At 42.2% G+C, this 438,033-nt stretch overlaps 35 protein-coding genes, 1 long non-coding RNA gene and 1 pseudogene across 68 annotated transcripts; 18 read left to right on the top strand and 19 right to left on the bottom strand.

Moving 5' to 3' along the window:
• Nucleotides 1–19,839: 19,839 nt before the first annotated feature.
• LOC108651362 (uncharacterized) lies at nt 19,840–21,085 on the bottom strand. Its single transcript, XM_018100978.3, has one exon. The coding sequence runs from the start codon at nt 21,009–21,011 to the stop codon at nt 20,313–20,315; it is 699 nt and encodes a 232-aa protein (XP_017956467.1). The 5' UTR covers nt 21,012–21,085; the 3' UTR covers nt 19,840–20,312.
• Nucleotides 21,086–32,454: 11,369 nt separating this feature from the next.
• On the top strand, nt 32,455–37,625 carry PGRP-LA (Peptidoglycan recognition protein LA). 2 transcript variants are annotated; one of them, XM_018100971.3, is made up of 5 exons: nt 32,455–32,813; nt 34,512–34,757; nt 34,808–35,043; nt 35,203–35,409; nt 36,219–37,625. In XM_018100971.3, exons 1-5 carry the CDS (start codon nt 32,531–32,533, stop codon nt 36,360–36,362), a joined length of 1,116 nt encoding a protein of 371 aa, XP_017956460.1. In that variant the 5' UTR covers nt 32,455–32,530; the 3' UTR covers nt 36,363–37,625. The 2 variants fall into 2 exon arrangements, with proteins under 2 accessions (XP_017956460.1, XP_017956461.1); XM_018100972.3 differs by lacking the exon at nt 32,455–32,813 and adding an exon at nt 34,243–34,418.
• Nucleotides 37,626–38,127: 502 nt separating this feature from the next.
• On the top strand, nt 38,128–46,986 carry LOC108651352 (Peptidoglycan recognition protein LC). 5 transcript variants are annotated; one of them, XM_018100962.3, is made up of 5 exons: nt 38,128–38,472; nt 41,463–42,529; nt 43,937–44,104; nt 45,539–45,678; nt 45,746–46,244. In XM_018100962.3, the coding sequence occupies exons 2-5, from the start codon at nt 41,686–41,688 to the stop codon at nt 46,124–46,126; spliced, it is 1,533 nt and encodes a 510-aa protein (XP_017956451.2). In that variant the 5' UTR covers nt 38,128–38,472; nt 41,463–41,685; the 3' UTR covers nt 46,127–46,244. The 5 variants fall into 5 exon arrangements, with proteins under 5 accessions (XP_017956451.2, XP_017956449.2, XP_017956450.2 ...); XM_018100960.3 differs by having other exon boundaries at nt 43,937–44,161; XM_018100961.3 differs by lacking the exons at nt 45,539–45,678; nt 45,746–46,244 and adding an exon at nt 46,297–46,986.
• On the top strand, nt 44,470–45,212 carry LOC149091403 (peptidoglycan-recognition protein LF pseudogene; annotated as a pseudogene). The gene is made up of 3 exons (XR_016196666.1): nt 44,470–44,476; nt 44,532–44,658; nt 44,750–45,212. The product of XR_016196666.1 is annotated as a peptidoglycan-recognition protein LF pseudogene (transcript).
• A 564-nt stretch (nt 46,987–47,550) lies between the features above and the next one.
• On the top strand, nt 47,551–49,074 carry PGRP-LF (Peptidoglycan recognition protein LF). The gene is made up of 4 exons (XM_018100970.3): nt 47,551–47,785; nt 47,840–47,988; nt 48,047–48,431; nt 48,491–49,074. Exons 1-4 carry the CDS (start codon nt 47,644–47,646, stop codon nt 48,940–48,942), a joined length of 1,128 nt encoding a protein of 375 aa, XP_017956459.1. The 5' UTR covers nt 47,551–47,643; the 3' UTR covers nt 48,943–49,074.
• Nucleotides 49,055–57,244, bottom strand: UGP (UDP-glucose pyrophosphorylase). 2 transcript variants are annotated; one of them, XM_018100969.3, is made up of 8 exons: nt 57,008–57,244; nt 51,644–51,830; nt 51,495–51,586; nt 50,520–50,866; nt 50,231–50,456; nt 50,035–50,173; nt 49,548–49,957; nt 49,055–49,488 (listed from the first exon to the last, which is right to left on the bottom strand). In XM_018100969.3, the coding sequence occupies exons 1-8, from the start codon at nt 57,032–57,034 to the stop codon at nt 49,381–49,383; spliced, it is 1,536 nt and encodes a 511-aa protein (XP_017956458.1). In that variant the 5' UTR covers nt 57,035–57,244; the 3' UTR covers nt 49,055–49,380. The 2 variants fall into 2 exon arrangements, with proteins under 2 accessions (XP_017956458.1, XP_017956456.1); XM_018100967.3 differs by lacking the exon at nt 57,008–57,244 and adding an exon at nt 55,472–55,764.
• Nucleotides 52,302–53,551, top strand: LOC108651359 (uncharacterized). The gene is made up of 2 exons (XM_018100974.3): nt 52,302–52,899; nt 52,962–53,551. The coding sequence occupies exons 1-2, from the start codon at nt 52,441–52,443 to the stop codon at nt 53,442–53,444; spliced, it is 942 nt and encodes a 313-aa protein (XP_017956463.1). The 5' UTR covers nt 52,302–52,440; the 3' UTR covers nt 53,445–53,551.
• Nucleotides 57,245–57,478: 234 nt separating the features above from the next.
• On the top strand, nt 57,479–58,319 carry Svip (small VCP interacting protein). The gene is made up of 3 exons (XM_018100980.3): nt 57,479–57,737; nt 57,790–57,960; nt 58,108–58,319. The coding sequence occupies exons 1-3, from the start codon at nt 57,675–57,677 to the stop codon at nt 58,120–58,122; spliced, it is 249 nt and encodes an 82-aa protein (XP_017956469.1). The 5' UTR covers nt 57,479–57,674; the 3' UTR covers nt 58,123–58,319.
• Nucleotides 58,320–58,419: 100 nt separating this feature from the next.
• LOC108651358 (uncharacterized) lies at nt 58,420–59,679 on the top strand. Its single transcript, XM_018100973.3, has 3 exons — nt 58,420–58,850; nt 58,921–59,120; nt 59,180–59,679. The coding sequence occupies exons 1-3, from the start codon at nt 58,458–58,460 to the stop codon at nt 59,616–59,618; spliced, it is 1,032 nt and encodes a 343-aa protein (XP_017956462.1). The 5' UTR covers nt 58,420–58,457; the 3' UTR covers nt 59,619–59,679.
• Nucleotides 59,680–59,815: 136 nt separating this feature from the next.
• On the top strand, nt 59,816–63,130 carry AhcyL1 (Adenosylhomocysteinase like 1). The gene is made up of 3 exons (XM_018100965.3): nt 59,816–60,780; nt 61,714–62,163; nt 62,232–63,130. The coding sequence occupies exons 1-3, from the start codon at nt 60,256–60,258 to the stop codon at nt 62,823–62,825; spliced, it is 1,569 nt and encodes a 522-aa protein (XP_017956454.1). The 5' UTR covers nt 59,816–60,255; the 3' UTR covers nt 62,826–63,130.
• Nucleotides 63,131–64,177: 1,047 nt separating this feature from the next.
• Non2 (upstream activation factor subunit spp27 homolog Non2) lies at nt 64,178–65,962 on the bottom strand. The gene is made up of 2 exons (XM_018100977.2): nt 65,717–65,962; nt 64,178–65,631 (listed from the first exon to the last, which is right to left on the bottom strand). The coding sequence occupies exon 2, from the start codon at nt 65,541–65,543 to the stop codon at nt 64,806–64,808; it is 738 nt and encodes a 245-aa protein (XP_017956466.1). The 5' UTR covers nt 65,544–65,631; nt 65,717–65,962; the 3' UTR covers nt 64,178–64,805.
• Nucleotides 65,963–72,106: 6,144 nt separating this feature from the next.
• Nucleotides 72,107–113,127, top strand: Mrtf (Myocardin-related transcription factor). 2 transcript variants are annotated; one of them, XM_089258989.1, is made up of 6 exons: nt 72,108–72,975; nt 102,446–102,639; nt 102,673–103,291; nt 103,360–103,500; nt 107,629–107,694; nt 108,240–113,127. In XM_089258989.1, the coding sequence occupies exons 1-6, from the start codon at nt 72,912–72,914 to the stop codon at nt 112,688–112,690; spliced, it is 5,535 nt and encodes a 1,844-aa protein (XP_089115115.1). In that variant the 5' UTR covers nt 72,108–72,911; the 3' UTR covers nt 112,691–113,127. The 2 variants fall into 2 exon arrangements, with proteins under 2 accessions (XP_017956441.2, XP_089115115.1); XM_018100952.3 differs by having other exon boundaries at nt 72,107–72,975; nt 102,446–103,291.
• Nucleotides 100,022–100,775, bottom strand: LOC108651363 (dynein light chain Tctex-type protein 2B). Its single transcript, XM_018100979.3, has one exon. The coding sequence runs from the start codon at nt 100,664–100,666 to the stop codon at nt 100,127–100,129; it is 540 nt and encodes a 179-aa protein (XP_017956468.1). The 5' UTR covers nt 100,667–100,775; the 3' UTR covers nt 100,022–100,126.
• A 2,869-nt stretch (nt 113,128–115,996) lies between the features above and the next one.
• Nucleotides 115,997–119,470, bottom strand: LOC108652573 (nardilysin). Its single transcript, XM_018102784.3, has one exon. It carries the CDS (start codon nt 119,329–119,331, stop codon nt 116,083–116,085), a length of 3,249 nt encoding a protein of 1,082 aa, XP_017958273.1. The 5' UTR covers nt 119,332–119,470; the 3' UTR covers nt 115,997–116,082.
• A 4,367-nt stretch (nt 119,471–123,837) lies between these two features.
• Fife (regulating synaptic membrane exocytosis protein fife) lies at nt 123,838–179,251 on the top strand. 3 transcript variants are annotated; one of them, XM_030383921.2, is made up of 17 exons: nt 124,381–124,401; nt 136,235–136,367; nt 146,437–147,005; nt 150,575–150,710; nt 152,678–153,015; nt 155,500–155,748; nt 155,810–156,057; nt 156,116–156,376; nt 156,458–156,699; nt 162,184–162,308; nt 162,629–162,848; nt 163,053–163,117; nt 169,848–170,029; nt 170,165–170,892; nt 175,541–176,388; nt 176,598–176,759; nt 177,295–179,251. In XM_030383921.2, exons 3-17 carry the CDS (start codon nt 146,970–146,972, stop codon nt 177,484–177,486), a joined length of 4,032 nt encoding a protein of 1,343 aa, XP_030239781.1. In that variant the 5' UTR covers nt 124,381–124,401; nt 136,235–136,367; nt 146,437–146,969; the 3' UTR covers nt 177,487–179,251. The 3 variants fall into 3 exon arrangements, with proteins under 3 accessions (XP_017957480.1, XP_030239781.1, XP_089115116.1); XM_089258990.1 differs by having other exon boundaries at nt 155,807–156,057; XM_018101991.3 differs by lacking the exon at nt 136,235–136,367 and having other exon boundaries at nt 123,838–124,401; nt 155,807–156,057.
• On the bottom strand, nt 172,855–175,182 carry LOC108652006 (synaptic vesicle glycoprotein 2B). Of its 2 annotated transcripts, none has more exons than XM_018102007.3 (9): nt 175,051–175,182; nt 174,656–174,980; nt 174,474–174,604; nt 174,130–174,400; nt 173,950–174,051; nt 173,722–173,848; nt 173,389–173,663; nt 173,190–173,317; nt 172,855–173,120 (listed from the first exon to the last, which is right to left on the bottom strand). In XM_018102007.3, the coding sequence occupies exons 1-9, from the start codon at nt 175,088–175,090 to the stop codon at nt 173,056–173,058; spliced, it is 1,464 nt and encodes a 487-aa protein (XP_017957496.1). In that variant the 5' UTR covers nt 175,091–175,182; the 3' UTR covers nt 172,855–173,055. The 2 variants fall into 2 exon arrangements, with proteins under 2 accessions (XP_017957496.1, XP_017957495.1); XM_018102006.3 differs by having other exon boundaries at nt 174,130–174,427; nt 174,483–174,604.
• Nucleotides 179,252–179,482: 231 nt separating the features above from the next.
• Nucleotides 179,483–181,971, bottom strand: LOC108652007 (synaptic vesicle glycoprotein 2A). 2 transcript variants are annotated; one of them, XM_018102009.2, is made up of 7 exons: nt 181,853–181,971; nt 181,479–181,803; nt 181,294–181,415; nt 180,827–181,223; nt 180,369–180,761; nt 180,173–180,300; nt 179,483–180,106 (listed from the first exon to the last, which is right to left on the bottom strand). In XM_018102009.2, exons 1-7 carry the CDS (start codon nt 181,890–181,892, stop codon nt 180,069–180,071), a joined length of 1,443 nt encoding a protein of 480 aa, XP_017957498.1. In that variant the 5' UTR covers nt 181,893–181,971; the 3' UTR covers nt 179,483–180,068. The 2 variants fall into 2 exon arrangements, with proteins under 2 accessions (XP_017957498.1, XP_089115117.1); XM_089258991.1 differs by having other exon boundaries at nt 181,479–181,822; nt 181,869–181,921.
• Nucleotides 181,972–182,118: 147 nt separating this feature from the next.
• Nucleotides 182,119–217,551, bottom strand: Cip4 (formin-binding protein 1-like Cip4). Of its 12 annotated transcripts, none has more exons than XM_089258890.1 (12): nt 217,499–217,551; nt 216,269–216,385; nt 191,010–191,125; nt 189,042–189,092; nt 187,809–187,953; nt 187,267–187,736; nt 187,002–187,197; nt 186,003–186,038; nt 185,049–185,398; nt 184,895–184,972; nt 184,221–184,387; nt 182,119–184,146 (listed from the first exon to the last, which is right to left on the bottom strand). In XM_089258890.1, exons 1-12 carry the CDS (start codon nt 217,544–217,546, stop codon nt 183,983–183,985), a joined length of 1,938 nt encoding a protein of 645 aa, XP_089115016.1. In that variant the 5' UTR covers nt 217,547–217,551; the 3' UTR covers nt 182,119–183,982. The 12 variants fall into 12 exon arrangements, with proteins under 12 accessions (XP_089115016.1, XP_089115018.1, XP_089115012.1 ...); XM_089258892.1 differs by having other exon boundaries at nt 184,221–184,384; XM_089258886.1 differs by having other exon boundaries at nt 184,221–184,384; nt 184,835–184,972; nt 217,499–217,549.
• A 137-nt stretch (nt 217,552–217,688) lies between these two features.
• Ack (activated Cdc42 kinase) lies at nt 217,689–224,179 on the bottom strand. Of its 3 annotated transcripts, none has more exons than XM_089259473.1 (4): nt 223,778–224,179; nt 223,181–223,348; nt 220,328–221,468; nt 217,689–220,264 (listed from the first exon to the last, which is right to left on the bottom strand). In XM_089259473.1, the coding sequence occupies exons 3-4, from the start codon at nt 221,455–221,457 to the stop codon at nt 218,122–218,124; spliced, it is 3,273 nt and encodes a 1,090-aa protein (XP_089115599.1). In that variant the 5' UTR covers nt 221,458–221,468; nt 223,181–223,348; nt 223,778–224,179; the 3' UTR covers nt 217,689–218,121. The 3 variants fall into 3 exon arrangements, with proteins under 3 accessions (XP_089115599.1, XP_017957523.1, XP_030239786.2); XM_018102034.3 differs by having other exon boundaries at nt 223,181–223,344; XM_030383926.2 differs by lacking the exons at nt 223,181–223,348; nt 223,778–224,179 and having other exon boundaries at nt 220,328–221,686.
• Nucleotides 224,180–224,274: 95 nt separating this feature from the next.
• On the top strand, nt 224,275–228,305 carry Noc1 (Nucleolar complex protein 1). The gene is made up of 5 exons (XM_018102030.3): nt 224,275–225,173; nt 225,235–225,349; nt 225,414–226,973; nt 227,034–227,885; nt 227,946–228,305. The coding sequence occupies exons 1-5, from the start codon at nt 224,394–224,396 to the stop codon at nt 228,185–228,187; spliced, it is 3,549 nt and encodes a 1,182-aa protein (XP_017957519.1). The 5' UTR covers nt 224,275–224,393; the 3' UTR covers nt 228,188–228,305.
• A 962-nt stretch (nt 228,306–229,267) lies between these two features.
• JIL-1 (JIL-1 kinase) lies at nt 229,268–239,895 on the bottom strand. 3 transcript variants are annotated; one of them, XM_089259472.1, is made up of 8 exons: nt 239,079–239,895; nt 237,616–238,653; nt 234,916–234,984; nt 234,704–234,837; nt 233,109–233,193; nt 232,242–233,053; nt 231,734–232,188; nt 229,268–231,669 (listed from the first exon to the last, which is right to left on the bottom strand). In XM_089259472.1, exons 2-8 carry the CDS (start codon nt 238,547–238,549, stop codon nt 230,379–230,381), a joined length of 3,780 nt encoding a protein of 1,259 aa, XP_089115598.1. In that variant the 5' UTR covers nt 238,550–238,653; nt 239,079–239,895; the 3' UTR covers nt 229,268–230,378. The 3 variants fall into 3 exon arrangements, with proteins under 3 accessions (XP_089115598.1, XP_017957518.1, XP_017957517.1); XM_018102029.3 differs by having other exon boundaries at nt 237,616–238,596; XM_018102028.3 differs by lacking the exon at nt 239,079–239,895 and having other exon boundaries at nt 237,616–238,894.
• On the bottom strand, nt 233,619–234,694 carry LOC149091402 (uncharacterized). Its single transcript, XR_016196690.1, has 2 exons — nt 234,178–234,694; nt 233,619–234,145 (listed from the first exon to the last, which is right to left on the bottom strand). It is a non-coding gene; the product is annotated as an uncharacterized LOC149091402 (long non-coding RNA).
• Nucleotides 239,896–240,256: 361 nt separating the features above from the next.
• Iyd (Iodotyrosine deiodinase) lies at nt 240,257–241,456 on the bottom strand. The gene is made up of 2 exons (XM_089259476.1): nt 241,061–241,456; nt 240,257–240,998 (listed from the first exon to the last, which is right to left on the bottom strand). The coding sequence occupies exons 1-2, from the start codon at nt 241,203–241,205 to the stop codon at nt 240,298–240,300; spliced, it is 846 nt and encodes a 281-aa protein (XP_089115602.1). The 5' UTR covers nt 241,206–241,456; the 3' UTR covers nt 240,257–240,297.
• LOC149091401 (uncharacterized) lies at nt 241,323–243,080 on the bottom strand. Its single transcript, XM_089259474.1, has one exon. It carries the CDS (start codon nt 242,838–242,840, stop codon nt 241,323–241,325), a length of 1,518 nt encoding a protein of 505 aa, XP_089115600.1. The 5' UTR covers nt 242,841–243,080.
• Nucleotides 243,081–243,811: 731 nt separating this feature from the next.
• On the bottom strand, nt 243,812–244,581 carry Irbp18 (Inverted repeat binding protein 18 kDa). The gene is made up of 2 exons (XM_018102714.3): nt 244,338–244,581; nt 243,812–244,226 (listed from the first exon to the last, which is right to left on the bottom strand). The coding sequence occupies exons 1-2, from the start codon at nt 244,458–244,460 to the stop codon at nt 243,972–243,974; spliced, it is 378 nt and encodes a 125-aa protein (XP_017958203.1). The 5' UTR covers nt 244,461–244,581; the 3' UTR covers nt 243,812–243,971.
• On the top strand, nt 243,859–244,962 carry LOC108652511 (uncharacterized). Its single transcript, XM_018102716.3, has 2 exons — nt 243,859–243,907; nt 244,430–244,962. Exons 1-2 carry the CDS (start codon nt 243,859–243,861, stop codon nt 244,477–244,479), a joined length of 99 nt encoding a protein of 32 aa, XP_017958205.1. The 3' UTR covers nt 244,480–244,962.
• A 23-nt stretch (nt 244,963–244,985) lies between these two features.
• On the top strand, nt 244,986–247,341 carry APP-BP1 (Nedd8-activating enzyme E1 regulatory subunit APP-BP1). The gene is made up of 6 exons (XM_018102305.3): nt 244,986–245,143; nt 245,206–245,370; nt 245,424–246,069; nt 246,130–246,466; nt 246,729–246,977; nt 247,041–247,341. Exons 1-6 carry the CDS (start codon nt 245,073–245,075, stop codon nt 247,151–247,153), a joined length of 1,581 nt encoding a protein of 526 aa, XP_017957794.1. The 5' UTR covers nt 244,986–245,072; the 3' UTR covers nt 247,154–247,341.
• A 148-nt stretch (nt 247,342–247,489) lies between these two features.
• dpr20 (defective proboscis extension response 20) lies at nt 247,490–254,323 on the bottom strand. Its single transcript, XM_018102304.3, has 7 exons — nt 253,590–254,323; nt 250,429–251,149; nt 249,454–249,568; nt 248,569–248,794; nt 248,328–248,505; nt 248,130–248,266; nt 247,490–248,068 (listed from the first exon to the last, which is right to left on the bottom strand). Exons 1-7 carry the CDS (start codon nt 254,059–254,061, stop codon nt 247,938–247,940), a joined length of 1,980 nt encoding a protein of 659 aa, XP_017957793.2. The 5' UTR covers nt 254,062–254,323; the 3' UTR covers nt 247,490–247,937.
• A 5,461-nt stretch (nt 254,324–259,784) lies between these two features.
• On the top strand, nt 259,785–266,018 carry LOC108652196 (uncharacterized). 3 transcript variants are annotated; one of them, XM_089259147.1, is made up of 7 exons: nt 259,798–259,893; nt 260,161–260,302; nt 261,805–262,379; nt 262,440–262,620; nt 262,849–263,505; nt 263,674–263,877; nt 263,964–266,018. In XM_089259147.1, exons 3-7 carry the CDS (start codon nt 261,884–261,886, stop codon nt 264,670–264,672), a joined length of 2,247 nt encoding a protein of 748 aa, XP_089115273.1. In that variant the 5' UTR covers nt 259,798–259,893; nt 260,161–260,302; nt 261,805–261,883; the 3' UTR covers nt 264,673–266,018. The 3 variants fall into 3 exon arrangements, with proteins under 3 accessions (XP_017957789.1, XP_089115273.1, XP_089115274.1); XM_089259148.1 differs by having other exon boundaries at nt 259,875–259,893; nt 260,170–260,302; XM_018102300.3 differs by having other exon boundaries at nt 259,785–260,302; nt 263,137–263,505.
• Nucleotides 266,019–266,121: 103 nt separating this feature from the next.
• Nucleotides 266,122–267,126, top strand: QIL1 (MICOS complex subunit MIC13 homolog QIL1). The gene is made up of 2 exons (XM_018102303.3): nt 266,122–266,404; nt 266,486–267,126. Exons 1-2 carry the CDS (start codon nt 266,394–266,396, stop codon nt 266,853–266,855), a joined length of 381 nt encoding a protein of 126 aa, XP_017957792.1. The 5' UTR covers nt 266,122–266,393; the 3' UTR covers nt 266,856–267,126.
• Nucleotides 267,127–272,728: 5,602 nt separating this feature from the next.
• Nucleotides 272,729–277,818, top strand: SecCl (Secretory chloride channel). The gene is made up of 7 exons (XM_018102302.3): nt 272,729–273,495; nt 275,572–275,699; nt 275,767–276,174; nt 276,245–276,403; nt 276,465–276,620; nt 276,683–277,062; nt 277,123–277,818. Exons 1-7 carry the CDS (start codon nt 273,428–273,430, stop codon nt 277,363–277,365), a joined length of 1,542 nt encoding a protein of 513 aa, XP_017957791.1. The 5' UTR covers nt 272,729–273,427; the 3' UTR covers nt 277,366–277,818.
• A 28,005-nt stretch (nt 277,819–305,823) lies between these two features.
• On the top strand, nt 305,824–309,371 carry Ir64a (Ionotropic receptor 64a). Its single transcript, XM_018099295.2, has 8 exons — nt 305,824–306,711; nt 306,781–307,037; nt 307,313–307,469; nt 307,538–308,503; nt 308,561–308,801; nt 308,857–309,019; nt 309,080–309,182; nt 309,239–309,371. The coding sequence occupies exons 1-8, from the start codon at nt 306,166–306,168 to the stop codon at nt 309,344–309,346; spliced, it is 2,541 nt and encodes an 846-aa protein (XP_017954784.1). The 5' UTR covers nt 305,824–306,165; the 3' UTR covers nt 309,347–309,371.
• Nucleotides 309,372–353,382: 44,011 nt separating this feature from the next.
• DIP-delta (Dpr-interacting protein delta) lies at nt 353,383–365,684 on the bottom strand. Its single transcript, XM_030389423.2, has 11 exons — nt 365,099–365,684; nt 363,184–363,290; nt 361,973–362,177; nt 361,733–361,894; nt 361,013–361,141; nt 359,427–359,517; nt 359,147–359,230; nt 358,701–358,810; nt 357,438–357,500; nt 356,064–356,345; nt 353,383–355,954 (listed from the first exon to the last, which is right to left on the bottom strand). The coding sequence occupies exons 1-11, from the start codon at nt 365,211–365,213 to the stop codon at nt 355,890–355,892; spliced, it is 1,413 nt and encodes a 470-aa protein (XP_030245283.1). The 5' UTR covers nt 365,214–365,684; the 3' UTR covers nt 353,383–355,889.
• A 29,891-nt stretch (nt 365,685–395,575) lies between these two features.
• LOC108650177 (uncharacterized) lies at nt 395,576–399,602 on the top strand. 2 transcript variants are annotated; one of them, XM_089259708.1, is made up of 3 exons: nt 395,576–395,870; nt 395,943–396,601; nt 396,689–399,602. In XM_089259708.1, exons 1-3 carry the CDS (start codon nt 395,864–395,866, stop codon nt 399,494–399,496), a joined length of 3,474 nt encoding a protein of 1,157 aa, XP_089115834.1. In that variant the 5' UTR covers nt 395,576–395,863; the 3' UTR covers nt 399,497–399,602. The 2 variants fall into 2 exon arrangements, with proteins under 2 accessions (XP_089115834.1, XP_089115833.1); XM_089259707.1 differs by having other exon boundaries at nt 395,943–396,649; nt 396,722–399,602.
• A 3,725-nt stretch (nt 399,603–403,327) lies between these two features.
• On the bottom strand, nt 403,328–404,213 carry LOC149091400 (uncharacterized). The gene has a single exon (XM_089260412.1). It carries the CDS (start codon nt 404,175–404,177, stop codon nt 403,482–403,484), a length of 696 nt encoding a protein of 231 aa, XP_089116538.1. The 5' UTR covers nt 404,178–404,213; the 3' UTR covers nt 403,328–403,481.
• Nucleotides 404,214–423,519: 19,306 nt separating this feature from the next.
• Nucleotides 423,520–429,857, bottom strand: LOC108650176 (fatty acyl-CoA reductase wat). Of its 2 annotated transcripts, XM_030384312.2 has the most exons (11): nt 429,781–429,857; nt 429,326–429,696; nt 429,057–429,185; nt 427,862–427,981; nt 426,939–427,037; nt 426,588–426,744; nt 425,407–425,596; nt 425,059–425,202; nt 424,514–424,633; nt 423,846–424,109; nt 423,520–423,743 (listed from the first exon to the last, which is right to left on the bottom strand). In XM_030384312.2, the coding sequence occupies exons 1-11, from the start codon at nt 429,803–429,805 to the stop codon at nt 423,632–423,634; spliced, it is 1,731 nt and encodes a 576-aa protein (XP_030240172.1). In that variant the 5' UTR covers nt 429,806–429,857; the 3' UTR covers nt 423,520–423,631. The 2 variants fall into 2 exon arrangements, with proteins under 2 accessions (XP_030240172.1, XP_017954782.2); XM_018099293.3 differs by lacking the exon at nt 429,781–429,857 and having other exon boundaries at nt 429,326–429,724.
• A 1,674-nt stretch (nt 429,858–431,531) lies between these two features.
• On the bottom strand, nt 431,532–437,790 carry Lkr (Leucokinin receptor). 2 transcript variants are annotated; one of them, XM_018102757.3, is made up of 7 exons: nt 437,566–437,790; nt 436,879–437,081; nt 435,677–435,825; nt 434,815–434,936; nt 434,517–434,743; nt 434,246–434,437; nt 431,532–432,978 (listed from the first exon to the last, which is right to left on the bottom strand). In XM_018102757.3, exons 1-7 carry the CDS (start codon nt 437,639–437,641, stop codon nt 432,286–432,288), a joined length of 1,662 nt encoding a protein of 553 aa, XP_017958246.1. In that variant the 5' UTR covers nt 437,642–437,790; the 3' UTR covers nt 431,532–432,285. The 2 variants fall into 2 exon arrangements, with proteins under 2 accessions (XP_017958246.1, XP_089115867.1); XM_089259741.1 differs by having other exon boundaries at nt 436,868–437,081; nt 437,566–437,784.
• Nucleotides 437,791–438,033: the final 243 nt, after the last annotated feature.

The raw sequence follows: 438,033 nt of genomic DNA, 5'->3' as shown, positions 1-438,033 counted from the left end.
TTCAATGTAAACTTTGCGTTTAGCGCGACAGCCGACAGTCGACAGCGAACTGAGCTAGGTAGGGAGTGGGTGTGGGTGTGGGCGTGGCACTAACACTAAATTATGCATGCGCGCCAAGTTAACACAAACACGTCAGCAAAGCTCACGCAGCTCAGCGTAGGTAAAACTAGGAATTTATTCGATGTATATTCCCAGCAATTTTATTCTGTTTTTCTCTGTGCCAGCTGAGCCCAGTTTCAATTTTGTAATTGATACAAATTAATACAAATAACTAAAAATAATAGCCAGCCATCACTATGTGTGTGTATTTGCGGTTGAGTACATTTAATTAGATACTGGCTATCAATTGAATTGGGAATTCCAATTGAATTTCATTTCACATTAATGCGCAGTAAATTATTTTTACAACTGCCTTGCAGTTACATAGCACATACATATACATATAAATATAATTGTGGCAAATCAGCGCTTGCAAGAATCTGCCAGATTTTATTTTGATATATATATAAATATATTTAAATCGTAAAATTCAATTATTTTATTTTACATTTTTTCTCCATTGCTGCTGCTGTCAAACAGCATTTTGAGAGTGAATTTAATAATAATAATTATATGTGCGCCAAATAATTAGACTAAATTATGAATTAGTCAATAATGCCAAACACTTGCCGCACTTTAGCTAAATGGCGAGTTTTTAGTAAGTGGACATAATCCCCGAATGCCAAATAATTGACATTGTTTTCAAATGCGGTCATAATGACAAAGCTGTCAGACAGCGAAACAATCGAGTCAAAAACAAATGGCAACAAATTTCAATTAAAATGCAAACTGAATGCCGTTATGTCATGCGGCTAGCGTATCCATCATCCCGCTTCGTGCGAAAAAGTTTCTAGCTGCACTAATCGTGCTTTCAACAGTTTTGAGTTACTTAGCAGGAGCAAAGAACATCCTTCGAACTAATCCCCGAATTCGCTGACAGTCTTTGCGAATAGACGACAAATCGCCAGCCAACCCAGACCATTTTGTAAAGTAGGAAACTGATGGGCGGCAGGGGAAACGAAAACGAAAAAAAAAATACTTATCTCATTCGCACTGGCTCGTTCTACAATACTTATGCATCACGCTCTGGCACTTTGGTAACCCAAGACAAACTCAAAGTTTCACCTTTAACCCTTAACAAGTAGCAACCTCAGCTTACGACGAGTCTCAATTTTTGGGCCATTCTAGCTAGCTGAGGAAAACTAACAGCAGCAGAGGCAGAGGCAGCTTTGGCTTTACTTAAAGTAACTCGCAACGCTTTGCATAAATTTTTACATTTTTCTTGGGGTTTAGTCTGGCTCTACTTTTTTTTGTGCGCTGGTTCTTTGGGGCAGCAAAGTTCGACAGAGTCACGCGCTGAGTTGTGAGCTGCCGTTGTTGGCGCTGAAGAATGGTATGGAGGCTGAGGAAGGCGCTGCCTGAGGCAACGGGTGCTTCAAGCCGTGTTGATTTGCTGAAAAGCCGCAGGATTTGTGGGACTGTAAGCAGGCTGACTTTTTGCCTTGGCGCATTTAATGCTTAAAAATCGATTTTTCAATAAATTGCGAAACAGAAGCAGAGGCAAAAGTTCAAAGCCGTTGTTGCCCCGGACAACTCCCCACTCAAAACAGTTTTAAGTGAACTGCCAAAATACAAAAAACTTTTGCCGTAAATTTTCATATTTATTTATTTTGTCAATCCAGCATGCTTTGCATTTTGCGTAATATGGCGTATGTGGTTGAAACTTTCGCAGCATCCCGAAAAAAAAAAGAAAAAACAACAAAAAATCCACAACGACGACGACGACTCCTCAGCCAAAGCCAAAGCCCGGACTGGGAGCTAGGCGGGCGCCGGCGGCAGCTAGTGCGAGTGAGAGCATGAGGAATGCGTTTGAGAAATGAATGTGTGTCGCAGATCTCTGTCGTGCGATATGTGCATAGATATAGCTTCATATGTAGCATGTGTGTTCCATGAGAATTCCATGTATTCCATGCTTTGTTGCCACAGATAAGCGTGGCTGCCTGGTAATGGCCAAAAATCACAGCGGATTCTCTTATATTTTTTTCATTTCATTTTCCATTTCTTTTTTTTTTTTTTTTCTTTTCTGTGTAACTTGTGCAAAATGACACACAGATCAAGTGGCGCAACGGGAGGGCACGCGATTCGCTGCTGGGCGTGGCTGGCGGAGGCGTTAGCTCGGAGCGTGTCAGCGTGTGGGCCACGCATTTGCAATAAAAAATATGATGTTACCCATATGCATGCTCAACACTCTAACAAATTCTAGAGTTTGGGTCGCACGAAATCTCATAATATTTGCAAATGACGAACGTGCAAGTTTTTGATAAGTCGCGCAGTACAATTTTAGCTAGAACTTTTGTCATACAGTCGCTATCAAAAGGCAGCAAACGGCATCAAAACAAATAAAGCCAAAAACGAACAAAGGCAAGCGAATAAACCAAACTATAATTTCATTATTCGAAAAGCGCTCGAAATTTATGAGCTGCAGCTTAAAAATGCTGAACAGGTACAAAAAGTCATAGAAAAATATGCATATATATGGAGAGAGAGGGAGAGAGAGAGAGAGAGAGATGTAGAACGAAAATGCTATTGCAAGAGATTTATTCGTAACGCCTGGATTTGTTTGCCCAACTCTGCAGTCACAACAATGCACACACATATATTACACACACACACACACACACACACACGCATATATTTATTTCTATATATATAGAAATATATGAACTTTTTTAATCGTTTCTGTGCTATGAAATATGACAAAACATGCAACTAAAAGTAATTAAGCATCGGGATATTCTGCTGGGAATGCTTTTCGAGCACATGGGGCGTATGCGCCATAATTGTTTTGAATGCTTTTCTTTCGCATGTCGGCTATGGTAATAATTAATTTGTATTGATTTTAATGCTGTGCTCTTACTTCTGCATTTGCTAAATTTCATTAATTAGTGGCCCATGATTTTGACAGTTTCAATTAGTTTGTCCATCTCATTTTTTTTTTTCACTTTGCATTTGCCAACTTGTCAAATTGCCATATTAATTAAACCAGAAATAACCAAATAAAAATAAAAAGCCCGCTGCCAACAAAAAAAAATTTAATATTTATGCAATATTTTACCAAAGGGGCACAAATTGAATGCCTCCAAGCGCAGCAGCTGGCAATGTGTAACAATTTGTGAATACTTTTCGTTTGTATGCGTGCGTGAGTGTGTGTGCGTGTGTGTGTGTGTGCGTGAGTGTGAGCCTATCTGTGTATTTGCCAATTGCAACCACATAAATGTAATCCACAGTCAGCGAACCCGACCCCAGACCCAACGGCTGGCTATCCCAACCCTGCCCAAATCCCACTCACCCACTGTAACCGCAAACATTTGCCCACATGTAGGCAGCACTTTGAAGAGCAATTTTTAATACTTTCTTTCTATTTTTTTTTATGTTTGTGCATTGCTTTTTCGGTGGGCGGTGGAAGGAAGTGCTCTACATTTCGGGCACCCCCAATGCAGAATGAAATTCATGCATCGTTGCATACAATTCGCCATAAATGTTACCGAAAACTTCCTACGAACTGCCATTACCTGGCTTATGTGCTAGCTGTATATCTATATATAACAACATATATCACATACGTATATATATATATGCATATAGATGCATATATGTGTGTATGGTGTGTGTTTTTCAAGGCAATGGCTTCATAAATTACAAGCAGCAGCAGCAGCAGCAGCATCTCTGTATAAGCATTTCAATGGATGCAAATGATAAATGTCACAGCTCCCCATTGTGCGTATGTCAATAGAGTTCGTTTGAACTTTTCCCTTTTGCCCATATAGGGAAGGTATTTCAATTTTCCAATTTTCCAATGATTTTCTGATATTCGCATAGTCAAATTTTCCCTGCCCTGCCCTGCCCTGCTTAGCCTTGCCCTGACTCTATTACCATGTATTTTTAGCAATTTCTTTATTTCTATTTTATCTAGCCAATAAATTACAAATAAGTTTAGACAACGCAGCGGGCGGGAGGGGGTGACGGCAAGTGCAACATTTTATGTAATCTGCAGACTTTTGCATACATAAGCCGCTTTTGCTTGGCCTACATCAACTAGAACAAACAATGTACATACGTGCATGCATGTATATGGAATACATACATACATACATATATGCATGTTATAAAAGTCTTTGTGAAAAATCAACAAATCAAAGCCAAAATTTCGCCCGGGGCCATGCAGCAAAGTTGATTGCCAAGAAATAGACGAACAATTGCCATTTGGTAAATGACTTAAGAGGTCGCACATTAAGCTGCACTTTAATGATGGATTTATGAACATTATTTTGAGCATGCCACTCGGATTCTCTTTAATTTTAAACACACAGATGGAGAGGGGAGTGCGACTTGATGAAGGGGTGCTAAGTAAATAGCAAATTAAATGTAAACATCTAATGTTTCATTAGCAGCATAAAATGTGTGTTTAATTATTACGAGTCAGACGGCGTCGCTTTGGGGTCGTGTTTAATGTTTTCTACCCAGAAACTTACCTAAATAAAAAGTTTAGTTTTCACACACACACACACACACTCGCACACTCAGGCACATACGCAATTAACTTTTACTATGTGTGCAGTTTTCTATGGCCAACTTTTGTTGTGCATTTCGCCTGAACTTTTTCGGAAATAAAATGGTATAAAAAATAAGCAAGAATCGTTTGGCCTCGCCTAGCTAAAGTTTCTATACCCTAACCGGAATTTTAAATTAAATATGTCATAGAATTTGTTAATGTAGATTTATATATTATATATATGCATGAATATTGTGAAAGAAAAATTATCTTCACAAAGATGTGTTCACCTCTATGGAGTTCACTAATATTCTCAGCACTACGCTCTTCTCTCATTATGCCAAGCAACTTGAGCTTTAGATTATTATACTTCATGAATGATTAACACTGTAAAGAGCAGCCGTTGCAGTTGGAGTTCTGAGAGCGGGGTGTTGCCCTCTCTACGATCCCACTGCATACGATTGCTTTTCAGGTCTTTTTCTCATGCTGCTCTGGCTGCCTTTTATACACAAAGTAATGCAGCTCAATCATGAGATTACTTTGAGCTGCTCTGAGCATCGATGATAGGATCTGAGTACGCTTATGCACTCATGGCATTGTATGGCATGCAGAAAGTCTCTTAAATACTCAGACAAGCCCTCATCCTCTCCTAATCGAATATTTTGTAGAAAATAATCTCGTTTGTGGCTCAAAATCGATCAGAGATCGAATGGATGTGCTTACAACAAGGCAGAGTACACAATTGTACAGAGAGGGCATCGCATGGAGGCAAAGCCAAAGGAATAGCAAAGTGAAATACTTTTACATATTTTTAACAATTTGCAGGTTCGGAAGGGGAGCCCACCCCTCGTCGCTCTGCTGGTATTGAGTGAGAACTTTATCTGCGCAAATGTGCAACGCTTTGTTTGCTAGCTAACCGCATTGAAAAGTAGCTGCTAATGGTGAATGCGGATTGAAAAGTTGCCACTGGCCTGCCACTGCTACCAAGTGAGAATGGGAGCTGGGATCGACTGGAACTACGCCCAAGTTGTAGTAAACTTTGTAAATTGCCAAAGGCAACTTTTACAAAATAAGCCCTATTATGCAGCTGACCAGTTAGGGCCAACGGGGGCAGCAGGGGCAGCGGGGCGGTGAAAAATAAAATGAATTAGTTGCCAGTTAGAGTCGGACATGTGAGCAACTGTCGGATGGGATTTGAATGCCGCAACGAAAAGTTATCAGCAAAATACCAGACTAAATTGATAAATGAAGATAAATTTTGATTAGTTTGTTTTTGCTGTGGATCCACACAATGCTTTTTTAGTGATTGATAGGCCACGGCCTGGCCGGGTCAGGCCACGGTCAGGCGTAATATTAAATTGCCGAGCTGCAATTGGCGTGCGAGCGATTACTTTTGTGCGTTTTAACAGCTTTTGGCCGGCTGCGAGCGTTTAAATGCGTTTTATGTTCAGCGCTTTTAATATGAATGACTCCATAAATATGCATGAAGTTTTAACACTATGCAGAAACAGCTGCAGCCAACTGGCCGGGCCACGCCTACTCCGTCCACCCCGTCTACCTCCACACGCGTTTGCTGTTCGCATCCTCGTTCCGCTAAACGGAAAACTGCCCCTTTAAATAACCGAAACAGAATCCAATTCGTGAAACTGAAAAACTGAGCCAACTCCAACAACTTTGCCAACAACAGCAACAACAACAACAACAGTGGCAATTCCAATGACCATTTCTCGCAATATTTATGCGTGTGCCGCTCTGCTTCTTGTTATTGCAGTTGCTTTTGCTTTTGGGTACTGCCTGTGTGCCCATTTCATTACAACATTGTTCATACGCCGCGTTGCACATAATTGAAATGGCAAACAGTGAAACGCAGCGATTTTAACCAAATATGCAGACGCACAGAGCGCGAACGTGAAAGCGAATGCGAGTGCGAATGCGAATGCGAGCACGAGCCCGAAATTTTGTTTCGTTTTCGTATCATTTTAGTGTTTGCTGTGCGTTGCATTGTTTTGCTTTGTTTCACATTGTTTTGTTTTGTTGACGACAACGAAACCAATTGAATTTTCATAAATGCAACAGCCAGCGCCAGGCTATCAACAATAACAATAACAAGAACAATAACAACAACAACAACAACAACAACAGCAACAACAGCAACAACAGCAACAACAGCAACAACAACACGAGTCGAACAAAGCGCTTCATTTAAACAAAACGCTGCAATATGAAACGAATTAAAAGCCAACGTTTGCCTGTGCAACTGCTGTAAATGGAAAACCGTAAGAGACAGAAGCATACGGAGATAGAGAGAGGAGAGAGAGAGAGAGAGAGAGCGAGAGAGATAGATAGTGCGAGCGCATACGCAAAGATTTAATGCCAACACAAAAGATTTGCACATGGCAAACAATTCTCTTTATGGCCCCAATTGCAAGGGCTATCATCAAGCCAAGCTTATCAGCTGACTGCAACAGTTTGTGAGGGCTAAATATTTAAGCGAGGAGCTTCGAAAGCGCATTAAAGCTTTAAGCGCGATTTATTGACCACAACGAGCGACCGAAAATAAAGCAGTCAGCCGTTCAAGTAATTGAATGTACAGCTTTAGCGGAGCTGCAGCTGATGCCACTGAGAGCTCTAGAGCTCAGCGCTGCAATTAAATCAACAACTCGAGAATGGACAGCTCATTAGTAGTATCAGGATTTCAGGTATTTTCAGCAATTCCAACTTATAATTTGTATTGCTGAGAGTGGATTTTAGCTATAGTCCTTAACTCTGATTTGATTTAGCCCCTTTATTTGCAGCGTATTCCTTGCGTCGATTAAGCTCACATCGTCAGCATGTTGGACGTCATTTTTAAATAATTGCGCATACGCCGCGTTGGCTTTTGTGTGTCTGCGCCTCAATGCATTCCAGTGCAAGTTTCATTGCTGCAATTTTACATTGAAATTATGCAAGGCGACGAAGTCGTAGAAACCAAAAAACAAAAAAAAGAAAAGGAAAGAAAGTACTGAACTGCTGAAATAAAATAAAATAAGCGGCGAGGAGATGAAGAGTAATAGCTCCCCCGTTGGACGTCCTTTGCTTTTGTTGAGCAAACAGACAAAACCTCAATAAAAATGTTGCTACAATATTTGCAGCTGGCGCTGAGAAACGCTTGTACAATGCAAAAGTACATCTAAAGATATATGTATATGCTGACATCCATATATATGTATATGTATATGTACTTATTCATGCACTCACTTCTATATGCATCCATATATATGTATATGCATGTGGCTGGTCGTATTTTATTATATTTCTCTGCGCTTTATGCAATTTTTTCAGTGCATTTCTTTGCGATATTATTTTTATTTCTCCCTTTTTTTTTTTGTTCGCTCTCTTTCTTTCTTTCGCCAGCTTCTTTTCGTAGCTGGCAGCCAAAAACCTGAGCCATCGTTTTCACATTAACAGCCAAAGCGAAACGTATGCACTTGCCAAGACGGCTGCTCCTGCTGCGTCCTGCTGTGCGGCGTGTCCTTGCACACACACACACACAGACAGAGAGAGAGAGAGACGTAGAGAGTGAGTGAATGTGTATGTGTGCGATGCCGCGTGGCGATGAGAGAGCTCGCGAAATTTCCCAGCAGGCAAATATATTTTTCAATAGCGTCGCCAGCGACGTGATTAATGCAAATAAAATAAAATAAAATGCCAGCTAGCGTCCAGGACTCTTGCATCCTGGCAGCTGCATAAATTTTAACTGCACACAGCCCCCACAAAATGTTACACTTGAGACGAGGCTGCACTTTGTTGAGCACAGAAAGCGAGAGGGAACGGGAAAAAGAGGGAGAGAGAGAGAGGGAGAGGATTGGGGACCTAGCGCAATCGGCCGTATGCGTGATAAGCACAAACTCGGCCCCGTTTACTATTAAAATGCCGCACGTAGCTCATAAAGTTAATCAGAGTGCAGGCTCCTGGCCTTAATCCGTTCTGCTTCTCCTCTATTTAACTGAGCTTGCGCCGCGACCGCAACTACACAAAGGGCACGCCCACAGAGCGTTCATAGTTGCGGTCGAGCTGGATGCGGTCACCCGATGTCTGCGTCTACGTCTACGTCGCTGCTTATCTACCGATGCGTGGAAATCTATGCGCGGTATGCACAAATTTATCACTGGCATTCACGAGGCAACCTTCACCCAAATGCCTGCTGCCTGGTGCCTGCTGCCTGGTGCCTGCTGCCTGGTGCTTGAAGCCGTCTGTCGGGCTGGCCAATATGCTGGCCAGCATGTGATGGCCAGGATGTGAACGTGGTTTCCTTTACATGCATACATATATATATAGAGGGTGTGTGAGTTTGATTGTGAGTGTGCGTGTGTGTGTGTGTGTGTGTTGGCGTATTCGCTTTTTGATGTTTGGGGTTTGGCGCTAAAAAATGCTTTGCCCAGCGGCAATGCCAGCAGCAGCAGCCAGCAAAAAACTATTGGAAATTTTCTATTTTTTTTTTTAAAGCATTTTTTATTTTGAACTGTTCAGTGGCATGTACGGCATGCAAAGCCAAGCCAAGCCAAGCCAAGGACGGACAGGGACATGGCCGGAGCCTGGCTTAGGAGCGCGCTCACACATGCAGCACGGACTGCGGCTGTTTGGTTTTTTAGGGGTCGCATTGATTGCTGCACAAAGTGAAATATTGAGTGAAATTTGTACCAGTTCAGGCGGAGCCAAAAGGCCAAAAAGCAAAGTGGAAATAGAACCCATGATGCTAGTACATGAAAAGCTAATTAGCTGGTTAAAAGCCAAATGTTGCCTAATTGCTTTTTGGCTAACAAGTTCAATTCAATTTCTGAGGCTTCCGAATCCTCTGTATGGCACATAGCGCGTATGTACTCTCTGCCACAATGCGAGGATGCGATGCAATCCTTGAACAGCCATAAGCCGCATTATTTTTCATTTTAAGCACTCTTGAGCTCGGCACAAAGTTGCAGTTCCCCCGATGAAGTTGGCTGCTGCCTCCTCCAAAAACAATTGACACTTGCGAACAATCTGCAGCAGCATCAACATTACCAAAGTCATTGGCATTCTTATAAGCGTATACCCTTGCCACGCCCTCGCAGCCTTTGCCTAGCCCTGGTTTGCCTTGCCGTTCAAGCGCTGTCATGGTCCGCGTTTGACGCTGTCTTTGGGCAAACAGTTGAGCAAAAACTGAGCAACAAAAGTGACACAGAAGTGAAGGTGACCGACTAGAGATACTCATTACTGAAATACCTGGGAAAGATTTAAAAGTTAAGCTAGTCAACATAATATTAATGGGAACAAAATTTGCCCTTAACTTATAAAGAAATCGTCCTTACATATACCTATACAATAGTATAGACTGTATACTATAGTCAAACTACCCCACTAAAACAACATTCACGTTAAAAGGGTATGAAAATTGCACTCGAAATCTGCGGAAAAGTCGTGATTGCAGCCAAAACGCTTAGCAAGATAACACACACACACACACATACACAAAAAAACGAGGCAAACAATAAAAGGCCAAAGAGACAAAAAGGAAAAGAAACTAGAAAGAAGAATATCAAATACTGAAAGGAAGCGCACGAACTAAAAGCGAGCCATAAGAAAATAAACCAAAATGACAATGCAAAGAAAAACACACGCGCTCCGAGTGAAGTCAACTTGACAGGCTCGACGAGTCCTTTTGGCAGGCGGCGAGGCTGAGGCCGGCATTGTGGCCTGCCTGGCTGCATAGGCTGCGCAAATAATAGTGTCATGTGTAGGAGCTGCCTGGAGAGTCATGGATCACTGACGCTTTCCAGCCGGCTGGATGACACAAGATTTAGCTGCAGATTTACGTGGCAGCCAGGCACCAGGCGGCAGGAGGCATGCGGCATGCGGCATGCGGCAGGAGGCAGCTTAATATTGCAGCCCATGCCACACGGAGAGAGCGCACCCGAGCTTGCTGCTCTATGCCCTGTTTTTGCCATTCAATGCGCGTTCCACTTGAGGTCTGAGGGTCGCCTTTTGTATATATTTATTGTGTAAATTACAAGAGAGCGCAGCATAGCGCACAAATAACTGTAATGGCTTTGTTTTGGTCATGGCTCAGGTGCCAAGGCACAAAGCAAAGGACATGGCACGGCGTTGACATTGTTATGCCCCCTCCTAGCCTACGCCAGTCCATCCTGCCACGCCCCCTCCCACTGGACAACTCCCCCACTTTGCTGGAGCCTGGACCTTGCTACAAATAAAAAACAAAAAGCAGTTAGATAAAAAAATCTTTATAATAGCGTGAGCAACAAAATGAAAAAAAAAAGAAAAAACGAGAACAGCAAATATATAGAGGCAGCGTCAAGGCTGCGTGTGACAACAACAAATAGCAACAGCGACAACAACAGCAACAACAACAACAACAAGCATAACATTTGGCATGAAAAAAACTGAATAGCTGCCTAGACCTAAGCAGAGCGAAGGATTTCCTAGCCCAGATCTCGCAGTGCGGTCGCCAAGGCGCATCATAAAAATGTTAATGAAGTTGACAGGCAGCGAGCCAAGACCCACACACACACACACACACACACACAGTTGGCCTTTTGTGCCACGGGGCAGCAACAGCACAAGCAGCAGCAGCTAAACAAAAAAGGCAAACCAATAGCAAGAAATATTTGCTGAAAATAAAATAAAAATTAAGTGTGACCTAGAAAACGGCCAAAAACATTTGTAAATTTGTCATCGCATGAACCCAGCAAAAAACTGAATAAAACAAAAACAAACCAAAAATAAGCAGAAAATGATAAGGAAGTAAGCTGAGAAATGGGAGGCTGCTCAGCTGCCAAATACACTGTTTGCTAATATATCAAATCGAACTAATATGCTCTCAAATATTAAAGAAGAAGAGTGAAAATATTTATATTTATATTTAATTTATATAAAATTAATTTGGAAATTTGTATCATTTTAAAGTCGACATTTATTTGCTCGCCTTGGCTACATTTCAAATGAAATAAATTTCCAACTTTATGTTTATTTTATTTCCATTTTATTTTATTGACTTTCTTCGGCTTGTCGCATTTCGTGGCTGAAAATGGCCTAGAAATATATGTTTCATATTTGATATTAGTTTTAAATTTATGCTTTCATTAGCTTAATGTGTGCCAGATAACTATCATACATGCTGGGCTTACATATCTGGGGCGCGACCCCAGAAAAAACTGTGCCACAAAAAATGAAAAGAAGAAAACAAATCGCGTAATTGCTAAGAAAAGTTTTTTTTTTCGTCGGCTGCCTCGCTTGTGAAAATGTATTTGCGAATTAGGCAAAAATGTGGCACAGGTTACAAATGCTCACATATGTGTAAATAAATGTGTCTGTGTGCGTGTGTGTGTGTGCGTGTGTGTCTGCTGTGATTGCTGCTGCTGTCGTTGTACCGAAAAATATGATAAATGACATTTTGCACTTGTTTTCCATGATGATAATTTATACTCCGTTTGCAACGCATCGCACGAATTAGTCGCCTGGCCGCGCCCACCCAGCAGTGCTCGGCCCAGTCGCCCGCTGGCCCGCTGGCCCTCTCGCCCTCTGGCCCTCTGGCTGGCCCCAGCAATTTGGCCAGAAAGGCTGTAAAATTGCCAACGGCTGCCATTTTCATTTTCATTTATTTTTATTTCTTTTTCAACTTTTTTTTGCACAATTTTCTTATTTTTCTTTTTTTTTTTTTTGCTTGCATATATTTGCGTGCCAAAAAAAAAAAAACAGGAGAACAGAGAGAAAATTCGCAACGTTGATGGATGATGAGTAATGATTGAAGCCATCTTGCCAGCCCTGGCAGCCAGCTTGCCCTTTACACCAGGCAGCTGAGACCCTACACTCTCTCTCTCTCTCACTCTCTCTACTCCCCACCTCACTCACACTGCTGCTCTATCTCTCAGTACTTGAAGCGGTGCCGCATCGAGTTGATTGTCATTTATGTCTGTTGGCGGTTTTTACGTTTTGCTTATGTCAATTTCGCTCCAGGGAAATTACATACATTTCGTTTGTATCAGAAAATTAGTAGGTAGCTGCCAGCGTAAAGCATAAAAAATGGAAAAATTTCTTAACACAACAGCGCCAGCAACAACAGCAACAACTGCAAAAGCAACAACAATATAATTTTCAGCTTAGCTGCAAATGACCTGAAGGCTGTGCCAAAACAGCAACAGCAACAACTACAACAACAAGAGCAACATTTCCATGTGAATTTCATTGAAATTGTTTCAATCTTGGCCCAGGAGATTGTCACAGAAAATTGGCATAATTGGTTGGAAAAGTTGCGCAGCTGTTAACGCTCTCATATTTGTTTATCAGTTTCAGAAATGAAACGCGCTTCATTAAGGCAAAGTAAATACCACGGCCAAGTGGTTTACAGATAAAAGCGGATACGAGCAAGCGGCATCGACAGCAGCAGCAGCAGCAGCGGCAGCAGCAGCAACGGCATCAGCCTAATTAAATATTGTTTTATGTATATGGAAATTATTTAATGTGTGTTTACACATGCGTTTAAGGCTGTAAATAATCAAAACCTTAATTCAAATTGACAGCTGAATACAATTTATAATGCGAGCTCAGTCGAGTCGGTCGGGCTCAGTGTTGAACATCAATAAATTTAATTATCCGCAATCGGTCAGCGTTAAATTTATCAACTTAACAATTGCTTAATGACTTCTTTTTTTGCAAGTAAGAGAGTTTAAGTGATTGACAGTGTTGGTAAATGCTATAAGCTAAACATAATTTGTAGATTATTAATAGATGCTCTCTAATTCTCTATTTCTTTATGATTAGTTTAGTTGATTAGTTTAGATTAATTAATCTCAGATTCTTTGGGGGCAAAGTGCTTAAAGCTATCAGCCAGTGTTAATAAACGCTTTTAACTAAGATCAATCGTATACTTAGCTTGATTCATTGAGTCATTGAGAGTAATACAAATAGATGTTTTCTCTGTAAGCATTCCCTCACTTTACTTAATACGCACACTTCCAGTGTTGTTCAACGCTTTAAGCCACACACAATTTGAAGGTTATCTGAACATGTTTCACACTCGTAATACCCACACTCTCGACTATTATTATTTGTATTTTTGCTCATTGCATTTCGAGTGCATTTCGAAAAGGCATTGCCAGTGTTGGGTATTTGTTTAAAAGTCACTTCAGGTTGCTCTATAAGTGGCTTTCTTATTTATACCCATTTTGTTGAATTGCAATAAAAAAACGAAATACGAGAAACGAACAAAAAATAGAAGAAAACCCCGAAATGGCCAAAATGGAAAAGTGGAAAACCCAATGAGCAGCGAGCAAACACAAATCCAACTGGCGCTGGCGCTGACGTTGGCGTTGGCGTTGGCGGCTTTTCCACGTTGCCACCTTGTTTGCAAGTTTAAAAGCTGCCCTTTTGCGAACAGCTTAAGCAACACACTCACCTGTGTGAGTGCACTAGTGTGTGTATGCGTGTGTGTGTGTGTGAGCATGTGTGGATGTGTGAGCCTTTCCGGTTGTGCGCTTTTGCCGGCGACGACGTCGCCATCAACAAGGGAATTCGTTGCCAAGTTAAAATGCAAAAAATAAATGCCACGCATGGACCAAACGCACACATCACAACACCCACACACATACGCACACACGCACACATGGACAGGTTTACACATAAAGCACACTTCTGCACCAGTTGCAGCTGCCTCGCCCACTCTGCGCCCCTTTCATGCTGCTCGCTTTTGAGCTCAAGTTTATATTACGCTTGGCCTGTTAACCGCAACTGCAATGGCTCTTATATGCATGTGTGTGTGTGTGTGTGTGTGTGTGAGCCAGGCTACCTGCTAAGCACTGCTGATTGAATTCTTTTGTGTTGTGATTTTGTAGCACTTTGGTGCCTGCCCCTGCCCCTGCCCCAGCCCCTGCTTCGTCCCTTGGCCAACATTTAAAGTAGCAAATTTTTACACGCTACACTCCAGTGATGCGTGTGTGTGTGTGTGTGTGTGGTTGTGTGCCACGTGATGCTGCAGGTGTGAAATGTGCACATAAAATTTGCACCTGTGTTTGCTGTTTGCTGTTGTTGTTGTTGCTGTATTTCGTGTTGCATTTCTTCTGGCTTTCCTTCGCTCTTTTTTGTTCGCTTTCACTTTCGCCAAAGTTGGCAGCAAAAACTAAAACAGCAAACAGAAGAAAAAAAGGCGGAATGCAAAGCAGCAGCAGCAGCAGCAGCTGCAAAAATGTCGTGCGGCGCATAAAATTCACTTGAGCGCGAACGCGGCGAGGCAAGTGTTTACCCAAGACATAAAACATTTTCGCAGTGAGTGAAATTAAATGCCGGCATGACACTGAAATGCAGCACAGCACCCATGCCGCCACGCCCCATTCACAGTGGGCGACAGGTGTGCAGGCGTAGGCCGGGGCTAGATGCCCGCCAGGCAAGACAAAAGCCATTAAAATGCGCCAACGTCGCGCTTTGGCTGCCGGAAGTGTGGCCCATATACGCGTTATCTAAGTATCTGGCTCTAAAATATGATTTTGCAGCCAGAAACTGGTGGAACCGGTGAAATGGCTTGAATTTTAATGCAATTAGAAACCGTTAGCAGGTCCATTCAGGCCGCCTCCCAGCTGAATTGTAATCGGATTCATTAATATTTATCTTAAAACTGATTCCATTTATGCAAATTGTAAACTTGTCTCTGACTCCGATTCCGTTTCTAATAATCTGCTTCATTTAACACTTTCGCCAGCAAATCACCAATCTTAAGAGCATTTGAATAATCTAACTCATTTATATGTATAAGGATTGTAGATTCTTCTCCTTATCTTCAACTCTTTTGGCTGAGTTTGGGTATAGAACGGCATTTCTTTCCTTTATGAGAATCGGTTTTTGAGAGTGTTGCACAGCAAAGGAAAACAGAAGAACAGAAGCTAAAAAAAAAAACAAAGGAGTAGCTAAAGATAAAGCTGAAGCTAAAGAACAAGCAGCTGTTATCTGCACCGATTTACAGTGCGTAATTAAAAATGCAGGCCAAGCACGCCGAGCATTGCATACTTTGGGGCGTCGTTTAACTTTGCACTTAAGCAGCAGCAGCAGCAGCCGAAGAAGAAGAAGAAGAAGAGAGGCAGACCAAGAAGAAGCTCAAGCTGAGAACGTAAATATCATTTGCATTTTTAAGTGTGTTTGGAATTGGGCTGCTGTTAGCTGTTCGCAGTTCGCAGTTCTCAGTTCGCAGTGTTCGCTGTTGGCGCTGCATCGTCTTTAAGGCTGCTGGGGAGAATGCCAAGTCGGGGCCATAAACTGGCCCCTGGGCTGTATAGACCGCAGCAAATCAACGCTAGCGCCGCAGTGGACGCCTCTTAAGGCCATAAAATCAGCTAAAAGCAGCCACAAAACAGCAGCAGCAGCAACAGCAGCAGCCAAAGAAACCGCAGCCCGTGCGAGCAGCCAACATCTTCAAGTGGGAACGGAATTTATTTCAATAAAATGTGCATTAGCAGACCAGCAAGCGGCTACAAATAACTTAAGGCTTTTAGTGCGCTCCAAAGTGTGCAACGGCCAAATGCAAAACAAAACGAAGCAGAGCGAGAGACTGAAACGAAACGGAATCGAAACTCAGCAGCCGAACAACAACAGCAGCAACAGCAACAAATGTACAGTTGCCTCGCTTAGTAGAGTCACATATTAATATGAAAAGTCGTCGTCAACTTGCAGATTTGCTAATACCCCAAAGTATGAAACATTTTACCCATGAGTAACTCTATTTGAAATCCATTACTGCCAACGAGTCCGCAACAATAAAACTGAAAAGTTTCAAATTTATGTCAAAAAAAAAAAAAAAGGAAACAGAAGCAACAACAAAAATGGGAGAATATAAAGCTGTAGCAGCAGCAGCAGCAGCAGTAGTAGAAGAAGAAGCAGCAGCAGAAGAACAAGAGTGCGCCAGCAACAACAAAACGGTGAAACACTGAAAAGAAGCCAACATTGAGCAAGTCAAAAGTAGGTTAGGGCATGAGCCAGAGAGTAGACGAGGCGAGAGCGGAGAGGAGAGGAGTCAAGAGAGGGAGCGGAGTGGGGAGCAAAGTTGAACAATAGCAAAATGCGTGGCGGGCAATGGCAGAACGAACAGACACACAGGGGACAGCCGCATGTGGGGGACTACATAAAAAAAACACATGATATACGTGTGTGTGTGCATGTGTGAGTGTGTGTGTGCGTGTGTGTGAGCGCCAACAGGCAACAGGAAAAAACATTCTAAACGTTTTTGATGGAAAACTTTGGGGAGCTTTTTGGCTCGCCAAACTCCTTGAAGCTACAGGCCACTCAAATTATGGAAAAATTTTGTGGCAGCCAACAACAAAAAACACAAAGAAGAAAAGACGCAAAAGAAATGAAAATAAAATAAAAAAGAGACGAAATGAAGGCAGGAAGAGGAAAATATGCTGGCTGGCTGCCACTTGAAGTCAATAATTTGTGCCGCGTTTTTACAGCAATTCAATTAAAGCAACACACACACACACACACACACATGTGCAGCGAATGAGGAAGAGCAGACAAAAGATGCAATTGAGTTGGTGAAGGGTTGGCCAATAGTCCATTGCATGGCCGGAAGTGGTTGCAGCAACTTTTGCCGAGTGCCATTTGGCACACAAAAGATGGATGACGCCGACGGAGACAGACAACGAACAGTGAAAGGCGGAGAGAGGGAGAGATGCTGAGAGTGAGCGGGCAGGCACTCAAGTCTTTCGCTGCTGCGGCGTAGCTGGCAATGCCGCCATTCGGAAACTGATAATCAATGGATTGCTTTAAAGCTGCACCTTGTGCCAGCAGCCAAATGCAAGTAGCTCGACCGAAACGCGAGCTTAATGGCTCAATAGCACTTAAATATGCGTATAATCGGACAAAGGACTTCAGCGCGAAATACATTAGCTTAGAGCTTAACTTGCTTATGGCTTAGCTTTGCACAGAGCCTAGCTTCAGCTAGCAGCGAGAGAGAGAGAGAGAGCGAGAGAGGGAGAGTGAGAGAGAGAGAGAGAGAGAGAGAGAGAGAGAGAGAGAGAGAAAGAGAAGAGAGAGAGAGAGAGGAGAGAGAGAGAGAGAGAGAGTAAGAGAGAGAGAGTAAGAGGGATAAAGCTAAAGTATATAAAATTCATTTATCATCAAATAATAAATAATTAAAAAACTAAATTTGAAAAAGATAATAAAATAAAATAAATCAATAAAAATAATAATCAAACTAAATATTAAAAATAAATAAATAAAATAAAAATAAAAAAAATAAAATAAAATAATCAATAAAAAGTTTAATAAATAAAATATAAAATTAATTAATAGTTTTACAAACAAAAATAATAATAAGTAAATAAATATAAATAATAAAATAAAATACAAATAATCAATAAAGAGTTTAATAAAGAAAATATAAAATTAATTAATAGTTTTACAAACAAATAATAATAAGTAAATAAATCAAAAATAAATAAATGAATAAAAAATTATACATAAAAAATTGTAGTAGCAAAAAAAAAAAAAAATAAAATAAATAAATAAATTATATTTAAAAACTATTTTTCGAAATAAAAGAAAGACATGAATTATAGTTTAATTTGTATGCGATCATGCCTGAAGGCCTTTGTTGCTCTGGCTTAACGAAAATTGTTATTTGGAATTAATTCTTGGTAACAATAAATAAATAAATAATTGTATGGGATCATATTTAGCGAGTTGCAGTAGATCAACTCTGCGGTCTTAATTTAAATTCATGTCTTCCCTTTAGCCCCTTAGCCTGCCTGTATATTCTACAGTACCATAAATAACAGTTCGTTGTCATTAAATCGAAAAAAATAAGATAGAATGCTGATCAAAAAAATCTATTTAACCATTTTCAGGATTTAAGTCCCTACACATCACATTCATCAGCATTCATCAACGACCACAAGACCCACAAAATATCCCAACTTCATGGAGGAGTGCAGAGAAGTGCGAGAGATTCGTTTTGGGGCTTTTATTCAAAGGAGGCTAATGTGATGAAAGCTGCGACTTGTATAAAGAGCATAAAAATATCAACTTAAAGTTGGGCTCCCCACTTCACAGGCAGAGCTCCACTTGCTTTATGGGCCACTGGCGAAAGGCTCTTTGCATTGGCCTTACAATTTCAATGGCCTTTAACTAGTTAGGTACGTACACTAGCCCCGAGGTAGCCTTGGGAACTGTGGAGTTCTTTGCAATGGCTTTTGGCTTGATTATTATGCGCATTATGTGTTTCTGAGGAGAAACCATTTTAAATGCCTTTTGTTGCCGTATTTGGCTCAGTTGACATGAATCTTGCTCACTTTACAACACGCTCAAAGCGCAACCAAACCACCGCTGCTCCCACCCACTTGTGCCACGCCCCTAAATGGCGTTCTCGTTGACATTTTATTTAACATGCATATTTTTATTTCATTTTGCCAGAGCGACTGTCAGCACTGTGCAAGAGATTTGAGACAGTCCGACGGGTAAACAGAGAGGGAGGAATGGAGTGGAGGAACGGAGAGGAACAGATGGAACAGAAGCGACATTCAGCCAGCGATTTTTGCATTTGGCGGTCTTAAAAAGCTTATACAAATTACAAGGAAGGCGGGAAGAGCGGGCGGGGGCGGGCAAAGCGGGCAAAACGGGCAGGCTGACGGCCTGACGAGCTGCTTGGCATTTTGTTTTTCGTTTTCGTTTTTTGTTTTTTTTTTTTACATTTTTTAAGGGGGCGTGTCAGCTTGGGAAAAGCAAGAAAACTTGGAAATTAGATTTTTTAATATTTTATGCAGTCATCACAGCAGTTTGTGGCCTTAAAACGCAGACATACACAATATAAAATTCATGCAAAAATTCATATATACATACGCACATACATACATATATACATTTGGCATAAATATGTATTATATACGTATGTATGTCTGTCTCTCTGTGTGTGTGTGTGGTGTACAAATATTTCTTTGAGCATTTTCATTTGCATATTGGAGCATGTTTAAATGCTTTGCGCTTTTCTAATTTCATGTCAAGTTGACAATTTGGGCAGTCAAATGCATGAAATGGATATGTGACAGCAAACGCTGAAGGCAAGGCGAGGGAGGGCACTACGACCAGACACATATACCATAAATATAAATGTCGTATGAGTGCGCCAGCCTAACTCATTGCCATCTATGCTGAAACTTGAGGCATAAATTCAAATAAAAACTGCAGACATTGTTTATAAGAGCGAACTTTAAATTTAAAAGTAAGAGAGTGAGTGAGAGAGTGAGAGAGAGACAGCTAGATTGCTGTGGCTCTAGTAGTGCGTGTGCATAAGTTTTGCTATATATTGAGTCGTCTTAAATCATACCTAGACAAGTCGTATCGTGCTCTCAGTCGTGTTGTCGATGATTCGTGTTAAGTTCGTGTCAAGTCGTGTAAGAGCCACTGAGTGCACATTGAGTAAAGTTCGATTCGTTTATAAGCAGCTGTTGTAGTGCCCATAGGAGTGCAGATTGAGCAGAGTCGTGGGTCGTGAGCCGTGACGTGAGTCGTGCACTCAGTCGCCGATGCTCGTGAGAAGCTGCCAAGCTCTCATCTTGAGTTGCTTGTAGTCGTGTCAAGTCGTGTTAGGCTGTCGAGAGTCGTGTCTAGTCGTGCATGGGTGAGTTCACTTCACTGGTATAAAAAGCCCAGCTGGCTCGTGTTAGATCAGCTTGAGTCGTGAATCGTGTTGAGTGTGCTGCAGGCCGTGTCCTCAGATGTCAGTCATACTAACTACGCTGAGTGCAGTTTCCGAGGTTTCAGAGTGCGAGCGCACATCGGGCAGCACAATTATCTGCTGATTGCCGGCCAGCTTGCAAAACCACTTGGACTTGACGCGCAGCCAGTAGTCAAAGTCCTTGCCCAGCAGGAAGACGTCGGCCGATATTCTGGCCCAGGTGTCGCGCTCGTCGCTGTTCAGCTTCTCCCAGGCGTCGTCGAGCGTCGGTGGCTCGGTGACCACCTCCATCCGGAACTGATCCGTCTTCGGTATCTTCACGATGATGTCCAGCACCAGCACGCTCTCGATCAGATGGATGCCCGCAGCCACCATCGAGACGATGCTCTGCATTCGGCAATTCCTGAAGTACATGTGCGAATTCTCGCCCACGTCGGTCATGAACAGCAGGTGAAAGTCGACCTCGGCGTACCTCATGGACACCAGAGCGCACAGGACGTGCATGCAGAAGGCCAGGACGCCGATGAAGAGCATCGGGCGCAGCAGCGTGCGCATTCCCATCACCAGCCGCACGCAGGTGATCGCTTCGAACACCACGAAGCCCACGAAGGTGCCGCAGAAGAACATGTTGTGGCTCATCGGCTCCTCATTGAGCGTGCCCACGCGGTGTACGTAGATGCAGGCGCAGCCCGCAATCATCTCCAGGAGCTTGAAGAAGAGCCACACCTGATTCATGCTCACGACTCACAGCAAATGACTGGAAAATCTGGGCTTTGTGTGATGAGAGCAACCGGAAAGCAATTCAATTTGAGGGCGACACACACAGGGAGGGCATGTGATTAGCAGGACATTGAGGGCTTCATAGGCGTGCTCAACTGTGCCATTTAATGCCTGCAAAACTCAACGTCAACTCGGGTAATTTTCTTTAATGGCTTTTCATTTTGTCGATAGTGACACTTTCAGTTGTTATCACTGGGCCGTAAAAAAAGGCCCAAAGACAATTACGGGCCTAGAGCGAATGAGAGAGAGAGAGAGAGAGACAGAGGGAGAGCGAGAGAGAGGGCGCAAAGTGGGCGGAACTGAGAAAGAGAGGAGACGGTGGGCTGGCTAGCATTGAGTGCTAAACAGGAAATGATTTTCTCTGCTCGACTCTAAGAAGTTGGCCAAATGGGCGCGCCCCTTGGTAATGAAATCATGAATTAGATTTGAGCTCGAAAATTGTTATTGTTTTCGGTCACATCTCTCACTCGCACCCCACACACATTCTCTCTCTCTCTCACTCGTACTCACTCTCTGTGTGGCTTAATGACTTTTGTGGCTGGCTTGTATAGTACTTGGCCAGCATCTCTATGTATCTGTGTGTGTGTGTGTGTGTTTGTGTGTGCTGTCTGGCTGTCCAGCTGTCTGGCATATTCCCCAAATGTCTATAAATCCCTTTTAAATGTTTTTAAGCTTTTGTTGGACATTTTCAGCAAAATAGCAGTAGCTGACTGCAGCAGGAGCAGCAGGAGCAGCAGCAGCTGTAATGTGCGCCTGGACACACACACATACACACCCAAACACAACAACAAAACCAAAAGGGAACAATATTAACGTGTCAACGAGAATTTATGTTTACCGCAACTGGACAACTTTCAAAAGCAGCTCCATAGATCCAACATGCTCGCCTGCTCCTGCTGCTGCTGCGGAAGTGGCAGCAAATGCTTTACTGTCTCGCCAGTTAACATTTTTTGCCCCATTGTTGCTGCTGGCCAAGCGTGGCAGGAAAGAAAGCTGCCTGCCCCGCCCCCTTGGCCGCCCGCCTGCCCCTTCTGCATTGGCACACATATGCAAATGATCCATAAATATCAACACTTTGCAGAGACTGAGCGAGGAGCGAGAGAGAGAGAGAGGGTGAGTGAGTGCGAGTGAGATAGCCTGTGGGATGCCTTTGAGAAAACTGCCAGCTAAAAGTGGCCAGCGATTTACACAGCATTTCTCGCACTATCTATCTCGCTCTATCTGACCCATGTGTGCACGCCCCTGCGCATATGTGTGTGTGTGTGTGTGTGTGCTTATGGTAATTGTGCTGAAAACTTGAAGCATTTTGCGAACTGAGACTGAGGCAAAGGCCTCAACAGTGGACGCCATAAATAAATTACATTTGTTGCTCATTAAACGTTGAGTGGCCAAATGGCCGCAATTTAAATTGGAGCGCGGGAGACGAGCGGAACGCGCGGGTGAGCAGCTGAGCGAGACGTTTGGGCTGTTTACCCGCTAAAAGGGTTGCAAGTTTGTTAGCCCGCAGCAAAGTGTGTGTGTGGGTGCCGAGGTGTGGCTGTGAGTGTGTGTGTGTGTGTGTTTGAACTGGCATTGATTTAAGGCTGAAATTCACTTAAGTCCTGTCATTCGCTCACATGTAATTAAGCTCGAGCATGAGTAATGCGACTGCATCATTGCTTAATAATTAAACTTCATTTGCTGGCGCTGCTGCTGGCGCTGCTGCTGCTGCTGCTGCTGGCGCTGCTGCTGCTGCTCCAAGCGAACAACAAAAGTATATATATAGATGTGTGCCTGCCAATATATCATCACAAATTATCCATAAAGTGCGCAGATAATGATAATATGTAGCATTGACAAAGCCAATTCAAGTTGCTGAGAGTGAGTGGAAGGAGCTTTCTTTGTGTATGTGATATAGATGGAACCCTAAACTGTTGAGGCAATCGAAAGAGGTTCGTCTGTTCATCATTGCCTTCTGCACTTTTTATTTTCTGAAGTCAGCTTATCATCTACAGCAACACGATCAGTGCTGTCATTATGAATGATCTCTTGGTATGCTCTAATAATAATAACTATGATATATAATAATTAGATTATAGATAGATAATGATTATGTTAAAATGAGAATGGTGAGTATATTCATAATGCATTATCAGAGCCATGGTTACATACATATATTCGCATGAATCGGAAATAAAATCAAGGAATATAATTTTAAGAAATATTTCAAACAACTACAACTAAACTTTGGCTTCTTCAAAAGTTTCGTATTGTGTTGAGCTGCGGACTTAGATGTCAATAACTCCGTTTATTCTTACAAATTTGACTCCTTTAGGGCTGAGTTTGAATCGAGGCAACTTTTTGGACTGAGCGGACAAAGTTGAAGTCTCTTCCTCTTTCTTTGTATGTTCTGGGCACAAACAAGTTTTTAATGCTTGCTGGCAAAGTTGAACTAATTACGAGTGAAGAAACTGCAAACTACGCATCGCTGGGCTGCCGAAATCAACACCTGGAAACGCACACACACACACAGATATATGATGGCAGGAGATTTGGACAGACATACGCCCAAAAAGGGAAGAGATTGGCCAAAGAGAGTCTCGGCCGAAATGCGGCTCATCAGGTGCTGGCATAAGCCGCTGATATAATGCCTTATTATCATTTAATTGAGCAGCCAGGACCTTCAAACAGTAAACTGCTAAACAGTTTACACAATTTCGTGCACAGCCCTCAACAAAAAGAGACAACAACCGAGCGAGCGAGCGAGCGAGAGAGAGAGAGAGCGAGGCGTAGAGTATTTCACGGCTTTATGACAGGCGGGCAATGATTATAAACCGGCATAAATTTAAATTGAGTGTCACTAACTTGGCCCAGAGCTGCGGCCCTGCGGGCGCAACTGTCTATGGCTGTGTGTGGGGCTGGGCCACGCCCACTGCGTAAACAAGCCGCACAATGACCAGAAAATAACCGAAGCGGCAACAAGAGTTGCGACAAGATGTGGCAGCAGCAGCAGGAGCCGGAGCAGGAGCAGCGCCACCAAAAAACGGAAGCCCAAAGCAAACACAATAACAGTAAGTGAAGCATTTTTCGGCAGGCGGGTGGTGCCGTGGGCGGGTGTGTGGTGCGATAAAGAGAGACATGGCATGGCACAGAGGCAGCGCCAGCGCCAGCGCCAGCAGCAGCGCCAGCTGGATGAGGCAGGAGCCGTAGCTGGCCTGGGCAGGTCAAGCAGCGTATAAAATTCATAAAATATCCGCACTTAAAACGCTGCTGGCCAAAAAACTTAAAACTAAACCGACAAATGCCGACCCAGATATATATATATATATATTTTATTTAATTTTTTTGTTTTTCTTTTATTTTTGTTTTTATTTATTTTAGTTTTTTTTCTTTTTGTCTTTTGTATTTTTAGGGCAGAGCCCGAGCAATTTGTGCGCTTCTTGGCAGCTCTGCTTGTGCTTTTGTCAGCTGCACATGTGGTCAGTGGGCGTGACCACACCCACCCACCCACACACACACACATACCCAGTTCATTATATTTCATGTACATTTGATGTTGATCTGCTCAAAAATGTGACTAAAATGCAGCAATTATCCAAGTGTTAATATTTATGAGCTAGTTGTTGTTGTTGCTGTTGCATGTTATTTAAATATTGTTGACATATTGCACTTGACAATAAAAATATCAATAACAAATTACAAAGCGACGCGCCACAGCAATCAAAACAGCAGCAAAATCAAACAATTGGCAAATAATTTGGCTCGTCCGATGGTCGAGTGACTACAGCACACACACACACACACCCACTTGAGTGTCCATTGGGCACTGGGTATCAACAACCTGGCAAATAGCAGCAGCATTGGCCTGCCCCACTTGATGCAGGGCTTCTGGGGTAAGCTATCAAAATGCTGTCATTGTTTCAAATGCAAATCATTGAAAACAGGCCACTAAACACGGCAGGCAACAGCAGTGTGAAAGGGGAGTGGGCTGGGGTGTGCGAGGGGGATGGGCGTGGCAGTGGCGTACACTGTGCTGCTTGTTTGATTTATGCCCATGTGCGTGTGCATTTAAGTGCAAATTGCTGCATTGTTGCAATTGCTGTTGTTGTTGTTGTTGTTGTAGTAGTGGAGTGTAGCTTGTGCCTCGTATATTTGTATATTGCATTTTGTAAACATTTAATATTCCAATTATGCGGCACAATTCAATTGACAATTTGCTCAATGCTAATGTCGCCACAAAGCGCCTGAACAACAGCAACCGGAATTGTGAATGTGTGCATGTGTATTTCAGTATATGTGTGTGTGTGTGTGTGCTTCCGCTTGTTTGCCTGGCGATATAATAATTTGTAGCATACCTTTGGGTGCTGTTCGAAAATCACTTGACTGCGGGCTGCACTAGCAACGATGAGCACCGCATGTATGCAGCTGCTGTTGCAACGGACATTCATCATATAATGGCATTTATGCGCGAAATTCACTTAGCCCACGTCCAGTTGCCGTTAAACATGCAAATTGAATTCGCTTAATTAAAATGATTCCATGCAATCCACAAAAATCCACACAATAGACTGCGCTGTGGACGGCATGTTAAGGCCAGAGCCCATCAGTTGCCCCACTTGAGCAAAACTGTTAAAAATAACAGCATAGCACTTGGCTTGCGCTAGCATTCTGTTGGGCAAACAGCGTAACAGTTACCCCCGCGCTGATTGCTCCTGTTAAATTCATTTCAGTTGGCAGCTGTTAAGCCACTTTATAGTAACTCGGCATATGTTGTTTAAATTTTATGGCAAACTAACAGCTGTTGTGTGTACAGAACTGTGTTATGTTATCTAACAGGCAGGGGTAATGCGTGTGGAACGTAAGTGTTATCAAAACTGTTCCCAGCTGGGGTGAGCTGCTGAACAGCGCAATGTTAATGCTGAGGCGCTGTTAATGGACATTTTAAAGCAAATAATTCACTTTAATTTGTGAATAAAAAGCAATTGTAAATAAAAAGAAATAAAAACACCTCTAGAGTCTAAAATAAAGTATAAAATAAGGAAATAAACTAAATACAAATGTGCTCTTACAGGCAATTATTATATTCCATACTCAATTGAGTTGAAACAAAGTCTCAATGGAAAACTGAAAACTTAATCAAAAAAGAAAATAAAAGTTGATCTCATATTGATACTATGTTTCAAGAAATGTAACCAATGATTATAAATGTGAAATGCAGCCATAGCTGTTGCTGCTGCTGCCGTTACTGCTGCTGCTCCTGCTACTCCTGCTGCTCCTGCTGTTGCACTTGTCAGTCGTCAATTACTGTGCACATTTGTTGACAAAGTCATTAGAAAAACTTGTTTAGCTAAGGCTAAACCAAAGTCACGCGCTTGCCACGCCCACTCAGCTCGTAGCCATAATTGCAAAAAGTATTCCAGAAGCAGCAGCAGCAGCAGCAGCAGCAGCAGCAGCAGCAGCTGAAGGATGCCCAGGATACCTTTTCGAACTGAGACAGAGGCAGCCAAGGCAGCCGACGCAGTCAAGAAGACAGACTGCATTTCGAAAATATTTGCTTAAATGCCGCAAACCAAAACTCACATAGTTCAAGAATGAAATACGAAATATGCGCCGCACACACGCGCACACCCACACACACACACACACACAAACACGCACACACAGCTGCACTTTCATGTTCACGTACAATGGAAGCCAAGCGAAGCCAAGCCCAACTACCCTCAGCCCCCTTACCCCCTCCCCCTTCCAACTTCGACCCGCTTCGGCTAACCGCACCACAAAACGCGCTGCCAATGCGCCCGCGGGCCTTGGCAACTTGGGATTGATATAGACCTTTGCTGGAGCAGTGGCAGAGGGTGGGGCGGTGGTGGGTTGCGTTGAGGCCATTGCGGACGCTGCCAACTAGCACGCGATATATTGATGTGCACAAAATATGCCAAATATCAGCGAAAGGGTTGGGGAGTGGCACAGAGAGTAGCAGTGGGTGGTGAGGTGGTGGGATGGTGTAGTGGCAAGTGGAAAGCAATTGTAACAAGGATGCCCGCCCATGCACTTAACATGTGTATGAATTGTGCTCACTCTCCGCTGTATATATGTATGTGTATATGTGTGTGTGTCTGTGTGTTCGAGTTGCCAAATCAAGCGCAAGCCCAAAAGTAGCAACAAATAAAATTTTATGCGCGCTGCAAAAAACTTTTTCTTTTGCATAATGCCAGCAACAACAACAACAACAACAGCCAGCAACAGCAGCAGCAACAACCGACAACCGACAACCAGCAACAACAACAATCGAGCAACAACCAACAGCAATGGCAATTTCCATGCACAATGCAAAAGTTTCGATTTTATTGTTAGAGTGCGAGCAGCTAAACGAGAGCCTAGCCGAGGGGGTGGGGGCGGGGGTGGAAAGCGGATGGTGGCAAAGGCAGGCGCGTAGCTTAGTCAGAGAGGAGTTGTTTTGGGGGCCTTGGCTACGCTGTCTGTTTGCTGTTTGTTTTACATTTGACAGCAGCAGCAGCAGCAGGAGCAGCAGAAGCAGCAGAAGCAGCAGCAGGAGTGGCAGCAGGAGCAGCAGCCGTTGCAGCCCATTGCCTTGTGTACTTTGCGCTAATGCAATGCGATGCTGATGCCGATGCGATCCGATGCCAGCGATAGCAGCGACATCGGCATCAGAGTCAACGTCAACGTCAGCGTCAACGTCAACTGCTGCGTCAGCGTAAGCGCCTCCAAAAGAGTCAAAAATTGTTGCAAGTGCCATTTATTGTATTTACAGAGCGCGCGCCCTCTGCATCAGTGTGACAGAGCACACAGAGCAGACGGAGCAGGAGGAGCAGGAGGAGCAGGAGGGGCAGGAGGAGCACGAGGAGCAGGTGGTTGCATTACGCATACGCCGCGTGTGCACGCGCTGGCAGAGCCAATGCAATGAAAGCCATAAGATGACATTGCACAGCTGAGAGCATTTGATGGAATGTGTGTAGATGCTGCAAATTAATAAGTAAATATTAGAGAGCTATGATACCCATTGAATATATCAAATACGAGTGGATTTCCTTGGTTATTATTTTGTTCTGCGAGCATATAGATAACTATATAAGATTAAATGTCGTTCATGTATGAATATATACATATATAAGAAATAGGTATTTACATAAAAAATATGTACTACGAAATATTTACGATCGAAATGTCAGACGCTGAGATAAAGTAGTTGACAAAGAACAGAGAGTTAAATATATGGAAAAAAATAATACATATAAGAAAATTGAAATATTCAGCAAGCAAACAACATAAACAAAAGATGACATTTTTATGGGATGCAAAAACCCTTAAACTAATTAAAAGAAAAATAAATAAAATATTTATAATTTATTTTTAACTCTAATATTAAAAAAATAAATAATATATAAATAATAATAAGTAATAAATATTTAAAAATTCAATATATATTTTAATTAATATTATATTGTAAAATCTATAATAAATGTATAATAAATTATAATATAATAAGTTATAATAATTTATATATAAATTGAGTTTATACCATAAATCATATGTAGTTTATTTTTAATGTTAATAGAATACTACAGAAAAACAGACAAAAACATTTCTAAATAATCAAAATCAATTAAAAAATTATTGCTAATTCCCCTTCAAATATAAACACAAATCAAAAAGAATTGCAAATAAATTTTCTAAGAATTTGTCTAGCTCTCTCTCACTCTCTCACTCTCCCCCTCTCTCTCTCTCTCTCTCTCTCCCTCTCTATCTGTTCAGCCACATACAAATTGAATAGATTTGACTCCATGGCCGTAATGCGATATGCTCCGATAATCAATAATCATGCTGCGAGTCTTTGGCAAATTGGGTTTGCCGCCGTAATCGCATTAGATAAGACAATTGTGGGCGGCCCTCGGCTGGGGCGTGGCAGGGTGAATTAGATTCGTTGAGCAGCTGCTGCTGCTATCTGCTATCTCTACCGATTCATATTAAACTTAACTTAACTCATTTGTTTGCCAGCCACGCCACGCCCACCAGCACCGCCAGCACGCCCACTTTTGAAATGCCCAATGCTTTCAGGGCAGACAAATCGCTAGCAATTTAAAGCGTGCTGCCAAGCAACTAACTTGCCACTTATGCAGAACAGCAGCTGGCAATTGGGGCTGGGGGATGGGCGGATGAGTGGAGGGGTGGAGGGGCCGGGGCGGTGCTCATGCTGCAACATTCGGGAAGAAGCCTGGGGAATGTGTGCTAATGTAGTTTATGCCCACAATTTAGCATTTGGAACGCTCACAGCTGCAGTGAGTCGCATAGGTTCGCCTAATTTGCATATTGTCGGATGCAATTGCATTACGACCCATTCGCAGCAGGCAGAGATGCAGGACGAGCTGAACGTTAAGCAGTTTGCTGGCTGTGGTGTGGGCGGAGAGGGCGGCGAGGGAGGAGGGGCTGGGGCAACCTAATCAATTCGCTGTTGTTGTGCGTTAATGAAATGAACCGTTCCACGAAGCCAAAGAGCAGCTGGACACACACACACACATGCACACCGAAGCACGCATTTCCATAAAAACAAAACGGAACGAAAGTCTAGACTTTTGCTATATAGAGCGAAGAGCGAAGAGCGAACAGCTCACTAATTACTCTGCATATGAAAATGTAATTATGTATGTTGAAAATAAGTAAACATGTGGCAAGCAGCCACAAAGAGCTGCAGAGTCGAGGTTAGACCACTGCCAGCAACAGCAGCAGCAGCAGCAGCAGCAGCGGTGGCAGCAGCAGCGGTGGCAGCAACAAGCTGACTGCTGAGGCGCACACACACATGGCTTCACTGTAGCTGGCCGAGGTGGCAATTATTTAAGAACCTAAAACGCAGCCAACACTGTGCAACATAATTAAATACATGCTCAACATGCCTTGTCTTGCCGAAATTAAAACTACACCAAGCCAGCCGAGGCACCTGCAGCAGGAGCAGCAGCAGCAGGAGCAGCAGCAGCTAAACGAGTTAATGCTTAAATTAAATGCACAAATTTGTAAGAAAATAGTGCAACATGGCATCAGAGCAAGCTGCACATAAAAGCATAAAGATGTGGAAATAAAATTTAAGAAATATAAACATAAATTGCAGGAACTACAGAACTTTGACTGTAGTAAAGCTCAGCAATAATTGAATTACATAATTATTTTTTATTTAAAATGCCAAAGAGCTAAAGCCAAGTCTATAAAAAATCTTAAATTGTTTTTTATATGTATATTTAATATTTTATTTTATTTTATTTTTTATTTTTAATTTTATTTTATTTCATTTTATTTAATTTAATTTTAATTTTTATTTATTTTATTTATTTATCTTTTATTTTATTTTATTTTCTTTTATTTTACTTTATTTTATTTTATTTTATTTTTTTATTTTACTTCATTTTATTTTACTTTACTTTTCTTTCATAGAAATCCCCATTGAGTAGAATTTGCAGCTGGCGCAATTGGCCAAGGTCTGCGCGGCTTTGGCAACACTTTTAGCTCCGCGGACCCAAGCGCAGCTGTTGGCTTGCGCCGGCCACAGCGAAGTAGGCAAGTGCCACGCCTGGCCCACGTCAAAGCCACTTAGGGTAGCCAGCAAATGCGTGGGCAAAGTATTAGCAGAGCTCGTGACAGCTTAAATTTCCACAGCGACATTTTTCTGTAATTGTTGTTGTTGCATATTTCTCAATTTTTTTGCTCACTCTCTCGCGTTGTTTTATTTACTTTTCTTGTATTTTTTTGTCTCTCTCTCTTTGCTAGAGGAAACACAAGGAACTGCCAAATGGCTGGCGCAAAGCGGAAGAAAAACTAAAACAAATGTCAGCCGTAGTTGACGCGTAGCCACCGACCAACCAAGCAGCGCGCCACTTGGCGCACCACCACCCCCTCAACAGCATCAGGGCAGCCAGGCAGCCGGGCAGCCGGGCAGGCAGCGAAATGCAAATGTCATTTGCAGTTGACACTTGACTCAGCACTTCGCACTGTCCTGGGGCACTTTGGGGTTTTCACCTGCGACGACTGCTGCTGCTCCAACGGCAGCTACTGCATGCAGTTGTTGGCACAATGGTACACACTCACACCCTGCGCCCGCACCACATAAAGAGGTTAAATAAAAAAGGAGCAGAGCTGCAAAAATATATATGTATGTATGTATGTAAAAGAAAAAAAAAGCAGCTACTAAAGTCAGCTGAACAGGAACAAAGTCGTGGCCCCACTGGGGCAGCTGGCGCGTCCACGTTGTCGTTGTCGCTGTCGTCTTTATGCAGCATTCTCGTGGTCGTCATTAGGAGGGCATGCGTCAAAGTATGCGCTTTGTTTTTGCCAGCACTGCTGCGTGTTAATAGCCCCCCAACCACCGAGGCAGACGCCGCCGTCGACATTTTGCATGACTTGACACAGGGGGCGGCGCCACTGGGGCGTGGCAAGTCAAGTGTTGCGTCTGGCGTGCGAGGCGAAAGTGAGTGAGAGTGTGCGTGTGTGTGTGGGTGCACGGCTTGTGTGCACTGGCATTAAATGTGAAACAGAGCAGAGCTCCTTAAAGTTGATAAGGAACTAGCTAATGAAATTAATACTAAATATTTGAAGCAAACGTCATTTTCATTAATTCAAGTTAATTAAGAGTTAATTTTATTAGACACAGGGCAACTTTATTTTTCCAGGAATCCAGCTCGAATTAGCTGTGTGTGTGATGGGGCGTATGATTAATAAATGCGTGTGGCTCATCAAACGCCGCGTTGGCCATTTCGTGAACTAAGCAAAGCTCGTACAGCTTTTTGCTTATGCACGACACATTTATGCAATAGATGGCGCTCATGTGCCGAATTATGAATTGTAATAATGAAAAGCGATTATAATTTGAATACTACTGTTATTTAATCAGATTTATTTGGATATAAAATTAAAAAATAAATTCAAGTTGATAGCTTGATAAATATAAAAATAAAAAAAATAATAATAATTATATATACTTTTCATTACTTTTTTAATTAAAAACCAATTATTTAAATTGTATTTTTGATATATATTTATATTTTTTCTCTTATTTAGACATGGTTAAAAATTAAAACTACATTTACAGCCGCAATTAAATTATATTACAGCTTCAATCAGATGAATTCACACAAAGTTTTCAATCGGCTGTAATAGAAAAATTTATGGTAAAATAAGCCTAAGCTCATTAGTAATAATATATGTGCATATTTTCTAACTTACAACTGTTTTAGCCAGCAAAACAATTGAAACAGCCTGGGCTTTCATACATGTACATATGTATGTATTTAAGTGGATAACTGATTTCGATACCAATACATTTGCTAGCAAATCCAAACGAGAGCGCTCAGAATTTAACTACAGATATATATGTATATAATATAGAAATATTGCAACAGTAGAAACATCATCGGTTGAGTTCAACTTCGGTCAGTCGCTGTTTGGCTTGGCACTCGAACGGCACGCAGCGCACAGCTACGGCGCACAGAGCTATGCACGCACAGCAGGACACACGGGAGCAGTCCTCGGAGGAGACGGCGCTCTGGACAGCGCTGCAGGGGCGGCCAGGCAGCCACGGCAATGGCCGTCACTCGTTTAGCGCCTCGGCAACATCCACGATGACCATGCCACAGAACATCTTCACAAATCCAGCCATACAGCCCTCCAGTGTGATCAATCTGTCCAACTCCACAGATGTGGTCATTGGACCGATGACCCAGTACCAAGGACCGGTCAGCATATATTATATGGATGCCAGCATGCAGACAGCTGCAGGTGAGTCACGAGTCGCGACAATCAACTAGATAAATGCTCTAATCACTGGCTGGAAAATTTTTAATTCGCATTGAGCTCATTTCAATATATGTAAATATTGTGGAAATTCCAAAAAGCTCTGGCTCCGCTTTGTTATTGCCGGGAATGTATGTATGTATGTATGTATACTGAGACATAAACAACTCGACACAAATAAATATGGGAGGATCTGTAGAAAGCTTGGTGCATGAGCGTAGCTTAGCTCACTCGAATGTAAGTGTGCTTCCATAAAACATTATTTACTCTTAGCTAATACACTTGTACATATTCCATATATAAGGAATTCTTCTTCTTCTTATCATATTCAATTGAGATTTTGTTTGTACTTTGAATTTGGAATGGAATACCTTGAGCAGCTCCTCGCCAGCTGTGTTCAATCTAGATTTTTGCAAGGTTTCTTATCAAGCTAAGCAAATGTAATAAGCTCCATTTATCTAGAGTCGAAAGCAAATGCGTGAAAATTGAGAGGCAGTCAAGTAGCTGGGCATAGACAGGCTTACCGTTTGTCCGATTCCAGGTAAACCAGCTGCACAAACACGAGCAGAACACCTTCACTAATACCACGGCAAATCTACTAATACAAGCAAACGGCAAACGGCAAACAGCGGGAGCGCATTCATTTCGTATGCGCGGCGCAGTGCATTGCGCATACGTCATGTTGTCTGGCGACGCGCGCCGCAATTAAAACAAAAACAGATACTGCAAAAGGTACGAAGAAACAAAAGAGAACGAGCAATGAGAGACGTGAAACAAAAGTGCAAAATAAGCAAAGGAAATATACATATGAAAGAGTGTAAGCGATATGGCAAATCCGGACAGCAACAACAACAGCAAGAAGAGTAACAAAGCCCGGCAAAGTATGACGCAGCGACGTCGACGTCGACGACGACGTCCACGTCGTCATAGCACCTGCCCCAGCCACTCCCCTGCGCTACCAAATGAAACATGTCAACTAAGCCGTGCGCTGGGCAGCGCAGGGCAAGAAGTGCCCAGCACACAAACAATGCCGTTCGAGCTGCCAGCGAAGCGTCGCGACTTCGTCGCCAATCGACGCGGCGCACCACTGCGCAGCGCTTTGTCAGTCGTTTCAGTGACGGGTTCAGGTGCGGCAGTTGCGCGCGCCTCGCCATCGGCCAGCGCTCGTTAAACGGTCAGAGGCGGCCACGCTACGTGCCACGCTCTTCAGTACGCGCGGCACATCTCATCCAGATTTCCACAAATTGCCTCAGCTCGTTGTCCAATCATTGATTAGCCAGCTCCCAGCTGGCATGATTCAACCGTTAGTCACAACGCACACAAATTGAACTGAATTCATCTAGCGAGCAAGTTTCTAAAAGTAAAAGTCTACGATGTGTGTGTGAGTGTTTGTTGATAAGTAGCGCGCGAGTGTGTGTGAGTGTGAGTGTGAGTGTGTGTGTATACATACATATATTTACTGGCCGTTGTTATACAAGCACTAAACGTTATAATTAGCGGCCGTCGTCATGAAGCTGCTGCTGAAAGTACATTCCGAGGCGCGTAATCGTCGCACGCCCGAGCGCAACTACACAGCGCCCCCAGCGCCAAGTAGGTGTACTAGCCACAGCTAGAGTGGCACACTTAGCGATTCAGCTCAAGCATTCGTATCATTCTCACCATTGCGATGAACATCGTTTGCAGGAATCAGCAGCAACAGTCGCAACAGCAGCAACAACAGCTCGACCAGCAGCGAGGGGCCTGCACCGAAGCGTAGGCGTGGCAGCTCGAAGGCTCGCCGCTTCACACGCAACTCCATACTGCTGAGCCTGCTCGTCGTCCTGGTGGTGGCCATGGCCCTTGTCATCGTGTTCTTGGAGCTGAGCCGCACGCGCAACGAGTCGGGCCAGAAGTCGATCTACTTTGGCAACACGTTCGAGGACGGCACGTGTAAGTGGGCAAGCAATGCGGCCGCCATAGCCTATTCACAAGTTGTACAGTTCCGAATTTAGGAAACGGTCATCTGGTCATCGAGCGTGTGCAGTGGGGCGCCTCCGATCGCAGCAAGCCGCTGAAGATACCGCTTGAGCACCCCATTCCCTACGTGCTGATCACGCACGTGGGCGTCCAGTCCATACCCTGCGTCAATCTCTACAAGTGCTCCATCAAAATGCGCACCATACAGGACTCGGCGATAGCGGAGAAGAGCCTGCCGGATATCCAGTCCAACTTTTACGTAAGCAGACCCACAATTGCACACAAATTCCCAGCACGTTCATCCGGCTAACACACTTAGTTTCTCTATCCCTCTCTCTCTCTCTCTCTCTCTCACTCTTTTTTTGGACATTTCGCTTTCCGCTCGCTGCTTACGCAAATTGTATTGACTCGAGCCCAGGTCTCCGATGAGGGCAACATATATGTGGGTCGCGGCTGGGACTGGGCCAACACGTATGCGAATCACACACTCGCCATCACATTTATGGGCGACTATGGCCGCTATGTGCCCACACCCAAGCAGCTGGAGGGCGTGCAGTTCCTGCTGGCCCATGCCGTGGCCAATCGCAAAGTGGATTTAGACTACAAGCTGGTCGCACAAAATCAGGTGAGTTTGTCTACCTCGCTGGCTAGCGGTTCCAGCTCGCCCAAGCTCAATAAAATTAAAGTGCAGCTAAGCGTTTCGTGCCCTGCCTGAGAATTCTATAAACAAAAATTCAAGTGAGCAATTCAGTTCAGATAGGCCTGCTGCTATTTGCCAACTGGAATGCAAGCTTGAGTTAGTTCGAAGTGCTTCAGTATAATTCCTAATGCGCTCAGTCCATAAATGTTTCGCATTATTTCCATTGGAGTGCAATTTATAGACAGAGGCTTAAGGCTATGAATCATGAATCTCTCATATTCATAACAAATTTGGTGACGACATTAATTATATATTTAATATTATATATGGTTCAATATTTAATTTTCATATATTTAATTTAATTATTATTTATTAATTACTTATTTACTAATTTATATAATTTTCCCTTTAAATAAAAATATTATATATTATTTCTATTATTTTCCTTTCAATACTTTCTACCTCTTAACACTCCGTTGTCTTCTTAATTATTAAATATCCATGTAAATAAAGATCCGAGTTCTCAAAAGTTTCCACCGCAAAATAAATGCCAACAATTCTTCTGTAACTTCATGAATAATTCATGTGAATATATAATTCAATCTTATGGTTATTTATACAGATATTTAAGAGCCATTAAATTGTTGTTAAATCAATTTCTACAGTCCGGTCCACAAAGACTCTTAGACTCATTTCTCTTCCATAATCAATGGGTAGCTGCAAATTAATTTTCGAATGTCTTAAGCGTATTATTGATCAGCAAATTCTCTTTCTCTTTTCGCTCTCCCACACAGACCAAAGTGACGAAGAGTCCGGGCGTGAATGTCTACCGTGAGATTAGCAAATGGCCGCACTTCTACGGCTGCGGCATGGAGCAGGCGCCCAAGTGCGGCAGCGAGCTGGGCATGACAAGTGCCGCCTGGAATGGTGGCCAATAACTCTGTAGACTTTAAGTGAACAGTTAGCTTTAAGAAACACGCGCACACACACAGACATTCGCATACACATTGTTGCATACAAGTAAACCAAATGATACTTTAAACAAAAACACAGTTTCAGTTTGAGCCTTATGCAAAAACTTCGATAATATTTTTACTCGGAACCGGTTCGAAGGTGTGTGCCTGCCATACATGTGTTTTATTTATAGAGCACGTATCGCTTGCAGCTTAAGCTCAGCTCGGAAGACGCTCTCTTTGCTGTTGCTCTCTCTCTCTCTCTCTCTCTGTTTCTCTGCGCTCAAAAGCTGTTTTGTTTATATTGCGCGACACTCAAAAGCTGGAAATGCCCAAGCCTATCAGCAAATATAGAGACGGGTTGACTGTAAGTTTATATATAAATATATACGATATGTATATATGTATGTGGCTAGTACAACATCATTATCGATACAATTCACACACACACACACACACACATGCGTATGCCGGCAATAATACTTATATTGATGCTGTTTCAGTTGTTGTCGTCGCTGGCTCTTTATGTGTCTGGGAGTTAATTAAAAACTGTATATCATTTGGAAACTATGCAATTTCCACTGATAGCTAAAAAGTCCATTTCATTATTTCAAAGAAAAAATAATATTAGAGCGCTGCCAGCCCTATATAGTGGCTCGGTTTTGTGCTGCTTGTTTACTTGATTTATGTGATCTACTTACCTGATTAGCTAATGACCTATGTTAACAGATGCTCAAGCACTTAATAACTTATCAGTGTGCTGACCAGTGGCACTTCAAAGACAACGAAATAAATAAAGATTAAATTGCAATTTTAATGGGAATCCAATGTAAGTTGGCTTTCGGGTGGGTACAGCTGAATCGAAAGCCTTGAGATGTTTCCTGATTCTGGAATTCGTTGTGGAGCTTCAAAGATCATCATTAAGAGTTACTGGCTTTTGCACAGGTTTTTACTAGCCAGCTCGAGAGATATATATCTAAAATATACATATGTACATATATACTCAGATTTTGCTTACCGCAAACAAACAACACAGAAAATTTCTGAGAATTTTGTAGCCCACACTCTGCATAGCATCTGTCGTTGTGTACTTGTATTTGTGTTTTTTTGTTGTTTATAAGTTGTACAAACAAAAAAAAAAACAAAATAGCGCCAAAGGAAAGAAAAAAACAATAGAAAAAACTGTCTAAATATAATCAAAACAGTGAAGCGTTAAACGAGCTGGAGAAAAGGCAAAAACACGAAAAATCATTTATATTTGACTTCACTCAATACTTCGCTGAAAGCCCGAACTGAAAACTGAAATAACTAGGCTGATAGAACGAGTTCTAGGCGTAGTGACACACAGGATGTCTAGATCTGTGATAAACAGAAATTAGCGGAGAACAAAATGTTACTAGGGGTTTTCCTTTTGACTCAGAAGAACTCGTTTGGGTTTATGTGGAACAGAGACTGAATGGAAAATAACGCGCTTATTATGAATATTAACTAGATAGATTTGGGAAACTGGAATCAGCTTCTTAAGTGCAGTAACGAGAAAAACAAGAATAAGCAGAGCTCAAAGCCAACTCCGACATTATTTAGGAAAACCCATTATCAATCGGCTGCAGAGCATAGAGAAAATACGCATTTATAGAGTCGGCTATGGGCGTTTTGTAAAAATTTCCGATGTCGAGTCGTACTCTCTCTCTCTCTCACTGCTCTCCGCTCTCCACTCACTGCGCTCTGCCTCTTCTACTTCGCCTCTATCTACCTGCTGTCTCTCTCAGTTTCTCTCGACGGACGCTCGCTGCAAGGGCCTTCGGCTCAGCGACTCGCAACGCGTTTTGATTGACGCTCAGTTGATCGGAGCCTCTCGAACGTGTCGCTGCGCGTTGACTTCAATTTACCGCCATATACGAAATACAAAAAAAAAATAATACCATTAGCATTATATTTATACGTATACTATATATAGCCTTTGTGTATAACAAATAAAAGCTAATTAATACGTTAGTTTTTCGATTGCTTTTCGAATTATTCAACTGATTACGAAAATCGCGCACTAAATTCGTATTCTTATTGTAAATCAGCCCACGGATGCCTTGAATTTACGGTAATAAAACGCGCACAATGGAATCAGTAATGCAAGCACAATACACTTATTTACACGGAAGCAATGAAACCGATGTTAGAAAGTGACAAAAATATTAAATAAATAAATAAAATACAATAAAATACAATAATCTTATATATGTATATAAATATTGATGAGTGAAGCAAAAAAAAACTAAAACTTAAGCTTGAATATACAAAGAATATTCATATATGAAAAGTGTTGAATATATATAATATATATTATTTATAAAAGTGTATATATGTATATTTACATTGTTGATGCAATATGCATATAAATAATAAAGATAAAGCCCCATCGCAATAAATAAACCAAATCTTATTTTAAAACAAGTAACAGTGCTCTAGGCGAGACTACTCGACTAAGAGATGCCCTAAAGCCTGCTGAGAGCTTACAGTCCAATATAGTATATATAAAATCTTAAAAAACTATATAAAATTATCGACTTTAAAAATCTCATTTCAATACGCTGGAGTATAATAATCTCACCAGCTGAAATTTATATATTTATTGGCACAGAATTTGGATAAGGCTAATGGAATTTGCGCGTTATAAAATTGTAATTGCTCCCTTGGGGGAGTACGTGTGCTGATTGGCAAAACTATGTATATCATTAATACTTTAAGAAACTAAATGAAACATAAATATTTAAAATTAAAAAAAAAAAAGAACTCATGCACATTTTGGATATATTTGTAACTGGCTTCCAGCAACTTGACTCTTGGACCAGATCAACCAAATAAATTGTTTACTGGGCTCTGCCATGCCTCCAAAACCATTTTAACTTAATTTCTCATTTTCATTATCATTCATCAGAAAAATGGGAAAGTGTTTGCTGTGAATTTCCTGATCACCTATGCCATGAAAGCCCGTATTGAATGTTACTTTTAATATAGAGCAAAAGTTATTTATATCAAATAGAAAATCTCTACATGAAAGACCAACATTGGCCATAACTAATATACTCTAGAGAACAATATATAAATGAGCGGAGAAATAAAAAAAAAAACGCAATTCATTTGCGCCCAGCGATTCCCATTCCATGATAATTGTTAACACACATGAAACAGACAAGCGAGACTTGGTAATTGCAGTGTGGTTGTTGCTGCTGTTGTTGTGCTTTATTTTATATATTTGACGATCAACACACACACAAATACACGCGCAGCCAGCAATGGCCGCAGCCGCTTAAAAGCCGCTTTGTTTGTATTGGTGAGCAGCTCAGAGACAACGAGGCGATGTCTCGGTGCGCGCGAGCAAACATGTGTGTGTGTGTGAGCTGTTCTTGATGTAGCTGTAGTTGTTGTATTGCGCCATTGTTATCTGAAAAGTGTGCTCTGTGCTCTGTGCCAACTTTAACGGGAGCGAGTACCTTATCCCACACACACACACACACACACACTCGATTGGCCGACAGATGTGTCTAAGCCCCCCAGGCTTGATTTTAGGAAATGCCTTGGCATGAAAGAGTTTGTTTGTTAGCTCCACTTCAACCTGGATGATAGTGACAATTATCAAATGTTCCCCGTCAATCAATAAATTATGACGCCACGATGTCGTGACGTTCGACCTTGATTTCGTGCTGTATGTTTGAAAACATTGTGTATCAATACAGTATATGCATATGTATGCATATAGAGAATATATTTGAGCTTTGCTCATGTCATAAAACTGTTTGCAAAGCTTTTCAAGCGGCCAGCCAAGTTCTCGGAATGCATTTAGCAGACTCGCCAATACGAATTATTATAATTAGCATAACTCATGCGCCGTAGCTGAGCGCGCACTTTGACTGAATGGAATAGCCGAGACAGTCTATGGACGGCTCACATGCTCTTCCAAAAACTGGGCTGGTTGCCAAAAAGCTTTCACTACAGCAAGTTGGCTTGTTGCAACTTTTAAAGCCAGCTTATGGCTTAGTTCATATTTTCAAGTAATCAAAATATATTTGCATACCAAATATGTCTCATTTAGGGGCTCAGTTTAAGTGCCTTGGAATATTTTCTAAAAAAAAATAATGTGTTATTGATCCATTTAAAACTGGTTTGCAGCTCTGATATCGTTGATTATGCATCAAGTCTGAAAATTCCTCTTAAAAAATTAGTTAATGCTTAATGAATTATTGAGCTGTTAAGAAATTGCAATATGGAATTCTTAAAGCGCGTCTCTAATGATGATAAACATTGGAATTATATTAGCTAAGAGACCTGCAGAATCATCAATTTAAGAGAGTCACAGATGCGGGGCTAATTAAAGGAGAAACGCCTAAAGAACTTTGCAAAAACCGGGCTTCATTTGAATTGTAAATCGACGCTAGGCAAAGCCAGACGGTTTATGATTTATACAAAAATAAATACCGCCCTGTAACAGGCATTTACATATGCATTATCTTATATATATACATCTATATATATATTCCCTCTCCATTGGCCTCAATTGCTTATCAACAAAACAACAGCGAGCCAAGAATAAACTTATAAAGTTAAAGCTGTTAACATGTAGGAAGTGCATTCAATCATTTTTTTTTTATGAAAAGATTTTCTAATAACAAATTAAATATTTCAGGAAAGTTAATATTTCCCAAGTTGTTCAGCAATAATTAAAAAACAAACAAAATACATTAAACCTTGCAAAACTTGGAGCAGACAGCAAAAATTTAATGATAAATATGCGAAGCGTTGAGTCGCTGAATTTTATCATTTGTTTGCACCCATTACGAATGCGAATTAAGGGTATATTGGTTTTGTGACTGTGTGCATATAGTGAGTGGAAGGAGGCGTGGCAGAGATCTTGCAAAGGGAGACGAGCTGAGCTAAATTTCGTATATTTATTTTCGATATTAATAATTTGATTATGTAGAGAATAACCTTAAAATTCTTCAGGTGCAAGGTATCTTCTAGTCGAGCACTGCCAAAATAAAGCTCTCTTAGTTGTTATCAACATTTTGAGTGAAAACGTAAATTTATTTTCAGATGCTCATGATGTGATGATGTTCGCCTAGAGCCCAGGCCAGGCCAACCGAAAAGCACAAAACATTCTCCACTCATTATTCAGTCAAAATGTTTCAACTGCGCTGCAACAGTTGCTGAGTGCAAAAGCACATATTGAGGAAGAATAACAACAAAAACAAGAAGAAGAACCAGAACAAAGCACAATCACACATTGTAGATATCAGTGCTAGAGGTGCTGCGAAACATGTATTACGACAATGGAACGGAGCTAACCACGAGCACCAATTCAAATTTACACATCATAAATCGCAGCAGCGGCAAGAATTGCAGCACATCCTCAACAGATTCGGGCGTCGGTTTGGTTGACAATGCAGCAACATTCAAGGCGGGGCCAACGACCAAAGATAGCAGCCCGCAGAGCGGCAGCAGAGACTCCGAGGCAACAACAGAGCCAGCACAAACGGAGGCGGAAGCCACGGCGCCAAATCGTATCAGCATCGAGGTCGAGGCGACGGTGAACATCGGCAACAATGCAGCGACGGCTGGCTATCGGCCGAAGAAATCATCACCTGCACTCTCGGTGCGCAGCACCACAATCTCCATTGTGTCCATCGATGAGAATGCCATCGACTCCAGCTGCATTGACAGCGACTCCGAGGCGGAGCCCGACGAGAGCTGCACGGTGCAGAAGCTGGGCCAGCAGATCACCTACCCGCCACAAAGCGCCGAGCTGACGCAGCTCAACAAGGGCATGACGGTGATCAGTCGACAGGTGCTGCCCACGGGCGGAGCTGAGGCGGCTGGCGCCCAGCCCACGCCACCCGATGTGGTGGCCAAGCAGCTGCTCAATGGCAACCTCAGCCTGGCCACGGCCACAGCGCCAGCAGCGACCCAGCAAATTGGCAGTATTGCACTAAGCAACACCACAGACGTCACATTCGGCGACAAGCACTACTACGAGGGTCCAGTGACGATACAGCAGATACTGATCGATAATCGGGAGAAGTGGAAAACCCTGGATGGTGAGACGGGCGGCCAGGAGAATCCTGGATTCAATGCGCAGGGCACGTCCAACGGCAATGCTGCAGGTGAGACAGGAGTTGAGCTTAAAGTTGAGAGAGAGAGAGAGGGAGAGAATAAAGAGATGCAGGGAAATAAATATATGTACATAACTTGTATATCCGACGGACTGACTGTCTGTCCGTTTAACTCTCCGTCCGTCGTGCGTTTGTATTTACGCTTCGCATTCACCTTGGATCGCTTATTTGTTTTATGGGGCGGCCTGTGGCTAACGCTCAACGCGTGCAAATAGTATTTTATTTTATTTATTATTATTATTATTATTATTATTTTTTTCCATTTTTCTTTTTGTTTACTGAGCGCCACAGCGCAGACATTTTGAAGGGAGAGAGAGAGAGAGAATCAGCGTAAACAGAATGTGGAGAGCGAAAAGTGTTAAATGTTTGCGAGTGGCAAATTATCATGATTTAAAACAGAAAAGCAATTTTATAGTAGCACTAAAAAGTTCCCAGAATTGATAAGAATGAGAATATGCAAATTAATATCTAGCTATAAATAATTTGGAAAATAACTCTTGCTAGACAAAATTGAATATGAAATGATTTTGTTTATGCAAATCGAATGGCAATTGCAGAAATGATGCAGATTGCGCATACGCAACGTGTGCGGCAGTAAATTGCGCATCTGACCTGTGGCCATAAATTAGACGGAATTAGCCAAACAACGCCCACAGAGATGGCCAAGAGCAAACAATAACAGTGGCAGCTGGCTACAGTTGCAATTGTTTACTCGAACAATTCTCAGTCTAGCCATAATTCAAGTCAACAAATAAAATTCTAGTGAACTAATTGACGCGGTTTAGCTGTTTAGTTAAACTCACTTAACTAGTCGGTGCTTCCCCTTAACTAGAGTATAAAGCTGGGATCAAAGTCACGTGCCCCCCGGCAGCAGGGGGACTTTTTATACGATTTTGCTGTACACTGGAAATTAATTACTTTCTCCAACATGCTAAACAAGCGCCGATAGTATATATGCAATGTATAGACTAAAAAAAAGAACCGTTCTATAAGGAATGGCGATTCAGTTATACTCTGATTTTAGCAGTTGCTGTCCAGAAATGTCGAGGAACGCACTGAATTATTGTGTAAAGTGTCGCGGGCTCATCCATCGTGATCGTCTCGCGTGCGGGGCGGCGTGTGGGCGTGCTTCTCATGCCAAGTGCAGTGGCTTGAGCGAGCAGCAGTTGCAAATTATTCACAGCTCGCCAAATATAAACTGGCACTGCGACTCCTGCCAGCGGCAGCTATTCAATGTCAAGCTCGAGCTGTGCCTGAAGCAGCATGAGAAACGTTTAGAGATTTTAGAGCAGGGGCTAGCGATTCGTAAATGTAAATGCGATACGCATCTATGTAGTTAGTTAGGTGTTACCTCACATCTGATTGAAATATTCTAATGATCCTTTATCTCTTCCACAGGCGGCAAGGTGAACAAGTCCTGCAAGGAGCCCGTTCTGTGTCCATTTCTGCCAAGCAGTATCGCCACGAAGGCTGTTTTCATAACGGCTGCATTTGCCCTCTTTACCATCGGCCTGCTCGTCGTCTTGGCCACGACCACAAACATATTTAGCAAATCGTTAAGTAAAAGTAAGCTTGGTGACGGCGAAGACTCAAGACTAAATATTCCAATCAATTCAAAAATAGGTACAGTTTTGTTCTCGCTTTTCTGTGTGTGCGTTAAATTTTGTTAAATTGGTGCTAGCAATTGGCAAGCCTAAACCCTCTCACATTTCCACACTTCTATCTCCCACTCTATTCTACTTTTAATTGTGCCTAACCAATGCAAATATTCTAAACTATCGTTAATTATTTCAAATTACTTAACATCGCGGCAAACATATATGACTTTATATATATGACTTTAAATTATCGCTGAGTGTGGGCAACTGTATCGAGCAGTGTTGCAAAGTGCTTTGAAGTGAAACTGTGACCTTAGTTCAATTGACTGGAATATGAATAGTTTTTAGTGCCTGCTTGATAACTAAATCTAATAGCAAATGACTTCGTGTCGCAGATCCTTGGAGAGTGCTAAGTGTTGCCGAGTGGGGTGGACGGCAGCCCAGAAAAGAGTTAACGAAACTAGTTCCGCCATACATCGTGTCATCATATCGCATACGGCCGCCGAGGGCTGCGAGACGCGGGTAAGCTTAATAGCTCATCAAACTCAGAGAGTGAGAGAGAGAGAGCGAGAGAATCGGTATCAGTTTTCAATCATCTTCCGTTCGCTTTAAGGACGTGTGCGAGTCTCGAGTGCAAATCGTGCAGAACTTTCACATGGATGGCTGGAATTGGGATCACATTGGCTACAACTTTCTCGTTGGGGGCGACGGTCTGGTCTACGAGGGTCGCGGCTGGGAGCAACAGGGCGCCCACACGAAGGGCTATAATACAGACAGCATTGGCATCTCCTTCATTGGCACGTTCGTCAAGATCAGGCCAACAGATGCCCAGCTGTACGCGTGCCAGAAACTGCTCGAAGAGGGCGTGCGGCTCAAGAAGCTGGCGCCCGACTACGACCTATACGGCCATCGGCAGCTGAGCGCCACAGAGAGTCCCGGAGATGTATTGTACCGAATCATACAGAGCTGGCCGCATTGGACTAATAAGAGGCCCACTTAGTAGTATATAAGTAGATATCTGTATGCTCCAGATGTAATATATTTAAGTAATTAAAGCAACATATAATCTCGCTGAATTCCCAATGAATTTTCTTGCTTCACCTCCACCTTCGCCCTACTGAAAATCATTTAAAATAAGCCCATAACGCGTTCTACATAACTGTGCCGTTAAAAAAGTGCTGTGAAGTGTTGAAAAGAGAAATTGGCAATCGTGGTGTTGAGTTGACTGGAATATGAGCTTATAAGATATATACCCAAATATATATATATATATATTAATATCTATCTATGATGCACGTATGTATGTATATATTTATGTATCTATCTTTTGCACGCTTCTCTGTATATATGTGTGTGTGAATTGTAAAATCCTGATGACTAACCAAGGCTTCTCTGTGCGCAGCTGTCGACGGAAACAATCTCGTCTTGGTCAGTATTGACGAGTGGGATGGCAAAATGACGCGTTCGCCCCTGGAGCGATTAGAGCAGCCCGTGAATCGCGTAATTATAGCACACACCGTAACGGAGAACTGCGTCACACTGGTAAGTCCAACTCTCGACGCGGATTCAGCTGAAGAGTTCTGTATCGCTAAACTGAAATTTATGCCAGGACGCTTGCTCGTATCGCGTTCGCGCCATGCAAGCGTATCACATGGATTCCTTGGACTGGCCGCAGATCGGCTACAATTTCATGATCGGCGGCGATGGGCGCGTCTATGTGGGTCGCGGCTGGGACTTTGTTGGAGCGCACACCTTCAACTACAACAGGAGTAGTATTGGCATCGCCTTCATTGGCGGCTTCGACAAGACGGAGCCAACTCCTCTGCAGCTGCGCGCCTGCCAGCTGCTGCTGGAGGAGGGCGTGCGCCTCAAGAAGCTATCTGCAAGCTATCAGCTCTACGGCCACAGGCAGCTGCTGGCCACGCAAAGCCCGGGAGATAAGCTGTACAGCATTATAAAGACCTGGCCGCACTTTGCAAAAACCACCTAAGGAATATAAATGTATTTGTAAATGTCTCATTGTATTTACATATAATAAATGAAATGATATGAAACAGTAGGAATGGAGTTTTATTTGCCACGCTTCTAGCCCAATTAGAATACTAAGATATTCCATACCCTAATCATCTAACCAACTCGAATCTTATCTATATTTCACAGATAGTGAGAACATTGGCGGCGGCTTGGTGCTGCGCTTTGTGCCACGCGCTGTTTGGCTGGCCCAGCCGGCGCAGAGGCATCTGCCACAGCTGAATCTGCCCGTGCCCATGGTGATAGTCCTGCCGACCAACTCGGAGAACTGCAGCTCCCAGGCCCAGTGCGTGTTTCGTGTGCGCTTCCTGCAGACCTTCGATATCGAATCGCAGCAGCGGGACGATATAGCCTACAATTTCCTGATTGGCGGCGATGGCAACGTCTACATGGGCCGTGGCTGGGATACGGTGGGTGCTCACATGAATGGCTACAATACGGTCAGCTTGAGCTTCGCCTACATTGGCTCCTTCCGCAAGCAGCAGCCGTCGGCCAAGCAGCTGAGCGTGACGCGCCTTCTGCTTGACTATGGCGTCGAGCACGGCAAAATCAGCTCGAATTATCAGCTGGTGGGTGCCAGCACCTTGGCGCCCACAGTCACCGAGTACAAAGCGGAGCTGCTCTACCAGAGCTTTGCCAATTTCACACACTGGACAACGGCACACTGAACAATCCAAAAACTACAAATTATAATTGCGCTCTCATGACTGGTCATATTATTCCCCCTCCCCAATGTAATTGTGTGGCATATTTGCCATAGCTATGCACTAGTCGTAAGCTTTCTATTTTAAAATGAAATAATGAAATTATTAATGATGATTTATTTATGTAGTTTTATTTTCATTCAGTTTATTAGTATTGGGTTTTTCTCGCACTCAAAATCGTCAGCTTTGTTGGAGCCGGCGCTATCTCAGCTATGTCTATATCAGCGCTGCTCGGCTGCAGAGATCGCTGGGGGAGCTGAGCAACAGAATAGACTATATAAGTGTGTTAGGCTCCACCTCCCAGAGCAGAGCTTGAGCAGAAATATATAACACAAAGTTGAGGGAGCGAGAGAGAAATACATATGAAATACATACACAATACACAATATTATAAAAAAATACCCTGGAAATGGCAACTACAATAGCAATACCATTTCAGCTTCCATGCACAGCCTCTTACTCCCCAATTCGATGCCAATCTACCCCACTTAGCTTCAGTATACAGGGTATTCCATTGAGCTTGCATAGCAAAACTCACACTTAAGCTTACGAAAAGCTCAGCGCCACGCTGCTGCTGCTGCGCAGTTCATTTCGGGGATTTTTCTGTGAGCAACAACAAAATATACAGAGAGAAAGAAATACAAAATGAGCCAAACAATATTTCTGATTTTATGTTCAGCAACGCGCGCACGAGTGAGTTCAGTTGACGACGAGCGAGCGGCTTGGCCAGACGGACGAGCTGTGATCCCTTACAGATTTGATTTTATTAGACATGAAAAACCCAACATTACCAACGAGCATCGAAAGTCAAACGCCGTCTACAAATGTAAGGCCACTGCGTGGTTTGCTGTTGAAGTGTGGCCTGCTGTTGGCAGTGGTTGCCTCAACCGGCGCTTACTTCGTGTGGCTAATGAGTAAGGAATCCCCTAACGCCATGTGAATATTTAATTGATTCAAATGCTCATCAGACCAAAGCAGCGAGCTGCTCAGCACCGGCCTGCGCATTCTCGATCGCAGTGAGTGGCTTGGGGAACCACCGAGCGGATTCAAGCGGCTGCCCACGCCCGTTTCAAATGTCATCATACATCATACGGCCACGGAGGGCTGCGACACAGAGGTGGGCTTAGATATAATTAAAATGAAATATAATTAACATACATATATAAAATCAACAGGAAGCGTGCATTTATCAGATGCGTATGATACAGACGTTCCATATGGCCTCGCTGGACTATACGGATATTGCCTATAATTTTCTGGTGGGCGGCGATGGCCAGGTGTACGTGGGTCGCGGCTGGCATGCACAGGGCCAGCACATCTCGGGCTATGGCTCTGTCTCACTCAGCATTGCCTTCATAGGGACCTTCACGAATGTGGCCCCGGAGGATAAGCAGGTGCGTGCAGCCAAGCGGCTGATGGACGAGGGCGTGCGCCTGCACAAGCTGCATCCGGACTATCACATCTATGCCCACCGGCAGCTGAGACCCACCGAAAGTCCTGGCCAGAAGTTGTTTGAGCTGATGCGGCACTGGCCACGCTGGACTGAAGATGTGACCTCATGTAAGCTCCATTCACTTCTGTCAATTATCCCGGAGCCTAAAGCCAACTTTCTGTTTCAGTGCGCAGATTGAACGACGAGCCGTTGAGGCTTGTGGCACGCGCTGCTTGGCTGGCCCAGCCCGCTCTGAAGGAGCTGCCTCCCCTGGAGCTGCCAGTCAAAGCTGTGCGCTTTGAGTTCACCCTGTCCGAGCCATGCACCACACAGGCATCGTGCACCTTTCACATGCGCTTTTTGCAAATCCTGCACATCGAGACCGAGAACAAACAGGACATTAACTACAATTTCGTGGTGGGTGGCGATGGCAACGTCTACGTGGCCAGGGGCTGGGACGCTAGCTGCGAGTCTGCGACCGACGCAGATAAGCCACAATTGGATGCGCTCATTGTGGGCTTTCTGGGCAGGTCGAAGCCCAATGCCAGTCAAATGAAAGTCGCACAGGATCTGCTTGCACAGGGCATCAAATTGGGCAAGCTGGCGAAGGACTATGAGCTGATAGACGAACTGAAGTAGAGCTGCAGCCAGACGCGGCTTAGCCAGTGCCCCAGCAAGGGGCGCCATTCCGTGAACTTCACCAAATACTATTCTACATTAATTGATAGTCCCAGTTAAATTATATAATAAATTTACTTTTTTTTTTTATTTTAATATAAATATGCCTTTATTTAGTATTAACAATTGCTCAATTTGTATTAATAATTTTGGACAGCACACTGGCTAATGGTTAAAACCCTTGTTGATCTCCCAACTTAACTATGTACACTCGATATATGTATGTACTTATTATATCTGCGGCGACTCCGCTAGATGACACTTTGTGCTTACAACAATTGGCTAAATGAAACGCGTAATTTGGAACTTTGAACATGGCTACTACATAAACTTAGTTAATGATGCTACAGAAATAACGACAGATTCTGGCATATCACATGGGTGCGGTTGATCGGACGATTAATGATCCAAGATGCGCATGTTGCCAGACACGATTTTGTTCTCCAAGATGGCACCGGCGGGTATATCGATACGATCGCCATGATTGGCAATGATGATCACAGTGCCCTGCAAGGGAAAACATGATTTAAATACACAGATTTGGATGTAAATCCAGTGCAACTTACGCGCAAGGACACACCACGGCCGAAGGTCACATCCCCGCTGACTGTCAAGTGGTCCAGCTCAATGATGTCGGGTATGTTGGCAAAGCGACCCAAGAACTCTTTGACTTTCGAAAAGTGATTTTCGCCCAGCTTGACCAGGGGCGTGGTGGGGAACATGCGCTGCGGCGACATCACCAGGCTGCCATTCTTAAGCGTATATAAATTCGACATGACGAGCAGCAGATCCGACGACTTCTTCACGGGCAAGAACCGAGAGCGTGGCACATTGATGCCAATGGCGCCATCGAAGCACTTCATGGCCGCACCCACCGCCGTCTCCAGCTGAATGACGCGCAGTCCGTTCTCGAGTGTCTTGTTGTTTACAATGATCTCCATGTTGAGCGTGCGCTCGCGCAGCACTCGATCAATGGCTGTGGCAACAAAGCAGCATTTTAGGCATCGCATTTGATTGGCAGCCCCAAAAGTAGGCTAGGCCAACAGCACTTACCAGCCAGATTGGCCCAAATGTTGTTGGTATTGAAGAACTTGAAAGTCTTGACGGACTTGAAGTCATCGACGTGCTCCTTGGGCACCTGAGCGATTTCCAGCAGACGCAGCTTGTTCTCCATTTGAATGAGCGTGCCACCCTAAAAAAGGCAGAGTATATGAGTATGCGAAGAGGACGTCCTCTGCTTCTTAGTTACCTTGACATCAGCACGCGTTTTGTCGGTCACCTCCATGACGAATTCGAAGGGCGTGCTGGCGCGCTCCTCGCCCACCAGCTTGTTGAGTATGTTCAGGTCGACGGTGGCGCCCAGATTGTCAATATTGGAGAGGAAGCAGTACTCACGACCCTCGTCAATGAATTTCTTCAGCAGACCCGAGTTACGGAAGGTATCGTAGAAGTCGCCGTGACCAGGTGGATACCAGCTGAGCGATTAGATTAGATTCGATTAGATATTTGCAGATTTGTAATGCCAATTGGTGACTTACGCCTCCATGTCCTTCTCCACATCAAAGTCCTTGGCGACGGGCAGGAAATGCTCGCGGCTGATGCGCGGAAAGCAGCTCTGATTGAAGGTGTGTATCTGCACACGGAATCCCTTATATTTGCGCACAATCTTCTCCGTGTCCTCGTCCGTATTGAAGGAGTTCATTAGCACGAGCGGCACATTGGCATCGTATGTCTTATTGAGATGCTCAATTTGCTGTACCGTCAGATCCAGGAACGTCAAATCGGAGCGCACGGGAATAACACTCTTGGGTCCGTGGCAGCCCATGGAGGTGCCCAGACCACCATTCAGCTTAATGACCACCAGTTTGTCCAACATGTTCCGTATCTACATGGCAATTGGAAACGATTAATAATGGCTCTTCGATATCTGTTTTATTTTTTAGGGTTTAGCACAAAAGGATTTGGTTAAGCAAAATTTGGAATTAAGCGCAAGTGCTAAAAGAACCAAAGCATTAGCTATAGTTAAACGAATAACAAAAAAAGCGTTCCAAAAGCCCGTTAAGATTAAGAATTGAGCAGAGAGTGAGAGCGAGATCCAGATCGGGAGCAAGAGCGAGAGTAGGAGGAGAAAGCTGAACACGAAAGCGCCAGAGAGAAGTGTAGAGTTAAGAAAACGCTTTTACCTCATTCTATATATGATATGTATATATGGGCAGACATTAGCCGGCCATTAGGGTGGCCATTGCAACAAGAGCAACGCCAACAATGAGTGCAATTCAGTGTTCAAATCAAAGTACACGAAATATGAAAAGATTAAGAAAATATAATTTTTAATGACATACATATATTCAAATATATTTATATATGTACATAGGTATGCGCACAAGAGAGTTGTCGTTAGTTGGTTTGGGGCGCATGTGTGTGTCTGTGTTTTTGTTTGTTTTGGGTGTAGGAAAGATACCAGGGCCAGCAAACTATTAAAGGTCATCCATAGATTTAAGATCAATACATACCTGCTCGTTCTTGGGCGCCTTGAGATCAGTATAGTTCATGACCGCATTTTCGGGCAGCTTCTGAATTTTGTTCCAGTCCAGCGCAGGTCCCTCTGGAAGGATAACGCCAGCTTATTGACATGGAATCTTATGGAATGCGTAAAACTTACCCTCCTGCAGGAAACGTCCGAATAGATCGGCAAAGCGACCCATCTCCGCTTGCAGTGCTGGACGACGAGCCGGCTCCGTCGTCTGGAGCAGACGATCCACTTCATTCTCGAGCAGACGCAGTGCATCGCGCTTGGTTACCTCGTGGAACTCCTTCGAATCGGATGGAGCGCGCTGGTGGCCGCGTATCTAGAAAATAGAAACAACAAGCATTAAAATACACTGCAAGAAATGATGGCAACGTAACGATTAAGCTGCGTGCCGAAGCGCAACCAGCTGAACGCACTCGAGTGACAAAAATTGCAACAACAACAACAACAGAAACTGTAATAATGAAATAAAGTGAGTGTGGGAGATAAACGACTAGCAGATATCCTATAACTAATATAAAAAAGCAATAGAGATAGGCAGAGAGAGATAAAAATAAAAGAAATAAAACAAAAAAGCGAGAGCCATGGAGAGAACGAGAGGCAGAAAATCACAGGAGACCTGAAAAGTAGAGGGAGAGCGGGAGAAAATTACAAGAGAATAATATATATAGACAACTGCTAGAGAGAGCTGAGAAGAAAATAGAGGGTAATGGAACGGTTGAGTGGAGAAATAGATGCTGCATCAAAGAACGAATGGAACGAAATATTCATAAATACCCAGCGCTTACAACGATCTTCCAGGGTATTGGGTACAATAAGACAAATTGTTGTTGCTCGCGTAATGCGTGCCTGGGGCAATTACAGGCTTCGCCTGGCAGCCAGACGCCCGCATCTTTAGCGCTAGTGGTGACAGTTTTCCTTAGACAGCAATGGCAAGCAGTTGGCTTTCATTTCTGCTTCTGCTGCTGCTCAGTGTGAGCGAGCAGACTGCAAAAGCAAACGTGGTAGACGATGGCTTGAGGCTGGCAGGACAAATGTTTGGCATTAATACGGCCGCAGATGTGGCTAATCTGGTGGCCAAGGCATTCTCCCGGGTGTCTACGCGCAAGAAGCCAGATTTGATGAGCGTGCTGCAGCAGGGCATCGAATCGCAGCGTCAGCAGCAGTTGGAGCAGGAGGAGGAGCAGCAGCAAGAGGAGGACAATGCGGAACAGGAAACTGAGCAGGAGAATGCACAAGAGTCGCCGCCTGTGGATAGCGACAATCGCCGCCGACCCATGCAGCTGAACACCGTGCAAATGCTAACAAATATGATGCGCATGATTGGCTTCGATCCACGCAAGCTGGGCGCACTGGCTCTCAATGCAATTGTGATGATTGCCCAAGCGGTGCGCGCTCGCGAAACAGTAGAAGCGAAACACCCGTAACTAACTCTAGTTCTCTCCCACAGATCGGCAGCACGATCATGCAGGCAACACGGGGCGGCAACGGCGGTAATCCAGACACTGGACCCGAGGCGCTCTTCGAGCCCAACGAACACCAGCCACGCTCTCTGTCGCCCGGCAGCCCCATCGATTGGTTTTTGAAACGTCCGGGCGCCCATACCCAGCGCATGCTGCGTCGCATCATGGACCGCCGGCTGCCCGAGCACATTGTCGACATGATTGAGTCCAAGGAGTCGGCGAATGGCAACGAGGCTGCCTGCCTGAAGCTGCTCATGTGCAAGAGCTCGCCCATTATTTGGGGCATGCAGAACTCGCTGGAGAAGCGCTTGGCTGGCGAGCAGGAGGAGTACGACGAGCAGAGCTACATGAATGCAAATGCATTCTTCAAGTATATGCCCAGCCTGGATGAGTTCAGGCAGCACAGCGAGAGCTGTGAGTCGCGCTTTGCCAAATATTGTCCACGCAATGGCACATTGAAGACGGCCTAACAAATACACATATATTATATTCCAGGCTGATGGAATAGAAATTTCACAATGTTTTTGTTTTTTACTTAGTTTTAGTTTTCGTTTAGTTGCCGTCAATAAATCAATAATTTGTTTGATAATTAAATGCAACCTTTGTGACTGAGCGATAAGCGGCGCCTCTAGGGTAGATCTAATGTTCCATGAAACGACCTCTAAAATATGAGATTATATGATCTGTCTGTGGCTTACATGTAAATACCTGACTTTGTCAACCTTCCGACTTTGCTTTGGATTATACGCTATCATCACCGTGATAAGCATTACCCAATAACTCAGCGTGAGTTCATTAAAATTATCTACAAATGGGTTAAGTACTAATTACCCACATCCTACTCTGGATTGAAAAGCCCCAAACGACATTGTCATCATGACGAAATCACTAATTTTGGCCAGTTATAAGAATAGAAATTCTTAATATGTAGATATTTTCAACTTTCAAACGTTGAAACTTTGCATTGACTTTGTGAAATTCTTTACAGCTCAAGGAAAGCAAAAAAGCACAAATGAACAAATTGAAGAAAAGTGTATTCTACTACTTGGTTAGTTTCAAGTACTGCACGAATTTTAACACCACAAATTTCACCAAACAGAGAATATTAGACTCTATTCTAATTTTGCAATCAGACCAAAATACGAAATCATTACAAAAAGCAAAAACCGTGAAAGAGTTACGATTATCAAAGCGTGCTTATCAATCATTTGTATAGCTATATAATAATGATTCGTTAAATATACTGTGACGGACAAACAAATAACAAAGAATAACAAAAGCTTTAAGTTTGTTGTGCAATTATTTGCAAAAACTGTGAATTGACATTCGGCAAGGTTGTCGATGCCCACTCGACTGATGAGATGCTGTCTGTCTGAGCGATGCTGCTATTAGCTTAACAAACGGCAGATTCAATCATGTTTATATAGCTAATATTTGCCCTGGCCAATAGCGCCATCTAGTGGACAAAAGCGTAAGCGTGTGCGTGTGCGAATCAATTAAAATCGACGACTTTTGCAAAATATACACAGATGTATGTATATGTATATGTGTGTGTCTATGTAATTGCTATAATCATTTTTCCAATTGATGGCAGACAAATAAAATTCAAAATAATATATAAAAAACAAAAACCATCAAGCAAAAGCGATCAGACACGCCTTCAGGAATGAGACGCTTGCGGTTGCTTTATTTATAAACGACGCCAAGCCCAGAGTGATAAGACAAGTGTCAGAGGGCAGGTGTTTGAACTTCAGGGAGGTCAACTGTTCAGATAAGTTATATGACAACGTACTACGACTCTTCTTTACCTCTCTCTCTCTCTCTCTCTCTCTTTCTCTCTCTCTTGTTGTCTTTATTATTAAAGCTTTATATACATACATAATACATATTTTTAGAATGCAATTTGTGTGATTGGCATATTTATTAGCTCGAAGGAGTTGCCTAATATACCTTATACTGTCGAGCATATTAGTTCGTAAAAGTGAAGACTTTTAATTGGTTTTTAATGCTGTCTTAAGTGCGTTTTTAATTAAGACTATTAAAAATAGCTGAACTGGTGACAGAGCTCATTTTTAGCATCTATTCAGAGCCACTATGAGCTCAACTCTTTCGAACTCGAAAATGTTTATCACAATAGGGGAAGAGAAAAAAACTCCGTACAAGTTAATTAAAGTAATTTTTAGTTGCACCTGCGGAGCACATTGTTGTTCAGATAAGATTGCCACTGAGTAACATTGTCGATTTCTATTGAAACATACAATGTGGCCGGGGGCGACTACATATGTATGTATTGATGTATCTACATATATCATGAAATATGTATATGTATAATTATGTTTTCCATGTGCGCAAGATAACGATATGGAATTCACTAAATTTGCAGTGCCTTCGCTTAGAAAAAACTTTGGATTTACATATTTATGTATGTATATATATTGTCGTAGTACTCGAATGCACTTGGCCCATATATCGCATAGCGAAACCTTTGCCAACTTACACCGGCTCGCTGCAGCAACACATCAATGGGTCGTATGCCTGACGTCATTGCCTAAAGCGAAAATGAATACGAGCTAACTGCTGTTGCTGCTGTTTAGTTAGCAAAAGAGACACTTGTGTTTTTCTTTTTGTTTATCTTGTGATGAATTCGTTTTATTCTTTAGTATATTTGCTTCGCTGCTGTCTTGAAAATGCTACACAAAAGCGCGCTGGAATCTGCGTAAACAATTCCGACGAATCCCGACTCTCGAACTTGGCGCGACGACTGTGCAATTGAAAATACGGCTAGAATTCAATATGAATTTGAATTTCAATACAATTTTTTGACACGAGTACGTCGGAGTCACAGCAGCAGCAACCAGCACCAGCAGCAGCGGCAGCAGCACCAACAGCTGCGCCGCTGACGTCGACGGCGGCGCCTACAGAGCGACAACTGAAGCAGCAACAAGTGATAGCGCGCTCGTCCGAGCGTCAGTGTAAGCCTGTGTGTGTGCCTCTATGTGTACTTGTGACAGCAGTAAAAAGAAACAATATAAAATTAAAAGAAAAACAACAGCAGCAGCAGCAGCAACACAATGTGTAAGAAGCGCGTATAAAGTAAAGAGCTAGACAACTAACAAATGAACAGCAAGCCGGCCCATTATATCTAAACTTTAAATTTCCCCCATCAATACGACTTGTGAATGCCCTATCTGCACTCCATTCGGCCTAGTCATTGTAGCGTATATTGAAATTTATATGCATCGAATTTCATAAAGCGTTCATTGAACTGATTTTCAGAATCAATTGAGAACTTGTTTTCTACTTCACAAATGTTCCGGTTAACTCGACAAAGCCGCAAGCTTCGTGAAACAATTGAAATGCTCTGTGTTTAAAGAATTTCCACTGATTACAAAGGGTCAGCCTAGAGGAAGTGACAAGAATGCGGGAGACCCGCAGTAGCCGCAGTTGTTTATCAGTGAAGTCACACCAATATCTACGCATTAGCCACGCCTCCACATTCAATTAGGTCAAGAATTATCGGCAGTGTGTTGCTAAATCGAGCTGCGTTTTCTGATAAGATTATATTAATAGCGACAGCGAACACATTCTGATTTGATATTAGAATATTGTCGATTTGATAATTATATACATATACATACATATATTAAAGGCGCGTGTTTTGAGTGGTATACAAAGTTTCGGACAAAGACCCCCAAAAAGACTCGCACACACAGGCACACGCACGTAGACATTCACCCACGGGCATGACATGTAGAAACATTTGTGTGTACTTGGCGACTAGGTCACTTGAAGGTTAACCTTAGCCAAAGCAGCGCACTGGGAAAACCCAACCAGAAGTGCAACAACCGCAGTCAAAGCTTTGGCTAAATTTAGAGACCGTAAAAACCGGCAATTGTTGTTGCATTTTTTACTGGAGAATTTCCGCTGCATTTCAGTGGAAGCTAACTGCATTCAAACAAATGAGCAGTGTGAGAGAGAACAATGAAGAGCGAACAGTAGCTAAGAGCGTTTGAATGTAACTAACGCAACTTACCTTGGCTTCATGTGGAATATCCAACATTTTGTTTCAGTTAATAACAATATTCACACGAATGAGTATCAAATCTAAACGTTCACCTAATTAAAGACTTTTCAAAGAGCGCAAGACAATTATCTACCGCACATCAAATCCACGCAAAGAGTTTGAATAAACTGACAATAAAAACACAACAAGAGCAGCAAGAATGATATACAAGTGTTGCCGCCGTTTGATTCTCTTATTGGAGCATAATTACTAGAGATGAGCCACTCCTAAGTAGTCGTTTCATGGTCACTGTGAGTGTAGACAAATCTTTTGGCAATGTATTATTAAAATTGTAAAATTAATAGAAACAAATTCTTAATTTATTACCATCAAGTTAAAATGCAATGGAAATTCTTATATTTCAAAAATATCTAAATAATTATTTGTATGGCGTGTCAACAGTAGAGTGAGGTTTACAATTAATCACACATTCACCGCCAATAGACACATCCCTATGTAGTCAATCAGCTGATTGTGTGCTAGTGGTGGCATTTTGTTTGATGCAACAGCTGACAAGTAAGTCAGAACAAAACAAAACTGGAGAGAAGCAATGCAAAGTAATTAGTGCAAAAGTATTCAAAGAGAAGCCTTACTAACTTAAGCTCCGCTGCGCACTTTGAGAAAATTTAACAATAAAATGGGTGCGTGCTTTAGCTGCTGCGGTAATAGCGCCGAGGAAACAAACCTAATGCCCTCACCGGTAAGTTATTATTATTGTTGACCAACTAAGCATTAATCTTCTGCCTATCAAGGAGGAGCGTCGCAATCAGCAATTGGAGGCAGCAGAGCGACGACGCCAGGAAAATGAATCTCGTGGAGTTAAGAATCTGGACAAGGTACGTCGCCAGCAGCAACGGGCCTTAGATATGGAGCGCAGAGAAGAAGAGGCCGCGCGCCAGGGTGATAATGGTCCCACTTTACGGGTAAGTTAGTAAAATTAGACTTGGGATTGTATGTATCGAACACTGCATACGATAGCTTATCGAGTTGCATAGATAATGGGGTGTAAATGGATAAGTTGAAACATTTAAATTTTTAATGAAGATTGATTTTTATATCCATTTTTACAGTGGCAAGCAAGTTAAAGTGTGGCTTCAAAGAGATGCAACCGCAGCTGTCTTATTGGATGTTTGGCATCCCCCTGTTGACTGTGTATTAAGGCATTTGTATTCATTTGTTTTCAAATCAGTGTAAATATGTATTTTGTACTTTGTGATTAACTCAATTCGAGCACATCAACCAAATTTTCAACCAAAAATAAAATGATTATAAATCGCACAAATGAACGACCAGTGTTGGACAACACGGCTTAGCGCCGCAACAGCAGCTGTTTTGTTTTGCGTTGCGTCAACTGCGCAGTCGGATTTGTTCTCTTGCACCTGTTGCCAGTTTTTGCTTTGTTTTATTTAATTTAATTAAAATGATGTGGAATATAAACTACATTTTCGTTTTATGCTTGCTGAGTGCCATACAATTCGTTTGCCGTGCTAAGACAATAAAGAAAGCCGGAGCCACTCTCAGGCAGCCCTTCGATGATGACAATTGGCAGGGCGGTTGGTTTCCCCATGCGCCAGGTGAAACGCATAAAGAAAAACTGCAACGTACGCAATCTTGGACAGGCAGCTGGTTTCCCTATGCTTCCGGTGAGCCGCATATCTTGAAAACGGAGCCATCGGCTTTTACTACCGAAAAGCCAACTCCAAAGTTTAAAGACAGCTGGCAGGGTAAATGGTTCCCCCAAGCCCCAGGAGAACCACATATCCTAAAAGCAGAAGTTGAAGAGAAGCAGAATCTCGTTTGCGATGATGGTGTAGTAAGTTGTTGACGGGTTTCCCCATCACTCAGACTACTTATCTATCAAATGTTATCGTTAATTAATCTAGAATAACTTGCATGTCGATTACGACCCGGATGATATACGTCAGAATTATAATTACCTCTGTTTTGCTGCCAATCGAAGCCTCTATAATCCCAACTTGAACACAGAGGCTTTGCTGACGCACCACTTTTTGCCCAGTGCCTTCCTACCGCCCGCCAAGTGCCTGAATGAGTCCATTGGGTACACTCACGAGCCAGCCACATGGTGAGCACTGATCCAAAGATTGACTTTCATGGAATTTAATACCAGATTCTCCTTTACAGCGGTTCTTTTCGTCCACTCCCTGCTGTTTATGGCACCTACAAATATTTGCCACCTCAGCGATATATCCGCAATCTTGCCGAGGGTGCCATTGTCCTGCTTTATCATCCCTGTGCCTTCCAGGGTCAAGTGGCCCAGTTGGAGAACATTGTACGCGGCTGTCTCTATCGGCACCTCGTTACTCCCTCGCAGCTGCTGACACCGGAACGACCATTGGCTCTGCTAGCGTGGAGGCATAGCTTGAGTATGTCCGTGGTGGACAAGGAGCTGGTGGGCCAGTTCATTCGAAAGTATGCCAAGCAAGGACCATTGGCTATTCCAATTATTTCACGCGTTGTGGAAAAGCGCGAAAGCTATAAGGCGGCGTTGCTGACAGAAGCGCGGCTTGTGACTGATCTCGATGATAGTGAAGTGTGTGGATACTTGGAGCAACATATCTAACATTTGTTAACTGTTTAGAACTTTGGAATATATTGTGCAATTAATATTGTTTAATATCTAATGCCCACGCATTATATTCGTTCAAATTGAGTAATCGATGAAAAACATATTGCAGACTGTCGCTTATCGACATGAAGTATCGGAGTAGCGATAGTTTATGTGGTGGTCGGCAGATAATCGAACGGCAATTTGTTTTTTTTCCACTCTGCCATAAATACCTTTTGTTTTGCGGCACTCACGCATTCAGTTCGTTTCTCTTCTACAGCTAAAAGCAACTAATAAACGATACGCGTAGCCCTATCAGTCCGCCGTTTGTATTTCATTGTTTTTTTTATTGCACACCAGCTGGAAGCGCAAAGAAGAAGCACGGCCCAGCCATAAACAGCGGAGAGGTGAAACAAAGGAGACGGCGACGGCGACGGCGCAGCGCACACAAAAACACAATTAATATATTTTTTGTATAAATTGTCGCCGTTGGATGTGCAAAGGGAACGCGAAAGCAACGAAGCTGCCAGTAGTAAAGTGATCGCACATCGTGTGATAATTACCCAGATACGTGATATTCCTGCTCCTGCCAACCAATCAAAAGAAAATCAAGCATCCTGCAACGTGTGCTTTACATAACGAGCGGCAAACAATGAATAATTTAGCGGACACTGTTGTGGTCGATCCGGGCTTTGGTGGCGGCGACAAGCAAGCGCAAGCAGGCTCCACCCAGCCCCAAGATTCCAGCGTCCTGGTGCCTCCGCCGGCCACCAAACAGTCGTCGGCCTTGAAAAAGACCAGCCGGTATCGTAGTCGGTCTTTGAGTGCCTCCTCGACGGATTCCTTTAGTTCGGCCTCCTACACGGGCAGCAGTGAAGATGGCGACGATGTGCCGCCGCGCGAGAAGGTGCAAAAGAACTCCAAGGGCAGCTCCGATTTCTGTGTGCGCAATATTGGAGCTCAACATGCGTTCGGTCGCCGTGAGATCGAGATTGCCGAACAGGAGATGCCGGGCATCATGGCGCTGCGCAAACGCGCCGCTGAGGACAAGCCACTGAAGGATGCCAAAATCGTTGGCTGCACCCACATCAATGCCCAAACAGCGGTGCTCATTGAGACGCTCTCCGAGCTTGGAGCCAGTGTACGCTGGGCAGCGTGCAACATTTACTCCACCCAAGTGAGTAGAGACTGATAAAGAGTATTCTATAATCAGATAATGCTTAAGTACCGCAGATGTTTGCATGGGAATTACATACGAAATCATTTTCAAAGGGAGTGAGAGAGAAAGAAGTCTTGCCTGCTATGTAGAAATGATCTGTAGCTCAGCAATTACGAAGGGATATTGTGCTCAAGTACAGTAGACCTTTGCAAGCTGAGATCTGCTGTTGGGGGATCTTGTGTCAACTGTTTTGTGCTGTCTGCGCCATTTGCTTCACGCAAGTCACTTGAGCCAATTTGTTGTCACGCACACACACATACACACATATATATATATACAGGCAGACAATACAAACAAATCATCAATCAAATGACGCGGGCAAAGTTAAAAAAGAAAAAAAAAAGGGGTCGACGGGCAGCTCAAGTGGCTTGGTTTGGCAATCAAAGAAGCGAAACGTTGATAATTGATATACGAATGTGTTTGTCTGCCTGCGCCCGAAATTGGGGCTTGAGCTGAAGCCCCATACCCTTGCCAGCGGGAAACTGGTTTCTGGCAATCAACTCCGGCTGAATAGCATCTACGACAACGTGCTCCTCTTTCTCAACGTCCCCGGCTGTGACTGTGCCTGTGTGACTCTGCCATGTCGAATGCAATTAGCATTGACGGCTCCCAAAGCTGTTTGCACATATTTTTATGTGCCGTCTAATTAATCTCTATGCCCGCACTAGCACGGATCGGGGCAGCGTGGGCGGCGCCCTTATCGTCGTGCTTGTTGACACACTGTATCACACACACCCACACCAATGTATAAAACACTCTCATATACACACCTGTTAAGCGCTGTAGAGCTGGGAGCTTATCAGCCAAGTGCTGTACTAAGTTGCAGTCACCTGTACTCGCCATCGCTCATTTACCTGTCTAACAATCCTCTCTCCTTTGCCGCTTTTGCAGAATGAAGTGGCCGCCGCTTTGGCGGAATCGGGCATACCGATCTTTGCATGGCGCGGCGAGACCGAGGAGGATTTCTGGTGGTGCATCGATCGTTGTGTGAATGCCGAGAACTGGCAGCCCAACATGATATTGGACGATGGTGGCGATGCCACGCATCTGATGCTGAAGAAGTATCCCACCATGTTCAAGCTGGTCAAGGGCATTGTCGAGGAGAGTGTGACGGGCGTGCACCGCCTCTACCAGCTCTCCAAGGCAGGCAAACTGACCGTGCCAGCGATGAATGTCAACGATTCGGTGACAAAGACCAAATTCGACAATTTGTACAGCTGCAAGGAGTCCATCTTGGACAGCCTGAAGCGATCTACGGACGTGATGTTCGGCGGTAAGCAGGTTGTCGTGTGCGGCTACGGCGATGTGGGCAAGGGCTGTGCCCAGGCGCTCAAGGGGCAGGTAAGTAGGATACCAGTTGCTTAATATATATAACAATCTAAATCTCACATGTGATTCATTTCTTTTAGGGCTGCATTGTGTACATCACTGAGATCGATCCGATTTGTGCGCTGCAAGCGAGCATGGACGGTTTCCGTGTGGTCAAGCTGAACGAGGTGATACGCAATGTGGATATTGTGGTCACGGCGACGGGCAACAAGAATGTGGTGGTGCGCGAGCACATGGATAAGATGAAGAGTGGCTGCATTGTGTGCAATATGGGCCATTCCAATACGGAGATCGATGTGAATGGGCTGCGTACACCGGATCTAACCTGGGAGAAGGTGCGCTCCCAAGTCGATCACATCATTTGGCCAGAGGGCAAGTATATAATACTGCTGGCCGAGGGTCGACTGGTCAATTTGAGCTGCTCGAGCATACCGTCGTTTGCGGTCTCAATTACATCTGCCACGCAGGCGCTGGCGCTGATTGAGCTCTTCAATGCACCGCCCGGTCGCTACAAGTCCGATGTTTATCTGCTGCCCAAGAAGATGGACGAGTATGTGGCCAGTCTGCATCTGCCCACGTTCGATGCTCACTTGACGGAGCTGAGCGATGAGCAGGCCAAGTATATGGGCCTCAATAAGGCCGGTCCTTTCAAGCCCAACTATTATCGCTATTAAGGGACAATAACAACAACAACAACAACAACAATAACAACACAACAACAGTTAGAAAAACAACGCCAACGAAAGTATTTTCTTTGCAAGATTTAAAGCTATTTACGCGAGAATTTCACAATTTATCACAAATTGTTGACAAAAAGGAAGAAAAAACAACAACAAAGTTACTATAAAATTGTATTTGCTTCGTAAGCGAAACACGAGACACCAAAACAAAAAAACACTAAACACACAAAATAACGGACGCTTTTTAGTTGCTAGCATTTACTTAAAAAAAAAAAAACTATATAACCATTGTATTGTTTTTTTTTTAGCTGTTACTTAACACACAGCCGCAAAAGTATTTATGATTTTCTCATTTCCCCACCCACACTTATACACGCACACACACGCGACTAACGGTTTCGGTAGCTAACCAAACTCACGCTTTTTTGCTAACACCCTCCTAATCCTTCACGCCCCCTTCGCTCTCTTATCCCCCGTACTTAACTAGTGGCACTTGAATTTATAAGAAACTAAAAACTTTAATGCATAGTATATATTATTATATATTTGAAACGTTTTGTTGCCGTTGCATGGAATTTACTTACACCCCCACAAACATATAAATATATATATTTGTATATATATATGTTGCTATTTGTACTTGTTTTTTATCGTATCTACATTTGCATTTGTTTATACTAATAACTTTGCCTTTTGTTTCTCTATTTGCTGTATTCACCATATTTGAGCGTCGTTAATTGAAATGCAGTGCAAAAAATTCCATTTATTCAATTATTGTGGTGCCTATTGAGGTACACGCCGGAATATATATCAGATAAAGAATTCTATATATGTATATGTATATATATACACAGACACGCATATACATACATATTATTAGAGAACTTTATGTATAAAAACTAAAAACTAAATACTAAAAAACCAAAACAATTAAAAAGTGAAAATTTAAAATGTTTGTAAAAAAAAACAACAACTGAACTCTAAGTAAAAATTGTGAAAAACTTATAAACAATAAAAAAGTTTTATTGATCAATGCTTAAAAGTTTCAATTATTATTCAATTCATAAATCAGATTTTATTCGATTTTGTTTTTTACCATCATTTGTAAATAACAAATAAAAATTGATTGGAAAGTTTATAAAATTGTTTTCATTTTTCGGTTTATTGGGAATTAATATACAAAATTTAAAAATGTAATTTTGTCATCCGTTTAATTAATTTTTGTTGGCCATAAATTCAATTGGAGAAATTTTAGGTAATCGAAAAAATAAATTTAAATGCTTAAAAAGTATAAAACTCCTACCCCTCCCGCTCTATTATTTATTAAAACAAATAAATGCAATTGGTTGTTGTTTTTGTTATTTTATCAGATGCATCACTCGTCTATTTTATTTGATATTATGCCTTAAAAATTTGTATGTTTCTTTAATATTTTCGTTTTTGTTTACCATAATTTGTAAATTACATTACAAAAAATTATATAATCTTTATGAATTTTTTTTGTTTTCGTTTTTTCTTTTTATAAGTTTTTTTTTCTTTTTTTCAATATTTTTATGTACGTTTACTTAAAATGCCGTAGACTACAAGAAAGTATTTGTAGATTCGTCTTAATTAGGTTTTTAATCCTAACACATTGGTGGGGGTGGGGGAGCCCCAGAAATAAGTCATCGACGACGTCGTCTACACCGCGTGCAAATAATTCTTAATAAACACAAGGGGGAGCAGGGGGAAGGTGATCGAAGGGAATCGAAACGAATGTCGCAGAGCCGAAATTTGCAGTCAAAAAGGAATCAAAAACGACTAAACTAAATGATGTCTATGTGTGTGCTTGCAGGTGAATGTACGTGCGAGAGAGTGTGTGTGTGTGTGTGTGTGTGTGTGGAAGGGTTAGTGTTAGTTGTTGGCGCATGTGGACCAATTGCATCTGGATGGGACTGATTGGATCTGAGTGGCAGCGGCAGCAGCAGCGACAGCTTAGTCAAGGAAATGCGGCTTCAGGTGCTTCAACATGCCGAAGGTGCGGAAGCGTTTTACTTTCATGACCTTCATTAGCTCATCGTCGCATATGGCAAACTGCTTGTTCTTCGGATCGTACAGGTCGCGCTCCTTGATGATGGCCCACACCTTCTTGACCACCTCGTGGCGCGGCAAAGAGTCGGCGCCCATCAAGGCCGACAGCTCCGGTGACAGATTGTAGGCGCGTGTGAACCCGGTGCTCTTGCGGCCTGTGCCGGAGCCAGCGCTTTTGGCAGCCTTCTTTTTGGGTGCTGGCTTCTTCACTACCTCATAGTCGGAATCGGAGCCGGCATCGCTTTCGGTGCCCGAGTCATCAGCATTGAGACTCTTGCGCTTCTTCTTGGTGGATACCTTGTGCTTGGTGGGCTGTGGCCGTTTCTTGGGTGCCGGCTTCTTCTTTTTCTCCTCCTCGCTGCTGCTGGCCACCTCATCCTCTTCGCTGGGCTCGCTATCGTCTGCCGGCTCGGCGTCCGGATCCTTGCCATCGTCATCGTCATCATCATCGTCCTCCTCCTGCTGTTCGTTGATCACCTCCATAACAATCTTGTCGAATTCCTTCTTGCGGCTCAGCAGCGAGCAATTCAATTTGCTTTCTACCTGCTCGCGTACCCGCTTTGCGGAAATGGTCGAAAGGTCGGCATCCTTCAGTACGGACTGAATCTCCGTCCTTAGCTGAGTGCTGGAGATGTCCGACATTTTGTTCTCGTTGTTGTCTTCGTTTTTTTCTTTTTCGTTTTGTTGTACGACCGACGCAGACTCAGAAGCCAGACACGTTTCGTCAGCACTGAAATACGCGAAAAGTACACGTGAGTTCACATATTTGTCTTAGTAATTTTTTGCTAATATTTGTATATTTCACTATTCCTTACCCTCTTATACGTTTTTTTCAATTTTTCCGCTGCCTGTGCGTTTTTTCGTTCGAAGTGTTAAGCGGCTCGCGTTTTTTCTTTATACCCTCTCCGGCGTCTTAATAGGGTTGCAACTTGCAAGCCTGGATGTACAACGTTCAAGCGGTATGACAGCGTCTTCAGTATTGCATCGCACGTCTATCGCGAGAGTCACAGATGCAACTCTGAATGTACGGGGCTGCCAACTGTTTGAAAATGTGCTATTTCGTGGTTCGTGCGAACAGCTGCAGGCGGCGCTAGTGTGCAATGCAAGTGTTTTTGTGAATTCCGCGACGTCTGTGCATAAAATTCTAAAATAAGCCAACATTAATGCATTAAATAACCTAAATTGTGTGCTCCCAGTTGTAAAGAGTGCTTAAAGTTAGCAATGCGCAGTTCACAACCCGTGTCAGACATATAGTGCCAACTGGCCACAGCCGCAGCCAACAATAACAATCGCCCAAGAGACGCCTTCACAGCGAACGGGAACGGGATCCAACAACAATCGTAGCAGCAGCAGCAGCAACAGAAACAGAGGCAGCGCCAGCGGCAGCGACGGCGATAGCGGCAGAAGCAGCGCTGAGGTAATTTTGCTATTTTTTATGTGTTTTTTGTTTATTTTTATTGTTGCCCCGTTTACATCTGTGCCTGTATGTGTGTAGTGCGTGCGAGTGTGAATAGTTTGTTCTATTTCTAAATTTGCTTCTGGGTGCAACCTGGAATCGTAGTATAATTTCTATACTCATTTGCTGGTGGCTAGCTTTTGGCAAACAACAAATTGCGTATGTAAAATAAATGTAAAAGCTTGCAATGCTTTGCATTAGCTGTTCCTTCTTCTTCTTTGTCTAGAGCAGTTTGGCAACGCTTTTGCTTTGTCGCTTTTGTGCGATATTCGCGTCTTTATTTTGCCGGCTGCGCTGCGACGCCCTTTTCCAATATGAAAGTCGCATGTGCAGCTGGTCTCATTGGCTGGTCTGGTCTGTGCAAGTGCGTGTGTGTGTATGTATGAGTGTCTTTCGTGTATTAAACACATCGCTTGCAATTGGAATTGCGAACAAGTGTATAAACTATTTCCAATAAAAAGCTTATAAGTCATTACATATAAAAGCAATACACGGGACAATTTCTAATTGAAATTTTAGATAAACGAAAAGAATTTTTATGGGTAAATTATACATTTTATTATTGCATATAAATCTATTATTAATTTAAAGCTAAAAATTACCCACCTATGAATGTAAATATATAATTTTATTTTCAATGAAAGCTGATTGAGGAAAAATCAGTATATTCAAGCGAGAATATGCATTGCTAAGCTAATTTGTTATTTACAAGTTACAGTCTGCTTGTGGGTGTTGGTGAGGTGTGTTTATATATGTTTGTGTGTGTGTCAGTTGCTTGCCTCTACCCCTGATTCCTAACCCTATGCAACCCAGTCGCAGTTGTTATAGGCGACAATTTTCGGTGTCGTCTTCGGGCCATTACGATTTTATGGCTTTAATATTTTTCCCTAGGCGATGGCACAAAACAAAAACCGCTATAAACCGCAGGTAGAACCAACAACAACAACAACACTGCGAATTCTGCATACGCTTTCCTTTGAACTGTATTGTGTCTATTTTCCTTTCAACCTGTTGCGACTGAAATTCCAATAAGACGAGATATTATAGCCTTACCTTGTATATATATACATTTATATGCACATCTGAAAGCAAATAGAGCATGCAAATGTTGTCATTTATGATGATTTGGTTTACATATAGAATATACATACATATATAATATATGAGTTGACTTTAGTATTTATTCCAGCGAGATTGCCTAGGCAGCAGAGATGAGCAAAATAGCGCTAAATCGTGACTATTCACTGTGAATTGATTATTCGTTTAAGCTTTGCTATCTAAGCTATAGCTTATTTATCGAAGCTGTAAGCTCAGCTCTAAACGAATTTATCGATAATGCCGGTCAAGCTTGGATATCGGGCGGAGTTATCGAAGCATCGTTTCAATTAAAAAGTAACAATTTTTGTTAAATTTCGTTCAGTATATAAATGTCTTTCGATTTCTTTACAATAAATAATTCGCACGAAATGAATTAACAGCTTTGGCTCACATCGCCAGTTTTATTGGTCACAATTAATGAGCTGTTGTCGTGTTTCTGTTAATGTTGGCTAGTTTGTGTGTGGCGTGTTCTCGCGTTGTTTGAGCGCACAGTCGATGATGAAAGTTGGCGCACCACCCTCGCTGGCACCTGTTGCAGCTGTTACACCCACTCACAGGCGTGCACATACTTACGGCCAGTAGTGTGTTATGCCTTCATATTTCTTTTTCGATACTCTTCTAGTTTTTTTTTTTTGTCTGTTTGTGTGCACCAATTAGTTGTTCTTGGCATAGTTTTATTCTGTTTCTTTGCTTGCGCCTAACATTGCTCATTTAAGTAATCACATAAATTATCGCCGATTATGAAATCACAGAAGCAGTTGAAATTTTCCATCACATTTGAGAACTGTCACCCAGTTTAATTGTACATCGCTCTTGAATTTTACTTTTACATTTTTTATTTGCTATTCGCGTTATCCTATCAAAAGGCTAGACATTTTCTAAGTTCTGTTAGAGCCATTAAGAGAATCCGCTAAACCAGCTGATAATAATAATGATTGTATATTCAGCCTAGAAATTATTTGCAGTTGCAGGTGAATTAAATTAGTTTAGAGTAGCTAAATAAACAATAGCTGCATTTACGCAAAATGTTTGCATTATGACTATAAAAAACTATGTTCTTATGACACATTATTTCTACAGATGTTTTACTGAGCATAAAGGCAATATGATATAGAGACTTCTTTCATTAAAGACTTAGTCTGTGCATATGATATAATTGATAGTATATTAGAATTGATTTACTGATTTCTCTTCCCCTATGCTGCCCACTATTAGATTAAAACCAGAAGAATCTAATATACTACACAAACATAAAAGTTCCCTCAGAAAGATGTAGAGTAGAGTAGTCTACTCAATAGGAATTCGATTAATCTTGCCCAAGAATTAAGTTTCATTATAAAGACGTTTCCTTTAACGAGTTCTATGTTCTCAGAAGTGCGGCCGCATATCCTCAGATACAATAAATTAACTGAAACGAAAGTAAATATAAATATATTGAAATACTTTTGGTTAACTGCAAGTTTATTTTCAAATTTTTGGCAAATCTCTCCGGCTGCTGCTCTTGCTTCAGCTCGAAGCGAAAAATTTAGAAAAATTCTCTGCTTTGCACTGGCATTTACTGTTTGTTTATGGCTTTTCTAAGCTAAATGCTCGTTTCGTCATTATAAACGACGTCAAAAAGACGAGAAAACTTTCGCATGGTGAAAAATGTTTTTCAATTTTCTTTCGCCCACGCCAAAAAAAATGAATAAAAATGAGAAAAAAGAAAGGAAAACGCTGACGCGCTCGATTTTGGCTTCTCTGTCCGATCATTTCTTCTATTTTATATTTCTCTTCTTTTTTTTATATTTTTTATGCTACTAGCTTTATAATTTATATGCGAAAGAAAATTGGAAGGCAAATAAATAAATAGTCTCCCTTGCCTGCAATCGACTAAGATATTGGGCAAAACGAATTGCCGAAGCTGCGTGCACAGTGGGCCGCAAACTGCGCCAGCCCACTCATAATTCATAAGCCAAAAACAATAAAAGAAGAAGAAGCAGCAGCAGCGGCAATCATAAAACTATTTGCAAATATTTTGCTGACCCTGAGCGAGGTGCTTGACAGCAGCAGCAAAAGCAAGTAAGAGTGTTTGCAGTTAGGTAATGCTCGACTAGCAAATACCCTAAACTATGGCAACAACATATTTTAATGGATAATAATTTTAGTTTTGAATGGAAAAACTTCTCAAACAGTACAACTGTCGATACTTCTATATGAACCATTTTTAACTAAGCTATTAACTATTTGTTATATATGTGAAGTGTCATCTATTTCTTAACTATCAGCTATGTATGATAATGATCTATCACTCACCAAATATGAAATAGGAAAGTTATTGATGATCTCAAAGAAACCTAATCAAAATGTAGTGTATGATCAATTGAAATATAATCTCAACTTCGTATACTTAACGAGACGAGGACAGACAGAGTAAGAGACAGATAGAGAGAGAGAGAGAGAGAGAGAGAGAGAGAGAGAGAGAGAAAGAGAGAGAGAGATATGCTACTTCTCTCCAGCATGTTACATAATTGATATTCAAGCCAATATACCCTGCACTTACCACTTGCAATATGTTCTATTAAAGCAACAACAATAATTATTATGGTTGCAAAATTGTCATAGCGCATATATTTTTATGTTTTCAAACATGTGCACAATAAATTTGAACCAACACACACATACACACTCGAACACACACACGCACACGCACAGTGAAAAATTGTGCAATAAATTCCCTTAGCTTTTCGTTCTGTTTGCTTTGCTATTTCGTCCCTGACATTGGGGCAATGGAGCCGAATGTGTGGAAATTGCAATTTTCCTATGAATAATGTGCACATTGTTTATATGACAAGAGTCCCGTTCGCCGAATAGTTGGCTACACTATTTGCGCTCTTGGCTAAATGTGCATTATGAGTCAATTGGCTTAAAGTCTATGCACACGCCCACTTCTATTAGCGGCCGACGGGCTGTGGGCTGTGGGCTGTGGACCCGGGGGACAGACATGAGCCCCAGTTGTTGACGTTCGTCTTTTGAATTGTGCCCAATTTGGCAATAAATTTGAAAAAAATTATTTCAAATATGATTTTGTGCTCTCTTTTCTTTTTTCCCTCTTGTGCACAAAAATGTTGTCGCTAAATGGCAACAACAACAACAGGGGGCAACAATAGCAACAACAATACTAAAAGCCAAAGCTGAGTCAATTTTCTTATTTTTAGTTGCTATTTTTGAGAGTGCGGGGCGGGAAATTCGGTTGATTGCGGTTTATTTTTGCCAACACTGCGCTCGACATCTATTTTACACACATATGTATGTGTATATACGGTTATATATTTATATATATTCCACATATTTTATTGAATACTATTGCCATAGAATGATTCGTCTAGAAATCATATTTTATGCTAAATTTAAATTAATTTTTTTGGCTAGCAGCTAAATTTAAATATGCCATTTACTTCGCCAAGCGGGGTAGAACAGGTGTATGTGCGGGATTACAATTAGTCATGCAGGTGTTTTTCAATATCGAATCATCTAAAGCGAATTTTCAATATTTTCGTTTTGGTTTTTATGCTAAGTTCGTGGCGAAAGTTGTTGAAACGTTAAATGTTTTTATTTTTATTTATTTATCTCTATTGTTTTTTTTTTTTTTATTGTTATTTTCAAGGTCGTTTGTTGTTGCTTAGCAAGGATTTTTTCGCAGCATCTCTTGTAGTTGTTGTCTAGTTAAGATTCGTTGGCCCGTCGCCAAATAATTAATACATACTATTATAAATCTTCAAACTGTTTCGCATTTCGTTAAGTAACAGAGCTCTGTTAAGTTTCGCCGCGTTCATTTCATTAAATTATAATGCTTATTTATATTAATACTCATGAACGAACATTAAAGTCGTTGCCAGTTTTTTCTGGCTCTAAATTATATCAAAATATGTTGATATGAGGTGACAATAGCCACAGTGCTGTGCAGTGCTTTCTAGATATGCTGCCAGTGCTGGCTAGCTGAAGCTAGGGCACTTTCCAATTGGAAACTCGAGGCATTGCCTTGAGTGAACTTGCGTCAATGCAGGTGAGCAAGCAAAGTAATCGCAAGGTTTCAAATGTCAACTGCCTCCTGTACCGCCCAAAACCCAATTTAGCCTAAGTAAATTCGCTAATTGCTCACACCTTGACCCAGAAACCTACTTAGCAGACCAAACACATGCAAAGTCCAGCATGCTGCGCCGCGAACTCAATGTGTAGGGTGCTCAAGCGATAGAGCAGAGCGTGGAAAATAGAAAAACTTTTGAAAACTTTTCGAAAATGAGTTGTGCTATGGGTGCGCGTGCTCGCTCGCTCTCCGATCTCTGTGCCGTATGCTATTTTCGAAATGAGTTTTCGAAATTCGGAGAGCGAACGCCGAAGGCAGCAGCCGCTGTTGTAGCTGCGCCTTTGCCTGTTCGAAATGTGAAAGTTCATTGTTTCATTGAGGAAAATGGTGAAAAACTTTTTGGCCGCGCCGACGCCAAATTATCTAACAGTTGCCGTCGATGCGCGACTGAGAATTTTCGTAAATTTCGAAGATCGAGAGAGAGAGAGAGACCGAGCGGAACTCTGCAGCATCACAGTCGTAAAATTTCTAAATTCGAATTCTCTGGCGATCCGTTGCACGCCTTGGTCTGGCCTGGCCGCCTGGCCGCCTGCTCAGTGGTCTCTGCGGAGGTTTCACGTTTGAACGTCTCGTACAATTTTCACGGAAAAGCGCAATGTGAAAGCCAAAGACTAGAAATAGCCACGGCGTGACGTCCCCAAACAGACAAGACCAGACACTGACAGTAGCAAACCGAAGCGAACCCAGTTCAGATCAGATCAGATCATATCGGATCGGATCGGTTCAGCCAAGATCTAGATAATCGCCAGAATAATCGCACTGATCCTGTTCACTAACTGTCGCGCCCAAACAAATGGCCAGCGCACTGTGAGAACGTAAAACGTAAAACTGTGCAGAAACTATGCTGTTAACATTCCAAAACCAAAATAAACGAAAGTGTTGAAAAGATTTTGCAAAACGACGGAGCAACAAAATCGAGAATTCAAAATTGAGAAATTGCAACTGGCGTTTGCTGTGATCCGGCAGGTGGTTTCTAGATTACGCCTTACCGCGCCGCCTCCCCCCCCAATTCAACGAAAAGAAACTCCGAGCAAAGCCGTTGCAGGCGCGTGTCGCGTGTGCATCTCCCTCTCTCTCGCGCTCGCATCGCTCTCTGGCTGTGTGTGTGTGTGTGTTAGTGTGCCCTGTAAGTGCGTCTGTGCGAGTGCTGTGTGTTTATTATATATCAAATGTTGTGCCAGCTGACATTGTGTTGTTGGTGAGAGGTCGTCGAGTCCAACACAAACACACACATACATAGATACCGCGACGTGGACCGCTGCAAGCGCCTCAAAGTTGGCCAAAGTTGGAAATTGGAGCGCTGCGTGGACCGGCAACGGGACCGGGGACCATGCCGATCATTGCCGATGCCACCAACGATGAGCCACCAGCAAAATGTTGCAAATATTGTGAGGGTATGCCTAGAATTTATATATGCCTAGTCTTAGTATAAGATCTACCACTTATATATGTATATACACATGCCCCCTATGCAGTTTGCCACAGGTCGCTGAGTTCACTAACCCAAGCCCAAATGCTCTTCGCTTCGGTAATTAACTGGAAGTCGAATGCGAACACTAGACGAAGGCTTTTCGATTTGATTGCACGTTCGCTTCAATTGATAGATTTATGCGTAATTCGCTCGCTCTCTTTGCCACACACTCTCTCTCCCTCTCTGTCGCTCACTCGCTGTATAGCTAACTCATGCTAGTCCTAGTTCTCTCTCTCTCTGCCTTGCCCTCACTTAGTCGGCACTTGATTGTCTTGACTGGCATTAGCTTTGTGGCCCCAAGTTTTGACTCTTAGTTTTGTTTGTTTTAATTTTCAAATTTTCAGTTCTTGTTGGATAAGGAACGGCCGCAATTGTTGCAGAGTGTTTGTGTGTGTGTGTATCGGAGGGCGGGGGCACTTTGTTTTCCTGCGCTGTTGCCACTAAAAAGCCGCTGACGTGTCTACTTAAAATTTTCAAATACATGACAGCCACGCAGCGCCATGCTAACCGGCCTTTGGGCCTACAAATTAGCCGTAAAATGAAAAGGAAAAAGTTTTTCAATTTTTTTTATACAAAAATATATATATATATTTTCTTCGTTTTCAACATAAAAAAAAATGTTTTCCCATAGCCGGAAATGTCAAAACAATATGAGCAAAATTAATTACATTACCTTTAAGTCTAGAAATATAGTTAAAAAAAAAAACAAACCCAGAACAATTGACGCTGTGACTCAAGCATTTATGATTTAACTAAAATATAGCTAGATTAGCTTAATTTGCTCTTTAGCTCTTAGCTTTAGCTTCTTTCTATTGCTTGCATTAATTAGAAAAGTGTTGCCACAAATGAGGCAGGTTGTTGCCGTTGCTGCCTTTGCTACTCCCACTGCCTCTACCTCTGCCTCTGTCTCGCTAGGGCTTCTGGTTGCTTCTGTGAGTCGCTCAATGTTGATGCTTTGGCTGCTTGGCCGCCCACCTAATAACAGCTGCCGCCAGGTTACGCCCACCCACTGTGCTCGCCCTCTGCCAGCTAACGAGCTGTCAGAAATGATTGCAACAATGTAAATTTTGTCGGCCAATGCATTTCATTTGCAATTTTCATATAGAATATTTGTATAAAAGTGCAGCATAAATAGCAACTAAAAATATTTAATTATTAAAAATTATACATACATATATTATTTAAGCTAAAGGACGAGCTATGCGCAGAGCAAGGTATGTGCCAAGGGCTAATCTTTATAATCTTTGAGTGCTGTTCGCTTAAGCAAACAATAGAAGAAGATATTAGAGTAGTTAACGTATTATATATAGCTAGCATGTGAATGAATGATTTTAAAGCCAACTTTGATATGGCGTAGAGAATATGCTAGACTCTAATATCTCGAACAATATGGTTTTGCTGTACATGTATTAGACTAAGTCCCATTCTTCACCTAGAGAACACCTTCTGTGATGATTCTTTGTGTATATGTAGGCATGTCTCCTTCATAAGAGATGCCACTCTTCTAAAGATTCTTATAAATAAAGGATGTCTATCAGACATTCACTATATTATCTCGCTCATATATAAATATAAAATCTCTCTCTACCTCTAGCCCTAGAGAAGTATTTATCTATCAAACCTAATCTATAGTAAGAATTGATGGGCAATAAGATCAATATCTATAGCGTCCATAATCATTAAATGCCCTCTCTCTTCCCTCTTCTGGCCTTTGTTTTACTACTTTATGTATCTCATATCCAGCAAATTACTTTTACCTTTATCTAATTTTCTCACACACTAGTTTATTCGCTCCCATTCAAGAACTTTGGCAATTTGTTCATTCACAGTGCCCAAAATGTGAAATTAAGCGCATTTAAAAATAAATAAATTATTGTAATACCCAGAATTAATCAATTGAAAAAGGCGAGCAAAAAAATAACAAGACGCACAACAACAACAACAACAACAACAGCAACATGCTTTGAGGATCAACAGACATTAGGCCATATAAATGGCTTGTTTACAACAATGAGCAGTGTTTACAAATAATCGGATAACCCGCAAGAAAAACTCATTTAGTGTCGACCAGGCCAATATATAGATAGATGGATAGAAATGCTATCAAGCCTTGACACTCTTTCATATTTGCTGTTGTTGTTGTGATTTCTATGGAATTTGTTATAGTTTATATGGTTTAGCTATAACAATTTGATTAGCTTGGCGTTGCTGCTGCTGCTGCTGCTGCTCTGTGTGGGCGTGGCATTTAACTGCAGTTTTGTGTCTCTTTTACATATGTATGCGTGTCTGTGTGTGTGTATTTATATGTATGTTAAGCGGAAAATTTTCATTTCGTTGCCTTCTTTTTTTATGGCTTATTTTCTTCATCATTTTTGTTGTTTTTGTTTTTATTTACATGCAAAGCGCGCGCAGTCTGCACTCAAAATTAGCTGCCGTGCGACAATCGACAGCAACAACAACATCAACAACAACAACAATAAAATCAAATTTAATGAAAGCCAAATGAGAAATATAAGCAAAAAAGGGCCGCAGTCGTTGCGCGTTGTTTTTGTGGCATTTGCTGCTTTTTTTTATGGCCATTTTCAATGTAATTTTTACAGTTGAGTGGGACATAAGGTGTTGGTTGTTGTTTTTTATTCGAGTGTGTCTGTGTGTGTGTTTGTAAGGGTGTACGTGTGTGCGTGTGTGTTTGTTTGTGCTCTTAAACACTTTAGGTAAGTGTCGCTGGTGCTGCTATTTTTAGGATTGCCCCCAAACGCTCGCAACGCTCCCTGTCCAGCCGCACGTCGCTTGGCAGCTCGACAATTTTGATATGAGTGAAATGGGATAAAATGTTTTGTTGTTGTTTACGTTGCTGTTGTCTTTGTCGTTGTCGTCTTTGTTGTCACTGTTGTTCTTTTGCTTTACAGAATATACTGGAATTTGGTACATTAAGCAGTTAAGCAGTTTCGTTAATTCATATTATATCCTGGGAGGCATACAGAGTTTTGATACTCACTCTGAGACTTGAAGGTTTTCTTTATTTTCTGCATGCAGAATTTAATCAAATTTAATGCATTAAATGGTTGATAATTTATGATTTTTATCATGCAATTGCCTTGGCTTTAATTTTTACTTCATTTTAATTATACAAAATTACAATCTCAATTCTAATTTGGAAACTGTTCTGGGTATATAAATGTATTGAATCATGGTTAAACCACAGACCTTAACATAAATACAATTATTGATTTATGGTTAGTTTTCTTTCTCTATTTTGCATTAACATTTCTTTTTAATGTAAATTAAATAGTTTTATTCATTTTAAAATTAATTTCACTTACAGAAAATATATAAAAAAATATATAACATTCTATGTAAATTAAAGACAATTTTCTTTATCGATTTGGTATTTTTGGTATTTTTTTAATTAATATTTTGTTAAGTAAATTCATTTTGATTATCAATTATAATAAAGCTAACATCTGTTTACCTCTGCAGAATTTCCTATGCTTATTAAGATTCAGTTACTTAGCTTATGACCAAAAATATTCATATTCCGCTCAATAATTATAATAATTTATGTCCTTAGTCAAGCATTTAAATTCTGATTAGTTTCCTTTTTGTGTTTCAATTGCCAAAGTCAAATTCTTCAGCTCTTAAATTGGTGGGCAAGCCTAAACTTGAAAGCGATGCAAATCAATCGATGATCAGTCAACAAAACATATTTGAAATTGCTGCTGGACGCGCTTCAAAGTGGCAAATAAATTTGCACTTGCATCATCAACAGCAGCAGCAGCAGCAGCGGCAGTAGCAGTAGTAGCAGCAACAACAACAACAATATGATATCCATGGCAGCCAGGCCGTCGTGTTCAATTGTTTTTTGCCTAGCTGCGCGCCAAAGTGTGAAAAACATGCCGCAAAATTGCCGAAAAAGCCACACGCTCACACACACACACACGCACATATATGTGGTGGCTGCCGTTGCTGCTGCTGCTGCTGTTTCTGTTTTGTATTTTGCCCATTTTTGTAGTCAAATTTCGTTGCTGCCGCTGTCTGAATCAGCCGTCGCGCTGACGTCTTTTGCCGTGCGGCACAACGTGGCGTATGAATAATTTTGTTGTTTTCGGTTTTGCGCAATGTTTACACACACACATACACACACTCACACATACTCAGCCATGTGTGTATTGGCATCGCACGGCGCGCCAAAGTCAAAATTCATGTAAAACAATGTATACACTATGGGCATGGCCTTTTGGGACGGTCGGAGTAGTAGCTGCCCTGAGACGGGGCTTGCTTTACGCTTGTTACGAGCGTTTTGCCATTGTCGGAGCTTGTGCATTACTTTTGCATATTGCAGACATATGTTCGACAGCGAGCAACAGGCTGCGCTTTTTTCGTTTAATTTTTCTTTACTTTTTCCAGATACTGCCACAATTATTATTATTATTGTGTGAGTGTGTGTGTGTGTGGGGGAGTGTGTGTTGGTGTGGGTGGTTGTAGCGTTCACATGAATACGGCCGCACGGAATTCGCCGGAAAAATGAAATGAAAGCTCACGCATTTGTGCAAATAAACAAATGGTATTAAAAAAAATTTCAACAATGCTGTGAAATAGTGGAAGTTTAGCTGCTGCATTCCAGTTTTATTGGGATTAAACAGAGACTCGGACAGATAGAGAGAGAGAGGCAGAGAGGGAGAGAGAGAGAGAGAGAGAGAGAGAGAGAGAGAGAGAGAGAGGCAGAGAGGGAGAGCGAGCGAGTCAATTTCTTAAAGAGTTCTTTGGGTAATCTCCAGGTGTGTTATTATTTGTTGCCCTCTCGCAACAATTGTTTTTATTTCTTTTGTTTTTATGTATTTTTAAATTCTTTTCATTTCGCTTTCTGTATCGTTGCTGATGCTTATTGAAAAATATTTTTCTTGGCAATTACTGTTGAACTTCTCAGCCACGTTGCCGTGCAACATGTGTGTGCCCGCCCCCGCCTCCGCCCTCGCCCCCGCCCCTTTGCCACTCACCCTTAGCATTCAGACAGCAATCATATTCACTCTAAGGTCGTTCTCCATGCCGTTGTACATTGCTTTATATATTTAATAAGCTTTTACTGTTTTCTGTTCTCTTCCATTGCATTTGGCTGTAGCGACGTTTTATTGAAATGGAATGCCATGAATTTCTCTCTTGCTGCTCTGCTGTAGCCTTTGCCTCTTTTTCCTTTCGCATATTATTGTGTAAAATGCAACAATTTGTATTCATGGCATCGCATGGGCTTCGCTCTCTGAGACATGGATGATGTAGCATGAATGCTGTTGTTGTTTTTTTTTTTTGTTTTTTGCCCAGCCAAGCGGCCCACTGCCGCTCCTGGGTGGCATGACCTTGATTTTGAACTCATTTAATGAAGATTGCAGCATTCAAATTGAGGCCAATGTCTGTATTTTCGGGAGTTCTGCAGGTGTGCCAAATGGCTATTGAACTTGGGCCTGGGTGGCTACGCAATATAATTTAATTGCTGGTGGTTTAAGGGGCTTGCAGAAAAGCCAGACCTGATGAATGGCTATTGTTTTTGCTGTTGCTGTAGCTCTTAAAGGGCAAGAGTAATTGAAATGTAATGATTGAGTTGGAGTTAGCTTTGAAAGGCTTTATAAATACTCTTTCTCACATTAGCTTCTAGCCCTTCTGCTAATTTTGCTCACTTTAGCAGAACTTGTATTTTATCAGCTTCGTTTATTACGCATAGCTCATGCTTCGTCACATTGGTCGCTCTTTGCATAAAGATCTCACTCATGCCGCAGTCATTCAGGCAACCCACATCAGATTCACACCCACATCTGCTGTACAGTGAAGACTCCGGCGCACGCCTCATTAGAGCACCTTTCAGTTTGCTATGTAATTTTCGCAACATTTTTAATGGCGTGCGGGGACATTTTGGCACTCGAGTGACCGTGTGTCAGTCCACCTAGGCAGAGCCTCCTGCCTCTCGCCTCTCGCCTCTTGCCAAGCTCTCGCATTGCGTCGCACGCAAAACTATTTAGAGAAGTGTCGAGAAATGTCTGCATTGGCGTCGCCGTTGCACAGTTTGCCACAATTTCTTTTTTTTTTTGCGCTTCTCTCTTTTTTTTTGTCGGCTTTGTTGTCGTTGTCGTCGTGCGTTTCGCCACAGCTGTAGCTGCAGTCACACGCCACACACTTGCCACGCCCCACATTGCGCTGCGACGTTATGCGGGCGGTCGTTGATAAATTACAAAACATTGCGCCGGCTATTTTAAATGTGGCATAAAATTTGCATTTTATATTCGTTTTATATTTTGATATTTCTGTGATATTTAGATATTTTGAACGGCAGCAGCATTCGCTGGCTAGCAACGCTGTCATCGAATCGAGGCTGAGTCGAAAAGTCTTTTCGACTAAAAAACAGCCTAATCTACCCAAACGTGGGCGTACCGCTGCAGAACTGTGTCACATTGCTCATTAGCTCGATTGCATGAAGCATTTCTTCATTCTAAGCAGCAACAAAACCAACAACAAGTACGAAATACAAACAAACAAACAAACAACAACAACAAAAAGCAGTCGGAAAACAATTGCCAAAAAGCTTAAGAAAATTTGTCATTTCGCATTGCGTTTGTTTGCTTAGCTAGCGTCCTTTTTTTTGCTTTTGGTTTTGTCTGTTTTCTGATTTATTTCACTTTGACAAATGCACAAAAATTTGACCATGGCACGTCAAGAAGTGGTCATTGTATTTTTAATGCCATTTCGATATAGATAAATTGCCAACAGGCGCATCGCCGCAGCCCCCAAATAGCAAACAGCAGCAACAACAACAAAGCCCAACTTGACTAAAAATTAATGATGCCAGAGCAGAGCTCGTGATATGACTGTCCAATTAGGAGACAATGGCAAATCTCACGTAATGCCAAAATATGATTTTGGCTTATGATTGCGATCGATACAAGATTTATGTGGATTTCATGTGCTGCCAGTAATTAGAATTCGCATTGGAAGAGCTTAAGTAAATGCCGCAATTTATGTGAGAAATATATCATAGTTAAATCAATTTGGCTTTAGGTGTATTGTTAGCCTGGCTTACAGGGCTTCTCTCATAAATGAGACAAACTTACTTGAATTACAATTAAGTTAAAGTGCATTTCAAATGCTTTTGAGACATTATTTTCCTAGAAAACTTTATAATTTTGTCGAGCAGAGTATTGTGCAGTCAGTGCTACAGGCAGGCTGGCAATTAAAAGCAGCCTGATAACATTATTTCCAGTGAAGGCAGCACAACAGCTGTCTACAGTTTCTAACTACAGTTTCTGGTCGCTGCCTTGGCTGCTCCGGCTGCTCTGGCTGTGTATACTTATTAATAACTAGAAAATTGTCAGGCACTTGATGTGGGTCAAACGTGGCAACTAGGCAGCCGGCGCTGCACTCGTGTGTCTAAAAATAAAGCAGTTTCAGTTGAAGTTGAAACAGGTGCATGTCCCACAGCACAGCGGCCGGAGAGGAGAACACGGCACGAGCTGCACGAGCTGTGGCAATAAAGTTGGCAGTTTTTCTGTTGTTTGTTGTTGATTTGCGTACATGTTTTGGCTGGCATTAACTTTCAAGTGGAATCTGTGGTAGCAATTTCCGAACTGGACTGAAGAACACTTGCCGCACTTGAAGTCTGAACTCGCCAACTTTTCCCATTGCAGTTGGTGATAGCTGCTTGCACTTTTTAGCATATGTCAGGTCACAAAATTGCATTTCTTTCCACACACACACAGACACGTGAGCTGGCTAAAGGGCGCTCGAGTCAAAGTCAACTTTTCAATTTCTCCCACACAGAAATCCCACTTTATATACGCACACTGGCTGCCTGGCTGCCTGGCTGGGTGGATGGCTCTCTGGCCCTTAGCTGGCCATACACATGCCAGTTACCCAGTTACGTGGCTCGACAATGCAATCAACATAAATACAAATCCCCAAACTATTTTAATGTTTGCTCAAACCAACGAGCAAACAAACAGCGCTGTTGTTGTCTTAATGGAAAAGCTGTAAAAATATGTGTGGGTGTGCAACAAAAAAAGAAAAAATGAAAAGAGCGCAAAACCAACTTTGAAACCAGCATAAAAAGTCATTTTTGGCTGCTGGCCAAAGGGCTAAACGGGCGTATGCGCAATTCTGTCATTCGTGTGCTATGTGGCGCCATCTACAGCTCGAGCCCTTAAGCCCTCACATTTTGCGGCGAGCTGCCTGTGGGACCTGTTAACGGGGCTTGCTCACGCTTAAAGCCGCTCGACGAGGGCGCCTATCAAATCCAAGCCGTGCAGTCAGTTTTTAGTTTTAGGCCCTGAAAACAAGCATTAGATAATAAAAACTATTTATTGACAAAATCGTAACAAATTGCCAGATATATTACTTGTTAAATGAGTCAGGTTATCTATGAATAGGGAGCAATTATAAAACGTGCTTATATTTTGTAAGCCTTAAGTATTCCAGTAGCTCGCCGCTTTTATTACTTGTGCCTGGGAATTTATTTGTAGTGTTAACAAGTCACTGTACTTGAATGATTCAAATGGCGGCTACGTGCCTAAATGCTTGTTGCATTATTATTATTGCTAATTTTGAATTTCAGTGTAATCGGGTTTTACAATTAATATATTATTCGATTATTAAGAGTATTTTGTATAGGTTTTTCTTTATTTATTTTTTGGGTAGAGCATTCTGTTTGGTTTATTGTGCAACTCAAGGAACTTTGGGCAGCTTCTTCTGGTTGCCTGATTGAGCCATTGTTGTGACAACTGTCTCCACAAGCTGGCCAAAAAGCAAAGTTTAGCCAAAGGTAAACACACAAACAAACCTCGTTCGCCCTCAGCCACCCACTCATCAAGCCAAGAACTTGGACAAACACACGCGCTAAGTTGATCACCAAAGTGGAACGCACCCCCAAAAATCTTGGACAGCCTATGCGCCATTGTTGTTGTTGTTGTTGTTGCTATCATTTGTTGATTTTGTCCGGGGCTGCAAGTATTTGGGCAAATCTCTTAGAAAATAAATATGCTCTGGCAGATTCGTTGTTGGGCAGGCGAGCAGGCGGGCAGGCGGCTAATTGAAAATCGTTTCCTGACAATCTACTTTATGCGAAAGCGTTGAACTTTGTGCTCGTTATTAACAGCCAGTCGCTCGGACACTTCGAAATGCCAAATGCCGCCCTCCGCTGGCCATATGCAGACACTTTGGTTCATTGACATTTTGGCAATTTGCTGCCATTAGCAGGCGTCGGCGGCGGCTTGCCGTTTGTGTCCTCATTTCAAAGCAAACAAATAAATATGGAAATTATGGCACGCAGCATAATGAAAATGTAACTCAGCAGCAATAGCTGACCGGCCGTCCTCCCCTCTGCCTCCTCCTGCTCCCCACAGCTTCTGCTAAGGCGAGGCGCCACAGCAAATTTTGTTCATCATTTTTGTTTTGTATATAGAATTTTTAGCGACTTTGCATACATTTTGGTTACATTTGGGCCAAGCAACAGCTACAACAACAACAACAACAACAACAATACGGGGCTACAGCAGCCCAATTAAAACAATTTGTGGAAATTGGGATTCATATAATGCCCATTTGCGATCAATTTCGATTTTTGCCACCTTGTGGCTAATTGATGGCCCCGGGCCCCAGGCCCCATTTGAGCCATGCTCACTTGGCCCTGTTATGTGGAAATCTTGTTGATTTTGCATAAATTGTTTGCTTCATTCGGTATTGCTCACAATTTGTTTAGATCATTTCAACGGGCGCAGCGCTACTTATTTTGTTTCGCTGTCTGTTTTGGTGTTTGACTTTTTTATTGGTTTTCAGTTGCGCATTTCCCATTTCCCATTTGTCTGATTTTCTCATTGTTTACGAACTCGCTCTTATTGTTAAATTAAACATTTCGTGATACATTTAGTCATGCACCAAATGCTCAACTACTTTAATCGCTTACAATTGATTTGAACACTTTCCAAGAGAATCCAATTCATAAATTTCTTGGTGGATTTATTTTTAAACCAATTACCGTCACGTCTTGGCCGCTATAGTTTTTATATCAACTTTATTTTATTATTCAAATTTGTTATGAATGTATGAGTGTGTGTGTGTGTGCGATACCATTTTAATGTGTGTATTTGCTTGTCAGGCGTTCAGAATTTATGTTATGTTTTTCACATAGATTCTTTTGGTTTGTCTGCTTCGCTTTTCATTATTATTTCAGTTTCGTTTTGTTGTTGCTGTTGTCGCCGCTGCCGGTATTCCTATTAAAAAAAAAAAAAAAGAAAGAAAAGTCTTTTTTGGTTTAGGCAACGAATGTCGCCCAGTAGCAATTCCCATACCCATTACCACAGCTCGGCGCTGCTCCCAGCCAATCCCAGGCAGTCCCAGTCGCAGCCGCAGGCCAGCATGGCGCAACAGATTTCTGTTGCCTCCATCACGCATTTGACTTTCAAATGAAGGACAAATATTGAATGGCCGAGCCAAGCAACAAACAAACAACAGCAACAGCAGCAACACCAACAGAGAGCAAAGCTGTCGACGTGGCAATTGCTAGCAGGCAGCGCTAGCATTATGTTGAGGGCGGACTATAAAAGTTTTGCAGTCGATTTTGGTTTTAGCTATGGAGATGTGTGCCATATAGTGTGTGTATGAGTATGCGTATGTTGGTGTCTGTCTCTCCGTCCATTCGTGTCCGTTTGTCTCACGTTTTATTTCGCCTTTTGCTTTCGTTGAAGGCTTTGAATATAAATTATGTGCGTAATTTGATTTTAAACTGTCGCTTATTGCCAGCTTTTTATATTCAATTCCCTACGGGCAGATGATTAAGAAATTAGTCATAGAATAAGCTAAAAACAGTCATAAACATTATTATGCAGCTTGCTTGTGCAATAAAACATAAAGTTTTGAGTATTTATCTGTGTAAGAACTTCTCAGCTCGAATTTACATAACTTTGCCAATAATAATATAATAAAACATTTTAATCTATTGTATGTATTTCTGAGCAGTTCAATGTACTGACTCGGCATTAATTATAATCAACACATATTTCTCGAAAATTAGCTGGGAGTGATTGAATTCCTGCCTCATGCTGTTTGCTTCCTGCTGCAGTTATACAAATTAATGCTTATTATACAAAGCTAGAGCTATTTGGAACAGGTTTTCAAGTGACTTTTAATTGTGGAAAAGTTTTTTGTATTTGCAAACTTTTAATTTCGTTCATCTGTTTTTTATGGGTTTTGGTGTTTGAAGCTTTTATGGATCCAAACAAATAGCAATGTTTAAGTTGCTTCATTTAGTTTTTATTTATGCTGCACACACATACGCACAGACAGAGAGACTCAGACAAAGATCAAGAACTGCTGTTGGCCCGGCCGCATCGGGCAGCATTATAAATAGATGGAGAGGCAACGTCGCCACTTAAGCCAGCTCGGGGCAGCAGCAAATTTTATCGACACGAGCCAACTGTCAGTCCCAAAAAGGCTGGCAGAAAGAGAAAGAGTGCGAGTGAGACAGAGAGATAGTCAGAGGCAGAGGCAGGACGGCAGTCAAACATCTTGCATAGAATGAGCATGCAAATCCGCTGGCTCTAAGCATTGTGTCAGCCATGTTGAGCCCAGCGGCAATGTTTTTTAGCCCAAATAAGCGCAAAAATACGCATGCCACGCACTTGTATCTTATAGATACGCAAAGGCAGCAACAACAACAGCAACGACAGCAATGGCAGCCGCATCAGCAGCTAGCAATGCAAATAACTTGGCACACAGTCGCAATATCGGACGAACCGACTGAGGGACGGCCATAGGACGCTGTGGCCATGCATGAGCAAAGATTCTAATGCAATTTCACTTGTGTCTTGGCTGAAAGATAAGTTGAGTTGGTGCAGGAAGAGGGAGCGGGAGTTGCGGGACTGTCGGACTAGCCGAGTGTGTGTGTTCTAGTCGACTTGGAGCTCCTATCCGTGCAGTTTTTGGTCTTGTTTATTTAGGACTCGACTGTATTCGGCTTCTGTTTTTGGACTGTATAAAAAATGCACAGCATTTTGTGGCTTTCCCTATGCCCTGTACGCTGCACAGCCAAGCTAAGGGGTATGCCCAGAGCAGATAGTGAATTTCCCTAACAAGAGCAAAGCAAATTGTTTTGGTTATAATATCTATTGGTCGAGCATACCCGACTGCACAGCATTCCTGCCTGTTATTATGTATTTTTGTGACTTTCTTTCTTGCTTTCTTAGTTTTACGGACTGCTCAGCTCGTCTGTGAGTTTCATTTGGTTGCCGTAATTAATTTGCTAGCCACAAAATGTGGCAAGCCAAACCAAACAAAACAAAGCGAAATCCTTCCCTTTTTGGCTGCATTGTTCAACTCGTTGTGGCTGCTGGTTTTGTTTATTTGCACGCTGGTCAGCCGCTTCGATCTCCTTCTTGACGTTGCTGCTCTGATCTAGACGTGATGCACATCAAACGACAAGGCGCATTTTTTGCGTACTTGAAAGCACTTTCGAAAATAGCGCCGTATTTAGGTTTTAGGTCGTTCTACCAAACGCATTCAATGCGCATCACTTTGACGTTTGCCAAGCTCTAGAAAGTCGCTGCAAAATGCTGCAGACAAGCGGACGGACGGACAGGCAGACAGACAAACAGACAGACAATCAGTCAGTCAGTCAGTTAGTCTCATGTTGTTGTTGTTGTTGTTGCACATTTGCACAGTAGCCACAAATAGCAGCAAGACGCGGTGTCATCAGAACTATTTCATATCTGTCTCAGAACTGCGCGCTGCTTTGCGGTGACAATCGACATTGCGCCATCAGGCGCCATAAACGAAACCCAAAACGCGAACACGTTTATGTTGGAGCAACGACCACTAAAAGACCCGCCCGCCCAGTCAGGCCGCACTATTTGTATTAGTCTGAGTGACGAACAAATGCAAACAAAGCACACGCAAGCTCGTAAAAACAAAATGGCGTTACAGCAAACTAAACGGTAAAAGGGCGCTAGTGCTGACACCTGACAGCTTGGCTGACTGACTGAATGACATATGGCCAAAAGGATAATCAACTGTTAGTAGTACAGACTTGGAATCTGCAGTTAAATGTAATTGCTTGCAGTTTTTATATACACAGTTTCATCAAAAAAATCTAAGCCAAACTATTATTTTCATTTACTTTTGCATAGGCTTTTAGCTTTTAAAATCAATATGGCTTTAGTGGCATTAAAAAGAAAAACTTGCTTTGTGACTTATAGTAGTCCAAATGCTTAAGCCAGCATTAAACTTTAATTGAGTTGAAGTCTTTTATCAGCTACCCGCAAGCTCTTGATAGGCTTAAGGCTACTTGAAGTATCTTTAAGCTTTAAAGCACTTGGCTAGTTGTCAGCTTGAAATCCGCTAGAGCAGTCAGCACTGTTTACAGCATAGAAATCATTGTGTTTGATATTTCTGCACAACGTCAGCGCAATCGAACACACCTGAGAAATCAATCAATCGATTTGTTCAACTGTAACAGACAACAGGCAGAGGCAGAGGCAGAGGCACGGGCAGGGGCAGGGCCAGGGCAGAGGCGGCTGCAAGGGAAGATAGCAGAAAGCGTTGGCAATGAGTTTTACAAGCAGAGCCGCAACATGTTGTCAACAAATTTGAACGCTCAATAAAAACGCTGACTAGCTGACTGCGACAAATAGCCGCTGGCAGTTTATACACATTTTATTTGGTTCGGCTTAAAAGCTAACGCTGCTTTCTGGTGGGGTAGTTCGAGGGGGCAGAGCTGGTGATTGCGCGGCGACTGCAGCACATGTAAATAACTTCAAAAAGCACAAAGAAGAAACAAAACAATGAAAATGAAAATATAAATAAAGCCGCCAAGCCTGCGGCTAAAAGTATTTCAATGTGAATGTGTGTGTGTGTGAGTGTGTGTGTGCTCAACTCGTGAATACATTGAAAAATTTAGCTTTGACTTTGTGTTCAGATTTAAGCAGAGTTGAAAGGTAGTCAAGAATGTAAAATAGGGTGCGAATGGCGCAGCTTCTCTAGTAGAGTTGAGAGCAGAGGGAAAGCGGCAAACTGAAGAAAACTGAACTGAAAATGCCAGCAATGGCCGAGCATAGCTGGAAAATCTTGTCAAATGCCTTTGACAGTTGCCCTCAAACGCACGCACAAATGCAGCCGTGTTCTTTCTCTCCCATTTGATTTACGTCCGGCTAAAATGAAGCGTGGAAAATTTTCACGCACACAGACAGCTACAGAGCGCATACCACGTAAATATTTGGAGCACAGGGTCGGGTCGAACGCTGGGAAGAAGGGGGTCCGCGTCGCTCAGCAGCAGCTGACAACTGTTGCCCATTTCCGTTTGGCCTTGTGCAATGGTCTGTGGCAGCACGTCAAAGTTGAAAAGGCATCTGTTGAGGTGCCCGCTCGAGTGTGGGCCGCTCCAGTTTTAGTTCCAGTTTCAAGCTTCTTCTTCTTCGTCTTCTTGATGCTGCCATTCATATTCGAAATCAGCTTAAATACTTACTTACAATGCGTGAACAAGTTCTGGCAACAACTTTTGCCTGCTGCCTGCCTGCCAACGAGAGAAGTCAACAAGCCGAAGCTGTCCCACTGCTCTCTCGTCGTCTATTTTTGGACAAGATTTGTTGCGTTCCATTTACACAGCACACCCACTGCCCCATGGCCCGCCCTCTTTCCAAGAAGAAAACTTTTTTACCTTTGACGCCGCCTTAAGGTAGCGCTACATAATTAGAGATACACATAGAAAAAGTTGTGCATATATACAGATATGTATATTCTGGGAGATTTTTACAGCAGCCTTGCGTGGGCGCCCGTGCGCTCCAATTTGTTGTCAGCAATATCTTTGGCATTTTAATACTTGGGCTAGCAAAGTTTCCAAAAAGGGCTTACCATTAAAAATGCAGCAGACGCTTTTCGTTTTTATTTTATTTTATTTGTTTTTTGCACAAAATTCAGTGGAAAATTGATTGCAAAATTGTTGCTATTTATAATTGATGTCGAAAATATTCCACATGAATTGAATGCTAATAAATTTCAAATAAAATAGACAGTCTCTTCAAAGATGTACTCAGTGATTAATGGACATGCAGCTAACAAAGACAAAGGCTGAGCAAGAAGCAGAAAAATGAAAATTAAACAAAATACGAATTGAACAAATGTCGCACACACATCCATCATAATCTATGGATCTAGTGAGTCAGTTTAGCCTGGCAGCGACAATTCTGACAACTTTTATGGCGCAGTGCGCGCATTTTGTGCAGATTTACAGGTTTTTAATTAATTTCATTCAATTCGAATGTATCAAATGCCGCCGCGGAGCCGCAAACTGACAGACTGTCGCCGTATTTTCCATTTCCATTTGCCGCTTTCCTCCAGTCGACACGACGTGGGCCGCTTGACGTTGGCTATATATCCCATATGAATTGATTTGCTTCTCTTCTCGTATATAGACATGTATTTTATATATAAAATTATGCTCTTAATTTGCCTCATGTGTTAAATGGCGCTGCACTTTGGCTGCCGCCCGACGCAGAACTGTCAAAGTTTCTAGCGTCATTTGCCATTTTTTCTGATATATATATTTTTTTGGTCTTCTTTCGATTTTGTTGTATTTTGTTTATTTATTGCATTTTTGTGCTGCAGACATACGTATATTGTTGTTGTTGTTGTTGTTGTCTGTGCATGTTTCGCATTTTGAGCGTCGCGTCGCATCTTAATTGAGTATTTTATGTGCTGTTTATAATTTATGTAGCTATAATGGCTGCTAAAACGAACTTTTCTATCAGCCTAATGGAAAATGAACCGATTAAATATCAGCTAACAGCAGTATGCAAAAGTGTGGCCAAGCATGAAGTTAATAATAATTATATATTTTTATTATAATTTAAAGTAAATATTAAAATACATTCTTTACCATATTAAAGAACTTTTTAGGCTAAGCATTTGGTTCACTGACCTCCATGAATTACTAAATCTATTATTAAAACCTATTTATTATGTCTTGTGTATATAAATGAAGAAAAATAAACACAAAACATTTGTACATTGTGCAAAGAATTATTATTATTTTTTTTTGTATTAATAATTTGTTGTTTTATAGCTTGTGAGACACACTTGAAATGTCACATTTATTATTGTTCTTATTGTATTTTTTATAGCGCTTTATAGTTTTCTGTGAATCTATTGTCAAAACATTAATTATAATACAGCTAAATACATATTAGTAGGCAGACGGCAGCTGTTTTTTTTTTTTTTCCTAAAAGTGCTTAAGATTTATTAATCATTATCAGCACAAATGTTTTGCTGTGTATTAAGTATTTAGTTTTGCATTTTCTATCTAGTTCTTCTGCTCACTTATGTGCACAGTGGGACGACATTTGCCGGCCGGTATTTGGCAAAAAATGTAGCGAGAAATTAGTTTATGAGGCCAGGCAAACTTTCCTGTGGGCGTCAAGAGACGAATCTCATTGAAACACTCACATTCAAGGCTAATCTATATATGTATGTATATATGTATGGAAAACATAAAGTAAAGAGCAAAGAATTCTCTAGATGTACATATAAAAAAGAAATGTTTATTATATGAATTGGTTCTTTCTTCTGTTGCCCACCTGTAGGCCACAAATAACAATAGGAATTCGGTGCGTCTAAGCCAAAGTCTGACAATAAGTAAATTATAAAGCATAATATATAGGATGCATGCTTAAGACTTAAGACTGTATACTATGTATATACTTATATGTGTATATTTTATGACCCTCATTTTTTCGAAAAAAAAAAAAAACAACGAAGAAATCCACAGTCAACTTGGCAAGAAAAATAGCATAAAAATTGCCTGAAAATATTTCTAAATATTTGTATATAGCGCAAGTTAAATAATCAGACAGATTATGCATACGTTATAAAAATAACAAAAGCCAAAGCAGCGAAAAACGTTTTTCAAACCGACTCAAGCGAATAAAGAAAAGCGACAGCTACAACAACAACAACAACAAGTAGAGTGTCGACAAAATGGTCAAAAATAAAAGCTGCAAAAAGCGTTGGGAAATATTTTAACGCCATCAATGCACTCTCAACCTCTCCCTGTCTCACTCTCTCTCCCTCTCTCACACTTGCATTCGCTTCGCCTTTGTGCCTATGTAAATGATAAACACCTGTAGCCTGAGTATACAATACGTAAGAATCGCAGCTTGCCGCCGTTTTCCAATCGTATTCATCGCTTCACGGCATACGCAAATGCAAATACAAACACAAATACATATACCTGCGACACCCACATGCAACAAATTTTTGTGCGGCAACATTGTTGCATTTTCGAAGCAAATGTAGCGTCAGCTGGCGCTTTTCGCTTGTTGGCCGGCGCGCTCAACTGTTACGCTGGCGCGCACAGCGTAATGGCTAAAACGACGCCATTTTGTTTTGTACTTTGAATTATGGTAATAATCAGCATTTATATTGCAATGGCTTTGCTCTTCTTGTTACCAACTATTATTGTTTTATTTAAATTACGTATACTTAATATTCTCATAATCCCGACTCTAAAACTAAAATCCCTTCTAATTTATTGCATTAAGCATGAAATTGTTATGGAAAACATGCGCTTTACCTGAGCCCCCATCGCCCACCCCTGCGTCTGCACTGTGGCCGAAATTGGCAAATGTTTGGCTGCATTCGCGGGGCCACTTAATTACTTTGGCATTTGTCACAGTTTTGGCCGCATAGTTTTGCGCTAGGAACCCCTGTCGCTAGTGCGATGAAATAGGTAGTCGAATATAAGAAAAATATATTCTCTATATATAGAGAAAGAGAGAGAGAGATTTGATATATATTCTGTATTTTGGTTCAAGATGACACACAATTCGATGGCAGGCGCATCAGCAGGCATTTTGCTCCACTTGAGACTAATTGTTTGTCGTGCCACGCCCACAGCGGGAATCCTGCATGACAAATTGCCAGAGACTGTCAAATGCTGTGCTAATGAAAGCGAAATACCGCATAAATAGAGACTAAATTCGTGTTCAAATTCCAATTCTAAATCGAATCCAAATACTGTGCGTCTGCTGTTTGTTTCTGATTGGGCAGGACATTAGCTTTATAGCGCTGCTTGGCAACCGTCGTTAAGATATCAACGCGTAGATAAATCATTCAAATGCTATTTCATTATTATTATTATTCATATTTTCGCTTTTCTTTACTTGTTTCTCTTTCTTGCTGTTCGCTCGCCGATGATTTTTGCCGTGAGTTGTGGGCGTTACATACGCCCCGTTGGACGGTTTGGCTCATGTTGTGTGCAATTAATAAATTTAATTAAGATATAACGTGCACTGCCCGCAATCGTCGCGCTTTCAAGTGTGAAAATTATGAAAATCTTTACGTTTTTGCACTAAACGAAATTTAGCATGCAAATTTCAGGCAGCGGAATTAGCGCACAGAAATGATGTACGCCCAACACTGAATACAGAGCCCATAAATCAGTGGGGGCTTTAGTTGGCGTTCGGTTAGTTTTTAATTAAATCTGGCGTGGAATGCAGATGCGCTGCATTTAAGTCTGACTGGCCCAGAACTGGCCAGCCCCGCCCAGTGGAGTGTGTGCTGGGGCCAAATCAATTGGCGCCCGCTTCAAGGTCGACGCCGCCTAACGAATCCTGAAACTCAACGAAATTGCTTGTTAAACCAATATAAATAATTTAAAATCGAATCTAACGTAATTCCATTTGTAGAAAATTCACGTCGGCCGTGAGCCGCATAAATTCAATCCAAATGACCCACACAGCACATAAGCAATGCTATCAGTGTGGGGGCCGCCAGTGCTGCCAGAGAGCAGCAGCAGTCTGGTGGTTGGGTGGTTTTGCATTGCCTCTGCTGTTGGCTGCCAAGAAACGGGCAACCACAACTGCAGTTTTGTTGTACTTCGTTTGTTGTGTTTGCTTTGCTCATAAACTTTATGTGTGTACGTGTGTGTGTGTGTGGGTGTGTCTGTGTCTGTGTGTGCGTGTGGTGGTGACGTGTGGTTGTGGCATAGACTGCGGCTGCTTTTGGCTTGCACGCAATTGAGGGGCGTGCGAGCAGAGCGGGCGGGTCAGCAAAATTACGCTTGACAAATGCTTGTTGCATAGCACAAGGCACAAGAAGAAAAAAAAACAGGAAAAATAGAAAACACATTCCAAAGCCAGCTGTGCACACACACACACACACACACTCAAACAACAACGGCAATTGCTTACCTGGCTGCTATCAAAGGACTTGTTTTCAATTGAACTGCAGGATCATTTAGAAGCTCCACAGCAAATAATATTAACAATGCCATTGTGCAAATAGTTGTTGCTGTCGAGGCCCTTGAGGATGTGTGTCCACAAGGAATAGCAAATATGGAAGACATACGAGCATATGACATAAACAGAGTCCAGCTGAGAGAGTGTGCCAAAACTATACGAAAAATAGTTTGATAATAAATATTTTAAAGATTTGTGTGAATTTAAGAAGAGTATTTTAAGGGAATAGTAAGTGTAGAATAATGCAATAAATAATAGTCCAATATGCTATATAAATAATTTAGATCGCTAGCTAGTCCATATCGTTAAAGTCTTCCCTCTCCCTTTTCTCTTTTCTCTCGCATTTTCATCTCCTATAATTTCACATAGCTGAGCTGTAAATTATAGCTTAAATTATTTTAATCCCAAATAATATATACTTTTACAACGTTTCTTCTTCATGCTTATCTTTTACACTATACAACAAGCACAAGTGTAATATATTTTTTTTATGGTTCTAATTTTCAATTTGCAATTTTGAGTCATCGCAAAATTATTGCGAAACTATGCGCGGCGAAAAAGTTTTCGTTGGCTATTATTGTGATTGTTATTGCTATTGTTGTTGTTGTTGCTGTAGCTGGTGCTGTTGCCATTTGGCATGCGCTCTGAGTGCCCAATAATATTTGCAATTATTTATTTCAATTTGCGAGCGTCGTGCACAGCGCCGGCATCGCAGTCGACGGCTCAGTTATTGCCAAACCATCAAAATATGCGCCATGAATAATATGCACTATCCTAACCGCACCTCCTGCTGTAAGCGTGTGTGTGTGTGTGTCTGCTGTGTGTTGCCCATGAATCGATGCTTAAAACGTGCGAAAAACTTTTATGTTCTCAAGATTTTTGCAACTTTGAACTTTTGAGAGCTGCAATATGCACTCGCCTGCTGCGAATGAGGATAGGAGAGTATGAAGATGATGCAGCATACGACATGACGACATCACACACACACGCAGCACAACATTTGGCTGGCAATTAGTTGAATTTCGTTTGGTCTTTGTAATGTTTATGAATGAAATTTGCGTTTCAATTGGTGTCCAATAAATTGCAATCACACTCGGGCGCACCTTAATTAATTTGTAGATCACAAAATTATGATTAGCGACAAGCGTGCAGCTGCTTTCGCTGCCTCTGCCTCAGCCGCAGTCGCAGCCAGCTGGCAGCCTTGAGAGTCCGTTGACCAACATGGCGCAGCGCAACACGGCGTATACGCAATGTGGGCGCCTAATTAGCGTATATAGCATATACACATATGATGTTCAGTTATTATTTATGCTGCACGCCATATATACATATATGTTCAGTTATGACTGATTTCTAGCCATACATTTCGCCATCTCACTCCCCCCCCCCCCCCCTCCTCTCTCTTTGCAGGTGAGTTGCACGTTCATGTTCTTCCCGTGTTATTGATGCTTTTTGTGTATGGCTAGCATTGAAGCCTACAAATGTGGCCAGAGAGTGTAAGTGTATGTGTCTGTAGAGATGTAAACACATGTGCGTGGCGAACAGCAGCATGAAGGCAGGCGAGAGCTCAACAAGCTGAAGCACAGATACCCTAACTTCTGTGGCTCTAGCTGAGCAGTATATGAATTGAAAAGTGATATGGAAATACTTTGAGATAAATTTAAAACATATACATTATTTATTTAATTTCTGTAAATTTGTTTAGCCTATATTAAGTAGCTAGAATACCCTGTGCTTAGGGTATGCTAGGCCATAATTTCAATAGCACAGCAAACTTGACCGTTGTTGTCAAAATGTGCAAAGGAATATGTTGCCTGTTGCTGTTGTTCTTGTTGTTGTTGTTGTTGTTGCAAACGAAATGTTGGCCAGGCCAAAAAATAGATTTGTTGTTGTTGGCGTCTGGAAAGGCGCGTCAAACGTCGACGTCATTAGGCACACAAATTATTTGCTGCTAATGCTCGGCTCTTGGCTATTTGTAGTAGTAGTAGTTGTTGTTGTTGCTATTGTTGCTATTGTTGCTGTTGCTGTTGTTGCTGTTCTGTTTGTTTGTTTTACAAACGCGCGCTATACAATCAAAACGCTGGCGCTCACACGCAGCGTGAGGATGCAGAGAGAGAGAGAGAGAGAGAAAGAGTGGGGTGATAGTTAGGTGTAAGAGGTAGAAAGAGGGAGAGGGGAGCGGGAGTGTGGGAGTGACGCAGCGATCAACATACACCTCGACTGCTGTTTGCTAAATGAATTATTCAGTTGTTTGCGTGTGAGTGAGTGCGTGTATATGTGTGTGTGTGCGTGGCAGTCTTTTCTTTTTCAATGTTTCATGCATAATTAAGCATTTTTGCAATTAGATGTATGTGTGCATGTGTGTGTGTGTGTGTTTGTGTGTGCGTGCGGGCAACTCTTAACCCCTGCCTCCCAACAGCAACACAAGCAACTTAATTTGATTTATTTGTTGGCTCTTCAAAATTAAATAATTGCAGGTGAACTTTTAAACAAAGTTTAGTTAATTGAAGCTAAAAATTGTTTACTAACAAATATTAAGCAAAATATATAAAGCATTTACGCTGAAGCTGTTGCCAATTCACTTTAATATTTAGTTTATGAATCAATCCTTATAGCTCGGCGAATTATGCATTAAGATGACGTTGTTCAAACATTGTCTAATTGGATTTTAAGCAGCTTTTTCAAACAAAACTCGCGCGAGTAACTTTGTGCATTAAGTAAATATTTATACGCACTCGGAGAGTTTATGGCCAGCTCTTATAATCTGCATATTTCTTTAATCAGGTGATGCCAGCCGCCCGCCCACAACATTTCTTGATTATTGTTGTTGTTGCTGTTGTTGGTTTGCTTTAGAAACTTTGAATGCTGCGCTCTGTTGCCGACGCGTGTGTGTGTGTGTGTGTGTGTGTGTGTGTGATAAAAACACATAAACAAAATATTTAGCCCTGAATTGTTTGCCAAAAAATGTTCATGCTTCTTCTAGTCAGAGCAGTGCTATTGTTGTTGTTGTTGTTGCTGTTGCTGTTATTGTTGCTTATTATGCTTTTTTATTGTTTAGCCGGCTAGAGCAACAACAATGCCAAATTAAATGTACAAAACCTAAACACAAGACGCTGCCTGCCCGGCTGGCTAGTCGCACAATGTCTGCTCTCTAGCATTTCCACTATTTTCTTCTTTTTTCGTTTTTCCTTTTTGCTTTTCTTTTCGCACAATAACTAAATGTGTAGAGCGGCAACAACAACAGCAACAACTATGGTACTCATGTAGAAAAACTTGCGAAATATTTTCCACTTGGCACGCAACATGGCCGTTGCCATAGCAGAGGCAAGAAGAGGATCACCGAGCCAACAAGTTGAATTTTACACTTTTGATTTTTTTTTGCTCTAGTCTTTATTGCTGTTGTTGTTGTTGCTATACCCCCCCAATTTATTTTTAATTTGTGCTTCTCGCCTGATCTGATAAAAACTAAATGCAGAACATATTCCGGCCAAGTGTTTATTGTTCTCTACTTGGATCCGCCCACTTGAGACACTTACACTTTGGAGCGAAGAGCTCGTTAGAGCTGCTGGTAAAGGGCGTTCAGTTGTTGTTTGTTGGCCTGCCTGGTCACGCCCACACAGCATCCGGTCGATGCCAGCCCACAAAATGAATGTAGCATACTGTGCGTGCCTGTGTGTGTCTGTGTCTGTGTGTGTGTTTGTGTTTTTGATTTGGTGCAGTTGCCAAAAGCAACCAACGTGTGCACTTGATTAAAAATAGTTTTGCCAAAATGCTCGTGCGGGTGGCTAGCAACAACAACGGAGACGACGGGATGACATCGTCATATAGTGTGTTTGTTCTGCTCTATCATTGAAAATTCTATTTCAATTATTGGGCATGTATGAGTGTGCGTGTGTGTGTGTGTGTTACATAGCACTTAAATGTCAAATTTTGTCTATGTTTCACATTTTCTTGACTCTTTATTTTTGTTGCAAATTAAATTTTTATTGAGCGTATCGTTTGGGCATAATTAATTTTAATTGAGGACACATACACACAAACACACACACACACACACATGTCCTATTTATATGCTGCTCGTGGGCCGGAACAGCAGTCGCCAGGCCATGAAACGGGCAGACAATTAACACAATGTCGCAATCCATGAGCCCTCTAGCCACTGATCCGTAGCAACAGGCATCAGCAGGCGCCTTAGCACATTCCATGCATAGCAAATCAAATCAAATTTTGATTTGTTATTGGCAAAGCCAAAACTAATTGATAAATTTTTGATTTGTTTATGTATTTGCAAATGTTGTTTACAGACTGTCAAACAAATTTTCACAACATAAAGGTATAAACTATATATCCAAGATATACACACATATAGTATATATGCATACATATGTATGTCTCGTAACGAGGAAGTCGAACAAAACATTTTCGCCTGAGCAAAGTTCAGTGCAGAGGCTTGCCAAAAATAAATAACAAAGTAAAAACTGACAGAATATTTATTTACTAGTTGCTAGCGTAGTGAATGATAAATATGAGCTTAATTGATGGCATATTAAATTGTTTCAATATTTTGGTTCGATTTGCAAAGACTTTTGGTGCATTAAAGCAGCAGTTTGTCTTGCATAAATAAACTTGAAGCGAACTTCGCTCGGGCCGACACTGCTAATGCCACTGAAAACTTATCAGACAAACGCTACGCAGACACACATACGCACACTCACACATACACCCACGTATGGTATACACAAAGAGCACACACAATACGCATTGTGCCCGAAGTGCTACAATAAGGCATCACATCCTGGACAGGCACTGGACTGGCAGTTGGCGTCATTACAGGCCTCCGCTTTGTATGCAAAACATGCTGCCAGACAGAGTAAGAGAGAGAGACAGAGAGGGAGAGTGAGCCAGTGAGTGTGTGAGTCCAAATGACTTTTGTTGTACTGCAATTGTTTGGTCAGGTAGCACGAAGCGAAGCGACTGGCCAGCCGCAGGCGTTGACTGTTGCCCACAACTCATTTGCATGCAGTAAACGCAGCTGAAACAGCTTTAATTCAATTTCGGCTGCAACAGTGTGCAGTAGTGTGTGTGTGTGTGCGTGTGCGTGTGTACTTGTGCAGTGCTCGCTTATTAACCGGCTATTGTGTTGTGGCATTTGTCAATTCTACAATTCTCAGATTTCCTTCAATACTCGGCGTACTGTTTGCTCAGCCGTGTGCCATCAATCAGTGCGAATATGTCAACAGCATAAAATGTTGTTTAAATTAAAAGAGAGCCACACAGAGCTAGAGATAGTGAGAGTGAGAATCGGAAAGAGAAGCGCTCATAATGCCAGTTAAGTCGACTATCGATAGTCGACGCCCACCTCAAACATCTCCAGCACCTCGAGCACCTTCAGTCAGTCACTCAGTCAGTTGGTCAGCCGTACACGTCATACCGTCAGCAGCTCGGGTTCCACAAACGTGTTGCTGTTTGACGCTCGATTCGACACTCGATTCGATTTAACTTAGTTTGCCGGTGCGCGCTCTCCACGTTGGACAACAAAAAATATTCGCGCTCCGCGTTCCGTCTCGACTTGCCAATCAAAACTGATAAAGCGCAGCGCCATGATTCACTTCGCAAAAGTCTTAACTTAATCGCTTACTTAAGAACCGAAATACAAAATAGCAAAAAAATAAGAGTGTATTGATAAGATAAGCTGAGTACAAAGAGAGTGCGAAATAGCTCGAAGAGTAAACAAAAACAAGTAAATAATAATAATACATAAATAACGAAATTTTGTGCATATGAATTATAGATATTCAAGTAAGAGCTGAAGTAAGTTTAGCTAGATATAGCAAGCAGATATATATATGTATAATTTATTTTTATTTAGCAGCTGTGACTCACAGTTCTCTGATAAGCTCTGCTCAAAATTAAAAAAACATTTTTCAATGCTGATTTTTTTTTCGAGTTTAGTTTGTTTATTTATTTATTTATTTTTTGTTTTTCCATTGCGCGTGTCCATAACTAACACGTTTTGTCAAATTGTTCGATTTAGCTGCTGCTCTTAATATTTTATAGAATATATATTTGATATTTTTCTGCTGCCCCGCTCGCCCGCGCTCCCCCCCTTTTGGCGTATATCGCTGACACTTGTCATGTTGCGATAACATGCGAAATCTCTGAACGCACCAATAAGGCAATAACAACTCGCTGCATATTAAAACTATAAAAATTGAACAACAAAAAAATAGATTGTTATTAAATATCTATATAAATTTTATAGTATTAGAGACAACTCGTTGTCGTTGTAGTTAAACAAGTTTTCAGCGCTATGACCAAAAATTAAACAAATATTGTAGAGGGAGAGAGAGAGAGAGAGAGGGAGAAGCAGTTGTTGTTGCTGTTGAACTGTGCGCTTCTTGGCTCTGTACTTTTTTTACTGTCTAATATTTATATATGTATATTTTAGTTGTTGTTTGGTTTTTTTTTCTTAAATGAGTTCTGTCTATGACGTCTGCATATTGTTTACAAATATACGTTTGAATATTGTAGTACATATTGTGGCTACATATACAAACACAGCGACACATGGCGTTTAGCTGCTGCTGCTGTTGTTGTTGTCTTTGATATATTTGAATTTTGTTCTGTCGAATTCTATTCACGAGCTGTGGCGCTTGCATAATCCTCGCTTGTCGAACCTGTCAGCAATGTTGCCGCTGCCGCTGCCACTGCCGCTGCTGCTGCTGCATCTGCTATTGGCATTCAAATGAATATGTAAACGTCGCGTAAATTGTTTTACAATAAAAAATACACATATAAGCAGCTAACAAACACAGGCAAAGAGATAAAAATCAAATCAACAATTCGCCACGTCACGTTGCTATAAAGGTCAGCGTTTAGCACGTTTTGCATTTTTTTAATCAATTTCTGTTTCTGTTTGGCTTCTTATTTGTTGTTGGTGTCTTGAAATTTAATGTGCCATAAAGTTGGCCTAGCTGTTAAAGCTGCCACAGCTTGATTTATGCTCGCCACTAGCAGCGCTGGCGGTGGGGCAGTGGCAACGTGCAGATAAACTGCAAATAAAACTTAATGTTTATGCAACCGACAAATTGCCAGGTTAAATGCGAGTCTCGTACGACAAGCATCGATTATGTCGAATTGTAACATTAACAGCATCCTGTTTCCTGTTGCCGAGAGGAAGTGCCAGCCGCAGACACAGAAAGAGACAGGGCACACACACACAAACACACAAACACACACACGTTGAAACAACTAGACTGAAGTGTTGCTCCCAGCATAGCATACTTTGCGGGCGCGCCTTGGCTTCTTGTATAGCTGCTGGCATACACCAGAGCATACATAATTGATGTTTACAGCGCAGCAGCAACAACAGCATAGGCAAGCACTCACTCACACACACACACACACACACACAGAGCGAGAGCAACAGAATGAGCGATGCTAACAGCTGCCACAATTTCCGCCGCAACTTCCGTTGCGTTTTGAATGATTAGTTTTGTGCATGGACAGTCGAAAGCCGTTGGCTGGCTAGCTGGCCAAAAGGACTGTTGCTTGTGGCCATAAAATTTACGACTTGACTGCCAACGGGCTAGCACTTTGGCCTGGCTTATGTGCGATAATAGTGTACCCAAATAAAACGTCAGCAAAGGTACGCAATTTATGAGCCATGTCGAACGTGGTTCAGTCTGCTCTAAATCAACACTAATAGACAACTTGAAGCTGCAAGCCTTAATCTATAATTGAATGTGCGTGTGTGTGTGGGTGTGTGTGTATTTTACATATAAACTATGCAAGCTCCCTTCGATTTCAGCAATCCATCTAGTCAAAGTATATGTAGAACACAGTGCAGACAGCAAAATAGTTGGGCGTTTCAATGGTATAGTTGACATAGCCATCCTTTTCGGCATCCCAGAGGAAGTTGGCCATCGAGTAGAGGCCCTGCATTAGATATTCGCCTACGGTGATCAGCACTATATAGCGATATCGATCGAAATTGAGTAGCTTGATGCGCGCCTTAATGTCCTCGGCGACCTGGGCGGCCATGTGCAGAGAGTACTTGGGATGGAATGTGTAGTCATCGGCATAGTTCTTATTCATTTCGGACTTAACAACAATCTCGAGGCGTTCCTGTTTCATGGGATTCTTCGGCTCCAGGCGGTAGGTGGGCGCATAGCGCGGGGCGGGCTTTGCTGCCGCTGTTAATGCCGCACCCATCGATGGGCGGCCCTTTTCTTCATCTTTAGGTTTCTTTTCTTTGGCCTTTGGTTTCTCCTTGACCGCCTGTTCGGGTCCGGCTGCCTCCTTGCTGGTTGCTTCGGGTACGTTCTCCTTGCTGCCGCGCTCCGGGGATTCGGCCATGATCGAGCTGAATAAATCCCAGCGATTTATTTATTTTTGAGGTGTGAAATACAGTTATGTATCGATTTCCAGATTTATTCAAATTGACGTGACAGTTAAGAGCACAGGAACTGAAATGAGCTCGAACTGACGACATGAATGTTATATAAATGTGAATTTGAGTTTGAGTTTGAATTGTATTGACATAAACGTTGCGCATACGCCTCATTGGCATTGCATATTGATGGACAAGGTGTTGTCAGCTGCACTCGTGTCTCGTTCGCGTCTGTTGAATGCGACTTGGAGCGATTTGAGACCAAAACAAACCACTTGCATTTTGGCTAGTGTCTGGCTGGCTGCACAAAAATAGAATTGGCAATGGCTTTGTGTTGGCTGCGTGTGGACAACATGTCGCGCCAATGAGCGAGCGAGCATCAAAGCTATGTTGCGGCAGTAGCAGCGGCAGCGGCAGCGGCAGCGGCAGCACCACTCACATCTGGGCTGAGGCAGGACCACGCAGCGGGGCTGGGGCAGCTGATGGCGACGTTGATGCCTGCCAAGCGGAAACAGGCGTCGCGTGGTGCAGCGCTTGCGGCAAGTGTCTATCGTAGATTCTTGTATTCTATTGTTCTATTGTTGTTCGTATGCGTGCTCGTGTGCGTGTTCGGCCGTCTTTGTTTTGCTCTGTTGCAACAACGGCTTGCCGTGGCGCCCCACATTAATTAACAATAAATGTGGCAAGTGAATTATGTAGAGAGATTTGGAATTAACTGCGCAACCAACAAACTCGAGCTGCTGCTGCCGGCTGTCTAAATATAGCTCCATTCACTAGCAGAATAGCTGAGTAAATAGAAACCTTTCGCTATTAATAGAACTAACTGAAACGAGCAATTGCCAAAAATAACAGAGGCAAAGAAGAGGAGCTCAGCCAAAATGGTACATTTGACAAGTGCATGTCAGTCCAATGCACAGCTCGTTGGCAAAGGGTGGATGAAAACGGTATTTGTTCATCTGTTTGCGACGTTTCTATTTGCGGACAGAGCTAAAAATGTTGACAAACTGTTGCATAACTTGGGGCGCGTCTGGGAATGTCGCGCTCGCCTGATGCAATAACGGTCAGTGCCAAAAACTTCAGCGCACTTACAGCTATTACAATTACTTCACACACACACACACACACGCACACCTAGTCAGTTTATTAAATATGTTACATTGAAGAACAAGTATTGACAAGTGCGTAAATAAACACAAGGCAAAGAAGCATTAACAGAAACTAAACAAAAAAAAAAATTGCAAAGAAAAGCAGAGAGAAAAAAATACAAAATTGACAAGAAAATGAAAAAAAGAAAAGAAGAAAAGAACAACCAAGTACGCGCGTTGCTAAGTTTTCACTGCGCGGGGGCGGTGCTGGGTGTAGGGGTGGCTGGGCGTATTCACCACTAAGTAGGTTACTTGGCAGTGCTTAGCACAAATAACTAGCACACGGGCAGCTGCGTCATTGGCTTTGCCGCCAAAGGGTGAACATTAAAATAAATAAGTGCGCAACAGTGCGGCTAAATAAATAAATAAATATATTTTAAATATATAACCATATATATATATATAATTGTCTTTATGAGAGACAAGTTCTGTACAATAGTTGCGTGGGTTAGGCGATAGCTCAATAGATAATAGCACTAAAATAGCTACAATTTATAATAAAAATAATATTTCCAAGCTCTGAATTAAATATTACGTATACGTCGCATATTTCATGTAAGCAAATCAATTAACATTTATATATCGTTTGTTTTTTTACAGAGTCTACGCACAGCGTGGACGGCGGCCCTGCATCGTGGCGTTTAACGCTCGATCAGGATCTAATTGATACGCTCAAAGGCAACTTTCCCAGTTGGTTTCAAAGCCCATCAGGCGCCACAGCAGCAGCAGCAGCAGCGACAGCCGCAGGAACAGCAAACAAGCCACAAACACCACAGAATCAACAGCAGCAGCAGCAGCAGCAGCAGCAGCAGCAGCAGCAGCAGCAGAAGCTGGTGGCCAACAGCAACATACCCATAAGCATCGATACCAAATCAGCCAACGGCAGCAACAATACACTCCAACAACAGCAGCAGTCGCAGCAGCAGCAATCGACCATACTAAGCAGCTGTTCGTCATCCGCCTCGCCCGCCTCATCCATAAGCTCAAACTGTTCCAAGAAATCCAACAGCAGCTGCAGCAGCAGCAGCATCAGTAGCGTGAGCAGCTGCAGCAGCAACAGTTCCAACTGCAGCTCCAAGTCGGTTAGCGCAGCGACGGCTCAACGTTTGCTCAACAAGTCGACATCGACGTCGCCCAATAAGAGCCTGACACGCACACTAAAGGCCACACAAAAGACGCACAATAGTAGCCCCAAGGTTGGCCAGCTGGTCAAGTCCGCCTCGCTGCATAGTCTGAGCAGCGGCAGCGGCAGCAGCGCCAGTGGCAGTGGCAGCAGCGGCTCATCGCTGCTGGCCACCATCTCGTCATCACCGCTGGCCACCGTCGAGCTCATCTCGAGCGGCACCTGCAACGGCCTGCTGGCCACACGGCTCAGCGGCAAGGCCTTGGAGCATACCTTTCAGGATATAATATTCCTGCACGACGCCTACGACGATATGTCGGAAGGTATATAAAGATGATTTATGATCTGATTAATTAATATTGGCTAACAATTGTTTATTCACTCGCCACAGGTGAACAGCGTCTGGAGGCGACGTTTCTGGGCAGCAGCGATGATGGCAACAATTCCGATTGCTATGATCCACGACAATCACCGCCAAAGGCCATTGTCGACTCTAGTCCGTTACAGCCGGCCATGGATAAGAATAAAGAATGTGAGTACAGCACTAGAGACATTAGCTAACCTAGAAGCAATGCCTAAAGATCTCTAACTTAGTCGCTCTTTAGACTTGGCCCTTAGTTAGCTTGTTTCACTCTCGTTTCGTGTTTACATATTTGGTGCAAACGCCCACGTTTTTTAACCAACTTGCGGCTGTTTGACATTTGTCAGCTTGTTTTGTTTTATTATATTTCGCTTTGGCTTTTCTTAGTCATACATTGGCGTCGATGTTGTCGTTGTTGTTGTTGTTGTTGACGCTGACCAACAGAGGCTGCCTCATCATTAACAGCAGCAGCAGCAGCAGCATCATCATCTCTTGCTCATTATCGACTTGGAGGCAAAAGTCTTAATGAAGCTGTCAGTGCGCCGCAGGCACTTAAGGCGTGCACATGCTGTGCCACGCCCATCAGCCAATGCGCCCACTGCAACTGAACAGAGAAACTCATTCATGGCCCGAACCAGGCATACAGAAAATTGTCAACAGTTTTTCAATTTTTTTCTTCTTCAGATTTTTTCCTTTTATTTGGCCTACATATTTGCTTGGCATTTTGAGTGAAGAGAAATAATCTTATTCGTTTTGAATGGCCTGAATATGTGCATATATATGTGTAAATCTATATTTGAGTGTATATCTCTCTCCCTCTCTCTCTCTGTCTGTGTGTGTCTCGCATAGCCGCTAATAGTTTTGACAGCTCTTGTCGCCTGCGCTTGGCTGGCATTTTGACATTTTTGTCGGTGTTTAGTGGCTGCCAAAATGGCCAAAATAGCCCCAACCCCTAGCGAAAAGTTCACAACACCCTGACCCTGACAAAAGGCGCCAATTATTTGCAAGCATTTCGCAATGCACTCTCCCCCTCTCTCTCTCTCTCTCTCTCTCTCTCTCTCTCTATCCCTATCCCTCTGTGCTAGCTTTTTATTTAGCTTTTTGGCAATATTAATAGTCATATAAACTGCCAAAACCAATGGCCAGCCCAAATTTCCGGCAGGCAAGTACACACACACAAACACACATACCCAAAAACCGTTATCTAACAAATAAACATGAACTGCATATTAGCGTTGAGCAAAAAAAAAAAAAAGGCCAAACAGCAATGGCTGCTGCTGCTGTTGCCCCACTGTAAACATTTTGCAATTTGCAACTAAAATTTATTATAAACAGATGGCGGCCAGGCGCAGGCGGCGAAGGCGCTGCAAAAATGTTTTGACAAATAAACACGCTGCACGCGACTTTAAAGCGCTTGGCCCAGGGGGGGCGTGAGAGTGGAAGCGGAGGCGAGGCTGTGAAGCAGATGAGGGCGCGAGGTAGCCATGTTAAGCGAGTGGCTGTGGCTGTGGCTGTAAATTCTGTAAATGCTGCAGGCAAACGCCAAGGCGGAAATAACAGTCGCCGCAGCGGCAGCGGCAACAGCGCGTAAAATGCCAGCGCACAGTGGTTCAAGGCGCTGCAGCGAATATTTGTGCATATGAGCTGTTTATGAAATTTGGCAAGCGAAACATGATTTCCGTAACTAAATAGTATTTGCAGATTTAAATAAATTCTAGTAATAGTATATTCGCATAGTCGGGTCTGCGGTTACGATGGGAAGGCGCCCTCGTCAAGCTTAATAGCTCTTAAATAATATGTACTTATTGTTTATATTTAGACAACGTATTTCGCATAGTCGGCCCACTGTGCTGGCGGTGCTGTTAATGTTTTGGTTTACTTGGCCGACGCCTGCTCATTGATTTGGCCCACGCTGATGGCGTCTTGGCTAAGGCGCTGCCGCTGATCACGTAATCGATTTTATAATACCAAATACATGTATTTATCGTATCGTATCGTACATACATATATATTGTATATACGTGCCTTTATATATATTTATGTATGTGCGGTCAGCCAGCTGTTGCCGCACTCATCTCGCTCTCGGGGAACTTTTTTGCTTTGTTTACCTGACCTTCGTCCGTGGAACTGGGCCTCCGTGCAGAAGGGCAACCCACCCACCCCCACAACAACAACAACAGCATCAATAATAAGAAGAAGAAGAAGAAGCAGAAACAGCAATGGCAACAGCAACAACAATATTAAGAACGATTTGGCTACGTCTACACTTTTATTGCTAACGCATAAAAACTTTTATGTGTTTAATTTGGAATTTTGTTATTGTTTTTATCAATCGCGTGTGTAGGTGTAAAATCGACACGTAAACAGAGCAGCAGCAGAGCAGCGCTCATTTAGAAATTGAGATGATGCTAAAGAAAAAGAAGAAGAAGAAGTGGGAGATGAAACGGCCATAAGAAAAGGCAGATGAAAAACCCAAGAATAAATTGCTAGCGTAATTAATTTGGCAGACGGCGCAATCGTTGGCTTCGTCACCAAAATTGAATTTAGCCGTGTAACACGGCTCAAATATTTGCCATAATGAAAACAACAACACAACAAAGCGATGCGAGCGAGATAGCAAGTGACGGCTCTCTCGCCATCTTTCTTTTTGTTTCGTACACTTCAATCATAAAAAATCGGGCGACCGTTTGGCCAACAGCTGCCAGCGCCCTCCCGCGAGACAATTACGCGCCTTGGCAGCTCCTCGGTTTCGCAGCTCGCCAATATATGTTTGTTCTTGTTCTTGTTCTTTTCCTTTTAATTTTTATGATGATTTTCCAAGAGCCTAAATTACTATAATAACGTCATCGTCAGCATCTCACTTTGATGTCGCTGGCGTCGTCACTTGTGCGACTTTGTTGTGGCGTCAAGTGTTGCCCCGGCTGGCTGCCGCCTGCCCTCGCCCTCGGCGTCATCTTTTCATGCTTGCAAATAAATACGTGCATATGTCTAACCGCGTTAACCCGATGCCCGAAAAGTATGTAGCAAATGAAATAAAGTCTGCAGTGCATTTGGCATTCCATGCGGTTGCCCTTGACTGCAAAGCTGTGACCGCAGCCACCAAACCCCAGGCCAGCAGGCCACACACCGTCCAGTGGCCCGCTGCAGCCATAAGATTTCTGTTTTCATTTCATTTGTGGTTTTTGGCTTTGTGCTGGCTCCAGTCCACAGACTTAATGTGAACGAATTCGTTTTAATTACAAGACTTTTGTGCAGTTTTCCCGCTAATGTCAACAGCGGCGCAATGAATGTCAACAATTCGTATACTGCGTATGTATTTGAAAATCATTTTCAATTCTGTTTACTCAACATATATTGAAGCATTCGGCAGGCGCAGTCCAGTGGTTGGCTCTGTAAGCTAGGGTATCTGCCGTTTAGCATGAACTCAATCAAAGCAATTCCAATGGATTTGTCCTTGTGTCGTCTGTTCGCTTTTGGCTGCCCCCCCCCCCCCCCCCCCCCCCCCCTCCCATTCCCGTTGTGTGGCCATTGTGTGGCTGTGCTGTTATCGCAGCACAGATTTTGGCGACTGACTTTGTGTCAACTTAATTGACATCAATCTGTCATTTAGTAGCAGTTGCCACATAATCATATTATTACGCATACGCCCCATGGCGCCCGGGCTGAGCATGTGGGCTGCTGGCAGCGTCGCGCTCGACGCCCGGCTTAAATATTTAATTTTTGAGGGCGCCAACTTTACACTCTCCTTGGTGTTAAGCAGAACAACAACAACAACGCGACAACAACAAAGAAAAAAGTTTACTACAGCAGCAACGACAAAGGCAAACCGCACATAAAGATATTAAAACTTTTGCTTCTCGTTTTTCTGGTCTTTTTTCTTCGTTAGCTTTGCAGTAATAATTTGTTGTTGCTGTTGCTGTTTTTCTTTTTATGCCTCGTTGTTTTCCACTTGCAGCTGCTTTTTTCTCTCTTTTCGGTTTCCGTGTGCTGCTGGGCTCGACATTTATTGCTTTGGGTTGTCAAGAAATACGAAAACCCGCTGAAAACTTTAGCGTTCGCATTTTGGCCAGCTGTTTAGAGCATTTTTTATGGGCTATGTTTTTGTTTTGATCTGTGCAAACGAAATGCCGCCCCACCCTCCCTTTGACTAGTCAAACTCTCTAATTTATGGGCATTGAAATTTTGCGGTGTTTGATTTGTGGCCGCAACTTGTTGAACTGTCATTGCGTTCGCTGTGTGCCAATGTATGATTGTATTATTTTATTTAATTCTGTATTATTTATTTCTCTCCTCTTGCAGCGCTCAAAGTGAAGCTGATGGTGCGACGGCCGCACTCGCAACTTGTCGAACAGGGCATTATACCATGTAAGTGAGCCACGCTGCGTATAAGAATAAGAAATCTGACTTTGGCCTAGCCAAATCGATGAATAGTATTGAAGAGACGCCGCAGAGAGCACACATTTGAGCCACTTATGTGCTTCAGCGCCGCAGCCGGCCAGATGTAAGAGCCCGGCAAAAGGATATGCAAATGCGTGCGCATATTCAATGGGCTCCTTATCAAATTTATGCGCGACGCCACAAAAACTTGAGCGAATGCAAACGGAAGAAAGTCGAAAAGAATCAACAAAATACGCGAATTTACAAACCAATTCAATGGGCCCAGCGAAAGTGAATTTGAATTTGAATTTAAATGACAAATTTTCGACATAGCCAACAAAATAAATAAGTAAAATAAAAGAGAAAAATAAATGAAATAATAATAATCTTAAGCTGCCTTCCAGGCGTCGCTTCAATAAACAATTTCAACTTTATTCTAGAAAGTTTTGCTGAGACTAGAGCAAAGTTGTTGATTTTGTAGTATTTTAACTGAAATTTCTCTTGCTCTCTCTCTCTCTCCCTCTCACTCGCAGCGCTCAAAACCTCGCCCGCCATCCACGAACAATGCAAGCAACTGGAGCGCGCCAAGACCAGCGATTTGCTGAAGGCCAAAATCCAACAGCGGCCGAATCGCGAAGATCTCGAGAGACTGCATATACTGGAGGAGGACGAGTGCCACATCGACCCGAGTCTGGCGGAGAAGCAGCGCATGCTGAAGAAGGCGCGCCTGGCGGATCAGCTCAACTCGCAGATACAGCACCGGCCGGGTCCCCTGGAGCTCATCAAGAAGAACATACTGCATACGGAGAAGCCCATCGAGAAGATTGTCAAGGAGGGCTTGGTGCCGTTCAAGGCAACCAGTGAGGGCCTGCTGACGCGTCCACAGCATCCGCACAGCTATGTCACCTTCGAGGAGGACTCGCAGAGCTCGGAGAGCGACACGCGGCAGACGCCGCCGCGGCTCGACGAGCTTATGCCGGCGGCCACGGCGGCGAGCAGCAGCGGTGCAGTGGTGCCCGCCGAGCCGCTCACATCGGCGCCCAAGGATATGCTACAGGCTGCAGCCGCCTCAGCGGGCATTGTGACTGTGGCGCTGACCACGCCCACTTCGACGACCAGCAACGGCGGCCAGTTGGTGCTCAGCGTAATGCCCTCCATCCAGCTGCTGAATACGACAGATTGTCACATGGGTGGTGCTGGTAGTGGTGGTGCAAGCCATATGGTTGGTGCACCGCCGCCACCACCACCGCCCATGCCTGTTGGCGGTGCCATCAAGGTGAAGCAGGAGACGGCCAATCTGTTCGAGGAGCTGTGCCAGAGCGTGGTCGGGCCAACAGCCAGTCCGGCCAGCAGTCACATGCTGCCCATGCTCGCTTCACCCTGCTCCTTGGGCTCCAGCACGTCCACACTGAGTCCGCTGTCTTCCATTGCATCGCCGCCGCCGCCGCCGACGCGACTGCATCTGCAGCCGGTGTCCAACAAGTCGGATGCGCCTGGCAAGGACAAGAATCGCAAGAAGTCCAAGTCGAAGCCGGTGTCCAAGGCGCGCACCATCAAATTCCACGAGTATAAGGGACCACCCAGCGCCGCGGGCCAAGCCCAGGATCAAGCGCAGTCGGATCAGACGACCTCCTATCAGCTGCTCCTGGAGCAGCAGAACTATTTGCTCAAGTTTCTGGAGAGCCTCAACAAGAACCAATCCATACTGCCCGCAGCCAGCGCCACCACAGCCACCGCCAACAGCTCCATCAGCACCACAGCCAACAGCATCACAGTGACCACCAAGACAGTGCCTGCGCTGGCCACATCCATCACAACAGCTGCCGCGCCGGCGCCCCTCACGTTGCCCAACACCATTTCCATCACCAGCACCACGGGCAATGCGCCGCTGAAATTCGGGGATGCCTCAATGCTAACGGCACCGTCATCAGCTGCCCCAACGCCCGCACCACCAACTCTGTCGCTGATAGCCACACAGCAGCCAACGACAGCAGTTGCAGCAGCAGCAGCAGCAACGGTTGCCCCGGCCACTATGCAGCAGCAACAGCAACATCCGCCGCCGTTGCCTTCGCCAGCGCTCTCGGTGAGCTCCTCCATACCGCCCAGTCCGGCCAATAGCTATGCAGAGTCCAGCAGTTCCATCACAGACCTGACGCGCCTGGAGAAAATGAAGGTATCCGACCTGAAGCAGCATCTGAAGCGACGCAATTTGCCCGTCTCGGGGCCCAAGCCGCAGCTGATTGAGCGCTTAAAGCCCTACCTGCCCCTGGAGCCCATCGAGTGTGGCACGCCAGCCAGCGCGCCAGCAGCTGCCACAGAGGTCATCACCATTAGTGATGCGATGGATACCAGCAATTGTGGTGTTGGCGACGTGCAGGCGCCGCCAGTGGCAATGCTGGTGGCCGAGTCGCCCGCCAGCACCATGGAGCACGAGCACATGGATGTCGTGCAGCAGCTGGACAGCAATCACGCGATGACGCTGCAAACGATTCTGCCGCCCCAGCCCCAAACGGCCACCATCATTCAGAACGACGAGCTGCTACGTCGGCAGCAGCGCAAAATCGACGAGTTGCAGCGGCAGCTGCAGCGCTCCCAGCAGGAGCTGCAGCAAATACGGCGCATGCACCAGCATCAAACGGTCACCGCGCAGGTTGTGAACGCGCTGCCCTCGCAGCAGATTACGCTGATAGCCACTACGGGCAATGGGCCGCAGCAGACGCTGACGGTGTTGCCACAGCTGGAGAAGACGATACCGGCCAAGGTGACCGTGAAGCCGGCAGCAACGGTAACGCCAACTGGCAAGCTGAACGGCGTGCACGGCAGCAACAGCAGCGGTCAAGGCAAGAAGTCCGCCAACATCAGCGGCATTCAGGCCAACAGCAATGGGCAGCAGCAGCCGGCACCCATCAGTCAGAAAATGGTGGTCAAGCAGCAGCTGGAGGCGAAGATACAAAAGCAAAAGGCGGCCGCTGCTGCAGCAGCACTACAGCAACAACAACAGCAGCAGCAACAACAACAGCAGCAGCAGCAACAGCAGCAGCAGCAACAGATGCGTTTGCTTACGCAAAAGACACAAACTGTACTCATTCCATCCAACAACAATAACAACACCACAAATAGCGCATCCAAGCTGCCAGGCACGCCCACAAAACAGTCGAACGCCGTTGCTGCTGCGCCTGCTGCCGGCAACACATCAACAATAATGCTCGCGAAGCCAGTTACGACAGCAACAGCTGCTGCAGCGCATCCCAACAACTTGGGTCTCGTTTGGAACGAAGGCAATCAGACCATATTCCTGCTGGGGCTCAACGATCAGCAGATGACGGCGCACACGCTGGGCAACATAAGTCTAACAGCGACAACAACAACAACAGCAGCACCGCAGCAACAACCAGCAGCAGCAGCAGCATCATCTGCCACAAAGAAGCTGCTCAATGGCCATCAGCGCACAAATTCATTGCCCAGCATTGTGTTTCCCATTGATTCGAAGCAAATCATTTCGCCGCAGCAGCTGCAACAACTACAACTGCAACAGCACCAGCAGCAGCAGCAGCAACATTTTCAGCCTGGCCAACAGCAGCTCATACAGCTGGACATAAAGCCAACCACAGCGCCGCCACCGCAGTACGAGGAGGCTACAAAGCAGCTGGCGGCCAGCAAAGCAGCCGCGGCCATGGGCAACAGCATGCCGCTAATGAAGATCAAAGAGGAGCCAGTTGCATCTCCTGCGCCAGCAGCAGCAACAACAATTGCAACAGCAGCAGCAACTCCTGCAATGGGCAAATGCCAAATGCAGCGCAAGCCATCGGGCATTAAGTCTGAGCAGGTCAGCGATGTGCTGGACATACTAATCAAGCAAGGTGAGCTGCCAGAGAGCGCCGCGCTGGAGCCCATAACGCCGCTGACGCCATTGCCCGAGCTGGCCATGTTCAACGGCGTGACGCAGAGGACTGCGGCTGGCGGCGCCAGCATTGTGCCGCTGGTGCCCAAATTGGAGGCGCCACCCACGCCACAATCGCTGCCCAGCCTGGACATGGCCATGGACACCAACGACAATCACATCAGCTATGCGTCCAGCAATCAGCAGGCGAACAACGCTCATGGTTACATTGAGAACATTGATATGGCCTCGCCGCTGCAGCCCGATGGCTCGGCCATCGATGCAGAGAGCGTGGCCAAGACCCTGGACATATTCCTGGAGCAGCATCATGCCACACCGCCGCCCAGCACGCCGCCCAAGTGCAGCAGCAACAGCGGCAGTGGCTGCGCCAGCGAGAAGCCCAATAGTCCGGACGCCAAGCTCAATCACTTTGATGAGTACGAGTTGCTGGAGCTGATGTCGCAGCAGCTGGAAATGGACATTGGGGACGACTCGAACAACTATTGTGCCGGCAAGAGCGGCGACGGCATTGGCGTTGGCGTTGGCGTTGACGTTGGCGGCAACAATATGCGACGCGATCTCAATCCCAGTCTGCAGCCCAGCATCAACGAGCTGCTCGATGCCAGCAGTCCGGACAGCGTGCTCTTGAATAACAATCACGGCGGCGATGTGGACTTCGACGCGGACAGCTTTGTGGCACAGCTCAGTCAGCATGTGGCCGCCAGTGCCGGCAGCAACAGCAACAGCCACAGCAACAGCCACAGTCACAGCCACACCAACAGCAACAGCAACAACAATAGCAACACTTCGGTGGCCGTGGAGTGCGGCGGCCCCACAAATGGCCACTACAACAGCACCCCGATGGACGTGTGCGACGACTTCGAGAACACACTGAACTCCATAATGCAGGCGGTGACCCAGCCCCAGGCAGTTGGACACGTCGACTACGCTGCGGCAGCAACGGGCATGGCCAACGGCATGGGCAATGCCATGGACAGCGGTGGTGGTACAGTGGATGCATTCAATGCCACCGGCGACATTTTTGACTTGTTCAATATTGACGACTACAAAATGAGCTGGGCGGCGGGTGATTTTACCGTATAATAAAAGGCACACACACACACACATACACCCACACATACAAAACACATTGAAATGGGCCAATAATTTGGACAATCCGGTTGCTTTGCCCATCAAAACGATCCTTATGCAATACACGGTATGAATACTCGTGTGGCTCACTGTTCTCAACACAATTCCTGTAAATTCGTTTCGAAAAATACGCAAAAGTGAAAAACAACTCTGAAAAGAAATCCTATTTATTTTCTAAATGCATTTAAAACATTTGAAATTGCAAAACTTTACTATTTCCAATATATAAAAGAACATGAAAATGAAAACAAAAACGAAAAAGAAAAAAAAAAACACATACACAACTAAAGCCAAAATTGCCGGGAGAGTTAGTCCAAAAAACACTCCACTATATTTCTGAACCCTTTCCTATAAGCAGCAGCAACAAACAAAAAAAAAAAAACACTAAACTTTATAATAAAGCAGCCAAAATGTGTTGGAAAACGCATGAAACAAACTAAAAATATTTATACATAGAAAAACATAAGAAAAAATGTTGTAAAGCTCGATAAAAAAAAAATGTACATGTTTCTAATTAAGGTCATTCCAATTTGAAAATATCGCGAGTGAAATCTAACTAAAAGTCTACCAGAGAGAAAGAGAGTACGAGAGAGCGAGCGAGAGAAGTGAGAGCATGAATGAGATGATTTACGGATGATTATGATAATAATGATGATTGATGATTGATGATTGACATTGTTGTTCAGCAATGAGATTTGATTCAGATGAGCAAGTGAAACGCAAGAAAAAAACAAAAAAACAAAAAATATGCGACAAATGTTTTGTCATTGCTAAAGAAAAAGAAAAGAAAAAACGGAAAACAATTAAAACACATTCAAGAATTTTGTTTTAAGTTCTATTTAAAATGAAATTAAACTAAAATATAATAATAAAAGAATCATAGAAACTAATTTAATTACATCAAATTAAAAAATTATTGTAAACAATTTGAAAAGTATTTCCTACAAGGAAAGAAAAAGCCTTTAAAGTAGTCGAAAAAGAAAAATGAAACTAAATTTAATTAAATCAATTAAAGTAATTCATTTAATGCCAATTATTTAAACGCAATGAGCTAATTATTTTGCAAGGAAAGAGCAAATTCCGTTACTTAAAATAAATTTTAATAACAATTTCTTTAGAGCGGCACGTACTTTAAACCAGATTCTAACTTGTTAACTGAAACTTAAATAAATGGAAAATCGAAATTTGTAATGTTTTACGAATAAGCAATTTTAGTTAAATACATTTTGTTTAAGTGTAAGTGCAAATTGAGAGCATGCTTAGCATTCGGACATATTTATAGTGTTTTACACACTCGCAAATAGAAATAAAGAACGCAAATGCAAATCAAATTGAAATTTGAATAAAACTGAACAATTGACATATTTCAACAATTGACAGAGTAAAACTAAACTGCAAATGCAAAATATAAAATATCAAAAAACAAAATACAACAATAATAATATTAAACCTAATATATACGCCTATACATATAAATATATATATATATTTTTATATAAGTAAATTACTTGATATACTTTATTTAAATGTAGCCCTAAGTCCAGCGGCGATAAGCAAAATCAACATCAGCATCAGCAACAATTCAATTAACACTCGTTTACATTTGCAATAATCCATTTAGATATTCATGAAATTGCAACTGATTGACAGTGCGTCGATAATGCAATTTCATGCTTAACATAAAAACACATTATCATCAATGCGCTTGAAAAAATGTTTCCATTATTATCAATTCATTAATTAATTTAATTTAAAACCACAAAATACAAAAAAAAAAGAAAGAAAAAAAAGAGTTTGCTAAAAGTTTACTTATTGTTAGGCGCCTGACAGGCGCACAGAATTTAATTATTATCAATAACTAAATTTATTGTTTTTTTAATGCTTAATTCAATTGCATAATATATATAAATTTATATACATATACATATATATATCTACTTTAATGTTGGCTTAAACATTTTATGTGTTGCGTTTAAAATTTAATTTAAATACAATACAAAAACAAATCAATAAAATGCAGTGCATCAATTCTATGACTTCATAAAAGCTGTGTCTGTTCTTTTTTTTTTCAACGGCATGAAAAGAAACACAGAACTTATATTATTAAATATAACAAGTGATATACATCTACTATATATACATATATACATACATACATATAACTGTGCAAGAAATTATTGCGTAAATAAAAACTTTATTCATTTTTCCAAAGTGCATTTCGTGAACTCAATGCGTTGTAAGCTTCCAGCTTTCAGCTAACAGCTTCCAGGTGCTGTCGAATAAGTTAAGAGCAGTCAGAACCAAGTTCTAAAGTTGCGCACCATTAAAGTCAACAAACAGTGCGTGTAGAGCATTAAAATCTGAATCAATGGCAGAATAATGCGCTCTCATAATGACTTGATGGCAAAGCCAGCCGCAAGCAGCGGCAATAATAATAATAATGGCTACAAAACAAGGCTTATCATTAGCCCAGACCGGAGCGGCCATTGCCTGATTGGTGGGCGGCACATTTTCGGCTGGGCGTAACTGGCAAACTGGCTAACTGGCATTCACAGATGTTGTATTTAGTTTATTTTCGGATGCGAAGCGAAATAAGCTAACAATATGACGCAAAATTGCAGCAGCACAGCAACAACAATGGCGAACAATTTGGACGGCTGCCAAGCAGCTCAAAGCCAACATAGAGTAAGACAGATGTATAAATACATACATATATACATATATATGTACTTATATAGTACACACTTGAGTGCGGAGAGTGCCAGAGCACAATGTGCTTTTATAATGAGCCGCAGTGCTTAGCAACCCGAGGAGCAGTCGAATCCTTTTAAGCCAACGGCAATCAACTCGTGCAATCGGAATTGAAGCATTTCTATTGCCGTGTCTGAAATTCAACTCGAAACTAATTAGTTGGCAACTTTAAAGCAAACTGAGAGTATGAGCATTTTAATTAATCTACCAAAAATTCTTCCTCTTTTAGCAATGCTGGCAAAGCCAAAAACAAAAGTTTGCTTTATATAATTTATATTTTATTATGAACGCATTGACACGCCCCATAATTATTAACGCCAAACGAGCATTGCTGTTGTTGCTGTAGCTGCTGCTGCTTGCCACAATATGTGCCAGCAACAGTTGCCACAGCAATGTGTCATGCCTCATGCACACACAGCCAGAGCTGGCAGAGCAAATAAATTTATGCACCCGGCTTAAATTGGCAAGGGCAACTACAAATTTGAACTCCCATTTAAATTGTTTCTGTTTTCATTTGACGGATTGTTTTATTGGCTATCTTGAACAGAACTAAAATTTACATGGGGACGTTACATTTATAAATTTTCGTTACACTACAATTTGTCAAACTTTGGATTACTACTTATGAATGGATATACGTGTAAGTCTTTTTTGAAAGCACTTATGTCTGTGATGTGGGCAGGATTATCGCAGTCGCCAATGAACTCCAGGCGAATACGATCGCCGATCTGTTCGAAGAGCAGCTGCTCCTCGGATATGTTTCTCTGTACCTCATCGAGCAGCATAGCCAGCGAGCCGGGCCTGCGGCCCAGGCCGGTATTAGACACTTGTCTGGCTGCCACAGCATCGGCTATGGACTGAGTCGTCGAGACCCTGGACACGGAGGATGCGCCAATCACTTGTACAGAGAGCTTACGCAAGTTGTGCTTATCATAGTTCACTAGAAAGTCGAGCACTTCCTTCTTTGTGAGGCCGTTTAAGGTTTGTATTTGCATGTCGGTGCGATTAAAGAAATAGTCCATGCTGACTATTTCGCTCCAGTTGCGCACGACCTCTTCGTCCAGGCTATAATCAGCCAGCTTTTTGCCATTGATCAACGTTGTGCGAACGTCTTCGAACTCCTCTTCTGTCAGCTGTTCGATTAGGCGAGGCATGCCTGCACGGAACGCCTCCAGGCGCTCCTCCACATGCTCAGCCTTGTGCTTGTTCTCTTGGGTGTTGATGTTCAGTATATAGGCCAGAATACCGTAGCCGATGCGCTGGTACATGCCCAGGCTGTAGCCGAGCTGTTCCTTTGTGCGCAGTTGATTGAAGAAGGGCTCCTCGACAACCAGATCAACCAGATCCATCAGACACTCCATTCGCAGGCTGCAGGGTCCAATTTGATAATAGTTGCTAACGATCGTATTGGGATCGTCCTCGTTTAGAGTTTTCACGCGTAAAAAGTGCTCGCCTAGCGGCAGCTGCACCAGCCGATTGTGCTGCTCTCCCAGATTCTCGATCTTTTCGCTGCGGAAGTTGTTCTGGACCTTCCTCATGATGTCGCGCGCCTGCTGTTCGGTGAAGTTGCCTTGAATCAGGCCCTGCACGTACATTTTCTTGTGAAAGGTATCCTTGAAGTTCTGCACGTGATCCACGGTGATGTTTTCCAGCGCGTGGTACTTTTGCATCAGGTTGAAGCGCATGTGCTCCAAGACTGTGAGACGCAGATCTAGGTTCAGCGAACGCCCCGTGATCAGGGCATTGAAAATCTGTCGCTTCTTCAGCTCCTTGAAGGACACCACTTGAGCGGGATCTACGGTCATGTTTTGCATGACATTCATTATGATCTCCAGCAGCAACGGCAGCTTCTGGTTGTAGCCACTGACCCGCAGCACCAGGCCCTTATCTGCCGTGTCCAGGCCATAGGTCAGGCCAGCGACCAGCGCCGGATACAATTGCTCGGCGATGCAGAACTCCACCAGGTAGGTGTACAGCACGCCCGACATGTAGTCCTGCGGGCTCCTGCGCATCAGGGGTGTTATGAGGTACAGGTTTACATAACCGTCGGGAAGCAAAAACGTATCATCTTGTCGAAACCAGAGCTCACACAGATCGTCCTTGATGAGCGCCTTGGGTCGTCGGGGCACGTGCGGTTTGCCTGCCTGTATCCATTGGATCGTAAAATCAGTTGTTATGAACCTATTCTGTTCGGGTATTCTCAGTTCCGGATGCGGGGGAGGATTTGTCCACATCTCCTGCCATTTGGCGGGCATCTCGATGGTTGTGTAATGGGTTCCGAACCAGGGCTCCATCTGATCGTACGACAGATGCTCGTACGGTATATGCGACGAGATCATAATGTTGAACCGGAACTCGCTTAGATGCTGCTTTACCACCCCTATTGCGTGCTCATCGTATTCGAAATACAGCTGCGTGCCGGTGAGCACATCTTTGGCTGGCAGAAATCTCAGCGCCTCCACTATACTCTGCACATTGTCCATGGAAGGTATTTCAATTTGAAACCGAAAATTTGTGTCCGCGATTTGCTTCATTTCGGAATAGCTGGGTGCTAACGTGTTGCAGTCGTTAAGCAGGCGTATCCAGGCAAAGGTGGCAGCCATCACATCATCCAGGTGCTCGAATCCCTCGTCCGTTAAATAGATGGACACTGTGAACAGGGAGTAAATCGAGTTCGTGTCGAAGCTTCCCCCACCGACGCCCGCTATTACGCTCATGCACCAGAGCCGACGTCGCAGATAGGCACACAGACTGCCGACACCTTCGTAGCCCAGCAGCTGGGAGAGGAATGCGTCCGGCTTGCATCTGTAGTACTGGCGCATGGGAGGCAGCACCCAGGTGATGTCCACCTTGCAAACATCCTCCACAGGCTGCACCAGCAGCACCTCCTTAAAAAACTTCTCCCGGAAGGCATTCCTATAATTGAATTTGGAGAGATCTAGTGGCGGCTCCTCGCTCTGTGGTATGCCCGCACAGTGCCGCACAAGGAGTGCCTCTAGCTCCTCCAGTGACATCTGTGCCTGCAGGCACACGGTCATGCGATTGGACCCATAATGCTTGCGCCGAAATTCATGAAGTGTCCGATGCAAGTGGTCATCGTCGACGTTCTCCTGCAGCGACTTGAGATTGCCCCAGCTGAAGGTGCTATGCGGATAGCCCTCGGTGGCCATGGCCGCCAGAATCTGATCGCGACGCACCTCGTCAATCATGTGGGTCTGCTCGAACTCCGACTGGAGCGCGGATCGCTCACGTGCCATGGAATCGATGGACATGAGGGGCTCCTTCATCAGATGCATAAACATGTCCAGAGTCTTGTCCAGATGCTGATCCTCCACCTCAAAGTAATAGCACGTATCCTCATTCTCTGTGTGGGCATTGGTGAAGCCCCCACTCTTCGTCACAAACGAATCAAAGGCATTTTCGATCGGATACTTCTGCGATCCCATGAATATCATGTGCTCCAAGAAATGCGCCAGTCCCTGGTATTGGCGTGGCTCGTAGAACGAGCCGGCGCTCATCAGCACCGCACAGGCAGCCAGTTTGCCCTGGTACTGCTCCAGCGATGAGTCGGAGCTGCCAGATCTCGAGGCCCTCGAGTGGGCCACGGACGCCTGCGAAGCAGAAGCGGACATATCGCCGGGACCGGGATCCGAAATGAGCATGGCGCGCACGCCATTCGATAGATTGACGGCACGATAGAGCTTGCGATCACCCTCGGACTTGTCAGGAATATCCATTAGAGAAACGTTCAGAGTTGCCACCTTGCGAGTTTTCCACTTTTGCCACTGTCTTAGTAAACGTCTAATGTCAAATCGATTCTTCAATGACATTCTTAGGCACATAGCACCCCGGTTAGGTATATGAATTTACCTTTGGCAGCCCACAAAGATGCAAACTGCCACATAGCCTAATAAATTATGAGCCACTTGACAGCAATTTCTATTCGAATTACTTTGACTTAATTATGATGTCAAATAAAGCATTAGAAGCTAGCTTCTGAGCATCTCAGCTTTCCAGCCTCCCACCTGCCCCGATTCCCCTCGAACCGGCATCCACGACCACGATCTGGCTCAATAGCCACAGGCCCAAGACGCGGCCCAGGCCAGCCGCTTTTTGGCGTGAAAATTCAATTAACTTTGCTGTAAACACACAAAAAGTAAAGCAACAAAAAAACAAAACAAAAAGAGAAACAGAAGCTGCCACAAACAGAACGCGATTTTGGCTGTGCTGCCCAGCCGTTGCCAAACTATTTGCACTGAATAATTTGCGAGCGGCTGGAGTTGTCGCCAGTCTTAGGCGAGGACTCGGTCTAAGGCTTAAGCTAAGGACACTAGTTCTGCCACCCGAATTGTACTAATTAAGCTCTGTCTGCCTGGCGGCAGCTAAAATGCCAAATTTAAATTGTAATGAAGCGCTGTTTGTTGCTGCTTTGTCTATTACAAACAACACCTAGGCGAACGGGTGGGGTGTGAGGGTGGGTATTACGCCATTTAGTTAACAAAGCATTTGAACATATTTCTGACTGGAGCTTGCATCTAAAGGATTTAATTAGCACTTAACTAAATTAGCAATTTCTCAAGCTGAATCAAGCTTAAACAAATTTATTCCATTAATCAAATGTATTTCCATTTCGTTTTATCTGCTAAAGCATTGACTAACTGCAGCATATTTAGCAGTGCATCTAGTATAAAATATGTGTTTGCTCCCCGCCGTATACTTTTCTCTTCATTTTTCCTTTTTGGGAATAATAGCCGCCCTTAGCTTCATTAGCACATCTTCTGTTTTGGCATATATTTAATGTAATTGTTGGTCTGCCATCAGGAAAGGGCTACGAGGCAGTGGGCAAGCCCTGAACAGCTGCTCTTTTGGTTGGGTCTGCATTAATTGAATGTCATGGCAAATGCGAAATCAGCTTAAGCCTTCAGCTGGCCCAGGCACATGGCAGCCTTTTTGACCGTTTTATGCGCTGCACTCGACGACGGCTTCAATTGCATTTGCCTTGGCTGACAGTTTAATAGAATTTTAATCCAATTTGATGACAGGCAATTAGCAATGAATACCGAATGCCATTGCAATCGAAATTTAGATCAATTTCTCTGAGGAAAAAACATATATATCGAGAGGGAAGGAGTGAAAGAGAGGGAGAGAGAGAGAGAGAGATGTATTTGCTGGGTAAATAAGCGTGCCAACTGAAGCCTTGGAAATGGAGAAGGTTGCGTATAGAAAAAGTAGAGACACTGGCAAAGGGATGAAGTGCAATTGAAATAAACGCTGCCCTATCATAAATAGGGCGAGTGGCTCACTCACTCAGCTTCCCACTAAGTCAATAAGCAGTTGAGCAGATATTTATGGCATCCATTAGATTTAAGCGCCTCTGGAGTTTTCTCAATACGGAATGGCGAACCACAATTTGTCAGCATATAACGATTTATTGCAATCATATTCTCCATTAACTTAAATAAATAAAAAAAAGTAAATATTTTAGATAATATATATAATATAATATAGCATGGTGCTCAGCTCTCTATTTGCAGCCAAATCAATTGCAGGCAATTGACTCTCCGCGGATCGATTGTCAATTCTCAATTTATTGCTGCATACTTTGGGGCGTGACTATTGAAAGTGTCGCAATGCGCTGAAATGACCGATTTGCTCGTTGCCTTTATGGCTTTCCACACTGACCAGATATTCACACAAACAAGCACACACACTTGTATATGCATGTGTATACACACACATAGGTAAATATTTGTGTACTTTGTTGCGCTCGGTTTGATTTTGTTTGTTGTAAGCTGCGAGTAGTAAAAACTTTTGCCACAGGACTCTCACGCGTGCCTCTGTATGTGGGCAAGAGAAAGACAGGGGCAACAACAGAGCGAGAGAGGCAGAGGTAGAGAGCGAGAAAACGGGTGGCGTGTGTGTTGAATACTAAAAATATTTCGTGGTTAAACAAAAACATTTGCATGAAAATGTTTTACTTTTACTTTGAGTTTCTGGTTTGTTCGCCGTGAGGGGATCGTGATGGCGTGGCAGCAGCTGGCTTACTGTTTGCATGTTGGCTATGGTTTTTGCTGGAACTGCTTGCATTGCTAATTGAAGCAGAAGTTTGCTTAAAACAACGCTCAGCTCAAGTGGACTAATATTTCATTAGGCCTGGCCCTGAAAAGTAGGCAACAGTTTTTTGTTAACAACAAACTTGAGGCTGTCATTGGGGCAGGGAGCTATCGCTCGCCATAAGCAGTGAGCGGAACAAACTTAATCTGAAAAAATCAATCTGCAATAAAAATGAAATTAAGAAAGGCCTCGCCAAAATGGCAGACAGGCCCAGACATGGCCAAAGTAGCGAGCAAAGGAGATACATAAATGCGCCTTATGTGCGAGAATGGCGGAAATGGCGAATGTGGAGAAACGGTGTCTCGGAATATGGTTGAATGGACGCAGCGACCCTCAGGTATGCGCCTGGATTACGCGGCATTTCGTGCGAGTGGCGGGCATAAAGGCGCGAGCACTGCCGTGGCTGAGGCATCCAAAGGATATTCATAAATAAATATCTACAGGCATACAAATTGATAAGCTGACAGCCAGCGCTACAAGGCTTTGGGTCTTCACTGGGTCGCCAAGTACGGGCGAAGGTGCGGGTCCGGCTCCGGCTCAGGCGTCTCGCTGTCTGTCACGACCCAAAGGCAATCCCAACAACAGCAACAACAACAACAATGGCTCAGCATCTTAATCGACACACGCTGCGTACCTTTTGCCATGTCCTTCAAACGGGAGCAGAGACAAACACACCCTCGCTGGCTACCTGTAAACACTGCGAACGCTATGTGAATTCGCTTTTGCAGCTTTCTAATGGCCGCTCGTCCTTCAACAGGCGCTGCTCCTTTCACACGCAACATTTCTTTTCTTTCGTCTTCCTTTTTTTATACGTTGGCACATTTTTCTGCTGCCTCCTCACTTTTTCTTCGTTTTTGCTTTTTCTTTCTTTTTGTTTTTGTTGCTGCTTTCGTCCTTTCTTTGCGCCCATTCAATTTTATTGTGCGCTCTCAAATTGTTTTGGTATTGAGGCTTTAAGCACGCGACTGTTTGTAGGCCCAACTGCCAGCCTACGAGCCTCCCTGGCACCCCGTCCACCCGCTGCGGCCCAGTCGACCGAGCCAACCAGCCAACCAACCAACCAGTCAGCCAGTCAACTGGCTTTCCCCTCAATTTGGTCGCTGCTGTTGTTGCCATTGTGTTTGCCTTGTGTGCGATGTTTCTTGTGCTTGTCGATGTTTTTGCAGGCTTCCAGCATATCCTGTTGCTTGCAAAAACGCAACCAGTTGAACATTTCCAGTCGCGCTCTCCGGGCTTCGGCTCTGCTCGGCCCTCGTCTCAGTCTCTCTCTCGCTCTCGTTCGCTCTCACTCTCACCGTCTCTTTTGCTCTTTCGCTCACGAACCGTCTGTTGCTGTTGGTAGCGCTTGGCACATGTTTAACGCGCAATTATTTTGGTCCTGTTGCGCTTTTTTCTGAGCTTGTGTGCGTGTGTGTGTGTGTGTGTGTTTTGGTCCCACTGTGTGCCTTAGTTTGTGTACGGAATGAACACAAAGCCAAGTGGAAGTTGTCAAACGCATTGCCCAGCCATTGAAATTGGCTAGTTAGAGAAATTAAAATGTAATTACAGCTTTTCAAAACTTTGATTAGATTGGAATGAAATACTTGAACCGTTTTATCGACTAACTTATTTAAGCAAGAAATTAATTATTTTCTATTCTCTATTTTTAGTATTTTATTGAATCAAATTACAGTATATAGAAAATATTAATATATATGGATTCAAATTGCATATTAAATATTAATTACATTTCAAATTAAGATTAAATATTAATTTGTATTGTACTTTGGTTACGCTGTTAGCCAAAGGCGCTGTTCACCTTGGCGTATACGCAACATATACAATATCCTAGCATGCAACAATTATGAAAAGAAAAAACTCTCCACATGGCGTGCTGTTCTGTGTAGACAAAGCGGAACGTGCAGAGCACGCGCACCTAACGCAAATGCGTGGGCAGCAGGAGGCGGGGCCCCAATGCATAGACATGGACGCGCTGCTGCATCCTGGGAAATCGCTTAGCTGTTGCTTTCGCGTTGCGACGCTGTTTGCAAGGTGGAAATTGATATTACTTTTTAATGCTGCGCCAGCTGGTTTCACGCCGAGACTGAGACGAGACGAGACGAGACGAGGCGAGCCGAACGGCACACACAAACACGGGACGACTTTCCAATGGCACGAAGGTGCGTGGGAGAGCGCACGCCACTAAGAGAGGCCGAAGCGAAGCCGTCAGCAAAGCACTTGACTGGCTGTGGCCGCAGCAGCTGAGCGTCGTCACAGTTCGAGTTGAGCCGTTTCGTGGACAGGACACAAAACGCGGAAGCTGCCTCAGCACTCTGAAGCAGTCTGTCAAGCCAAGCAGCGTTTGAAGGCGCCGCGTTCTGCAATGCTTTCTAATACTCTAGCGTCAAGGTGTGTGGCGTGCCTGTGTGTGTGAGAGACGGTGAGCTAGCGTCGAAGTGTGCGTGCGACTGCGAACGCTCTATACATGCGTTGGTGTGTACGTGTATGCGTGTGCGTGTACGTGTGCGTGTGTGTGCGTGTGGGCTTTTGACCAAACAAAAACCCAGCTACTAATAAAAACGCACACCAAATACGAACAGCAACTTTCAAGTGCCAAGCCAGAAGTGTTGGAAATTATACTCCATTCTAAAATTGCCATCAAAGAGCCGCGCGTACAAACCCTCAAGTGCAAAGAGTATAGCATCGAGTGTATATGTGGTATATGTACACAAATTGATACAAGAGATAGCACACATGGCCGTAACAAAGCCAAGTTGGTAGACTCACCATTAGCCAGATCGCAACAGGACTCAGAGCAGGTAAGACTCAGCTAGCCACAATAGCATTGACCATTTCTCTATGCTTTGCTCTCTGTTTGTGCTCCATTTTTGTCCGTGTTATGATTTATTTTGGTCTTGTCAGCAATTGTTGAGAACCTAATAAAGAGCGCCTGTGAGCCAGTGCTGCCAACAAATAGTTTAATTTCCGGCGTGGTCGTCATCGGGCGCACGTCCGGTTTCAGTTTTTATTTCCGCCAGTGTCGCATGCGCTCGCCCTGGCTCACACATAAATCTATTTAATGTTCTAACTACGCGCATTCAATTCCTTTTCAACTGACATAACTCATTTCGACGGCTCGACGGTTCGACGGTTCGACAGTTTGACTGTTTAGCGATCGACATGAAGTATTTCGCATTGGTTATCGATTTTCTGACCAAATTCGCAAGGCGAATGTATTAGACAGGCTTAGTGTGGCTGCTGCTGCTGCTGCTGCCTCTGCTGTTGTTCCCCATTGGGCACCTACGCGCAGGGATTAGCAGAACAAAAGCCCCGAGCTGCTGGCCCAAACGCCTTCAAGGGCCGAATAAAACCAGCTAATGAAGCAAGAAATTGAAAACATTACCGAGGCGATTAATTATTGATACTTTGATGTTTGGCACCGCCTCGTCTGGCGTTCTATGCTTTGTTAGATAATTAATTTATAATTAAGTTAGTAATTTGGCAGGCAACAGGCGCCAGTTCAACAGTCCTCACAGTCCTCACAGTCCTTACTCCTTAGTCCTTAGTCCTTAGTCCTGAGTCCTCAGTCGACAGGCGCCAGCGGCTTAACTCGACTCGTCGATGGCACTTCAAAAATGTTGCCTTTGCCCCAAATTAATGGGCTTTAAGTTGTGTCCAACAGCTGTGCGGTCTTCGATTAAGACTTTCTGTACGTGACTTGCCTCGCACTTCGATGACAATCAGCGACGGGGTCTATGAGGCCCGGCAGTGAGTGGACAACATCAACGGGCAACGTCCCACGTTTGTGGGTCCCCCAGAGTAACATTTAGTGTGGGCGTGAGAGGTGGGCGGTAGTGGCACTGAAACTGTCATTACTCTTGGCCAGCTAATCCCCCAGCGATTTGGTGCGCGTCTGCACCTGTCCGGGCCGAAAAGTCTAGGGCCAAAGTGTTTTTATGGATGCCATTTTAATTTAGATGCTTATCAATCTGTAATAAGCGTTTTGTGCTCACCCACATTCAGGTCAGAGATATTACAAAATATAATTATTAATGGTTAAGAGCCAATTTAATTTGAGTGCCCGCTGCTACGCCACAGCTAAAAGCTATATTACAGGGGGGAGACATATTTCGAAAGCGATTCATTTGCGGCTGTTGCGCTTTGACATGGCGCGGCATAAACAACTCCATGTATATATATTTGTATAAAATATATATTTATTAAATTTACTTAGCCTTTTAGGGGACGATTTGCATAAATTTCTGGCTCATTTTGTTGGCAATTTATATGCGGCAGCGAGTGACACGTGCGATTTAATTGAATGCAAATAAAATACGCCATAATACATAATATGACAAGCCGTAAGCCTGACAGCACCAGTTATACATGATGACAGCTCGCTCCATGCACAGTGAAAGAGAGAGAGAGATAGATAGAGAGAGGGAGAGCAAGCAGTGCCTGCCATAAGATATGTCACTAGTCTGACAGGCTGCCCATCTTCCAGCATTTAATGGCATTTTAAACTACTGTCCCTCACTCTCTCACTCTCACTCTCACTCTCGCACTCTCACTCACTCAGTCTCTCTTTGTGCCTTATCTGTCTATTTATATGCAGAAGTTTATTCGGCACATATATACATATATATTTTTATACATGTGTAGTATATACATTCATTAATGTCTGCCGAGTCAAAGTGTTTAAAATGTTGTACACGCTTGGGGCACATCCCTGAGCTCCTGTTGGATTAGGCCACAGCAAAACGTGCGTGTGGCGTGTATATATGTATGTGTATGCGTGTATGTGTGTGTGTGTGTGTGTGCGTGTGCCTGCTCTGCTGCTTTGTCGTATTTTAGCTTTATATATTAAGCAACAGCAAAAATTAATTAATTTCCACCCAAGCATCAAGCCAATTGTGTTGTCCCACAGCGCTTCTTCAGCTTAAAGCAACACATGTGTATATACATATACATTCATTCTATTCATTTATGTATATACATCCAAATCTCTCACTTTAGGGAACGCCTTGTGCAATTGCAAATTGACACTTCATTTGCACAAATTTTTAATAAACCAAACGAGACGCTTGGCTCTGTTTTATTGCACACTTCTGGCTGCCATGGCTAAAAAAAATTCCGTTGGCCATGGGCAGCGCTTTTTCGACTTTGGCCGCAGACACAAACATTTATTTTAAATTTTTAAATAACTCACATATTTGTCGCTCACATATTTATTTTGTGAATATATAAATTTTCGCTTTTGTGCTGCATTTCACTTGATTTTTTTCCATCGTTTCGCCTCGTTTTTGCGAGAACTTACACAAATTGTTTGGCTGTCGAACACAGTCACTCACACACACACACACACACACGCACAAACACAGGCGGGCGTGCTCAGGGAACACACGCAGTAAGTGAGTGGAATTTAATTAATTTAATTTCGTTTGGCATGCCCACTCGTGGTGGGCGTGGTCAGGCCCAACAAAAAATTCTGCCTTTTGCAGTTTATTATTCATGCGAATGGGTAGCTCTGCGCAGGCTTATGCAAAAATCAAACGGCTTCAAATGAAAAGTACGCACACACACACACACACCCAAGCGCACCCCAACATACACTCCCTACACTCCCTACACACACACACACATAAGTCAGTCATGCAATCAGTTTTCCACTTGTCGTTCGCAGTTGCTCTCACTTTCTACTATTTACCAGCAGCGCCTCTGCAATTTTCAATTAAAATGTTCGCTTGAAAGAAAAAAAATAAAAATGTGGGTAGCTGCATTTGCATATGTATGCAGCTGCAATCGAGGCCCTTTGGCAACAAATTGTTGGCTTAAATTATTAAGACGTGTCCCTTTTTAGCGCTACAGATTTTCTTGTGCCTAGCATAATAACATAATTTCCATATAAATGCAAAAGAAAATCCGCCCGGACGCAAACAAAATGTAACAAATTTTACAATTTTCATTTCGTGTTTGGGCGCCTCAGCTGGATTTGCTTGGCCGACGGCTGTTGGCATTGCCATTACCGTTACGCGGACTAAACCTAATATCCGGCAAATACAAGCACACACACACTAACAGAAAGGCAGGCGGCCAAAGGTGGGCTGTTTACATTTTTGTTAAACGCGTCCCTGACCCATGTCCACCTCAACGCACCCAGCCCAATTCCAGCTGTGTCTATAATCTCGCCAAAGCAGCTGATAATGGTTTATGTTAGCTAATGCAGAATACCTCCTCTCTCTCACTCGCACCCTCTCTTTCCTTCTCTCTCTTTCTCTTTGGGTAAACACAAGCTTGTCGCATTGTTTAACTGCCCGCAGTGGCTCTGCAGCAAAATTGTAATTTTTTGACCTTTTCCATAGTTTGAAGTGGATTTCGGGATTGGATTTGCGACTGCAGGTCTAATGAAATGTTCGAGATGAGGCGGACTGAGACTTTGGTCTTATGATATGATTAATGTAATTGGCGCCCGGGGGCACAATTTGGCATTTGTGATCCGGTGTACGCTCGCACTCTGCGCTGCCAATGATTAATGCATGCATGATGAGCTGAGCAGAACTTAAGCAGCATAAAACAAAAATATAAATAATAAATTGTGCAAAATTTTTTACTAAATGTAAAGTTAAGCATGCACAACAATAATATAATAAAGACGGAGATGGATGGCAGCGCAGCCAAGTTTTGACAGCGCCACGCCAAGGCACAGCTCCTCCAGCCACTGTGCAGTTGTTACACCCCCGCATAGGCGGAGTAGGGAGTGGCCAAGGCCAGCGCGGCCCCGGGCGACTTGTTTGCTTAAAGTTTTACGCAAATTTCTACAAATTTTTTCAGCAGTGCTGGTGCTGCTGGTGTTTTCTTTTCTATCTGCTTCTTCTGCCTGCTTTCCTTCCTCCATTTACTTGCTCGTTTTTTGTGTTGGCTCGACCACGGCGCTGAGGTTCACTGATATCGCTCGGTTACATAGCACCGCAAGCTGAAACTGCGAACTGAGCTTAGCCGAGCAACAGTTTGGCGAAAAGTTGAGACGAGCATTTATCAAACGGGCAATGCACAAACTTTTTACACTGAGAGAAACCAAAAACTAAAAATGCCAAGCGAGCGCCCCATATCAGGAAGAGCTTCTCGGGCCCCTGCCTAGAGCGAAGCATAAGCAAAATGCAATTTAAAGTGTTTACCTTAACTGTGAGCTCAAACCTAACGCTTGAAGCCAACTCAGCTGGTCATTAACTAAATCGATAATGGACGCACAGATATTACAAAATATCCTTGCCAGTGACCATTTCGAGCCACTTCGCTCCGAGTTTTTGTGGCTCTACCCAAACACGTGGCTTCGAGGGAGAAAAAGATGAAGAGAAATTTGTATTGTTATTTGTCGCTGTTGTTGTTGTTGTGGTTGCTGCTCATATGCTGAACGCAATTTACGAGCGGTTTTGTCAGTTTGCCAACTGGCGGCGCGCCCAAAAAGCCAAAGGATTGACAGTTATTAAAAATGAAACGAGGCAATTACGAGAACATTTTGTTGTTGTTGTTGTTCTTGTTGCTGTTCGCTGTTCGCGGTTAGCTGGGTGTGTTTTTCGCTGGCATGTTTAACGGCGCTTTGTTGCGCGCAGACACAGTTGACTGTTTACTTAACTCTGTGTAAGTGTGCGTGTGTGTGTGTTTGACTGCGTGCATATGCTGATTGCCAAGGCCTTGCCTTATCGCTGGCTTTAAAAAGAAAAACGAAAAAATCGGCATAACCCGAAGAAGCGAGCATTATGCTTTTCCAGACTAAGCGCTGCTTCGCTGCCAGTCAGCCAGCCAGCCTGACTGCCTTCCTGCCACGCCCCCCTTCCGTCGCTGTAAATCATATATTTTTCATATATTCGTAAGCTCGCTCGCTCATTTTTCATGGGCTGGCAAAACTGTTCGAGCGCTTTAAGCATCGTTTTTTCGTTCGCTTCGCTTTTTGTGCTTATGAAATTGAATTTTATATTTTATGCGAGTGCAAAATAAATGTTATACGCAGTCATTTTTATTCGCTAACCGGACGAAATCAAAGTCCCCAATGTGTGCTTGCTAAATGAAATATTAAGCGCATTCCAACGCCTCATATATCATTTTAGAGGGTCGACTATTCCACCTACTGTTGGTCACAGTATGCCAATTATGCCATATGGAGGCGCCAACCAAAGGGGCGTGGCAACTGGCTGTTGCTCTTTTGGGGCGGTGCGGACTGGAAGCCCGCGTTCAACTTCCGCACGGCCAGATAACGCCAAGAAGAAAAACTTTGCATAATAATGAGCAGTTTATTTAGCTACATAAGCGTGTGTGTGAGTGTGTGTGCGTGTGTGTCTGTGTTTGGCTTCCACTTTCAAGACTGTGGCATGTGTGTGTGTGTGTGTGTGTGTGGCGACTGGCTGCTGCTTCCTTGGGCCCACAACAGCCACAACAAACGACGGCAACGGCCAAAAGTTTGCACAAATTTCGTGTTGTTCTTTCATTTGGCGCAAAATTGTTGCGTTGTTTTTCTAGCTGCCGCACTTTGATCAGATAAGCACGCCCACAATCGTGCGCTTTGCCAGCTGAATTGGCGAAACAGCAACAGAGAAGAGAAATGGAAACATGCGAAAAGCAACAACCAAGTTATAAATAGAAGGGCTTAAAAATGTTATTTCTTTCTTAACAATGCATGCAAAGAAAATAATAAAGTTGCGCCCAGATAAGCCACAAATATTTGAATTATTTCCAAAGGGTCTCGAAAGTAATAGAAGAAACGAGCAAATTCAAGAAGGAGCTGCAAATCGAACTCGTTTTATGTCTGAAATCACAATTCTCGTATTGGGCGAGCATAAATTTAAGGCCAAGAGGAAATTTCAGTTTGTTTATCAACATCTGATGCATTTCGTTTGCTTTCACTATTTTTTAAATGCTGTGTTTGCTTTGCACTTTGCTTGCAACGAACGGAAGGGGCAAATGGCCCATTTGCATAGTGCTTGGCATGTGGTGCAGCCACCATAGCCACACACACACATACAGAGGCACACACAGTCATGTGTGGCAACAAGACAGTGTGTGAATCATGCTCGGCAAACGCACATCAAATTTGCATAATTTTACGCAAAGTAACATTTTGCACAAGCAAATGGCCTCCTGCCAGGCGAACGCAACAGGCCGTCCAAATGCGGTCTGCTCGCAGTGGGGCGGATGTGCGGGCTGTCAGTGGTGCGCATTAGTTAGTAGATTTTATGAGCTGTTTTATTGCGCTCAACAATGAAATCTGTTTGCCAGCCAACGCCAACGGCAATTCCAATGCGGCCAGTCGAAAGATGCGAACTACATTTGACAGTTAGCGGAAAGTTTTAAATGCTAATTAAAGATGGAACGCAACTGGCAACGTATACGCGATGAGGGTAATTTTTCAAATTGGTTAAGAATTCGAGACGTGGCAGCAAGTGCGTGTGGCAGCAAAATCAACATGTGAAACATGAGCGAGCTCCTCTCGAGCCGGAACGGCGCAAACAGTAGCACTAGGCAAATAAGCAGGAGGAATACCGGGAGGTTGCTGAGTGGGTGTGTGAGTGTGTGTGGGTGTGTGTGTATAAGCGTGGCACTGACTGACTGCTGCTGTCTGCTGTCAACTTATTAAGTCAATGTATATACACACTAGCAGCCAAGGGAGCTTCGTGCATTATAAGCATGCCTAAAAATAATTTCCCATGCCCGAAGCGTAAGAAGATGGCCCAAAAACAAACGACGGCCCCGCGCCGAATAGGGCCCGGCAATGCGCAGTAAATGTTTTCGAAAAGATTTCACAACCAAAGCGCCCAAGTGTTAATTTATCCATTTAGATAGAGTCAGCTTGATCTTATGAACTCTGAATATCTCTGAGATTCTTGTTAATTTCGCTGTCTAGGTGCATTCGCACTGCCACTGGCAGAGTCTAATGATCTCGTGGGCTATTCAAGCTGTGGTTGTCTAGCAGCCGAGTTGCGTTTGTCACGCTTCGCTCCGAGATTGCAACATTTTGCGTAATTGCTGCCACACGCACTACAGCCACAACTATATCTCTCCCTCTCTCTTGTTCCCTCTCTATGTACATATATATGCGTGTAAGTAGCACCTCAGATAACTGGGCATATATAGTTAGTTGGCTCGGTTGCCTTGACATTGAGTGTGCGGCGAAATGTTAATGATGTGGCCTTAACTGCACTTGTTGAGCATAACTTTGTGGCGCCACATGACGTGCCGCAAGCGTCAGCCTCGGCGAGGGGCGAGGCGCAGGCTACCCACCCATTGGCAGCGCTGGCAATGTAAGCTCCAGCAAATCTCTATTGATTATTGCGTTTATGTGTTTGGACTTGGTGGCATAAAGGCCAAGTGAGTGCCAGCAGGCTGCACTGGCGCACAGAGCGCACAGAGTTCTGTGCCACATACGTGTCGCAGCTGTCTTTGATGGCAGGTAAATCAATATTTTCCAATATAAACGCATGAACAGCCATATATATTTATATATGTATGTATGTATGCATATACATACATACATATATATTTTTGTTGTTTTCGCTTTCAGCTTTTGTATTTCCACTTGCGCTGCTCAGCAAGCAAATCCTTTGGCAAACAAAGCAGCCAGGACTTTGCTGTCAGCATGCGTGCCAAATGCGCTTGAATCGAATGCTGGGGCACAAAACGAAAAAACGTAAATGGTTCGTCCTTTGTTTCGCTTACACTCTCAACATGTGTCGTATTTACATTTATTTGGTTTATTTGGGCATCTAGAAAGCATTACGCTTTGTTGTATAACTAATGTCCTGCCAGGATCTGGCAGCAATGAGCAATGCATGTTACGTGTAGCTAAAGCGACCGAACTTAAAGTAAGATGAATGTGTGTGTGTGTGTGCTGTAAGCATTTTAAATTGCCTTGGCCAGGGTCAACAAAAGGATTGCCCGGAAACCGGAAGAGGAACTGGAACTGGCCAAGGAAGCGCCCCATTGCATACCGGCATAGCTCATGGCAGGCCACTTAATCCGCTCATTAGGCAACAGCTGCAGCCTAGAGCTGATATTTATATAAATAATATTCGAGATGTTGAATGCGGCATTCGGAGCAGCGCCATCAATTATGGGTTTTACAGCCATTGTCAGGGCCAGCTGCGAGGGGCGGAAGCAGCGCAGTCGTTCAGTTGCCTTCAGCTGCCTGGTCCTGCGTTAAGTGTCACTTGGCGTTGCATTGCTGGAGTGCATTTTATGGCAGCGGCTTGTTAAGCTGCTGCCATTTATTATATACAATATAGGCAGCTGTCATTTGGCATGCCTCGCTGCACCTAGCTTCAGGTTGCAAGCTCTTGTCTAGCCCTCATAAGTATGCTACACTTGCTCAGTGGCGCCTTTGTGCTACGCTCGATGGCTGTCGTTGTCGCTGCTGCTGCTGCTGCTGCTGCTGCCACTGCCGCTGACTGGCGCTTTATTTATTTACACACACACACACACACGCATATACTAGGCTGCTGCGCCTTAAGTAAACATTATTAAAATTGCCAGCGTCGTTGCCAGGCAATCCTAAAATAACCAAAGAATACACACAGCCATGAGGCGATAGATTTTGCGAGAGAGAGGGAGACAGAGAGATAGCAGTGGCATGAGTGTGGGAGGCGCTCTTCTGACCCTAGCCCACTCGCTCAGCCAGTGCCTTTGTAGTGGCAATGGAAATTGTCATTTTCATATATGAGAAAAGTCTCGTTTTTCCAAGCTCTTGAAAGGCCACATTGAAAAATACGAGGCGTCATGGCAGCCAAGGTTATTATTATTATTGCTAAGCCAAAGTGGACTCCACTCACACAAGACTAAACAGACCCACACACACACATACACGCACACACACACATACTCACTACTTGTTGCTTGAGCTTGGGCCTTTATGGCGTCATATCCTTCTTGTGGCGCTGATTATCCTTTTTTCACTGGGTTTATTAGAAAGCTGTCAACAACTCTCAGCGTGCCTCGTCGCACACTTGACATTTATTTATGCAAAAATGTGAAATCATTTGTGAAACTTGCCTTCAACGCACAGCAGCAGCAGCAGCGGCAGCAGCACCCGCCTTCGCACCCGCCGGCCAAAGGGACCAGCCCAAAAGACAAAAAAAAAGGATTCACGCCTGGCCGCCTGCGAGATGCGTACCACAAAAAACTACGCACTACTCAGAGTGCGCAAAAAAAGGGTTCGTGAATCAAGTTTTTGCAGGCAATCAAATCGTAGGGGCGTAAAAAATGGACTGGCCTTTGTGCAACACTTCGTGCCACACTCTGCGGCATATCGCCAGCTGCAGCTGTAGCTGCAACCGTCCAAGCGTCCTATGTGCGGTACTCATCATTAGATTAAAAACTTTTGTGTCGGAGAGCGTGAAGAATTTTCAAGCTTTTCATAACTTTGTCACAAAGAAATTTCCAACTTTTTTATTGGGCACACATCAATTTGGCAACAGGAAGCATAAAATTGCGCACATTAAAATATTCTCTGTCATATTCATGAGAGAGAAGGCAGAAAACTGGCTCACTCGTGCTTAGCGAGTCATGGCCTCGCTGCTCACAAACCTATTTCGTGGAGATTCCTTTGTTATTTCTATATTTATGATGAATTTCGGAGCGCACGTGTCTCCGGAGCTGCTTCCGCTGCCAGGAAACAGAGGCGTTCCGAGAGCTGGCTGCTCATTAGACTGGTTGCAAAACAAATATACGTATTGTTCGGGTGATTCAAAAGGTTGTGCTTTGCTTATTACTCTATTAATGAAAAGTAATCGCCTAGTCCCTGCAGTGCTCTAATATAGTCGTAGTCAAGTGCTTAAGGCCTCAGATATCGCAACGGAGGCTCAGCCCGCCTGGCTGTGACGCATATCGGGCGCAAATATCTTTCATACACTTCGCTGAGCTTAGACAAACAACTAAGTGACAACAACAGCAACAGCAACAACAACAACAATAGCATATCTATAGATACATGAATAGCTATAGCCATATAGCCATATAGCTTTATTGTTGATTGAACAAAAACATGCTCGTGTTGACGGCAAAGTGGATACGTGGCTCGCAACCGAGCCAACTTTAGCTCGTGGGCACGTACAGGAAGTCTCTGTGGGCTGTCCTGTCTGGCCAGGCCGCCTGTCTGGCAGTACTTCATAATTTTGGTGCCCAGATATGCATACATTAAGACAGACATGTTGGCCAAAGTTCTCACTCATGTGCTTCAACGAATTTGATGCTGTCGAAAATGGACTCGGACTGCGATTTGGTCTTCGACTTGAACTTGGACATGGACTTGGAGTTGGGCTTGGACTTGAGTCATCAGCATGATGAAACTTCAGAGTTTCGCACAAAAACTTGCCATTGGCTTTGTGTAATTTATGCCCTTGTTTTTGTGTGTGCAATTTGGCAAGGACGTAACGCTCAAGTTGCTGCTGCTGTTGTTTATAATATTATTGTTGTTGACGCTGCTGCTACGGCTGCTATTGACATTGACAACTTCCGCTAACGTCAAGTTGGCTTACGCTGCGGCTGGGGACGCTCTGCGCAGCTGTTAGGCATTTTCTAATTTACTAATTTAAATCAACTTTTGCAGCGCAGCCCAAAAACTTTTGCCGCACAACTTGGCAAACGGCAGTTGGCACAATTATGAGCATGTCCTGGACTCAAAATTATGCCAACACTATCATTAGTTGCTGTTGCTGTTGCTGAATACAAACTCGGCGTCCTCGCTTGGTAATTGAAGTGCATACTCGAAGCCCGTTGTCCGTTGTCCGTGGTGGGGTGAGGAGAGGCGCTTCATTGTCATCGCTTATGCCCAATGGGGCTCGACCGCAGCCCCAATAGCCCCAGAGCCGCCCTCTGAGCAGCCCAGTTGTCCAACTTTGATAATTATGAGAGTAACGACAACAGCCGCAAATGCCAAGGCAGCGCTAAAACTTTTCCCAGTCAGCCAAGAAATTCACGAAGGAAATATATATTTTCCTTGTTGAATATGACTTAGTGCGAACTTTTCGGGAGGGGAGTTAGTAGACACTTAGACTGATATGCTGTTAAGTCGGCCCGAGCCGAAAGCATATTCAAATTTCTTTTCACAATTCCTGAGTGCCTAGATACAATTAAAGACGTGTCAAGCGCATTGAATATTTATAAAGCAAATGATATTTTGGCCTGCGCAATGCGAACATATTTATTAAGCTGTGCAGTTAATTTTTTTTTTTTTTTCATTTATATGAATGAATGTCAAAAATGTTTATCAAACGCTCAACTTTCGAGCGAAAGTATTTCTGCAAATATTTCAATTTGCACAAAACTATTTCATTCAATAAACATTTAATGCATTCGGCTCAATTAAAGTAAAATTCCAGTTTGATGAATTCTTACATCTCACTCTCTCTCTCTCTCTCTCTCTCTCTCTCTCTCTCTCTCTCTCCTTCTCTCTCTTGGTTTGCGGTTTACGATGAAATGTTGTGAAGTGCTTCAGAATTTTTCAGTACAGTTGTAGATGTTCGGGCAGTGAATAATTCGGTTTTAAGTGATTTATGCTCTATCTCACCTTTATTATTTGATTTATGTGGCACACTTTGAGCTCGACAGCTGTCGAATGCCGTGCTCAGCCCATGCTCAATCAGCTCTATTCACATCTTTCTTCCGCAGCGCCTCGACCTGTGGCCCCAAATACAAATATAATTCCCGTAAACGAATCAGGCCAACAAATAAACGAAACAAATCGAGCAGCTTGATAATGGCCGCAGCTCCCACAAAAAGGAAATGAAATCAAATCGCACAGGTAATTTGTGACGGCGCAGTCTTTTTATACACCCATATAGAATATGACGTAAATCCCAGCCTCCACAAGTGATTATATACTAAACCTACTTATGTAATACCTGTCTATATATGTGTGCGTGTGTGTGTGTTTTTTTGCTGTGTATGCTTGCATTATAAATGTTGGGATTAGTTTGGGTTGAGCTTGCGAAGCCTTGAAGAATATGCCCAGCGTGCCACGGTGCTGTTAGTAAGCCACAAGAGCCCAGCTCCAAAGACAGTGGGTAAGTTGCTTGGCGAGGCAAATGCGGTTGAGTAATGGCATCATCTATGCGGTTGCTGCCAAAGCAAACCGCAACAATTATTGCTTCTCCAATGCCAGTGCCAGTGCCGGTGCCTGTGGATCCATTCAAATGGCCGGATTCAATAACCGAATGACTACGACTCCGCTCTGCTTGTGGGTAGATGTTATCGAAGGTATTTCTCTCTGTCTATAGATGTTTACGTCTGTGTGTGTGTGTGTGAGCTTGATTAATAACCATGTTAAATGCATTAACAAGAAAAATGATTTGCCAAAGTCACTTCTAGGCGTCACATGCGGCATATGCGCAACATGTGTGGGGCTGCGTAGCTGCCCATATTGCGTATACGCCCCGTTCTGGGGCAACAACATCAAAAGCAATCCATTTTGTGCACGCTCTCTTCGCAGCTCTCTGCGCCATGTGTCTGTTAATAAAATTATGTATTATGATGATTGATGTTGATTTTAATGGCGTCGCAACATCAACACAATTAGCATAGCCCCGGCAAATATGAAATATCCTTCCGTTCGTTGCCTCACATCAAAACGAATGAATAAATGCAAAAGCAATGGCAACTCTGGCCGTAATTACATTACCTACACATTCAGTGCAATGCGTAATTAATATTAAACTATTCGCTATTTATCTAATCCGGCAATCGGCTAGCTGAAACGCATGCACAGCGCACCGGAATCAAATTAAATCACATAATTGCCGAGTTCTGTTTACATGTTTAATGCGAACTGCTATGGATTACACATTTTTTAATGATTTAATCAGACATAAGCCAACAGCTGGCAATGAGAATAAAACGTGTCTGTGTGTGTGTGTGTGTTAAATGTTAAGGGCAACGACTAGAGGGTTAATGCGTGCGCAAATAGCACAAGTCAAAATCTGTGACCAACACAATAAAACCTATGAGTATTTAGTTGACTGACTGACTGACTGACTCAGTTACTGACTGACTGACTGAGTGACTGACTGTTGACTTATGTGTCTGTCAAACTGTCAGCTGGCAGCTGCAGCTGCATTTGGCATTTGACCTTCAAACACACACACACAGTCGTCGCTTACCCATTGCAAATAAATAGTGCAAACAATGCAAGCCCTTGTTAAATATTGCATGAGTAACAATAAAAAAGATGTGACAAAGCCTTCATAATAAGTGCTGGACTAGGCCATGCCCTGGAAGCATGCTTTCATCATATATTCATGCCTGTTGCATATCCAAGGGCTAGTCGGTATGAGCCCATCCGTGCTGGTTACAGGGTATGCACTGAAAGAAATGTAACACAAATAAAATGCAATTTATACGCTCGAACATTTGCTGTGGCAAAAAAAAAAAAACTTGCACCAAGAGACAACGAGCAGAGTGAGAGAGAACGAGTGGGAGAGAGAGAGAGAGAGAGAGAGGCACAGTCAGACGGCATGCCAGACATTACATATGTGGCGTTGCAAAGTGTACGATAAGTAAGCAGAGTAAAACAGTTTAAACAACAACAATGAAATTGTAATAACAATAATGACAACAACGACAGAGGCCAAAGGCGGAAGACAGTCAAGGATGCGACTTTGGCCGTCACCAGGGAGACAAAAAGTCACACCATGAGAATTGAAGGCAAGTGAAAGTATGTGCCAGCATGTGTATGCTAGTGTGTGTGTGCATTTGAAAATAGACAGATGTCTAGATAGAGGGATACCACAGACATGTGAGTTGCTTTGCAACTTGGTATCGTTCACACCAGTTGAGCAAGACACGCGATGCTTCTTGACGAGTTCAGCTATACGAAATTATATAACCTAAACTATCTATTATGTAGTAAAGACATTGAGTGCCATTTGAATAACGTAAATAATGATATAGTTATAATCATGTGTATAAAACTGACATCAATATTGTCGGGCAATCCCTTCATCAAGTCCATGCTCAGGCAGCCCAACTGCAGCGTCCTTAATTTGCATATAGAGCAGCCCAGCTGCATATTAATGCGAAATTTATTTAGTTGTCTCTCATCTTTTTAATTGACTTTGGGTTTGGCCGTAAGCGAGCGAGCTGGCTGTGCAGAAGGTCGTCCTTTGACATTGGATTCGCATTAGTTGCGCTGCAAAAGTTCAGGCGGCCATTGAGCTAGCCAAATGCCAGGCTGGCTGACAACTTTGTTAGCTTGTTACGTTGGAAGACAGTTTGACATTGAGACTGACATTGACATTGACACTGACATTGCCACTCACCGCCCGCCGGCTGCCGTTTCGCATATGAGAAACCACAATAAATATACAAATACGTGAATTTTTCATGCGCAATTCTACGAACTCGTAATTCCACCGTCCCCATTCACAATTTACCCATGTTATTTTATTTTAAGCATTTATGCCAGCAAATTAATGCATTTTATTGCTGATAAGTGCCCAAGTCTTGCTTTATACACGATTTCTTCTTCTTTGTTCTATGTTTTTCCGCCATTCTTTGTTAAAGCATTATCATTATTTTTATTGCCGACGCGGCAAAGTTTGCATCTCCTTGCGGCTAATTAATTGCGGTCACTTTGTTCTCGCTGCTGAAATTCCAGCGTTTGAGCCAGCACTTGGCCGCCATTAAACCCTTTTTCGCTGTACTTAGGGATTTGCGCGCTTTTGTCGTGGCTCTTTAGCAGTTTGATTTAATTTACTAGGTCAGACGTGATTTGTTTATGCGGCTTCAGTTACATTTAATTAAATCAAATAAATCAAAATTTATGCACTTGGCCGCGCCTCTCGAACAGCGAGCGAACGTCTGGCCAGCCGGCAGCGCCTGCCTCAGTGCGTGGAATTTCACGCACTTCCAATTGGAGCTCACAGCGTAACATCACAAATGTCTGACTGCCACGCATACATTGCTGCCTTGCCACACGTCAGGGAACGGCCGGGGGTCGGGGCTGGGCTGGATGGGCTGGCCTTGAGGACAACAGCTGAGTTCCGTTGGTTTTGGTTTCATTGCGTGCCGTCATGCAGGCAAATGGCCAACCGCATTGCACATTCTGGCCCCAGCCTAAATGAGCTACACGCCTTTTTATATTGCCCATATTCAGTTGATTTCGTTTAATGGTGTCGCGACGCGTGACTTCAAATGTTTTATGTGGCACGCTGCGTATGCGTAATTGGTCTTGGTGCTTTTCGGTGTACCTAGCCGTAAACGCTGCGTATACGTAATGTGCGCTAACCGAACTGACGCGTAATGCTGCAGCTGCGCAGGACGTGTTAACCGCTCGCATTTACAGCTAGCTGCTGCACATCAAATTATAAGTACACAATAAAGCACTAAGGACCCGACGTAATCTGCTTGATCTAATAAGCACTGAGAGCCCAACTGTAGGTGATTCCCTTGAGCATTCGACAGCCAATGCCATTTCGGAGTAAATAATTCAAGTCGCAATATGGCAGCTGCCACACAGCAGAGCTCCAGCAAATTTAGTGTAAAATTGGAAATATATAGACCGCAAGGAACAATAGGAAATCATTAGCAGAACGACAGACAATTCCGGCCAAAAATGTGGGCCAATAAATTGCGAGCAATGGCAACAGCAACAGCAGCAGCAACACTAGCAACAGCTGAGATTGGCATGACAAGAGCAGAACAAAGGCACGCAGCATGCCACACAATTACATTCTGAGAGTGAAATCACTTTGATTTGATTTCAATTAAGATGAAAGCAACAACAAGTGACAACTGTTGGGCCCGACCGCAGCAAACAGTTGAGCTTGTGGCCCAGACTCCTCATGATTCTCAGTGGAGCACGTTGAGCGAATGGTTTTCGAGCAGCACGAGCCGTGCTGATTAAATGGCAAATTGCGGATATCGGCACATGAGCCACGCCTACGCAGTTACAGGCACTCGCATCAGCGGCATTTGAATAATTGAGTTTCAGTTTGAGCTTGAGTTGGAGTTTAGGCAAATGTCAAAGTAACAGCCCAGTCCGCCGAGAAGAGTCGTCTCAAACGTTTGCTTGCTACAGTCTTGGCTAAAAATGCCGTTGTCAACACAACAGCCACGCCCCGGGCCGCATCATACCCTTTTGAGGGGCGTAGTTCCATTTCATTTGGATGGCAGCTACGTGCCTCGCATGGCCAATGCCAGCAGCCAGCTGCTGCGACTCAAACATCAATCTGGAGGCCCAGCCACTCGGCTGCTATCATGCTGCTATCGCATTGTTGTTTACTTTGTGCAATTAAATGTTTAATTTCAGTTGCTTAAAGTCGTGCGTTGATTTCAGCACAGTTGATAGCCCTCTGCCCGCTGTCCGCTGTACGCTGCCTTCTGCCTGCCGAGTGCTCTGCCAGTTGCTGCCTGCATTACGCAGCCGACATGTAAGCCACCCGCTGTCAATTAGACGAACGGCGCTGACAATGAATCGAGCTCACGCTTCACTAGCTAAAAGCAAATGCCAAATGCCAAATGCCTCAGCCCACCTTGCTCCACTTTCCACTCATTAAAAATCCTGTTAGACATTAATGGCTATGTCGCATGTGTGTTTTGGTTTGGAGCGAATGCTTGGTAAAAGCTTCAACAATGCTTCTGGCCTGCGCATATGTGCGGTTGTGCTTAATGCTGTGAACTGCAAATAGATGGTTATTATCTATTCCTCTTCACCTGTTGGGCAATTTGCTTTAAGCATTGCTTGCGCAACTGATTATAGGACTGGTATTCATTAACGCTGATTACAATTACACTAGTTGCGATGGCTCTTCAATCTTATATAAGCTACACATGTTCAAATCAAGCTAGCTTAAAACCTCACATAATCCTGCTTCTAGAGTGACGGCTAATCAAATGCAGTTCGATTTTCCTTCCATCAGATTATAGCTATTCAAACAAATTCGCATATCTACTATTAAAAGATTCACAAAAATTGTAAATCTTAATTTAGCCCCTGTTAAGAGTCGCCTGCGGGTCGATGTAACCCTTCGGCTCGGGTTGTGAATCAAGTATTTTCCTTTTCGCATTTTCTATACCTTTTTTCGTTAAGCTCTAATGACATTAGCATAAAGGGCAATCTAAAAAGAATAGCATTTCTATTATACTGATTTCTATTGTGGCCTATTTGAATGCCCTCTGAGCCATGAAGAGGCTATTGAAAGATGTGAGATGGCTCGTCTTGAAACGCACTGCTTTCAATGAGTCAGTCGATACCCAAATCAATCTGACAAGTTGTCTAATTAATCGAATTAGAGAGTGTTTTTATAACCAAGGTCAGCATTGCTCAATGCGTTGTATCATTCTAATAATGTGAAATCCAATACCTAATTTCATGTTTGTTTAGTCACAGTCATAAAACGCCCTAATTGATTATTGTGGAAATTGGTATTGGCTTTTCAATCAAGATTTTATTTATCAGCTAATTTGAGTTGATCAGCTTACAATTGTCAGATTATTTGATTTACTGCTGCGCAGCAGCAGCTCTTGGCTCCCAGCTAAGCGTGGCCACTGCTCATAAAACTCGACCCGGATGTGGTGCAAATGTAACATTTATCTTATCCCGTTGCTGGCCAAAGTCCCAACCTCAACAGCAACCACACAACAGTGCAGCAGCGCAGCCAAACAGGGGGCAACTAGTTGCAGTTGCAAGTCCCCCCCCTCTGCCACCTCATGCTTCATGTTCCAACTCAATTTTGTACGCAGTCCGGACTAGTTGCTTGCCATTGTTGACAGCGCTTCATTCATGGCATTCATGAAGCTGTGTGAAGCCCCTCCCTCGCCCTGACTCGCCTGCGCCCTGCCGCCATCCACTTTATTTATGAAGTGCACTGCGATTTCTCAACTGCAATTTGAGGAGCTACTGTTGCCGTTCGTCTCCAGTTGAGTTGAGTTCAGCTGCTGGCTGCTGGCTGCTGTGCTTCTCTGGTCCATTTGAGTTTCGCTTCATGCTTCATTTGGGCCGACACAGTTTCATCTGGACTGGACTTGCTGGCCATTTATTATGGCATGCTGCTTAACAGTTAATTTGTGTCCCATGCACGTTCCGGAATTCTGAATTACAATACACTTTCCACACTCCACTGACGTGTGGCACGCACAACAGCAACAACAACAGCAGCAGCAACAGCGACGGCGACAAAACGAAAAAAAAAAACCTGTTAGCTTGTATTTATTTATCGAACGTTTCAATTTCGATTTGGCTCGCCTGTGCGTGACAATTCGGGACCTGTGTCCTTCGTCGCTTGGCGTGTGTGATAAATCTTGTTTGATTTCGCCTAATGCACGCATTATTGCCACATACATTTTGACCTTTCACATTATTGGCTATCCTGATCAGTTACCGATTAGCATGCAAAGGACGAAACCCGACGGCGCTGAGGATGACGATGGCGCTGACTGTGTGTGGCTCGAGGCCTTCGGCCCGAACTGCCTCTGGCTCGGTTTGGCCAATTTCGCGCTAATTAACTATGTGCCAACCATACCATCTGGAACTTTGCCAGACATCCTCTATGTGTGTGTGTGTGCTCATGTGATTTCATGCTTGTTGCCTACAGCAAACAGCCAACAGTGAAAGCAGCACCACCAGCAACAGCAACAGCAGCAGCAGCAGCAGCCAAAGTTACAATTTATGAGCACATCCTGGCGCGCTTAGCTTGTGTAAGCAGCACTGCGCTGCCAGACGAGGCGCCGCCTTCTTAAACATCCTCTTGGGTATGGGCGTGGCGAACCAACACTTGCAGCTTGTAACAGTTTGCTTTGCATACACACAATCTGGGGGCGCAGCTCCCTCCGAATATCGTCCGAGCCTCGCATATTGCAGCGTGCCCTGATTTGTATTTATCTTGGTCGTCCTCTTTGGCGCGGCAAGCAGCTCCATCCTGTTGCTGGCATGTTGACAGCTTCGAGCTCCAACTAATTTTCCTGACTCGCAGTTTTTTCTCTCTCTCTTTTTTTGCCCCTGCGAATGCCATTTATAAAGTTGAGCGAATTCAACTCATTTAGCAAGTCAAAAATTTCATTTAGCGTAAACATTTTCCATGTCATGCTCAAACCATTTGCTACGAATCTCCGAGTTTCGTCTCTGACTTTGGCTCTGGCACTGGCACTGGCTCTGGCTCTGCCCTCCAGTTGGCTGCAAACTTTCCGAACTGCGCTTCGATGGCTTTTTATGAACTTTTGTAATGTGCACACAAACGGCAAAAGCAACCCAAACGATAGAAATAACCCAACAATGAACAATGCATTCAAATGAAATTTCCTTTGCCAATTTCTTTTTACGCAAAGTTGCTAAAACTTTCGGACCATGCCAAATAGCTGAGCAGTGTCTTTAATTTTTGTAGCCAGCCACTCGATGTGGGAATTGCAAATGTTGCAAGCGCTCGCACAGATCGTATATCGACTGCAAATCGAGCGATTCAATGGCTATGTGGGTCATTTGATTTAATAATGCTGCAGCCAAGCCAAACGAGAGAATGAAATCAGCAAACGAATGTAGTTGGCCAGCAGATACTTTGTAGCTGGGTAGAAAATACCAAAAGCAAATGGTAGAGATTGTAATCAATTCAGCAGAAATAGATCGAAGCTGGAGCGAGTCAATGCATTTCAAAGCATAGATTCATTTTCTTCAATTCTGCAGTTCATGTCCAGTCGATTTAATCTCTACAGGGTATAGCAAGGGGGAGAAAACTATCTGCTATCTGCTGCTAAGTGCGGCAACTATTTCTTAGTTAAGAGCCGGCAAGAGAAGAAAGAGCAAACAGCTTTGCTCTGAATGCTCCGTAAGCTGTACAAAGCGCCAGGGTTGTGAATGGCTCTGTGCAGCTTACGAGCACACGAAGGATTTGCTCCAGCTGACGACAATGACTGACATAAGCAAAACAATTGACAGAACTTTAAGTTCCCAGCTTGAGTACACAAATGCGTAGGAGGACTCTCAAAGTGCCAGGTGAAAAGTGAGTAAAGCAAGAGAGGTCTAGCCGATGCTGAGTACTGTGCGACGTATACTGCATATCCAGGCATGATTTTTTTAAGATACTGGCAGAAATTCCTTAAGCTGTAAGCCTGCAAAAAAAATATACAATTTCAATTTCTTTTTGCTCACTTTTCATACCCTGAACCCATTAAAAATGGGAATATGAACGCGTCGTTTTTAAAACCTACAAGAGCTAGACTTCAAATTTGTTTAAATGTCCGTGTATATAGCAACATTATCGCCTGATGAATATATTCAACATTGGAGCCTGATAAAATATATTCGACTATAAGACTTATATTATTCAGTCTGATGTTCTGTCGAGTTACGTAGCATTCAGCTTTTGTCATGCTGTTACCTTAACTCAAGTTTCAAGTTTTGTTTTTGTAACATTTGTAACATTCACTGAAAGAGTTGAGCACAGTTTCGTAATCATTTATAAGGATATGCCTTTTATATTACGAGCAAATCATAATCATTTCCACAAGTTTCATAGATGTACCATCGAGTGTCATACCATTCAGCTTTTGTCATGCAGTCTCCGTTCTTCTATAAATTCACTAGAGGACCTAAACTAAAAGCATTTATATTTCTGTAAATGAAATTGTTATGTTTTGTATTTTGTGAGCAATGAGAATCAATATTTACACAAGCTTCATATTTTCAGTCGTTCACATTGATCGTTGAATTTCCGTCGAGTCTCGTAGCATTCAGCTTTTGTCAGGCAGCTGCCGTAACTTAAGTTTCAAGTTTTACTTTTGCAGCATTCACTGAACGAGCACAGTTTCATAATCATTTATAAGGCTATGCCTTTGATACTGCGATCAAATCATAATCAACATTTTCACAAGTTTCATAGATGTACCATCGAGTGTCATACCATTCAGCTTTTGTCATGCAGTCTCCGGAAATTCTGCTTCTTCTATGAATTCACTAGAGGACCTAAACTGAAAGCATTTATATTTCTGTAAATGAAATTAATATTCAGCTTTTGTCAGGCAGCTGCCGTAACTCAAGTTTCAAGTTTTGTTTTTGCAGCATTCACTGAACAGATTCATAGTCATTCAAAGGCTACGCCTGCTGTTTAGCGATCAAATATGATCAACATTTCCACAAGCTTCATAGATGTATCTTCCATCGAGTGTTATATCATTCAGCTTCTGTCATGCAGCTCAGAGCGCTATTCAATCGTTGGCGTAGACTTAAAATGGTTTATGTAACTTAGGTCCGGGTTTCTCTGAGTCTGACTCTGATCAGACTCTGACAGAGGTCGATAAATATTTAACGCAATCGATAAATAGTTAGTGATATATCAGTTATAGATATATGTATCAGTTTCTCATGGGGTTTTGTAGTCGAGCAGTCTCGACTAGAGCTTTCTTACTTTTTCGTTTTCGCTTTTGTTCCCAAGTTTATTTTTACACGCAACTTCAAGTGAACTGCCTAACCTAGTTGTGAGCTATAGCCGCCGTCATTATAATGGTCAGTTTATCGCGTCGCTGCCACGCCCACAGTCCACAGCCCACAATTCACAACTCACAAAGCCCTGAAGCACTTTGCATGCAGCGCGACACATTATTTTCCGCCTTATAAACTTTTGCCTATCGACTTTTCAGCGCCCCGTCAAGTGTGTGAGAGTGTGTGTGTCTGGGCGTGTGAGCGTGTGCGTGTGTGTGTATGAAAGAGCAGCCCAAACGCTGTTGATACTTATCGCTGGCAAAATTATGGCGGTCCAAAAAGTTAAGTACGGTGTAAGCCCGGCGGGGATTTGGCTATGATGTGCACTTATAACAACTCTGGCAATTTTCCAGCCTAGACTCAGTGACTAATTATAGCCCCTTACCACTTCTTGTACTCATTGCAGGCGCTGTAAATTACACCCGGTGTTAATTAAAGGCGAGCGAGCGCCAAGTCGGCCCCGAAAACCTCTTCTAGCCATCTGGCTGCAAGCGCTTCGCAGCCTACAAATCAATCACGCGAAGCTGATGTGCAACATGTAGTTCGTGCGACCGTGTTGCATACGCTATAAGGACGATTTCGTTATACAATGTCAATGGCTATTTACATGCCGCATGACAAATGGCCATTTGTTTTCAATCAAATTGAAGCGAGCACACAATGGACAACAGCAGCAGCAGCAACACCACCAACAGCAACAGCATCGGCATCAACAATGCAATCCAAACAAAAATGACTTAAAGCCGCTTAAGAGTGCAAAACAAACGAAAAAGGCAGCATAAACCGAAACGCACACAGACACAGACACAGACACGGACACAGGCGAAGCGAAACAAAACAAAAGCCGCAACAGCATAAATTGGAGCAGCCACGCGAGCGACCAACGCGACGTATGCGTGATTAATTGCAATTTAAGTAGCAACGCGAAGCTCCGACAAAATGTTGCCCACAAATGTGATGACGTTCATGAAGAAAGTAAGTGCAAGCGTAAATTAAAGAGAACTTTCACTTCCACTTGCAGTTGCTTTCGTTTTGGTTAATCCCATTTAACGATGATGCCAATTATAAAGAGATCCTCTGACAAAAAAACAATATTTTGAGAACAAACAGCCGCGCTCGAGCACTCGACCGTAAATCCTTCATTCACCTTCATAAGCCATCATTAAGACAGCTCTCCATTGCGCAATTGGTCGCGTTATCCGCATTGTTATTGTCATTGACAGTTGCTAACGTAATTTATGCCTTAATTTCTTTTTCATACTCGCAAGCCGTATTGATTTTTTAATTATATTCTCTTCTTTCCTTTTTATTCGCACTGAAAGTTTAATGAGCGTTTTCCGTTTGAAATGCAGCAAAAACAAATGAATTGCGAATGAAATTGAAATGACCCGCCCAGCTGCATACATTTAAAGGCACATCGGCGATATCAGCGCCAATGATTTTAAGCCTTTTTTCAAACAGCGATCGAGGATGGCAAACAGTGCTAAATCGTGACGCAGAAAGGGAAACGGGTCGAATCAAAATAAAAGCAATATACAAACAAAACTTTTTAATTAAAAAGTCCGGTAAATGCTTTGAGCGCTTGACTGCATATTTCAGTCCAGTTTGCCCGCGTGCTACCTAGAGGACGAGCTGAAAAATATCAAAAATACATGAATAAAATAAAAAGGGGCTGCAATCAAAGCGATTCAATTCTGGGCAAACACCTGCCGTCGGGTGTGGCGTTTCCCATTTCTAAGGAATAAAATTAGACATAAGCTTGGCTAACAATAATACTACGCAAACTCACATACGGAAAGGTTATGCCGAAGCGAGGATGAAAGCAGGAGAGAGGAAAGAGAGAAAGGGAAAAAAGCCAAGAAACTGAACCAAAATAAAAGTGTAAATTCCATTCAAAATAATTTAGCCCCAAATTCCTGGGAAAACTTTTAAGAAAAGCAGCAAAGGACCAAAGAGCAAAAACAAAAAAATTGAAGTAAAAGTAAACTGAAACAAGCGAATGTCAAGCGAAGTTGCCTGGTTGCGCTTGGAAAAATGTTTCTTTAGGTGGCCGGCCACCTAAAACTTTGATTAGACCAAATGAAGCACAAAATCAAAGCCCAAAAACCACCCGACTCAAGAAAATATGATGTGCTGGTGACAGTTAAGCAATCTCACTGTCAGCACATCCTGTCAAAACAAGCAGCGAGCCAGAGTGAAAGGATTGCCCCAACTTCAGCTGTTTATTTGCCCATTTAAATGCCCAACGAAATTCGCACACAATTTTTGTGCAAGACCAGGGAAAATGCTTTAAAAAAGCAGCAAACTCACTTCAAAGGCAATCAGCGGGGCGTAATTGTGGTGTAGAGAGAGAGGGACGGAGAGAGTGAGAAAATGAGGAGCTGGGAAGAGATTAAAAGAGAGAAAAAGAAGCTTAAATACAAGCAAGCAAGCGTCTGTTGTAAATTATGTGCTGTAATTTTCTTAATAGTTTTCCTGAACTTTACACACGCACACATATACACACCCAACGCACACACACACTCACACAGCATGCCAGACCATAATGTAACTAGCTGCCTGCATCTTGCGGCTGACAGTTGTTTGTGGTCTTTCGCTGCAACGAGCACACACACACACACACCCAGACATACACATAGCCATAAGCACATTAGTGCACAGCTCTGATGTTTACAATTTGGCTCTGTTATTTATTTTACCTTCATGCTGGCATGCCCCAAAAGCACGCCATGCATTAGCATATCCATCGATGGGAACATGCTTATTTATGTGAGCGTAATGCCAATCAGCCCGACAGCCTTCGCTGTTGTAAATCAGGCTCAATTTGTTAGCGTATGGCAGAGTCGTTGTGAATGGCTGCCATGGTTATGCTTTTTATTGATTTTCATGTTCAGTCAGCTGCAATTCGTGCGCTTTCAATCACAACGGGGAAAAGCTGCTGATGCTGCGCCAGCCCCGTCTCTCGCGCTGCTCTTATTACATATTGACTTGCATTTTATGTAGCGTACTTTACGGCCATAAAGGACGCACATATGGCTTTGTGTGGCTTACGACGGTCCTTGGCCGCAACAGCAGCTGCAGCATCAGCAGCTCTTAAATGTCCGTGTGACAGCCCATAATTTTTGGCACTAAATAAGAAACTAGCTCGAGACACGGCTCCCTTTCAAATACAAAAAAAAAAGAGCGAGCTCATAATAAATGACGAAATTAACACGGCAATAATTACACGTGCTAAGCACCAGCTCAAGGCGCCGCCACAGACGCTGCCAGAGTAGTTCGCCCGCACATAAATTAAGAGGCGTGTCAGACCAAAGGCGTAGCGCCAGGCCAAAGATACTTATATAGTTTGCAGCTAGCTGGTAGACGGCAGAGAACATATACATAAATCCGCAGCAGCATGAATATTACCTTGAGGCCGGCTTCGAAATGACATCATCAAATATGTAGCACAAGCTGAGCACAAAGCGACCATAATCTGACACTAGGCAGCGCTTAGTTTGAGCATGAGGACAGCGGCGAGTGCCGGCGAATGCCCCGCCGAAAGGTAGGCAACCAAAAACGTTGCAGCCAAAAGCACTTAGCGTAATTTGCGTCTAGTCTCAGTGAGCGAGACAGAGAAGGAGATAGTGTGAGAGTGAGTGTGAGTATGTGTGTTGGGATGGTTTGTATATAGCCCAACATAGACGGCTGTTTGTTCCGGTTTCGTCGCCGCCATCGCTTTGGCAAATAGAAAATTTCCACTTCATAAAATGCTGACAACGCAGAGCACTTATGTCACTGCGGAGTGGAGTGGAGTGGAGTGGAGGGGCAGCTCAGTTGGTCGCTTTACCAGCCAGCATACCAGTCAGCCATTGTTGTTGTTGTTCGCACTATATGTGTGTGTGTGTGTGTGTGTATGTGTGTGTGCATTAAAAAGAATGACGGCAATTTTTGAAAGCCGCTCGCCTGGGCGCACTTTTCGTAGTTTAAACAAAAATTGCTTGCCGCATTTTACGATTTCTTGGCAATTTGTTGCGCCTGAGCCGCAGCCGGTCCAGCAGCAGGTACAGCCACAATGAACGGAGAACAAAAAGAGAAACAAAGCCCTAAAAAAAAAAAAACGAAAAAAATATATCCCAAAATCAAATAAAACGCAACGCGTTCTTTTCACCTGCGTGCGTTTTCGGTGCTTCGCACAATGACGATGCTCGAAATGAGCATGAGCTGGCAAGACGTTATAAAAATATGCGTAGAGGCAGAGGAGCAGGAGGCGGCAGGCGGCAGGCGGCAGCATGAAAAGTGAAAAGAAGATTCAAATAAAATTAACAAATACATTGGCAGAGCCGAGCAACAGCTGGCGTGCCGTTAAGAAAACGACCATAAAACCGTTCCGGAATTCAGTTTCAATTCAATTTCAACAAGCAGAAATCGCATTTGAAACTCTAAAGACTCAATGCCCGCCTATAAATGTTTTGTAGCTGCCACAAATGAAACTTTCAGCTCGATATGCCATTAATATTTATAACTCTCATCCACATTCGATTCTTCTCTTTTCTCTCGCACAGATGGTGGCCACCGACGAGCAGGCGAACCAGGGGCATCCGCATGCAACAGATTCGGGCGGCGGCGCCTCGAACACGGGCGCCTTGAACAAAATGAAGGCAACGCTCTCCTCGTCGCTGCTAACCGTGACAGATAAAGGTGAGTTCGGCCAAGTTTCGGATCGGGGTCTGGGGGTTGGGGTAGTTGGCATTGGCATTCGGGTCCATAAGTGCATGCGAATTTATGGCATGAATTTTTATTCAAGTGCTCATAAAGCTGCTCGCTGAACTTTGCACAAAACTTTGCCCTTGCAGGGCCAAGCGCCAGCTGGCGGATGCCTGCAAAAATATAACGTATACGCAGCGTGAGCGCAGACAAAAGACCAAAGCTAAGTAAGCGCTCAGAGTGCACGCAACTTTTAACAATCAGCCGAAACAGGAGATGCGTTAAGCTAGCACAACCTCAAAACAACAACCACGCCCCCTAACAGCCTCCGCTGAGGTTTTCCCATTAGCTCACGGCGCTTAATCTGGCAGCAAACGAATCTTTATGCGCTCGCTGGGCAAATTGAATTATGCAAGGGTCGCCGTCAGCGTCGCAGCAGTCAAGTGCATTAAGCAGTCATTGGCATTGGCATTGTCATTATCATAGTCATTGTTATGACAGACATAAACAACAAGAGTTGTACTGTATTTTTTACTAGTGTCCACAGCACAAATCCAATGTCAATAAACGTCTAGCAGCAGCAGCGACCGCACACACCATGGCAGCATGTTGACTTTCGTGTCAATATACCCTTGCAGCGGCGGATGCTCAGTCGATGTCATGAAATATGAGACGCTCTGAAGAGGCTCTGAGACCCATTCGATAATCGTATATAAACTCGTACAGCATATATGTATCTGTATTTTCTCTCTCGCAATCACACGCCAATTGAGTGCGGCTAAGATGCGATTATCACATTTTCTGTTTGTTCTGCGGCAGAGTATTTGTGTTTCGTCAATACGAGCGGGGGAGAAATGAAAACGAAAATGAAAATAAAATGAAACAGTTTATTCTTGCTTTTATTGCATTTTAGTTGACTGTGCGATGGCTTCTGGCTTTTATTGCGGCCACAGCAGATTTATTAGATCGAAATGAAATGTTATTTTATGATGTTTATTTAACCAACTCTGCTCCACTGGACAGCGGCTCCCCGAGTCTGCCCACGAGACAAATCCACAGTCACAGTGTCAAGTACTTCGGCTCCTCCTGCTGCTGTTTGTGTGCATAATTTGTGTAAATATTTTTGACCCCGAATCGCCACATAATTGAGCGTACTTAATGTGCACTTGTTAGCAACATTTTATTAGCGAACTGACCAGCACTCCAGCTGCACTCAACAAACTATTTCAAATAGCTACACATGCTAGCAGCACTTCACCCTGCCGTTACACAATTTAATAATTTAAAGTGTACTTGAAAATGTTCACTTTGCCCTGCGGCTGCCCAACATTGTTTCACTCGTTCCATCTGAATGTCAGGCTTACGTGCCGCAGGCGAAAAAGAAAAAGAACTGCACGTGCAACTGTGCGTATACGCAATGTGCAAAAGAAAGCCATCTTTGTGCAAGAGCAACCTTTTCCATGCCAGCCTTTGCGACCCTTTAAAATCATTCATTCATTAAAAAATAAGTCTGCAAATTTATATTTAATATTAATAGAATAAATATATAATGTTTATGGCTAAGCTCACATTTCTTCTAATATTAATCATTCCTTCAGTGGGCTCGCTTTGAGCTGCTTTCGCTTTTGACGTTCGACGTAGTGTGGCCTAGCTAATTGACGATTCGGCGACACGCCCACTTGTCGCTGCCTTGTCGGCAATTTCCGTTTTGACTATCGCTAATCGCAGTCATTTATTTTATTTATCGCCGTCGTCGTCGTCATTGTCGGCGGCGGCTGTCACGTTAGCAATTTGCAAATGAATTAATTATGAAATCAGGTCACATTTTGCCAGCAACAAGTCAATTACTAGGGCGCTGACCACGCCCAGGGGAGGGCGAGGGCGAGACTTGACTGCATTTGTGGTTCATTTTATTGAGCTCTCATTTTTTTGTTGGTGTTTCTTTCCTTTTTTCGTTGCAGTTAATAAAATGTCGCCACGCCCGTCGCTGGTGCCAACGGATACGGACACCAGCGGCAGCTACGGCTCACTCAGCTATCAGCAGCAGCAGCATCAGCAGCAGCAGCAACAGCAGCAGCAGCAGGAGGTCAGCAGCAATCTGAACAACAACAATAACAGCACGGGGGGCGGCGGTGGTGGTGCCGCGGCCAAACAGGAGCCCGGACGCCGAGCGGGCGCGTGTCGGGTGTGCCTCAAGTCCTTCAAGCCGGACGACTACCACAAGACGTGCTTCGAGTGCCAGCAGCGCGTGTGCGAGGATTGTGCCAGCTACAGCAAGCTGGATGAGCACGAGGATGCGGTAAGTGTTGATTGTTATTGTTGTTGCTATTGTAGTTGTAGTTGTTGTTGTTGTTGTTCTTGCCAGCCATGGAGGTGGAGCTGTGGACAACTGCAGCGCAAACATGAACAACACGTTTCCATGCCACTAGGCAATGTCCATTTGTGGGCGTGGCGAAAATAAACACATTATCCCGCGGCGCTTAATTAATAAGAAAAACAATAGCTCTTTGAGTTTCTGTGTGTGTGTGTGTCTGTGTGAGTGGCTCGCTGGAATTCCCGTTCGCCATAGCAAAAACTAAAGCGCTGCTGGCTGTGACAATGATTGCGAGGGCGTGCCAACAAAGGCGTGGCATTGGCATACATTAACCGCTGCCTGCACACAAATTAGATTACATTTAGGGTCGCTCCACCAACACCACCAGCACCGCCAACAGTCCGAGCAACAGCAACAATAGCCCATCGTTGCCTTCGCTCCGCCTCGTGGCATTTACAAGATAAAAGCCAGATTAACGAGATTAGCCGACAGCTGCCGGCACTGGCCGCACTTGCAACTGGCCTGTTGCTTGCCCAGCCATGCGGCCACGCCCACAACTAACCAGCCCTCCGCCTGCCATGCTCGAACCGTTCAATCCGAGCCAGTTCACGTACATACATACATATATCAATGCCACACATCATGTCCATTGACGGGCCAACAATAACAAGTTGACGAGACATCTACAGAGAGTCGCATATCTGTTGAATCAGCAACGGCAATGGCAACGGGACTGCAGCTTTTATCTTGAGTTTCTGATAATTTGGCGGCTTTCAACATGCCGTCGACATATGTATATGTATATGTATATAGCTCTGAAGTGTCCGGCTACGCCCTGCGCATAAAATTTAACGTTTGTCCGTCAACTGGCCACTTTGGTTAATTGAAATTGATGTTTGTGGGCGGTTACTAACACACATACACACACACACACACACGAGCAGTTACTCAGCAACGTTTACAAACTTACACACACACACACACGTATGTAGTTATGACCACAGGAGCGTAATTATGGCCCACGTCTGCACAATGAACGCATGCGACATTCCAGCCAGCTGTTGGCTTGACCACACTGCGGTCCCAGCCGCTGTCATCAGGGCTGGCCATTTCTGACAGCGGGCAGTGGGGTTGGAGCACTGGATGATGATATGCTCACTGAATTCAGATAGCATTGCATACCCATAGGGGCGCCGCATGATATTAATACTGCTGCTCGCATCGCATCGAATGAAATGTGGCCATTGTAATATTTCACATAATTATAGATATATTATCATCATTATCATCACAGTTCTGTGTGCTGTTTATCTGGGTAGTCAGAGGAGGCATTCCACTCAAATAATTGCCCATATATGCAAATGCAAATTGCGACAAGCATGTCGCTTAATCTAAAAATCTTGTTTACCATTTTCCACTGTAAATATCCCAGCAAGCACTACTTGCTGCTACTCGGCAGCCTTGATGCTCTAATCTCGTATTGAGTAAAGCCAATATTCAAGCTTTGTTGTTCCGTTCTCTGTGGCTCTTGAGCACATGCAGCCACTGCAATCGATTTCCTGTTTATGCATATAAAATTAGTGCTTAACAAACTGCAATTGAAGTGCTTTGCTTCTGTGTAAGTGTGTAAGTGTGCTTGTGCAAGCCTTAGAACAACAGTCGCAGTTGATTTCTCACTGGGATCACGAACAGTTGCCGCAGCAGCTGTAATTATAACGCACCCAGCTGGGGGAAACAAAAGCAATAAAAGCGAAAGCGCAGCTTTTGCATTGGATGTGATTCTGTGGCTGGAGCTGGGTGCAGCCGGGGGACAATACAGCACCATCCATGATTATAGACGCACTTGATGCACACACACACACAGAGAGAGAATACGCTCTGCTGCAACTTAATTAAAATGGCGCCAACTTCCGGTGCTGCATTCACACATACGACCTTTCCGCCGGGTAAAATGAATCAACGACCAGGTGGAAATGTAGCGGCCATTGTTCGGGCTTAGCGAGCGCAGTGTGTGGCGGACGAGGTGGGCGTGGTGGGCACTGATGTGCGCCCGCTCGTAATTGAGGACATGCCAACTGCTTCTCACTACCCCCCTCTCCCACTGCCCGCCCGCCTACGAGCACGTACACAGAAATAGATGGTTTCTTTTTTCGCTAGGTAGAAACCGTTGCAACTTTTGTTCAGAAAGTAATTAATATTTATTTTCAACCAGGCTCTGAAACAACAGCAATAACAGCAGCAGCAACAGCAGCAACAGCAGCAGCAGCCACAGCAGCCATCGTAGAGCAACATTATGTGGTTTTTCTTCAACTTTAGCAAACTAATAAATATTATCCCGCTGTTTCGAGCAGCGGCAAATAGAATTCAGCGCTTAACCATGAAATTTAATTAGGTGCACGCGTGTCGCCCGCTTCCTTCCTTCCATCCTTTCATCCATCCTTGCATTGATTTTCTCTCACGTAATTGCAGAACATGTGGCGCTGCAGCGTCTGCCGGCGCAAGATGGCCTCGCGCGTCTGTATACCGCAGGACTCGACGGACTCCACACTGGACGTGCCCGTGCTGGAGGCACTGCAGCGCCGGCACTCGGACGCCAAGCTGGGCAGCAGCACACAGACGCTGGCGCCCAGCAATGGAGCTGCCCTGGCACCGCCGCGCAGTCCAGAGCTGCGACGCCATTCAGACGTCTCACCTGCATCGCTGAAGGAGCTGGAGCGCGTAAGTTAATCCCAGCACAGTTAAGCCCTTTGTCTCACAATAATTCATGTACTTCCAGCAGCTGAAAGGCGGTCGCAGCATGGCGCCCAGTCGCTCGAACAGCCCGCCGCGCGGCGGCGAACTGGAGCCCGCATTCGGTGCGCCGCTCTCGCGGATGCAGTCGCGGCGCGGCTCTCGGGTCTCGCGGCAGCACAGCTATGACGACGACATGAAGGCAGGCGGTGTGGGCGGCAGCATGGGCGGGGGTGGGCCCGCATTGGGCATGGGCGCCGACGCCGCTGGCCTGGGCCTGCCAGCCATGCCGCGCAGGTAGAGTCAAGGTATTCCAAAAAGAAAAGTTCCACGACTAACTCCCGATTGCCCACAGGAAATCGGCCTACGATGTGTTTGCGCCAGGTGTGATGCAGGGCGCGGCGGCAGGTGCCACGCAACTGCAGCGCTCGCCGTGTGACGGCGGCGGTGGCATAATGCCGCCCGTGCAGCTGCCCGGCTCGCGGCGCCCCTCGTTCCGAATGCCGCACGCCTCCGAGGACCTGCAGAACGATGACTCGCCCAGCTCGCCGGACAAGGGCAGCCCCGTGCTGACGGTGGACGAAGATCGACGCATGCGACGACGCGGCTCACAGCTGTAAGTTGACATCAGCCCCACGGCTCAGCTGGTACTAAAAGCATGATTCCGTTGTTCCGCTGCTCCCTTGTTCCGTTGCAGACCGGATATAGCGGCCCTGCAGAATCGCGGCGCATTGCCGGCGGGCTTGCAGGCGGCAATACCGCCACCGATGGCCTCTTTTACGGGACCCAATTTGGAGGATTTGGAGGCGCCACGGAGGCAAACGTCCATGGATGGCGAGGCCATACGCATTGTCATACACGATGTTGATTCCGGTCCAATATGCGCATCCAAGCGTCGCATTGTCCTGCGCCGAGACCCCACGGACAAAGCACATCGCAGTAAGTAAAGCTTTGTGAACAGTCCATGGCACACAACGTACAATCAGCTCAATGTGTGACCGTCTATGTGTGTGTGGGTGTGTGTGTGTGTGGGTGTAGGCGTGGACAGAGCTTCTGTGTGTGCTTAACAAATTTTCGATTTGACAAGAGAGCGCTGGGTCCAAGCCACACCGGAAATGGCCAAGTAAATAAGACTCATTACAACGTTTGGTTATGCTAATTCGACAATGCAGCCAACCGACCAACGGACCAGCCAACCATCTGACCGGGGACCAACCAAAGGGTCTCGACCGTACCGCCAACATTTCCTGTCCGCTCTCGGCTCTCTCTTAATCCCCAAACAAAGCGCTCGGGCGATGCGAGCTGGCCTGAAGAATAATGAGTGTGTGAGTCTGGAGTCTGCTGTGGACCCTAATGAAACCCAAAGCGGAAGCCAACGGGTAGCAGATTAAGCAAACCGAGAGCATACTTTATCGACATGCAGGACTACAGACACTGCTGCTGCCATAATCGACCCGGCCATAAGATGGCTCTGGCTCAGCCAGAGCTGCAGAGCATCCGATAGTATACATATTTATAGACACCCGCTCACCGACCCACTAGCGTATAGTATAACGAGAGTCAGCCCACATTGCCAATGGCATCATTTGTGCCGCATGTAAGCCTCTGCCTCTGCCTCTTGCTCCACTGTATTTTAATTATATGCACATTTTTTTGCTGCATTCCTCGGAGCGGACGGCAGCGACAAACGATGCGCATGAAATGACCGTGCAAATGAATTTTTAATTATCAGCTGAGTAAAAAATCAATAGCAAAAAACGTGCTCGCGCATTAGAACTCAAAGATATTGCATTCAACGGTGAACGGCTATAAAATAAAAACTATTAAAAGCTTAATGAGCAGTGGACAACTTTGACACTGCAGCGAGTTTTATCTAAAACGTTTGCCTGATTAGCAGTTGCGCAAGTTGGCTCAACTTAAACTCTGCCAAAGTAAACTTGGGCTCTTGGCTGACGCCTTTAAAATGAGCTAATGGCTGGCAAAAAATGTGATGACAGCATGAAAAGTTGCAGCAATTCCATTAAAAATATAAAAACTTGCCGAGAAGCAGGCAGAAATATTAATAATACAAAAAATACACGCAACAGAAGCCGAGAAGTTTGAGTAGAAAGTTTATGCGAAGGCAAATTGAAAATCGATTTGTCAGTTAGTCGCACATAATTGAAACTCAACTCAACAGCATATATATAAAATTGTAAAAATAAATATATATATAGTGTATATCAATACAGAAGCTAGCTTGGCGCATTTATTTAACTAGCCAAGTGATTGCCTTTCACCTTCAGGCACGCTGGTTGCCTGCGAGTGGAGCACGCTGAATTAGTCAAATGAAAAGTAAACCTAATTGGCTTAAAGTGTTTGACAGTCAGGCTTATGCTCACGAGCGCACATAATTTCAATCAAATAACTAGCCGCTGCCTGTCAGCCAGCTGTCAGGCTACGAGCACCTGGCTTATTTTTATATATAGAGAGAGAGATAGAATGTCTATAAGGTAAAATTTCAATTTACATATCGTAAAAAAATGTCAATATTCAACAAAAACGCATCAGCGCAGCCTGCAATGATAAAAATGTGTGGGTGCGTGTGTAGCTGCGTGTGTGTAGGTGTGTGCATGCTCATATCAAGAGTTAGGCATGCTCTCCTGGCTGCTCGGCTGGTTGGCTGCCTGGCTGCCTGGCTGCTTACCCGGCATATTTGATATGCAACGAAGCAAGTGGAATTTTAATGTGCTAAACCATTTTCTTGCCAGGCGCTGTCGCGCCACTGCTGGCATTTGTTGTGGCTGTCATGCTTACATACACACACACACACATACTTGTGTACAGGCTATATATATATATTTATATACCATATCCTTTAGATACTTGGCTTAACCGCAAGCACACGCACAGCACACTCGATGCCTTTGGCTGTTTCAGATGCCTGTGGCAGGTGCTGCCGCCTTGTGCTGCAATTTGCCTTGAGAGAGATATACATATACATGTATATATATATATATTGACTGTGCTGCGATAGACGAGTGTCATATCCGCTTTAAAGTAGCTCTGCACATTTGAGTGCGCTGTTGCGCAATTAGCTGCTAATGGATGGGCGACTAATTAATCTGAAGAGCACATCGCATCACATCACATCAAGTGCTACAAACGCAATCGATGGCGAATGTAATGTAATGTAATTGTAAATGGCCAAATGCGATTTCAATTATGCAGCTCGTTAAAGTATTTTACTGCCACGCACACACACACAGAGATACACAAGCATACACATACATGAGCAATATGTGACGCCAGTGGGCGTTAGAATGGCGTCTTAACACGGCTAATGAAATTTTATGCAGCCTCATGAGCTACGTATTTATTACAGCGAATCACGTAAAACCTAAACACCCACACACACACACACACACACACACACAGACAGAAAATGTAGTGAGTCGGCTTGAAGCTTTGCGTGCGATTGCCTCGTTTCGGTCTGTGTGTTTTTTGGGGGGCAACAGGTAGCCAGAGTGGGGACTCGTCTCGGCCTGGCTTGCAGTTGAGGCTGTCATTCATAGTTTTAGTGCTCTTAAGCACTGGGCTTTTCCAGCCATGGCTTACTTAAGAGCGACCCCCGTGGCCGCCATCGTTCAGCTCGTTCAGCTGTTGACATAAACGAGCAATTGGCTGTCGTGTAGCTGTTTCAGGTGTTTCAACGGTTCCAGGTGCTCCAAAGCGGCACTTGGCTGCACACGTGCGCCGCACTTGTTTATTAGTTTTGTCTTCAAGTTATTAACCGGGCCAACGTTTGTCTAGCAGCACCATCTCAGCGCTTGTGCTAGTTTAATTAAGAATCAATTTTTATGGCTGCTGATAGGAGCCACTAAAACGCTTAGTCATGCCCGGGCCACAGCTGCACCTATGGGTGTGTGCGTGCGATTGTGTGTGTGTGTGTGTGAGTGTACATCGATTAAGTCCTTTGCCCAGGCAACTAAAAGTTTGCACAGCTAATGACATTAAATGCAGGACTCAGGACGGCCAGGCAAGCAATTGCCAGAACACACGCTTCAAAGTTTCCAGCAACAAATTTCAAACAGGTTGAGTTGAAAGCAGCAGCAACAAGGACGACTGCCACCGCACATAGATCACTTTTTAAGCGTATACGAAATTAGTTTGTGACCTCGACGGGTAAGAGGCACAAGGAGACGGCGGCGGAGTTGCGGGGGCTGTGCGGGCGACCCAACAATAAAAAGTTGCTGAATGCCGGGCATAAACAAGCCCATAGCTACCAGCAGCAATGCTCAGTGTTTGGCTTATTAAAATCCTAATGCTACCCACATAAAAATACGAAAACAAAAAGGAAAATAAAAATAAAAGATCAACAAATTGTATCATAAAACGTAGATGAATGACACATATACACGAAGCACAAGCAGGAGCAGGAGCAGGAGCAGGAGCAGGAGCAGGAGCAGCAGCAGCAGCGAGACAAACAACGAGACAAAGGATATCAAAATAGCCGAAGCAAGCAGCGCGTCAGCGAGTAAAGCTCCTGCAACCCATCCTCAGCCCAGTTCAGCTCAGCTCAGCTCCTTGGCCATTCCGGGGTCGCCTCATGATTTTAATGCCACGCCGTTTATGGCCACGACTGATGCCAGGCTGTGCAAAATAGATCGAGAATTCACTCAGCACGCACATTTCGTGCATGTTAAGTGCGGCCCAGGGATAGCTTACAGCTGTCACAATGGCCGAGTATGCACGACTAATAGATACCCTTCTAGCAATTATGCCTCACGCTCGCCCATAAATCAGTTGAAATGACTTCGAAATGGCAGCAACAAATCGCGTCTCTTAAAACTGCTCGGTCATGGAGTACATTTATATCAGCCCGGTCAGCTCATGAATAATCTGCGCAATTTGACATCCTTTTCGGTGTTCGCTTTTGTGCTGTCAGTGGGACAGAGCAGCGCTGACAGCAAAGGATTTGAGCTTTATTTATTTCGCTTTTATGACCGTGTTTAGTGACCTAACGAAGAGATGAGAACGAAGAGTAAGGAATGTGGAATGTGGAATGCGAAAAGAATGAAAGTGAGGCAAAGAAAACTTTTGATTAAAACACTCAAAGAGAAAATGTCGCGTTATCCTAATTGGGTATCAATGTGCTCCAAATCAACAGCAGCAGCAGCAGCAGCAGCAGCAACGAGAGAGGCAGCAGCAGCATTCGGAGCAGCAACGAGGCGTATGCGCAACATTTTATTGCATACTTCTAAGGGTGCGCGACGGCACTTTGTTGGCATTTCCTGTACGAAAACTTTTCTTCCAAAAGCGAGCCACCTGCTCTGAATAATTCTGCTGGAAATCCACAGACAGACACACACACACACACACACAAGTGCAAGGCAAAAATGTCACTAAAAACCTTGGACGAACAAAAATTCATTGTCAATGTCTCCGCTGCCCCACAAACCGCCTTCCGCCTCGTTCAGATTTCTTTGGCTCTCAGCAAGTCGCTAGTTAACTTTCTTGGCAATTGTCTGCAGCAAGCGTTCAACTGTCTGGCCACGGGCTGTGCGCTGCTTGGTTAGAGGGCAGCGCTGCGGGGCTTGGGTGGCGGAAATCCGCTTTCGTAAGTTTTCGTGCACAAATTGTTGAAATTAGTTTTCTGCGCCCAATGATAAGTACTTGAAACTGAGCTGCACACTTGCTGCGTGCCCGGCCAGCAGCAAACTGGAATTGCAATTAAATTAATTAAATCGTTTGGATTCGTGCTGTGAAATCTGAAGAGTGCAGCTGCTGACTAGAAAATGATTATTTTCAAGCTAAATTCGTACAGGTGGCGATGCCAGTGCTAGCTGCTGTACCCGACGAGCTGTTTCGCCTGTGTAGGGCACACAAAGCAAAACTAAAAACAATTTTGGTTTGCAACTTGTCAGACAAACATAAAACGCAGTCGAACTCAGCTAGCTATGCATCAGGCTCTGGATCGAGCATAGTATTGGGACTAAGCATCTCTTTCAAATATAAGTCGACTAAGCACAAAACTTCTGCAGAGGCGGGCAGACACACAGACGCACAGACTCACAGACAGTCAGACAGACAGACAGACAGACAGACAGTCAGCTAGAAAAGTAAATAGTCGAACTGTTTGCCGATTCGAGTGCTTTTGTCTATGGCATATACGCAATGTGCTCATGGGTGTCAGACAAACACGCAAACAGACGAGGCGTATACGCAATGTACTCATGGGTGTTGGACAAGCAGTGCAAACTGCAAACGAAATCAACACAAATTGCTTACCACATGCCCCAAATTTGTTGCTACGTGCTATGTCTGAGCGGAGTCTTAGATTTAATATTGATTTTCGTCTTTATTTTTGCTGCCTTTGTTCTTGCCACCCATAATCAGTCAGCATATTTTCTTATTAAATTTTGTTGCTGTCTCTCTTCGCAGCTCGAGGCTTTGGGATGCGCGTGGTCGGTGGCAAGACCGGAGCTGATGGGCGGCTCTTTGCCTACATTGTCTGGACGGTGCCGGGCGGGCCCGCCGAGAAGAATGGCCTACAGCAGGGCGACAAGGTGAGTTGGCTCCCGAAAATCGCATTCCAACAGAACTTCACATAATTAATGAATCACGAGGACAAGGCAGAAGATGATGTCAAATTTTTTGAGCAAATGCCCAGAACATTTGGGAAAATTTGAGTAGATAGACAGCTGTCACGATGTTAAGCGACCGATAAGCAAATTTGACAAGAGGCCTTCGACCGAAAGGGCAACAGTGTGATAGAAATTCATAAATTTCCCAACTGCCAACTGTCAGCAGTTGCACTTGGGGCAAGCTCATGCTGACAAACGATAGCTGAAAGGATGATTTATGTTTCTCTTTTGGCATGCAACAGATACTCGAGTGGAATGGAATGTCGCTAATTGATCGCAGCTTTGAGGAGGTCTGCTCCATCATGGATCGCACCGGGGACATTGTGGAGCTGCTGGTGGAGCATGCAACAGATTTTCGCATGTGCGACTTGTTCGACGAGAATCTGCCACCCGGCAATAGTGGCGGCCAGAGCGGACCGCGGCGCTCCGGCGATGGCCCCATTGGACTGGGACTTATAGCGGGTAAGTGACAGGCCAATGCAGTTCTTGTAGCTAGTCCCAACACTGTTGTAATCAGATTTGTATATATTATATTATATAATTATTATTGATGTACCCTGAAAGCAAAACATAATTACATAATTTTCATTTGTTGTTCTCGTTTCTTGTTACTTCTTTTCCAACAAACTGAAAAACTAAAATCGATTGTTCAATGAATAAAAACAGACCCCGAAACCAACACAGACAAATCACCAGCATCGCCAACTAGACGGAAATTACCAAAAACTCCGGTATAAAAACAATTTCGTAATATTTATTTCAATTTGCGATTTACGATTTGAGATAAACAACAAAACACGAAAAAGAAACAACAACAAAAAATGAATATTTATATACTTAAATTATAATACACAATGGGCTATAATGCAATAATTAGCTATAAAAAAAAACCAAACCAAAAAAAAAAAAAAAAACAAAAAAATGCAGCTTAAGCATACGCAGTTTTCCACACGAATTTTTCAGCTTTTCCTTCAAGTGCTCACAATTAATTCTATAAAATTATTTGGCATATTTCAGTGCAGCTTCAGTGCTAAAAAATAAATAAATAAAACTTTCACCTTTATTTCAGTCCACTTTACCATAATGGCTCTCTTATAATTTTCGATATTATCTTTATTGTGTTTTATAAATACAAGATTTGTATTTGTAGTAGCTGGATATTGAGTAACAATCTATATATATATATATATTATATTATATGTTCTAATTTGATTTCTATGTGTTTTACGTTTCGATATACGTTGAATAACATTTATTTGAACTCTTAATATTACTACTACCACTAACTAACCATAAACAAATGGCCATGGCTAAATGTATTCTTTGCTATTTTGTCATATAATCACAACAATTATATCATATTTATTTTTCGGTGTTGGTAGAAATTATTGTTAGTGAACTAAACAAAACAAAAATATGATCAGAAAAAACCAGAGATACAAAAACAAAACAAACCCAAATACAACTACGTATGTATGTCAAGAACTTAACTAGAAATAGCAGTGACTACGCTTAAGGTTACTATAAACTAACTAAATGAATTAGCTTAGCTATGAATGCTCAAAACTAATACTAATACAACAAGTTTCGATATGCGCTAGCTATATAGCACCTAATATCCGTTACTCGACAATTGTGTGTGTTTTTGTGTTAGTTGAAATTTCTCTTGGGCAATCGAATTGCCCGATTAAAACACAGTAAGAACAAAGCACCAACAATAGATTTATAAGCTGAACATAAAAGTTTTACATAATTGTTAGTCGTGTCATCGTACTTGTCTGCTGACCCCCGTGTAGGAGACGGTAACGAATTTTTAATAACAAAAAATTGAAATTGAAAACATTTTCCTATATACGCAGCTTGTGTAGTAGCATTAAACTAGGCTCTGCAAATCGATACAATAAATACAAGAATATATATATTCACTACTGAGGATTATGAAACAGCTGAGCTGAGTTTGGGCCAGGCTAAATGAGTGGCTGCAGCCGTGCGGTAACTTATTATAGAACTATTTATATAGACAAATAAAAACAAATACAAATGCCAAAACAAAACAAACAAAAACTTTATAAATGTTACTAGTGAAAATTGTAGCAGAGTTTAACTATATAGTATTTATATATATACATAAATATATATGAGTGTGTTTTAAATGTTATTAACTTTATATAAGTAGCAAAAAGAAAATGTGCGAAAAGAAACAAAAAACAAAAACAATTAATAAGTAGCTTGTTGTTGAAATGTTTAAATGTTTTTTAACCAAAAGCGAAAACAAAATTAACCCAACCTCCTTATGTGGTGCATTATATGAATATATATATATACGAGAGATGTACACCTTATTTGGACCCAATCATAACTTGTATGTATATTAGTATATATATACATAACTATGTATATATATATATGCATATAGTACATACGCCTATATCGACACCTATACGCATTTGTATTTGTGTATGTCATTGTTAGTGCTGTGTTTGTAAATGTTTAACATGAATAATATTTTGGAGAAAGCACGATTATACATATATATATATTAATATATATAACTATATATATATTCTCATTCGATCGTGAAGCCCACCTACTTATACTTATATGATGAACACACAATAACAAAGTGCTAAATGATACATAAATCATTTCATGATGGAAACTTACTTAAATACCGTTAACTAAAGCTGCTGCTTAGCTATGTAACTCCTGTCAGATGGGTGATAAAATTGATCTTTGATTTGATTGTAAACTACACTGTGTATAGCCTACACACTCACACTCACACCCACACTCTCACACTTATACTTGAATAAGCTAAATATATATATATATATATAACTGTACCTATGTATTTATAGTCCTTATACAACTCGTTGAACTACACGCAAGCATATGTACATATGTACTTATATACAATATGTAACATTATTATGTACTACTTCCCCCCAGCTATTGACTTAAGTACAATCCAACAAAATGAAACTCTATGGAATTATTATATGAGAATTATGAAAACTGATGACTGTAATTGTATTTGTGGCGCAAGTTGTTGCATTGACATTTTTTTATGTATGTATATGTTAAATATTTAAAAAGCAAAAAGGGTGAAACATAGACGACGTCCGGACGGAGTCACACAACAACAGCCGCTGGCAGGAAATCGAATCACATTTTAAGAAAGTCAGTCGCTTATCTTTACACCCACGAAAAACTATATTATACATACATATATATATACATGAATATATATATATATATACCCATGTATACATAACTTTACAATTCTATACGATATCTATATACACCCAGTTATTTTGAACATTTAACACGTACCAATGTGCTAAATATTTGAAAACTAAAAGAAACGTGAAAAATAAAGTCTCTCTATATTAACTGCAAGTCCAAAAAACCGAAAACTATTTGCCGGGAAAGTCGATTTATTACTTTTGTATGCAGCAGTTTGTCAGCTTCCTGTCAGCCGCAAGTCAGCAGCGATGCACCCCACCATTACGATGTCCACCAAATGGTAAATGAACAAAGCAACTCTATCAATACCTAATATGTAAATGAAGCATCCCATACAACAATATATATATACCAACATACCCATTATATACATATATATATATATATACATATATATATATATATATGTATATATAAATATACCCTGTACAGATCTAGCACGTTCAATAAACCGCTAGAAAAATCCTTTTGAAATATTAATATATCCAGTGTAATATAGCTAGGTTCTATAAGTTGTACTTACATATTGTAATGCCCACCCAAAAAAAAGCAAACAAACAAAATAACAATAATAATAATGAAACGTGCGCTTTTCTTTATGATTTTGCTTTTGAAGTTTCGTTTCGTTTCGTCTGTTTTAGTTCATATATAAAAATTTTCTTTGTTATTGTTACGTATACGCCCTGTATTTTTCTCTGCGCTGTGTCCTTGTAAACAATTTCCATTTCTCTGTCAATTTATGAGCTTTTGTTTGCGTTTCGCTTAGCAAATGTTTACCTATCCCTGCCCGACGTTTCCTTTTCTTTCGGTTTATGCATAATTCTTGACTCTTTAATGACCCCTCATCTCTCACTCTGTCTTTGTCTTTCCGTCTCTCTTGCTCTTCAACTTGTACTCGTACATAGTGTTGCATAACGTCCAAACAAAGCGAAACCTTGTAATATACTATCCACACACCTTGCAGTAAATACAACTAAACTAATGCATTTTACTATGATTTATTGATTTATATGATTTGATTTCTTTGGTTGTATGTAAGGAATCGTAATTTATATAAAAATATATCTATGTATTTAAATACAAGGAACATTTATTGTAATATACTCACTAGTTGGAAGAGGACAGCCTGAGATCTGTATTAGTGTTAGCTGCTTATACCACAGAGGGTCGCTTGGCAGAAGATTCACAAAGAACAACAAACCACACACAAAACAATTTGAACTTGATCAACCTTGATTTTCTTTAGTGATTTTGTAAAATTTGTTTAATTTCCTTTACCTTCTTTCCGAGTATTTCTTTTACTTAATTGCATTTTGCTTATTTTGCATAAGATGTACCGCAAAGCCTACCAACAATTTGTTTGACTAGCATCTAGTGGATCTTTAATCTTAAACCGACTAGCATTTCTTTAAACAACTTGCAACTAATACAAATGCATTTAACTATAAAACTATATAAATGAATACGTATATATATTTGCATATATATATTTATTTGATAAACGAAATCCTACTACCAAATTGTATATGAGCTAAACATTTTCATTTCCACCTGTACAACAATTGTAACCCCAGCTGGCACGAGTTATGGCAATCGATATAAACTAATCGTAACTAAATCGAAACTGCAGCAAAATGCAGCAACTAAAAGCTAAAAACTAAAATTAAATCACCTGAGTTTTGCCACAAACAAAATACTTGCAGTACTTATATCCAAAAAAAATTACCGATGACAAAAATAACATTTAAAGAGAACAAAGAAAAACAGAGAAATCAAATACAAAACACATGTTTTATAACAACAGAAGCAGAAGCAGAAACAGAGCAGAAGCCGAAGCCGAAGCCGAAGCAGGAGATAAAATTAGTGTCATCAATTTGATTGATTGATTGATGAGCTGATGCTGTTTCTCGCCTGACTTTATGATTGATTGATTCATTTATTGAATGTAACGATTTCATTGACATATGCATATAGGGGACCCTTAAACAAACATAATGAATCGAGTGTTAATATTACATGTACCGGCTTAGATATATACATAAACAAGGACATATACATGTACTTATAAATATATATGCATATGTGTATGTATGTGAGTGTAAACGTCAAGGGGAGCGACTCTCTCTATCTCTCTCTCCTTCTAAGCGTATGTTGTGTGTAGCTAATTAAATATTGATGTGACTTTTATTTATATACATGTATATTTCAGTGCACGCTGCTAACTCACATAAAATCGCATTTGTTTCCCTAAATTCACATATTTAATCGTGTGTCTGTTGAATGTGTTACGTTTTGCTTGTCTGCACTGCATATATTATTCATACGCAGCGTACACCCAGAAATTACTATCAATTTTAGTTACTTTGCGACACGCACAAGCAGCAGTTGGACCCACCTTGAGCAGGAGAGAGAGTGGAAGGAGCAAGGTTGACGAAAGCAACCACAGGCCTTCGCCTAGCTGCGGTTTAGGCGCTACAACTTTGAGACACTGTCTATGTCTCTTTTCCTCTCTCTCTCTCTCTCTCTCTCTCTCTCTCTCTCTGTCTGTCTGTTTGCCTCTGCATGTGTCTCTGTGCCAGTCTCTACGTCCGGGGCAGGTGTCAAGTTGGCGTGCGAGTTTTTCATTACGCCCAACGACCAGGCAACAGTTGACTTTTGCCACACCGTGCTTGGTGCCGTAGCTGGCCGGGGGGCTGTCCGGAGACCTTGTTTTAGGCCCTGGCGCTGTCAGCAACAGGTGCTGTCGCCTTTAATTGACAGCTGGCAGGCATAAAATGTTTGAAATGTCGAAAATTAGAAAACTTTTAACAACAATTCAGGCAGCAGCGTCGTCATTATTATCGGTCTTGCCTTTGAAAGGCAACCAGCCCCACCTCCACTGTCCCTTTCAATCCACTGTCAGTCGTCTGCCTCAAAGTTTTTCAAGTGTTTAGGCACTTATCGCTGCCAACCAGCCTGCCATTTTGATCAACTTCAATAATCCGGGCCCTGTGCATGTGTGTGGGTGTGCTGCTTACCTGTAGATAAGTGCGCGCTGCCGCCTTATAAACGCCCCTTCTGAATTCGATTTCGTTCGCGCCAACAGATGAGAAATGTGTCTCGTAATGTAATAAACTTTTTGGCGCTGCCATAAAGAGTTGCCACACACACACGCACGCATACCGAGCAACAGTTATGCATATACGTGAGTGTGTGTGTGTGGTCTATTTCCGTTTTGACACACGTTATTGCAATATGGCGGCTTCCGTTGCAATTGCAGAGCTCTGTACGCCAGGCAGTTCGACATTCGTTTCAGCTGCCATCGTTGTTGCTGCTGTTGTTGTTGCTTTTGCTGCGACTGTGCGCATGTACACGCTATGAATATTTTATGAGGCTGCGCTATTTTCAACACAAGCAAAAGTATAATAAACACAACACTATACCAACAACAACAGCAACAACAACAGCAATGGCAACAATAACTCTTATGCGCAACTGCGCAGCAATGACTTCCGTTTCAGAGAGCTTAACAGGATAGGGCAAAAAAATACAACACTAGACAGTGCCCGCAGCAGATTGCATTTGCGGTACTTCGTGTGGTCAATGTAAATACAAATAGATCTGCGTGTATGTGTGCTCATGTGTGTGCCATAATGTGCGCTTATTTAAGCATCATTTACATGTAACTATGCATGCGCATATGCATCCGTGTATATGTATATATGTATGTGCACTGCCTGTGGCTCTGCAATGCATTTTCGTTTGCCATGTTTATTCGCATGCCTTGCATTTTGTTATACACTATCTCTTTCTGTTTCTCTTCATCTTGCTCTGTTTTTATTATATATATATATTAACATATATAACTCTCTGTGTCTCGCCTTATTTTCACTGGTTTAATTAGACTTATTTGTGTTTATATTGCTTTCATTTGTTGTTCAGTTACGTACACACGAACCACCAACACCAACACCACCACAACAACAACCACAACCAACAACAAAGAACAGTCACAGCCACACAATCAAGCAACTGTAAATATGCGATTCGAACTATAAACTAAAGATAAAAGATTCAATGCGTTACATATGTAGGCATTAGGCTAATTTAATCAGCTAACTAACTAACTAGCTATTAAGCTAAAACGAAACTTGTACAGCGCAGCCACAACACATGCTTCGAGTTGTTAGCCCTGTCGTGAACGGCTTTCAGTACTAATCCTTCTCTCAACCGCAGGAGCAAATTGCCCGGGAGAAAATGGTCAGCGGCCGGGTGCAAATACAGGTTTGGTATCATGCGGAGCGCAGCGAGCTGGTCGTGTCCCTAATGGCTGCCGATGATCTGGCGCTGCGCGATGAGGCATATGGGCATGGCAATCTGCCGGAGGCGTACGCCAAAGTTCGGATTCTGCCCAAGTGGTGAGTGTGGAGTTGGACAGCTGGACAGCTGGACAGCTCAACAGCTAGACTTAAACGATATATTGCAAACTTCTGATATCTATTATTCGTTCACTTTAACCCAAACTCTATTTCTATTTTCTCTCGCTGCTGCAGCGGCGATGGCAGCGTGCAGCAAACGGAGGTCAGCCGACCCACTCAGAATCCCATTTGGAATGCAACACTAACCTTCGCACATGTGAAGGCCGACAGCTTGATGGATCGCTACATAGATATACAGCTGTGGGATCTGGTGCCGCACACAGAGTCCATATTTCTGGGCGAGTGCAACATTGAGTTGCAGCAGGCGTTTCTCGATGACCAGGCCATCTGGTGCCGTCTGGAGGATCCCAAGGGGCTGCGCGGCATCAGCATCAGCAAGTCGCCCAGCGTGTCGCCACGCGGCTCCATTGCTGGCGCACATTGCGGCGATGTGTCACGTCTGATCCGTCGGGACTACAATACACAGCGCTCGATGTCGGATGATGTGGATTCGATTGGGGATGGTGCGTCTTTGCTTCATCCAGATCATGCTTGGATAGCGGGCTCGCGACGCGGCTCATCGCAATCGGAGACGATGGAGGTGGAGGTGTATCAGCTGGGTAAGGACTTCTCGCGCTCATTGCCGGGCTCGCGTCGTTCCAGCTTTCAGGATGCCGAAAAGAATCGGCTGGAAGAGGATGCCATGGCCACGCCGCCCACATCCTATCTTGTGGGCCGGCGTCGCTCCTCAGTGGCACGACGCGATCCGGATGAGATCATGAAGTCCTTAAAGGCTGTACGCGGCGAGCTGGGACGCACCATGAGCCTGAACACCGAACAGCCCAAGCGCATGGGCTCAAGACGTGAGTATCGGCTCCCTGGTAGCCTAGTGTAACTCTTTACTTTTCAGCTGAGTATGGAAAGCAGCTATTGTGATTTCATATTTCAGAAGAAAACAAAGAACAAGTGTGCCCCTAGCCCAACTAAACAAACTAAGCTAACTCTCTAGAGCTGTTATGATACCCCGCTGTCTCCCTAACACCCTCTGTGCCTTCTCCTCCTTTCACACTCTATGAAACTGCCTTGCTGTGTGTCTGGTCTTACTTTCTGGCTCACTCTCACGCAACTATACATATGTACTACTACTACAACTATATCTTTACATATATATATAACTCTCTCTCTCTCTCTATTTTGCATTTGCCTCTATTCACAAGTGTCTATCTAATTTCTTTGCTCTCCCATATCTTTCTCACTATTAGCCACAATATCGGTGTCGCATTATCAAAGCTTTGACACACCCTACACTAGCTGGACAAACACGAAAAGATAAACCATATCACACAATATTTAACTAACTAAGCAAATAAATAATAAATCCCACTAACTTCCAATGACTATATAAATAATGCAAGCAAGTTTTTAAAGAATTTATCTCACTAAAACTCCGTTGTCAAGCTTAAACTCAAACGCTCCCAACTAACTACACTAATATGCTCCTACTTAAGATCACACTTTTTGCACGGCAAATAATTCAGTTAACGAACTTGGCCAGAAAACCACAGCAACAGCAAGAAACCAAATAATAATCTCAAACATAATTTGTGCAACAATCTTTATGTAAATTATACAAGACACATTGCAAAAACCACACAGCAAATTGAGCTTGCCAGCATAATTGTTTATGTTATTGCCAAACAAAGTATATATGTATGTATATACTCGATAGATATATATGTATATATTTATAAACCAATACAAACAACAACAGCAATGCAAAGCAAAAGTATTTAAACACACTAAAACCACCAACTCACCCACTGGTAAGAATGCAAAATGAACTTTCGTTCAGAGTTTCAGTTTTGAGTTGCAATTTTTTGTTGTTTTTGTTTGTGTTTTTGTTTTTTCTACATATTTTGCTTGCCTGACTAGTGCCTGAGTCTGGTTTATTTGGGAAAGGACTTTCAGGAATTTCTCCGTTGAATACTCTAGCTGCATGCCACTTAATTAACACACACTTACGACGCACACACACCATTAACCAGTGCACGCTGCCTGAGCTTAAGAGCCACCTTAAACTCTTCCCCGCACATATTATAAGGCCACACACACACACACACCCACACACAGCTGTGTTATGCCTGTGTTGCGCGCGCATAAAAAACGAAGCGGATAAGTCAAGTCCCAGGACTCGTGAAAACTTTTGATGCCATCATTTGGTTGAGCTTAATTCAGCTTATTGCTGTTATTTGCGCCAAGCAACAAAGCAGCCTCAAACAAATTTTATTTAAAATGCAAAGCCACACACACACACAGACACACAGACACTCGCTCACATACACTCACGTCCATGCGGCGAGTTGCCACGTCCCATTACCTGAGCACCAGAGACAACTCCTTGATGCCTGCCATAAACCCTTCGGCAGTCCCCGAAAAAATAGCTCAGCCTTGAAATTAAGTTTAAATAAAATAAGAAAAAGCAAAAAACCAACGACACGCAAAATATGAAAAGCCATATAAGGCCGAACTGAACAAAAATAAGAAATGAGAAGTAAAGTGAAAGAAAAAGGGGAGACAACGCAGCGGGCGGCGGGCCGACTGCCCCAAGAACCACAAACGGGCCGTTAAATATGGAAATCTACAATGGCTGCCGCAAATTAAGACCCATGGAAAATATTTGTGGGCTGATGTCACGCAACAGCAGAAAGCAGAGCTGCAAAAAATTGAATGGAAAAGAAGTGTTTTTATTTAAAAAGTATATTAAAAAGTTTCGCTCCTTTCGATCCACGATCAATTTTTGGTTTCCTTTTGCGACTTGACTGGAATTTGTCTCTCAACACCTGCCAAAAAGTTTTGCCTTACATATAATTTTATTTGTAATGAATGTCATAAAAAACTCCAAACTTTTTCCATAATCCCTTTTGTCACATTCACTGCTGATTGAATAATTGATTGACTGACTGATGAATGATGAATGTATGTATGAAATCTGTATATATATTTCGATTACTTTCAAAACAGTTGCATCATAGCACTGTGCGAGAGCCAGTCTTTCCGTCAAAGGGCAGAAAGCTAACGAGCAGAATCACAGCTAAATCGTAATTAAGGGACAGTCATATATTAGACGTATGCAGCACTTGCACTTCCTTCCTTCACTTACCTGTCATACACAATACGAACATATTGAATGTAACAAAGCAGTTCCAGCTCAACGTATATCCCACATACATGCTGGCAACCAGGACTCCCACGCGGCCAAACATCGTGGACAGGGATACAGCCTTGCTTCTGCGTGTGGGGGAATGGACTTTGTGAGTTCTTAAGATCTAGATCTAGATCTTAAGAAGATCTTGACTAACCTTAAGTGTGTTGGTATTGCATCAATGAGCACCGACAGAGACAATCTTATGCTACACAAAGCGGGCACCGTTAGGAGCACAAGGCCTATGATGACCAACTCGTGTAGCTTGACAAAATTGAGCATGAGGCCACCCGCAACGCTGAACGACGCGAACAACAACAGAATGACCTGCCGATGAGTCCAAATGAACAGCAATGTAATCAGTACTGAGAAGAGTATAGCGCAAGTGCCAAGGTAAAGAGATGCCTCCAAGGTTCTCATGCTCAAATGACACTGTAAATTAGGCATTAGTAAAGCTGAACAATCACGTGATCACAAATCGAAACCAAACTGCTGACTCGGTAAAGGTGATGTTCGCACGGTGCGCCTCGTCTATCATATCGCAGAGTATCAAATCCTTGTGAAGGTCATTTCCCATTTTGACAGCGCGCGGTATCCAAACCGTTAGACCAAAGCCCCTGTGCAATGTAAAGAGTACACATAAGAGATCACATATCAAATGGTTAACGCATAGCAGGTGTGTGATGTGATCGGATAGGATATGCAACCAGTTACCCACGTGCCAAACAGCAGAAAGAGAGTAAACGTAATGAGCATCATTGGCTTCAAAATGGGTGGCGTGAATATGGGTTTTGTTTCCTCCCAGATCCGTGCACATCCCCTGAGAATAATATGCAATTCAAGGAGATTAGCATTGAGAGGAACAAGAGAAAAGCAATTGTAGTGCAGAGGCACTCACGTCTTCGTGGTTTCCAACGCAACTGTTTCTGGGGGCTTTAGCGAGTCGATACCCAGACTCTTCAGCGTCACATCCTTGCCCTTGCTGGAGCGACAGCATTTCTCCAGAACGGCATACGCTTTGTCCGGCTTCCCGACCGACAGATAGTACTTGGGACTCTCTGGCGTACAGGACAATATGATGCAGGAGACAATGCCGGGCACCAATTGGAGCCACATGAGGATACGCCAGCTGGTAATCGCATAGTTCTTGTGCACCTTCACACGTATATCTAGCGGTAGCATCAACACGGCCCAAGCTGAGTGTAGAAATCGACAGAGCGGACATCTATTGATGAAACTTACCTTGCTTACCTGCCATATACATTAAGCTGACACCGATGGCATAGTATAGAAAGTTGATCACCTTCGGGCGCAGACTGAACTTGGTGAACTCACTCAAGTACGTTAGCACTGCCATGCCAGGACCTGGTACACTGTGGCGACAAAACAATTGAATTGATAAAAACAGCAATCGCCAGACTTACAAGATACCCATTACGAAGCGCATCACCAAAAATGACCAAAATTCTGGCATCAGAGACGATATAAACGATGCCGTCATGCACGACATGGAGGCGATGAGCATCAGCTTTCGACGTCCAATTTTATCCGCCTGGTAGCCCATAAAGTGACTGCTGCAGGCCTGGGCCGCAAACGTGGCGACCATTAGCCAGGACATGCGATGCTCATCCACATAATAATCGCAGCTAGCGGCAACAATCACCAGCGAAATGCCAAACTGTTCGTTGCTTATGAACATCTGTTGTGTAAAACAGCCGAAAAATACAAGGTACTGCAAGCGTCCAAAGCCTGTTGTGCATGGATGGATGGCAAATTCGTTGGCATTGGCAGCCGGACTGAAATACTTCAATGGGCTTACCAATAATGTTTAATGCATCGTCAATAGAGTATTCGACCATTTTGGAATTGATCACATTAATAAAACATACCTACTTTAAGAACGAAACGAAATTTTTTGACAGTTTGGGCCTAGAGCCGAAACGGATGTGTGACAAAAACAGTTGTCACGTTATCTAAATATAATCAATGAGAGGCTTGGAGATGCACACAAATGCTTCTCATACAACACAGAAATTCACGTACACTCTGGATGCATAAATGTCTCCGTAAATAATATCAAGCATACGCACTGTTTAACCGTTACCTGTTTATTTGCATGTTTGTTTTGTCTTAGCATAAAGCTTTTCTCCTCTTTTAGACCTTAGAGTTTAGAGCTTAGCCGTAGACCATATACCCATCTTCATATTTCGTCCAGTAAGCCTTGAGTACCTTGAGTTGAAGTTTCATTCAGTTGAGCGAGCTTCAGTGCATGTCACGGCCGAATCGCATTAATTTGATCACCTTCGCAGGTGCCAGCCGTGTCGGCCTGCCCAGTGGTCCCAATAGCCGCAAGAGCTCCATACTGGATCTGTCGCAGCAGCAGCAGCAGCAGCTCCAACAGCTACAGCTGCAACAGTTGCAGTTGCAGCAGCAACATCTGCCAGTTGGCATTGGCACCACCGAGACCAGTCCACCGTCCGATGATGAAGATAAACGCTTCAGACCCCGCTGGAAGGGCTCGGGCACACATCTGCCGCCGCAGAGCGCCAAGCAGGCATTGTCCAGGCTAAAGCAGGCCGCCTCCGCCTCGAATGTGGCGCAAGATAAGCAGGGCCAGTTGCTCGGCAGCGGCCTGGGCGATGCCAGTCAGCAGCAGACGCTACGCAAGGGCAGCATGGTCAATTTGCGTGGTCAGGACACGCTCAGCGCTGCACAGCTGCAGCAGCAGCAGCGTAAGGGCAGCATGTTTCAATTGGGCGACGCGCACGCCGCACAATCCCAATCGCAGTCGCTGCAGCGCAAGGGCAGCGTCTATGTGCCATCGTCCAGTGAAACGCCCCCCATGGGCACGCCCACGCGCAAGGGCAGCGTCTATCAGCGCACCAGCACAGAGAGCGGCGACAGTCCCCAACGCAAGGGCAGCGTCTATCAGCGCCCCAGCACAGACAGCGGCGACAGTCCGCAGAGGAAGCAGAGCGTGGTGAAAACCCTGAGCGGCAGCTATGTCAACGTCTCGGCCATCACGGGCAGCGAGTCGAGCTACGGACTCAAGCTCGGCCCCTCCCAGATACATCCCAAGGGCTATCGGCTGACCACGGCGCGCTACGGCGAGCTTAAAATGGGCTTTGTCAAAATCAAAGGCAATGTCGAGGTGGAGGTAAGTGCCGCTAAGGAATACAATTACCAATATAAAGTATATATAAATATAAGAAATGATAAGCGAGGGACCTAAAATACATATAATTACTTTACAGTATTATTCATCGTTTGTTGGGCAAGCAATTTTTCAGACTACCCTCGCATATGAGCCTATCTATATTTATGTACATCAGTTCATCAATGACTTCTTCTTCCCCTTTTCAACAGCTAATTTGCGCACGGAATATTGTGAACGCCGACTGCGAGACGCCGCCGGATACCTATGTCAAGTGCTACATCAAGGATGGCGAGCGTTTGCGGCACAAGAAGAAAACGCGCGTAGTGCGGCACTCCGCAGAGCCATTCTACAAGCAGACTATCAAATACCAGGTGAGCAAACGGGCCCACGATGATGCCTCAAATGGCCTTAAGCGCGTCAATGACCGGCAACGTAATGTCGGCTTGCGGTAGCTGCTGTTCCCCGTTGAATTTTAATGCGATTAATGGCGGCCAATTTGCAGCAGATTCCGCAGTGAGCTGTTCGGGCAGTGGATGCGTGTGTGTGCATGGGCGATTACAATGAACAGGTGGTTGTATAGGCTGAAAGCATCGGCTGCAATGCAGTGCGAAATACTCTATTTATACTTAAAAAAAAAAAGATAGCAAATAATACTAATAATATACGGAACAATGATAGAGTTTGATTGGGAAAATCTATAAATATTATAGGTACTCTATGCCAGTCAATAAATATAATCAATATACCCTATTTGTTGCAGTGTAAAACAAGTATAGGAAATCATGCAAATAGCACTGCTGCATTTATATTTTTTATTTATATGTGTATTTTCCAGTAATTACGCTGAGTGGCATTAATGCAATTTATATGCAAATAAATTTTATTTTCACACACACACACATATAGAGCGCTGATGTCTTTGGCCGGAATATAGTCATCATGGTTTGGCAGCGCTGCGTGGGCTTCGAGCACAATCAGGGCCTGGGCGGCACGGAGGTGAATCTGGACAAAGTGAACATAGGACAGCATATCACTGGCTGGTATCCGCTATTCCCGATGCACAGCTATGGCGGCTCCGATTCGGATAATTCTCCTTGACCGAACACGCGAATGCGAGCGACAACAGAAACAATAAAAACGAAATGCATAACACCAATATTTAATGATATGCTACTGCTTAAAGTTAAAGCTCAATTTGTTAGTATTTAAGCTGGCCAATCAAACATTTGTTGTTTAATCAAACTTTTAATCCAAAGCAAGCACCAAAAGTCCCCAGATATATACATACATATATATATAGATATTTATTGTATGCCCCCTTCCCAAATAGTTATAGTAGTTAAATGAGCTTGACAGCGTTTTTGGATGTTTTCGAGTTGTGTATATGGGGTGAGAGCTTTGTAAGTACAGTTAGGTACAGTAAGGCAGCACTATGGCAAACCGTTCGCAGCACAATAATTGAGAATCGAGAGTACCAGAACAGAAAATAGAATACAAAAAGAAAATATATACATAAATACATATATATATTTTTTGCTTGTTGTTGTTGTGTTTGTGAATGTTGTGTGCATAGGGAGAGAGAGAGGAGAATCCAATAAACTAATTGCAAATGAAAAACAATAAAATCGTTAAGGCAAGTCAACGAATTGGCAAGTAAATCGAAGGCGTATTGCACTAACTATAGTACACATTATATATTAACGAATATATATATATTTATATAACATAATATATCAACTAGATGTTTGCTAAACGTTGCGCTAATTAACCACTTTGTGAGTCGCAGAGGCGAAACAGTTGAAATTCCTTGAGCCATAGTCTACTACGTATGTAAACCCGCAAAGGTTTCAACAAATCAAAAGCTATAACTTTCTCAGTGTACAGAAGAAGCAGAAACAAAATACAAAAAAAAAGCAAATGATATCAATTGATGAAAACAAACAACTAAATTAATATGACAATCTACTTGTGCATGTGTATGCGTGTGCGTGTGTGTGAGTGTGTGCGAGTGCGACTAAAGCGTGATTAAGACGAATTTACTGTAGTCATTTTTTCGGTAGTCTGTGTGGTAGGCGCAACGCGACAGCTGAAGAGCTTTTTGCTTTGATCGAATCCCCCAACTTCCTCCTATTTCTAAACTTCCATAACTGAAATTCGACTTTCGACAGGACAATCTCTTGTAATGAATAACTTGGCTAAAAAGCAAAAAAACCAAAACTAAAGTTGCAAAAATATAATAAATATACAAATTTAATTTCCTTTTTTTGTGAACTTGTAAGCAACATCACAATGTTCAACTTGGAGTTTCAAACTTGGCAAATATACAAAAAAAAAAAAAGAGAGAAAAAAAGTATAGAAAATTAAAGTGTTAAAATACATATATGTATTTACTTTCTAGCATATACTGGTGTCATATTATAAATACTAAAACTAGAGTACACTTAAACTAAAACTTTTTACTATCTACTAATTAACTGTGAAGCCTCAGATGAATACCCTTTTACGGTAATTACAACTGCGACATATTTTTACCGTTAGTTAGCAAAAGGACTTCAAACAATTTCAAGTGGTATGAAACAAACAGAATAAAATATATAGCGCTACTCCTAAGTATTTCTTAGATATTGTTATTTTCGGAAAACCCTCTTGAAGCTTAGATTAAGAAATTTCCATTTGTCAATGTGCAACGGCTTAAGAGCAGAGATGAAAGGCCATATACATCTGTATAGGCAAGTAATTTGTCCAGGGTAGTCAGGGTAAAACCTTAATGGGGAAAAGAGAAGAAAAACATTTCAGTTGAATAACTCTTCACACTTTTGGCTGTTGATCGAAGAATCTTTTCCATAAATATTAACTAGAAAAACCAAATGATTGTTGCTAAATGGCGTGAGAGCAACAAAACGAAATGATATGAAACGAAAACTAAAAATTGGTTGTGCTTTGAGAAATCTCTATTGTAATCATTGTTAGAACTCTATTTTCTATAATGGCTGTAAAAGCTTTAAGATATTTTCAGCTAAACTTAGGTATCTTAATACTAACTATTGCTGTAACTGAAACTTAAGTCTATTTGATCAACTTTGTACGGTCTGTACCTTAAATACTATTACTACTTTTACTCGTTGCAAATTGTAATTGTACTCGGAAAAAAAAAACAAAAAAACTAGAAAACCAAGAGAAATAAAGAAAACACTGTAAAAATAACACCATATCAACGTGAAGCGTTGAGGACAAGGATTAGCAAAGATTAAGGATAGCGCTTTAAAAGTGCAGAGTGTGTGTAGCATGGCTTACGAATATTAAAAGGAAAACTTTGTTAAAATTAGTAAATACTGGCATTAAACTATTTAATAAAATATAAATATATATACATACCTACCTATAGACCGATGTGAACAATATGAACGTACATACATATATACATATATACAAATATTATTATTACTAACTGTAGCATAACCAAAAACCAAAATGAAGAACAACACCCACAACAATATGTATATCAAATTGAGTTTCAATAAACAAACAATACTTATTTGAGCAATGATGTATTCTTATTCTGATTTACTATTGAGAAGCGTACATTTACAGTATAACATTTAAAGTAATATACATATGAGCTAATGCAAGTGAACCCTTCTTCGCGAAAGTTGAACGATAGATGGCGCCAGTGTTCCAGCCTACGATTTGCGCAGCGCACATGTTAATATCGACACCACTGTAGGGCAAAAGGGAAATTCTCTTCGTATGCAAAAATCCAGTACTCGAACCGCTGATAACTTACCCAATGTAACCAACACAAACAAATTAAATGTTAGCAAGCAATAGGGAACCATGCAAAAGCCCATTAGAACATTCGCCAAAATGACCGAGACGCGCGCAAATAAAAAGCTCATGCTGATAGCCATGCCCCTGTGAATATATAGTTTATGTAAATGAATATAAATTACATACAGTTGAGGCACTGTAATTTCAATCACCTGATGTGCGTCGGCATTAGATCAAGTATAACGGATGAAATCAACGGAATGCAGCTGGTGCAGAGCGTAGTGAACAGCGCCGTGGCCACCAAAATGGGCACCGTATCCACCAGAAAATTGAGGCATAGACCGCATATAGTTGCGAGAACCGTATACAAGAATAGAATTTGAAAATGTCGCATAAATATCAAACATATGCTGACCGCAATGCTACACCCAAGAAAAGTGCCACCCAAAACAGCAGAGTCGATGAAGTTGGATGTCTTTGATGGACAAACCCGTTCGGCCTTCATAATATTCGATGATTTTTCCTGCAACATATCACAGACGGTCATCTGCTTGGTGCCCATCAACTGACGCAGCTCCATGAACCACAACGAAATTGCACTGCCCCTAATGAAGAAGAGAGTGGACAAACTACATTTGGCACAGACGTACTTATGAAGACACAAACTCACACGAATAAGTAGCCACAGAGAATGAAGGTGCAGATCATGAAATTGCCCACAAGAGGCAGCCGGAACAGTGGCGCCGTGCCCCTCCAGATTTTGACGCAACAATTGGTATGATCTTCGTCAAATGGGGGAGAGTCGGGATCATAAACGCCTGTGATGCCGACGCTGGTCAAGTCCTGCTTTCGCTTTAATTTGTAGAGGCGATTGACGATCTCATAGGCCCGTTCATCCTGCCCGATGTATATTAAAAATTTGGCCGATTCCGGTAGAGTCGCCAAGAGGATAATGGATACAATTCCAGGAGTCATATTAATAAACACAATAAGACGCCAAACTTGCCAATCCAACTTGTACATGGTAAACAATACACGATTCATTGGCGTCAACATATAAGCTACAACTGAGGAGAGTCTCTGGCTTAGTGAAGACCAGGAAGCCAAGAGAGAGGAAGCAGAAGAGACGCTACTTACGTGGCACATAAATGGCACTGACTGCGAAGGCGTAGCACATAAAGTTGATGGCCGAAGCGCGAAATTTGACTTTGGTATACTCCGACATATACGTAATGTTATTGATGCTGGCACCGGAGATGCTGTGGAGCAGAGGGTAGCCATTGCTAGAGTATTAGCCAGATGAAAAGTAGGGGCGTACCCACAACAAACCGGTCATGAATCTCAACAGCGTGAATAAATAATAGGTAGGCATAAATATTGAAATCATCGACGATGATACTGCCATGCATAAGGAATACATCATCACCTTGCGCCGTCCAATCTGATCCGTCTTGTAGCCCGAATAATGCGATCCCAAAATTAAGCCGGCAAAGCCTGCACTGGACAGCACTGAAAGTTCCATAGTGGTCAATGAAAACTCACAGGCTACGTCTACAGTGACCACATTGATGCCTATGACTTCGTTAACAATGAATATGCTGGCAAAGGTGCAGGCTAAGAACATCAGCACTTGCATCCGACCAAATCCTATGGGCGAAATCGGTGACTAATCAAGTTGATATATAAATATATTTACCAATTAGATCCAAGACCTCGTCTATATCCGCAACAGCCATGTTTCAAATTATATATATAAAAAAAAAAAATTTACATACAACAAATACTAATAAAAATCTTGACAACAAAATCGAAAATCTATAAAAAATTGAAGCAGCTGTACTACAGATGGCGCCAACATTTTCTCAAAGCATATCAGCTAGCTTTTGTTTGACTTTAGCGAAGACAAGCACCACATATTAACGAAGGGAAAATTTGTAAATCACATTCGATATGTTTTAATATTATTTATTTTATAATTACATATGTTCTGATGTTCACTCATAGATTGAACGACGACGCACACATCACATCAATTATGCTCAGCTTTTCATGTATAAATTATATAAAGTTAAGAGTTTTGGAATTAGACTTTCTGCTTAGTTTAGGCTTTGCTTTAGTTTAGTTAACTGAACAAGGTCACCCACTCTTAATTGTTCATCAGTATAAATGCTAAATCTGCGAGAAATGTAAAGCATTGTTCAAATGCGGCAAAGAAACAGTAGTTATGCAAGGATAGCTGGTTTGGGCATATTTACAACCTGGTTGGGTGTTTCATTCATAAAACCAGTTCGGATTCGGACTACAAGCAGACGATGGGCAAAATAGCATAAATTCAAGTACAGTAGAGACTAACTAACTAAGAATCGAATTCCCTTTGCCAGGCCTACAAAGCGTTCGCTATGCAGCAGACTTTCAACTTTTGATTACGGTTATTAATATATGCATGTTTTTGTTTTTCCATTATATATATGTATATATAGTATATATATTATTATTTATGTAAAGTATAAATAAATGTATTGCAAAGTGGCGTTCAACATAACAAAAGGTAGCGCCAGGCGGCTTTGCATTTGACTTAAGTCTTAAAAGTTGTCAACTTAAAGAACTAAGGGACCCTAAAACAAAATTTATTCTGAATTTTAATTAATTCTTTTGTTTAGCTCATCATCTCATTAAACATATACATTTATGTGTGTTTATGTATGTAGGTGTGTGTGTGTATGTGAAAATGTACAAGGCAAAAGCAATACAAAAGTTATTTAGGTATAAAATTATAATTAAGTTTTCTCCTTCTTGTTTTTTTTTTTAGTTTTTTTCTTTTTTCTTTTGTTTTATGCATAAAGTATAAAGTAAAATGTACAATTGTTGCTATTCCATATTTAACAAGCTAACGCGTTCTTTGCTCTCCAATTCGCATATGCCTCATGCACAATGCAAAATTGTCATAACTTTAGCTATAATTAACACTTTAAGTCGATCTTCATTGAATATTACTGAATGTGGTCCAGGGAAGCATTCGCTCTTCTCTAGATTAATGCGTTTCTTTCTCTCTCTATATAAAAGTATGTATATATTTAATATATATATTTATCAATGATTTAAGGTGCATTTATTTTATCTAATAGCCACAATAACTGTTGCTTTTCTTGGTCATCTTGAAAAGTAGCAGGTGCCATCAAATATGAAATGTGATTATAAAAAATAAATCTAGTAAGCATATTGCGAGGTGCGCTTAGGCATTAGTGTGCCTTCAATATGTTTACCAGCTTATTTTTCATGACGAATATGAAATATGTAGTTTTCTTCTTATTTTTCTATCTTTATATATGTTGTGTATAAATAGTTAATACATGATTGTTATACTTGTTCTGTTGTGAAAAAGGGACAAATTTTAATTTTCTTTCGCTTACAGTTAGGTGAGGTCTGCTCGTGGGTGCATATATGTATGTATGTATGTATATATACCCATGTATATATATGTATATACATATATGTAAATATGCTAATTGATCGCATTTATGATATCTCTACTTCATAATCAATGCCAAAGTAAATCAAAGTAAATATACAAATGAGCGTTCAGAAACTGATTCTTTAGCTTATCTTAAGTCGAATGTACATGGTTGTGCGCATGATGCGGGTGTGTATGAATTTGTGTGTGTGCGAGAGTGTGAAGAATATTCGTGATAGTTGTGGTATTCAGTTTTTATGGCTGTCTAGACTAACGCAAAGTTATGACAAAAGTACACAAATGTATGGAACATATGCAAATGCTGTTAAGTAGTTAAAATTTGCTTAACTGCCCGCTCCTGCCGCCTAATCTAATCTAAGCAAAGAGTGTGCACTCGATGTAACTCGTGGGCACAAAGCCCTCGTCCCAGCCATTTGTGTTGTTCGCCCGCCGCACGCGCGTCCATCCATCACCCTGATCATTCTCAATCACTTGTAGCTCCTCGCCCTCGCTCATGGGTATACTGCCTTCGCTGGTAGCTATCGGAGAAAGAGAGAAAGAGATATTAATTACTTAGAATGTATGTGTATATGAGTGATATTTAAATACATACCTTCGAAGGGATATAGCGCACGACATGTGCCCAGTGGTTGCAGCATTTCTACTTCCGCTTCGTAGCTCGTCTCTTCGCCAATCGGATTCTCATTGGCGCTGCCCTGTCCGGAGCCGGGCAGTGATGTGTGCGAGGTGCCTAGTCCGCTCTCGGGACTTGCCGAACTGCTGGATTTCACCATGGAAAGGCAAAATGAAACGAAATATTTGAAGAAGTTGCAATTTCGACATTATTACGTGTTATATGTATGGTGTAAGCAATTAAAAATGATTAAGAACTAAAAGTAATTTAGTTAATTGAATACAAATAAGATCAAAATTTGTTTCTTTGGCGTATTGTGGACTTTTCTTTAGTGGGCAGTTGTTCTTATTATTCAAATGATAAATCATGATATAAATAACTGAACAAATGGAACCGAAACCAACAAAACAAATCAATGCCACCAATGGAAATCATACAGCATGAGTAAGAAAACGAGCCAAATCATAAGTATGATACGATTTACAATAATGTATGGAGATGTGTGTGTGTGTGTGTGTGTGTGTGTGTGTTTGTATTAATGTGTAGCTGTATGTGCGTATATATAAACATTGAACGTAGACTTATGAGTGTACCCGTTATTGTTATTATTATGCCCATTTTGTATTTGCGCCACATTATCCTCAGAATCTGACCTGCTTAAGCTGCCAGCATCATCGGGCTGATCATCGGCATCGTGATGATCGTCAGCGCTAGCGCTGCCATTGGAATGTCTGTGAGAACAAAACGGAATACATTTCAATTGAGCAAGACTATGGGAATATAATATACAAATTGTCGGCCACTCACCTGGATGTTCGGTGTCCGTTTTGCAATTGATTACGATTCGATTGCGGACTATTGTTGGCCACCTGCAGCTGATTAGCCTTGTCCAAAAAGCCTTGATACTTTTTCAAACTCATTTTCAGTTTATCCAATTCGTGCTCGGATTCGTTCAGTTGACCCTCAACGGTCATCGGGTTGCCCAGCGAGGAGTTGGCCTCATAAACTATTTTCATCTTCATCAGACCATCGCGGGTGTTCGTCTCCTGATCGACCTTGTGCTGCAGCTCGGCAATTTTCGCCTGCAGCTTTTTGCGCTGCTGATTCGGTGGCAGATCGCTAAAGTCCTCCTTTTGGCCGTCAGCAGTTAGTGAATTCTAGATGTGAATATATGAAGCAATTAGTTATTGTACTCAGCTGCGTCTCTATTCTATATATGTATATATTTATAGGGTATGTTGAAGTGCAATGAACTATACAAGACAGAAATGATGGAACAACAATTTTATACAAAATACATTCACAACGTATAGCAGACGCCAGATGGGAGAAAAACAAAAACAAAACAAATGAAAACCTGAACAGAAATTTAAATAAAAACCAATAAATGAAATGAACATAAAATAATTAGTAAAAATATTATTTTGCATTCCTTTCTTTTTGCAATTTCTTTTAGATACCAACAAATTATAATTGAATTTAAATTATTTGTTCTGCAATGTGTGAGTGTTGTGCTTTGGCATGTTGCGTTAACTAACCAACTAACTAGTTAACAAATGAGTTAATTTAACTTGAGTAGTACATTTCATTGATTAGGTTTTAGTTCAAATGCTGTTCTTAAGGTTAGGTGTACAACGTGATTGTGATATTCAATGAAGAGCTTGATTAAGTTGCTTGTGGCGATTATGTTTAGCAGTTGTGATTAGTAGTTAATGTGGTGTTAAGAGCAGTTAGTTAGTAGAGCTGGAATATACATCATACCTTCATCGTGATACAAGCTTCAATTATCTGCCGTTGCTATTGGCAGCGAATTGATTTATAATAATTGTTATTTCATTTATACACACATTTCGATTACATTGAAAACGTATCACAGTTTGTTTTTTTTTTCCGCATGTGTGGGTGTAGTGTATGTGTGTTTGTGTAAGTAAAAGCATGTTTTTGTTCGTGTTAGAAATTTGTATGACCGCAACAAATATGCGTAAAAGAAATTAAAGAGTTAATTATAATTAATATTTGTGAAAATTTTGAGTGGTTTGTGGCGAATTGTCGAAAATGGAAAAGTGAGTGGGAAAAGCGTAGGCAGCCAATGTTGTTGCATAATATAAAACATTTGTTTAGTAATGTGACAAACAACAGAGACGTTAAAAAATAAATATATAAATTCGTATGCATTTGTTAATTGTAGAGTAGAGATAAGTAGTATTGGGTAGATAGATGAAAGACTGCGAGAATCTTGTTTAGGTTTAGTTGACATGGAAGACATGAGTTTGGAGGACACGAAACGAAACGGCGCTGAGCTGCCTGGGTGCGAGCTGCTGGCAGCTGGACACTTGGTACTTACAGCAACGTGGAACCAACGTCCATTAGTTTCGTAACGTAAATTAAAGAAATGGCATAACGATTTTTCGATTTGTTTCGTTAAATGAAATAAGAACAGAAAAATAGAGACGGCATGAGTAAAACTATAAGTAGAAGACAAAAAGCCTACGACTTAATAATTAACTTAAAACTAATCAAGAAGCATCTGAAACACAAGAGGCGGTTGTGCTGACTGCTGCTGGAATCTCTCGCAACAAACAGAAGATTAAAGAGATAAAGTAATAGATAGACAGAGAGTGAGAGAGACAATTTGTGCCAGGCAATGATAGAGATGGGATAGAGACACATGTACATAACAGATAGCACTCTTTGAAAGAAAAAAGGCAACTAAGTGGTGAACCATAACCAGAAGCAGGCATCGCCAACGACTGCTCTCACCTTGTTGCTGCCAAAGATGCTGTTCAAGATGCCGCCGCGGGCCTTCTTCAGCTTGGCGGCGGTCAGCGTGCCGCCCTTAATGGTCAAGTGGTTGTAGGGGACACTGCTGTAGTTGGATTGAGGGGCGACGCTGGGGTCCATCTTTGACAGATCCTCAAATGGTATGTCCGTTGGTGGTGTGAAGCCCGATTGGTATCTAAAATGTTGACAGTGATTAGCTGTGACAGCGAACAAAAAAGTATAAATTTCCAGTTTCTAATCAAACCTTTCGATGACTTTTAACGAGTCTTCTTTCTCGTTTATGGATTCGCCCGCCTTCACAATGCCTTCCATGCAACGTGCGATAATCGGCGCCACAGAGGACTCCACGTCCGCGGCGCCAATAATGAACTCCCGTATGCCACGCGTACGCTTCTCGTCCAGCTCCTGCAGCCGATTGAAGACGGCGGGCAATAGTATACCATAGTGCTGCTGCTGAAGATTGTTTGTTTTCTGCAGCTGGTTGGCGTATTCGTTCTTTGCATCGTCCGACTGTTGTATTTTGGATGTCATAATGTTCTTGTAACGCTCCACCTCGGCGCGACTCAGATTGAGATCCATGTCAGCCTTCTTGTAGTTCTCCACAGCCTTCTCGGAGTCCCGATACGCCTTGTCATAGTTGCGCTTGGCGCGCTCCAATGCCGAGAGCTGTGCGTTGAGGGTCTGTTGCAGCATGGTGCCATCTGTAAGGCATTTCTACAAAGCGAGGAGAGGAAGAGTAATAAGCCACTAGCATACAGGCAGATATTTGCACAGTATATAGTTTACCTTGCGGTCCTCTCGCAGTGTTTTCGATAGCACCGTCACGCCGTGGATTATCTGCGTCTGCAGGGTCTCCGACACAACCTCGCGCTGCCCCGCCAAATCGCCCACCTCCTTGAGCAGATTGCGGAAAGCTTGCCTCGATGTAAATCTGTAAATAGTAATGCAACCAGGCAATCAGTTAACCGGGTTTACAGTCAACCCACGCCTTTTCTCGCCTTTTCTTGCGGCTACAAACTACCTCCAATGTCTGTCCCTACAAAAAAAAACAACTTGCTAGCCCGCCAGCTTTGCCGATTTATGGGCCTCTTATTGGACACGCGCTTTGTGACGCGCTGTGAACACCCACGCGACGCTGTCGTCGCCACTGCCTATCTGTCTGTCCGTCTGTCTCACTGTCAATCCGCATATGGAGCAGTTCCAGGCCGGGCAGCCACCATGAATAAATTTATGGATTTTTACAACTCTATATGGCGAAACGTCGATCGAGCTTGAACGCTGCCTGGCATTTCATTACCAACTCTTCAACTTGGACGCAATGGCTTCATTGTCATATTACAAATTCTAGCTAAACTAGAGAAGGAGAGAGAGAGAGGGACAGACAGAGAGAAAAAATCGCGTCGCGCTATTTGCGGGCCATGATGTCAGGCGGTCGCAAAACTGGGGAATGATTCGAGCATTGTGCGTATGTAATTAAAACTGAGTGGCAGGCCTTACAATATTCTCCGACCACACATGGAATATGGAGCCTAAAGTAGCCACAATCATGCATCCCCACGATGTGGCTGTGCCCCGCAAATGAAATGCCACAGGCACGCACAGACAGAGGCAACCAAATGGATTCGCTTATAGACAATCAGTGCTGGCGTTGGCCAAAATCCACTTAACACGTTGCTCTAACAAATATGCCAAACGGCAGCAAATCGAACAAATTATGGATAGTTTCCAAAAGATTTAACAAAATCTTTGCGCAATCGTGTTAAAGAAACCCAGCAACAATTTAGGCATACCCTGTATGAAGAGTATGGCAGAGGTAATGCACGATTTCAAGAGCAACATGTAACTGATTTGTATAGAAAAATAAATTATTTGTAAAGAAGTTTGATACAATTCATTTCTTTGCTTTTCCAGGGTATCTCTATGCTGAGCAAGTGCACTTGACAGCTCTCTTACTTTTCTTACTATATATGATTGTTATTACGCTTATAACTATATTTTTTGTTTGGTTTTTGTGCTTACTCATTGTCTTCCTCCTCCTTCTTTTTGGGCTGATAATTTTTTACTAAGCGCCTGTAAAAAAGAAAGAAAATCAAAAGAGCATGGCATTAGTGAAACTTTGTTTATGCATAGAAAGAAACAACTATGTATGTATAACTATTATTTACTATTACAATAATAACAAGAGCAATACGAGCAACAAAATCAGCAACAACAACAGCAAACAATTTACATTTGCATTAACACGAGACTTTTCATTTTGGCATTGCGAGACACGCAAAGCAATCTTCAAATTTCAGTCTGCCAGAGACTAGAGATTTCAGATTTCAGATTTCAGATTTCACTAACTACTACTGTATATACATCTATATACTTATGTATATATATATTTAGTCTATTATACAGAGAGTTTTCCATTTCATGTGGCCGCATTTGTGGTCTAGTTCGAGCGCATGGGAAGCAACGGCGCCGTCGACGTCGTCGTCGCCGTCGAAGCCGCCAACGCTGGCTTGCAATGATAATGTCATTATAAAGGGCTCAAGCCGTACGGTAGCTAGCTGCAGGCATATCAGCGGCCACAGTTCACTTGGTTCAGCCGAGTTCAGTCAGTCATCAAGCCAGCTCTCGACTCATTTTGCGGCATTCAAATGGTGGGAACAGACGCCACCGCATTGAGAAATACAGAAGAAGAAGATGATGACGAAGAAGAAGAAGCCAACGATAGCCACGATAACTGACAACAATCCCACCTTGGCCAGCGGAGCGCCACAGAGGGGTGGCGCGGCTCTGCACTCCTCCAAGCAATTTATACAATTATGACGCCCAGTCATTCGGTTGGCTGGCTGGTCTCGTCGTTGCCCAAGCTCAATCCCATTAAACAGGCAGCATTATCAGCTACACCCAGCGCGAGGCGTCGCGTGTCATTTGCTTGTGGGGCAGGTCGCGGTCGTCTCTTGTTTATTCAGTTGTCAGTCTATTGCGCAATAAATTGCGCTAAACGCGAGCCCAACTGGACATGTGGACATTGTCAGGGGTGTAAGCCACGCACACCCTAACGTCCAGATTCCTACACACGCGTTGAGGTGCGCCACAAAATTCCCTCAAGTGAGTCCATATGTTGTCGCTTGCACAGGGCATTGATTGAAGTGCATGGACACATATATACTTTATGAGTAAAATGCCTTTATGGGCTCTCTCGCTCGCTTTGTCGCTACAAAAGCATATAATTAGCTTTTTATTTTATACGGCCAGCTGATGGCCAGGAATGGCCACAATGCACTTCGAGCACAATCTCTAGAACTGGCTGACCTTGTGCTTATTCCGATTTTTCAATTCATATACAAAAACAAAAAATAAAAATAAAAAAATGCTTTACATTTACGAGAATTGCACTGTCGTTCAGTTTAATGTGTCTTGCTTCTTGTAAGGAATTGTTTGTTGTTTTTATTGTTGTTTATTTGCTTGTTTTTTGTTTTCGTCTTGACAGGCCGCAAGCTCGCGAAACGGGCGAGGCCTTTGCCATCCATTTGTATATAACAAAAAATATCATTTAATTGAACGTTCAAATATGGACATTAAGTGGCGCCACATGATTTACACATTTTTCGGGGGCTTTGAAAGCATTTGTAATTATTTCAATTAGTTTCCGAACGTAAAAGCCAAAATGAGCCTTTAGGTAAAATAATATTCTGTTTATAACACTTGAGAGTATAATAATATAAGGTAGTAAAATAATTGCTTAGCTAAATAAAGCTATTTCCATCATAAATAATAGACTTTAAACTTAATTTTCCATAAATACCTCTATAATTATATATATATATAAATATATAAATATATAAATATAAAAATAAAAAAATATAAAATAAATAAATTATAAAATGCCTGGAGGCCTTTGTCGCTCTGGCTTAACAAATCGTTATTTAGAATTAATTTTTGATAACAATAAATAAATAAAATAGAATATTTATATTTATTCATTGCACTCACCTTAATTTGCCGGCATATTCCGTTTCTATGGCCACTCGATCCCGTAAAAAATTGGCATATTTATCGAGCACTTCAATGCCTTTGTTTGTGTGTATTGAAAGATTATCGTACTGATCCTGCAAATGAAAATAAGATGACACATGAAGTGGATTAATTGTATTGCGTCTCACATTTGTGGAAATTAATAGAAATTGTATGTGTACTTATTTGTATTGACATTGAGCCAGCAACAAAGAGAAACTGTATTGCCTATCGCCAGCGGATCAACAAAATCTGCTTTGCAAAGAAAATTAATTGAGTTTTGTGTTTTAATAGAGCACAGAGCAAAGCAACTGCGTCACAGCCAACGCGGCGTATACGCAACACAGACACATTAATGAAATTAAATTGAATTATATATGTAAGATACAATATAGCGGGCTTTTTTCTTCTTCCAATTGGCATGTGGATAAAGATCTGCTGTATTGCTATTCAATTAGCTGGCATAATTCGCCAAATGCTGTATAACAAGTCGAATCGAGCACTTATGAAAATCACATAGAAAGGCGTTGCTTTCAGTAACGTCTGCTTTTCCCCATTATGCACGTTCGTGCAGCGCTTGTATAACCATTTTTAGATAGCATTAAAGGCACTGATGCCATATAGAGACTGGATCCAATTAGCAGCTAAGCTATTTAGATTTGATATTATGCTAAGCGCTGGCAAACAAAATAAGTCACTTACAGCAGTAGCTCTGGCTGGCATATATGGACATTGTCAAGCTGTGCAACTTCCTCAAAGCACCTAGTGACATAATGTGCGAGTTATGCTATGGCAATTTGCAATGCCATTCAATACAATTTGTCAATAGAGAGGCAAAACAACAAACGCTGCTGCTCCACTTTTTATACTTTTTCGCACGCAAGAGAAATAAAGAGAGAGAGCGAGAGAGAGAGAGAGAGTAAGAGATAAAATAAACAAAATACGTAACATCAAGAGACGTTGCCAATCACGCCCACATAACAACAAACTCGTTGTCTCTCGCCAAACAAATCGAATTTAAAGCAGTCTAAAACTTTGGCCTCAAACATGCGAATTTGCATAAGCTGCAAAACATGTGAAGACAAAACAAAAACCAATTACATAATGAAGCACAGTTAGAGATTGCTGTTATGATCATGATCAGCATCAAACCTCAATGAGCAATTATTTAGGCCACAATCGCTACGTTTTTGAGGTCTTCTTCGTTTCGGTGTTCATTCCGTATGCCGCGCATTCAATGAAAGTGTGACAAAATAGATGGTAAAGAGACGTTGGAGTCGGTTTAGCAGATTGCACCGTAGAGATAGCTAAAGATTACAGAGTATGCATATTCAACAGGCAACTCTTTGTGTATTTGCATGTTCAAAGTAAACGTGTAAGTTTACGGGGTATCAGTCAGTCGAACGCTATTTAAATGGTATTTCGTTGCCTTTTTGTATTCAGTCGCAGTCACACTTTTCAGCTTTTATAATTAGCCACAGGGTATCAGACAGTCTAGCATTATCTAACAGTTTCTTTGCTGTGCGTTTCATTATTTAATGTGTAGCGAATTTAAATTTGTTGCGTTTGCATTGATCAGTGAAATTTGGCAATGCCTGCGACATTTTCACTTAATTATCGAAGGCAGCGTGCGTGAATTCCATTCCAAAAACAAATAAGCACTAAAATGAAGAGAAAAAGCTATTTAAGTTGCATTTGTAGAATTTCGGGTGACACAACTTTCACTCGGTCAAAAATGTGGGTGTGCGCCCCTTGGGAGAAAACCTATTTTTGTTTGTGGTGGTTAAACCGAAACTAATCAGGTAAATGGTCAGGAAAGTGCCACAAATCTTAATTGATTGCCTATGTTGCAACGTTTGGGTAGCTGCCACAGTGTGGCATGCATAATGCATGCGTGGCTCTGCGCTTGCTGGGTGGGTGGCGGCCTGTCACGTCGAGCAGCAGGCCTTGAGCACTTAAGTGCCAACTGCTGCTGCAGTTGGCATTACGATAATACCCGCGGGTCTAAACGCGGCCTGAACTGAACAAAACACAAATTGCTTTTTAAAATTCATTTAGTTTACTTTTTATGTTTTTGTTGGTTTTTTTTTATTAACTGTTGCAGCTGCTATTGCAGCACTTGCGCAATATCCTTGGCCAGCGGGAAATTGATTTGCTCTGTGCCAGTTCAGCGATTAAATGGTTTGCGTCTGGGCAGGAAAGTTGCGATTAACGCCATTGATTTATATAAAGAGCTAATAACAGGTGAGCGGCACAATCAGTAATTAAATTGCTAATTTATGAATGTTTATGCACGACCAGAGAACAGTGATAATCACTGATGATGTCTGCTGTCTTCAAAGCAAATAAGCTGCTGCTGCTGCTGCTGCTGCTGCTGCTGCTGCTAATTATAGGTAATGTTGCATGCAACAGTGTCTCTGAATTAGTTCTGCTGCAGTCAGAAAGTTGACTTGAAGCCACATTAACATTATAAATGTTTAACAATTTTATGCTATTATTATATTTCAAATATTTATGATTTACAAACAAAGTTAACCGCAATGCAATTTTGAATTTCAAAAGCAATTTTGTTACCCCCATTCATTTAAACTACTTTTTGTAGTTGCCAAACCTCAAGACTAATCAACATTTATGATTTCCGTTGACTGGGTTGGACTTATGAACTGATCTGTAGATTAAAATGCTGCTCAGTTATGCTGTGAATCGAGCTCCAGCTCGAGCTCATCTCTATGCACGCAGCGAGTCCAATGAATGTTGACATTGACAGACGACTCTGGAGGTTATTCGCCAATCGGAACGCGGCGCATTGGATCGCATAGTTAACCTTGACCAGGCAGCAAATGTTTCGCGCGCCGGCTATAAAAGGCGGACAGACGGCAGACAGGCTTATAAGGAGCAGCAGCAACATGGGGGCGCAAGGGTCTTCGAATTGGCATGCCAGCTGATCCAAACTGGGGAGAGAGAAGCCTCCACGGCATAGCATGTGGCAGCACGCAATGCCAAATGAGGAGCTGGCACCACTGCCACCAGATGGCAGCGAAAATGAGCAACAAAGTTGCGTGGTTGTGGCCGCTACACAAGTTGCTTGGGTTAACAACCTTTGGTGGGATACTGAAGATAAGCAACGAGATAAACATTTAAATAATATTTATATACATTTAAATACTATAAGCGAGACACAAGATTAATGCCGCACTGACCGAAAATGCTGGCCAATAAATCATGGCGAAAGTTGAAGCGCCAACATAAAAGCGGGAATCAGCGGGAATCAGAAAAAGCTAAATGTCATCAGGCACACTTCAACATCAACATCAAGCTGCAAATCCATCGAGTTATTAGTCCCAAAAAACGCTAACCAGTCGACGCTTTCACTGATATAACAGCTCATGTGCTGCCCCTCCCTCGCCCACTCTCGCCCCTGCTCTATGAAGACAAACAAGCAAATGCTTCAATAAGAATCTAAAGACAATATAATAAGTTTACACTTTCCACGGCACAATAACAAATGGGAAACACTTTGACAATAAAAACCAATAAAGAAATTAACAAATTGCTCAGAGACAAAGGCAACAAATAGCAACAAAGCACGTAAGCAACAAACGAAAAGTGTTAAATTCATTTGGAAGATTGTCATCGATTGTGCTGGAAATGTACGCAATCAATGTGAAATGGAATCAACAACAATAAAAAAAAAAAAAAAAAAAAAAAAAAAAAAAAAAAAAACAATCATCATCATCATCACATAAGGGCGTTTCCAATGCCCAGACCTGAGGGAACTGACGGAAGGTCTTCGAGGCCTGACACATAGACAGTCACTGGGTCAAGATTGAAATTCGAGCGATTGATTAACGCACTCACAATCGCACTCTCACTCACTCACATTCATACTCACACACTCACACTCACAATCGACTCTGCATTGTTGAAGTTCATTAAATTAATCGTGTCTCTGCTTCGATTCGTGTTCTTCGTTATTTATTTGTTCGTGACAATTGATCAGAACTCCGAGTGTAGTGGAAATGGGCACAAGAGCTGAGGAAATACTTGGCTAAGCCATGTTAATGACTGTTTCAACAGCGAAAAGATCTTATCACTCAAGTTCTTGCTGAGTGAAATCAAACCAAACACAATAAATAAAAAATATGTAATTTTTATTCTGACTAATTATAAGTTCTTTATAAATGCAATTAGTCGTAATCGTATTTTTGCCGATATACCCCTTGGACGCAGTCGTAAAGAGTAAAGAAACCAAACCTTAGTCAGTTTGAACAGCCAATAACAATAGCGTCGATTATTATTTGGTTTTGCTCTGGGGTTTTTTATTCAATGCTCGAGCTGTGTCATAAATTCAATTCTATTGTCAGCTATTGCAGTGCCTGGTTTATCTAATCGAAGCAAAGACACTCACAGCCACAGTCAGGTGTATTAGATGCCAAATCAAATATTGTGCAAGAGTTAGAGAGAGAGAGAGAGAGAGCAAGCACAAGCAGTAAACGAGGCAGCGTCGTGATGGCCACCAAATGAGCTGCGCTGTCGATGTTTATCTTTATGCAACTGCAACTGCAACTGCAATGGCAATTGCAATTGCTACGGCAACTAGCTGAAGGGTGTCAATTGAAGCAGAAAGCGATGGCATATTATTAGGTCCGTCTCGCTTGCACTGATCGCAATGCTCTGAGAGTGCGGTACAATATGGTTCCTGTTTTGCATTACAATTGTCGAGGCGTTCACTCGACCAGAAACATTGGCTTCCTTTTGGCTTTGTTGTTGTTGCTATTTGTTTTTGTTTGTTTGCGTTTTTTTAGACCCAGTTTTGACGACCGACTAACCAAGCTAGAGCTCGGCCCGGTCCGGCCCCGCCAGCAGGCTAACCAACAAAACTGGGTAACAGGTGCAGCGACAGCAATTTTTGTTACCAATTGCGGCTGGAAGCCATACGCAGGCTAAGTAATGCTTGGGGTGGGGATTTGGCGGTGCACTCGGGTGTTAACTTGGACATGCCAACTGCTTAAATCGCTGTGCCAATGGCATGCAGCATTAATTACACTAAACAACAGAATTGAGCTAAAAAAAAAAACCCTTAAGCTTTAGCTTTAGCTCAATGAAACTCACTCAACTCTTGCAACTGCTATCCTTATCTGTATGCCTCGATTAAATAGACACTGTTTTATAATCATTATAAAAAGTGCTTGCCTGACGCATTGCATGATATATGACTGATTACAATAAAACGAGCAGCAAAAAATGAAAAATAAAATAAAATGGGACTTGCGACTGGCTCTGAATGGAAGTTCCGCAGCACGCGTTTTATCTGCAACGGACGTGGCACGCAAAATAAAGCACAAGAATTCTGACAGCAGCAAGAGAAGCAACAGCAGCAACTGCAACTATAGCAACAACAGCAACAACAGCAACTGTTGCAGCTGATAAGCAACACAGCTATCGACAATAGAGTTGAGCGCGTCAGCGTGTGTTGCTGCAACTGTTGTTGTTGTTGTTGTTGTTGTTGTCGTTGTTATTATTATTGTTGCTGCTGCACCCAGTTGACATTTAGATGACGCTGCTCGCTGCTCGCTGCTCGCTGGTCGTTGGTCGCCCGTCGCTGCACGCGGGGCCTTGGGCCTGGCAAATTGACATTGGCTGCATGTTTGAAGCGCGTATTCATGCTGCCGATACACACACAAGCAAACACGCACTCATGCACACCCGCCCGCTCCCTAGCACCCCCTGGTGTGGGTCTGCCTGTATACACATTTTTTTTTTTACAATTTAACAAACGGCGGCGCCTTTGTTTTGACTATAAACTGTCAAAGTCATCATGATGTTTGCTCGCAGTGCATTATTTCTCTGTTTTTGTTGCTGCCATTCGAAGAGAGCGTAAATGTATTTCTGAAAGGCGGTTCAATGTACCATGCAACAGCAACAGCAATGCAGCACTGTAACTGCAACTGCAACAATTTAAGTAAATACTGGAAGAGGGGAAAAAAAAGCAACAACGACTGTCAACAATTTGGCCAGCTGTCTCATGTGATTTTCCACAAATTTGCGCTAATTTCGTTTGATTTGAGGCAAAACCTCAACTGGGCAAAGAAAGAGAAAACAGCAAAAGCAAAAGCACAAACAACTCCTGACCCGTTTTGCTTGTCGCTTATTGTTGTTGTTGTTTTTTCTCAACTATTTAAAGCAGCTTTTGCTCGTTTTCAGTTAATTTGTTGCAACGATTTTCCGCATCAACAGCAACAACAACAACACCAAAGCCAGCGAAGCCCTTGTGGGCAACCATTGTGTGAACATTTGCCTGCCACTTGTTAGTCCACTGTGCCGACTCGGCCCAGCCCTTCACTCCACCACCCACTCCACCTCCTGCTGCACTTTACATTTCAAATGCTATTTATATGTACATGCGTTGCTCGCTCTCTGTCTCTTTCTCTCTCACCTGCCTGGCACTCGTCAATCTGTCTTCTTCTGGCTGACTTGCTTTCGGCGCTGTTTTTGCCAGGCAAGTTTTATGCAGCGTACCAAAAATTAGCACATTAACCCGTTGCCCGTTTGCTTAGTGTGTCACGCTGCTTGTTGTTGTCTATTTTGCTATTGATTAAATAACTTTTGCACACGGAAAATCAATACGAATATAAATATTAGGTTAAGCAACAGCAGCAACAACTACAACTACATCAACATCAAAGGGGCACAGCGCTTTTATCCAATTATACATTGTACAGTATAAAACCAGAAAAAAGCACACACAAAAAAAAATAGCATAAATAAAAGGTACAGTTGCGGTTTATCTCAGCAACATGTGTAATATGCTTGCAACAACAAATTGCCATCTTACAAGCTTTGATAATTACATATATGCACACATATACTCGTACTTATACATATATACTATATACATCAGCTGTATGAATAAATGAATAAATCAAGCGACGCCTTTTCACAGTTAACTCTTGAGAGCAGCGCGCCAGAGGCCAGAGGCAACAGCTAAAGCTGCTGGCAAACAAAAACAAATCTTGAGAATCAACCGAGAGCAGAACAAGTCAAGTTAATCTTCAAGCGCTAGACAACAGCAGCAGCAGCAGCAGCAGCAGCAACAGCAACAACAACAATATGTGGCATCTACATGATCTTGGCCAGCAGAAGCTCACGCTCGTAATGATGACGACGTCAGCTGATAATGCGCGTTAGCCAGACCAAACAGGAAGCATAAAGCATCAGCCAAAAAATCTAAAACACAAAGCCAGAGACACAGACACACAGTACATGTGTGTTTGTGTGAGTGAAACCGTTAACAGCCAGCAGCAAACAAGTAGTATAATCATAAAATACTTGAACAACGCCGTTTATTTGAACTTTTAACTTTAGCCAAAAGCTAAAGCCAAGCAGCCAGCCAGTTGGTCAAAATCTGGTAGCCAATGGCTAAATGTGCAGCTTGCAGAGATGCTCACGTGAGTGGCCCAAACGAAAATCAAAAAGACACGACACAAACAAGTCACGCAATCCAGGCTAGAGACAATATCTGAGAGTTGGCTAAGATTAAGACTCAGAAATAGAATTTCCATTGCATAATAACAATAACAACAGTAATTATTATTCAATACCTTTTCGTATGAAATGTTTTCAATGTGTTTTTCTGTTTAATCGATAGCTCGATTTGCAGCTTTTAGCGCGAAATTCGATTTGTTTCACTTCTTGTGCATATTTTTCACCTTAGCCCATTTCTCGTCAGTTTCTCAATGTACGACTGTACTTTCTTAGCTGGCATTCCAGTTAAGTCGCGGCCAACTCTAACACACATTGGCTGCCGTTGGTTATGCAAAAATCAAAGCACATTTAAACGGCGACATTTAATTGCAAACTGGTCTTAGCCACGTTAATGCAGACAGCCAACCAGCCAGCTAGCCACCTGCGGTGCAATTCTTGTAGCTGTTGTTGCTGCAGTTGTTGTTCCATTTGCACTCACCAAAAAGTCCGTATGCCAATCCTTGTGGCTGAAATGTGTAACAGCAGTCAAATAGCCAAACAGGCAGCTCATGTTGAAAGCCAGATGCAAACTAATTGGCCAAGTGCTACACAGTGCAGCCAGCTTAAGTGGCCCAAAACTGAGTTTTGGTGTCGCTGATAAGCCAAGAATTTCAATAAATATTCAGAATCATACGAGTCGTGAGTTGGCTAAAAGCAGCACAGCAAGCAATCAGCCAAGAAGAAGTGCAAAACTGTTTTTATTTTTTTATTTCGCAATTTATTTTATTATTATATTTATTAAATTTGTATGTAGCTCTCTTTTATGGCTGATTGCGCGCTGGTCAGCTGACCTCGAAACGTGCCCACAACTCGAGCAGAAAAAAAAAATCGTATAACTGGCGCACGCTGTGTTGGCCCGGCCAAAACAGTGCTCTGGCTCGTTGACAATGGCCGCTCATTAGGCGTTCAACAACAACAGAAACAATTGCCTGATATAGTACAAAAGTACCTGCTAAGTGCCTGCCTACAACAACAACAACAACAAGAACAGCAACGGCAAGAACTGGCAACAGATTCAATTGGCAGCTGTTAACATGTTGGTCAAGCAAACAGTTGGCCAACAAACACTTCCGGCATTTTGTGTTCTGTACACATGATCTATATGGAGTCCAAAAGGCATTTGGCACTGAAGTCCGCATCCTCCTCTGCCCACACTCCCCTCGCTCAAGCGCCATCCAAGTTAATTTGCTCCAATTATGAAAATGCCCATGTGCTCATTAAACTTAATTGAGAGAAGCTGCGCTGCGCTGCGCTGAACTCAGCTCAACTGAGCTGAAGAAGCGAAACAAACAGCGCAGAGGAAGACAACTTAAGACAAAACTCTAGCAGCGCAGAGCAGATGCTGTGCGCTATAAATGAATGAATTTGATATTGTTGAATTGAGGGAATGACTACAACGGACATTGAAGCACACAGCTCGCAGCGTAGTTAAGTTTCACTTCATATGCAAAGCAAGGCAAAACGACGAAGCTACTTATACACTGCAAAAAAATAATGTGAGTAACAGAAATGCCACTGAAAAGTCCATAAAAAAACTATCATAATGAACTTTAATGCTAAGAGAAAGAGTTTTTATAAAAAATTATATATATAAATCATATATATGATTTTGTGTTATTAAATGTGAAAATATTTTACAAAAATAAACAGTATCTATATAAATCATTTAAAGCCCTACAATATACAGGAAAACTTACTTGCAAATGATATATAATTTTTCTAAATATATAATTTATACATAATATATATTTATATTTATTTCACATTTAGCTTCCGCGCTAAGCAAAGTTCATTTAAATACTAGAAAACTCGGTCCATTAGCACATATTTACAACGACTTTACACGCATTTTATGTGTTTGACATTTATTGGCCCTGTTGCCCCCCTTCTTACCATACATAATGCTCAAGTTTTACTTTATGTGGCATGGCCATTCAGCGCAGCATATTTGCGTAAATCTTGCGCTTAAATTGCTAGAAAACTTTAAAATTTACTTATTTTCTAGCTGCTGCTGCTGCTGCCGCTGCTGCTGCTGTTGAAAAGCTAGAAAAATGTATATTGAAGAAGTCTTCATCGCATCGCAGCCGGTCTTTGTAGTAGAGTTGAAAGCAAAAGAGCTATAAATTCGCAGCCACATTCTTTTGGCCGCGTCGCAAAGCAGCCGAACAGGTTGAACTACTTTGTTGGAGCCGTCGGCCGTCCGTCGGTCGTCCGTCGTCCGTCGTCCGTCGTCGGTCGTCGTGTGGCGCATGCGCATTGCGCATTGCCCAATGCAGGCCCGGACATTGTAGAATCCATAGATGTTGGATGAAAAGAGGATCATGGCCGACCCAATAGCTACGGCTAGCTGGCTCTAAAAATAGATGTTGGCCAGGACTTAAAGGCGAGCATGGCATTGCCATAGTTTCGCTTTTATTTTTTTTCTTTCTCTCGGTTCGCTTAGACAACAATTTGTTGCATTTCCGTTGCATGTACGACAAAAAATGCAATGTTTTTATAGATACATATATGCATGTCTGTGTATATATGTATGTATGTATATACTTTTTACTTTTAACTAGAGCAGGCGGCATCAGAAATTACCACAGCAACAACAAACAGCATTTTCCATGTAAGTAATTTCTCATGCACTCGTGTTATTCTTCTTCGTTGCCATTTCGCTAGAGAGGCAGCTCTTAACTCAACTCAAGTTATCATTAATCTGTAGCCACATAGATATACTTTTACATATATGTAAGTAATTAGCTGCTGTTATTGTTGTTGTTGCTGTTGTTGTGGCTGCCTTATAATTAAAATTCTCACATATGCATATGTATGTATTTACATACGCTTCAGATTGTGCTCGGATAGCGGCAAAAGATTCGTGGAAAACAAGGTGGCAATTATAAAAGCGAAACGCGTTGCGAGTGACTAGGCAAAAGCGAGAACTTACAGCAAATACTATTGCTAGAAGAGAGGAAGACAGAGAGAGAGAGAGAGGGATGCAATATATACAAATACAAAGAGATCGAGAGGGAGAGAGAGAGAGAGAGAGAGAGAGAGAGAGAGAGAGAGAGAGAGAGAGAGAGAGAGAGAGATCTTGTTCCCATAAACCATCAAATAAATAAACAAAGCCGAGAGAAATATATTATTTGAGATTTTTACAGTTGCCCCGAGGAAATGCTCAGCAATAAAAATTATTGCATTTTTTAAAGCTATTTTTAAGCACTGCGCTAAATTTTTTAGTATTTAGTATTTAAAGAAATATGCCAATTATGCTGGTGCATAAAATAAAACTAAAGAGCGGAGTACTTGATTTAATGTATACATCGTATAAATTATACATTTGCAGGGTATTTATATCGTAAAGCACTCAACTCAATATAGGCGGAGAGAACACTTGAGCATGTGCTTGACGGACTGTGAGCCATAATGCAATATTTATGAGCCATGAAAATGCAATTCGAGTCTTCCTGGCAGACAGACGCCTCGAACACCTCGAACAATTGACTGCAGTTTTCAGCTGCGACTTCCTTAAGCAGCAGCTTCCGCAGCAGCAGCAACAGCAGCAACTATGCCATGCCATGTGGGTGGTATAGTTCACTCTCTCTGCACCCCCTGTTCTCTTTCCTTTTGGTCTGCCTTTCCTGCCTGCCTGCTTCTTGCACTTTTTCTTTAACTTTTCATAGACAGCGGGGCGTATGCGCAATAAATTAAACGCTGTCATTTCGCCCAGTCGAATCAACTCAAAAGTCAATTAATAACAGGCAGCAGCAGCAGCAGCAGCAACAACAGACATGCAACAGCAACAACAACAACAACATACTGACGTCACAGACTGCCTTCAGCTGAGCTCGCTCGCTGGTCAGTTCAAAAGGTTAAATTGTCTACGACTTTTGCCAGCTGCACGAACGTGAGAGAGTTCCAGCTGAAGAAGCAGCTCCAAAAAAATGTCTCAAATGCCACAGTCACAGCAACAACATAATACAACAACATAATGATAATTAAGTTGTTTGCGCATATGTATAAAAATAATTTAATTTCCAGCGAACGTGCGTAAGTGATTCAAATCGAATCTCATTTGCTTGGAATGCAATTTTTGATGCGGTGCAAATGGAATTTTAAACTAAACTTTAAATTAATGAATCACATTATTATTATTATATATAATTATGATATAAATCATGTTTAATTAACCTTTTACTACCTTCTACATATTATATTATATATATTATTATATTACTCAAACAATGACTCTCTCTCTCTCTCTTTCTTCTTCACATACAACAAATAAAAAAGCAAGGCAAATATTATCTACTCATTGATTAATTTTGAACGCTCCCCCTTCTCCCTCTCTCCCCCTCTCTCTCTCCCTGTCTGTTTTCACCAATTGCAAACCCAATTATAGCCAGCAGCAGCAGCAGCAGCCACAGCTTTGCATAAACTCAGCTTCAATCAGGTCCGCAACAACTCGAAATGCCAATCTGCAACAGCTGAGAGCAGCTGCCGCCTAATCATAGTGGACAATTGAGTGAGCACAGGCAGTGAGTGGTGAGTGCCCTGCGGACAGAAACGCTTTCAATTAAGCCAGTGAAAAGCAAGTAATGTGTGTGCCTTAGAACAAAGCGAAAATTGGCTAGGCGCAGCTGATGGGAACACGTGCCGCTGGCTGGGATCCAAGTGCAGGAGAAGGCAGGCGCGCAGGCCGGCCCCGTTCTCTGACTAACTGACTGACTGACTGGCTGAGTGAATGATTGGCAGGCGCAAGGCGCGCAAGGAGCGAGAGGTTGGGTAATTGACCGACAGCCACAAAAGTGAAAATCTAAACCAAACGAAATTCTGGTTTCAATTGCTCGCGGTTGTTGTTTTTGTTGTTATTTCTCAGTTTCCTATGGTTGAGTGCAGCGAGCAGGCGGCAAACGGACTTTGCCATTGTTTAGCCGAGATTTTCTGTTTGTTCCAGCTGCTTGACGACGTTAAACACACACAACTGTAGACAGAGAGAAAGAGAGACAGAGAGAGAGAGAGAGTGGGACTGCGGAGGGGGTGACTGCAGAGACTTAGTTAGCTGCCTATGCAACTCCATCATCAAACGGCTAAACGAGTTTCAACGCCAAGTGCCACTCCGTCTGGGGACTATGCCATTGTTTTTTGGCCTGGTTCAATTTCGACGCTTGGCTTTCGGACAACGCCTTTTGGAAGAAAAAAATAAACAAAATTGAACACGATCGCCGCACAATGAAACGTCTGCAAAACTCGCCAAACAAAACGAATCCCATAGATGCAAAAAGAGTAAGAGAGAAACAGTAAGAGAGAGAGAGAGAGAGAGAGAGAGAGAGAGTGAGGCTATTTCATAACAAGTATTGCCAAACGCCTCCCACCCACAACACCCAAAAGCCAAACGATTTATGAACGAGCCAACGATCACCGCATTTAAGATCATTTTCATGCATATGTTTTTTCCTACTTTTTTCTTTCTTATATCTCAAGTGTTTTTTTCTTCATTTTTTCGCCGGCTGCTGTGGATATTTTTTTTGGCGTGGGCTGTGCAGAAAAACGTTGGCCAAGTGCTTTTGCTTATTTTCGTATGAAAAACATTTTCCAAGTGGCCATTTGGTAATATATATATTTATATAAATATCTCTATATATACACATTTATAAATATTTTTGTTGGGAAAATTTTGTTTTCAATTTAGTCATCGAAAACAATTTGAAAATGTTTTGTTCTTTTTTCTTTTTAATTCAGAATCATTTTATAGGCGTCTGCAAAACAATAGAGTAATCAAACTTTTCTATAAATAGTTTACCCAACTTCGAATGCCTGTCATCAACATTATTTTTCGACCAAAGCTTCACCTTATGTAAACCTCTTCACAAAAGAATTCTTTTGACGGCATTTCTCAGAAGTTTCGGTCACTGATTAACGGCTGCAACAACAGTTAGAATGCATTCCAGCTACCGTTAGCACAAATTCTCGAAGCGCTCCACAAACAACCTTTTCCATCATATGTTAATTTGTTCATCATATCTATTTTTTTTTTTTTTTTTTATGATCCAACAGTTGCTTTTATTTTTCATTCTTTCTTTGTGTTTCATTGCTCAATTTGCATTTCATTTGTGTTATTAAACTGAATTGTTGTTGGTGTAGAGCTATAAAAAACTGTTTTCACTTTCGCAAATTAACAATAGAATTCAGTTAAGCACAGGTTCCCCAAAGAAAGAAATGCACACACAGAAATATCAAATCACAAAACGAATTTGAGTTCGAGAAAGACCGAAAAAAAAAAGTAAATAAAACAAATTATGCAGTCGGCTGAAACTGAAATATATACCAAGCTAAAACCGGTTTACACCTGTCCCAAAATTTGATGTGTGAATATATCTATACATATATATAAATATATGTATATGAAAGAGCTGGCAATAGAATGCATAAATAATTTTCAAAACAAACTACAACAAACCAAATAACAAGACTTTGGATGAAAACAAATTTTGTGCTGTTGTTATTGTTGCTATTGTAAACAATAGAAATGCAAATTGACTGACGTTTTATGATTTGTAATGTTAATTATGCTGATGAATAATGCCAACAACAGAGAGAGAGAGAGAGACAGAAGTAGGAGCTGAGGGGCTTCCAGGGGAACCCTCGTACCAGCTTCATTAGTCAGCTCATCAAGTAGACAATAAAGCGAATGCATAAGCATTTATGAATATATTTGTATATATATTCAGAGATGATATATAATACGAGTGGGGAACGCATTTTTGAAAACCGAAAGTGCCAAAATAAAATGCGGAAATACTTCCCCATATATGGCATATAAAGGGAATTATGAACGCATTGCGTTTCATATATGTACATATATATTATTTATCAATATCGATTCGCTGCATGTATACATACATACATATATACAAAAAGTAAAAGTTAGCCAGCTGCCTGTCCAGTGAAACGGGCGCAAGAGGCGTGGCCAGAAATGGAAGACGTGCTGTTTACTAAATAGAAAACTAAGGAGAAAGAAAAAGAGAGATTTTACGGAAATGCGTCAAGAAGTTTCTGTGGGTGGCTGACTCTTCCTCTTTTCATTCAGCCTAGCAGTCAATGTTAACATAAACACTGCAACAACAGCAACAACAACAACAACAACAACAATGGACGACTTATAAACATTGTACGCTCGAACGCTTGAAAATATATTTTGTTTATAATAAATGCGCTAAAGGCTTATAAAAATAAACGCATCAATTGCAATGCCGTCTAACAACGCAGCCAAAGGCCATGCAATGTCGCTGTTGATTCTGTTGTTTTTTGTTTTACTGCCCCTCTACTCGATTCTCAGCGCGCTTTGTTTATAAACTGAGAAATGGCAAATGTGTTTATCGAATGCCAGCTGCTAGATAAACTCACGTGGCTTGATTAATTGTGAAGAGTGAACTTACCTGGAAAGCAAACAGAGAAAGAGAAAGAGATAAAGAAAGTTAGTGAATATGTGGAGGAAAATTAGGTTAATACATATAGTATATGCAAAATATTAGTTACTAAATACTCTTTATTGTATGTTGATTTTTATTAGTAATATCCATGCATATATCGAACAGCTATCGATAACAGCGCCCCATTCATTGACTTTCACATTAAATTATCTTATCGCTATACAGATATCCCATAATTGTCAGCTCAATTACAGTCGGCTAAATTTATGATCTATATAAACCCCTAAACTGCACACGTCGCCTTTGATTACATACTATCGATCGCATGATTAATCGATTAATTTATCTTTACACATGGATTAGCATATTTTAATTAGAAATTCGCTCTGCATCACAACGCTGACGGCGCAGACAGCAGTAAATTGTCGACTCCCCATTGGGTGCGACTTCAAAGTCAATGTTCTGTTGTGTCTTCAACTTGTGCTTCTTCTTATAACTCTACTTAGTGCAGTTGTTGTTGTTGCAAGTCTGCTTCTACTTCTACAACTGCTTCCTCTTCTTCTTTCTCGGTGGAATCAACGCTACCATCATAGCATAATGGCATTATCACAAGGCGACAACGTTAAAGACGACGTGTGCAGCGAGTTGCATGACACGACCCAGCACACACACACACACACACAGTTGCAACACTTATTAGTTTTTATGTATGTGTGTGTGTGTAATGCAAAATAGTTGGCAGCTGAGGCAGCTGCCGCAATGACAGCGTCGTATGGAGTGCATTGCACCGGCAACAACTGTGCAACAACTTCTTGCGCCTGCCACATGCCCCAAGCCCCACTGCCCACTGCCAGCTGCCGCTGCCTGCTGCCTGCTTACTTCAGCTTCTGCTCCACTGGCAGCAAACAACGCGCAACTTTTATGCCCCGTCGTCTGTGGTGCGCCCAGCAACGTTTTCTTTTCTGCCTCTTTACGAGCCGAGTGAAGTTTTAATATTATTATACCACGTTGGGGCTGAGCAGCGAGACACGTCTCAGACTCTTGACTTATTTCGACCGGCGCACAGCGCAGCTTTGCCACAAATGGCGGCGGCAAAAAGTGTGCCGCAAGCTGAGCCAAAGCCACCATTGCTGCTGCCGCTGGCCTGCCCGCTGGATGAGCAACTCGGACACTTGATCGTCGGTGATGATCCCCTTCATATTATGCGCAACTAAATCAAATGCAATTTCTCACGCGCTGACAAAACAAAGCCAATGCGATTTTTTTTTAATGTGCGCCGTTGAATGATTGATGCATTTTATTTAAAGTAGTCATAAACAGCGACTGCAGGGGTAGACAATGGCGCAGACGCCGCAGACACCGCCATTCCCTCGCCCATCGTTGCGTGTGGCACGCGTTTCCTTACACTTTATGGGAGCTGCGTTTATATGGACGAATGAATCAGTATGGTGTGCAGAAACTGAAAGCGACCTCATTCGTGTTTATGCCACGTACAATATGGCTCGGGCCCTGGCCCGGCCTGGCCAGCCCGAGCAAATGAGTCAAGCACTAGAGAGCGATCGTGCCCAGTAGCCGGCTACGTGCTCGATCCCCGCTGCCTGATGTTGCCCCGATCGCTGTGCGGCCCTTCCGGTACCGAAAGAATCGATTTCTTTATGAACACAAAAGCGAACAAAAAACTTAAACAGAAATGAGTTCGTTAACATCTTTGCAATATATACATATACATATATTGTTGACAGCCTGGCAACATGTTGCCGCAACACGCCGCATGTTGCCTCATGGGATGGCTTATCGGCAGCGCGCTGCCCTCAAAAGCATTTAACGATTTCCGTTAGCCGCGCAGCCAGCAACTCCTTCACACAGCTTGCCCACGCTGGCAGAGAGAATAAAAAATACTCCCAAAAAAAAAAAATTGAAGATAAATAAATAATTCCAGTTGAGATTTTGCAAGCCGTGCCACAAACAAAAACAAAAGAGAAAAGCTAAGCTCGAGTGGTCGAAGCTCAAATGCCCTAACAGAGATAAAGATGGCTATATGGCTATATGGCTATATGGCTATATGACTAAGCTAAGTTAACTAAGCTAAAGTTAACTATATATATATAGATCTGCTTGTTGATCAAAGATAACACTTCACATTATTTATCTTATTTAATATATGAAAATTATTATCATGGCCAAATTCTACATAGAAGAGTATTAGCCAGTAGAGATGTTCCTTAGCCATTTGCATGTGCCTTTAAAATATTTATGAATAACAACGGCAAAAAAGCAGGCATTGAATTTTGGTAGGGTTAAAGCCTTGGGCATGTCATGCGACAGGAAATGAAGCTAATTTGCTGGCGGGGCGCGGCAGCTGTTGGGCCCAAAAGGAAGGAGCGCGCGTGTGCAGCGAAGACAAAGAGCCAAAGCCAAAGCCCAAGCCTGAGCCAGCAGAGCCAAGTTCAGGCAAGGAATTGGCCAGGCCAAGGCGACAGACGCGGACTTCGCCTTTATGGCAAATGGCGAATGGATAAAAACGCGCTCAAAAACGCATTCACATAACATTTTATGATGAGATGTCAGCACACACAAACACACAAAGTATACATAACACAACAAAGGAAATTTCCTACAGCTATCTCGCTCACTCTCCCGCTCGCTTTCTATGGCTTTTGTGCCTTTGCCTTTGAACTTGCCTGGGGCATAAATATACCAGCATACACACACACACACAAACACATATATAAAAGCTTTTTTTTTGAGCTTACAACAGCTTCCCAAACACTGAGAGAAAAGTGAGTTCAAGTTCTTGATATTAGTTGACAAAATTAGTTATGCTTAAAATAAACTTTGTCAACAGTTAAAATTAAAGAATTTCAATTAGTGTAAAATTTTTAATTAGTTTACTTTGCTTGGTTTTTTGTTTTTTTCTTTTTTTTTTTTTAGTGTGGCACACAGTGGAATAATTTTCCACTTTTAGCACTGGGCAAACATCATAATCAAGCATTTTGCCGCAATTTGAGTTGACAAGGGTGCAGGCATTGAAGGGGAGAGAGAGACGGAGAGAGAGGGAGAGAGAGGGAGAGAGAATGAGTGGGTGGACTAAATAAACATAGACACCCGCCCACGCGCCCTTACAATGTCAGCTGTGGCTGTGTGAGTCATACAACAGCCAACAGCTGTTGGTGGCTTGCCCCGTGTGACTGGCGAGGGTGGCGGCCCTTATCAAAACCACCCCTCGTCATTCTGAGTGAGTCAGCAAAGTCTGATCCGAGGAAATGACTCAAAAGGGAAAAGCTTTTCGTCAACTGTCAAGCAGATAATGAAACGTGTTGCAAGCCACTGAAATTGGAGCAGTCGCTGTGTTGCGTGTGGCAGCAGCAACAACAAAGCATTGCTCGCCCTGACTCTGCATGAGCTGCAGGCGCTACTCCTGGCACTTGTCCACTTGATGTCAAGTGCAGCCAACAGTTGAAATGGAAATGAGACAGAATCTTAGCTCCACGAGGGTGGCTGCCAGCTGACTGCATCTCTCTCTCTCTCTCTCTCTTTCTCTCTACCACATTGTTTCTCCAGCGATTTGCAAAATAAAATGGCTTCACATTTGGCAAGGGCTCTGCTTTTGTTCTTCAGCATTTTCGGTTGGCCGTGTGGCAGCCACATGTCGGCATTAAAAGTCAGCAGGCGTGAATGAATTATGCGGTTTAGCTCTCTGACTACATAAATCTCCAACAGTAATTAATCATATTTTCAGTTGGTTTTACTTTTTTAAGTTACAAAGCACAGGGTTAACAATAAACAATAAACAAGAGTACAAAATGCAATCACAATAAGCCAGCCTTCAGCCACATCCTGAATGACTTTGCAGAGGTCTTATCAATGTGGTAACTTTTAAACATTTCATTATAAAACTATTTATCAGCGCAAGCATAAAACAACAATAACAATCGCATAGAGCGCGCTTTTGCATAAATTCACAATTATGACAAACATTCCTTTTCTTCTTTACTTCTTTGTTTGCCCCATTCATCATTTTGGTATTTTGAATTATTGAAAATAAATCTCGCCAGCGTAAAGGTATGCCTGACCATATTGAGCACGCGCGCGTTGCCCCACTCGATTACAAAGCAGAAGGGGTATATTGGTTTTCGAGCATGAAGTTGACAGTTTATTATATATATAATCAGATTACTTTGATAGCTTAAAGAACAGGGAACTCCAAGGAACAACAAATAAGAATTTTTGATATTATCTTGCTAGATTTTGCAGCTCAAGCGGGTATTATGCAGTCAGTTGCGCCCGATTGCAACAATCTTTTTCTTATATTCTCCAACCGCACCCCAAACATGGTCATGTTGAAGCCAACAACATTAATTTAGCTCTGTTTGCCGCCTATGGGCCACATAAAATAAACAACACTGAGAGAGGCAAGCCGAAAGAGACAGAGAGAGAGAGAGAGGGGGCGATAGCCACAAAAAATAAATAAAATAATATTCTACAAGTTACCTGTCACGACGCCGTGTATCTAATATCCAAACTAATATTTGCTTATTAACCTTTGCTCATATCGCAGCGTGTGTGAGTCTGTCTATGTGTGTGTGTGTGTGTGTGCAAAGATAGTGAAGAGAATTAGCAGACATATAGATATAGATATGTACACACACACATACGAGCTGTCTTTTGTTAGTTCTCAGTTATTTGATACAGCTTACTCCATTAAGCACTAGCAACTTATAAAATGTTATTAGCTTTTAACACAATTGAGTGTTGTAAAAGCTCGCTGCATTTTCAATGCCTTTGTGAGCACTGCAAATGCTCTTTGATCTATTCTATATTATCAGTGCGCCGTAGGTCATTCGAAGTGCGGCGATAAGGCGTATATTTCGATAAAAGCGTCAACAAATTTAATAAAATCACTCGCTGTCACCTTAGGTATGTATATCTATACATATATGTATATACATATATAATTTTTATGAGCAGCAACAGGTTCATTTAATTTAGTCATAGTCCACATATGCCTCAATAACTTGGCTGATAAGTTTCCTGGATTTCTCTGACGCACACATTACATTATTGCACCAATGAAACGGAAATGTATGCACATACATACACACATGTATAACGTATTTGCATACATATTCATCTGAAAGTATGCGTTATAAAATCTCAGCATGAATCATCGTTAGATGCTCAAAACTTCTAGGTAAAAGCCAAAGCCAAGAGCTTTTCGCTATGCGCTGACGCATAATGTTTAAACAATTCAAATTGTTTGCCATTGTGTGGGTGTGGCGCCTAGGTGTTAATCATACAAAAGAAGAAAGGACAAACAAAACTACATGAGGAGAGTGAGCGGTACTTTCCAAGATATAGACTTATAAATCTATCACAAAGCGATTGCAGAAGTCTTAGAGAAATAGCCATTGAGTTGTTTATACGACTCCGCCTTAAAGTCGATTTTTTAACTGCGAATGACGTATTCGCACAGAACAGTCAGCCAAACATCGCGATTGTATATACATATACGCAAATACCTCGCCTTTTAGAGAAACAAATTCACTGCGAATACATTCTCTGCATTTTAATTGATTCTTTATTGCCTGCAAATGATTAAGCGCCAAAAGCTGTACGTACGTACAACTATTTGTTTATTTTCATTCCATTCTCACTTTTGGTTTTCTATTACTGTTTTTCAATATGTTACGCATTTATCGCTGCCCCAACTGGAATGAATATAATAAGTTGGTCAAGCGATAAGTTGTAAAGGAAATGCGTGCTACATTAAACAAAACCAATGCTTATATGTATGTATATGTATAACTATATGTATATATATTTATATTTACAAGAAACCGCCTTGGCTTATCAGCGCCAACGAGCGCCATACATACCCTTATGAGAATTATGGGAATGTACATTTGATTTCTAAACAACAAATCGCAGGCGCCGCGATTTTGAATGGCAACGGTCACAATTTGCATACGAAACGCATTGGCCAAAACGTATCTGATGGATACGCAGCGCACGGACACAGCCAGCGGCAGCTGCTTAATATGCATGCAGCAGCAGCTGAAGGCTGAAGGCTACTGAAATCGATAGACAGCAGACACCATACGACAACAACAACAAGAATAACAATAATGGATATTTTACAATGCACTGGGACAGTGTGAGTGGAATATGCAATTATCTTAGACCGCAAGATAGGCATCAAGCGAAGCTTCGAGAAGAGAACAAGAGAGAACATGGGAGAATGAGAGAGCCATAGAGAGATTGATTTCGATATGGTGAGGGAGATAAACAGATAGAGAGAGAGGGAGACAGGTAGAAAAAGAGATAATAGCAACAGCTCTTCGTAATTTGATTTATCGCTCTCACAGATTATATATCCCATAATAAACATTTTATAAACTAAACATAAATCAATTTTATAATCGAATTTTCTTCTCGCAAAATCTAATAATATTTCTTGCATTTGAAATTAAAATGAAATACAGAAAATTGCCAAAAGCTAAGCCGTACACTATATACAAAATGAATGTCGTAGTCAATTTTTATAGGGGTTTTTCCTAGATCTATTAATAATGCAACCCCCTGGACAACACAAAATGCGTCTTAAATCTGAAAAAAAGTAGAGTGCGGGAAATGTCAAGGAAAATTCACCGGATGCAATGAAATCAACAAGAGTTTTCGCAACCACCCGTCGCGTGGCTCGAATTGCCAACATCCTTGCCATAATCCCAAGGCGAGCATGCGAGTTCTGGACTAATGCCACGTTCAAACGCATTGCGAATGGCGCCAAGAAGTCGTAGCCGTCTCGCATCTTGGCAGCCCTCTGAAGGTCTCTGGCAATGGCAAAAATCGATGCTGGGATGCTGTGCAACAAAGAAAAAGATTTGCACTTAGGGTGCGACCCCAAGCGAATATATATATATACACATATATGTACATAACTCTAATCTACAATCAAAATGCGTTTCTTGACAACTTGGCCTTGAGCACATAAATCGCCGACGCCCCCAGGACCACGCCCGGTGCTTTAATTGGAAGCCGTTGGGGACGCAATCTCTGCTGCCGCTGCTGCCACTGCTGCATATGGAGGGGTGTGTGCCACAATGTTAATCATGGCGCACACGTTAGCTAAATTAACGGCCCGACTGCAAACAGTAATTGGAACTGCTAAAAGATATATGGGCCCAAGTTCTTGTCCATTTTTTAAGGCATTACATTCACGTCTGTCTTTCGTGAAACATAAAAACTCTTGTTTTGTGCTTGTCGACAATTTATATTTAGCTATAAATGTTCGTGTCATTAAAACTAAAATAGCTAGAAATGGCTAATAAAAAAACTGCCAAAACAAAAGACAAATAAGTTTAGAGTTGAGAGTTATGTTTTGGACTTTGGCTAATTGCGGCGCGTTTCACATGCGAGTCAATGTCATGAAAACCTATTGAAAAACCACCATAAAAAAAAATAACAAGAGAGTTTTGTTTACTTTGAATCGAGTTTTGTTGGCGGCATTGAACGCTGAGTGGATTGGAGATTGGAGAGTGGAGAGTGTGAAGGAGTTAAGGGAGGAGAAACCTCAACCTAAAGACAATGAGATGGAGGGACAAGTGCCTGATGTGCGCTAAGATATAAATAGAGCAAGATGCACATACTTATATAGATAGAAGAAGCAGAAGATGATATTCAGATGGAAGAAAGGAAATTTTAAGATATATCTAAATTAGACATATTTTATAATTATATATATTAATTATTATTATTTTTGATTTCTATATCTTTTTTTTTTATAAATAATTATACGAAATACCAATTACTATACAAAATATATATAAAGAATTGCAATGTTTGTTCATAACTTAATCACATAAGAAATGTTTAGACAGCTGCAATAGTTGGCAAAAAATAAACAGCTGAGAAACCAATCAAGAAACTTGAGATTTATGTGGCATAAATATCAATGGAAATAAATGAAAAATAATTATAAATATCCAATGGGTAATTCAAGCTGCATTTCTATCATTTTGTAAATACTTTGATAGCAACTCAATAATAAATAAATCACATTATTACAGCTGTGACCTACCCCAGGTCTAAATTTAGCCACAAAGTTCTGCTGCGCCTACACCTGACTAGGGAACGTGTTTATCGAATCGAACATTCTTAGCACTAATCAATAAGTTTATTTAGATTATGGGCCAACGGGCACAGCAGCCCAATATAATCACTAAACGCAAAGGCTGCCCTCCACCGCCCCCTTGCCCAAAACAGATTTTCAGTTGACGGGCGACTATTTTTAGCGCGTGCGAAAGAGATAGCAGAAGGTAGACGAGGGCGTCAACGAACCAAATAAAAGAAAGACAGGAAAAAAAAACATACAAAAATATAATAAAGAAAAAAGAAATTCACCTAAAATAACGACTGTTTTTATGACAATTTTATTTGATTTAATTTTTATTTTCTGCTTTTTGCATATGCAAGGGGCCAAGTTGTAATGGACTTAAAGAGACGTCGGCGCATGCTTTAAATTTAATTAAAGTGAAAATTTTGTTCATAACAAAAAAAAATGAAAGAAAAGGAAAAAAGAGTAAAAATAAAACGAAACAAAAATGCAAAGAAAGTTTTGTTGTTATTTCTTTCGACGAGTGGCGCTTGGATTTACTTTGGCTTTGGCTTTTGGTTTTTTTTTTTGGTTTTAGCTGCGGCTCGTGGTTTGGTTTTTATTTTGAATTTCTGATACTTATTTCTATTTTTATGCAGGCCTCGCAATTGACCCGCTTATTAGCCAGGCTTGAAGCTTGGAATTTGCATGAAATAAAAATAACAATATTTTCGTTTACGTGTTTAAATCAATTAAACGTATTTAAGACTCGCCTGCCTGCACACTTTTCTTTCTCTGTATCTCCCTCTACCTTCCTCCCGCTCCCACTCTTCTTCCATGCTCTCCTTGCATGATATGCAAAATATTTTTTGTTTCCATGTCTCAAACAAAAGAAATATTTCTGTATTTTTTTTCTTCTATGGCGCAAATTGTTTATGCAAATTTTGAAATGTTTATGGCAAAAGAAATAACAATAATTGGCCACAGTAGCTACTGATTTTTACTCATTTTTTTCGCGTTGGTTCTCAAACAATGAAACGCGATTGAGTTGTAAATTTCTGATTGACTGGGAGAAAACGCCTTGATGGATCCATCAAAAGAATATTTGACGTCGAGTGTTTGCATTAGCGAGCCTTTACTGTCTCTTGCAATATATGCTTCAAATATTTCACATTTTTTCATATGTTGTACTTTCATCCTAAATCCGAAATGCAAATAACTTCCTTCGCATTAGTCAGCTTTTAGTTTTGCAAACTATCAAAATCCGGAAACATTTCAGTTGCAAAAAGGTGAAGAGAAAGGGAAAGGGTTAAAAGCTAATAGATAACGCTGACTGCGACTGTCTAGACATGCAATTTTATCCTGCCAGAGAGCAGAGAAGCGTCTGCTCTGCAGAGCTGCTGCGATGGCAGTTTTACACACAAACTCAGTCACACACACACACACACACACACACAGACAGACAGTTTGATAGTCTGACTGGCACACACCTACATAGAGATATACCGAGTTTGAGGGTGTGCTGCCGGCTGTCACGCAAAAACTACCCCCGAAATTGAAATCGAAATTGGAAATATAAAAAGAAATTGCATCGAACCGAATAGCAAGCAGTAGAAGGAAGCAGCCAAAACGTGATAAGCACTAAAAACTACAAAGTCCAACCACCGCTTACCAGCTGAAGCAGCAAATTTCAATGCAAAAGTGGGAGAAGGCGGGGGCGGCGCTCAGGTAAAACGCCAAAAACGGGCGTGACAGCAAACGAGTTAAGTAAAAATGAAAAAGCAAAAAAAAAACAGCTGTGTGCCAAATGGCGGCAGGAGGCCGTGGAAAAACAGTTAAGAAAAAAAATCAGTTGACGGCTGGCTGGAACAGACCCAAAAATACAACAAAAAATATAGAATTCAGCAGCAGCAACAAAAGCAACAAAAACCACAACGAGAAGAATTCCACGCTTGCGGCCCGCAATTTACATAAAACACGCAAAACCGGTTTATTGTATCTTTTTTTCTTCTTAAGTCGTCGCTCTGTTGGTCAAGAGACAGAAAGAGAGAGAGAGCAAGAGCCAGAGCAAGAGAGCGAGTTCAGCCTCGCGAGAACATTTCAAACATACGCTTGCACTTTAAGCTTGGAGTACAACAAGCAAACAAGAGAAGAATAACACGAAACAAAAAATGAAATAAAATAAAATAACTACAACAACTTACCCATAGCTCAGTACCCCAACTCATTTTGTTGTTGGAGCTTGACGCTGCTGCTGCTGCTGCGCTTTCTGACTCTGCCAGTTTCTGCTGCTGCGCTGCTTTAGCTTGATCCGTTTGCCACTGTTGTTATTGTGATTAGTGTTGTAAACAACGGCGGAAGAGCGTGGAGCGAGAATAAAAAGAAGAGTAAAAACTGAGAATTTTTGTTTCGTTTTCGTTGCCTTTGCGTTTTGTCTAATTGTCTGTGAACGAACAACGATAATAACAACGACAGTAACAACAGCAAAAAGAAACTAAAAAAAAATAGAGCGATTTCCAATTCTCAGAGTTTACACAGGCAACGCTTGATGCAGACGTGTCCACAGTCGCAGCAGCGACGCCGGCTGCGGCAGCGGCAGGTAGATCAAATGCTTAAGGAATTTGAATTAAGGAATGGGATATGTTGAATGGTGAACAGGGAATGGGAACGGGGCAGAAGTAGTTGATAGGACTCTTTAAAGTGCTGCCAATCGCAAACAAATAAAAAACATATAAAACCGGCCACCGCCAACGCCGACAGTGCTGCTGACGTCAGGAAATTTTTCGTGCACTGGCATTCACTACAGCCTCACGAGACCGAGAGAGAGAAAGAGAGAGACGGCGAGATTTTCAGAGCGTGGCTGCATTTCGTAATTGGGAGAGCGCGAGAGTCAATTGGAATCGAAACGCAATCATTTATTTACGACTGTCGATACATTAATTTATTAAACACATTTCGCCGCGCACGCCTTTCTGTGATTGCATTTGCTATTAGTTTTAATATGAAATTTAAATGCTGGTAAACAACGAACCACAATGGTTGCAACAACAACAACCATTCGATGCCAGACCAAACAATAAGCAATAGTGCCTATTGTTGTTTTTTTTTTACATAATTTCGCACACACACATACACTGGAGCGCACACAATCACACACGCACACAGCAACGAGCATAAACCGAGTGCACGCACTCTGCTTCTTTTATTCTGGGTTGCTGGCTTTTTTCGCGTATCGAACTGAAGTGCAGCGTTTGAGATTTTTGTTATTTTTGGCGTTGTTCAAGTGTTGCACAATATTTTATCACTTTGATATGCGCTTGCACTTAGTATGCGTCATAATTTAGGCGACACAAACACACACGGACACAATTTAATTGTTGTTTTTCTTTCTTTTCTCGCGAAAACAACAGAATGCGCATCCCGTAAACTCTTACCTTCGGCGATTCGATTGCAACTAAACCGAAGCTCAGGAGTGTGACCATATCGCGAATAGTTAAAAACACCAGTAGTATACAATCGATACGCGCTGTTATCGATAGCTATATGGCGAGTTACAAAGTAACGAGTAATTGGAAAATTTTCTTCGTTATTTTCAAATAGCTTTCGTTGCATAAAAAGGAGACATTTATATTTTGTAACAATTACATATAATTTATTTATTTGTTAACTAACTAAATAGCGGACATTTTGCATTAGTACTTTCGCAGTTTCCAGCTTGCGTCGTTAATTGTTGCATACATACATAAGTGCAATTCATAAATTTTGCATTAAATTATATACAGTTAGGATGCAATAACAATTACAAATATTCATTTCAAATCGTTGCTTAAGCTAAAACAGAAATATATATATGCTTTTGTGTGTGTGTGTGTTTGCAGTCATTGGACATTTAATCCATTTGCTGAAATTGGTATTCATTTTAGTTCGAGAGTATTTCGCACAGATTCGAGACTTATTAGTTAATAAATATAAAATAGACAAGGTCAAATACTAATTGATATATCATGCTATACTAAATATGTTGTGCCCGAACTGCTAGCTAATTGGCTCGATCTCTCTAACTCTGCTGCAGCAGCACCTCTGCAGCTAACTCCAAACTCCAGCCGGTCTGCTGCAGCGCCTGCTCGCATTGCGGCCTGCCGGCCACGCCCAGCCGTGTCAGCTGATCGATCTTGTAGTGCCTCATTGCAAGTTGGACGTCGCCGCTGGCGGCACGCAGTGCATTGCGCACATCCTGCTCAACGGCGGCGCTGCCCAGCTCGAGCATCAGCTGTTGTAGCTTCTCCTGCTCCCGCTGCGCCTCTGCCGGCACTGGCGCGTACAGCTGATGAGCGCCCTCGAGTTGCTGTTGCTGCTGCTGGCGCATTTTGTCCAGACGCCGCTGAATCTGCTGTGCCGAGAGTGGGGGCGGAGCCAGCGGCGCCGGCCGATGCGGACGCAGATAATCATCTAGCGGCACCTCATCATAGATGGCTGCACCACCATTGGCTCCATTGGGCACCTGGCCGTAATAGGCGGATCCGGCCATGCTTGCAGCCACGGGATCATAGCGCTCGCTGCCAGTGGCTGCTATGCTGCCATAGAGCGAGGCGCTGGAGGCGTAGACGCTGCTGCTCTTGGGAGCCACCACCCGATTGGAGATGGCCACAAAGGAGTGATTTGTCTCAGGCTGCTGTAATTGCAGTGAGTGCAGATGATTCTGATACAGTTGCTCTGGCTGCTCGGGCGGTGGCTGGGCGTAATACTCGGAGGGCGTGGCTGCCACACGCTCATACCAAATGCGATTCACTAGACTCTGCGTGCTCGTGGTGGCGGCTGCTGCTGCTGCTGCGGCGGCGGTCTCCACATTGTTCTGTTTGGTTGTGGGCGAAGCCTGGCTGGCATTGGATGTGGGACTGGAGTGATTCGAGTGATTCCCACTGCCAGCGGCATTCTTCAGAGGTGTAAGATTCTGCTTATAGACGATCTCTTTGTTGGCATACATTTGCGCCGAGTTCCGCTGGTAATCCTCCTGTGCCTTGTTGCTGCTGCTGTACATGTCCTTCTCAAGCTCGGCTATAAAGGACTTGTCCAGCAACACGCTCTCCGATGTAGCCGGCGGCTGCTGCTGTTGCTGCTGCACCACCTCATGCCGCTCCAGGGAGAGATTGCTCAGATTATACTGCATGGCAGCGGACTCCAGGGCAGGAATGTTCTCCTTGTTCGCATGCCCATTGGACATGCCAAAGAGATTCTTGCGTGCGGCCGGACTGCCATAGATGGGAGCAACCACAGCCACTGGGTCAGGAGTTGGCGCATTCGAGTAGAGCATTAGAGCACCAGCATTAGAGGCCTCCAGGCTGCTCGTATCGAACGGATCCCGAACGGGCGTCTGCTGCTCGCGCTTCTGCTGCTGGGCAAACTCCATGGTGTTGGAGTAGGTGGGCGGCATTTGATAGGGCGGCGGCTGCAGTCGAGCGGGCGAGGCGCCGTTCGCCTCGAAGTCAAACTGCGGCTGTTCGTTGAAGTAGGTGGGCGTGTTGGGGCCCGAGCTTGGGCCCGCACCACTCTCATTGAACGTGGGCACATCAATGGGCGCATCCAGCAGGCAGAAGCTGCTGTCCAGCTGCAGCGAGGAGCTATCGCCCATACCCAAGCCAGCGGTCGGTCGCATCTCTGGCGAGATGTCGATCAGTATGCCCTCCTCCTGCTGGTGCGGCGGCGGCGGTCGCTGCGGACCCACCAGGCTCTTGGTCTTGACCGCATTGCGCCGCTGCAGTCCAGCCGAATCGTTGACGAGTTTGTTGTAGGCGAACTGCTTGCTCGATATCGACTTGCGCTCCTTGGCATGTGCATCCTTGCCATGCGATGGCGGCGTTCCTTGCGGCTTCAGAGAGGCGCACTTGCGCTGTCGCTCTTCGCTGTTGGACAGCACCGCACCACCAGCACCTGCACCACCACCCCAGCAGAGGCCAAAGGACGAGCCATGCGCTGAGCTGTTGCTGCGCATTTGAACCTCGTTCTGACGACGCTGCTCCAGCAGGGCGCGCGGAAAGATGCCAATGTCGAAGGTGCGCTGATTTTGGCCCTTGATAAGCTTCAGCTCCGAGCGGCCATCGATGATGGCAATGGCATCGCCCGGCTCGATCTGCAGGCCCTTGGCATCATGATAGCTGCGCGAGGCGCGCATTACAGGCGGCGACATGCTGGCCAGGTATTCCCTGCAAGGGAGAGGGTAAAGACAAAGATTAGCAATAGCAAAAGTGGATCTAAGCATAACTTACTTGAGTGCTGCGAACGTGGGCCGTTCCGCTGGCGTCTTGTCCCAGCACTGAAGCATCATGGCGTAGACATCGGGTGGACAGGCATCCGGCTGGTGCAGGCGCTCGCCCTCTCGATCGATCTTGCGCAAGATCTGCGATCCGTTCAGCCCCACCCAGGGATCCTCGCCAAAGCTAAACATCTCCCACAGCGTCACACCAAACATCCAGGTGTCCGAGGCATGCGAGAATTGACGAAAGCGCAACGACTCGGGCGCACACCAGGGAAACGGCACCTTCTTGTGCTCAGACATCACATAGCAGTCGTCCTCCTGGGGTAGAGCACGCATGAGACCAAAGTCTCCAATCTTAATCTTATTGCCAGCGGCCAGCAGAACATTGCGGCAGGCGAGATCACGATGCAGAAAGCGCTTCTGCTCCAGATAGGCCATGCCAGTGACGATCTGCACGGACCAGTTCCAGATGTGGGTCAGCGAGGTGTGGCGGCACTGCTTGCGCAGCGTGTCCAGCAGCGAGCCACGCTCCGCCAGCTCCGTTATCATCATCATGGGCTGGGAGAGCACCACGCCGTACAGACGCACCAGGTTCGAGTGATCGAGGGCGTGCATGGCCTGCACCTCGCGGAAGAAGTCATCGATGATGCCCGGCTGGGTCAGATTGTCCGACTTGAGCACCTTTACGGCCACCTGGAGCACCTTGCCAGACGGCGAAGCGCTCCACTCGCCGCGTCGCACCACACCAAAGGAGCCATCGCCGAGCTTCAAGCCCAGCGTGATGTCCTTCTCGTGGATCAGGCACGTCAACGCGCCCGGTTGCATGTTCTGCTGCTGTTGTTGCTGCTGCTTCTTGGACGAGGGCTGCTTGCCCCCACCGATCAGCTTCGAGAGTATATTCTTGCGCCACTGATGCGCCTTCTTCTTGCGCACCGCATCCATCAGCCGGCGAATGGCGGGCTTACCCAGCCCGCAGCGCTCCAGATCGTCGCGCAGGACATAGTCAAAGTGCGCCAGCCTAGTCACCTGCAGATCATCACGTATGCGCTCCAGGAACTGCTCCAGCTGCACCTCGCGCAGCAGATCCTCCAGCCAAGCCGTCTCGCTGACGCCGCCGTCGCCACCCGCAGGCGAACCCATTATCCGGTGTACTGCAAGAAGCATTGATCAAAACGGGGTAAAATTAATTTGTAAATTTTAAAAGTTAACGGAACTAATATATGTACGAGCCAGTTTTAGGGCAGAGCAGTTAAAAAAAAAAAGGTGGAATAAGTGTCTAGGCTGTAAGGAATAAAATTCCTATTTAACAAGTTTTTAAAAAAGATTTTTGATAAGATTTGCAAATTTATATTTTTAGTTTTTTTGGTTTTGTATTGTTTTCTTCTTTTCGTTTTTGAACGGAACTTGACAAAGTTTTTAGGAAATGGCTTTTTCAGCTTGGCAAATCCTTATAATTACTTAAAATACATTCTTTTGCTTTTGGTATTTTTCGCAACATTTTGACATAGTTTTAATATGTGACCATTCACTCTTGCAAAAAGCTGCATGCATTGAAATTTGTTTGCTTTTCATTTTCATCTTTCTACCTAATTGTGGTACTTCCCACGCTCACGAAATATGGGAAATTTCGATTTGCATGCTGCTCACGTATGCTCTCTGTACGGGAACTCTTTGAATTGTTTCGAACATTTTGAATAGGGGTTGGAGGGGCGTGCCTTCATACTTGTTGCTTGCTTCGCCTCGGTCTTCAAATGGCCACAGCGAACTTGAACCCAGAGTGTCATAACATAACGGTCCTAAAGTACTTTGTTAGCGAAAGTGCTATATGACAGTAAATGGACAAACAGCAAATTAAAATTGCCGACGCATTGTCTCTGTCGGCGTCGGCGTCACCGTCTGCGTCGCCGCTGTAGCTTTATTATCAATAGTAGCATTACGTCAGCTATAAACGGTGACAGCGCAAGCGACTGGCTCAACGCAGAATGCGACAGAGACAGCAACTGCGCTGCAGCAGCTGCATGCAAGTGGGCCATGCATGATGGAAGTGAGTGACAGAGAGAGAGAGAGAGGGAGAAGCGGAATGAGAATGAGAAACCGAAACCGATACTAAGCAAATGAGAGAGCAGCCCCAACTACAGACAGAGCATTCGTGACGTCAAATTTGAGCTCCGACTGCAACGAGTTTCAAAAGAATTCTCGGCGCGTGCTAAAGTTGCGGTTGCAAACGATAAGAGCCGGAGGTAAGTTGTTTGAGTAAGTACAGAATGAAGGCAGCCCGTATTTTTAGAGCCGCTGACAAAGATTTATTCCAGCGATAGACTTTGCAAAAAAAAAAACGAGCTAATAACGCCTAACAAAGCCATTGAGCAATTACTAAGACGGAAACAATTAGTGTTGTAAAGCGGATGCGACGACACAGAAAAAAAATCATACATTTTCAAACGGCTTGGAAAGTGGATATTCCACAAATTGGAATATTCAATATTCACAAAGACTGCATTATTTCTTTTTTAGTATAAAATAAAAATACTAATTTATATTTGTTTAAAATATCAAACTTGTAAACGATCATTAATTTATATTTTCAGCCAAATGACACAGTTCAAAATTTCAAACTGTCGCTTCCAGAAATTGGAAAACTGTGCACTATATCCTTTACTAATTGTACAAACATAATGTCAACGTTAATTAATTTCTATACTCAGCCCCATTCACTGTCCATTGTAATCCGAATTTGTGGTGGCGATCAACCACCACCGTAAAAAAAATGGAACAGTTGGCTTAACAAAGGGATACAAAAGATTTACAGTTGTGTGAATTCCCAATAGATTGGTAATAGGAACAGCAAAAATGGAACACTTACCAAAGTGAGCTTCTGTCGAGTGGGTTTTTTTTTTCTCTTTTTGGGAGCAGCTGCAGCCGCTGCTGACCGAATAAAGTCACAGGCTGTGGCTCAGCGAAGCGTTGACGCTTCCGTTGTCGATGTTGTTGTTGTTGTCGGCTGCTGCACTTTGCGAAACTTCCTGTCTTTCTGGTAAACAGGTTGTGAAGATGAAACTGAAACTCAATATGTGTGTACAGCTTGGACAGACGTCGCAGTCGCAGCCGCAGCAGCAGGCGCAAGGTGAAGGACGTCGACGTCGGCGGCGCCGTCTGCGTTGTCTTTGTTTGTATGTGTGTGTGTGTGCTGCTTTGTTTACACTCGCACAAATAGCAGCTGGCTCGAGATGCGGCTACGTTGTACATGGAAATTGGCCATCATCGCCGTCATAATCGAGACGAATTGAGGGGCAGGAGGAGACCGCTTTATATTAATTTAGTTGGTCCCCCACACACACACACGCAAACACTAATGCACAATCCGCACTGCTGCCCCGCTATCTGCTCTTTTCCGCTGCTGCTGCTGCTGCTGCTGCTTTCGTCGTCACAGTTTTTTGCACAATTTTTCTTGCGTTTTTACCCTTTCGTTGTCGTTTGTTGTTGTTGCCAGCGTTTATTTTGTTACATATTCCTCGCATTAGTTTTGTGTAATTTCGCATAAATTAAACAAAAATTAACGTTTTCCATGGAAATGCGCGCACGAAAGACAGCACAAAATAAAGACAGCGAACAAAAATATGCGAGGGGCGAATGCACGAAACGAAGCTTTAGCTATTGCTGTTGTTGCTGCGTTGACAAGCGCGACAGAGCTTTTATTCGAGTCACGTTTACGGCTTGTGTTTCAACAGCAGATAACAACAAAAAACAAAGCGCGAGGCTTAATTATATTTTGAAAATAAAATCTGCTGGTAAAACTCGTGCGACGCAGACGCCTCCTGCGTATGTTGATATTGTACCAATACTGGACGTCTGTGTTACCGCGTATTGAAAGCGATAATATACTGTCTTCCAGTGTCTGCAATATACTAAACATTCATGCGACTCTTAATTGCGCCATCAGTGCGGTCACACTGCACATGTGTGTGAGTAGCCGCTTCGCGCTGAATGCCAGCTGTTTTTAAGCACACGTGCGGCGAGTTGAGGTTCTTAGAGTCTGTGTTTGATTTAATGTTAAATTGCTTAAATAAGCTAAAAACATGCCGGCAGCTGTAGCTACAGGTGTGCAAATCAATGGTTCATTGAAAAACAAAAAGATTGTATTTAATGACGAGGGCGAGGCTGTGACGAAGCCCAAGTGGGAGAAGCACAATAACAATAAAGGTGCGTCAAATGGGCAGGTGAAAAAGCCGCAGAAAATTAAATTCGGTGAGGATGAACATGCGGCAGAGAAGGCTACAGTAGTAACAAGTGTGAAAAATAAAAAGATTGTCTTCAATGACGATGGCGAGGCTGTGACAAAGCCTAAGTGGGAGAAGCAAAACAACAATAAAAACGCGTCTAATGGACTGACGAAAAAGCCACAGAGAATTAAATTTGGCGCTAATGGCGGTGCAGAAGAGAAGGCCGCTGTACCTACAGGCGTGAAAAACAAAAAGATTGTCTTCAATGACGACGGTGAAGCTGTGACCAAGCCCAAATGGGAGAAGAATAACAAAAGCAAGCCACAAAGTAATAAAAATGCGTCAAACGGCTATGTTAAACAGCCGCAGAGAATTAAATTCGGCGACGCAGAAGAGGAAGTGCAGCCTGAAGAGCCCAAGCCGAAGCCAGCTAAAAAGGGCAATCATTTAGTCTTTAACAATGATGGCGAAGCAAAGAAGCCACAGCGCATAAAATTCGACGAAGATGGTGAAGAGAAAGAGCCAGGATCAGACAGCGAAAGCGAAAATGAAGCGGTTGAAGGTGCACAAAAGAAGCGAAAGAAGCAACAGTTACAAATGGACGATTACGACTCCCAGAAGAAATGGTATCAAGTGGCAAGTATTCTTGAAAGTTATATAAAGATGTAAAAAATATAATTTAAATTTATTTATACAGTACACGGAATACCCCAGCAGCGATGAGGTGCTGGACATGAAGGAGAACGACCAGCTGGAGCTGTTTAATCTGTGCAAATCCGCCTTTGAGTCAGAGAAGACAACATTCAATAAGCGTAAGAGTTTCTATAAATACATGTATAAATGAATATTCAAATATTAAATATATTGCTGTTACAGGCAATCCAACGGACGCTCGCTGGCTGCAAACGGCGCTACACAAGGGCACAGCCAAGGATCGGGCCAACGCCGGTGCTCTGCTTGTGACCAGCAATCCGCTGGGCAATCTGGAAGCGCTCTCTAATCTGATTTCCTTCTGCAAAATATCCAACAAGAGCAGCAACGATGTCATTGCCGTGCTCACGGATCTGTGGCAGGAGGTGCTGCTGCCGCCACAACGTAAACTGTTGGCTATCCATACGCGTGGCGCCGATTGGAAGCTATTGAAGAAGCAGGACTTGGCCAAGGAGAAAACACGTCGCATCTACGCCTATTGGTACTTCGAGAACGAGCTAAAGGATCAGTATCATGAGTACTTAAAGAATCTAATGCAAGGCCTGCAAACGGGCCAAGAACACAACAAAACCGCTGCCATTGTGGCCGCGTCGAAGCTACTCGCCTTTGCACCAGAAAAGGAGCAAATGCTGCTCACGATGCTCATCAATAAGTTGGGCGATCCCATTGCCAAAATCGCCTCCAAGGCGCTGCATCATCTCACCGAGGTGGCCCAGAGGCATCCCAATATGTGCGGCGTCATTGTAGCCGAAGCCGAGAAGCTTCTCTTCCGCAACAACATTGCCGAGCGTGCCCAGCACTTTGCGCTCTGCTTCCTCGCCAGCATTGCGCCGTCGGGCCGGCCGGAGGTGTGCACCAAGTTGGTCAACATATGCTTCGCTCTATTCAAGGTGCTCGTGCAGAAGGGCGCCGTCAACAATCGCACCATGCAAGCGATTCTGCGCTGCCTGCAGAAGGCCATCGTCGAGGCGCAACCGGCCAAGGGCAGCACCGAGCTACTGACCAAGGAGATGCAGGACACCATCTATAGGCTGGTGCACCTGGCCGACATACGCGTCTCGGTGCAAACGTTGGGCCTGCTGCTGCAGCTGGTGACAGTGAAGACCGAGAAATCGGATCGCTTCTACAATGCGCTCTACGTCAAGCTCCTGGATCTGAATCTGATCAACATCGGCAGCAAGACTGCAGCCCAGTTGCTGCACATTGTGCACCGGGCCATCCACATAGATAAGCATGTGGCCAGAGCGCAGGCATTCATCAAGCGCCTACTCCAGCTGGCGCTCTATGCGCCGCCCAACATGTCCGCTGGCTGCTTGATTGTGCTCCATAAGCTGCTGCGCATGCGCCGGGAGCTCGTGGGTGGCATTGGAGACATCGAAATGGCGGCGAGTGCAAAGCAACTGCTGCCCGCTGCGGCAGCTGAGGATCTGGACAAGTTTGGCAGTGATGGCGAGGAGGTATATAAGGATGCCGATGTAGAGCAAAACGAGGCGGAAGTGAAAGAGGAAAAGGCAAAGGAAAAGCAAACTGTAGCCAGCTCATGGCATCATCTGAATCTTGTGGCCACCGAGTCGAAGGTGCGCGAGATTGATGCCTGCAAATATGATCCCTATCATCGAGTACCCGCCTTTGCAGGAGCTGGCTATGCGCTGCGGAACGAGCTGCTGCTGCTGCGTCAGCATTTTCATCCCACAGTGCAGGTGTTTGCTGAGAACATACTGCTAGGTAAGAAGTTAGTCTCATCCGAGCACCATTCCATTTATATTAATTCACTTTCCCTTTTAGAGAAACGCATTGATTACTATGGAGATCCATTGCGTGACTTTGGATTGCCGCATTTCCTGGAGCGTTTCGCTTTCAAGAATCCCAAGAAATTGGACCATCAGCAGGCAGTTGATGGCGCCGCTAGCGTTGCCCACAAACGATACATTTCGTTTGGCGCACGTGGCAAGCCTGTCAAGTCGCTGACCAAAGCAAACTGTACAGAGGACGAAATGTTTATATTCAATTATCTGGAGCATAAGCGCAAGCAGGCGGAGCTGATGGAGCAGACGAAGAAGCAGAAGAAAGTGGAGGTGGAATCAACAGAAGCGGGTGATGATGAGCTGAAAGAGGGTGAAGTGGATGATGATGAGTTTGAATCATATTTGGATGACTTCTTTGGCAAGAAGCTGAAAAAAGACGCGGATGGGGAACAGGACGAAGAAGAGCTCAATTTCCTGCAGGAACTGGGTGGGGAGCTGCAGACTGATAAGTCCAAAAAGAAGGATAAGAAAAAGAAACAAACAGATGATGATGAAATGGATGACGAATGGGATGATGGAGCGGAGGATGACGACGAGGAGATCGATGAACTGTCAGGTGCCGAAGCAGAGGATCAGTCGGATGATGAGGCGGGCTCAATCGATCTGGAGCCGATTGACAACGATGAGGACGACGATGATGATGATGATGGTGATGATGATGATGATGAAGGTTTGATAATGGGTGACGATAGTGATGACAGCGAAGGTCCAGATAGTCCTGACGATGACGGTGATGATGATGACGAAGACTCGCCGCCCAAGAAGAAGAAATCACGCAAGGATGTCGGCATGGATGAACGCAACTTTGCACAGAAGCTGAAGCACAGCGACGGTGCGTATGAATTAAATATTATACATACTTTATATTAATGTTTATTTAAACCTATTTTAGATATGAGCTCTCTGTTCGCTGCTGCGGACGATTTTTCAGCGCTGCTCGAGGAGACTGGCAAAACCAAGGGCCAGGGCACCAGCAATGCGGTCTTCAACAAAGACAAATCGTCTGATAAACAGCTAAAATGGGAAGAGAAACGAAGATCGAATAGCAAAATCTACACAAGTAAAAAGTTTGGCGGAGGCAAAGCTAAGAAAGGAGGAGGAAAGCCAAAGTTGGGCAAAAAGCGAAAACATTAGCTTGGAATTGAGATGAGGCGGGGCAACTGCGACTGGTTTTATATATACAAATCTAATTGTGTTATGAATTATGTAAATAAACAATTAAATGATTTATGCTTAAGTTTTATATATCAAACTATCATTCAATTTCGAATAAGACATCGACGTTGACTTAACTTTTGATTCATGTTAATTTCTCAAAAGCTTTACAGTCTGACGAGCTAGCTCACTGTTGATCATATATCGATACTTTACAGCCTTTGGCCCTTATCGATTACTCGATAGCTGCTACCAATTGCGGTTCTAAAATACTGCAGAAATAATATTTGAATTATTTTATTTTAACTTTCTATACAAACTTTTGTGACTTAAACGCTATCAAGTTAAATTGTGGTTTATATGTCTCTTCTTTCTTTTGTACACCTAAAAAAACGATCAATCGAGCGCTTTGTCTCTGTATATGTGTGTAATTCTTAAAGTAAATCTACACAATATGCTAAAATAAGATATTTGCGATTGATTGTTTATCTTAACTGGTAACTAATTGTTGTTGTTGTCGCCCCCTCGATTGTTGCTTAAAATATGTTTTATCTTTATGTATATGTATATACTATTGGAACCTTAGAAACTATTGCTTCGGTTGTAAAAATTCTCAATTATATTAATCATAATAATGCTTGGGCTCGCAATTGATCTCAAAACCCAGCATTTTGTATTTTGGCTTCCTCTTAGTGGTAATTCATATGTTTATATATTTTTGTTTTTGGTTTAACATTTTTCATTTGTTTTTGTTGTTGTTTGTTTTCTAAGGCAACTTGTTTAAAGGCAACTTTAATATATTATTAAATGTTATTCGCTTTACACTAAACTATTTCGGGTCTTTGTCAAATGCGTTCCACAGAAATTCATATACATATTTTCAAAATAATTTATGTAGATATGTGTTTGTTTTTGTTCTTGTGAGAGTTAAAATCAAAATAAAATTTAATCAAATAAAACAAATTAAAAGAAAGTAATAAATTGATATTTTTTAAGATTTTTGTATTTAAAATTTATTTCATTTTAATTCTTCATACAGTTGATAAACGCTCTTAAGTGTTTTATATTGGGATCTTTTTTTGGGAATTTCAATTATTTTCTTTTTGTTAACAAAACAAAATGTATAAAACAAATCAAAGAAAACATAAGTTAACAATAGATAAACCTAAATTAAGATTATTTTATGCTTGGAGAGACATAATCATAATATAGGAGATTAAACAGAATTAAACAGAAATATATTTAAAACGTAGCAAATGGAAATTATTTGTTACATTTTATCTCGCTTTGCTGCAGTTGATTTGAAATATGAAAATTTCCATTTTTTCAAAAATAATTCATTTAAATTTATGTTTTTCTTGTTTTTCCTCCTCGTTTTTGCTGTGGCTGTATTCGTTTAACAATTATTTATAAACTTAACATAGAGCACAACTTAAAGCGTAATATTAATATTATTATTATAGATATTCATACATATTTGTTTATGTATATATAAGACTATTTATATGTTGTGTTTAGTTTTCCTTTCGTTAATTACCTTAATTCACTATCTTTGCACTGAAATAATTTTCCAAATTTGTTGCCAAAAACTCAATATACAGTTGCTACGATTTTTACTTACAGATTTTCTGAATATTTTTTTTTTCTTGTCTTAAGACTGTACAATATACTAAAAAAAAAAAAAACAATTCACTAATCCAACAATGCAATTTAAAATGTTTTGTGTGTGTATGTGTGTGTGCGGAGTTAGATATTTCAATAATGAATCAAAGTCAAATTCAACTTATACTTATGATTTACAGAATAACAACTTTAAATCTCTATCGACAGGATCTTTGGTGCCGCTCAATGCTCCACCCGTTCGACCCACATTCAGTATCCTCCATACATTCATACATGCATATATGTTTTCTTTCTTTTTTGTTTGTTTTTCTTTTCACTAAATTGTTGCCATCAGGTTGCGCCGTCTCAATTGTCCTCCGTCCAGCGATTTTCTTTTTCTAGCTATAGTCAATATCTGCCGTCAGCTAGGCTGCTGCTGCCTTTGCCTCTGCCATTGCGCCGGCCGTTCGTTGGCCGACGTGAGCATAGCCTGCAGCAGCCGCTGCTCATCCTCGTCGATGACAGGCGCAGCTATTGCCACCTGCTCATCTTTCGTGTCTAGCGAATGTCATTCAAAAACATAACGCTGGCGCAGGGCACGCGCTCTCTCTGGCTGCACACGCGTTGGTGGGCGCGGCACCTTGGGCGGTCGCTTGGCTCGACGCAGCGCTGCCGGACGCGGACGCGGGAATATCAATGGCTTCTCATACGCCTCGTCTGGGGTTTCCGCCTTGATGGTGAATGAACAATAGACGCGTCGCTCCTTCTTAAAGCGATGTTTGAGCACCTGCTGCACGCCATTCAGCAGCAGACAGAAGTGACGCCAGCTGGCGCGCGATTTGCGCCACGTGCCCTTCGTCTTGCCAAAGCCATACAGATCGCTGACGGGACGCGGCGACTGACGATTTATTGGGGGCGATGCCACTGGCTTTGCCACTGGCGCCACTTCCGCCACTGGCGGTAGTTGCTGCATCAGCAGATACAGATCAGCCTTTGAGTCTTCCTCCGCTGGCGGTGAGCCACCTGCTTCCCGCAACTCGGTGCGCCGCTGTTGGCGCGTAAGTGGACCTCTACTGGCCTCCACAGGCAGTTCCTTTGGAGCTGGCGCAACAGGTGGCAGCATAGCTTCTGCGGTCTCTGGTTGGCTAGTAACATTGTCATCTTGTGAATGTTGCAGCGGCAGCTCAGTGTAATACTCGGAGGGTAGTCGTAGCGGCGGCGCATGCTCGTCGAAGCCATGGAAGTCGAAAAGCGCATCAAAGTCCGGATCATAGACGCGCTGCGTAATATCCTCATTGGTCGTTGGCTCTTCAACGTAATCGCCACTGCCCACCTCTGGGGTTGACTTTTGTTGCATTGCCACCAGCAATTGCTTTTGGTTGTCCTGCTTGATGGACAGTTCGAATGGCTGCTCCATGGTGTCCTCACTTAAGTCGACCATAATCTGTTCAGGCGGTGGTACGATGTCTACGTCATGATCGACATTCTCACGCAGCCATTCGCTCTCAAGTATGTCACTCAACTGGGGCCGCTCGGCCGGATCTCTTTGCAGGCACCAGGTGACCAACTCCTTAAACTCTGTACTGGCGCTTAGCCAGCGCTTGGAGCGCTGATTAAAAGCTTCGCGCTGAATTCGCCTGCGCACCTTGTGATGAGCGCCGGGAGTGTGATCGCAATCGCCCTCGTACTGGCGATAGGGCGCATGACCCACAAGCATTGTGTAGAGCGTCGCCCCAAGACCATAAATATCCACAGCTGGCGAATAAGTAACTACATTGAGATCCGTTAACATCTCCGGCGGCGCATAGTCCAGCGTATAGCGTGGCTTATCGCGCCAGCTCTGGAATTGACTGTTGTAACTGTAAGAAAAGGTAAACGTTAATATTTATATTTGTCCATTCACAGCGGGTATGTAAAGCCTACCAGGCATTGCCAAAGTCCACCACCTTAACGTCGAGGCTGTCGCGGCTTACGAACATAATGTTCTCTGGCTTGAGGTCACCGTGTATGAAATGCTTGGAGTGCACATGCTGAACAGCGTGCACCAGCTGCCGAAAGATCTTGCGACAGCTGTCCTCATTGAGTGTTCGGGTATGCAGGTAGCTGGCTAGCTCCTCGCCGCACAAGTACTCCTGAATGATCCACACCTCACACTTGTCACGGAACGTGCCGTGATAGTTGACAATGTTGCGGTGGCAATGAGTGTCCAAGGCACACGATGTGAGTGCATCCACTTCGGAGGCACGAAATTTGGACAGCGGTATGACCTTTGCCATGAACACAATATCGGAAGCATCCACCACAAAGTAGCAGGTGCCATAGGCACCCTTCACTGTGCGTGTGCCCAACTCCAGATCATCGGGCCGTGATGGTATATTCTGCAAGGAAATTAGATTAGAACTGAATGATTTGAGAATGTTGTGCTGCTTACCTGTAGGTCCGGATTGCAGTACTCAATCTGGCAGAGATTTTCACGACGCATTTCCTCCAAATGCTCGGGTGCCACATATGTGTAGCCGCGAAACAGACGGATACGTGAGGGTGGTGCATCGCATTCGGGATCCTCTGGCAACTGGTCGGTAAACTCGTTGCTGAAGTTTTGCACATCGTCCTCGGCATTGAGCGTTGGCTTGTACGGCGCTTTGCGACGCTTGTTACGCAGCTCTTGCCAGTTAATACCATTGAAGAATGGATGCTCCTTGATCTCAGTGGCATCCCTATGATTGCCGCCCAATCGCCGTTTCGGATTCTTCTCCAGCATCTTAAGCACGAAATCTCGAGCGTTGGCGCTGAACGTGGAAGGTATCAATGGTTGTTCCTTTTGTATGCGACGCGAGATCTCCGCTTGTTGACTCTGACCATCAGAGGTGGCAAATGGGGAAGCGCCCGTCAACAGCTCAAAAGTGAGGACTCCCACCGACCACCAATCGACAGCACTGTCATGACCCGGCGGCCCAGTTCGAATAATCTCCGGTGCCATATATTCCAGTGTGCCACAGAAGCTGTGCGCACGATATTCATTCTCGGCTGTGAGTATTTTGGACAGGCCGAAATCGGATAGCACAATGTGACCGTCGCCATCCAATAGAATGTTTTCTAACTTGATGTCACGATATATGATGCCCAGCTGATGCAGCTGCTCCAGTGCCAGTACCACCTCAGCAATATAAACACGCACGCGTGCCTCCTCGAAATGCTCCGCATGGTAGAGATGTGTGAACAGTTCTCCGCCATTAGCAAAGTCTACAAATGCAAACATTAATACATTACAACATAGATATTCGTCGGAGAATCTTACCAAGCACTAGATAGAGTTTCGATGATGACTGGAACGCATAGTGTAGCCCAACCAGAAACGGACTGCGCTGCACTGCTTCGAGAACCTGGAAGTTTTAAAGGGGTTTTATTATTATATTAACTAATTATTGTAAATTGACTACATTATATTTACTATAGTTAGGATTTTAAAATGAAAATAGAAGTCGATAGCCAAGTACACTCCGCGGCATATCGATTAATCTTGTTCGCTTTGCTTTGAAGCTTATTTGCCTTATCTTTACGCTACTGTTTCTGTGCTTTGTTTATTAATTTCGTGCGGTGCTGGGTAATTGCTGTTTTGTTGTTGCTAGGCTGAGCCACTGAGGCGCTAACTGTACACAACAGCTGTTTTGGAAATTTCCCCAACACGAATATCCCAAACATACTGAAAATGCCCCAAAGCGCCACCAATGCACACGTAGATATGTATGCATATTTCTAGTAGGTCTACTTTGTCTGACTATGTGAAAGTGAAAATATATTTTTGTAAAATTTAATTTCGTACTGAAATTCATTAATCTCATCTTTCTCTTTTTGCTCTCATAGAAAATTGTCAAGCGTTTTGTTGCATATACAACTTTCACCTTTCTCGAATTTATTCCTTTCCTTTTTTGACACGAGCAACAACAATAACAGCACACAGGGCGGAGAACGCTCTTAGCGTAAGCAGGAAATTTGTACACATACTACTGCCGGCAAATAGCACTCTCCACTCTCTCTACTCATTTACCCTCCCACACCTACAGTATAACTATGTCGCGATCTGGGTTAGTAGCACAAGCGTCATAGACATCGTTGTTGTTTGTGTACCTTGAAAATCAAGTACGCTAAGTGCGTGTGCGTGTACCTGTCTCAGTGTGTGTGTCAGTTTGCGTGTGCGTGTGTCTGAGCGTCAGCGTATCTGTGAGTATATCTGACAAAGACAACAATCAAAGCGTTGCACAATTTTTAAATTGTTCGCGAAAAATCCCCTTTTTGGCTAGTGTGTACTCTCTCTCTCTCTCTCTCTCTCTCTCTCTCTCTCTCTCTCTCTCATTCTCTTTAGCCACCTTCACCTGTTTGCAGTTATTTAACCAACATTTTCGTTATCTTTTCTATTTTCAATGCCGCTAACCGGTTGTGGATTGCATACACACACATACACACCCAAAATAATAAGCATGCACATATACACACGCTGGATCAGCTTGCTCTCTTTCAACTCTCTCGGTCAGCCCACTATCTTTGACAATCCCCGTTAGCTTTTTGCCGGTGCAACAAGTTGAGCGAGTGCTGAGCAAGCTTATGCTTGAGAGTATGTATAATGTATGTATGTACATATGTGTAACCAGCGCGTTTGGATTCTTACTTCGTTTTTGACTGCCGCCACTTTTTATTCTCTTTTCTCTCTACCTTATTTCGTGTACGTGCAACAACTGAAGGCTTTTTATTTCAATTAGCTGCGCTGATCATGCTGAAGAAAAAACTTTGATTTGGACACGTTTCGCAACTCTGTATGGGCTCATTCTTGTTTTTTCTGATTCATGCACTTGGCTTTTAATTTCTCTTTTCTGCATTTTCTTTTTATGTACTTACCACTCGCTCCGTTTTTGTGTGCTCTGCCGTCTTGCGCTTCTGCACTACGGTTATCTTATTGAGAACCTTCATCGCATACAGCTTGCCTGCATCGTGCCTGGTCAACTTACGAACCAAGAAAACGCGTCCATAGGCTAAAAAGAAATTAAAGAGAAAAAAAATTGATAAGTCTAGATATCTGATGTCATTTTAGTAGGTTCTTTGATGCTTACCGCCCGTGCCAAGCACGCGAATGATTTTGAAATCGTTTAGGCTCACGCGCTCATCGCTATAAAGTTTGACTGTAAAAGAAAAATGGAAATTGATTAGCATACAAAATGAGAATTAGGCAGTTAATACAAAACCAGAATATTCGAACAAACACATACATATTCATAATTCATTCTCATTTACATTCACATACCCAACTATTGTACCGCAGCTATGTATGTATGTATATGAAACTACTTAATTATTTACCATGTAGTTGAAGCACTCGATTAGCATTATCTCAATTAAGTTGCTGAACAGCACGTGCGACACTTGAGAATGCAGCTTAATTCAAGCATAGCAAAATATTGTGGACAGAGTGGACTCTTATCGCAGTGTGTACACCCGTGTGTTTACTATACACGCGCAGCCATACACCCACACGCAGACTAGTACATATGTATGTATATACGATTGTAGTTGCCTGAAAATGTCATAAGGACGACAACAACGACACTCTTTGACGGGCGTCGTTGCAGCAGGTGGCTGGCCCACTGAGAACGCTAAACGTATATAAAAGGAGAGCATAAGAATTTGCAGCAGCCAATCAAAGGCATTTTGCTAACCAACTCTCTCAGTCTCTCTCTCTCTCTCGATGGAGATGACTATGGCCAAACGGTTCATTGGCCCTGTCTCGCATTTTGGCAATTTACAGTTACACTGATGCGTCCAGACGACATTCGCACACTGGAGCAAGGAATAATTTTAATAAAATTGCGTGCAAACAAACCTTAGCAATGTATACATATGTTTGTGTAAGTACATTTAAATATGTATGTATATTTGATAAAAATATCGCAAGTGACTAAAACAAAATTAAAAATAATAATAATAAAAAAACCTCATTTTCTCTTTTGCACAATGAATGTTTGCCAAATGAACACAGCATTTGTCAAACAATTTACCGTGGAGAGCAGAGAAGAGAGCGCCAGCAATTGACAGATACAGAGCGAGTTGAATGCCATTGCTGGACACTTGTCCTTGAACCTGTAGCCTTTCTCTTCTATGTATTTGGTCACGCGTGCCAATTTCATTGTTAGTATAAGTCATTTCAGAAGAAAATATATTTTTAACTTCTGGCTTTAATCGAAATTTCAACTTGTGAAATATTCTCAGAGCATTGACATGTGTCCAAGAGGTTAATGAAACTACCTTGCTAATTTATTATTTGTTTTTGCCTCAATAAACCAGTTACATATAACATTTAAATATATAATATGCACCTAATACGTCTTGAAAAGTGACGTACGTATTTCCATTTTCGCCGGCAGGTGGGTGCAACGAACTGAACTTGGCGGTGGAGCCCATTAAAAAACACTTCAATCAAAATATTTTTGAATGGGTGCAAAAGTATTGATCTAACAAGCAGCGACTAAAAATCTAAGCGAAAGTAAAGAAACACTAGCAGCTCCTTGTGCTGACAACAGCTACAACAATTAAATATATACATATTTATTTAATAGCCATAGAAAATATTATCATAAATTGCCTACTTAACAATATTCGTGATTTTCATCAGTAAATTTAATAATTTGTTTTTATTAATATATGTACTTTATTTTTAAACCGCAAAACATTCAACAAGCGTTTTTGGCCTTGAGTGATATCTGGGTACATACAAACATGGATGTGTTCATACATACATATGTACATTTGCATGTATTTTCATAGCAGACATTTAAACTGTTTAACCTCCGTGCGGTTTCTGTTGCTTTGCTTTTCTCTTTATTTTCGACTAGCTAAAGTTTAATGAACGCGAAAAATGTGAAAATATAATATTTAATATATGATAAACAGCTGCAAGCCCATTAAAGCGATTTAAGTATCTTAGACTTGAAATAATATTTTCATTAAATCCAAAAGTGGATTTATGTTATCTGACAGATTCATGTAAAAGCGCGTTCGCTCTGTTAAAAAATGTGATGGAACTTTGTCAATAACCGGGCACGGTGCTGTACACAACAGTAAGCCTACAACAGCTGTCTTTTACTTCTTGTCATTCGCATTCACTCATACAGGCTTAAGAACCGTTATGAAGAGCATACATTTTCTCTGCGTTGAGAGAACTGGCTCAGGATCACGATTGCAATGGAAAAGGGATGTAAGAGAGCAAAATATTCTCTTCAACTAAACAAGTGCCAAGTTTCTACTTACGATCAAAGATAAATAACAACTGCCAATTAGCCAAAAAGGTTAACACATTTGCACATATGTAAATATGTGCATGCATACATGCATAAATATGTTGTTGTTATTGGGATACTTGCATTGTCAAGTTCAAGTTAATCAATTGCTTACATACTCTGGCACATACACACAAGCCTATAGAGTAGCTACATACATATGTATATACATAGATACAGATGCAAACAGCCAACGTCACTTTTGAGCGTCGAATGCTATTCGAAGTGTGGTGAATTCAGGTGAATTTAGCTTTGGGGTGAATTGCAATGGGAGAACGCCACAAACGCCCAAATTTAACCATACATATACAGTCTGTATCTATGTACGTATGCACTTGTAGGCAACTGTGTCAAGGTTGAATGTATGTGCCCCACATTATAAGGATTGTGAGAAGATGAGGTCGACGTCACTGCCAACACCAACTACCCATCCTAACTCCCCCAAAGTTTGTCTAGACTGATACATATGTATTTACTCACCATATGAGCGCAGGTCGGTCACGATCTCCAGGTCCCGCTGATGTGCCTCATTTTCCAGATCCAATGGCGTGCTGTTGCTTGTGGGCATTGTATACGTTGTGGGTGGTGTAGTGGCGGCTGCTGCTGCTGCCGCCGCCGCTGCTGCAGCCGCTGCCGCTGCATTGTTATTGTGATTGGATTGATGTTTGCTATTGCTAGTGGTGGGCGATTCATCGATTTCCAGGTCGCTATCCTCCTCCGTTTCGTGGTCGTAGTATTCCGTGCAATCATTCTCGTCACTCTCCGCATCCGAAATACACACAACGTCCGATACTGTATTTTGGGGCGGCGGCGAGGCCGGTGAGGCTGGTGAAGGCGGCGTTGGTATGGTGGATATGTTATTACGGTAGCTGTATTCCATTGGAGCATTTGTTGTTGCTGTTGTTTTTGTATTGGTATTTACGGTCTGCTTCTTTTTCTTATTGTTGTTGAAAGAGTTGTATTGCTTGCCATTCGTGTTGCTCACATTGTTATTCTGTTTCTTATTGTTATTATTATTATTGTTGTTGTTATTATGATTAACAGCTTTGCCGTTGTTGTTGTGCCGTGGCTCACTGGAGGACCCCGAGCTGCTGCTTGTTGTCTCCATGGCATTGTTTGATTGCTTCAATTTTACATTTTTGCTACTGCTTCCATTAGTCAACTGTTGCAAAGGCTCATCGTCGCTTTGACGTCGTCGTTTATTGGTCATTGTCGACGTCGACTTACTGTTTCCATTCGTCGATATGTGCCCATTGCTGAGCTGTGCTGGCCGCGCCATTTGAGCGCTATCCTCGAGCGCATTCAGCGGCGGCTGTTTACGTCTGCTCTTAGCGCCGCTTGTGCTGCTGCTCACTAATTCACACTGGTTGCGTTGTGGATGTTGTTGTGATTGTTGCTTTTGTAGGCGACTCATTTTGAGTAAAGTGAGTGCTCCGCTTTGCTCTCTCTAAGTTGTGGATGCTATTTGTGATAATAACAGTTTAGGGCAATTTGTAGCAGCAGCTGATTATCATGATGCTTAAGAAGTGAAAGAGAGGGGGAACTGCTAAGTGTACGCGAATATTATTACGCTCACTCTCTATCTTTCTCTCTCTCTCTCTCTCTTTGTCTTTCTTTCTCGCACGAGTCAGTCAGTCAACAATATGGTACAGTTTGGACTAGAGATGGGCGCGTGTCAACACAAATTTGAAGCACGAACAGAAATAAATTTTTTTTGGTTTCCTTTTATTTATTGATGAGTGTATATTGAAGAACTCAGCTCACTAGATATTATTGTGCGTTGTATACTACGATATGAAAATTGGATGGGTGAATTTTATTACATTTAATGTATTTATTCAACTAGTGTATTACATTTCATACGTACACACGTATCACGCGCGCATCTCTAGTACAGTTTGAACACAAGTTCCGACAAAACTCTTTTTTAAAAATTTACTCACCTCAGAGTAATAAAAGGCGCAAATTTGTCGGCTACATCAACTAAGCACAATTACACTTCCACTTAGATATTTAAGATGCCAACCTCTTTTTTTTTTTTTAAATGTGCATACGTTGCCGTTTTATGTAGTTTTATTTTTTACACAGGAGTTTTAAAGCCCAGACTTATATATTATTCAACCATTTGTTAATACAAATTTGTGATAATCACAAATTTCATCAATTGCGTTTTGCGCCTGCTCTTCGTATGCACTATTTTTCTTTTGCCTTTTTGCTGTTGGTCTTTCTTATTACGCTCGCACACACAATCACGCATACAAACAGGCAGGCGTTTTTCGGCTACGTTTCACGGTTGTTTTGTTTTGACTTGCAGATTCTGCTATGCAATAGGGCTTACTTATTCAAAAATTCTTTTTACGATGAAATCGTATTTAGCGGAGCTAATATTGAGATTAATTTTTATATTTAAATATATATATGTATAAGAATGGATTTTTACAAGTTTTTACCGCCGCTTTCTTCTTGACATACACACACGCACACAAAACTAACACCAATGCGGCGTGACGCTCTTTGCCATCTGCTTTGCGCTCTCATTCTTTGCCACTTATTTGCTGTTGCATCGACAATAAAGCACACGTTTATTATAATATATCAAAAAATTGCAGCCTGCTTTTTTCACAATGGGCTGCAAATGTATAAGACTACAAGTATATTGATATATTTACTTAATAACTCATTGGAATCTTTGGTAATTTCGATAATTTCCCGACAGCGCGACCGAACACATTGAAGTTATTTATAAAATGAAATGGTATGCGCTGTAATCGATATTCCTCTACGTTTCCTGTATATCGATATACCACTTGACCAATTGGGCTCGCACATATGTTAATAACCATTTTCTGGTCGTTATAACAAATAAATAAAATGAACTTTTATAAGACTAAATGAACCAAAACTACTTACACAATTTTAATTAAATTTAAGAAAATAATATTATGCCCAAATGTATATCGAACGATAGGATTCCTCTGTAACATTTCACAGCAAATCAGCTGAGAAATAACACTTACCTATTGAACCAAGTTCAATAGGTTTCTAGCGTCTATCGACAAGCCACCACAAATGGCGATGTTGTGCCTCTGTTAACACTACAATTAATAATGTACGAAACTGCTTTTGCATTTGTTTACTGTAATTTTTAAAGGTATAATGTTATTAATATTTAACCATGATGTCCTGTAATCTTTTCCGTTTTAAATCTGGCACACTGCAGTCGTCCGCCGCATAACCGACAGCAAGCAGAATTAATAATTTTTCATTATTGGGACGATCGAGTAAGCGCCTCAGGGCCGGACCACAATTAAGGGGCGTGGTGACCAGCGAACAGAGCCCAGCTGCCTGGAGAGCACATAATAGTATTCCGGCTGCAATGGACGTTGATATCTCATTGTAGTAATGCAACTTCTTACGACCATCGACCGTTGTGCCGTACGTTTGCTTAAATATTAAAATCAGATAGGGCGCATCCGTCAAATATGGCTTAATTGCGTTTGTCTGCAAAGGCCGTAAATCCGTCACCCACTGTGCGTGCATTCGTGTGCTGTAGTTAATATGCTCTTCGCGCTCTACAATCTCCCGCACAGCTTGCTTCACTTTCATATCTTCAATCACGCAGAATGTCCAGGGCTCGGTGTGTGCTCCACTTGGTGACGTTCCAGCAGAGCGAATGCAATATTCCAATATGTCTATAGACGGTTTACAATTGGCTTTAAATGCACGCACACTGCGACGATCATTCATCAGCTCGTAGAAACGTCTGGCACCATTCGGATTGAGATTCTGCCCAGGAGCATACGGCACATGTGGTTTCTCTTCCAAAGCAGGCTTGATATCAGCATCTGTCATCGCGAATTCGACTATAAAATAGAAATTAAATTGTGTAACTTAGATATTTTATATATGTAAATGTATCTCCTACCTGCAATATGCTCTTCCCCCGCCAACTTTTCCGCCTGTCGCCTTCGGTAAACATTTATGTATTTAATGGCCATTGCGATGAGAAAACCTAGAAGAATGCTCGGCCAATGCTTGAACAACTTTGAGCTGCTTAAAAATGCTTCCATCTCGCCTTACAGCTGTCGAAGAACTGCGAAGCGATAGAAACTCTCGCTTATCTAATTAAACTTGGTCATGGCCGAGTCGGACTGCTCAGCGACTGATAAGATATTCAACTTGCGAATTTAGCGGTTGACTCCCTTTGCACAGTATGGACAACTGTTGCTCGAGTTTCGCAAGTGTTGGGAATGATGTGAACTGTTTTTACTGGTATTACAAATGTTGTAATAGGCTTCGATGTCAGTCTTACGGCATTGATTTTGCGATGGCTCGCCCCTTTTGTAGATCATTTGCCGTTTGTTTACCTCACGTAAAATTTCAATGATACGCCACTTAGCATCGAAGTAAATGCAATCTGGAGCTGTGCTGAGCTCAGTTCTAATCAATTCGCATAGCATTTCCAGCTGATGGCCATTATTCTTGGATGATCCACTGCGCTGATCCTGACTGCTGCGTGGTCGGGGAAGTCCATTAATGAAACCTGGCCTGTTGAGGATGGCAATGCATTTCGGTTGCTGATTTCTGTTGCAGAGATTGCTATGTAACTGGCCACCATTGCCAGCTCTTTGTAGTTCCGATTCGGATGTTTGTATTTGAACAGTTGCTAGTTGCTTCTCAGCTGGAGCCGGATTCTGAAATACCGCGCTTGAATGCTCAGATTTGCTGTATTTTTTATTTAATACCGTATCACTTCTTGATTTCTCTATCCTCACCGATTCCGTTTCGTTTTTGGATTTATCTAGCATCAGTGCTTTCGATTTTTCAACCTCTTCGGCTTCTGCATCGCTTTTCTTTTGTGATTCGGAATATTTCTTCGATCTGTCTTCGTCTGCGTTCTGTTTGCCTCTCCAATTGCATGTCTTTCTTTTAGGTTTCATTGATTTTTGTACGCTATTTGGCAATAACATATTTTCTATATTTTTGGTTTTCATTCCCAAAAATTGTGATCCTTGCACAGTTGAAGCGCACTTATTTCGCAGACTAGCGATGCTGTACGGCGCCAGCTCTGAGGTCGAGAGTACTTGGCTACTTGGCGTGGCAACGGAGGATACATCCTTGCCTTCGTCCTCAGCTTCCTCCCTGCTCGTACTGATGAAAGGCACTAGAAATAGAAACTCATTGTAGTATTTAATTGTGGGCATCAAAATGTCACCGTAGTTGAGACGCGCATCCTCAATCAAGGCGTATTCACGTTCAAATTTTGTGCGCAGCTCCGTAATCATAGCTTCAATCTGTGGCCCAGTTTGGTTTTTAAACGAACGCGCTATGTCCGAATAATATATATTCTCGATTTGCTTGTTGCCATATTGTGAGTTGTGGCGATTATAGAGATTTTCGTATTTCGAATATAGACCAATCATTCGGCGTGTATCGTCGTCACTTAGAGGAGTACTGGGCTGATCAATTTGTTTTTTATTTGACTGTCCTTTTGATTTGTTGTTCGATCCAAATTTAAAAAAGCCACGAATACCTTTTGATTTATGATTTGATTGGACTACGGTGCCTTTTTTTATAGGGGCTTCCTTTGCGTCATCGGTAGGCGCTTTAGGTATATCTCTACTGAGCCTTGACGTTGGCACTTCTTGTATCTTCAATCCGGAATCGGAAGACTTGAAAGAGCTGGGTTTGTGTTTTTGTTCCATTCTCTGCAATCTTTCGTTTTAGCAGATAAATATTTGAGTTTGAGTGAAGTTTTTGAACAAAATCGTTTAACGGTAGCAGCATTTTTTACTGTGACAAATTTGGTTGCATATTATAAAATAGAGTAAACAAAAGAATTACAAAATTTGAATATTTTTAAATGAGTTTTGACTGCGCACGTCTTACAATTTATCGACAATTCTTTCAATGCAACCCTAATCAGAGTTCATATAGAGTTTTTCAGCACTCAAAAAAAAAAAAAAATAATAATAATAATAATAATAAATAAATAAAATAATCCAAATCCTTTTATATATAATCAACAGATAAAAATATTTATCTTACACTTTAATCTTTTGATTATTAAATGCTAAACTGGTTAGAAAACATGAACGTTATGAATACTGTTAAGTCAACTGTTAAGTAACAGCTGTCGCTCATCTAAGTCTGTAAACAGGGCAACAACAAACTAACAAAAACAAGTTACGTGAAATATAAATGGACTAATAAGCAAAAAAAGTGAATGACATGGCCAGCCGTGCGATTACAAAAGCACAGAATTCGTTCTAGTCGTACACTCATCGTCAATTAAACTTGTTATTTAATTGAAATCCAGAGCTAGCTATGTATTTGGCATTGCGAGTTTAGCATGTGACGTTCCTCTAGCAACAATCATGTACTATTTGCTGTCAAATCGAGCCGGGAGATATTAATTAAATGTTATAGTTCCACATAAAATTTTTTAAATTCAAAAATCAAAATTAAATGTATATACAAAACATACGCTTCGTAAATTCGTGCATACTCAAACTAACGTATACCAACATTTACATAAAAAGTGCAATAAATCAATGCCCACCAGTGAGAAGGCGGAAGTGACCCAAACTGGCACAACTACAACAAAGAGCGAAAGACTGAACAACCAATTGTAACGGGATACTGGCACAAACAACAACAAAAAAAGTAAAAGAACTTTTGCTTTACATTTAACGTTGGTTTATTAAATTGAACAACGGAAAAATGGATGAGGTTTTTTCACTGCACATGGAAAAGCTCGACGTCTATGACGGTTAGTAAAGGGAATAATCTAAAAATATGTAAATAGTATTAGGTAAATTAAGATTAATTGTTCGTTAGTCATTTCGATTGGGTGATGTCGCCAAATCGTCGTCGTTGTCCTCTTCAGGGGAATTTAAAATCTCATTGATTAGTTGATGCTGTTCTTCCTTATTTTTGCCTTGCATTATCACATTCCGAAGAATATTAATTTTTTCCTTCTCAGCCTCGATTTTGGTCACCAGCTCTATATTCTCTTTTTTTAAGGCATTGATCCGCCCTTTGCGTTCCTCGGCAGTTTTCTTAGTTTTCTCACGCGTGCGCTGCACAGCCTAAAAAATATAAATCACAGACACTAAACAGAGTGCAACACTTTTTGAGATGCTATTTTGGGGTCGCATATCTAGGCTAGCAACATTGTTGTACATTGTATTTACATTTACCTCATTATTCTTTTTTCTTTTCAACTTGTACGCGGGATCCTGCATCTGTTCATTCGCTGTCGCATTGCCGGTGCTGGTTGACGCTTTGGCAGTGCTTCTCCTGGCTGGCATTCTCTCGGTCATAATATTAATTTGTATTTAGTTAAATGCTGCTTCGTTTTACTAGCTAAAAATGTAGCCAGCTAACAAACGCAAGACGTTGTGAAATTACAACGCGAATGATGTACCAAAGCGTAATTGTAAAACATATGTGCCCTATCGGAGCAAGTGTTGGAAAGCGAGCTGCAGTCATTGCTATCAAATAAAATAGAGATGCGGTATTATACAAATAATTTATCGACTTGAGTAAGCAACCTTCAAGAGGACTTTCAACAATAGAAAATTAAATTAATAATTACGTCCCCGAAACATATATTGTTTTGCTCACAACATGGTATTATTTTTGCCGATATGCGAAAACAACAAAACTATAAGTTAATACAATTTGTTTGTAAAGACTGATTTCTTGTATGTAGTAAATTAAGATAAATAATTGGAACGTAATAAATTTTAATGTGAAAACAAAAAAGATGTAAAGGATGTGAAATGTAATATGTATGATTGAATAAATATTTTTTAAATCAAATTCGTGAGTCTTTCTGCGTTTCTTGTTTGCTTCTTTTTATCGATAGCTACGATTGCGAATCGTAGTGTTTTCAAACACTTGCAAATATTTCTTTGCTACCGGCTTGAAAAATGTCTTCGCCTGCACCTCCGAAGTCACCTGAATTGTCAGATAAAAGCAAGAAATATGATAGACAAATTAGGTAAGTCTTTTAAAGTTCCTAAACAAAGTGATTTTTGGTTGATTATAACATGGCATCAACAGACTGTGGGGCGATCACGGGCAGGCATTACTAGAAGCAGCTACAATTTGCGTGGTCAACGTGACGGCTGTCGGCTGTGAGACAGCAAAGGGACTCGTCTTGCCGGGCGTTGGAGGCTTCACTGTGGTCGATGGCAGCACTGTCAAGGAAGAAGACTTGGGCAATAAGTAAGGCAGCGGTAGATTTTCATTCTGTGGAGTATTTTATAGCTGGAGAATAGCTTTTTTCTAGATAATACCTTCCTCGGAAAATCTAAAGCATTTGCTTGCAAACAGCTGCTACAGGAGCTCAACCCAGATGTGATTGGAGATTATGTAGACGAGAGCGTTGACTATATTTTGGCAAACCGTCCAAATTTCTTTGACAGTTTCGACTTGGTGATTGCCTCGAATCTTAACGAACAGTCACTGTTACAGCTCGCAAACCGATTGTGGGACTCCAATGTGCCACTTGTCTATTGTCGCTCACTTGGAATGCTGGGCTCTATACGTCTGCAAATTAAGGAGCACTGCATCGTAGAAACTCATCCCGATAATCGTCAGTTTGATTTACGCTTAGAGCAGCCATTTCAAGCATTGCGTGATCATTTGGAATCAACAGAGGTTACGAGTAAAGTGCCCTGGCTTCTTGTGCTGTACAAATATCTAAAAGCTTGGCAGAAAGAGCACGGAGCTGGGAGACTTGCACCAGGGAGTTACAAGGAGAAGACTCAACTGCGCGATGCAATCAAAGCAGACATGCAAAAAGATGAGGAGAACTACGAAGAGGCTATAAAGGCAGTTAATACTGCATTTGGGGCTGGAATGGTGCCAAGCAACCTCAAGGCCATATTCGAGGACGATGCCTGTGAGCAGTTACACAAAAAGGTAAACCACCCAATCTTCATTGGCTCACAGTAAATAATAGTAATCTCGCTTTCGTAACAGAACGATGTCTTTTGGATAATGGCCAAGGCACTGAAGCATTTTGTAGTGGAGGAAAACAAGGGTTATCTACCCCTGCCAGGCGTCTTGCCCGATATGACGGCCAACACAGACTCATATATAGCATTGCAGCAAATCTATCACCAACAGGCGCTGCATGATGCCGATCAAGTGTACCACAAATGCCAGGAATATCTGAGGCAGTTGTCTCTGCCAGCGGACACCATAGACGATCGCACTGTACGTTTGCTATGTCGTGAGGCTGCAGGATTGTCTGTGCTTCGTGGCACCCGCATTGCCGATGAGTATGAGTATAAGAACTGTCGTCTGCTACCACTGGGTAGGTGTTTTTATAGTAAAAAGCATAGCTCGTAAATAACTGTTGATCGTTTCTCGATGCCTGCAATGAAGTCGCTGAGCAAAAAACGACGAGTTTAAAGTCTTTCGTGTATGTATTGTATGCGAGAGTATTCCTAACCGATGATCATGTAAAGCAAGTTAAGCACGAGCAGAAGCGTAGTCTCTCAAGCGCTCAACTGTTATTTGCAAGCTATAGCACAAACACATCGTTGCCTTTAGCACTGTATTGTATTGCTTTGCAGTGGAGGATAATGAGCTGCAGGGTACTTTGACCGCCTACAATTTCGCTCTGAGGGCATATGAGCGTTTCCTAAGCGAGTGCGGCAGCATACCCGGTGAGTGCTCCGTGGAACAGGATATTGTGCGCCTAAAGAGCATCACCAGCAAAATGCTCAACGACTTGGGCTTGCATGTGACTATCAGCGATGATGTGTTACACGAAATATGCCGCTACGGCGGCGCCGAGCTGCATGCTGTGTCCGCTTTTATTGGTAAATCAAATGGTTTAGTAGATAATCTGTTCAATTTATTAATCAACTTGATTTTGCTTACAGGCGGCTGTGCTGCGCAGGAGGTGATCAAGATAATTACGAAACAATATAAGCCTATCGATAATACATTTATTTATAATGCTATTAGCACTGAAAGTGTTACGTTAAAGCTGTAAAGCAATTCCTTAAATATGGTTGAGATTTTAAAATTAAATTAAAAAACTTACCGCATTTGATATACAGAAAATAAGAAACTCGTTTCCTAATCATTGGGTAATTTTATATTTATTAATCATATGACGGCTTATGTCCTAGATATTGTAAGCATTAAATTACACATGTTTATGCTGTGGTATCCTTTGAATAGTACTATGTATGTGTGCGGATATTGGGACTTACAATATGCACGTACGTTATTTATAGTTGCCCAGACCGCATTCAATCCTTTTGCATTCATCATCATGTTATCTTACATTCCTGTATTTTATTTATTTATTTGATTTGTGTTTATTTTGCTTTTTATTTTATCATATGCGGCTTCGAAATTCGTTGGCATCATTTGCGCCACACGCAAATCGTTGGCTTATTTAGTAATATTAAATTTATGTGCGCTTTTACATGTACAAATCGATGCTAACGAATATCAAACGAATAAATGAGTACATTTCATCATTTTAATAGGCATTCACTTATGGTATACTTGCTTATAACAACAATTCAGTTTATTTATTTGAACTTATTTCGTTTTAAATTAAACTTAGTTTTTAGTTATTTCTAATAACTTCTCGCTATGTGTTTGACTATCCAAAAATCTTTACAATTAATTAACAAAAATGTACATAAGAAGACTACCAGGTGAACAATTTATGTCTATATCATGTTCATTCATTTATTTATATATAACACATATATACCATATATATGTATCTATGTATGTATAGTTAGGCGGCTTTGTTAACTTTACCTGGATGTAAACACGGTTGTGCTGGCGATCCAGCGCAGCAGCAGTAGGAAATACAGTCCAATTATATATTGCCAGTTGGCATGCGCACCACCGGCACCACCATGATGCAGCTCGGCGAAACTTTCGCCTAGGTGGGGTGTAAGAGTATAACAAAGTTTTATTTAATTTATACAGTCATCTATGCTTACCATTTAGTATGTGCACCACTATGGTAAAATTTTGATATTCGCTAATGGAGCAGGTGTAATTGCCCGAGTCGGCCTTATGAATCTTAGCGATAGATAAAGTGGAATTTGCCCCATCTTCCATCAGTTCAGTTTTAACACTAGGAATAGAGGCGCTTCACATGATATATGGGCAAGTTACGATATTTATTCGATAGCTACCTAACTCCACCCCGTGTTACATCATAGTTGAGCACATTATCGCTATGTTTCCAATATACAACGGAGCTGGTCATTGCCACATTGCGCACCACACAGGACAGCTGCAGTGTGGAATCTATTTCATAGTATTTCTCCTGCAATGGATCTCCGTACTCGTCCACAATCATCACCTTCGGAGCTGCGAAACAAGTATCAATATTAAAATCAAATAAATTTTCATTTGTTTCTTTGTATTGCTTACCATTTACATGCAAATTAATTTGGATAACGCGGGGCGGATGTGTTGAGATCTGGCATTCGTATGTCGCCTCATCGTCTTTTTTGACATTTATGATTTTCAGACGCCAATTGTTGGGATATTGAAATTCCATCTTATAGCGCTTATCACCGGTGTAGGCGTTCAGGCCCACAGTTAGCAAGTCCAGAGCATTCTCCTCATTCTGCGCACTGCGACGCACCCAGGAGACCTGTCAAGGGTAATTTTCTTGTAATTCGTTGTCTATAAACGCATTCATTCTATTGCTTTACTGGCTACTTAAGCTTACATTATTTATGAGAATTGCATGGAGGTACGAATTATTGAGGCATTGAATTATTGTGTACATACATACATACATTATGAGGATTATTGAGTCAGTTCAATCATCGGTTCTCTGTGTCTCTCGCTCTATTCTCCTCTTTATTTTTTATTCTTTCTGTCTCTCTTACTCCCTCTTCCTCGCTCTGTAATACTTTCACTTTCTCTCCCTATAAGGTCTTTCTCACTTATTCTGTCTTTTCTCACTTCTCTCCATTTCTGTCTATATCTCTCTTTGGTTTCTTTTTTCTCTTATCTATTTTCTCTCTGACTATTTCACTTTCAAACGCAATTTGCTCAATATGTTCCCAGTTATGTGCGCTTTTATTTTCAAATTTTATATCTACTGCCCTTCTATGTGATTCGCATGGAATTTAAGCTTCTGCTTTTTCTTACACAACTTGGTAAGCTTAAGTAACTGCAAGTTTTATCGTATATTCTCGCATGTTGTCATAAATTTATAAGTAGCACTGCTCCATTTGACATATCTCAGAGCCTTAAACTTGTTTCGTAAAGCTAGACGAGTTTATAGTAAGTAGCTATGCTTACAGTCTTATCTTGCAGCAATGAAATTCTGCAATTTAAATGAATGCTGCTACCCGCCTGAACAGTCATATTTGTTGGTTGTCCGACGCGTTGCACGTCCTCGAAATGGGGCCCATATCTGTAAGGAAACCGAGCATATGTGATGTAAGTAAATGGTAAACACATGTACGTACATATATGTATGTATGTATATATATAGTGTGCATTTTTATTGGTCAGCAGGTGTGTGTAAGTAAGCCTACACACACACATGCTCACGTTGGTCTGTGCGTCCTTATGCTTAATGTTTATTGCTCGTAGCGAGAGTCTTAAAAACTTAAGTTTTCAAAATGTTTTACACAGCAAACCAAACGGCCTTCAGTAAACTACTGCTCGTCAGTGGGTGAGTGGGTGGCTGGAGCATCGAGGCTGGGTGTGCCACAATTATATGGTTTGAACTATTGCATAAAGTCTATTTACAGTTAAACTATTAAGCAAATTATAGATTTGCGGTGTAATTAGAGTAAACTATAAAAACTATATCCTATAATTTAAAAGTTTGCCTAATAGGGCTCAATGGAAAAACTTTTAGAATATAGAAAGTCAGGTATAATTTTTTTGTTTTGTAGATTACGAAAAATCATATGGTTATATAAAATCAATTGGAGCATAAAAATAATGCACTTTTCAAAGAATAGTTATATTTAGTTTACTTTAGATGCAAATATGATGGATATTTGTATATAAACCTAAATGAATTTAAGATTTGTTTTAATTCAAACGAACCTTCATCAAAATTAAATAAAACATACTAATATGGCCATAATATATTATTCGGTATATATAGAAATAAATTTCGGCAAGTTCTTTAGAAAAAAGCCTTAAGAAAACTTTCCAGACTTCAAAAACTCAAAGGAATTAAATCAAGTAATATTAATGACTTTCTTGTTTTTTCTGCCTCAGCTCTCTTAATGGTGTTATACATTACGCAAAACCCACCTCTGATCGTGATGATGATGTTTGTTAGCTGCAGAGTGCGTATCAAAGATATAGTTGAGCATTGGTGCATCGGTTTTCTGCTGCTTGGGCAAGATGTATTTGCTCTCGACCTTCCTGGCCGAGGTGCGCACATGGGTCTTATTCGTTCCGGTCGCTGTGGCTAGGGTTGCCGCTGGGGTTGTAGCGACCTGTTGGCTCTCTGCATTAGTAGTTGCTGTGGGCGTGGCTGTTGCTGGAGCGTTTCCATTGACGCGTTGTGAGCCAATTTGTTGAAATGTGGCACCACCAGATGTGGCGCCACCCATGCTGATGGCATTCTTCTGGCTTGGTGCGTTCTTTTCGCGCTGCGCTGCAGCCCCAACGGCCGCTGGGGCTCTCGCTGTTGATGTTTGGTATGAACTAAGCTGCGATAAGGACAATAAATCTTGTGTTTTTGCATTCATTAGTTGTCTGCCAATGGATGCTGCGGCCGGCGTGGCTGCCGTTGCCGTTTTCGGCTCTGCTCCCTCATTTTGTTTCTCATTTGTTGTATTTTGCCAGTGCCGCTGTTCCGTCTCCGTCTCCGTCTCCGCCTGCGACTCCTGGCCCTGTTCCATGGCCATGACGTAATCCTCGGCCGACTTTTCAACGTCATCAGCATCGGCATCAAAGCCAATATCAGCCTCAACAGTGGCACCAGCTGCTCCCGCAGCGGCATAGGAATTATCGATTTCATTGGAATCTATGTCGCATAATGAAAGACAAGCAAAATTGAGTTTAAGGACATTTGGCCAACTAGTTAGATGAACAAATTACACGCTCTCTTTTGGCCGCATTGTTGTGACAGCTTTAAGCCGTCTGCCAATTTTGAGCGTATTGAGTGGGGTGATTTAGTATATAGTATATTTATCTATATATGTAGTACGATAGATCTTTTTAGTGCTTTACACTTAATTGTTTATCAAATTGGAGTTATATTTTTTTATATAAAGAAATTATTTGTGTGTGAGATTTTGATATACAATCTAGGAATATCCTAGACAAATAGTATGATACTTGAGTAGTTATAGAAAATATCTTTTCATATACCTATTCTACCTTTTCTACCATATAAAGATTTCCTGTTATTTTTAAAATCCCATTTATATGTAAGCCTTTTAAATTTTCTACATTAGTTTATCTTACTTAAAATTTGCTTCATGTCTATACAGAATGAGATCATATATGTCATATGAGATCTATACAATAATATTCCATACAAATTTTTAGTCTAAAAACTCAACTGCCAAAGTATTTTATCCCACCTTTCTGTAATGCTAATTCCCTACTCTTGATCTTCTTTTCCTTCTCTAGAGCACTTAACAAAAGCTTTCTAATTCTCAGCAATTTGTTTCTATTCAGGGTATTTAGTTTTCGTCACGCCCACTCATATCTTTGTTTCTGCATCTAACTGAGACTTGATTAATATGTTGTAATAAAGTTTCAGCATTGACGGGAACGTTTTCTTTTTCTATTTTATTTTATTTTTTGTTTTCTCTGCTTTTTCGTGGGGGGTCAACTGTGTTCGTGTTAGGTTAAAGCTGGCTACGATTTCGAGTATTTCGTAAGCTTTCAAAAAATTACTTTAGAGATTAATGACTCTATAAATAACAGGCTACACGTCAATGATCTTGCTTTAGTTCAGGTCAGGTTGTGTCTTGCCTCCTTTATTTATGATGCGTGTTTAACACATAATAGCCGGGGAACATATAATAGAATCTGGTAACAATTGCTAACTGCTTGCAGCAGGTGTTTGTTCTATTTAAGCGAGAAAAATTGGAGCTCTTAAAAGTATGCTACGTGTTATACGCTCTTCGGATTCATTAAAGATTCATTATTGCAGCAAAACCTGACGCAAAGTTTTGGTTTCGATAGACTAAAGTTTCAAGTATGCCTTAACTATGCCATAGTTGGTTGAGAGTTGAGTAGTGGGGGCGTGGCAGCTTGTTAGCAATTAGCCGATGATAAAGGATTTGAGTTTGTAGTTTAATTAGGCTGGAGTAAGTGCCTAGGTGAGTGTTAATAGTTGCTATGAAACGTTTATAAACCTGAATCAAACAGAATTCTTTAAAATTAATTTATGTGCATATTTTCATTTTTCTTAAGCACTTAAATTATTGTTGGACTGAATCTGACAATCACTATAATCTTAATTAAACAGAATTGATCGAACTTGTATATTAATTACATTTTTTATTTAGCACTCAGTCTATTGTTAATACAAAAGAGTCTGAAATTGAATTGAAGCACAAGCTGAAGTCTAGACTGAAGTGTGTCTGTGGTAAATGAAGCATTCAGCTGTAACACTGATTAATGTCGATCTACTTTGTATTGTAAATGGGTCGTTAGTTGTTGTTTTATTTGATTGTTTGACTGAGGTACTCTGACTCTTCAGAACTAGATTGTATACAACTGCAAACTGTGGATTCCAAATCCCTTCTATCTGGCACGAAAAAATAATAAAGCCACCCTCAGGTTGCCAATTGAAAGCGATTTTATTGCAATATGCATTGTGAGTATGATGAGAGTGCTCCAACATGCATGGCTCTTACAATTTAATTCTTTCACTTCGCTGGCTCATAAAGTAATTCAAATGCCTCAATGGGGATTATGGGGAATTGACTTGCTGTGGCAAAGGCTGACTGCAAGTCTTGGATAATACACTGAATTCAACTAGAGTTATGCTATGAGCTATCGAATAATATCCTTATTACTTCTTCATATATTTTTGGCATTTAAAATCTGCTTACCCAAGCAAAGTAGGATATGCTGAACTTTAAAGAGTTTTCTGCTCATCAATTAGTAATTGACGCTTCAATTTGGAAAATGGAAAACTGTATTGATATGCTCCAAGCGTAAAAGCTTTCCCATTTTCTAGTTTAGTGATATTCTATGCATAGCCAGCAACTGAAGCTGGAAAGAGGAGAATATCTTGTGCAAAATGACAAGGGTATTCCCAGCAGTTTAAAGTTTAGAAAGCTGATGCCTCCGACTAAATAAACCTGCTATCACATGCCGCTCGTTCCCATAAATATGTATGTACACTACACTACAGGAGGTAGCTTTGCAGGTGGTCGGTGGCGCAATTAGCAGTTGACAATCTATGGATGGCCACAGAAATAGAGTTGGTATATGTTGCTTACCGTAGCCAACACGTAACGTGGTTGCCAGCTGTATGGTGTGTGCGGGTGTGTGTGTGCTTAATTGAAATCCAGCTGTTGTCATTGTTGCAACTGCAGCAGCAACTATTGCTGCCTCCGCACTGACAGCAGCCGCAGCCAGCATCGAGGAATCGTAGTCTGTGGGCAACTCCTCCAAGCGAAGGCGAGCGGGCTGGCCGTGGGTCAGGGCCATAGCCTGGGCCTGCAGCAAACCACTGCCCATGGCACTAGCGGTGCAAACGATGCTTGTTGTTAGTATAAATAATTGTATTAAATTGCAAATGAAACATTCAGTTTGGCGTGTTGTCGCACTAGTTGTTGTTATCGCTGTCGTTGTTGTTGCTGTTGTTGTTGTTGTTGTTGTTGCTGTGGTTGCCGCTTGAAGCGTTTGTTGTTTCGTTTGGGTTTTAATGCGTGTTGTTGTTGCTGCTGCTGTCGTTGCACTTAAACGCATTTTGTATTCGTGAATTCCTGCGTGGAATTTGCCTTAACTAAAACACATTTCACAAACTGCATTTGAGCTCGTTGTTCTTTATACCACTTCGCCCTAGCTGCGCCACTTAATGCAATTGTTATTGTTATTGTTACTGTTTTTTTGTAGTTTTCAGTTTACAGTTTTCAGTTTTTAGTTGTTTAAATTGGATTTGGTGTTTTGTTACATTTACATTTGTGGCTTGGATTGTGTTTTGGATTTTTAATGGCATTTACATAATTGAAAATTGAATTGAAAAATACATTGAAAATTATTAATTTATTAAGCATTTCTTTTGTAATTCAATTGAAATGTTTCATTTGTGACTGTTAGATGGCTGTTATTTAAATATTGGTTTATGCCTGAAATTAATTAGAAAAAACATTAAAATTTCCAATGAAATTGATTTGCGCATAACTGTGATATGTCTGTTATATGTCTGCGAGTGACCCAAATAGTAGTTTTCTACAACAGGCAGCCAGACTGACTGACAGACAGACAGACGAACAGACATGTGTTCGACTTGCCATGACAGCAAAGCCTCTTTACCATAAACTATTTTCTGGTTTCTTTTTTTTTTTGGCAGCTGCTTTTATGCTGCATATAAATATATATATATATATATAGGAGTGTGTTATGCTTTCATTCGACATATGTATTTACATTTAGCTCACATTACACAAGCAACATAAAAGCTAAACAAAAAACGCAATTAAGAACGTTTTGGCTGGGCGCTTACGACTGCATAATACATAACCATAAAGCATAGTCAAATATGTACTAGGAAATTGATGTTTGCCAAGTGAATCTCTTGATAGTTTGCATAATAATCTGAAGATCTATCTATCAATGTATCTGAGAATAGCACTATGATACAAAGTGTAAATAGTGTATCTGTATCTGTATCTGTATCTGTATCTGCATCTGCATCTGCATCTGCATCTGCATCTGTATCTGTATCTGTATCTGTATCTGTATCTGTATCTGTATCTGTATCTGTATCTGTATCTGTATCTGTATCTGTATCTGTATCTGTATCTGTATCTGTATCTGTATCGTATCTGTATCTGTATCTGTATCTGTATCTGTATCTGTATCTGTATCTGTATCTGTTATCTGTATCTGTATTCTGTATCTGTATCTGTATCTGTATCTGATCCTGTAATCTGTATCTGTATCTGTATCTGTATCTGTAATCGTATCTGTATCTGTATCTGTATCTGTATCTGTATCTGTATCTGTATCTGTATCTGTATCTGTATCTGTATCTGTATCTGTATCTGTATCTGTATCTGTATCTGTATCTGTATCTGTATCTGTATCTGTATCTGTATCTGTATCTGTATCTGTATCTGTATCTGTATCTGTATCTGTATCTGTATCTGTATCTGTATCTGTATCTGTATCTGTATCTGTATCTGTATCTGTATCTGTATCTGTATCTGTATCTGTATCTGTATCTGTATCTGTATCTGTATCTGTATCTGTATCTGTATCTGTATCTGTATCTGTATCTGTATCTGTATCTGTATCTGTATCTGTATCTGTATCTGTATCTGTATCTGTATCTGTATCTGTATCTGTATCTGTATCTGTATCTGTATCTGTATCTGTATCTGTATCTGTATCTGTATCTGTATCTGTATCTGTATCTGTATCTGTATCTGTATCTGTATCTGTATCTGTATCTGTATCTGTATCTGTATCTGTATCTGTATCTGTATCTGTATCTGTATCTGTATCTGTATCTGTATCTGTATCTGTATCTGTATCTGTATCTGTATCTGTATCTGTATCTGTATCTGTATCTGTATCTGTATCTGTATCTGTATCTGTATCTGTATCTGTATCTGTATCTGTATCTGTATCTGTATCTGTATCTGTATCTGTATCTGTATCTGTATCTGTATCTGTATCTGTATCTGTATCTGTATCTGTATCTGTATCTGTATCTGTATCTGTATCTGTATCTGTATCTGTATCTGTATCTGTATCTGTATCTGTATCTGTATCTGTATCTGTATCTGTATCTGTATCTGTATCTGTATCTGTATCTGTATCTGTATCTGTATCTGTATCTGTATCTGTATCTGTATCTGTATCTGTATCTGTATCTGTATCTGTATCTGTATCTGTATCTGTATCTGTATCTGTATCTGTATCTGTATCTGTATCTGTATCTGTATCTGTATCTGTATCTGTATCTGTATCTGTATCTGTATCTGTATCTGTATCTGTATCTGTATCTGTATCTGTATCTGTATCTGTATCTGTATCTGTTATCTGTATCTGTATCTGTATCTGTATCTGTATCTGTATCTGTATCTGTATCTGTATCTGTATCTGTATCTGTATCTGTATCTGTATCTGTATCTGTATCTGTATCTGTATCTGTATCTGTATCTGTATCTGTATCTGTATCTGTATCTGTATCTGTATCTGTATCTGTATCTGTATCTGTATCTGTATCTGTATCTGTATCTGTATCTGTATCTGTATCTGTATCTGTATCTGTATCTGTATCTGTATCTGTATCTGTATCTGTATCTGTATCTGTATCTGTATCTGTATCTGTATCTGTATCTGTATCTGTATCTGTATCTGTATCTGTATCTGTATCTGTATCTGTATCTGTATCTGTATCTGTATCTGTATCTGTATCTGTATCTGTATCTGTATCTGTATCTGTATCTGTATCTGTATCTGTATCTGTATCTGTATCTGTATCTGTATCTGTATCTGTATCTGTATCTGTATCTGTATCTGTATCTGTATCTGTATCTGTATCTGTATCTGTATCTGTATCTGTATCTGTATCTGTATCTGTATCTGTATCTGTATCTGTATCTGTATCTGTATCTGTATCTGTATCTGTATCTGTATCTGTATCTGTATCTGTATCTGTATCTGTATCTGTATCTGTATCTGTATCTGTATCTGTATCTGTATCTGTATCTGTATCTGTATCTGTATCTGTATCTGTATCTGTATCTGTATCTGTATCTGTATCTGTATCTGTATCTGTATCTGTATCTGTATCTGTATCTGTATCTGTATCTGTATCTGTATCTGTATCTGTATCTGTATCTGTATCTGTATCTGTATCTGTATCTGTATCTGTATCTGTATCTGTATCTGTATCTGTATCTGTATCTGTATCTGTATCTGTATCTGTATCTGTATCTGTATCTGTATCTGTATCTGTATCTGTATCTGTATCTGTATCTGTATCTGTATCTGTATCTGTATCTGTATCTGTATCTGTATCTGTATCTGTATCTGTATCTGTATCTGTATCTGTATCTGTATCTGTATCTGTATCTGTATCTGTATCTGTATCTGTATCTGTATCTGTATCTGTATCTGTATCTGTATCTGTATCTGTATCTGTATCTGTATCTGTATCTGTATCTGTATCTGTATCTGTATCTGTATCTGTATCTGTATCTGTATCTGTATCTGTATCTGTATCTGTATCTGTATCTGTATCTGTATCTGTATCTGTATCTGTATCTGTATCTGTATCTGTATCTGTATCTGTATCTGTATCTGTATCTGTATCTGTATCTGTATCTGTATCTGTATCTGTATCTGTATCTGTATCTGTATCTGTATCTGTATCTGTATCTGTATCTGTATCTGTATCTGTATCTGTATCTGTATCTGTATCTGTATCTGTATCTGTATCTGTATCTGTATCTGTATCTGTATCTGTATCTGTATCTGTATCTGTATCTGTATCTGTATCTGTATCTGTATCTGTATCTGTATCTGTATCTGTATCTGTATCTGTATCTGTATCTGTATATTCACAGCTTCAATTTTCTATGTTAAACAAACTCTATAGACCAAACACAGCATAATCAAAGTTGTAGTCAAGACCAGTCTATGTAAAGTGCAGGATACCTTGATATCAATGGGTTCAGAGTATAAATATATTCAACATTTCAAGAATCCACCTACACAAACAGACAAAAGGGCAAAGAGGCACTCACAAATACTAGATGGACCTTGCATAAAAGCCAATAAGCTCGTCTACGAAACTCTTCTAAGCAAACAATTGACAAGGCAGGCTGCATGTTGTTCCTGTTGAATTTGCATTCATTGCAAATGGTCGTAATGTGCAAGCTATGCTGATTTATAAAAATCAACAGACATAAGGCAGCTGTCCACTCAGACGTAAACATAAAAAACCGCAAGCTATTTGACTCAATTTGCGATAAAAATAAAAAATTGAAAATATGTTCGAAGCAGTCAAGAGTATTAATGGCTTTCTAGACCGAAACGTGGATTTGTATGAGGTTTTTTTAGCCATCTTCTTTTATTTGGATTTTATTTTTTTATATCTATAGTTACATATATACACGTATATATATAAGAGATAGCCGTGTGTCTTAAAGAAACAATTTCAATTTCACAAACGGCGCCCACAACAAATTTCCTGGAGGGCATAAAAAAAAAAGCGCTACAGCAAATCCCCTTTATGAGCAACGCCCAAATCTCGTCCCGTTTTTTGTTTCGATTGTGTTTAAGCGCTTTGAATTTAACGGAACGGAATATTTTTTATTGTTTAACTTGGCACAAATCACTTGACAACTATAGAATATTTAATATATTATTATTTTTCTTTTTTTTTTGGTTTATTTATTTTGGTTTGTTTGTATTTATTTTGTTGTTATTACAATTTGATGGCATGCACAACGAAATTAGCATATCCTTTGCACGGCAAAACTTTCGTTAGAATATGAAATCTAAATAGTTTGCGCTTTCACATGGTATATTACACGCAAGTCGACTTGATTTTCTTTTAGGTTTTCGTTTTTTGTTGCCTGTTGGTTTTGGGCTACATCTATAAACGCCTCTGCGATTCGACTTGCAGTACGACGTTAAGATGTTCGTTGTTCCGTTGTTGTTCAAGCGTTTTATTTCAGCCGGAGCGTGTTTTGGTTGGGAACGTCAAGACGGCGTTACACTTCGTTTATGACTGTCCATCTACAGGCAGCCAAATCAGTTGGATTGTTGAATTTGAATTGTTGTTGACTTGCCGAACTCATCAAAACAGCGAAATCTCTGCCGATGCCTCGGTTACACGCTCGGCTCACGACTGGGGTAGGTTGGAGCAACAGAAAGCTTCATTCGTTGAGTTTGTCTTGGGTTGAGTTTCGGTACTCCGAATGGGCTAGGGGTCGTGTGGTGAGTAATTTAGGTATAAAGTCGGTAGAGCAGTGTATTTAAAGGGGCGTAAAGGTGTTTTTTTATACATTTTATTTTGTGAAGTTAATTTAAATTACATTTCCCAACTAAGACTTCTGTCAGCTCGTAAAATATTTTAGGTTGCAAATGAATTATTCATATAATTAAAAATGTTTATATTTCTGCTCTCAAGGAAAATTAAAAGTATTTTAAAAATCTATATTACAAATAAGTTTTATTAATAATATTTAAATTTTTATTTGTGATTAATTCTTTCAAATAAAATTGCGAAGCAGTCTACGCAGCTTATACTGTTAATTTTATAAGTTAAATCAACCAACTTATACTTATAACAGCTACAAACTGCCCATAGATGGCGCCACTGGCAGTACGCATAAATGTTATGCCTTTACGCACTGCTTACAGAGCGCACTCAGATATCTCTCTCTCTTTCTGTCTCTCTAATACATGCTCTCGATTTAGGCCAAATCTCCACCTGGTGCTGTTGTGAATTTTGTGTTATCAGAAATGCTTGGATGCTGGTCGGTGGCAGACGTCCTTCGTCCTTGACAGAGTTTGACCGCAGGCGAATGCCAGTCAGTTCGCTGCAAATAGTTTAAAGTGCGAAAACGTCTCGGTTGAATGAAAAAATTTAAAGTTTTGCTCACAATATACATACACACGGTGGCCAAGGCACGAAACGTGAAAAGAATCAAACAAAAGCGAATATCGGCCAAGTCTTAGTTTGTTTTTTATATATATTTTTTTATAATTAAGACAAAGCAGCTAACAAAAGACAACTGAAGCATTCTAATGAATACCTAAGTATACACACACACATACACATACACACTCGCACACTTATCCACATAAACGTGAAAAGAAAAGTTGTTTTAGGTCAAACAAAAGAACAAAAAATAATTAAAAGAAAACTCCAAACGTTAGCAAAAAAATCGGACAAAATGAAAATCTGTTGGAAAAGCGTTTAAGGTCGCCCAAGAAAATTAAGAATCAATTAAAGCTGAGACGCGTAAGTAATTAATTATGCATTATTTGTGCGTGTATATGTATGTGTATATGTGCGTGTGTGTGTGTGTGTTGTGATTCCATGTTGTTGACAGTTATGTAAAGGTACGAGTGTCTAGAAAATGGCTGGCACTCTGGCTACACTTATATCTCGTTCAATTTGCAGGTGTCTACAGAGCTCAAAGTGTCAGTCAGTCCGTCAGTCAGTCAGTCAGGCAGCTGCATGAAAAGCTTGTTATCAGATCCTTCAGCTGGCATCAGGCGCTCGCCTCCAGTTGGGATTTGTACTAATTGTGCGGATGCCTTGCCTACACTGTGTGCATGTGTGTGTGCGAGTGTGTGTGTATATGTGCATGTGTTTGTGTTTTCCTACAAGTGGCTGCTGTTGTTGTTCTATAAGATCTGTTTGCAGCTATACTTGGCTTCTTGGCACTGACATTGTTGTTGTTATTGTTGACTCTTGTCTTGTTGTGTGCACAATTAGACTTACATGGCGCATACTTGAACTGTACTCTCTCTCTAAACAGCCCCAAGTCACACATAGATGACCTCACTGTACAGTACACAAACAACAGGTGGATGTGGCAAGTCTTAACAATTGTTTACTATTGGAAACCCTCTAGTGTCTAGAATTTGTGTTTTTTAGTGCTGCCGAGAGAATAAGAGATTCCTATTCATTTAAAGCTATGAGAAAAGGGCTGACTATTCTGTTGTACCAACTATGTGTATGACCTGTAACAATTAGGAGTGCTATAAGTCATGTGAGAATAGGGAATTTTAATTAAAGTATGGGGATGTATCCTAAGGGAAGAGATTGGAAATATGTAAGGAAGAGCTCAGGGCACTTATAAAAGGAAATGATTAGGAAAGTTATATAGGAATACAGGAAACAGAAAAGATAAGCTACTTATGTAGAAAATATAGTTATGTATATACATAACCAGCCATTATGTATATACATATATATTCATAATATATGAAAAAGATAAAGTTTCAGACAAAAAGAATAGTATACTTCACCTTCATTTCCTTACTGTGCGAGATCTCAGGCTGCTTATAGTAATCTTAGGGGTTTTGGCTAAATTTAAATATGATTAGAGAAACTAGATTGTATATACCAAATTGTTAACATAAAAGCAAAGTTCTTCGTGTTTAGCTTAAATTTTATCTCATGAAATCCTTTAATGGTATATGAATGCTTCTATATCACAGTAGAAACTATTTAATAAAAATAATTATTTGATAGTTCACTCATATATATTACTCGAAATACTACAATTTAAGTAAATTTATTATTATGTTCTCATATTTATTATAATTTATATTACAATTCAAATGCAATTTTATAGACTATCAATATTATTCCTAAGTTTTAGGTTACCTTCTTTGCCATTCGAGTTGACATGCTTTACCATCTAAAATTGCTTGGCAAACAATGTGGCAATCAGGTGCCACATTCAGAGATTCTTACCTAACTAATGGCTGGTTTTGTTGTTTGTCCTGCAGCGTTGCATCCGTTGATGAGGAGCTGGTGGTGCTGTGCTATAAATACACCACAGGGCGAGACGTCAATGTGGCTGTAAGAATGCCATCGCGTCGCAGCGGTGGTGTTGGCACCACACGGCGCAAGCACTCGCTGGGCAACCTAAGACGCGCCCATCCGGCCTCGGGCGCCACATGGAATGTGCAGGTGGTGCGCGGCAAGATGTCCTCGAAGTGCTTGTGGCACGCGTGTCGGGCGCTAATCCTCGGCCTGGCCTTGATGCTGGTGGGCGCCGGCATGGCCACGCTCGGCTACTATGCGGATCATCTGTCGATGGGCTCCGAGCTGCGCGGCAATGTGACGGTGCGCGTGAAGAACGATCTGAAGGGCTTCCATTTGAACAATTTCGCCTATGTGGGACCCATTGTGATGGGCTTTGGCGGCTTCATTGTGGTGGCCTCCTGTGTGATGACCTTTGAGGCGCGAGACTCGGCGGCTAAGGTGGTGCCAGCAAGACTACGTGCCGGCACCGGTAGCTGCAATAAAACAACAACACGCAGCAACCAGGGCAGCTCCGCCTCCCAGCGACGAGGCATGGGTAAGTCCTGGATGTGACTTTGAGGCTGCCACTGCTGCTCATGGCTATCATTTTGTGCAGGTGCTCAGTATCAGTCGACGCGTTGGGATCAGCATTTCGGCGTCTTTCGCTCCTCGCCTGGCGACCCACATCAGCAGCTGCAGGCGGTGGCTGGTGCACCGAGCTCTGGTCAAACGCAGGCGCAGCCCTTCGATCGCGAAGCTCTCACCGCTGAGCTGATCAACTTCTCCAAGTCCCTCAGGTACTTAACGCTAAATGCTGCTGTAAATAGAATTTGTTAACCATTTGACATTCATGGAAGCATCGCATTGTGTAAATTTTGTATATAAGAAATTTGTAAATACTCGCGATTGGCTGCCTCATTGCATATCTCTTTCTCTCTCACACGCACACATGCACACACACACACACACACATACACTCTCTCTCTCTTTCTCTGTTTCTGTCTGCTTTTGCATCCCATCATTAGCGCATCCGCACGCTTCTCGCCAAAGCTGCGTCGCCTCACGTTCACAGGTTCCGTGCCCGATTTGTCCACCATCCATGCAAACGCTCATCCAAACGCCTGCCTCGACACTAATCACTCCAATCTGTTCATGCCGCTGGAACAACAATTGCAACTGCAACAACTACAACAATTGCAACAATTGCACCTGCAACAACAACAACAACAACAATACTGTTGCAAACGGCATCATCATCATCATCGCCATCACCAACACAAACAACGCAAACAACAACAATCCTGCTCGAGCAGCAGCGTTCGTCGTGTGCGTCCAAGCCGCAACGCGTCGGGCAGTGGTTCAGTGGGCTTGGCTGGGGGCATTGGCGGTGCCGGTGGCTCCAATGCACGCTTCATCAGCAACTCATCCAGCTTGATCCAGCGCGCTACCAGGGAGCACTCCACCTGTACTTTGCTGCAGCCGCCTGCAGCGAGTCGCGTCTACTGGCAGGCCTCGTCCTTTGACGCCGGCATTGCGGCCACCCACAGCTTGACGGGCAGCGAGAAGCGCGCAGAGCGTAATAAGCGTTCGGATACGGCCAAGCGACATGTGCTTGCGCGCCAGCGACCCATCGAGCACGAGGAGGCGGCGCGGGATCGTTGCAGTCCGCTGGGACACAGGCGGTAAGTGCAGCCTACAACACTATATACACTATGCTAGGGCTGACCAACACTGTTAGTTGCTTTAAATTATAAAGTAAAGAAGCTGTAAAAGTCCAACAAAAGCTGCTAACTCTCTGTTGCCCATTATATTTCTTCTCCTTCAACTTTTCCTGCCATCCCCTTTTCCAGCAACTCTACCATGTCGGATTCTTCGTACAGCGGCCGCTGGACGGCACGTTGTGCTTCGGTGGCGAGTCGCACCTCGAGCATTGATTCACGGCGCGTTCAGGTGGATCTGCACAGTCCGGAAGTGATGCCCAAGTCGATACTGCGCTCGCCCAAGCGCTACAGTTCCGGTCCCTCGGCAACGCCATCCGTTGATAAGGAGTTCCGGTAAGTGTTGCATTCTAATCATCATCATAATCATCATCACACACACAAAAGACTTGCCTAACTGTCTGCTCAACTATGCACAACAGCAGCCAATTGTCTGTGTGCTCAGAGCCGCCTCCCCCTGTGCGTCAGCTGTCTGGACAATCGAGCATGGAGCCGGCTGTGCCGGAGGAGAGTGTGGAGATAATCGATGAGCGTATGCCCATGGAGTGCGTCAGCAACAGCAACAACAACAGCCTGTGCAACGTCTCCTACAACGAGATAACGGAGCTGGTGCATCACACACACAGCTTGCCGACAAAGAAACCACGGCCCGACTTTCTGCCACTGGACAGCAACGCAGATCCGAAGCAGCATCAAGAGCAAGAACAACAACAGCAGCAGCAGCAGAAATCCAATCCAGCGACGCTCTATAGAAGCAACAGCTCTAGGCAGTTCTATCGACCGAAGCCGGCCATTGCCAAGGACCGGGATGATTCGGTATTCTACATACGCTCGTTGGAGCGCGGCGGCAGCTCTGCGAGCAACGATGAGCACATGTACGACTCGTTGAAGGTCATCAATGAGCGCCGTTCCACGCTTCTCAAGGCGGATTCACAGAGCTCGCTGGGGTCCGCGGAGCGTAAGCTGAGCAGTTTCTCGCTCAAAATGCCAGACATAACGGAGCGCGAGAATTCAATAGATATAGAGGAGGGACCTCCGCCGCCTCTTCCGCCACCTCCGATCACAACTCAGCCCAAGTTGGCTGAAGACTCACCAAGAGAAGAGCTTGAGCAAATCCAAAACCAAACCTAAACAAATCGAGATTAATGTAGATAATTATAAATGTGTCTGCTGTATTGATAAGGTGTATTGAATATGTAGTGACCGCTAGCCAACGACAGTTACTTTAGCACAGATCTATTATTATGTAATGTTTGACGATAGAAGCGATTTTTGATAAAAAATGCAATCCAAATTGGGACACCGAAAATTGAATTTAAGTTTAGCATAGAAACCGTCTAAATACGATCTCAACAAAACTACAAATTCTTCCCTTCGTTTTCTATGAAAAAATACCTAAAAAGAGTGTTAGCTGTGTTATATAACGATTCTAACTAACTACGTATTGTTATCTGTGTTGCCCTAGGCGTTAATCGATGTATTGAAGAACATAAAGAACAAGCAAATAATAACTATTTTATATGTCTATGTGTTAAATTGTTAATGAACTTAAGAGGGAGTTAGAGTCGATAAATATTATATTGCTATAGTTTCGATGAGCTTTTAATAAGTAAGCTCCATAAATCTATATTCTGTTTCCCGTTTCCTGTTTCCTCTATGTAAACTATCTAAGATAAATTTCATGGAATAGCTATTCGAAATTGTATATAAGATACTATGTAATAATGCAATCAGCTTACAAGCGAAGACTGATGTTTCGTACATTTATGTTCTATACGAAGTTCTCAAAGGAAAATGTCAATTTTTGTTCAAATACAATGAAAAGCAATAAGGAATTAGAAAAGTAATATATAAAGCACGGAGTGCATATGTGGGCAACGAAAAGCTGATCATAATTGCAAGGAAAATATGAACATATTATGTTAAAAAAAAAAAGTGTTCCACAAAACCCGAATATCACCAAAACTCTTGGTTTTCTACAGCTTCAAAGCCGAAATATAAAATAAATCAAACAGAAAAGAACTTTCATCCGAAGTAATTTCCACCAACGTAATTATTGATAATCATATATAACAATTATGTGAAATATATATATATAAATATATATATATATATATATATAATACTTATACACACATAAATATGTATTTTATATCTGAGTGTTAATTTATAAAACAAATTCGAACACAAACAAAATGTTTCTTAATCCATGTTTCTTATGAATGTGTTGAGTAAAACAAAACAAAATGCAAAACTTATTTATGAAGGAATTTGTACTTATGAAAAAAAAAAACCAAACAAAAAATGAAAACAAGAAAAAAACAGTAAGCAAAAGTTTAAAAATGTTATATGTACTCATTATTGATGTGCAACAAGTTTTATATCAACTGTTTATTGCATGAGACATCCACATTCATTAGAGATGCAAACAAATATTTATATTAATAAAAGGAATTATATATGTGTGTTAAAACTGATTTTATCTGTATTGATTTAGACATCAAAGTATATAGTTTGATAAATTGATTTTTCAATGCGTGTTTTTTATTACAAATTTTTCTAACGGACTTTTTAATTCGTTAAGTGTGGAGTATATTTTTATATAAGTGTTAGCGGTGGAGCAGGCTGGGCTGCGGTTGGGTGTGGAGTGATTCTGTTATTTAACATAGCGCTGGTAAACGCAATGTTAATTTGCACCACAAATTGTTGTCTCTGCCATACACACAATTTCGCGGAATTCATAGTTAATAGCAATCGACGATCTACGACCAGACTTGGCCAAGTCTGGAATTAAAGAAACAATCTGCCCAGCACGCTTCCCCTTCCGTAGCATATAAGCAAATATCGACAAAATGGTAATTGGGTAAGTTACAGCACATTGGCTTAGCGAAAATTACGTAACCTTCAAGCTAATCATTTGATTATTGTTTGTATTTTTCTGCAGACTCTTGATACGCGGTGGCCTGGTCGCTGGCGCTGTCTACTATACCCGCCGAGCTGGCGTCTGGGGCAATACGGAGCAAACGGATAAACTCTACAACGATGTCAAGGATCAGCTGAGGCCATATGTACAGAAGGCCAAGAAGCAGCTGCCGTTCGAGCTGCCACAGTTGCCCCGAGTGGGCGAAATGCGCTTCCTGGCCAAACACTATTACAACGAGGGCGTCAAGAGCTCATTCCGATTTGTTCACATGTTGCCCTGCTATGCGGGCCGAGGCCTGAAGAAGGCGAAGGATACATTTGAAGAATTCGCCAAGTCACCAGCAATTGCGGCCAGCGAACACCAACAGCAGGTGCAGCCAGCATCAAAGTAGTCCAAGTTGTGCTTTCCTGAGCCATTCGATAGAAGGCTGTTTTCATGTTAGTTCGTAGTTAGTCTATTGAATACACTATGTTTGTGTAACACTTTCCCACGAAACCAACTGTCAGAGCAGCTGCTGGCTCTGCTGGGAAAATCGATCATGTCAAGAGCAAAAGTTTTGCTATAAAATACTACTTATTTACCTCTAATTGTGGAATACTTAAGCGTATGTCGTTCGATCTTTTATGCTAGTAATAAACGATATTATGTTAAAACAGTGAAAAGCGCCTAAACAAAACGTATTAATTATGACTTAATTTAAACTTTATTAAACAACAATTTCTTAACAGTTAATATAGGTATATTTACATTTATATATATGTGAGTTTTCAAATTGTAAATCTGTACGTGTTCGCCACGTGATAAACTTGTATTATTTAAACTGTTTTATGATAGCATTTCACGTTCGCTTAAACAGCAGATAAAAAAGTCTGAGACATTGTTTCTGATTTACAACAAAGAAATGTACAGAAAAATCATTTATTTGGCTTACAAATATATATATAATTATATAGTATCTGACTGGAGACATACAATAGTATCATGGTAGAGCAAGGTAAATCCCATGTGGTATCTAGAGGAAAATAATTACTCATAAGTCATTAAAGATATCGCCACAAAAAATTTAATTATTCATATATTTTAATAGAGAGATAATGCCGATGAATAATAAATTAAATTCCAACTAGACTAGAATAATTTGTTTTGATCTGATTAGTCGGCTTTTAATCAATGTGCTTAAAAATTCTAGTTGTTTCTTTTGTTTGTTGAAGCGTTTAAATATTAGTGCTGTAAACATTGTGATGCCACCAGATTACTAATCAGTACAAGACAATGTAGATTGTTGTTAAACAATAGCGGGCTAGATGAAAAATGGAAGAGAACATATGAAAAAAGAAAATCAAACATAATAGTTTGGGAGACAATATGTACACATGTAAATATGTATGTATCTTTCCTCTAAGTATTTCCTCTTAGTATTTCCACTTAGTACTTCCTCTTAGTATTTCCTCTTAGTATTTCCTCAAAGTCTCTTCTCAAAGTCTCTAATGCTTAGCTGACCGCTCGTTACATATTCACACACACGCACATGACTTTACTTTACTTCACTGCACGACTGACCTCCACCAGGCCTGGAAGACTGAAGAAATGCTGCAGCTGCTGCCCTTTATATAGGGTCACTTTCACTCAGACACAAAGTTGCGCTCAATTGTTAGGCACGGCGCCAGGTAGAGATCGTGCAGTCGAACTTGATGTAACCAATGAGAGCACTCTCTGCTGCTGCAAGCATTCTAGCTTCGTTTTACTCAAATACAAATACCAAATTAATACTGCTGCATACATATATACAAGTTAAATGAAATAGGCTAAGCTGGAACGGGACTGAATTAAAGGTACGCTCAGATCCGAGGTAATAATATGATTGTAATAATATGTTAACATTCATATAAATTCGGTTGGTATTATTTATTTATTATTTTCATGAGTTTACAAATATATTTATATTTCAAATACATATATTATAGACTTTTCTCTTTTACATTCAGACATGCCTGGCATGCCTATGAGTCCAAGTTCTTCTCTTTCAACTAAAGGTTCGTTCTTTTCGCCTTTTAAAACATAATCATACAACAGTTAAACACACGCACAGGTACAACAATCATAACATTGCGACAGGTTGAGCACGAAGCGTTGTTGCCGGCTAAACGTCATTCAACTGAGCGCATCTGAGTTGACCGACTGCCTGACTCATTGATTAAGCTGTGAGCTGTGAGTGTGTGAAGGCTGTCGTCGGTTTGGCATTTAAGAGATTACGAGCAATTACAGCTTTACAGCTTCCGTTTTTTTTTTTTCTGTTGGACCACTTGGTTCAGTGAGAAATAGATTACGCATACGCCGCATAGTCCAATTATCAGACACGACTTTCTATGCCTTGTCGAGCAAATAAACCAAAGCTAACAAATCGTATTATACAAAACAGACGTCACCTAGAAGCAAACGTGCGCCGCACACTGATAAGCGCTAGCCATATAACCATATAGCGTCTATATATGTATGTAGCGCATGTATTTGCACGGTAGTCGGATCCCTAATTGTGGCACACTTGAGTGCGGCCAAAAATAGCGATAAAAGCCCCGTTTAGGACAACAGTGGACAACGGTGTTTCCATGTAACGGTCACTGGTTTAATTTTAGCAAGCACTCGAGCCCAGTTCTGATTATCTGTGAACGAACGGGTGCAATATGTGAATTTTGATTTCATTTAATTTGGTGTCTTCGTCACGTCTATTTATGGTATTTACCCATTCTATCTGGGCCGTTGGCTATTTTTATTATTACTATTTACCTGGCATACAAGTACTTTTTAATTAAGAAAATATTTATAACTTTTTGCCTTTGGCTTTGGCTTTGTTTTTGTTATTATTTTGTTATTTTTGTTCTCGTTCTTTCCGCTTTGCTTGCCCAGTTAAGCGGCATCAAATACAAGTAACTGTCGTTGTCATCCTCCTCATCGCTGACAGGCAGCAGATAAAAATTTACTACTTGCAAGTCAGCGCCCGCCCCCCCGTCGGGCGCACCCAAGCAGTTAGTTGTGCTGTGAGTCATGCTATGGCAAAGATAATGTCTAGATCTTGGTACAGCATCAGCTCTACGGTCATGGCTGGGGCGGCAAAAGTACAAAGCGACGCTACGAATCGAATTAAATCACGTGTTAAGACGTAACGCAACAATTCCATTAAATTAATTTGTAAATAATTAAATTTGTTTCGGTAAGCACAAATTGCCAATATTTGCCATATTCGGCGACCCATAAAATATAAAGCCAACAACAGTAACCACATTACGTATCGAGAAAAGCAAATAAATAAATGCTTAACCTCTAAATTGGAGAAAACACGCATACGCCATGTTGTGCCGCCCCCACCCAAAGCGCAGAGACAACAAGCAACACCTCAGAGACCCACAACGATCTTGAGGCCGTAAGGAGAGTAAATGTTGTATGAGAGTACACACACCTACACGCACACACACATACGCACACACGCATACACACTCCGGCAGTGATAAGAGAATTTCTTTTTGACATTGCGCATGACGACACAAGAAAGCGTCTGATATTTAAATATATATGTGTATATATTTAAGTGAAAAATATATATATATATTGTGTTTATTTACCTACGAGCGAACAATAATTAAAAATGCTTTCTTGTTTAGTTTAATTAAAGTTTTGATAAAGCAACAAAAATAAATAAATAATAAAAATATCCAGTTCACTCGGTCAATAAGCAAATTGACGTAGATTCAAAGTACAATATGCATACTAAATTGCTCAAAATAATTGAATATCTGTAGGAAATTGAAAGCAAAGCGGAACTCTTTGATTGTGAGTGTGATTATGCTTTATAGCGACGCCTCTGCTGCAACTGACTAACTAAAATATTTGTTAAAAACGCGTCCCAAACACATTTTATCTAACTGCTTGTGTTAGATTGTGTCTACCGTTCAGTTGGCTTAAGCGCTTAGGTTTACGATGTGGCCTAAGATGCTTCTGCTTTTATTTTAATGAAAAAAATAAAAAGCCTTTTTTTTCTGGCTATTTTGCCATATTTAAATTAATGTTATCTAATTGACGTGCGTCTTGTTGCGAAAAAATATGTATGCAGGTATGTATTCATAGGAAGCGCAGCTATAAAAGAGTGTGAGTATTTGTAGGCTCAAGAGTGGGTAAAATGAGCTGAAAGACAAGCTTAAAGTGAAGAGAATTAGAGAAGTGAGTTAAGCCTTAGCCTCGGCAGATCAATTTTGTCCTAACGCTCAGTCTTAATGTTAGCTCCCGTAAAGCTCTCTCTCTATGTGTAACTGGATTAGTTCACGCTCTCAAGGAGTAGTTAAACTTAGACTAAGGAAAATTGCTGCGTGGTTCTTAATATTACTCTTAGCTATCGCAAAACCTCTTATACTTTTACCTTCTTCTTCATCCATGCACTTAGACTACAATATTTGATATTTAGACAAATAATATTTGATATTTGAGGCTCAACATAATTTTTTAGTTTCTGGAAAGTTCTTCCAACTTTTTGTTTATCTCGTAATTAGACTGGATTATCTTGTTTAGTGTTAATATGAACTCAATTTCAAACGAATCCCTAAACAGTGAGTAAATAAAACCCAGCCAAATGCCACAGCTTAGTATTAGTTTATGTCTATTGCTTCCATTTAACGTACGCCCAAGTCTGACCTGGCAATTGATGTCCGCCTATAAATAGAACCATAAATTAAACTTGAAGCATCATTGACTAGATAAACCAAGACGACTGGCAATTATAATTTGGCTTGGCAGCCCTTTAGCTGCTGCATATCTAGCTACCTCATCAGAGCTAAAGTTTGTCTGCCATTTAATTAAAATTCAATTTATAATTCGCTCAAGATATTGCCATTTGAGTATTCAATGTCTAGGCAAAACTAAAAAAAAAAAAGAAAAAAATACAAATCAATTAAACAAACAGCTCACAGCCACAAGACGCGATCTTGATCCGGGCTTTCAGCTACTGTCGCATCCAAATGCAAAAGTTATTAACTCACTCTGGTTTTTGTTATTGGCCATTTGTGATATTCAATTATTGTCACACATATTTCTATGTCACGTCGCGGATCGTAATTTCGTTGCTGTTGTTGCTTATTGATTTGCCCATACAATAGCGTTATGAGGGCGACCTTTAAGCATAAGCCAGCTGGCAGCATCGTAAACAAAAAAGTTTGTTCAACCAATCAAAAAAATCGCATAATCGATGATTGTTCTTCAACAATTGATAAGACTTAAACAGTCTACAAAAGTTTATTGAACTGCAACAACAAGTTATATAATTAATTTATATGCTACGCTTCATAATTAATGTGATCAAATCATGTGCGATTCGTACAATTTGTTTAAGCAACAACAGCGTTGCGTGTGCCTTGGGCAAATATTACAAACTGAAGCAAGCTAATCGCTTAATTACAATTCGATGCGAAACACCTGAACACACACACGCAACACACACACGCAACACACACACACATATGCACTCAGTTTCTGCTTCAGTTCTACGATGTGTGTATGCTAATGCTGCATCTGTCCAAATGCAGCTTCAGTTTGCACATTTGCTAATTGTTGATGTGCATTAATTATAAAATATGTGTATTATTTATTTGCGTTGAGTAGAACGCATTTCCAAGATTTTGACCGGTTTTATTCAGCACAAATATCTCTATACATATACCTCTATATATTTATATACTTATGTAATGCTTCCGATATCTGTTGCTGTAGATATTATTATATGTGGTATTCTCAAGCAATACCCACTGAACAGATGATTAAGAAGCGTGCTAATGTCAAGCAAATGGAATGTGGGGCAGGCATTAGCTTAAATTTACATATATATTACTTTCTTATACTCTTCGAAGAGAGCTGACTTATAGCTGCTTCGGCAGATTGAGTCATTCAATTAGCTCTTAAAGTACCTGAAGTAATGTGAGTAGCATAAGAGTTGATCAACTGCAAGTCGTACGCTCTTCAGCTCATTTAACAGCTATGTTTATATTAGTTATACTCGAGTTCTAGGGTAACTATGCGTCGTTTATCTCTCTAGCTGTGGCTTGGGCTGCTGATGCTGCGGCCAGTTTATAAGTGAGACGATCTCTAGCGACCCTGCGTTGTTGCCTTTACGCTGTTCGACAGCTAACAACGTAGCACACCGGGAATACCTTCAGACGCCGACAAAAGCGAGAGTCAAGCTATTGTTGTTTCTGTTGTTGTTATCTTTTGCTGCTATTGCTGTTGTTGTTGTTAGTGGCTGGCTGGCTGGCTGACTGACTGACTGTGTTATCAGCAAACCGAACACACAATACTTTTGGGCAACTGCGGCAAGTTACAATCAAATTTCGCTAGCTTCCAGCTCAGCTGCTGCTCAACTGTTCAACTGCTCACCTGCTCGGCTTCTCGGCTGCTCTGCCGCTCTGCCGCTCTGCCGCTCTGCCGCGCTGCTGCTCTATCGCTTTGCCGCTCAACTGTATCAGGCACTCAGCTGCTGAGCGCTCGGCTCAGTGCTTTGTGAGTGTTCGACGCCGACGCCGACAAAAAACGACGGCAGCAGAGGCAGCGCAACGCAGCGCAGCGCAATCAGGTATTTCTGCGAGGCGCAAACGCGACGTGAGATCAAAGCGCCAACGACTAGCAACAGGTCCACGTCCTCGCCAATAGAACATAAACCAAAGAAAAAGCAAATTATTTAAATCAATTAAGCCTATGAAATAAATAACATTAAAAACAAAAACACATTCGCAATTCGATTGATTGGAAGTGAATGCTGTAGCGAAGCGAGGATAAAAGATCGTGTGCCGAGGTGACAAAACAAATTGTTCAAGTGTTTCACAAAAATATATCAAAACATGAGCATTATGCAAATCGAATAATTAAAACAGAAGTGCTGCAAAATCAACAAAATAACGAAAAATAAAAAACATATAGAATTGCTAGAAAATGAAGCAAGAGCTGATAAAATTATTGTTCATAGCATTTGTGTGCGGCAATGTACAAACGATTTTTGGGTAAGTAAATTTAATTGAATTCTCGCCAGATAGGAAATATCCGTTAAATAAATTCTAGATATTTGGCATATATATACAGATATTTGTCATATTTCCGCTCTCTTTAGTCAGCCGAGAAGGAATGCTGATAGTAATTTTAATTTCTTACCGAATTTACAAATAGAGTCTGCAAATTGCTGCCAAAGAGCAAAACAATGCAGGCTGATAAAACTAAATAGCATTGATATGTTTCCAATTGACAGATACAACCAATTTATACGGCGATTCGGCCAAAAATAGCTAAATGATATTTGGGCTTCTTTGTGCTCTTTGTTTCCACTTCGTTTTGCTTTATTTTGGGTTACTATCCTAGCTCTTTGTTTTGCTTTGTATATTTGGAGTTTGTTTTTTTGTTGTTTTATCTAAAGTGAAAATTTCCACATTTGCCTTAACTTTTCTATATAAAAAATGTAAAATGTTGACATTTTCAGTTACACAACTGATAAAACTGATAAGCAATAAGAAATTGCTGCAGTTTTTCTTTTTTCTTTTTCTGTTTCTTGTTGTTGTTGTAAAGAACATGTTTCCTTATGCTGTAAGTTGATAAAGACAAAAAGATTGCCCGGGAATACCAGACGGTTATCAAATTTAATATCAAAATTATTTACATAGAAGATGTTTCAACTGCTTGATAGCTAAAGTAAATAATATAATGATTTACATATGAATACTTATATAGTTTTTTAATATATTAAGTAACATTGCGTTTGGGAAGTGCCCCATAAATATGCCGTTATTTATATATACCGCCGACGCCATTAAACAAATATTTGCATAATTTGAAGGTGCAAAAATATGGAGAGAGAGAAAATACAAAAAATGATTACGTTTCGCCACAGTTTTTTTGTTTTTTCTATTTTATAATTAATTCAAGCCTTCTTTCGGTGCTCAGCTATGGAAGGTTAGAGAACTAATGGAAAATTATTATCTGGCATTAAATGCAATGTCAATAGGTAAATATTTGAAAACAAACCAGAAATAAACAAGCTACCGTAGTTTATTTATGGATTTTCTTGCTAGGGATCAGGCCAAGTGCAGTAATTGAATTGGAATTGGTATGATTGTGTAAAAACAACAGCAACAGCAACGACAATAATAATACAATAAGCAGGTTATACAATAAAATAAAAAATATTAGTTTTAATGGCAAGCAAACACCTCACAGACTTGGCTCCAAATGAGCTTGAACAGCTGCTCAGTGGCTGCGCCCCGCTGCCCCGTTCAACTAAATGGGCTAATGGCCAATAAGAACTCACACTTGGCATTATACAGAACTGTACTTAAATATCGCTTATGTGTATACCTTCCGAATCAACTAAAATTTAAATATTTTTCTTTGGAGAAATCTTCTTGCTTCGGAGTTAATTGCAAACAGTTGCAATTTAATATAAATTAACTGCCTGAATGGCAAAGCTGATAAAAACAAAAAGTCAACATAAAAACACATCAAACTTTAATAAATAAATCAAATTGATGTTGAAGACGCCTCGAATTTGAGCAAAAAAAAATTGCATAAATCTAAACAGTTAAGTCGAAGATTTATGTGACTCAGAAGCCGCTTTGAACAAATGCAAATGAAACATATGTATTTTAAATATTAAAACAACAAAAATAATATTTATTTGTGATTATTTTGCGTAAATTACGCATATGAAGTGTTGGCAGAAGAGGATTCATATTTGTTGTAACAAATGGTTTTTCTACTTACATTTGTAAAGTTGTTTTAGAAATACAGAATCAGAAAGAGGAAGAGAAGAAAAGTTTATATAATCAAACTTAGCTCTAGCTTACATTTCTTATACGCCTTGTCCGTCGTCAAGTATGCAAATCAAATCGATTTATAAATTATATTTATATTTTTTAAATTAAAAATATAATATATAAACTCAAGTGTGAATATATTAACACAAATAAGTAAATATATATACAAATGAAACGCAGCTAATGACCAAGCCTTACGCTATTAGCTTAAATTACTCATACGCCGCATTAGCAACGACTCGGCTAGTTCATTTACCTTTGTGTTTATCTTTTTAGCGCCACCAACGTTAGCACGGTGGACGAGAACTGTCCATCGCTGGCCAATGCGGACAGCCTACAGTATACCGAGCTGATCCAGAGAATGACGCACGTCTGCCGCTACGATCGCTTGGAGCGGCCCATAGGCAAGTGTCATTTGCATTGGCTCAAGTGAATTTCGATTTATAATTGTTTTTTGTTTTTCCATTGCAGAATACGACCAGATAACGTCCAAGCGTCTGCCCATTGTGGTCAAGCTGCGCATCTATGTGTACTTGCTGCAGAATCTCAATTCGGATCTGCTGCAGTTCAAGATGCACGCGCTGCTGCAGCTGAGCTTCCAGGACAAGCGTCTCGCCTACAAGGAGTTTGCGCCAGAGCGACGGGAAACGATCTTGGGCCAGAAGCATTTGAGCGAACGACTCTGGCTGCCGCACATATTCTTTGCCAACGAACGAGAGTCCAGCATATTGGGCACCGACGAGAAGGATGTGCTGACGTCCATATCAAGGGATGGCAACGTGATTATCTCGACGCGCATTCAAGCCTCGCTCTACTGCTGGATGAACTTCAAGAAGTTTCCATTCGATCAGCAATACTGTTCCACGGTGCTGGAGAGCTGTAAGTTGAAGAAGTTCTTCTATTGGAAATCTTCTATTGGATAAATATTTATTATTCTCATTTCTTCTAGGGATGTACAACACTTCTGATTTAATTCTGGAGTGGGAGGATCGTGCTCCTATATCCTTCGATCCCGATATGCGACTCACTGAGTACAATCTGGGTCAGTATTGGCATAACACCTCAGTTGTGCTCTCCGACGAGGTCAATATGCGACATGGAGCCTTCCGTAAGTCTAGAGACAGTCAGCCGTAAAGAGAATCGCTTAAATAACTTCGTTTTTCTTCTAGAGGGCAACTATAGCTCGCTTAGCTACACAGTTAATTTGCAGCGTGAGATTGGCTTCTATCTGCTGGACTACTATCTGCCCTCCATGATGATTGTGGCCATCTCATGGGTGTCCTTCTGGCTGCAAGCTGATGCATCACCGCCCCGTATTATGCTGGGTAAGTCACGCACTTCAAATTGAATACTATCGCAATACTCACGTATGACGTTCGCTCTTCAGGCACCAGCACCATGTTGTCGTTCATCACGTTGTCCTCGTCGCAGAGCAAAACCTTGCCAAAGGTCAGCTATATAAAGGTATCGGAGGTGTGGTTCATTGGCTGCACCTTCTTCATCTTCGGCAGCCTGGTGGAGTTCGCCTTTGTGAATACGATATGGCGACGCAAGGAGAATATTGAGCTGAAGAAAGTGAATAGTAAATACATTATAAAATCCACATTAACGCCACGCCCCGCACGGCGCCAAATGGGCGGCGGCTTAAGCAATGAGTCAAGAGCGCGCTCCTGCTCCAGCTTAGACAACATTGTATCCAGCACGGAGAGCGTGCGCAATGGCAATGGCACAGTGAATCCTGGCTTCAATAACTATCTCACAGTTCACGTAAGTCAATGAGGAGTGTGTCCGAATAGTCGAGATATTTATATAATCCTTTGATTACAGCCTAATCTGCCCATTATACGCACCGAATGCGCTGATACGCTTTCCGTGTGCAGCGCGCGCTCCAACCATGATCATATTGTGGAAATTGAAAATGACAAAGAGAAGGAGAAGGATTCGGCCACATTTACAACCATGACGCCGCAAGAGATTGCCATGTGGATCGATAGGCGCTCGCGTCTGTTATTCCCAGGCCTGTTTCTGGCTTTCAACGCGCTCTATTGGCTTTTCGTGTATTGTTTTTAAGCGCTCACACACCCATACACAATAATATATATATACATGTGACATATAAGCACACGCACACATTAGTTGCCATACATGTGAATTCATATACGCTCTTAATAATTATGTTTACTTTTAAATTAGTCGTAAGCTGAATCATCTCATAGTCATAGTTGTACAAATATCGCCCAAATCGTAAAAAGACAATCAATAAACATACACATTAATAGAATAAGAAAAGAAGAAGAAGAAAACTCGGTTTCACTATTCAAATATGGCGCTTCGGCGAAAAGTGTGACCGCAGAAGCTTACCAGGCTAAGCTTTAAGTTTAAATGCCGTAAAGCTTGGAGCTGTAAGCTAACATGATTTCTATGACACAGCAGTAGATGGCGTAGCGGATGCTGCGCACGACAGCCGATAGGTGGCGCAATCTGCATGCTCATAATAAATCTAACGAACTACAATTAAAATAATTACTACGAGTATTAGTAACAATTTATGTCTAATTGAGCATAGTTGTGTGATTTAGTTAATTACTTTCATGTGTGGGGGAAAGTTAATCAGCCTCATTAATTCGCATATTCATTAATTAGTCGATGCTAATCGCTTGAAACAACTTCAACTACAACGCTTGGCGCTCATATCCGTTGCACTCAAATTTCCTGCTCGAGTTTGCTTCACTGCATCCAATAAGCGACTCCCGTCTCCGCTTGCTCACATGAATTGGTATATCCTCAAGCTCAATGCATTTAGCACTTTCATTTCCCTAAATATAATCAAAATATGCAAATGCAATTAGGCGAACATTTAACATTTACAAAGGCGTGTTAATGCTTAATATATATATATATATATATATATATATATATATATATATATAGAGATATATATATATATATAGATATATATATATATATATATATAATATATATATATATATATAGATTTTTATATATCTGTATATATATATATATATATATATATATATATATATATATATATATACATACATACATATATACATATCTTCATGGCTTGAAAAAGCATTAAAAGATTCTGTTTGCATTTGGGAAAAGTGAAAATTCCTTGTGCTTTGAGCATACGGCAAATGGAGTTTAAGCACGGCAAACATTCGCATTTTGCTGCTAAGCGGCTTAAATTGCAATTTAAAATTTAATTATATTTTTCATTTCCTATAATATGTACTTCTCTTTCATTTCAACCGTTTTTTATTGCAATTTCTCTCTCTATTATCGAGGAACATCTAGTCCTGCCTCGCAAATTGAAACATAATTTATTGAATTTGCGCGCTCATCGAGCGATTTGCAGCTGAAGGAAAAACGCATCGTGCAACAGTTGGCCGTTGATTTGTATCTGGGCCAAATTGCATCAGTTTATCAGCTTAGCATCACAATCAAATTCAGCACATGCGACTTTGTAATCTAAACGGCAGATCCCAGCACTCAATTGGCGTGCAAATTCTGAAAGCAGAAATTATTTGTCACCATTTGGGGGGTATTTAAAAAGTAAATGATTCTTTTTTAAAGAAATTTTTATATATCTGTATATTTATTCTATTTAAATAATAAATAATATAAATAATAGTAAAAATATTTTATTATTTGGGGCTTTACTTTAACATTTAAGTTTTGTATTTCTAACTAAACTTGAAATTTAAATTTTATTCTCTACTATTTTTCACTAATTATTGCCCTCTACTCCATTATACACTCTGCTGAACTCTACTTTGCATTGTGTCTCGACTTTACTCTATTGCCCTCTCTTTCTCTATATACAGCTCTGCTCTTCTGATATGTGAGTCCTCCTCAAAAATGGATTTAGTTGTTCTACAGAAATTTATTTATAAACAATTTACAGCTATGCAGATGCCATAATGAAGTTATGTGATATTTTTACATTATTATGCAAACTGCAATCGCTGGGGCTCTGCTGCCAAGTTGAGCCACATGTGGCATACAAATGACGCAGTTTGACTGCTACGGCATTGTGTTGCATTGTTTTGTTCCGTAACTTTCTTCTTCTTTGTTTATAGTTGTTGTTGTTGAGGTTTTTTTTTTTTTATTTTGTGTCAGCTCAGTGCATTGGTTCACACTTGGGAAATCAAAAGACATGATGTCAATCAATTGCTGTTGCTCTCAAGTGACAATCAATTGGGCTGCGGGTGCGGTCTGGCCAAAAGCGGCGCTTAACTGCAGGCAACAAAGCAGCAGCTGGAACTGGAGCCGGAGCTGGAGCTGAAGCTGGAGCTGGAGGTGGGTGTATTCTGAATGAGGGCTATGGCAAACTACAATGCCAGCAAAAGGTAGTGTTTGATAAGGTTCGCTCGCCATTTACCTGGTTGCCAAGCTCTTCATTTGCCGGGCCATCAGCAAGTGCGAAATTTCCAATTTCCGAAATGTGACACAGCAGCTACAATGGGCCACAGATATTGTCATAGATACGTGTCATAGCAGCCATATATATACATATATATAACATATATATACACATATACATGTGTCTGTTTGTGTGCGGCAAATGGTGGCATCGAAACGTTTATTTACATTTGCCGAGCTATTTTATTATTTGCTATTTTGCTGACCAGTTCAGGACAGAAGTTTTGCCCAGTACTCTGTTGCAGCATATTTGGCAGCAACAGCTACCTGCAGGCTGATATAAATGCTGTTTGATTAAGCCAGCCATTTGTAGCTGTATCTCTATCTGTTTCTCTATCTGTCTCTGTCTCTGTCTCTGTATCTGGCAGCTGAGCTGACGCTGTGTAAATTTGTTAGCTCTGTCTATTTACTGCAACTATTTGCTGATGTGCTGTTGTTTACTTGTCTGCACTCGATATCCGTCCATCCATTGACAATGCTGTTGAACTGTGCCGTTTTTCAATTTGATTCTTTAATTTTTTGCGATTCTTTACATAAGTTAATTATGCTTTGTGCAACTATTGCTGCCATTTAAGGCAACAAATTGAGTTAGCATTTCTATTGGCGGCTCATTTCGCATTCCAACTGCGTTTCAGCTCAGCGCTCGCCGCGTCGCATATTCGATTGCAATTTGTGTTATTAAAAGCTGAAACATGGCCGCAACAGCGCTGTGCTGCTTCAAATGCGTTCATTTATCACCAGCTGCCGGTAGCGGCAAACGGTGGGTGGCAGCGCGACTCCATTTCAATATAAACTTTCGGCGCAAAATTGTGTTGCATACTTTCGAGCGTGTTTAGTTGAGCTTTGTCTATATGTGAGTCACGTCTGACGGAGAGTCTCAGCACATGTTAGGCTCAAGATTTATTGGCACACTTAAGCCAGACTCAATGCTACAAGTGATACTCTGAGAAAATGGAAAAGCGGAGTGTATTGAGTAGGTAGTAGAACAAATAATGAGATAATGACTATGGCAGGTATTTGGATTTTAAATTGGAGTTTGATGTAAAAATGAGTGGAGCTCATTGCAGGATATATAAAGAAGCAAACTAAAAGCAACTTTTACCCGAAGTTTATTAAGTTTTTGTCACTTGTATTTATATCAATATTTATACCACTCAGAAATGTATTAAAATGCCAAAACACTCTCTATATTCCATTAGCTCTATATATACAATTTCTTATTATAAGCAATGCTAATGCGCTTTTAATGAGCACCTCACGTTAGTTGGCAACTAAAACAGCTGCTCATATAGAAAGTCAAATTAAGTCGAATCACTCATCTATTTTGGGTTGAGTTACTGTAATGTACATACATATACATATATATAGACTTAGGTAGATAGTGGACTGTAGTAATGCAATTGTTACTCTAAGTAATTTGTATCTTCAATATGCGAATTATGTCTGCTTGATTAATTATGATAAATGATGAGCGCAAGCATTTGAGTTTCCGTTGCTGTTTCTGACATTTTCGCTCATTTCATTTCACAAAGGGGTAGACAGTTGGAATAAACTGCGATGAGTCAAAACGAGCCCATTGAGTGCAGACTTCAACCGAATTATGATATTACAAAAGGCGATTGTGTGCGGCAAATCATTTCAAATAAACATTCAGCAATTGAGTGTTTTCGACAGGTGCGAAATGAAAGAAGACAAGAGCATTAACTATGTATAATATTGGCGAATTTTTACTGAAAGTGAAACAGAAACTTTAAAATGGCGCCAGCTCTTGCAAGGCACTTTAACTGTTTGAGTTAGCATATCTGAAAAGTTACTGCAGTTAAGGAATATATTGTTTAATAGCTCAATGTAGGCGACCCCTTGCTTTTATCAATATCTACATACATTCATTTTTCACAGCCTTTGCCATCATGTATCTATTATAAATACCACAAATACCACACAGCATTCATTCACATTTCATTTCTTTGTATATCACAAGCAATTCTTTCATTATTATTTTCTAGAAAATTGTTGTTCAATTGACTTGCAAAGTGTCCAACGAAAATATGTTGCACATACCATGGCTTGGCCTCAAGCTAAAATTTGAATTGTCAAAAAATATAACGAGGTATTTCGTCTGCTGTTCCCTGCCCCCTGCCCGCTGCCCGCTGCCCAAGCTGCTCCAATCGTGGAACTCATCTCTCAGTTCGTTTACCCGTTGTCTCGTTGCGCTGACATAAACTGCATTGAAATGTCATAAAAATTGAAACACGTCTCTCTCTCTCTCTCGCTCTGTTGACTTTCGTCTCTGTCTGACAGTTGCCAGTTGCCATCTGCAGTCAGGATTCCTGCATACTGTGTCCTGCTCCTGTCTGACTTTGAATGGCAGTTGGCTTGCACTGTCGCATAATGCTATTGTTGTTGTTCTTGTTGTTGTTGTTGGTTTTGGGCTGCTGCTTTGCATACAAATAACGATAATCTTTAGCTCGCCCCGTCAGTTGGCCCTAGTCGCTGGTCGCTGCGATTGCCCGCTTTCCTGCTGCACTCGGCATTTACCCCATTTCGCTGATGTTGCGCTTTTGCACTTTACACGTGGCCACTGGGCGTGGCACGAAAACATGTGCGTGGGCGCAACATGGCCATTTGAGCGAATATTGTGAAAATTTATTGTTGCGCTTAATTTTAGTTTGGTAATTTCTGAATGGGCTCTCAGCGAGGTATTTGGAATTGGTATAGAAGTGGATGAATGTACATATAGTTTAATGTATTGGAAAGTTGATTTTAAATGGATTTGTTGGCTTAGCTTTTAAATATTAGATGATCGTTTGATTCTTTACGCTCTTCCACTGACTCTCCTTTAAGTGAGAGACTTCGTTACTTGACGTTTTAGTTTTCTATTGAGCGACTTGAGTTGAACTGTTCGTGTGACGCTCGTAAACGAACATCGTATAGGGAGAGTTACGATAGTTGAGTGTATAATGAGATTGACATACACAGAAGACTTGCTAGCCGATTGCCAAGGAACTCCTTGAAGAACCGATATAATCGGTTGCTCTTTGAGCGGTTGCGCTGAGTATGAGTAATAGAGACTTACTTGCAGCTAATAAATATATAAAGTCCATTAAAAGCCGCAATAATTATTGAACTGGCCTTGAAGTATAATTCAGCCAATGAGGTATTGAGAGCTAGACCGAGTTCGAATATCTATAACAAGAAAACATCATTAACTGCAGCTTGATTTGCATAGTAAGGCGCTTGAGTAGACACACATACACCTACAATTATAGAGTGTGTGTGTGCGTGTGTGTGTGGTATAGCCGCATTACAAGCAGAATCGATTTGCATTTAATTGCAGTTGCGGCTCTGCAAATTTGTTGTTCGCAAATTATTGTTGTTCACCTTGTTGTAATGTTTGCGCATTTGTTTTGTTTGCTGGTTTAATTTGCTGCCAGGTTTCGTAGCACAGTGTGCGTGCGTGCGTGTGTGTGTGTGTCTGCTGAGATCTTGGGCAAATGACTGTGTCTTATGTGCATAATCGTATTTGAGGCTTGTGCTAAGTGTTTTGTACCGTTTGTTTATCATGCAATTATCGGCCTGACCAGGCGTATACTTAATTATCAAAATATTTGCTTAAAGACTGTACGAAATTTCAGGCACTTTTAATGTCTGCACGAGAGTTGCAAAACGACCTCTACCTTGAGCTGCCAATCACTGATTGATGCAGCTGGCTTAAGTTTTCAGCTAGCTGTGTTAATCAGCTTATGATTCTTTGTCTCCATGTTTCATTCGCCAATCGCATAATCTGAGCTGGATGGCAGTCGGTCTTTGCTCGGTTATTAGTGCCAGCGATAACTTAAATGTATCCGCTTCTAATCTGGCAGATCGTTAGCTTCAGCTAAGCTGTTCAGTGAAAAGGGGAGGGAAGAGGGTCTGCGATTGCAGATGCAATAAGCTATTGCTTACACCTCCACTTGTGATATGCCATTCGCCTTCGGCTGCGTATCAATTTCCATTTTATGCCAAGCGACAGCGACAGCAACAAGGACATGGGCATGGGTAAAGGCACGACAAGGACGACAACAACAAGTTGCTGCTTGTTATGCATTCGTTTGTCGGCACTTTTTATGCGACTTTCGCCTGCTGACAACGTCGTTATCTATTCAAGTTTGTCAATTAAAAACATAATCCCCAATCAGAAGCCAATAATACCCCGCTAACACCTACCCAGCCGCACTGCCTGACGTCGAAAGACAGGCAGACACAGCAGAGCGGTGGGTGGAGAGCGGAGAGCGGAGCGGAGCATAGGAGAGCTGCCAAACCAACTGCCTGGCAGGCATTTTTGTGTGCCGCCCCATGCCGCCCGATAATCTGGTATAGCTCGCACGCCATCAAAGTTACGGGGCGTGGCGATGGGGGCAGGCATACGACATTGTCATGGCAAAAGTAAATATTATTTTTTTTTTTCCTCCATTCCTGTTCCGTTCGCCTGATTTTTGTTACATTTTGTGCTGGCAGAATGGAAGCAGCGACTGTCAAAGTATTTGTGCATGTGTGTGTGTGAGAGAGAGAGAGGGAGATTGTTTCTGTGTGTGTGTGTGTGCTGGTTACTCTAAATATAGAGTGTGGGTGCGCTAGCAGATAATTGCTGCGATTTCCATAGCTATGATTTTTTCCTCCTTTTTTCCTCCTCTTTTCCTCTTTTTTACATGCTTTTTTTTTTGGGTACGCCACATCAAAAATGTCGTCAATTGACGGAGTTTTGATTGAATTTTAGCTCGCTTACAATAATGCGGAATTTGGCTTGTAAAATGCAGAATTAGCAAGATTTTTGCTATTGAAAATCGCATCAAACAATCGACTCAAGTATTTTATGCTACAGAGCAGAAAGGAGAAAAATTATAAAGGAAATGCAATAATTGATGAGCACTCGAATGCAAATAAGCCAAGAGATAGAGAGACAGGGAGAGAGAGAGAGAGAGACCTGGGCAGCATCTCATCTGCTATAAACTTTTGATGAGCTCTGGAGAAACTTGATTAACTACTATGTATTCCAATGCCTCTACAGACATGAGCGTATGAGCCTTCGTCTTCGTTGTATATATTTATATAAAATTTACTTAGCATCAATGCAGAGCAGCGTTCACAATTTGCATGCCATTAAAGCGATTTCATAGTAAACAGTTTTCCAATTACACTTTAGACAACTGCCGAGAATAAAATGTAATAAAAAAAATAAAGAAGGGGAAATCTGAATTGATATGTGGATTGGCATTCATTAATGTTTGAACACGTTGTTTGCTTTCAATTTACGCTCAAGTAAATTTATTTTGTTGCATGCGCATAGATTGGATGAGCGAATGGACTGCAATTGGCATTTAATAAAATATAAATATAAATACATATATAAATGTACATGGCTTTATCTTTAACTCAGCTACAAGCTTTGTCCAAAATTCTTCAACAATTCTCTTAAATTCTCGCTCTGCGGCGCACTACATTAAAGTTGACCGCAAATTTGTAATGTTTTTCATTTGGTTTGCACAAAGCTCTGGCCATTGTGCAGTGGCCCGACCGCATAGAGTATGGCAAATGCTTCTGCTAAGCTGGCAACGTCTGCGGTCGGGCTGCTTTTGGCCGCAGTTTATGGTCCCAGCACTCATTACTCAAGCATGTCCTTTGCACTTTGTTGGATTGGCTTGAATTTGTTTTGGTGCTACCAACTGCTCGCCGGCCCATTAATAATTCCTGCCTAACACTCGTTGCTCTGTGTGATTGCACAGCTAAGTTTTTTGGACAGGTTGCTTTAATTGCGTTTATCATAGGGCTTGCAGCGTGCAGCACTCCAGCGCTCCGAGCAGCTGACAAAACAATTCTAATTTGTGCGCTCTGCCCGCGCACCGAATGCCGAAATGCAATACAAAGCATAAAATAATCAGATTTGGCATTGTTAAAAGTGAAAAGCTTTTAACTGTTGCACTTGCGCAAATTAAATGCCATTAAAATTATTTTCACAGCGCCACACGGAAAACTATAAGGCTTGAGTAGACGTAGGGGCTGGACCAGGGACTCGACAGCGCTGCTTGACTCTGGCTGCTTCATTAACATTTAAGCGGGTCGGGCTGCAGCATAACAATAACTTGGCATGACATTTAAATTGAAATGTCAAAAATAGCTGCGAGAAAAGCCGAAAATGAATATGATAAACTCAAGCGATTAGAATGACAGTGAAAAGCCTGAGAGGTTAAGGGTTAGAGCTTTTCCAAAAACTTGAGTCTAAATATATTTATAGTTATTTATTTATGAAACAGCTTTAATTATGTATGCAGTGCTTGGTGGCCTGTGCTGACTGAAGACTTTATGCAAAGTTAGCGAGAGAGAGAGTGTGTGTGTGTGAGAGAGAGAGAAGTTAGATTGTATTCACTTTCGTGTCGCAGGCTGAGCTGTAACTTCATCGACTATTCTCTTACATATTCAGGCATTCAAGCATTACATTCCATATATCTATAGTTAGACTACCTCAAACATATCCTGGCCACATTTACAGCTCGCCCCAACTTGACATTTTCCAATATAATTTCAAATAAATATCTTTCCGCTTGCCTTGCAGCATCTTGGTCGTGCATCAGCATTTAAACCAGATATATACTTGTGCCTCACATTGCTCAGTGTCAGCTTACACTTTAGCAATTTGTAAACAATATTTTAATAGAGCTCAGCATGTGCAGACGGGCGACAATAATAATGGCAAGTAAAAGCACAAAAATCTCAAAAACAAAAGAAAAAACTGCAAAAAAATTTAAGATTTGTTAGGCCAATAAATTTGTCTGCATGTCTAATTTGCGCATGTTACACACACACACGCATACACTCGCAACTCATGTGGCATCACCATAAATTATTCTTATCTACTTCGTCATCGGGAGTGCAGTTTACCTTGTCGGTTCGGTCAGCTGTGGTCAGCTTGTAGCCGCAAAGTTTTCGCATAGAGTGCAACATGAGTTCGTTTTGGGCCACTGTGGATCTCACTGTATGCATGTGTGTGTGCGCGCGTGTGTGTGGATATGTTTGGCCAATGTACCCATTGTCGAAGCGCAGACACATTTATCTGAAATGGCGGACAGCCTGCTCGGTTAGCTGTTGGAGCGCAGCGCAGAGCAGAGCAGAGCAGCCATAAATTAAATCAACACACACACATTGAAAGCGGGATTCCCAAGTCTGTGTGTGTGCATGTGTGTGTTTGTGCGGGAATTGCTGTAAAATGACGCAATTGCAGCTGCTGCATCAATGTACTGTCTCACAACGAGCAGCACAATGAACTCACCATCCCTCTCTCTCTCTCTCTCTCTCTATCTTCAGTTAACACGAATTGTCCTTATGCCTTTGTCTTTGGCTTTCAATTCGATTCGATTCGATTCGATTGGGGGCGATACCACAATAGCAAAATGCGAAATAATCCCATTGTGGTTGACCTTAGCTAGGTAAAGCTCTCAATTGGCCAAGCTAATTGTTGCTTAAACTATGCAGCCAAGTTTATATAGATAACAGACAGGCAGACAGATAGAGAGACGGACATTTATTAAAAATCTTTCAGCAATATTGGTAAAAACTTTTAATATAGTAAGCACTTCCTTGTCCATTATTAAAATGTCTTCACTCGAGCATCCATTTGACCCGTTCTTTTATTTTTGTTAGGCATAAAAACTTTTGGCACTTTGCATGACCGACTCAAACGATTTGCTCGGTTAGCCGTAAAACCAACAACAAACCCTAAAAGATACACAAACGCTTAGAGACCTAAAACGAGCCCCCCTCACCCCAACTCCCACTCCGACACCGAAAAACACAAAAAAAAAAGAAACAGAAAGGAACAAAAAAAGAAGCAGAGATGAGGGCTTTATAAAAACACGATACTGAAGCCGGGCCCTGAGGTTTTTGTGTTTGTTAGCACACAAATCCCAACTTAATCCATGTGCAAACTTTAAGGACACTTTACAAGGGTTTCGCATTCTAGATGGCCTATTTGAATATTTAATATTATAAAAATCTTTCAACAGCTGTTAGCAATAAAGTAAGCAGCAGTTAAGTCTGCTTCAGTTTCGCTTCTCCTTATTCAATTTGCTGCATGTCAATAACAAACATGGCCATAAACTCATTTTGCAACTTTTTCACTCAATTTATAAGTTTGTGAAATCTGATTTTGAATTGTGTGTGCCGTAGATACCCTGTAAATAGCTTTATGTTTATGTACATCAACAATATGTGATATACTTTCTAACCATTTATTATATTGTTTAGGGCTAACGACTTAAGATGCTGTCGCTAGGAGAAAAGAAAGGTCATGCTGCGTCTTTGCTGGAAATTCATAATTCATTTGCCGGGATGTTTTACTGACGCACATCCTGTTTTGCATTGCCTCTTAATGAATTGTTGTGCCCTGGCAGGTATGTGGAAAATATTTTGCTAGATGATACAAATGTGCTGCGTACATAATAGAGCCATGTTCCGGGCAACACATTGAATACAATAATAAAATTGCTCAAATTTCTGTGAGCTCAGCAATTTTCACAAAAGCACTTAAAATAAAATTGCTAAAAATTTATAAAGCAACAAAAAATGGGTAGGAGGGAAAAAAAAGAACAACAACATTAAAATGGCAAAAATTGTGAAAAGTGAAATTTTTGATTTGGATTTTTCACATTGTTGCCGACAAAGCAAAAGGATACAAGAGCATTAAATGCGAATGCGAATGCGAATGCGAGCGCAGTGTGTATGGCAGCTGCAGTCCGAGCACAATGGCAATCTTATATTGTTGTGTGTTGGCTTTTGTTAGGGCATTGAGAATTCATAAGAATGTGAGCATTTAATTCATATCAAATGACAGGAAGTGCTGGCCTTAAATAATTGCAGCTTGCCGAGCGGACTTTCCAAATTGAATTACATGCAACGACAGCTGTTCTGCTTGTGGCCCAAAGAAGTTAGCCCTGAAGGCAGCTTTAATGAAAGAGACGGCAATAGAGGAAGGGCAGACGGCTAGATCACGATGATAAATTGTCACTTGAAGCGAGCTGCGAATTGAAAGCGCAAATATTAACATTCAAGACAGGCGCACACACTTGTGGCATCCAACAGCCACAGGCAGCTGCTGCTGCCACTGTTGCTGCTGCAGCTACTCTCCACATTGGCGCCAGCCAATGCATACTTCATCATGCCAGAAGGTGGCACAGTTGACAGCCGTTGGAGCAGCAGCAGCAGCAGCAGCAGCAGACGGCGCTCCAAAGTCTGACTGACTGGGCAAACAATATCTGCGTAGACTTGGGCACGCGTTTGTCTTTAAATAATAATTAAAGCTAAGCTGTGCTCAACTAGAACCTAGTTAGCTTGATATTTAGCTAGATAAAGTAAATATATTTGCTGAAATTACAGACGTTGGCTGAGCAGGCATGATGCTTTGGATACTTGCAATGCTTGAGCATTGCTTAGCCTCGGAGAGATACTCTAAAGCAGAATCATGCAGCAGATGCTTTTATAGCTTGCTCAAGTATTCTGCCTTTAATTATTACTCTTCATTTTTCTACAGTACAGTAAAACATAGCAAATGAGAGTTGATCGTTTGATTCTTTATGCTCTGTTCATCAGATCAGTGGGAAGAATCATATTCATTCACTCTCGCTCTAAGCAGGAGACTGAGTTTGAGCAATAAATATATATCTTTAGTTATGTGATCCAGATGCTCTTCACTTTACGATACTCCTGGGGCTTGTTTCACAAATAGGCCTTACGCCATCTCCCAATAAGCTTTCGCAACTAAAACTCTGCCCATTCGGCTTAAACAGGAAATGTCTTAAATATTAATAATATTAAATGATATAAATACGCACACCCTAGCAGTCATACACACACATGCACACATTCAGCTATTTGCCAACACACACACGCATGCATTACATAATTGTTTTGAAAGCCTCATTAAATGCCAGAACTTAAGCTCAAGTATACCAGCTAGAAATTCTAGATGCTCTCGCTGCTGTCTCTCTCTCTCACTCTCACTGTCTGTCTGCCTGTCTGCCTTCCCCTCTTAGCCACTCTCGTTTCCTGCTCCAGTTTTCTATGGAACAAGCGCACACAGCAGGAGATTATGATGATTATTAACTTGGCCAAATGATTGTCAAGCATTTTTGGCTGGCTCTTTAAAGCCGCATCGAATGATGGTATGCTTCTGTTCGCAATGTGCTACGGGGCCGGGTTCTATAATTGCTGCAACCTCGATCGGTGGGGGCCAATCATTTGGAGGGCGTGGCGCTGTCATTATGTCAATCTGTGCGTACCCAAAAAAATCTCTTGGCGTGTGAAACGTGTAGCCATGTGTCCTTCATACTGCGGGTGTGTGTGACTGTGTGTGTGTGTGAGTGTGTGGAATGATAATGAGTGTGTCGTTATCTTTTCTATGTTGTGCCCGTGTCTGTTTTTGGTAGTTCATTTAGCTGTCGTTAAGCACACGTTCCAAGTTAATTAGTATGGGGGCCTCACATACACACACGCAGGGGGCGTGGCCGGATGGGTCTATATACAATGCGCACACTAGACTTGATTTGTCGCCGAGCCCTGGCTGCAATCGCTTTAACAGGATTTGGCCATGTTCGAATTCAAACAGTTAATTGAATAAGCATTAAATAATTTCACTCTATTCAGATAGTTTAAGCATTTAAAATAAATTGTAATGAAAAATTATGTGTATTTGCGGGAATTGAATTATTTACAATTCGAAAGTGTCATTATTCATGATATTTTTTTTCTCTATATTTAATTAACACGTTTAACATGTCAATGCGTAGATAGCAAAAAAATTATGAATGCTGTAAATATGCTTTAAAAACTTTAGCAAACTCTTGAAGCTCGCGTATGCAGCAGATACTTTCAGTTTGTATCTGTGAGATACAAAATCGTTTATGCTGCCAACCATTGAACTGGCTGGCCACATTATCTATCAAGCAATCGAGTGCATTATGTGGAGGACGCCCTTTCATGCACAATGATGGAGTCGTCGTCTTCGTTGCTGTTGCTGCTGCTGTTGTTGGTATAAAGTTGAGCAAACTTTATTTATTGCTTACTTTTTGGCTTACTTACTACTAATAATCGATGATGTGTAAGAGTTGTGGCTGAGCAGAGTAAGGTTCTGTTTTTTTTTGGCAAAAAGGATTGGCCGTAACTTAAAGGCCAAGGAGTGAAGCGCTTTAAAGTGTGCGAGCATGGGTCGAGAGAGAAGCAAGGTTGCTGGCTGTTAGAGACTCGTAATAATAACTCAGGCCGACAAACGTAAGCCGCACAAATCGCGTGCATTAAATATTTACAGTTTAATCCACTCAATGGCAGGAGCAAAGCCGTCGCTGCCACAGTCAGACGGCGCGGCACAGTCGAAATTGTGTGGCAATAAAAAATAGCAAAATATCTTACAAATCAGGCGCAGCGACAGGCAGGCGAACAGGCAGGACGAACAGGACGTACAGACGGACAGATGTACAGACGTACAGACGTAGAGATACGCCCTGGCATTTCCCAGCAGACAAAGGCAGATTCAAATACTCGTTGTGAATGTTAAAAACGTGCTGTTCTTAAGCATTTGAGAGGTGCAAGACCCCCAGAGCTCTGTGGCTCAACTAAAGTGGGGGGAGGGGGGACGCCCTCTCTGGTCCATGAAGGCTCAAGTGTTTGCCTGCCAAAGGCTTAGCACTGTATCAGCACTTCATTGGAAGCGCACATAGCTAGAAATAATTACGGAGGCAAACGCAATTTTGGCCTATTGCTGCGGGGCGTTCCCAGCGCACAGCCCAGCCCCCAAAAATCAACAAGCGACGCCCCCCAAACACAGGCATGCATACTTATGCTTACATATACATATTCGAGGGCACAATATTAAAAGCTAAACAGCACGAAAATAGCGCTGAAAATAAAATATGAAGCATTAATATTCACACCCACATGAAGGTGAGTGGCAGGGCGGAGGGTGGGGTGACAACAGAATGGGCACGAGGCATGCCACATCAGACAGGCACTGACCTTTTGGCACGGCCGCACTTCCGGACGCCTCAAATTATGCCATAAAATGTTGCCCAAGGGATGAATTCATTTACGGCACACACAAGCAGCCCTTGCAAACACAGAGAGTGGGAGAGAGAGAGAGAGAGAGAGACAGGGGGGAGAGAGTGCCATTAAATCACCAAAAACAATGAGCTGGGCTCGTGCAGCTACCTCCTCCTCCTCTGCTGCTGCTGCTGCTGCTGCTGCGGCACGTCACGAAGTTTACCTGCTGAAATTAATTTCATTTGAATTAAGCACAGGCAATAATGCCAAAATTATTCACAGACACCACCAATACAATCAAGCCAACCCACCTGCCGGGCGCTGCCCAACCAGAACCTGGCCGCCCCCCCCGATACCGAATTGTTTGCGCGCCTCTGTTGTTTTGTTAACTTGGCTTACGGTTTGTGCTTTGGGGTTTTCGGGCTTTGACTTTTGGCAGCGGGCCCAGCGATTTCCAACAGCTAATTGAATACATTAGGTTCAGTTCGACTCAAGTTGAAGGATTTGCCTTTGCTTGGCAAACCTCACATCTCTCTGCTGCGCCTCGCATTAATATTCATATTTGATTTGACCAGCCACTGCTATGCGGTTCAGGGCACACACATAAACACACACACACACACACACGGACAGCATTTGAGTAACATTTAAATGCACATTTCTCACTTTTTGCTTGCCACGCATTTTGGCCAGCTGTCCAAGCATTTGAACATGCGCCTGTCCATTTTGGCCACAACGAACTGTCAGCTGGCCAGTCGCTCGTGCAAAGCGCTGCTCTTGCATTTTTAATGCCACCAAACTGGCAGACAGACGGACGGACGGACGGACGGACGGACGGACGCGCTGGACCCCAGGGATAAATAATGTGAAATATTTACATGCCGCTCTGTCGCCCACATGCTAACAACAACAAAAACTTACACGATCTCCATCATAATAGCAATTATGACATGGATTATTATGAATGTGCGCGACTGACCGGACAATGAAAGGGAAATGGACTTTTGCACCTGCTCTTCACTTTCCAATGCATTTATTATGATGTTGCTTGAACGAACTAGTTATGCCTGGTACATTTCAAGAGCAGCTTAGAACTAACTATTTTGTTCTTAGTATATATTTTAGTTGAGCTTGTATTTAGAGTATAAAATGTATAAAATAATAATAAAATTTAAATTGACTTTTTTTATAGTATATTAAATAAAATTATTTGACAAGCCTTTGAAGCAGTTTGTGAGTCGAAAAATGATCCCTTTTCCCATAAGAATATTGTCAAAATTGTTAAACAGATGTTAAGACTTCAGTTGAACATTTTAGTATATTTATATTATTTATATACACAAATTCAAGCTCTCTTCTGGTATTTGCCATCTTGCTTTTAAACAATTTTGAGCATATGAAACACTTTTTGAGACTGGACTTTAAAGAGTAATTTACCGCCAAACATTTGCTCTATTTTATACAAAAAGAGTCTTAAATCTTCTCATTTGCATTTGCTTTAGAGCATCTTTGTTATCAGCAAAAGTTTCTACTTGAGTATTTTTTATATTATGAAAATCGCTGCACGAGCTGTGGTTGGATAAGGTGTGTTTGCTTGTGTGTGTGTGTGTGTGTGTGTGTGTGTGTGTGTGTGTGTGTATTGTTCCGCTTGCCTTAGCAGTGCGCCATGTTGCAACACACTCATAGCCGTTTACACGTTTATTTTTTTCTTCTTCTTTTTTTTTTTTGCTCTTGCGTTGCGTTCGCCTCAAGTTGATTGCATTTTTCAGGCACTGAACTACAGACATATAAGAAAACAATCCGTTCACCGGCAGCTTTTGCATGCATCGCACGTTCGCTTTTGGTTGATTTCTTGCATTTCTCATAACCCCCTCCCTCACACATACACACACACACACACACACAGACACATCTACTAAGAGCTCTCGGAGTTGGTTGCCAGCAGACCAGGAGTCACTCACATGCATCAAGTGCACACATGCATTTATAAAGCCCGACATCGCGGGTCAATTTCATGCTAGGGCAACTGCTTGCAAACCTGGACAACGGCACGTATGCGCGTTATTCTTCTTCAGCTTCTCGCTTCTGGCTGCCCTGCTGCTACTTTTGCAGTTTGTCGTTGCGGACGCTAAGGTGTGCCTAGCTATGGGTGGCCAGTGATTGGTGTGGCATGCTGGTGCTGGCAGTGGTGGGCGTGGCATGCCAGCACGTAATTGATTGTTCAATCTGTTCCAGATCAAACGTTTGACACCGTTGCCGAGCCAGTGCCGAGCCATTGCTATGCGTGGCGGTATTCAAAAAACGCCACCATCGAACTTGCTTAGCTCAAATGAACTGTGAGCTGTTCCCCGACACTCAACTGATTGGGATTTGGACGCACGGAGGCGCTTTAAGATGTGCAAATGAGTGTTCGTGTTCTTAAAGCCAATGCCAATTGAATTTACAGCTGTACTAAGTACTATCCGTCTGGCTAATTTGTATGCCAGGCCGGCCTTGTTTCGGGGCCAATACAATACGAATGACAAATGCTGATTGCCCGGATTGGCAGGATACTTTTAAGAGTCATTCGGCCAATGCAGCTGTCACTGATTGCTCTCCCCCTCCCCTGTATCTATTTCCCTTCGAATGGTGTACTAAATTGGAAGTTTTATGCCAGCATTCTGTGTTTGCAAATTGAACTTTGAGCTGTTGCCAAATGTGCAGCGCATAAAAGTCACTTTGAATGTTGTGTGTTGGCTGAGTCTATCTGCAGCATATTGGCCAAGCAGCTGGCAGAGGGCCAGTCCGTAGCTCCTTGCATGTGTTCTGCCAAATCAAATGACAATCGTTTGGCCATTTGCGTCGATTGCCTCATAAATCGCAGCGAACGACCAAAGTGGCGTATACTTAATGCTGATTATAGTATTATTATAAGCTTAGCGAGCATTTCTAGTTCACAATGCTAGAGACAATCGAGGAAGCCAATTAAATGTGAAGTATTAAAAGTCCCACTTGCTCTCAGCGCCCTTCACTTTAATCATCTGTCCTCTCAAGACATTTGCAACGTAGCTCTGTCTTCTTCTTCTTCTTGCACTTCAAGCTAGATGACATTTGAGCTCCGCTCAAGGTGAGATGGTTGCATGGCGATATGGATTTCAATTTGATTCAATTACAACTCATAATTCATGATTGGCCTTTCAGTGTGCATTCAGATTTCTGTTCATAATGAATATGCATGGGCTCTGAATACCCTCTCGCATGCTCTACTCATGTGTTGCATTGTTTTTTTGTCATTTTCGTCATTTGGTTTGTTGCTTGTTAGTGACTGTCCATTGGGCATTCATTTGAATTCATTTCGGGTTTTTTGCAATTGCTCTTGTTGCTTTGCTATACGGCCATGTCAAAAATTTGGACAGTTTGTCACTTTAATTGAATTTCCATTCGGCAAGGCCATAAAAAGAAAGCACAATAAAACCAAGTGGGGCAAAACAGTGCAATTTATGTGGGAGGGAGAGGGAGAGGGGCAGGCGAAAAGGAATGGGCAAAAAAAAGTTTGCATAAATTTGCGTACAACTGCTTAAATCTGCCATATGTACGAGCATATGGCCGAAAAGCAGCTGGAGTCCAAGAGAGCTCCACGTCGCTCCCCCTATCTATGTCTCTCTGCGAAATGCAAAACATGCCCCACATACCACATGCAGCATTTGCCGCCAGCTGCTGCCTGGCACATTGCCACAAGTGTACAACAGCGAATACTCAGAGACACTGAGAAGGAGAGTGGGAGAGAGAGCCAGCGTCAAATTCACGCTTCTAAGACATTCTGCTGTGGGCGTTTGTGTGTGTGTGTGTGTGTGTGTGCTGCTTGTTGTGTTGACGATTTCCGGCACAGAATGTTTTCCACTGCCTGCCACCTCGCACGCCTCAGCTCACCTCAACACTCAAGCATCCACCTCAAAAGCCACCGTTGCGCAATTCGCGTTCCGATTGCCATTGTAAGGCGCTTGCTGCAAATCCTCCCCTCGACAACCGCGACGCCTACCCCTCTACGCCCTCCCACCCACCAACAGCTGCTCTTTGTGCCTCACTGGCGAAATAGCGTGAGTTGTTTATGCGCGTGTTATGTTTGCGGCATGCTATGTGAAGCATCTAACACCATCTAAGTAGCTGCTGCCATGACGATGCGTTTCGAGTGTATTCAAAGTTTTTGATTGGCAATATCTGCCTACATCGGCCGGCAACTGCTGCTGCATCCAATTAATTAGTCAATGCATCAAGTTTAGTTTTTCAAATTCATTTAATCAGTTGCAGTTGCTGTTGCTTGTCAGGCATCAATATTTGTTCGAGTTGCTAATGCTCTGCGAACACTTTGACGGGCTATTTGTCATGCTAATTAAGCGGCATTTACTTTGATTTATCATAGAGCTGGGGCGTTTGGTTGGGAGTCATATTTCAGCAACTTTTAACAATGTTTCCTTCTGAATTTGGGCAAAGATATCACAAAAGAGAGAGAGAGAGCAACGATTTATTGACAGGGAAATGCTTTTGAGCAGGAAATAAAAGTCGGATATTGTCAATTGTTTGCAGGCCATTGAATGTCTGGAATGATGAATGAAAAAATAAAATCAAGAAATTGAAAAGAAGTATAATGCCACAATTGGCCTCATTAAGTTCTTTTTATAGCGTTTTTGTTCTTCAAGAGTTAATCGTGTTATGAATAGCAGCAATATAATCCCCACTTTACTTTGGCAGCAATGTTGGGAATAAAATATATGGAAGGGCTTAACAGAAAAACTCATTACCTTTGCAGTGCGACGCTAAGCGTGCTGATGTGCCACAAATTGTCGCTTAACACCCTGTAAAATATGAGCCGGATGTGGGCAGTCAAGCAAAATGTGTGCCAGGTCATAAAAGCTGTCTGACAAACTTAGCCCACAAAATGCATTGCCGCATACAGGGGATGGAGATAAAGAGACATGTGCAGAGAGCAAGAGACATAGAGAGAGAGTGGGAGACACATAGACAGACAGAGCGACAAGTGGACTGACAAACACTCATAAACACTTTATGAGAGTGCAATAGGGGCTCTAGTCCGCTGCTCACACTTGGGAAATCAAACGACATGGCATCAATCAGACGTCCCCTAACTGCCGGCAACAATGTGACAATGAAATCAAACTGAGAACTCTATCAATGTAACACCACCACGGCCACCAGCGTTACCATAGCTGCAGGTTGAGGCCCCTTTATGCAAAAAGTGTGCAGAGCTGCGTTTTCGTTGGTCAAAGGCTGTAACCACAGATCTGTCGCTCCTGCCATTGCCTTCACTTCGCCCCTTGCCCTGCAGCGACACAAAACATGCGAAAGCGCCCGAAAGCCCGAAACACCAAAACACCAAAAACCCAAAATTCTTGTTTGATTTCAACCGTATCCCGCACACACGCAGCATTGAAATTGGGCAGCTTGTTGGTGTGGCTCGCCTTGCCTTGCCTTGCCTTACGTTGCCTTGCGTTGCGTTGCCTTCCGCCTTGTCTTCATTGTGGGCCAATTTGTGGACCATCATCAAGTGCGAAATTTCCAATTTCCGAAATGTTCAATGGGCCAGCAAAACGGCCCGCAGCAACAACTGTCATGGATTCCCAGCAATTTGTGCAAATTTGTTGGCCAGCTAAGCTACAGGCAAGCAGCACAACTAGAAAAGAGTGCTTCACTCTGAGTTGTAGTAGAATAGAGATACCCTGTAGATGGTGGAGTGTGCTTAGACTAGAGAAAGGGACTAAGCGAATAGCATATGAGATTACATATTGTGATTGATTTGATTATCATAAACTGAGAGTTCTATAATCGCATATAATATTAGAAAAGTATTCATGAATCTTATATTTTATCTACAGAAATGATCTGCATCACAGCTAATATACACTGTGATATATCAAATCTATTTACAGAGTATCGAAAACAGTTGAACGACAAATGTTTGGTTGGCCTTGTTCTCTGCTTCTTCGTTTTTTCCTTGAACTGTCTCGAGTTTCTGTAGTTTCTCATTGTTATTTACATTGGGAGAAGCATTTTATTATTTGCCTTTGGCTGCAATTGGGGCTGGCACAGGTGCATGGTATTTGTCAATAGCCACGGGATGCAAACCTTGATAGATACTGTTACAACAACAACAACAACAACAGTGGCAACAACAAATTGTAAATTGCAGGTGTATTTATAGCCATGCAATTGTTTGAGTTGTCCCAGTAGTTTAATTATTTGTCGACTACTTTTTTGTCCGACTCTTAATTGTTTAGCCCTTTGGCGTGCAAGTCATTGGCCCCAGGGCTAATTGTGTTATTTAAGTTGAACTTTTGTGGCTTGATTTAAATTGAGCTTTTGGCCATTGGCTTAACTTTTCAGCTTGACAGAATCTGCAGGGGGCAGTTCCTTCTGGAATTTCTGGAGCAACAGGCTCGACGCCATTTCACAGAAAATTCCATCAGCTTCCATTTGCAGCTTATCTTCAGTGCTAATTGGATTTTAATGATGTGCATTATATGGAGGAGGCTCGCTATCTGAAATATCTCTTATATTAAATATCTTGTATTAATAGCTTTGTCAAATTTAATCACCGGTAAAAGCTGTTTTGTATACCCTAAGTGCCAGTTCCTATTCACAGTTCGCGCACTTTGTATTTTGATCTGCCTGCGATTGACAGCTCTCAGGTGCCATGTCCCAGGTCGCAGGTCCTCGGTCCCCGGTCCCCGGTCGCCGGTCGCTGCACGCTGAAGTTTTCCATCCAGCATTTGGGAAATAATTCAAACACAGTTCGAGCATAGCTCGGCTCACCTTTTGGTATGCTCATTTCCCTGCCTGCCGTCGCCTGCTGCAATAAACTTTTACGTATTCATTATGGCCACCCGGAAAATGGCATTTTCTTTGTGCATGGCGAGCTTTTCCGTTCCGTCGTCTTTATGGCTGAGGGTGAGGGTGAGGTGAGTTGGAAATGGTTGGGCATTAATAGCCGCCGCGGTCTCCTCACGTAAATCGTTCGACTTGGTTGGACATTTTTTTTTCTCCTGCTGTCGCTGGTTAGCGGTTTTTTGCTGCTCGTTTGCCTCTGAGCAGGTGGTGGGAGTGAAGCCGGAGCTGGAGCTGGAGCTGGGGCAATAAATGTCAATAAAAATAAATGCGATTGTCGGTTGATGCAGCGCATTTATTTTTCACCCCAAACTGTAGCTTTACAAAATACTTGACTTTCCCGCTGTGCAAAGATTCCCTTTCACATTGAATAAGATACATGTATAGGCATGTGGCGGATGGGAGTGTGTGTTGGTGTGTGTGTCCGGTCATCAAGCGCCACACAATTGTTGGTAAATTGCCATCGAGTCAAAGTGAGCGTTGATGAAATTGTAATTAAGCGTGCATAAAGTGCATTGTTCACAATTCTCATTGATCTCACACTTAATTAAAGGAAATTCTCTATCTGTCTGCTGGCAAGGAGCATAGCAACAAACTGTTGCCGGCATTCCCTTTTTGCTTGGCCATAAAACATAATCCAACAACTTGACGATACCCATAAAAAGGGAACTCTTTCGATTCCCATGGACCAACAAAAAAAAAAAAAAAAAAAAAAAAGGAAAGGAGCGCGAGGCGAGAACCTAGACCAATTTTATTTCTTGCTGGTTTGGTTTTTATTGTTGTTTGATTTTAGCATAAAGGGCGGATTTGGCAACAAACGGCATCCGTTCGGTTTTTGGGTATTAGTGGGATTTGCTCTTTTCTTGTGGTCCCCCAACGTGCACCCAGAGTCCCCTATGGCCCCGAACAGCGCTCCCGCCTGTGGTTGTTGGGCGTGTCCTAGAGGCGTTTATCGCTTTCTCGCATTCTTTTTTCTTGTATTCGATTTGCATGTATTTCGGTGCTTGTCACAAAACAAAACAAAAAAAAGGAGGAAATTTTTTTGCACTTTGTGCGTGCATGTGTTAGCCTCTGTGTGCGAGTGTGTGTGTGTGTGTGTGTGTTTATGTGAGCAGGCAGAGTGTTGCAAGATTACGCATACGTAATGTGTGCCTGGCCATGTTATACACTCGCAGCACTTTGTATTACGTTGTGTATTATGTTTCGTTTTGACAAATTATGCAAATGAGATGCAGGCAGCTGTTACGGGACTTATACCACTGCTCTGCAAAGAGATTGCTGCCCATTGTCCGGATTGTCGTTTTGGTTTCATTAAATGCCGCCACCCCGCCATACTCAATCGAGGATTTTCATGACTTAATTTGCGTTGCGTGTCCTCATTGTGCCATAAACAGCTTCACACAATAAAAGCTGTTGACGTTTTCGTTTGAATGAAGGCAACATTATTTTTTTTTTCGGCTTTGTAGGGGTGCTCGGTGTAGTCAAACAAACACTTCATTAGCACTCGTATTTGTTTATAACTTAATCTAGCCGAAATGTCAACACGAAGCATGCCTGTGAAATTTGTATGAGTCCAGGACACGCACATTTACCGCGAACGGACTTCTAAATGCGATTTAATTTGTGGGCGGCTGAGCACCGAAATAAGGCAGCTCATGAATCTTGATGCTTTTGATTATACGACATTACAATATTTAAGCAGATTAGGACTACCCCTAGACTCGTTTGTTTACCCCACATTCTGTTCTGAGAGCTTTTAGGCAACACAGAATTTCCAACTAAGTTAGGTCTGTCTTAAAAGTGAGGTCTGTCATGCTAGTTTCTCTGCAGCACTCTGCTGAAATTAGTAGTTGAGTAGATTTCTAAGTTGGCTAAGAGCTTACTTTGTGCCCCTTTTCTGTGAGCACTCTGCTAGCCGGCGTTTATTGCAGGTACGTGCCGTGAATTATTGTCAACGCTCGGTGCCAAGATTAACAAATGTTCGCGTCTGACGATTGGCTGCCAGTTGGATTGTCTAATTCATAATATGCTCTCACTCTCTCTCTCTCTCTCACTCTCTCTCTTTTTCTCTTTCGTTCGCTGTCTTTCACAAGTGGCTGGCTTACGCGCCAAATTGATGAGCATGTAAACATGTGTCTGTGCGCTCTTATTTATGGATTTCCATAAAAATTCAGCGTTACATATGCGTCGGAGCTCGTGATTGAAGAGCGTCTAGCTAAAGCTAGCTACAACTGTAGAGCAAACAAAGGTTTGATTAAAGGTATTCCGTTTCTTTTTCTCTTGTGCAGCAAGAAAATTATGTAAAATAAGAAATATGAAAAGCAAAAAGAATGCAGACAGGCATTAAAAATTCCTTTGCTTAAAATATATATGGTATATAGAGCATGGCAAAGGTAAGAAAGGCAAAGGCAATATTAAATTTGAAGCTAAAGTTTTGTAAAAGTCAAAAGCGGAAAGTTGCAGTCGGCGAGCGCGGGGAGTGACTGGCGGGGGGCAAACAAAAGTAGGAAGCAAGAGTCATAAGATATTAAAACCAGAAGTCCAAGCGAAGAGCCAGTGGAAATTATTGTGCAAAACTCGGAGAAATGCTCAAATGCTGATTCAATGCAGTTGAGTGCTGGCCTTCATAGAATATTTATATAATTTTCGTAATTTTCATCATATTAATAATTAAGCATAAGCTAAACAATAATTGCTAACAATTGCCAGCAAGCCGTGCTCTTAACTGCATCGCATTGCTCATACGCCCTGTTGAGCTGTGAATAGCGCATAACTCCCACCTTGGCTTGTTTATTTTGCTGATTGTTTTTGGCAAACTCTTTTGTTACACTTTTGACTGCGGCTGGTGCTGCCACTGCTGCGGCTGCCACTGCTGATGGTGCTGCTGCTGCTGTTGCTGCAGTTGTTGCTCTGAAGGCCGGATTAACATGCCGGTACGTTGTCATCGCGGCAAATGGTTCAGGTGTCAAAATGGTGGGGTGAAAACTTGTGGCCGCTTTTACCACCGCACCACGTTTACTTTTTGTGTGCGTTTCATATGCAGGTTATTCATGTTATTCTTTAGCTATTTTAACTCGCTGCTGCTGATGTTGCTGTTGTTGTTGCTGTTGTTGGCTGGTGATGTTGCTGTTGCTTGAGTGCAGCGGGTGAAAGTTTTTGCGCATTTTTGCCACAGCGTTGAAATATGCTGCAAAGTTGCAAGGACGTCACGACAGCTTGCCTTAATAATGGCAAGCATGCAGCCAGGTGGGCCAAACAGGTGGACAGGTGGACAGGTGGCAGGTGCTGTGCAGCAGAGTAGCAGGCTAGCAGGGTAAACTATTACACAACACGCATTGTGCAAGGGAGCACAACAAGAGGCGTTAGGTTCTCTCTCGCTCTCGCTCTCCTTCTTTCTCTCAGTCTTCCACGCTCGCCCCAGAGAAATGCATAAAAAGCGCATTTTATTATTTCACTCGAAAGTTGTTTACGACGCCTTTTGCTCAGCTTCTTGTCCAACCTCTTATGCATTTTTAATACACTGTACGAAGAGTGAATGGAGTATATAACTTTGACATGGATACATTTCTCCAATTAGATAGTATAAATATTTCTATGCAGGCATGATATATAATATAAAATAAGCAACTCAGCAGATTCCATGCAAAATGGAAACAGTGTATTGAGCAGTCAGTTGGACTCTAGCATAAACTTCGTACTTGTTTTATATCTGACGTAGCCCAGCTACCCCGTCGCGCGCATTCATTATATTGTAATATGTTTTTAACATTATTTTTATTATAAATCAACAAAATGCACTCAACGCGACTTTCAGTTGACGTCGCAACTTTTGCTCAGCTGCCAAAAGGTTGCACGAAAGAGAGAGAGAGGGAGATAGCGAGAGAAAGTGGCAAAAAGATTGGACTGCGATTTATTTTATGGTATTTAAGTTATGACTGGCGCTGTAAAGGACTTAATGGTCGGCATGAATGTGGCAGTTGGGAGGAAAAAGAAAACTGAGAAAAGCAAACACATAAGAAACTTGAAAGTATTTCTAGAATTTACTTTTGCTAAACAATTATATTGTTATATATATATATATATATATACATTTTTATATATTTTTATAAATATTTACTTTTCAGTGTCAACTTACGGAAAACTGTTTTTCCACAGGGCGGCTACAAATAAAAATGAAGCGTTTTTCTTTTGATTTCCATTTGACTACAACTGTCAGACAGCTGCGTTTTGACTTGAGCAAAACATCTTGAGAGATGCAAATTTGTTTCAAGGATAAAAGTGAGAGGGTACAGGTTCTGCAGCTGCTTCTTCCTCTTCTTCTTCAGCTGGAGCGACAAGCATAAGAAAATGTCTCGGAAATTTGTCAAGTTGCGGCATCTGCATAATGATGAAAAATGCCGCATGACAGTCGAGTTTATTAATGCATACAGAAAATAAAAAAAAAAAGAAGGGAAAAGCAAGTGATATAAAAGCGAAAGTAAAAACTTGGCCATGGAAAGTGAAAGATCTTGTCTTTCATTAAAAAGTTAGTCTAGCAATCTACGTCCGAACTCTTTTAGGGCTGATTTGCCAGGGGAAATTCTTGAAGCGAGGATGTATTTCTACAATATAATCTCTACTCAATGCATAACACATATTTGTATCTCTGTCTTGATTAGTAAATTTGCCTGGTGGCAGTTGATGTTACCTGGCGCTGATTGATGTGCACATGTCGAGAGTCCCTTTTCAGTGAACTGTGTAAGCACATCTGTGCCATTTGACCCATGTGTGTGTGTGTGTATGTGTGTGCATAATACGTGCAACATCATAAAGCTGGAGTTTAGCTGCGGGCTTGAGTTGCTTTCGTGTCGGAGCAGCTCAGCTGGAAAAATTACCATTGGCCGTGTTCGGAGTGTAGTCAGTCAGGTTAAGCAATGAAAATGAAAATGAAAATTTCAGTACAAAAAAAGAAAAGAAACATAAATTGAAATCATCATCAGAGAGGAAGAGATAGAGAGAGAGAGAGAGAGAGAGGGAGCTGAGCTCTTTTGGCCTTTTAAATTTACGTGTTTCAAGTGGTTCGTGATCTGTGAGCCGTGAGCTGATTAATGCGGCTTGTCATATTATGCTGGGCTGATGCTGATGAATGCTGTAAGGCACTTACGGCTATAATATAACTGTATAATGTGCAGCTGTAATGGCTTGCTTTCATTGCAATTTCCTGGCTTATTGAGTGCAGCTCTTAGCTCTTAGTCTTGGCAAGTGGCAGCAGCAACAGCAGCAGCGCCCAGTTGCATTTGCATGCTGATCTCATTAGCACCAAGCAAGTTCATCTGGCCGGGGCCAATGCGCCACGTTACACGTCCGGGCAATTGCAGTACCTACGCGTATTGGGCGAGTCCGTTCTGCTGGGCAGTTGGGCCACTTGCTGCTTGCCACTTGGCTGCCTGCATCATTTGCATGCAAATGTCGTTTGGCACTTTTAGCCACCAACAAGTCCCTCGTGTGGCCACCCCGAACAAAAAACTGGCTCCACTCGTTCACTTTGTGCCGCTGCTTTTCAGCTTGTGCTTGTTCAGTTTGCGCTTTTGCACGCCTTTGTTGTGGTTTACTCCTGCACTTGGCTCTGACTTTTAGCCGCAGTAACGGGGCCTCATAAAGCAAGCCCAAAAGCGGCGACAGTTGCAACTGCCGTTGACACTTCATGGGGCCAATATGCCAGGCACGCAAATTGCCACAGCACGTCAGGCAGATAGAGGGAGCGAGAGAGAGAGAGATAGAATGAAAACTAGCTGCTTTCATGAAAAAGTTTTCTTGCTGGGCAAGTTTTTGTCATTTGTTGTTGTCATCTTCTTATTTTGCTTGTGTTGTGTGTTTTTATTTTCATTTTTTATCGGCTGACTGCTCGTTGCACTTGCAAATGTGCACTTTACCACTCATTAGTGACAGTTTAGCAAAAGTTGGTTGCTGTAAGTGCTTGCTCTTTAAGGGCAAAGCAAACTCTAAGCGGAGACCAGACCTCATACATATGCAAGCATTTTCTAATTGCATGAACAACGACTCGTTCGAGCTATTGCCTCAAACTTTTCGGGGCTATGCTCAACTTTGTAGTTTTGCTCCAAAAGTCTTCAAATCCGCTTACAAGCACGAATATTACACATACGCAGTGTGGTGTGTGCTCTCGTGCCTCACATGTGAACGAGGGCAGGGGGGTGACGGAGGGGCTAATAAATAACAGGCAAAAAGGTATTGAAGCATTGTGCAGCCATTAAAGCGATGCGCTTCGACGCGCTCGGCAAAAACGCAAAGTCTTCGCGCTCCGTTTGCTGCCAAGAACAATTAAGGATTTCAGCGAACACCCAAAAGCCATACAAAGTACGCTTTGAGACTCTACGAAATTTAAAAGAAAAATATATATATAGAGAAAGAGAGACAGTCAACAGAAGCAACAACGCCTTAAGGCCAAAAAGTCAACTTGTTTAAGAAAAAAAAACAAAAAATAATAATAAAAAAATAAATAAAAAATAAGACAACAGCGTTAAACCTCCAGCAAAATAAACAAAAATGTAATTTGCGCCACTTAGCAGCAAATGGACAGTGCCATTAATAATTCCATTTCAGTTTTTTTCCTGCCTTGCTCTTTGCTATTAGGATGGAGCCGCGCAGATAATAAGGAAATATGAGTTTGCGGCCAGGACCTTGGCCATTGCCTTGCTTTAAACCTGAGCAAAGACCAAAAAAAAAAAAAAAAAAAGAAAGGAATTAAATAATGGCAAGAGCAAAATATTAAAAGGAAACACGAGAAATCATAAAGCCTAATATGTTTTAAGGTCAGCAATTAGAGACTTGTTTGTCTTTAAATTAAATATTTAATATTGCTTAACTAGAAAAATGTTTGAAAAGGAAATGGAATAGATAGACCTTAGACTCTAATTAAAGACTATTTTTGGTTTGTTTGGTAAATGTTTATACATTTTTAGCTGTCATAACTTTAACAAAAGCTATTTAACTTTTAAGTAAAGCAAAGTTTTCGAGGACCTTTTGTGAGAGAGATAGAGATTCAATTAAAGTGACAAACTGTCAAAATTTTTGTGACATGGGCGCATTGCAAAACCGAATGAATACCCAAAGGACAAAACACAGAAGCACACACACACACACACACACACACACACACACACACACAGAGAGATTACAATGGACAGCATTTTCCAGTGAACAGATATTCATACGCATTCACATGGGCATTCACATGCATATTTATGGGTAAATGCAAATGTCTGTGGCCGTGGGTCTGGCCCTTTGAATTATGAAAGCTAATTGATGAAAATTGAATAATAATTGTGTCAAGCTGACAAGAAAAGTGAAATTCCAATGGCTGATTTACGGCGACCAACACAATTCGGGCCATTCCACGCAATATCTGCGACATTTATTCATAATTGAGCAGTTGGCGGAAGTTCTTATAAGAGCGCTGGCACAGCCATCAAAGCGCCATTTGGAGACATGGCTGGCTGCCCAATCGTTTTGCTATTACTCAGTCTCGTGGCTGGCGTACGGCTGGCTGAGTTTGAGCCGGCGGAGAGGACGGCGCGACTGCAGAGCCGGCTGATGTTGGAGTTTGTGGTGGGGCACAAACAAATACCGAGGTTCACTTACTTCACCTGCCGCAATCCCGCCAGCAATGACACGGGCAATGTGCACGCCACTCGCGCCAACCTGAAGCAACTTTACGCGGCATTCGAGGCCAAGAATGCGCAGCTGATTGGTAGCCTCTATCGGGACAACGTGCCGCGCAGGCCCTTTGTGCGGATTGTGATGCTGGATGTGCTGCATCAGCCAAGGGGGAAGTCAGGCGGCAGGGGTATACCGCGCGGCAGACCGGCAGGTGCGGGCGGAGGAGGTGGAGGAGGAGGCAGAGCGGGCACAGCTCTCGGCACAGCTTCAAGCAGTGCCGATTGGTTGGACAGCGTGTTGAGGGTGGAGGCGCTGCGGCAAGTTGTGGCCGTGGATTTGGCATGTGGCATGCTAAGTCGTCGTTTCCTGGAGCTGGTAAGTGGCACGGACAGGCGGTAGCATGTCCTTATGCATATTGAGTGCTCAGCTGCAACTATTTGCAAGGCTTCAGCCAAGATGCTCTACAACGATAAATATCACTGGCTATTGATTGAGGATTATGCGCTGCACGTAAGTGCGGGCGTGATGCGGCCCCAACAGCTGCAGCAGCTGCATCTGATGGATACGAGCACAGACACGGATACGGATGAGCTAGAGCCCATTGAAAGCTTAATGGAGACCCTGAACTTCTACATGAACACGGAGCTAACTCTGGCTAAGCGAACGCCCCAAGACGCCAGCTATTCACTGTACGACATCTGGTATGTTATGTAGGCGGTTGGGGGGTCTGTCTCCGGCACTGTTAGGAACAGCTGTCAGTTGTATTTGCTATTGACTTGTTGCTATTGACAGTTAGTGTTAACGAGAAGTGGATGCTGCAGCTGGAGCGTAGCTATGAATGCCTTTGACTGGAATAGCACTGGGATGTTTCCATTTTAGACAAGAACTGATTTCAAGCATGAGACTTGAAGGCAAACGAAATATATTTTTAGATTCATTAAACTAAGGTATTTATTTTTTTGTAAATATTTCGTAGGAGCCCTGGTCGCACTTACGGCGGACACGTCAACATCACGGAAATTGGCAGCTTCACGTTGACAGACGGACTGCAGCTGCACAGCTGGTTTCGCACCACATCGACGCTGCTGCGTCGTCTCAACATGCAGCATGCCCAAGTGCGTTGCATGGTTGTGGTAGGTGTTTGTGGGAGGGCGAGGGGAAAGGGCTGAAGTAACACTTGAAAGCGTTGTCGTTGCGACAGGTGACCAACAAAAACATGACGGGCACGCTGCTCTACTATCTAACGCACACGGTGTCGGGCCATATCGATACAATGAATCGCTTCAATTTCAATCTGCTGATGGCCGTCCGGGACATGTTCAACTGGACGTTTGTGCTGTCGCGCACCTCCACCTGGGGCTATCTGAAGAATGGCCGTTTCGATGGCATGATTGGGGCGCTCATACGCAACGAGACGGACATTGGCGGTGCGCCCATCTTCTATTGGCTGGAGCGTCACAAGTGGATCGATGCAGCTGGCCGCAGCTGGTCGAGTCGGCCGTGCTTCATTTTTCGCCATCCGCGCAACACACAAAAGGATCGCATCGTATTCCTGCAGCCATTCAGCAACGATGTTTGGCTATTGATCTTGGTGTGTGGTGTTGTCACTGTGTGCATACTCTGGCTACTGACGACGATTGAGTGGAAGCTGGTGCCGCGGCAGGGTGCAGCGCTCATCAAGCCGAAGGGCGGCGCTCCACGGCATCACTATCATCACCATCATCATACTCAGCAGCAGCAGGAGCAGCAGCAGCAGGAGATGGCTACTTTGGAGAATGATGATGTCTCAGTCGCCTCGTTGCATTTGCTGCCAGTGGTCGGTGGGCTGCGACAGCGCTGCTATGCGAGATTCTGCAACTACATCAGCAAGCGGCAGGCGTTGAGCAAGAGCTCAACACGCGAGGGTCTCCTGCTGGAGTCCGTGCTGTTCTTTGTGGGCATAATTTGCCAGCAGGGCTTGGGCTTCTCCACCAGCTTCACCTCGGGCCGCACCATTGTCATCACCTGTCTGCTCTTCTCTTTCTGCATCTATCAGTTCTACTCGGCCAGCATTGTGGGCACGCTGCTCATGGAGAAGCCAAAGACTATCAAGACCCTGAGCGACTTGGTGCACAGCTCGCTGCAAGTTGGTGTCGAGGATATTGTATACAATCGCGATTACTTCTTGGTAGGCATTGGGCACAACTAGAGCAATACTTGATACTTGTTTGCAAATACTTTACAGAACACTAAAGACCCCGTTTCCATGGAGCTGTATGCCAAGAAAATTACCAAGGTGCCATCCAGCAATGAGAACGCAGGGGGCGCAGGCGGCGAGGAGGAGCCAGCGCCGCCGCCACCTGGGACTGATGCCAAATCATTTCGCGACATTGTGCACAGTCATGAGGTTGGCGCACATGCCAAGGAGAACACAGCGACTAATTGGCTAGATCCGGATACGGGCTTACGCCGAGTCAAGCACGAACGTAAGCTGAGCCACATGTGCCAGAGATAGAATGCAAATAATTTCTTATCCCATAGGCTTTGCCTTTCACGTGGATGTTGCGGCTGCCTATAAAATTATTGCCGAAACATTTGACGAGCGTGAGATTTGTGATCTGACAGAGGTCAGCATGTTTGCCCCACAGAAAACAGTCAGCATAACCCAAAAGAATTCGCCCATGCGCAAGGTTATATCGTACGGGTAAGTGAACATGCTGAAATCTTGGCGAAATATTTTAAAATTCGATTTCACTTTGGCCAGCCTGAGACGTGTTACAGAGACGGGCATCTTTTCCTATCAGTTCAATATCTGGCACTCGAGGAAGCCGCCCTGTGTGAAGAAAATTGAGACATCCGATTTGCACGTGGGTCGCCAACAAAGTTGGAATTAGTATAATTCTCAAGGTATCTCAATTTTCAGGTGGATATGGATACCATAAGCTCGGCGCTGATAATACTGCTCTTCAGCTATGGCATTGCTCTGTTGGTGCTGGGCATTGAGATACTTTATGCGAAGTGGAAACGTTGAGAGTGAAGCGAAATGCAATCAGACGAATATCAACTTTAACTCATGCAGTATATATGTATATATGTATGTGCGTATGTGTGTATGCTTAGTATATGTTTTGTTCACACCTTGGTTTCGTTTTCGCGTTTTCATTTAATTAGCTACAGCCAAAGTTGAGTTGATTTTAGATTCTGCGTAAATATACGTATTTGTCAAGCAGCGAAAGTTTAATTAAGTGAACTTTCCAATAGAAAATACCTGAAATACCCCCAAAGTGAGTTTACATAATTAAATTTTGGTAGTCAGTGTCGCTGTTTGACATTCAAGACGGCGTCAAGGCTCTTGTGCTAATCCAATTACCATTGTTTAATTGATTCCATTTCATTTGCGTGGCTTGAGTTGGATTAGCAATCATTGCGTATACGACGTGTGACCCTGAGCTGGAATTTAATTAAGTTGGCCTTTGCTCAACGACGCAGACTCTAAAATCTAATAAGAACTATGCTACTAAAATATTGAATTTACTTATGTAGTTCACAGGCTGACAACTTCATTGCCAGAAAGAAAGAAAAAGATTATAAAAAAAAAGGAGAAAAGGCAAACATATTCAACAAATAATGCAACAAGAGGGTAAAAGAGTTTTCTTTCTTTTGCGCTAGTTTTTCGCTATGTGCGCCGGGAGGCAAGCGAGCTGGCTCTGGTCGGCCGAGTGAGTCAATTTAAACCACAAACGAAGTACAAAATATCCATTAAGATAACAAGTTTTCAGTAGTTGTAACATTTTCCCATGCCAAGCAGCCAGGCAGCAGCCAGTCGACCCCCTTGCAGACATTTTTCTGCCTTTTTAGTGCCTTTTAGCTAGAACAGGGCGGTTGCTGTTCCTACTCCTGCCCCTACTCCTGCTGCTCCTGCTGCTGCTGCTGCGGCTGCTTTCTGTCAGCGCAAAAAGTTCTGGGGCCCAGACCAACGTCTTGTGCGCCTTGGCGCGTTGCCAAAGTGACGCTCTTAGGCATTTTTAAATTTGAAAGGAATTCTATTTCGCAGTCTGCGTGTAGCAAGCTCAAAGTTCCAGTTCCTTTTCCAAAGTGCTAACAGTAATAGAAAACCTCAAGAATGTCCTTGTTAAAACATTAACGTTGGCCAAAGCCTAGCAAATCAATTACAAATCGCCTTTGTTTTGCTCGTGGCTATCACTATGTGAGTATGTGTGTATGTGTGTGTGTGTGCGGCTCGTGTCCAGTTCCGTACAAGAAACGTGCATCAAATGCAGCCGCTGTTGCCATGTTATTTAATGTCCTTGCTCATTAGCGAGCCGTGGAATACATCGATGGCATCCGGAAAAAGTTGGCTATCGGCAAAGACACAACATGGCTGGCTGAGTGTGTTTGTAGATTCGCGCGTGTTTGCCACTAAAAAGCTAGAAAAAAATAAGCTCGAGTGTTTAGGGCAGCGCTGCTTGACTAGCTGATACTCTGTGTCTCATTATCATTTTCTTTTCTCTTCAAAGTCTGCTAATTGTGCTTCTCTTTGCTGTCTGGCTGTCAGCAAATGAGGTGCCTTTCATGAGCATCTTCACTAATAGACCGATGATAGTAGCCTTCTTTATGTTCGTATTATGAGATTGGAGTGGCATGATCAAGCTGTTCGGATGGACTTGCCGCTATCTCCTTGCAATATGGATCTCTTACAATAGCAATTTGATGTGAAAGCTGACCCGCTTATATTACAGCGTTCGTTGTACAGCACTAGACTATTTTATTTTATTTTATATAATTTTTCCTTCATTTAATTATTTATTTAATTTTTTTGGGTTTTTTATCATGTTGAAAATTGTTTTATTTATGTAAATTTATGAGAAATTATAAATTAAATATTTAAAAAAATTATTGTTAGTTGATATATTTATTAACATTTGCAGTATTATTCGGCTATAAAAAAAGAAAAACATTCTTATTGGTATTTCGGTTTTCCCTACGTCTTTGTCATCCTGTTGCATACATTTTAAGAGAAAAAATCTAATCTGTTCACCCCAATTTCAATTTGCCCTGGGAATAATAAGTAAAAGTACTCCAGTTGACAATAAGCTCGACTAGAGGATACCCTGAACGGCCCACTCATACACGTACACATTTCTATTAAAGCTCAGATATCCCGCTTATTCAATTGCATTCGTATAAAAAGTTGTCGGATTTGGCCTTCTGGCTGCAGCCAAACGACTGTTGCGGATTGGTTGGGCATTTTTGTTGTTTGTTCGTTTTCATTTTCATTTTCAACTTTTTTTTGTGGGGCTTAGAGCTGTGTTTGTCTGGTGGAAGTGTCAAGGGTTCGATTGGGGTCTGCAGATTGCATAATCTATACGCCATAAAGATTGCCCTGTGTTGGCACGCGATAGGAAACTGGTTGCTGGCGCAGCGACAATTAAATTGTTTTGGCTTTGTTTAAGCGCAAATTGTGCAACAAAACTTTTGCGGTTGCCAAGAAAGCTAACAACAATGGCAGGAAGTAGCAGTAAGAAGTTGCAAGCTGCAGCTACTCGGGGGCTGCAGCATAATTAACAAAGCGCTCAGCAGGGCGCATAATTTTATCCGTTGCCAGTTCACAGTTTGCAATATTATGCAGCTACGCAGCGGTCTGGCCAAATGCGAAAGTTTCGCCAAAGCCAAAGCCAAAGTAAAGTAGTTGCCTTAACGCCCCTGGAGCTAACCGACTGAGACCGTCAAGATCGGAGCGCAGCTTGGGGACAGCGGCAACGGCAACTGGAGGAGCCAGAGCATTATGGGGGCCAGTGGCTGGGCCAGTGCATATGCTTGGGGCTTGTGTCAAAGTGTGAAAAAGTTTCGAGCGTCTTAATTAAATTTTATACAGAGCTGCGAATTATGCGCCAAATTTTGTTGAGGGTGATGGCAACTTTTTAAAAGTGACAGCTGCACATGAGAAAAGCCAAAGCGTAAAAGCCAGGTGTAGCGGGAGGGGGCGAAGGGCTGGCTGGCTGGCTGGCTGGTACTACAATTTCATTTGAGCCAACTAATTACTGAAAACTTGCTGCTGCTTATAAAGTATTTCCCTTTTCTGGCATTTTTTTGTTTTTTGTTCTTCTTTGTATTAAATTGAATTTGTGCTGAACAGACAATTCATTTAAAATCAATTTGAATAACTTTCCGCTGCAACAGAAAGTAAATGACTTTTTAATTAAATTAAAAATAATTACGAATGTAACAGAACATTAAAATATGTATATAAATATATTAATGAAACTCACTGACAATTAAATCAATTGATTTTTTTTGCAGAGAAAAGACAAAGATTTTGCAGCTGGCAGCTGGAGAACAATCTTATATACTCTAACAATATACCCTTTTAGCTTATCTCTAGAAATTTTCGCTCGTGTCTATTTACTGTGCTATTCAGAATACTTCTTGCTGATAAATCTGCCTGAAATAGTTTCCTGCCTTCATTACGATGCGAAGCAGGCGTCAAGATTCCACAGGAATTGCTGGCATAGATTTATATGAGCATAAAATGCTATAATAATTTCCCGAAGGCTTTAAAGGACACACGTGAGTGTGTGTGAGTGTGTGTGCGTGTGTGTGTCTGTTTGTTAGCTGGTGTGCAATTTCCGTTTAAGTGAATAATCGCAATAATCTCATGCTGTGCTCCGACCATATGAATGCCAGCTCTGGCTGTGCCTGGACACACATCTTGGCCCTTAATGAGGCTACCAAAACAATTATGTGTCCTGCTCAACTTTCTGCTGCTCGCTGTGTGACATTATTAATATTTAGGTCTGCTATTTAAGTCAGACACAAATACACACACACACACACAAACACATACACACATGCACACAATGTAATAAATAATTCATACTGTGGGCTCAATTATGTATAATTGAGCGTTTGTAATAGTTTAAGCACATTTTAGTCCTTGTATAAGTAAGTATGTATATGCATATATGTATGTATATGTATCTATTTTTTGTTCTCTCTTTTTGCACATTCGTTTTTGTCACTTAACCACCATTTGCACTTTTCCTAAATGCAATAATTTATTTTAGTATATTTTTTGTCGCGCGCGCATAACTATAATTTATTATTATTATTTTTGCTCTGTGGCTGCCTTTTGGGCATTGTGCCAACTATTCATATTTTTATCAGAGCTCGCAGGTGTGCAAAAAAATTGCACAAAACTATGTAAATGAAATGTACAACTGTTGCCTAATGCACAAATACATTTAGATACATTGATATTTTTTCTACGATAACTTAACGCAAATACAGAACAGAATTTAAACGGACTCCCTCTGCTATGGGAATTCGCTTATAATGGAGCTCTTTAAATGGCTCTTTTGATGGTATTCTGTGCGTGTATTCGATCAATTTGCGTTTAGTTTGAAGTTGAAAGTTTCACTTTTATCTAGAGCTGCCATGACGGAAGAAAAGTTTACTCACTATTTATTTGAATGCTGCTCGTCTAGCCATTGGCGTCGGAAGTTTCCATGCAGCAGCAGGAGCAGCAGGAGCAGCCGGAAAAAACTAAAGAAAATTGAAAGTTTTTGATTTATAAACGCGAAAGTTTTTGCGCTTCATTCGACAGCGTTAAATATTGGGTATACCCTAGCAGAGAGTATGCTAAACGTAACAAAAGAGTTGCAGCTAAAAGTAATTCTATTAGGGATAAAGTTTATTTTCCTATAAATGACAGGGTATTGAGATAGGTAAATATTTGCTTAAGAGCTCACTCACAAATGCCTTTGTGATGCTAGGGTATTGCTACTTTCCAGACACTCCTTTTCATTTTTGCGACAGTTTGCTTTCCGAGGAGTTTACTGACTTTTGAACTGGCATTGTATAGATGCGCATTGTCCAGATATGAAGCCGAATGGCAAAGTTTTGTCATCTTTGTCGCTTGTGTAGCGGCAATAAGTTGAAATGCTGGCCATTTGTGGAGATCATTTATAAGTAGTAAACATTTTTGAGTTGCGCGTAAGCAATATTAGGATACTCATTCATAGCTGAGCATCCGGTGTCCTTCATTTGCCCATTCAAACAAACTGTAATTGAATACCAGCTTTCGGCTCCGCACCTCTGCTCTGCCAATAAATAGGAAAATCAAGGCTGACTGACTCCAACTTCGATTCAGAAGTGATTTTATAGGGGGAACATGATGAGCGTAAGTTACATTGATTATTTTCCATTAATTCTCTTACAGACAAAGCAGTTATTCAGCTTTCAATTAGCTATCTATGTCTCAACAATAACTTGTTACACCTCTGAAAAACATAATCCATATAGAACATCCAAATTATTAGCTAAGGCCCATTCGCACTTGCCGTGACATTGTTAATATTCTACTGAATACTCTAGTATACCCTTTAAATAGCTTCATCAGTATTTATATTGTTCAAAATATATTTATTTTCCCTTTGACACGCCCTCAATGGACTTATGGCTTCAATACAGCCAGACGGGCACTCTTTTCACTTTGAAATCAAAAGAGTGAGAGAGAAAGAGGGAGAAAGAGAGAGAGAGCATAAAAAAAACTTCCTAGCAGGGCATTCAAGCCAAAGACAACAAAGCTTTGGCATTTATTTTATTAAAATTGCATTACAATAAGCAGAGTGAATGCAATTTAAACAAGATTAAGTATACATTCCGTGTGCAATGCTGTAGTTGCATTTTACGCTCTAGTTCGCCGCATTATATATACTGTATACGCACCATATTTATACCATTTACAGCTGAGGACAGATGGTGGTTGACTAAAGAACTATTCAATTATCATTGTCAGCAAGAGAGAACTGGCCGCAACCTGTCAACAATTCACTGGCCACTCTGTTCGACACAATCTGTCACTAATATCAACGAATTTTATTTAAAGCTGAATCAAAAGCCACTCGCTGCATATGTGTGTGTGTGTGTGTTGAGGAAATTGTTGTTAAGATATTTACACATGAGATTTATCGCGGCCATTTGCTTATTGACAGCTCTGTACGGGGCGTGACAAGACAGATATGCAATACAATAGCAAAGATGAAATGTGGGCGATGTGGTGGGCCATTGGAGTAATTTATCATAGCCACATGCAGGTTAGGTTTATGTACAGCACACACACCTGTGGCTGTCCATCAATCAATCGAAATTTGACTTTCCGCCTCTGCCGATGCTGAGAAGATGTTGGAGCGAACGAAAATGATGTCTGAGCGCAGTGAATGGGAATCAGTTGAATTAAACAAATTGAAAAAGTTTTCTTTGGCTAAGCCTTCGATATTATTTAAATCAGAACTTTCTCTGTTAAAGGTGTGCCTGCCATCTATATATGTGTATATTTATCTGTATATATATGTGTGAATTTTATGTTAACTTTGGGCTACCACAAGTCTGTTTGGGGCTTAAAAGTTTTTCTTTTTTTTCTCATTTTTTGAAACTGTTTTTGGCCTTTTTGCCTAAAATAACGAAAAGGCGCTGCGACTGCGACGACTACTCTTGTTAAGTCCACAAAGGCAAAAAGGGGTTAAAAGCAAAAACTGAGCTGCGTAAAATGTTCGAAATTGAAAAGCGCTTTTCCCCGGCCAGAGTTTTGCGGCCAGTTGCAGTTGTCGAGTGGAAAACTGTTAAGTGCGTACTCTTGATTGCTGCAGCCGGCAAATGGTGCCCAAGTGAAGCGAAACTTAATGACACAAAGCGCACTAATTTACCTCTCTCATTCCCAATCTCTGTCGCACTTTACACTTCTCTTCTGTTCTGTCTATGCAGATAAAAGAAAAAATAGAAAATGAAAGGCGAATTATTGTAATCCACTTAAAATTCAATCAATCACAGCACTCGGCCCTGCACTCGTTTTAATGGCAGCCAAAAATTTAACAACTAAGTGCAATTATCGGCAATTCGAATTGCAGAGAGCCTCGATTCGATGTCGATGAGAGGCCCTTTATAGAGATGGCAAATGAGGGACGGTAAAATGAACTGGGGCTGCCTTTGCAGCTGTTCTGTATATTGAGAGACTTAAATCTCTTTGTGAAATATAGGTAAGAGGGATTTTCTTATCGATTTATATGTCTCCTCGATCAAAGAAGTTAGTGCCGGAAGTAGACCTTGATTCAAATCAAATAAATAGACTTGAAGTTTCTGTTTGTGAGTGAATAGCTTTAAGTCTGCTTAAAAAAAACACACCCACACACACGCAGGTAAATTTATTTATTTAAGGTCCATTATAAGTTCTGTCCTTAAATGTGAGGCGCACAGTGCTCCAAATGGTTTAAAGGTTGCCTATGCATTAAGATTATTATAATGCCTTTTAAAATATTCAGTCGGCAAACAAAAGCCGCTCAGCTGTTAGTTCTTGAAGGTCTCGGGTCTCAGGTCTCTGGTCTCTGGCTCAGGCTCTTTGGAGCTCAATAAATGTGTCTAAAAACTTTGCGAATGTAATGCGACTCGGGGGAATACAAATATTCAACTTGGTAAATACGTAAATATGACAAATACAAAAGGCGGCCGCTGTAGTAACAAAGCAGCAGCAGCAGCAGCAGCGCCAGCAACAACAACAATAACTCTGACCAATGGGAATAGCAAATGAAAAACAAAAGCAGAAAAACTCAACTCAACTCAAATAAACTGAAATCTGAAATCTGAAATCTGTTTGTTATAATGCTACGATTACGTTGCTCTTACTGTCACGTACATATAAAAGTTAGCATAGAATGCTACACAGAGAGAGTGAGAGAGAGAGATAGAGTGCGGGAGTGAGTGAGGGGGAGAGCGAGAGGCAGTGGCAGTGTTGTGCAAATATTGTTGAAGCTAAAATATTTGTCAGACGCATTTAACACGTATACGCCCCCATGGTAATCACTGTATAATACGAGTCGAGCCAAACAACACTCGGTGTATTTGCATTGTCATTTGTTAACAAAAGACAAGCTGAAATGAAGCTGCTGCTGCCGTCGAGGGTTTAACTAATAAATACATACTCTACTCTGCTCGCACAGCCGTGTGTGGAGTGTGCTATATGACATGGCCATTATTATTGTGTGCAGTCTGTAAAACAGATGCAAGGACATCAGCACAATAAAGCAATGCATCCGAACAATAATTTCAAACACAGCATTGGATAGTTGATGCCACAATTAAATGTAAATCGATTGGTTAGGCAACAGCCATACAATCAAGTGCGGAAGCCTCTCTCTCTGTGCGTGTGTGTGTGCAGTCCAACATACTCAAATGCTTTGAACGGCTGACCTCTGCAACTGATGGCCAGCCCAGGGTGTGGGCTGTGATGCATGCGATTTGTATGCGGCTTATGTAATTAATTGAAAATTATTGTGCAAATGTCAGGGGCGCTTTGTTAAAGACGCAGCTGCATTTTCTGACAGCGGATTAAAGAGTTTTGTACGTATGCACACCAATGCCAACTAATTCAGCTCAGTTGTTCGGCTCGACTCAAAACCTATTCAAAAATGCCCAGAATTATTCGCACGTAAAACAATAAATTTTCATAATAGCCTCGCAACTAGTCCCATCCCAAGCAGCATCCAACTGACGCCCCCACACATGTTTTGGTGCCACGCCCCTGTGCCATTGACCAGTGGCCACGTGTAAAGTGCAAAAGCGCAACATCAGCGAAATGGGGTAAATGCCGAGCGCAGCAGGAAAGCGGGCAATCGCAGCGACCAGCGACTAGGGCCAACTGGCGGGGCGAGCTAAAGATTACCGTTATTTGTATGCAAAGCAGCAGCCCAAAACCGACAACAACAACAGCAGCAACAACATTATGCGACAGTGCAAGCCAACTGCCATTCAAAGTCAGACAGGAGCAGGACATAGTATACAGGAGGCAGTGGAACGAATCCAATCCTTGCTGCAGATGGTAACTGGCAACTGGCAGACAGAGCGAGAGAGAGAGAGAGAGAGACGTGTTTCAATTTTTATGACATTTCAATGCAGTTTATGTCAGCGCAACGAGACAACGGGCCAACGAACTGAGAGATGAGTTCCACGATTGGAGCAGCTCGGGCAGCAGGCAGCGGGAAGGGGGCAGCAGGCGAAATACCTCGTTATATTTTTGACAATTCAAATTTTAGCTTGAGGCCAAGCCATAGTATGTGCAACACATTTACGTTGGACACTTTGCAACACAGTTCAATTCAATTGTAAATTGTAGTAGAGCAAGTGGACCTTGGCTGTGTGCTCATCCCATTGCTGGGCATAAAACGTTGGGGGCATGTGTTTGATATTGCGCATACGCCGTGTGCTCGACAACAGTTAACATTGAGCCAGGTCATCAAAATGATAAGCGTTTGACTTTTATTTGCATATCAAACGCATTAGCCACATTTATGTGACCTTCGACGGTGGCACCGGCTGCACATGTCGGCCATAATATTGAGCTGTGCTTAAGGAACTCGAACCGTACCTTAAGCTCATTTTAAAACATTTCAGCACGGAGCAGTTTTATTTTTATTTTTATTTTTTTCTGAGCTGAACACATTATTTATGGCTTGTACGTTTTGTATGTTTCATGTTTTCAACTTTTGTGTTGTTTTTAATATGCAACATAAAAAAACCATACATATACATATGTATGTATGTATATACGTTATGCTCATGTATTATTTATGAGAAGCTTGCTGCTAAGGTCTGCTCTAATGTGTTCAAGGAATATGTAAGTTTTCAACGATATTTCTATTTGGTTTTGTTTGCTAGAAATTATGATGGCATTATGCGTCGCCGCGATATCTTTAATTCCTATAAAATATTCGCCGCGACGTATGAGCAACGCGTGGGCGTCTGAGTGGCTGGAATCGCTTACGAGCAGAGTAACGTACGGCAAGAAAGAGCATCATCAACGGCAGCTTAAGTAGCTCAATAAATCTTGAGCTTAACATTTGCTGATGCTGCCAGCAGTTGGTGAACGTGACTGGAGTGCGACACATGCTATAAAGGTCGCATCGAGTATCTGTTTGAGTGGGCGCCGCAAAGTATGCAGCAATATCTTACAAATGTTACATCGAAATGCAGAAGCCTCAAGTGATGGCTGCCACCTGAAGGTAGGCCAGCTGAGTTAGAGTGCGGAGTTACTTGGCCCAAAGCTGGCGAGTTGTCAATTGAAACCTCCATGTTTGAAATACGCATCAAATATGCAAATTACTGCAAATGGCTTTATCAAAGTCAAGTTCTGCGCCATCTCTCGCTGTTGGCATTTGTAATTAAATTTAATTAAAAGTCTGCGCGCATTCCAACTCGAGCAGATAAATGCCAAGTGAACCTGAGCAGCTCTGCCCAAGTCCATTCGTCACACGGCGCTCACTTAAACAATTCAGTTATTCAAATGAAGCCGCCGTCACACCAGCTAGGGCAACAGGACAACGACAAAAAAAAAAAAAAAAGTGTAATAGAAAAATAAAATTATCAAATACCCGCTTCACAGTCACTTGGCCGCGGATTATTTTAATTCAGTTCATTGTGCATACAAAGATAAAAGGTGAAAAATCTAAATGAATTTTTAATGCGATTCAAGCGTTGGCCAACAAAATAGAAATTGCTTAAATAGCAGCTAGACAACGTTAGTTAAATTCAATAAAGAATATTAAGACAACTTTTCTGTTGTTTTGCTTAATATATTCTCTTAGCTCAACTTAGTTTCCCAAGCAATTAGTCACGCATTTCTCTTCGCAAATTGTCACAACATGCTTTATGGCCAGTTGGCAACCTGTGCATGGCCTGCCGTGGGGGCTTATGTGTTGCCCTTTGTGGCTTAATCGGTTTTTGGGCAACTTGAGTCGCTTGATTTGCGGGCTAGGTCAACTGATTGGCGGCGTCATGTCCTTTGATTTCCCAGGCGTCCACACACCAAAGCGCCAGTGTTAGCCTGTCATAAAGGGCACGACGTGAATGTCACATGACCCAAAACGTTTGACTATCTGCTCCATTTGCTGGTCAATGTGTGAGACAAATCAGCTACAGCTGCATCTACGGCCACAGCTGAGATGAGATTTCAGTTAGTGAATTACAATTGTTGTGGCTTTAAGAGTCTGAGCCAAAATAGTTAACTATTTGTCTCTCGCCCAGTCGCTCGTCCAGTCGCTCGCCCCGCACGAAACAAATGCGGCTGGGACCGCATGACTTATGTGCTAGTTAAATAAATTTATGCTCTGTGATTTTCACATAAAATTGATTTATCACATTAGCCACAGATAGAGGGAAGTCCGGAGTTGGCTTCATTTCATGCTCGTTGGCTTTTTGGCTCATCAATTGCCCGAGTCGAAGGTTTGCCGTCGCTTTGACAATATGCGATAGTAATGGAAATGCCAGACATATGAAATTGCATTAGATGTACCCCAAAAGAGGTGGCCATAAATTTCAGTGGACGACAGTAAGGTCACGGTACAGCACAGCATAGGATAGCATAACAAAAAAATGGTACACAGCTTGGGTTAAGCCACCGCAAAGAAGGGTTAATGGTGCGGTTTTCATTTTTTCCTCTTCTCTGTTTGCTACAGAATTTATAACGATTCTAATGAAATTTGAGACAGAAAAATATGTATGTATGTCGGCAGCGAGATGTGGAGGCAGGCCGAGCGGTAAGCGCATTTATTTCAATTCATATTTTATTCTTAGTTTTTGACGAATCCTTGAGCTGGCCGCTTGGGATAATCAACATAATGAGTGAAGCGCATTGGAGCGAGCTATCTCAATGGACTGCTCCAGCAGCAGCAGCAGCAGTAGCAGAAATGTACGAATAAACAAGGCGAAGACGAGTTGTGTCAGAAACAAATGCTTTTCATTTCAAATGCAGCTGTTGCTGGGGCTAACCCCCGGGGGCCCATGTTTCTTATCCTTTTTGCAAGCAGCAGCAGCAGCAACAACAACAGCTAAACACCAAGACACATAGCTGCTTGAAGGACAACAGATGTTTCACTGCGGCAACTCGTGTCGCTCACTGTGTTGAATAACGTAATATATCCTGAATTCGTCTTGAATGCGAAGGGAGATGGCGAAGCTTAGGGCTTGGGCTACCGAAACGTTTGTGGTTAGGGCATTAGTGGTATATTAGGTACTAAATGAGTTCACATATTTGCAAACAGCTGGCCAACAACAATTTTTTAAGTCGCTAATTGTATGGTCTCAAAAGGGGGCTAGCACGCCTAGGTCTTAACTGAAATAAATTGTATCAAACTAAAGTTTCGACAAACTTTTAGCATGATGGAATATTTGATTATAATTAAGTATGCTTATAAATAAGGAAAAGTTGCTCAGAGTGTTACTCTACATATGTATATAAACACACATATGTATATGTGTATGCGATTTAAAAGGTAGAGATACTTTTATGCAACACTGTTTGCTTTAAATTTGATTTGTATATAGGAAAACGAACTTGCTATGCCAGAGAAGAGAAATGGGCATAAAATACGTGTACGTACGCATTTGAGCATTAGCAGGATTTGCGCCGCTCACACACACACACACACACACACGCAGACCTTGAGCAAGTGGCATAAATTGTATGTGCCATGTGGCAATAGCCGTCTCTCTGTGTGTTGGTATAGAATCTATGCTTAGTTCTCCCCAAGGCAGCAGCTTGCCTCAAGGCGTTTATCGTTTGTAAAATTCGAGATTTGCATGCATTTGCTTGTCATAAAAAAAAAAAAAAACGAAGAAACGAAGCTGGCAAATGTTGAAAGAAATAACGCAATGTGTTTACATGTTTATGTGCGAAGGGAAACGAGTGTAAGATTACCCATACGCAATGTTGTCGGGCCACTTTGTTATACAATTCCAGCGCTGGCATTCTTTTCTCCACATAGTGCGACAAAATGTAGTAAAAGAGAAGGAATTTGCTTAAAGCCGAATACGACTTTAAGCCCAAAATACTTTCCTACACTTTCTGTATTTATTGCATGACTCCAGCAATTAAAAGCAACACGTCATAAAACTTGGAGCTCATGAGGTTAGATTTTGTGGCACTTGGGTTTATAATTTAATCTCTGTGCTGTCAACAAATGTGCTTAATTACGTTTTCACTTACGTATTAATGGCTGGCGTTGCTTATGTGCTCGGAGCATGCCATGCGAATCAGCTTTAAATGCGTGCTTAATTCCAAATTGTCATATAAAATGGAAGGGCAGGGAACAGATTTCCTTCGAGTTGCGTTTTCTGCTGATTACGTTGATAATTAAATGCCATAAATGCAATTCAATTAATTACCTGCAAGATAAGTTCCTCTAAAAATTAGTTTATTTATGCGCACAGACATATACACATGCATGTGTACATATATATCCATGCTGTTGAACAACAGTAGTGCAAAAGTTTTGCGCAGTCGAAAAACTATGGCAGATAATACAGATATAATAAAAGTTTTTGCCTAAACTGAACTGAACTGAAACTATGCAGAAAATTGAGTCAAAAGTCATGAAAAGTTTATATGCATGCGCATTGTTGTTTAGCTAAGAGCGAAAGGACATTGTTTTGAATTCCACAATTTTCGGGAGGCGCAGCAGTCTTTCAATGTACATGGCATAGCTATAAAAACCGAGTCTGCTTTAAGAGCTCCCATTCAAGAATTTACTTTAATTCACTCTCTGCTCCCAGCGCTCATCGCTGTCCAGTTAATTCACATCAAGCTCTGCTTTGCTCTGCGCTGCAAATGATCTGTCATAGACAAGCTATTAAGGGACTCCTTTATAATTTAGCTAATCAGCTGGTTTACCCTTTCAAAACAACAGAGAGTAAGGGGGAGAAAAGAACGAAAAACGGAAAAAAGAATGAAACATTCTCAATTTCCGGTACTCGGAACTGTGAGTTAATTGAGTCGTCCTCCGCTGGCAGCTCGTCCCTTTCATTTTTATTCACTCCCCTCCTACGTCCACGCCCACAATTTGCATGCTTATCTCATTAGCTACCAAACAAGTTCATTAGACAGCCCGCCGGGGCGCACGACTCTGCTCGCTGTTTGATATGGCTGTCAGTTGGCCTGGCCCAATGCCTGCCACTTGCAGGCTGCAACAACATTTGCATGCAAATGTCACCCAGTGCGCCAGTGTCCCCGCCGCTCTTGACTCTTGACTGCGGCTCGTGCTGCTGCATAAAGTTGTCCTGCTTTCTTTTTGCTTTCCGAGTACAGTCGCAGCCTGTGGAGTTTGCATTGCACTTGACACATTTGTAAATATTTGCCAAAGGAGCTCTGTTTAGTTCTAGCTAGTGGCACATCGCGCATACGCAACGTGCAACGTGCAACAGCTGCTGACGATCCATTGAGGCCGCTGGTCTTTAGTCACCTGTTAATATGCAGGCCAAAGGGCAGTCATTGAAATTCTTTCCCTTTTTTTTCCGAAAACTAGCTAGCACCTGCCACATGCAGCACTTTAAAAGCTAAAAGCACTGAAAGCAGCTAACCCCTTGCCGCCTCCTGCCAGCGGCCTTTTACAGCGCCCGAAGGGACGGAACCGCTGGAGTCGTACGTGAAGCGGAAATTATGTAAATTTAAGTGTTTTTTCCGCTGCATATTTTTGCGTTTTGTTTTTAGTGCCGCGCAGTTTTGTTCATGGCACTGGAAAACATGATGAGCAAGCGGCCAAAGGATAACAGTAGCATCATCCGAGTCAGCGCCACAAAAGCCAACAAAAGCAAGCAACATTTCTGTGTTATTTTTCGACTATAACAAATAAGCCATAAACTTGGCTTCAGCAAGTGCAAGTGGAATGCATTGCACTTTGTGGCTGAGGCATTACAATAAGCTCGAATAATTGTTTTACAAGTTCATCTTAAAGCTAAAAATTAAAATATAAAAGTCGATCAAAGTAAAGCTTAACTATATAATCCCACTACTATTGATACAACTATCGTCTCAGGTATCAAATCGTTTTTCACAATTGATGCTCAACTTATTTCCGCGCAGAGCGAAACGTGACTAAGCGCGCAATCGAAAATTTTCCATAGCTCTCAGCCCGAGGTAATCCCAACCGCAAATATATTTACTTCAATTTATAATTCATTCAATGCAGTCGTGGAGCGCTGTAGCTGCCAGCGTTTAGCTCTGGCACACACAGGGCGGGCGTATGAGCAATTCAAAAGATACTCAACGCTGCAGCGTTTCCATTGTTTTCCGATTGCGCTCGGTGCTCAGTGCTCAGCGCTTGGAGTTTATAATGGGCATACAGACTCGCGGCGCCCTCAAGTGGAGCATACAAATGTTGGAAAATTTCTCAAACCGGACGCCAGCGACCGAATGGACGGCCATTTGGCTGGGCATTCGGTGTGTGTAGAGACAATTCAATGGCTTGGTTTATGTGCCGGCACTTACTCAGGTGATTGCAAATCGTTTATCCTGTGGAGGATTGCTTTGCAAATGTCCAAACATAATAGTGGCAAATGAAATGGAATTATCATTTTTCAGACAGTTGCCATTTGCTTTTTCCCGGGATCCGCAAAAGTGCAGGAAATACTTTTTGGATGAGGAGGTTATATAAAGTTTTTTAGCAGCGCTGAAAAATGCTTTAATGCAGTTCGGAATTACACTCATTTCAATTGCAGCTTACAAAATGAATTTACTTAAAATTTGTTTAGCTGATTCGCAGAATTCTTTCAATTTTCAGGCTTCTATATAAATTGCTTAAATTGGGTCCAATTAGGATAAACGAAGCTGGTCTTAAGGCTTTAAAGAACCAGTGTCTATCGTCATTTCGATGTGACTTAAATTTCACTTGAGCTGCACAGGGATTTAGGTGAAATGGGAGGAATTGTTTTTGGCATTTGAATATTTCATGACATGTATCAGTTTACGTGCCACAGACACGAGACTCGCAAATGTTTTCAAATTCAACGAACATGTCAGACCGTGAAAACTCAATTTGCCTAAGCAAATAATCGACAAGAAGCAAACATGCTTAATTTGTGTGAAATTTATTTAATAAGCGAGGCAGCTAAGCAAATAAAATTGAAGATGTGATGTGAAAAAGTTAAATTATTTTTGCATCAATTCTAGTTGATATAAATTTTAATTAAAAATATCTTTAGCCGGCAGCAATTGTGTTAGCTTTCATGAAAAATATTTGTTTTTGTTTCATAATTTTTAATTTCATATTTTGAATATAATGTTCAGCAATCATTGCTTAACGATTGTAGTTTCAATAATGTTTTCTATAGTTTCTACACACACACATACGCATACACACACACTCACACATGCACTCGACTGCAATCAACGCAAATTGCAGAAAAACTGTTCAAATTGTCACTCATAAAAGTTGCACGATGAAAATTACGTATACGCAGCGCGTACATTTATTGTCCATTTGTATTATCATTTCGTGTGCATGTCCATTTTTGAGTGCTGTCAAAAGTTTTTGTACTCTACTCATAACTGACAACTGACAAAATTAATTTGCACCCAGCACCCGTACCCGCACCCGCACCAGCATCAGCCACGCCCACAAGCACGCCCATCGAAAATAACATAGCCTCACATCACATCGCATCGCATCGCTTCGCATCCACAACAGCGCGACTAAAATTGTGAACTTTTGTATGCGAACTTATTTGCTGGCTTTTACCTGCAATTAGACGCAATTAAAATCGCAAAATGTAATTTATTTTAATTGCTGTTTGAAACAAGTTTTTGGCCAAAGCCTCAAAATTCTACAAGGGTTCTGCTGAGAGACTTTGAGAGAGTGCGAGAGGGAGAGGGAGTCCGGGATAGTCGTGTCGAGTGTCTGCATGTTTAGATAAAGTTCGTTCAAGTGCTTTCAAAATAATAAAATTATGCACGCAATTTGGAATGTGAATTTGATGAAATTATAAAGTTATGCCCGCCCACAAAGTCCAAGCACTTGAGCGTCAGGCCAAGGTGCGTATACGTCACGATAGCTAAGCTGCCAAATGATTGCCAAAATCTGGTACAGATTTTCAGATTTGCAACTCAAGCTCCGTAATCGAGCCCATAAAAACAAACTAATTAAATTTGTTTGGCTTTCGCGCTGCCAGTCAGCAGAGCTTAACCCTCATAAAAACCAATTCCTTTAGGCGTGCTCAGCTTCTCAGTATCTCTCTCTGTCTCTCTCTCTCCCTCTCTGTGTGTACGTACTGCCACAGAAGCGCAGAAGCGCAGAAGAACTTGGGCGCTGTTTGTGAGCTCATTAGCGGGTTTATCTATTAAGTGGCTAAACGATACAGCACAACTTGTTGCGCTGGCCCGCAGTTAACGTGGCGCTAACATGCTCGCTCAATAAAGAAAAGACAATTGAGCATGTTTACCACTTGTGTTAGCAATAAGTAATACAAATCTTTCGCCTCTCGCTCGGGGCACAATTGAGTGCGTGTTTATCGGTCTGAAGTGCGACAAATATAACGCATTAAGTTAACATTATTGCCAAACAATTTCACTCTAATCGTGTTTATTTGTGTTATTTGTTGTTGTCATTTCAACACAAGCATACACACACACACACACACACACATACATGAGTAGCATGAGTAGTAGTCGGGCTGTGGGAAACGATTCGATTTGGCTGCTTCCTACACATAACTCACATCCGCTTCGCATTTTTGTGGCATATTTTTTGCTGCTTGTCGACGCCGCCAATTGACGTTACGGAAACACACAACAACAACAACAATGTGTGTGTGGGTAGTGATAGATGTGTAATATGATGCTGTTCCCTGATGCCACCCCCTGTGAAAATATTTGCACCGCAGAATATCGCCATCTCATTGAGTTAAGCAAACAAAATCAAATCCTGCTTAGATTTCGGTGAGCTGCTGTGACGTGTTGGTATTTTTTTTAGGGGACTATGAGCTAGCGTTAACTAATTTGTGTTTCACTTAACACACACACACATATATATACATGTATTTGTAATTGAGTGTAGTCGCTCGTGTGCCTTGTTGTGGGATTGTCCTCAGCTAGAGAATTTCTTAAGTGTTGAAATGGGTTTCAAGGCACTTTGCTAGATATTCCCCAGAGGCAGTTTGCAAGGAGTTTGAAGTGAAAGACAGATACAAAAGATATGCAAAGCTGAAACAATTTACCAATTCGCTATCTACAGGGTATAATCTAATGACTCTCATCCAATTGCCTATAGAAATTGAGTGCTATACATAAACATGCATTTGTTTATATAATTATTATCTATAATTCATCAAGCTAGAAAAATGTTGGTCAATTAGCAAATAATGTGATTGGAAATGGTTTGATGAGGTTTCCATTACGGTAATGTGAAAATTGAAGCTTAAAATTTGTGAATCCAGCAAACATTTGTAGAGCCAGACAAAAAGCAATTTAATCAATGGCAAATCTCAGTCGAACATATTGCACAATATTTAAGCTCATGATGTGTGGTATATGCATGACAAAGCACACACACACACACAAACAAAAAGGGAGAGAGAGAGAGAGAGCCAGCTACCCACACATTAACATAGCCATGAGCAGCTGTTAGTTATTTTGCATGGAAAAGTGAGTGTTATTTGAATATGAATGCAAATGCGGGCAAGTGTGGTAAATATTTAATATTTGAGTGGCGCTTGAAGAGTGTGTGAAGGACCAGCGCTCAGCGATCTACCATTAAATATGCGAAACTTTTGTTTTATTTGCCAACGGACCGCAGAGCAATGGAAATTTTATTGCACAATCTATAAAATATGTGTTGGAAAAGCATGTCACAAGCACACAACACTTGAGTTACTGTCGACCCTTTGCACTGGCATCGAATCTAGCTGCAGCTTCTTATGGTCAGCGCACTCAAAATTTATGGCCTTGGGTCAGTGAAATTGAGTTAAACACTGCAAGTTAAGCTCGAAGAGTTCCTATAGCTCGTATAGCAATAAAAAATATACATATAACGCTTATTTCAATTAAAATAATACTATACTTTAAATTCTATTTACTTGTTGGCAATGATTTTATTTTTTATATATTTAATGTTCGTGTAGCCATTCTTGATGTCTGCCAATAAGTTCCCTTGAAAGACTCGTTTGTATATGTATTGGTATGTGGCTGAGCACATCAGTTGCATACGTCAATTATGTGTGTCCATATGTAATTGAGTTTACTTACCGACTCTTCTCTTGCGAACGTCAATCGTATCGCTATCTAAACAATGTTCGTTCATAGTTCAACCAAGGAGGCTCAACAGAGAACAACAGAAGAGTAGAACGAATAGAACCAAAGTCACTCTCCCAGATTTTACACTTTTTGTGTATATAATAAATCCAAGTGAAATTGCCTCTCGCTGCCTACCTTAATCGTAGGGGTCTCTCAAGGGTTGGCGGGCAGAGGTTAAACTAGTATTTTGTACAAACTTATTCAATTATGCTGATGCTTCGCCCAGTTTGCAGTGCAATTGCTGTGGGCGTGTCCAGCTGCAACACTTGCTCGGCTGTCTCATTGCTTTTGGCTGATTTAGTTGGGAGCTGTGGCCATATTTTGTGGTCTAATTTCAGACGGTGTCCGGATGTGGAGCACAAAGCGCTGCACCTATCGCCGGCTGCCGCCGTGGCTGCCTCTCTTTGTACCGGGTCAGTTTGGTGTGCCACGCCTATTTATGTGCTTTTAACGTGGGCGTGAATATTAATGACTCATATTTTGCAAAGTTCGGGGCGTTTCATGTTGATTTTATTTGTGGTCGCGGTCTGGCCTCACGCTTTTTAGCCATATAATTATTTTGTGCGGGAGTGTGTCTAAGTGTGAGTGTGTGTGTGTTGGCTTGGCATGGGAATTTATAGTCTAAGGCTTTGCGTGCTGTGCGGGCATAGCTCTACGGCTCGACAACTTGCTGGCAAGTTTTATGTCTTAGCTTGTTTTACTTTTCAATTGCCAAGTTTTGTGCGCACTGCAAGACTGTTTAACATGCGGCACACGACGCGGCTTTCTGGACGGAGGGGGGAGTGCAGCACAAAAGTCTGTCAGTCTAGATTGTATATACTCATGTTGCTGTTTTTATATATTTTTAGAGCTGTTAAGCTGCACACACACACACACTCACACACACACAGTGACTGCCATCGACTAGATTAAATTGTTAATATTTAATGTGCGCGTCGCTTTGAATTATTTTCCAATACAGCATGCACATTCCACAGCTGTCGCTTCGTCTGTCTGTCTGTTCGCGTGTCAATTGCAGTCTTTCGCTGATGTTTATGGAACTGGCGCAGCCTTAAGGCATGCCATGGCCAACGACTGTCAGATGTGCATTAGACAAACAATACGTTGCAGTTTAGTTGCAGTTGCAGCGTTACTGGGGCATCGACTTCGAGAAGAAAGTGAAAAGCGTCGATGTCGCCATTCGGAAAATCAATTACCCACCACGCAACGTGCCAGATGAGCGCCACGGATGCGGCGTCTTGTCTAGCGCTGATAAGCCGCAACGACAATTGACCGACATTTTATTTAATGTCGCCGTTCATTAGGCAGCCGCAGAACGCATCAGACGCGCTTAGGCTGTGGAGGGCCAGGGGGCGGGGCAGCTGGGGTAGGCGACCGCAGGGCCATTTAGTGTGCGCAACTGCCGTAAACAACGGCGGGCCAACAGCGGATGTGGCACCTCCTGCTCCTGCTCCTGGTGCAGCCACAAATTTAGAAGCTGGTGCTGGGCTGGCGCGGTTGGCTCCTGATCATGTGTTTCTATCTTAATCTGATAAGTACGTGGAGAGACTGGCGCTGTCTGCCTGGCTGCCTGGCTGCCTGGCTGCCTGACTAGCTGACTGGACGTTGTTTGTGCTCTGTTTAAAGTTCCTGCTACCGGTTGTTGCCTCTGTTATTGATGACTTGCCCCTTCTTCTTGTTGTTGCTGTTGTTGTTGTTGTTGTTGCGGGCTTCCGTTTGCTGGCAAGTGCAAGGATTTTCCGCAGCTTGGCCAGATAGCAGTCAGTTGGCCGTCCATGTCCTGTGCTTTAAGCAATGCCCGCATAGCGCTCGCTCACTAACTACAACAAATTGCGCTTGCTTTCAAATAATGCTTGAACTGGCATTAGGCATGAAAATCGATAAATGCAATCGATTTAAAAGCATGTCCAGCTTTGTCATCATTTCCACCTTTCCAAATACTCTGTAATAATTAGTAAATGATGCAGAAAGGGCTCAAGTGGTAGAGCGAAAGAGATGGAAAAGTGGTTAATGCAGGAGTATAGTTGAATTTCGTTATATATACATATAAATGTCATTATCAAAAGTGGTTCAGCTGCAGAGTTTGATTATCAGTGTTTACAGGGTAACTCCTAGTCACTGCCTTAATTGTTGTTGCTTTGCTTTTGTTAAAGTCCATTTGAGTGCACTTTAAATCATATTTAATGGCCGTTGAGAGCGAATAAGTAAGCACAATAAATTCTGAAATGCTATTTATAAACGTAAATTAAATGCAGCAGGAGAGAATACTTTAATACAAATAAAGAATCACATATATAAAATAAACACTTTCTGTAAGCAACTAAAGCATTTCTTTGGGTACTAAAAATATCCAATCAATAAATTAGCATTTCAGATTTAATTTAAATAAATATTTCTTGCTTCGGAATATATGTAAGATATTTTTCCAAGTAGCATTTCAAAGTTCTCCTTCAATTAACTATGGCATGCATGCAGGGGATTTATGAAACGATTTTGAACTGAAATACTTCCGTAGGAAATATGTGAGCTATTCGAATGAATGTCCTGCGGTGCTCAGTGTTGGCTTTGCCCGTCGTTTACATATTCTTCCATCGCCCAACTGCAGTCGAAAAGTTGGCAAGGAAATTGGGTTACACGCGTGAGACCTACAATGGAATCTGCTCAAGGGCTGCCGTCTTGCAGACAATTGTTTCTGAAGAAATTGAACTTAAAATTGTGTTAAGTATACACCTTGGTCTGGTCTGCGTAAAGTTAGCTGAAGTATGCAACAAATGTGATTTATGTGCTTAGCCTGAATTTGTGAGTTTCAGTTACTCCTTTGCCGCATAGTCTATTGACCCGAGGCACATTTCTCACCTGCCTACGCTGCTGACAGCCATTAGACAGGCAGCTTACTTTGCCCACAGTCGTCGCATCCTGGCTCTCTCTCTCTCACCTTGTCAGTTTTAATGGCAAAAGTTTTTCACTTAACCTTCACTCTTGAATTGATTTCTTTCACTCTTAACGACTTTTTGCTTGAGTAATGACTTTGCATGCGTCTCTGCCATATGATGAGTTATGTGTGCACATGGATATGGATAGCTGAGTGCGAGACTGAAAGAGACCATGTGTAAGTATGTGTGTGTGTGTGTGCGTGTGTGTGCGTGTGTTTGCACAAGGAAGTAACATATGAAGTCTGTTGCACATCTGTGTCTGAGCTCTCTGTGCTAAGCTGGCTGACTGGCTTCATAAACTTTTTGCAAGTTTCCACTTGCTTTATTTACAGTTTCGAAATTGAAAGTCAAAAGTGTTAGTGACAATTTACGTAATGAGTTTGGCATCTTTCAAACTTCAGCAATAACTTTGCCAACAAAATATGAGCAAGATGAAAGCTTTGACATGTGGGTCAATGCAATATATCGCTTGCCCTCATCTGGCAGAGCATCGGCTAGTCTGCGTAGTGCTCTGAACGCAAACATATAAATCGGAATGGCTCAGATGTTGTCTTAACAACAAGTTAATTAAAATGCTGCTTTTCTAGTTCGCATTTCGTGCGCAACAAAGGAGCCAACTACATTTCAATATTGGCAATCGAATTGCTTTGTTGTCGAATCGACGATTGCTTGTATTCGAGCCAGTACATGCTGCCACAATGCACAGTTATTTGACCGGAGTGCACAAAGCGAAACATTGTTCGGGCTGGTCTTTAAACAGGTCCGATTGCACTTAACCTTAATTTGATTTATCCGAAGATCATTAGAGTCCAGCCAAGTGCGTAAATCTTTCAAATTAAGCAAGCCAGCCAGCCAGACAGCCAGCCAGTGGAAGTATTTGGTTACGGCGAGCCAGAGTAATCGTAAGATATCTGTATATAAAGAGCTTTGAGCCAGACGCCAGTAAGCTGAAAATCAGATAAGATTTAAGACCGAAATTAAAGCAGCTGCCAGAGCTGTTGCCGGTCATATAGAGTACATACATCAATAAACAGCAACGGGCAGCATTGTTTACATATACTGCATGTCAGAGAGACGTGTAAGTCGTCAATTGCTTGCCAGGTGCAGCTACATTCATTTTGTTAATGAATTGCCGGCGCTGCATTGGCCAAGGCAAGGGGGGTGCGGGCGAGGCGAGAGCAACTGGCAAAGGGTAAATAATAATTCAGCAGCATCGCAAGCAGCAAAAGAAGCAACAGCGAGAGGCAGCTCGCATATTAATTAATATTGCGCATACGCAGCGTCTGCCGAGCGTAATCCATAGCCTTAAAATCTTTGCATATAAGTCATTGGCAAATGTGTATATGTGGATGCATCTGTATCTTTATATATTTATATACCTCTGTACATATTTACATATTTACATACTTGCACTCATACACCATTGTATCGCACATAAACCACACAGTTTTTATTATAGTCCCCCGTCTGGGCAGCTGTTTTATGCGACTTGCTGAGCGATAAATCTTTTACGCGCTGATTTCACATGTGCGTCGAACCTTTTGTCCAAATTTAGATTTATTTCATGGCAAACATATCTGGGAAGAAACTTTTGACATATTTCGGACAGCCAGAAGACAAATGTGTCTTTAATGTCAATAAATTAATCAAACTTTTATGATTAAAAAAAAAAATCAATTCAATTCAATTGAATAATTCAATACGTAAATAAATATAGGTAAAATTTAACCACATATCAGAATTGCAACTCTGTTAGTTAAGAGAACCAAAAAGTTTATATTAAAAATCGCCCTCGAGTGGCAGCAAAAAGCAAACCATGAATAAACAAGAGTTGTAAATTTAAAGCTTTATGGCCTCGTTGTTTGGCTTAAATTATGCGTAATCAAATCGTTTGCTATGCATTCTGATGTCAGGGAACGAGTGCAGCTTGCACTTTCTCGCATTTGCTTGGCATTTTCATGGCAACGCTGTGCGCTTAGGGGAGTCTCCAAATATGAATCACGGGATATTGAATCACGGGATTCGCTGTGGCCGTAAATCACAATGTTTACCATTTCAAGGCAGCCAAACAATGGAATTAAAAACATGTTTTCTCCGCAGTCTGGTCTGGCACACAGCGGGATTTAGATTCAATTAAACTGTCAGCGGGTAAGCCAGACCCTCAAGACGTGCTCCTTGTCCCTCCGCCAGCCGCCCTCTTGGCCCATACGACACCTGCAATATTTGTCATGCTGAGCAGCGTGCATTAAATTCGAATTAGCAGAGAGGCGTCAACGGAACAGCGTGAGAAATTTCCTATACAAAGCCCGCAACACTCCTCACTCGCCTCACTCACTGATTATGCTAAACACTCGGCGAAAAATTCGATTTTAAATGCCACCAAGATTTATCGCTATCGAAGCTATCATTTTTCAAGCCCCCTTCGAGCAGAGGGCATGGCCTTGGCAGGTGGGCCCACTGTCAACAGAAATAAACCCCAAAACCGCAGAGGACACGCGAAGCTCAAAGTTAGTGGCCATTGAGGCCGTCGGGGGACAACAGAGTGGAAATTTGAAATGCGCGAGCAATTCGCAGATGCCGACCGCAACCGTCTGTCAACAGGGGACAACTGACAAGCTCTGGAAGTGGACAAGGACAAGGACATGGCCATGGAGCTGGAGTTGGAGTTGGGGTTAGGTGATGGACACCTGTGGCTTTTGCCAAGCAATAAATCAATTCGCCCGACGTCTTGACATTTGCCTCTAATCGCTGGGGACACGACTCGAACTAGAACTCGTTCATTGCACGCCAAAGAGAGCAAATTTGTGGTATTTGCAGTGGGAGGTTGGCTATCCACTAGTTGAGCCATGTAATTGTAGTTCAGGCTTTCCTTGTTGAAATAAAAAGGGAACTATCAAAATATTTAATTCACAGAAGTCTCCGAAAATGTTTTTGCTTTAAAGATTTTTAAGGGAATTTTACGCAGAGTCGTTGAAATTAAATCCAATCAATAGCGTCAAACAAAAAGCTGTCAAATACAATGACCTTAGATTAAGGTTGTTCTCAGAATTGGGTGTGGGCGTGTCTGCTTACTTTGGTATCACTTTTCCCTCTTAAGGCCAGACAAATCAAGCATTCAGTTGCCTTATTCAAAATCAATGAATATCAAGAATGTTACAAGACAAACGAAGAGGAGCCCATTCTCTCTCTCTCTCTCTCTTTCTGTTTTAGAAACATGCTTCTCAGCTTAAGTACAATCTCAGCTTACTCTGAACTTGACTGGCAGTCAGAGTGCCAAACTCCGAGTGTATCGGATGCATCGGACAGTGCCCAATGACTGCCAGCAGCACACGGACGATAATCCAGTAATTGAAGGGCACATTTTGGCATTAGCAGGCGCCGATTTATGAGGCCCCTCGACCACTGGATGACCATTGAGAGTGTGGATAGTGAATCGTGGCCATAATACAGCAATTGTTTGCATATTCAGCTGCCGCCACACGAATTCGGCTGGTGCTTCGTATGAAAATGAAGCTCACCCCTTTCAAATCGCCATATTTCGGTCTGGAGTGCAGTGTGGACCCTTTGAGCAGAATAATTGAACTCTAGCCCACCCTCGTTGAGCGAAAATCCAGGAGAAGATTTGTCGTCTGCTCTGCAATTGACATTTATCGCAGTTGGGCGCTCGCCAGACAATGAGACTGGCGCCCACTCGAGGTCTCTTTGGAACAACTTAACAACTCATTAACACATTCAGCGGAAACGACAACAACAACAACAACAACAATGACTCGACAACGACAACGAAGGCAAACATCCAGCAATGGAAGCTGAAGTATTTAAAAAGCTGTAATTCAAGCATTAACAATTGTTTAATCATTCATTCACTCATTCATCTATTCTTGGGGATAACCCTTGTCAAATTAGTCGAATCGTGAAGACAGCTGAATGCTCACGAAGGCAGATCCCACAAATCTATTCAATTGCTGATTGCCCCACAATCAGAGCTGATTTGGATAAATCTCTCAGCAATTACATCAATTGCTGGTCATCCAGGTGTCTTTTGCCTCCTCTGTGTGAGAACTTTAAGATTACAGCAATAAGTCAAGATTATTATCCTTTAAGGCTTTCATCTGCTTCGCACCTGAAGAGCGTAATAAATGTGATATCATTGAAAATATTTCAAATGAGAGCGTTAGCTCCACTTAAAGGACATTCGAATGCTTCACACTCCTCATCAGTCATCCTCATCCACTCCACTTCAGTTGCCCCTCGGGCACAATTCACATGTGCGTCTGCAGGCGAGGCTGAGAGAGCCCGAGCACTTCTGCCATAATTCCAGTTGTGCTCGACCTCGATCTCGACAATTTTTGAATAACTAATGAAGGTGCCAGAAAAACAACAACCTAAACAATAACAGAGCAGCATAAATACCAACAACAACAACAACAACAACAACTACTCCTACAAGAGGGTTAAACATTGTGTTGAGGCTCGAGTTCCCGGCCTGAATATGAAATTTGGATTTCATCCGACTGTCGACATTCATCTTGCCAACTGTCTGTCCAACTGGTTGGCATTAGGCCGGCTGTCTGTCTGTCTCTTGGCCCTTTGTCCGAGACTTGTGCGTCATTGTCAAAATATTAACAGCTGGCACATTCCAAGTCCAGGCAGAGCTCTCTGCTCATGTGAGCGCTTAAGCCTCTGGCCGGGCTGAAGCTGAGGCTGGCACAGATGATGAAAAATAGGAATTTAACTATTTTGAAATATATTTTGGCAAATAAATTTGTGAACTTGCGACTGCCAACTGCCGGGAATGTGGGTCAAGGCAGTCGGGGTAACTCGCCTAGTGAAAAGACAGCTTTGTTTGGCCCAGCAGCTGCCCCGAGTAAGTCTGTGTCAAGCTCAAATACGTCTGTTTAAGTGACAAACCAAACATTTATAAATGCCTTAGATATTAATTTTCATAATATTTTAGGGAATCTTCAATCTTTATAGAGTTCTGCTGAATGCGAATTCATTTCACGTGGCTGTTCACCTCTTGTATCGCTCTTACCCCCCCTCCACTCTGAACAGTCGCAATCGAGTGCAATTCGACTCGGAAGTAGGAAATATCGATTTCCATGAGTGCACAGAATGCAAATGGAGACAAAGAGAAAGAGAGAGAGAGAGAGAGAGAGAGAGAGAGAGACAGAGAAAAGGACAGGTGACAAGGGAGGGAGACATTTACTTGGGGTGTCGTCTGCTTCATATGGGGAAATTCTAGATAGATTTGCTTTTGACTAAATTAAAAACAAACAGCAACAGTAAAATCAAATATTAATGTTCTGTAACGCGATATCCGAATGGTGCTTCAATTTGATCATTGTGGACAAGTGGAGCTCTGATTCAGATTCAGATACCGATTCTGATTCGCTCGTTGACTGGCGTTGAGTAAACAGCGCCATTTAGAAAAATCAATGCAATGCGCTCTCTATTTGCCTTCGAAACGAATGAAACAACGTCCAAATTGTCATTTGGGCACTGCCGAATGAACAAACAAACCAAAAAATAGAGAGATATGTTTTCATTTAAAGCGCAGAGTTCTGCTCATCCTCGGAATGTCCCCTTGGCAACGCCAGAAATAACTCCAAATAGAGTCGTCTCCACATACATCTGCTTCTACATCTACATCTGAGTCGCGTGTCTGGTCTCTGCCTCGTTAGTCTGACGGGGCACAAAAACCTTTTTTGGTATTCAAATGTTATTTTTGGCGCAGCATTTGTGGAATTTTTCTGATGCCCCAGCGCAGAGAAGAAAAACGTGTGAAAAGCGGAAGTTCCTGCTGTTGTTGTTGTTGTTGCTGTTGACACCGAAATGTTCGGATAACGCTTCGAGCGACCGCAGCTACGAAACGCCTTCAAACTTTTCGCTAAATTGTTTAGTTTTTTATTTTTTATTTGCCGAACTGGAAGCCGGAAAAGGATTCATGTTTGCTGTGCATTCACGCAAAACATAAACAGGGGTCGTCAAAGGCTGAAACAACACTCCAAATGCGAAAAATATTCCAGCTACTCTGCCCCGTGGCTGCTCAACCATTGAGTGCCCTCCCAATTGCCGTGAGTGCTGCTCAAAGGAGGCGTGACAAATTGAAAGCGAGAAGCGAGCATTCAAGTTTGGTATTAAAAGTAACACTGAGCACAACATCCAGCTCTCCATGAGCAGGTGTGTGTACTCTGTGTGGGTGCTGCCAATAGCAGGAGTCGAGCATTGAGCAAATATTCGGAATTGCAGGCCTATGTTTAGCCCGAAGAGAGCCAAACAATTATTTCGATTAGTGCATCGAGCAACAGAAATTTGTGCTGCCGCAGGTGCAATTAAATGTTAATCGATTGTGTGTGCACTTCGCCAACTGGAAAGGGAGAAGCACTTCGGAATGCCCACAGTCAAGTGCACAGAGCACAACCTGCACACACACACACACACACACACAGAGGGACATGGAAGTGTGTGTGAGTTTGCATAATCAACTGCAGTTGGCTGGGAAGACCGCGAGGATGAGGCGGATGACCTTTTCTGGCTGCCTCCCTCTGTGGGCAGCTCTTGGTCTGAGTTTTGTCTGTTGAGCCATCAATTTCAAGTTATTTTAGTGAAACGACAGAGGGAAAGAGAGAGAGGGAGTGGGATTGAGGAGTTCTTTGTGTGTCAGTTGCGTAATTAATTGTTAATAATTGTGCAACTGTCACATGCAAATAATTTATTTGACGATGTCAATGTGAATGACCCCCAGATAAGTATGTGCAATCGATGTTAATTCTCGCTATTTACAATAACTAATATCCTTTGGCTTCCCATATTGCATATTGAGTATACGCCCCGCTGCTGCAGTTCCATAATTGCCAGTTGGGATCAGTCTCAACTTGTTCTCCGATATTTGCATGTCAAACGCGTGGTAATTTTATATTACTGCGACACTCGAAGAGCTCCTCCCGTTCACCCTCGAACGCATTATTTATGACTTGTACGTTTTCCGTGTTATTTTATAAACATTTTTCAAAATATGCTGCCCGCGCGAGGCTGCAGAGGCAGCAAAGGCAGCAAGGGGAGCAGAGGCAGCAGAGGCAACTGCTTGCCGACATCATAAAAAAGGAATTCTACGCACCGACGCCTTTATGTTTTATTTATGAGCCAAAGCACGCCCACAAAAAAGTTAGCATAGGGCCCACAATGCGCGACGCGTTTTAATGTGACCAGATGAGAGAGAAGGAGAGTAGAGAGAGAAAAAGAGAGAGAGAGAGTCTGGAAGGGAAGATGGCAACTTTTTATAGAGGTAATTATTATTGGGGCAAGTCAAAGACGAGCATATGTGGTTGAGCTGTATCCGAAATCGATTTTCGTATATGCAGATTAAGCATTATCAGGAGTCCAGTACTCATAAATATACGGGAAAGGGTCAAGGGTCGAGTGCAGTTACCCAATGGCCCCAGAGTCGTTTCACATGTCTGTTCCCCCCGAGAGCCAGAGAGCAAGGGAGCCAGTGAGCTGCTGATGGAAGCCACAAATCGCCGTTTAAATATTAATACATCAATCCACTTAATATGCGAGTTTACAGCAACGAATGATGCAATAAATATAAAAAAGGGAAAACACTCAGACAGCAGATAGAGAGAAATCCAAAGATGATGAGCATATGCAGAAGTTGGCCAAAATATACATAAATCCAAAGCCCACTTTATGATGTGTTTTGTCGACAATATGATATGATATCATGTATAAATGCATGATATCATAAACGAGTACACAGCGAATGTCCATTAAAGTAACAGCTCCGCCTTGTCGGTCTGCTTGGCCTTATTTTGGCCTTTTCAATCTGGCCACAAAGCAAACAAGATTCTTATGCTGTAAGACAAAACAAATTTTGGTATAAGCGCGCACTTCCGGCAGTGGCAGAGGCAGTGGCAGCGTCCTTCCTTGGAGATGCGGCACAAAGGAAGTGCTTCGTTTGTTTATTTCTAGAACTTGTAATGCAAACAAAAACTTGTATTTCCGATGAAGACAGTTGAAGAAAAACAAGCACAGATATGGAGCAGAAAGAGATAGTGAATAGAAAGTCAAAGTTTGTGTTCAGTTAAATGCGGTATTCCTGCAAAAGTTTGTAATAAATTGAATATGCTATAACAATAATCATTACTTCAGAAACATTTCACTCATAATGTAATAGAAACCAAAAATTTATGCTAAAATAATATTTATTTAAAAGAAAAAGAGACTCATTGTAATTTTCTTCTTATATATATTCGAAAATGAAAGCTTTATGCTCTGCTAACTAGTTTAGGCGCAAGCGCATAGTTTTCGAGGCATTTTCGTCTCTTATACGTGAAACTCTCGGAAAACTGAACGAACTACGAGCCGTAAAACCGACGAAGTTCAGAATTTAAGCCGAGTTTACGGCCTCGTGTTGTTCGGGACTTCAGTTCAGTTTGAACAAGCAAATAAATTGGTTAACAGTTCAACTTGAACAGCTTTTTGACATTAATAAAAATGTTTTCATTTCAGAAGACGACGCAATTTTGTGGTGCAATTAACATTTTATAGAAGCAATTAATTAGAATCTTTGGCAATTAATGCGTTCGCTTGATGGCTTTATATTTGCTGCTTAAACTGCGGTTTTTATTGCACGCCATTTGCCAATGCATTGGCAGCGGAATGCTCCAACGTGGCATTCATTAAAAATTGAAGCCGGTTTAGCTGGCTTTCGGTTCGATTTGGCGTCTGCTTACCTGCAGTAAAGGCAGCCTCCCCGGCCTGGCTGTCTGGTTGGCTGGCATTTTCTTCTCAAGTAGCGCAGACACGGCTTGTCGCTAAAATATGCTGGCCATTATTTATGTTAAATGCATGCAACATTTTCCGCTGACGTGGCTGCTGGGAGCCGACTGAGCAGGCTGAGCAGACGCCCCCCGCCGTACAACCGCGAACAGTAGCTGCCTCTTGGATAGATATTATAATAGAGCTGCACTCGTTATGCCGCCGTAGGTAAGCTGCTGCTCAAGTGTTAGTTAACATTGCTGGACTGTAGTTTGTGGCACTTAAAGTTGCCTCTCAAGTATTTTCAACGGCGAAATTCAAATTTTGCCTCTGCTCGGCTCGGTCGCTGCTCTGCCAACTTCATAAAAATTTCAACAGGACAGCGTCTGCCAGCATCAGGACGAGCAGCCAGTTTGGTCGGCTCCTGCTGCTGCTGCTGCTGCTGCTGCTGCTGCTCGTAGCCATAATTTACTCAACTGTTGTCTCAGTTGCACGAAAACTGAATTTAATGCATTTGCCAGGCACTTTTGCAGGCCGGCCCCATTTCTTTGCCTTCTCAGTGCATTTTTGTGCGAGACAAACAATTCCATTTCCAAGCGTTGGCATTTGCTACAGTCTGCCTCCTGCCGTCTTCTGTGTCTGTCTTCTGTCTGTTGTCTGTTGTCTGATGAGCACGCCGTCTGAGGAAACCGCAATGCAAATGACATCCATCGCGCAATGCTCGTATTTTTAGCTACCTTTTGAATAATTTACATTGTACTTGTCCATTGTCTGGAGAATTGGCATCTTTTGTGATTCTATTTTGCCTTGCAGCGGCAGTTGCTACTTGAGCGTATCTAAAACCTAATTGCCATTGAGATACTTTACATCATGGAACTTGTGCACTGATTTATATATTTCCTTCTTTATTCGGCTGTACTCAATTGGTTTTCCAGGCTCTCTCTCTCTCTCTTTCTCTCTCGCTCTCTGCTTGAGAGTGGCTTAACGAGCTGCAGCCAATTGCAGCTAATTTGCTGTGTTTATTCTACGCTCGATAGAACAATACAATGTGAGGCCATAATAATTCGTTATTTCAAGCTAATTACACTCTGTCAACTGACAAAATCAGCGGCCTTACATGCACGCCACACGCCGCCGCATGCCACATGCCACATGCCGCATGCCGCATAGCCTTGCTTCTTGTTTATTCTCGTTTTATTGAAATTATGTTTTTCGGGTGCTTGTCCGCTGATTAAAATGACATTAGCACAGCCGGCGATTCGATTGCAGCGCGTTTTTTCGAGCGGGCCGAACGGGCGAAGGGGCGAAGGGGCGTTTGCATAACGAATCAATTTGATATATGCAGCGATTTGTTTTTGTGTCATAAACCGGCGCTTGAATTAAATCAATTATTAATATGTGTGTGCGTGTGGTGCATGTGTGTGTGTGTGGGTGAATATTTGTTTGTGTGTTTTGTGCCAGTCAAACGCGCTTTCAATTGCTTGTTAATTGACAGTTGATTGAACGGATTTGCTTGTGGAAATAGTAGCACTGTTAGTTAGAATGAAAAGCCTATTTATAATATTCTGTAATGAAACTTCACTTAATACTCGTTGCTTTCCATTTGTGTGGGAGCTTCTTAGGAAAAATAATTGGATGCTCTTTGGCTTGGAGCAACTGCGTGTAACTGACTCTCAGCCTCATGCTGTGCTGTTAGTTAAATATCTTCAGCTTGTTATACTTTACGTAGTCTAGGAATGTAAGTGCTGTAGCTGAAAGCATTATAAGGGAGAGTACTTTGTACGACTTTTCTGTTTTGTATATTGAGCGCTAAGCTCACATTACATTGTTTCTGAACTCTAAGAAATTTATTAAAAAATCTATTTGCCAGAGGGATTGTATCGATAACCTCAGCTGACATTAATGACCACTGGAATCGAATGTGAACTAAACTGACATAGTGTAATATAAAGCAAAAAAACATTAATTAAATATTAATATTATATATTAGAGCAGCTGAACAAGCAATAAACAAAGAAATTCACTCAATCTCTCCTCCGGCCAAGAAAGTTTTCCAACAAGTCATAAAAAAACTCTGATGTATATCAATTTCTTTTTCGATTACTGCCTGACAGCAATTTTACATATTTTTAATGAAACAGTTAACTAGACTTCAAGCAGACATACAAATGCTCTCATACACATACAAATACACACACACACACACTGATATATTTTGTTTACATTTAGCATGCATAAATTGTGCTTTGAACATGCAACGAAATTGAACTTCACTTTGCAACTGTCTCGTCAACTTTAGCCGCATTTTATAAATGGAAAATCATAGGAATTATGCGAGGTCCTGCGACATTTGCATATTTTCCATGTGTGTTTGTGTGTGTGTGTGTTTGCCTTTTTTCCGATGCTGCTTTATGATGATTCAAGTTGGCCTTATTGCCAATCTATATGCAAGCCGCATATAGTCATGTGCTCGTCCAGATCCCGACTGCTGCCCCCATTTTATTCTTTTATATATACAATATGCATGTATATATGTATGTATATCACGACTGCTTTTTTTTTTTTGCCTGGCAACCGTTTGCCATGCGTTTTGACTTTTAGTGCTTTTTATATTTTTTGATAAAGTGTTGCCAATTTAACCGGCAGCCATTTTGCTGACACACACACACACACACATGGAGAGATGGAGGAAGAGGAACTCTCATAGACATTGGAAATAAAGCAGCAGCCTTTCTGTTTGATTGCCTGGCTACGGCCGGCTGAGGGTTGCTTGGGGTCCATTTATGGTTTTTATTTTAGTTCAATGTCTGCTGCATACACTGAAAAAAAAAAAAGAAAACTTGTAGTAGACGAAGACGAAGGCGAAGCCCCATGCTCCAACGATATTTATTTTATTTTCTTTTATTACCATTGAATGTCTGGCAATGCCCTTTTTGCGGCTTTAAGGGGCGCACAGCACATAATCAGCAGCTGATATAATGCGCCATAAGTACATATTGACTGATTGAACAACAGCAGAGAGAACTGACCCAGCTCAATGAATTTATAATAAAAAGAAACTAAAGCAGAGCGGAATTCCTGGAAATGCAAACAAGCTCTTAAAGGCGCACTTAAATATGTCTCTCTCTCACTCTGTTTCTCTCTCTCTCTCTCTCTCTCTCTCTCTCTCTCTCACTCTCTTTTTGGCAAATTGAACTAAAACTCAATCTTTGTGTTTTATCAGTCGTGAAATTAAGGCAACAAACAACAGCAGCAGCAGCAACAGCGGTGTCTAGGCATTAAAATACTTCCAACAGCAAATTTGGACAGGTGTAATTATGGGTCGCTTAGGCCGTGTCGATAGGATACGCATATCTTTCAACGGAATACTTCAATTAAACTTTCGCTTGAACGCCATTAATTGAGACGACGGCGGGACGATGGCACAGGCAGGCGAGTGACTTTGACCTTTGGCTAATGATCTTTGTGAGATGAGATGCGATGAGAGGCTGAACTTTTGGCCGAATCAATTTGTCGGCTTTTAATTAAATTCAATTAAACTTTGCCGCTTTGAAGTGCCAAATGCGCTTAGCCAAGGTGTTCGCGCGGAATGCTCGGCTAATTAGTAAGAGAAGGGGGCGGAACGAGCCATGGGCCATGGGCTAGAGATGCCTACAATTTGTTGCTGCTGCTATAATCTTTAAAAGCTGCTCAAATAGTTGTTAACTTCATTTGAATCTATTAAGCAGAACCACAATTGAACAAGGATTTTTTTTAGTTTTCACGCGCTTAGCTCAAACAAACATATCGCACTACAGATTGCACAGTAAAAGAAAAACGAACAGCGCACGTTAAGCGTTGCATTTGCATTTCTGGCAGGCAGCTGGGGGCGAGCTGCCCACCAATTGTAATCTAGCCCACAGATTGCATTCGCATGGGGGCTGGCTGGCTGGCTGAAGCTGGGTGGTTGGGTGGTTGGCTGGCAGTCATGCTCTACACCATTTGCGTGGATTTCGATTGACGGAAATTGGAAATTTCACACTTGATGATGGTCTACAAATTGGTCAACAGCCAACGGAACGCAAACAGAAATAAGGCCTGTCAGCTATTGGGGCATTAGTCGCAGTGCTAACTGCACAAAAGAAAAATCAAATCCCAGTCACGGCTTTTCGCTGGAATGTGCTGCGATGTGGTGGCGATGGTGAATGGTGGTGCTGCTGTCGAAGAAAGAAAGAAAGGTATCCTGACATTTCTGTGGTTTTTCTGATTGTCGAGCGCAGCCATAGCCAGCGGCAATTGACAATCAAATAGCACTGACCGAGGAGCAGCAGGAGCAGCTATTATTCGATTTGATTTCCCAAATGCGCTTTGTTGCAGCTCCCAAAACTGTCGCAAACTGTGCGGTTATTGGACACTTTGGATGGGCAAAGCCATGGCTTTTATTGTAACAAGCTGTTAATACAGACAGTTATGAATTCCATTTGAAGCATGTGCCAGCTCATAGAATCCGGCAAGCCAACATATTCGATTGATTTGATTGCCACTATCAGCATTTGTCAGCTTAAGCTTAGGTAACCAAAATGTGTCTTGGCTTTCTCGTGAATTTATGGCCAACTTAATGCGCATCCCATTGGCCTTGACAAATGCGTTAGTTAAGCGAATTTATGCACTGTGATTTTCGCATAAAATTGATTTATCACATTAGACAAGCACACACTCACACACACACAGAGAGAGAGAGAGAGAGAGAGAGAGAGTCAGACTGAGCCAGAAGCCAGACAATTGTATCCTTTTTGCATTTACAACATTTGTGCAGCAGTTTTTTATGCTCGCTTCATCAATTGCTGCGCCAATGTCCTCTTGAATATAAATGGACACATGCGAGTCCCGTCTGTCTGAATACTCAATTGCATATCTTGCTCAAGGACCGGCCATAAATTTCCACTTATGTCCAATAGCCAGAGTGGGGGACGCAACGGGTTGGTGCTTGTGTCTGGCTGGTTAACCGCAAATACCGGCAATGGTCTGTTCGACTCTCCCTGCCTCCCTCTCTCCCCCCGTCTCTCTCTATCATCTTTTTTTGTAAATAAATATTTATAGGCATTTAAAATGCGATCTAGGCGACGCCTTGAAGTCACTGTGGGCTCTCAGCTAAAGGCCAAACGGCTGTCTGGGGCGTCGCCTAATTTACTTGAAATACAAATCCAGTCTGTGAACTCGAAAGCTGCGAGCAGGCAAATGCATTTTCAATTTTGTTTCAATAGAACTTTTAAATTCAATTTAAGAGCCTCTCGCTCTCGCTCTGTGTGGGTGTTTGCTGGGATATACATATGAGGGCTTTAAGTTAATCTGATTGTAATGCGATACACTTTACAGTCTACAGATACAAATCAGCACCCACACATAAGCAGAGAAACCAACAGAAACTGAAACTTTAGCAACCCAAAAGCGCAGCTGTTGCTTCTATTGTTGTGTGCGGGTGTGTCTATATATATGTGTGTGTGTGTGTGAGTGAGAGTGGATGTTTGTCTGCTGGTACGCTGTGGCATACACGCGTACAAATCAAATAAATTATCTGAGGATTTACAGTAATAAAGTAGTAGATAAACCAACAAAAGTGGGCAACAGTGTGGCCTGGCACGTGGGCGAGTACGTGGTTTAGCTCTTGGTCTAAGCGCTTTATAGCCAAGTGGCAATTGGCCAAAGGTATCAGGGCCAGACTTTGTTGAGGGTCTATAGAGAAGTTGTTTAGGTTTCAGTGGGTAATTCTTTGATGAATTGTTGTTGGGAAAAGATTCAATTTTCAAGCAGAAGAAAGGCATGAATCAAAATCTGGCTATTGCTACAGTAATTTGATATATAACATTATATATGTATAATATGTTTATACTGTAAATTAGAAGTTAGTTTACACTCCTTCCCACTCTCTGGCTGAAATCCTAGTTAACTACAGCCACACATACAGGAAACTGATTCAGCATTTGCCTGGCTGGCGTGTCCTGTCGTCGAGTTTGATAAGGCAAATGAACTAAGCGAGTAACGAGGCGTGAAAAAAAAAACTAAGCGGGCGAATAAAATGGGAAAAATGGAAAAACTCATCTTCATTGAGCGCGTCTTAATGACAATGACCGTCAATTGCTGCCACGTATCTGCGTGTGGCAGGCAGCATTGTTGCCTCATTCACTCACCCCGCGCACTGTCTGGCTTCATGTCTTTATCTTTGTTGCCGTTAACGCCGCTTAAAGTCAAATACAGCTACTCAGGGCAAGAGGCAGACGTGTTTAACAAACACACACACACACACACAGGCACACACAGGAACACACAGACAGACAAAAATGGAAATGCCGTAATGGAGATTGTGTTGGAAAATAACCGCGCTGCGTCAACAGTATTTATTTTATTGACATTTGTATGCCTCCTGGTCGCTGTCTCTGCCCGCCGACCTAAACAAACTAACAGCCGCAACGCACAGCAGCAGCAGCAGGAGCAGCAGGAGCGGCAGGAGTAGCAACAGCAGACAATGAAAAGCTATTTTGGGCCAAAGTGTTTGTGCGACAAACCAAAACCTGCAACGACACCAGTGCCAGAGGAAGCAGCAGCAACCGAGCAATGCCATGAAATGGAAACGCAACAATCAAGACTACCCCAAATCCTCGCCGCGTTTGTCTGCCCTTCGCACTGCTCCCGCTCCCGATGCTGCTGCTGCTGCTGATTTTTTGAGCGCGTAAAAGTTTACGAGGCATCCTGTGGCAGCGTTGGCAGCATAAAGTGATTTGCTTGCTGTTTCCTCGCTTTTGTTGGGCTATCAAAAAGTTTTCAAGTTGCATTAGAAAAGTTGATGCGAAAGTCCATCAAATCTATGCCCCGTTTCAATTGTTCGGCGCTCCGGCTGGATCTCCCCTGTGACCATGGCCAAGTAAAAGATTAACGCAAACTAATGTTATAACAGCAAACTTGTCAAAGTCACTGCTACAAATGGAGCCGCAGCCAAACACAATAAACAACAGCAGCTGCCACTGTTGCCACAGCGCCAGAGTAAGACACAACTCGCTCTCGGAGTAGGCTTAGGCGTAGCCCCACCCTTCGGCCCAGCAACAGAGGCGCAGCGACGTGCAGCCTGGCATCGGAAATGAATGGCATTTGTTACTGATACGCGCCTGGGGGCAGGGGCAGCTGTCCCCTCACCTCACACCACACTTAAGGGAGCCAGGGTCCAGTCTCTGTGGACCTTGTGCGTGGGCCAGCGAGCGGACTTGCTCTCAAGTGACAGGCCTAAGACTAAGACAATTCAATTCTTTTGCTAATCAATGTTCAGGACATAACAAAGTAATAAAAGATTTGACATAATGATGGGAGTGAGCTGTAGAGAGACAGCAAGAGAGAGAGAGAAAGGGAGAAAGATGGAGGAAGTGATCGAGAGAGAAAATATATAGATTTAGAGGCAAGCAAGACGGTGAGATATAGGGAGAGACAGGGAGATATTGAAGTATAGTGTTACTGAACAGATAGAGCAGAGAGAGAGAAGGTCTTAAAGGAGAGTATATGATGAAGACAGCGAGCATATAGAAACAGTGATAATAAGAGAAATATATTGAGACTGCAGAAAATATAATTAACTCGCCTTTTCTGTTATCAACATTGCCTTTGTCTATACTTTTCCGCTCTCTCTCGTTAAAGTACAAGCCCAAGCTGCTACAGCCTGGACTCTCTCTATATTTAACTTTCACTGCCGAAATGCTTTAACTCAAATTTATCTAGTCACTTCACAGGCGTATGAAAGGCAATAAATCTGCACACGTCGTATTTATAAGAAAAAAAATGAAATGTGATTAGGTCTGTCGTCTTTATTAAACACTATTTACATGTGAATAATTTGCTTAGCATTTTAATCTTGCTGTTGAAAAGCTTTAGTTTATCATCTTGAAGCTGCGACGCACTGGGCAGACGCTCCTTGGAGCTTCTAAAGCAATTTGGCAAACTAACTGCATTCGATGTAAATCAAATTTGTAAATCATTTTGGCAAGCAAGGTAGAGAAATATTTCGAGCACATATTTGCAGTGACACACAATCTGAGATTAGAAAAAACACAAAAATATAAATGCTGTATGCAAACAGGGACATCAACCAAAGGACATTTGCGTACAACAAGATTTTCTCGCCCGCAGTGTTAACTGGTCAACTGGCCAAGCCAAGACTAGCTCAGGACATTAGGGTCTTTTGGCCATGTGTGTATGTGTGTGTGTGTGTGTGCGTGTGCCTGTCTGGTAGTGTACTTATGTATATTTCATGCAATATCCTGTTGAATATTTAAATTGTGTACACAATTTCCGGAGCAATGAGTTTGACAATGGAATCATTAGGAAAAGATAACCGAACCGGGCTGCAAGGCAGAGATAAGAACGCCTGACTGAACGCCCACCACAATAGTCCAAAAGCCGAGCTAACGTTTGCATATATTCCAACTTGTAAATCCCAGTTAAATACGTATACACACACACGCTCACACACAATGCATTTACGCAATTCGTGTGTGTGTGTGTGTGTGTGCGTGTGTCTAAGGCTGCTCCAAGATGATTTGTCTAACGTGCGTGTATTTGAATGTTTGTGTCTGTGATTGCATTTTATTTTATGCCTTTGTGGTATTTGTTTTGGCTGGCACATAATTTATCAGGCCAGCAAGGACACGCGCCGACCAAATTGACAATTAAATAGAGAGAAACAGAGGGAAGGGGAGAACGAGCAAGGACAAGAAGGAGAGGCGAGAAAACTTGATTAAAATTGGCAACGAAATGGGGGTTGGGTGCTGCAAAAAGGATGAGCTGCACGTGCGTCAAACACAGATGCTGGCCAACACACACACACACGCACACACATGTATGTATGTGTGTTTGCTGGTAAATACAGACATACTAACATGCCCGGCATAGCCAATATGCGACGTCCAGACGGGGCGAGGTGGCTGTACGTGACCAACTGCAAAGCTGTCAAAACTTGTGAAAATTAAAAAATAAAGTCAAACAAATATGCGCGACGGCTAAAATGTGCAGCCTGGCCAAGAGAAGCGACACCAAAGGTCATCCATATAACTCACTTCATGGCTGCGGTGGTCAAGACGCACAGCTCGGCCTGGTTAAAGCACAGGCAGCTTAAAGAGTTAAGGAGAGAAAGGTATATCTACCCTTGAACAGTTGCTAGCTTTGTCATAATTTTCACTTGCTTCTCCTCAACGCTGGCTGTAGCTGTCTTTAATAAGTGAGAAAATTAATAAGCTAAAAGGTTGCCCGGGAAACAGCAAACGTTGCTGCTGCAGCTGCAATTACGGCTTTGTCAACGACTCTAAGTCGTCGGCTTCGTTCTTTCAACAATATTGCGTGCAAATTACAAGTAAGCAGCAGAGATAATCTGCCCTCTACCTATCCTAATTGCAGAGTCTGGGAGCTGTCGAGCGAGCTCTGACTTGAGGACTGCGACAGGTAGTGCATGTGCAGCTAGACAATGATTAACTGGGTCAAAGCTTGTATTAGTGAATGATCGAGAGGAGAAATCTGCTGATAAGAATTATAATGAATAGAAGTAATTGTAATAAATATAGTTTTATATTGATAATGATTAGCACATAAAGGGTATAGATACAATAATGATAATAATAATCAAATCATTTGGAAATAATAGTTATAGCTAACACTTGTAAGAATCAACTACAATGATAATGATAGAGTTGAATACATAATAATGAATAATAAGTAAAGGAATATCGACAGCAATAAGAGTAACAATCCCAATCAAAACTCCGTCAAGTCATTTTTGTGGCATTACAGTTCGTCAACTCGAATGATGTTTTGTGGCATTCGAGCGAGTGACCACATAAAATGTCTGCAATGAGTTCGTTGCTACGCCCACGGGTCCAAGCAGCCCTCCAAATGAGAGCAAAGTTTCATCTCGGTTGTTGTCATAGTCACGTCAATGAGTCCCCGCGGTGGCTTGCAGCTGCTGCGTTGGTTTTTAACAAATGCCAAAAACAGAGAAACAAACACTCGCCACACACACAGACACACGCACACAGACACGCACTTAAACAAGCTGAAGTACGAGTGCTAAGTGAGCGAATGGGAGAGTGAGTGTGACTGTGTGTGTGAGTGTGTGTGTGTGGCAGTCATTTGCCATCAAAGTCTGCTGGCGAACAATGCACTATGTAATTTTTATGCAACAAACATGAAATTTCTCGGGGGAGCACTATGTAAAGCTGACAGATGAGTTTCGACAAATAAAGGCAACAAACTCTATGGCGTTGACAGGGCGAAAGTGCAGCAACAATAGCAGCAGCAATGGCAACATAGTATGCAAAATACATGTGAGTAGTGTATGCTGCATGCTGCATGCTGCATGTGGCAACAAAAATTTAACTGCTCGACAAGTTTCAGCTGCAATTTGCGGCGTCTGTTAAAAAATGCGCCAAAAGTTTCACAAATCCCCGCAGGCCTCAAGAGTTTTCGCTCATCGCTGTAAGTTTATTTGGTTTGTAGAATGTTTATAATGATGCTGTTGGCATTGGCAAACAGTGGCGCAACATAAACGAAAATTAAATTCAATTCAATTTGAAGTGCTCAAAACTTGAAACTCGATTGCAAAGTGCTCAAAACTCAATTGCAAATGTGTGAAATAAACATGAAATTAGTTGAAGGCTTTAAAGAGTTGAGCTGAGCATGGAAAGTAGCCAAAATAAAACAGAAAATAGATTCATTTCCTCTATCTGATGAAGCTGCTGCAGCTCTACTCATTAACCAAACCCAATGCAGCCTTTGATGCTGCTACAGCTCATTTGTACAAATACATGTGTAAAATCACACACACACACACACAGAGAGAGTGAGAGGGCTTGCATTGCATTTGCATGGTGCCGCAAGCCCCGCCCAGCCAAAAAAACCAGCAGGAGACGCAGCAAGCCGTGGCAAAAGCTAACCAAAGTGTTGCACTTACTACATTTAAATGAAATTAAACATATTTCCTGCAGCTGTAAAAGCGGCGCGAATACACAGACAGCGGCGACACGGTGCGCCAGACAGACAGAATTAATTTGTTGAATGCATCTGAGTGGATGGCTCTGGGTGGCTGGGCTAAATCACAGTACGCTTCCTCGTGCTGCTGTGGGTGCTGGCTGCTGGCTGCGGCTGCTGACTGCTCTGCGAATTTGTAAGATGAAAGTTTTGCGCTTGAAGCTTATCTTAAGTGTGCGCACGCTTTGCACTCAACTATTTTCGCTGAATGCTGAAGCGGCTGTAGGCAAAACTTTGCCGACAAATGTGGTTTCCGCTTCTCTGTCTCTGTATGTGTATTTGTGTGTGTGTGTGTGCTGGCTGTAAGTGGCGCCTGAATTCACGTTGTGGCATAATTTTCGCGCTTTTGTGCGCATAATTTAAATGACTTTTGAAAAGTTGCTCAAGTGGCGCCACCGCCAGCCACCAGATAACCAAAAGGTGTCCCTCCGTCTGTCAGCCTGGCTGTCTCAGTGTCCCTCTGTCTGTTTGTGTCTGTCTATATATGTTATAATTATGATAATGTTAGTGTGCCCAAGTGGTTTACATGCTTGTGGCAAAAGTTGTTAACCGAATTGAAGCTCACGGCTTTAAGCTGGCTGTTGTTCTGTCACGTTGCGTATACGCAGCGTGCGCCAGTGCAGATGCGAGTGCGTGTGTGTGTGTGCGTGCGGAGTGAAACGTTTTGTCGCCAAAAACTTCGTCTGGCCACCATGAGTACAAACAAATTATGCGCTTGGCGTTCAAGTGGTGCGCTGTGTGGTGGTGTGTTGGGTGCGCGTTTTGGTGGGTTCGGTTTGGTTTGCTGGCGATTTAGTGTGCTGCGTGTCGAGCTTAATTGCGCAACGTCAACGCGCCGGCTCAAATCTATGCAAATAACATTAAATTATTAAACAGTTTTCTTTGCGTCGCGAATGTTTAGCATATTTTGTGTTAAACTTGTTTGCGTGTCTCAAACAATTAGCAGCCCCAAACACACACACACACACACCCACGCACTCACACACACGCACAGCACTGCAGTTGTTGTTGTAAAATAAATGCGCTCATTAACGTTTTTGGGCCTAAATGCCGGCAAAGAGTCAAATGTCAAAATACCCGCACCGTAAAGCCGCACAAAATGCCAGCGTTGAGGCCAAAAGGCATTTGCATAACGCCGACGTCGCTGACTCTGCCGCTGCTGACGTCGACTGCGCTGCTGTAATTGAGCGCTGAATTAGATGCAAATTGCTGAATAAAATAACAGTTATTTATGTTCGTTACTTTGTTTGCCATTTTGTTGGCGTTCTGTTGTTGTAGTTGTTGTTGCTGTTGTTGTTTGTTTGGTGTGGTTTACTTTGGTTTGGCTCAAAGCCCCCTTCAGCGTCCCTCCCTTTAGCCTTTTATCAATCAACCTAAGTTTTTTTCTTTCGTTTATTATGCTTATTTGCGCGTAATAATAACTGCTTACAATTAATCTCAATCTTAAATACAGATTTGATGTGTTCGTTTTGTTTGTTTTGTTATTATTAATATTTATGATTTTCAATGTAGTTTGTAGTTTCTTTATATTACAATAGCTTAGCTGATTAACCGAGCGGCTGTGGAACATAGCTTAACAATGAAATGCAATAAGAAAAAAATATTAAATTAATAAAAGTTGAAATTATTAATATTTGCCAGATTTGTTAAATAACAAAACTTTTAAAAACATTAAAAATTTCTTGTAAATTCATTTTTGGCATATTTTTTATTAATTTCTTTTGCCGCTCCGCCAGTTCAATTTCTTAGCTTAAACAATTATTATTATTATTTTAAAGTTTTTCCTTTTTTGTTTTTCGTCTTGCAGCTCTCAAATTGAATTAGGAAAATGTTCCGTTTTGCAAAAGCTTGCGACATTTAGAATACTATTATTGATTTGATATTTCGTCTTAAATTTTCAATACAGGCAACAAACAACATAATTAATTTTTTTATTTATATTTATATATGTATATATTTATATGCATATGTATATTTACTTGTTTTTGCATATTATAATTAATTACAATCATTTTCACTTAATTTCTCTATCAATTATTTATAGTTAAATAGGCTTAAATACGAGCACTGCCCGCTTTTAATGTACTTTACTTTTATTTTGTTTGATTTCGTGTTGTTGTTGGGCTTTTGGGCTTTTGTATTCAGAACTCGTTAATATTTATGCCTTTTGAATTGGAATACTACTTTTATTTATGCTGTCGTGTTATATTTGTTTATTTTTTGTTTTGGTTTGTTTTCAAGACTGACTGTTTTAATTATATTGCGCTGCGTTATCGAGTTTTATTGTGGCAATAATTATTTATAATTGTTGTTAGCTATTTACATAAAAAGGCAATTTCGATTTACAGCGTTTTCATTACATGTAAATATTTTTCTAGAATTATGTAAAACTAATTCGTGTATTTACATTTCGGTTGAGTTGTATAAAAAAAAAACAGAGAAACACTTGATTTAATCCGAAAAACGAGAAGAGAACTTAAATGAATAGGCCATAAATAAAATTTCATATTTGTGCAAGAAAATACATTTAATGCGCATGCTGACAATTTTGGCCTCTGGCCTGTATGTCCTTGGGGCGAAATGCGTGCTGTTGCTCCTGCTCTTGCTGCTCCTGCTGCTGCTGCTGCTGCTGCTGTTGCTGCCTTATGGTTTGCATTTATAATACTTAATTAGCTGCATTGTTCGCGATAATGGCAGAAGCGACAATGCGTGTAAGTCAACATGCGCATGCCCTTATTTGCTTCTACAACAACAACAACAACAACAGTGGCAATCACATGAAGAGCATAAAAAATGAAATTAAATAAAATAAAATGCGTTTATTGTGTGCCATCGACAATGTTGACTATTCATATTTTTACTTTGAATACACTCATTTATCTATGCGGCGCAGCGCGGCGAGTCCTTTTGCAGTTAACAGCGGTTAACAGTTGTGCATCTTGGCCAGCTGCCACGTGCTGCAGCTTTGATGCAACACGGTTTAAATTATTAAAACTGTATACAGTTATGCCAACAACAGCAACAGCAACACATGACATAAATACAGTAAATTGGCAACTGCGTTCGGCCTTTTCGCCCTCCAAACTGCACTCCGGCCCAGTTTATATACACACACATACATATATATTTGTATATACATATCTATGTATATTTATATGCAAATGCGCTATATATCTTCTGGCCTTAATACCATTTTTCTTGCTGTCGCTAGCGTTGGGGTTCGGCTGGGCAGTCAGCCGCTGGGACCGCCTTTGGGGGCAGCGTCATTGGTCTGCATGAATTATGACCAATAAATTGGACATGTTAACTGTGTGTCATTGAGAGCGGGAATAAGAGAGAGTAAGGGAGAGAGAGAGAGAGAGAGTGTAAGGGAGCGGGCGAGCGAGAGACCGCAGGCCACGCAATTTTATGCTGAAATTAATTGCAAGTATTTCGCGCAGACAACGTTTCAGCGTGTCGTGCCACGGGTCGTATGAGTAATAATATAATTAGCATGTGCATTTATTAAAAAATGATGAAAGCGCACAAAAGCACAGCACGGCCAGCAAGGATACAGCAAGGATATGCACAGAAGCCAGTAAAGCAGCAATTTGCCGCCGTTCTACGAAAAATCAAGCCAATGCGAGACACGTGCACGTTGCCGGGATATTATTATTGCAATTTCTTTTCTCTTGTTGCCGGAGGCAGGAGGGCGGCGCAGGTGGGCGGAGGTGATCGAGTTGAGGCCGGTAGGTGAGCGTAATGTAAAAATTAATCACATTTCGAAGGCGTTTTAATGCCTCGACCAGCTGCGTAAAGCCTTGACAAACTAGCCTGGCGCTGCGTTTCCCTTTTGGGCATGGCCTGCTCGCAATTTTCGTAATTCCCTTTTTTTTTTCCTTTAAAATAATTGCAATTTTATACATATTAAAAGGAACTCCAAAGATAAAATAAACTGAAGAGCAAAGTAAAATGAAATAAAATAATATAATTTAATCCATAAAAAAAAAAAAATTAAATAAAAACTAAATTGCATATGTATTTCCATCATAAGTTCACGTCAAGGGGGAGATATGATAAATTCTGTTTGTTTTCAGATATGACATTTTCATTTTGTTCGTATATTTTCTTTTCTTATTTTAAAATTAATTTTAATTCAAGTGCATAAATTGGATATATTCAAATTCAATTAGCAGCTGTCTAAAGAAAAATATTATTCAAGTCTAGGCTGGAAAAGCTTTTAGCTTAGTCGAAATCAAATCCTAAAAACACACAACAAAAAGGCTCAACAAATGTACGTTATATATGTACATATAAACTTAAGTATATATGTGTATGTATGTATGCTCACATATATAATCAAAGATTTCCTTCTGTCTGTGTGTGTGTGACTTATGTTTAAAAGTTTTCATATTGTACATAGAATGAGCATTTATTGTTGTTTTTGCCGCACACGTTAGCAAAATTTCCAATTATTTTTGGTTTCTTTCTTTTGCGCTATTTAACGTAAATTTTCATTTTACAAATTTCGTTCGTTTGTAAGCTATACCATATATTATTACAACTATAAACATTATTAGTATTCCTCATATATATATTATATTTATATTTGTTTTTTTTTTTTTCGTTTCGGTTTTCAGTTTTCAGTTTGTTTCAGCTGCGAAATAAGTACACCCCTAAATACTAACCCTTGTACCCCCTTTGGCTGCATTTTACAAATGCCTTTTTATTATTTTGGAGTAACTAAATTATTGATTTCAGAGCGCAGCGAACAGCATAACTAATCCTGCGCCCAGCCAGCTCAGCCTATGCTTAGCTCCAGCTGTGTGGCCCAACGGAATGCAGCACAAATAGATTTTCATATATTTATATATGTATATATAGTTTAGTAAGAGATTTTGTTAGATTTATCAGTTGCTAGCTGAACTTACCCACTGAGCTGGCGTACTCGTTCGGTGGACGTTCCGTGTAGAAAATGCTTTTGCCTATCGCCAGGGAGCCCTTGCCGCCGCCGGCGCCGCTCAATGCCGAGAGGCTATTGCCGGCGGCGCCGCCGGGCAGCAGGGCGGTCTGCATCGAGGAGGAGGAGGCGGCCGATGAGCTGGAACCCGACGACGATGAGCCACTGCCAGCATACAAATCGTTTTTCATGGCATACAGATCCGTTTGCAGCGATTTCGTTGTATCGTTGCGTAAAGATGGTATTATATTGCCTAGAAGAACGAGTGTAAAGACGAGTGCAACAACAACAACTAATATTAGCACGCTTCGACTGCTTAAGGTATGGCTAATAACTCAATAAGAGGAAAGCTTACTCCACCCCGTGTTTGTGTAACCTTTGCTGACATGGTTTTCAAGTTAAATTGTGTGGAAATCTTGTGGCAGCCACTTGGCTGCGATACAAAAATTTACCACGCGTACAAACACCAGCAAGAGTACACACCAATATGGACACACACACACACACATACACACACGTGGCAACAGTCCTGCATATATAGATATAACACATCCTTTTGTTGCCTGGGAAGGATTACGTTCCGTTGCAGTGGCAGTCGCCGTCGCGCCAGTCACTTTAAATAAAATATGTTTGGTCCTTTCTCAGGAGTTGCCATTGCTGTTGCTGTTGCCTTTGCTGGCTGCGCGGCAGTGTTTCAAATGTGTTTCCAACCTAATGCCCCCGAAAATCCCCAACAGCATAATCCGCAGCATATTGCTTTGCCCTGGACTTGCAGCCGACGCGTCGGGCACACGCTGAGGGCAGAGAGAACTTGAAAGTGTGTGTACTTTTCTGCTCGACTTGAGTTTCGAAAGCCCCACGTTGAAATAGTCAAAAGTGCTTTGCTTTACTTTATCTCTTTTTGTGGGCGTGTCGCTGTCCCCCAGCAGCTCACACTTTGCACTCTCTCTGTCTCTCTCTTTCGCTCTAAATATATATATATATACATGTGTGTGTGTGTGTCTGTTGGTATTTGTGGCTCTGTGTGGCTTAGATGCTACTTTCGCAGTTTTGTTTGTGGCTCGCCGTATCCTGTATCCTTTTCGGTGAGTGTGTGCGTGTGTATGTGTGTGTGTGTGAGTAAGTGTTGGTTTGCCGGTGTGACTTTCACAGTTTATGCAGCGCTCGTCGCTTTCCAGGCTCTATGGCATGTGTTAAGCACAAAAGCGAACTGCTATACCCAGCTATAGAGCCACTCGCCCAGCCCCAGCCCCAGCCCCAGTCCTTGCCCCTGCACCTGCACCTGCCCCAGGCCATCTATTCACACACATATCGTTAACATCAGCTCGTCTGATACTATACTTACTCTCCCTGGACTCGACGGTGGTGTGCGTTACTTGTTTGGATGGTGTTGATGGCAAAGGTATTTCTGTAAAAGAAAACGGAATCGAATAGCAGCGCATAATTAATTATGATAAAATCAAGCAAACGAGTTTTTAATTTCAAGCACACTCTATATGCATGTGTGTGTGTGTGTGTATATATGTGTGTGTGTGTGTATATATATTATACATTCTCTCAATTTATACTGGCGTGAGTTATACATGGGCCAGCTGCTTTGCGGTTTTGTGTGTCAAGTGGTGCCAGTGGAAAGGTCATAGCATTTTCTTCTCCAACTCAAACGCTCAAGTGGCAAGCGCCTTAAGGAACATAAATTAAAGTCCGTATATGGAGCCTCGATAAGCCACATTATTTGCAAAATCTGGGTCAACATGTTGTGGCGTACGTACATATATTCAATTTAATTGAAGTTAAGGTTTCGGTTCCCTAGAAAATTAAAGCAATTTATTGCATATGTCACTCTATATGAATCTATAAGACTAGGGACTTGAGGTTTATAGTGCTGCCGGCATTAGCATAACTTCATTGTTGCATTCAAATATTAGTGGGATCCCACTCTGGATGTCTGAGCACAAACATTTCTAACAAAGTCTACACCGAATACAATCAACGTACTCTGCTCTCTCTTTTTTATATTTTTCCATATACATTTTATACGGTCTCGAAATGCTGAAGTGCATAAAAAATAAATAAATAAATGAAATACAGTAAAAATAAACGAAACACAGAGCAGAACGTGTCGGCCGAGCGTAGTCAGGCCTGTCTGAGACGAGGCCTTTTGCAGGCTGCACGATACAGAGTCAAACAATTCTGGAATGCACCTTTATTTTATGTTTACGTTTACGTTTATGGTGAATGTATCTACGTGTCCTGCTGCTCTTGCTCCTGGTGCTGCTGCGGGCTTGGCAGATCCAGCCCGAAAGCCGAAAGCCGAATGCCCAAACAGACGCAGTTCAGCTCCGTTGGTGGCCGCTCGTTTAGTTTTACGCTCCAAAACACAGCGCATATATCGGAGCGCTAGACGAGCCCCAGTTCGACTCCGGCTGGATTCAGGCTGCTTGTGGGCGCTGGAGCGGCACATAGGTAAAAGCTTTTGGCAAAATTGTGGCTCAAAGGGCGCTCGATATTGCATTGGCTAAGTGTGCATCACAGTGAATGTGTGTCTGAGTGTGTGTGTGTGCTTTTGCTGCAACTAGTGCACTTAAGCTACCAATACAAATGCACTTACCATAAACACGTATGGAGCCTTCCGTTTCCCCAAGAGAATTCTTTGAGATGCATCGATAGTTGCCAAAGTCGCCATATTGTAGGTTTCTTATCGTCAGCTTCATGTGGGCGCTTTTCAAATAGGCAGTTAGAGGGAGACAACATATAGTAATGAGAAAACCAATTGGCAGACGTTCCTAAAAACAACTACACCAAATACTCAGCGAAAACTCCAGACTCAAGCAGACAAGCGACTAGACAAGTTTCAAATGTAATAAATATTCATTCTGGAGTTTTGTAGGTGAAATCGTTTTTGGGAACATTTCTACTTAAATGGCGTATGCTCATGACCCCAGCTGCTGCTGCCGCTGCTGCTGTAGTCAAGAGCAAATGCATAATAAATATTTAACAACACTATTTTGAGCTGGGCTCTCGTGTCGAGGTTAAAGTTTCAAGCATTTGACTTACCGATACGAGTTCTCAGTGTAGTCGGTCTTGTATTTCTTGCTCGGCAATACCATTACAGAGTTGTACACCCAATAGATGATGGCTCTGCAAAATACAACAACAACGAGTTATTCATCACATATCGAAAAGAAAGTTTGCATGGAATATGAAAACAAAGGGCATAGCAAAATCGCAGGCAGCTACGATTCAGCCGACTGCTGCAGGTGCAATAGAAATGGAAAACGGAATGTTTAAATGTATGGCTACATAGAATTGAAAAAAAATTGGGAGAAAAACTCACTTCGGATGGGCCTCGGTGTGGCAATCGATGGTTACATCTGTGCCAGCTGGCGCGCCAACAAGTTGATTCGGCACCCAAATCATGGGCGAGACTGGAAGAGAGGTGAATGGGAAGAAGCAGAGAAATGTTGATAAAGTGAATGATACCAAGGGGAAATACGAATCAATATATATATATGTACATGTATAGAGATGTGTGTGTGTGTGTGTTTAGACTGGTTGGCATTGCATTTTAAGCGTTTGGCCAAAGTACGCATAAGCTGCAGCTTAACGTATGTTCAATATGTGTCTACCCCAAGTATGTGTGTGTGCGCGTGTCTGCCTGACGTATATGTGTGTGTGTGTGAGTAATGTCGTCTGTCTGCCCAGCTTAAAATGAAAGTGCAATGACAAAGCTAAAAAAGAGAAAACTTATGCGAGACAATACGCTCGTTGCCTGCCCGAGCTGACTCCGGTGCAAAAAGTAAGAAAAATGAAGTAAAGTTTAGCAGGAAGTACGTGATGTGGTTGCTGGCAACTATTAAAAAAAATGGAGGAGTAGGAGGAGCTGCTTACAGCTCCGGGCACATGGTTAAATAGCTAATATACTTTTAGAGTTGAGCCGGGCTAAACGATTGAAAGTTCTTGTGAAATTTCAATATATTACAGCCAGCAGCTATTTGAGCTATTTATTCATTTAGACAAGCTGCACTCGCCTCAATTTGAGTTATTTCAAGTCGGGCCTGTCAACAATTTCATTAGATATCAGAGCCTAGGCTGCTGCTTATATTCGCCCATCAATATTTATCCATTGAGCCTCGCATGCGGCATAGTTTGCCCCAGTTTTGCGCACAATGCAAACACGAGATTGAAACAGCGAATGGCTGGTTGGAAATTTAAACGCACACTGTCAATGCCTACCTGTATTTCGCAATATTCCCCTACCAAACCGCACCACCCTCATCCCCCACACCTGTGCACCGTTGCCACGCACAAACCGTTCATAATAAAATAGGAGCAGGCAGGCAAAAAACAAGAAAAAAAAGATGGGAAACGCCGTCAAAGTCATACGTGCAATGCCGGCAAGTGACTTTATTGCAGGTACGTGACGTGAATTATTGTCAATGTGTAGGCATGGCGCAGCGCGAGAGGTGGCAAGGCCGGAGGGGGCAGCAGAAACTCGTTAGGATTAACAAGCGTTTACTTGGCGCACGGCGTGCAACAGCCGCACAACTTGAACGCCCGACTCCATATATCAGGTGCATTAGCAAGACTGCGCTTGTCACGGGGCGCAGCAGCTAAATTGATGAGCAGCCGGCACAGAGACTCTCGTGACTCCTGACTCCTGGCTCCTCTGACAGGTTGCTTGGCTGCCTGCCTGGATGGATGGATGAATTGCCGCATAGATACTCCATCGCGACTGCGAGTCGTTGTCATCGTTCTCGTTAAGTGCGCGCGCGTGTTACAGCCATGCCAATATAATGTTTATATGTGTGCCTCTCCCTCTCTCCCTCTCTTTCCCTCTCCCACTGTGTGTGTGTGTGTAGTTTTCATTTCGCTTAAGTCAATCGACTTGTACCCATATAAATGTTTGTCTCTACTACTTACACTCCACATCCAATATAATGCGCTTCGAGACGGAGGGCGGCACACCATTGGTGGCTATGCACAGATAGGCGCCCATTTCATTGCGGCTCACTTTGGTCAATGGCAGGACATCCCCATCGTAGACCAGCACTGTCATTGTTGTTGTTGTTGATGTTATTTTTTGGTTTTTGATGTTTGTCGGAAGGAAGCGTCCGCACCATGGAAATAAACGTGCAGAGCATGAAGAATTTTCAATGAGACAGCAGCTAAATGACATGTGTACATAGATGCGTGGGTAGGTTAAAGAGTTTGTGATATATGTGAATTTATTGAAGTTAAGACTAAATGGAAATCTCAAGTTGGAATTTAAAAAAATGTAGTAGAAGCTTTTCATTATTTAAGTATGTAGGATTTAATATCAGTGATAAACTTTGAATGAGATTGTATATGTATTTATCTAATTCCTTCAATTACCGCCAATGTCATTCAATTAGAAAATCTTGTCTGCCAGGAAACGTAATAAATGCTTAGATATTACATATACCTAGGTTGACAAAGCAAATATCATTTGGGAGACATTTTATGCGCCATTAGCATTATTCAATTTGTAATAAAATAATCTAAAAGAGACCTAATAAGACTTATATAGCTAATTTTTAACAACACCCATTCCATATTCCAACTGCACAACTTTTCAAGTCACCCTCGCTGGAGCATTTTATACCCGACCCCCAATCATACCTTTTTTCTTTTTCTCCACAGCAATTTCCTCGCCATCCTCGCGACGCCAAATGATTTTGGGCGTGGGGAAGCCATCGGCGCGACATGTCATGTTGATGTTCTGGTTTTCACGCACTGCCACCGAAGACGGCGTGCTCTCAATGTCCAGTATGTTGGGTGGCACTGCAACGCAATTGGCATTGGGTGAGCATTAGGTGGGGACTGGAGGGCATATGGAGCTCTTGTTTGCCCGGTACTTACCCACCACCTGCAGGTAGCCGACCTGGCTAATCATGGGATTGGTGTTGACCTGGCACATGTAATAGCCGCGATCGTCCTGATGCGCCTGGTTCACGTGCAGCAGCCAGGTGTTGTCCGCATAGGTAATACTGTAGCGCGGTATGCGCGAGATGACGTGCCTGTGGATGGTGAGTATCATCTGGCGATCTATGTGTATCCAGGCAACCTGCAAAGCAACAATCGATATACAATTGTGCAACACACACACACACACACTCACACACTAGCTATAATAAATGAACGCGTTGTTGTGATGCATGAAAGTGGCTAGAAAAAATAGAAATGAGAGAAAAGCAGCTTGACAGCTGTTTCCGCTTTTTTAATACACTTTTTTTCTCTAGCCGCATCAGTTTGGCTTCGTTTGCTTGCATTGCGTGTGACACAAGGACAGGGCATGCTGTCCCGACAAGGATTTTGTCCTGCCGCCGCCTTTTGCTGCAAACTTTTCAAATTTACTTTCTGCCCAGTGACAGCAATGAGTTTCTCGTTTTCAGCTCGACAATAACCAGCAGCAGCAGCTCGTTGGCAACCAATGTTGATGAAAGTCCAATAAGAAGCAGATAGAAGAAGCTGCCAGAGACAGCGACAGAGACAGAGAGAGAGAGAGAGAGAGAGACAAACTCTGGAGTTCTGGACTCGCATGTCCATGGAAAGCGAACAGCAGGCGAGCATTTTATATGAAGTTGATATGGCGAGTAAATATTTGTGATTTGTTATGAGAGCGCGGCCCGAGCAGGGCAACTGAGATAAATGATAAGTGATTTTCTAGTCATTCTGTTGGCTCCACAAAGCAGGCTCTCATCGTATTAGTTTTTCTGCTCGAACTTATCAAACTGTTGATTTAGTTGCCTTTGTGCTGTCTGTGGTGTGGCGACTTCTTCATTATTAGTTTTCCTTCCTTCCTGCTCGAGTCTAAAACAGTGGCTCAACAGAGAGCTGGCCAGGCCACAGCTTGTCATAGGCACAGCATCTGGCTCCATTTCTAGCTGTCAATTCGGCATTAGAGTCTGCCCGAGAGTGACTGAGTGCTGCGAGCAATTCACGAAATTGATTTCAGACAGTTTCGCCCGTCTGGAGCGTCCGCCCCATGGCGAATGGATGTTTCACAGCGTACGCACGATTTATGACACTTGCTGGCCCCGCCCCTGGCCTCTCTGGCTCGCTGCACTCACCTTGTAGCCGCCCAAGTGCTCGACCACACAGGGCAGATTGGCATCACGGCCCACGGCAACGGTGACATTTGGTATGGGCTGTGCGAAGCGTGGCTCATCCATCATAACTGTGAATGAAGAGCAAAATAGACAACTCGGTTAGTTAATGAGCAGCATCTGCAGCCAAATGAGAACTCAAATATGCTAATGAGAGTGGGCGAACATAAGCAGAGATAGATAGATAGAGAGAGAAAGTCAGAGAGAGAGAGAGTGACATAGAGCGAGAGTTAACTGAAAACAAATAAGAGAGGACATAAATAACTCTGGTAGATATTTAAAGGGAATATAGCTATGGAATTTACTCTAAATATATTCTGTTTATTTATATTTAATATTAATTTAATTAATATCTATATCATATCTGCTCATCTTTCCTCTCACAATACTTTCATTTCATACAAATTATTTAAAATTAATCTTTTGGAAACTTAAATTTCAAAGCAGACATTTCAAAAGTATTCCCCCAGCGGTTCAACTATTTGTTTGTTCAGCTTGAGATATTGTAGCATTTTAGCCAGGAGCTATTCGAACAAAGCTTTTCAAATAGAACGAGGTGTTGGGTGTCGAAGCTGTCGAGCTGAGTCATAATTTAATTAGTAAAATGAGACCTCAAATTGCCCGAGACGACGAGGCTGGCATCCAGCAGCTAGATTGCATTCAATTTCAATGCCAGCTCCGCGTATCCGTGTCCGTGTTGTCCTGGCTGTTGCTGGGCGCTACGCGGTTCATGGCGCCAGGTGCAGTGCTGTTGGCATGCGGGCCTGCAACTGTGTGCTGAAGATAACAAGACCCGCTCTAGCTGCACTCCCTGCACACCCTAAGCCTGCCGCATTGCTGTGGCAATGGATGAACGCGGGCATCCACTTGCCGTGCTTAACAGCCGGGCTGATGTTTTGCTTTTGTATGCCATTTCCGCTGCTAAGGAACATACAAACACACACACACACACACACATACATATACAGTACACGTAATGAATGCATAGAAAAACAAAAGTGAATTGCAACAGCAACAAACGCAACAACAACCAAGGACGTCCGCAATGCCTCAACAGGCTGCGGTAACCGCCACGGACTACCGACTACGTGCCGACAGCAGCTCCGGCTCCCGGCTAGATAAAAAACGAAAAACTAAATTAAAATAAAACACGGCGCAAAAAATGAACTGCTTTGTTAAATTATTTCATAATGACACTAACGCAGCCGTTGATTATATTTGGCCTGCGGGTCATGGACTTCCGGCGGCAGCTGCAGCTGCTATGGCAGTTGCAGTTGCAATGGCAACTGGCATCAGCTACATATATATACGTCTATTTGCATGGAATAACTGTTTTTGGCAGCTATAATTAATGTATTTTATTTGCTGAAAGCATGGAGTGTAGAGAGATGTTGCAACATAACTTTTTTGCTTGCCCCAAAAAGTATGCTACATTTTTTTTTACGATTGGGAAATATGAATTGTGTTGAAATTCGTCAGAAATTGTTTGCTGCTTTTCGTTTAGTTTACTGTCGATATTTTCAATAGAGTATTTGCTATTGATTTCATTGTAAATTCTATAAATTAAGCCAATAAACTGGTTTACTTTGATTGTAAGTCTTATATTTGATTTGTTTTTCAGATTTATAAAATAACTTGCAAGATGAAAATGATTTACAAAATGAGGAATGTAAAAACTTAAATATTTACAGTTATTAAGGCTAGCTCAATAGACTTAGCAGAGCATTTTAATTACCAGAGTTCACTTCATTATAATAATAATAAATAAATCAAATTACGAAATATATTTAAGTACATTCTATGCCAAATTATTTAGGTTTTAATCAGACAACTTAATTAACTTCACATATTAAATTCAATAATAAATTCTTTCGCTTACCGTGGGTCACGAGGTTCGTCATGTAGATGAGGAACATAATCCGCCGATTTGTGAAACGGCTTGGAAATATGTTGAGCGCAATTAGTAAAAGTTTAATTACCGTTATTATGAACATTTTGTTCAGTGCAATTTGTGCGCTTAATTAGAATTAGTTGAATACACACACACACACACTCGCGCACACTAACACACACACACACACAGCGACTATTCGTTTAATTACGCGCCTTCCCTTTGGCTTTTTTTGGGCTTTAGTTTTTCACGGCGATTTCCATTTGTAGGCTTCACTCTTATTTTTCGTTCATTTTATACGTTTGTTTTGCGGTTTGTGTGTGTGTGTATGTTTCGATTTATTTTTTTTGGTTTTTTGCTGTGTTTCACATTTATTTGATTTGCGTAATTTAATTTGCACACACAAGTGCACACTCGCGCATATTTCGTATATATTCGTATATTCGGGCGATGCCAATTCAAATTTCATTTAGCGTAAAGCTTTAAAAATCGCTTAATTCACTTGACGCGTCGATTCGCATTGTTATTGTTGTAATTGTTGTTACTGCTGCTATTGTTGCTGTTGCTGTTGCTGCTGCAGACGAAACAATGAAAATTGAAAATAAAAAATGCATTGCTGAGCGGATTTGGGGGTGGCAAGAGATATGCACAGAGGCGCAACCGATTTCAGGGATTAAAGCATTTATTATTATTATGGCACTCGCCAGCTCCACTCTTGTTGCTGTTTGTGTGTGTGTGTATTGGTGTGCCTGGCACACTCATACGCACTGTAGCTCTGGCGTTTTATGGGTTATGACTCGTTCGCCGCTTGTTGTTGCTGCTATTGTTGGCATTTTCGGTTTTGCAAAGTTCATTTGACTGCTTCTCTGTGTGTCACTGACTGTGTGTGTGTGTGTGTGTGTGTGTATGTGTGTGTGCTACCAATGCTACATTTATTATTAATAGCGCTTTATTCCGGACCAGAGCTGTGTGTGTATACAAATGAACGCGTTGCATTGATGTTGCTATTTTATGACCACTACGCAAGTGTTGTTGCTCCGGTTGACTTTGCTGTTGTTGTTGTTGCTGCTGTTGCTGTTGCTGTTGTAGCGGCTGTCGTTGTCATAACATGGCCACATTTTCATTGCACATGAATTGCTACATTTTGTAGCGCTGCCAACTCCTATTGCATTGCATTTACATGCTTCAAGTGGACATTGCGACTATAACATTCATTTTGTGGCAACTATTTTTAGCCAGATTTATGTTAGCTAACATTTGTGAGTTCGGAAGAAAAACTTTGCGAATCGAGAAGTTTAAAGTGCGGAAATGAAAAATAAAATGAAAGATAAACGGCTCTAATGGAAGATCATAATCATTGAGAAGATATACTTAGAGGAAGCCAAAGCTTAGTTTTCTTAGGCCTGTGAGGCGAGAGTGAAACGAAAGAGCTGTGGGATAGTTTTTCACAAAGACCTCATATAATATATGTAGATGATTTAGCTGATTAAAAGCAAATGTCTAGAGTCTAAGATATTACCTTTTAGACACTGTTCATTTTAGTCACTGTTACTTGTTACTCCACCCTTACTTAAAGTGTATTTAGACTTCGTTTCGTTTCACTTGGACAGTTTTGGCACTGTCTTTATGTGCTTGCGTTTAAATGCACTGTAACTGAGTGATACGTTTGGGTTTTTGTGGCGCCCTGTGACTTGGCCAGTTCAATTTTGGCAAATGATTTATGAATGCATATGACATATCAGCATCCGTCGCTCGTAACCTGTCCCCTGTCCGCCCTTGTCGCTGGGACTGTTGCATGGCACTCCCATCACTTCAGTTGGCGCATCAAGACATTAATATTTGATTCAGCTGTTGTCTTTTTTTTTTTATTCGGCATCAGATTTCGCTTGGCTTAAATATATTTATACGCATGCATTTAATAATAAAAACGAATAATAGTATAATGCTTTCATTTTTTATGTTGCATTCAAAGTATTTAAAGCTCTGCCGGGGGCAATATTTACATACCAAAGTAAACAAAGGGCGAGGGAGTTCAACGCCGTTTTTATTTAAATGGCAATTTAATATTTTTTCGCCGACTATTCCTGTAATTCTCATGAAAAATGCAGGCAGCGGCGCTTCATAAAAATCGCTTGCATTAAATATAATTGACAGTATATAGAACAAAAGGATTTGTCAAGTTGTCGTGCTCCTTTTATAAATGTAATAAATGAGAACTTTAATAATGGCATTTAATGTTTTCAAAAACTGCAATAAAAGTGCATAATGTGCTTTAAATTGCTTAATTGTGCGATGCGCGCCATAAAAATATGAATTATTGGCTTTAAGCGCGGAATTTAAATGAAGAATATTTAATAAATTAAAATGATATCGTATATTCATGGAAGTTAACGAGTTGTTTAATATTTTCTGTATATATTTATGCATGAGCTTTCATATTTTCCATTTCCATCTTGTATGATATGATTGTGTTTTCATTTATAGCTCAAATAATACAAATGACAAGCAGCTGAAGTTTCTGTTTCCTTTTATTTATTTATATAATTTTTTCTTTATACGTATCAACAATTTTCGGAATATATTTTTTAAGCTGTTTTGATTTGTTTCATTTCAAATTTATTGAATAAGAGCTTCGAGTGCATTTTTGCCTCCTTTTGTCTTTTCACATATGAAAACCAAATAATAAAAATATATAAATAAACTAAAGGGATATTTTGAGCAGGGATATGCAATTTTCAGCTATTTTAAATAGATTTCTAAATATACTTTTACTATTAGTTTTATGCCAAAAAAATTGAACTTCGGTTTAAATCAACAGCAAAGAAATAAGGCCATCTCTTAATAAATAATTTTAGGCACATTTTCTGTATTTGATATCAGTATATGCTTTAAGCTAAGAGCTAGAATTTCCTGATGTTTTTCATACTTTAATCATAGCTCTTAATTACACTTCACTTCCTCTACTCAACGCATTTTTTAAATCAATTCTTCAACAATTCCATGGCATTTCAACGAATGTCTTAATTTCTATTCTCTACACAGACAAAACAAAAATCAACTAAAAATCAATTTCAATGACCTCCAAACATCTGTCACAAATTTACATATGACGCGCCACAAATTTCAGCAGCCACAAATACATGTACTAGCCCACACATGACTAACCCAGGGGGCGTGGCCGGCTGTGCATGTGTGTGTGTGTGTGCGTGTGCAAGTAAGGTCTGCTGGCGAAATGGGCGTTTTGTTGCTTGCTGCTGACATTTTATGGCTGACGACAATGTTTTTGCCTTCGTCACGCCCCCCGACAGAAGCAGCAACAGCAACAGCAACAGCAGCAGCAGCAGGAGCGGGGAAAGTAATTAGGTTGAAATTACAAATTATGGGTTCATGTACCAGATTATAGCGACAAAATCAGAGAAACGCACATGCCTGGAAATTACAGCATTTATTTTCGGGTCATATAGTAGAGCGACGGAAGGGAACCTAAATATCCAAATGGACAGAACAAAGCAGGAGTGGGAGGACCTGGAGCTAGAGCAGCTACAGCAGCAGCACCAGCACCAGCAGCAACGGCAGCAGCAACAGCAGCAGCAGCAGCTCGTTAAAAAGCACTTAGGAGCATAGGGGGCATAAATCGGTACGTCAGTTGGGTGATTATGATGCAATCAGTTTGAAAACAAATGAACAAGGTTAACAACAACAACAAAAAAAGTCACTCTGACGTATATAAATGGAAAGGCAACCTTTAGAATAGCAAAGAAGTCATATATATTTATAAACGCAAATGCATTTTTCCATTACATTTTTTGCATTGTACGTTAAATTTTCAATTCCATTCGCAGAACATAAATTATGCGAGAGCTGGGGCAAAGAAATGGCAACCAAAAGGCTGTCATCTCGGCTGCATCTTGAGTGGCGGCATAGACAGACAGGCAGCTGACAGCAGCCAGTGCAAATGGAATCGCGCCTGACAGCGTGACGTCGCAGAGAGAAAGGATAATGGATAATGCAGCAGTAGCAGGAGTAGCAGGAGTAGCAGCAGCAGCAGGAGTAGCGGCATTGCAATCTTATTGCCAGCATTGAAAAAAATCATGCACATGAGCATATATATATATATATACGATATATATATCCACATATATATTTTTCTTGATGTTGCCTCAACAAGTTAAAAAGTTAATTTGTATGCACGAGGCGAAACAAAGGCAAAACCTTGAAGCATTTAAAGATCCATTAAACATTATAATTGCTATCCCAAATAAACAAAAGAACCTTTTTTTTGTATTTTTGTAATTATTCAAATATTTCTTTCAGCTAATTAGCTCGTTTCGGCTATTAGTTGTAGCCTTTTGTTCAGCTGGAGGACATGCAAAACAATACAATCGAGTGCCTCTCGGCTGCTTGCCTTTGGCGTATAAGAAGCAGAGCACATAAGTAGCTTAAAAGTATGCTACAAAAAAGAAGAAACGAAAAGAGAGCAAAAACAGCTTTGTGGTTCATTTGAACAGTCGCGACTTGAGCTTTAGGTATTTATATACATATCGATACGTGGAAAACTCAGCTTGATTTTGTTCATGGCTTATGGGTAATTAATAAGCCATAAAACGAACCTCAGAAGTGGTTTCTCAACCTAGTACAAATTCGTATACATTACTTTCTGCTTTTCTGTCGAAATCAATCAGCAATCAATCAGCATTTTGTTCAACTTGCCTTCAGCACATCAAACCACAATTCAATAAAAAAAAATGAGAAAAAATTGTTAAGATAATATTACACTTTTCAATAAGTCAAGATATGATTTATTCCCACTGCGCCAAGCACAAATCTGTCGTGCAGCAAAGAAGATAAGCGATTGTTTTTATTTATGCAGCGCTATCAATAACTGCTAGTGCAATGAAGCAGCAATTGAAGCTGGCAGCTGAGGTCCTGGGGGAAGGACGCGCAGCCAGCTACTATAACGAGACAAATGATAGAAAAACCATTGCCGCGTAATTTGGATGAGAGTGCACGGGTTAGCATTTACCGCTGAGAACGGCGCCAGGCAGGAGACGTAATGCCTTTACAAGCTGAAGGATATTAAAAACAAGTGCGCCAAAGTGCAACAGCAACAGCAGAAGCAGCAGGGGCAGCAGCAGGGGCGGCGGGAGGAGGTAAAAGCGTAGAAAATGTTGCATAAACTTAACATAAATAATGAAAGCAATATTTCAAGCCAACCAGCGGGCAGGATGAAACAAAGCGGAGTCACGGAATAAGGAGCGGCTTGCTGCATAAGCAGCCGCAGCGCAACAAATGAAGTTTGGATGACTTGCAGCGCGGCTGCTGCTGCTGCTGGTGCTGCTGCTTCTGCTGGTGTTGCTGCCTGATTGCCGTGAAATTTATGTGAGAGGGCAGCAACAGCAGCAGCAACAGTGGATGAATTTGTAGTTCAGCATTTTCTTTTTTTTAATGAATTTGCAAGCATGCAAATTACAAAGCGGAGTTCAGGTAACATTGACGTTGCGGCATTTGCGTTTTATGGTCGCACTGTTAAACACATTTCCATGGCCACTTTTCATGTCATGTCAATTGATGCACTTTCATCTCATTAATTATTGATTAACATTTGATTTAATTTATTTTATAATTATTTTACTTGCTGACTCGCACAACACAGCGGACAAATAGTTGCCACGGCACTTTCAGTATTGTTGCTCGTTGTTGTTGTCGCTTGACACACGGCCACGTTTGGCGTCCACTTCCGGCGCAGTTTCGAGTCGAACTGATGGCTCGATGCTTCGCTTCATTGGCAGCCAATGCCGCAGCGCTCGTTTCGCTAAGCCGAAGTTCACTTCGGCCTCGGCTGCGATGGCGGCGCTCGTGCTTGTGCTCGGCTTTCGTCAAGTTTCGAGTTTCGCTCAAGTTGTTTTTGTTGCGGTGCGCCTGCGTCGCGGCTTTCGAACGAAACACGTGCGCCGTGATATGAAAGACGAATAAAAATAAAAAGAACCCAACCAAAATAAACAGTTTGTTTGAGCTTCGCGCCTTTTTCGAACTTCGCTCTCAGCTGGCAGCGTGCTGACAACGTGGGTGGCCCGACTGCCTATTGTGTGGGTGCCTCAACAGCAACAACAACAACAACAACAACAACAGCAAAAGCCGTGGAGAGAAAAAAAGTAATACACAGCGCATAAATCTCATTGGCCAAGAATGTGTGCACAAATTAATACAAAGAGCGACGCTGCCTGTTGTTGTTGGCTGTTGGGCCATTAGGCATTAGGCCTACAAGCCACCCCCTTGAACTTGAATTGGATTTGCAAACACGCTGCGTAGCGGCAGACGAACCAGATAAGCGTTAAAGTCTGCGCATCAGCTGTGCCATAATTGACAGTAAGTGGGGTAATTTGATGCCCCTGCAGTGGAAATTAAAATCTGATTTTACAGTTGACAGTGCATAAACCAAGTGCTACATAAAGGAAATAAAATCAAATAAATTATTATTAGGAAATTAATCTTCAGTCTGTAATTGTTGCTTGCAAAACACTTTGCAGTAAGCCAATTAAAATGTCAACATTTTTGTGTGCAGCTGCTATCCGCTTGATAGTTTAATTTACTGCAAAATATGTAAACTAGCTTCTTTTGCTCCCCCTAAAGTTAGTTGTGCTCTTGCACAGTGCACTTAAATATTCTGCATACGTAATTATGTCAGTTACAGTTTTGTGGGCGGGCAGTTTAATATACCGTCTGTGGGCGTGGGCTGCATATTTGTTCTGCTTGCGCAATCATAACGCACAAGCGCACAGGCAACAACATTTTATTCAATCTTTGGCTAGAGCAGCTCTGCAGCAAAACACATTCGCTGGACAGCTAAATTTTGAACCAACGCGATGCTAGTCTCATCTGCTCCCAGAATATGCGAAAGAAGTGGAAGGAGAGCACCCGACTGTGATATACCCTGGATTGCAGTAAGTAAACATTGATGCACATTGAAATATGGTTTATGTTAAGGTGAAGTTGATTTATTTGGAGCGATGGCAGTTCCGATTTAATAGAATCTAACATAACTTTTGGCAGATACAATTAATTTGCTTATTATACCCTCTTCCCATATTTTCTATGGTAAAATAAATTGTTTTGTGATATTTTGTGTCTTGCCGCTGGTTTGACTGCGGCGAGCTCTTGGAAAATACAAGTTTTTGTTTGCATTACAAGTTCTAGAAATAAACAAACGAAGCACTTCCTTTGTGCCGCATCTCCAAGGAAGGACGCTGACACTGCCTCTGCCGTTTCCACTTCCACTGCCGGAAGTGCGCGCTTATACCAAAATTTGTTTTGTCTTACAGCATAAGAATCTTGTTTGCTTTGTGGCCAGATTGAAAAGGCCAAAATAAGGCCAAGCAGACCGACAAGGCGGAGCTGTTACTTTAATGGACATTCGCTGTGTACTCGTTTATGATATCATGCATTTATATATGATATCATATCGTATTGTCGACAAAACACATCATAAAGTAAGCTTTGGATTTATGTATATTTCGGCCAACTTCTGCATATGCTCATCATCTTTGGATTTCCCTCTTTCTCGTGCTGTCTGAGTGTTTTCCCTTTTTTATATTTATTGCATCATTCGTTGCTGTAAACTCGCATATTAAGTGGATTGATGTATTAATATTTAAACGGCGATTTGTGGCTTCCATCAGCAGCTCCCTGACTCCCAGGCTCTCTGGCTCTCGGGGGGAACACACATGTGAAACGACTCTGGGGCCATTGGGTAACTGCACTCGACCCTTGACCCTTTGCGGTATATTTATGAGTGCTGGACTCCTGATAGTGCTTAATCTGCATATAAGAAAATCGATTTCGGATACAGCTCAGCCACATATGCTCGTCTTTGACTTGCCCCAATAATAATTACCTCTATAAAAAGTTGCCATCTTCCCTTCCAGACTCTTTCTCTCTCTCTCTCTATTTCTCTACTCTCCTGCTCTCTCAGCTGGTCACATTAAAACGCGACGCGCATTGTGGGCCCTATGCTAACTTTTTGTGGGCGTGCTTTGGCTCATAAATAAAACATAAAGGCGTCGGTGCGTAGAATTCCTTTTTTATGATGTCGGCAAGCAGTTGCCTCTGCTGCCTCTGCTCCCCTTGCTGCCTCTGCTGCTTCTGCTGCCTCTGCAGCCTCGCGCGGGCAGCATATTTTGAAAAATGTTTATAAAATAACACGGAAAACGTACAAGTCATAAATAATGCGTTCGAGGGTGAGCGGGAGGAGCTCTTCGAGTGTCGCAGTAATATAAAATTACCACGCGTTTGACATGCAAATATCGGAGAACAAGTTGAGACTGATCCCAACTGGCAATTATGGAACTGCAGCAGCGGGGCGTATACTCAATATGCAATGTGGGAAGCCAAAGGATATTAGTTATTGTAAATAGCGAGAATTAACATCGATTGCACATACTTCTCGGGGGGTCATTCACATTGGCGTCGTCAAATAAATTATTTGCATGTGACAGTTGCACAATTATTAACAATTAATTACGCAACTGACACACAAAGAACTCCTCAATCCCACTCCCTCTCTCTCTTTCCCACTGTCGTTTCACTAAAATAACTTGAAATTGATGGCTCAACAGACAAAACTCAGACCAAGAGCTGCCCACAGAGGGAGGCAGCCAGAAAAGGTCATCCGCCTCATCCTCGCGGTCTTCCCAGCCAACTGCAGTTGATTATGCAAACTCACACACACTTCTATTTCCCTCTGTGTGTGTGTGTGTGTGTGCAGGTTGTGCTCTGTGCACTTGACTGTGGGCATTCCGAAGTGCTTCTCCCTTTCCAGTTGGCGAAGTGCACACACAATCGATTAACATTTAATTGCACCTGCGGCAGCACAAATTTCTGTTGCTCGATGCACTAATCGAAATAATTGTTTGGCTCTCTTCGGGCTAAACATAGGCCTGCAGCTCCGAATATTTGCTCAATGCTCGACTCCTGCTATTGGCAGCACCCGCACAGAGTACACACACCTGCTCATGGAGAGCTGGATGTTGTGCTCAGTGTTACTTTTAACACCAAACTTGAATGCTCGCTTCTCGCTTTCAATTTGTCACGCCTCCTTTGAGCAGCACTCACGGCAATTGGGAGGGCACTCAATGGTTGAGCAGCCACGGGGCAGAGTAGCTGGAATATTTTTCGCATTTGGAGTGTTGTTTCAGCCTTTGACGACCCCTGTTTATGTTTTGCGTGAATGCACAGCAAACATGAATCCTTTTCCGGCTTCCAGTTCGGCAAATAAAAAATAAAAAAAAAAACTAAACAATTTAGCGAAAAGTTTGAAGGCGTTTCGTAGCTGCGGTCGCTCGAAGCGTTATCCGAACATTTCGGTGTCAACAGCAACAACAACAACAACAGCAGGAACTTCCGCTTTTCACACGTTTTTCTTCTCTGCGCTGGGGCATCAGAAAAATTCCACAAATGCTGCGCCAAAAATAACATTTGAATACCAAAAAAGGTTTTTGTGCCCCGTCAGACTAACGAGGCAGAGACCAGACATGCGACTCAGATGTAGATGTAGATGCAGATGTATGTGGAGACGAGTCTATTTGGAGTTATTTCTGGCACTGCCAAGGGGATATTGCGAGTAGAAACAGAACTCTGCGCTTTAAATGAAAACATATCTCTCTATTTTTTTGTTTGTTTGTTCTTTCGGCAGTGCCTAAATGACAATTTGGACGGTGTTTCATTCGTTTCGAAGGCAAATAGAGAGCGCATTGCATTGATTTCTCTAAATGGCGCTGTTTACTCAACGCCATTCAACGAGCGAATCGGAATCGGTATCTGAATCTGAATCAGAGCTCCACTTGTCCACAATGATCAAATTGAAGCACCCTTCGGATATCGCGTTACAGAACATTAATATTTGATTTTACTGTTGCTGTTTGTTTTTAATTTAGTCAAAAGCAAATCTATCTAGAATTTCCCCATATGAAGCAGACGACACCCCAAGTAAATGTCTCCCTCCCTTGTCACCTGTCCCTTTCTCTGTCACTCTCTCTCTCTCTCTCTCTCTCTTTGTCTCCATTTGCATTCTGTGCTCTCATGGAAATCGATATTTTCTACTTCCGAGTCGAATTGCACTCGATTGCGACTGTTCAGAGTGGAGAGGGTAAGAGCGATACAAAAGGTGAACAGCCACGTGAAATGAATTCGCATTCAGCAAAACTCTATAAAGATTGAAGATTGCTGTAAAATATTATGGAAATTAATATCTAAGGCATTTATAAATGTTTGGTTTGTCACTTAAACAGACGTATTTGAGCTTGACACAGACTTACTTCGGGGCAACTGCTGGGCCAAACAAAGCTGTCTTTTCACTAGGCGAGTTACCCCGACTGCCTTGACCCACATTCCCGGCAGTTGGCAGTCGCAAGTTCACAAATTTATTTGCCAAAATATATTTCAAAATAGTTAAATTCCTATTTTTCATCATCTGTGCCAGCCTCAGCTTCAGCCCGGCCAGAGGCTTAAGCGCTCACATGAGCAGAGAGCTCTGCCTGGACTTGGAATGTGCCAGCTGTTAATATTTTGACAATGACGCACAAGTCTCGGACAAAGGGCCAAGAGACAGACAGACAGCCGGCCTAATGCCAACCAGTTGGACAGACAGTTGGCAAGATGAATGTCGACAGTCGGATGAAATCCAAATTTCATATTCAGGCCGGGAATTCGAGCCTCAACACAATGTTTAACCCTCTTGTAGGAGTAGTTGTTGTTGTTGTTGTTGTTGTTGCTGCTGCTATTTATGCTGCTCTGTTATTGTTTAGGTTGTTGTTTTTCTGGCACCTTCATTAGTTATTCAAAAATTGTCGAGATCGAGGTCGAGCACAACTGGAATTATGGCAGAAGTGCTCGGGCTCTCTCAGCCTCGCCTGCAGACGCACATGTGAATTGTGCCCGAGGGGCAACAGAAGTGGAGTGGATGAGGATGACTGATGAGGAGTGTGAAGCATTCGAATGTCCTTTAAGTGGAGCTAACGCTCTCATTTGAAATATTTTCAATGATATCACATTTATTACGCTCTTCAGGTGCGAAGCAGATGAAAGCCTTAAAGGATAATAATCTTGACTTATTGCTATAATCTTAAAGTTCTCACGCAGAGGAGGCAAAAGACACCTGGATGACCAGCAATTGATGTAATTGCTGAGAGATTTATCCAAATCAGCTCTGATTGTGGGGCAGTCAGCAATTGAATAGATTTGTGGGATCTGCCTTCGTGAGCATTCAGCTGTCTTCACGATTCGACTAATGTGACAAGGGTTATCCCCAAGAATAGATGAATGAGTGAATGAATGATTAAACAATTGTTAATGCTTGAATTACAGCTTTTTAAATACTTCAGCTTCCATTGCTGGCTGTTTGCCTTCGTTGTCGTTGTCGAGTCATTGTTGTTGTTGTTGTTGTTGTTGTCGTTTCCGCTGAATGTGTTAATGAGTTGTTAAGTTGTTCCAAAGAGACCTCGAGTGGGCGCCAGTCTCATTGTCTGGCGAGCGCCCAACTGCGATAAATGTCAATTGCAGAGCAGACGACAAATCTTCTCCTGGATTTCCGCTCAACGAGGGTGGGCCAGAGTTCAATTATTCTGCTCAGAGGGTCCACACTGCACTCCAGACCGAAATATGGCGATTTGAAAGGGGTGAGCTTCATTTTCATAGGAAGCAGCAGCCGAATTCGTGTGGCGGCAGCTGAATATGCAAACAATTGCTGGATTATGGCTACGATTCACTATCCACACTCTCAATGGTCATCCAGTGGTCGAGGGGCCTCATAAATCGGCGCCTGCTATGCCAAAATGTGCCCTTCAATTACTGGACTATCGTCCGTGTGCTGCTGGCAGTCATTGGGCACTGTCCGAAGCATCCGATACACTCGGAGTTTGGCACTCTGACTGCCAGTCAAGTTCAGAGTAAGCTGAGATTGTACTTAAGCTGAGAAGCATGTTTCTAAAAGAGAAAGAGAGAGAGAGAGAGAATGGGCTCCTCTTCGTTGTTCTTGTAACATTTTTTATATTCATTGATTTTGAATAAAGCAACTGAATGCTTGATTTGTCTGGCCTTAAGAGGGAAAAGTGATACCAAAGTAAGCAGACACGCCCACACCCAATTCTGAGAACCACCTTAATCTAAGGTCATTGTATTTGACAGCTGTTTGTTTAACGCTATTGATTGGATTTAATTGGAATTCTATAATTCTAAGGATGAAAAGTCCGCAAAATATGAACTACCAAAGTCAGAGGCTTGACTTTCAGTATTTTTTCGGTATTTTTGGGTCTATTTCGGTGTCTTGTGCATTCGTCCGAAAACTTATAACTCCATAACTAGTTTTGAATGCAAATTGATTCTAGGCATAAATACGCGTCTAATAAGGCATTACACTCGAAAATCGGATGAAAAGTCCAAAGAATATGAACTACCAAAGTCAGAGGCTTGAATTTTAGTATTTTTTCGGTATTTTTTTGGTATTTTTGGGTATACCTCGGTGTCTTGTGCATTCGTCCGAAACCTTATAACTCCATGAATATTTTTTTAATGCAAATTGATTCTACGGATAAATACGCGTCTAACAAGGCATTCCAATTGAAAATCGGATGAAAAGTCCACAAGATATGAACTACCAAAGTCAGAGGCTTGACTTTTAGTATTTTTTCGGTATTTTTTGGGTAAATTTCGGTGTCTTGTGCATTCGTCCGAAACCTTATAACTCCATGACTATTTTTGAATGCAAACTTATAGTAGGAATAAATACGCGTCTAACAAGGCATTACACTCTAAAATCGGATGAAAAGTCCACAAGATATGAACTACCAAAGTCAGAGGCTTGACTTTTAGTATTTTTTCGGTATTTTTTGGTATTTTTGGGTATATTTTGGTGTCTTGTGCATTCGTCCGAAATCTTATAACTCCATGAATATTTTTGAATGCAAACTGATTCTACGCATAATTACGCGACTAACAAGGCATTCCAATCGAAAATCGGATAAAAAGACCACAAGATATGAACTACCAAAGTCAGAGGCTTGACTTTTAGTATTTTTTCGGTATTTTTTAGGGTATTTTTGGGACTATTTCGGTGTCTTGTGCATTCGTCCGAAACCTTATAACTCCATGACTATTTTTGAATGCAAATTGATTCTACGCATAAATACGCGTCTAACAAGGCATTACACTCGAAAATCGGATGAAAAGTCCACAAGATATGAACTACCACAGTCAGAGGCTTGACTTTTAGTATTTTTTCGGTATTTTTTGGGTATTTTTGGGTATATTTCGGTGTCTTGTGCATTCGTCCGAAACCTTATAACTCCATGAATATTTTTGAATGCAAATTGATTCTAGGCATAAATACGCGTCTAACAAAGCATTCCAAATGAAAATCGGATGAAAAGTCCACAAGATATGAACTACCAAAGTCAGAGGCTTGACTTTTAGTATTTTTTCGGTATTTTTTGAGTATTTTTGGGTATACTTCGGTGTCTTGTGCATTCGTCCGCAACCTTATAACTCCATGAATATTTTTTTAATGCAAATTGATTCTACGGATAAATACGCGTCTAACAAGGCATTCCAATTGAAAATCGGATGAAAAGTCCACAAGATATGAACTACCAAAGTCAGAGGCTTGACTTTTAGTATTTTTTCGGTATTTTTTGGGTATTTTTGGGTATATTTCGGTGTCTTGTGCATTCGTCCGAAACCTTATAACTCCATGAATATTTTTGAATGCAAATTGATTCTAGGCATAAATACGCGTCTAACAGAGCATTCCAAATGAAAATCGGATGAAAAGTCCACAAGATATGAACTACCAAAGTCAGAGGCTTGACTTTTAGTATTTTTTCGGTATTTTTTGAGTATTTTTGGGTATACTTCGGTGTCTTGTGCATTCGTCCGCAACCTTATAACTCCATGAATATTTTTTTAATGCAAATTGATTCTACGGATAAATACGCGTCTAACAAGGCATTCCAATTGAAAATCGGATGAAAAGTCCACAAGATATGAACTACCAAAGTCAGAGGCTTGACTTTTAGTATTTTTTCGGTATTTTTGGGTGTTTTTGGGTATATTTTGGTGTCTTGTGCATTCGTCCGAAATCTTATAACTCCATGAATATTTTTGAATGCAAATTGATTCTACGCATAAATACGCGTCTAACAAGGCATTACACTCGAAAATTGGATAAAAAGTCCACAAGATATGAACTACCAAAGTCAGAGGCTTGACTTTTAGTATTTTTTCGGTATTTTTTTGGTATTTTTCGGTGTCTTGTGCTTTCGTCCGAAATATTATAACTCCATGAATATTTTTGAATGCAAATTGATTCTACGCATAAATACGCGTCTAACAAAGCATTCCAAATGAAAATCGGATGAAAAGTCCACAAGATATGAACTACCAAAGTCAGAGGCTTGACTTTTAGTATTTTTTCGGTATTTTTTGAGTATTTTTGGGTATACTTCGGTGTCTTGTGCATTCGTCCGCAACCTTATAACTCCATGAATATTTTTTTAATGCAAATTGATTCTACGGATAAATACGCGTCTAACAAGGCATTCCAATTGAAAATCGGATGAAAAGTCCACAAGATATGAACTACCAAAGTCAGAGGCTTGACTTTTAGTATTTTTTCGGTATTTTTGGGTGTTTTTGGGTATATTTTGGTGTCTTGTGCATTCGTCCGAAATCTTATAACTCCATGAATATTTTTGAATGCAAATTGATTCTACGCATAAATACGCGTCTAACAAGGCATTACACTCGAAAATCGGATAAAAAGTCCACAAGATATGAACTACCAAAGTCAGAGGCTTGACTTTTAGTATTTTTTCGGTATTTTTTGGGTATTTTTGGGTATATTTCGGTGTCTTGTGCATTCGTCCGAAACCTTATAACTCCATGAATATTTTTGAATGCAAATTGATTCTAGGCATAAATACGCGTCTAACAAGGCATTACACTCGAAAATCGGATGAAAAGTCCAAAAGATATGAACTACCAAAGTCAGAGGCTTGACTTTTAGTATTTTTTCGGTATTTTTTTGGTATTTTTCGGTGTCTTGTGCATTCGTCCGAAACCTTATAACTCCATGAATATTTTTTAATGCAAACTGATTCTACGGAAAGATACGCGTCTAACAAAGCATTCCAATTGAAAATCGGATGAAAAGTCCTTAAGATATGAACTAACAAAGTCAGGGGCTTGACTTTTAGTATTTTTTCGGTATTTTTTGGGTATTTTTGGGTATATTTCGGTGTCTTGTGCATTCGTCCGAAACCTTATAACTCCATGACTATTTTTGAATGCAAAATGATACTAGGAATAAATACGCGTCTAACAAGGCATTCCACTCGAAAATCGGATGAAAAGTCCACAAGATATGAACTACCAAAATCAGAGGCTTGACTTTTAGTATTTTTTCGGTATTTTTTTGGTATTTTTGGGTATACCTCGGTGTCTTGTGCATTCGTCCGAAACCTTATAACTCCATGAATATTTTTTTAATGCAAATTGATTCTACGGATAAATACGCGTCTAACAAGGCATTCCAATTGAAAATCGGATGAAAAGTCCACAAGATATGAGCTACCAAAGTCAGAGGCTTGACTTTTAGTATTTTTTCGGTATTTTTTTGGTATTTTTGGGTATATTTCGGTGTCTTGTGCATTCGTCCGAAACCTTATAACTCCATGACTATTTTTGAATGCAAAATGATACTAGGAATGAATACGCGTCTAACAAGGCATTACACTCGAAAATCGGATGAAAAGTCCACAAGATATGAACTACCAAAGTCAGAGGCTTGACTTTTAGTATTTTTTCGGTATTTTTGGGTATATGGATTTCGGTGGATTGGATTTCTGTGAATCAAATCTTTTGATAGTTTTCTTTTTATGTCAACAAAGAAAGCCTGTACTACAATTACAGGGCTCAACTATTGGATGTCCTAAACGCCAACCTCCCACTGCAAATACCACAAGTTTGCTCTCTTTGGCATGCAATGAACAAGTTCTACTTCGAGTCGTGTCCCCAGCGATTAGAGGCAAATGTCAAGACGTCGGGCGAATTGATTTATTGCTTGGCAAAAGCCACAGGTGTCCATCACCTAACCCCAACTCCAACTCCAACTCCATGTCCATGTCCTTGTCCTTGTCCACTTCCAGAGCTTGTCAGTTGTCCCCTGTTGACAGACGGTTGCGGTCGGCATCTGCGAATTGCTCGCGCATTTCAAATTTCCACTCTGTTGTCCCCCAACGGCCTCAATGGCTTCGCGTGTCCTCTGCGGTTTTGGGGTTTATTTCTGTTGACAGTGGGTCCACCTACCGAGACCGGGCCATGTTCTCTGAAAAATGAAAGCTTCGATAGCGATAAATCTCAGGAATTTAAAATCGAATCGTTCGCCGAGTGTTGAGCATAATCAGTAAGTGAGATGGGGACTATATAGAGGTATACAGGGTATATCTTGGGGATTTGTCACGCTGTTCTCTTGACGGCTCTCTGCTAATTCGAATTTAATGCACGCTGCTCAGCATGACAAATATTGCAGATGTTGTGTAAGGCAAACGAGACAGAGAGTGAGAGAGGGAGAGGGAGAAGGAGCGCGTCTTGAGGGTCTGGCTTTCCCGCTGACAGTTTAATTGAATCCAAATCCCAGACAAGAGTGAGCTGAATTTCATTGTTGGGCTGCTCTTAGAAGGTAAACATTGAGATTTATGGCAACGTCGAGCCGGACGCTTCAATGTCCTGCGCTAATTTTTTGTATTTTCTATTGCCATCCACATGAAAATGCTGAACGAATGCGGAAAAGTTCAAGCTGCACTTGTTCTCAGGAATAAAAATGCATAACAAACTATTTGGCTACGCATAATTTAAGGCCAATGAAGTCATTGAATATCAAGTTTACAACTCTTGTTGTTGCTACTCTGGCTGATCCTATTGTTGTTGTTGTTGTTGCTGCTGCTCTTGCAGCTTTAGGGCAAATTTGTGTGAAAAACTTTTTTGTTTAATGCACTCACATGTTTTTTTGCTGTTTATTTCTTTTTGCGTTTGTGGCTGAGATTGTCTGGCAGCAATGATTTATTATGTGGCCTAAACTAAAAATGATTTTTAAAAATATTCGCAATGGCCTTTTGCGCTAACAGAGATAGAAGCCAAAAGAGTGAGTGCCACGGGCGACAGCTGACATTTAAATGCAGCCTGACATTTGCATGTATGTTCTGTTTATTAAGTTTTAGATTTCTTTTATTTAGTTGCTGGCGAATAAATTATAAATCACGAAATGCGTATAAATATATTTACATTAAAGGCGCATTTGTCTTGCGGCTGTCTGAAATATGTCAAAACTTTCTGCCAGCTCACATATATATTTGCAGTGAAATAAATCTACATTTGGTTGGCCAAAAGGTCGACGACGCATGTGTGAAATCGGCGCGTATAAGATTTATCGCTGGCCAAGTCGCATCGAGCAGCTGAACAAGTAGCTGGAGCAAATTGCGATATCATGTTCCCGGATTGGCATGGCGCAGGGCCCAAAAGCGAATATGGCAAATAAATTGCAGCTGAAGTGGTTCATCAATCATTCGGCCATTTACACGATTCGAGTCGAAATGTATTTGTATATTTCCGATGTTCTATTTGTATATTTCCCGCTTCAGCTTTAATTGGTCTGAAGTGCAATTATGAAATGTGTCGGGATTAACTTGCTGCAACGTTGCACAATTTAACATATGGTGATTTATGGTACATGCAAAATATAATGAGGCTTCAGACGATGTCTAAACTATCGATTTTCTGACACAAACTCTCGCGCTGAGCTGTCGCACGCCTCAGCAACAATAGACAACAACAGCAGAAGGAGAAGCAGCAGCAGCAGCAGCAGCAGGAGCAGCAGCAACGCCAAGTGACAGGACATCCCAAACAGTTTATGACACAATTCGCTGCCAGTTGCAAGAGCCACTTAAAGCTGCCCCATTTGTTAAGATGAGGCGAGATAGAAAGAGATAGCACGAGAGACATAGCCTCGCCCATCAAAATCGACAAAAGGCAAAAACTTTCGAGTCATAAATATGAAGCCAAGTAGTTGGCCGGATAGTTTCGCAGTCAGCGATTATTAAAAATTTATTGATTGCCCGATAATGTTCCTATGGGCCTGAGCAGGGGGCGTGGCAGCTGACACGATAGCGCCAAAGGGGCACACAAACGAGCCAAAATGCTTTTAATCTGATTGCAGCGGCGGTCACAAAGTTGGCGCGCAGCGGAAAAAAAAAATACAAAAATATGGGAGTAAAATAGAGTGTGAGACTGGCAGATACCCATTAAAGCAAAGTTAAATATTAGAGACATTAAAGAGTTAAGCGTTTTCTAATGCTAAATAGATCCAAGGGTTGCCGAAGGAAAATCTCTTAAGAATGTATACCTACATATGTGAATGGCCTTGCCAAGAGTATATATATCAATAATTTGTTTACCTCTCCATATCGCATATATTTGCTCTTAGGGGTTACAAAGCTCTCCTTAAAGCCGGTATAGCACTTTTTTGCGGCTGCTCAACTTGTTCAGGGTAGAAAAATATTTATGCACTTGAATGGCAATAGACAGTTTAGAGGAGCGGAAGATAGATAGAAAGTGAAAAAGAGAGAGAGGAATAGAAAGAGAGAGAGAGTTAAAGCAAGGCAGCGTAAGATAGCGCAAAAGTTTTTAGATTATAAATCAAAACTTTCAATTTTCTTGCCATTTTAATTTTATTTTTCGCATATTTTTTTTTGTTTTTGTGTTGGCAACTGACGGCAAACTTCTGTCCAGACAGACAGACGGCAAGTGAAATCTTTGCTCATGTCCATGACAACGAAACTTACCAAAAGACCTGAAAGTGAACAGGAAATACTTATACACGTTTATGTATTGATTGAGCAGCATCTAGGGAGCCATTGAACATGCAAAATACTTATGTAACAGCTAATGTAATTAATGTTATTGTTTATGATGATGAGCACGACCATGAGCTAATTCGGTTGAAGCCAAAGCAGGCCTTTGTGGGCCAACCAAGTGGCTGTGTGTGTGCCGTAAATGTGGCAGGTGGGGCTTATAAGCTGGCTGCGGTTCTTTGAAGGCTATGGCAAAGCAGCTATTCACGGGTAAGATATGCTGTAACTATGCTCTCTACTCGCTAAAGCACTTTTGAGCTGAAGAGTGGGCAGGGCATTCAAAAGGAGTCAAGTGCTGGCAGCACTCAGAGAGAGAGATAGAGAGAGAGAGAGCTGGTCTAGAGAGTATTACAGATGCGTATAGTCGAATCCTGATGCAGTCGAAGCAAATGCCTTGTCTGTTTTGCTTTATTGTGTTGCATGCCCCAAAGGCATTGTGGCTCATTTAAACGATGGCTGGCAAAACTTAACCGCATACGCACATAAGACGAAGACAATGATAACGTTTCATGGAATTATTTGGGCGCCTTTTGTTGCTCGTGCTGCAGTAGCTGTAGCTGTGGCTGTGGCTGTGGCTGTGGCTGCGTGCTGCTGCTGCTGCTGCTGCAGAAAATGTAATCAAGAAAACATTTAAATGAATGGCAAATTCAAAATTGCATGCATATTTCATATGTGCAGCCACAAAATGCTCATGTAATTGCGCACAAGTTGCCAGAGTGTTGGATGCTTGCATAAATTTATGGCTGCCATACCAAAAACTTTGGCAACACAGACGCCGCCGGCCGGCCCCGTTGGCCCTGACTGAAGCTCTAAGACTTGGCACAAAGCTGCCGGGGCATTAGCATGCCAGGCGACGTGGGCGAAATTTGCACATTGATTACTTGCCGGAAGTCATAATTAAACAACATCAAAGGACACACACAGGCCGAGCGAGAGGGAGGGAGAGAAAGAGAGAGAGCGAGAGAGATTGCGTGGGCGACAAGAACAGGCAAAAACTTTGGCCATAAGTAAAATTAACACATAATTTGTTTACCAAACACGTTTGGCACAACCGAGAAGCTTGACCACTTTTCACCCACTAATTGAAAATTCCAACTGCGAGCTGATAATGTGAAGAGCCAACTAATTTTGTTGGTACAAAAGGCGGAAACGGCAACTGTGCGTGTCTCCCTCTCTGTTTATGTGTGCGTAGGTGTTGGCCAGACATGCATGAGTGTAGGAAAAGGAAAGGAAAGTGTTGAGCGCTCAAGGCCCAAGGCCAGGGCATTAGCACAGCCAGGTCGTTAAAAAGTAAAAATCAATTTATGAGTAAATGTTAAGTGAAAAAGTTTTGCCATTAAAAGCATAGAGAAGCGAGGGAAGTGCAGACAGACGGACGGAGGGGCACTCCATGGAAAGTGAAAGCATAAGCTAGTAGCACTTGCCACATCGAACGTTAGTCGTCTGGCAATTTGAGGTGTTGCACAGATAAATCAATTTGCTTGCTGTGCACAGTTGGGCAACAACAAAAAGGTTTAATTAACGAACAAATGTCAACTTGAGCGAGCAACACTTAAGCACCAACTTTTGTACGCAATTAAGGCTTGAATGAATGACAGCTTGAATGGGCCACCTAAGTGGGTAACTGACTGACTGTGCGAATGAATGAATGAATGAGTGAGCGAGTAAACGAGTAAACGACTCGAAAGGTGTTCAAGTCCAGGGGCGCAGCATTAAGCCCTTCAAATTGCTTTTGCAATTTGGCAACATTCTTGCGTGCGCCTGGCCAGAAATCTTAAATCTGGCTGCCCGACCACACAATTGTTGCACTTGTCTGGCTGTTCTAGTTGTTGTTGTTGTTGTTGGCCATGGCTAGTGTTATGTCGTGGCTACAATTTTAATTGCTCTTCGCATTCGCACTGCTGAAACGGTGCCAAGGGTCATTAGACGTTGCAAGTTGAATGCTAAGTCTTCTTCTATGAAAGGGATATCTATTAAGCTGCAAAGACTTTAAGACGGAGGTCTGGAATCGAAATCTTCAGGGTTTGAAATGGGCAGGTATAATTGAATTCGACATAGAAAGATAATCTTGAGAATTTGATCTAGGCATAGAATTAAATCTTCTACTTCTTATATTAAAACCTTCTATGGAAAGAGTGCAAACTATAAATATAAAAGTTGACATGGAGGAGTTTTACTGAAATCTTATGTAGATATATTATTTTTTTAGTATGAAGTTTAAATTCAATTTTATACTTAAATTCTTATCAAAACTACTAATACAAAATATATTTGCATTTATATTCCAGCTGTAGACTACTTAGCCAGACCAATCAACAATTTAACTAATAGCATTTAAATTTTAGCTTTAAGTTAGCCAAAAACCTCAATTCAGCTGCGCTACTCGCTTCCAGCTAAAAACTGTTGCCTACTTTTCAGCTTGAACTTTTTCATTTTATTTTCTGGCTATGCCAGAATTGTGTCATTTAAAGCAAACAGAACTCCATTTCACGCAAAAACCACAAAAACTAAGTTCTTTCAGTTTTTTGCAATTCTCTTTGGAATTAGAAATTCGGAGCAGTGAAAAGGCGCAAATACTTGGCAGCTAGCGCAAGCACTTAATGCCACAAAAGGGCAAATTCAATGAAATTGAGTCCGAGCGGCAGAGTGAATAAATTGTCACTTGCTCTGCTTGAATTGTAAGTGCAAATATTAACATTCAAAACAAGCGCACACTTGTGGATTGCAAACACTATATATATACATATACATATACATATACATATACATATATATGTATGTATTTGTATTATAGATAGGGGAATTTGGTGTTAGAGTCCTTGAGACAGACACTTGGAGCTACGTACAACAATGCCCAAGTGACAATGCAAGTGACAGACAGGCAGCAGCTGTTGACAGACTCCGCACGGCTGGAAGGCATTTGGCTTTGGCCTGTGCGACACTCAGAAATCAAAAGTAGATTCCGAAAGCAATGTGCAAACAATGAATGTCGCCAGGGTCACCGCAGGATATCAAATAATATTTGAGCTAAGTTCTCGCTTAGCTGTGGCCCCACACACACACGGCCTGCTCACACGTATTTCAGTTCAGTTTAAAATCTGTTAACCTTCAGCTGCCTGAAGTGCAGCATTTGCATTGCCATTGCCATTGTTGGGCGCGGGGGCGACAGAGGCGGGTGTGCGCCTGCAATGGATGTGTTGACACTGCGCTGCGTAGCACGGTAGAGGGATTCCAAGTGGGAGCTTAATCAAATTACATGTTGATAAACAGCTGAAGCTCTGCCAACATGCAGGTCAATGTAAATAGCAAATGCATGTGAGCTGTTTGCAGACTGAAACGGCAGCGCATATGGTGTAGAGCGTATGTTAATCACGTCTCTGTTGCTCTATATATAGCCAGTAATCTCCTACAACATATTCCACTCGGGTTGGCCTCGTCCGACCTTTCTTATGCATACTTTTCTCCGGGCATCTTCGAGCTCATTAGGCTCACTTAAATGACAAGCATTTAGTGGGCGGCTAGCTACGCCCTTTAACACACACACACACACACACACGTGTGTGTGTGAGTATGTGTGCCTTTTAATGAGCCATTCGGCTAAATGCTGCCTCCCGTGGCATTATTAATAATTAATGCCTGTTGAAAGTTATAATGTGGCAACCTTTTAACGCATTTAAATTTAGTGCGGGTTAAGCTGTTTGCATATTAATTCCAGTTTTTGCTAAAGTCCATAAGCTCCGGCCGTACAGCTCCAAATGTCAACAGAATTCCATTTCCGAGAAATATGTAGGAAAATAATGAACAGGAAGTGAAAGCATATTTAAATATATACATCTATAAATATATATTGGGTCATCTCAGTTGGTAAATTCCAACAAAGCTGTTGATTAATCAGCCATCGATGATTTCAGTTCATTAGACCAATTTTACCTGATGCTTATATACGAAATATTTGTCAAGAATATTGATATTTCATTCGAGTGTCAGCCATCAGGTATTTCATATGCTTCGGCAGCTGCAGCTGTCACTTGTTAAGCCAAATGCCTGTGAAATTCAAAAGGCCGCATAAGCAAAATGTTTCAAGAGCTAATTAGCCAAATGGCCTGGCTCATTGGCAGCTGCGTCTAATAACGTTTAAATGTGCCATGCAAATTAATGAAATTAACTTATGAATGCGTGTTTGCATGCCAAATATTCGACATTCACGTTATGCATGCGTGGGCACGTCGCCTCGCCTCTATTGGCAGCTGAAAAACATGACTGAAGCAGCACTAGAAGAAGAAGCAGCAGTAGCAGAAGGCAAACTGCTCGCTAAGCACAATTGCAGTTGACTTTTAGGGCTTTCATCCGTTTTAAGGTGCTATCAATATTCATGTGATTGCAAGCTTAAGCTGCTTTGCGAATATAATTAAAATCGATAGGTATTTCAATTTCTATATATATACTTTTCTAGTAAGTATACATGATACTCTAGATAGATTTGAATAGACTTTTACGAGCTCATAAATCAATTATTGCTATCAGCCGATTAGCTGAGGCCATGAGCAGCCAGTCAAGCAATAAGTTTTGCTATAATAAATTATATTATTTGGAAGATATGCTGATGAAGCTTTTGTTGAGCAAATCTATGCAATATAAGACTATAGTAATATAAGTAGATGCAAAGCAAATATAGCAAAGTCCCTATATGTATTGTTCATTCGGCTATTCTGCTTATTTTACATTTCATTTATTTATTATTATTCATATATTTATATATTGTATTTACTCACTATTTATTATTTACATTCAAAATGCAATTACATATAATATTGAATAGTCTACTTTGTAGCTAGTTATAGTATTTACATAAATTGTGCTGAAAAGTGGAAATGAATTATTTATTTAGCAGGTGCCGCAACTGGGTTTGCATTCCAATTAACACCGAGCGACAGATCGCATAAATTCCAATTGGGAAATGTATTTATGTCAACGGTAAGCCGATTAATGACGTCCTGGAACGGAACGAAACGACACGGCACGGCACGGCATGGCATGGCAATGGCAATGGCAATGAAACGGAAATCGCTGGCAGACCAGAGCAGAGGCCTAAAGCGGCCTATTAAAATCAATTAAAATTGCAGTAAAACGTAAAACGTAATGCATTAATGCAGCCGGACTATAAATTTAAAATATAACTACTTTTGGCGCACACTTCGCTGGGAAATTATAATTCAAACAAAATATCTGTTACAGCGTATTTGGCAATTATGCGACGGGTCATTAAAAATGTGAAGGGAATCGTCTGTGGGCGGCGAATGTCGTTAACCAGTCACGGAAATTGCATAAAATGTTTAATTGAAGTCCCGGCCGGTCGAACGGTCCGACGGAGAGAATGTTGAACGACAGCCGGGCCGGACATAGAGCATTGAATTGATTTCATTTGATCAACTTAAGCGTAAATGGCATTAATCCACGACGTGGTAAATAAAAATCCGCACAAGCGCCATTTGATTAAAATTCGATGCACGCAAATGCATATTTAATTAAAAAATATATATGTATATACTATATGTACACATGTATATATTTTCATTTATTTATATTTATATATTGAATATTTACATGCGACACATGCGACAAAAAGTGCATCAAGTGTGCTCTCGATGGCTAACAAGTATTCTTGTTGCTGTTGTTATTGTTCTTGTTGTTGTTGTTGGCTTGTTGTTTACATCGTTGTTCAGATTTTAATTGACTTTGCAAACAGACAGCATAAAAACAATTGCAAAAATGGCATTTCATAAAATATACCATATGAATTGCTTGGCAAATATATTTCTCTCTTCGGCAAATATTAGGGTTTTTAATTACAGAGACTTGGAAATATTTTCGTTTCCTACTAATCAGCGTGAAGTAAAGTGATTAGAGCAAAGCGAAAAGTTTCCTCGTAAAGACTTTAAATAAACATTGAAGTTAGCAGACGTCTGCCAGACTTTCAGTTAGCAATCAAATACAATGAAATTTATATAAAAAAAAAACCAGAGAGTGGAAAAAAAATATGGTAATTAAACATGAATATTCACACCATTTCCCTGAGCTACACCTACGTCTAACTGACCTTTTTGGCAAACTGAGCAGCAATAAAAGTTTAAATAGAAATCCCAACAAGCCACAACAGCACTCATCATGCTCCAACGCGGACAGGTGCGAGAGAGAGAGAGAGTAAGAGAGTGAGACGCGCGGGTGGCAGACATTTAGGTGAGGGCAGTGTGCGAGTGGGTGTGGGCGTGGAAGTGGGAGAGGGTATCGTTTAAAATGCTGTGCATGCTAAACGGTCAAAAGGCTAGCCAGTTTGTCTGTGTGTGTGTGTCGGGGTGGACATATGAGCGGCATTTCCGGCTAACCTCAATTGTGGCCCATAAGCGAACAAGTTAACAGACATTAGCAAAAACTATATACATAGTCTGATGCACGCTTTTGCCGTTGAGAATTGTCAATTTGCTCTGAGATAATAGACAGCGCTGTGTCTAACCTTGATGTGTTTAGGGGTATCTTTAATAGAAATGCAATAGCTTTATAGCAGACCTTGATAATGAGGTGTATTAAAGTGCACAGCTTATGCTTAGGTCTAAAGATCTTGCTCTTCTCCTCTAATCTCTCTTATCCCACATAAGAAATTCCATTCCTCAGCCTTGAATCACTTAAATATGGCCTCACATATCAATGTTTCTCTTAAAGCAATCAACTGTGATAAGTTTATTTACTGGCAATCGCTTAGTCTGCCCTCTCTCTCTCTCTCTCTCTCTCTCTCTTTCTCTCTAGTTACATTTTTGCTGTTCATGCTTAAACGCGCCGCCAAAGAGTCGAAGTAATAATACTCAAATAAAACATTTACAGGCGCAGACGGCGAAAAACTGCAAATGACATACCCTGTTATATAGCGTTTGGCTAAGTAGGTGGGGCAGTGTGGTGGTGCGGTGCGGTGTCCTTGTTGTTGCGGTGTCCACAAAACAGCGTCGAGTTGAGTGAGTCAAGTGGAATGTGAAGTGCAGAGGCCGTCGCCAGGGGGAGAGCAGCTAAAGAGGAGCACGGTAGTCGCAGCCAAGTGCACTTCATTTCGTTTCCCCCTCATAAATTCAAACCGAAAAATTCGTGCACGGTGGCGCTGCGCAGCGGGGGCACAGCATGAAGTGCACTTGAAAACAAGCTGCCTACAGAGCACACACACTCAGACACAGACACACGCGCACAGTGTGGATTAGTTGCAGCTACTGTGGTTAAGCGTTGCTCTAGAAACTCTAATTCTGTTGAATAGAGAAAAATAAATTTGGAAAATTTCAAATAATCAGCCAAGAGACTGGAGTTTGACAAGAGCATAGTTTAAGAATTGCTATAAAAATTAACAAAATTTAAGATGACAGAAATACCTTTGGGCCCCACAGTCTCGCTGCTGCAGCTGTTGACGTCGTGCTTCGCGCAGGTGTCTGTGCGTGTCTGGTAGGAAATTTAGTTGCCTCAACAAAACCGCAAATGCGACAAAAGCAGAATGCAATTCGCACTTGAAACTGAAAAGCGAAAAACAACAACAACAACAATGGCAATGGCAATGGCAACTGCAACTGGAGTAGCAACAGCAACAACAACAACAAAGCGCATTGTGGTTAAGAGAGAAAAACTTTGCTAGCAACTTTAGCCCAGGCGGCAGCTGTTCCTGCTCCTGCTCCTGCTGCTGCTGTTGTTTTTTTTCCAAGAGGTTTTCCCAATTTGCGGCGGAAAATGAAAATTTAAATTTTTAAGCAACGCAAACGTCGACGAGCGAAGTCTGCCAAAAAGTTGCTCAACAGTTTCCATTTTTTTTTTTCACTGTTTGTGTTGTTGCTTTTGTTGTTTTATTATTTTCATTTTCCGCTGCAGCTGAAAAATTTCACACATTTCCCACAGCGCGTTGCCGTGTGCCACTCTCCAAATGCTCCATTTGCCTGTCGTTTCTCTTTTCTCGTTGCTTCTTCTTCCTCTACTTTTTTTGACCTGCATCTTTTCATCAAGCAAGTCTCGACACGCTGACATTTTGCAATTTTGTCAAGAATTTTTTGTACTCTTTTCCTGGGCTTTTCAGCTGCTAGATGCGATGCTTTTCAGTTCACGCACTCGCCTCAATTTAATATAATGAAGGACAGGAATCCCTCATATTGTTTGGACTGGCCAAACGGAACAGAGCCGGGCAATCATCAACACCGGGCGAGGAATGCACAGGCGACATGAGCTGTTGCCAGCACCAACAGCTGCAGATGCTGCCAGCTGCGTGCTGCGCGCTCTGTTGCATGCAACAAATGCCTCAAGTGCATAACTGCTGCCGCTGGGGGTCCGTCAGTCCGGCATAAATCACTGCATTCGCTTGTTTGCAAGGGCCTGCCCGTCCGCCTCGCTCCTCCTGCTGCGTATGTGCTCCATGGCTAATCTGTGGTTGTGGCTTGGCTGCCCGTTCACAGCCCCCTTCCCGCCCCCCCAATGACCTGGCTGGCAAATGCAGCTCTTGTTTGCCTTCTACTTTCACTGTTGGCCACACACTTGGCTCCATTAAAAAATAGCTTCGCTTCGCTTTTGGCCAGTTGGGGCAGGGGGCAACGGTTTCCTTTGGCAATTAATTTGTACTCATTCAAAGGCATTTTTAATTACCTTTCCACACGAAATGCAGCACTTTTTGTTGGTGTGCAACGTTGATTTTCGCACCTATATAAATGTATGCAAAAGCTGTCGTGCCTCCCCCCCGCGCTCGTGCATTTATTTTATTACTGGGTCAGCCCAACGGACAAACAGACAACAGACAAAGAGATAGCATGTGTTGATAGCTGTGTTTTATTGCGCGATTATATTAATGGCAGCTAAGTGCAGCGCAGCAATTGCGATTACGCCCAAATGCAGCCGGGAGTTGCCTTTCAGCTGCACAAACTCGCAGAGCTCCAGTCCGTTGACTTTTGCCTTCGGCATCAGCTGAAGAGCAACTGAGCGGCAGCTCTGCTACAAACAACTTTCGTTGTTTACTTTCGTGTTCGAATTCTGAACAAACTTCGTAACTCTTGTAGCGAGCCAATGCTTGAAGTCGTCCCCAAAAACGAGAGTGAAAAAAAAACTCGGAGAGAAAATGAGTTGGCGCAGGCGCAGAAATCGTCGGAGTTGAACAAGTTCCTAAAGAGTTCAGCTGAGAGTTTCGAAAAGTGTTTTATAAGAGTAAAAAGACTTGAATGAAGTTTGTGCTTAGACAAGGCATCAGCCAAAGGCCTTGGCACAGCCTCTGATTGCCTCTGGCATAGAAAAAGTAAAAGTTGTGTTTATATAGATAATAAATAGAAATTTAATGCATTTTAGCATGCTGCAATAAAAACTAGAATTGTGATATATGTATATAGCTAAAATAAAAATATATCTCAATTCCTGTGAATTTCTTCTTTTTTTTGTCAGCTTTGGCATTCAACAATAAATATTTTGCCATAAAATATATCTCAGCTAAAAGCAAACTATTTTAAAAGCAGACTAAACGGAATTTCATGCCAAAAATAAGTTGATTGTGAAAATTTGATTGATTTGGCAAAGAAAACTAAGCACGATATGAATCATAAATAGATTTTCAGAGAAAGCTCATTGAATGGCTTAATATGACATGCGAAAGTCGGCTAAGCCCTTATTAATCAAGCATATAATTGACATACATATAGTCAGATATGTTACACAGATCATGCCAGCTCAGTGAAGCCAACAGAGCGTGAGAGGGAGAGGGAGAGGGAGAGAGTGATAGGGGACGGCATGCAGTGCAGGTTACCAAATACTCAAATTCCACATGGAGGCGAGCAGACGAGCGTAAACAAAGATTCATTCGATTTTAATTAACAGAAATAGCAAAGCCATGAAAATGGACCATGGATAAAAAAAGAGAGTATGCAGCAATGTATGCAATGCTTATATATATGTCTGTGTGTGTGCATTGCCAGTACATAATGCAGTCAATTTTGCTTTTTTGGTCGATAAGTCAAAAAATGTTTGTTGAATTTTGCTTTGCTTTGGCCTTAGCTTAAATTTCTGTGTTGGCCTTTTTGCTTTGTTGTGGGTAATTTCTTTATGCGCGCAGCGTACACAGCTTGATTTGTGGCGCTTTGTCTTAGCTGCCCCTCTCAGGGATAAAACGTGAAGGTTGCCCCTGTGCAGCCACCGTGCACGTAAGCCGTGTGAAAGATATGTATGTGCGCCCAGCTCGGAGCTAGGCGATTCTCGCTAGCGACACACGCACACGGACGAGGTCAATTTCATGCAGCACACACACACAACAACAGCAGCAACAACAACAACATTGAGAACTTCTGCTGTTTGGCTGCATGTAGGACACGTACTCCTTTGCGCGTTGCCTGCTTTTCTTTTGATGCCGCACGACAGGTGCTCAGTTGTAACTAAACGTCCGTTCCAGCTACACCATGTATGTGTGTGTGTGTCTGTCTCATCTTTGCCAGCTCTAGCACACACATCAGATGGGCAGCTGTTAGACGGTCACGTTTGCCCAGGCCGTAATTGATAGTTCAATCTGTTGCAGATCAAACGCTTGACAGCAGCCAACAGATCAAGCTGAAAAATTGCCTTGCAGCGGCAATTGGCTTTAGCCATTTAAGCAGACGAGTATTTATGAATTTTCAGTTAAAGCCATTTGGTTGCTGCGCCATCTGTTAATATACTTGGGCCAAAAAGCTTCTCTCAGCCGCTGCAATTCAATTTCTGCAACATCTTTATTTACAATTCCTTTCAAACTTCCATTCAATTTCTATAGAGTTTCAGCACGTGCTCAAACGTGTTGCACTTCGCTTTTCACAATAAATAGAAACTCAACTAAAGCCGTGCATAGATTTATGCTTTTAGCTTATTTGCAGCACAAATGCTATTGCATTTTTCCAGAACTTTTCGGGAAAATAAGTCTGCTATTGGTTAGCCAGCGCTGTGCTGCCAATTTTGTTTACTGCTCATGTTTTGTCGCTTTATTTTAATGGCTGGCGCGTTGAAGTCCTCGGCTTCATTTATGTTTATGCTCGCATTTTTTATTTGTGTAATTCAAGCGTCGAGTGGCGCTCATAAATTCAGCTGCTGAGAGGTCACGTTGTCTCATTAAAACAACAACAGCAATAAGTGTAATAACAAGAGCAATAAGCACAACACACACACACACACACACACATACACCTTTATACACATGTCAACAACGCGCAATGGGAATAAAAATGTTTTACCTTTACGTGAAATAATAACAAGTTGTATATAATTTATAAAGACTTTAAGCAATCTGCTTTGAAATTGACTCAAATTCATTCAACATCATAATAATTCTCAATTGATAATCTCAAGTATAATCGAATCAATTAACCACTCGTAAGTGATTATTTTAGTCTATGACTAAGCACAAGGAAGTACTCAATGAAGTACCTAGAGATTATTTCTTGATATTTGCAAACATTTTCTTGGAATATACAGCCGGCTCTACGAGATTCGAGATATTTACCCACATACTTATTTATTGATAAGCCCCAAATCATATTCACTTGAACTGCTGCTAAAGTATTATCAATTTAAATAATTGAATATAGCTATTATCTTATCAGTTCTATTAATGACGACTTTTATCTGACAGAAACTTCATAAAGTGAATAGATTTGCCAGGGTTTAGTTTAGTCTCGAAAATATCGTTAAGCAGTGAGCATAGCAAAAGAGAAAATCAAACGAGAAAGAAGGAAAGGCGAAGAAGGAAAAGAACTAACAAAAACCTATTATTCTATAGAAAATTCGTATAATGAAAGGTAAATTTTATATTAAATTAAATTCAAGTGTTTTTCTCGGTTTTCATAAGATGCTTTTCCCTGATTTTCCAGCCAGCACATTTGATTGGCTGCCAGTGCTGTTTCTGCTGCTGGCCATGGCTCTGGCCTTGCGCAGCGAGCCGCGGCACGCGACTTGCGACAATGAGCAGCGGTACGAGAATCAGGTGATGTGCGCGGGCGTGCAATTCGGCCACAGTGCACCCTATCCGGACAACTGCAGCTTGTTCCTAGTTTGCGATTGTGAATACCCCACTGTGAAGATGTGCCCAGCGCATTTGTGGTGGAATAATAAAACGCAGATCTGTGACTGGCCACAGAACACGAAATGCATTTACTACGACATCCCGACAACAACCGGCGCGTACAGCCCTACTTCAACTCCTACTCCATTTCCGGTGGCAAACAGTACGCAGGAAAATCGCCCAACAACTGAGGAGAATTGGCCCACATCGGACTATGATCCTCCACCGCCACCACCGGGCATTGCGGAATCATTCTGCAAGAATTTCAAGGATGGTTCGGTGCATCGTTATCCATACGATTGCAATGCCTATATCAATTGTACGCACGGCTGGCCAGTGCTGAACTATTGCGATTATGATAAGGTCTTCAATCAGCTGCTGTGCATTTGCGATACGCCAGATACCGCTCACTGTGAGCCACTGCCATTGCCGTCATCGACGACAACAACCACAGAAGAGCCAACAACAGTACCAACAACAATAACCACAGAAGAGCCAACAACAGTACCAACAACAGTTTCAACAGAAGAGACAACAAAAGCAATCACTGAAGAGCCGACAACACGACCAACAACAACAACCACAGAGGCAACTTCAACCACTGAAGAGGGCGAGTGTAGCCCACCGCCTCTTGGCATTAATGAGGATTACTGCTACGATTTGGGCAACGGCTTCTACGAGTATCCCTACAATTGCAGTGCGTACATTACGTGTCGCAGTGGTTGCACCAGCATGGCCTATTGCATACCCGACAAGCTCTTCAACCCGCTGTGGCACATCTGCGATACGCCCAATTCGGTGGACTGTAGACCCAAGCCATATCCGACAACGACAACGTCAGCAACAACAACGACGGGTGGCGGCAGCACTGGAGACACCAGCAGCTCGAGCAGTGGTGCAGAGACAAGCACAACGCCAGTGCCCACAGAAGCCAGCAGCACCACAATTGCGACGACGACAACGCCCGCATTGCCGGCAGATGTTAATCCCAATCTGTGCAAGGACAAGCCAGACAACTTCCTCTTTCCCTATGCCGCCGACTGCTCGAAGTACCTGCAGTGCAAGGACCATCAGGTGATTGTGGGTCAGTGTGCTCCGACGCTGCTCTTCAATCCCGTTCTGCTGATTTGCGACTCTGCCGAAGATGTGGACTGCGAGGGCGATCGCAGCACAACGCCTGTCACCAGCAGCACCACTGATGCGCCCACAACGCCAACGAGCAGCACAACCACCGTGACGACGACGCCCGCTACCACACCTGGGCCAGCCGAGCTGTGCGCCACTGAGCCCCTCGGAACCTCATATCCGTACGAGCAGGATTGTGAATATTACATTCTATGCCTGGGCGACGGCGAGTTCTATATTGCCAGATGCATTTCGAATACATACTTCGATCCAAAGACGGGTGAGTGTGGCCCGAATGTATCGCCGACAGCTTGCAGGGAGCAGGATGCGACCACAACCACAACGGCAGCAACAACAACAACAACAACAACAACGACGATGACAAAGACAACAACGGAAGCTGTCAGCACCATTTCGACACCTAGCACTAGTGTGGCAACAACGCCCCAGCCATCGGGCGGCATATGTGGCAATAAGGATGAGGGCGAAATGATTGCCTATCCGAACGATTGCAGCAAGTATATTGTCTGTGTGTCGCCCATTCCGGTTGGCTTCTACTGCACGCCCGGCTCCTACTTCAGTGCCCGGCAGCAGCAGTGCGTGAGCTGGGAGGAGAGCGACTGCGACAAGGAGACGGCCACAACACCTGGCTCTGGCCACACCCAGGCACCCTTGGAGCCGACCATGTGCACGAACAGCACTCGGGACACGTTCCCCTATCCGGACAACTGCCAGTGGTTCATACGCTGTGTCAACGATTACATCTACATGATGGATGTGTGCAACTGTGGCGAATACTACGATCCGATAAGCGGCAAATGCGGTGCTGACGTGCCATCGGATGCCTGTCGCTGGGACTACACCTCAACAACAGCGGCAACAACAACTGAGACAACGCCGGAGCCTACACCACCCGTCACCCGTCCACCGCCACAAAAGGGTCCGTGTGACGGAGCAGCCGATGGCGAACTGGTGCCCTATCCCAACGACTGCTCCAAGTACATCAAATGTGATCGCCCCATTGCTGCCGCCTACGACTGCGCCGAAGGCGATGAGTTCAGTCCGGAGCTGCGTAAGTGTATGGAGGCATCGCTAGCCAATTGCAACGTTGGCACAACACCCAGCTGGCCCGGCTCAACAACTACCGAGATATCTACAACCTCTGAGACTTCCCCAACAACCGAGCCTTCCACAACCACCGAACCTTCTACAACACCCAGTCCTTCCACAACCATCGAACCATCTACAACTCCAAGTCCTTCCACAACCACTGAGCCTTTGACAACCACCGAACCTTCAACAACCACTGAGCCTTTGACAACCACCGAACCTTCAACAACTCTCAGTCCTTCCACAACCACTGAGCCTTTGACAACCACCGCGCCTGCCTCAACTCCCAGTCCTTCCACAACCACCGAACCTTCCACAACTATCGAGACTTCGACAACTCCAGAATCTTCGACCACTTCTGATATACCCACAACTATTGAGCCACCCACAACAACCACCAGCAGCTCCAGCACAGCTCCAGAGTCAACAACCACAGAGCAGACGACAACGCCAGCGCCTTCAGGCGGCATTTGCGGCAATAAACCAAATGGAAGCCTTGTTCCATATCCAAATGATTGTGAAAAATATATTGTATGTCAAGAGCCCATACCCATTGGCTATGATTGTCCCGAAGGCTTGGAATTCAGCCCCACAGAGCTGCAGTGTATGGATCCGGAACTGGCCAACTGTAGACCAGAACCCACAACGGCAGCAACAACAACTTCTCCAGCTACTCCAACTACTACGCCTGGCACTACCGTGTCTACCACTACAGAAGTTCCTTGTAATACTTCTCGGGATACTTCCAGTACTATAGTACCCACTACAACTCCAATTACTCCAGACACTTCCAGTACAGCAGTCGATACTACTAGTCCGAGTACTCCAGAGACTTCGAGCACTACCACAACGCCAATCACAACCGAGATGCCGTCAAGCACCACGTCTGAGACAACGCAGCAGACCACAACTTCAGGACCCACAACAATACACCCGGATACGCCAAACATATGCTGCGGTCATCCGCTAGGCACCATTTTGCCATACCCGAACGATTGCAATCGCTATGTGGTCTGTGACTATCCGATACCCTATGCCGTGGTCTGTGAGGAGGGCACGCTGTTCGACGTTGAGTCTCTGCAGTGCAAAGCCAACGAAAATGCGAACTGTATATTTGTAGAGTATTGAATACAAACTATTCCACACTCAAATGTTTAGTTCCTTTTTATAAACACTTAAAAGCAATCATAAATATAGAGAATGCTCATATATAATGCAGGATATGGGCCTCTTACATTTAGTACTGGCTTCCCCACTTTGCGAATCAATTATCTAAATGCACAAATGCAAATCCATTTCAGTCGCTTTAACGGCCACTTTTAGGGCCTCTGAGACAGGGTGGGGCGGGTATCAATTACACGTAAACCCTTTTTAAAAGCATTGCCATTACAAATCCCACACAAGAACACGCACACACACACACACACACAAAAGAAAAAGATAATTTGCCACTTAATATCTAGTCCCTAGAAACAGGCGCGCGACAAGCAGGAAGCCCCACAACATAGACAGGAAAGCGGCAGGGACATTTTTAGCAACAGGCTAACAGCAAAATTGGACTCGTATACGATAATATCAGTTACAAGTTTCAGCAATTTATCGTTGTTTGATTTTGCCAAAGGCTCCGAGCCCCGAGTCCTCATGTTCTTACCTAATCCGATTTTAAGTTTGGCCACATGTACTACAATTGGCTAAGGAATTATATTTGGGGCGGCCAAAGACAGTGAAGTGTGTATCTAGGGGATGGCAAGAGAGGGGAGAGTGACAGTGGGAGATGGAGAGTGTAAGGAGCTACAGAATAAAATAGAAATGTTGTGTGACAACAACAAGGAGGAGACAAATAAACACATTTGGAACAAATTGTTTGGCAATAATGTTAACCTAATGCGTTCCATTTGTCGCAATTCAAACGATAGACACGCTTTGCGCTTCAAGTGATTTGTTAACTCCCCTGGGGCTGGCACGAGCCACTGTGCAGAGTCTTGGCCTTATCGGCGAATGGGCCATCAGTTTTGCGCCAGGTATCGTATATGCGTTCTCCACTGTTGCGCATCAAACAATTTGGCAGCACTTGGCTCTCTTCCAGATCAATTGCCAATTTACATAGTCCGATTGCAGCGGCATTCTTCATAAATCGCAGCTAGAAAACAATTTAGCTAAACATTTATTTACGCTCAGATTTTGAAGCGAAGCCAAGTTTCAAACGCTGCCTGGATATCTGGGCGACGAGCCAAAGTCGCACTGGGCGTATGCTTAATGAGAATGTAAACATGCTAGAAATGGCAGAAAGTGGCTGAATCTGAGCCGAAATAAATCTCACTCAACTGCAACATATCCTCGTGCAGTATTTTGATTTGAATTTCCTCTAAAATGGCAAATCGCAATAATTACATAAATTTGACATGTTATTGCAAAGGCAATGAGAGCAATGTATGAATGCATTCTGTCAGTTAGACAGCTTGTTAAGCTTTGATGCAAAGTTTAGCCAGAGCTGCGCAGCGTCCAATTAGCGAATCGAAATGAAATGTTCATATTCCATGCGCCAAGCGAACCAGCAACGAACATGTTTGGGTTTATGAAACTTTTGCTCTGCATATTAATGTGCGATTCCAACCATTTATGTAAAATGTATTTTATGCCACCCGCGAGAATTCAACGAGTTGTGCAACAGTTTAGACAGCAGCACACACACACCCTCTCTCTCACACACACACCCATTCATGGTTAGCTGAGCTTTTAGCCCTTTCGGACATAAAATATTGAATATCTAAGTTGGTTTATAAAAATACAGCACTGAAAACTGGCAATTCAATTCGATATTTGCATTTAAGCAAATGCCATGAAAGCATTTGCAAAAAAGAATCAAACGAAATGCAAAAAAGTAGCATTCCAAAAACAAGGGGATTTATGAATTTATTGACAAACAAGTAAGAAAGCTCTAGTCGAGACTGCTCGACTACGAGATCCCCTGAACCCTACAAGGAACTGATATTTCAATAATAATTAGCACACACACACGCACACACACACACACACACACACACACACACACGCATACAAACAAACAAACGCATATACACACACTCACATATACAGGCGATTGCGCTTGGGTTGCGCTGCAGTGTTGGCAATATTATGAGAACTTATTTGTTGAATAATTTAATTTCTAGACGTACGATCGTAATGAAACTTTCAGAACGTAATCATGATGTTTAAATGTATGTGTATACCGAAGCACAAGTCTCTAGTATTTGATATACGACTTTTACAAAGATGAGGGTGAGGGGGTGGATTTAGGGGTGGGGGGTAAATTTTAACAAAAACCGAAATTGTATAAAATACATCTTAATATACATTTTAAATTTGGAGACTCTAGCTTGAAAGATGTAGGAGATATAATTTTTTAACTGATCTTCGATAAGGTTTTTTATCGATAAAGAAGTATCGGAATGAGTTATCGTTTTTTAGTGATAAACTCGATCTGCGCGTGATATATACGGACATTTTAAAAAAAAGTTGAAGTCTCTAGCTCTTATATCTTCTGAAATCGACGCGTTCATACATACGGACGGACGGACGGACAGACAGACGGACAGGGCTAAATCAACTCAGCTCGTCGCCGTGATCAAGAATATATATACTTTGTGGGGTCTGCCACGCCTCCTTCTGCCTGTTACATACTTTTAACAAAACCATTATACCCTGATTTCCCATTTTCAATGGGTTCAGGGTATAAAAATGCGAATCACATGGACGGTTAGAAAATGCATATCTAAATTGCATATTGATCCAGTTCAAAGCAAGCCTCAAAGTTTTCAATTTGATTGCTAAATGTGCGTTTCTTTTATTTCGTTGTGATTTCAATATTTGAACAGCCGTTATTTAGATTTCTTTTATCAGGTGCGAGTTGTACAATTTAATAAATTTGATTGGATTGGATTGGATTGTCTACAGTTGGAGTCGGAGATTGAAAAGTCTGTATGCCCCGCGTTTAAGTTTTGTTCATTATTTGCTCGCCTACTTCTGCAGCTGATGCCGTAATAATCACCTTCTGGCCATCATATTTGACGTCAATTGTCGTATTTTTGTTCTTATATAATTTCATGGCCAATGCGTTGATCAGTATTTCACCGTAGTTCTGGGGAACAGCCACCGTGAGGGCAAAGAGAATGCCGATGATCAAGCAAAGAACTATGTAACTATGCCACAACGCTTACAAACGACCTTGTAAGGTTAAATGTATTTCAGAGCTTGTCAAATATTTGACAATTGAAACGGGCTTTGCCACATCGTGTTTCATGAAGGCAACAGCTGTTCTCATTAAAATTTCCATTATTGCTTCCGTTACCCATAGAGCTTTATTTTACCTCTATTGAAATGAGACCAACTCAACACTAACGAATCTACTTCAATTATTTACTTACATACATAACAAAGCTTAAGTGTCTAGCATAAATAGTGCTCTAAGTATAGCAGAATTTTTTGAGAATGAGTATAAAATTAGCACTTACATTCTTATTCGATTTTTCCAAATGTTATTTGAAATATTTAGCAATCGAAATGGGCTAAGTCTCATGAAGCCAACAGCTGCTTTTAAGCAAACGCCAGCTCCCGAGCCGTTAATCGGGTTAACTATAAAGAGAAAACATTACAGAAGCGAATATTATGTTTATTTAGTAAACAAATTCAATTGGCTTACCGATATTGTGGTTAATTATAATTAATTATGTATGGAAGTGAATAATAAAATAATTAGTATGATGCTGAATGATATATGATTTTCTCTTGAGCCTATTCAAATTACAATCAAAAACCTTTGAAATGTTAAAGCTGGTTTTTTGCTTTCATATTTTATATAGCCTAGGCTATTATGAACTCAGATCAGACATTTCGAGTTCTATTTCTCTGTAGTCATATGAACAGAAGTCCTATAGTGAACTAAATGAATAGAAATATACGTAAAATGTTAGTTGAAGTTTATTCAGTATTTAAACGGGCTGCCTTATTTTGCTGGTTGATTTGAACAATTTAGTAATTTTTGTTGAGTTCTAAAACTTTGATGGAATAAAAATTGGAGAGTGAAGACTTTTGTGTGACATTTGTTTCCAGTTTGTTAATTTTCGGGCTCTCCGGTTTCATCCTCTATCTCCTCTTTCAACAGATCCTCGAGACCCTCGAGATCTTTGTCATCAACGACATCTTCGGCATCTTCGACATCTTCGGCATCTTCGACATCTTCGGCAGCTTCGTCAGCTTCGGCATCTTCAACAGCTTCGTCAGCTTCGGCATCTTCGGCATCTTCGGCCTCTTCGGCAGCTTCGTCAACTTCGACATCTTCGTCAATTTCGGCATCTTCGACATCTTCTGCAGCTTCGTCAGCTTCGGCAGCTTCGTCAGCTTCGGCATCTTCGGGAAGGTCGAGATCCTCTGGGAGCATCTGCTCCATCAGCTCATAGTACTCAGCATCTTCTGCATACTCGGGAGTCTCCATATCCTGCTCCTCCTCAGGCATTCCGCGCCAGAGACCGTTATACCTGTTATACCAGGGATTGTACCAGCTGTTCGGTATATGTACATGGGCACCAGATGGCCCGTGTGGATGGCCAATATTGGAAGTGGCGTTAGCGCTGGCAATGCCCGTAATGATCACAGTGCCGTTGCCATATCGCACAGTCGAGTTCCTCTGCTGCGCCAATTGTGTGGCCCAAGCGCTTAATGCGTTGATAAATTCAGCTGTCAACTGCGGAGCCGCGTATGTGTAGGCAGCGAAACTGCCGATAAGCAAGCTAAGAACTGTTACGATCTGCATTGCTAACAACAGAAGTTATAAGTAACTGTGCTTTTCGTAAACCAATCGGAGCTTTTTATACCAAAGGTCTTACGGCCGTCTTGATGCTGTCGTATGCTACAAAGCGTAAGATAAAGCGTTTTACAACATGTCAAATATTTGACAATTGCAATGGGCTGAGTCTCATGAAGGCAACAGCTGTTCTTGAGCAAGCGCCAGTTGTGTTGTGCTACGAATTTCAATACCATCGAGCGAGATCATTGCTCAAGTAAATTCTCGATGTTTACTTAACGAACAAGCTCAAGTAGTTCAACCGATATTGCTGCTCATGTTTATTGATCAATTAAGTTGGGAGGCAGTTTATATATAATATGTGCTATAAAACAGGTTATCCAGTCAAAAAGTCGAAAAATTGCTTACGGTCTTGCTTCACATATTAGATCACAAGAATATTATTGAGCGTATGCTCCTCTGCTAATCAGTCAATAAAGCACTAAAAATGTGAAATGCCCTCAACAATTTTGGCTGTAAATTCACGTGGACTGAACCCAAATCCAGATCCACCTATCAACGGAAGTCGAGTGCATAAAAGGGAAGCGATTACAAGGCGGTAATAACACGATTCAGTCGTATAAAAAAGAAAACTCACAAATTTAATGTCGCCGAGCGAAACGGAACGCTTAGCATTTTATGGGCGAGTATGCAGCCACAACTTCAGCTCCGACCATATAACAAGTCGGGATACAATATTCATAAAGCAGCGCATCATCATTATTAGTATGTCAGAGGGATGAGAAAGAGAGAGAGAGTGTGTGTGAGAGAGAGTGAGAGGTTACATGTAAACAAGTCGACAACAAATTATGAGTCACGCAACAACATTTTATGTACGACACGTTGATTGAAGATTGTTTGGGTGTCGGTCGAACATCGCGTATACGCAACGTGTGCAACTGGAAATACGGCAAAAAGTTGTAGCTTAATTAAATAGCACGTTGAATCTACTGAAACGACGTTTTTAATTAAATGAGAAATGCAAATCTGAATTTGCCACGGGTGATACAGAGTTTCTCTTCTCTTTTTTTTCAGCTCTGGTTTTTTCAGTATATTCAGCTTCTTTTTGTTTTATTCGCTGTTTACCTGCCGCGGCACATTTTCGCATTTACAATTTCTTTGTAATTTTTGTAATTTGCCTTTCTGCCCTTAACTCAAATGGAAAGTGGCAAAAGCGAAAGCGAGAGTTGATATAAAATTAATTAACCACAGCCAATGTACTCGTCCTGCATATTGCCAGTGATGAGATTTCTATTAATTTAAGAGCTCTAAAGGCAGGGAGTGCTGCCCGAGTGCCAGAGTCGATTTAATTAAACTTTGTGAGAGGCCTGCTTCCATTGATTTGTCGCCCAGCCTGAGAAATCGACAGCTTGATGCTATGGAAATTGTTTTTGCAATTCTCTGGGCAAGTGAAACTTTACCAATTGCAAATTGTGCTATAGCAAACAAGCCGCAATTGCCTAGTCGCTGTTTTCATAGCCCGAACTTCTCGACTTGCAACTGCTCGCTGACATGGCTAAAGTTTTTGCATGTCATGTGCAAAACTTACACTGTGCTACACACACTCACTGGGTCCTGTGTTTATTTAATATCTATGCTCGTAAAATAAATTAAACATTCATATTCCGTTTATTTACTTAGGCAAATTGAGTTTCCACAGTTGACATGCTGAATACGCAAAAAAGTTCCACAATTCGTGTGGGGCGAGCAGCCAGAAGCCAGAAAGACACAAAGACAGACAGACAGACAGACAGCAAAATGCGCGAGGACTTCAACTTATCCCCGAGTCATCTGATAGCTCAAAAGGCAGCTCCGGGCAGGAGGCTGGAGCCTTGTAAACAGGAAACGAATGTCTGTTGCATGCGCAAGTGACAAATGTCATGAAATATTCAATTGGCCAACATGCCCGAAGTCTGCTACCTCTGCATATTTTAAAGCCACCAATTTCAAAGTTGACAGACTTTCTGAAATCTATATAAACATGTACGATATAACAACATATGCAAATGTTAAGATAGCACTGGAAGCACCAATGCGTTTGGCATATAAACAAAAATATAACATCCAATTAATAACTATCTATGCATGCTCCAAGCTCCATTAGTCATGGTTCAATTGGGCTGCCCCCTAAGGCAAATAATTACGTACACTTAGACAGACGCACGATTGGCCATAAACCCTTAACAGGTCATAATTGGCAATCGAGTATAAAATATTGTGTCATATGTGTAGCTGGGGGTCAACAACAACAACAACAACAACAAGAATAGCAATGAAAAATAGAACAACGCTCATAAATCAAACACGCAAAGCCCCCAAAAACAATGTGTTTTGTGGCACAAACACTTAGACACTCATGAATACACATGTACCTCTTGTACAAGTGTATGTGTGAGTGTGTGTGTGTGTGGAAGGAAATGCTTCGTTTTCATTGTGTAAATATTTAAGCACACAATAAAATGGTAACAATGTGGGGTATGCCAACCGCACACATACCCCGCCCCACCTTCCGTCACGTGGCATGCTTGAGGGTCCACAAAAAATAAAACAAAACCAAACGAAACAAAACGGGAGCATAGCAGGTGTCAAATGTTGCGGCCAAAGAAAAGGCAAAGTCAGTGTCGGTTCACTGGCAGCCCCTGTCGCCCCCTGAAAGCCCCATTCAAACTTATGACAGGCACACACGCACACACATATGCATGCACGAATCGCTAGTTCGATTTGCACATATGTTTAAACATTTTACGTAAGTAAAACTGAAAAATTTCGTTGCGGAACTTTTGGTACGTGCCGTTCTGGACGGGCACGAAACCAGAGATCCTTTCCTCAAGCCAACTGCCTGATGCCGGGGTGCCTGGTGCTTCGCCTGGTGGCTCGCATTAGTTGTGAGCACATAAAAAACAAATAAATTGTATGCGCCTCATTGGATTTTATGACTGCAGCAGAAATTTGATTTACAACAAACACACGCACGCACACACAGTCCTCCCATTTCTTTTTTGCCATGGGAAATTGTCATCTTGGCCAAGTTAACATTCAATCAGTTACTCAGTTTGCTGCAAGTTTTGCATGGCCCGAAAAGTTCAAGCCGATTTTAATTAGACGCTCAGGTAAGCCATTACCCATGTGCAAGTTTCTTGGGTGGGTGCCTGGGGGGAGGGGGGAGTGGCGGGTGCAGAAACTTTATAATCGCATTGCGCACACCAAACTTTTGCAGCTCAGGTCTCACTTAGCGCCGCTCGTTGACTCAATCAGTTTGCTTGGCAGCTCTGGAAATATTTTTGGAAACGAATTATTGACAATTGCAATTCAATTTCACACACAATTTGGCCAAAAATGTCGTCGTGCTTGTTGTGCGCGCTGTCGTTGCCACCGGAAATAGCCAAAAAAAAAAAAAAACAAGTAAGAAGACTCTAGTCGAGACTGCTCGACTAGGAGATACCCTGAACCCTCCCAGCTAACATTCTTATCATTCTGCACTTCTTTTATGCACGCACACATACATACACATGCATCCACCCTCACGCGCCCGCGCTCTGCTAACTGCGCAGTAAGCAGCGACTGCGCTTGGGCTGCGCTGCAGTGTGGGCAATAGTATGAGAATTTATTTGATAAATAACTTTTTTTGTAGACATGCAATCTTAATGAAATTTTCAGAGCGTAATCATATGGTTAAAATGTGTGTACATTCTAAAGCACAAGTCTCTAGTACTTGAAATACTTTTTTTACAAATTGGGGGCGAAGGGGGCGTGGTATCCAAAATCTGTTGATTACAAAATTTTTGTATTCATCATATATATATACACAGTAAATCTGAAGTCTCTATGTCTAATAGTATTCCAATGAGGCTCAAAAAACAAAATCAAATTTTCGATTATTCTCGATAAAAAAGTTATCGGATGAGTTATCAAAAAAATAAAGCAAACTCGTACTGCGTATGGTATACACGAGTATGCACAAAAAATTTCAGCTCTCTAGCTCTTATATCTTCTGAGATCTCGGCGTTCATACGGACAGACGGACGGACGGACGGACGGACGGACGGACGGACGGACAGACGGACAGGGCTATATCGACTCAGCTCATCGTGCTGATCAAGAATATATATACTTTGTGGGGTCTGCGATGATTCCTTCTGCCTGTTACATACTTTTACACAAAAACATTATACCCTGATTTCCCATTTTCAATGGGTTCAGGGTATAAAAAATAGAGAAAAGGGTGAATAAAAGAGGAAGAAAAAACTTTCGTCGAGTGCTGCTGCAGCTGAAAACTTTTCCGCACTTCGTGCCGCGCAGCGCAGTTCGCTTCATGGAAATGTAATTCAATGCTCTATCGAATGTTGCATAGTGCCCAAAGAAAGTAAATAAATATCAGCGACTACAAATGCACAATAAATAAACACACGCACACACAAGCACAGATTCGAACTGTTTGTCTGTGTGTGTGTGTGTGCGTACGCTTTAAAATATTGTGCCAAAACATTTGATTGAATGTGCCGTTGATTGAGTTGCGAACTGCAAAAAGCTTAAATCGAATTCGCTTTTGTGCGGGCGCTGCATTTCCGCATACCCTAATGGCTGGCAGTGAATAAAAGAGAAGAGATTTATACTTACTATGACTCAATTATTGTTTTGCATAATTCTTAGTTATATTTAGAGCAAAATGGGCAAAGTTATTTGTGAATAAATATCGATTAAAATGAATTTGAATCTACTGCTACTAAAAACTAGTTGGCAAAGGAGTTTTAAATTTTAAGCAAAGTCACTAAAGGCCAATGGCTTCTGAAAGCAGTCCACAATAAATCACATTTAGGCTGCCCAGCTCACACCCATTTCACGCCTTCATTTAATATGCATGCGCTGCGAAGTGGAGTCGTGGCCAAACACCTTTGGAGTGCTCAGAAATGCAGGTATGCCAATGGAAGTGTGCCCAGGCCATTTGCTAGACATTTGAGCAATTTTGAACATGCATAGCAAAAGTCGAATATGAAAACTGTCAGCAGTGCTGGAAATTTATGACTTTGTTAACACAACGCACTCACACACACACAGAGATATACATACATAGCTAAGTGTGTGTTCAAAGTATGCTACAAATTTCAAATTAATATGCAAGAAGCAACAAAAAATTGAAATGGGTGCAAAAAGAAACGCACACACACACATAGACACACACACATACATACGGCAAAAGTTTTTGGGCACATGTTTCATTTCGCGACGAATTATCGAAGCCCGCCTTTTCAGCCTTTTCAAGTTTACGCAGAATTTACTACGTGATTTTCGAGACGGGGCACATTTTTATACAACTCATATATCAACGTAAAATGACATTTTTATTGTTCGCCAAAAAGTACGGCAAAGTGGTTTGGGGCGACCTAACGAAATTTAATGAATTTATTTCAGCATTAAAATGGGCGGGGCGGGTAGCTAGCGAGTGGCTGGGAGTTGTATGAGAACCTTTAGCAAGCACACGACAATAAAGAGAAAACTCTGACTTGCCTTTGCTTACCTTTAATTTGTTGAAAGATTCTCAATCTCATATTTGTTTTCTTTTTCACTCAGCTTGACATTTCTCTTGATCTAACGCAGTCAGCCGCCGGCGTGAAAAGAATTACATGCGCATATGCGTGATTGATTAAAAAAAAAAAGACAGTGCTGGCCCAGGGACAAGCGGCGGCATGTTATAAGTTGTTGCCTCTCGCCACGTGCAGCTGCAACGGCACTTGCAGTTAATTTAAGACTTTTCACACAATTTTCGCTTGGCGCGCCGTCTGCTTTTTGCGTGAAACGCAGTGCGCGTTGCAATCGCCTTAAGAACTACTTTTAACAAATGTGCAAAACGTGACTCGAGCATGAATACAAAATCCTAAGTTCATACATGTGTAGCAAAAGGAGAGGGAGAGAAAGAGAGAGAGAGAGAGGGAGAGGGAGAGGGTGTGTGTGTAAAAGGGTTGTGGCAATAGAACCACACACTTGGGACATGAGCCAAACTAGCGATATGCAAACAAGCGTGCGGAATGCAGAAGGGGAGCGGATAAATGTAATCCCTGCCTGCAAATATATTTGCAGCAATTTATAATTTATTAAAAAAGTGTAGCATAAGCCACGGGGCAGCGAGAGGATACGGATACATAGCCCAGAACAAAAGCAGCTCACGTCTCACAGTCTCACACACACACACATGCACTCACACACTCTCCTTCGCTTACAACACTTCGCCTCGGGCACACACATGAGTAATATGTGAGCAGCGCACAAACAGAGCATCCAATTGCGTCTCTCTCCATCTCCATCTCCCTCTCGCTCACACTCACACTCACACTCGGCTTGCTAGCTGCATCTTCATTGCAACTGCTTTTGTTTTCTTTGTGCAAACGAAACGCAAAACCACAAAAAAAAAACAAAGCCAGCACCCAGCTACAGTTACTTTGTTTGCCATTCTCTTTGCGGCTGCTGTTCGCTCCGACTCTCTATCTCAGTGTCTGTATCTGTTTTTGTAGCTGTCTCGCTCGCACGCGCATTGCCGATCCCTTTAGCCCAGGTATTAGTGGTCTGCCCGCTCAGCTCGGTCCGAGCTTATTAAGCTGCATGAGAATGCGTTTGATACAATAACAACATATTCAGCGCTTAAATTCAGCGCATTAACTCTGATTCGCAATTCGCGCTGTGATTTCAGCTAGCATTCAAGAAATTACGGCTTGCACGTTGCTCTGGGCCAGACAGCTAGCTCCATTGATGAAGCAAACGTTGTGGAGCTTCTGCTGATGTTCTTCCTGCTGCTCCTGACGCTCGCTCCGCTCCGCGACGCTGATGAGAGATGCTGGTGGGGCTTGACGCTGTTTGCCATGTTTTCTTCTGCCATTTTTCGTTCTTTTTCTTGCCTCTTCTTTGTTTTTTTGTAGTTGCCCATCGGCGCTTCGTGGCGGAAACTTCAAAGCAACTCGGTTATATCTGGCTGCGCTGGCTCCTTCCTTGGCATCTCTCCCTTGCATAGCTGAGAATATTAATTTTGATGTTTCTGTTGTCTGCACTGACTTGGCATAATCGATGCATTTGTTGCTGCAGCTGTTGTTTAATTTCTTTGAAAACGCTCGCCAACGCCGTCGGCCAAGTTAATAAGTCAAGATGAGCGCCAACTTTGCTTTGATTGCTAGCCCCCTTGCCATTTTTTATTTTTTATTGGGCATGCACTTGGTAGCGGAGCAGCTGGCGTTAATTGTTAAATGCGAGTAGGCTTAAATATTTAAATGTTTTTGTCTGAACTCGATGCAAGCAAGAGAGTCGAATTGAACTTCCCTCTTTTCCATTTGCCTCTCGAAAATAATAGTTCCTTACAGAAGATCATTCGACTTGTCTCTATGGGTGCAGCAGTATTTATTTCGTATATATATTTGAGTAAAACGAAGCTAGAGGCTTGCAGCAGCAGCGGATGTTCCCATTGGTCACTTAAAATTCGACTGAAACGATCTCTACCTGGCGCAGCATTTGAGAGCGACCTTGTGTGTGAGTGCAAGTGGCCCTATATATAGGGCAGCAGCTGCAGCATTTCTTCAGTCTCCCAGGCCTGATGGAGGTCATTCGTGCAGTGAAGTAAAGTGAATTGAAGTCATGTGTGTGTGTGAATACCTAACGATCGCTCAGGAAATACTAAGAAGAAATACTAAGAGGAAATACTAAGAGGAAATACTAAGAGGCAATACTCAGTAGAAATACTTAGAGAAAATGGAAAAAATTCATAAATATTGTGCTTAGAAGAAATATAAGAAATACGTATAGGTTACCCATAGAGGAAATACTTAGAAGAAATAGTTAAGTTAATGAATTATTTCGTTGCTGGTCTGCAGGGCAGCCTTAGTTTTTCTATCAATATATTTCAGACCTGTTGCGAATAATTACTTGAATTGCATTTGAATCAAAATCATTTGCTGCTCTTTTGTTAAGCAACATATTCTCATCAGTTCAATGTGAAAATGTGTAAATTGCTTTTCAATTCTATTAAATTGCCAGAAAATTGTGCATGCAATAAACTTTGACTACAGCTGAAAACACTTGGACCACGCAAGGCAAGAGAGGGAAAGGGGAGAGTAAGAGGGAGAGGTGGCCTGTCTGTGTATCTATTTAGTGTGTATGCAAGTGTGTATGTGTGCATGTTTATATTGGAGACGCAATCGCTGCAGTCCCGGGTCCATTATCGTGGCGATAACAAAATGTTTAGTTTTTCGTTGAGTAGAAACTTTTTTTGGTGTAAACTTTTTGCAAGTGCATATAAATTGAATGTAACTTTGCACTCATCTATGCAAACATCCAGCTACACACACACACACACACACATAGACACGCATCTATATGTACCCATACTTGGTTGCCAGCTATTTTGGGAGCCAAATGCAATTTGGAGAATTTTTGGATGTCTCCCTGTGCCCAATAGGAAAACTTTGCATATATTTCACTTTAACATACACGAGCACTGCACGGCGAGCCTCTCGCCCATGCACTCTGGCATCGCTGTCCTTGTCGATACTTTTGATATGCAAAAGATATGAAGGGACAGCTGTTTCCTGCTCCATTTGCTTGCCAGAAACTTTTCGCAAGAAGCCCGAATGCATTTTGAAGTTTACCAAATCGCTGGGACACGGCATGCAGCCGGCATCCTTTGGCGATAGACGCTTTAAATATCTGTACGAAAACATTTAAAACCCCATAAAGTTGGTCCATTTTTATACGGCAGCAAAGTTTTCACGCCTTCGCTTAGCCCCACTCCGTCCCACTCAGCGGCGCAAAATGCCAACACGCTCTTAATGCATTTGGCTCGGCATTTTATGATATTAGCATTTAGTTGCCTTAACTTTCACTATTTACGACCGTCAAAGGTGACCAGGTGCGACTCTTAGCCGCCTCCCCCAAGCTCTGCCCCCGCCCGCCCTCGTTGAGGAAATTGAAAACTTCATTTCGGATTTTTTATGCAGCTACTTAAACTTTGGACTTTTAAACATGGAATTTTATTGGTTCAATGGTTTAATAAAGTGCCGCTATCGCTACGCTAAGCTCTCAGCAATTAAGATATATTTTATTAGGGAATAAGAAAGAGAGAGAGGGAAAAAGATGTCATCGCTTCGCCATGGCAAGCAGCATTTTCTTGATTAATTTTCCTCTAGGTCAATTTAAGTTTTATATTTTTATTAAATTTCTATTCAAATAGAGTTCAGATTCTTATCCCTTTTGTATAACAACTATTCCCTATTAGCAATTTGTTAATTAATGTGGCACCGCTGCACTTTTAGCTTTGACATCGCGTAATTATGCTGAAAGTATGGGGCTAGTAAACAGCCACGCCCATTAGAGAAAGGGCGGGCATGCAATGCGTAACACCTTTGCGCTTAAATGTAATTTATTTAGTCTACTTCACGCTCATAATGCCACACATCCTTTAGCATAAAGCACAGCAGTCACCCACACACACACACACACGCACACACACATACAGATGAGGTACAGTGGGGCATTCATGTAAACGCGTTTCGTCGGCAAGTCGCTTGGAAAAATTATGTTGCACGTGAGATGCTTCAGCAAATTCAGCTGCAGATGACTGACTGAGTGAGGATGGATGGATGGATGGCTGAGCAGTTGGCGCCGAGTATGGTGGCATCTTTAACGTGTGACGTGTAACGTGTGCACAACTGAAGATGAGCTCCACTTGGATATATAAATTGAAATCATCAACGGGCTTTGTGCGTTTTATCAACATTTTTACGTGTGCCGCCACCGACTTCACCTTCAGCGTAAATGCAGCATGCGCGACGCGAACGTTAAGCATACACGTTACCATTCGCTTTGTCAGGCTCTGATTTCACGCTCGTCTCACCTGACTGGCCCAGCAGCACACCTGGCCACCTCGCCATCCTTTCCATCGCTTGGGCCATGCCCATTCGGTTGCCTAGCAACTGCAAATTAAGCAATTTCACGGAGGGCTTTTGGCTGCTGCCTTTCGGTTTAATGTGTGGACTGAGTGGCGCGGTTTATTAAGATAAACGATGATGAACGGCAGCTAAGCCGAGCTCCAAGCTGCAGCCACCATGCAGGAGACTCGCGACTCACGACTCGCGATTCGCGTTCGCTACTTCATCTGCCTGTTAATTGACTTCCTTAGCTGGTCTGGGGTCCTGCTCCTGCTCCTGGCCTGGGCAAGTTCGCATTCTATTAGCACATTTGCATGCTTATCTCATTAGCACACAAAACACAAAAGTTCAAGCCAGACAGCTACAGTGGGTGGCCTTTTAATACCCTGTAGGTGCAGTTCACAGGGTATTATGGCCACTCTTCTGAGTAAAGCACGCCCTTTTCTTTATCTTAGATTTATTTTGTTATCTTTCCTGTACTAAGTAGTTGAGGGGTATACCTAATTTAATATCAAGCAAAACTCCTACTCCTGGCATAGGGTATTTCCTTGTCTATCATCTACATCCCCTCGCCGCTTTCAAGCTTTTGTTTTGTGCTCGCAACATAATTTGCATTTACATAAATGTCGCGCTCTCTGTGGCCAGTGCATGTCCTGGCTGCTCCTGTCTGGTCCTGGCTGCTGTTGCCGTACTGTTGCTCCACACTTTTCCAGTTTTTCACATTTCCACTTTTGTGCCTTTCCGTTTCGCTATGTTGTGTGGAACTTTTGGTGCTTTTGTTGTGGTTTTTCATTATCCCTTTCGCTTGGCTTTGCCATGAGCCGCAGCTTCAGTCAGACCGCTGCAGCTGACACATTTGCCAATATTGACTATGCACAGCGAAAGCCAAAGCAACGGCCACACCCACACCCACGCCGACGCCCACTAGAGCCTGCCTAGCTGAACTTTCTTTATGGCATCACCATGAGCCCTTGGCCACACGTAGCATACCCTAACTCGCTGCGCCTGGGCCTAGGCAAACAGAGCTTTGGTTAGTGGACTCGGCCTTTTTACCACTCATTAGTGACAATTTTCTTGTAGTTGACATTGTGGGCGCCCACATGCCATGTGCAACGACAAACTGCGGCCGGCGGCTAAACTGTTTGTGCCTGTTGACTTTTCCTGATTTTCATTTAGCTGCTTGTTTTTATTTCGCTTTTGTTTTTGTTGTGATTTTGTGTGTTTTTATCTAGCGAAATTTTTAAATCCAGCAAATTTCTGCTGCATGTAAAAAACGGAAGGGAGTCGCCTGCAGGTGCAGGTGGATGCGTTGTTAAATTTTGATGGAAAACCAATTAATTGGAAAAATTAAAATCAAATATTTGCCAAAGCGGTTGAACAACACTCCAAAGAGCCAAACGAGCAGAAGCGTCTGGGTTGGTTGTGAAATGGGGCGGGCGTAGGGGGCATGTGGGATATAAAGTGAAGGATTGAATATAAAAAGCGAACAACAAGTCGAAAGCATTCAGCTCGTTGCTCTCTTTTTCGACATCATATCTAAGCGTCGTCCTTCATTTATCCTTTCTCGCCCGTGCATGAGTACGAGGAGCACTCAATCAGCGCACGTTGCCGCCAACAAACTCACGTGCAAACACTTTACAGCAGCTCTGCAGCAGCATTCAGCACCGCCCCGCCCAGCACCGCCGTGGCCCACCTTGGCCTCGCCCTCGTTTGATGAGCTTTTGAAGTGCAATTTAGCGATGCCACAGATTTTTTGCTCAGCTGTTTTTCAAGTGTTAGTGTGTGTGTGCGAGTGTGTGTGTGTGTGTGTGCACACGTGTGTATATGTGTGTCTGTTTGTGTGGTAATTAATGCAACAAGAGATGAAAATTGCGTACAAAGGTGTCTAGATGAATGGACAGGGATTGACCAGATATCCATGCTGGAACGAAGGATACGAAGGACACGCTGGCTTGCTTTAAAAATCTCATATAATGTAATTCATTTAAGAGCGCACAAAGAGGAATCCGTTAGCAAATTGAGGGCAATTCGAAAGCAGAATGATTGAATTACCTAGGGGAATAGAAAATAAATTGAAGATAGTTTAATTAATTCAGTTTCAGTTTCAGTTGCAACTGCGATTAGCACTTCTATGCGAATCTCATGAGTGGCATTTAAGAGAGCCTCTATACAGTACAGAGGTATTTGGCATTTGGCATTTGTCATTTATTCGTTCAGTTATCATACAAGATTTGACTGCACTTCTCCTGCTGCCAAATTGTAGCTCCTGCTTGCAAGTCGGAATACCTCTGGAGTGGCAGACGATGAGATCAAGTGCCATTAACAACAGTTCGCGGTTCAACGCGCTCCATAAACTGCACACGCCTCAGCGCACCCCCAAGCCAACCATTCGCCCAACCACCAACCACCCGCAGCGGTAAACATTTCAACAGGCAGCACCGCTAAAATGTAAGCAACAGCATTTTAAAGCAGTAGAAATTCCGTGTGCGTGAAAAGCTTTAAAACCGGAACCGAAAATGCAAAAAAAAAAAGGAAGAAAATACTTAAAGACCGCTCGACCACAAAATGATATAAACAAACACACAATTTGCGCCACTTAGCAGCAAATGGAGGAGGCTATTAATATTTCTCATCTTGTTTTTCTTTTTTCGCTGCTGCTGCTGCTGCTGCTGCTGCTGCTACTTTTTGTGTGGCCAGCCGCAAAAAGCGCAGGCAAAAGTGGCCACGCCCCCTCTGGCCCTGCATCCCTGTTCGCCTCACCTACAGATAATAAGAAAATATGACTTTGTGTTGGGCTTGAGGCACTGCGGCCAAGACGACCAACAACAGAAATGGCAAAAGCCGAGAGCCAGAAACATGAGTAAAACATGCCGAGACGCGCTTGTAAAACAGACCAACGGCAACAACAGCAACAACAACAAGCCACAGCCAACAACAATAACAAACAATAAATTGTGAACGGCAGCAACGGCAGCAGCAGCAGCAGCAGCAGAACTCATAAACAATGTAATAATAAGGCCAACTGTGTGCGTAAGACTTAAGACGCAGCGCCCCCTGGCGGCGGCCATGCTGGCGCAACGCCCTCTGGCGGCTGCGTCAGCTCTCATTGGGGTTGCTTATAAATCTCACTTAAACCTGCTCTTTAATTGCGCTCTCTATTTAAAGAGGAAGAGGAAGAGGAAGAGGCAGAGGAAGAAACAACAAATGCATGCTAATTGTCATTAGCTGGAGCCCAACATGAAGTGCTCTACAGGAGTCGAGAGCGTGTTGAGTGAAGAGTTCTTCGGCTCAACTAGTTGAGCAGGACAAAGATCCAGGATGCGGCTGCGGGTGGCTGAAGGGGAAGGAAGTGGAAGCAAAGAGTGAGTCAAGCATTTTAGTTTTAATTATGATTGGCATGTTTTGACATGCTTAGCAGGTTATTAGGGTTTAATTCGAGGCAGTTACTCGATTGCGTAGACAAGGCCCAAGGGCTTACTTAGTCAAAATAATAATAATAAAATAATACCATTGCCTAAATTAAGCAAGTTAATCATTTATCAAACAAAGGTGTAAGCCAAATAAATTACAATATAAATTATAAACATTAACATGGCATATATTAACATTTACACATATGCATGTGTATATGTATATAGAGAAAGAGAGTGGGAGATATCATCTATATAGATAATTGCCTCTAGCTAGCTCTTTTATGTAAATTTAATTCGGTGTCAGCTCAACTATCAGTATTTGCCGAACAATTTTAATTCGATTTATGAAATGCATAAGCTGGCAAATTTAATTGCATTTACTTGACATGAATAGAGAGAAGGAACAAGAGAAAGAGAGAGAGAGAGAGAGAGAAGGGTAGGTAGCCCGAGTTCCTTGCCAGAGAACGTCACATTTTTAATTAAATTCAATCAAATTTCATTTTCGCTTACTTCCACTTTTTGTGCCAGGCAAATAATTGTCAGAGCTCAATAACTGTGCCAGCTGCTTAACGGCCAAAAGAATTAATTAATTGCAAATAGAAGGGGCAAAGTAAAAGGGAGCAGTGTAAATAGCTAACACATAACTTTATAAGTTCTACGAGTACCTAGTCAATATACTATAATATATACGTATGCATATTGTTTATATGTATATGCGGCTCTGTTTCAGCAAGTATGTTGCATGCATGTGGCAAGCTTTATGGCAATAAAAATTCCAATTGCCATAATTGCTAAGCGTCTATAAAGTTGCCACAACAAGCAACAGCACCCCAGCGTAAACACAGAGTGGTGGGCGAGTGGGGCAGTGCGTGCCCAGTGGAAAGAAGGAAAGAGAACACCGAAAGCCAACAACAACTCTCTGGCAGCTGTGCAAAATTCAACTAAAATAGCTGCAGCTAAAATATGGCCAAAGCTGCGCGCGAGTTCAAAAGCTAAAAGTTGGCCGCTGTCCATTTTGGCCGAACAAAAATAAAAACAAAAACAAAAACTGAAAACTGAAAACAGAAAATGAAAATGAAAGAGAGGCGCCTCCAATTCCCCAGCTGATCCACAGTCCACGCACGACTCGAGCCTTGCTCTTATGCAGCATCCAGGGCGTCTCCTACTCCTGCTCCTGCTGCTACTCCTGCTCCTCCTGCTGGTGCTGCTGCTGCTGCTTTTGGTGCAGATGAAGCGTGGCATTACATCAGTGACGTCGACCGGAAATTATGTAAATTTAAGTGTTTCGCCTTGTTGCTAGCCGCTTGCTCCTGCTCCTGTTGCTGTTCTCGCTGCTGCTGTTGTTGCTGCCACGCCCACGCGATTTGTTTTGCCTTTTGTGCGGCTCTTAACATGGCAATGAAAACATGAAAGCAAAAAGCGACGGCAATAACCAATAAAAAAAATAGCAGCAACAAGCAACAGTGGCCGGCAAGAAAGTTGGCTCTCAAAAATTTTCCACATTTGGTTTTGACTTTTTGCCCTGTTTTTCTTGTTTTTGCTGCTGTTGTTGTTGTTGTAGTTGTTTATGCCGTGGGGTGGCGCGTTGCCAACAAAGTTTTCGTAATTGTTTTTGCATTTGTGGCATACACAAACACACACACACACACACGCAAACACATACACACTCACACACATACAGATTGAATACAGTTGGGTCTACACAGCTGGGCCGCTCGCTCGGCCGAGGCCCAAATGTGTCCTTTGGTGTATTAAAAAGTTTTTAGAGCCATTCTCCACACTCCTCCATACGCCTTCAGCCCCAAGCAGAGCAGTATATATATATATATATATGCATACATACATACACATACACATATATATTCGTTTGTATGTGCACCGCTTGGTTCTCGTCCTGGTCCATTGCCCATTAACATTTTATATGCAATTATGATTATTTTACCATTGTGCATTTGCGGTAATCTTTGGGGAGCAACCGTTCGGAAGTTGAGCCACCAAATTTAATGGGCATGCGGCCAGCCAGCCAGCCAGCCAAACAGCCAACCGACTTGCCATTGAAAGCGTCGATGATATTGCTGATGGGAGTACGAAATCGATTGTGGGTAGGTGCGGGGAACGGGGCGGTGCAGGGCAGATGGAAAGTCTGAAGTCTGATGCATGGCACGCCCAAGGCTTATGTGCCACATGTTGCAGTGATTGTGGCAAATGAAATTTAATTAATTCAAAGGCAACTTCATTAAATTACCTTTCTGTGGCTAATTAATTAGAAGGCCAATGAGGAGGGAAAGGAGGGAGGGCAGAGAAAGGCTATGTAGTATTAGAGGTAGACCTCAGCTGCCACTCTTCCTCTTCTTTTTGTACACTTAAAATCACGAGGACCTCTATATACAGCAGCTCAATGGAGGAAATTGTAGCCCTAGTTAAGCTTCATTCGATAGCCCTTTGCGCCTCTCGACCAAACTTACAATGCATAAGTTAATTGCTTGGCTATCCGCCTCAAGCCAGCAGCCTCCACTTTGCCATTGAAATGAAATGGCCTTCAGTCAGTGCGAGTTATGCATCTTCCAGTGTCACTTCATTGTTTATTATGCGTTCAACGAACCAATCATTCATTTCATTTTGCAATCTGTCCGAAGAGCCTAGTCAGCACCTCGATGACACTGTCATCGCTCATATGGCTCGACCTTAGCTATCTTAAATTTCCATACTGTTGGCAGCAGGAGCAGCAGCAGCAGGAGCAGCAGGAGTAGCAAGAGTAGCCTTTTTTCCAACAAAACATGTTCGAGTAAGTCCCCTTAATATATTAGGCAGAAGGGGTAGACAATGAAAAGGACATTGAAGTTGACCTCACTCCCAGTGTGTGTGCGTGTGTGTGTGTGTGTGTGACTGCAGTAGCTTGTGGGTTAGCAGCAGCCATTCTGTGGTCATTAGCCTAAACCAAAGCTGATTTGACTCTCTCCGACGGTCAGGCAGGCTGAGATTTTCTGCAGAATTTGCAAAAAGAGAAAAGAAGAGGAAGAAAATAGAAAGATGGGAATGAAAGAAAGTATCCACAAAATGCGACGGGAACACAAATCTTCTTTATTGCTGCTACGTTTTTGCCAGCACAGACAGGTGAGCTTCACACACACACACGTACACACTTACACTCGGCCAGTTTCACATGTGTGGACTTTGACAAGAGCACATTAGGAGGCCCTAGACAAACAACTAATGGCCTTTTAAGGCATTTTGCTGTTGCCCTCGCATCCAGCTACATCCTGCGCTCTCTTCACATTTGGCTGTTACCTGGCACAGGTGCCGGTTCTGGCTTTGCTTTTCCGATACGTACACCATGTTGTTTTAAATTAAAAGTCCGCACACACACACACACACACATACTCACTCACTGGCATTGGAATATTTTCCATGTTTGCAGTTTTGGTCACCAGAAAATTTTGATTTATGTCTTTCGGCCGCCGGGCTGGGCCTTCTGCTTTCTTATGTATTTTTATTGGATTTATTCAGCTGCCTGCTTTCTATGGCGCACAGGGCCGGGGCCAATGCGAGCTACAAATATTGCTCATACGCCGCATTGCACGTTCACAGCAAATCGAATTTCTCTTTCTTTTGCTTGGCAACTCCCGCTCGCCGACCTCCCCCTCCGCTCGTCTTCATTCGTTACCCAAAAAATGCCAAATGCCAACTTCAGTTGGCATTGCGCGCGACCAGCTCGCTGCACATGAGCGGCCAATTACACGCACGTTCCATGCAGCAGCAGCAGTAGCAGGAGCAGCAGCAGCAGGAGCAGGAGCAGGGCACGAAGCCCCGGGGCAACGATGCACTCAGTTCATGACTTGATTATCACCGCCCGATGCGCTTGCACAGCTGATGGCGACTGCATTTGCATTTGCATTTACAACTGCCAGCTGATGAAGTTGCATGCCACGTCCACTTTCAGCGGGCATGCGGCATGCGGCATGCGGCGTGCGGCGGGCCAGAAGATGCTGCTGCCACAAGAAGCCATTGACTTTTATGCTGGGTCATGCGGGAATCGAGCTCAACTGCATTCGGATGAAGCTTTGGCTGCCTGCGGCTAATGTGAATGTGAGCCAGGCCAAGCCAGCTCAGGCCATGGCACATCATGCCAGGCCAGGCATAATTATGTTGATTAGTTGAATTCGGCTCGACAAGGTGCAACTTCTGCATCTGGGCGGATAAATTAAAGTGTCTGCCGTAGAGGCCCCACACGGCTGACTTGGCTCACATGTTTGGGGCCTGCCATGCACTTATGATAAGTTCCGTAAGTATTTTATGCCAACGTCAACGCAATTTTTGGCCACTTTGCCTATCACACACACACACACATATACGCACAGACAGTGCTGCTATCAGGTAACGGGCCAACTGTGCAGCCAAGTGCAAAAAAGTATGCACATTAATTCAAGTAAAAATAAATTATAAAAGCAAAAGGGCTGCGCCGCAGTCGACGTCGACGTCGGCAGCGGAGTTGATGCCAGTTTTCCGCTGCTTGTGCATTTTATGACGTTTAATGCGTTTCTGCTGTCAACGACAGCAGCAGCAGCCGAGGCAGCCGAGGCAGCTGCAGCTGCGGCGTCGACGTTGCTGCTGTTGCAAGTTTTCAGCAGCGTTGAGTGCATTTTGTTGATTTATAATAAAATAATGTAAAAATATTACACAATAATGAATGCGCGCAGAGTGTGGGCTGTTCGTTCAAGCGCCGCCCCGCCTCCTGCCTGCCGCTGGATGTCTGCGCTCAGCCTTGGCTCTTGCATTTTATTGCTATCTCTTTCGGGGCAGCGCAGTCGCCGTCGTCGTCGTCGTCGTCGTCTGTCTGCGCTGCCATGAAATATGAAACAAGCAAATGTTCAGCGCAAAAAGTTGTTGAAAGAAAAAAGAAAGTATGAAACAAGCATATGAAATATGCGAAAAAATAAAACTTTTAACTAAAATTATATATGTAATGCTATGTAGACGCAGACTGTGTGTGTGTGTGTGAGTGAGTGAGTGTGAGAGAGTGTTTACATGCCTGCGTGTGTGTGTGTGTGTGTGTTTGTTTGTCGTGTTGTTTACGTTCACTTCTTGGCCATTTTTCTCAAGCAAGGCTGCTTGAAAATTTACGCGACACTTTGAACTGTTGATGCTCTACATATAAAGCAGAGGAGCTCTTGAGTTCAAGAGTTGAATGAGGCTGGACGAAAGTGTTTATGATATGACTGCAGCTGTTTAATGGGGAGGAAACTGTTTCCACTCAAACTGTTTTAACTTTATTCAGAATTTTCATCACCTGAGCACCTCTCCCTCTCTCACTCTCTCTCTGTCTCAAGCCAGTTTAACTTGAGTAAAGCTCCTCTGTCATTTAGTTTACATCTTGTGTTACGCATTATATATGTTTATATGATAATCTTTCTCAAGCTGCTCATCAATATCTTTTCCATGCGGCCCCTCGATTTGCCTGTAGCGCAGCTGCAAAACTTTGGCCAACTGCAATCCCTGCACACACACACACACACACACACACAGATATACCTATTATACATTTCTACATATATATATTTGCCAACACCCTCTCTCTCTCTCTTGCGTAAAGTCAACACTTACAATCTGCTGTGAGTGTGTGTTATGACGTTTTAGTCCTGGCAACTTTATCGCAGCAAAAATTGCATCATATTTCAGGAGAGCATGACAAAATATAAAATATAAAAATACAAAGTTCACAAGCAGCCAACTTTTTTCTTACCTGTTCCCTGCCTTCCCCCCCTCACCCTGTCAAAGTCGAGCTACCGCTCGGTTACACCGCTCAGTCAACTCGGTGGCTGCAAAAACAACATCAACACATGTCAAGCGTTGGCAGAGTGCAAAGAAAGAAAAGCAGAAGCAGCTAACCGAAGTTGTGCGCCAACTTCTTCGTCATCTTCTTCTTCTGCTGCTGTTGGTGGTGCTGCTTCTTCATGTTGCGGCCACGTTGCGTATGAGTAATGCTAGACAAAGTTGAAATGTCTTTTAAGAAATCGCTTGCCATTGAGTTTATTAAAACGTTATGCGCTTGAATTACAATTTATAATGACGGCACACACATACACACACACATACACACATACAGGCACACCTAGAGCGCAATCCTTGGCATAATTTTGAAAATTGTGAGATAAAAGCGCAGAATGCACATAATTAATGAAAGACCAAATGTCGTCTTCAGCAGCGTGTGCAGCACCAGCATTCTGTAAGAGAGCAAACAAAGTGTAATTAAAAAGTACTTAGTGATGCTTGCTCTCTCTCTCTCAGTCTCGTTCTCTCTCTGTCTCTCTCTAGGGTTGGCTCACCTGCGATAAATAGTTTTGCGCTGCTGTAATTTATTATCGTTAGCGTTATCCTTAAAGAAGTAGCGCCTGATGCCGCTCAGATACGAACGAAAATATTCGCTCCAATTAATCGTCGCAATGTTGAACTGCAGCTTCTCACGCTCCGCGAGCGGCAGCCGCTCGTTCAATTCGTCAATGTTGCGATGCGCAAACTTCCACTCCTTGAGACCGAACCAGGCCATCATATTGATGATGCGCGAGATTTTCTGATAAGCCTTCACATAGCTAAGAGTGCGTAACGGGCATTACTATTGATCAGCTCGACTAATTGAGCAGCCAGCCATGCCCACCGCCTGGACAAATAATACCCGAATGCCGTTGTGCATTCCCTGCGCTCTAATTGATATTTGTAAGGGTAAATCGACTTCCGATTGGAAATACTCTAATTAGCTGCACTATGGCAGCCCGTTCGGCCTAGCCAATATGCCCACTGTGAGAGTGGGCGAGAGTTCGCGCAGCTGCTCTCAATTGCCTTTCAATGTTGCGCTTAAAATGCGCTCAATGTAGCGCACCTAAAATCCACAATGGCAGACACTAACTTGGGGGGCAAACACACACACAGAACCATTGTGTGTGCATGTGTGTGTATGGCTGGCTGACCGTATACATGTGTGTGTGTGTGTACTTACATGCGCTTTTGTCCGGTGGCCATGGCAATTAAATCTAAAATATAAGCTGGGATATTGTGCAAGAAAAATGCAATTGCACAATGCAGAGGCTTCGATGGTATTATAACGTACGAGAAGCACCTGTGACAATAATGTGGTCCAGCGGATTCGATGTCCATGTTGCCAGTCGTTGGCCATTCGATTTGGTTGGGTTTTTGGTTTTGGTTCAGTTTCGTTTTACGTTTTTTTTTTTTTTGTGAGATTTTGTTAGCCGCCGCGTCGCATGCAGAAGTTTGTTATTGTTGTTGTTTTTTTTTTTTTCATTGTAGTTTGAGTTTGGCATGTGTTTCATTGTTTCAAGGTATTAGCAGAGTGTAGATAAATTCAGCAGCAAAAAGAAAGAAGGAAAAGGGAAATTGAGCCATATTTAAGCATTTGGATTAGACATGCATGCAATATGGCAACAGTTCGTGCGGATAACGTTGTACCGAAAATAGAAATTTAACAAAGAATATTTATAGCAACAGTAAAAGTGTGTGCATGTGTGTGTGTGTGGACAGACTCACCAAAGCGACTTGTCGAATGGCTCGTGAAAGCCACGACGCGACAGGTGCATGTACTGGCCCCAGGTAATATTATTTACGTCGGATACATAATTGTAAACAGGCAGCTCAGACTTGCCATCCAGTTGACTCTCGCGTTGCTCGAATCTGGGATTACGGGCGTGTAAAGAAATTGTCAATAAAAAATAATGCTGAATTTAAGACAAAGTTAAGAGAAACTGAAGAAAGATATGCGAGAGTTTGAGTTTCAGTTTGAGTTTGATCAGCAGCAGCTCTTGAATATTTTCTCAACATGCTCTTACTCAGCTTCATTTAAAGAGCCAGCCAAGCCGCTGGCAATCCAGCACTAACCTTCGGGCAATGTCCCAGGCGGTTGCTATCATGGCATTCACCACATAATCGGCGGGCACCATGTTCGCCTTGCAGTTGGCCGTGCCGTAAATGCAACGTACGAGTCCCCGGGCTGACCAAGTGCATAAACCTGATGGCCCGTACAAATTATCAGTCCAGCCGGGAAATGGATCCTTGTACGTTGACATTACTGCAAATAAATAAGAATTAATGGCTGCATTGCTGCATTCGACCCGAGACCGAACAGCGAAGAGCGTTGTTGATTTTGGACAGCGCCAAAAGCGATAATGGTCCCCTTAGCCCAGTGCAACACAAATGAATAGAGAGCAATAATGGGAGAGGGAGAGAAGAAACACACACACACACATATATACATGTACAGAGTAAATGCTACGATACTCCAATCCTCTAGCCTCCATTGGCTCAGCCAGCTGCTAGCTGATATGCCTGACTTCCAATTGCAAGTTTTGCACTTGAACCTCGATTTTTTGTTATTTTTTGCATCGCTGTTGTTGTTGTTGTTGTTGTTGTTGTTGGGGGCCAGCTTAGGATGCTGGAAGGATGCTTTGGCATTTTGTGTTAAAATAAATGAAAATTTGTTTGCGCTTTGTTACCGAGCTGCAGCTAGAAGCTAGAGCAGCTACGACTCCTGCTACTGCTGCTACGACTCCTGCTGCTGCTGCTGCTGCTGCTCAGCTTTAGATGAAGTCGTGGGGGCTTTTTCAGAGTCGTGGGCAAGTCAGACATGCTCGGACGTTTTTTTGTTGGCCTTTGTTTCCGTTACGTTTCGTTCGTTACGTTACGTTGCGTTTCGTTGCCGTTTGCAAAAATTGAGCAGAGAAAAAACGAATGAAAAGAAAACTTTTTCCACATGCATTTATCTGCTAAACCATGGCACACTCCTCGGCTTGCCTGGCAAATGCAACGTTGTTTGCCATTTTTCACAAAATTTTAAATATTCCTTTTTTTAGCTGTAGCTGCAGAATCCTTGGGGGCCTCAAAACTAAAAGCAGCGTATCTGTGTGTGTGTGTGTGTGTGGGAGTGTATGTGTGTGCAATCTAACAAGTTTCTTGTGCATACCCAGGAGTATTTCGGGCTAATTATCTGACAATTAGTTTGTGAAGTCAACTTTAAAGCCACAGCACGAACCACAGCGAATCCACTCGCATTTGCTGCTTACCAATGGGCGGCCGAAAGATGCCCGCGGGCATGTGAAAGGCGCGATGATTGACCAAGTTCTCGGCGCACTTCTTGGTCATCGTATAGGTGTTGGGCATTTTGCCAATCAGGCAATGCCGCAGCTTCTCCAGCGTCTCGTCGTCGAAGGTGCGATAGATCTGTGCGGGGGGCGAGAAACCGGAATGGGCAACAGCAACGGCCACATCAATTGCAGTTGAACATTTTGCATTTAAATAAATTGTTAAGCCAATCAGATCGGCCGACAGCGATCGGCCATTGCGTATGCACATAAAATAATAATAATATTACTGAGTGGCCCAGCGTCTGCCTGTCTGTCCACCTGTCCGCTTACCTGCATGATTTTTTCGTAGCCAATTTCGTTCTCATACACTTGCTCCTTGATAAATTTGCGATTGCAGTTGCAGTACAGTGTCGAAATGTGCACAAACGACTGCGGGACGGCCGGCCGAGCGGTGGTGCGTCGGTGGTGCGCATTGGGTGGTATTGATGGCAGCGGGCGGCCAGTTGGCGGCAGCATGTCGAATGTTGATTGAATTGTGTTGAAATTGTTTGCACGCCGCAGCCGTAAAAATATGCAACAACATAAAAAAAGCAGTATATATTAAAAAAACATATAAACACACGCACACACAGTCAAACCCCACTCTCCGGCTCAGTCAAACCCCACTCTCCGGCTCAGTTGTAAATATTAAAATGCATGCACAAACATTTCGCAAGCAGACATGCGAAATATGCATGTCGCTTACTTAAATGCGATATGCGAATATTTGAATTAATTTTACGCCGAAGAACAAAAAATCAAAAGGAATCCATGACAACCGCAATTTGTAAATACTCTGAGCGGATTAACTGCCAAATGCAACTCGGGCATTAACAAATAGATTTTTTATATTAATTGGAAAGCATGGTATAAAAACGTGCACAAAAGATGGGAACAGTCTATGAAACTCGTGTGGGTCTGCCTGGGCAGTTAGGGTTGGCATGGAGACCATCTTCTATAGGCAGCTGATATGCTGAGAGAGACTACTTCATCGTAGAGTAAAGCTAGATAGATAAATATATCTCTTGCCTTAAGAATATGCAGGTTCTCTTCTCCACTTTAACACGTCTCTGTTCTTATAGTCCAATAGCCTATCTCACATCTAAATATCCAATATACTCGACGTAATACATACATACATCTAAATTTCCTTTTAGCTCTTACATATTTGCATGTTCTGACATGTCCAAGCTGCTGCTTAGACACTTGCTTACCTTCAGCTGCTTCATTTGCATAGCCAAATCGAGTATCTTCTTGGTGCCCAGGACATTAATGTCAATAGCATCGCTTAGTTTCTCATTGAATTTCACCGAGGCGACAACATTGAAGACGATCTAAGAAGAAGAGTACAAAGACAAGAAAAATAACACAAGTAATGCATATTAAAATTGAGCAATGCCAGCAATAGCAACAACAGTCGAACAGAACTAAACAACTGGGAGCGCATGCAATATGCACGAGAGTTGCATGCAAAACAGAAGCGCTTTGCATGCAGTTGGTGTTTGTTTGGGCTCACACTGTTCGCTGCATTCGCTGATAACCTCAAAGTCAGGACATGGGACATGGCTACAGATGCAACTGCTGCATTGAACATCGACAACAAAGCAATTTTAGTTTTAAAACAGTGCCAGGACTAAGCACTGCGAGTCCTGCCGACTGCGCCGCATGTGTGTGTGTGTGTGAGTGACTTGTATGCAAAATGTTTTGCAAACAGCCAGAAAAAAAATAAGAATGAAACGAAATAGAGCCAAAAAGGAAAATAAAATAAATAGAAACGCCGAACGGATGCGACTGGCAGGACAATGGCTCGCGCATGCCAAACACTTGAAGCATGCACTGGAATTTTCATTTATTTATATATTGTTTTTTATAACCGGCAGCAGTAGCAGTAGCAGCAGCAGCAGCAGCAGCAGCCGCAGGACTAGCAAAACCAGCAGGCACACACATTTTCATAGGACGACGTGCCGAGTTTCAATTTTTGTTGAAAAGTAGAAAAATATATGTATATATATGTGTATATATCTCTTTCTCTCTCTATATATATATTCGTGCCTTGTCTTCGCCAAGTGTGTGTTTGTTGTGCGGAGAAAAATCATAAAAAGGAAATAAACTGACTGCATGCTGTTGTCGTAAACATGGCGCCTGCCTTTGGCAGGCAGTGTAACGTAACGTAATGCACAAACAGACAGACAGACGGACGGACGGACGGACAGATAGATAGTCAAGCAGACAGTTGGACAGATATCCAAACAGATAGGCAAACACACACACAATCGCACACACAATCGCACACACACTCGCACACAAAAGTTTTCACACAAAAGTCTATTGATTGAATTGCCAACAGAAACAGGCAACAAAGCACTCGAACCTGCAATCGGAATGGCAACGGCGGCTCACAACACTCACCTGGACCTCAGACGAGAGCATTGCACGGTCGGCGGCATCAATGTCCAGGTCGATGGCACCGTAATCAGCGCGTATCGGATGCACCTTCTCCAACAGCTCCGGCCGCTCAGCGCGCATAATATTGAATATCTGCAATAGCAACGAGAGGCAGTAGCAGCAGCAGGAGCAGCAGGAGCAGGTTTATTGAGTTTGCATTGTTCGGGCATGGCAAAATGGGGGCGTGCTGCGTTGCGGTAGCTCATTTCCCCCAGTTTTTGCTATTGACTTACCGACTCATTGAAGAATCCCTGCAAGCGCTCCTGCACGCTCATGTTGTCCTTGCTGCGTATCAGCATGTAAATTTTACGCAAACCAAAGGCGCGCAACAATTTCTCGGTTAGCACTTTGCCCACAAAGCCCGTGCCGCCCGTAATGAGCACCGTGGCATCTCTATAGAAGTCGGTAACTGGTGTTGCACTGGGCGTGCCCATCAGTGCCCCATCAATGCCCCCAGTAGCAGCAGCAGCATCCACATCAATGTTTGCCGTGCCAGTGGCAGTGCCGGTGCCCGTACTCATTGTTGTGAATGCCTCGCAGAATTCGGTGTTGCTGCCACTGCTGCGGCGCGAGGAGCTAGTCGATGAGAAGGCCTTGCGAGGCACTGCAATTGGCATAGACTCTTCGTACATGTGATTCATTCGATGGAATTAGTTTGCTTAGCACTCCAGCTATCTGCTCTACGCACCTTTATTCACATTTGCATCACGCATTTTCCTTGCCACTCGACACCAAACTGAACCACTCGACACGAGGACTGGAGACACTTTGAAAAGTTCACTTTCGTTTTCTAATTGTTGAAAATATGAAATATATATATATATAGAAGCAGATGTCAATCAATAACTGGCAGTCGCTGCGCCTTAAGATTTTCCCATCGTATGTCAATTATTTACCAAAACTCAATTATATTTGATGTGTATACTTATCGCTGTGAGTGTGCATGTGTGGATCCGTGCATGTGTGTGTGTGCGTAAGTCTGTGTATTAGTTATTCAGCTTAATGTTGTTGAGGTCTCTGGCTGACATTGCGGTTGCAGTTGACCTGCTGACCTGCACTGTTCACACACACACAGACACACACACACACACACATGCATACATTAGCACTGACTGTTAAAGCAACTTACCCTTGCGCTAGCCCCTACTCCCTACCCCGCTGTCGTTAGACGCCCTTTCAGCCATTTTCAACATTGTTAATTATTCAATTATCAACAGCCAATGCGGCCTTCTTCCTGCTGCCAGGACACTCACTGCTCATTGCACCCATGCATGTGGCTGTGCGTGTGTGTGTGTGTGTCTCGGTGAGAGCGAGAGTGTAAGCTTAAATGCTGCCACGGCCGGCACATGCATGTACATACATGTCCATGTCCAGTCAGTCAGTCAGTCAGTTCATTGCGTGTTGTACAGTGTATATCTGACGCTCACTGTGTATGCGTCTGTGTGTGTGTGTATGTGTGTGTGCTCCTTAGAGTGCACCATATGTTGTTTGGTTGCATGTGGCATAAAAAGAAACGAACTAGAACCACATATGCCAACTATTGCGTGCCACTGTTGTTGCTCATGATGTTGTTGTTGTTGCTGTTGCTGTCATATGTAGTTTGTTAGTGTTTGTCAACCAGAATATCCCGGTGTGTTTGCCCGGCGATTAGGGTAGTTTAATCATAACACACGCGACCTTTCTATATAAATTACATGATCTAAAGAAAATTTTAAAAAGAAAGTATTCCCAATAAAAACTTGATGTAAATTATTTCAGCAGCAGTATATTTATTTTGGTATTTTTTGCAGATAGAAAAGAAATATAAGAGCAGCTGAAAATACTCTTCGTTAGCCAAATGACCGCCAGAGAAAATTAATACTGGAATAATACTGGTCTGACCTCGAAAGAGTTTAGCTTGACTTTTAATGGAATTGGAAGTCGAGTTTGAGCAGAAGCTGACGCCTATTTAAGGGCCTGCTTCAGCTTCAGTCTTATACCCAAGTCTTCTTCTTCTCTTTAAATATTTCCAGATATGAAAGCAAAAAGATACGTTGTTAAGCAGTGTAACTTAAGTCTTGCATCTGCTCAAGTATAACTCGAATCACCCTGTGGAAGTAGAAGCTTTTTTCTGGCTACTTTGCTTGCTAAGCTTTGCCGTTGGTGTCTTAAGCTTTTCTGTTCTTATCCAAGTTTGGTTTGCGTACGCGCTATGCTTACAAAAAAGCTTGAGTCTTGACTTAACCGCAAAGCTTTCTGCTCAAGCAAAATAACTTGGAGTATAAGTTTGCATTTCTTATAGCACAAAGCTTTGGCACTTGCTATAAATTTATAAATTTAATTTTCAAAATTTACTGTTACCAATTGTGCAAAGCAAATCGCTTGGAAATTTGTGGTTCATTGAATTAATTTAATTTATACAAAGTAATTTATTGATGTGATTTCAATAATTGTGCGGTAATTAACTGGCCATAACTGAATAGCTGAATAGAAATAAATGTTTAATGATACGAAATGTTTTTATTTATTGTATTTTTGTATGTTTTTTTGTTTTTATTATTGATAATTCCATAAGATAATTACATTAATTAGCCTTTTCATGCCATAAAACGTGCACATCTATATTACAGAAATACATAGAAATATTTGTATTGATGGTATTATTTAAAAACTAATTCAATAATTTATCATTTAACGCTAGTTAATTGATTTCATGAGACTATTAATTGGAGTAAATGGCTTAATGCGCTTACAAATAGTTAGATGGGCAAAAAATAACAAATGAAATGTAAATATAGCAAGCGTGTCGAAATAACAGTTATTTCTAAATGGATTTCAACACGTTTTTTTTTATCGTATTTATATATGTATGTATATATGTATATATGTATGGTACATTTGTGACTTTCATCCTTTCGCAGGATATTGAAATTGATTATTTCAATTTTATGTTCAATTTAGGGCTTAGCACTTCGTGTTTCTCGTGTGTCTCTGCGCGATTCCGTGGCCCCCACTCTCTGACTATAGTCTCTATAATAATACTGTACATGGCTTGCAGCTAGGAATACTCCACACACACACACACACAGACAGACAGGTCCTACTCTATACACATTGTTCGGTGCTCGCATACAACAACAACAACAACATTCAGTTTGCAATCACAATTCATTATTTCGAAATCACAGAGAAATACGCCGTATTCGCTGGGCATTTAGAGGGGCTGCCACAAGGATTCGCTCACGGGCTCCGAGCCGCTGCCGCCGCCACCCGCTGCCGGCTGCTGCACCCGGGATACTTCACTGAGTATGCAGGTTCCGTCACACTCTGTCCGACTACCGAATTCCTGTTCACAAATGCAACTAAAACTTTCTCGGGATGCGTCCTTAAACAGCGCCAGCTGCACGCCCGCTCCATTCGCTGCGCCGCCGCCCATGCTGGACGGCAGCTCCTCGCTGGTGGACGGCAGCTCCATCAGTGCCAAATCATCCTCGCACTCAACCACATTCGGATGCAGCGGTTTGAAGTGATTACGTCGCCATGGGGCCATTGTCGTTTCGCTGCCCGCAAATGTCACCACAGTTTGATGGCCATTGTTGTTGTAGCTACTGGTGCTGCCGCCACCTCCCCCGCCGTTGGCATTGTTATGCCCCTGCCCATGCCCGTTGCCATTGAAATTGGCCTGATAAGCAGTTCGGGCAAAACTCATGCCGCCCTTGCCATTGCCGCCAGCATTCCGTGCGCCAAAGAAATTGCTGCGTATGCGCATCGATGAGTTGGCGTAGGTGGAGCGTATGGAGCTGGCACGCGTGTGCATCGAAAAGGTGCGTTCATGCGGCTCCAGGCTGGTCTTGAATTTGCAGAAGCACGCCGAAAATCGCTTGTTAAATTCCCGCTTGAATTTCTCCTGCAAATAAAGGGGGCAACATGAAAATAATTATTTCGCTGGTATTTTTTAATAAACAAAAATGTTGTTATTTATTTTTAATGTTAAATTTAGTTGATATAAAATAAATAATATTTGAAAATTAAATTTATTTTTATTTTGTAGGAAATAAATGTTATTTTTATAATATTGTATTATATGTATTATTATTATTATTATTATTATTATTATTATTATTATTATTATTATTATTATTATTATTATTATTATTATTATTATTATTATTATTATTATTATTATTATTAATATTATTATTATTATTATTATTATTATTTTCCATATTTAAATTATTGTTATTATTATGTTTGATGTACATATGTATATAAATTTTAAGCTCCGTATAATATAATAAAATAAATATTAATATAATAAAATAATATAATATAATTTAAATTTTAAATTTAAATTTTCCACTCTACCGTTACAAATTAAACAGTCAAATGACTCGTAAATTTCACCTTTTAGTAGGCAAAATGAACTCGAAATTCTGGGAATGGATTATACCTGGAATACCATAATTTGTACACCAAAACACGGCTCAATCATAAAATTACTTATTATTATTCCGCCCAGATTTGATTGCTCTTGGTGTGCCAGCTGGCTTTTATGAAGCAACCGCTCCAACCTCTGCCTCTCTCTCTCTCATTGCCTAATTTGCAAGACTTGTCTCCTGCTCAGCGCCTTGACACTTTCCCCTTTCGGAAGTTGTCGAAAAAGTTTTGGCTCAAGTGAGCACACACGCGAGCAACAAACAAGCCCAAGTAGAGCGAAAACTTTTTGGGCACATTTGCTGGCTCGTTGTGTTCCCTATTGATTTTCAGTCCCGTCCCCAACAGCACTTCACTAAATAAATAAAATATTTGCTCATATCTGAGAGATTTGCCTTATTTGTGCGTCTGCCAGGATAGTCGTAGGTGTTTTTTATGTTTTTCTCTGCGAGACGTTTCATTAATTAAATTGTGTGGGCAGAGCTTATACGCTACAAAGCAAATAAATTTATAAAGTCCATTGTTGTCTCATTTTCGAGAGAATAAACATTAGTCATTTAAGCTGAGGTTGCCTTGGCTCTGGAAATACCAGAAACAGCCAACTTCATTTAACTAAATGCCATCCATTGAAGTGACATTTAGCTGTCATCATAGTTTATAGCTGGCATTCAGTTTACTTCGTCGATTGACTAAGCCCATCGGCTTATGGACAATCAGAGGGAAAAGCACTTAGTACTCACATTGTAGATGCCGTATATGAAGGGATTGTAGCAGCTGTTGCTCATGGCCAGCCAGTCGCAGCAGAACCAGACGATGCTAATGAAATGATAGTCGTTGATTTCCGGTATTGTGACGTATAATATGTTATAGAGCTGCAGGGGCAGCCAGCACAGTCCGAAGATAACCACGACGATAATCAGCATTTTGATGACCTGTAATGAAATTGCATAAGCTAACATTCATAATCAAATGGAGTGTGCTCTCCCCTCCTCCCCCTCCCCCACCACTGACCTTCTTTTTGTTCTTCAGCAGCGTTATGTCACGCGAGTCCTGTGCGTTGCCAGGCGCGTGTGTGCCCCAAAGGCGCACCGCCATTTGTATGTAGACGAAACTAATCACGCAAAACGGCACCAGATACTGCACAAAGACCAGGGCATATCGATAGGCCTTCAGCTGCTCGTCGGACAGGTTCTTGTTCATGCAGAACGGCCGAGTCAAATTGAAGTACACGTCGTTCTCTGTACAACAATCACATGGCATCATATATTTAGTTTAATTAAGATGTTGCAGTCTCTTGCTGTTCACATACCACGAAAACGGTCCGTGATCTCCTCCACACGAAACGCGATGGGGAACGGCGCGGCGAAGAGCAGCGCCAGCAGCCAAATGCCTCCAATTATGAATTTCGATATGAATTTGCTGGGACGTGCGCTGCTCAAATGCGAAAACATGTTTTTATTTTCATAAGTTAGAGTGCTCCAGACTACGGGCATGCCAGACTACGGGATGTCCCTGAGTATGCAGATGAGCTGCTGCTGCTGCTGCTATCTCCAAAGGTACGCAACTTTTTGTATAAAAACTTGGAAAATGCTAAACATGCTTTACCGTATTCTTGATATTATTTTCTTAACAGCTAAATTGGTCCCTCATTCCCTCCCTGTCTCTAGGCTTATCTATAATTTTGTTCATATTTATAGAGTCATTTATTAAATTTTGTTAATTTGATTTTTCATTACGTATTTTCCGTGAGGCGCAAGGCACAACTGTGGCTCATTTTCTCTATCGTCCGCAGGTCATAATCAAGGTATTGGTTGACTATTTTTACATAAACCATATCTTAAAAAAAAAATCAGTTTCCATTGACGCATTTATGAACTTTTTAACAAGCTACACTTCGACTGCCCTGAATAAAAAGATTTGTATGCCCCCAAATAGATTTTTGTGTAGCATTTAAACAAATTTATTTATATAAATTCTTGGCATTTACTTAGCTCTGATGATATTTGGCTGCATATAGTTAACTAATACTAACTGACTAACAAATACTTTATCTAAAAAAATCCTAGAGCCATCATATATATTTATCCATAAACATTTTTGTGCTCTCATCGAATATTTACAAAATCTATTATTTTCAATACAGCACACAGTTAAGAAGTCATTTGTCTTACCGTAATGGATTAATTATGGCCCGATGTCGATCGATGGCAATCGCAGTCAATGTGAACACGGACACGTTCACGCTGAGCGCCTGCACGAACGGGCAGAAGCCGCACATGAAATACGGCAGATTCCAGCGCTGAAGCAGCGCAGCTTGGAACTGAAATAAGCGAAGGACATCAAATATTTAATATGTTATTAAGCCAATTGGGCCTATTAAAATAGCCAACAGATGGTAAAAATATCATATTTGAGGCATGGGCAGAGCATGTCCGGGAATAAACAATTAAAATGCGTGAATTCGTGTCCTGATTACTTTGCTTTGTATGTTGTGTCTGTCTGTCCGTCTGTCCGACTGTCTATCTGGCTGTCTGGCTTTGCCCAAGCAATTGTTTAGGGTAGGGAGAACTGTCAAGCTGCCCGCTTTTTGCATGTAATTACAAATCGGAGGCGGGAGAACAATTAAAATATTTAAGACAAGCCTTGGCTTTGATCCGCAAATGGCGAACAGAACTTTCACTTTCGACTACTTAACATAAATTTAATTGCGAAATAATTGGCCGGAAATTGAGTTATGCTTAGGACTGTGTCTGGGCACGAAATCCTAATTCCATTATGACTGGATACAAAACTGTTTATTCCATTATCCAAAGTATATTTTGTGTGGGCGAGGGGGGCAGACGAGGAAATGGGCTGGCAGCTGGTTTCGTGCGAAAAACTGTCAAAATTCTAATCTCAATAATGTTGAAGCGGCGTGTTTAAGCGCCGGAAATTAAATTGATGTTCGATTATAGTGAAATCGATGTTTGCGGCTGTGTTGGGCCATAAAGGGAATATTAACGCAGCAGCAGCAGCAGCAGCAATCGAAAATGTAACTGGAAACTGGGCTAATGCCATTAAACTGATTTATGTGCACAAAGTGTTAACAGCCAGTCGAAAATCAGCGAAACTCAATTTATTTAGCATCTCTGCATGGGCATGCATGGCGTATGCGCAATGTTTAATTAATGCCACGCAACATTTAAAGCTGCAATGGCCATAATGAAAATGTTTGCCGGCCACGGCTAATTGGCCAACGCGTCCGATCTGAAGAGGTAGCCATTGTCGGTAAATATTTGCATAATTAGAATACACGAAAAATATTTGCGTGTGTTGTGTGTGTGTCCGTGTGTGGGTAAAATTAATTTGCAAACTGCATTTACCTGAAACTCACCTGAAACGGTATGCTGAATAGTCCAATAATGACATCCGCAAACGCTAAATTCGCAATGTACATATTGGTGACGGTGCGCATTTGTCGAGTGGTTGCCACCACCCATATAACCAGCGTGTTGCCAATCACGGCTAAAATGCTAATGCCGCCGTAGAAGATGGAGAGTAGAGCCACAATTTCCGCGGGCGCCGCATAAAGACGTTCTGTGGCAGAGGGCAAAGCGAAACGCAAAATGAAAAATGAGCAGTGCGAAAAAGGAAGAAGAAGAAGAAGAAGAAAAATGTATAAGGAAAATGCCAACAGCAGCGGGTTATCCCTTTATCAGCAGCAGTCATCAATTTAATTATTGAAGTCCTCCATCGATTGGCACTTGCCAGAGCAGGGCTCATCATCACTTCAATAATGGAAATGGATTCTGTGTTGAGCAGGCTTAGGGAATTGTAAGTGATGTTTAAGGAGCGATTACAGGCATACTGCAAAGGCCAAAGGCCAAATGCCAAAGACCAAAGACCAATGTATCCAAGCAACAGAAAAATAAGAAAAAATGCAGAAACAAAGTTGTCATAATTTGATAAATGAGCAAAGCTCACGAACTCCGACATATATAGCCATTAGTAAGTTCCTTCCAAAAAAAATTAAATAACATAACAAAAGTAATGCGAGAGAAATCTTGGAGTTAACACTTACCGAACTCCGCCTCCTCCTCGGCGCCTGGCAGCAGCTCCTCATGCACATGTTGATCGTATATTATATCGGATTCCATTTTATTATTATTTCCCGGGACTCTCTGCCAGACAAAGTGCTGCCAATTTACAAGAGCTTGGCGAGTTTTCGGCTAAGCCAACCGAAATTTATGTGGTACAATGCATTTTATTGTCCTCGCCGTTCGTTGCCTGCGCATAAAAAAGTTTGAATGGACAAATTATTTGACACTTGCCGAGCAGTTTTGCCAGCCATGAATGAATTGCAATAAGAATGCGGAAACAGCGAGTCTGAAGTTGAAATGAAAAGCAAACAAGTACACAACTCAACACAAATCAAGTAAATTAAACAGCAGCCGGCAGCTGGGTCCATTGGAGGCGGCTAAGGAAATGTTATTTGAGTACTCCATATCCTTCAGAGGGAGACATGTATCCTGGGCTGCCTGGCATGCCT

The sequence above is a fragment of the Drosophila navojoa genome, chromosome 4 (genome assembly GCF_054131105.1).
Source record: "Drosophila navojoa isolate 15081-1374.11 chromosome 4, UAZ_NAV_1.0, whole genome shotgun sequence".
In the NCBI taxonomy this organism is placed as follows: Eukaryota; Metazoa; Arthropoda; class Insecta; order Diptera; family Drosophilidae; genus Drosophila; species Drosophila navojoa.
Note: the sequence above shows the minus strand (reverse complement) of the source record. Positions and strands in the feature narration are given on the sequence as shown.

What these genes read in the sequence shown, in the direction of transcription:
- LOC108651362 (XM_018100978.3), bottom strand. Translation starts at nt 21,011, where the DNA reads ATGAATCAGGTGTGGCTCTTCTTCAAGCTCCTGGAGATGATTGCGGGC.
- LOC108652006 (XM_018102006.3), bottom strand. Translation starts at nt 175,090, where the DNA reads ATGGTCGAATACTCTATTGACGATGCATTAAACATTATTG. An exon ending in CGCTTCGTAATGGGTATCTT is followed by an intron (nt 174,605 to 174,655) that starts GTAAGTCTGGCG and finishes TTGTCGCCACAG; the next exon opens with TGTACCAGGTCCTGGCATGG. An exon ending in CAGCTTAATGTATATGGCAG is followed by an intron (nt 174,428 to 174,482) that starts GTAAGCAAGGTA and finishes TTCTACACTCAG; the next exon opens with CTTGGGCCGTGTTGATGCTA.
- Noc1 (XM_018102030.3), top strand. Translation starts at nt 224,394, where the DNA reads ATGCCGGCAGCTGTAGCTACAGGTGTGCAAATCAATGGTTCATTGAAA. An exon ending in GAAGACAACATTCAATAAGC is followed by an intron (nt 225,350 to 225,413) that starts GTAAGAGTTTCT and finishes TTGCTGTTACAG; the next exon opens with GCAATCCAACGGACGCTCGC. An exon ending in TGCTGAGAACATACTGCTAG is followed by an intron (nt 226,974 to 227,033) that starts GTAAGAAGTTAG and finishes TTTCCCTTTTAG; the next exon opens with AGAAACGCATTGATTACTAT.
- AhcyL1 (XM_018100965.3), top strand. Translation starts at nt 60,256, where the DNA reads ATGAATAATTTAGCGGACACTGTTGTGGTCGATCCGGGCTTTGGTGGC. An exon ending in GCAACATTTACTCCACCCAA is followed by an intron (nt 60,781 to 61,713) that starts GTGAGTAGAGAC and finishes CCGCTTTTGCAG; the next exon opens with AATGAAGTGGCCGCCGCTTT. An exon ending in CCCAGGCGCTCAAGGGGCAG is followed by an intron (nt 62,164 to 62,231) that starts GTAAGTAGGATA and finishes CATTTCTTTTAG; the next exon opens with GGCTGCATTGTGTACATCAC.
- LOC108650177 (XM_089259707.1), top strand. An exon ending in CAACAACAGTACCAACAACA is followed by an intron (nt 396,650 to 396,721) that starts GTTTCAACAGAA and finishes ACAACCACAGAG; the next exon opens with GCAACTTCAACCACTGAAGA.
- Mrtf (XM_018100952.3), top strand. Translation starts at nt 72,912, where the DNA reads ATGCCGATCATTGCCGATGCCACCAACGATGAGCCACCAGCAAAATGT. An exon ending in ATGTTGCAAATATTGTGAGG is followed by an intron (nt 72,976 to 102,445) that starts GTATGCCTAGAA and finishes GTTTTTTTACAG; the next exon opens with AGTCTACGCACAGCGTGGAC. An exon ending in CTACGACGATATGTCGGAAG is followed by an intron (nt 103,292 to 103,359) that starts GTATATAAAGAT and finishes CACTCGCCACAG; the next exon opens with GTGAACAGCGTCTGGAGGCG.
- Non2 (XM_018100977.2), bottom strand. Translation starts at nt 65,543, where the DNA reads ATGTCGGACATCTCCAGCACTCAGCTAAGGACGGAGATTCAGTCCGTA.
- LOC108650176 (XM_018099293.3), bottom strand. Translation starts at nt 429,724, where the DNA reads ATGTACGAAGAGTCTATGCCAATTGCAGTGCCTCGCAAGGCCTTCTCA. An exon ending in AGGGATTCTTCAATGAGTCG is followed by an intron (nt 429,186 to 429,325) that starts GTAAGTCAATAG and finishes TTGCTATTGCAG; the next exon opens with ATATTCAATATTATGCGCGC. An exon ending in CGCAAAACTATTTATCGCAG is followed by an intron (nt 423,744 to 423,845) that starts GTGAGCCAACCC and finishes GCTCTCTTACAG; the next exon opens with AATGCTGGTGCTGCACACGC.
- JIL-1 (XM_089259472.1), bottom strand. Translation starts at nt 238,549, where the DNA reads ATGAGTCGCCTACAAAAGCAACAATCACAACAACATCCACAACGCAAC. An exon ending in TCGCGTGCTTGGCACGGGCG is followed by an intron (nt 234,838 to 234,915) that starts GTAAGCATCAAA and finishes ATTTCTTTTTAG; the next exon opens with CCTATGGACGCGTTTTCTTG. An exon ending in GAAACTCTATCTAGTGCTTG is followed by an intron (nt 233,054 to 233,108) that starts GTAAGATTCTCC and finishes TTGCATTTGTAG; the next exon opens with ACTTTGCTAATGGCGGAGAA.
- LOC108652511 (XM_018102716.3), top strand. Translation starts at nt 243,859, where the DNA reads ATGGATGAGGTTTTTTCACTGCACATGGAAAAGCTCGACGTCTATGAC. An exon ending in AAAGCTCGACGTCTATGACG is followed by an intron (nt 243,908 to 244,429) that starts GTTAGTAAAGGG and finishes ACGCTTTGGCAG; the next exon opens with TGCTTCTCCTGGCTGGCATT.
- Lkr (XM_018102757.3), bottom strand. Translation starts at nt 437,641, where the DNA reads ATGGAATCCGATATAATATACGATCAACATGTGCATGAGGAGCTGCTG. An exon ending in CGAGGAGGAGGCGGAGTTCG is followed by an intron (nt 437,082 to 437,565) that starts GTAAGTGTTAAC and finishes CCTCTGCCACAG; the next exon opens with AACGTCTTTATGCGGCGCCC. An exon ending in GCCATAATTAATCCATTACG is followed by an intron (nt 434,937 to 435,676) that starts GTAAGACAAATG and finishes GCATTTGAGCAG; the next exon opens with CGCACGTCCCAGCAAATTCA.
- Svip (XM_018100980.3), top strand. Translation starts at nt 57,675, where the DNA reads ATGGGTGCGTGCTTTAGCTGCTGCGGTAATAGCGCCGAGGAAACAAAC. An exon ending in CAAACCTAATGCCCTCACCG is followed by an intron (nt 57,738 to 57,789) that starts GTAAGTTATTAT and finishes CTGCCTATCAAG; the next exon opens with GAGGAGCGTCGCAATCAGCA.
- LOC108652196 (XM_089259147.1), top strand. Translation starts at nt 261,884, where the DNA reads ATGCCATCGCGTCGCAGCGGTGGTGTTGGCACCACACGGCGCAAGCAC. An exon ending in CTCCCAGCGACGAGGCATGG is followed by an intron (nt 262,380 to 262,439) that starts GTAAGTCCTGGA and finishes CATTTTGTGCAG; the next exon opens with GTGCTCAGTATCAGTCGACG. An exon ending in AACTTCTCCAAGTCCCTCAG is followed by an intron (nt 262,621 to 262,848) that starts GTACTTAACGCT and finishes TCCCATCATTAG; the next exon opens with CGCATCCGCACGCTTCTCGC.
- LOC108651359 (XM_018100974.3), top strand. Translation starts at nt 52,441, where the DNA reads ATGGCAAGCAGTTGGCTTTCATTTCTGCTTCTGCTGCTGCTCAGTGTG. An exon ending in TTGTGATGATTGCCCAAGCG is followed by an intron (nt 52,900 to 52,961) that starts GTGCGCGCTCGC and finishes TCTCTCCCACAG; the next exon opens with ATCGGCAGCACGATCATGCA.
- LOC149091401 (XM_089259474.1), bottom strand. Translation starts at nt 242,840, where the DNA reads ATGGAACAAAAACACAAACCCAGCTCTTTCAAGTCTTCCGATTCCGGA.
- LOC108651358 (XM_018100973.3), top strand. Translation starts at nt 58,458, where the DNA reads ATGATGTGGAATATAAACTACATTTTCGTTTTATGCTTGCTGAGTGCC. An exon ending in TCGTTTGCGATGATGGTGTA is followed by an intron (nt 58,851 to 58,920) that starts GTAAGTTGTTGA and finishes TAATTAATCTAG; the next exon opens with AATAACTTGCATGTCGATTA. An exon ending in ACTCACGAGCCAGCCACATG is followed by an intron (nt 59,121 to 59,179) that starts GTGAGCACTGAT and finishes TCTCCTTTACAG; the next exon opens with CGGTTCTTTTCGTCCACTCC.
- Iyd (XM_089259476.1), bottom strand. Translation starts at nt 241,205, where the DNA reads ATGGAAGCATTTTTAAGCAGCTCAAAGTTGTTCAAGCATTGGCCGAGC. An exon ending in GGGGGAAGAGCATATTGCAG is followed by an intron (nt 240,999 to 241,060) that starts GTAGGAGATACA and finishes TCTATTTTATAG; the next exon opens with TCGAATTCGCGATGACAGAT.
- DIP-delta (XM_030389423.2), bottom strand. Translation starts at nt 365,213, where the DNA reads ATGTTCATAATAACGGTAATTAAACTTTTACTAATTGCGCTCAACATA. An exon ending in CATTATATTGGATGTGGAGT is followed by an intron (nt 359,518 to 361,012) that starts GTAAGTAGTAGA and finishes CCTCTCTTCCAG; the next exon opens with TCTCGCCCATGATTTGGGTG. An exon ending in CACCGTCGAGTCCAGGGAGA is followed by an intron (nt 356,346 to 357,437) that starts GTAAGTATAGTA and finishes TCGTTCTTCTAG; the next exon opens with GCAATATAATACCATCTTTA.
- LOC149091400 (XM_089260412.1), bottom strand. Translation starts at nt 404,177, where the DNA reads ATGCAGATCGTAACAGTTCTTAGCTTGCTTATCGGCAGTTTCGCTGCC.
- Ack (XM_030383926.2), bottom strand. Translation starts at nt 221,481, where the DNA reads ATGCTTCTTGCAGTACACCGGATAATGGGTTCGCCTGCGGGTGGCGAC. An exon ending in CCCACGTTCGCAGCACTCAA is followed by an intron (nt 220,265 to 220,327) that starts GTAAGTTATGCT and finishes TCTCCCTTGCAG; the next exon opens with GGAATACCTGGCCAGCATGT.
- Irbp18 (XM_018102714.3), bottom strand. Translation starts at nt 244,460, where the DNA reads ATGACCGAGAGAATGCCAGCCAGGAGAAGCACTGCCAAAGCGTCAACC. An exon ending in AAAGAAAAAAGAATAATGAG is followed by an intron (nt 244,227 to 244,337) that starts GTAAATGTAAAT and finishes TATATTTTTTAG; the next exon opens with GCTGTGCAGCGCACGCGTGA.
- LOC108652007 (XM_089258991.1), bottom strand. Translation starts at nt 181,892, where the DNA reads ATGGCTGTTGCGGATATAGACGAG. An exon ending in CTGTTGCGGATATAGACGAG is followed by an intron (nt 181,823 to 181,868) that starts GTCTTGGATCTA and finishes CAACTTGATTAG; the next exon opens with TCACCGATTTCGCCCATAGG. An exon ending in GTTTGTGTTGGTTACATTGG is followed by an intron (nt 180,107 to 180,172) that starts GTAAGTTATCAG and finishes TTTGCCCTACAG; the next exon opens with TGGTGTCGATATTAACATGT.
- LOC108651363 (XM_018100979.3), bottom strand. Translation starts at nt 100,666, where the DNA reads ATGGCCGAATCCCCGGAGCGCGGCAGCAAGGAGAACGTACCCGAAGCA.
- SecCl (XM_018102302.3), top strand. Translation starts at nt 273,428, where the DNA reads ATGAAGCAAGAGCTGATAAAATTATTGTTCATAGCATTTGTGTGCGGC. An exon ending in AATGTACAAACGATTTTTGG is followed by an intron (nt 273,496 to 275,571) that starts GTAAGTAAATTT and finishes TTATCTTTTTAG; the next exon opens with CGCCACCAACGTTAGCACGG. An exon ending in ATAACTATCTCACAGTTCAC is followed by an intron (nt 277,063 to 277,122) that starts GTAAGTCAATGA and finishes CTTTGATTACAG; the next exon opens with CCTAATCTGCCCATTATACG.
- Fife (XM_018101991.3), top strand. Translation starts at nt 146,970, where the DNA reads ATGTTGCCCACAAATGTGATGACGTTCATGAAGAAA. An exon ending in GTTCGGATTCTGCCCAAGTG is followed by an intron (nt 170,030 to 170,164) that starts GTGAGTGTGGAG and finishes TCGCTGCTGCAG; the next exon opens with CGGCGATGGCAGCGTGCAGC. An exon ending in AGCAGACTATCAAATACCAG is followed by an intron (nt 176,760 to 177,294) that starts GTGAGCAAACGG and finishes ACACACATATAG; the next exon opens with AGCGCTGATGTCTTTGGCCG.
- APP-BP1 (XM_018102305.3), top strand. Translation starts at nt 245,073, where the DNA reads ATGTCTTCGCCTGCACCTCCGAAGTCACCTGAATTGTCAGATAAAAGC. An exon ending in AAATATGATAGACAAATTAG is followed by an intron (nt 245,144 to 245,205) that starts GTAAGTCTTTTA and finishes TGGCATCAACAG; the next exon opens with ACTGTGGGGCGATCACGGGC. An exon ending in CTGTCGTCTGCTACCACTGG is followed by an intron (nt 246,467 to 246,728) that starts GTAGGTGTTTTT and finishes ATTGCTTTGCAG; the next exon opens with TGGAGGATAATGAGCTGCAG.
- Ir64a (XM_018099295.2), top strand. Translation starts at nt 306,166, where the DNA reads ATGGCTGGCTGCCCAATCGTTTTGCTATTACTCAGTCTCGTGGCTGGC. An exon ending in GTCGTCGTTTCCTGGAGCTG is followed by an intron (nt 306,712 to 306,780) that starts GTAAGTGGCACG and finishes ACTATTTGCAAG; the next exon opens with GCTTCAGCCAAGATGCTCTA. An exon ending in AAGTGCGTTGCATGGTTGTG is followed by an intron (nt 307,470 to 307,537) that starts GTAGGTGTTTGT and finishes TCGTTGCGACAG; the next exon opens with GTGACCAACAAAAACATGAC.
- UGP (XM_018100967.3), bottom strand. Translation starts at nt 55,519, where the DNA reads ATGACGTCAGGCATACGACCCATTGATGTGTTGCTGCAGCGAGCCGGT. An exon ending in CGGACGTTTCCTGCAGGAGG is followed by an intron (nt 51,587 to 51,643) that starts GTAAGTTTTACG and finishes TTATCCTTCCAG; the next exon opens with AGGGACCTGCGCTGGACTGG. An exon ending in AAACGCGTGCTGATGTCAAG is followed by an intron (nt 50,174 to 50,230) that starts GTAACTAAGAAG and finishes TGCCTTTTTTAG; the next exon opens with GGTGGCACGCTCATTCAAAT.
- LOC108651352 (XM_018100959.3), top strand. Translation starts at nt 41,686, where the DNA reads ATGTATTACGACAATGGAACGGAGCTAACCACGAGCACCAATTCAAAT. An exon ending in GTCCAACGGCAATGCTGCAG is followed by an intron (nt 42,530 to 43,936) that starts GTGAGACAGGAG and finishes TCTCTTCCACAG; the next exon opens with GCGGCAAGGTGAACAAGTCC. An exon ending in TCCAATCAATTCAAAAATAG is followed by an intron (nt 44,162 to 46,296) that starts GTACAGTTTTGT and finishes TATATTTCACAG; the next exon opens with ATAGTGAGAACATTGGCGGC.
- LOC108652573 (XM_018102784.3), bottom strand. Translation starts at nt 119,331, where the DNA reads ATGTGCCTAAGAATGTCATTGAAGAATCGATTTGACATTAGACGTTTA.
- dpr20 (XM_018102304.3), bottom strand. Translation starts at nt 254,061, where the DNA reads ATGCGTTTAAGTGCAACGACAGCAGCAGCAACAACAACACGCATTAAA. An exon ending in CATTGCTGCAAGATAAGACT is followed by an intron (nt 248,795 to 249,453) that starts GTAAGCATAGCT and finishes TACCCTTGACAG; the next exon opens with GTCTCCTGGGTGCGTCGCAG. An exon ending in AGTGGTGCACATACTAAATG is followed by an intron (nt 248,069 to 248,129) that starts GTAAGCATAGAT and finishes CACCCCACCTAG; the next exon opens with GCGAAAGTTTCGCCGAGCTG.
- Cip4 (XM_089258885.1), bottom strand. Translation starts at nt 217,546, where the DNA reads ATGGTCACACTCCTGAGCTTCGGTTTAGTTGCAATCGAATCGCCGAAG. An exon ending in GAATATGCCGGCAAATTAAG is followed by an intron (nt 189,093 to 191,009) that starts GTGAGTGCAATG and finishes TCTTTTTTACAG; the next exon opens with GCGCTTAGTAAAAAATTATC. An exon ending in AACGGACACCGAACATCCAG is followed by an intron (nt 184,973 to 185,048) that starts GTGAGTGGCCGA and finishes TTGTTCTCACAG; the next exon opens with ACATTCCAATGGCAGCGCTA.
- PGRP-LA (XM_018100971.3), top strand. Translation starts at nt 32,531, where the DNA reads ATGCACGCACAGCAGGACACACGGGAGCAGTCCTCGGAGGAGACGGCG. An exon ending in CACGTTCGAGGACGGCACGT is followed by an intron (nt 34,758 to 34,807) that starts GTAAGTGGGCAA and finishes CAAGTTGTACAG; the next exon opens with TTCCGAATTTAGGAAACGGT. An exon ending in ATATCCAGTCCAACTTTTAC is followed by an intron (nt 35,044 to 35,202) that starts GTAAGCAGACCC and finishes ACTCGAGCCCAG; the next exon opens with GTCTCCGATGAGGGCAACAT.
- PGRP-LF (XM_018100970.3), top strand. Translation starts at nt 47,644, where the DNA reads ATGAAAAACCCAACATTACCAACGAGCATCGAAAGTCAAACGCCGTCT. An exon ending in TTACTTCGTGTGGCTAATGA is followed by an intron (nt 47,786 to 47,839) that starts GTAAGGAATCCC and finishes AATGCTCATCAG; the next exon opens with ACCAAAGCAGCGAGCTGCTC. An exon ending in CGGAGGGCTGCGACACAGAG is followed by an intron (nt 47,989 to 48,046) that starts GTGGGCTTAGAT and finishes TAAAATCAACAG; the next exon opens with GAAGCGTGCATTTATCAGAT.